Genomic DNA, 442,512 nt, shown 5'->3' with positions numbered 1-442,512 from the left:
TCATGACCTGAGCCGAAGGCAGAGGCTTTAACCCACTGAGCCACCCAGGCGCCCCTAGATGTGAATTCCGATGCAAGGGAAATAGAAGCAAAAATAAACTACCGGGACTATATCAAAATACAAAGCTTCTGCACAGTAATGGAAACAACAAAACTAAAAGACAACTTACTGAACAGGAGATAATACTTTAAATGACATAGCAGATGAAGGGATAGCATCTAAAACTTAAAAAGAACTGATAAAACTCAATACCAAAAATAATCCAATTTTAAAATGGCACAAGTGGGGTTGGGTTCTTCAGTGGCTTGGTGGGTTAAGCATCGGACTCTTGATTTTGGTCATGGTCTCAGGATCGTGGGATCAAGCCCCACTTTGGGCTCCAAGCTTTGCAGGGAGTTTGCTGGAGGTTCTCTCTGCCTCCCTCTGCCCCTCCTCCCACTCTCTCTCTCTCTCTCTCTCAAATAAATAAATCTTAAAAAACAAATGGACAGGGCGCCTGGGTGGCTCAGTGGGTTAAAGCCTCTGCCTTTGGCTCAGGTCATGATCTCAGGGTCCTGGGATGGAGTCCTGCATCAGGCTCTCTGCTCAGCAGGGGAGCCTGCTTCCCTCTCTCTCTGCCTGCCTCTCGGCCTATTTGTGATCTCTCCTCTCTCTGTCTAATTAATTAATTAATTAATTTTTTTAAATGGGCAGAAGATAGGAACAGAAGTTTCTCCAAAGAAGACATACAGGTGGCCAAGAAACATGTGAAAAGATGGTCAGCCTCATTCATCATCAGGAAAATGCAAATCGCAACCACAATAAGATATTACTTCACACCTGTGAATGACTAAAAAAAAAAACAAAAAAACCAAGAAACAAGTGTTGGGGAGGATGTGGGAAAAAAGGAACCCTTGTGTTCTGTTGGTGAGAATGCAAACTGGTACAGCCACTCTGGAGAACAGTATAGAGGTTCCCCCCAAAAATAGTCCTACTGGGTATTTACCCCAAAATTATGAAAACGGGGATACCTGGGTGGCTCAATTGGTTAAACGTCTGCCTTTGGCTCAGGTCATGATCCCGGGGTCCTGGGATCGAGCCCCACATCAGACTCCCTGCTCAGCAGGGAGCCTGCTTCTCTCTCTGCCTGCCACTCCCCCTGGTTGTGTTCTCTCTCTCTCTCTCTCTGACAAGTAAATAAATAAAAGCTTTAAAGAAAATTATGAAAACGGATTCAAAGGGATATGTTTATTGCAGCATCATTTACAATAGCCAAATTATGAAGCAGCCCAAGCATCTGTCGATAGATAAATGTAGAAAGAAGAGATGATATGTAGATGCAGTGGAATATTATTAGCCATTAAAAAAAATGAAGTCTTGCCGTTTGCAACCACACGGGTAGAGTTAGAGAGTAGAGTGCTAAGCAAAGTAAGTCAGACAAAGACAAATACCTTGTGCATTCAGTCATCTGTGGAATTTAGGAAACAAAACAAAGTAAAAATAGACCAACCAAGAAACAGACTCAACTATAGAGAACACACGGATGGTTACCAGAGGGGAAGTGGGTGGGGAATGTGGGAAATAGGTGATGTGGATTAAGAGTCCACTTCTGAGCCCTGAGTGATGTATAGAATTGCCGAATCACTATATTGTACACCTGAAACTTATTTAATATTGTATGTTTAACTATACTGAAGTGAAAATTTAAAACTTAATTCAAAAAAAAAAATAATTTACTGCCTTTTGATTTGACCAGTGAGCACTCAGTTTAGGATGTCTGTCACTCAAAATATACATGTGGGAGGGGCACCTTCGTGGCTCAGTCTGTTAAGCATCCAACTCGATCTGGTCCTGATCTCAGGGTTGGGAGATCAAGCCCCAAGTCGGGCTCCACAGGCACCGCAGAGTCTGCTTAAGATGCTCCCTCTCCCTCTGCCCCTCCCCCCCCAAATAAAATGAATCTTTATAAATAAATATGGAGAGAGAGAAGTGGGAGGTAACATGGAGTAAAAAAATGAATAGTAAATCCAGGCGCCTGGGTGGCTCATTCGATTGAGCGACTGACTTGATTTCAGCTCAAGTCATGACCTCGGGGTCCTGGGTTTGAGCCCTGTGTCAGGCTCTACAGTCAGCAGAGTCTGCAGAAGGCTTCTCTGTCCCTCCCCTCCCTGCCAGCCCCACTCATGCTCTCTCTCTAAAATAAATATATACATCTTTAAAAAAAAGTAAATTCTTGGAATCTTGCCATCTGCTTCTGCCCTCCATTGAGGACAACCCAAACAAAATGGACAATATATACTTCAAAACATCTGCTTGAACACATCTGGAAGGTTGACAAAAGTGGAAAACACCAGGGTAGACAGAAAAAGGAAGTAATTCTGAAATTTAGAGTTGTTGTATGCTACAGCCCTTTCCTTTTGGCAACTCTTTGAGTCAAGGGTATCACCTCAAACCCCTCAGGATAGCTATTATCAAAAAATACACATACAGGGGCCCCTGGGTGGCCCAGTTGGTTAAGCGTCTGCGTCAGTCAGGTCATGATCTCAGGATCCTGGGATGGAGCCCTGAGTCAGGCTCCTTGCTTGGCAGGGAGCATGCTTCTCCCTCTCCTTCTCTGCCTGCTGCCCCCCACCTTGCTAGTGCTCTCTCTCTCTCTGCCAAATAAATAAAGAAAATCCTAAAAATATATATTAAAATATATATATGCATATATGTATATATATATGTGTGTGTGTGTGTATATATATATATATATATATATATCTCAAGTATAGAAGGGTTGCATGACTGCCTCAGTCAGTGAAGCATATGACTTTTTTCTTAAGATTTCATTTATTTAGAGAGCAGGGGAGGGGCAGAGCATAGAACCCCATTTGGTCTCAATCTCACAACCCCAAGATCACTACCAGAGCTGAAACCAAAACATGGACTCACAACTGATGAGCCACCCAGGTGCCCCGAGCATGTGACTCTTCATCTCTGGGTTGTGAGTTCAAGCCCCACATTGGGCAGAGAAATTACTTTTAAAAAAATCACAAGTGTAGAAGAAAATGTAGAGAAATGAGGAACCATGTGCTTTGCTTTGCTAATGGGAATGTAAAATGGTGCCGCCTCTATGGAAAACACCATAGCAGTTCCTCAAAAAACTAAACAATTATCATATGACCCAGCAATCCCACTACCAGGTATATACCCAAAGTAAAAAGCAAGAACAAAAACAGCTTTTTTGCTCTTACTATCATCTGCAAGTAGGCTCCACACCCAACATGGAGCCCAGTGTTGGGTTTGAACTCACAACTCTGAGATCAAGACTGAGATGCTTAAATGACTGAACCACCCAAATGCCCCTCAAACAGGTATTTCTACACCCATGTTCACACAAGAATTATTCTCAAGAGCCAAAACAGTGAAGCATTCCAAGTGTCTGTCAACATATGAATGGATAGGGGTGCCTGAGGGGCTCAGTGGGTTAAGCCTCTGCCTTCGGCTCAGGTCATGATCTCAGGGTCCTGGGATCGAGCCCCATATTGGGTTTTCTGATCAGTGGAGAGACTGCTCCCCGCCCCCGCCTGCCTCTCTGCCTACTTGTGATCTCTTTCTATCTGTCAAATAAATAAATGAAATCTTAAAAAAAAAAAAAAAGTCATCTCTACACCCAATGTGGGGCTCAAACTCACAACCCTGAGATTAAGTGTCACTTTCTCTACCAACTGACGGAGCCACCCAGGTGCCCTAAGACAGGAAATTGTATGTTAGGTATATTTTACCACAATTTTTTAAATAAAAACAAATTTAAACAACTGATGCTCAGATGGTTAAGCATCTGCCTTTGGCTCAGGTCATGATCCCAGGGTCGTGGGATCGAGTCCTGCACCAGGCTCTCTGCTCAGTAGGGAGTCTTCTTCTCCCTCTCCCCCTGCCTCTCCCCCTAGCTTGTCCTTTCTCTCTCTTTCTCTCTCAAATAAATACATAAAAGCTTTTAAAATAAATAAATAAATAAATAACAAATTTAAAAAGACGAACCATGCAAAAACGTGCCAAAAGAAAGCAGGCTTTATGGCAAAAAGCATTACTAGAAATCTTCATGAGGAACAACTCATAATGATAACATGTTTAATTCACCAAGGAGATATAACAGTTGTAGATTTCTGTGAGCCTAATACACGTATCATCAAAATATATAAAGCAAAAGCATAGACAGAATTGCGAGAAAATACTACAATTCTAGCAGAAGATACGTGTATGAGCAACTGTTAGAAGATACAGATGAAAAGTAGTAAGACATAGATTTGGACAACTGGATAAGCAAACTTCACCTAACAGATACATAGAGGATACTGCACTCACAACTGCAGATCACAAATTCTTTTTAAGTGAACATGGAATGTTTATGAAAATGCCAGGCAATACAGCAAGTCTCAACATATTTCAAATGCTCTAAATCATACAAAGTACATTCTCAGACAATGATGCAATTAAGCTACAAAATGAGAAGAAAAAAGGTAAGTTAAAAAAAAAAAGGTACAGAGTTGAAAACTATATGTTCCTAAATAACTTGTAGATTTTTTTTTTTTTTAATCATAATGGGGGTGGGGGCCTGGGTGGCTCAGTGGGTTAAGCCTCTGTCTTTGGCTCGGGTCAGGGGCTGCTCAGTGGGGAGCCTGCTTCCCGCCCTCTCTCTGCCTGTCTCTCTGCCTACTTGTGATTTCACTCTCTGTCAAATAAATAAATAAAATCTTTTTTTAAAAAAATCACAATGGGAATTAGAAAATATCTTAAACTGAAATGTTTTTGAACTACTACATCCTCAAATTAAGACGTAGTGAAAGCCATGCTAACGTGGAAAGTTATATTTTTTTAATGCATGTAATGGAAAATAAGACAAGAATAAGCAGTATTCGTCATGAGAAATTGGAAAAAGAACAGCTAATTAAACACAATGAAAGTGCAAATAAATGGAAACATGGTCAAAAGTTAATTCTTTGGAAAGACTAATAAAATTAATAAACCCCTGGTGAGACTAATTTTAAAAAGCACAAATAATGTCAAGAAATGTAAAAGGGAACATTTCTACAGATTTTTCAATCATTAAAAGATAATGAGACAATACCATAAGCGGCTTTATGCCAATAAATCTAAAAATTTGATTAAAATAGACAAATTACTTAAAGATACAGTTTACCAAACTGGCACAATAAGAATTCATAAAAGCTGGGGCGCCTGGGTGGCTTAGTAGGTTAAAGCCTCTGCCTTCGGCTCAGATCATGATCCCAGGGTCCTGGGATGGAGCCTGGCATTGGGCTCTCTGCTCAGCGTGGAGCCTGCTCCCTCCTCTCTCTCTGCATACTTGTGATCTCTGTCTGTCAAATAAATAAATAAAATCTTTTTTAAAAATAAATAAATAAAATAAAAGGGAAGAATCCTATGATCACCTTAATAGATGTAATGAATACATTCAACACCAATTATGACTTTTTAAAAATATATGTACTAGCAAAGTAGGAATAGAAAAGAGTTTTCTCAACTTGACCTAAGCTTATACAAAACTTCCAAGTGTAGGTGTACAAAACCTATAAACATTATACCAAGTAGTGAAATGTTGTAAGAGTTCCCTTTGAATTGGGAACAAGGATGACTGCTTTGACCACTTCTATTTTTTTTTTTTAAGTAAGCTCTACACCCGACGTGGAACTTGAACTCAAAACCCCAAGACCACGGGGTGTGTGCTCCATCAACTGAGCCAGCCAGGTGTCTCTGCTTTGACCACTCCTGTCCAGCATCATAATGAAAGACAAAGTCAGGGCAGTGAGTAGTAAAAGAAAAAAGTAAAAGTTGTAAGTCTGAAAAGGAAGAACTATCCTTTTTCACCAGGTAACCTGATTATGTATGTAGAAAAACTCGCAAACACATAATTAGAATTAATAAGTGAGTTTAGGAAGGTGGCTTATATTAATGTTTAATTGCATTTCTACATAATAGTATATATCATTTAAAGCAATAATCGGGGGAAGCATATAAAGCTTAAAAAGATATCACGTGGGCCCCTGGGTGGCTCAGTTAGTTAAGGGTCTGCCTTCGGCTCAGGTCCTGATCCCAGGGTCCTGGTATCCAGTCCCACATCGGGCTCCCTGCTCAGTGGGGAGCCTGCTTCTCCCTCTCCCTCTGCCCCTACCAACCCATGCTCCCTCTTACACATGCTCTCTCTCTCAAATATATTAACAAATAAAAAAAATTCTTAATAAACTTTTTAAAAAGACTTTATTTATTTGGCAGAGAGAGACACAGCAAGAGAGGGAACACAAGCAGGGGGAGTGGGAGAGGGAGAAGCAGGCTCCCGCTGAGCAGGCAGCCCGATGCTGGGCTCTAACCCAGGACCCTGGGATCATAACCTGAGCCAACGGCAGACGTTTAACGACTGAGCCACCCAGGCGCCCCATAAATAAAATCTTTAAAAATAAGATTAAAAGATACCACTGTGTCATATTATACCAAATACCTAGGAACAGATCTAATGAAAAACATGCCAGAGCTCTATGTAAAACTAACCATTATTGAAAGAAATAAAGGAAAGCCTAAATAAATTGGAGTACACGATGTGTGGCGGACATGGAAAAGTCACCCAGACGCCCTCAGGAAGGAACTTTCTGCTCAGCCATGCAGATGCGGTCCACACAAACCCTCCAGCTTCCAGCTCCTTCAGGATCTGTCTCAGCGGCACAGCTGCCTCGCCTCAGGGCACACACGGGTCCCAGAACAGCACACATCCAGTGACTAAATGAGACAGGAACATAAAAGCGCCATTAAGACCTCACACAGGACACTCCAAAGTCCTTGGGGGCTGAAGGCAACTCCCGGCCGCATTACTGACTGAAGCTTTGTTGGGTCGGTATCGCTCGTCAGAGCCCTTCCTCTGCCTGATTTTTGTTGCCTCCCCTTCCTTCCACAAGTATCGATCCCTATAAACATCTCGCACCCTATACTCTGACCCTGCCTCTGCTTCCCAAGAATCTGACCCATGACAGCAGACACCCGTGGTTTTCGAGGGCAGGCGACAAGACGGATTGGGAACCTGCCAGCAAGGAGGTCCCCATCATGGGTGTGAAGTTGGTGGGTCTCAAGACTGTCCTTGGCACAAGCGGCTGGTTCAGTGGCTCACTGCCTTCATATTGGTACCTGAGGAGAAGTGTGTCCAGGTCGAAGTGAAAGCACTAGCAGGAGGTATCTCAGGCACTTGAGACTTCCAGAGGAGATGGTTTCTAGAGAGAAAACAGATCTGGATGCCGACTCACAAGCATTGTGAAAGTTCCACAAGAAGACGACGACCAGCAGAAGGTAAGAGGCAATGGAAAGCCCGGTGTGGAAACCAGCCCCCTGGGTTGCATGCAAGGAAACTCTCATTGAGGCATCAAGGCAGAGAAAGCCAAGGACATTAAACACACAACAAAGTCCAAGTCTGTTATGTCAAGATACTAGTGGAGATGAAGACATCCAGACAATGGCTCTGAGGATTTCGACCTATGAACCTTCTGTGAACCTTCTGATCCTGCCAAAGTGAACCTTCTGATCCTGTGAACCTTCTGATCCTGCCAAAGTGGCCAGTCATGCCCAACAAACCCCCCTGGAAGAGCTAGCACTCCTGCTTGCTGGAACACCACAGTAGAAGCCCCTCTGAAAACCGCGCCTCCTCAGCCATGTTGCGCGTAACTAGCTTACCACAGCCTAGGCCAGGCAGGGACACGCAAAGGGACTGCACCCCACAAGTGGGTGGCAAGACCTCACCAGGAGTCGTTGGCAGCAGCCAGGAGCTCCATTCAAGGAGTGCATGATCAAAGGGACCAGAAATACAAAATTGGGTGAAGAGGAGTCTATTGACTTGAGAGTGCCTCTGCTGAGACACAGGATGGAATGTTCTGGTAAGGATCCAGAACTGCCAAGATAGAAGGTGAAGTGAATTGAAAGGTTGAGGGTAGTAGGAACACTGAAGAGCTACACTCACCAGAAAGGCTCACAAGACGCACTGTTTACCAGGCCTTAAGGAATGTGCAAGTCAGAAGGACACCAGCTCCACCAAGAAGTTCAATGGGGCAGATTGGTAGAGAACGAAGAGACAGATTTTTTTTTCTTCATTTTTTAAAAATTTTAATTAAGTCTCATATCAATAGCCACAAATGGCTACCATATCAGACAATTCAGAACCAGAAGATAACCCCCAAAACTCTCTCTACAACCCAAGGTAAGAAGAGCTTCTTTAACAGGACACAAACACAAAAAAACACTAACCAAAAGGAAAACACTGACTTTAGCTACATTAAAATTAAGAATTATGTACACTTTTTTAAATGTGTATTTTTTTTAAAGATTTTATTTATTTTTTTGACAGACAGAGATCACAAGTAGTCAGAGAGACAGGTAGAGAGAGAGAAGGAAGCAGGCTCCCTGCTGAGCAGAGAGCCTGATATGGGGCTTGATCAGAGGACCCTGGGATCATGACCTGAGCCGAAGGCAGAGGCTTTAACCCACTGAGTCACCCAGCACCCCTAAGATGTGTATTTTTTTAAATTTTTTTTAAAAGATTTTATTTATTTATTTGACAGAGAGAGAGATCACAAGTAGGCAGAGAGTCAGGCGGGGGGCGGGGGGGGGGTGCAGGCCCCTTGCTGAGCAGAGAGCCCGATGTGGGGCTCGATCCCAGCGCCTTGGGATCATGACCCGAGCTGAAGGCAGAGGCTTTAACCCACTGAGCCACCCAGGTGCCCCCTAAAATGTATATTTTTTAAAGATTTTTATTTGTTTGAGGGGTGCCTGGGTGGCTCAATGGGTTGGGCTGCTGCCTTCGGCTCAGGTAATGGTCTCAGGGTCCTGGGATCAAGCCCCGCATCGGGCTCTCTGCTCGGCAGGGAGCCTGCTTCCCCCTCTCTCTCTGCCTGCCTCTCTGCTTACTTGTGATCTCTCTCTCTCTCTCTGTCAAATTTAAAAAAAAAAAAAAAAAAGATTTTATTTGAAAGAAAGAGCATGAGTAGTGGCGGGGTGGGAGGGGGGAGGCAGAAGGAGAAGCAGGCTCCCCACTGAGCAGGGAACCCCATGCGGGGCTCCATCCCAGGATGACCTGAGCCAAAGGCAGAGGCTTAACTGACTGAGCCACACAGGCATCCCTAGAATTTATGTACACTTAAAGATGTCATTAAAAAAGCACAGAGGCGGGGCGCCTGGGTGGCTCAGTGGGTTAAGCCGCTGCCTTCGGCTCAGGTCATGATCTCAGGGTCCTGGGATCGAGTCCCGCATCGGGCTCTCTGCTCGGCAGGGAGCCTGCTTCCTCCTCTCTCTCTCTCTGCCTGCCTCTCTGCCTACTTGTGATCTCTATCTGTCAAATAAATAAAATCTTTAAAAAAAAAAAAAGCACAGAGGCAGGGTGTCTGGGTGGCTCAAAGGGTTAAGCCTCTGCCTTCAGGTCAGGTCATCGTCTTGGTCTTGGGGTCCTGGGATCGAGTCCTGCATCTAGCTCCCTACTCAGCAGGAAGCCTGCTTCTCCTGCCCCCACTTCCCACTGCTTGTGTTCCCTCTTTTGTGTTCCCTCTCTTGCTGCCTCTCTCTCTGTCAAATAAATGAATAAAATCTTAAAAAAAAAAAAAAGAAAGAGCTAATTTCCAAAATATACAAACAACCATAGATCAATAAGAAAAACACAAACAACCCAAAAGAAAAGTAAATAAAAGACTTCAACATGCAGTTCACCAAAAAGGATATTCAAGTGACCAATAAACATGTTTAAAAGTGTTTGGGGGGGCGCCTGGGAGGCTCAGTGGGTTAAGCCTCTGCCTTCGGCTCAGGTCATGATCCCAGGATCCTGGGATTGAGCCCCATATTGGGCTCTCTGCTCAGCAGGGAGCCTGCTTCCCCCTCTCTCTCTGTCTGCCTCTCTGCCTACTTGTGACCTCTGTCTGTCAAATAAATAAATACAATCTTTAAAAAAAAAAAGTGTTCGGCCACTGGGTTCCTGGCTGGCTCAGTGGAAAGAGCATGAGACTCTTGATACTGAAGTCGGGAGTTCAAGTCCCACCATGGGTGTAGAAATGACTAAAAATAAATAAATAAACTTAAAAAAAAAACTGTCGGAGAACCTCCACACTCCACACAGAGTCTGCTTTCCCCTCTCCCTCTGCTCTTCACCCTGCTTGTTCTCGATCTCAAATAAATAAAATCTTTAAAAAAAAAAAAGTGTTTAACCTCATTCTCGTCAGGGACATGCAAATGAAAATCGTAATGAGACATCATCACACACCCAGACGTATGGCTAAAATCTAAAAAATCGTTAGTGCACACAGCAGTGAGAATGGGGGACAGGCTCTCAGACACAATTGGGTGGGAGTTTAATTGGCATGACCACGTCGAAAAATTGACAGTATCTGCTAGAGTTGAACCTAACTCAATAACCCAGCAATCTCACTTCAGGAGTACCCCCCTGCAGAGAGAAGTGAACGGGGGCGCCTGGGTGGCTTAGTCGTTAAGCATCTGCCCTGGGGTCAGGTCACAATCCCAGCGTCCTCACTGGGATTGTTCCCCATATCAGGATCCCTGCTCCGTGGGAAGCCTGCTTCTCCCTCTCCCACTTCCCCCACTTGTGTTCCCTCTCTCACTGTCTCTCTCTCTCAAATAAATAAATAAAATCTTAAAAAAAAAAGAAAAAGAAAAGAAAAAAAGAAGTGACCTAATGTGTCTTTATCATTAAAGACCATATGTCTTTATCAAAAGACATATGCAAGAGTGTTCATAGCAGCCTTATTTGTAATAGCCAAAAATTGGACAAAACCAGTAAGCTGGCTCAGTCAGTAGAAGATGCAACTCTTGATCTTGGGGTTGTAAATTAAAGCCCCACAGTGGGTGTACAGATTATTTAAAAATAAAATCTTGGGGCATCTGGGAGGCTCAGTCGTTAAGTGTCTGCCTTCCGCCAAGATCCTGGGATCAAGCCTCACATCCGGCTCCCTGCTCTGCGGGAAGTCTGCTTCTCCCTCTCCCACTTCCCTGCTTGTGTTCCCTCTCTCGCTCTGTCAAATAAATAAATAAAATTGAAAAATATAAAATAAAATCTTTAGGGGCGACTGCGTGGCTCAGTACTTTATGTGTCTGCCTTCAGCTCAGGTCGAGATCTCCGGGTCTTGGGATTGAGCCCCAAGTCAAGCTCCCTGCTCAGCAGAGAGCTCTCTTTCTGCTGCTCCCCCTGCTTGTGCTCTCTCTCTCTCTCTCTCTCTCTCTCGAATGAATAAATAGAATCTTGGGGTACCTGCTGGCTCAGTCGGCTAAGCGTCTGCCTTCAGCTCAGGTCATGTAGCAGGGTCCTGGGGTAGAGCCCTGCATCACATTGGGCTCCCTGCTCCACGGGGAGTCTGTTTCTCCCTCTCCCTCTTCCCCTACCCCTGCTTCTGCTCACTCTCTTTCACTATCTCTGTCTCTCTCTCAAATAAATAAATCTTTGAAAAAAATTTTTTTCTTTTTTTAAGGATTTTATTTCTTTATTTGACAGAGATCACAAGTAGGCAGAGAGGCAGGCAGAGAGAGAGAGGGGGAAGCAGCCTCCTGCTGAGCAGAGAGCCCGATGCGGGATTCCATCTCAAGACTCCGGGATCATGACCTGAGCAGAAGGCAGAGGCTTTAAACCACTGAGCCACCCAGGTGCCCCAATAAATCTTTGAAAAATTAAAAATAAATAAAGCCTGGTGGGTTTTTTTTTTAGGAAAAAATAAAATCTTTTAACCAAATATTTGGGGCACCTGGGAGGCTCAGTGGGTTAAACGGCCTACTCTTGGTTTTGGCGTGGGTCCTGATCTCTGGGTCATGGATTAAACCCCATGTCAGGATCCGCTCTCAGCTGGGAGTGTGCTTGAGATCCTCTCCCTCGCTCTGCCGGTCCCCCTGCTTGTGTTCTCACTCGCTCTCTCTCTAAAATAAATAATCTTACAAATAAAGAAACAAATATTTAAAAATGGTTAATCTTATGTCAATTGTATCCTAATTTTTAAATAAATAAAAAATGTAAAACTCAGTGGACATACTTAACAAACAAGCAAAAGATCGTATTTTTACTTTGGAATAAAGACAGAACTTTCTAAAAGGAAATAAATAGACTTTTCAAGTTTCTGGCAACCCTTGGCTGGCTCAGTCGGAAGACCATGCCACGATGCTTGACCTCAGGGTCATGAGTTTGAGCCCCACGTTGGGTGGTAAGGATCACTTACACATAAAATCTTAAACAAATAATCAATCAATCAATAAAATTAAAGTTTCTGGCATCCCTAAACCTACCAATTTGCTTTTTTTTTTTAAGGCTGTATAAGGTGATTTTTTTTTAAGTGTGCACTGTGTTGATTTAATATCTGTATACATTGTGACATGAATATCATAATCAAGTTAACTCATACTCCACCACCTTACATAGTTACCATTTTTTTTTTTGGAAGGGCAATGGTGGTGAGAACACTTAAGATACACTCTGTTAGCAAATTTCTCTCTTTTTTTTTTTTTTAAGATTTTTAAAATTTATTTGACAGAGAGAGAGATCACAAGTAGGCAGAGAGGCAAGCATAGAGAAGGTGGGAAGCAGGCTCCCTGTTGAGCAGAGAGCCCGATGTGGGGCTCGATCCCGGGACCCTGAGACCATGACTTGAGCTGAAGGCAGAGGCTTAACCCACTGAGCCACCCAGGTGCCCCGCAAATTTCAAATAACACTTTGTAGTCTTAGTTACTATAGCCACCACGCCATCCATCAGATCCCGGGGGCTTAGTCATCTTAAGAAACTTACAAAAGTTTATGCCCTTTGACAAATATCTCCCCACTTTCCCCACCCTGCCTACAGTCCCTGGCAAGCACCATTCCACTCTGGTTCTAGGAGTCTAACGTTTTTTTAAATTCCACATATGAGCGAGCTCACACAGGATCTGTCTTTCTGTGTCTGGCTTATTTCACCTACCGTAACGCCCTCCAGGTTCTCCCATGTTGCTTTTGCTTTTCAGTCCTGCTTCCAGCACCTTCCCTTCTCTCTGCCAGTCAGGTATGTTCCATGGGTTCGTGTATGGCTACGCACAGGCTCGTCTGTGGGGCCGCCTTTGCCACGAGTTCTCTGACCTTTGGCAGGCTCTCCCTGCGGTGAGCCCCGCTTTGCTGAGTCTGCATTTCTGCAGGCAGTCCTCAAACTGATCAGGACAGGAAGCGAGGCTTCCTGGGGTCCTGAATCAGCAGAGCAGGAAGGAAATAAAGGCCACAGAACTGTCAGAAACTAAGAAGACAACTTGAAAGCAGAATCCACACCTCTCAGGACAGGGCGGAAAAGAGTGAACTTTGCTATGCTTGGGTCCCATCATCTGTGGATAGAGGCACAGACTCCAGAGCAAGACCCCAGCAGTGCTATTTCCTATGATCAAATGACCCTGGGCAAGCCCTTAGCCTCTCTCCGCTGTAGTTACCCCATCTGTAAAATGGGAATGATAAAGTAGCCTTTCCCATTGATGGCCGTGAGGATAATAGGCATCTCAATCTATAAGGCTGATTAGAGTAAGTCTGTAACAGGGTAGCCTCTTATTACTTTTAAAGGTTTCGTTTTCTTTCTTTCTTTTTCTTTTTTTTTTTTTTTTTTAAAGATTTGTTTATTTATTTATTTTTGGGAGGGAGAGAGAGAGAGAGAGTCTGTGCCTGAGTTAGCACAATGAGGGGGAGGAGCAGAGGGAGAAGCAGGCTCCCCGCTGAGCAGGGAGCCCAATGTGGGACTCAATCCCAGGATGCTGGGATCATGGCCTGAGATGAAGGCAGACGCTTAACCGACTGAGCCCCCGCCAGGCGCCCCTCAAAGGTTTCATTTTGAAAGTAGGGAATTCGAAAATACCCATTTATTTTCTTCCTGCCTTTCCTCACTCCTGTTCCAGTTAATAATTAATATCAAATGAGCAAACAAACGAAGCAAACCAGAAAAACCCTGTTGGCCTACTTTTGGCATTTGCGATGGAACCAAGATTCCTTCCATAGGGAAAGGGCACCCGGATAGGGTGAGGTCTGAGGACATTTTCATCCGAGCCTGTTGCAACTGGAATTGAGGGTCACAAGCCCAAGTCCCATATTCTAGTAGTTGGATGTTCAGAGTGGAGTCTGTCCTTCAGCTGACATGGCAAGAAATGTACCGTTCAGGGGCACCTGGGGGTGGGGGGCGCTCAGTAGATTAAGCAACTGCCTTCGGCTCAGGTCATGATCTCAGGGTCCTGGGATCGAGCCCCACATAGGCTTTCTGCTCAGTGGGGAGCCTGCTTCTCCCTCTCCCTCTGCCCCCTACTCATGCTCACACACTTTCTGTCTCAAATAAATAAATAAAATATTTAAAAATAGAAAGATAACTGTGGGGGATTTGGGGATAGGAAAAGAATAAGTGAAACAAGATGGGGTCGGGAGGGAGACAAACCATAAGAGACTCTTAATCTCTTAATCTCACAAAAGAAACTGAGGGTTGCGGCGCGGGCGGGGGGGGGGGGAGGTGGGTAGGGAGAAGGTGGTGGGGTTATGGACATTGGGGAAGATATGTGCTTTGAAGTGTGCAAACCTGGCGATTCACAGACCTATACCCCTGGGGCTAATAATACATTGTATGTTAATAAAAAATAAAAAATGTAGAAAAAATTAAAAATACAAAGATAAAGAAAGAATATACAGTTCAGGGATGAATCCTTATAGAGCAAGCCTGGTCTTTAGAAGTGTAAGGAGGTCCTGGGAAAAGTGCCCACTCAGAGATGGATGGCTTAGGTCTGGGGAAGCCATGAGACCTTGGACTGATTACTCGTTTCCCTGGGCCTTCCTGACTATCAAGTTGAGGTGTTGGAGGGAGGCCTGCCTCCTTCGGTCGGGGGACCATGTGACACTTGATCTCAGGGTTGTGAGTTCAAGCCCCACATGTGGTATCGAGTTTACTTAAAATTTTTTTAAAAAATTTTTTAATAAGGGGGCGCCTGGGTGGCTTAGTGGGTTAAGCCTCTGCCTCCGGCTCAGGTCATGATCCCAGGGTCCTGGAATCGAGTCCCGCATCGGGCTCTCTGCTCAGCAGGAAGCCTGCTTCCTCCTCTCTCTGCCTGCCTCTCTGCCTACTTGTGATTTCTCTCTCCCTCAAATAAATAAATAAAATCTTAAAAAAAGGAAAAAAGGAAAAAAAAATGTTAAGGGTGTTGGACTAATTGATCTTTAGGTCAAAGAATAAGGATCCCACTCCTCTAATTCCACCACCAAAAAAAAAAAAAAAAAAAAAAAAAGGAAGGTAGTCATGAGGGTTTTGTCTAAGAACCAGCTGGGGAAAAAAATAAATAAAAAGCCCCTCAAGTCCTTTTAAAAAAACAAAACAAAAAACACAGTGTGTTTTAATTATAAGTCAAACTTCGCTTCAAGGGAAAAAAACAACCTTTAGGCTTTTTCTGTTCTACTTAATTGTAATCTTTCTCTCCAGCAGGTAACTCTTCAGAAGAAAGGTCCAAGGTTCCTCAAACTTTTTATCTAAGGCCAGTTATCAAGAGAAGGCTTGCTGGGAGCTGATTTCCCATTTTCACATAAAGCCACTGCAAAGAAAGAAAGCTCCCCATTCAAACATCTTGAGTAAATTTCTTCTGCCATTGCTGATGCTATAGAGTTAATCCAGTACGAGGAGAGTGACAAAGTGCAGAGATTTTTTTTTTTTTTTATGGATTCCACATTCATAACCAAGTACTTGGCAACCTGCCCTCTCCTATATTGCGAAACAAAAATGTGTTGCCTTCAGTGTGTTTTTAATAGGCCAAGCAGTTTATTTGATGACAATGCTTGGGTCTGGACTCAGAGACACCAGAACTTTCCCACTGTGTTGTCATTGCTTTGGTTAGTATCTTGCTTTCCTTCTGCCTTTCTAAAGAACCATCTGGGGGACTCAGGAGAGCGAGTTCCTGAGGCCATGACCGAAACTCTTCAAAGGAATTCGCATCCCGCCCTGCAAAATATTTTGCAAAACTTGCAAGAATTCACCAGTTTTAGATTTTGAAATTACTGGCACAGGCACGTGTCTGCAATCGTGAAATTCTCATGAGAGGGGTAGAGTAAATTTCTATAAACAAAGCAAACTCTGATCTCTGCAGCCCCCCCTCTCTTTTGTTTCCCCCTGCAGCCTTTTGTAGAAATATTTAGACCCAAAGAAAAGGGTCCCTTTCAGCTTTAGGATGCTATAATGTAAACATTTACTATAAATGAAGTGTTCTGTGAACACACTTGCCCATTCCCTCGGAAACTTCAAGAACCTAATTTTACCTCAATGCCTCTTTTTGCTCCATAGGTTGGGTATCATATCCCTTGTGACTCTTCTCACAAGAAAGGAGCTACATCGATATTGGATGTAAGGCCGTTCTTGTTTTTGTTTTTGTTTTTAAGGGAACTTTAAAAAAAAAAAACCAAAAACACTTCTGGACCCAAAATCTTATAACCAGCTTTCACGGTACTCAGCCAACCTCTAAGGAGCCACAACCATGGAACCTACCATAATACACAGCCCTGGGGTTGAGCAGCCGGGCCACAGGTTGATTTCTCAGTCGTTATTAAAATTCCTACTAGCACACAGTTAGATTTCTTTTCGGTGTGGTCTAGTTTGTTGTTTTTTTGTTTTTTGTTTTTTTTTCTGATCCTTGTGTCAAGTCTGCTCACCTGAGGGTGGTTCACAGCACCAGATAAAGCTGTTGGAACGTCAGAGGCCACAGCCCCAGAGATCAAGGAGCCAGCCTCAGGCCAACTAGAACAGCTGAACTTGCTCCCTTGTCACCCCTGACGTCTCTCCCTTGCTTGGCGGCTGTCATCCCTTCTTGCCCGCCTCTCCCCTCTTCTTGTTTTCCTTCTCCCCCTTCTTCCTGTGCGGCTGGAGTCTTACTTACACCACCGCTCCTAACCAGAGGTCTGAACTGTCCTCCGTCCTACTCTCCAGAACATCCTAAGGATTGCTCCCATTTCCTTCTCCTGTTTCCAAACATCTCCTGTCACCCTTTACATGTCCGAGTCCACCCGCTCCCAAATCTAGTGTCCCTTATGCCACCAGGCAGTCCCTAGGCGACCCCTTGAGTCTGGGTTGTCGGATATTCCTTACGGATTACTTTCTCCTTGCTTTGGAATGCAGGCTTATCACGCGCCCCAATATCCATTCTCCTCCTCCTGAAATTTGGAGGGAACATGCGGGCTCAGAGGCCGATTCACAGCCTCTCTTGCAGCTGGAAGTTGCCCTGAACAAAGAGGTGGAACCAGAACGGCTGTGTGGAATGTCTAGAAAACATTCCTCAAAGGGTGGCATGGGGCACCCTTCTTTGCTCCTTCCTGGTTCCTACTGACTAGAATATGGATGTGTTGTCTGGAGCCTGAGTAGCCATAGGTTGGATCATGAAGCTGATCAGCAAGCATCAGAGCAGTAAGACTGGAGGTTTGGTGGGGGAGGGTCTTTGGTCTCTGTTGATTGGGGGAGCCTCCATTCTAGCCCTGGACTGATGGCCGAGGGAGGAGCTAAACTTCTATCATATTTAAGTCACTATTATTTTTCAAAGATATGTGTAGCCAAATGTACATTCTAACATATGGGATTTTTTTTTAAGATTTTATTTTTCGGGGCACCTGGGTGGTTCAGTCAGTTAAGCGGCTGCCTTTGGCTCGGGTCATGATCCCAGGGTCCTGGGATCGAGCCCCACATCTGGCTCCCTGCTTGGGGGGAGAGCCTGCTTCTACCTCTCCCTCTGCCTGCCGCTCTGCCTACTTGTGCTCTCCCTCTCTCTCTCTTTGTCAAATAAAACCTTAAAAAAAAAAGAAAGATTTTATTCTTTCATTTGACAGAGAAAGAGAGAGAGAGAGCGAGAGCAGGAACACAAGCGGGGGGAGTGGGAGAAGGAGAAGCAGGCCTCCCGCCGAGCAGGGAGCCCGATGTGGGGCTCCATTCCAGGACCCTGGGATCATGACCTGAGCCAAAGGCAGACGCTTCATGTCTGGCCACCCAGGCGCCCCTAACATATGGAATTTATAAAGTCATGTTGCATATAAATCAAATTTATGTAGACCCATGCAAAAGGATGGGCCTTGCGGGGAGAACAAATATAAAGGTAAGAAATTCTAATGACTCAAAATTCTTTTCACCAGTTTTCATAGGTTTATCAGATTCCCTCAGTGTCACAAATGAAGTGCAATAATATGGCCTTTATGTTCAGAGCAGAAGATATTTTAACGTTCTGTAACCTTTTTGGGGCAGGGTTTGGGGGTGCATAATTGCAGGCATAGCAACAAATTGCAAGAGTAGTACCAGGAGGGGCCCCCGGCTGGCTCTGTCAGTGGAGCAAGCGACTCTTGAGTTCAAGGTCACGAGTTTATTTATTTATTTTAAGATTTTACTTATTTATTTGACAGAGAGAGAGAGCACAAGCAGGGGAAGTGGGAGAGAGAAAAGCAGGCTCCCCAAGGAACAGGGAGCCCGACCTGACCGGGATCATGACCTGAGCCAAAGGCACTTAACCAACTGAGCCACCCAGGCACCCCCTGGGGTCATGAGTTTAAGCCCCACATTATAAATAAATAAACAAACAAACAAGTACAAGGAACTATCATACAACCTTCACCCACATGCCTCAAATGTTAACGTTAAAAAAAAAAAAAAGAAGAAGAAGCAGCTAACCTTTTACTACATTCACTTTATCATTCTCTGGATGTCAATTTTTTTCCTGAAATATCTGAGACTAAGTTACAGACACGCTGTCCCTTTACCAGTAAGTACTTTAAGTTGTATCTCCTAAAAATAGGGCTTATGTGACAACATAACCACAGTAAGATGATCAAAATCAAAACATTAACACTTGTGCAACACTATTACGTAACCAATCGACTTTTCTCAGTTTTTACCAGTTGCCCAGGTAAAGTCTTTTATGACAAAAGATAATCCCAAATCCCATGTTGCTGTCTGCTGCATGTCTTTCTATTCCGCTTTAATCTGGAAAAAAATCTGTGCTACCTGGTCTTCCATAGCCTTGACATTTTTGCGGAGTTGGTTATTTTGTGACATGTCCCTCCGGTTGAGAACATCCAATGCTTTTCTATGATTAGGTTCAAAGACCTAATGTTCTATTATTCTCAGCACATCACATCAGGAGTCACATGGTAGCAATTGTCCTGTCACCCGTAATATGAACATGGACCCCTGGTTAGTTTTGTGTCCACCGGGTTTCCCCACCACAAAGTTATCATTTTCTCTTTGAAAAATTAATAAATATCTCATGGAAAGATACTTTGGGACTAAATAGACTAAATATCCTCCTAATTCTCCAGCTTTTCCCCACTAAGTTTAGCATCCACTGATGGTTCTTTTTTTTTTTTTTTTTTTTTAACACCACTGATGGTTCTTATATGAATCAGTTATTACTCTGATGGTTGCCCAACAGTAATTTCGTAAATTTTTCTTTTCCAAGAACAATCAAAAAAAATTTTTTTTTAATTTTTATTTATTTGCTTTCGAACCCACTTGATTTATGTACAAGAATTGAAATTAAAAAAAGAGAGAGAGAGAGAGAATTGAAATTTAGGGACACCTGGGTGGCTCAGTGCGTTAAAGCCTGGGCCTTCCACTCAGGTTGTGATCCCAGGGTCCTAGGATAGAGCCCTTCCTCCTGCTCTCTGCTCAGTGAGGAGCCGGCTTCCTCCTATCTCTCTACCTGCCTCCCTGCCTACTTGTGATCTCTGTCTGTCCAATAAACAAATAAAAACTTTTTTTTTAAATATTTTTACAATCCACATTCTTCTTTCTTTCTTTCTTTCTTTTTTTTAAAAGATTTTATTTATTTATTGAACAGACAGAGATCACAAGTAGGCAGAGAGGCAGGCAGAGAGAGAGGGGGAAGCAGGCTCCCTGCTGAGGAGAGAGAGGGATGTGGGGCTCGATCCCAGGAACCTGGGATTGTGACCTGAGCCGAAGGCAGAAGCTTTAACCCACTGAGCCACCCAGGCGCCCCTAAATAAATAAAATCTTAAAAAAAAAAAAAGAAAAGAAAGAATTGAAATTTAGAACATGAAAGCAAAAATCCGGGCAAATAGTGACCGTCTCCATGAACACTGTAAATTAAAATAACTTACCCAGGGGCAAGACTACAGGAGAGAACTACAGAAGACTTAGCTAAGATCTCACTTTAAGGAAAGAAAGAAGTGAAAACAAATGAATATATAAAAATAAAAATGAAAGAGGGCGCCTGGGTGGCTCAGTGGGTTAAGCCGCTGCCTTCGGCTCAGGTCATGATCTCGGGGTCCTGGGATCGAGTCCCACATCGGGCTCTCTGCTCAGCAGGGAGCCTGCTTCCCTCTCTCTCTCTCTCTCTCTCTCTCTCTCTCTGCCTGCCTCTCCATCTACTTGTGATTTCTCTCTGTCAAATAAATAAATAAAATCTTTAAAAAAAAAAAATAAAAAAATAAAAAAAAATAAAAATAAAAATAAAAATGAAAGAAAGAACTGGCTGGTAGTCAGTCTCGCCATCCCAAGACCTTCATGGTCCCAGCACCTACCTGGGGAGGTCTCCCTCGGCATTGTGCCAAATGGGAAATACACCCACTTCCCATAATTACATCAATTGATACATATTTACATTAGCATTACGTGAGTTGGTTTTCATGGGTTCGTTGGCATTGGCATATTTTGTCAGCATTAGATTTTCAGTTAGTTTTTACAGTTTAAAGCCAATCCTTTCGTTTTAGCTCTCAAATCTTTTTGTAGGTTCTTAGACAGCTCATAGGAGTGAGGGTCAGCCCCTGAACTACCTAATGAATTTTTTTTTTAATTTTATTTATTTATTTGACAGACAGAGATCACAAGTAGGCAGACAGGCAGGCAGAAAGAGAGGAGGAAGCAGGGTCCCCGCAGAGCAGAGAGCCCAATGTGGGGCTCAATCCCAGGATCCTGAAATCATGACCTGAGCTGAAGGCAGAGGCTTTAACCCACTGAGCCACCCAGGTACCCCCCTAATGAATTTTTTAACCTACAAGAAGTCTTATTTACTTTATCTTAGAGACAAATGTCCTTGAACAGATCAAACTTACTTCTTCCAAAAAAAAAAAAAAAAGTCTTATTGAGATCTACTTTACATACCATGAAATTTACCCATTCAAAGTGTGCAATTCGATGATCTTATGGACATGTACAGGGTTGTGCAACCATCAGCACTATCTAATTTTAGAACATTTCATCACTTCAGAAAGAAACCTTGTGCCCACTGAAAGCCCCTCCCCATCCTTCCCCTAATCCCTGGCAACCACATAACTATTTTCGGTCTCTATAGATTTGCCTTTTCTGGACATTTCCTATAAATGGAATCATATAATAATACATGGTCTTAGTGACTAGCTTCTTTCAACTTAGCCTAATGTTTTTGAGGTTTATCCGTATTGTAGCAAGTGACAGCATTTCATTCTTTTTTTTTTTTTTTTTTAAGATTTTATTTGTTTATTTGACAGAGAGAGACAGCGAGAAAGGGAACACAAGCAGGGGGAGTGGGAGGGGGAGAAGCAGGCTTCCCACTCAGCAGGAACCCGATGCAGGGCTCGATCCCAGGACCCTGGGATCATGACCTGAACCAAAGGCAGACGTTTAATGACTGAGCCACCCAGGTGCCCCATTTCATTCATTTTTATTACCGATTAGTATTACAGAGGACGGATAGAACACATTTTCTTTGCCCATTCACCAGTTGCTGGGCCGTTGGGTCGTTGCCACTCTTTGCCTATTGTGAGCGACGCTGCCGTGAACATTTTGTGCAAGTCTCTGTGTACATATATATTTTTATTTGTCTAGGAATGGAATCGCTGGGTCATGTGCGAACATTTAGAGAAACTGCCAAACTGTTTTCCACAGTGATTGCGCCATTCCTGCCAGCAGTGAACGAGGGTTCCACTTTCTCTACGTCCTTACCCACACTTATTCTCTATTTTATTCCAGCCGTCCTCATGGGTATAAAGTGGTAGTTCATTGTGGTTTTAATCTGCATCTCCCTAATGACTAATGATGTTGAACATCTTTTCATATGCTTTTGGTCATTTGTGTATCTTGTTTGAGAAAGACTTATTCAAATCCTTTGCCCATTTTTTAAAAAGATTTTATTTATTTATTTGACAAGATCATAAGACAGAGATCACAAGAGAGGTAGGCGGAGAGAGACAGGAGGAAGCAGGCTCCCCACTAAGCAGAAAGTCCGATGTGGGGCTCAATACCAGGACCCTGAGATCATGACCTGAGCCGAAGGCAGAGGCTTAGCCCACTGAGCCACCAAGGCTCAGTTTTTTAAAATATTTTATTTTTGAGTACACTCTACACCCAATGTGCGGCTCAAACTCACAACCTCAAGATCGCCAGTCACTTGCTCCACTGACTGAGCCAGCCAGGCCCCCCTGAACTCTTCCTTTTATTGTTTGTACTTTTGGTGTCATAGCTAAGAAGCCACTGCCTCCGCAGGATGGTGAAGATTTATTCCTATGTTTTATTCTAAGAGTTTTATCATTTTGCCTTTCACATTTAGGCTTATAATCCAGTTTGAGTTAATGTTTGTTTTGTGTGGAGTCCTAGATATGAGTTCAACTTAATTCTTGTACATGTAGATATTCAGTTGTCCTGGCAACATTTGTTGAAAAGACAATTCATTCCCCCAAGACTTGTTCAGGCACCTGAATCTTACAGGGGTCGTAAAAGTCAAATCTAATGGCAGGATCTGAACGTTAGGACAAAGTGGTTGTTTCCAGGAATGATGTCACTGCTGATGCATTTGAACACCTGTCCTGCAGAGCTCGCAGACAGTAAGCCTGCATCTTGCAGGAAGGCTAGAGGCTTTCCACTTCCCAAGGCGGCCACAAAGATTTCTGGGTTTTTTTCCGAGCACCAGTGGTATTCCATTTTTTCTTGGCATTGTGCGTGTTGGTTTCCAGTTCCATCATCACCTCAACGGTGATCATCGTGATGGACTCTAAGAATTACCCACAGAGCAGCGTGGTGTATAACCGTCAGGACCTGGAACCATTAGGCCAAGCTCAGGGAGCCACCACGGCCACCAGGAACCACCACTGGTTTGTGTATGTGTCTAAGCACCCCAGCATTTCCTAAAGCGATTTTGCAAAAGTCAGGGAGGCTACTGTAACAGGTTGAAAAAGCATGGTTGAAAAAGTGAGAGCTCAGAGCAGCTAAAATTGGGGCACTTATTTAATGATTCCCTACGTACTTTGAGTATGTGTACAGTGTGCAGTGGGGGCCCCGTACACTCTTCCTGGTGAGGCAACCTGTCACGACCTAGGATACAAACAGGGGAGGAAACCAGCTGGATACACCAGGGTCAGGAATTTGAGCAGGAACTTGAGGCCAAAAGAGCATAGATGGGCCAAAGCCAAACCCAGGAGTGAAACAAAGGTATCTATCAGGAGCGAAATGTCGGGATCCAGGAAGGCAGGGCACAACAGGGACATTGAGTGTAGACAACAGCACAGTAAGAAAGAGACACTTGAGACAGAAACCAAGGATAACATTGTGACAGGGAGTCTCGGTGATCTTGTAGTAGGATATAGAGGAAAACTGGGTGATTTTCCCGCTGACCAGCCTTTTAGAAAACAGCAGAGAGATACTCGGTTCTGCATTCCAGAAAAGTGGGCTCCTGGCACAGCCGGGCTGAAAATTGGTGCTGGTGACAGCTGCTAACACAAGGCACATGTGTGGCAAGTGCCATTACCTCACACCGCACAACGGAAACTTGGAGGGAGCAGCTACTGTCATGGGGTAAGACAGATTCTGCTCTTAGGAAGCTAAGAAGACCACTGGCTTAGGCTATTTCAGGGGTGAGGGCACCTGGCAGGCTCATTCAACAGAGCATGTGACGCTTGATCATGAGTTCAAGCCCCATGTTGGGTGTAGAGTTTACTTATCTGTTTGTTTGTTTGTTTGTTTTTAAGATTTTATTTATTTGAGGGCACCTGGGGTGGTTTAGTTAAGCAACTGGCTTGGGCTCAGGTCATGATCAAGTCCCACATCAGGCTCCCTGCTCAGTAGGGAGTCTGTTTCTCCCTTTGACCTCCCCGTCTTGTGCTCTCTCTTTCTCTCTCTCTCAAATAAATAAATAAATAAACGCTTTAAAAAAAGAGTTTAGGGGGGTGCCTGGGTGGCTCAGTGGGTTAAAGCCTCCACCTTCGGCTCAGGTCATGATCCCAGGGTCCTGGGATCGAGCCCCACATCAGGCTCTCTGCTGAGCGAAGACCCTGCTTCCCCTTCTTTCTCTCTGCCTGCCACTGCCTACTTGTGATCTTTGTCTATCAATCAATAAATAAAATCTCTAAAAAAATTAAAATTAAAATTAAAATTAAATAATAGAAATAAAAAACTATAATAAAATAAAGAATATTTCCAGGGTGGACACAGGTCCTGGGGGTGTGAAGTCTCCATTCAGATTAACCACAATGGCAATCAATGTGACCAGCCTTAATTCACAGAAACATGGGGTGCCTGGGTGACTCAGAGGGTTAAGCTTCTGCCTTAGGCTCAGGTTATGGCCTCAAGGTCCTGGGATCAGGCCCTGCATTGGGTTCTCTGCTCAGTGGGGAGCCTGCTTCCCCCTCTCTCTCTGCCTGCCTCTCTGCCTACTTGTGATCTGTCTGTGTGTGTCAAATAAATAAATAAAATCTTTCTTTTTTTTTTTTTTTAAAGATTTTATTTATTTATTTGACACACACAGAAAGAACACAAATGGGCAGAGAGGCAGGCAGAGGGGTTACAGAAGCAGGCTCCCTGCCAAGCAGAGAGCCCAAAGAGGGGCTCGATCCCAGGACCCAGGGATCCCGACCTAAGCCAAAGTCAGAGGCTTTAACCCACTGGACCACCCAAGTGCCCCAATAAAATCTTTCAAAAAAAAAAAAAAAATTCACAGACATGCCCAAGTCAACACAGCTAATAAAAGAAAGAGCTAGGATTAAAATGTACGTTTCTTGGGGCACCTGGGTGGCTCAGTGGGTTAAGCCGCTGCCTTCAGCTCAGGTCATGATCTCAGGGTCCTGGGATCGAGTCCCACATCCGGCTCTCTGCTCAGCAGGGAGCCTGCTTCCCTTCCTCTCTCTGCCTGCCTCTCTGCCTACTTGTGATCTCTCTCTGTCCAATAAATAAATAAAATCTTTAAAAAATAATAAAATAAAATGTAAGTTTCTTTATCCACATATGGGGCTTTCCTTCTACACCATGGAAGACTCAGAGGGACAGTAGAAGAGAGAATGAGAAGGACTGAAACTTGATTATTTCTGTATGGAAGGATGATGAAGAAGAAAGTGAAAAGAGGAGAGTTAGTGTGAGGAGAGGGTCAAGAGGAATGGAAACAATGAGAGAGATGGGGGTACTAGGGAGCGTATTAGTCACGGATCTGCAGAGAGACAAAATCAGTGGATGATACGCAGAGGGGTGTGTGTTCATGTGTATATTATAATATGTAACATACACAGTACAGACACACACACCCCATATACATATTTATAATGAGACTTGTTATAAGAAATTGACTCAAAAAACTTGAGAGGCTGAGAAAACTCAAGATCTGTAATCAGCACGATGGAGATCCCACAGATCCAAGACTACTGCACCAGTCCAAGCTGCAAGTCCTGACAACCCGACGGCTGATGTACGGCTGATGGTGCAAGCTTCAGTCCCAGCGCAGGAGGGGACCCATTTCCTGCCCATGCAGTCAGGCCATCCTCTTTCATACTCAGCCTCTTTGTTCTATTCAGATCCTCAACAGATTGGATGAGTCCCACCCACTTTAGGGAGGACAATCTGCTTTACTCAATCTACTAGTTAAAGTGTGACCCTCCTCCAGAAACATTCTCACAGATAGGCCCAGAGTAATGTTTGACCGCACATCTAAGTATCCTGTGGCCTGTCCAACTGACACATAAAACCAACTCTTGGGGGCGCCTGGGTGGCTCAGTGGGTTAAAGCCTCTGCCTTCGGCTCAGGATCCCAGGGTCCTGGGATGAGCCCCGCATCAGGCTCTCTCCTCAGCAGGGAGCCTGCTTCCCTTCCTCTCTCCCCTCCTCTCCCTCTGCCTACTTGTGATCTCTGTCTGTCAAATAAATAAATAAATCTTAAAAAAAAAAAAAAAAAACCCTCTTACCAAGAACAAGGAAATATCAATATATCACTTTCCAGAGGGTCGCAAAGACCCAGGCAACTGGCCACACTCCACGTTGAGGACCTTTGTAGGTAGAAAAGAGATTCTCTAAGAGGATGGTACTGCTCCCCATGAGACTTTTGAAATCTGTAGGGAGATTTTTTATTTTCATTATCAGTGGGGAATGGTTGGAAAATCACTTAATGATTGGAAACCAGGGATGGTAGACATCCCGCAATACGCATGGTAACATGGGATTTTCAATTACCCCACTGGATATTCACAGAGGCAAAAATGATCATGTAGGTATTAGTTATGTAGTTCTCTATCTCAGCCTAGAACCTGACTGCTTTACATTATAATCTCAGGGTATCTTATCTTATTTTCATTAAACATAAAGGTTTTGGGGAATCCAGCTGTCTTATAAATTCAGGGACAACGGTGTTTCGTCTTGTACAAGTGTGTTAGTCCATACCGTAGGGGTGCCTGGCTGGCTCAGTCAGCAGAGCATGTGATTCTTGATCTCAGAGTTGTGAGTTCAAGGCCCACATTGAGCACAGAGTCTACTTTTAAAAATTACCATAGGGGGGCACCTGGGTGGCTCAGTGGGTTAAAGCCTCTACCTTGGGCTCTGGCCAAGGGTCCCAGGGTCCTGGGATCGAGCCCCGCATCGGGCTCCCTGCTCAGCAGGGAGCCTGCTTCCTCCTCTCTCTCTCTCTGCCTGCCTCTCTGCCTACTTGTAACCTGTCTTTAATTAAAAAAAAAAAAATTACCATAGGGCTCCTGTGTGGCTCAGTGGGTTGAGCCTCTGCCTTGGGCTCAGGTCATGATCTCAGGGTCCTGGGATGGAGCCCCACATGGGGCTCTCTGCTCAGCAGGAAGCCTACTTTCCCACCTCTCACTGCCTGCCTCTCTCTCTGCCTACCTGTGATCTCTGTCTGTCAAATAAATAAATAAAATCTTTTAAAAATAAATAAAATAATAAAATAAAAAATTACCATAAACTGAATGGTTTATAAACAACAGAAATTTCTTTCTCACAGTTTTGAAGTCTGGAAGTCCAAGATCAAGACACCTGCGTGGTTGGGTTCTGGTGAAGGCTGTCTCTCAGGTTGCAGACTGTCAGCTTCTCCTTCTTCTTCTCCTAATACCATCGCCTTGGGCATTTGGTCTTCAACAGACTCCAACTTACAACCCCAAGATCAAGAGTTGCATGCTCTACTGACAGAGCCAGCCAAGAGCTGCCACTGATATTATTTTATTGTAAATGACTTCTCATTTAATTCTCCTTTATATTAGGGCTTTATATTGTGGGGTTCTGTTCTGGGAGTTCTGTATGTAAGTACGTTGTTTTATGTATGAATTTCATTTCAGGAGAACAGAAGGCATTACAAAAGATTTGGTTAAAAGGAAGACACTGGGTCTGATCCAGTTGATGACTAAGCCAGAGAAGGATATGGTTCCCAACTACCCACCTTTCCCACTCAGGGGGACTTTGGGTGTGTTCCTAAACCCTTCCCAAAATGGTGCTCGTACACTAAGTAGCATTGAATATGTATTTGGTTTACAGAAGGGCCAGCAAAGTTACCCAGAGCAGGCAAAGTGTAGCTCCTTTGTCTGAGATCCCCTCCAGTTATCAGCAACCCCATCTTCAGGGATCATTAGCAGCAAAGAGCACCCCCACCCCCAAGGGTGAGCCCAATCACCAGCTCCACAAAGAACCGCTAGAGTGCTAGAGTCACCACTAGAGACCAAAGCACAGCCTGGAGGGGGCTGGGGTCCATGAATGCAAAGAGACTTTGCCCCTCCCCCTTCTCCCTGGGAAGAATCCTTCATTCTTTGGGGCTGCCATTCAGGTTTTCCAAGAGCCACCGCAAGTCCTAGTGTCCACAGTCCTCATGCTGATTCTTACCACTTCTGTCCATTCCTCTTCATCCAATTTCTCACCTATGTAGATTTTCTCTGACATCTTCCCGATCTCTTTCTCCCCAGCCTCATCTTCTTGCCAACCAGGACGGCCAACTCACCCCTTCAAATCCTGGCTTAGGGTGTGATTTTAAGTTTTAAGTCCAAACTCGCTTCCTACTTCATTCTTTCTCAAGACCCAACACCCGTTCCCCTTTGCACCAGGAGCCAGAGAATGGGCCTGACCCGCCCCTGCCCAGGACCCAGCTTCACTCTTGTTCCTTTGCCCTCTAACTGCTGACCGAAGACGCCCTCCCCCACCCCAGCCCTGCCTCCCAAGCTCCTGGCCTGGGCCATAATCCAGGGCTCAATTTGTCAGGAAGAGAAAGGTGGCCAGTGTCCTCACCTTTGCCTTTGCCGAGATCTGAGCCACTGACCTCCACCATCTGTGCCCTAGGTGCTCTTCTCTCGGAGGTGAGGATGGGCTCTCCCACCACCACCATGTTTTTCCGCCTTTGCAAAGGAAATTAAGAACAACTCCTGTCTATACCCAGTCCGTATTGAAGAAGCCTAAATCAGCTACTCATACTGCCAAGTTCTCCTCACTCTTTCTCTTAGGGCAGGTCTGGGGTTTGTGATGAACCAAGAATTCCTGAGGCTTGCTAGACAATGTAAGATTATACCCGGGATTCATGCAGATTACCCCTCCTTCCTTACACCTCCAACCCCTAATCATGAACACCTAGCCATTTGCTGCATGTAAAGTACACGAAGTCAGTTAGAACCCTGAATATAATTCAGTTTCTTTCTTTTTTTTTTTCTTTCGGTAATTCAGAAATTGCCTCTGGAGTACTCTGTGATGGAGTAGAAAATTCTTTTCTTGCAAATCTTCCCCTTTTCTCTCTTCCGGCAGCCCTTGCCCTGAAACCTCCTCCCGTCTCCGAGCCCTCCCCCGCCTCTTCCCCCATCCATCACCCTTCCTCCCAGAAATGCTCAAGCCTCCCTGGACTCCTTCTCTCTCTCTGTGTCTTGCAAATTTCACCAGCCTCCGGTGTCAAAAGATGCTGATGGCCTCTCCTCCTGGACCCAGTCCCTCCGGCTTGTGCGGAGCTGCGGGAGGGCTCCAGGAACTCGGTCCTGGCTGGCTTTCCCAGGGAGACGGGAAGAGCGGGCTCTGGTTTCAAAGATGGGGGCAGATTTCTCTTGGAGCGGCAGCCCGTTTCTCCTTCTGGATTCAAAAGCAAACACCTCTTGCCTTGATGAGGATTAATTTTCTCCCCAAACCTTCTCCTGTCTGGACGACCTAAGAAATTTGTATTCCTTCTATTAACACAGCTTTGGCTGTTTCCAGTGAACTAATCCGTTAAGCCCCAAGCTTCGAGAGCACGCACATTCTGCTAGCCCACAGTTGCATGACAAAGCATCCCACCTCCGCGGACGGTGATTGCAGACAGGCCCAAATTGCTAGGAAGTTTCTCCCTCCTGGCCACAGGTCTGGCGCCTTGGGGCTGTTGGGCAAGATAGAAGTTCAGATTGCCTGGCCTCATTACAATTACAATTGTAATCCAGGCGGCTGCTCACCCCCTCCCCCCACCGCGCCCCACCCCCGCCCCCAGCCACCCGGCTGGGAGAGCCCGCGCGCGAAACCACTGTTTGCAAATTCTTTGAAAACTGAGTCAGCAAATGTCTGACCTAAATAGTAAATCTCTAATAAATAGAACTCCAACGACAAAAACCACACTGATAAAACAACAACGAATCTATATTTCCAGGCTACATAATGTGATTACCTAGGTTAAGCCAGATAACCAAATTTACTACGCAAATGTTCCTGTGTTGCCTTTGGGACACAGACACACTGTAAACACCCTCTCCTTCCCCTTTCCAGTTCTCTTTCTTTTTTAAAAAAAATTTTAAGTAAGCTCCCCACCCAATGTGGGACTTGAACTCACAACCTTGAGTCCACGCTCTACTCCGGATGCCCCTCCCATGTTCTCACTTTCTTTCTTCTTATTCTTTTTTTTTTTAAGATTTTATTTATTTATTTGACAGAGAGAGTGAGAAAGGTAGCACAAGCTGGGGGGCTGGGAGAGGGAGATGCAGGCTCTCGGACAAGCAGGGAACCTGATGCGGGGCTCGATACCAGAACCCTGGGATCCTGACCTGAACTGAAGGCAGTTGCTTAATGACGGAGCCACCCGGGCACCCCCAGGTCCTCAACCAAAATCAGAACCCCTATCATGAAAGCCCATGACTGGCCTTTTGATAGTTTTGGTAAAACTGAGCGAAGTATATCCTAACAGAGATAGTTAATCATGCAGCCTGCTAGGCCATTTTAACTAAAAGAAATCACACGCCCGGCGCCTGGCTGGCTCAGTCAGGAGAGCATACAACTCTTTATTTTGGGGTTGTGAATCCCCACCTTAGGTGTAGAGATTACATTTAAAAATTTTTTAAATAGAGAAATCATATGAAACTGTATCTACAAACCCAAAATTTTCAAGGCCACGAAATCTTTCCATTTGGCGATTTCTTCAGCTTATGACATTTGAGTAATTGTACTGACGTTTATTTATTTATTTATTCATGCCAGTAATCTCTACACCCAACATGGGGCTCAAACTCAGGACCCCATGATCAAGAGCCGTCCACTCTACAGACTGAGCCAGCCAGGTACCCCAATCAATTGTATTTTTGTGTCAGGTGTCAGTTAGCTGGTGCCCAATCCTATCCCTGGATGTACAAAATCACCAATAAACATTGGCTTTATCATTTAAAAAAAAAAAATTCATTGGAGGGAAATGGTAATCTATAGGGCAATCAGAATTGTGAGTCATGTGGCCTGGATTTATTTGGGGGTTTTTTGGTCTTTGGGTTTTTGTTTTGTTTTGTTTTGTTTTGTTTCAGAATCCAATCCCAAACCCAATGTGCAAACAACACATAAAAAGACTGTCTTTAGGGACGCCAATGTGGCTCAGTGGGTTAAAGCCTCTGCCTTTGGCTCAGGTCATGATCCCAGAGTCCTGGGTTCAAGCCCCACATTGGGCTGTCTGCTCAGCGGGGAGCCTGCTTCCTCCTCTCTCTCTTCCTGCCTCTCTGCCTACTTGTGATCTCTGTCTGTCAAATAAATAAATAAATAAAATCTTTAAAAATAAAAAAAAAAAAAGACTATCTTTAAGGAGTCTCTTGCTTCTTGCTTTTTCCTACAGAAACTACAACCAAAGTCCAAGATGCAAGAAATGGCCCGGAAACCCAGATTCTCCAGGAAAAAAAGCTTGGTACACCTGCCTTGATTATAAAATGCCTTATCCACACTTCCCACCAACCCTCATTGCTCCCCTCCACCGACCACAGAACCTTTTAACTAAAAGGCTGGCAAAGAAATTAAACTACATCACAAGAAGTCTGTTCAACAAAACTACAACTGAGTAAAAAAAAAAAAAAATTTTTTTTTTAAAGATTGATTCACTCATTTGTCAGAAATAGAGAAACAGTACAAACAAAGGGAAGCCACAGGCAGAGGGAGAAGCAGGCTCCCTGCTGAGCAGGGAGTCCAAGGCTAGACTCGATCCCAAGACCTTGGAATCATGACCTGAGCCAAAGGCAAGCACTTAACCCACTGAGCCACCCAGGCACCCCAGCTTCACAATTTTAAGTTGGCCATTCTCTTCATTGCCTTTCTAAAGCTCCAGTCTTGGAAAGATCATTTGGCGGTTAGCAGCTGTGAACACACATTTTAAGTTTCAAGAGAATAAAATACACCCAAGAGATTATTATGATTATTATAAGCAGGATAATTTCCAACATTTGAAGTATACTTCGCAGCCATGGTCTCCAAGATCCAAACCAACCAAAATTAAATAAGTCAGGTAAATGTCAGCCTTCGGCTCAGGTCATGATTCCAGTATCCTGGGATCAAGCTCTGCGTCAGGCTCCCTGCTCAGTGAGGAGCCTGCTTCTCCCTCTGCCTGCTCCTTCCCTTGCTTGTGCTCTCTTTCTCTCTCTGACCAATAAATAAAATCTTAAAAAAAAAAAATTAAGCAAGTCAAAGAAAGACCCTGCTGAAGAAGTCATCTTAAAAAAAAAAAAAAAGATTTTATTTTTAGTACTCTCTACCCCCAACATGGGGCTCAAACTTATAACCCCAAGATCAAGAGTCACATGCCTTCCGACTAAGCCAGCCAGGCCCCCAAGAAGTCCCCTTGTAAGCCTAGTGGTTTGCCCCGTGATCTTATGTAACTGAGTTCTAATTTCCCCCCCCAGTGTTCATTCAGGTCCAGCCGGCTATGTTGGCCAGCGCACAGACACCTCCTTGCACAGCTCAAAGATGCTCAAGGTCTAACCTACGACGGAGAAGGACTCCGTCTAAGAGTTTGGGCTGGGCTGCTATCATCTCAGCAACAGAGTCTGCAACATCTCCAAGAGTTAAGGAGGTTTCTGATCCTCTTCTCATTGATTCCTAATCAGAGAAAGTGGCCCTGCCAAAGGAAGGGAATTTTGAGTCACGAATGCCTGCTGGTATAATTCCTCTCTGACTCAACAATGTAAATTCAGGGGCATCGAGCAGGGAGATGTTTTAGTTTATTTGTGGAAAGTTGAGGGCAGCTGCGCCCCAGCTACCGAGGCATTCACAGGCACAAGGAGAATGGCAAACACCACCAAGATAAACCCTGTGGGATACCAATCGCATTCACTTAGAGGGCATCATTAATGGATCCAGGGGCACAGACTGCTGCATTTGCCTGTTCAAGCCAGGGGTCAGTTTCCCCCCAGTTTGAAATAAAAAGCTATTCTTGGGGCGCCTGAGTGGCTCAGTCATTAAGCGTCTGCCTTCGGCTTAGGTCACAGTCTCAGGGTCCTGGGATCGACTCCCTGCTCAGCGGGAAGCCCGCTTCTCCCTCTCCCACTCCCCCTGCTTGTGCTTCCTCTCTCACTGTCTCTCTCTCTGTGTCAAATAAATAAATAAAATCTTTTAAAAAATAAAAAGCTATTCTTAAAAACAAACAAACAAACAAACAAAACACCTGTTCTAAATTCCAGAGGTTACCCCGCCTTCGCCAGGGCCTGGGAGATCCAGATGATGGTATTATCTTCCCAGGCCAGTGCCAGGGTAAGGAAAGCAGCAGAAGAAAGGGTTTCATGTGTGGTTTACGTATGAAGTCTTGGGGAAAAGCCATCTACCTCGGTGTTAGCCACTTCTCTCCCAGGACAATTGGATTTGGATTTGGATTTGGATTTGGATTTCTAGGTCTCCAGTGTTTGTCCAGGACCACATATCAGGCAGAGACTTCTTCAGCTGTGAGAAAGATACTCAAGCTTCAACTCTCTGAACTTTGGCTGCCATCTGAGTAGTGGGGAGGACCTGGCATAGTCCTTTCCGAGGAGATTCAAAGGCAGTCTTTGTTCTAAGTGACTCCAGACCAGAGGGTGGGAGAAAATTGGAAATGTTAGTTTGATGAGTCACGACCAGATATTTGAGGAAACTGAAAGAATTCAAGTTACAGGTACGTAACAACATCACAAAGGCAATTAGGATTAGAATCTAACATCTACAAAAGCGCAAACGTCAGTTTCCTTTCTCAACTACTCTCATTTTTTTTTTATTAAAGACAGTCAGAGTAGGAGCGTCTGGGGGGCTCCGTCTGTTGTACATCCAACTCTTATTTATTTTTTTTAATTAACGATTTTATTTATTTATTTGTCAGAGAGCGGGAGCCTGCACAAGTGGTGGGGAGCAGCAGGCAGAGGGAGAAGAGGAGGCGGGGTCCCTGCTGAGCAAGGAGCCCAAGGCAGGACTCAATCCCAGGACTCTGGGATCATGACCAAAACCAAAGGCAGATGCTTAACTGACTGAGCCACCCAGGTGCCACAGCATCCAACTCTTGATTTCGGCTCAGATTACAACCTCAGGGTCCTGGGACTGGTCCCTGAAACCGCGCTCCCATGCCCACCGGCTCAGCAGGGGGTCTGCCTGAAGCTTCCCTCTCCCTTTCCCTCAGACCCTCTCCTCTGCTTGAGTGCACCCTTGCACACTCTCTCTAAAATAAATAAATAAATAAATCGTTTTAAAAATGAGTCTTAAAATAAACAAATAAATAAATAAAGACCGAAGGTAGTCCCAGTAAAACCACTTTGTTTGCATTAAACAGAGGCTTAACCCACTGAGCCATCCAGGAGGCCCCAAAAAATATTTTTAAAAATATGTATTTAAGAGTTTCTGAATTTGGGGGGTGCCTGGGCATCTCAGCCATTAAGCATGGCTTAAACCTCAGACTTCGGCTCAGGTCATGATCCCAGTGTCCTGGTATCGAGCCCTGCATGGAGCTCCTTGCTCAGCAGCAAGCCTGCTTCTCCTTCTCCCACTTCCCCTATTTGTGTTCCCTCTCTCCCTGTTTGCTGTGTCTCTCTGTCAAATAAATAAATAAAATCTTTAGGGAAAAAAAAAAGAGTTTCTGAATTTCAGGAGCACCCGGGTGGCTCAGTCCGCTGCTGTCTAACACTTGATTTCGTCTGCGGTTGTGATCTCGGAGTTGTGTTATCAAGCCCCGAGTGGGGCTCTGAGAATCTGCTTGAGATTCTGTCTCCTTCTCCCTCTGCCCTTCTTGCTTGTGCTCTCTCTCAATCAAACAAATAAATTTAAAAAATTTTTTAAGATTTTATTTATTTATTTATTTGTTTGTTTGAGAAAGAGACAGTGAGAGAGAGCATGAGAGGCAAGAAGGTCAGAGGGAGAAGCAGACTCCCCAGGGAGCTGGGAGCCCGATGCGGGACTCGATCCCAAGACTCTGGGACGGTGACCTGAGCCAAAGGCAGTTGCTTAACCAACTGAGCCACCCAGGCACCCCAAATTAAATTTTTTAAATAAAAAGTCACATGCTCTACCAACTGAGCCAGCCCCGCAGCCCAAAAGTTCATTTACTTTTATGTCAAATACACTTCAATTAAAAAAAAAAAAAATGAATTCTGGGTGCCTGGGTGGCTCAGTGGGTTAAAGCCTCAGCCTTCAGCTCAGGTCCTGATTGGGATCGAGCCCCGCATCAGGTTCTCTGCTCAGCAGGGGGCCTGCTTCTCTTCCTTTCTCTCTATCTGCCTGCCTCTGCCTACTTGTGATCTCTGTCTGTCGAATAAATAAATAAAATCTTTAAAAAAAAAAATCAACTCATTTACTTAATTAAATTCATTCCAATCTTAACCACACATAAAATTCTTTCTTTTACTATTTTAGTACTTTTAATTAAAAACATTATAATTTTTAACCCTGAGAAGCTTTTAGTTTCTAGTGAAATTTAAGAAGCAAACAATTATGAACTATCTTTTACATTAGCATTCTATGGATTGGCACCCATAAAAATATTTTTTATAATTTCTAGAAATTTATTATTTTCCACTGACAATTTCTTAGCGTGCATAAAACATGTTTACTAATAGACCTAAATATCCTCAGTTTCTCGGTAGAAGGAAATGAAACATAGATAAACCTAGCAATTAATGGTTCAGTATTTTATCTTTTTTGGACATGATCTGGATATTTATGAATTTAACTTGACTCATCATTTCATTTAAACGGACAAAACTTTAAGGTTTCAGGTTACCAAAAAGATTTGGGAAACTATCTTAAAAGTTCACCTAAAAATTTTATATCCCAAAATAAATAAATAAATAAAATGTAAACATTAAATTAAATTAAAAAATAAAAAAGGGGCGCCTGGGTGGGTCAGTCCGTTAAGCATCGGCCTTCGGCTCAGGTCATGATCTCAGAGTCCTGGGAATTGAGCCCCCAGTGCTTGGGATGGGAAACCTGGCTCAGTGGGGAGTCTGAGTCTGCTTCTCTTTCTTCCTCTTCCTCTGTCCCTCCCCGCTACTTAAATGTTTTCTCTCTCTTTCTACTAAATAAATAAATAAATAAATACACTTTTAATCTTACTTCTATTTTATTTACTTGTTCTTAACAATTATATTTATGTCTTTTTTTTTAATTTTTATCTATTTATTTATTTATTTGTCAGAGAGAGTTCACAAGTAGGCAGAGAGGCAGGCAGAGAGAGAGGGAGAGAGAGAGAGAGGAGGAAGTAAGCTCCCTGCTGAGCAGAGAGCCTGATGCGGGACTCGATCCCAGGACCCTGAGACTATGACCTGAGCCAAAAGCAGAGGCTTAACCCACTGAGCCACCCAGGCACCCATATTTATGTCTTTTTTGAAAATTTTATCAAAACAATTAATTTTTCTTACTCCCAAATTTGGTATCAGAGATAGCATGAACTTATTTGATTAATAAACCCATGTAGGATAAAAGTTGCATTACATTATTATATATTGTTATATAATAATATTATATATGTTCTATATTATATATATGCATTATATTCAATGTTGATAACTCTAAAAAAATGCCTATAGTTAATTAGCCTCCCAAATTAAATTAGATTTAATAATGGATATTGTCCCAGATCATGTGAATCTGAAAAGCATTTGGGTCAGTTTTTATTACATTTTTGAGAATTTTTGTGATTACTCAATTTATATGTGCTTATTTGTTGAAGCCAATTAAATATACCTCTTTTACAAATTAATGTTAGTAATACCATCCAGAGGGAGCAAATACATGCATACATATATAGATATAGATAAATCTATATATATTTATATATCATACCGACGGTCAGAAACAGAGATTTCACAGCTTCAGTACACTTAAGCTTTCCCATTAGGCCAAGTTCTAAATGACCTACCGCAATCCCTGCCTTTTTTTTTTTTTTTTTTTTATGCTGAGAATGACCTCCCTAAAGCTTTTACTTTAATATTTACATCTCAAAGGCACAGGGAAGAAGGCAAGTTATAAGACTTGTAGTAAAATAGGGGTATCTGGGTGGCTCAGTCAGTTAAGCCTTTTCCTTGGGCTCAGGTCCTAATCCCAGAGACCTGGGTTCAAACCCCTCATAGGGTTCTTGTTCAGTGAGGCACCTGCTTCTCCTTACCGCCTTGCCCCTCCCCCTGCATGTGCTTTCTCTCTCTCTCCAATAAATACATAAAATCTTAAAAAAAAAAAAAGACTTGTAGTAAGATAAATAGGGGAAATTTGGGGATTGGTGAAAAATGAATATGTAACCTTTGACCTGTCTCTAGATCTGCATTTTTAGTTTTGCAAAGAAATGTAAGTTAGGATAGTTGTTCTCGATTCCTTTAAGGGCTAGGGTTGCAACTGAAATGACACGGTAAGTTGATTCACCCATAAATCCTTTTACAATGGCTGAAGAGGACTTTTCTTTCTCTCTGGGTTCCTAATTTTATTTTAACTTAAGAGTGCCTAAAAAGGGGCGCCTGGGTGGCTCAGTGGGTTGAGCCGCTGCCTTCGGCTCAGGTCATGATCTCAGGGTCCTGGGATCGAGTCCCGCATCGGGCTCTCTGCTCAGCGGGGAGCCTGCTTCTTCCTCTCTCTCTCTGCCTGCCTCTCTGCCTGCTTGTGATCTCTCTCTGTCAAATGAATAAATAAAATCTTTAAAAAAAAAAAAAAAAAAAAAGAGTGCCTAAAAAGAATTTTGTCAGGCTCCTGCAATTCGGCCAATCCCTGACCACAGGACGCCACTGTACTTTTCAGTCGGGAAAACAGTAAATATTCCTGGTGGTATCAAATACCCCCTCAGACTCCAGAGGCGTCCCCGAGGAAGGTGCAGAAGCTATTTTATTTTGCCCTTCTTCCCAGCCGCTACACACAAAGGTCTGGAAGAGAGACTCTGGCGAGAATTCTCACCCTTAGCCAGCTTCTGCCAGCTTTCCAGGATCCCATCTGTAGCTCTGGTATTTACCAGAGTTTGGCAAGTGTTTTCACTATTTTTAATTTTAGTTTTCCCTTGCTTGTTTAAGAGAGTAACACAGAAGCTTACCAGAAAATCCTTCAGAGTCCCAGCAGCTTTGGGAGGGTCCTGTAAGTGGGGGCCTTCTTCTAGGGAGGGTCATTAGCGGCAGACTTCTGTTTACAGTCATCTAAGGGCAATTCAGACAGGATTACTGGAATGAGTAGTCAGATAAAGGGGGAGCAGGGAAAGTTACCTCAAACTTACTGCCTCTTGGTTTTTAGGTTCCACTCTGTCTTTAATTTCTCATTAGTCTTTTGCAACAAATCTCTCTTATTTTTTTTATTTTGGTCTGGGTGGCTCAGATGGTTAAGCGTCTGCCTTTGGCTCAGGTCATGATCTCCAGGTCATTGGATGGAGCCCCATGTCCGGCTCCCAGCTCAGCGGGGCGTCTGCTTCTCCCTCTCTCTCTGCCTCTCCCCCTGCTTGTGCTCTGTCTCTGTATCTCTCTCAAATGAATTAAAAAACAAAACAAAACAAAACAAAAAACTTTAATTTTTTTAAATTTATTTTTATATATATTTTTAAGATTTTATTTATTTATTTGACATACAGAGAGAGATCACAAGTAGACAGAGAGGCAGGGGGAAGCAGGCTCTCCACTGAGCAGAGAGCCCGATGTGGGACTCAATCCCAGGACCCTGGGATCATGACCTGAGCTGAAGGCAGAGGCTTAACCCACTGAGCCACCCAGGCACCCCTTTAATTTTTTTAATTATTTTTTTCAAGATTTTATTGAGAGAACAAGCAGAGAGAGAGAGGGCAGAAGCAGGGGAGCGGCAGGCAGAGGGAGGGGCGGGCTTCCCATTGTGCAAGGAGCCCGTTGCGGGACTCCATCTGAGGACCCTGGGCTTGACACTGGAGCAGAAGATACTTTTTTTTAAAGAGTTTATTTATTTAGGGGCGCCTGGGTGGCTCAGTGGGTTAAGCCTCTGCCTTCAGCTCGGGTCATGATCTCAGGGTCCTGGGATCGAGTTCCGCACCGGGCTCTCTCTGCTCAGCGGGGAGCCTGCTTCCCCCTCTCTCTCTGCCTACTTGTGATCGCTGTCTGTCACATAAATAAATAAACTCTTTTAAAAAAATTTAAAAAAAAAGAGTTTATTTATTTGACAGCAATCACAAGTAGGCAGAGAGGCAGGCACAGAGAGAGGGGGAACCAGGCCCCCCGCTAAGCAGCCCCACAGTGGGGCTACATCCCAGGACCCTGATATCATAACCTGAGCCAAAAGCAGAGGCTGAACCTACTGAGCCACCCAGGCACCTTACTTAGGCTTTGCTTTTAAATGCGCTTCTTCACTAATCTTACCCAGTAGGACCATTCCTCATTCTGGAGGCTGTAATTCTAGGTTGTAATTCCCCTGAGGACGGCCGCAGTTTGGGAGGACCCCAGCGGCAGAAGAAATTGAGTTCACATTTTCTGTCCAGCTGTATCTAGTCACGGCCACCTACAGGTGACCAAGCCACACTCTCAGGACACAAAACAAGCGTAGTAAGATGTTGTTATCTTTGTGCATACTTAGAGCTTCCGGGGCCAAAGTTCTTGGCCATAAAATAAGAAGGTGTGCCAGAAGGTGGCGTGTTTGACTCTATAGATTTGAAAAATCTTGTTTCTATATTTTTTCAGCTAAGCCTTGGGGTGTCTTGGAGGCAGAATAACACCTACGGGGGATCTGCTCCCGGTTGGGGGATTGGATGACAGTGGTCCTGAAGTTGGCGGCTGACCCAGTGTCAGTCTAACGCACTCCGTCAGCAGCTTCCTCTAGCCTGGGAGTCTTTGAGTGATGGGCAAACAGTCTAATAGATTTTAAGTGCTTGACCCATGACCACCAATTTTTGCAGCTTTTTGGCCTCTGAGATCTCCATTAGCAACAGCGTTTATCTACACAAAACAAGACAGACAAACATGTGCACCTTTGGATACCAGCGGCAACCAAAAGGCGTTACTGTGGACAGGCCAAGAGAAGGGTGTGGGCCCTACCAGCAGCTCCCCTAGTCTGGATTTGGTCTGCAGACTCCAGGGGCCCTCAGACGGCTCAGTCTGCTAAGCGTCTGCCCTCGGCTCAGGTCATGGAATCAAGCCCCATGCCGGCCTCCCTGCTGGGTAGGCCTCCTCCCTCTGCCTCATGCTCTCTCTTTCTCAAATAAATAAATAATATCTTTAAAAAAAAAAAAAAAACTCTGGGTGGGGGGCGCCTGCATGACTCAGTGGGTTAAGCCTCTGTCTTCAGCTCAGGTCATGATCTCAGGGTCCTGGAATCGAGTCCCAAGTTGGGCTCTCTGCTTGCCAGGGAGCCTGCCTCCCCCTCTCTCTCTGCCTGACTCTGCCTACTTGTGATCTCTGTCTGTCAAATAAATAAATAAAATCTTTAAAAAATATATCTGTCGACTCTGGTAAATAGAGATCGCAGACTGGAACTGGGGAAAGGACAAAACCACCAACTCCCAGTAAGTGAGAACTGGAGGTTGGAATTCGGAAAAGATCCTGCAAACCACAGGGGAATTTTGCACTGAACCAAGAGTTCTGAATGGAACCATCGGCCAGCTCAAGCTAACATGCTAAGCCCCGGGACTGGAAAGCCAATTAGACTAGGAGCTCAGTGCAAAGAAAGCAGAATTCAGAACCGACGGGAGTTCACCCACCGCCCTCGGAAGGACGAGAAAGGCGGTGAGCTCTGAAATGCCTGCAGGGTACCTCGTCTGTGTTTCTACTGTTCCCCAAGTCCTTGGAAGTCTCCTTTGCTCCCAGTCAATGACACTAAATCTGTCAAATAACAAAAATTCAGCTTAGAATCTTTGAAGATCAAACAGGCAACAATTCTGCAACAATTCAGCAACAATTGCTGAATCCAGGAGTATCCCATCTAGCCCTGGAAGGGAGCTCCCCTGAGTTGCAGAAAAGGAAAGGATTATTTGCTTTATTATTTTTTTTTTTTTTTGAGAGTGGGTGGGGAGGGGCAGAGGCAGAAAGAGAATCCTAACTAGGCACCACACCCAGCGTGGAGCCCAACACTGGACTCCATTCCACAGCCCTGAAATCATCACTTACCTGAGTTGAAATCAAGAGTCGGACCCTTAACCGACTGAGTCACCCGGGTGCCACACTCCTCTTTTTTTTTTTTTTTTTGAAGAGGAAAGGTTTTTAGAGGTGGAAGAGAGGTCAGAAAAGGAAATGCAAAGACTGCATTTTTTCAGGCAAGTTTGCTTTCCTGGGGGAATGGGAGGGGTTCTCAGGTGGATTAGCCCTCGGCTGCTGACCAGGTACTTTGTGTTGACTGTGAAGGGGACATTCCTTGGGGGCTGAAGCTGCAATTAGGTTAGGTATTAAGTCTTGGTTTGCTGATGTGGGGTTGAGCACAGGTGAATCCATTTTGGGACCTGCCGTTTCCTTTTTAACAAGTCAATTGTTTAATTTGCTGAGTTTATACCTTAAGTATTAAGGAAACCTGCATAGTGGATTCCAAATTCATATCATGTTTTCCCCCAACAAAACAGTTGGGCCTCATTCTTGCAATGCACTGAACTTTTTCTACAGTCAACCTGATATAACAAGGATTCCAGGCTAACGCAGTGGATCCCTGCCTTTTCCCCTGCTTTCCTGCATGCGAGGAGACAATGGCATTCCCATGCTCCCATGCGGGCTTGCTTGCTGCTTCTCCAACAGGCCCAACTGCCCCAGTGCTCCAGCCCAAGCACCTCCCCTCACAACCTTCCCTGCCGCAGGACTCCCTCTTCCATAGAAGCTAAAAATGCGAAGACTTGCTTCTCACCCTCCTTAGGGCTGGACGACGGGCATGTGACCTGATCCTGGCCAACAGGACCTGTAAGAAAGCTTTTGGGCAAGGTTTCCCCTACTGCAGAGATTCATGGGAGGAAATGCCTTTCTTGGCTTGATGTCTGCATGTCTGCAATGCCTGGAACTCCTTGACCATCTGTCTTTCAACCACGAGGAAGGGATGCTGCTAAAAGCTGAGCGTGGCCAAATGGAAAGTTGGAAATTTAGAAAGCTCCCTGGGTCCTCAACATCATGGTTGAAATACTGTCTCTAGCCCAGATCCCACCAGTTTGCCTTCGAGCCTCCTGTTATGTGAGATAACAATATCTTAATTGGCTAAGCTAGAGGTTCTCAAACTTCTATCAGGACCCCTTCGAGCTCTTAAAAACTATTGACCACCCCAGAGAGCTTCATTTATGTGTGCAATGCTTCAAGATTTCCTGCCTTGGAAACCGAAAGAGAGAAGTTTAAATATTTGTGTATTAGCTTATTGTCAAACAACAATAATAAACCCATTTCGTGTTAATACAAACAACATGGTTTCATGAGAAAACTATATTTTCAGGGCTTCTGGGTGGTGCAGTCAGTTAGGCGTCCTGCTCTTGGTTTCGGCTTGGGTCATGATCTCATGAAGGGACTCAGGGCAGTGGGACTCAGACCCCCACAGGGCTCTGTGCTCAGCCAGAGTCTGCTTAGGATTCCCTCTGCGCACCACCCCCTTTCCCTCTAAAATACAAATAAATCTTTAAAAAATATATATTTAGGGGCACCTGGGTGGCTCAGTAGGTTAAGCCTCTGCCTTCGGCTCAGGTCATGATCCCAGCGTCCTGGGATCGAGCCCCGCATCGGGCTCTCTGCTCAGCAGGGAGCCTGCTTCCCCCTCTCTCTCTGCCTGCCTCTCTGCCTACTGTGATCTCTGTCAAATAAATAAATAAAATCTTAAAAAATATATATATATTTTTAAAATTATGTTTTCCACAAAGAAAAAATCAGTAAAAAGAGCGGTGGCTCCACCCTTTCACAAACCTCTTTAATGTCTGAATTAACAAGAGACAGCTGGATTCTGATACCTGCTTCTGGACCCGATCTGTTGTGATATCACAGACCACATAAGCACTGGCGCGCTCCCACTTTGCACTCATGAAACGATGAGGGCGGTCTCGGTGTTATCATGAAAATGCTTCTTTAATTCCACGGACACCGTGAAAGGGTCTTAGAAATTTCCCGGGGTTCTCCAGATCTTTGAGAAAGGGTGCTCTAAGCTCTAAGCCATTCTTAAACTTTTTTTTTTTTTTTTTTTAAGATTTATTTATATAGGGGCACCTGGTGGCTCAGTTGGTGAAGCAGCTGCCTTCGGCTCAGGTCATGATCTCAGGGTCCTGGGATCTGATGCCTTGCATCGGGCTCTCTGCTCAGCGGGGAGCCTGCTTCTCCGTCTCTCTCTCTCTGCCTGCCTCTCTGCCTACTTGTGATCTCTGTCCATCAAATAAATAATAAAATTAAAAACAAAAAAAAGTTATGTGTGCTTAGTTCCACAGAACTCTACACTTAAAGAGGGTAAAAATGATGAATTTTATGTTAAGTATATTTTATCATAATACAAGAATCAGTTATTTGTAAACCTTCGTACTTTAGCTATGCTGTGGAACAAGTCACCTACAACACATTCACACCTGAGGAAGCAGTGTTTTTCCTAAAACATTGATTATTTTCGGGGCCCCTGGGTGGCTCAGTCCTTTGAAAGTTCTAGTCCTGGTTCGAGCTCAGGTCGTGAGCTCAGCCAGGATTGTGGGATTGAGTCCTGGGTCCGTCCTTGGGGAGGACGGACCTGCTTCTTTCTCTCTGCACCCCAACCAATAAATAAATTAATTAATTTAAAAAAAAAAACTAATTATTTTCATCCACAAAGCTCTGGTCCAGCTGTAGGTTTAATTGCTTTGTAAGAAAATTTTCATTCAAAGCCACTTACTTTTCCTTCCCACTGAGTCAGCTGGGGAGGGCTAGATCGTGTTCCTGCACGAAAGCAGCCGAGAAACAGCGCGGGGCTATGCACAGAAGCTGTTTCCTAGTATCGCAGAAATAAAATCACAGGTCGGGACTCTCTCTCTCTCTCTCTCTCTCTCTCTCTCTCTCTCACACACACACACACACACACACACACACACACACGCAGTATCAGGAAACGCCTGTCTGTTTTGGCTTTGGAAGCAGGGATTTTGGTTTCCTTGGCTTCAGAGCTGTGCTTGGAGCCGGGCCATCCAGGGAAACTGAGCAAGTCCACGGGTCCATCAAACTTGGGCTGAATCCATCAAGGACACAAAAAACAGACTATCCAGCCCTCTCCCCCAAGTGGAGCAGACAAAAGTGTCGTTGATGCCGAGGCTGTGGAAAGCTTCAGAAGGGCCCCGTGGGAGGCAGCTTGGCATGATCAGGCCAGCAGCTCGGCCTGACCCTGGAAGGGAGCACCGGGCTGGGGGAAGAACCAGGGCCCCTGCTTGGCCCCCACCGGCCGACACCCTGTGCTTTCTCAGGGAGCGAAAGAGGGACGCAGCCCGTCCCTGCAGGCTCCTCCCGGGTCCCTTGCCCTGATGTCTGCGGAATTCTCGCCAAAGGACGCCACCCATGGAAAAATGCTTAGATATAACATTAAATGGAAAAATCAAGATAAAAGAGATGATGCACATGTAACATATGTGTGAACGTAATCCAAGTAGACATTGCGTCTTTGTTTAAAGAAATGTTTAAAGCGTCATTGAAAAACAAGACTGGGGGGGTGCCTGGCTGGCTCAGTGGGAAGGGCACACAACTCTTGACCTTGGGGTTATCAGTTCAAGCCCCACGTGGGGGGGAATATATATATATTTTTTTTAATTAAAAAAGAAAGCGAGAGAAACAAACAGGAGGAAATACATTACAACCCTATCAGTGATGGTCTCTGGGTGGTTGGAGATAACAAGTAATTGTTTATCTCTCTTTTTTGAGATTTTATTTATTTATTTGAGAATGGGAGAGAGAGAGAAAAAGAGCATGAGTCGGAGGAGGGGCAGCAGGAGAGGGAGAAGCAGATTCCCCTGAGCAAGGAGCCCCATGCGGACTCGATCTCTGGACTGAGCTGAAGGCAGACCGTTAACCAACTGAGCCGCCCAGGCGCCCTGTTTATCTCTTATTTACATTTTTCTGTGGTTTTAAATTTTTCTGCAACTAGAGTGTGTTATTTAAATGGCAATAAACACGTTCTGAATTCTACCAACCCAACAGCCCCTGGGCATGGGGGACGGTGTGGGCTGTGGAAAATTGGGTGGGGAACACTCTTGGAAAGATCTGGCAGTGGCAGCGAGCTTGTTCCCCAGGGGGAAGGGTGGAAACGTCTGGAAGGGTAGAGGTAGAGCACACCCCTGGCTTTTTTGCTTTATAGCACTTCTCGGAGTTAATCCAGTCCTGCAGACCAAGCCACACCATAGCAGACGCGATCGTCCCCGGGGAAGGTAGACCCAACTCCCGGAGCAGAATCAGCTTCTGGCCTCTGCTCCCCCCTCCCCCCACCCCCCTCACCTGACATTCCAGAAACACTTTCCGCAAAGGGTTCTCCTTTGCACGGTCCTCAGACATCCACGTTCTGACACTTCTGAGAATATGACCTAAGTGCCTGGCGGGGGCTGGTTGTTTCCCCAGCCCCATGCTCCTTGGGCTTCGATCTAAACCATTTCTCCTGCCTCCTCAGCCATGTTGGGACCACGTTGCTAACACCAGCCGCAGCTGTGGAAAATGACATAGACAGTTTGTCCTTTGGAAACACTTGGCTTGTTCCTTGGAAGGAAAAACTTAGCTCATCCCAAGGAAAAGGAGAGAGCCAGGGATGGTACAGTAATCTCTGGATTCTGCAGAAATCTAGTGCTTGGCCCCCTTTTTTCTTCTTCTTCTGACTGTCATCAGATTTTTGCAGTTTCCCCAAGAATGGATTTTCTTCACATCCACACCACAGTGACGCTAGATCACAACCTCCCCAGCATAGCGCAATCAGGCAAGTCGCTCTCTCAGAGGCCACGCGGTATGGTCGGGTGGGCTGGATGGAGCCTTAGAATACAGCCTGGAGAATGTTCCAGTTGCTTTGGGAGATGGTCTAATAGTTAAAAATACCAGGAGGAGACACGGGGACGTCTGGCGCTGGGCGAGCTTGAGAGACGTGTTTGGTGAGGAGGTGAGGAGAGCTCTCGAAAGTTCCTCCGGCCCTGCAGCTGTCGCTAGCTCCAGGTGTAACACACACACACACACACACACACACACACACACACACCCCACAGCAGATGGGAAGACGGCGTCTGCAGACCACCGTGCTGGGGACTGCCCTCCTGCGAGGGTCTCATAAAGTGTAGCCCTCCCGGGAAGCAATGAAGGAACACAGGAGGAGCGGGACGGGTTTCAGTATTAAAGTGGGTCCTGGATCCTCTGCCCTCCTTTCAGGTCAAGGTCCTCTACTCAGCTTCCTGGGCAGTACAAGTGACCCTTTCCCAGTGAGTTTCCTTGGACCAAACTGGACTCTGAGTAGGGTTCCCACTCTCGGGAACCCCCCCACTACGTGAAGGGCCTACACCTCAGGAGGGTGAGGCTGCGAAAGGTATCCTGTTCGCCACCCTGGGGATCAGACAGTCACTGCAGCTGGAGAGTGTGTGTGTGTATCTGCAGGGCTGTCCCTTGTCCCCCACCACCCCCGTGCAGTGCAGGGGCAGGGGGATGGAATGGAGTAAGAGCCCCAGCCCTACCTGCCCGCAGCCCAGCACAGCTCAGACTGCCCCCCTGCCCCCCTTTCCCCCCACTCACACCATTAGTACCTTTGAGGTTCTCCCTGGCCTTCCCACCCGGATCCTCAATGAGTCCCCTACCTTCCCTCTCCCCTCCTCACCTCTGTCATCCCAGCGGGGGAGAATATGCAATCTCGGGTGGTCTCTTTAGCTGTCCTTGACATTGAAGAGAACTGAGCCCAGTGAGCCACAGTGTACTGTGAGCTACGCTGTGTCCCCAGTGTCCCTACAACAAAGGCCTAACCTCTAGTCCCTCAGTAAGGAAGCAGATTTGGAGAGGAGCCTTGAAAGAGGTGAGGAGGTTAAAATGGGGCTGTTGGGGGGGCAGGGCGGGCTGGTGCAATGCACCTGGTGTTTTTGAAAGAAGACGATGGGTCTCTAAGGGTTGGTGCCAGATCAGGACCGTATGGACAGGCAGTGAGAGGGCCACGCTCTACACGCCAAGGACAGAGACCTCAGAGGAAACCAACCTGTCCACACCTGGATCTTGGATTTCTGGCCTCCCACCCCGTCCGTGGTATTTTGTTACCAAAGTCTGAGCAAGGGAATATGGTCCTTGGCAGACCCTGTGGTCTCTGGACTCCGTCTGGGGGAGACACGCACGCATTCACACACAGACGGTGTGGTGGTGTTCTCCTCCCCTGGACTGGCCAGGCAGGGGGTTGGAGGTGGAGGTGGAGGGGCTCAGAAAAGACCCATGGAGGAGCTTCACCACATGAGTTGGGTCCGCTCTGCTTCCCTCCTTAGAGGGAGAGAGCGGGACAACCACCCCGCCCTGTGGGCAAACCCCCCCTTGTGGGTGATGGGAAAGAGGGAGAGGACACCTGTCCCTCCTTGTCACCAAGGAAAATCCCCAAGGGCTCAGCCCCTGTGCCTCCCGAAGCCCCCACTCATTCTTGGGGCTGAGGGCAATGGATGGACACCAAGGCCCTGGGCAACGCCACACCCTGATCACCGGGGCCACCGGCTGCCACCAAAAGGAGACAGCATCAGTCTCCTGCTGTCGTTTGAGAGACCCGAGAGTGTGCCCAGCACATCCTCTGCCCTTCCTTGGCGGAGAACAGGAGTGGGAAGGGAGTGGAAGGGGTTTCAGATCTTCCTTGCACCATTTACAGCCCCCCTGCCGCCCCCGCTCCCACGCAGCAGCCGGGACCCCTGAACAGAGCTGCCCTCTAGTGGCCACTAAGGGCCATGCAGGCTTTTCCAGGAAGTAGTGCACTGGAATTAAGAGTTCTTTAAAAAAAAAAAAAAAAAAATTAAATTAAATGTTGGAAGGAGCACTTATTTCCCTCTTTTCCCCTGTATCTCTGAGAAAGGGAGGAAGGAGACAGAAAAGGAGAGAAAGGAGCAAGGTGGGAGGGGTGCAGGAAGGACTGAGGGAATTTTTTACCTGTTTAATAAATGTGAGGCAAAGTTGAATATTTCCCTAAAAGCACCATGAGGCCATTTGCTCTTTGCCATCTCAAGCCTGGCTCCTTTTAGCAAACTAGCTCAGAATCCAGCCTAGTAATGGAGCCGAATCTTTCCCAGGGAGAGTTAAATTTATTTAATCCTTACACAACCCTCGGAAGCACCATCATCTCAATCTCTATTATCATCATCATCCCCACACAAATAGGACGACTAAAGTACCCAGAGGGTACACAGGGATTACAGAGTTATTGAATAAGGAAGTCTGGAGTCCGGGTTGGTGTTTGGGCTCCAGCAAGAGGATCGAATATTAACCCCTATGCTGAGCCAGACCAGCACCAAGCTCAAGGGTTCTCGGAAAATTCCAGCAGGCTGAACTCATCAAACATTTGGTCTTTTGTGTCTCAAGTTCCTCCTCCAAGCTCTGACACTCCAAGCCCCTGAGATATGGAGGGGAGACACAGGATGTTTCTTCCTTCTCACAGTTCTATAAGCTCTTCGGTGACCCTGACCCTCTGAGCAAAAAAATAATAATAATAATTGTAGGAGTGCTGGCTGGCTCAGTAGGTAGAGCACATGATTCTTGAGTTTTAGCTAAGGTTGGGTGGAGATATTGCTTAAATGAATAAAATATATATATATAAAAGTAATGAAAGAAAAGCCAGGGAAATATATCTTTTAATGGGGGAAAATTAAAAAAAGGCGCCAATTAGTTCCAAAGATTGCAAATCACCCTCTGACCTTTTTTATCCAAAGTCTTTTAAACAACCAGCTGAAGGGAAAGGATGACAATGCTACCACACATCATTCATTCATTCAACAAATACGTATTTCATATCCAAAAGTATGAGTTCCTATTGGGTTCTAGGCTAGGTTCTATTTTAAATTCCCGGGATGTAGCAGGGAACCGGACAAGAGCTACCATCCTGGGTCAAGGAGTCTAGGAGACAGAGACCATCAGTACTTGCACAAAGGGTTAAGGAAGGAGGACAGTAAATGACAAGGTAATTTTAGGAAGTGATAAGCAACTTGGTCAAATAAACCTGGATAATAGGGAGGATCTGAGGACCAGACCCACTTTAACCACTGGACTTTAACCAGATGTCAGGAAAGTCCTCTTGGAGAAATGACACTTGAGCTGAGACCCAAGTAATAAGAAAGAGCCCAAGAAGAGCCAGTCATCAAGGTCTAGAGAAGAGTGTTGGGAAATTAGCATGGAAAGAGGAGGAACCAAAAAAAGCTCAACATGTTAGTGTGTCAGAAAAGAAGAGGGAAGGGGAGCCTGGGTGGCTCAGTGGGTTAAGCTTCTGCGTTAGGCTCAGGTCATGGTCTCAGGGTCCTGGGATCGAGCCCTGCATCGGGCTCTCTGCTCAGCGGGGAGCCTGCTTCCCCCACCGCCACCCTGCCTACTTCTCTGCCTACTTGAGATCTCTCTCTCTGTGTCAAATAAATAAATACAATCTTTAAAAAAAGAAAGAAAGAAAAAAAGAAAGAAAAGAAGAGGGAAAAGAGAATCCAGATATGTGATCAGAAAGGTCAGCCAGGGACAGATCAGGTAGGGGCTGGTGATCTTTATCCTCACAAGGGATGTTGGTGGAAGATTTATTTATTTTTTTTTTTTTAGCAGGAATGAGATACAATCAGATTTAAGTTTTACAAAAACCAGTCTGGGGGCGCCTGGGTGGCTCAGTGGGTTAAAGCCTCTGCTTTCCGCTCAGGTCATGGGATCAAGCCCCGCATCTGGCTCTCTGCTCAGCAGGGAGCCTGCTTTCCTCTCTCTCTCTCTGCCTGCCTCTTTGCCTACTTGTGATCTCTGTTTGTCAAATAAATTTTAAAAAATTAAAAAACAAAAAACAAAAAACCAGTCTGGTAGCATTTGGCCGTAGTCCAGACTTGATACAACAGCGGCTTGGGTCACGTGGTAGCCGTGGAGGTGCTGACAAGTGGCTGGACTGGGGATGAACTAGGAAGACTCAGGACTTGTTAATGGGTAAGAGGAGGGGCGAGAACAAAAGGATGTGATCTGAGTTTCGTGGCCTGAGCTACTGTATGGTGCCGTTTCCTGAAATGTGGAAGAACAGAGGGAAGCAGGTCGACGGCAAAGTCAGTTCTGCTGTGACTCTGTTACATTCCAGTTGCCTTTAAGACATCCGAGTAGAGGGGCGCCTGGGTGGCTCAGTGGGTTAAAGCCTCTGCCTTCGGCTCAGGTCATGATCTCAGGGTCCTGGGATCGAGCCCCACATCGGGCTCTCCGCTCAGCAGGGAGCCTGCTTCCTCCCCTCTCTGCCTGCCTCTCTGCCTACTTGTCATCTCTGTCTGTCAAATAAATAAATAAAATCTTAAAAAAAAAAAAAAAAGACATCCGAGTAGATCCAAGTGGATAGTTGGAGTCTGAGGTCCGAGAGGAAAGCAAGGGCAGAAAATACTAAGGTGGAAGTCATCAGCCTAGAGATACATCGAAAGCCATGGGATTGGATGAGATTGTCTGGGGAGAGAACACAGCTGGAAAAGAGAAGGCTGAGGAGAGCCCATGGCCCTCTTCGATGGCCAGGGGTCTGGAGGCACGGAAGGAGGAACAGCCATTAAGGTAGGGTGCGGTGGCAACTTCATCAGGGCAGCTGAAAGAAGAAAATGTTTCTTTCTTTCTTTCTTTTTTTTTTTTTAAAGATTTTATTTATTTATTTGACAGAGAGAGACACAGTAAGAGAGGGAACACAAGCAGGGGGAGCGGGAGGGGAAAAGCAGGCTTCCCGCTGAGCAGGGAGCCCAATGCCAGGGAGCCCCAGTGCTGGGCTCGATCCCATGACTCTGGGATCATGACTCTTAACGACTGAGCCACCGAGGCGCCGCAAGAAAATGTTTCAATAAGGCTGTGGTTAACTGAGCCAAATGCTGCTGAGAGATCATGTACGATGCGAACAGAATATCGGCTCTTTGGCGGTGTGATACGATGGTGGGCACTGGTGTCTTCGAAAGGGCCATTTCAGAAGAGGACAGAGCTGAAAGCCCATTGCCGTGCGCTGATGAGAGAATGCAGACCTGTGAGTAAAGCGGTGGCAAATGTTTCTGTCAGAGTCTCTGCCTTTTCTTGGTCTCCTCTATACTCTTACTGCTCTCATATGCAGAAGAGTAAAGAGCAGTTTTGCATTTGTTATATATCGTATCTCACAATCCCAAGAGCTCGGGATCCTATTCCAACGCTGATCACTAGAAAGATTTACAGATGGCTTCATTTAAAGCCAGTATAATCACGTGGGAAATACCAACTGTCTTAGCCTGGATTCCCCAGAAAGCAGAGCCTGAAACGAAAGCTTCGGTGCTACTCATTTACTAGGGAATGCAGTTTCAGAGGGCAGGAGCGGGTTGGGGTGGGGGGGTTGGGGGGGGCTGGGGGATGAGGAGGAAGTACCACGAGGAAGATGCATTATTAAAGTGACCCCTGGGGGCGCCTGGGTGGCTCAGTGGGTTAAGCCGCTGCCTTTGGCTCAGGTCGTGATCTCAGGGTCCTGGGATCGAGACCCGCATCGGGCTCTCTGCTCAGCAGGGAGCCTGCTTCCTCCTCTCTCTCTCTCTCTCTGCCTGCCTCTCTGCCTACTTGTGATCTCTCTCTGTCAAATAAATAAATAAAATCTTTAAAAAAAATAAAAATAAAAAAAATAAAGTGACCCCTGCTGAATGTGGCTGAGTGCGTCCTCCTGGGGGACTTGTCCTCTGAGAAGTTATATAACCTGCACTTAGGATAGTCCAGTGGGCAGAAACTGGAAAGAAGCAACCCCCCAACTCCCTTCTCCCCTTGATCAAAGATTTACCCCACGGGATGTTAACCCCTGCTTTTTTTCAGTGGTGAGAGTTGGGGTTCCGTCAATAGGGAAGCCCTAGAGCAGAAGGAGAGGAGAGTAGGGCAGACCCAAGGCAAGACATGGTGTGGCTGGACCAGCTTGAAATCATTTTTGTCCACGAAGGAGCGATCGCTGCGGTGGTGGCTGGAAACGTGATCGGAAGTGATGCGTGAGAGAAGTCTGAAATGTCACCTGAATAATGATACGAACGGTCACTTTAGAGAATATAATAATCAGAAATGTCAGTAAGACTGTATGTCTTGAGGAGAACTGAACCAAGGTGGGTCTTCAAGGGTGTTTACCGCAGCACTGTTTGTGATGGTTGGGGGGGAGGTGGTTACTCAAAATCCCGAACGAAAACAGAGGGGAGGGGCGCCTGGGTGGCTCAGTGGGTTAAGCTTCTGCCTCCTGCTCAGGTCATGATCCCAGGGGCTCTCTGCTCAGTGGGAAGCCTGCCCCTTCTCTCTCTCTACTTGTGTTCTCTGTGTGTCAAATGAATAAATAAAAAATCTTTAAAAAAAAGAAAGAAAGAAGGACCAGGAAGAGCCACCAGGAAAGTTGTGGGGAGACAGGGACAAGATGTTCACTATCTCCATATTGGTGAGCGTTTCATGGGTATACACATATGTAAAAACTGATTGAAGTGTAGTGTGCCCTTTAAATATGTGATGTTTGTTGTATGTCCCTTATACCTCAATACAACTATTAAAAATAACAGAGGGTGGGGAAAATGGGGAGATGTTGGTCCAAGAGTACAAACTTTCAGTTGTAAGATGATTAAGTGCTGGGGGTGCTGGCTGGCTTAGCTGGTGAAGTATGCAACTCTTGATCTCGGGGTTGTGAGTGTAAGGCCCACAAGGGGTGTAGAGATTACGTTAAAAAAAAAAAAAGTTAAAAAAAGAAGATGACAGGCATCTGTGTGGCTCAGTCAGTTGGGCGGCTGCCTTCGGCTCAAGTCACCAACCTAGGTCTTGAGATGGAGGCTCGCGTCGGGCTCCCTGCTCAGGGGAGCCTGCCTCTCCCTCTCCCTGCCACTCTACCAGCTTGTACTCATTCTCTTTGTTAAATAAACAAATAAACTCTTTTAAGAAAATAAAATAAAGGGGCGCCTGGGTGGCTCAGTGGGTTAAAGCCTCTGCCTTCAGCTCATGTCATGATTCAGGGTCCTGGGATCGAGCCCCACATCGGGCTCTCTGCTTAGCAGGGAGCCTGCTTCCTCCTCTCTCTGCCTGCCTCTCTGCCTACTTGTGATCTCTGTCTGTTAAATAAATAAATAAATAAAATCATAAAAAAAAATACATTTATTAAAAAATTTAAAAAAACAAATAAATTCTAGAGACCTAATATACAGCAAAGGGACTACAGTTAATGATAATGTATCATAAACTTGAAATTTCTTGAAAGAGTACTTACTAAACGTTTTCACTGCACATCAGAAAGGTAACCGTAAGGTGGTGACTGTATGTTAATTGGCATTTCATAATATATCGAAACATCATGTTGTACACCTTATTTTTTGGTTTAAAGATTTTATTTTATTTCTTTATTTACTTTTTAAAGATTTTATTTACTTATTTGTCAGAGAGAGCACAAGCAGAGGGAAAAGCAGGATCCCCGAGAAGCAGGGAGCCCAACAAGGGGCTTGATCCCAGCACCCTGGGATCATGACCTGAGCTGAAGGCAGAGGCTTAACCGACTGAACCACCCAGGCATCTTTATTTATTTATTTATTTATGATTTTTAATTTAAATTGTTTTTAAGATTGTATTTATTTAGGGCGCCTGGGTGGCTCAGTGGGTTAAGCCACTGCCTTCGGCTCAGGTCATGATCTCAGGGTCCTGGGATCAAGTCCGCATTGGGCTCTCTGCTCAGCGGGGAGCCTGCTTCCCTCTCTCTCTCTGCCTGCCTCTCTGCCTACTTGTGACCTCTGTCTGTCAAATAAATAAATAAAATCTTTTAAAAAAAAAATCTTAAAAAAAAAAAGTGATCTCTACATGCAACATGGGGCTCAAACTCACAACCACACGATCAGGGTCTGGCTGAGCCAGCCAAACATTCCATCATGTTGGACACTTTAAGTAAAATACAATGTTTATTGGCCACTCAGTCCTCAGTAAAGTTAGGGAGGAGAAAAAGAAAAAAATACCAAAAACTTAAAATTTAAAAACCTGAAAGCAACCATTCAATCAATTGGGGACTGGTTAATAAGTGATGGTTTTTAATACATTAAAAATCCATGCATCTACTGGAAAACAAGAAGGTAGACCTGTACCAGGAAGTCTGGAAACATCCCTAAGATATATGAAAAATATATAAATGAAAAAAAGCAACGTTCAGAGCAGTGTGTCTAGTATAGCTTCTTTCTGTACATTTTTGGAGAGATTAGCAAGGGCAGGTAACATTTTCTCTTCTCTTACACCAGAAGTGGCTTAGGTTTCAGGCAAGGTGTAATCAACCCTCTTCCTCTCTTCCCCGGCCAGCACCGGTCCATGCACATCGGCCTCCCCGAACAAAGTGTTCATTCCTCCAATGAATCCAGGGACAAAGGAGAGAGCATGCCCTTAACTTGTCTTCTCCGTCCACACCACACAGCCCTTTAAGAGAGGGCGATGGGCCCTAGAAAAGAAAGGCTTTCTGGGTGGAAAGAGGGAGAAGTACCTCTTGTGTGTTTCTGAGTTTCTTCCAGCAGCAGTGGAAACACCCCACGATGAACTCCACCCATGATCTCCATGTTTGTAAATGGCAGAGAGGGTCCTGGCAGGGGCACCTGGGTGGCTCCATGGTTAATCTTCTGCCTTCAACTCAGGTCATGATCCAAGGGTCATGGGATCGAGCTCTGAATGGGGCTCCCTGCTCAACGGGAAGCCTGCTTCTCCCTCTCCCACTCCCCGCTGCTTGTGTTCCCTCACTGTCTCTGTCAAATAAATAAAATCTTAAATAAAAAAGAGAGAGAGAGAGAGAGAGGGTCCCGGGGACCCAGTTCTCTGTGCCTTGAAATTTAATGTTTAACCATTGACACATTTCTCTGGTTTTTGAGATCCATATCATATTGTTAAAATAAGTTTGCTAGATTCGAATAGCTATTGGATGTCTGCTGACAGATTTGAGCAAACTATCTGCTACTTGAAGTCATTCTAACTATACTCCGTTGTCCGGGAGGACTTGCACGGGACCCAAGTGAATGAGGTACATTCCTGTCTCTGCAAGGAAGTTCTCTTCCTTCCCACGAGATAACTGTCGCTCATTTCCTTTCTGGGTTGTGTGAAGTCCCATGCTGTTGGTGCGTGTTCGCGAAAGGTTTTCTGTTGAGGAAAACATTGATCAGTATTACGTTCAAGTGCCCTTTCTCTGAAAAGCATTTTCAAACCCCTTGTTAGTCGTGGTCGTTACACTCCAACTTGGCAAAGCTGTACTACGCCATCTGCAGAGACAGTGGGCTGAGACGGGCTTTTCCAGCAAGGCGTGAACTGTCAGAACAGCGTCCCTGGAATCCTGGGGTTTGTAACACCATCGTCCAGGTCTGCGGCTCCAAGTGAACTTGTACCAGGAGAACGATGAAGAGCTCCTTTCCTTTCCTTTCCCCTGGCCCACCTGGGAAGCCCAGAGCCACTAGTCGCTTTCAGAATTTACGTCTTACAGGGTTTCCCATCCCTTTGGGGCAAGAAAACATCCGGAGCCCGCCCAGGCAAATTTGACCAAGATAAGAAAAGGGCTCTTGGGGCGCATGGGTGGCCCGGTGGGCTAAGCGTCTGCCTTCAGCTCAGGTCATGATCTCGGGATCAGTCTTGGGATAGTGTCACCAAGTGTGGCTCTTGCTCAGCAGGGCGTCTGCTCCTCCCTCTCCCCCTGTCTCTCTCCCGGACTTGTGCTCTCTCTCTCAAATAAAGAAATAAAAATTTTTTAAAAAGGAAAGAAAAGGGGCACCTGGGTGGCTCAGTGGGTTAAGCCTCTGCCTTCGGCTCAGGTCATGATCTCAGGGTCCTGGGATCGAGTCCCGCATCGGGCTCTCTGCTCAGCGGGGAGCCTGCTTCCTCCTCTCTCTCTCTGCCTGCCTCTCTGCCTACTTGTGATCTCTGTCTGTCAAATAAATAAATATAATCTTAAAAACAAAACAAAACAAAAAACAACAAAAAAAGGAAAGAAATGAACTCTCTCTCTCTTTGGGGAGAGGACAAAAAACTGTCTCTCCAGGAAGACTTGACTGGATCACCGTCATCTCGGTGAGTTTTCTACAGGCCAGGTCGAGCCTCCAGCCCTATAGGCACGGAAGCTCAGTGTTTCCAGGTCAAAGGGCAGATCATCTTTCAGAGATGGAGGTACATTATTCATCCATAGTATTACAGGTGCATAAAACCAGAATGACCATTTACTCCCTACCGAGAAGAAATGTAATAGTCATCCAAGAAAATACACAATCAACCCTCCCTCCTGGTTTGCAGACATATATGATGTCAGAAAACATATTTAAAACTTGGAAATGGGGTGAAAAAACCCTTGGAAATGAGTAAAAGATTTGAGATCACTGGATTTTCTTTCAGTGCAGTGCTGAGCATGACTTTTTATCGTCGGGGCTATTTAAAAGTTTTGTAGAAGCAGAGATTAATTTACAGACTTTTGTCTGCTAAAAATGCAAGTAATACCCACCTGGCAAAAAATAGCCTCAACACTTTACAGTGTGTGACCTTGTCAGATGTCAACCAATTTTGTATCATTCGTAATTTTATTTTATTTTTTTTGAGAAGGAGAGAGCAGGCATGGGTTGAGGAAGGGCAGAGGGAGAGAGAGAATCTTCTCTCTGGAGCTTGATGAAGGGCTGGATCTCACAACCCTGAGAACATGACCTGAATGAAAATCAAGAATCAGATGCTCCGGGTGCCTGGGTGGCTCAGTGGTTTAAGCCTCTGCCTTCAGCTCAGGTCATGATCTCAGGATCCTGGGATCGAGCCTTACATCGGGCTCTCTGCTCAGCAGGGAACCTGCTTCCCCCCTCTCTCTGCCTGCCTCTCTGCCTACTTGTGATCTCTCTCTATCAAATAAATAAAATCTTAAAAAAAAAAAAAAGAAGTTTGCTTATTGGGGCACCTGGGTGGCTCAGTGTCTGCCTTTGGCTCAGGTCATAATCCCGAGGTCCTGGAATGAAGCCCTCTCCCTCAACAGGGAGCCTTCTCCCTCTCCCATTCCCTGCTTGTGCTCCCTCTCCCGCTGTGTCTCTGTATGTCGAATAAATAAATAAAATCTTTTCTTAAAAAGATTTTATTTATTTTCTTTTCTTAAAAAGATTTTATTTAGTTGACAGAGAGAGACCACAAGTAAGTGGGGGGGGGAGGGAGCAGGCTCCCTGCTGAGCAGAAAGCCTGATGTGGGGTTCGATCCCAGGACCCTGAGATCATGACCTGAGCCGAAGGCAGTGGCTTAACCCACTGAGCCACCCAGGCGCCCCTATCTGGTCATTTTTCAAAGTCCATACATTTTGTAACTATATGCAGGGCACAAATTCCAGATGTTGGGAAATTTAGTTGTCAGCTAACAAACTGCCCGCCAGACACCTACCTTCTGGCAGTCAGATCTGGCGAGTCAGGGAGCCGTTAAGTGTCTGCTTATCCGCTCTGGCCCAGAATGTGCTATTATAATCTAAATCTTAAAGGAAGAACTTATTTCCAAACTCTTACTGTAAGCCCTAAGTACTGACAGCAGGGAGAAAATCACATAATCCTTCTCTTTCAAGATTTGCATTCTAAAAGGTAAAGGAAACCTGGTTTCATAGAATGTTTCCATTAAGTGGGGACATTTTGAATAAAATATCTGCCTTGCATTCCAGACACAATGGAAATCAGTGTGGAAGCATCAGGAAACCAGCTGGTTAGTATTCTGCAGTGAGGCATTTTGCTGTGCGTTCAGCAGCAGAAGACATGATATGCATCTTAAGAAACGTCTTATTTCTTTCCAGCATTATCTTTGCTCTTTCTTAAAGGTTAGCTTTTTCAAAGTTACCTAATTCTTCAAATCCTGAAAACTTTTAAATGAACAGAATGCTAACATCTTGATGAAGTCAAATTAGATTACATCATATCACTTTTTACTTTCATAACCTTTTTATTTTCTGCACTTGCAAGAGAAACTTAGGCATTGAAAAAAAAAAAGTGTTACGAAACCAGAAAGTATTCTTTTGCAGTTCACGGAAAATTTCCAAAGTCCAAATTAAGATATGAAATTGAACGGGGTACTAAATTTAGAAATATTAAATTCTTGAAGATGATTTTTAGGGCAGAGTTGATGCTCATTACATATTAAATAAGAAGGCTGAGTGTAGGGCAATACAGAAAAAATAAGAAAAAACAATGTGTCATCCCTACCTTCTTCCTTTAGAAAAAGCTACTTCTGTTGAGAACACGATTTCCACAGCCAAAGTCGTTTCTGAACAACTGGCCCAAATATTTTTTGTGGATGTATTATAAATAAGTACTTATTTGGCTATTTTTTTAAAAAATATTTTATTTATTTATTTGACAGAGATCACAAGTAGGCAGAGAGGCAGGCAGAGAGAGAGAGGAGGAAGCAGGCTCCCTGCTGAGCAGAAAGCCCGATGCGGGGCTCCATGCGGGGCTCGATCCAAGGACTCTGGGATCGTGACCTGAGAAGAAGGCAGAGGCTTTAACCCGCTGAGCCACCCAGGGGCCCCTTATTTGGCAATTTTTTTTTTTTTGGCTATTTTTTTAAAAAGGTAGGCACCCTGTCCAACATGGGGCTTGAACTCAAGACACTGAGATCAAGAGTCACATGCTCTGACCTAGGCAGGTGCCTCTGTTGAGCTACTTTTGATTCATGCCCAGTAATTCTTTTTGTCCCAGTGATACCAAATGTTTAGACTTCCTGGTACTGAAACCTAAAAAGTCCTTAAGGGTTTCAGATAAAGGAGTACTTACTATGGAGACAAGAGCGCCTTATTTCATGCTAATTGCTCTCCTGAGATATGCACGAGATACAGGCTCCAAATGCCTGAAACTTGCTCTGACAACTCGATCGCAAGAAGTTCTTATTCCACGACTCAGGTCTCTCTTGACAGTGGTACAAGAGAGTAAGAACCCTTGCAGAATTTCTTTCCGGTGAGTGGGGTAAGATTTAACATAGTAATAGCTTTGTCAGGAATTGGGTCCTCTCTGGCCTTCCACATCATTCCTTTGTACATGAATATATTTTTGGTTTTAAAAGCTAATGTGGAGGGGCTCCTGGGTGGTTCAGTGGGTTAAGCCTCTGCCTTCGGCTCAGGTCATGATCTCAGGGTCCTGGGATGGAGCCCCGCATCAGGCTCTCTGCTCAGCGGGGAACCTGCTTCCCCCTCTCTCTCCCTGCCTGCCTCTCTGCCTACTTGTGATATCTCTCTCTCTCTCTCTCTCTCTCTCTCTCTCTCTCTCTCTCTCTGTCAAATAAATAAATAAATAATCCAAAAAAAAAAAAAAAAGCTAATGTGCGGGACACCTGGCTCGCTCGGTCAGTGGAGCATGCGTCTCTTGATCTCAAGGTTGTGAGTTCAAGCCCCACACTGGGTGTGGAGAGTACTTAGAAGTAAAAAAATCTTTGGGGTGGGGGGCACCTGAGTTGCTCTGTCGGTGACTCAATTTCATTTCAGGTCGTGATCTCAGGGTCCTGGGATCGAGTCCCATGTTGGGTTCTGTGCTAAGTGGGGAATTTGCTTGAGGATTCTCTCTCCCTCTCTCTCTTCCCCCACTCACACACTCTCTAAAATAAATAATTTTAAAAGTATATCTAATAAAAATTTTAAAAATGAAAATCTTTGGGGCGCCAAGCTGGCTCAGTCAGAAGAGCATGCGACTCTTGATCCTCATGAGGGTTTGTGAGTTTGAGCCCCACATTATGTGCAGAAATTATTAAAATAAAAACTTCTCAAAAATAAAAGAACATGAGCAATCTGAGTGAAAAGTACTCTGCACAATTGTTAGTTTCCTCTAAATTTTTTTTAAACTATTTTATTTATTTGACAGAAAGAGAGTGAGCACAAGCAGAGGGAGCAGCAGGCAGAGGGAGAGGGAGAAGCAAGCTCCCTGATGAGCAGAGAGCCCAATGCAGGGCTCGAGCCTAGGTCCCTGGGACCATGACCCAAGCTGAGGGCAGATGCTCAACCGAGCCACCCAGGCACCCCAGATCTTTTTATTTTGTAAAAGCCAACATACAGATACTCCTGGAACAACCGGAAACAGGACTTCAGACACTCATGCACCCATATTTATAGCAGCACTAGTCACTAGAAGCAAACGGTGGATACCCAAGTGACCACTGAGAGATGAACAAACGGAATGTGGTATATCCGCACACCGGGATGCTATTCAGCCATAGAAGAAACAAAGTTCTGATATATGCTACACGGATGGAGCTTGGAAACATCACGCTAAATGAAATAAGCCAGACACAGGACAAAAATACTGTATAACTCCACTTCTATGAAGTATCTTATGCAGGCAAATTCATAGAAACACGAAGTAGACTAGGAGCTACCAAGAGATAGGTAGGGGGATGGTCAATTACTGCCTAATGGTTAACTGAGCTTCTGGTTGGGATAAAATTTTGGAAATAGGGGTGCCAGGTTGGCAGAGTCAGTAAAGGATTTTTTTTTTTTAAACTATTTGAGAGAGAGAGAACACATGAACAGGGAAAGGGTGAGAGAGGGAGAAGCAGGTTCACCACTGAGCAGAAGCTGGATGCAGGGCTCCATCCCAGGACCCTGGGATCATGACCTGAGCTGAAGACAGAAGCTTAACCGACTGAGCTACTCAGGAACCCCAAGCATGTGACTCGATCCTGGGGTTGTGAGTTTGAGCCCCATATTGCGTGCAGAACTTACTAAATATATATATATATATATATATATATATATATATATATATATATATATTTATTTATTTATTTGACAGGCAGAGATTACAAGTAGGCAGAGAGGCAGGCAGAGAGGAGGAAGCAGGCTCCCTGCTGAGCAGAGAGCCCAATGTGGGACTCGATCCCAGGACGCTGGGATCATGACCTGAGCCGAAGGCAGAGGCTTTAACCCACTGAGCCACCCAGGCGCCCCACTAAATATTTTTTAATGACTGAAAAAAAGTTTTGGAAATAGTATTAGTAATGGTTGTACATTGTGAATATAATTAATGCCACTGACTTTTACCCTTATAGGTAATATAAAGTTGGACCTGAGGATGAAAACAAAATCCCAGAAAGGTATAGGAAGGATTTAAAAAAAATTGGTTAAGAAACAATTTAACTCAATAAGCATTTACATTTCTACTATGTAACAGAAATGATGGATACCACGATAAACATAGTTTCCAATCTCATAAAGAAACAGACAGCAAGATGATGAGATTTTTCCCAATCTTCAATTCCTTCAACATGGTAAAAATTGAGAGACAGTGCTTTACATCCACTCAGAAAGCAAGAACACTTCTCTACATGTCAGCAAGCAAGATAAAACCAGACCTCGGATCACGAGACTGGAAACAAACCACACAGAGTAAGTATCTGGCTTACTCCTCACGGTACCGATGTTCGCATCCATGCAGTATTTTCAGCGACATCTGCAACCCCTGCGGACTTGCTAGAAATGGAAATTCGTGGGCCCTACCCCAGACCTCCTGGATCAGAAACTCTGGGGGTGGGACCCAAGCATCTGTTGGAGCGTGCCCTGCTGGTGAGTCTGCCATGGGCTACGTTGGAGAACCATAGCTCACGAGCCAGGAAGGCATAGCCTGTCACTGAATTCAGATCAGAATGAACCCGGGGGAAAAATACCAACCAGCTGGCTTTTGAAACAAACATGCACAATGTTTTCCCACCGCTGAGAAAAGATTTATGGAGAGAACCTGACTTTGAAAGAATGAAAAACCTATGGCTTTCTGTTTTAAACATCAAGAGAATTGAAAAAAGAAGTGATCTTTACAAGTATGAGTTTATTCTACAGGTTTTTACACACCCACAAATTAGTGCTTTTATTGCAGCTCTATTCAGGACCAAAAACAATGTGAATTATGTACTTATATCATACATGTAACATGTAGAAGAGAGAGAAGGAAACAGTATGGATTTTAAAGATTAGTTTTCCAATGATTACTGAGCATATGGAAATTGAAGGTAATTACAAGAAGTAGCTACTGAACTCTAAAATAAAAACATAAATTATATAAAAAATAAAAGGGTAAAAAACATTTAAAAACGAAAACAAAAAACAGTGGCTTGTCACCTGTTAGTAACCTAATGAAACCGAAAACGAGTCAAGTACTATCTTTTCCCTATTTAAAACAAAGTAGTTCTATTCTTTTCATAACCAGCTAGCTTTAGGTCTGAAATGGAAGCTGGGATTTTGGGTTCTGAACATCTCAAATATTTTACTGCCCTGTGTTAATGGATTCTTCTTTGTAACACTAAGAAATTTAAGTTTGCTTGGAGGCGAAAAAAACCAGAGCTGGATGAGCAGTTAAACCAAATGGGATTCAGTTACTGGGACAGTTACAAATGGTACCAAATCAGAACACACAAAGAGCTTGGTTTGAGGGCAAGCATGTTAAATAAAGACCAAAGAAGGCCATTTGAGATCTTTACAGCAACCAAGTATTTGGCCAAATAGCCTCAGTCTGGCAAGTGCGAGGGTTATGAGTTAGGGAGTTAATGAGAAGCTAGATTCAAATTAGCTCCAACCTGATTTACAAATTAACAATACAAAATGATTTTATTTTCTATCCTTTTCATTCAAAAGAAAATTTAAACCATATTCCTACTGCTAGTGTGAACTTCTGATGTTCCTTGTCATATTTTTGGTTAGATTTTTAAAGATAAGTGGTAGCAGATGTTTATGTTATTAATGTGACCGATACATTAAATTTCCAAAGAACAGAATTAGATTTAATACTAGGTTATTACTCACAATGACTCAGCATAAATAGCAGAGATCCCACAATTGTCCCCAGCCCTGGGATCACGGAGTAGGACAATTTAATGATCATTAAATGAAAATGAATTATGAAAAATGCTATTTCCAGAATGTCTTTTTCTCCCACTCCCTTCATTTGGATTTTTTAAAAGTAGACCTCATACTTTCTTTGTTTAAACACCATTTTAAATAAGCTTCTAACATTGTTTCATTGTCTCATTCTTCAGTTTTCCTTGAAATAAATCAAAATTTTAAAAACTTCCAAAATTTGCTATTAATTGATTTCAGATGTTTCTTTTGACAGTAAAACTACTTCTGTTAACCTCTGCAAAAAAAAAAAGAAAAAAAAAAAAAAAAAAAGTCAATACTATGCCATTTGCTAAGAGGGTGGCTGAGTCTTTTTTGTTGTTGTCATTTTTTGAAACATTTTAGGTTACAATCCAGTGTTCATATACTGGAACTAAAGCTCCTATAAGAAGATAATGAATTTGGAACATTAATGATGTAATTAGACCCTTAAGTGAAAGCCACAAAGAAATCTTATAAAAATGACTGTGTGTATTAAACTGTGTCAACACAATGTCACTTGATTTCGTTCAGCAACTGGTCAAGTCAGGGAAAGGGAATGAAAATAATCAAGCTACTCTGATGGAAATCAGTATGACTCAAGGGGGAAAAAAGTTATGTCTATGTTGTCTTCAGCCTACCAGATCACGCTATATACACTCGGACTAGAGGCTTTCAGCCACAATCTAAAATACAAATTCTTACAAATCACAACTCTATCCCAAATGTTCTTGTATGTCCTATGTTGTTTTTTAAAATTCTACCAAATAATTGATAGCTTTACAACAGAATTTCTTTTATTTAAAAAATACTTAAATCACTATCCCACAAAATGTTCAGAAACACAGGTAACTATAGAAAGTCAATGTGCATACACTGCTTTTGTTATTATAATTATGGTTGTTAGCTGAATGAGAACAAATAATAGCTAAAAAGTTTTCAAATGACAGAAAAACACACTTGGGTAAGTTATGACACAATTTTTTGAGTACATAGACAATAGAAATGTCTTTTTTTTTTTTTGCACCAATTGCAAATGCAAAATTAATGATAAAATCAGGGAACTGAGAGGTCAAAAGGGGCCTTAAACATATTCACTATCTTGTACATTTTAGACAAAGGAGCTGAGAAAAGAAAAACAAAACAAAACAAAAAACAAAAACCCCAACATATACACCAGAACAGTCCTTTTTTTTGACTTCCACTTTTAACTCTTTTCTAAAAGCACTAGGGGCGCTGAGACCCTTATTGTAGATTATGTATCATCTCCTCTTTGGCTATGAGGTGTGTAGTTTTGTTAACTAGAGACATCAGTGAGTTCAGTTTCTGAGACCAGTCATTTAATAAATTATTTGGATCCTTGGGTCTCTGGAAGTTGATAATTCCTGCCAACCTGTCTACTTTAGCAAAGATGGTCTTGTTAACTACTAGATTCGAAAGAAAAGCTTCTGACTCCTGCAAGAGAGAGAGACAACTTGGATTAAGACAGGGTAAATACAGACAATAAATAAAATACAAGGAAAATATAACTCTTGACCTAAGAATATGCAGAGCTAAAATTCACTCTTCATTGCTAGCAACTGCTGACTTCCTGTAATAATACACTTATTTTATGTGAGCCAAGGAACGAAAAGACTCTGAGTCTACTGGGGATCAGGGTGAATTTGAACCCGCCTTCCTGCAAACTCAACACTGCTGGTGTAGCACCAGCCAGCCTGCTGCCGACAGCAGCTTGGTCCACTCTTGGTCTACATGTTTCCCCCAACCATTATAAAGATAACTTGTTTCCAGAAATGCTGGGTTACAACATATGCTCTGCCACTGGCAACTATGTAGCCAAGGACAAGACACTTCACTTCTAAGGACTCTCAGACCCTTGTCCGGAAATGTGAGGAGGTGATGAGGCAACCGAGGATCACACCTCAGCCTCTAACATCCGTGATTCTTCTTTTTTAGCTAAACTGAAAAACTCTGGTGACAGAAGTGGCTTCTGGATCACCTCATTTGACCCCCACCTCCATGGTGGTGGACATGTCACCAACAGAAACCCATACCTGAACCCAGTGCTCCTCTAATGTGACCTGGGACCTCTCTCTGCAAGGGAAGTGAAGTCAAGTCTCCCTGACATTTTCTGTGGTTCATTTCTGGAAACCCAGATGTATTCATTATAGAAACGTATACCCTGGACCGCAGAGGAATCGATGTAAAACTACCATACTTAAGTGAAGATTTTAACTGGGACACATAATATTAATGTAACTATAAACTTGATACTTAGGCTATTTTTTGGTATTCAAGATAGCCTGGAGAAACTGCGCCACCTAAACTTAAAATTAAATAATAAAACAAAACTGATTTTCTCATTCAATTTTTACATGTCCGTTGACACGTATTCAAAATGACTGGCTACGAACAACTCAAACTACTTACATCAACAGACAGATCAAGAAGCTGAGCCATCCTCTTCATTGTTATCCTTGTGTAATACTTGGCCATTATTCTAATATTCTGGGGAGAGGACAGAGGGCAAGAAGGACACCCAACAGTCATCAGTAAAGCTAAAAACCCACTTGTTTTCATACTCAAATAGGTCTATTTTATTTTTCTTATATCCAAATAGGTTTAGTTAAAATGTCCAATTCAGAGCTTTTCTCTATAGCCCACACTGGAAAGAAGCCGGTTCTAAACTTCAGTAACAAAGCAAAATTTAGATATTTTGGCTTCTGCAGTTACTTTTAAGTTATTCTGAATACTCTCCACAGTCAGGAGTGCCTGAGTGGCCCAGTCAGTTTAGCATTTGCCTTGGGCTCAGGTCCTGATGCCAGGGGCCTGGGATGCAGCCCCGCATCTGGCTCTCTGCTCAGCGAGGAGCCTGCTTCTCCCTCTTTGTCTCCCTCTCTGTCAAATAATAAAATCTTAAAAAAACCCACAAAAACATACTAAAAAGTTTTTGCTAAATGCAAAAAGGCTAAATGCTAGAATACTAAATGCAAGAATCTAAAGTTAAACTTTATTATGACACAAATATTTAAAAGGTTCAGATTCCAAAAATGATTGAGAGCATCTTAAAACACCATATTACCATCATTGTAACTAAAGGTAACCTGAAATTAAATTTCCTAATTTTCACTGGAAATGGTTCCTGTTACTATTCTTTAAAAAAAAAAAAAAGATTTATTAATTTATTTTAGAGAGAGAGAGTGTGCTGGGGCTAGGGGTCAAGGGAAAGGGAGAGAGAATTTCAACCAGACTCCTTGTTGAGCTTGGAGCCTAAAGGGAGCTCTATTCTACGACCCTGTGATCATGACCTGAGCCAAAATCAAGAGTAGGATGTTTGACCAACTGAGCCACTGCTCCCTCCCTTTATTATTATCTATGTTATTAACAAAACAATGGCATTCACAGAAAAAATGGGGAACAGTGGGGAGAGAAAACTAACTGATCTTTGAAGAAATGGTCCCTCCTCCTGTCTCTAATAGGGTCCATGGCAACACCAAATTCTTAGGAAGGACAATCATTCTAGACCCCCTTTCCTTCATCCCTAAAATGTAATCAATGATGACCAAATTCTACTGATTTTCCTTCTTAAAATAGTTCCATCCGATCCATTCTTCAATCCCTCAGCTACTATACCTTGATGAAGCCCACACGGGGTCTTGACTTAGCCTTCTCAGCCCTATCCCTGATTCCTGATTCCCCCAAATCTATTCTCCAACTTACTGCCAGAATGGTCTGTGTAAGATCATTGTCCCCTCAACTCCAAGATTCCATTACTGCGGTGTATAAACTTTGGTAAGTTCCAGACCCTTTCCGTATCTCCGACTTTCTTCCTCACTGAGCCCCATCTCGAGGCATTTGTTTCCCCTGCTCAGACTATTGCGTCTGCCTACATACCAGGTACTCTTCTTACAAATCTTATCTCTTGTGTCAATTACTGCAGATCTAGCCTGATCTTTCTTTTTCTTTTTCTTTTTTTTTCTTTTTAAAGATTTTAAGTAACCTCCACACCCAACCCAGGGCTTAGACTCACAACCCCGAGATCAAGAGTCCCATGCTCTACCAACTGGGCCAGCCAGGTGCCCCCTTTCAGGTAGAATCAATCAACTCTCCACTTACATTCCACTCCACATGACAACCATTTGTGCCCTGATATCTAGAATACTTTTATTTATAAATGCATCTTTTCCTATAACTTATTTTTTTTCCCTAGACAAGGGACCATGTCTTACTTTCCCACATGTCCCAACAACTTTGTACAGTGTCTGGCAAAGAGAAGGCTCACAATAATGTTTGTTATGTGAATGAATACTGAGATAATTCAATTTACAGTGACACCAAGAATATCAAAGATTAGGTTTAAGACTTGCTACCTGTTCCCAAAACTACCAAGCAAGTATCAAAAAAGAACTTTCACTCACAAGCATCCCCTGCATTCTTCAGAAATTCTTTCTCATTTATAGGCTATAAAAAATTTGGATTTTTTTTAAAGATTTTATTTATAAGTAATCTCTATAACCCAATGTGAGGCTCAACCTTAGAACCCCAAGATCAAGAGTCACATGCTTTACTGACTGAGCAAGCTAGGTGTCCCTAAAATTTTGGACACTTGACAGTCCCTTCAAAATAAGCATGCTAAAAGACAGGTGGTTTTTTTGTTATTGTTTTCTCCTGAAAAGCCAAAAATGGGGGAATACGGCAGGGGGAAATAAGAGGGAGGAGATAAATTTGGATATGGTTTTGGAAATACACAATAAACATTCCAACAACAAATTTACATCACTACCACATTGGGCATAGCAAAAATACCCAAAAAACAAAAATCCTAGGGCAAAGAATTAAAGACATAACCTCCAAAAAGCCACATCTGACTATCAAAAACTTGAAAAATAAAAGTTTGTGCTCAAATGTGACAAAGTTTACTTTCAGAATGGCATCTCTACCGTGCCAGGTGCTTACATGTTCAACAACTCTGTTCTTCAAGTCTTTCCACCTTCTTTCACCTTCCTCTGTAGAACCAAATACATCAGTTGCCGGACTCTCAAGAGATCCTTTTCTTAATTCCATTCCGTAGTCTTCAACAAGTGTGGACCAACGCATCAGCTCCATTGTGGTAAAAAGTTTTAAAAGATCCCTGTAAATTGTATAAAGCTTAATATTCCAAATCTGTAACAATGATATTTCATGTACTATAACAGCAAATGTTTAAATACAAATTTTTACTTGTAGAACAAAACGTTAAGTTGATTATTATTTATTTTACCTACTTTCCTACCATTTCTTCCGCAGTAATTCTGAATGGAGCATTCCCCTTTTTAATATCCTGCTCCCTCCTGCAATATATTTGCCAGTCTCTGGAATAAGTAAGGTAAACTTACCAACGAGACAGATAAAGGAAAGACAGCTTTTAATAAATAAAAGCCCACTGTGCACAGGAAGCGCAGGTCTGCTCTATATGGTACACACTACTGAAAGTCACAGAACGCCACACTAGGAAGACTGAATTCTATCAAATGGTTAATTAACCAAAAGCTGCTAAAGGGAGCTTGATATCTGATGAATGGCTTACTTCTTTCTTTCTTTTTTTTTTTTAAACTTTTTTTTTTTTTTTTAATTTGACAGACAGAGATCACACGCAGGCAGAGAGAGAGGAGGAAGCAGACTCCCCGCTGAGCAGAGAGCCTGATGCAGAGCTCGATTCCAGGACCCTGGAATCATGATCTGAGCCAAAGGCAGAGGCTTTAACCCACTGAGCGACCCAGGCGCCCTCTTTCTTTATTTTTAAAGCAGGCTCCACACCCGGCCTGGAGACCAGCGTGAGGCCCGAACTCACAACCCCAAGATGAAGACCTGAGCTGAGACCAAGAGTCAGACACTTAACTGACTGAGCCTCCCAGGCGCCCTTGGTAATTGATTTAGAATGAAGCATGTTATTAGCTCATTAATTCCTAATGCAGCGTGGAAGAAACACTTCACTACTTTATGAACTCTATTTTTATTCACCAATACACTCTCTATCTGCAACCAAATTCAGCAGGTGTACACATAGGTTAACCTATTTTCTTTCAAAATAGTGTTCCTGCTGAGAGGTACTGCACTAGCTAAAAAAGTACTTACTTGTATTTAGGGATTTCTTCTAACTTCTTGTCACCACTTATTCGGTGAACCAAATCTGACTGTTCGTTGTCAAAAGGAGCCAAGATCACATAGAGGACAACACTTTTCAGAGCCTAAAAATGTTGTACAACACAATGGATTATAAATAAGCTTAGGAACAAAGTGAAACCTCTGGCAGGAACTAAAAAATCATGGGAGAATTGTCATATATGTATTCATGTTTCGTATTCTACTCAAAAGTCTTAGGGAATAAGCATCCTGCCAAGCTGTCCTTTATTGTGGCTTCTTGTCATATGTTTCTCTGAAACAATTACAGTGAATCTATGCTAACTTGAATTACTACTTGGTGCCAGATGTATATGGAAAAAATTATTGTAAGAAATTAGCAGCACAAACATTGAATATACATTTAAACTATTTGTAACAGTTTTGTGAAATAATTTTCCAAAGTAATGCTAGGTCTTTTACCTATAACCTTTGTTAGCAAGCGACCTGCTATACATACGTTATTTTATTTCGTTTTTGTTTTTGTTTTTAAAAAGTCATCTCTACATCCAGCCAACTCATGAGCCCAAGGATCAAGCGTCACGTGCTCTGAATGAGCCAGCCAGGCGCGCCTGATATAAATTTTTTTTTTTTTTAAGAAGATTTTATTTATTTATTTGACAGAGAGACATAGCGAGGGAGGGAACACAAGCAGGGGGTGTGGGAGAGGGAGGAGAAGGCTTCCCAATGAGCAGGGAGCCCGATGCGGGGCTCGATCCCAGGACCCCAGGATCATGACCTGAGCTGAAGGCAGACGCTTAACGACTAAGCCATCCAGGCACCCCTAAATTTTATCAAAAAGATTTTATTTATTTACTTGAGAGAGAATGAGAGGGGGGAGGATCAAAGGGAGAAGCAGGCTCCCTGCTGAGCAGGAGTCCGATCTGGGACTCGATCCCGAGACCCCAGGATCATGACCCGAGCCAAAGGCAGTTGCTTAACCAACTGAGCCAACCCAGGCACCCTGCCTTTTTTTCTTTTAAAAATTTTTTTGTGGGGGGTGCCTGGGTGGCTCAGTTAAACATCTGCCTTCAGCTCAGGTCACGGTCCCAGGGTCCCAGGACTGAGTCCTGCATCGGGCTCCCTACTCAGCAGAGAGTCTGCTTCTCCTTCTGCCCCCACCCTCTGCTCATGTTCTCTCTCTCAAATAAACAAATAAAATCTTAAAAAATATATAAAAAAAAAATTTTTTTTTTTTTAAATTTATTTGACAGAGAGAGAGAGAGAGAGAATGAGCAGGGGGAACAGGAGGAGAGGGAGAAGCAGGTTCCTCACTAAGCAAGGAGACCAAAGCAGGGCTCGACCCCAGGACCACCAAATCATGGCTTGAGCTGAAGGCAGATACTCAACAGACTGAGCCGCCCAGGTATCCCTATGTTTTAAAAGATTTTATTTATCTATTTATTCAAAACATGCTTGTGCATGGGTGAGCAGGAGAGTGGGGAGGGGAAGAGGGAAAGAAAGAATCTGATGTGGGGCTTGATCTCACAACCCTGAAATCATGACCTGAGCCAAAATCAAGAGCAGGATGCTTACCCGACTGAGCTACCTAGGTGTCCCCCCTTTTAAACAGTAAGGCCACATTCTTCAAAAGCGGTAATGTAGGGGCGCCTGGGTGGCTCAGCGGGTTAAGCCGCTGCCTTTGGCTCGGGTCATGATCTCGGGGTCCTGGGATCGAGTCCCACATCGGGCTCTCTGCTCAGCAGGGAGCCTGCTTCCCTCTCTCTCTCTCTCTCTGCCTGCCTCTCTCTCTGTCAAATAAATAAATAAAATCTTTAAAAAAAAAAAAAAAAGCGGTAATGTAGAATACTGCCACAATTTGTTTGGATCAGTAAAGATAAACTGAATTATCAACACACAGAACAGAAAGTAGCACCACATGACCGCATAAAATTACTGAAGTTAAAACCATTTCAAAATAAAAAATGCAATTCCTCCTAGTAAGTATCAACCAAGTATAAGAACACGTTCTCACCTGTTGCCACTTTTCGCTTTCTGCCTGTATACAAGGAGTATCATATATTGCTCTGTAGTGCTTACAAATAGACAAATAGGACCCCTCATGCTGATCGAGCTGAATCATTAAATTATAATATTTCAACTTTAATTTCTGGGGAAAAAAAAAAGGTTGATAAAATAAATTGGGGTGTATAGGTTTTTTTTCCCGAACACTTCTAAAGTAAACTTGCAGTAAGAGACACGCTTACCTCTGTATTTTCTTCCTGGAAAAATTTGGTGTTAATTTTCTTGCTGATGATTTGTGTGCGAATGTAATCCTTCACAGCTAGGCAGAGCCTCATTTGCTCCAAAATAAACTCCACTCTCTCCTTCTTTTCCATTGACCCGTAGGTTTCCACCTAACAAAGTAAGACCCCAAATAAGTTTATACTTGATAATTTCTAAAAATTATATAATTAAATGTATGGAAATATTCACACCTGTCAAACAGTAAGAAGCTTCTCACACACTGAGAGAGTGCTGATGATATAAAAAGCTAGTTTCCTCCAAGAATTTACAATTAAAAAAATTATATAGGAAAATGTATTTTTTTTTCTTCTGGTATAAAAAGTTCTGTGAGTTTTAACATACGTATAGACTTGTGTAATCACAATCAAGATACAGAATAGTTCTGTATAGTTCCAAAACTCCCTCATCTGCCCCTTACAGGCACATACTTCCCCCACTCGGAAGGATCTGTTCTCCATCAGTACAGCTATGTCTTTTCAAGAATATCAAGAACGCCTGGGTGAATATTCAAGGGCGCCTGGGTGGCTCAGTGTTAGGTTAAAGCCTCTGCCTTCAGCTCAGGTCATGATCCCAGGGTCCTGGGATCAAGCCCCGCATTGGGCTCTCTGCTCAGCAGGGAGCCAGCTTCCCCCCCTCTCTCTGCCTGCCTCTCTGCCTACCTGTGATCTTTGTCTGTCAAATAAATAAATAAAATCTTGGGGAAAAAAAAAAAAAGAATATAAAAAACAGAATGCAACCTCTTAGGACTATGTTTTTGTTCATTCAGCACAATGCTTAGAATACTAAGATTCATTTAATAAGTTGTTGTGTATCATCAATAGTTCATTAATTTTTAAAAAAGATTTTATTTATTTATGTGAGAGAGAGAGAAATAGAGTGAGGACAAGCCAGGCAGAGGGAGAAGGAGAAGCAGACTCCTGACTGAGCAAGGAGCCTGACATGGGGTGCGACTCCAGGACCCTGGGACCATGATATGGGCTGAAGGCAGATGCTTAACCCACTGAGCCACCCAGGAGTCCAAGAAATGATGATTCTAAACACAAAAATAGATGCCACTTCCAGGCTGATGAACAACAAAAAAATTACAGAAAAAAGAGGTCTTAGACTTTTAAAAATTCAGATAACAACAAGGTTGATATAACTCCTAATGGATGTAGAAGGTAGAGTTACAGTAAATATACAATTACAATATAGAAAATAAAATATGTTGAATACTACGAAAAACATTTTTAATATTTGGCATAAACATATTGCAAGTCAATTTATAAAATGTAGAACAGCAAAGTGGACTGAAGTAAGGCTATTTCATTATTATTATTATTAGATCTGAGAAAGGTTTTTATTTCATGGTTTTCTTTGTAATTTTTTGTTAGGGAAAATAAAAACTGATACGATGAGCCATCAATGTTTCACTTATATGTCTTCACCCACTCTCCATGTGTCAATTACTTTGAAGCAAATTTCAGACAACCTATCATAGATTTCAGTATGTGTCTCTAAAAGATAAACTTTGAAAAAAGTTATCTAAAAATTCCTTATATCACCAAATATCTAATCAGTCCCCAATTATCTCTCTCATTTATTTTAATTAAATCAGAATCCAAATAAGGCTCGTACTTTGCAGTTGGTAGATACATTTCTTATGGCTCTTTTTTCCTTGACATTTGTTGACAAAATCAAGCCAATCATCTTATAGTTTCCGAGAGTCTAAATTATGCTGATTGTATCCCTGTGGTATCATTTAAGAGGCTCCTTTGCCCCTAGTATATCCTGTAAACTGGTAGTTAAACCTAGAAGCTTTTTGTAATTGACGTGACTTTTTTTGGGCAAGAATATCACAGAGGATATTGAATCATGAGGCACACAGTCCTCCTGGTTCAAAACAGAGTCTGAAGGCAAAGCTATGCAGACAGCAGAAAAATCAGTGGTTGCCAGGGTTGGGATGGGGAGGAGGGAGGAATAGGTAGACCACAAAGAATTTTTAGGGCAGTAAAAATTACTTTATATGATACTACACTGATGAACACAGATTATTATACGTTTGTCAAAATCTGCAGAACACAGGGCGCCTGGGTGGCTCAGTGGGTTAAGCCGCTGCCTTCGGCTTGGGTCATGATCTCAGGATCCTGGAATCGAGCCCCACGTTGGGCTCTCTGCTCAGCGGGGAGCCTGCTTCCCTCTCTCTCTCTCTGCCTGCCTCTCTGCCTACTTGTGATCTCTGTCAAATAAAAAAAAATAGTAAAACTTAAAAAAAAAAAAAAATCTGCAGAACATACAACACCAAGAGTGACCCTTAATGCAAACTATAGGCTTTGGGTGACCATGTGTCAACGTAGGTTTATCAACTATAACTAATGTTCCACTCTGGTCGGGGATGTTGGTAGAAGGGAAAGTTGGGCATGTGTGTGCGTATTGTGGGGGGGGGTGGCATAGGGGAGCATATAGGAACTTTCTGTACTTGCCACTCGACTTTGTTATAAACCTAAAATTGCTCTAAAAAACAAAGTCTTTTAATTCGGAAGAAGAAAAGAACCCTGAACCCAAAAAGAACTAGTATGAATCTGAACTTTACCACTTCTTGGCAATGACTTTAGACACATTACTTAATCCCTTTCAGTTTCAGTTTCCTTGGCAGAAAAATGGGGATAAAAATAGTATTGTGGGGGCACCTGGGTGGCTCAGTGGGTTAAAGCCTCTGCCTTCAGCTCAGGTCATGATCCCAGGGTCCTGGGATCGAGCCCCACATTGGGCTCTCTGCTCAGAGGGGAGCCTGCTTCCTCCTCCCTCTGCCTGCTTCTCTGCCTACTTATGATCTCTGTCTATCAAATAAATAAGTAAAATCTTTAAAAAAAAAATTTTTCAGAAAACTATTAAAAAAAAAAAAGATCTCTTAAAAATTTGTCCTGGGGCGCCTGGGTGGCTCAGTGGGTTGGGCCGCTGCCTTCGGCTCAGGTCATGATCTCAGGGTCCTGGGATCGAGGCCCGCGTCGGGCTCTCTGCTCAGCAGGGAGCCTGCTTCCCTCTCTCTCTCTCTGCCTGCCTCTCCATCTACTTGTGATTTCTCTCTGTCAAATAAATAAATAAAATCTTTAAAAAAAAAAAAAATTTCCTAAAAAAAAAAAAAAAAAAAAAATTTGTCCTGAAACATGGCAAATTATGAGGCAATTTTTCTTTGCTAAAATAATTTAGCCTAGAAATTGACCATCCATCAAATATTCATTCAGAATAAAGTTAATGATTATTAGCAAATCCCCAAGGCATACACAGTACATGAATTACTAATTTTATTTAAGTTCTAAGAGAATGAAAATTTTCAAATAGCACAAAATCAAGACTAATGCATTGATTCTAACTTTTCTTCAAAACTTTTTTAGCAGTTAAATTTAACCAGGACCCTAATTACATAATTTTCAGGTACCCGAATAAACCTCATGCTCCACAGCTTGCTCTTAGTCTTGGTAGTTTTGAGTAAGTGATAAGGTGTCAAAATAAGCTACTTCCACAAGAAATACTGCTGACTAAATATAAAGATTTTCACATTCTAAATATAGCTCCTTACCTGTAACTCCTGTAAAATGGAGGCTGCCTCCTTCACATCACCGTTTTGTTCTTTTATAGTTGCTAATGTTTTTGTCAGCCGAGCACGCTCAATCTCAACATAAATCTACAAATATGAGAAATCTATATTATCAAAATTGCCATGGAAATGTATTAACATTTTAAAGATAGAATTATTCAAACTAAGACCAACAGTATTTAACCCGCAGTTACTGTGCACTTTATCCTCCATGTACAAATACAGCTGTTATTATGTTAATATCATGTTATTAAAAAGGGATCAAAAAAATACAAATGGATTCTGGCAAGACAGTGAAATTTTGAAAATTAAACTTACACTGTGAATATGCTATTACTTTTTTTTTTTAAAGTAAGCTCTACACCCAACATGGGGCTCGAACTCAAACTCCAAGATCAAGAGTCAACTTGCTCTCCGAACTGAGCCAGCCAGGCTCCCCAGTACTCTTTATTATTTTAAATAGTATTATTTTAAATAGTAAAGTGAAACCTTAGCCATCTCAAGATCAGACTGGAGTGAAGAATTAGCTTTATCTTCAATTCATTATTACCACATGTAAACTTGGGGTAAGATCACTAATACCTAGAAAAACCTGGATATATCAAGACTGCCACTATTTAAATATTTTCATTTGGGGGTGCCTGGATGGCTCCTTTGGAAGAACATCCGACTCTTGATCTCCAGGTCATTTGTCGAGCCCCATGATGGGTGAAGAGATTACTTAAAAACAAAATCTTTGAAATATATATATAAAAATAAATAAATACGTTCATTTGTATATGGGAAGATACCAGAAGGAAATGTACAAAGATAATGGTTCAATCAAGGTGATGATCTATTTTGTGATCTTAAAAAATATATACAATCGAGGAGGGTATGTGCTATGGTGAGTGCTACGAAATGCGTAAGCCTGATGATTCACAGATCTGTACCCCTGGGGCAAATAATATGTTATATGTTCATAAAAATAATAAAAAATACACACCTATTGATATAATGTCTATGTAACAATCTCTGAAAATAGAAAAGACAGGACTTTCCACTGTGAGTTAAACCAATGGAGAACTTACCTTTCCTTCTGTAACCATTCGTAGAGTATCAATTAATCGAAGTTTGATTGGAAGGTCTGTGATTTCCTCAACATAAGTACAACACTGTTGAACCATTTTTGCAACAGCCTAAAATAATAAAAACTATTCATAAGTAAGAGTCATTCCTTATACAGTTAAAAAGAAAGTATTTCATTGATGGAAGAGCTATGTTCAAATCTAGTCTTCCCAAGCAATACTAGAAATGGAAATGCCTATCAGAAGAACATATGGAGTGCCTGGCTGGCTTAGTTTGTAGAGCATGCAACTCTTGATCTCAGAGTTATAAGTTCAAGCCCCATGTTGGGTGTAGAGCTTGTGTTTAAAAAATTCATGGGGCACCTGGGTGGCTAAATTCGTTAAGCGACTACGTTCAGCTCAGGTCGTGATCCCAGGGTCCGGGATCAAGCCCCGCCTTGGGCTCCCTGCTGCAGGAAGTCTTGCCTCTCCCTCTCTCGCTGCTTGGGCTGTCAAATAAATAAAATCTTTAAAAAAAATTTAAAATGCCTCCGATAGGAGGCACCTGGGTAGCTCAGCCAGTTGGTTGACTTCAACTCAGGTCATACTCCCAGGGTCCAAGGACAGAGCCCCGCATTGGGCCCCCTGCTGCTCACTGGGGAGACGGCTTTTGTCCTTCCCCTGCGCTAGTGCATGCACTCTCTCTCTCTTAAATAAGATCTTGAAGAAAATGTCTCTGATAGCTAAGAAGTACTGAACACCTAGTAATAAACTCAAAAAGGTTAGGAAAACCTCAGATGAAAGACTTTACCCCTCTCCACTACAAACAGTGAACTGATGACACAAAGGGGTATCTGAAGATGTTTATTAGAAGGCTTCCTAGGGGTGCCTGTGTGGCTCAGTGGGTTAAAGCCTCTGCCTTCAGCTCAGGTCATGAGCCTACCTGCCTCTCCGCCTACTTGGGATATCTCTGTCAAATAAATAAATAAAATCTTAAAAGAAAAAAAAAAAAGGTGGCTTCCTAGATGGGGTGCCTGGGCGCTGGTTAGGCATCTGCCTTCAGCTCAATTATGATCTCAGGGTCTTGAGATCAAGCCCTCCATTGGGCTCCTTCTTTACCTCTCTGCTTACGTTCTCTGTCTCTCTCAAATAAATAAGTAAAATCTAAATAGCTAAATAGCTAAATACCTAAATAGCTTTTTTTTTTGAGACCTAGCAAAAAAGCACAGAAGGAGCTGTAAAACATGAAAGGGGAGAGAAAGAGAAGAGAAAAGCAGAGTTCAACAGTGGCTGTGAACACAATGGAGTCACAGCCAACAGATACTGTGACTGAAGAAAGAATCAGGGGCAGAGCAGAAGGTTAAATAGTTCTACCTCTGGGCAGGGAGAAGAAGTCATGGTCACCCATAGTCCCCTCAATAAAATATGACATTGACGGTCACATACCTCCACCTCAGGTTCCTCACAGATAATATAAATGGGTTGGACTACATGACCTCTAGCTCTAACATTCTATCATCTAGGTCAGAGGTCAGCAAAACATTTCGGTAAATTTCACTAAGTATTTACATAGTAAATATTTTAAACTCTGTGGGCCACAGGGTCTCTGTGGCAAATGTTCACCTCTGCCTTTGTAACTACAAAGCTGCCCATGAGTAACAAATGGGTGGCTCTTTAAAAAACCTTTATTACAGGGGGCGCCTGGTGGCTCAGTGGGTTGAGGCCTCTGCCTTCGGCTCAGGTCATGATCCCAGGGTCCTGGGATTGAGCCCCACATCGGGCTCTCTGCTCAGCAGAGGGCCTGCTTCCTACTCTCTCTCCGCCTGCCTCTGCCTCTCTGCCTACTTGTGATCTGTGTCTGTCAAATAAAGAAATAAATAAAATCTTAAAAAAAAAAAACCCTTTATTACAGAGCCAGCAGATGTGATCTGGTCCGTGGCCTATAGTTTGCAACCTCTAATACAGATTCTAAACAGCATTATCAATTATCATAATAATTGAGAATAGTAACTAGGACTCTCTGTCATCAAGGAAATGCATATTTCGTTTAAGACAGCAGAAAAGTAAACAATACCTTCTGTCAACTATACCTCAACCATGCTAAAAAAAATTTAAAAAAAATCCCACGGTCTATCCTGTGAAGATTTCCTTGAAAAACAATATTCATGTAGCTCGGGTTGAACTTCTAATTATCTGAAAAACTGGCTGTTCAGAGACACAGGAGTTCCAGAAAGTGAAGGTTTTATTATAAAATAGAACTCTTTCAATAAGTGCAAGGCTCTGGGACACCTTGTATCTCAAAAAATGATCCCTGTAACACTAATTATAACCATGATTTCTAGAAGGGCATACAACTTAGTAATTCTAAAAGCTGTGCAAAAACTACATTAACAGAAATCAGATGGGGTACAAGAAAAACAAAACAAACAATTATATCAATATTCTAATGGTAAGTGAACATCCTGCTGTTCCTTGAAAAAAAATACAAGTCATTAGGTAAGTCATGGTTGGAGTGAGGCTTACCCCCTGGGCTCAAGTGACAGACAGTGAATTAGAAACCATTAATTTTAAGCAATCTAGAAATGGTTATTTTAAGAAAATCATTACTTTCTAAGTCTGGTCAAGCAAAAAGAAAAGTTTTAGGTAAAGAGTAATTATGGGAAAAGGAGAGGCACATTTTGAGTCCTTAAGCACTTTCCGGAGCTAAGACGACACGTGTCACAGCGAAAAGAAGAGCCCCACTGCAGCTGCGGTCACTCCATCAGCCAGCTGCAAGACTGGCTCAAACTCTCTTTCCTCCAGGAAGCGTCCCTGACAACCTCATCAAAACCCTCTCCCCCTTTCAGGTCTCCTAGTGCCACTCACTGTTCCATGTCATTCATTCTAGACTGCAGTGTGAGTGTGTAACTTTTATTTTTTTTGCAAACTTATTTATTTGAGAGAGAGTGTGCAAGAGAGCAAGCTGGGGGAGGAGCAGAGGGAAAGGGACAAGCAGAGTCAGAGCTGAGTGCAGAGCCTGATGCAGGGCTCCATCCCACGACTCTGAGATCATGACCTGAGCTGAAATCTAGAGTCAGCTGCTCAACCCACTGTGCCACCCAGGTGCCCCATGTGTCTAACTGTTACAAAACAAATCATCCTGCTAAAGATATACCAATGTCACTTGTGATTTACATTGTGCACTGAACTAGAGGTTACCTGGCTTACATATAAATGTCTTACATAAAAATGTCAGTTTCTCAATCAGAAAAGCAACAGAGTTTAACAGTCCTTTCTACTAGCTCTGAAATGTTATGGCTCTATTAATAATCTGTGTTTTTGGATATGTGCTTTGAATGGCACTAGTACTATAATAAACACATATTTTTGTTTACTTTAACCCAGGGTGCCTCCAGACAAATCAATAAGCAGCCCTTTCCAAACTGTCCTATAGAAAGCAAACCTGTTAGCACTGGGGAGGGTATGTGTTATGGTGAGTGCTGTGAATTGTGTATGACTGATGAATCACAGAACTGTACGCCTGAAACAAACAATACATTATATGTTAATAAAAAATATAATAAAGTACTTATCTCCTGCAATAGGAAGAAAAAAAAAAAGCAAATATCTTAGTAAATCGGAGGAAGGGGTGGTTCCTGGGTGGCTCAGTTGGTTAAATGACTGCCTTCAGCTCAGATCATGATCCTGGAGTCCCGGGATTGAGTCCAGCATCAGGCTCCCAGCTCTGCAGGGAGTCTGCTTCTCCCTCTGACCCTCTACCCTCTCATGCTCTCTCTCAAGTAAATAAATAAAATCTTAAAAAGAAAGAAAGAAAGAAAGAAAGAAAGAAAATCAGAGGAAGACAACGGTTCATCTATGCCAGTTTCTCAGCTGACTCTATGATAGTCTCTCACACCACAGACTTGAGCAGTAAAAGACACATTTAAATGAATTTCATTCATATATACTAGACTGCCTCAAATTTGTATTAATTTTAGATCTTATTTTTAAGTAGTCTCTACACCCAACGTGGGGCTCAAATTCACAACCCAGAGATTAAGAGTCATGCACTTTACCAACTGAGCCAGCCAGACACCCCTCCATGTTAATTCTTCTTTTTTTTTTTTTTTTAAAGATTTTATTTATTTATTTGACAGAGAGAGAGATCACAAGTAAGCAGAGAGGCAGGCAGAGAGAGAAGGGGAAGCAGGCTCCCTGTCGAGCAGAGAGCCCGATGTGGGGCTGGATCCCAGGACCCTGAGATCATGATCTGAGCCGAAGGCAGAGGCTTATTAACCCACTGAGCGACCCAGGCGGCCCCCTGCCGCATGTTAATTCTTGACAACAAATTATATGTATGCAAACTTACCTAAAAAACACACACACAATTCATTTTTTGCAAAAAATAATTTATCCCACTCTAACACTAAGTTCACTCTAGCAGTAAACTAATTAATAAAACAAGAGACTTCAACAAGAATACCGTATTTCTGTTTTTCCTTCCACTACTACCCTGTTTTACAATGTTAATATCTTTTTTTTTTTTTTAAAGATTTTATTTATTTATTTATTTATTTGACAGAGAGAGAGAAATCACAAGTAGGCGGAGAGTCAGGCAGAGAGAGAGAGAGAAGCAGGCTCCCGCTGAGCAAAGAGCCCAATGCGGGGCTCGATCCCAGGACACTGAGATCATGACCTGAGCCGAAGGCAGCGGCTTAATCCACTGAGCCACCCAGGCGCCCCTACAATGTTAATATCTTTATTTGAAAGCAAAAAACAGGGGCACCTTGGGTAGCTCAGTCAGTTGAGTTTCCGGCTCCTGATTTTGGCTCAGGGTTGTGAGACCTGCCAGGCTCTGCTCAGTGGCAAGTCTGCTTGAGATTCTTTCTTTTCCTCTCCCACTCCCCACACCACATGCTTGGGCATGTGTGGACAATCTCTCTCAAAAAAATAAATCTTTTTAAAAATTAAATAAAATAATAAACACAAAGACAAGGAGCCACATGGAAATAGAACAAAGCTGCACCAACACTCTGCACAATTTGTAAAAATATGCAAATATATAAAAACTAGAAGAAAAAACATAAAAACAGCTGACATAAAAATATGGACAGAATTTTTATAAACTGTCTAGAATGTAATGCTGACTTAACAGTAAATTTAAAAGCAGATTCATAGAACAGTTTTCTAAAGTCCTTATTTAAATGCAAATGTAGTCATGAACTCACTTGTTTTAACTGACTCCGTCTTTTTGACAAAAGCATAATATTTTCATTAAGTAAATCCCATTCTTTAGCCTCATAGCACATCTTCACTACTGCAACTAAGATGCGGGATGTAGACACCATATCAGAAGCCTGTAAGAATGAAAATATATTGAAATTAATGGAGCACTATTAAGTGAAATTAATGATAACTGAGGTTTTTTACTCTCATCTACTCACAGTGCGGGTCTGTTTCTCCAAAGAGAGAAGCGTTTCAATGACTTCTTGAAGTCTTCCTTCCTAAAACAAAAAATAAAAATGAACAATGAAAACACTACCTCCAACACCAAAACAAATAAACCAGTCTAAAATGAGATGTTTCTGACACAGAAAAGAAACAAAAATTCCATTTTAGTACATGTGCTGCCAAAGCAAGCACCAAAAGTTTCATTTTAGAGGAAAACGGCCACCCCTACTACTACTATTGGTTGTTTTTTCTCCTCTTGGTAGTGCTTGCTTTTCCTGTGGACTACCTACCTAAGTCAGTGGTTCTCAAAGTAGGACCTATAAGCTGTTTTTAGCATTTCAAAATGCCCAAGAGAAACTGAATAAAAGAACAATGATTTAACACCTGAAAAAAAGTCAAGTCTTTGTTTTGGATTCTAATCACCAGATTATCTGGTTCTGAACTGAGAATCTAAGTGACATTCACACATACCTTCGAAGAATAAAAATGGAAAAAATGAATGATTTATGAAATCACCATAACAAATACTTTAAAACATGAAGTCTTGGGGCATCTGGGTGGCTCAGTCATTAAGTGACTGTCTTCAGCTCAGGTCATGATTCCAGGGCCCTGGGATAGAGCCCTGCATTGGGCTTCCTGCTCAGCGGGAAGCCTGCTTTCCCTCTCCCAATCTCCCTGCTTGTGTTCCTGCTCTGGCTGTCTCTTTCTGTCAAATAAGTAAACAAAATCTTAAAAAAACCAAACAAACCATGAAGTTTTGAGGAAAAACAGAAAGGATATCTAGTGGTGAAAAGACAAGAAACCCTGGCTTAATTTTTTAATGATTTTTTTTTTTTTTTTTTAAGTAAGCTCTATGCCCAGAGTGGGGCTTGAACTCATGACCCCGAGATCAAGAGTTGCATGTTCTGCCAACTGAGTCAGCCAGGAGCCCCTAATTCTTCAATGACTTTAAAGTGAGTTATAATTGTGCTTAAAAGAAATGAAGACGGGGCACCTGAGTGACTCTGTGGGTTAAGCCTCTGCCTTTGGCTTAAGTCACGGTCTCAGGGTCCTGGTATCAAGTCCCACATCAGGCTCTCTGCTAGCAGGGAGCCTGCTTCCCCCTCTGCCTCTGCCTGCTTCTTTATCTACCTGTGATCTCTCATTCTGTCAAATAGATAAATAAAATCTTAAAAAAAAAAAAAAAAAGGAGAAACGAAGTCCACCTGAGACTATCCACATAGGGTAGGCCAAAGGTCATGCTTTTAACCATGAATACCCCTTTCCGTCAACTGACAATAACCTCTATCTCTCACATGCAAAGGTATTTTTTTCTGAGGCACATGTCAGGAAACGGGAAAAACAAAATTTAAATGACATAAACCAAATGATAATATATCAGGACTAAAATAAGCTATCCTATTAAGAACCACATATTCTGAGTGGCTCAGCTGAGTGTCTGCCTGTGGCTCCGGTCACAGTCTAAGGGTTCTGGGATCGTTCTCTTGCTCTTGGTCCTCTCAAACAAATAAAATCTGAGAAAGAAAGAAAGGAAAAAAAAAACCTAAAACACACCACATTGTGATAAAAACAAAACCAGCTCCCAACAAAAAAAACAGCAAGTACTTAAGTTACTAATGTTAATAATAGTGAATGAATTAGAAGTGATGAGGGTTTTATTTTGAAATTGGTTTTCTAACTATAAATGAAATTTATTATATTTTTATTTACTTTTTTAAAATGATTTTTTTTTTCAAGGTGCACCTGGGTGGCTCAGTGGGTTAAAGTCTCTGCCTTTGGCTCAGGTCATGATCTCAGGGTCCTGGGATCAAGCCCCGCATCCTGCGCTCTGCTCAGCGGGGAGCCTGCTTCCCCCTTCTCTCTCTCTCTGCCTGCCTCTCTGCCTACTTGTGACCTCTGTCTGTCAGATAAATAAATAAAATCTTTTTTTTTAATATTTTTAAAAAAGATTTTATTTATTTATTTGAGAGAGAGAGAGAGAGGGCATGAGAGGGGAAAAGGTCAGACAGAGAAGCAGACTCACCATGGAGCTGGAAGCCCAATGTGGGACTCGATCCCGGGACTCCAGGATCATGACCTGAGCCGAAGGCAGTTGCTTAACCAACTGAGCCACTCAGGCACCCCTAAAAGATTTCATTAAGTAATCTTTATATCCAATGTGGGGATCAAACTCACAACCCCATGATTAAGAGCCATATGTACCACCGAGCCAGCCACATGCTCTGAAACTTATTTTAATGACATGTATAGATGGTACATGAGTATTACTTTAAAAAAAAAAAAAAAAGATTTTGTTTATCTATTTATTTGACAGACAGAGATCACAAGTAGGCAGAGAGGCAGAGAGAGAGAAGGAAGCAGGCTCCCTGCTGAGCAGAGAGCCGGATGTGGGGCTCATGACCCTGGGATCATGACCTGAGCTGAAGGCAGAGGCTTTAACCCACTGAGCCACCCAGGTGCCCCTGAGTATTACTCTTTTATTGATGAGAGAAACAAATAGTTTTTGAATTAAGGACACAAATAGTGTTTGGACTTTTCAAAATACTCTTTCCATATTTTCCATTTCCAAAACTCCATGAATTGTCTATGGAGCACAGAGTATGTACTGTGCAGCCATTATTTGAACTTTAACTCTGAAATCTGTATGACTACTGTAATTAAATCTGAAACATGTATGATTACAAGCACTGTAACAAGGCAAAGTGGGAACATCAGTTCTGCGTACTCTCTAGATTCATGTGTATGATAAATGCTGACTAAATGTCCATCAGAGGAAAAAAACAAAGAACAAATCCACAAATTCTTCAAAGTTAAAGACTAATAAATCATAAAAGATCAAAGAATCGGGGTGTCTGGGTGGCTGAGTCATTAAGCATCTGCCTTTGGCTCGGGTCATGATCCCAGGGTCCTGGGATGGAGCCCCACATTGGGCTCCCTGCTCAGCAGGAAGCCTGCTTCTCCCTCTCCCACCCCCCTTGCTTGTGTTCCCTCTCTTGCTGTGTCTGTGTCAAACAAATAAATCTTTAGAAAAAAAAAAATCAAAGAATCTTAGAACTACAAAGACTGCTTCAGATTATTTAATCGGATCATCTCATTTTAGAGTATAAAGACTAAGGACTAAACAGCTCAGCCACAAAACTTATCAGCAGAACCAAAACCCAGGGATCTTGCCTCCTGGTCCAGTGTTCCCTCCACAACTCCAAACCGTAACTAGTTTAAATCACACCTTTGCTTCCATCAAAGTAATTTCTATTCCGGGAAATGGTTACTATCTGGCAACAAATGGAGTGCAAAAATAGTTAAAATGCAAAATACTGTTAATGGTTACCTGTCACTTTTGCAATTACTATTAGTCATGTGACTATAATCGACAAAGTATAGTTTATGGTATTTTAATTCAGAAGTATTTTTTCTGAAGATTTTATTTGAGAGAGAAAGTGAGAGAGATTAGAGTGCGAGAAAGAAAGAGAAACAGACTTACTGCTGAGTGGAGGGCCCAATGCAGGCTCAATCCCAGAACCCCAGCATCATGACCTGAGGCAAAGGCAAACACTTAACTGACTGAGCCACTCAGGCACACCCAGAGTTTGGGTTTTAAAGAAGGGCCCTCTGCTTGTGAAGGAATCACATACCAGTCTAGATCCCTGGGCTATTAGGTACCAACAAAACATCAGCCATCACCTTCTCGGGAAAGCATTCTTAAATAACTCCCCATAGTCAGTATTTAGCACTTCTTCTTTTACTCACAAGTCCACTGACTTTCTGCTTTGTAATGACTCCAAACTCTGCTCTATTTTAACACTGTCTTCCTTATCTCATTAGGATGTAAATTCTGTTAAGCGCAGGGACTACACTATACTATTCCCACTGCAGCTCAGTGCTCCGTCCCTGCCAAAGCACATCATGTTGCTTCTGGAGACATTATGGGACATCCCTTTATCCCTTGCACCAGCTATTAATACGCATGTCGCGCCTCCTAAGTGGCCTATAATTTCCTCCAGGTCTGGACCATATTTGATCATTTCCCATGCACCAACTTGTACAAAGTATGCACTGAAGATGACCAGAACTATAGATGACCTTAATGGCTTAGAATTCCTGATTTTACTGTCACACTAAGTAGGATGTGACAAGTTACATGGCTGGCAACTCAGTGCTATTTGAGGGACACTACCATCAACTTCATTAAATACAACTCCCTATTTTCTCATCATTCCACTTTTTTCTCTCATTTTTCCATGTTCAATGCTATGGCTAACCACCTTCCTTTCTTTCATACTTCTTTATTTTTTTTTTTTTTTTAAAGATTTTATTTATTTTATTTGACAGACAGAGATCACAAGTAGGCAGAGAGGCAGGCAGAGAGAGAGAGAGAGAGAGAGAGAGGGAAGCAGGCTTCCTGCGGAGCAGGGAGCCCGATGCGGGGCTCGATCCCAGGACCCTGACATCATGCCCGAGCCGAAGGCAGCAGCCCAAACCACTGAGCCACCCAGGCGCCCCATCTTTCATACTTCTTTAAATTCCACCTCCTTGATCTTGCTTTTCAACTCAGAGGAGTGAGATGGTCAGAGCTATCAAAACCAACTCGTTAGGGGTGCCTGGGTGGCTCAGTGGGTTAAAGCCTCTGCCTTTGGCTTGGGTCGTGATCCCAGGGTCCTGGGATCCGGCTCTCTGCTTAGCAGGGGAGCCTGCTTCGCCCTCTCTCTCTGCCTGCCTCTCTGTGTACTTGTGATCTCTGTCAAATAAATAAAATCTTAAAAAAACAAAAAACAAAAAACAACTCATTGGAGCGGTGTCTCATTTTGTCTCATTGTGCCTCATTTTCCCCATTAAAATCATCTTTGTAAATGAGGTAAATGACTAAAGAGTTTGTTTAACATCAATACATGTTGGGTATCTGTGAGTCCTGTACGTTTGTGTCCTTTAACTCTTAAATGGATCCAATCTTTTAATGATCCAATTTTTTTGATCATTAAATCAATGGATTTTAAAAAAAAATCAATGGATTTAATCAATTGAATTTAATGATCCAATCTTTTAATCTTTTGTTAAACAACAAAAATAAGTAAGAAAAAGGCCAAGACCTGAAATTTAATGCCAATCCAATGGTTTCACATGACCTATTTATTTATTTTTTCTTTCTTTCTTTTTCAGGCTCCCCACTAAGCAGAGAGCTTGACCCAGGACCCTGAGATCATGACCTGAGCCGAAGGCAGAGGGCTAACCCACTGAGCCACCCAGGTGCCCCAAATGACCTATTTCATAAAGGGATCTTTTTGTCCAAGCTGTTAACTGTTTTACACTTCACCTCCTCTTTATTTTTTACGTTAACCTTGAGAAGAGGCTGTAGCTAACCAAATGAAAGACATGAAGAAGGAGAACCAAAGGATATATTCAATTCAAGAATGTAAATAATCCCCAAATATCCACATACCAAAAAACCATAATCAAGAAGGTGGTCGTGATCCTCCTGTGTATTAAGAACTGCTAAGTACTACACAGTTACAGTTCAGAAAAGGCCTTCTTTAAATTAATACAAGGGTGAAGCACTAACCGTTACCAGGATGAAGCACGAACCACGAACTAGTTACCATGAACTAGTATCACTCTTATTATATTACCAAACTCAAATACCAATCACAGAGGCGTCAGAATGTAATGGTTAAAAACACAGGCTCTGTAGCCAGACTGCTTGGGTCTAAATGCTGTATCTACCACTGTGTTACCTTGGGCAAGACAATTACCCTTTCTGACTCTTAATTTTCTTTTCAGTGAATTGAGCGTAATAATAATTCCTGCCCCACAGAGTTGCTGTAAGGATTAAAGCAATACCTAGGAAGATATGCCTGGAATATATTATCATCATCACAACAGCTAACATTACATAGAAAGTACACGGCAGGGGTGCCTGGGTGACTCAGTCAAGCGTCTGCCTTCAGTTCAGGTTATGATCCCAGGGTCCTCAGATCGAGCCCTGCATCCAGGTGGCTGCTCAGTGGGGAGTCTGCTTCCCTCTCTCCCTCTGCCCCTTGCCCTGCTTGTGTGCATTCTCTCTCCCAAATAAACAAGTATTTTTAAAAAATATATGTACACTGGGGCGCCTGGGTGGCTCAGTGGGTTAAAAAGAAAATAAAAAAATAAATAAAATAAAAAATGTCTTAAGGAAATTAAGTACAAAGGTAAGTCTCGTAAAGAGGTTGTAGGATGTAGCATAAAAAACACTACCTGCTGCCAAGAGACCTGAGCCTGATCTGGCCTGGCTGCAGACCTTGGATAAACCACTTAAGCTGCAAGAACCTTAGTTTTCAAACAAGTAAAGTAAAAACAGTAAAATTTTCTTTAGTTTTATTGATAGGCTCAAAGTACAAAACTGAAGAACATATGCTGAAGTGTTCTACATGGGCCCCTGGGTGGCTCAGTTGGTTAGGCATCTGCCTTCAGCTCAGGTCAAGATCCCAGGGTCCTGGGATTGAGTCCCGCCTCGCGCTCTCTGCTCAGGGGGAGCCTGCTTCTCCCGCTCCCGCTGCCGCTGCCTGCCACTCTCCCTGCTTGTGCACCTGCACTCACAAACGCGCCCTCACTCTTTGTCAAATAAATAAATAAAACCTCTTAAAAAAATAAAAGACAAAACAAAGAAACAAATCTTAAAAAAATATATTAACTAGATGGTAAGATAACCATCTAATCCAAAACCTGAAAATTGTAGTTTGCATTAAAAAATAAAAACACTTATACCCTGCCATCCAAGCCCTCCACCTGCCTCCTTCACAAAAATAATCCATAACTGTGCCTTGTTTTGGCTTTAAATGGCTTTAAAAAAATCCAATGGCTTTAATTTTACCTAGTTTTGGTTTTTTATTTTTAAGATTTTATTTATTTATTTGACAGACAGAGATCACAAGTAGGCACAGAGGCAGGCAGAGAGAGAGGGAGAAGCAGGCTCCCCGCTGAGCAGAGAGTCCGATGCAGGGCTTGATCCCAGGACCCTGAGATCATGACCTGAGCTGAAGGCAGAGGCTTAACCCACTGAACCACCGAGGTGCCCCTTATCTAGTTTAAGAGGCCCCAACACTCCCTGTTCTAAACGTTTCTGTTACCAATCTTACACCTAAGAAGTCATCTGAGTTTCTAAGTCTTTTCAATCATCCTGAACTAACCACAATGTCTTACATAAATGCCATACATACAATTACTACAACTGTAACAGTGAATTTTTTTTTCCTTACAGGCCTATAAGCTATCTGAGGGCAAGAGCTTTGTCTAATGATAATCTTCACAGTCCCCACCCACCATATCTAGCACTGACTACAGACAGTAGGCTATTAGAAGAAATCAGTCAAGGCAAGATTTTTTTCTCCCAGGTCTGTTTTAGAAATAGTTGTCCTTCTTTAAAGCAAATGGTTTCTTCCTTTGGACACTAGCAATCTATGACTTCCAAAGTGGTGGTTCAGGGGGTGACTTTGGCCTGTATGTATGTTTTGTTTAATCTATGTGGTATTGGCTCAAATGTGTTTAAAAACAGATTTGTGTCCAGTTTCTAAATATTGAGGCAATTCATATAAAAAACTCCATATTCCTCATTTCTTCCTCAAATTAGAAGAGTTGACAGGCTTGGCCTTCATCCCCAATAGGCAAAGATTAACGGAGGTGAAGATTAATGCCCCCTTTCCCTAGACAGGTGCTCAGAAATTCAGGTTTTCAGTACACTTGGCTCACTAGGCAGGAAAGCATGGTGGGAGCTCAAGCTCCAAAATCAGTCTGCTTGGTTTGCATCCTGGCCCCACCACTTTACTAGCTGTAAGACCTCGGAGCACGTGACTCAACTTCTCTTAAACTGTTTTCACGTCAGTAAAATAAGAAGAACAGTACCTATCACGTGGGGCTAAGGCGAGGACAGAACGAACTAATGCATGTAAGCACTCAGAAGAGTGGCACTGTAGAAAGAACTCACTAAATGCCAGCGATTGTTATCTGTCTGGCACTACAGGTGTTTCCCAACCCTTATATACATGATGTTTCTTCACACTAGCTGCCAGTAAGTACAGAGATGAATTTATGGCACCCCTCCAACAAGTGTACTGAAGTTAAGAAATTCAGATGTATCATCTTTCCCTATCCCTGTCTTTTGTAAAGCTCTATTAAATCCTTTATCAGAGGGGCGCCTGGGTGGCTCAGTGGGTTAAAGCCTCTGCCTTTGGCTCGGGTCATGATACCAGAGTCCTGGGATGGAGCCCCGCATCAGGCTCTCTGCTCAGCGGGAGCCTGCTTCCTCCTCTCTCTCTGCCTGCCTCTCTGCCTACTTGTGATCTCTGTCTGTCATATAAATAAATAAAAATCTTTAAAAAAAAATCCTTTATCAGAAAAAAGGGAAGTACTGAAAAGGTTTCTAGGAAACATTACTGTGAAATACTTGATGCTCCTCCTGTCCCTGAATTTAGTATACTTAAGTACATTTATGCAGTAAGTATCTTAAGGGACAAAAACAACTCTATTAGTACATGCATCCCAGGTGAATAGCAGTAAATATTTGTGGCTGGATTGATCAAGAAATTTAATGAGGTCTGAGCGTAAGGATTCTTGGCAACAGCCCATGATGGGAGTGGATTTAATAACCATCCAAACCGTAGTCAGACAAACCTAGTTTTGAACCCCCTGTGATATTACTAACCATAACATTCCACAAGAAACTCCCCACCTTGGTTTCTCTCTATGTAAAATGATACATAAAGTTCCCTGGCACATGGTGGGGGGAATAAATGTTAGGATCAAGTTAAATTTCTGTTCCAGGGGAGATAAGCAGTTGGGCTAAACCACGGTTCACGACCTCCCCTAATGAGGTTATTCTGCACCTCTGTGACTGTCTTTATTTCTGCAGTTCCCGTTCCTGGGACGATTCCTCCCTATCCCAATCTTCTTTAAGGCCCAATAAAACATCAACTTCTCTGTAAAACCTTGCCTTATCCCACCAGTAAGAAAGAACAGCTTCCTTCTCTGTGTTCTAATGGCACGCTTATACCTGTGTGACACTCATCACCCTGCCTGACTTGTCTAATTCGTGATGTATACGAACTTCTTAATGGCAGGACTCCTGAGCTAATCACCCTCGTCCTATCATTTTACTACCCCTTCTCCTGGCCAAAAGCCAGGAACATCCCATGATCCATAAAGAACTTAACACAAATTTGATTCAGCAAGAGCATTAGAACTCAACTCTCTCATCTAGCCTGAACGCTAAAGCGGCCTGAAAGCCTGGGAAACTACTAAAATAAACGTTACACAGTACCAAGAAAAAGCAAAAAGTACTATGGGGCCCCAACTCCTCCGGGAAGTGGCCATCTCTCCTGGGGAGGGTTTGGGAAGCTGTATGCACTAGCATACTCCCGCTGCGGAGCGGACCTGGGATCTGCTACTCAAGCAGGCCCAACTCGGGCTCGGCAGGCAGTGGGGGATGCGCCCTCCAACCAGCAGGCCCCCTGAGGCCTAAGCAAGCTCCGCGCCGTGACTCAGCCCTTGGCGCCCGCCAACAGCCAGCCGGCCTCCCCTCACCTTGGCCAGCTTCTCGCACTCCGGCAGTCGCTGATCCACCGTGGCGCTGTAGTCCACCTCCATCTTGACGATGCGCCCATCAGCCCGCTCCGAGCCGCCGTCCGCCATGGTCCCTGCCTGAACGTCCCTAGATGTCCCCCTGCTTCGGCCACCACTCGTCATCCACACCGGAAGCCGCCTGCGCACCCGCTCAGGCAGCGCGTCGGGAGCCCGCGCGAAGGACCCCACGAGGCCCCCTGCGCTGGCCGCCAGTCGGGCACTGCCGCGGGCAGCCCTGGGAGGCGGGGTTAGGGGGCGGGGTTGGGGCGGGGGCTCACCCTCGCCGCTGCTGCTCACGTCCGGTTTTGTCTCGGTGAGTTTTTGTCCCAGATTTGCGGTGAGGAAAACTAGTGTCACAGAATAGATCGCCCCGTACAGTCTTACATTCCTGCTTTGAAATATTATTTCTCAGAACTGTAGTCAAGTTGCTTAACTTTTGTTGGATCTCACTGTTCTCATCTCTGCATGGGCAGGCTGAAATAAACCCTAAAGAGAGAAGTTCTAAAGTTTCATCTGGTTGAAAGTCTTGGTGGTTTAATGTGTGGCACCTCTCAGACCTCAGAGAGAAGGTATGACAGCGGTTCGGTGATAAAACAAGTATTTTTTGTTTGTTTGTTTGTTTTCATTTTTACCATAATCCGCTATGTGAATAAGAAGAATCTTTAGAAAGACATGTTATTGGCTTTCTCTGTAGGACTCTGGTGAGCATCAAGCGAGTTCATGTATATGCGAGGTTATTTCAATTTTTAAGGACCGTACAAGTTTTCATTATCGTTAGCACCATCTGGGTCCGTATTAAAAAGTTTAGGGTGAAGGGGCACCTCGGTGGCACAGTGGGTTAAAGCCTCTGCCTCTGGCTCAGGGCATGATCTGAGGGTCCCCAGGTCGAGCCCCACATCGGGCTCTCTGCTCAGCAGGGAGCCTGCTTTCCCCTCTCTCTCTCTCTCTGCCTGCCTCTCTGCCTACTTGTGATCTCTGTCAAATAAATAAATAAATAAAATCTTAAAAAAAAAAAAAGTTGAGGATGTTTGAAAGTGAGGTCAAGGGACGCCTGGGTGGCTCAGTTGGTTAAGCAGCTGCCTTCGGCTCGGGTCATGATCCCAGCGTCCTGGAATCGAGCCCCGCATCGGGCTCCTTGCTCAGCAGGGAGCCTGCTTCTCCCTCTGCCTCTGCCTGCCATTCTGTCTGCCTGTGCTCGCTCTCTCCCCCTCTCTCTCTGATAAATAAATAAAATCTTAAAAAAAAAAAAAAAAAGAAAGTGAGGTCAAACTGTCAGCAGTAGCCTCCCATGCAAATGGGAAATCTTGGAACGGTCTACCTGTTAGTGAATTTAATCAGCACCAGCATCCCTTTCCAAATGCTGAATAGACCTTGTTTTGTGGTGGTGGTGGTTTGTTTTTACTGTCCTGTAATCAAAGTCATGGATGCTATAACCCATCTGCACACATAATTAAAAACAAGAACAAAACATCCTAGCTGTGATGTTGTGATGTGAAGGAGAAGCACTGCAAAACAGCAGAAGAATATGCATGTGAAAATACAAAGGTAAGAAGTGCCTGGCTGGCACAGTCCAAGGAGCATGCAACTCTTGATCTCAGGGTAGTGAGTTCCAGTCCCACCTTGAGTGTAGAGATTACTTAAGTAAATAAATAAATAAAACTTCAAAATATAAAGGCTAAATTTGTCTACCGTAGGAGATAACAAAAAGTAGTCATTTGCTTATACATGTATATAACAACAAAGCAAAATCTGCAATAGGTATGTTTTCATTGGTTCCCCATGCATCATAAGGGCTCACTGTGGGTGGCATGATTTTTCCAAACTGGTGTACAACTTCTTAGTAAAGTTCTGTCTATATGAAAGTACAGTCTTCCATTGTTTCTCACATAGGAGAATTCTTAGAAATTTTTGGTGCTGGGGTGCCTTGGGGGTGCAGTTGTTTGAGTGTCCCACTTTTTATTTATTTATTTGTTTGACAGATAGAGATCACAGGTAGGCAGAGAGAGAGAGAGAGAGAGGAGGAAGTAGGCTCCCTGCCGAGCAGAGAGCCCGATGTGGGGCTCGATCCCAGGACCCTAGGACCATGACCTGAGCCAAAGGCAGAGGCTTTAACCCACTGAGCCACCCAGGCGCCCCTGAGCGTCCCACTTTTGATTTATGTTCCAGTCATGATCTTGGGGTCGTGAGATCCAGCACCAGGTTGGGCTCCATACTAAGTGGGAAGTCTTCTTGAGATTCTCTCCCTCTGCCCCTCCTACCCGCCTCTCACACACGTGTGCTTTCTCTCTCAGATAAATGAATCTTAAAAAAAAAATTTAGTGTATATTAAAACATCAGAAAAGAGCTTAGCATATGTGAAATGGAGTTAGACAGGCGCCTGGGTGGCTCAGTGGGTTAAAGCCTCTGCCTTCAGCTCCGGTCATGATCCCAGAGTCCTGGAATCGAGCCCTGCATCAAGCTCTCTGCTCATTGGGGAGCCTGCTTCCTCCTCTCTCTCTCTGCCTGCCTCTCTGCCTACTTGTGATCTCTGTCTGACAAATAAATAAATAAAATCTTTAAAAAAAAAAAAAAAAGAAGAAGAAGAAGGAATCTGAAAGGTAGAAACGAAACCTTTATAAAAATGTAAAGATAGATTGGGGCATCTGGCTGGCTCAGTCCCCAGTCTGCAGTCCTCAGTCGAGGTCCAGAGTTCAAGCCCCATGTTGGGCTGAGAGATATAAAAAATAAAAAAGACTGGGGTCACGAGTTCAAGCCTCACTTGGACAGTAGAGATGACTTAAAAATGAGTAACAATGAAATGAAAGAAGAAAAGATGGACATGCTTTTTAAACTGAACGAATTTTTTTCTTCCTCATTCTTGAAGCCTCCTCCTCCCCTTCCCCTTCATTTGTCTTTCTGTAGAATCCTTTGTTCCAGGAATTCCTTACCAGTATTGACATCCTGCTGACCTCAATGTATACTTAGTAACAGACTCATGGCCAGTGCCAGCGCTGGTCATGAGACCACCTTGAAGACGTGACCTACCCAGCTGGCAGCATGGACCAGATTCCTATCAAAACCGCCCCGATCCTGTATTTTCCTATAAAACCCCTCAGCCTTTATACCCCAGGCAGGCTTGCAGTCTTTGGAGCCATTAGTCGGCTGCAGCCTCCATTGCCAGGCAAAGTAATAAACTCTCTTCCTTCTGTAAGCCCAAACTCTGTCTTCGAGTTACTGCTCCAGAGCACAGAGGTCTGTTCTCCACAACAGAGAGAAATACTGATTGAAAAAAAGATGGTAATGTATATCATGATGCTAATTATTTGAACTCGTGGGTCTCTATATTAACGACTATGTTTGTTTTCATATTTGGCGTTCAACTTATTGACCATGCACACATTGGACCCAAAGTTCCCACCTTTGTGAACATTCGAATGGGGGTTCGGGAAGCGGCAGAAAATAAACTTGTAAATAGGGAGCTGGGGTGATGGTGAGTGGGATGTGATCAGGGAAGGCCGACTAGTGAGCCAAGACCTGCAGTAAATAAGAGGATTTTTTTTTTTTCCCTATGTAATCTCTACCCCCAGCCTGGGGCTCGAACTCCCAACCCTGAGACCAAGCATGACATGCTTCACAGTCTGAGCAAGACTCCAGGAACTGAGTCTTGCAGATAGGGGAAGAAGATTGCTGGTGGAGGCGAGAGCACGAACCCTAAGGTGAGAGCAATCAGATCACCCCAGCTTGTCTGAAGACCAGAATGAGTGAGGGCAAGAGTTGCAGGAGATGAAGTTTTGACCGTTATAAAGGCTTGGTTTTTAATCTGAATAAAATAGGAAGCCAGCAGGGGTTTTAGGCAAAGGAGCAGCATGAGCTGACTTACACAGTGGATCATTCTGGCTGCTGTGTGGTGACTAGGTTGAACAGAAGCTGGGAAGTTATTGCAATAATTTAGGAGGAAAATGATGGGGGCTTGGACGAAGGTACGAGAAAGGGCTAGATCCTGGAGATAACCTGAAGATAGAGCCAAGATCAGATTTGCTATTGACCGTGGGGGTAGAGAGAGGTCAAATATGTCCACAAGATTTTTGGCCGAGTGTCTGGAAAGATGGGGTTGCCATTGACCAAGAAGGAGAAGTTTAGGGATAAGCAAATCGGACAGAACAGGACAGAAGCCCAGTTTTGGCTATGTTAAGTTCGAGGGCCCTACTGGGTGTCCAGTGACAATACTGAAAAGGCAAATGCATATACAGGCGTCAAATTAAGAGGAGTCCTTTGGGCTAGAGGTTTGAATTTAGGAGTCCTTAACATATTGATTGCATCGAAAGCCAAGAGGCTTACATTACAGAAATGTTCCTGAAATGTGTGTGAAACACTTGTTTTTATAAATGGCTTCTTTTAAAGGCCGTGAGAGGGGCCCTGGCTGGCTGTGGGAGGGGAATTCCACTCTTGATCTTGGAGTCATGAGTTTGAGCCCCACGGTCAGCGTGCAGATTACTTAAATAAATAAAAACTTAAAAAGAAAATAAATGCAGGGCGCCTGGGTGGCTCAGTAGGTTAAGCCTCTGCCTTCGGCTCAGGTCATGATCTCAGGGTCCTGGAATCGAGCCCCGCATCGGGCTCTCTGCTCAGCAGGGAGCCTGCTTCCTCCTCTCTCTCTCGGCCTGCCTCTCTGCCTGCTTGTGATCTCTCTTCCTGTTAAATAAATAAGTAAAATCTTTAAAAAAAAAAAAAAAAAGAAAGAAAGAAAAAAAAGAAAATAAAGGCAATGGGAGAACTTGGTATTTTCAAGTCTGTTGTAAATCATTTACAAAGAAAATTATATGTATTTTATCTTTTGAGTAGATCATGGACTTGTGTTAGAATTATTTCAGATCAGGTACCATTATATCAAGTGAATAAAAAGAATCATGGCGTTCATCTTCTCTTGCTGCTGTCAAAAATAATCATGTACTTAGTGGCTCAAAACTGCAGAGGTTGATTCTCTCCCAATCTGGAGCCCAGAAGTCTGACGTTGGTATCACTGGGCGGAAATCAAGGTATGGCAGGGAGTCTCTAGGGGACAATCCCTTCCTTATCTCTTCCAGCTTCCAGTGCTTGTGAGTGTTCCTTGGCTCATAGCTTCATCAAGCCAATCTCTGCCCTCACGGTCACATTGCTTTCTCCTCTTCTGTGTGTATCAGTCTTCCTTTGCCTTTCTCTTATGTACACTAATGATTGTATTTTGGGCCCATCCAGATAATCCAGATTAATTTTCTCTTTTCAAAGTCTTCAATTTTTTTTTTAAGATTTTATTTATTTATTTGACAGAGATCACAAGTAGGCAGAGAGGCAGGCAGAGAGGCAGGCAGAGAGAGAGGAGAAAGCAGGCTCCCTGCTGAGCAGAGAGCCCGAAGCGGGGCTCGATCCCAGGACCCTGGGATCATGACCTGAGCCGAAGGCAGAGGCTTTAGCTCACTGAGCCACCCAGGCACCCCTCAAAGTCTTTAATTTTTTAAAAAAGATTTTATTTATTCATTTGAGAGAGAGAGGCAGAGAGAGCACAGGCAGGGGAAGAGGCCAAGGGAGAGGCAGGAGCAGACTCCCCGCTGAGCTGGGTGCCGGACATGGGGCTCAATCCCAGGACCTGGAGACCATGACCGAAGCTGAAGGCAAACGCTTAACCATCTGAGCCACCCAGGTGCCCCTCAAAGTCTTTAACTTCATCATATCTCCAAACACCCTCTTTGTTTGTTTGTTTGTTTTTCTTTCTTTTTATTCTTAAGTAATCTCTACAGTCAATGTGAGGCTCGAACTCACAACCCAAACAAGATCAAGAGTCACGTGCCCTACTGGCCGAGCCAGTTAGGCAACCCCCCCAAATATCCATTTTCTAATAAGATAACATTTTCAGTTTCTGGGGTTTAGGACCTGATACCTCTGGGGGCCATTAGTTAGCCCAATTACAATCACCTAAGCAATTGTTAAACAGGGTTTTTGATATAAATGACTACATATTCTTTGTGTGTGTGTGTGTGTGTGTGTGTGTGGACCTTAATGATTTTATAGAAAATTAAAGACACACAAATCAGTTCTTCCCTTATTAGTACATACTTTTTTTTTTTTTTAAAGATTTTATTTATTTATTCGAGAAAGCGAGAAAGAGCAGTGGGGAGGAGCAGAAGGAGAGGGAAAGAGGGAGAAGCAGATTCCCTGCTGAGCAGGGAGCCCAACCTGGGAGTCAATCCCAAGACCCAGAGATGAAAACCTGAGGGGAAGGCAGCCGCTTAATCAACGAAGCCACCCAGGTGCCCCACTACATAAGCTTACTAGCAAACATAACTCCCTTTTTTCTCTCTGGTAATACTTAAAATAGTCCACAAAAAGTCAAATATCATGCTATCTCTACGGTACAGCATAGCTAAGAAATACTATTTCCCGGGGAACCCAGTGGGCTCAGTCAGGAGGGTATGAGACTCTTGATCTTGGGGTTGTTGCCTTGAGCCCCACATTGGGGGTAGAGATAACTTAAAAATAAAATGTTTAAAAACCCCCCACTATTTCCAGATCTGTGTTATCATTTGTTGATAATAGGTCAAATATGCTTTGGCATTAAGTAGCTATAATCAGTTATCATTGCACAGGTGCCTCCTTTTATTTATTTATTTGTAAATACTTATGTATTTATTTGTCAGAGAGAGAGAGCATGCACAAACAGAGGCAGCAGCTGGGCGGAAGGAGCAGCAGAATCCCTGCTGAGCAGAAAACCCTGCATAGGTCCATCCCAGGACCCTGGGATCATGACCCTGGCTGAAGGCATATGATTAATTAACTGAGCCACCCAGGTGTCCCCCCCCTTTTTTTTTAGGTGCCTCCTTTTAAAGGACACTCAGGATCAAGGACAGTGTCTTCTTTCATCACTAAAACTTGTTTCCAGTGAGTATAGGTTACGTATGGTCTCCTAATTTATCTCAGAATATTCTAGTGTTTTGCCAATTTCTATAAAAACAGAAAATACAATAAAACTTTGATAAATTTATTACTAGCTTATTTGTTTAAAAAAAAAAAGGACAAAGCTAGACCTTTGGTCACAGAACTTCCAAGTTTTTTTATCTGTGTGAAGCAATTTATACCACATCATTGTCAATTAATTTTTATTTTATGAGCTTACAAGCAATTATATATCAAAGGCATTCTTTGTATTTAATAGTCTTGATAAATGGGTCTACACATAAGAATTGCCTTGGGACTTTCTGTTTGTTGTTGCATTAAGAATGAATATGTCATTTGCTTAGTACCTAACAAGGTCAGACACCCAGGGGTTTAAAACACACACAACACACACACACACACACACACACACACACACACAGACTTTGCTGGAATTAAATAATATTTAATAAAAGTTAATTGCAAAGGATCACATTTGGTTTTCAAAAAATATCCCTTAAAAAGGGAGCATTGACATGGTCACCAGAAGAAACCTGCAAAAGCTTCCAGTGTCCAAAGCCGGAACAATTTGAGCAACAAAACTAACAGAGTATTGACTTGTTATTCAAAGTGTAATAAATATGCATGAGTCCAACAGATATAAATAAATAACTGAATGAATAAATAAATGAGGGAGAAGAGGACAATCTCACAGAATAACGTATGAGAATATGTAGATACTCTCTCCTCAGGAGGCAGGCTGAATTCCCTTCCCTGGATTGTGGGCTGGACAGAATGACCCACTTCCGAAGAAAAGAGAATAGAAAAGTAAAAAAACTTCCTTTGTGAAAAAGTTGGCAGACATGACCTTCACCGAGTGATCAAGGTTACAGTCAAGCCTTCAACAGGGGCTACTTTGGTCATGGAAGGCAGATCATGGGAATGAGAAGGCACATCTTTATATCACTGTGATGTAATAGTTTTATCCTTCTCTCCTTAGACCTAATTTTGACGAGTTGGAAGTCAGTGTCTCCAAAAGTTTCTTCTTGGAGTAACTAAACATTTAGATAAGTAATGAATGTTACAGTAATACAGTGGTTCTCCACTGTAGGAGTTCATCCCTCCCTATGCACCCCCGGATTTGGCAGTGTATGTGTCTGTGTTGGGGGGGGTGCTGATATTTAGTGGGTAGAGATCAGGAATGCTGCTAAACATAGTACAGTGACCACAAGTGAATTATCTGGCACCAAGTGTTAGTAGCTCTGAGACTGAGAACCTGAAACTAATTATATACATACACCTAACAGATGTTTATTGGGTACCTACACTACCCCTATACCAGGATACATTTTCCCGATGATACAGAGAGGACACGGTCTGTCTTCTCTGGAAGCTTAAAATCATGTCTACAATTAGAAAACAGGGGGACTATTTTAGCACCATATACCACATTTTCTAAATAAAGGTCACACTTGCATGCAAACAGGAACCAGAATGAGTAGTCCAGATAAGTGTTCCAGGTTGTCTAGAAAGGTAAAGAGTTGTCTAGAACAGCTCTGTGTAAGAGTTGGGACTTTCGGTGGCCTTTGACAAACCCACAGACCTTATACACAGTGAGCAGGAAAGAGGAAGATGGAAAGAACTGTAATATTTTAGAGATTCCAGGGATATTCTAGGAATGAAACAGGATCTGAATAGTCACCAAGACTATTGAGGTAGTTCCTCAACCACAATAAGAATTTCAGTAAACACAGTTACAGGCTTCTTTCAGATGCTACTCACAGAGTGGGTCATAGTTTTTTCACACAAACGGAGAAGAGGTTTCAGTGTGGGGGGATGGGTGCATCATCAGAATCCAGGTGAAACCGATGGATAGAAAAAGCTCCTTAGATGATGGATTTTGAAGGGGACCTCCCCCATCTCGCCTTCTGAGAATCCTTGCCTTCACAGATCGTCACTTATCTGGCGGTATCGGCTGTCACAGACGTGTATAGGCTAATATTCTTTTCCTTCTGCTCGGATCATTCATCACTGATAACTACTTTTCCCAAACTTTTTGCCCTTTGCGCCCCACGCCCATTTTTAAAATATGTGATGATCAGTAGCTGGATTATATCATTGTTAATGGATCATTACTACTCTTCTTAATGATGAATAGCAGCACCTTCAAAGCTCTTTGGAAGTAGATATTGGAGATTCCACTGCTTGAAAAGAAACAATTCTTGCCAGACTCTGGCTGAAGGGGGGGGGGGGGGGGGGACTTCAAACACTTTAAGCCACGCATTCGACCAGTAGATGGCGCTCTCTCCCCTTTGTGTGAATGAGTTATGAATGAATAAGCTCTCCCTTTGCCCTCCCCTCCCCCAAGCGTTGTTGTAGTGAAAACCAATCTGTCCTCAAGTCCTTACCGAATCTTTAAAAAATTCATCGTCTTTTCTTTCGGGGCAGTTTAATGCAGACCCTCCCCATTTGTCTTCTATGGTATTCTAATACTCCTGCTTCTGGTATCCTTCTGTCCTCTCCCCTCCAACACTGCCATCAGAAATCACTTTTCCAAAAACAGATTGCTGAAAAATGGTGTCCTGGGGGAATGGAGCGGGGGAGGCAATGGCGGGAGAAGGGTCAAGGGTAAAGTGGAAACCTTCTCCCGCCAACAGATTGGTCTCACCTGGTTGCAGTGAGGGTGGGGGCGGAAAGGTAACATACTAGCAGGGGAAAGGTACATTCAGAGTCTTGATCTCCCTGCCAAGGAATTTTGACTGGCTCAGTAGGCCACAGAGAATGAGTGTGAGGTTTTAAAGGTGGCAGGATTAGAGCTGTGCTTGAACAAGATTAATGTGACCAGGCACGCGGATGGGCTCAATGAAAAGGAAGTTTAGGCAGCCTAGCAGAGTCAAGAGAGAAGCACATAGAGCCTGATTTGCCATCTGGGAAATGAGGAGAGGTAGTTCCTCAACCACAATAAGAATTTCAGTAAACACAGTTACAGAATCAACGTCGGGAAACATCTAGGAAGCTAGGAATATATCCACAGGGCTCTGCTGTCCTGTGCGTGTGTATGTGTGGCTTAGCCAGTGCATTGCCTAGCTGCCTTTGCGGAGGATCAGGCGCCAGAAAGCGAAACCACTACACTTGTTTTCAAGTAAGAAGTAGGGAAAAAAGGAAAAACAGCTTGAGCTTCTTTCCGTATCACAGGCTTTCAATGTGTTATTATTCACCACTACAGTGTCAGATTTAGATTTTTCCACCTCGAGGAATTCGGTTTAGCTTTAATTAGTTGCTGTGAATATTTCTGAGCCAACTCTGGGAAGCATTTATCTAGAGAATAGTTTTCCCTAAAATATAAGCTGGATATAGGGAGTTGTTTTTCTGTAAGGCTTTGTATCATGTTCACACAGTTATAAATTCTCTCCAGCCATCTGCGTGATTTTCGCCACGGCCCACCAGAGTTCCACTGGTTATTTCTTTATTAATCATAATTTTAAATACTATAATATCGAGACCATCTGGAGCACCATCCAAGCTCCATGAGTAGCTGCAGGGCTGCACCGCACACATATTTTTCTGAGAAAAGATGATGTTTGCAGGTTATTCTGCATAGAGGCAAACGAGGCATTTTTCATCCAGCAACTTTTCAGAAAAACAAGCTTAAAAATACCAGACAAATGAAAAACAGACTTCAGCAGTTACTTGCAGCTTCCTGAGTAACTGAAGAATGTGCCTCTTGTGGTTAAAATGAGGGATCTGTTTAATATGGATGAAGTACCAACACTCCAGGCATTTTCATTGACATTTCACTGTGACTTTTTGAACTTAGGAGTGCTGACAGGAAAACGTCCTTTTGCTGCCCCGAGAAGCCTGCGGTCGGACAGCAGAGCAGGCCAGGAGAGCTGGAAAGGCGACCTCCGCCTCACGTTCCCTCTGGTCGGGGGGCTTCCTTTTCTTCCACGCTGTGGCACTTCCCAGTTATCCAGGATTCGCTCTCCGAAACCGGTCAGGAAACCAGGCAAGAGTTGGGTCTCAGGCACCCAAAACCCATCGCCTCTCCAGCACTGGGTGTGCTCCCCGGACCAAAGTGAAAACGCTCTGTAAAGACCTTCTCCAAAGGTCAAGAAACAAGGATGCACCTGGAAACCAGAAGCTACGCGGGGGGGGTGGGCAGAGCACCCTTGGCACCCAGGAAACGTCTAGAGAACAGATTCCGAGGGTAAAGGAGCCAGGGAAGCCCCCTTTCCCGATCCTCGTCGCCAGGGCCGGCCGGGCTCGGCTCCGGGGCAGCCCTGCCGTCTGGCAGGAGCCGGGGAGAGACATGCTGTTTTGTTTAAATCCTCCACATTCTTTGCCATTTCCCCATTGGCCGGATGGGGCTACCCTCCCCACCGCGGCCGCTGCTGATGTCAGCCTCGCTGGCGCTCGCTCCTCCCGCACCCACCTCCCCGGCCCGAGGCACACTGCAGCTCCGCGCGGACTCTCCGGCCCCGGCGCGGTGGCTGCAAACTCGCGGGCACGCACGGCGCGCGGGGAGCCGAGGGACTCGGGGGAGGGGACGTGCGCGGAAGGCGCCAGCTTCCTCTCGCCCGCCCCTCGCCGCCGCGAGCCCAGGTTGGAGGAACCCCGGGCCCTAGCCCGACTGAGCCGGGCGGCGGCAGCGGCGGCGGCTTCCTTTTTCTCCCGCTGCGAGCCCTGGAGCGCCTCGGGGACCGGCCCTAAAAAGAGCAGGAAATCTTGTTTACCGCCCGGGGAGAGGAGTCGATCGAGCCTTTGTCTGGAAAGTCAGCATCTCCAGCTCCGGCTGCAATGTGTTCCTGGTGACATTAGCATTGGCAGACCCGCCGGAGAAGGGGGGGTCGCCAGGTTCAGGTCTGCTTTCGGAGGCGGATCGAGCGGGTGACTTTTGTGCATTCGTTTTAATTTTCGGAAATCTCTCTTTTTATCTCCCCGGCCCGCCAGCGGGCATGTCCTGATCCGGCGGCCGCTCCTACCGCCCGGGGCTACCGATCTGAGCGGTTCCCAGCGGGTCTCCCTCCTCCCTCCCTGGTCCCTCCCTGACTTTGCAACACCGCGTTCCGGGAGGACCGAGCTCCGCGAGGAAGAAGGCGGGGGAGCCCCGAACACCCGGACCCGAACCTTGACATGCTCTCCGGCGGAGGGGAGGAAAACAGGAGCTGAGCGCACCGCCGGGGCTGCTTCGCCGGCCGGCTCCGAGCGCAGGGCTCCGGGCGCCCTGCCCTGCGCCTGGGCGGCAGCTTTGTTGGTTTGGGGGGCGCCCCCCGCTTCCCGCCCCGGGGGCGCGCGGCCGGCAGGACCATGCTGCTGAAGGAATACCGGATCTGCATGCCGCTCACCGTGGACGAGGTAAGCGCCGCGCCGGGCCCGGCCTCGCCCGCTCCCGGCCCCCAGCCTCAGGGCGCCGCGTACCCCGCTGCCGCCTCCAGGTCGGCGGGTCCTCTGCGGGCGGCAGGGAAACCCTGCTGGAGCATTACCTCCCAAGCCAGAAGGCTGGAGGGGAGGAAAGAGGGGAGTTGCTGTTTCCACTTGTCACCCCAGCGGGGGAGGGCGGCGTTGGGTGGGGCGGTAGACTCTAGGTGGAGTCTTGGGGGTCGCCCTGAGCCCTGATTCCTGGGGATCCGGATGCACCAAAGGGAATTGGCGCGCCCCTCCCTCCAATTAATAAAATGAATAAGGCAAACCCAGGCGCCCCAAGCGTGTACTGGTAGCTTGGGGGTGGGGGACAGAGGCACCCCGTCCTGGCTTGGGCCCTGGCTCCGCTCCCGCGTTTTGCTGTAAGGTGTGGGTACGGGAGAAGCCTTTGCCCTCAGGATCTCCAGGCCCCGAGCCCCGCTGGGGGGCACCTCGGAGCCGTAAGGGAGTCCTCCTGGGCCCGGACTTCTCGCGGTCGTCGCCAGCCTGGGCGCCGCTCCCGCCACGCCCGCGCATAGAGGCTCCCAGACCTGGCCTCGACCTTTCGCAAACCGCCTGGCTAGGAAACTTTCTGCGTCTCTTGTTTCTTTAGCGGCGGGGAGCGTGGTCTGCGGGCGAGCCGGGAGCAGCGGGGACTTCGGCGCGGCCACAGGAGGGCGCTCCAGCACGTGGGTGCGGGCCCGGCCCGGGCTCCGGGTGCTCCCGCTGCAGGGCGGGCGCGGGGGGGTGGGGGGTGAGGGGCGGGGGCTCGTCCTCCACCCGCTGCTGCGGTTCCCCTCTCCAGATCCCCCGAAGCAGCAAGCTCCATCACTCAGGAAATGATGACTCAGTGAGGACTATCCAGGCTCCGGCTTCCCCTTCTTACCCCTCTCCTCCCTACCTTTTTGGTGCTTTCACAATGGCTTAGCGCCTGTCCAGGGACAGCAAGGAAGCGTGAAGCCAATCAGGGAAATTTGAAACTTACTAGTGTGGTTTAGTGTGCCAAGGAAGCCGGCGAGCCAAACAGTGTTTATGCTTAAATACAGAGCATTTAATCTATCGGGTATGGTATTGAGTCATTACCTTATGGAAGGGGATAGGTGCTTTTGGGGGGGGGCGGAGTATTTAACCGATAAAGTGACTGTGCTCCCCCGGGGGGTGGGTTGTCTTACCTGGATCAGGTGTTAAGGCAATCCAAGGCAAGATCAGAGTAGTTCCGAGTTGACAAAACATCCATCCCAGGAACACTGACTACGGAAGAGAAAGGTCAACCCCCTCCAGAATGGTCATCTTAGGGTTCCTGCTTGTTCAGCGTTTGAGGAGGTGACGCTGGAGTAGAGTCTTGAAGGATGGATTCCATGTGGATGGCGTTAAGGTTTGGGGGGTGCACCCCGACCATGTGAATCAAGTGGAGGAGGGGCACGCAGCTGTGTAGGGCAGTGGGGGAGGCACATGAGTGACCCCGGTTAACCAGAGTACTTGCGGGAAAGGTTGAGCTCTTCCGACCCTCCCCGGGCAGCGGAGCCCTAGATGTTCAGCCTGGAGGTGTGTGCGCTTCGGCTCTCCCCAGTGACTTTATTTGTTGAGAGGAGTTTGGGATCCAGGAGTAATGTTGGTATTGCAGGAAACGCCCCCAAACGGAGATGAGAGTCAAGAAAAGAACGAGTTCTAGAATCTTCTTACTACGTTCGAAATATTTTGCTTCTCTTTCTCCTAGTTGGTTTTCTTCATAGACTTTCCTGAACATTCAGGCACAGGTCTTAAGCAATGTATTTATTTATTTATCTATGCTGCCAAAATACCCACCACTTCAGGGTGAAGTAATCACTTTCGAATGTGCAGGTGGAGGACCCCCGCCCCCCCTTTCTTAATTGGCAAATGAAATCAGGCTCTGCATGTAATAGAATGTATAATTATGATTTAATTAATGTGTAATTCATTTGGACTAAAAGCATGATTCAGTTTCTTTTTTTTTTCTTAAGATTTTATTTGTTTTATTTGACAGACAAAGATCACAAGTAAGCAGAGAGGAAGGGGGGGGTAGGCTCCCCGCTGAGTAGAGAGCCTATGCTGGGCTCGATCCCAGGACCCTGAGATCATGACCCCAGCCGAAGGCAGAGGCTTAACGCACTGAACCACCCAGGTGCTCCCATGATTCAGTTTCTTAAAAAGTTATGTTTTGAAGTTAGTTTTCCACATGGTTAGGGAAGCAGGGGTCAGTTTAGATTGATAGAGGTTCCAAACTGATAGGATTTCAGATTTTCCAAGCCAGGTGATAGGTGAGGAACTTGACCCCGTGCACTAGAGGTTGGATTCCTGGAGTCCGACTGGTAGTAAATCCCCTGTGTCCACCATCCCCCCCTTAAGCTGTGTCCTGCTGCCCTTAACATTGTTTTTTTAAACAGATTTTATTTATTTGAGAGACAGTGATAGAGCAAGCGTACACACGCACACAGATCGAGAGGGAGAAGCAGGCTCCCTACTGAGCAGGGAGCCTGAAGTGGGTCTTTATCCCAGGAACTGTGGGATCATGACCTGAGCCAAAGGCAGACAGACACTTAACCAACTGAGCCACCCAGGTGCCCCTATCCTTAACATTAAAAACTGGGAAGGAACTTAACAGTGTCTTCAAAGAAGACGGTTACCATCAATTTAGGCAGACTCTTCTTCGAAACCTAGCTTTTGCTTCAAGGCATTATTTGCTTCGGCCCTGATTCTGTCTACACAGTACTTCAGGAATTTTTTTCTGTCAAACCCCCATGGTTAGTCAGGATTGCCCACATTTTTGAAAATGAAGAGGGTTAGTGAGAGAGCCAACACTGTGTCCATTCTTCTTCCCTGGCCTTATCTTGTTTACCTCCTGGTGGGGGGGAGCGTAAGGAGAACTCATGCGCTGTTATCCACATTTTGCAGATGTGTAAACTGAGTCAGAAGGGTTAAGTCATGTGCACCAGGTCACAGAACTAATTAGTAGCCAAGCCACAACCAGAGCCATGGTAAAAACACATTGGTTTTCTTCCTACTGGTCCTTGCCTGTCACTGGTATTATTTAATACAGAAAAAGGAAAAAACAGTTCTTGAAAATAAAGTTGACACTATCAACTTAATGAAAAATCAAAGATCTTTTCAATTGTTGTAGAGGGTACTGGATTCTACTATTTCTCTAGGCCTTATTTTAACTCATAAAATGTTCCCTAGTTCCAGGAAAGAGGAGCAGTGTTGGGGCATAAAGAAAATAAAGCTCAACCACGGTCTAGATCAGTCTAGATCAGAGTGTTGGTGTTCTGTTTTGTTCTGTTTTTTTTTTTTTTTTTTTTTAGACAATTTCTGAATGAAGAATTTTAAGAGGTAACATCTCACGGATTAATTTTAATAAAAAACTTCATTGGAACTGTTTCTTCATTTATGTTCAGTGTCCTCTCTGAACTGAATATAGGCCCATTCATTGGGAAGTTCTAAACAGTAAAGGTTCCTGGGGGCTGATAGTTGGCTCTAAAGAGATGGTTGTCGCCATCTGCATTTGGAACATTTGGACATGTAGGTTCTTTCACTTTAGACTTGGAAGAGCTAGTGGAGGTCTTCTGTAGTTGAGCCATTTCGTTTTGTGAAGGAGACTGTGGTCATGGGAGATCCAGTTCGTTGTCCATCTCAAAGCCAAGGTCAAGGTCTAGGCCAGAGCCTGGGTCTTCTGATTTCTGGTGCAGAGCTGTTTTATATTGTAGGCCAGGCTTTCTCCCACTTTTCCTCCTCTGGGGAGTTTCCTTGCTGGAAGGAAATACTTATCCCTAAGCCCTCTATGCAAAGCCGGGACACTAAGCATCCCAAGTAGTCTCTAGCTGAAGGTGGCTTGGGGACGGACTCTGACCTTCCATCTACTTAGGGGACATCTGGTCAGCTGACCAGAGGGAAGGCTGGGGGCTCTATCTGTATAACAAGTCTACTGGTTTTCCTTGGATTGTGTATTTATTTGGGGCGGCTTCTTTTGGATGCATGGCTCCAAGATTACCGTGACGTTCAAGGCCGATTTGACCCAAACCTCTCTTTGGTGCTGCCTCTTGGTGCTGCCAGCATCCCAGACCTCACCCACGTTCAGAACTCCGTTCAGGACTCCGAGGAGCAGTCTGAAGATGACCCCACCCCATCCAGTCCTTATCAGTAAGATCAGCAGTTTCAAGAGCTAAGCACATCCTAATATTTAGGCAGAAATCCTTTTGTTTTCATTACTTGCTTTGGTGTCTTAACAGTTCCTGTTCTGACTGCATTAACGTTAATGGGCATACTTTTAGGGATTTATTTGCGGTCCTCAGGGATTCGTGGCACAATGAAAAATAGAAACAATTCCCTCCCCTCCAAGAAAAGAAGAGACAGAAAGAAAGGAAAGGAAAGAAAAACAACTTTTTAATACAGAATATTATTTTGTTCTTTGCCCTGGCCGGGAGCCAGTACACTTTATCCTGGCTCCCCTGGGTCCCGGGAGAATTTTCTTGCGCACATTTCTGAGAACAGATTTGGGATTGGGATGGTGCCAACTCTGGAATGACCTAAATGGAGATTCCAGAATGCCCAATAATGCTGCTTATTCCCTGTTTCAAACAATTTTCATGAAATGCGTCTGCAAATATTGGGGCAGAAATTCTTTCGGGTAAGAGAGTTTAAGTTTGATATTGGCATTGCCACTGATTTTTGTACAAAGTGATACTCTCAGATATAAAGAATAAAGGCTCCCTGGGTTAATCTCACATACGTCCCCCAGGGTTCCTCAGGAACATAATTTTGAAAATGTTTTTTAAGAACAAGTACTCTTGGGGTGTCTGGGTGGCTCAGTAGGTTAAGGCCTCTGCCTTCACCTCAGGTCATGATCCCAGAGTGCTGGGATCGAGTCCTGCATTGGGCTCTCTGCTCAGCGGGGAGCCTGCTTCCCTTCCTCCCTCTCTGCCTGCCTCTCTGCCTACTTGTGATCTCTGTCTGTCAAATAAATAAATAAACTCTTTTTTTTAAAAAAAAAAAAAAAAAGAAAAGAACAAGTACTCTTGTGACTTTTTTTTTCCCCCCTGACTCCTAGCCTAGCTGGGAGGGACCGAGGCCAAGGTCATGAGTTTGATTTCTTGGATGATCCTGGCAGCTTCCTTTGCCTGTCCGACAGTCAGAACCACGTTCCTCAAGCCCAGTTACCTTGCACAGTTCCCTTGCTGGTCAGGAGGGCCACGTGGGCGGGTTAATGGGTAAGTGCAAAGCTTTCTCCCCTTAATGGAACGGACAACAAGGAGCAGATGCTGCGCTGGCAAGCCAGTCAGTGAAATTGACTTTGTATGTGAAGGACACTGCCTACCTCCCCCTCCCCCCAAACCCTAATCCCATGATTTGGGTGAGAATGTCTGCGGGCAGGCGAGGGGAAACAGATTCTGGGCCTTGAAAAAAATGGACGTTATTGTTAATGAAATCTTAGTTAAAAGTGGGTGGTAATTAACTTTTGCTTCTTTAGAGACTGAGTCCCTGAGGCACTTAAAAACCAACTTAAAAACCTTGTGTCTGGTTAAGTGAGTAATACTTCTTCTTTTCAGAAAAGCTCTCATTTCAGGTGAACAGAGAATACTGTTTTTTTGTAAGCAGGTTTTAAAAAATTAATAGTGTTTCATCAGTCCCTTTACAATCTGCCGTACCCCCACCCCTTGCCCCAGAGTGTCAGTTAGGAAAGTGTGTGTATAGGGGGAAGGGTTCACAAAGTTCTTCTTCTTTTTTTTTTTTTAACTATAGAAGTGTGCACAGTGACAGGCAGTAAACGTGTTTTTCAGGGGCAGTGATTACTGGAAAAGTACGTCGAGGTTCATTGGTTTAGCCGCCTGAGTGAGGGCACAGGTGCCACTGGTTGGCCCGTGTGGGCTTTGGCCTGCTTTCTGTTGCCTGGAGGTTTATATGGTCAAATAACTTGGGGAAACTTTTTTGGAAACTAGCTAACACTTCTGCCCCTGTTTGGAAAAAAAGACAGGTATAGACATCAGCTGATTTGTACCAAGAAGTCAGGAAGGTGGTTGTTTTTTTTTTTTTTTTTTTAAGATTTTATTTATTTAGGGACGCCTGGGTGGCTCAGTTGGTTGGACGACTGCCTTCGGCTCAGGTCATGATCCCGGAGTCCCGGGATCGAGTCCCGCATCGGGCTCCCAGCTCCATGGGGAGTCTGCTTCGCTCTCTGACCTTCTCCTCGCTCATGCTCTCTCTCACTGTCTCTCTCTCAAATAAATAAATAAAATCTTTAAAAAAAAAAAAAAAAAAAAAAAAAAAGATTTTATTTATTTATTTGACAGAGAGAGGTCACAAGTAGGCAGGGAGGCAGGCAGAGAAAGAGGGGGAAGCAGGCTCCCCACTGAGCAGAGAGCCACATGTGGGGCTCTATCCCAGGACCCTGAGACTAGGACCTGAGCCGAAGACAGGCTTAATCTTAATACTGAGCCACCCAGGCGTCCCATCAGGAAGTTTTTACATATCTTTTGTAAATTCAGCCTGCTGTAGGAGCAAAAGGAGAATTTCAGATTATAGATTGCCAACTGCCCCCCCTCCCTGTCTCTTGCTGGCAATTGGGAATTTTATGGTATTCCCAAGTGGAGACTTTTTTTTTTTCCTCCTGGGTAGGCGCCATGGGAGATGAAGTGCAACTATGTTACCGATATTAAAACTGGAGAACAAATTGTATCTGGAAAATGTCAAGTCCTTTGAAAAAGACATTATCTTGGATGCTTGACTTTTCATACTGTATACACCTCCAACTTAAAAACAATTCATCCTTATAGACAGGGTCTCAGGGCTGCACACCTCTAGTGGGCACTGTTTACCTGGAACCTAAGTGGGAGTAGTACAATGTGAGAGGGTCCTGCAGCTGGCCAAGGGTCTGGGTTAGCCCTCTGAAGCTTCCAGCCGCTGCTGCTGTCATGTGTTAAAACTTGAATGTTTATAGCAAACTTGTGGGTTTATAAGTGGAAATGGCACCTCTTGTGACGTCATTCCTGACCACTCCATCTAAAGTAGTTTTCTTCTATTCTTTATCTCTGCACTTAACTTATTTCCGTCGGAGCATTTCTCATAATCTGTACTTACTTGTTTGCTTGCTTGTATGTCATTCATTCCGGTCATTATCTTTTCAACCTGTAACCCACGTAGGAAAATACCACATAGTTTAACTTATTTTTCTTTCATACTAAGTCTTTGAGATCCATTGTGTTATTTTCCAGTTGTAGCACATTTCAGTGCCCACTAGAAACTTTGCAGTGCTCAAGGGCCACGGGTGGCTGGTGGCTGCCATACTGGACGGGGCAACTCAGAGGCTTTAACCTGGTCTGGCACATAGTAGATGCTTAATGAATGGTTGGGCAGAAGCTGGTAAAAACAGGAGCATTTCTGGAAAGCTGAGCCCAGTTTCTCCCTTCATACTGTTTGTTTTTTTCACTTAGGTTTTACACTTTTTTTTTTCCACTTAGGTTTTACCTGATCTTTTGCAAGCTAGAGATTCTTTTATATTACAAACATCTTCATTTTTTAACAAAAAAGATTTTATTTATTTATTTGACAGAGATCACAAGTAGGCAGAGAGGCAGGCAGAAACAGAGGGGAAGAAACAGGCTCCCCGCTGAGCAGAGAGCCCTATGCGGGGCTCGATTCCAGAACCCTGAGATCATGACCTGAGCGGAAGGCAGAGGCTTTAACCCGCTGAGCCACTCAGTCGCCCCCAAACATCTTCATTTTAAAGTTGCTCAGCCATACCCCCTGAGAAGCTCGAGGCCAGTCTTTTGTGGGAGTTAATGTAATTCTGCTTTCATCCTAACTTCTGTAGGAATGTATTTGGTTTCTATTACTCTGTAACAAACTATCACAAACTTAGTGGCTTAAAACAATACCCCTTTATTATTTCACAGTCTCTGTAGGCCAGAAGTCTTGGGATGGCTTGGCTGGATGGTGTGGCTGTTCAGGGCCTCTCAAAGTTGAAATCAAGGTGTTAGCTGGTCTGCACTAACTTCTGGAGCTTGGAGTCTCTTCAAAGCTTGTGTGGCTCTTGACTTCAGTTTGTACCCCCTTTCTTGCCAGCCATCAGCTAGGGGCCAGCTCCTACAGGCTACCTGCCGTTTCCTGCAATGTGACCCTGCCCACGACAGGGCAGTTTGCCCCTACAGGTCCAGTAGAAAAACAGCACCTGCCACTTTGAACTCTCTGACGTGTTATCTTTGACCTTCAGACTCTTTTTTTGAAAAGATTGGCCTGATTAGGTCAGGCCCACCCACATTCAAGGGGAAAGAATTACAGATAAACACAGTGTGCCTGCCAGGGAGCTGGAATCTTGGGAGCCTTTTTGCCTTGACAGTTTATCTTGAAGTAATTATTTCTTGTATCGAGGTTGGCATTCAGGGGAGCACGGATGTTTTCAGATCACAAATGTTTGTTGGACTCCCAACTGTGTGCTAGATGTTAGGCCAAGCACTAGGGATGGAGCGGCAAATAAGACAGGCATAATTCCTGCTCTCCTAGCGCTTATAGTCCAGAGGCCACTAGAGAAGTTTCACTGCCATTTTGTTTTTTAATTTTTAAATTTTATTTCATTTTCTAAAGATTTTATTTATTCCTTTGAGAGCAAGAGAGCATGAGCCAGGGGAAGGGGCAGAGGCAGAGGGAGAAGCACACCCCCTACTGAGCAGGGAGCCCAATGCAGACTTGATCCCAGGACCCTGAGATCATGACCTGAGCTGAAGGCAGATGCTTAGCTGACTGAGCCACCCAGGTGCCCCTCACTGCCATTTAAAAATAGATGACAGGGGTACCTGGGTGGCTCATTTGGTTAAGCATCTAATTCATGATTTTGGCTCAGGTTGTGACCTCATGGTCATTATATTGAGCCCTGCCTCGGGCTCCACACTCAGCACGGAGTCTGCTTTTGGGTTTCTCTCTCTGTCCCCCACCCCTGTCCCATGTACACACTTGCTCCCTCTCTCTCAAATAAATCTTTTAAAAATTTGAGTTGGTACGTAAAATACATCTCAGTAAAACTGTTTAAAATATAGAGGTGGCTGTGGATAAACATGGACATCTATGTTTAGAGACAGAGCCATTGACAGAAAGTGCTGAATTTGAATTATGAGTCCACTGCAAAGTTGTGATCCCCGTCCTCAAGGAGACGGCTCTAGTTGTCCTGATTTTTAGACAGCTTTCCGAAGGAGGTGGTTCTCTTCTGCAGCAGTGTGGGAAGAAAAATCTGCCAGATTTGGATCAGAATGGCCACAATTTAGGTCAGAGCTTGATACTTAGGGGAAGGAAGCAATCACAGCTTGAACAGCTGCCCTGAGGCCCACTGTAGGGTTTCAGGGTACTGGGAGGCCATCACCCCTCCTTCCCACCCCAAGGGGACAGAGGCCGGTGGCCACTGTGAGTGGAAGGAACAGTACCTGGCGACCTTCCTGGCTGTGGCTTCAAGTACATGTCTCTGCTTTCTGTGTGCATTGAATGAGAAATTGTGTTAGCCAGATGAGTCCTAGAAAACACATTCTGGAGGAGATAGTTCTGCATGGGAGTTGAACCTTCTGCCTGATTCATCTCAGACAGATGTCCTGAAGATGTGCCATCATTGGCTTTATTGCAAAGGAGACTGATGGGCTATTTAAACTCTATCCCAGCAGTCTCTGTGTAGGATGGCAAGATTGTACTACACTAGGCTGGGCAGATCTCCCTGGATGACAGACCCAGAGAAGGGAGCCTCACTGCATAGGACACACTGTCTTGGCCACCGGTTTTACCCATGTCACAGGAAGGAGACTAGGGTCCCCCCACCGCTTTCTGGCAGACTGCCTGAACAGCGTTACCCACTGCTGTTTGTTAATTTAGAAACACGAAAGCTGGCCCTCACCAAGATTTTGATATCAAGTATTACAGTGACTCATTCTTTCATTTCCCTGCCCTCAGACAAAAGGGGCCTGCTCTTGAAATTCCTTTTTGGACTTCAGTGGAAGTCGACTCATAATCTAAACAAGTAGCTAACGTAGATTCTTGATCAAGTTTATCTAACGACTCTTCACTTTTTTTTTATGTCTCTCTCCTCTTTTTTTTTTTTTTTTCCCTCCTTTTAAATTTGAGTAAAGCATGACCTTCTAGATTCCTCTTGTTCCTGAGCAAAGAAAAAAAAGTCACCCTTAAATCCTTTGGATGATATCTGACAATCTTTAGGGTGTTGTTTCTTTCCCAGAATGAATCACCTAAAGAAGTAGGATTGGCCCAACAAATGTAATTTGATGACAGCCTATAATAATGTTGTTTAACTACCTAATCTAAGAAGCTAATCTCCAAAGACTGGTCCCCGCCCCTCGTCTACACGGGCACACACGCACATGTGCATCATTGAAGTCATTATATTTGTTGCATTAAGGTCAGATCCAGGTGTTTCTGAGCACTAATTTGTGTATTTTTGCACCCCCAAATAATCTGTATATTAGAAGAAAACTTTGGGGTGCCTGGCTGGCTTAGTCAGTGGACCGTGCACGTCTTGATCTTGGGGCTGTGAGTTTGAGCTCCATGTTGGGTACAGAGATCACCTAAAGATAAAAAATAAAAAGAAAATTTACCGAGTGAGGGAGTAAGAAGTCACCACTTGGATATAATTAAGTTGTTGAAAACCTCAAATGCCTTGGCTCTTATTTGCTGGATTGTTTGTATTCTGCCCTACTCTCCCCTATTTTGTACTTGTAGCGATTGTAGTGGGATTTATTTATTCTCTTTTTTAAAGATTGTATTTATTTATTTGAGAGAGGGAGAGAGTACACAACTAGGGGGAGGAGTAGGGGGAGAGGGAGAAGCCAACTTCCCACTGAGCAGTGAGCCTGATGTGGGGCTCGATCCCTGGACCCTGAGATCATGACCTGAGCCGAAGGCAGATGCTTAAGGGACTGAGCCACCCATGTCCCCCTATATTTTTGTTTGTGGTTTTTTTTGGCAGGGGATTTATTTATTGTTAAATGGCAAAGTTCACTTATCACTATGTCTGCCAAAATGTTTCCACCTTGTATGGACAGTTTATAGAGACCGTGCTATCTGCTTATCTGAGCCATCTCCATCTTTGTGTTTTACATAAATTGTGGCATTTCCTTGCCCTGCCTCTCCTGATCATAGCATCCCAGAGCTAGGCAGTTACCCAGTGTCACAAGGTCTTGGCTGACTGCAGCCTTGCAATAGCCTTGTTTTTACCTACATAATACAAGAGCCAACACTGTCTGCCTTAGCAGGCCATCCTATGAAACCTGCTGTTTGGAAAGTAAGTGTTTTAAAATGTGGTTTCTGGTTTGGTTTTAAAAATTCTTTAAAAGATTTTATTTACATGTTAATTTGCAAGAGAGTGCACGCGTATATGGCCGGTGGAGGGACAGAGTGAGAGAGAGAATTTTCAAGCAGACTTATGCTGAGTGCAGAGTCCATTATGGGGCTTGATCTCTCCACCCTGAGATAATGACCTGAGCTGAAATTAGGAGTCAGATGCTCAACAGACTGAGACACCCAGGCACCCCTGATTTCTGTTTTTATAGCTTGGACTGGTAGCAGGTAAATTTCACATGCAAAGGAGAGAGAGAAATTACATCTGTGGAGTGCCTTTTGGTTCAGTCCTCAGAACAGTCCTATGAGTTGGATATTATCCCACTTTCTCTGTGTGGATCATCGGTGCTTGCATGGCTGGTCAATGGTAGACCTCCATCCATACCTCCAGCCACACCTCCATCCATACCTCTGTCCATACCTAGGCTGGTCAGACTGCAGAGACCACGCTTTTTGCTCTGCCCTGCTCTGCCTTCTGTTGAATCTGAAAGCTGGAAGGAATGACGGAAGGTGATCCAGATCTATCACGTGGCCACACAGATAAATAAAAATCTCCAAGATCAGAGAACTTGTTCAGGGTTATCAAAGCAAATAATTGGGGGAAAGTAGTTCCTCCGTTCCAGTTAAGCTAAGAGAGCGGACCATGAGTTTTATCTTCCATTGAACCATCCATTTCACCCAAGTATTCAACCAAGTGACATTCCTCTGTTTAACTTTGATAAGTGAATCATGTTCCTTTGAAAATAACTTCTGCAGTTCATGCTCTAAAAAGAGAACCACCCCTACACGTTTGGAAATTATTCCTTTTAATGGCAGTAAGAACCTTTGGCTTTCATACACATCAGCAGCAGAGGTGTTCGCTGATGAACACCTGGTGACTTTCTCAAAATTAGTATCAGGAATAACAATGGGAACAGACAAGTGACGCCATGTTTTTGGCACATTTAGTTGAAAACTTAAAAGACTCTTCACATGCACGTAAGCAAATTGGAGCATATGAAAATCATCAAAATGTACTATTCAAAGTTGTATGTTTACCCTTCCTGCTGAGTTAGCTGCTCCTTGGAAACTTCTGGCTCCCCTGGACTAGCATTGCCTCCAAAGCAGCTTACCACCCACACTCTTACAATTTACAGCCCACACTCACTATCGCACAATCACAAATATTGTTCTTTTAGAGTCACACCTCACACGGACTAAATAAACATTTTATTTTTTTTTATTTTTTATTTTATTTTATTTTTTTAAAGATTTTATTTATGTATTTGACAAACAGAGATCACAGTAGGCAGAGAGGCAGAGAGAGAGAGAGGGAGAAGCAGGCTCCCTGCTGAGCAGAGATCCTGATGCGGGACTCGATCCCAGGACCCTGAGATCATGACCTGAGCTGAAGGCAGAGGCTTTAACCCACTGAGCCACCCAGGTGTCCCCTAAATATTTTAAACTTGATAATTACTTTAAAAATGGAGAAATGGAGTCATCAGGTATTATTTTTTCCCTAAATTAAAAATGATCCTCAAGACACATTTGCCATGATCAAAAATGGTAAAGATAATGAAGAAACCCACCACACCTGCCCTCCTAAGTTTCATGGTGGAGAGTCAGAGATGTTCTGCTGTGTCAGCTCTATTCTGCTACCCAGGTACATACTCTCCTAAATCTTCCTAAAATGAACTGTTTGGGGGAAAAAAAAATGTCCTGTTTGAAGGAGACCACACACGGCTGGATGTGTAGGTTCTGGTCAGGTTTTTAAAGAATAATTTTTTAAAAACTGGTAACACACATGTAACACACATACATGTAACATACATACACATATAACATGCATGTAACACAACATTTGCCACCTCAGCCATTTTTATTATTTATTTATTTATTTATTTATTTTTATTTTTATTTTTTTTTTTTATAGATTTTATTTATTTATTTATTCGACAGAGAGAGAGATCACAAGTAGGCAGAGAGGCAGGCAGAGAGAGAGAGGAGGAAGCAGGCTCCCTGCTGAGCACAGAGCCTGATGCGGGACTCGATCCCAGGACCTTGAGATCATGACCTGAGCCGAAGGCAGCGGCTTAACCCACTGAGCCACCCAGGCGCCCTATTTATTTATTTATTTAAAAATATTTTATTTATTTATTTGACAAAGAGAGAGATCACAAGTAGGCAGAGAGGCAGGCAGAGAGAGAGAGGAGGAAGCAGGCTCCCCGCTGAGCAGAGAGCCCCATGCGGGGCTCGATTCCAGGACCCCGAGATCATGACCTGAGCCGAAGGCAGAGGCTTAACCCACTGAGCCACCCAGGCGCCCCTTAGCCATTTAAAAAAAATTTAAAAAAGATTTTATTTATTTATTTGACAGAGAGAGAGCACAACAGGGGGAGGAGCAGGCAGAGGCAGAGGGAGAAACAGGATCCTGCTTTCCCCTCAATGTGGGGCTCGATCCCTGGACCCTAGGATCAGGACCTCGGCCAAAGACAGCCATTTACTGACTGAGCCACCCAGGCACCCCCATCTTAACCATTTTTAAGTGTCTGTTCAGTGGCATTGAGTACATTCACGTTGAGCAACCATCAACGCCATGAAACCACAGAACTCTCTTTGTCTTGCAAAACTGAAACTCTATACCCATTAAAGAAGAAAAATCCCCACTCCACCTGCCCACATCCCTTGGCAACCACTGGTCCACTTTCTGTCCCTTTGCGTTTACTACTCCAGGTTTCTGGTCAGTTGTGTTTTGTTTTTAAAGTGTTGCTTTCATTACTTTCTCATTAAACTCCTACACCATTTCCCAAAACAAACCTAATACAACTTACATTCATGGGATCTAATGAAATAGAATTTTTTCCTGAATTTTGCCTTCTTTCAAGAAAGGAAAATGACAAAATGGGCTCATATCTGTGCTTGGGGGGACACTAATGACTCAGTAACGTATGCCTTTGTAGCAACAGATGAAGTACTTGGCAACTTAAACTCAGGAGTACTTCTGTCGTCATTTGACAGAAAAAGTGCATTTAAAAAATAAAGATTTTATTTATTTATTTTTTGACGGGGAGAGATCACAAGCAGGCAGAGAGTGAGGGAGAAACAGGCTCCCTGCTGAGCAGGGAGCCCGATGCTGTGATTCTCCATCCCAGGACCCTGAGATCATGACCTGAGCCGAAGGCAGAGGCTTAACCCACTGAGCCACCCAGGATCCTGAAAAAGTGCATTTTGTTCAGAGTCCTCCCTAAGGCAGGAAAAAAGGACCAGTGCATTTTGGAAGCATTTCAAACAAATGGGATTGGCATGGACAAATGTTCTTCTGTGAAAGCAAAAGATAAAATATTTGATTAATGAGAGTGCTTTATTCCTATACTAGGTAGAAATAGACATTAATTGGATCCTTTCTCTGAAGAAGTGGAGTTATAATGTTGGCTTTTTAAAAATTTTTATAAAATGTTTGATCATGTTTGATGCAGGAGAAAAAATAATTTGTCAGTATGATGGCTTATTGATGAATAAACTTTGTAACATTTTCATTCTTGTCAATTCTCCTAGTGATGTCTTCAGATAGTTTTCAACGGACCAGCCAACAACTTGGATTTCATTAGATTTTATAGGACGATGGTTTTGTCACTGTCAAGGAGGAGTCAGTTCTATGCTCTCCAGGAAAGCAGTGGGATCTAATAAAATGTTGGTCCTCAATTTCTATCGGGTCTGAGAAGCATGTGCCCCAACACCTTACAGGCATATTTAGCCTCTAATGCACCTGAACTATGAAGTCTCAGAAGACAGCACTCGTTAAATCAGTAATTGGCAATTAAAACATGGTCCTCCATCCAGAACATTCTGCAAGTTTGTCCTGATCTAAAATAACAACAATGCTGATGCTGATGAAAAAAAAAAAAAAGTCCAAAAACCCAAAAACGAATATGACCCTTGATATCCCGGCATAGGGGTCATCATTGTGGAGTAGTTCAAGCCTCCATAAAAGCAATGCGGTGGGTGGAAGTGGTTTTCTTCATACTTAGAAAGTGCTATGAAAGTAGACTCTTCTTTTGCTCAATGAGACACAGGCTTAAAGATATGAAATGGAGTTATTTAATCCTCCCTCCTCAAAGTGCAAAGAGTTCGAGAACTAGAATTGCATTTAATCATTGGGGTACAGATTGTATAGTGCCTGCTGGAGACCCAAAACCTGTTCTGGGGAAGGCCATGATGAATGCTGGGGTTTTTTGTTTTGTTTTGTTTTGTTTTTTGGTATGATGTTTTTGTGGCTCATAAAGAGGCATCGTGTCCGAAGTGGGGGAAAAAAAAAATAAACCTTTAGAGTCAAGATTTAATAGCTTACCTCTTTTGGATTGTGGTTGATGGAAACTTGGACACAGCTGAGTGTAATTATGTTTTTCAGCGGCGTGACTTACGGTGCCGCAGATGGGGGTGCACTTCGAGATTCCTTGCCAAGATCTGGCTGAAAAGGAGCTTGGTGGTGGTTTAAAAAAAAAAAGAAAAATAGTAATTAGGCTATTAGTTGTCCAAATGGAATAATCCCCTTAAGCCTTTTCAAGAAAAACATTTCCAAAAGGGTCAGGTGTATTTGAGATTAGCCATTATTTACATGGGTGCACTGCCTTTAACCTGGGCTTCCAAAGGTGTTGGTTCTTTTTTTAAAAAGATGTTGGTTATGTGTGTCAGAAATCATCTTATTTATTTATTTTTTTTAAGGGGCTCAGTACTTGTTCTCAGATCAAAAGCAGCCAAGTCCCTGGTGTCCCAGAAGCCTCATTGTAGATTCATGTATATTTCATTTGCCCTCACAGCTGCTCTCCAGGTTGTTCTGGCCTTCAGACTGGCTCTTCTGTGGATCTGCAGAAGGATCTGCCTGAGGGCCCTCCTGGCCTCTGTTTTGGAGGAGAGCTAAGAACAAAGTAAAAAGAGGCTGGGGGAGCTGGTGGCCAGGGATAATGGACTGTGGTTCAGCGCTGGAGTCCAGGCCTCTGTTGTAGACCCGGGCGCTCAGGATCCACCCCAGGCCAGAAAGTGCACTAGTTGATGCCAGACTATCCACCCCGATCCTCCCTGTGGCACACCTTTTGGGTGTGTCTCCTCTTTAAGCTGGATGATCAGCTTTCTTTCTGCCTTTGTTGGAGCTTTTTGAATTGCAAATCAGTCACGCCTCACACTGTTCACGTTTTAAGTCCTGATAATTGCTCCCCCTCCCATAGGGATACCGTCCCGGAAAAAGGCGTAATTACTTTCAAACGTGACTTTCCTTTCATTTTTCTCTACCCTTTCATTTATTGAGACACCTTGGCATTTTATCTCCTTGAACCAAAATGCCTAGGTTGCCCTATGTTGGGGTTTCTGGTATAGGGTAGTGCCGTGTGGGGAGGAGTATGAACGTGACCTTAGAAGAAGGAGCTGAGTCTTTGCTGTGTGATAGCTATGAACTGATGGAGGAAGACTCATTTTCCGGTGCCTCAGCTTCCCCAACTGTTCGGTGACTCTCTTTAAACGCTTCCGTTAGGGGCTGATCACAGGTGATGGGGAGCTCACTTGGCAAATGTGAGGGGTGATAATTGTCCACCCATCGGTGCTGCGTGGACTCTTGGTGATTGTACATTCTCTGAGCTATGCAGAAAATGATACTGTCTTACATTTTATTTTATTTTATTTTATTTTTTTAAAAATGATTTATTTATTTCACAGGCAGAGATCACAAGTATCAGAGAGGGGAGGGAAGCAGGCTCCCTGCTGAGCAGAGAGCCTGATGCGGGTCTCTATCCCAGGACCTGGGGACCATGACCCGAGCTGAAAACAGAGGCTTTAACCCCCTGAGCCACCCAGGCGCCCCCTGTCTTACATTTTAAATACCTTTATATTAGGAGGACCAGCTTGTACAACAGACATTTTGAAGTCTCCTTTCCAAATGGCCCGTGGGAACGGAATCCTGAGGTATCCACTGGATCTGAGTTTGGCCAGTGGAAATGTTATGTCATAGTTATAGATGCTGTGGGATTTATTTCCAAGTCTGCATGGGGCTATAAATTGCTTCTTAAAATTTTATTCTCCAACACCATGGTGTTTATGTTGCTATGGTGGTATGTCTCTTGCTTGGGTGTCAAGATTGCCGTTGAAAATAGACAGGCCAAAATAACAGCTTAACAGGTGGCTGTGCTTTGTGATGTTGTTTGTAAAGCTATTTTGCAAAGAGGTCCAGTGCAAGTAAATCATACAACTGTGTCCTTTACTATATTTTATATCTTAGCCATGCTATTTTTTTTAACATATTGCTCCTCTTTCTGTTTTATATATAGATTTTCCTTCTTTCGAGCAGTGCTATACCAATTTCCTATAGTAACACAAGGAAAAATTTCAGCTTATTTTATTTAGTGGTGGATGTCCTTTCCTTATTTGTGTAATTGGAGCCCTCCTCCTAAAAATAACCCTTCTTTTCTTAATGTGATTCTTTTTATAGCTGGTGTACTCTTTATTTAAATGGGAGACCTCTCTTGAATGTGCCATTTACATACACACATGTATGTATTATGTATTATATCCATGCAAACCAATTATAGATCTGTTTCCTTGTAGGGTATAATCCATAGTGAATTTGGAAATTGTTTCTATTGACCTGTCCTTAAGTTTTCACCTGCTATTAAATGATCATTTTCTTTCTTTTGAGATAAAATTGTAAAAAGAACCCTACCATTAAAACATTTCAGCTTCCTGTCCCCTGTAAGAATCTTTCCTAGAATAATCTTACATGGTGATCATCTTGCCTTTTAGCTTAAATACCAGCATGGCAGGATCCTCCATCTTTTGGGGGGGTGACCTGTGATTGTCCACCTCCATGTTTTAGAAGGTCCTGTCTTGTGTTTCGTTGCTGTCTGCCTCCCTGAACTTTTCACGGCTGTTACCCATTTCCCCCCTCTACAGTGACACAAATACCAGCCACTTCCACATGCTGGCTCTCTAAATATTTAAAGAAACCTGTAATGTTGTCCTTTGGTTTTCTCTTCTACTGGCCTAACATCCATAATTCTTTCAGTGACTCACCTTAGGAAATGGTTTCTGGATTCCTTATCATTCCCATGGTTCTCCTTGGTTACTGCCATTTAAAAAATACTGAACCTCATGGTCTAACTTTCAATAAAGGGTCCGTCTTGCAGGCCATCCTGTCCCTATCCCAACCACTCACCTCTAGCCTATAAGACAAAAGGCAGGCAAAGACAGTTCTGTGAATAAATAGGCATCGCTCTCTTCTGATAACGTTTTATTTATGGGTACTGACATGTGAATTTCATACAATTTTCACACGTGACATGACATTATTCTAATTTTGATTTATTTCAAGCGCTGAAACATGCAAAACCCATCTGTAGCTCGAAGAACATACAGTAACAGGCCTGGGCCGGGTTTGGCCCAAGATGTTGGAGGACAGGCAGCACCTGAGGCTGTGCTGATCCTCTAGCACGAGCCCATGAGCCATTTTCAGAAGCTGCATCAAGCTGCCGGCTGCTTCTGACAAGGTGATCAGTTCCCTTCAGTCTCCCGCAATCTCGGTTTCTGTACCGGGTGTGTGTGTGAGATCTATAAAAACAAGCAGCCTTATAGCAACAACAGTGATTACCACAGGACTTTGAAATGTAAATGTGATGAATGACATCTGCTGATTTTAAGTTGGACAAAATGTTTCTGATTCTTGCTTCTGTTATTTACCGTGTTCGTGAATTCTCTTAGCTTGGTGACAGATGTAATAAGCATGGCTTTCCGTCTTTATCCCCCAACTTTTTGGTGACATCCGAATCACAAAATAGAGGTCATAACCCCTTAGTCCGGTGGCAGAAACCACGAGGCATTTGGGCATAGACATGAAGCCCCCAATTCTATTTTCCTAAGCTTAAGAATGGATCATTCTCTACTTCCTCATTAGTTTTCATTTTTAAAAACGGGTTCTCATTAGATGTTTTGTGAAACCGTTTAACTGAGATCATAATTTAGATGCAGAGGAGAAAATTTAGTAAATGGGGAAGCCAATTTTTTTCTTTTTTTAGTGTATAAACATTTAATTAAAATTATATATTTGTTTATGTGGGCATCTACTTAGCAAGGCTTTGCTTTCACAGGGGAAGGGAAAACACAGTGGGCCAACGTTTGTGGAACATTCTAGTGTGCCAGAGCCATTATGTTAATTATCTCATTTCATCATCACAATCATCATCTAAGGTGGATCCTATTATCTTCATTTTATAGATACGGAAATTGAGGCTCACAGGATTTGTGAAGTCACCTAGAGAGTCAGTGGCAGAGCTGGATTCAAACTCAGGACTCTTTACCACAAATTCTATCTGTTTTCTCCAATAGCACCATTGCTTTCTATAGCTGGAGAAGCTGACATTTGCTCATTAGCAAGTTAGTTTTATCAGTATATAGACCATTAATCCTAAAATGGAAACATATTTCTGAATTATTTCCTGGAATGATACATTTTGCAGTGTATATCCCAGAAACTGTGATACAGCATGAGAATATTGACCTCTTTCTTGGGAAGAGAGTTAAAGATCAAGTTAAAATCTATTGGCTTTTGCCATTCTTTGGTAAAACTGGAAACATAGATACAATTTTAGATTATCTTAAAGCTATTATAAATCTTAAGGGAAATCTTGATTGTTTTTAGAAAGCTTCTATATTTATCTAGACTGTATCTAGCAACAAGGCACTTTAAGATGTCATTACATGAATATTCAAAAACTAATAGAGCCTAGATGAGAATGCCTGATAATCTAAAGATACCGTTTAAAACAGGGCTTTAAAAATACATTACTTCAAGTGAAAAAGGAAGTCTTGTAAACAAGTTTATTATAATTCACTACGCATTCTAATTCCACTTATCTCCGGAGTCTTCAAAAGCAGATTTATAAAAGGGAGATGAAACAAATTTTCAGAAAAAAACTCTGAAGCCCAGGAAGTAAGATGTACCTAAGTATTTTAATTGTGTGAAATGGATTCCTTCATCATAGCCAGTGCTGGGAGTGACAAAACCTTGGCTGAGATTTTTCTATGATGGAGAAATGAGGCTGTGGCTTTCGGAAGCTGGTGGCCACTCATGCTTAGATTATGAGCTCCTCCGCGGGTCAGGATTATCCTTTTTTAACTCCCTGCTGGTCACTTTTCTTTCTTTTCTTTTTAAAAATATTTACTTATTGTTTGAAAGAGAGTGTGTGAGCAAGCATAGTGGGGCGGGGCAGCGGGAGAGGGAGGGAGAAATCCATGCAGACTCCACACTGGGCGGGGAGCCCGATGCAGGGTTTGATCTCATGACCTTGAGATTATAACCTGAGCCAAAACCAAGAGTCAGATGCTTAACTGACTGCACCACCCAGGTGCCCACCTGCCCGTCATTTATGGTGCTTGACACACCATGCTTGCTTAGTGGAGGTTAGGTACCAGCTTATGGTCATTTAAATTCAGATCCAATTTTTTGTGTTGTGATTTGGAAAACAGGAAAAAATAAATTTCTCTTTTAAAGTTTTCATTATATATTGAATATTGAATAGGTATGAAGCAACACAGACATGAACCCATTGCCCAGCTTACTAAGTACAATGATGCAAGTGCGTTTGGACAACCTACCTGTTCCTCCTTGATCCCATGCTCTCTCTGCACATGGTATCACGGAGGAAGTAATTTTCAACGGCTTGCCATTATTTTCTATTAATTAATTCTTTATTTTGAGCTTTAATTCTTATATCATAAAATTTAATTTTTAATATATATTTATTAATGTATTTGCTAGAGAGCACGAGCCAGAGGGGCAGAGGGAGAAGGAGAGAGAATCCCAAGGAGACTCCATGCCAAGTGTGGAGCCTGATGTCAGGTTTGACCTCAAAACCCTGAGATCATGACCTGAGTCAGATGCTCAACTAAGCCACCAGGTACTCCAAAAATCACTTTTTTAAAATTATTTTTAATTTTTATTTTTATTTTATTTTATTTTATTTATTTGTCAGAGAAAGAGAGGGAGAGAGAGCGAGCACAGGCAGACAGAATGGCAGGCAGAGGCAGAGGGAGAAGCAGGCTCCCTGCCGAGCAAGGAGCCCGATGTGGGACTCGATCCCAGGACGCTGGGATCATGACCTGAGCCGAAGGCAGCTGCTTAACCAACTGAGCCACCCAGGCGTCCCAGACTTTTTTTTTAAATTAAAGATTTTATTTATTTGACACAGAGAGAGATCAAAAATAGGCACAGACAGGCAGAGAGGTGGGGGAAGCAGGCTCCCTGCTGAGCAGACATCCTGATGCGAGGCTCGATCCTCGATCCCAGGACGCTGAGATCATGACCTGAGCTGAAGGCAGAGGCTTATTAACACTGAGCCATCTAGGCACCCCTCAAAATTCACTTTTTTAAAAAGAGTTTATTTATCCGTTTTAGAGCGAGAGAGAGTGTGCATAAGTTAAAGGAAGGGAGGAAGGGGGAGGGAGAGGGAGAGAATCTCAAGCAGACTCCAAGCTGAGCATGGAGCCCATCACGGGACTTAGTCCCACAACCCTGAGATCATACCCAAGCCAGAGCCAAGAGTCGGATTCTTAAATGACTGAGCCACCCAAGAGCCCCCAAATTCACTTTAAAAAAAAAAAGATTTTATTTATTTATTTGACAGAGATCACAAGTAGGCAGAGAGGCAGGCAGAGAGAGAGGGGGAAGCAGGCTCCCTGCTGAGCAGAGAGCCCTATGTGGGGCTCGATCCCAGGACCCTGGGATCATGACCTGAGGCAAAGGCAGACACTTAACTGATTGATCCACCCAGGCGCCCCTACTTTCTTTTTCTTTTTCTTTTCTTTTCTTTTTTCTTTTTAAAGATTTTATGTATTTACTTATTTGAGATGGAGAGAGCCATCAAAATGGGGGGAGGGGCAGAGTGAGAAGGATGGGTTGTGTGTGGAGCCCAATGCAGGGCTTGATCTCGTGACCCTGAGATCATGACCTGAGCCAAAACCAAGAATCAGATTGGCTCAACCTACTGAGCCACCCAGGCACCCCAACATCTACTTTCTATCTTTATGAATGTGTATTTCCTGGGTATTTCATATAAATGGCATCATATAATGTGCAGCCTTCTGTGCCTGGCATCTTTCCCTTAGCATAATGTTCTCCAGGTTTATCCATGTTATAGCATGAATCAGTACTTCATTCCTTTTTATGGCTCAATAATATTTCCTTGTATGGATATACCACATGTTCACATGTTGTTTATCTAGTCATCAGTTGATAGTGTTGTGAATAATGCTGCTATAAACATTCATGCACAGGCTTTTGTTTGAAAACCGATTTTCAGATCTTGCTGATACATACCTCGAGTTGGAATTGTTGGTCATATGGAAATTCTGTTTAACTTATCAAGGAGCCGCCAAACTGTTTCCCACAGTTGATGCACTTTTTACGTTTTCACGAGCAGTTGTATGAGGACTCCCGTTTCTCCACCTCCTCACTAACACTTTTTATTTTCTGTCTTTTTAATTCTAGCCATCCTAGAGGGTGTGAAGTAGTATCTCATTGTGGTTTCGATTTGTATTTCCTTAATGACTAAGGCTCTGCACATCTTTTTCACATACTTGCTGGTTATTTGCAAATCTTGGGGAGAAATTTCTATTCAAGTTACGTGTCTTTCTATCTTTGGGTGGAAGAGTTCTTTTTTTTTTTTTAAGATTTTATTTATTTATTTGACAGAGAGAGATCACAAGTAGGCAGAGAGTCAGGCAGAGAGTCAGGCAGAGAGAGGGGGAAGCAGGTTCCCCGCTGAGCAGAGAGCCCGATGCGGGGCTGGGTTCCAGGACCCTGAGGCCATGACCTGAGCTGAAGGCAGCAGCCACCCAGGAGCCCCATATTCTGCGTGTTTTAGACCCTTATCAGTTACATGATTTGCAAATCTCTCCTCCCATTCTGCGGGTTGTCTTTTCACTTTCTTGATGTCCTTTGAAGCACAGACATTTTAAATTTTGATGAAGACCAGTATATCTATTTTTGCTTTGATTGCCTGTGCTTTTTTTTTTTTTTTTTTTGGTGTCATGTCTAAGAAATCATTCCTTAATCCAAGGTCACGGAGATTTACACTTAAGTTTTCTTCTAAGAGTTTTATAGTTGAAGTTCTTACATTTAGGTCTTTGGTCCATTTTGAGTTGATTTTGTCTATGGCATAAGGTAGTGATCGAAATCCATTTGGTTGCCTGTGGCTTTCCATTTGTCCCAGCACGATTTGTTGAAAGATTGTTTTTTCCTATAGTATTGCCGAGCTGATCTTTTCTCTTTCAACATTTGACCCTGAAATTGATGCATATAACCATAATTCAATCATTTGTATGGGTGTATAGTATCCTTTTTTATTTTTTTTTAAGGTTTTAAAAATTTATTTGACAGAGAGAGAGAGATCATAAGCAGGCAGAGGCAGGCAGGGAGAGCGGGGAGCCTGATGCAGGGCTCCATTCCAGGACCCCGAGATCATGACCTGGGCCAAAGGCAGACACTCAACCATCTGACACACCCAGGCACCCCTATAGTATCCTTTTTTAAATTTATGTATTTAAGCAATCTCTACACCCAGTGGAGGGCTCAAACTCATGACCCGAAGATCAAGACCCTTAGCCGGCCAGGTACCCATTATGGGCTGTATAGTAACTTTTATATGAATCTGCCAAAATGTAGTTATCTTTTCTTTGATCTGTGCACACTGGGTTGTTCCTAGAATTTTGCTTTTATGAACACTGGTGCTGAGAACATACTAAGAATTCTTTCTTAGCTACCCATGTGAGAGAGTGTCTAGGGAATGTGCCTAGGAGTATAGAGTTATGGATATGTTTTCCAAGGTGATGGTACTAATTTAAGCTCCTATCAGCATATGGGTAAGAGTTACATTTGGGAAAACTCCCTTTTTTAAACATTCTGTTTGTTTAGTGTCTCTTTGAAAACAAATCATTACCGGAAGGAACGTTGTAGTATTTGCCGGTGAAATCTGCCTTTTACACTTCTGATATTTGATTAGTAAGAATTATTTGAAATCAGTGAAAGGTCAAAAACCAGAGAACCCAGTCTGTGATTAGTATCTCTTTAATTTGTAAATATTAGTGTGAGGGGGCGCCTGGGTGGCTCAGTGGGTTAAGCCTCTGCCTTTGGCTCAGGTCATGATCCCGGGGTGCTGGGATCGAACCCCGCAGAACCCCGCATCGGGCTCTCTGCTCAGCAGGGAGCCTGCTTCCCTTCCTCTCTCTCTGCCTGCCTCTCTGCCTACTTGTGGTCTCTGTCTGTCAAATGGATAGATAAAATCTTAAAAAAATAAATTAGTGTGAGGCTTAAACAGATCTTGGGGTATCTGAGGCGGTGAAAGTTTTTGCTAATAGCAAACGAGCACCTGTGCCACGTCACGGACGGCCTCCTGTTGCTCCCCGGCACAGAATCTGGAGCAAGTTTGATAGAACAGCTGGCAGAATCAGGGTACGGAGGGGTAGGAGGATGCTTCCCTTTCTTGTATCCACGTATTCATACACAGCGGTTAGGCCAAGACAAAATTGCATCCACGGTGATGAGAGACATGCCTTCTCTTACCCTGTAGTATCATGTGAAAGAGTTGACTGTTGACAAAGTTGAACCCATGGTGCTTGGAACCTTGAAGGAGAAGGAAATGCCTCCTTGGGTGGGACACATGCGTGGGAGTCGCCCCTGGGAAGTGCAGCATGCTTGTGCCAGACCACCAGTGTGGCCCAGGCAGGTGGGTGTCAGGAGGGATGGCCGTCAGGAGGTGACCAGAAGCCTCTGGAAGGCAGGTGGACAGAGCACGCGGACCTCCTGCATGGCATCATCGGAGGAGCATGTGGGCCGGGGCTCCAGCTCAGGGTGGGGCACAGTGACAGGATGCCAGTTACGAAGCAGGAGCGAGGGTGGGGGCAAGGGTGGTTGGCACAATGCTTCCCAGCCCTCGGGGCTCTTGAGTAGGTCATCAGCCCTGTATTAAAGAAACTGGAACTAGAATTGTCCCTAAGGAGGCAACTTGGCTTCAGGAATTAGTTGATGTTATGCCCAGTGCTATAGACTGAACCTTTATGCCCCCCCCCCCCCCCGCCCCGCCCCATTCATATGTTGAAACCCAGTTCCCAATGTGGTGGTGCCTTTTTGGAGGTAGGGCCTTTGAGATCCCTCATGAATGGGATTAGTGTTTTTATAAAGCAGACCCCAGAGGGCCCGCACGACCCTTCCTCCATGTGAGGACATAGAACATAGCCGTGTATGAACCAGGAAGCAGACCCTCACCAGATGCTGCATCTGCTGGTGCCTTGTTCTTGGACTTTTTAGCCTCCAGAACTGTGAGAAATGAATTTATTACCACCCCCCCACTTTTTTTTTTTTTTTTTTAAAGTAGTCTCCACACCCAGTGTGGGGCTTGAATTCATGGCCCTGAGATCAGGAGTTGCATGCTCCACCGACGGAGCCAGCCGGCATGCCTTCCCTTTTCTTTTCTTTCTTTCTTTTTTTTTTTTTTAAGATTTTATTATTTATCTGACAGACAGAGATCACAAGTAGGCAGAGAGGTAGGAAGAGAGGAAGGGAAGCAGGCTCCCCGTTAAGCAGAGAGCCGGATGCAGGACTCGATCCTGGGACCCTGAGATCATGACCTGGGCCCAGGCAGAGGCTTTAACCCACTGAGCCACCCAGGCACCCTTCCCTTCCTTTTTCTTATATTGTTTCTCATTTGCAGATTTCTTTTTAGTTCTGCCCTATGGTTTCTCCATTACGGTATTTCTCTGTAATTAGTTGGTTACTGGATATAATTTCAGTGTATTTGAGAATATGAGAATGACGGAAGAGAAGTGGAAAGCATAGAGACAGAAGAGATGATAGTGCAGAATTAAATGTACTGTTCCTCTTTCCCAGTATGAAATCAAAACCGGAGGTTAGATCATTCCGAATGAGAGCATTCAGTGTTTTCCAAACTGCTTGTGAGACTGACTTGGTAGTATGACCTGATTTAGTACTCCTGAGGTGAGAATAAAGAATTCAGATTTTTAGCAAACACTTGCCATGACTATAATAACCAAATATGGAAATCAAACGTAAACCATCTTTATATAAAGACCCCAGGTAGCCCCCAGCTAAAGAATTACTGAATATTTTTAGTGTTCACACACACACACTTTATAGTACTTAACTTTTTTTTTTAAGTTATTTAAGCAATCTCTACCCCCAATATGGGGCTTGAACTCACAACCCTGAGATCAGGAGTTGCATACTCTACCAACTGAGCCAACCAGGTGCCCTTAAAATTTTTTTATTCTTGTAGAAATCATGAAAGAATTGTGTGAGGATCCCCATGCACCCTGACTCAGCCTCCCTAGTTGTCAGTCCGTGGTCAGGTATGGCAGTATTTTTGAAAGAGAACAGAAAAGTTCCTAGATAGTAAAGGCAAGAATTAAAATCAACTGTGTCTGCTTTACCTATAGCACTTAAAACTGGAAACAACCAGACATCCATCCACAGGCAAATGTATGAACAAATCGTGGTATGTCCATTCAGTAGAATACCACTCAGCAATAAAAAGACCAAACTATACATACAGCATGGGAGAATTGCAAAATAATGATGCTGCAGGAAAAAGTCAGACAAAGAGGAGTATATATTTAAAATTTGCCATCCCCTGGTTTAGACGAAGACATAGACAATAACTAATAGGGTATAAGGGACACCTTATTCAGTCGTTAAGCATCTGCCTTTGGCTCAGGTCGTGATCCCAGGGTCCTGGGATCGAGCCCCGCATTGGGCTCTCTGCTTGGCGGGAAACCTGCTTCTCTCCCACTCCCACGGCTTTTGTTCCCTTTCTCACTATGTCTCTCTCTCTCAAATTAAAAAAAAAATAAAATAAATCTTAAAAGAAAAAAAGGAAATAAGTACAAATAGGGATTATGACAAATCCTGATTAGTGCTGGGGCACCTGGGTGGTACAGCTGGTTAAGCAGCCAACTCTTGGTTTCAGCTCAGGTCATGATCTCAGGGTCGTGAGATTGAGCCCTGCGATGGGCTCCCTGCTGAGCGTGGAGTCAATTTAAGACTCTCAGGGTGCCTAGGTGGGTCAGTCGTTTGACCTTCTGCCTTAGGCTCAGGTCATGATCCTGGGACCCTGGAATCGAGCCCCACCTGGGGCTCCCTGCTTGATGGGGAGCCTGCTTCTCCCTCTCCCTCTGCTGACCAGTCCCTCTGCTTGTGCTCTTTCCCCGTCAAATAAATAAATAAAATCTTAAAAAACAACAACAACAACCCTCAAACATCTTCCTTTGTCCCTCCTCCCCGTACTCTCTTTCTCTGTAAAATAAACAAATGAATCTTAAGAAAAAAAAATCATGATTAGCACTATGGCAGTAGAGAATAACAGGGGCAAAGGGACCCTCTTTCTGTAGGGTGCTTCCTATGTGTCATAATCTGCAGTTGAATTGAATTCCATTTCCCAAGTATATTCTATGGTTTTCTGCTTCCCTGTCTTTGCACGCTGTCTCCATCTGTTAGGCTCTTTTGCTGCCTTGCATTACTGTCAAATTCTACCTACTCCTTAGCTCCCACTTAAATGCTACATGCTCAGGGAAGGTTCTGCCATCTCTCCAGTAGTAATTCACTTCTCTCCTGCCTTTTTTTTTTGGAAGTAAACTCTGCCCCCAATAAGGGGCTCAAACTCATGACCCCAAGATCAAGATTCACATGCTTTACGCCGGGTGTCCCTCTCTTTAGCTTTCTTTAGCTCACGAAACCCCCTGGGTTCCATTAGATGGTAAGATTCCTAATCACAAGACCCAAGTCCCATTCTTCTAATCCCGTGGGTCAGCGCAGCCTCTTTTAATATGAGTCTATGTCCATTTAAAGTCCTTTTGGGCAGACTTCTCCTGACCTTAGCCTCTGCCCCTCCCTTGCATCCTGGGCTAATAAAATGTTGGCTGTTACAGTTACAAGGACACAGTTATATAATGTCCTTAATAAATGAAATCTAAAATGGTACATCCTTTTGAACCCAGAAGTTCACCCTGGGTTCAAGCTTTATTCTGTCTGAAATCTTATAACATTTCCTGAAGTTCACGTTACATTCCTCTTTCTTCTGGATGATTTGCAAGGGGCTTTGGTCGAAAGCGGTCAAGTCCTGCCTGAGATGTGGTCACTTGGCTGTAGTCCCATCTTTCAGAATGAAAACGTTGACTTTAAAAATCACGCTTGCCTGAAAAACACACCTGAATACTTTCTATATTTATTACATGTGTAAAAAGGTACTGTCCTTTTTTGTTTGTTTGTTTTCATTTGCTTGTGGGAAGGCACAGCAATATCAGTGTATCAGTGTTATGTATGGAATAATATAGAAAAAAAGCATTTTTTTTTCCCCTCACAGTCCTGGCTCTGACTGGAGTCTTAGGAACACATGTACCAACTCTGAAAATTCACCTAACTTTCCAAATAAGGCTATGTCCTTTTTTGTACATAAATGTACGCCTCCTTTTCTTCTTCTTTTTTTAAAAGACTTTATTTTTAAGTCATCTCTACACTCCGTGTGGCCGTGAACTCACAACCTCTCAGGGAGTCTCATGCTGTCCTGACGGGAGCCAGCCGGGCGCCCCTGTACCCCCTTTCTGTCGTTCATATGTGATGCTGTTTGATTTACACTGGAGTTTTGCATAATTTCACCCACTGTAAGATTAGCTTACATTGTATAAAAATATACAGATGTCTAAACCTAGGGAAACAAGGTGGTCCTGGGGAGCTGTGGCAGAGGGGGTACATTTCTGCCTGGATGCCTTGCCCCCTTCGCGCACACACACCCCACCCCCCCGTCAGGGTTCCTAGGTGCAGGGATGCTGAGGTATCTTGGGGTCCTTGTCATATTTGAGAAATTCGATGTTCCTGCATCACATTCCTTTCTCACTTAATGTGGCATCTCCATCGCCGTTCAGGGAAAATGTCTATCAGTGATCTAAGCTGCCCTTAACAAGGATGTTGTCCCAACCAGGACCCTCCTGGTTCTGGAGCCCAGTGTGGTATCAGCAACGAAGGCAGAGGCACAGTTAACTTGACATCTCATCTCTTGGTTGCCAGCCTTTCCAGGTCTCCTGAGGCCCACTGTTCCACAAACCTAGAGCTTTTAAAGCCCCAAATATCTTCCTTTTTTTTTCTATAAAATTCTGGATGTCCTTTGCTGTGGGTCATATATATACTTGCATACTTTTAAAATAACTGATCATCAGCTGTCCTGCTGACAGCCCACCTTTGGGGTCATTACCATTGTGAATATCTCCCTGATATCCCGCAGACGTGGAGTTTTCACTGCTTAGTCGCTGAAGGGAGGCGACACATTGGAGTATCCTTTCCTTGGGAAGTGTATGTCATAAATCTTCTCACCCACAGATGATTTGGGTCTTCAGTCTTCTGGGCACATGACTTCATCATCAGGAGACGATTAGGCAGTAGGGGAAGGTCTGTTTATTGCCTCGCAGACTATACAAAGCCTCCAGAATACCTTTTTTTTTTTTTAAAGATTTATTTATTTGACAAAGAGGGAGTGAGAGATCACGAGTAGGCAGAGAGGCAGGCAGAGAGAGGGGGAAGCAGGCCCTCCGCTGAGCAGAGAGCCCAATGTGGGGCTCCATCCCAGGACCCTGAGGCCATTACCTGAGCCGAAGGCAGAGGCTTAACCCACTGAGCCACACAGGCGCCCCAGAATACCTGTTTTTATTAGAGACTAAATTTCTAACTTGCCTACTTGGTTTGTTTATGGCAGTGCTGCTCTGCTGGTCCTGGGAGAAGACAATTTTACATTTAAATGGGATATTCTAACTTTGCTTAGTAAGTAGTGACCTAAAAATTATAGAGCATGGACATAGAATTTCAGTGTTTCATGCAAGAAATCCTATCACAAGAGAATCCCATTTTTCATTCTTTGGCTAGGTAGACAGATTTCTCTACGTGGTGCATGAAACACTTTTGCTGGAGGGGGAGGATACAAGAAATTAGCAACCAAGTATAGGGTCATTTTAGGAATCCTGCTTATTATTAGCGTCATCATGATGAAAACAAATGTCCTTGACCACAGGGCTTGGACTCAGGTGATTGCTTGGGTTGTTGTTGAGGATTAGATCGGAGTTACAAAGTAACTAGTTCTTTCTATGCCTGCTGAGCTGGTAAGGGGCAGAGCATCTTCTGGCCCAGATTCAACACTGGATTGCGATTTGGTGAAATTAAGCAGGGACTGTGGCTCGCAACCGCAGAAGAGCTTGTTTAGGGAGAGAACAATTGTGAAAGCAGAAAGAGAGATGGCCATGTGAGGTCGGAACAAACAGGCAGGTGTAGCAGCCGTGGGGGGAGAATAGGTACATATGGTGGAGAAATGGAAGCCTCAGTTGCATCTCATTGGCACCGATTGTAGAAGTTTCCTATTTCCCGGGGCCCAGCATAGATACGGTGCATTTCCTAGGAAGGCGGATTCCTATCCAGCATGCAGCACCTCAGATTGCCGTGCCAGACCCATGGATCCTTTTCTGTGTCCTTGCTTCAAGTTTGTGGGTTCCGTACTCGCTTCAGATCTTTTTTTTTTTTTTTTTTTTTTTTTTAAAGATTTTATTTATTCATTTGTCGTAGAGAGAGAAGCGAGAGCAAGCACAGGCAGACAGAGTGGCAGGCAGAGGGAGAAGCAGGCTCCCCGCCAAGCAAGGAGCCCGATGTGGGACTCGATCCCAGGACGCCGGGATCATGACCTGAGCCGAAGGCAGCTGCTTAACCAACTGAGCCACCCAGGCGTCCCTCGCTTCAGATCTTAAGAGCTGGCCAGACTTTTCCTACCTGCTGGGACACTTTCTAGTTTTGATCTTAAATATGAGACCAGGAAAATTCTGAGGAAAGGAAGACCCTCTTTTCCCTGACTTACACAGTCAGTTGACTCATGAAACAACAGGAACAAAAAAACCCCGTTTTGTTCCAGAATGATCCACGTGTGACTGCACTTAAGGCACAGAGTTATGAGAGACAAGTCACACTTTCGTTTTGCTTTGTACTCATGGGCCTGACATCAGTCTGTCTTTGATCCTTGAGGAGGTGGCAGGAAAACAATGCTTTTCAGATTGGAGCTAAAAAAAGGCACTCTGTAGAAGGGAGTATATTTTATTGATCAATGATTAGTGAGTCTTTTTATGACATGCTTGGTATTAAATATGATTTGAAAACCTTTAGAGGAAGGTTCTTGGGAATTACTAAGTCAGGGCCTGTCGGCATGCCCCTGAACACAGACACCTTGGAGCAAAAATCTCTGCGTGCAGCCAAGTTTCTAAATCCCTGGGGGAAGTACAGAGATGAAGCAGTTCCGTTTCCTACTTGTGTTTTTATTTATGTGGCATTTCCTGACATTTCGTATATTTTCTCATCCTAGAAGCACTTAAGTGTCTCAGTACTGAGGCTTATTTTCCAGTATTTCTTTAGATCAGACCATTCGTCGTTTACTTGTGTCTGTATATAATGGAAAGAAAATCAGGAATGCCTCATGGGGGTCCTAATTCGTAATGAAGCTAGTTAGAGTCTCATCAGCCATGAGAAATATATGATCCACAATGTCACCTAGGACATACTCGGCTCCAGTCTCTTTGGTGGGCTCTGTGGGGTCCTTGTGGGGGCAGAGAGGAGGTTGGTACTTCATTCGGGAGACTTCTGCCCGTCCCCCTCTGACTTCCTCCCACATGGGCTGGGAGAAGGCTTGCTTCATTGTGGCAGGTGGGACGAGAATTGTTAGTTTCCTACCCTGCGTTGGACTCATCCACACAAACAGCCCATATCTAGAATGTATGTCTTTTATCTGGGTGCCAAGGACTTGAAACAGAGGATGGTAACTTCTGGAACCCGTTTATGTTGTTTCAAAACCCTTGTGCATAGTGTGGTGTTGAGAGAGAAGCAGGTTGCTCTGCCACATAGCCCTCACCCGTCTGACTGTCCTTAAATCACTGTGCCTCGGGCCTCGTCTTTGAGTGAAGTTCCTTTGCTTATTTTTTTCTTTTGTATTTAAATTCTAGGTAGTTTCATTTGTTGTTGTTGTTGTTGTTTTTAAGATTTTATTTATTTAGTTGATGCAGAGAGAGAGAGAACAAGCCGGGAGAGAGGGAGAGAGGGAGGCAGACGGAGAGGGAGAAGTAGGCTCCTGCTGAGCAGGGAGCCCAGTCTGGGGCTCTATCCCTGGACCTTAAGATCATGACCTGGGCCAAAGACAGCGGTGTAACCAACTGAGCCACCCAGGTGCCCCTAAATTCTAAGTAGTTAACATACAGTATAATATTGGTTTCAGGAGTAGAATTCAGTGATTCATCACTCACATACAACACCCAGTGCCCATCACAAGTGCCTTCCCCTAAACCTGTAACAGCCCATCCCCCACCTACCTCCCTTCTTTAGCCCTCCATTTGTTCTCTGTTATTAAGTGTCTCTTATGGTCTGCTTCCCTGTCTCTCTTTTTTTCCTTCCCTTCCCATACGTTCACTTGCTTTGTTTCTTAAATTCCAAACGTGAGTGAAATCATATGGTATTTGTCTTTCTCTGATTGACATATTTCCCTTAGCATAATACACTCTAGTTCCATCCACGGGGTTGCAAATGGCAAGAGTTCATCCTTTTTGATGGCTGCGTAATATTCCATTGTAGATATATGCCACATCCTCCTTATCTGTGCATCAGTCAGTGGACATTTGGGCTTCTTCCATAGTTTGGCTCTCGTCGATAACACATCCGGGTGCTTGTGCCAATACGAATCTGTGTTTTTTGTGTCCTTATAAATACCTAGTAGTGTGATTGCTGTGTCGTAGGGTAGCTCTACTTTTAACTTTTCGAGGATCCTCCATGCAGTTTTCCAGAGTGGCTGCACCAGTTTGCATTCCCACTGACAGAGTTAAGAGGGGCGAAGTTGCTTTCATCTTAAAATGTGGCAAAGATACAGTGTAGTGACTAGGTGATTACTACCATCTAGTAAATATCGAGTTCTGGGAATACAGTGGTGAATGAGCCAGCAAATCCTTCCTTGACGGGGCTCACTGTCTCGTAGGGTCAAGGCAATTATAGAGACCTTCCAGAAATAGTATTGAGAGGCAAATTCCACATGTAGGTGATACATGAGGGTAACAGGAAATGACCTCAGATTGAAGCTAAGATTCACAGTATGAGAGCTGAGCCAAGACTCTGTGAACCCTGAGAACCCAGCAAGTGAGCCGGTAGAATTTGCAGGAAGTATGACTCAATTGTGACTGTAATGAAGAAGGCTTAAGCCAAGTCATCTGAAGAAACGACATGCTAGCATATGCTTCGAAAGAATAAAGGGAGAGACAGAGAAGAACAAAACAGCGTGTTCTCAGGCCTCTCCCAGGAAGAGAGGGGGTCAGAGACCTTTGACATTGTCTAACTACTGTTGTGTAGAGCCGGTAGGGGGGGTTGGGGAGGGTGGTGGGAGGTAGGTACAAAACAGGGCTTTGGAGCCAGACTAAGTCTGAATCCCAATTCTGCCAATTCTTATTAAGTGTTTGACCTTGAGAGGTGCCTGGGTGGCTCAGTGAGCTAAAGCCTCTGCCTTCGGCTCAGGTCATGATCCCAGGGTCCTGGGATGGAGCCCCATGTTGGGCTCTCTGCTCTGCAGGGAGCCTGCTTCCTCTCTCTCTGCCTACTTGTGATCTCTGTCTGTCACATAAATAAATAAAATCTTTACCAAAAAAAAAAAAGTGTTTGACCTTGAATAAATAAGTCACTTTAACTCCCTAAGCTTTAATTTGCTCCTTCTTAAAAGTGGGGTGAAAAGTGGCAGTTGTGTGTATGTACCTAAATGTAATACACATTTAGTAGGTGTTAGCTCTGCCATCGGGGTTGGAGCTCAGATTTGACCCCAGCTATGTCTTGGTGCTGTGACTCCCAAGACTTCATCATACTTGCCTTTTCAAAAATTATTATGGAAAAAACTATAAGGAAGAGCTGCATTTTAATCGTATTACTGTTCAGTTGCCCACTGTTTTGATAGGTTGAACAAAGTCCATTGATTCTTCATGGAGGAGTGCTTGCTAGAGAGTGTGAGTCAGGCATCTGCATTATTAACTTGTCCAGAAGCTTTTTGTGGCAGATTGATTTAAAAAGCCCCCAACAAAACAGAGGATTTTATTTAATAGAAATATTGTCAAGATGGCACTGAGATGTGGGTTTGGCTTTCAAATCATGTGTTACAAGTCAATTAAAGGTCTTTTCCCCTGACAGACATGAGACACATGATATATTGAAAATTCTGTTGTCTCCAGAGTCCTTGCATGGGGCGTGATAGTCACCTGCAGCATCCTTGTGTCCCTGTTCGGCAGGTGTGGCTTTCTCTCTAAGGGTGAGGACAGGCGCTTGGATTAGAGAGTAGCTGTAATCTGGTGGCTAGGATTTTCAGCCTACAAGGGTGTGTTGTCTGCCTGTGTTTGAGGATGGGTGTGCGCCCAGGGTGTGTCTGTGGGTTTCCCTCCAAAGGCAAAGGACAAATAGAAGAAAGTTGGAAGAAAGTGGAGAGCTTCAAAAGCGGACTCTGGAGGCACCTGGGTGGCTGAGTGGGTTAAGCCTCTGCCTTCGGTTTAGGTCATGATCTCAGGGTCCTAGGATCGAGCCCCTCATCAGGCTCCCGGCTCAGTGGAGAGCCTGCTTCTCCCTCCCCCTCCCCCACCTGCCTCTCTGCCTACTTGGGGTCTCTCTCTCTCTCTCTCTCTCTCTGTCTGTCAAATAAATCAGTAAATAAAATCTTAACACACACACACACACACACACACACACACAAAGCAAACTCTGGATTTGTATCCAGCCTGGAAGGAATATGCAGCCACAAAGCAAACTCTGGATTTGTATCCAGCCTGGAAGGAATATGCAGCCCAGTTCTACCTGCAGAGAGTTGCAATACTTTTTTTTTTTCCTTTTCTGAAAGATTTTATTTATTTATTTGAGAGAGCACTCAAGCAAGAGAGAACATGAACAGGGTGATGGGCAGAGGCCGAGGGAGAAGAAGACTCCCCAGTGAGCCTGATGCAGGGCTCCATCCAGGAACTCCAGGATCATGACCCGAGCCGAAGGCAGACGCCCAACCAACTAAGCCAACCAGGCGCCCCTGCGGTGTTGCTTTTTGGGTGTCTTTATCTTTGCTTAGATTCCATACTGAAACATCCAGATTGGTGTGTTACAGGAGGGGTTTTGAGTAGATTGCTTGCAACCCTGAAACTCACACTTCTCTGAAATTGGTTTAACACCAATCCAAACTCCACTGGTGTTCCTGTTACATTTTACAGCTATTCACATGTGTCCCTTAATAAATGACCTCTGTAGAGGAAGAAGAATCACCTGTTCGTCATATAGAAGGAGGAAGCCCTCAGAAATAGCCAGAGTTTATCCAAGAGATGCCACCCGTTACGGAGGCACGTTGCATCTGCAGAAATCTTTGCTATAGGCGGACTTTCTCTTAAAGGGTCAGCGAGTAACTATTTTTGGCTCCGTAGGCCATAACGTGTCTGGTCATAGTCGTTCATGTCTGCTGTTGTACCTCAGAAACAGCCATAGGCAGTGGTTTAGTGGAATGAATGACTGTGTTTCAATAAAACTTTATTTAACCAGATATGCCGCTAAGCCTGTAATCCCTGGTGTGCTGACACCTGTGTGGATTATCATAAACTTCCTGGACCCCTGTGAGAATGAAAAACGTAACCTGGGAGTAAGAAGCTCCTTTGAATATAATTGAGAAAGAGAGTTTCCATATTTATGTGTCCCAATGTTTTCTTTTTTTTAATTTAAAGATTTTATTTATTTATTTGTTTACTTGAGAGAGAGAGAGAAAGAGAGAGGGAGAGCAAGCAGCGGGACAAGTAGACCATTGAGTGTAGAGCCCGACCTGGGGCTCTATCCCATAACCCTGAGATCATGACCTGAGCCGAAATGCCGAGTCTGCTGGTTAACTGACTGAGCCACTCAGGACCCCCCATCAGAGTGAGTGTTTTCCAACAAGTAAATTTTTTTTAATGATTTATTTATTTATTTGACAGACAGAGATCACAAGCAGGCAGAGAGGCAGGCAGAGAGAGAGAGGGGAGGAAGCAGGCTCCCTGCTGAGTAGAGAGCCCGATGTGGGGCTCCATCCCAGGACCCTGAGATCATGACCTGAGCCGAAGGGAGAGGCTTTAACCCACTGAGCCACCCAAGTGCCCCATCCAAGAAGTAATTTAATTTTTATATAAGTGGTCCGCATTTATTCCCCAGAAACTGGATCCTTCATGAAAGCTTGGTAAGTGTGTCCTTGTTTGATAAGAAACAAATTAATTGATGGCTGAATTCTTCTTACTCACTTTGACGTTAATTTTCATACGCCAGCAAGGTTCTCAGTAGCGTATTTCATGCATTTCTCCTCTATAGCAGACGCAAGCGTGAGATCTCCCAGACTCCTTACGCCATCCCAGGGGACTCCTAATCCTGGTTGAGTCTCCCATGATTCCCGTGGGAGAAGTTCTCCAGGTTGTCTGGGACAAGACCACACAAGTATGGAGGGCTTCGTGAGGTTGTGAGACCCTGGCAACTCTCTCCCACAATTTATGCTTTCTCAATACTGAAACCTCCGCTGACCCCACCGCTCTCACAAGAAGAGCGCAGGCTGGATTTGCCATATTTTCAAAGTCATCCTTCATTGCACATGAACATTGGCTGCACCCCGAGCTTGGCTGTGAACTGATTATTCTCACCAGGACCTGTTAACACAAGTTCCATCACTCCCAAGGCTAAAAATAAACCATATTTAACACTTGGAAACAAAATTCCAGGCGAATATATAATCGGATTTGATTGAATCTTCGTTGAAAATGTTAATGGGAGAATCAGATGCTTACCTCTGAGATAGAAGGTTGCATTTTTTCTGCGAGTGGGTGGATAGAAATCGGTTCCACCTATCTGTTGATGTAATCAGAGATTGATGGATGCCTCAGCATCTGAAATGACATTAGTTTGTTTGAGGGCATCTCCGCACTCCCCTGCCATGCCATGGAGGGACAGTCTTTTATTTATTTATTTAAAAGAGATTTTATTTATTTATTTGACAGAGAGAGAAACAGAGATCACAAGTAGGCAGAGAGGCAGGCAGAGAGAGAGAGAGAGAGAGAGGAGGAAGCAGGCTCCCTGCTGAGCAGAGAGCCCAATGCGGGGCTCGATCCCAGGACCCTGAGATCGTGACTTGAGCCGAAGGCAGAGGCTTAACCCACTGAGCCACCCAGGTGCCCAAGAACATTCTTCTATTTAAATCCTATTGCTACACTATAGATTGAGGGATATTTAGCGTTTGCCTGTCCAGCTTATTCCTGCTACGACAGAGAACCAGACTGTGCCTGGGAGATTCATATATTAATGATAGTCATTTGTGAGTAATGGGATTATAGATAACTTCTGTTATTTTCCTGTGCTTTACAAATGTTCAATAATGAATATATATCACTCAAGAAAAACCGTGCTGAGGCTTTCGAAATTTGTTTGACCATGACCCACAGGAAGAAGCACATTTTACAGCCTGATCCAGGACAAACCTGCATGTATGTATTTATAAAATTAAAACAAGAGTTTCATAAAATATTAGTTAACCTTTTTGCTACCTGTCCTTACCTCTGATGGTTTTTTCCTCCTTGTCTATTCTCTTCTATCGAAGGCAGAGAAAGAAAGGAGAGGGTGTGGGTATCGACCAACTAAGATGATTTCATTGAGCAACTGATGGGTAAATTGAAAAATACTGATTATGGTGCAGTGGTGCCAGTCTTTTATTTCATGGGTCAGTAAAATTTCAGAAGAAATTTCGGTGATTGATGTAAGATCATTCACTTACGATGTTGCAGAAAAAGGATATTCTAAGACTTATATCATGATTCTTCCATTAATTTTTCATGTTCCTTTTCATGGGTTGGGGGAAATTCTGATGTCAAAATGTCCTTTCTTTTATGAAAGAACATTTCAACATGAAACGTGGAAAAGGGTTCAGTTTAGGGATTTCAGTAGTGAATAAGTTCAGCTTTGTGACAATAGACTGCCCTCGCTTTGTGTTTTTTTTCTCCCCCTCTGGCAATGAACCTGTACAAACTTGGCGATACAATAGCATTTAGGAATCATCAAGGAGTCATCAGTGTTGCCAAAAGAGCATTGCTTTGGAACAGTGCAATTTCAGGAACCGGTTCTGAGTCCCAGCGACTTGGGGCACATCCCTCAACTTTTCTGAGTCTCATTCTGCCCATCTGCAAAGGGGACTCCTTTCTTTGGTATAGAGAGAAGATTTATAAAGAGTTTAAGACAGTTTTGGATACAGAAGAGTTTATGAACGTTAGCCTCTCAGGATCATTCCCTCCCTCTGCTGCTTTTGTGATATGAAAACTTGGAACGCTGAAAGAAGTCGGTTAACGTGTTTCTTCTGTGTGCTGATGTTCTATCCCATTAAGGATCCTTAACGTGAAAAACATTTGTGTGTCTGTTTCCTGTCCTGTCTTACCCTCAAGTTTCCCCCACCAGCTTTCACCTCCTGTCAGCCTCTTTCTACAGCAGCATTTGTGACAGCATCACAGCTCACTGACGACACTTTGGTGTTAGGGAACGATTAGAAAAATTCCTTGACAGTACAGTGAGGTTGCAGTTTTTATTTTTATTTTTTAAAATTTATTTTCATTATTTATTTTATTTTTTTAGATATTATTTATTTATTTGACTGAGAGACAGTGATAGAGGGAACACAAGCAGGGGGAGTGGGAGAGGGAGAGCCTCATGCAGGGCTCGATCTTAGGACCCTGGGATCACGAGGCAGAGGCAGAGGCAGATGCAGATGCTTAATGACTGAGCCACCCAGGCACCCAGGTTGCAGGGTTTTTTTTTGGTTTTTGTTTTTGTTTTTTTCCAGGTTGCAGTTTTTAAACTCCAGTTTTTCAGCTGCGGTTTTGGCTGGTGAGGACTTAGAAGTTGAGCGGAAAACTAAGACTAGAGAAAGGATGTGCTTAAAATAGATGTCATGTGCCCCCTGTTTAATTACATGGTAACTTGTCAAACAGACTGGGTTCTGTGGCCTTGACGGCTGATAGAGGTCTGTCCCCCCCCACAACTCCTTCAGAGCAGGAGCACACAGAGTTCACACATCTCCACACTTTGTGTGCAAGGTCTCAATGCTGATCGTTTATTCTAAAGTCATGCCTTTCTTGACTGTTTATTTTAGCAGCAACACCTTTATTTTTTATTTTTTTTTAAGATTTTTTATTTATTCATTTGACTGAGAGAGAGAAATCACAAGTAGGCAGAGCAGCAGGCAGGGTTGGGGGGGGGAGCAGGTTCCCTGCCAAGCATAGAGCCCGATGTGGGACTCCCAGGACTCTGAGATCATGACCTGAGCCAAAGGCAGAGGCTTAACTTGCTGAGCCTCTCAGGTACCCCAACACCTTTATTTAAAGTCTCCCTTGGTGCCTGAGTGGCTTAGTAAGTTAGATGACTGACTCTTGGGTTTGGCTTGGTCATGATCTCAGGGCGGTGGGAACGAATCCCACCTTGTGATCTGTGCTCAGTGGGGAGTCTGCTTGGGATTCTCTCTCTCCCTCTCACCCTCGCTTTCTAAAAATAATAAATAAAGAGAGTCTCCTCTCTGGCAGATAGCTTTATCAGGTATTTTCAGTTTTGTCCAGAAACCGACCACACCCACACTGCCTCCTCTTTCTTTCCCCAGTGGATACGCTCTGCAGGAAAGCTCCAACCATCTGAAACTCTCAGGAAATGAGCTGGGTGTTCCTGGTAAGGAAGGTTTACCCAGACCGTGTAAATGTTTCTAGAATGTTTCCTGAAGTCAGAGCTATTGTTTCTTTGGGCTTGCTGTATTCCAGAAACTCTGTTACCGCATTTAGGAACATTATCCTGTTTAATCCTAAGAAAAAAATAAATAACTTCCCTGCTTTGACTTTTTTTTTTTTTTTAAAGATTTTATTTATTTATTTGACAGACCGAGATCACAAGTAGGTAGAGAGGCAGGCAGAAGAGAGAGAGGAGGAAGCAGGCTCCCTGCTGAGCAGAGAGCCCCATGCGGTACTCAATCCTAGGACCCTGGGATCATGACTTGAGCCAAAGGCAGAGGCTTTAACCCACTGAGCCACCCAGGCGTCCCCCTGCTTTGACTTCTTGAGAGATCTGTGTAAATGTCAGCTGTCATAGTGGTTCTGCCTACCAGTATCAGGTGCGTGGGGACTGTTGTTCTCTCGCAGCTTACCGCTGTTTATTAAATGATTATTACTTGCCAGGCACTACTCTCAGCACTAAGGATGTGAAGCAATGACTAAAACAAACTCCCTGTCCTCCAGTGGGGGGAGGGGGAGAGAGATCAGGCAATAACATATAAACGTACAAAACATACAAATACAATGTCCGGGAGGGATTAAAAAAAAAAAAAGCAGAGTAAAGGGACAGAGAGTAGGCATGGGCCGAGGGGAGATGGGAGAAGGTCTTTGATGAGGTGACTTTTTCTTTTTAAGATTTTATTTATTTATTTGACAGAGAGAGAGAGAGAGCATAAGCGTGGGGAGGGCAGAGGGAGAGGGAGAAGCAGGCTCCCCGCTGAGCACGGAGCCTGATGCAGGACTGGATCCCAGGACCCCCGGATCATGACCTGAACGGAAGGCAGTCACTTAACCAACTGAGCCATCCAGACGCCCGATGAGATGACATTTGAAGAGAGACCCCAGGGAATCACGGAATAGGACTTGCAGATGCTTGGCAAAAGGGCCATTTGCTCCTATGCTAAATAGTTCTCCTTCTTCTGCTTTTTTAAAAAAAAAACATTTTATTTATTTATTTGATAGAGAGAGAGCAGGAGCAGAGGGAGGAACAGAGGGAGAGGGAGAACCAGACTCCCTGCTGAGCAGGGAGCTGGAGGCTCCGGGCTCCGTTCCAGGGCCCTGGGATTATGACCTGAGCTGAAGAAGACAAGAGGCTCGACCAGCTGAGGCACTCAGGCCTTCCCTCCTTCTGCTTTTGATCCTTTTCTTGTCTTCTCCTTGGCATTACGGTCAGATGTGGGCTTAGTGGAGCCAGACTGAGGGAAGCCAGCTCTAGAAAGGAGAGAGAGCTACAAGGCATCAGCTGGCAAGTGGCATTGCTTAGAACAGAACCCAGCGCTCTGGGAGATGGAGCTGAGCAAGGCAGGGGCCCAGAAGCAGAAGTTCTGTCTGGTTTAAGATCCTTGATGACAGTTTTTTTTTGTTTTAAAGAATTTATTTATTTATTTGACAGAGATCACAAGTCAGCAGAGAGGCGGGCAGAGAGAGGGGAGGAAACAGGCTCCCTGCTGAGCAGAGACCCCCCCCCATCACCCCCACCCTGTGCGGGGCTCGATCCCAGGACCCTGAGATCATGACCTGAGCCAAAAGCAGAGGCTTAGCTCACTGAGCCACCCTGGCACCCCTTCATTACAGTTTTTAAGCAGGCAAGAGCTCAGGGCTTAGGACCAGGCGGGAGCTCGGTGCTCAGGATGAGGCTACAGGTTGGAAATGAGTTTTGCAGCTGTGGGACTTCATGCTGATACTACAGACTTGGAGTCAGAGTCTAGCGTCCCCTCCCCATGTTTACAGAGGATGAGCAGAAACTCCTCTCCATCTCCATTGGATGCAGTCTGCTTTCTGCCACACTCATACTCTCTGACCATTTGCACCCCGTTGATTGCCTCCTCTGCCGTAGAGCTCAGCAGCAGAAGGAAGTCCCACCTTCACTCAGGAGGAGTGTCCTTATCGGGCCCCTGCAGGCCTATTATATCATGGGTAGATGCCCCTTGGCAAAGTGCTGTAATCTTTGTTAGGGACGCAGGCCGAGGCGCAGAGGCCAATAGCACAGGGTCAAGAGTCAGATCTCCTGGTGTGAATCCAGCCTTCCCTTGGGCAAGTTTCCTCCCCATCTCAGTAACTTCATCTGTAAAACAGGAATAATAACAGTACCTACCTGATAGGATTGTTGAAAGATAAAATCCACGGAACAGTTCTGGCCTCAGAAGTGTTAGTACTTTTTATGTTTCTGTGTCCGCTCCCTAAACTGTGACACCCTCAGGGGGCTGATACTCTGTCGCAGGACATGGACTGTAAATTAGCAAACGTGGAAATCAATAAGATGTTTTTAAATGGTATTGCATGCTGTAAAGAAAAATTAAATTAGGGTAACACAGTCAAGAGTGACCTAAGGCGTGTGCATATTTGGGGGTGGGGATGGGGAACATGTGTTATTTCGTTGTATTTTTATTTTTATTTATTTTTAATTAAAAACAAAGATTTTATGTATTTATTTGACAGAAAGAGAAAGAGCACAAGGAGGGGGAGAGGCAGGCAGAGGGAGAAGAAGCAGCAGGCTCCCAGCTGAGCAGGGAGCCCAGTTGGGGAGGGGGGCTGATCCCAGGACCCCTGAGATTGTGACCTGGACTGGACTGAAGGCGGACACTTAACCAACTGAGCCACCCGGGGGCCCCACATGTGTTATTTTAAACAGGGTGAGTGGAGAAGGCTTTTCTGAGGATTTGACATTTGGACAACAGTCTGATCTGTGGGACAGTCGGGAGGACAGCTGTCCAGACGGAGGGATCAGCGAGTATGGGAATGACCTTGGTGTGTTTCGGCAAGGAAGCGAATAAAGGGAAAGCTGGGGGCACGAGGAGGAGACCAGAAAGTGGTATCGTGGTGGTGGGGGGCTGGGATGAAGGAACGTTGGGAGGTGCACTTAGGGCAGACAGTGTAGGGCTTTGAAGGGTGCCCAGGAGTTTGGGAAATGTCCTCTTGGAGTGGGAGCCACTGAGATTTGTAAGCAGGGGAGTGATACAATTTGTTTGTATTCAATATATAATGTATATATTTAGCTATGTATAATTATATATATATTCTGTTTTCTGGGTGGAAAGTTGAGCTAAGAGTGGGAGCAGGGGTAAAAGTCAGGGGCGCTGGGGATTCTTGGACTTTCATGGATGCTGAGGTGAAGGGGATTTTCCTGACGGCTTTTTCTGGGAAGATGGGCAATCCGTAGTGGGTTGAATAGTGTCCCTTCAAACTTCACCTCCACCTGGAACTGGAGACTGAGACCTTATTTGGAAATAGGGTCTGTGTAGATATAATTAGTTAAGGACCTTGATGAAATCATCCTGGGTTGAAATCCAATGACTGGTGTCCCTCTCAGAGGAGAGGACACAGAGAGGCACAGAAGATGCTACATGGGAAGACCCAGTCTTTGGTCTCAGGAGATCTGTGCTGGGGTGGGGATGGGGGGTATGGTCTTATCAGGAGCGCGGGCAGACCTCCCTTAAAGTCAGGGAGGGTGACATTACTAGGAACTTTAAGGAGCCCTGGGAGCCCGAGGAGGCTTCTGGTGAATATGGTAGAATGACTGATTGAATGAATGAATGAATGAATGGGTGAGTAGGCCCGAGACTGAGACTGGGCCGTTAGATGTGATATCGTAAGTGGCCATCCACAGGGTGTGTGCTCTGCAATTCAGCGCAGGCACCACCCCTTCTGCTGTGTGTCCTCTAAACTCCTGTAGGTTGAGAAGCCGGATGAAGGTCTTTGTGAGAGAATTCGGGTGCAGAGGACAGAGCGACGGCCTAAGTGACTTTCTAATGCATGGTTCCTGTGGGTTTTAGAATCTGGACTTTTAACATCGATTTTCTGAGCCCGGTGGTAATTTCTCCTTCCTCCCTTTTAAATGTTCATTAGCTAGGTCAGCTTAGGGGAACCTGGAGGAGCAATCCGGAAGCGCCCTCCTCTGCCCCAGCAGCCAAGAGCCGTCAGGCAGGGGCGTGTTGCTCCTGTTCTTTTTTGGGTTACGCTGAAAGTGCTGAAAAGGGGCAGGAAGCTCCAGGCCACAAAAATGTCATTTTATTGTCATCCTGCCCAAGGTCCAGCCCCTCTGCTCCTATACATTCTCTTGGCCTGTCTTACAGAAAATGTATATGGGCTAAGATCAAACCCATTTTTTTTTTTTTTTAATTAAACTAATGGATTGCATTCTTATGTGAAACACAGTTCCAAACGGTGATGCCCTGGAAACCTGGCCCTTAGTCTTGGCGATTCGAATTCCTGGCTCTGTCTGGACACACAGTGGGTGCTGAATGAATGCTTCTTTTATTGAAATCAGGGCTGAAATGGCAAACCTGGTTGGGGACATGTACCTGGATAGAATCCGTTTCTGTGTCAGTTTCTTTCCTGTGTCTCATTGATGAGTGTCCTAATGTTGATTTAAAAAAAAAAAAAAAGTGAAACACTGTATTTAGTGAATTAAAAAAAAACCCCAAGAACCCACAGAATACAAATCGAAACAGCTGTGTTTGCTGTTGGCGTGGCCATTCCCCTCCTCATCCTGGAGTCTGTCATGTAACAGTACCACGTTTGTAGAAACAAAAGTTTAGAAATGAAAAGGATGACTTTTCTCCCTGAAGTTACCAGTGACAACCCACAGCGTCAGCTCAGAGCATTTATTTAATTTTGTGTCTGGTAATGGGACTAGAAGATAATTTTGTGAAACAGATGTGTGAAGATCTGATCATGACGGGAGCTCATTTCTTATAAAAAGTAAATGTATTCTCCAGCCTTGGGCAGGGGGCACGACATTCCTCTTGGGCGCTTGGAGATATTCATGGGCTGCCAAAAAGTTTTTGCAGCCATTTTCCCATTTATCACCTTTTAGCACCTTGCTTGCTCGGACGTGTCCCAGCCAGGGATGAATAAAAAAGGAGGGTAAAGGAAAAGACAAAATGCAACAACAATGACAACAACAAACAAAGGAAGCAAAGGAGCAAATTAAAAACTGAAAACAAACACCTCTTCCCCAGGAGGCAGGACAGACTAGGAGGAAACTGAAAAGTCAAACAGGAAGGAGAGCAGAAGCTTCTTTCAGGTGATCACAGGTCACTCGCCGCCAGGAGCAGAGCCAAACCCAGGGAGAGGCCACTGGGACATGCCTCTTGGGCACCAAAAACTCATAAAGTGTATTTATTAATGTAAGATGCTTTTAAAAATTCATAATTAGCACAAATACTTCACGATGAGCAAAATGTTTAAAATGTCCAAGGCAGGATTTCCCTCTGCGCTGGCAAACTCGACCTCATGCACCTCTCTGTAAGCAAAAGTGAGGTCATCAAGAGCTTGAAAGGAAGTTTCTCATTCCTCTAAGCCTGGCTTTGCTCCGGGTTTGAACTCTAGCTCGGGCCAGACCAGCTCTGTGACCTCAGGCAAAAGACTTAACCTCTCTGAGCATTTTCTTGTAAAATGAAGAGAACACACTTTCCATTCACAGGGCTTTTGGGTGATATAAGAATTCTGCTGGTGCAGCTCTGGGTGCAGAGTAGACTCTCAAGAAACGGCGCCTTTAAGCCACACTCATTATTATTCTCAGAGAATTAAGCTCTCCAGGAGACCCAAGCAGGTACCATCTAAGCACACAATCCTTTTACATAGCTGTCAGGGTTAACGCAGCTTTGTTTTCTAGCTCGTATCAGAGGAGAGCCCCGTGCTTGTGCTTTGAACACTCATACATCCGTTGGACTGCTAAGTAACCCATTTCCTGTTTAGTCATAGCTTCTTGCCTGGGCCTCACCACGGGCCCCAAGTTGTCATCTGTGTACCTCCCTTTCAGAGCCACTGAGCCTTCTGAAGCCATCTAGAAGTTGGGTTTCGTAACAGCTTTTGTTTATGAAGGTCTCCCTGGTCATCATCTGTCTCTCCTGAGCCAATTTCTACACCTGGTGATTCATCTGGGTGACGACGCCTCCCCCCACCCCATTGTCCCTTGAACTGTCCACAGTCCTGAGCTGGCCTTCGATTCGCTCCACGGAGATGGAGCAAATGTTCTTATCGCATAAGGCTTGAAGCTAAGGGGAGCAGAGTGGAAATCAGGGAAGGAGGCGCCGTGGGAACGCGGTTAATATTTGATACGGAGAGCTGTCAGGCAGCTCACTTATCTCTCCCAGTTGTACGGGGGAGCTGCAGACAAAATTTTGTCAGCCTTTCTTCTAATCTGATTTGGAGCTGCGGGGACTAGAAGCCGAGCCCTTACTTTAATTACTCTCCTCCTTGGTCCCAAGGATTCAACAGGAGGATGGCAGGGGAGCGTCGCTCCCATACCTTACTAGACTTCGGGGGTCTTAGTCATCACTCGCGGTTTGCGTGTGTGTTTAGTGTTCGTGAGTGTGCCCTGTGCCTCGCTGAGGGAGGCAGTGTGAAGGAGGAACCACACATTTCTGGTTTCAGTCATGTGTGCGGTTGGATTTAAGCTCCTCTTGTCCACTGAATGAGGAATTCTACTGAGTTGGATGCAGAATGATCCAAGGCGAGGTGAATGGGATTTTTGCCCCTGAAGCATTTAGGCTGTAGTTGGGTAGAATAAATTCTGCTCGAGCCGAGAGCCCTGGGCTCACAGTCCTTCCTGTGATTCCACTTCTCTCCTCTCTGCCCTGGAAATGTTGCTCGAGTCTGGCCTTTCCTCTTTTCACCCTCTGGGCATTTGCTCTTGCTTGTTAGGGCAGCCCCTCTGCATTTACTGCCCGCTCTGTAGAGAGCCCCTGCTGAGTCACATCCCAGCGGGGCGGGGGGCGGGGGGCAAGAAAGCCGCGTGTCCCTCTGTGCACTTATCAAAATATCCTCCCATATTGTGAAGCGAGTGGGAAAAGTTAATAAAAGCTCTACAATATTAAAAAAAAAAGCCACCCAATATATATAAAGTGGCATGTTGTTCAGTCTGCTCCCCTGTCATGGTCAGCCCTCTTAGGCTCACCCAGTGGAGTGGGGGTGGCGGATGGGGAGGTGGGGGGGGGAGGTTTTCACGGCCAGTTGCATAATAAGCCAGGGTTGTAAAACAAACAGCAACAGCCTGTCTTTATTTACAATTTAGATTTTTTTTTTTAAAGATTTTATTTTTTTATTAGGGAGAGAGAGAGAGAGCACTGAGCAAGAGCCCAGGAACAGGGGGAGGGAGGAGCAGAGACCCTCTGAGCAGGGAGCCCGGTGAGGGGCTTGATCCCTGGACTCTGGGATCAGGACCTGAGCATGACCCGAGCTGAAGGCAAGGCAGATGCTTAACCGACGGAGCCACCCGGGCAACCCTGGATTTTTTTTTTTTTTTTTTTGTAATTGTGGGTTTTTCTTGCATTAATTTCAATATTAAGAAAATATTGCGTTAAAGTAATATTTATCTGGATTGCTGAGCTTTCTGGCACCCCCTCGACTTTGTACCTCCCTCATTCATCCTAATCCTGGCTCTGGTCTGCTGCGAGAGCCCACTCCCAGCTGGCATGTACACAGCTACCCGCTCCCTTCCTAATAGACCCATGGTGATTATGCCACTTGCATGTAGGCTCCTGATGGCCTAAGAGGTGAAATCCAACCCCCTTGGCTTGGCTTCAAGCCCTGTCAACAACTGGCCCCCACTCGCCTCCCCAGGGCATCTGCCCCACCTGGCCGGGTTCCTTCCTCACCTAGCCTCTGCAAGACTGCCCCTTTGCCCCTGCCTGAGTGGGGACTCTGCTCCCAAAGGCCTTGACCTAAAATATCCCTACCTGGCTCTTTAGCACACCACCCCTCGTACCATCTCCTGGCTGGACTGCATTTTGGAGGCTCCTCACACCCGCTTCATTGCTGTTTCCCCTACAGAAAACTGCTTCCACTCGGATTCCTATCTCGTCAGTTGCACTCACTTTTCCACCGTGATTTATCTGTTTACCTGTGTCCCCAGTTACACTGCCTGCTCCGTGAGGAGAGCAGCCGTGCTTTCATGTCAAATGAATAATGAATACAATTTTGGATACAGTGAAAAAAGCAGGAACAACAACTATGAAATAATCCATTAAAAACAAGAGCAGGCAGGGAGGGCACCTGTCTTCAAATACGGAGTCGAATCTTGGCTCTGTCGCTGGTGGGCTTTGTAATGCTGGATATTTTCTGAGTTTTACGGCGGAAACTTGCAAACAGAAGCAAAAAGTAGGGAACCTTGTGATGAAGTCACACGTCCCCACCCCCAACTCCCAACAGTCCTCTGACGGCCAGTCCAGTTTCTTGTACCACCAGCCCTGGATGGCCTTGAAGCTGATCCCAGACAACCTATTTTTCCGCATATAATCGTTTCAGTAAGGACACGAAGCTTTTAATTGATTGCAAAAACTCGATATGAACCATGTGCAAAGAAGAGCTCCCGATGGGTTGGAATCACCCGGGAGGCTTCAGGAAGCAAGTCCTGAAGGATGGATATGGGTTTTGGCAAAGGAGGCTGGTAAGCGGGAAGCTGTGAAGTCATGTGCGCCCCACGTGGTCCGAAGACTGGATTAGCCTACGTGGGGCAGGGTGGGGAGTGGTGAGTGGGAAGGAAACCCAGCTGTGGAGCAGAGGGGCTGCCAGGGCGCCCCCACCCCCCATTCTCTAGAGGCAGCCTTTTGGAGGGGTAGGGATATGCTGGGAAACTTCGCGTGGGTGGTTCTTTTTAAAAAAATTTTATATTTATTTATTTGTTTGTTCATTCATTCATTTTTTTTTTTCTCAAGATTTTATTTATTTGACAAACAGAGATCACAAGTAGGCAGAGAGGCAGGCAGAGAGAGAGGGGGAAGCAGGCTCCCCGCTGAGCAGAGAGCCCGATGCGGGACTTGATCCCAGGACCCTGGGATTGTGACCTGAGCCTAAGGCAGAGGGTTTAACCCACTGAGCCACCCAGGTGCCCCTCATTCTTTTTCTTTTTCTTTTTTTTTTTTTTTAAATAAGTTCTAGGCCCAACTTGGGGCCTTAACCCAGGACCCCAAGATCAAGAGCCCCGCGTTCTACCGGCTGAGCCAGCCAGGTGGCCCTGTTTCCGGTTTATGTTACTTCGGTTTATGTTTTGAAGGGCTGCCCCCCCTGTTGTGACAGGGTGCTGAAGACCGAGGTAGTATTTACGTAGCCCCCTTCAGCTCTGTCTCTGGAAGCATTTTCCTTGTTAACTCATTTCTCCTCTAACAGCGAAAGGGATTACGGAGAGGCGCTGGCAGGAGCTGCTGCCGGTACCAACCCATCCGGCTTTCGTGGGGGGGAAATGAGGGCCCTACACTAAGGTGACCTGGCAGCTGCGGATTTTATCCCACTGGGTTTAATCCTTACTATGAATAACAGAGCAAAGCTTTGTTATTCATGGGGTGGATTTCTGCTGGGGAGAGAATTAGCTGCAGTCTTATTCCGAAGGTGCCTTCTGATGCCTTGAGGTCTTTTGAACTGTGCATAAATAGAGGCCATTGTTTAGGTGTTTGGAACTGTAAGGCTTAAATGGCTCTGGAAGTTCCACTCCGTATCTTTGTTTGGTCCCTCTCCACACCCCACCCCTCCAAAGTAATAGATGTCTCCATATTGCTTTAGGACCTGCCTCTTCAGCACTTTCTAAAACTAGGGCACAGCCAACCCTTTTCCCAGAGCCTTTTCTACCAAGAGAGGGAAGAAACTCCTCTGGGTCCGAGTGGGGGAAAAATAATAATGGAAAGTAAAAGTAGGTGCAAGCTGAGTCAGGATATCACACAGAATTTAGGAATATGGCAAAGAGGATTATGATAAAGAAATAATTTTATTCCTGCTTAAGATCTTTTGAAAACCTAAGGAGAAACCAAAGGACAGTGCGGAGTAAGCTTGTTAATTTATTGCTCCCTGGCATCTCTTAGGACAAGACATGTAAGACTCTCTAAAGGAAGGGCTGATTGTTTATACAAGGCTCAAAGCTTGCACACCCCAACTCCCCAGCACACTGTGCCTTTCTGGGTCCTGGGAACTGCTGTCTGAAGCTGACTTTGTCTTTGAAACCACAGAGAGAAGCCCCTTTCTTTGAAGGTGTTGATCTTCTGAAATTTTTACCTGGAATCTTACTTAGCTAACACATCACCGTTTTGTTGTGGTGGTGGTGGTGGTTGTTTCTTCTTATTTTTTTTTTTCCCTCTACTGAGAATGTTTAAGATCTACTCTCTTAGCGACTTTCAAATACTCAGTATTGTTAACTGGGGTCACCGTGTACCCTACATCCCTAGGACTTAAACTTATTACATTGCATTGCTTGAAAGGCTTATTATTATTATTATTTTAAAGATTTTATTTATTTATTTGAGAGTGAGAGAGAGTGAGAACAAGTGTTAGAGGGGAGAAGTTCAGAGGGAGAAGCAGAGTCCCCGCGAGGCTGGGAGCCCGAATCGGGACTCGATCCCAGGACTCCAGGATCATGACTGGAGCCGAAGGCAGTCACCCAACCCACTGAGCCACCCAGGTACCCTTGAAAGGCTTATTGAAAATGATCCGTGGGGGCGCCTGGGTGGCTCAGTGGGTTGGGCCTCTGTCTTCGGCTCAGGTCATGGTCTCAGGGTCCTGGGATCCAGCCCTGCATCGGGCTCTCTGCTTAGTAGGGAGCCTGCTTCCACGTACCCCCCCCCCCCCACTTCTCTGTCTGCTTATGATCTCTGTCTGTCAAATAAATAAATAAAATCTTTAAAAAAAAAAAAAAAGAAAATGATCTGTGGTCTTAATATGGGTGTCCCCCTGCCTTTGGTCCCCGCAGTTGGCTTGTGTCTCTCTGTACGGCTTGCCTGTGCGTCTTCTACCTAGAGTAAAAGTGATTTTCTCATCTGGGACCAGGTATACTCAGAACCGCGTTAGTTCTCCCTGACATAGAGGACAGGGCACAAGGCTTCTTCAGGTCCCAGAAAGCTGCCCTTCGTAGCTGCTTCCCGGGTATTTTATTTGGGTTTCTGCTTTCATCATCTTACCTCTCTTTCTCCCTTCACTGTCGAGAACCACCACCAAGCCATTCTCCTCTCTCTTTCCTGGCCCTGTGATTCTAGTCCTTCTCAAAGGTCTTTCTCATCATCCGTGGTCAAAATCACCGTGAGGCCACTTTGACTGAACCGCCGGGGCAAGTTCATCCCTGGGACTCCTTATTCTCTGCTCCTTCAAGTGCTCACATTTGTATCTCTTTGCTCTTCTCCTTGTCCCCTCTGCATTGAGATCCAGGCAATTAAAAGCACTTGGTTGTACTAATTTAATTGGCGCTGACCTGCCGAGGGATGTCCCTTCCCTTGCCTTTTCTCCTCTTCCGTGTTTGAGTTTGGAAAGGCTTGGTGTTTGGAAGAAGTTCAAAGTGACCCCGAGAGTTTGCTGTGGATGGTGTGGATACACACTCTTTTTGAAGCCTGACCGTGGGTACTGTTCATTTAATTTGGAGCCTAACAGCTTATGCATTCTACTTACCCATTGGAAACCTTGCTGAGGACCCAAGACTATTTGTTAAACCGCCCTTGGAATAAGCGTGACACTGTTCGTTAAAGGGAGAAGGACTTTTATAAAAAAGTAATAAGCAGGGGCGCCTGGGTGGCTCAATGGGTTAAAGCCTCTGCCTTCGGCTCAGGTCATGATCCCAGGGTCCTGGGATCGAGCCCGCATCGGGCTCTCTGCTCAGCAGGGAGCCTGCTTCCTCCTCTCCCTCTGCCTGCTTCTCTGCCTACTTGTGATCTCTGTCAAATAAATAAATAAAATCTTTAAAAAAAAATGTAATAAGCATACTTCTATATTTTCTTTTTTTTTAAAAGATTTTATTTATTCAGAGAGAGAGAGAGATCATAAGTAGGCAGAGAGGCAGCAGAGAGAGAGGGAGAAGCACGTTCCTTGCTGAGCAGAGAGCCCAACGCGGGGCTTGATCCCAGGACCCTGGAATCATGACCTGAGCCGAAGGGAGAGGCTTAACCCACTGAGCCACTCAGGAGCCCCAGCATACTTCTGTATTTTCTTGACATATCAAAGAAAAAAGTCTTTCTGTCTTTGCATTGACGAGACATCTAATGTTGGGTTTTGGTTGCATGAGATGTCTGCATTATAATCTGGAAATCTTGGAAAACTGAAACTGAGCAACTTTCTCTGTTTGGGGGTGGGGAAAGGGACAATGAATAAGTTATACACAGCTAGTTGCCAAAATAGGCAAATATGAAAGCTAATTCATCTCATTTTCTAAGGTTAATCCTTTGATGTATGAATCACAATTGATGCTAAGAGGAAAGGGCTAGAAACAAAAACTTTTTGCTAGGTTAGGTTTTGAATATTTTAAGTATTTAACTGTTTATCTTTCTGGCGGAAAGGGTAACACATTAGCCAGTGATTACCAACAATTAAAATAACATGACATCTACAACAACACTTAACACCCAACTGAAATCACACTTCATTTTTGCTTTCATGATGCAGAAGTAAATTTAGAATCAGTTTCATGATTGTTCTGGTATTTTCCAAATTAAGGACTGAGACATTTGGACACTGAGCTGTATGAATGCTGAATGAATGTGTTTTTACTCTTGTTATTAATTAGATACTTAAGAACTTAACTAATAAAGAAATAGCTACCTAAAAGAGGGTCAAAGGCCGCAGTCTCGTATCCCGACTCCTCAGATGGAATACTGCACAGGGGACTTTTAAAAAATTTGTGGTCAGGGGCACCTGGGTGGCTCAGTCGGTTAAGCGTCTGCCTTCAGCGCAGGTCGTGATTCTTGAGTCCTGGAATTGAGCCCCGCATCGGGCTCCCTGCTCTGCGGGGAGTCTGCTTCTCCCTCTGCCTGCTGCTCCCCCTGCTTGTGCTCTCTCTCCCTCTCAAATAAATAAATATTTTCCTTTCTTTTTTAAAGATCTTTTTTAAAAAATTTCTTTGACAGAGAGAGTGAGAGGGCACAAGCAGGCACAAGCATACACACATACACACGCGTGTGCGCGCACACACACACTCTCAAAAGAAAGATAAAATTTACCACTGTAACTTTTTTTAAAGTGTACAGTTCGGTGGTATTAAATACATTCAAAATGTTGTGTAACCACTTGCCACAATGCATTTCGAGAACTTTTTCATTGTCCCAACAAAAACCCTGTCCCCGTTAAACACTAACACCCCCATTCGCCCTCCCCGCACCCCCTGTCAGTCACCCTTCTGCTTTCTGTCTCTGTGAATTTGACAGTTTTATTTTAGGTACCGCATATGGGTGGAATCATACAGTGTTTTCCTTTTGTGTCTGGATTATCGCGCTGAGCGTCATGCTTCCTAGGTTCCATGTTACAGTGTGTGTCAGCATTTCCTTCCTTTTTAAGGCTGAGGAATAACTCTGTTGTATGTATGTACCTTATTCTGTGCATCCATTCATCAGTTGATGAATGAACAAGAGACCTTTGTTTATTTACTTACTTATTTAATTTTTAAAAAAGGTTTATTTATTTATTTGAGCAATCTCTACACCCAATATAGGGCTCAAACTTACCACCCCAAGATCGAGAGTTGTGTGCTCTGCCTACCGAGCCAGCCAGGTGCCCTGACAAGAGGCTTTTTAAAACACAGAGTTTTGCGGGGTGACCGCGTGGCTCAGTTGGTTAAGCAGCTTCCTTCAGCTCAGGTCATGATCCCCAGGTCCTGGGTTTGAGCCCCACATGGGGCTCCCTGCTCAGCGGGGGGTCTGCTTAAAAAAGCCACGAGTTTTGCTCATCTGATGTACACACACAGATGCAGAAGGTAACTGTGTGAGGTGATATGTTAATCAGCTTTACTGTAGTGATCATTTCAGTATATATAACACGTCCTCATATTGTACACCTTTCGTATATGCAGTTTTTCTTTATTTTCTTTGTTTTTCAATTTTATTTATTTGTCAGAGAAAGAGAGAGAGGGTGAGTGAGAGAGAGCCCGAGCAGCAGGAATGGCAGAGGGAGAGGGAGACAGAGAAGCAGACTCCCGCTGAGCAGCGAGCCCGATGCGGGGCTCCAGCCCAGGACCCCGAGATCATGAACTGAGCCAAAGGCACATGTTTAACCGACTGAGCCACCCACGCATCTCATATGTGATTTAAAAAAAAAAAAAAAAAGTAAAATTGGGGTGGCTGAGTGGCTTAGTCTGTTAAGTGTCTGATTCTTGATTTTGGCTTGGGTTGTGATCTCAGGGTCGTGGAATTAGCAACCCCCCACCCCCATCGGGCACTGCACTCAGTGTGGAGTCTGCTGGAGGTTCTCTCCCTCTCCCTCCCCCGGCTCTCTCTTTTTCTCTCTCTCTCAACTAAATAAAATCTTTAAAGAAAATTTAAAAAATAATGTAAACATTTTATTTTTCATGTGTCCCACTTGGAAGTCTTTCTTCCTTTTAATTCCATTTCTCTTTGGGGGTCATTTCTTGAGCCCCTGCACAATGCTGGTGTTGAGAACACGGTGGTGAACAGCCTGTAGCTTGCGTTCAGAGAACTTTTTGTCTGCCAAGCTGCACAGACAGGTGAACACCCAAGCAGCAGGCAGAGGGGAGGTGAGAGAGGTTTTACCATCAAAAACGCCTCTGTCTTAAAACAGGAGAGCACAACTTGAACTCAGGGGGCCCTTCAATAGGCAGGAGGTTGTGGGTATGATATGACCAACTTTTAAGCAATATTATCATACGTCGTACAACACTTAAAATGTCAAAATCTGTTCTGTGCATTATATTCTCATTTGTACCTGCAAAGAATATAATTAACTTGTCTGTGATAGAAGAGAGTGTTGAATTTGGATCTCCTGGCATTGAGTCCACTGTTTTGGTTTTTTTTTGTCTACGATTCTTAATATCCTGTATGTTTGAAATGTTTTGGCCGCTCTGTGTCCGCTATTGTTGGGCATTGGGAAGGTTCAGGAAGGTAAGTCTCCAGGGTACTGATCTGCATAGGATATTGCTGAAAGCATCGTAGAACTGTTGTGCATTTGGGTGGTTGTGGGTGAGCTGAGGGCATCGTGTGGAATCTCACTCGTGTAGTTCTGATCCTGAAAGAGCAGACTAATGCCCACATTAGCAATATGAGAGTTTCAAAGTCCACTAAAGCATGCACCTCGCGTTCTACACACAATATATTTTTTTAAAGAGTTTATTTGAGAGAGAACGAGAGCAAGCATGAGTGGGAAGGAAGGGCAGGGGGAGGGAGAGGAGCAGGTTCCCCGTAAACAGGGAGCCCGGGGTGGGGCTCAGTCCCCCATGATCCCATGGTCCCCCTTGATTCCACCCCAGATCATGACCTGAGTTGAAGACAGACACCTTCGTGACTGAGCCACCCAGGCACCCCAGCACCTGGCCTTTTAGATACCGGATCTGTACCTCTGTTATGTTCTGCCTGTTATGCTCTCCAGAGTTGCGTAGGGCAGAGGGAGAGGGAGAGTCAGACACCACACTGAGCAGGGAGCCTGATGCTGGGCGCCATCCCAGGACCTTGGGATCATGACCTGAGCCAAAGGCAGACGCTTAACCAACGGAGCCACCCAGGTGCCCTCCCCCACCAAATAAATAAATTCTTTAAAAAAAAAAATAAAATAGCTTTCTTGTGGTATAATCTGTATCCCGTTAACTATGCACCCAGAGTCAGTGTCCCAAAGAGTTCTAGTAAGTATATACATTTGTGCAACCATCACTGCAATCCAGTTCTATTACTTTCCGTCACCCCCCAAATTTCCCTTGTGCTTGTTCGTGGTCAGTCCTTGTACTCACCCCAATCCCAGGCAACCACCAATGAGCTTTCTGACTCTCTAGTTTTGTCTTTTCTAGAAATTTCACATAAAAATCTTACAATGGGGGCGCCTGGGTGGCTCAGGGTCCTGGGATCAAGCCCTGCATCAGTCTCTCTGCTCAGCAGGGAGCCTGCTTCCCCCACTCTCTCTCTCTGCCTGCCTCTCTGCCTTCTTCTGATCTGTCAAATAAATAAATAAGTAAAATCTTAAAAAAAAAAATCATACAATGTATGGTCTTTTGAGAGTGGCTCCTTTCATTCAGCTTCCTGTTTTTTGAGGTCGTCCATATTGTTGAGTGGATCAACAGTTGGTTCCTTTCTGATCGCTGAGTTGAGTTCTGTTGTATGGCTACACCACATTTTGTTTACCCAGCTACCAGCTGATGGGTGTGTGGGTAGTTTCAAGAAGGAGCTATTAAGAAAATACTGCTACCATCATGAGTATACAAGTCTCGGTGTGGATACATGTTTCCATTCCTCTGTGCAGATACACAGTAGAATTCTGGGTCAGCTATTAAGTATATGTTTAACTTTTGAAGAAGCTGCCAGACTGTCTTCCAGAATCGCTGTTGGGTTTTATAGGGTGACCAGCATTGTAGAACGTTTAGGTTTCTCCAACTCTTTGCCAATACTTGATATTATCTGTCCTTTTGCTTATAGCTGTTGTAATGGCTGTGTGGCCGTATCTCACCATAGTTTTGATTTGCATTTCCTGTGGGCTTTTAAAACTGCTTTCTACTGTAGAATGTATCGTGTTGTATTGACGTTTATTTCCTAATCTGTGAGCTGATCCATCCACCTAGCCCAGGGCCATTGGGCAGGTACCTGGTAAATACTTAACAGTTTGTTGAAGAGGTGAGTGAACAAACTCGTACCTAGTGTGGGTGGCCAATTCTTTGTTATTTTAGGTAACAGAAAACACTGTTAACTCCTGAGATGATACAAAAGTCAAGTCTCTTCCGCTGAACCAATTTTTTGCCAGTTTCCAAGAAGCAACACCTGGAGTGAACTCAGTTTTTCTTTTTTTCCTTTTCTTTTCTCTTTTGCCTCCCTTTTCCTTTTTCCCTTCTCTTCCCTTCTCTTCTTTTCTCTCTTCTCTTCTTTTTATTTTTTCATCCCTTGGTGGGAATTAAAACATACAGACCTAGCAAGAGAAGGAGGAAAGAAAGTCAATCTCTAAATGACTAAGACTTTGTGGAAGAGCTTGGGAAAGAGAACCATTTGGGTCATTGGTTACTCCGAGTTCCAGGAGGGGAGGATTTCCCTCAGTGCTGGGGCTGCCTGCCAATTCTCCACTTTTCTCTCAATTTGAGTGGAGGTCTGCTGACATTTTCTGTAAAGGGTCAGATACTAAATATTTCAGGCTTTGTGGGCCAAGAAACAGTATCAAGGATATTGCATAGGTGCTCATATAATGAGAGACAAAACAAATTTATGTGAATTTTTAATTGATGAAATTAAAAACATAATAATTGGGTACAGTTATTTGTAATGCAGATTTACTAATGAGAAGAATAGAATTTTGGCAGGGGAGAATAACATTTTGCTTCATTGGATTCAAAGTTAGAGTTTCCTATCATCATGGTAGAAACGGGGCCTCATTATCCAACAAAGCTTCCCTGAAAACACCATGGTCTTCCAGTCTGAGAACTCATGTGCTGGCTGTGTTAGCTCTGATAGGTCGGAAAACTTTTCACAGGGGAAGCAGATGAAGAGCATAGGCTCTGAGGTAAGTCTTCTTGGGTTTGAGTGGCAGGACGAAGACTTAATAACTATCAGATCTTTGACTATTTACATACCGATCTAGAAGCTTCTGTTCCCTCATCTATAAAATGAGTCTCAATCGTACCTCCTTCGCAGGGATGTTGTAAAGATTAAATACAGAGATTTAGAAAGATATATTGTATATATTATTCCTCTTTTGATTTTCAGCCATTGAAAAATGTAAAACCATTATTAACTCACAGGCAGGACAAAAAATGTTGGCAGGCTGGATTTGACCTGCAGGACAGTTTATGGACCCCTGCAGTAACGTGTAAACTGGAATTATTGCCACTCATTTTAGAAATAATGATTACTTTTTTCTAATTGCAAAGCACCATATGCTCACTGCAGAAAACTTGGAAAAAAATGGAAAAGCACAATAAAACAAAAGTCATCCAAAGATGTTATATTGGTAGCATGTCATTGTATATCCTTCTAGTCCATAGTGTACGTATGTGTGCACACACACACTCACAGCTTTTTTTTTAAGAGGTGGGGAGGGGCAGAGGGAGAGGGAGACAGCATCTTAAGCAGGCTCCACACCGAGCGTGGAGACAGACATGTGATCATGACCTGAGCCAGAATCAAGAGTCACACACTTGACCGAATGAGCCACCCAGGCACTCCTGTACACATGTTTTTTTTTTTTTTTAAATAAAAATAAGCTCATACCATGTTTAATGCTTTGTATATCTCTTTTTCACTTATTAGTATATAATACTTGCCATTAATATTCTTCTGTAACCTGAATCTTAATGACTACATACTGTTCTGTTATACAGATGCACCAAAATTTACTAAAGTACTTCCTAACTACATTGAAGCTGTTCTGAATTTTTCAGTTAGACATGACAGCTATAAACTAGTATATTTTTGTACACATCTCTGATTAATTCCTTGAGATAAATAACAAGGTTTTAATCACTGGATTAAGGGATATCTACTTTTTTATTTTGTAAGAAGAGAGAGAGCATAAGTGGGGGGAGGGAGAGGGAGAAGCAGACTCTCCACCTAGCAGGGAACCCAATGCAGGGCTTGATCCCAAGTTGAAGGCAGATGCTTAACCAGCTGAGCCACTCAGGTGCCCCAGGATATCCACACTTTTAAAATTTTTATTTATTTATTTTTAAAGGTCTTTTTTTTTTTTTTTTTTAAGATTTTGTTTGTTTATTTGACAGACAGAGATCACAAGTAGGCAGAGAGGCAGGTGGGGGAAGCGAGCTCCCTGCTGAGCAGAGAGCCCGACGTGGGCTCGATCCCAGGACTTCTGGGATCATGACCCAAGCCGAAGGCAGAGGCTTACTCCAGTGAGCCACCCAGGTGCCCTGATGTCCACATTTTTAAAGCTTTGGTGTGTCTTGCAAAGTTGTCTTCTAAGAAAGCTGTATAGTTTCCATTCTGCCAAGTGGTATGTGGGAACATTGTCATTTACTGTGGTCTTATATTTTTACTTATATTGGGTTTCTGGACTTAAAACATTTTTATTTTTAAAATGATTCAAATAGATAAAAATGAGCAGAAAATAGTGAAACTCCTACCTGTGCAACCACCAGAAAGATTAAATAGACATTAATATTTTGCTGTATCTGATCACATTAGGAAAAACATGTTACAGACTTAAAAATAGTCTATTTTGTCATCCCATTCTACAGAAGCAGATGGGATCTCATCTCATGGATATCAGTCAATTTCCAAAAGGTTAAGTAATTGTCTAACTGGTAAGAACCAATAAGTGAGCAATCCTTTCTTTCTTCCCCCAGTTTTAAAAAATTTTTAATATTTTATTTGTCAGAGATGGAGAATGAGAGAGAGCACAAGCAGGGGTTGGGGGACATGCAGAGGGAGAAGCAGGAGCAGGGAGCCTGATGTGGGGCTCCAGGACTCTGGGATCATGACCTGAAACCAAGGCAGATGCTTAACCAGCTGAGCCACCCAGGCGTCCCTAAGTGTGCAGTCCTATTGACCATTTTGCTTTAGCCTGTTTTGATGATATTCATATAGTTATTTCAGCCTTTCCCTGACTTTATGGCTACCATTTGGCATATGTTTTCTAATACCATTACTTTTCATATTCCTTTGTTGTTATATTTTAGATGTACTTCTTATAAACACCATCTAACTACATTTTAAAGAAACAATCCAGTCTTGGGGTACCTGGGTGGCTCAGTGGATTAAAGCCTCTGTCTTTGGCTCAGGTCATGATCCCAAGGTCCTGGGATTGAGCCCCGCATCGGGCTCTCTGCTTAGCAGGGAGCCTGCTTCCTCCTCTCTCTCTGTCTACTTGTGATCTCTACCGGTCAAGTAGATAGGTAAGGTCTTTAAAAAAAAAAAAAAAAAAGAAATCTAGTGTTGTGTTTTTTAACCATCGAATTTTGTTTGTTTACATTTATAGTAATTATTGCTATATTTTAGGTTATTTCTCTTTTCCATGCTTTTGCTTTTCTAACACTTTTCCTTTCCTTTTTATTCTCCTTTCCTATCTCTAACTGAATTGAATTTTATCAATTCCTCTCTTTTCTTTCTCTATTAGTTTTGTTGTCCTTAAATGTTTAGTGTGAACTCACAGCCTGAAATCAGTTCCAATAATGCCTCTGCCTGGTTTCTTTTCTTTTTATTTGGTATACAGTTTCTCCCTCTTTTTGGTATTTTATAGTCTTTGGATCAAGGATTCCTCAGCAGTGAGGCCAAAACTTTCTTAAAGCTATGCTTCATTCTGAATCTCATCTTCTCCAGCACACCTTCTTCCTTTCTCTCCTTTAGAAGTTAGGCCTGCATCATGGTCTGAATGTCCTCCTCACCTACTCCTGTTGTCTCTAACATCCTTCCTTGGCATCTGCTTTTTGGAGGACCCAAATGAATACAATCTCTATTTTTGTCACCTGGATCTAGCATTCAGTGCATATGGACTCTCTGTTTCTGTGTCTCTGTCTTTGACATAGGGACCTTCTCATTGTTTATGTTACCATTGTACCTATTCTTTCATGTCCCTTTCATGTCTCTGATGCCTGTTGGTAATTTCCTCACACCGGTCTTCTCTTTTACTTAATTCTCTCTTCAGTTGTGTCTAATCTGCTATTTAACTTTTCTGCTGACTTTTTAATACCAGCAATTATAATATTCATTTGTAGTTCTATTTGGCTTACTTTAAAATCTGACTGTTGCCTCTTTCATATTTTTTTTTCCTCAGGGGTTTATTTCCTCCTTTATGTTTTTAGTAGTATTAAAAACCCTTTTTAGTATTTTAAACATACTTATTTTGTATTCTGTTTCAAATGGTAATTTTATCATCCCTAGTTCCTGGATTTATTTGTTGTGTTTGCTGTTTTCTGTTCATGGTATATTGTCATTTTAAATTTTCTTATAAGAAGATCTTTAGTAGGGACTATTTTTTCCTGTGAGGATCTCATGTGGCCTGATCGTGGGGCTCTTGCAGAACAATATGTATTATTCTAGAGATCCCGGGAGTATCCCCGGCTTAGGATCAACATTTCCGCTAATTTCTTACTTTGGAATTTTTTGGATCACTAAGCTCGAGGCTCAGATACGGGATATCCATTTTTCAGGGGAGAGTTTTGTTTTTTTGGTTTTTTTTTTTTTTTTTTTTTTTTTTTTGGTCTTTTTCCCATTTAGAGTCCAGGGATGTATGAAACTGTCTTCTTGGACCCCTTTCCTAGGGGAAGTTTTTCTCCTTAATCTTCCCTAAGGAAGCAACCCTTTGAGGATCCTCCCTCGAGGATATTAGCTCAGCTCCCACTCTGCCTAATGGCCACTCAAGGTTTTTACCTCCTTTGTCCACTTGGGTTTTAGAATCCAAGTCTATAAGCTACCAAAGCAGCCTTAGGATCAGCTCACATGCTTTTATTTAGTTTTTCCCTTTCCTTTTCAGGTCAGATTTACCTGCATTCCTATGTGTTTATAGTGGGAGATGTGTGTGTGTGTGTGTGTGTGTGTGTCCCCGCCCCCGCCGTGCCTTAGCCTGTCACCATATTGTCGAACCAGAAGTTCTCTTTGCCACATTCATTTCTGTGCTTCACGCCTTCTCCAGGCACTGGTTTCTAAGCAGTGTCATTCGTGAAACCCATAAACTCACCCACGATCAGAAAGCCCAAGTGTTTAATCCTGTCGAGTCTGTAGATATATCGTACATCCAGAGGGGTTGGGAAAGAAAGAAAACTGCCTTTGTCTTCCACTCCGTGGTAACCTCATCAGTAAATCCATCAAACGCCTTAAGATTTTATAGATGGAACTGACACCATTAGAAAAGAATGACGTTGTTTTATTATTGTTATTACTTCTCTTACTGCGCTGGCCCAGTAATGGAGCTCTCTGTTTTCCTCCCTTCTCTCTCCCAGCTTTGCTACCATCCTTCTCAATTTGTCCTTTGTCAATAGGACAGAAGAGAGAGGTGGAAGTGATGTATGGGTATAATCCACTGTGCACTGCTAAAAAGATAAACTTAAATGAAGTGATTTATTACCTGTGGCAGGTATTCTGCACCCGGAATTGTCTGTCAGAGTTAGTACGCATTGATTTTCCATACTTTCGCTGTCAGCCTCCGGCTTGCCATTGTTCATTAGAGGTGAACAAACAGTTTACGATGGCAGGGTTTGCTCTCAGTCTGGGCACTTGGCTGCAGGGGTTAGCCTATATCTGTATTCTGGGGCTCAGAGCTTTTGCCTTCTCCTGCCTTAAGCCGCGTGTATGAAAAGAGTAAATTCCAGTGGTGTCAGGGATTATACAAATTAGAAGTAAAACATAATCTATACTCCTATTTTGGAAAGGCTTCTAGAATGTTCCTACTTGAGTCAAATAAATAACAGGTTCAGTGGAACAGCACAGGATAAACGTACAGTTGTAGGAGCAGTTCGCAAGTAGGGCTGGTTTGTGTTAGTAGATGACATTGAACTTTTTGTGGGAACTCACGAAATAGGGAGTATCCTTTCATTTAAGGGAACCACATGCATATCACACAGGACGTGCTTTCCTGTTTTTCTCCAAACCCATCCTATTGTGTTGGAGAGTGACGAAGCAAAATCTTTCCAGCAACCACTGTTCAGCTTCAGGAGTCGGGTTCAGTGTCACCGATTCTCAGCAATGGCTAGATATTGAAGTGGTTGTCCTTAAAATCATAGAATTTTGAACTGGCATGGATCTTCGATCTTTCAGTTTACCGTTCTAACTTTATAAACAAGGAATCAGAAACCTGAAAGTATTCAGTAGCTTGTCCATTGTCCCTGAACTAGTTAGTTACACCACCAGGATAACTACCCGTCCCTGGGATTTCTGCCAGCACCCTTCCTGGGAGGGCTGCGCTCCCACTTCTTTCCTGGGTCAAGTTCCGTTCGCTTTCACAACACCCTTCTTGAGTGTAAAAACTGTGATGTTGTAGCTCTCATCTCTGAAGTTCATTTGCTTTCATCAGGAGGAGAGTTCTGGATTTTTTGGGGTTAGGAGGAGGGGGTTTAGCAGGGGGGTTCTTTTCTTTCTTCTGTCATGTTCCTGATACATAGCAATCTGTAGGTTAAGCTGTAGTGACCTACTGCCACATAATAGACACTTTTGAAAAACATACTTTGCTGGAAAAAAGACTGCTTTTATACAAATGGGGTGGAACAAGGGAAATAATTTGTATCATGTAATGACATTCTTTTTTCTTTTTTAAAGATTTTATTTATTTATTTGACAGACAGAAATCACAAGTAGGCAGAGAGGCAGAGAGAGAGAGGGGGAAGCAGGCTCCCTACTGAGCAGAAAGCCCGATGCGGGCCTCAATCCCAGGACCCTGAGATCATGACCTGAGCCGAAGGCAGAGGCTTTAAACCCCTGAGCCACCCAGGTGCCCTGTAATGACATTTCTTAATTGGCAGATTTCCGGGAAGGAAAAATCCTAGTTCAGTCACTGAATAATTCCATTTGACCCTCTGAGAATTGCAGGAGTTAGGGACACAGATGGACCACCCCCCATCCTGTGCAATTGAAAATCTACATATAACTTCTGACTCCCCCCAAACTTAACTTCTAATAGCCCATTGTTGACAGGAAGCCTTACTGTAAAATACGATCGATTAACACATCTTTTGTATGTTATATGCATTACATACTGTATTCTTACAGTAGAGTAAGCGAGAGGAAAGAAAATACTATTAAAGTCGTAAGGAAAATACTAATGTGCATGTGAGTGCAGTTGCACAGTTCAAATATCTGTTTTTCGAGGCTCAGTTTTATAGACAAATACATAGATTGTGTTTATAATTACACACAGGTATATATAGTAATATACTAATGATATTTAGCATTTGTAATTTTAAGAATGATAAGCATCCTATAATAATTCAGACTTATAAATACTGTTGCAAAGCTAGTAACAGTTTAGAATAGCAGGAGGGAGGTAATACTGGTGGGCAGTAGTTTTCTCTTTGTACCTCTGCATGACAGGCAGGGGGAGTTGAAAGTGTGATTTGTGTTAGTTTTCTTTTTTCTTTTTCTTTTGTTAAGATTTTTAAATAAAATTTTACTTTTTAAAGGATTTTATTTATTTATTTGACAGAGAGAGAGAGGGGGATCACAAGTAGGTAGAGCAGCAAGAAAAGGGAGAGGGAGAAGCAAGCTCCCTGCTGAGCAGAGAGCCCTAAGCAGGGTTGGATCCCAGAACCCTGGATCATGGCCTGAGCCAAAGGCAGACACTTAATGGATTGAACCATCCTGGTGCCCTAAGATTTGATTTGATTTGATTTGATTTTTTAAAAAGATTTTATTTATTTATTTGACAGATCACAAGTAGGCAGAGAGGCAGTCAGAGAGAGAGAGAGAGGAGGAAGCAGGCTCCCCGCTGAGCAGAGAGCCTGATGCGGGGCTCTATCCCAGGGCCCTGGGATCATGATCTGAGCCAAAGGCAGAGGCTTTAACCCACTGAGCCACCCAGGTGCCCCTAAGATTTTATTTTTAAGTCATCTGTACACCTGGTGTGGGGCTCAAACCTACAACCCTGAGATCAAGAGTTGTGTGCTCTGCTGACTGAGCCAGCCAGGCGCCCCAAGTTTTCTTTTCTCAATATGTATTTGCAATACTGCTAATCAGTATTGCAGTAACTAAATTTGTGACATCTATTTCCATAATATGCATTTGTTTCAACATTGATTCAGTTTTTCCGGAGCCCAAACGATCAGTTCTTAAAGATTAAGCAGAATGTTGTGTTCGTGCTGTGATTACTTTTTACCTCACATAGTTCACTGGAGGTCTGAGGAAGCAAAATCAGTTTCCAGAAGTCCCTAACTTAGGGTCAAGAAGCCTCACAGATATTAGGAGAAGCTACCTGGATACGTATATGGTGGCGAAAATGAAGAGATAACTTATGTGTTCATATAAGCAGAGAAAAAAACTTGTGTAGACCTGTCTTAGGTGCGTTTTCTCCTCCACCCCCCACTCCCCCATGTTCTTAGTGGTCTGATTATTCATGTGGCCAAGATGTAAAATCTTTTGAGCTTCTAACATAATAGTTATTCATAAAGGCATTTAGGCTGATGGCTTTCTCAGAACGTCCTGCTGTTCAGGATGGATTTCATTTATATTTCAACGAATTTCTAAATGGGGGATACAGAACATTTTTCCTTTGATTAATTCATTGGGTTTTTAGTCCTCAAGGACTCATATACTGGTGACTCCAAAAGGAAGTCAGTAAAGGGAGAATGGTAAATTGGAATTGGAACTGTGGAACTTGCTCCATAAAAATCTTTGAACGCTGTTCTAAATTCACCATCTGAAATATAACGGACTAGGCAAAGATTTATGAAAGCTAATTTAAAAAGTTAATTTAAAATTGTACCAAAGAAGCACCGTCTTAGGAGGTGTATGACGTTGTTAGGCTGTCTTAGACCACTTTTTTACAATTATCGGGGTTTTAAGCTTCTTGGCCCAAGAATCAAGTACTCTAACGAAGGTTACTGTCAGTTAGGTCACAGAGGCATGCTTTGCATTCTTGGGCTAGACACTGTGAGTGCGCCCTCTGGGGCTAGGAATTTAAGGTTTTATGTTATTGAATGTACATCTGCCTTAGAGTGGTCTCCAGAGGCCAACTTAAGATGAAGACTTGGGGAAGTCATCCTGAGGTGCCCCAGGAGAGGTGAGAAAGAGCAAGGGAAGGTCACAGAGTGTGTGTAAAGGATGAGATTTCTGACTGATCCAGTATATAGGAAACAGTCTTCAAAGGCACTAAGTAAAGAGGCCTAGCGCCATTGTGAAATCCTGTTAAGAACCTTGTCGAAGAAGACTCGATGGCTGGCATAACCCATTTTGCCTTCTATGTGATCGGTGAGATTGGACTCGCCCATGTTGAGTTTTTCCCAGCTTGGATACCAGGTGGCCAAGAACTAGCAAAATCAGCCTTTCATTACAGAATCTGTTTAGGAGATAGGTCATCCCAGGGATGGCAGAGCCCTTTCTCCTGATGTTCTTTCTCCAATCCAAATAAGAAAGAACCTGGAAGTTCTGGTGTTTGGGGCATCACCTGGGCTAAGGTCTAAGTCCTTTCTATCTGGTTCTCAAGGGAGTGCTGGAGTCGTTGGACTGGACTTTCTCCTCTAGGATCTACCCTATACTCCCAAGACTTCATAGAAGCTTAAATCCTAGAATCTTACTTGGGTCAGGTTCTTAGAAGTCCTGCTATTCCGTGGAGCGGATGTATGACATGGGGGTGAGGTAGGGAGGGTGGTGGAACAGATGTGGGAGAGCTGAGGTTCAGCCGGGCTCTTGGGATGCTCAGGAGCATGACTTGCCCTCCAAAGCTAGTCTCTCCCCACCCAGGGGTCAGCCATTGATCAGTTGAGGGCCCCCTTCAGGGCAGGTGTAACCTCCCAGCAGGAGTGGCTTCTATAGGCAAAAGGGACCAGGTTGCAAATAGGGCCCCCTCAGCAGCCAGCACTCACAGCAACCTTCCTCGGTAAACGGGTCCAGGCAGGGACCCTCCAGCCTCACCCAGCCAGGAGACCAGGGCCAGGCTTTAACCTTTTTCTTTCTCATCCTCTTTAACATAGTTTACCTGTCCCCTGATGGTCCCTCTTCAAAGTGCTCCCTTGCCCTCCAAATTGAGTGTCCTTGGCCCCCTCTCTTGAAAAACTGTACTTGTGGACCCAGTGGAAAGAAAAATCAGTTGCCTATGTCTTCTGCACCTGCAGCTTGAGCTGGGTCCCACTGGGGGTTCGCTGGCTTGAGGAGGAGTGGTGGGCCTTGGCTGTGGGTAGGAGAAGATGGATGCTTTACTCATGATCGGTCTTTCTACCTCTCTCTTCCGGAGTCAACTGAACAGGCATCAGAAGGGTGTATTCATTTTCTGCCCCAAACAACCCAGCAACTAATCTACTTTTATTAAAAAATAAGTATTTTCCTCCTAGGAACAGGGTTTTGACCCTACGTTTTGCAAGAGAATACCCTGGCATTCTTGTCCCCAGGACCATTTGAGTCCTTCCTGAAGGAATCAGGAAGCTGTTGTTCCCACTCTAGCTGAAAAGGGCTCGGAGGCATCCAGGAGAACCCCCCCCCCCGCCCCGCCCCGTCCCCCAACTCCAGTTTCTTTTCCTGATTGGAGACTGGAAGAGGAAGGTGAGGAATGGAGAGAGAGGTTTCAGTGGTACATTTTTCGTCTTCACTCCGACACAGAGTGAGTGGGGTGGGAACTTAATGGATGATGTCATTGAGGCCCTTGAGGTGCTCTGTGACTGAACGGCCGTTTCAAAATTCTGAATTTTGGAAGCCGATATTTTTCTCTTGTCATACCCGCAAGTCCCTTTAGGGGTCTAATAAGTTTGCTTTGCCTGCACCCAAAACAGATTTGCTCGACGAGTTATTGTCACGATGGATAAACACCAAGCTCTGCATCTTGATGGAAACCTCAAAATCCGCGATGCTTGGGTGGCTCAGTGGGTTAAGCCTCTGCCTTCTGCTCTGGTCATAATCCCAGGGCCCTGGGATTGAGCCCTGCATCGGGCTCTCTGCTCAGTGGGGCCTGCCTCCCCCCGCCCCCCGCCTGCCTCTCTGCCTACTTGTGATCTCTGTCAAATACATAAATAAAATCTTTAAAAAAAAAGAGAGAGAGAAACCTCAAAATCTTAAAAAAAAAAAAAAAGCAAAGCCATCTACCAGCTACACCTGGGTGCATGTTGCTTTTGGGTCTTGTGTCCAAATATCTCCATAACCTTCGAATATAACCCCCTGAAGATGTCAGCCTGACATTCTAGAAAGCTGTCCTTGGGACGAACTCTAGCTATTAGAAGCCATTGGAAGCAGCCCACAATCCCCTTTAAGCTCTACCTCCCCTAGGGAGGGGGATCAAAGAAAGGTTGTCCGGGTGCACTGAAACCACCACAGTTTTAAATAAATACTTTCTGAGAGATGCTTTGACGCACTGCAAGTATCCTGTGTCTCCATCAGGGGCTCTTTCCTACAGCTACAATTACCGTAACATGGTACTAGTGATTTTTTTCTCTCTCTCTCTCCTTCCTTCCGTGTTTGTTACTTGGAATTCTTCTGTAAGGAAGGTTTGTCCCTTCTCTTCCATTTATTTATTTACTTACCCATCCAGTCATTTGTTTATATCAGTAAGGACTCAAGGATATCGATCGCATTCTTAGAGTGAGAGATTCTTTCTTTTTAAAAAAAGATTTTATTTTTAAGCAATCTCGGCATCCATCGTGGGGCTCGAACTCATGGCCCTGAGATAAGTCCCATGCTCTACCAACTTGAGTCAGTCACGCGCCCAGAAAGATGTTTTTGACATAGGAAAACAGTCTCTCTGAATCAGGTGGCGGGAGGCGGCGAGAGCGTGGACGCTGAGGAAGTCTGGATAGGGGCGATGTTCCCGAGAAGGTCAGCCACCATGAGGTTCAGAGGGGAGGCCTTGATGACAATGAGGGGACACTCTGTTCTCAAAAACAGGGGCCAGGAAAGACGGGGACGGCCAATTTTGACGTCAGGAGGGAGTTCCCATTAATTAGCTTTTGTCTTCTCAGTCAAGTGGGAAATTGACTTTAGGAATGCAAATTTTCTTGGCCCCCATTCTTGGCTCCCGAGCAGGGTTTCTCCCCTGCACCACTGCTGACAGTTGGACGGTTTGGGGGGCTGTGCTGTGCACTGTAGCACTGTAGCGTGCTCAGCAACCTCTCTGTCCTCTCCCTGCCAGGTGCCAGCAACATCCTTCCTTCTTCCCCCAGTGTGACCATCACAATGTCTTCAGTGCCACCAAATGTCCCCTGGATAGCACAGTTGCCCCAGGCTGAGAACCACAGATGTAAAAGAATTTCTGTGTAATTCTGGCAATCCACAGGATTCCTGAGCAGTACCTTTGAAAGGCTAAGACAAAGCATTCACCTAAACTCCAGCAGAAAGAACTAAGCCGGCTCAGTTTGAACACCGGCCTTGTTGCAGCTGATAAAGGAGGACCCTGTTTTCTGGGGAAGAGCTGATGTGCTGAGCCCAGGAGCCCAGTATATCACACGGGGAAGTGGAGTTCTGCTTCTCAGAGGGTCTTTGGTTCTGAAAAGAGTTGCTGTGGTTACGGCTTTGCTTGATGGTGGAAGCTTGTTTGCTTTCTCTGTGGTTTCTCTGTGGGCCGGGAGGAGCAACTTTGTTGTTATGTCACTTGGGGACGCAGAAGTGGTTTCACAGGTGAGTTTCTGAAAGCCCATTTGTTCTAACACCAACCTGACACTTACCTAGCTGGGTGTGTGTTGGTTGCTGGTAAAGTTGTTTCCTAAGGGAGCTGGGGAGGTCAGGGCTTCTTACTCCTTTATGGAATTTTTCGTTATCCAAAGATGCTTGCATTTTGACCTAATTTTTTTCACCTTCAGTAAGTTTTTAGCAAGACACTGCATTTCCAACAGCAAACATGACAGAGATGAAGGAACAAAGCCAAGGCTGGGGCTCCAACGACCTTGTGCGACCGCTGATGCCATCTGTTGGCGGCTGGCAGAACTGATGCCCTTTGGAGTTTTGTTTATTGCACAGAAAGTGGAAAGTTGGCTGCCGAGCACTTTCCGTGCACCCTGGAGCTCTGGATTAGAGGGATAGAACCGGAGCGGAACGGAAGGGAACATGGGTTTGCTTTGTAGGTCCTGCATCGGTCATTCATTGGTGCCAGGAGTCCATATTTGAAAGATTTTTTTAGGAAAGATTTTATTTATTTATTTGACAGAGAGAGAGAGAAAGGGAGAGAGCACAAGCAGGAGGAGCAGCAGAGGGAGAGGGAGAAGCAGGCTCCCCACTGAGCAAGGAGCCCATGCGGGGCTCCATCCCAGGACTCTGGGATCAAGACCTGAGCTGAAGGCAGACGATGAACTAACTGAGCCACCCAGGTGCCCATATTTGAAAGAGTTTTAGAAGGACTTTTTTAAAAAAAGCATTTTATTTATTTATTCATTTATGTACTTACTTCTTTTAGAGAGAGAGCTCGCAAGAGCATGAGCAGAGGGGAGGGGCAGAGAGAAGGGGAAAGAATCTCAAGCAGATTCCCCACTGAGTGCAGAGCCGGACATGGGGCTTGATCCCATGACCCATAAGATCATGACCTGAACTGAAACCAAGAATCCGACAATTTACTGGCTGAGCCTCCCAGGTGCCCCTTTAGAAGGACTTGAGAGGTACTAGCTGGGATCCTGTTGGGACCTAAAATCCACTTAGGAGTCATTTGTCATTTAAGAAAGTTAGAACCCCAAGGCATTGGGCTTGGGGGGGTTGGTTAATAGAACAGCAGGGAGGTCCCTAACTGACTGTTTCTTCTAGAGAGTTAGCGGGCAGCCGATCGTTGTGGAATTGGATTAGTCAGGGACCCTAATGACTCCTCACTTTAATGAGAGAAGAAGCTAACACATGATCATGTAAAATACTATCCTTTTCTATCTTTCTGCAGTGTGCTTTCTGTGTATTTGTTTCTGTATCAGTCCATTTGGGCAGCAACCCCTTTTCTGATATAAAACTGAGATTCTCAGACACTAAGTTTCCTGGGGCCACATCTCTAATTTATAATGAGAGCAGAAGGAGTCCAGCCAGTGGGTTCCCAGCGCTGACCAGACAGAAGAATCACCTGGGAAACTTAAAAAAAATCCCTGAGGTTGGCCCTGCTCTCGTGGACACTGATTTCATTTCCCTGGAGAAGGTCTGGGTGATGGGTTTTCCTTTTGGGAACTCCGGGGGGATCTTCGTGCCTTCACTGAACGGCTGCTCCCCAGCGCGTGGCCAGCATTTGGAAGCGTGTGAGAAATGCGGACTCTCAAGCCCCACCCAGGACCTTCGGAGTCAAATCTGCACCAGAACAAGATTCCCAGGTGATCCCTGGGCACAGTGGAGGTTGGCAACGCTAAGTGTTGCCTCCGAGAGGGGATTGACTGAGCCTCCCGTGGGTGTCTCCCCCGAGGACACCTGTTTTTATTTCATATTTCCCATCCAGAAAGCATTCAAGGTTTGGTTGGCCTCCATTGAGGGCCCCCACTTCTGCCTGCTCTGCGGGTTCCACGCACCTCCCAGACCGCAGCCACAAGAAAACCCGGGGGCTCTCCTGCTATTCCTCCCCAAAGTCTTGCTCAACACGAGTTTTCATAGCAGCCAATGGCTGGGTGCGTCATGGTGCTGTCACCAAGTGTCCCAGGGTGGGTTGCCTCCAGCTCCTCCTTGGACAATGGTGTCCTGTCTGCCTGGTGAACCCATGCTAAGTTCACCCTGTGCCGCTCCTGGGCTCTCCCTCTAGCTTGGAAGCTGCTTTTGCGGGGGAAAGGAGGGAGGCAGTGCCTCTTTTTACTTTGCTGTTTTTCTGCATGTAAATGTTTGTGTTTGAATACGTGAAAGCACTGAAGACTGGGGGGTGGGGCGGGAGGGGGGCATCTGGGAGCACCTGACATGGTGGACAGGCTTCATCCCGGCCCGACTCGGGTTTTGGGTGAGGGGCCTCTGGACCAGGCAGCCCTCTGAGTCAGCAAATCCATCTTTTCTTTTTTAGATTTTATTTATTTATTTGACAGACAGAGATCACAAGCAGGCAGAGAGGCAGGCAGAGAGAGCGGGGGGGGGGGGGGGGGGGGAGCAGGCTCCCCGCTGAGCAGAGAGTCCTATTGGGGCTTGATCCCAGGACCCTGGGATCATGACCTGAGCTGAAGGCAGAGGCTTTAACCCCCTGAGCCACCCAGGCACCCCCATCTGTTGTCTTTCTAAAAGAGATCTTTTTTAGGTTCTTTTCTTAAACTCCAATGCTATAGGAGAGATCTTTTTCTAAATCTGTAGTTTCATTTTGGGGAGTGCCTGAAAGAGACACTGGAGTCCCTGTTCAGCCTTTTTCGGGAAACTGAGAGCCTTGGTTTCTTTCCTCCCCTCCTCTGTCTTCTTTAACAACAAGCCGTCTTTGATGAAGGGCCATACGGACAGGGCTGTTTCTCTCCTCCCAGCTTCCCCCCAGCTCCTGTACCTCCTCCAACCTTCTTCGCCAGAGGAACAAAACCACCATGACAGACCAAACTTGGAGAAACAAGGGAGGCTTGTCCTTGTCTGTGAAGTCCCTTGAAAGGGTGTCCCTGAATGAGGGTCCAGAGACCTGCGGAGGGTGTCTGTGGCCCTCTTTTTCTGGAAGCTTTGGTGGGGTCCCCATGGACCGATCTGGAGAGACTGAAGTGCTAATTTATGCACAGAAGCCATTCATTGCTCGCCACTCGCCAGAAGACCTTGCCAGTTGCTTGCCATCCCTCTGAATTCAGAACCTTTGAAAGGACCCCACACTGGGCTTGGGGCTTTTCTTCCGTCTTCCTCCTCCCCTCCTGGCCCTCTCCCCTCCCTAGTGTTTCTCTTCTGTTGCCCACAGCAACCCCAGCAGTTGGTACTGGAGTGGAGGGAGCAGGCCCGGTTACCTCGGAGGCAAGCCGTGGTTGCTGAGCAATTCACTGGAGCCACACAAAGGAATAGGTTTCTGTGAAAATCTCCTGGTTCGAGCCCCCCCCCACCCCGCTCCGCCCCGCCCCCTGCCAGCAGCTCCCCCCACCTCACCTCCCCTGAGGGGCCTTTTTCTTCTGGTACCTGAGAAGCCAGTGACAGAGCCCCTCTGCCTCCCCCCCACCACCACCCCCCAGCCAGACATCTGTTTACCAACAGTGCTTCGTAAAACTCTTTTAACACATTTGCTTTGTGTTCACATGCTTCCTCCCCCCACACACGTTCCCTAGTGTCTTCTGCGGCAGAGACAGTACTGAGTCTCAGGTCGCTCTGATTGAGGCGACAGACAGACGGGGGGGGGGGGGGGGGGGGGGGAGGATTAGCCAAGAGCCACCCATGTGGCGGTGGGGCTGTGAGCTTTTTTCTCTTTTGCTCTTTACCACAAGAAAGCGCGTTGTCAAAAGGAAGTGCCAGAGTCGTCATGGAAATAAGTGATCAGGCCGTGGCAGCCAGTTTCATCGAGCCATCCTGAGCTGGAAGGCGGTGGGGAGCTCTCCCATTAATATATTTAAATCCCAGTTTACAAAATAGCACAGGAGGACTTGATAGTTGATACTTACTTACTCTTGTGATTCTTTTGAACCTCCGATGAGTCAACTTTCTTCCATTCTGAATACCGTCAGACTCCCCCAAACCGAGCAGGTAGAATGCAGAGAGACCAGACCCAAGACGGTGATTTTTCTGAAGGAGAGGGGGGAAAGTATAAATTTGGAAACAGAAATAGTGCTCACCATTTAGGTCTGGCCTTCTGATTCCTCAGGGTGCCGGTTCCTTTAAATCCCAAGGACCGGTAGGTTCTCTGAGATATTTGTCAATGACAAGTGAGTATGCTTTGAGTAAAGGCATTTTCTTCTGCAGTGTTCATTTCTATTTCAGTGGTTTGCTCCAGTACTTTTCTTTAATTAATACTGTTTATGCTCGCTGATGAATAATTCAGAGTCATACAAGCAACAGATGTCAGACGCTTCAAAAATGACTTTCCCTGAATTATTTATTATTTCTAAAAAAGTAACAGGTTTGTTGAACAAGTAATTGGCAACACAGATGTAGATCAAGGTTTGTCAGCGGGAACCCGGGTCGGCTACTGCTTTCCCTTTTGTGCTTGTTACTAACCAGGACCACCTCGAGTTAGGGGAGTTTGGCTGATATCACTGTGTAGGGGTCATGGATTCGTCCTGGGTGCCAACTGGGGAGCTGGAACCGTGTTTGGTTTCCCAGTTGTCTGTGGATGACAAAACATGAATGGGAATTCATCCAAAACATTCATCCAAAATTATAATTAATGAATATAGCCTTGCAAATACCTCTCAGACATAACTTAATATAGGTACCCAGAAAGAGGAAACAGCTTTGTTTACAAAGATGTGTTAAGAATAGAGACCTGGGGTGGGGGTGGGGGTGGGGAGAACCTGACAGATAGGTTAAAGTTTATGTATAATAATGTTCTCTGCAATGTTGTTTATACCAGAATTTTCAATTAATTAATTAATTAAAGATTTTTATTTATTTATCTATCAGAGAGAGCACAAGCAGGGGGAGCGGAGGCAGAGGGAGAAGCAGGCTCCCCACTGAGCCAGGAGCCCGATGTGGGACTCACCCTAGGACCCTGGGATCATGACCAGAGCTGAAGGCAGACACTTAACTGACTGAGCCACCCAGGCCCCCCTATACCAGAAATTTTTTTTTTAAGATTTTATTTATTTATTTGGCACAGAGAGATCACAAGTAGGCAGGCAGAGAGAGGGGGAGGCAGGCTTCCCGCTGAGCAGAGAGCCCGATGTGGACTCAACCCAGGACCCTGAGATCATGACCTGAGCTGAAGGCAGAGGCTTAACCCATTGAGCTACCCAGGTGCCCCCCTATACCAGAATTTTTAAGAGGAAGAAAAAAAAAAAACCCCAAATGTCTAGCAATGAAAAATTTGTTAGGGGGCGCCTGGCTGGCGAGGCATGCTCGGTGAAGCATATAACTCTTGATCTTACAGTTGTGAGTTTGAGCCCCATGTTGGGTGTGAGAATTGTTTAAAAATAAAATATTTTAAAAAATTAAATAACCCTAGTTCAAATCCAACGAATAGAATATTACATAGTCATTAAAATATTAGGCATTTTTAAATTTAGAAAAATACCAATAGACACATTTTTAGAAGATTTTTAAAAAAGATTTTATTTGTTCATTTGAGAGAGAGAGAGAGAGCGCACAAGCAAGATGGCAGGGAGAGGGAGAAGGAGACTCCCCGCTGAGCAGGGAGCCTGACTTGGAGCTTGATCCCAGGCGCCTGACTGAACCACGCAGGTGCCCTTACAGATTCTATTTCTTCATTTGAGAGAGAGAAAGAGAGAGCAGCTGAGAGAGGCAGAGGGAGAGAGAATCTCTTAAGCAGATTCCATGCTGAGCAGGGAACCTACTGAGCAGGGAGCCTGATGTGGGGCTTGATCTCACCTTCCTGAGCCAAAACCAAAAGTTGGGCACTTAACCGACTGAGCCACCCAGGCACCCCTAGAAAAATATCAGTATATTAAGTAGAAGATGATATTCAGTGAGAGAGGCTATAAACGTATATGGTTTCATTTTTGTAAGAAAACGTGTATCTGGGTTTTTTGGTTTTCTTTTTTTTTTTTTTTTTTTTTTTTTTTTTTTTTGTTAAATAAAGCAAAGTCTGGAAGGAACCCTAATTGTTAGTAGTTATTTAGGTGTGGTAGGATCCAGGGTGACTTTTTTTCTGATTCTCATCTTTTTTCATTCTTTCCAGTATAATTTGCATATATTAGTTACAGTGAAAAGCCAAGCTGCTAAGAGATCCCCAATATTGAGATTTAGGGAAATGAATTTCTCTCTCATTTAACAGCACCAGGGTAGATATATGTTCCTGGTGGCTCTGTTCCATTTAGATATTGGTAGACCCAGGTTCCTTTCATCCTGCTTCTCTTGTGTGCCTCAGGGCCTTTCCATATCTTCTACCTGGTCAAGGCTAGGTACTATCACAAAGAGGAAGAGGGGGCAGGGAGAGTAGCCAGATCCTTTCAGCTCAGCCCCTTAGCAGGGACATAGTCACATGGCTAACCCCAGCCGGCACCTGCTGTGGGAATGCAGGGATGGCAGGGAACCAAATGTGACCAGCTACAACACTATACGATGGGGAAGGGAGAAAATGAATTTTGCTGGATAGCTTTCCATCTCTGCTATGTATATTACCTGTGAAAAATAAAAAATAAGAAATTTTAAAGGGAGTAGAATTTTCATGAGTTATCTTTGGAGGGGCACTTCCTTTAGGAATTAACCATACAGAGGAGGTATACAATTTGGGTACTGCCTTTAAGGGATTTACAGACTGATAGAGGAACTGGACCAATATCAATTCAAGGTCATATATACAAAGGGCCAAAAGAGTGGCCAGATCAACACAGAGGAATAAATTGGCTAGGATCATGGAACAGAGCTTAGGGGAATTGAAAAGCTGGCTGGTTCTACTTCACTGGGTTACCGGGATTACTTGTATCTTTGGAAGAAGTAAAAATATTTGTGTTTTGTGAATTTTAGGATAGCCTTACCTTCTTCACAGTAGGATCAAATTTTGCTATCTTTGGCTCACATCAGATTTTTCAAGTCTGTAGAGTTTCAGCGAATAAACCCGAAAGACGATCTGGTTTTATATGTAAAACCTCTGAAAGTCAAATGGTAGGTTGGGGTCCATTCTTTAACCCACCCCAAATATGGTCCCTAAACCCCACTGAAATCCAAATCCCTGTGATTTGGTATTTCTCTGACAGTCTCTGAGATACAAGAAAGTAGTTGAAGGAAGATAGTAAGAACCATTTAGTGCTTTGGTTGGGAATGAGATGAAGTAGGAGTTGAGGGTGCCATCTTTATTTTTTTTTCTTTTAAAATTTTATTTATTTATTTGAGAGAGAGTTAGTGAGACCATGAGCAGGGGTTAGGGACAGAGAGAGAGGGAGAAGCAGATTCCCTGCTGAGCAGGGAATGGGACACAGGGCTTGATCCCAGGACCCTGAGATCATGACCTGAGCCAAAGGTAGACACTTAACCGACTGAGCCACTCAGGCGCCCTAGGGCGCCATCTTTGATCCCAGCTTCTCCTACCCCTTCTTGGCTGCCTTGCTAGCCCACCATCTACCCACTCCATTTTGTTATTGTTGTTGTTTTTACGTAAACTCTACACCCAACATGGGGCTTGAACTCACAACCCCAAGAGTTGCATGATCTACCGACTAAGCTCACGAGATGCCCCTAGAGATAAACTTTTTGATTCATATTAATTATAAGCCCATTTGGGGCAGACATGGGACTTGTGGCCATAGTGTAAGGAAGTCTTCTACAGCCAAACCATCTCTAAAGTATTTCAGGCTTTCTCCTTTTTACACCCTACTTGAAAAGCACTATGAGTTGGAAATCTCATAGTGACAAGAAAAATAAAATATTTCCTTCTGATTTCAGAGTGGTCAACGAACTGAAAATACCATCTTTTAAAAGAATTCTCTTAGCCTTTTTTGATCAACATTAAGACGAATTGTCTCTCTGGGGACATGATTTCGGTTTAATCATAAGAAATGTTTGGGAGGATGTTTTATGACCTCGAGTTTTATTGATTTCAAAGACGATGAATCCATCTGTCCATCTATCCACCATCCACCACCCACCCACCCATCCGAGAGCGGAATGGGAGAATGAGAAGTTTTCATTCAGAGAAGTACCAACAGCTTGGATTGGTAGGTAGCCTGACGGGACTTTGTACTTACATTGTGCTTTTTCTTTTTTATTTATTTATTTTTTTTTTAAAAAAAAATATATATATTTTTTTATTTGACAGACAGAGGTCACAAGTAGGCAGAGAGGCAGGCAGAGAGAGAGAGAGAGGAAAGCAGGCTCCCCGCTGAGCAGAGAGCCCGATATGGGGCTCAATCCCAGGACCCTGGGATTATGACCTGAGCCAAAGGCAGAGACTTTAACCCAATGAGCCACCCAGGCGCCCCACATTGTGCTTTTTCTACTTGAAAAGCACATTGATCTTAATTTCCAAAACACAGCTTTGTTTATACCCGAAGAAGAGGAAGTTTTATAATGTAGCTGATGCTGTTGGTTGTCATGGAATAGCCATTCTGTCTTCATCTCTATTAACCTGTTTCTTTATCCCGTTCCCTTGCCTGCTGTGGGCATGATGCCGACTTCGGAAAGTTGTTGTCAGAGTGCCTACGTGATGGATACTTATGCTAGTTCCTACTCTCTCCCTTAGCCTAATTAGATTTCTCTTAGTCCTGAGGTAATTTATAGCCAACTTATCCCAGATTAAAAACAGAAGCCTCTGTTGAAATGTTTTGTTATTCTAAATTGGGGCCATCCTGACTTTATACCAAAGAATTCATCATTAGTTCAGTTACCACATAAACTGGTGTAATTCTCCAGGGGCTGCTGTCATTAGTAATTTACATCTGACCTGGTTCTGGAAAAAAGTATTTAAGGCAGCAGAACCCTAATTTAGGACTTGCTGTTTCTTGCTTTGTCAGTTAGTCTGGACCCTTTTTTAAAAAAAGATGTTATTTATGTAAATAATCTCTATTGACCCTTAGCGTGCGGCTTGAACTCACAACCCCGAGATCAAGAGTCATACACTCAACCGACTGAGCTGGCCAGGCGCCCCCAGACCCATAAACATATTGGAACAATTCTGTAAGAAATGAGGCTAAAGATTTTATTAAAAACTTTAGATTTCATCCTAAGTATTGGGATTTCTTTTGACTGTTGGTCATTGTGTCAGTGAAGGTGATTAAAACTAGTCATCCCGTCTTACAAATAGGGAAGTAGAGACTCAGAGAAACCCAGTGACTTACCTAAGGTTGGTAGTGTCCTCACAGGATTCTTACTCCCCAAGCCCTTGGTTAGACTGTATGTGTGTGTGTCTGTGTGTCTGTGTGTGTGTGTGTGTGTGAGTTTCCTGGTGGGTCATGCTACCGGGAGCATTTGTTGTGGGCACAGCAGGAAAGGTGTGGTGCCCACTGGAAAGTGTCTGGATTTTCACCTGGATTTGTGGATTTTGTAATAGGGTATCTGCTCGATTGTGTGCTCGGGTATCTGCAATACCCCAGCTGAGGGGCATTTCTCTAGGAGAAGAACGGATGTGCCAAGTCCGTCTGGAACATCAGGAGTTGAAAGACATTGGAACGACGAAAAAAAAAAAAAACATTATTAAAGATGACTCTTAAGATGTCAAGAGGGAAAAAAATGACTTCTTAGGTCAGAAAAGCGAAAGCTATCATGCTGTGCGAGCCACGAGCTGAGGGATGGCTTCTCAAGGGCGGCTTAAATGCATTAGATTAGTCTGCCGTGTGGATTAAGGGACTGTGGGATTTAATAACTTGTGTATTAAAGAACGGCCCTGCAAATGTTCCACTGTCATAAAAATGTAACCCTCCTAATTGAATTTAGAAGAAATATTAAAATTATTCTTTTGGTGATGCTTCCTAATGTATTAAATAAAATATCAGAAGTTGCAATTGATGAAGCTGAAACTTTGACATGCGAAAGCTGTAACGCACAGAATTCTGTTGCTAGAGGTTACTCTATTTTCTTCTGAAATGTACTAAGGAATTTCTCCCTTTACATAATTTATGGTCACTCTTCTGTTTCAGCATGCCAGGAAATGTTCTCGGGGTCTTGGCAGTGTTTTGGAATAGAGTATATTATCTTAGTGTTGGGCTGTGTATCATGAACACTCACTGTGTATTGATGTTGGGGTTTCATGGGCTGAATTTTCTCTTATGGGCAAAGAAAGGAATAGGCTGTTAACTTATATATGGTGCTTGGCATACCTTTAAGGAAATAACGGTGGAAGACACCCCTTTCCTCCCTCCTCCTGTGGCAGTATATTGTTTTGCTAACCTTATGTCTGTGTCCGAAGACCTAATGAGAAAATGACTTTGATGTGAGATGGTATCAGTGTGCCCCTGAGATACTGCTGTCCACGAACTTGGTGGACCGGTTCATGGTTCTAGAGTTCCATGGACTCCACAGAACCTTGTGGTTGGAAACTATGAAGCTTGAATGGCAGTTGTGAGCGAAGAGTTCTTCTCCTTTCCATCCAAGGACAATCAGATTGGGTGAACGCAACGTAGGGAGGCGTGCATGGTGCCTATGGGCGGGGGGGGCATGTGTAACATTATGAGGACCATAGTTGACTGAATGATTTCTATGCTTTTGGAGCAACGGGTGGTAGTAAGGAGCTAGAAACCCCTCACTCTTCAGGATGTCTTCTAGAGTTCCCCAAAGTGGTGAATTCTATATTAAAGAGTATTGTGGCGTGTTTTCCTAAATACCTATTTGGGGAAAAAAAAAATACATGTGCGTCAGTTCGAACGTAGCACACATGAGTCATACCATTTAAGGTAGATTTCCTTTCGCCTCCATGAACAGGAACCTCTCCCCTCTTCTGTGATGGCTCAAAATTAGAGAAATTTATTTTATTGTGCAAAACGTTATGCCAAAGAAACAAATGAGTGTTTTTCCTAAGTCTATCTGAGCTCAGTAGAAGGGTGTCCAAGGACTTAATCCAACTCCTATTGAATGATTGGCTTCTGGCAGAACTGTTAATTTGCAAACTCTTAAGAAAGGGGAAAGTTGACATTTTTCCAGCTGCCAAACTTTGGGCTTAATGGTGAATCATCAGGACAGACTTTCTCGGCCAAGTGTGAGAGCTGCTCTGGGGCCACTGGTTTATTTCGATGCCTGGCCAGAGCTCAGTCACATGTGCTTGGTGACCGGCCTCTAGGGCTCCCATGATTTCCCCTAGAAAACATCTTCACGTGTCATCCCTTGTGTAGGATCATTGCAGACTGCTGATGGAAAGAGTGATTTAGGACCACTGGCAGAGAGGACCTGCCCTATTTTTCCTTCTGGGTCTGTTGCAGGGCTCTCGTAAAGGAAACCCCTCACTTGCTTGAAAGCTTTGGGTTATTGACCAGGTCTGAGCAGTTACTGGAGGAATTTTCTCCTTGCTGGAGTTTTCTTTTCCCCTAGAATCCTGAGCAGAAAGGAAGGAAAAGATGGAAGATAAGCCCCTCTTTCAAAATAGGTTTGAGTCAGCCCATCAAAGAGAAAACTTGAGATTTCTCAGCTCATACGTAAGTGACATTAGTGCACTTGGGAATTAAGAAAAGACTCTGTATGAAGTTATTTGGGAATTAATCACTGGTTGGCTCAGCCCAGACGTGGAGCCCATCGGAATTCACCTCCCGTTGTTTGGAAGCTAGCAGCCTGCTTGTTACATAACATGAAATGCAGGGCCTGCCAGGCGGGCCTCCGGTGCTCCAGGGGAGTTGTGAGGCTCTGTAACTCTTACTTGAGTCAGCCAGGCCTTCCAGATAGACTCCAGGGCCTGGGGTTTGTTGGGCACAGACCACTGGCTTCATGGTTTTAACAGATGACACGTCGGCCTTTGGGATTTTGTCCTCAGTAATTGCCATGAACATCAGAGAGAAGTACGTGAGGGACACGCATTGGACTCATTTTTTTTTTTAAATTTTTGAAATTGTGTTAAAATATACATAACACAGTATGTTACCTTGATTATCTTTAAATGTACAGTTCAGGGGTATTAAGTACATTCATATTATTGTGCTCCTGTTGCTACCCTCCATCCTCAGGAATCTCTTCATATTGCCAAACTATAAATCTCCCCCCCCCCTTTTTCTTTTAAGAGATCGGGGAGAAAGGAAGGGGCAGAAGGAGAGGGAGAGTGAATTTTTTTTTTTTGAGCAATAAAATTCATATATTATTACTATTATTATTATTTTTTAAAGATTTTAAAGATTTTATTTTATTTATTTATTTGACAGACAGAGATCACAAGTAGGCAGAGAGGCAGGCAGAGAGAGAGGAGGAAGCAGGCTCCCCGCTGAGCTGAGAGCCCGATGCGGGGCTCGATCCCGGGATCCTGGGATCATGACCTGAGCCGAAGGCAGAGGCTTAACCCACTGAGCCACCCAGGCACCCAAAATTCAGATATTATTAATATTTATCTAATCCAAGATTTTTTAGATTATTAGCATATAGTACATTATTTGCTTCAGGGGTACAGGTCTGTGAATCATCATCTTACACAGTTCACAGCCCTCACCATAGCACATACCCTCCCCAGTGTCCATCACCCCGCCACCCCGTCCCTCCCACATACCCTCCCCAGTGTCCATGACCCCGCCACCCCGTCCCTCCCTCCTCCCTCTTCTCCGGTAACGCTTGGTTTGTTTCCGGAGATTAAGAGGCTCTTATGGTTTGTCTCCCTTTCAAGTTTCTTGTTTCATTTTTTTCCCTCTCTTCCTCTATGATCCTCTGCCTTTTTTTCTCAAATTCCACGTTTCAGTGAGCTCATATGATAATTGTCTTTCTCAGATTGTCTCATTTCATCCAGCATAATACCCTCTCATTCTATCCACGTCATTGCATATGGCAAGATTTCATTTTTGATGGCTGCATAATATTCCATGGTGTGTGTGTGTGTGTGTGTGTGTGTGTGTGTGTGTGTGTGTGTGAGTGTGAGTGACATCTTTATCCATTCATCTGCTGATAGATCTGGGCTCTTTCCATAGTTTGGCTGTTGTGGACATTGCTTCTATAAACATTGGGGTGCGCGTGCCCCTTCATATCACTACATTTGTATCTTTGGGGTAAATACCCAGTAGTGCAATTGCTGGGTTGTAGGGAAGCTTTATTTTCAACTCTATGAGGACCCTCCATGCTCTTTTCCGGAGTGGCTGCACCAGCTTGCATTCCCACCAACAGTGTAGGAGGGGAGAGAGAGAATCTTAAGCAGGCTCCATGCCCAGCATGGAGCCCAATGTGGGGCTCAGTCTCACAACCCTGAGATCATGACCTGAGCTGAAATTAAGAGTCAGGAACTTAACTGACTGAGCCACCCAGGCGCCCTTCCAAACTAGAATTCTGTACCCATTAAACATTAACTTCTCACTCTCCCTCTTCCCAGACTCCAGCAACCACCACGCTACTTTCTGTCTCCAAGCATTTGACATTCTAACTATCTTACATAAGCGGGATCCTACAGTAATGGTCCTTTGTGACTGGCGTATTGCATTTAGCATCATGTCTTCAAGATTTATCCATGCTGCAGCCTGTGACACCTTTCCTTTTCCAGGCCAAATAATATTCCATTATATGGATAAACAGTATTTTGTTGATCCATTCGCCAGTTGATGAGTGGATGGATTGCTTCCACCTTTTGATTATTGTGAATAATGTTGCTGTAAACATGGGCTGGTACAGATATCTGAGTCCCTGCTTTCCACACTTGGATATGCACCCAGAAGTGAAATTGCTGAATCGTATATAATGGACTCCTTGAAAGAAAGAAAGAAAGAGAGAGAGAGAGAGAGAGAGAGAAAGAAAGAAAAAAAGGAGGAAGGGAGGAAGGAAAGATAGTGACGCTGTGTAACTACCCGAAGAGGACAGGACTTGACCGCTTGCTCTGTTTCCTGCTTTCCTTAACTGGAGCCCACGTGCCTAGGTGGTCAGAGGCTTGTTTGGGAAAGCTGGCCTTGTCCTAGGCTGAGATCGCCAGTGTCGACCTTCTCGGTTTGATCCAGTATCTGATTACCGCGCTAAAGCACCGTGACATTAACAAGTAAATGATTGACAATGTGAATTGCAAATAATTCCTCCCGCCTCCTTTTATTTGTCTGTTCTTCCAAAAACTATAGTTTTGATGTCTGCACATCTGTTTTGGCCTGAATGCCAGTAAGTCTGTGGAGTTGCACGTTTGCCGCCCTTTGGAGTCCCCGAGCTGTTACTGACAGCTACACCCCCCCACACACACCCCCGCCGCCCCCTTCCAGAGATTCTGATTCCATTGGTTTGAGGCCTGGCCTGGCCATGGGGATTTTGGAAAACCTGCAGGCAAGGCTCCTGTGCACTCAGGGAAATGATTGAACAGAAATGAATGTGCTCCCCCCACCCCCCACCCCTTGATACATTCTTTTTTTTTTTTTTTCAAAGATTTTATTTATTTATTTGACAGAGAGAGATCACAAGTAGGCAGAGAGGCAGGCAGAGAGAGAGAGAGGAGGAAGCAGGCTCCCTGCTGAGCAGAGAGCCCGATGTGGGACTCGATCCCAGGACCCCGAGATCATGACCCGAGCCGAAGGCAGCGGCCTAACCCACTGAGCCACCCAGGCACCCTGATATCTTCTTTTTTGGTTATTTCTTTAGGACATACTCAGATTTGTAAATCTTGGCCCAAACTTTAAAGACATGTAATGGACTATTTTTGCTTTTTTTAAATTAATGAGGCTGCCTGATGTCATTTTAAAACCAAGAATGAGGGCGCCTGGGTGGCTCAGTGGGTTGAGCCGCTGCCTTCGGCTCAGGTCATGATCTCAGAGTCTTGGGATCGAGTCCCGCGTCGGGCTCTCTGCTCCGCAGAGAGCCTGCTTCTCTCTCTCTCTCTGGCTGCCTCTCCGTCTACTTGTGATTTCTCTCTGTCAAATTAATAAATAAAATCTTTAAAAAAAAAAAAAATAAATAAATAAAACCAAGAATGAGGAGACCTGGATCCTGCTCTTGTGTATGTCATTATCTGACCAGGGATGATGAATGATTTCACTTTGTCCGGATCCCAGCGTGTGTGTGTGTGTGTGTGTGTGTGCGTGCGTGCGTGCGTGTGTGTGTGTGTCCGGATCACAGCGTGTGTGTGTGTGTGTGTGTGTGTGTGTTCGTGTTCTGTGTGTGTGTGTGTGTGTGTGTGTCCGGATCACAGCGTGTGTGTGTGTGTGTGTGTGTGTGTGTGTGTGTCCGGATCACAGCGTGTGTGTGTGTGTGTGTGTGTGTGTCCGGATCACAGCGTGTGTGTGTGTGTGTGTGTGTGTGTGTGTGTGTTCGTGTTCTGTGTGTGTGTGTGTGTGTGTGTGTCCGGATCACAGCGTGTGTGTGTGTGTGTGTGTGTGTGTGTGTGTGTGTGTGTGTGTATGATTTCACTTTGTCCGGATCACAGCGTGTGTGTGTGTGTGTGTGTGTGTGTGTTCTAATCCTGCCTTCAAAAATTAGAGTATGGATCAGCAAACCTGTTAAAGGATGAAATCAATGATTTAAAAGAAAAAAGTCCCCTCCAACTCTAACATACTCTGCATGAGCAGGTGGGGCTGATGTTGGTGGTTCCATGAATGAGGACTGTGTCTTGTTCCAGTAATAATGAGGAGGAGCATGGTGCCCTAGAAGCAGCCTTCGGGGCAGTTCTGATCCATAGATAAAAGGACACAGAATAAAGATCTTGCAGGATATACAGCTAAGAAGAAAACAGGAATGTGGGATGCTGGCCCCATGGAAGAGAGTGCCGGAGACCCCCGTCTCCACGAACATGGTCACCTCCTTGCCCCCATCCTCCTGTTGGCCACGAGCTTTTGAAATCCGGTTTCTTCGTGGGAATTCTTTCGAAGTTTATACTCGAGAAAGTCAAATCTGTTTCTCGCCCCCGCTCTGAGCCCGTTCGGGGGATATGAAGGGCTCAGGATTTTGCATGTGTTTTCCTCTCCTCTCCGGATGAACACGGCTTAATGCGGTCGAGTTACGGTGTCAGGAACTATTAGGATAAAAAAACAGAGAATACAGTTCTCCCCTGGACACCTCTGGGCATGGGATTTTACCTTCACGGTGACTTCTTAGGCCCACGGGAAAGTAGGAGCAGAAGGCTTCTTGCGGCGGGGGGGGGGGGGGGGGGGGGGGCTGGCTCCGTCTCTGGAACTGCCCCCTATGGCCATCAGGATGACGCAGGGAGGCGTGTGAATGCAGCCGGTGGCTCCAGCTGGTGTACTTGACTCTGGGCAGTATGTTCCCAGGAACCCGCAGGACACTGAGGACCGTGAGTGATGTAACCCAGATCTACCAGATGTGGGAGCCAGCGTGAGTCACGCTGGACAATTCATTAAGAAACATTTTCTGGGTCATCTGGGTGAGGAGCACTGGCTCCTTTCCCTGCCATCTGGGGTTGGAGGCACAAGTCCACACACCAGGAATCCCCAAGTTTGCTAACATCTGTCTAAAATTACAGCCTGGTTCTCCGAGCTGACACGGGGCAGAGCCCAGACTCTTGGATGGTCCCTGCCTTGTAATTTGTTAAAGGATGTCATCACTTTGGGCAGTAGAGGGTGGGGACCCTCAATTAATAAAGACATGCATGTGAGTTGCCGTGAGGTTTCTGTACATTTTTTTTTTAAAGATTTTATTTATTTATTTGACAGACAGAGATCACAAGTAGGCAGAGAGGCAGGTGGGGGGGGGGGGAAGCAGGCTCCCTGCTGAGCAGAGAGTCCGATGCGGGGCTTGATCCCAGGACCCTGAGATCATGACCTGAGCCGAAGGCAGAGGCTTTAACCCACTGAGCCACCTAGGCACCCCGATTTCTGTACATTTTTTAACATCAGAAGCGGGGGATGGGATATTGTGAAAACATCAAACTCTTTAGGCGTTGTGACCAGTGAAATAAATGCCAGGAAGCATCTTTTTTTTTTTTTTTTTTTTTTGTTAGATGTGTGCAAGATGGCTCATGGTAAACAACAGATGTATATCTAAAAGGGTAATAAGCTGACTTTAAAAAAATCCCCTATAGTTAGAAACCTACAACTAGGGCAGTGTCTGTGGGCATCGCTGGCTATAGTTTCACACCTGGGTAATATAGTGGGTTGAATAGTGGCCCCCCCCAAAACCGTTGTCCCTGGAAACCTATAAATATGACCTTATTTGGAAGGAGGTCTTGGACATATCATTAGGGACCTCAAGCTGAGATCATCCTGGATTCAGGTGGTCCCTCAATCAAATGGCTAGATTCCTTATAAGAGACAGAAGAGAAGACACAGACATGGAGAAGGCCACATGCAGACCGAGGCAGAGAAGGGGGAGCATCAGCCACAAGGGACAGCTGGAGCCCCCAGTAGCTGGAAAAGGCAAGAAGTAGATTGTTCCCTAGAGCTTTCAGGGGGAAGCTGGCCCTGCTGACACCTTGATTTCTGACTTCAGGCTTCCAGAATGGGGAGAGGATACATTTCTGTTGTGTGAAGCAATCAAGTTTGTAGTCATTTGATATGGAAACTAAAGTAATAACCAAAAACCCAGATCAAGAAGCAGAACGTTGGGGCGCCTGGGTGGCTCAGTGGGTTAAAGCCTTTGCCTTTGGCTCAGGTCATGATCCCAGGATCCTGGGATCGAGCCCCGCATCTGGCTCTCTGCTCAGCAGGGATCCTGCTTCCCTTCCTCTCTCTCTGCCTGCCCCTCTGCCTACTTGTGATCTCTGTCTGTCAAATAAATAAATAAAATCTTAAAAAAGAAAAAAAAGAAAAAGAAAAGAAAGAGAACGTTACCCAGAAACTGACCTCATGCCTTATCCCTGCCTTTACGCCACCCCCAGGATAACCACTCTCCAACTTCTCACATCACAGTTTTTACGTTCTTGGAACTTAATTAAATAGAGTCAAATAGTATGTAGCCTTCCGTATCAGGCTTCTTCCGTTCAGCACTGTATTTGTTTCTGTATTGTTGTTGTTGTTGTTGTTTTGCTGTCCAGTGTTCCATGATATGAATATGCCACAATTTATTTATTCTTCTCCTTTTGGGGCCATTTGACTCGCTTCCTGTTCGGCGCTATTCCAAACAGTGCTGTTAGGGATCCTGTTCCGCGTGTTTTTTGATGAACATGTGCACATTTTTGTTGGTTGTATTCTCAAGAGTTGAATTGTTGGGTCATAGACTATTTGTGTGTTTGGCTTTGGTAGACACTGCCAAGCAGTTTCTGAATTCGTTTTTAAAATAGTCAATCACATTTGGAATTCTTTCGTTCAATGGAGACTCCCATACTGAAGTTAATAACCATTCTTTAATGTGGATATTGTATAAGAACCAAGTGTTAGGCATGGGTTTTCTTTAATTTAAAGAGGAGCAAGGCCCCCCTCTTTAGAAAGGAACCGTGTATTCGCAATGAGGAGTACTCTGTGTCCCAAGAACCCAGTAGAAAACTGGGCAAGTGTTCGAGCACCCCACTTTCTGGGAGTCAGAGAGGCTAGGCTGCTGACTGTGAAATTTTATTTTATTTTTGGATTTTATTTTGGATTTTATTTATTTGAGAGAGAGACAGAGAGTGAGAGTGCATGAGTGGGCCGGAGAGGGAGAAGGAGGCTCTGCACTGAGCAGGGAGCCCAATGTGGGGCTTGATCCCAGAACCCTGGGATCCTTGACCTGAGCTGAAGACGGTTAACCAACTGGGCCACCCAGACACCCCCCCCCCACCCCACCCATGAATTTTAAATATACTTAACCCATCACTGGAAAGAAGAACGGCACAGCTGCTGCATCTTCTAATCTCGAATCTCAGAAATAAGTTTGCCGTCTTAGAAGAGCCCCAGTTTTTTTTTTTTTTTTTTTTTTAAGATTTTATTTATTTATTTGACAGAGAGAGATCACAAGTAGGCAGAGAGGCAGGCAGAGAGAGAAGAGGAAGCAGGCTCCCTGCTGAGCAGAGATCCTGATGCGGGACTCGATCCCAGGACCCTGAGATCATGACCTGAGCCGAAGGCAGCGGCTTAACCCACTGAGCCACCCAGGCGCCCCAAGAGCCCCAGTTTTAACTCCCCTTTCTAGCCTTCAAGTCGGTGTGTTCTAACCCAGGAAGCCACCAAATGATATGAAATGGCGGATAGACAAGTACATCTATAAATGAAATACAGAGTAAGTGGTTTCCGGTAGTGATAAAAGTTGAAGTTGAGATGACAGTAAAGTGGGGTCATGTGATTGTGTGGAGTGGGACTGTTCCCAAGCTTTTTTGGCCTGGGAACCCTTTTTCACTTTGGGAAATGTTGTTTTTTTCTTTTTGGTAAGGTTTTATTTATTTTGGGGGACGGGTAGGGGCAAAGGGAGAGAACCTCAAGCAGACTCCACACTGAACACAGAGCCCAGGGTGGGACCCATCCTTTGCCCCTGAGATCATGACCCAAGCTGAAACCAAGAGGTGGTTGATCCCCCCAGATGCCCTGGTAAATGTTGCGTTTGATGGCTAACTGTCATTTTGTGAATTCTGTTCTTTCCTCTTTGGTTTGCTGTTAGTTTTACTAGTCCTAGGTATATTAAAAATAACCGTATCTTGGTTCTCTGCTGTTTTACTACTACAGTGCTGATTCTTCTAGTCTCCAATAACAAGGCATCTGGCTGAAGTCAGACTCAGAGCTGGTGGCCATTATCAGATGAGTTAAGATAGCAAATGTCGGAGCCCTGGCTATATTCCTCCGTCCTCACCGCCGTGACACACATTGTCCTGACTGCTGACCTCCATCTCCGGCCTTTCCTCGCTTGAGGATTTTCCTGGCCTGTAGTTCACCTTGCTGCCCATGAACCGGTGCTTCCTGGGAGCACCCCAACCAATGACTGACAAGAGCTGGTGTATAACCCCAGCCCCCTCAGCTGCCAGGATGGGTGAATCTGAAGGGTGTGTGTCTACATGGATTTTGCAGGTTTCGCCAGTGAGATTACGTTCAGTTGGCCAAAGTGGTAATCAGCACGAAATATGCCATTTATTGCCTGTTTCTCCTTCTCTATAGTACTTCCCCGTTCCCGTCACCTCCCAAATAAATTGCTTGAGTTCTTTTCTCAGAGTCTGCACAAGCCAATGTCAGAATCAAATCTGTGATCTTGCATTTCACTCCCAGTGATCTACTCAAATAGATACCTGCTCCTGTCCCTGAGCTGCTCAGGACAGATGAAAAAAGAGAAAACAATCTGATGACCTATATCTACAGAACTCTTGCAGCATGAGGGGAAAAAATCCACTCAGCTCTAGAATGAGGGCTGTCCTGACCAGTGAATTGGGCAATAGTGCATCACATGCTTAATCAAGAATTTTAATGCAAGTTAGCAGTTTGTAACTCTATATTAGACAACATAAACTCTGCTTTAAGAAAACCAGAATGCTGGGGCACCGGGGTGGCTCAGTTGGTTGGGTTCTGACTCTTGGTTTTGGCTCGGTTCATGATCTCGAGGTCGTGGGATCTAGCCCCACATCTGGTCTGTGATCAGTGTGGACTTTGCTCGAGATTCCCTCCTCTCCTACTCCCTCCCCCAGCTTGTACATACACGCCCTTGAGACATTTCTCTTGCTTGGCATCTCGTTTTCCCAAAATAATGAGGTAACATAGAAAAATGTGAAGGTTGATATTCATTAATGCATTGGGCCCTCATAAATGGTCATATTAGTCTGTGAAAAATTAAAATATCGAAAGTTTATTTTTTCCTTCCTAAGCGTCAGGAAATGCTCACAGAAGGTAGAATGGTTTATGGATTGGGACTGTAGTCTTCAACTTGTAAGGACAATCCTGGGGGTTAAAGGGTTTCTTTTTTCTTTCTTTCTTTCTTTCTTTTTTTTTTTTTTTTTTTTTTTTAGACTTTATTTATTTATTTGACAGAGAGAGATCACAAGTAGGCAGAGCGAGGGGGGGAAGCAGACTCCCCGCTGAGCAGAGAGCCCGATGCGGGGCTCAATCCCAAGACCCTGAGATCATGATCTGAGCTGAAGGCAAAGCCACCCAGGTGCCCCTAAAGGGTTTCTTAACCTGGAGGCTGCTAACCTGAGTATTGCCAGCCAGAGGGAATTCCAGAATAGTATATCCATTTTGACAGTAAAATCACATTTTAAAAACCCAGTCCATTTCATTTATTTATTTCTATTTTAGTTTAATTAGCCAACTTCTAGGACATCATTAGTTTCAGATGTAGCATCCAGTGACTTACCAGTTTCGCGTACCACCCAGCGTTCATCACATCATGTGCCTTCCTTAATGCCCATCACCCAGTTACCCCATCCCCCCATTCCCCTCCCCTCCAGCAACCCTCAGTTTGTTTCCTGTGATTTAAGCATCTCTCATGGTTTTTCTCCCTCTCAGACAACTTCCCATTCTGTCCCAGTCCCTTCTATAGTCTCCTGTCCAGTGGTTTTGGAAAGCTCTTTGTTCCTGCCTGTTGCCAATTTTCAGATATTTGTGGTCCTCCCTTACTGGGCACAGGAGGGAACAGTGCTCCTGGTCCCTTGCGGCTGGTTGAGGCCATGCGTGTGACTAAGTTCTGGCCCCTGAGTTGTTGTATGGAGAACAGCAGAATGTCACACTCAGCATTCGCTCACTGGTTGGAGCCTCTCCAGAGTTCCCTCTTCTCTTTTTGTGTGGTGAGACCACAAAGTCCTAGATGGCGACTTCTCTGGCAGCCCAGGTCTAGAAGGATTGGAGCACCCCTGATGATGTGAATGAGCAAGAAGTAAACTTTGACATTTTGGAGCCTTGGGGATCTTGGGGTCTGCTGTTGCCTCAATATACCTGGCTAGTCCCAGCTCATACATAGCTACTGATATCACATACCCAGCAGCTCACAGGGAGGGAACTTGAGCTAACTCTTGTGTTGTCGCAGTGGCATTAATAGAGAGGTTTGTGTTTGAAAGTAAAGACATAGAACAGTGTTTACAAGGTACCGTCGCAATAAATGTCTTTGGCTGTGGGACAGTTTATAGTAGACCATCTTTTATTTGATTTTTTTTTTCTTTCCATCCCTTATGCTTAGGATTTTGGAAATTCTGAAATGCAAATGAATTTTTGGTGTTGCCGGGAGTTGACTATCAAGAAGAAAATGTTGCGGGAGTGATAGCCAGCACGTTTGGAGTAATGCCAAGCGTAATAGGTGTCCTTACAGGACAAAATGCCAGAAAGCAGAACTTGAATTGCAAGGTGGGGGAGGACCATAATTTCAAAATAACCCCCCACTCCTCTAACAGACACTTCCGCAAGGGAGGCATGTCCCCTTCCCTGTTATTTTCCTTCTCCATTTCTTCCTCTTAACTGCAGATACTTGCACGCAGTAATTCCCCCATGTAAATTATATGAAAAATATTTTCGGTTTTCCAGCAACGTAAGCAAATGTGCAGCTTTTTAAGTTGCTCCAAAGGCATCCGAGGCTCTCTTCGAGTCCTTTGCTGTAAAGGTTATTGCTTTTCTCTGTAACAACCAAGTTGGGTTGAGTCCGTCTGAGCGGGGAATTGAGTCCCAGTCTCCTGTATTCACTGTGAGGTTATTGGGTCTGAATTTGAATTACCTTCTGCACAGGAAGCACTAAGGTTTGTTCCCTCTGGTTGAGCCCTCCAGAGAGGATGAGATGCCATTTGTTCTAGAAAGCATAGTTTCAATGCTGGCAGTCCTCTGGAATGGTTTTAGCCCAGACTTATTCATGGTTTTTGAAAGAGTTAATGTTACCATAGAAGGTTAGGAGAATTATTCCTGTTTCGAATAGAGAAGATGAAGGGCGATCATTTTCAACAATCTTATCCTGCCTTTTTCCGCAGAGCTCACTACAGTTTCAGATCTTATTCTGTACATTTGCAAATAGAAGATTAAAACATACTTGGGTGTTGTTTTTTTTTTAAACATAAATGCCCACACAAGACACATTATTATAAGCTTGCTTTTTTAAAACTTAATTTATAATGGGAGTCTCTCTGTGCAGGTAACACTTATATCTATCATACTCTTTTGAACATCAGCTCATTAAATAGATGAACAAAAATGTAACTGTTGCCTTAATGATAAACATTTAGGAAGTTTCCATTCTTGCTGTTACAAATAAGATAAACCTGTCTCCAGAAACTCATTTGTTGCTTGTTTATGTTGTCTTGCATGAGTCTGTATTTTCCTAGGATGGATTCCTAAAGTGGGATTGCTGGTCCAGAATGCCCGTATCTTCCTTTTTGATAGACCATCTTGCCTTTTCAAAGCCATCCCACTTCATGGTCCTACCAACATTGAACAGGGACCTGATTCTCCACATTTTCTCCAGTGCTGCCATTTTGTATTTCGTTTTAATTTTTGCTAATCTGTTGGTTAAAAATGTCAGGGATGATTTAATTTGCATTTCCCTGATGCCTAATGAGGTTGAGCTTCTTATCTTATGTTAATGATCCATGTGTATATCCTCTTCGGTAACTTGCCTTCTCATATCTTTTGCTCACTGTTTTTTTAATCAGGTTGTATCTTTTTGATTGATTTTAGGAACTCTTTACATATTAGGACTGTTAATCTTCAGTATTCGGTTATAAATATTTTCTCCCAGACTATTGTTACTGCTTATGTGACTGTGTCTTGTGTTTTTATTTATTTATGTTTTTAGAAACACAGAGAGAGTACAAATGATCATGGGGGGGTAAAGGTGGGGAGGAGCAGAGGGAGAGGGAGAGAATTTTTTTTTTTAATTTTTAAAAATTTATTTGAGAGAGAGAGAAAGACAGAGTGAGAGAGCATGAGAGGGGAGGTCAGAGGCAGGAGCAGAGTCCCCATGGAGCTGGGAGCCTGATGTGGTGGGACTCGATCCCAGGACGCTGGGATCATGACCCGAGCTGAAGGCAGTCACCTAACCAACTGAGCCACCCAGGCACCCGGAGAGAGAGAATCTTAAGCAGGTTCCACATCCAGCTTGAAGCTTGTTGTCACAGGGCTAGACCTTTCAACCCTAAAATCATGACCTGAACCGAAATCAAGAGTCCGGCGCTTAACTGACTGAGCCATGCAGGCACCCCATATGTCTTTTACTGGAGAGGAATTTTAAAATTGTTTCATAGTCATTCTATCAGTCTTCTTCTCTTTTTGGCTCCTGGATTTCATGTCTTGCTTTGAAGTGCCTTCTATATCCTAAGACTATAAAAATATTCTCCTCTCTTTTCTTGTTAGTAAATTTAGAATCTGACCATATATAAGAATATAATTCCCAAGGTTTTCCACCTATTCCAGCTCTTTATTTTTAATGTTTTTCAGTAAAATTGTATTTCTCTTTCCATATAGGTCTTGGAGATGTTTTGTTGTTGTTGTTCAATGTAGTCCAAGGATTTTATGGTTTGGATTGATACTGTGAATGGGATCGTTTCCAGAAAAGTCTGAGTTTTTGATTATTTGCCCAGCTTCATTTGGCAAACAAGTGAGGACTATACATTTTTTGCTGGTGTCTTGCCGATGCAGCTGTTTAAATGGAATGGTGACAATCTCACCTCCCCTTCTCTGGGCTTTGGTTGGGGACGAATGGTAGATGGTTGGATTGGGGATGGTGGTAATGGTGGGTAGTGAGGAACGCCCTGCAGCAGAACCTTGGCTTTGCGTGCCTGATGACAGGACCTGTCCACGGCTCCCCTTCACTCTGTTCAACAGCACATGCTTCCAGCAGGAGACAAGGTTGCTCAGTAACGATAACTCTGTGAGGTCAATAAGGAATGTCCGGTGGGTTTATCTCCATTTTTTGAATGCTCTATTGTTTGTTTGTTTGTTTCTCAGTTACTTCTCTTTCCTTCTCTTCCACCATATTTATTGGGTATCTGTAGAGTTGTCAGATGAAATACAGAATACCCAGTTAAGTTTGAGTTTCAGATGAGCAACAAGGAATAATTTTTTTTTTTTAGTATTTTATTTATTTATTTGTCAGAGAGAGAGATCGAGATCACAAGTAGGCAGAGAGGCAGGCAGAGAGAGGGGGAAGCAGGCTCCCCGCCGAGCAGAGAGCCCGATGCGGGGCTCGATCCCAGGACCCTGAGATCATGACCTGAGCCGAAGGCAGAGGCTTTAACCCACTGAGCCACCCAGGCGCCCCAGGAATAATTTTTTTAGTATAAATATGTCCCATGAACTATTTGGGACATACTTATACTTAAAAAAAAAAAATCATTCATTGTTTAACTGAAATTCAGAGTTAACTGGGTGTCCTATATTTTTATTGATTCTGACAACGCTGGCTTATCTAATACCAGAGACAAGGCCTATCCCCCTCAAGGAACTTAGCTTCCAGTGATGGAGAAAGATTTGGGAAACGGGCTGTGTTTTCCTTACTGCTACCCGGGGGGTTTTTTCTGACCAGATCACAGGCTCTCTTTAAAGAAGGTGAGCCTTCTCATTCCCAGTCTGCCCCCCTGTTGGTGCTGGCTTATTTCCGCACTAACAGTCGTGACCCCTTCAGTCTGGCACATCCTTCCGTCTCTCCTTGTTTTTAAACTGTGGTTAAAACAAAACAAAACAAAACAAACACCACTTAGCATCAGTTTACCCTCTTAACAGTGTTTCCCTGTTTTCTTATCAATTACATCTTTTCTGTTTTTATTTTCCTGGAGTTACTACTTATCTCTCTCTCTCTCTCCCTTTTTAAAAGATTTTATTTATTTGTTTTTGGGAGAGATACAGAGAGTGCGCGCACACGTGAGAGCATGAGGGGGGTGGGCGAAGGGAGAAGCAGACTCCCCACTCACTGAGCAGAGAGTCTGTTGCGGGACTTGATCCCAGGACCCTGGGATCATGACCTGAGCCGAAGGCAGACTCTTAACCCACTGAGCCACCCAGATGCCCCACCTTTCTCTTTTCATAGGAACAACAACAAAAAATCTCTCATCATCTAGCGCAATTACCGTGCCCTTGGTCCCATGACGTTCCTTACTTCACAGGGCTACTGTCCTCTTGTCCTACCCCAGCACGTACCAACCCTGCCCTTTAAGTGGCTCAGCATGTTCTTGATGAGCTTATATTTTTCTGTTTGGTTTTATTCCCTTCATTGGAAGCCTTTTCCATGGGTCTCCTTCTTGGAACTCACGCATAAGAAAAAGTATGGGAGAGCTAAACTTCGTGAGCCTGAACATGTCTCCATTTTTGTCTGCTGTGTGCCTGTGCCTCAGCTGCCTCGTCTGTACGATGGGGCGGGGATCATAATCGCACCCGCTTCTTAGAGTTATTAGTGAAGATTAAATGTGTTAATGTGTGAAAAGCTGTTAGACAGTCTTTGGTACATAATAAATTTGTTCAGTAAACAATAGCCATTAATGTTGTAATTGAAACACATTAGATGCACGGGAGCATTCAGCACTCTTGAGAAAACATTGTGGACTAACAGCAAAGCAGTCAGGTGGAAGTTTATGTGATGAAGGGAACAATCCTATTTCCATAGTGGCACCATAGGCTTATGAATTATTTCTTAGTGTTTTTCTTCTCTCCTTTCATAAAGTCGCAATCAGTGTTTTAGGATTTACTTGTACTTTTTTTTTTTTTTTTTTTTTTTTTAAGTTCACTAGGCTGTGTGCAGCTCTCTGGGTTTTTAGTAAAGCACAGTCATTTCCAGGAAATGGATTTCAATTGTAATGCAAAATTGGTTTAGATGTATGAAAGCAGTTTTGGAGAGTATCAATGCAAGCTACTTAAGGAGCATGGAAAATTTAGGATATTAAAGATTTAAGGAATAGGTTGGCTCAAGTACGGAAGCAGAAAAGCCTAAAACCGTCAGTCAGGTCGATCTATATATAGGGGCTGCGTGGAAGGCTGTGGTGAAGAGGATTCCTAGGTGGCATTTAGACTGTTGAGGGTTGGGCACCTGGGTGGCTCAGTGGGTTAAGACTCAGCCTTCAGCTCAGGTCGTGATCTCAGGGTCCTGGGATCGAGCCCCACATCGGGCTCTCCTGCTCTGCAGGGAGCCTGCTTCCACCCCCACCCCCACCCCCCCGCCTGCCTCTCTGCCTACTTGTGATCTCTGTCAAATAAATTTTTAAAAATCTTAAAAAAAAATAGATTGTTGAGGGTCAGTGATGGCTGCCATGGGTAGTGGCATCTGTCACGTGGCACAAAGTCTCCTTGGAGGACGGGAGTTCCGTGTATCTGAGGTACAAAACTTGGAAGGAGAGGAGGGATTCGCTTGAGCTGGAGGGGGAGGTGCCCATTCGGGGTATCCATCGAGGGTCCTGTTGGAGGACTTTATTCCTCCAACAGGAGGGCTTTATTCCAAGAGCAGTTGAAGGGATTATCTTGGGACATGGCAAAAACAGATTCAGTAAGAAGGAAACCAAGGGGCAAGAACGCTTCAGACAGACTTATTTGGGAGCTCCTACAGGGTCCAGAGGAATGTGGGATGAAGCAGAGTCCGTGTAGGTGATAGTTAGTGAGAAATCAGTCCACGGAATGTGCTGGAGTGGGGGTCCAGGGCGGGGGCATGGGAAGGTGACAGGGAAGTATCAAGAATGCCGGCTCCAGGACTTCCCACAGGGAGACCTGGGTGACGGGTGGTAGGAATTGGGAGAAATAGTACCACTTACCGAACCTCTTCCTCTTACATATGAGGGGTCTAATGTCCAGCAAAAGGTCAGGGTCTCTGGTTCACAGAACTGGCAGTGGAATCTTGGTGGTTGGCTCTGTCTTGAAGGGAAAAGGGGGTCACGTTGCCCAGTCACATTCTGGGTAACTTGTTTGCAGCGTTGGTATTTTCTGCAACTTTCCTAAAGTCTGAGGAGCATTCTTCTCTAAAGGAGTACAGCACTTAACCATTCTGTTGAATAGAAATTGTTTTCATTTTCTTTTGTATCTGCTTTGAAGTCTGAAGCAAATGAAAACACGACCACACTATATAAACACAACACAAGAACGCTACTCGGATCTTCCTGTTTTCTTAGGTGGGCACAAAACAGGGCTCCTATGAAGCTGCTGAAAAGGCACAGAAGCAGTAATTGCCTTGCTATTCCAGGAACAGGCTGCCAAATGTGCAAAACTGTTGAAGAGCAACTTTTTAACCTTCTGCTGAAAAGCTATGGGGGGATGGCTAAGACCTTTCTAGAACCCATTTCTTCCTGTGAGCACAGAGAAGACCCGAAAAATGTATTTTAACAAAGCATGCCAATGATACATATTTTTTTAAGCTATTTTTTATTTAAAGATTTTATTTATTCATTTGACAGACAGAGATCACAAGTAGGCAGAAAGGTAGGTGGTGGGTGGAGGGGAAGCAGGCTCCCTGCCGAGCAGAGAGCCGGATGCGGGGCTCGATCCCAGGACCCTGGGATCATGACCTGAGCTGAAGGCAGAGGCTTAACCCACTGAGCCACCCAGGTGTCCCGCCAGTGATACTTGTAATTGGAATCATCTCTCTTTGTGTCCTTGGTCATTGTAACTAGAGGTTGTCAATTTCATTGATCTTTCCAAAGCACCAATTTTTGGTTTCATTGGTTGTTTCTGTTGTTTTTCTATTCTCTATTTTGATTTGAGAACTCCCTTCCTTTTCACTGAATTCATTTACAGCTACTCATCTCTCTTTATAAATGTTTTAGCTGCATCCCTTAAGTTTCGGTATGGTGTGTCTTTTTGTTCTTTTTGTTCATCGAAAAGTACTCACTGGGCATCTGGGTGGCTCAGTTGGTTAAATGGTTAAGCATCTGACTCTTGATCTCAGCTCAGGTCTTGATCTCAGGATTGTGAGTTCAAGCCCCTCTACACTACTTTGGTGCCTACTTTGAAGTAAAAAAAAGAAAGAAAGAAAGAAAAGTATTTACTAATTTCTCTTGTGATTTCTTCTTTGACCCATTAGTTGTTTAAGAGTGAGTTAACTTCTACATATTTGTGAATTTCTCAAATTTTTAACTTTATTCCGTGTTGTCAGAGAACGTGCTTTGTATGAATTCAGTCCTTTTAAATTTATTGAAGTTTGTTTTATGGTCTGGGATGTGGTCCATCCTGGAGACTGTCCCATGTGCACTGAATAGACCATATTCTGTTGTGTTTTATGGAGTGTTCTATGGGTGTGTCAGGTCTGGTTGGTTTATAGTGTTGTTCAGGCCTTTTGTTTTCATGTTGATCTTCTGTACAACTATTCCAGCTTTCTTATGGTTATCATTTGTATATTTTTTTTTGCGTTACTTTCAGTCTGTTTGTAACTTTGAATCCAAACTCTTTTATAAGCCGCATATAGTTGGATCTTCCTTTTCAATCACACTTGATCATTTCTGCTTTTTTATTGGGTTTTTATCAACTCACATGTAATATTATTTTTTTTAAAGATTTTTATTTATTTATCAGAGAGAGAGAGGGGGAGAGAGCAAGCACAGGCAGACAGAATGGCAGGCAGAGGCAGAGGGAGAAGCAGGCTCCCTGCTGAGCAAGAAGCCCAATGTGGGACTCGATCCCAGGACCCTGGAATCATGACCTGAGCCGAAGGCAGCTGTTTAACCAACTGAGCCACCCAGGCATCCCTCACATGCAATATTATTGATATAGTTGGATGTACATCTGCTGTGTTACTTCTTGCTTTCTAAATGTATCTCGTGTCTTCTTTGTTCTTCTGATCTCCATATACTGCCTTCTTTTGCATTATGTGGAATATTTTCTATTGCAGTATTTATATCATTTTAAAGATTTTTAGAACTTTTTAGAACTTTTTAAAAGTTATTTTCTTAGAAGTTGTTCTTAGTCTTAATATATACACTATAACTTATCAGAATGTATATCAGATTGATAGTAACTTAATTCTGGTGAGATATAGAAACTTGAGTCCTATATAGGTCTCTTCCCCCCTTCCCTTTTTGGGCCTTTTGTTAAACATATCACATCTGTGTTTGTTACACACCAAATAATATATTGTTGTAATTGTTACTTTACATAATTTGAAACCTTTTGAAGTAGCTGAGAGAAGAAAAGGGAATACATATTTACAGAGTTGGTTATATTAACCTTATTTACTGTTTCTGGCTCTCTCCATTTGTGTCTGTGGATAGGAGTTACCATCTGGTACCATTTCTTTACCCTAATACAGCTTTGTTCACAATGATCTCCTTGGGGGCAAATTGTCAAATATTTCATTTGACAAATATGTTATTGTCAAATACGTTACATTTCTAAGTGTTATGGGGCCAATAATACGGTGATATACATATTGTCTTACACTATGCTAAAAATCAGTTGAGACAGAAAAGGAGAAAAAATATATATATTTTTTTATATTCTCTCCCACCTATTCGTTTTTAAAACACAAAACAAAATAAAACAACACACAACCACAACCACAAAGGGAATTCACCTCAGCCCTTCTGTGTTTGCCCCACCGATTCTAGAATGTGAATGCCGCTGTGTGAGGCTGTTCACTTTATTTATTTTTTTTTAAAGATTTTATTTTATTTATTTGACAAGAGAGAGAGAGAGAGAGATCACAAGCAGGCAGAGAGAGAGAGGGAGAAGCAGGCTCCCTGCTGAGCAGAGAGCCCTATGCTAGAGGGCTTGATCCCAGGACCCTGAGACCATGACCTGAGCCGAAGGCAGAAGCTTAACCCACTGAGCCACCAGGTGCCCCGAGTTCACTTTAAAAACAGAGCCATCACCACGCCACCCTTGGTTGCTCACATGTCTGGATACTTGATTTTTCCCCGAAAGAGACGACATTGGTTCAAAGTTGTCCGCCAGTGCATGGTCCCTGACTTCCAGGCGGAAGACCAGAGGACAGAACTGTGCTGAAACATGGTAAAAAGAGGCTTATAAGAACCATCGCCAGGCTAGAGCTTAAAAGTCAAAGCAAAGGAGAGAATTTTAATTGCCTTCATCATCTTGGCAAGATGGTGTTTTGTTTTGTTTTGTTCCTATCCTTATGACTGTAAATTATGTTTTGTTGTGCTTTTGTTTAATCTTGTTCTAATTATAAAAGTGCTACAGGCTCATTGAGATATTTAGGAAATTCAGAAGAAAATAGAAATTCTGTAACCCAGAGATTACTATTAATATTTTGGAGTCGTGTGTGTGTGTGTGTGTGTGTGTGTGTAGGTTTATATGTACTTACAATATTTAAATGGCATCTGAATTTGGATTTAGTTTGCTTTAAGCCTACGAGTTATATAATAGGCATGTTCCCATCTGCTTATCTTATCTCTAAATACAGCTTTGCCTTTGTCACCTAAGATTTAATATGCAGTGCTCCCATCATTATTTCCTAATTTTTAATTTCGTTTAACTGTAGTTTCCATTTTCACCACGACCAAAAGCTTATTGGAAAGTTCTTTTAAACTTCCAAGTGTTGGGGTTTGATTTAGACTTCTGATATTTTTGGTGGAGTATTTTGGAGGCGAAGAAGGGTGTGACAGTGAATCCTGTGTAGTTTGTTCTTGGAATTTATTTAGGTTTTTATGTTGGTTTATGACATGATTAATTTTTATAAGTGTTGCATGAACCCATAAAAAGAAATTACGGCTTCTATTATCATGAATTAAAGGCACTTCTTTTCGTTTGTGGCCCTCTCAATCTTTGATCATCCTTTTATTGTGACGACTTCTGTCTCATTCTGTTTTAGTTCTGCTGCTTGTAAGCAAAAAGTCACTGGGTTTTATTTTCCAAGCCTATGTGAAAGTTATTTCCTTTTAATAGGGAAGTGTGACTTCTTTTTACTATGACAACTAATGGTACAATCTTATTTCATCTCATTTTATCTTTATTTTTATATTTTTTAATGTCTGCTGTCTTCTGTATGGGCTTTATCTTCTCTAGCAATATGCAAATCCACGTCCTGTTATTAATTCGGGTTGTTACCTTTAGGTTTTGCAAGAGCATTCCTCAACCTTTCCCTTTTTGGGATTATCAAGGTCAAGGTAATCAGTACTTGGAGGAGTACTTTTTAATCTCTCTGCCTCGTCCTGTTTCATGAACTTGCAGGCTGCCTCCACCCATAATAATACGTGGAACTCAGAATGCTATTAATGTTTCTTTTGCATTGTATATTATGTTTCAGTTTTTATTTATTTATTTATTTAAAAAAAGATTTTATTTATTTATTTGACAGACAGAGATCACAAGCAGGTGGAGAGGGAGGCAGAGAGAGAGGGAAGCAGGCTCCCTGCTAAGCAGAGAGCCCAATGCGGGGCTCGATCCCAGGACCCTGGGATCATGACCTGAGCTGAAGGCAGAGGTTTTAACCCACTGAGCCACTCAGGCGCCCCCTATGTTTAAGTTTTTAAATTGCCTGTCAGTATTATGTCATATTTGCCGTGATTATTTTTTTAAAAAGATTTTATTCATTTATTTGAGAGAGAGAGCGCGCACGAGCGTGTATGAGCGGGAAGGCGCAGAGGGCAGGGGGAGAAGGACAAGCACACCCTGCGGTGAGTGCAGAGCCCTGGGCTGGATCCAGGCTGGACTCTGAGATGAGGAGCTGAGCAGAAACCAAGAGCCATGTTCTAAAATGACTGGGCCACCCACCCGGGCGCCCTCAAGTGATTATTTAGATGTAACTGTTCTGCTGTTTTCAGTGTACACTGCTAGATCTTTAATCCTTCATGTACCCTATCTTGAGCTCTTACTTTAAAAAAAAAAAAGGAAAAGATTTTATTTATGTATTTATTTTAGAAAGAGAGAGTAAGTGGGGCAGGGGGGAGGGGAGGGACGGGCAAGAGGGAGAGAACCTCAAGCAGATTCTCCGCTGCTGTGTGCAGAGCCGGGCAGGAGATGAGCGGAGGGCCCTGAGATCGTGACCTGAGCCAAAATCAAGTTGGGCACCTAATGGACTGAGCCACCCAGGCATCCCTTGAGCTCCTCATTTTTATACTTCGTAGGCATCTAGGAGAGATCTTCAAGCAGTTGTTTTGGGAACACCTATAGGGGTTGTGGTTGAGCCCTTTCACACGAATGGCAGTTGGGTCCTGTGTAAACTTTTGGAGTCACTCTCTTTTCCTCCCCAAATCCATTCATTGTTATTTATTTATTTACTCATTCATTCATTCATTTTTTGCCTTCTGACCTCCCACACTTGCTTCTACCTCTTTACGTAAATCGCACCGGAGCTCGCCATCGTGGCTTTCGACTGCATGCCTTGCCCACTGGTTGGTCCTCTGTTATAAGTCCCGCTTTGGAGCCCCTTTCCTGCCCTCACGGGTACTGAGATCATGACCTCCGATCTCAGTCCCCTTCCGTTCTTTTCCACTATCTCCCCTTCCTCCCTCAAATCATCCTGCTTGGCGATAAAACTGTGTGGCAGGTGGAAATTAATTAGTGATACTGAAAGTTCACCTCATTGTGGGCAAGACTATAAATCATCTTTAACGAAATTATACCAACTGGGAAGATGTCAGTACATTTTAACGTGAAGAGAAAATACTGAAGAAAAGAGAAACAAAGGTGGTGTAGGCTTTTACACCAACGTTCAGATTAGATGATACTAAAGATCTGTAGAAGTTTCCTGAATATACCATCTCCTTATAGACATTCTTTGTTTTTCCCTTTTTTTTTTTGTTTGTTTCAAATTTTATTTAAATTCTAGTTAGTTAACATATAGTGTAGTATTGGTTTCAGTAGAATTCAGTGATTCATCACTTCCATACAACACCCAGTTCTCATCACAGGTGCCCTCTTTAATACCCCTCCCCCACTGAGACCATCCCCCCATCCATTTCCCATCAACCCTCAGTTTGTTCTCTGTAGTTAAGAGTCTCCATTCTTGGGGCACCTGGGTGGCTCAGTGGGTTAGGCCTCTGCCTTCGGCTCAGGTCATGATCCCAGAGTCCTGGGATCGAGCCCCACATCGGGCTCTCTGCTCAGCGGGGAGCCTGCTTCCTCCTCTCTCTCTCTCTGCCTCTCTGCCTACTTGTGATCTCTGTCTGTCAAGTGGATAAATAAAATCTTTAAAAAAAAACAGTCTCCATTCTTTGTTTTTGCTAAACCACTGCTTTCACCATGGATTTCAGTCTTTGGAGAAGATGGAGTGATCCTCATAGTCTGGGGGAAGCAGTCGTTTCATCGGATTTAATTGGGTGTTAGGACAGAAGCTTACAAATTCTGCAAATATGTGTGTATCACATAAGATGAATTTTTTTCCATTTAAGTTTTCAGCATAGGTCGTGGCTGTTGCTGTTGTCTTACACCGATAATAATTCAGTTCAACAAACATCTTCTGAATACTTAGTAGGTGGAATGTACTGGAGTAAATGAAAAATTTTTAAATTCTTATTCAGTAATTGCACATTGATTGAATTATGCCCATATGAGAGGATGTCTTATGCAACTGTTAGTAAGTTTTGAAGAGCGGCGCCTGGGTGACACAGTTGGTCAAGTGTCCGATTCTTTGCTTTGGTTCAGGTCATGGTCTCTGGGTTGTAGGATCAAGCCCGGTGTCAGGCTCCATGGTCAGCGCAGTGTCTGTCTGGAGTTTCTCCCTCTCCCTCTGCCCCTCCCCCTTCAAATAAATTAATGAATCTTAAAAAAGAAATAAGTTTTGAAGAATATTTAAGAATATAGAAAATGCCAATAATAGAATCAGTTAAAAAAAAGCACTTTACAGAATGATACATCAGTATAATTTCCAATTTATCTAAAAAATTTTTTTGAAAAACTGAAGAGAATATATACCTAAATGTTAATATTATGATGCTATTTCTGGATGAGTATGAAAAAACACACGAAACCTTTTCCATATTTCTGATTTTGCTATCATGCAAAAAATGGATTTTATAGCCAGATGATAGTATGATTTTGTTGTTCTGATGTTTTTTAAGGACATCTGCCTGCTCTGTCTTATTATAGGGAATGGGCATGTTTACCCACACTTCAGGGATCTATTTTGACCTCTCAGAAAAGGTGGGATCAGTACTGGTCCTTGAAGGGAGATCAACCCTTAATAAGCGCCTAGTCAGAAAGAACAGCACATACACCAAGCAGAAGAGCCTCATTAAGAAAATGTGCAGAATCACAGCAGATGAATCACGGCAGGTGGGGTGAGTAGGAGGAGCGGCAGGGCTGAGTTGGGGAGAGCACTGGCAATGTTGGTAAGGAGTTCAGATTCTGCTCTGAACACTGGAGAAAACCACTCAAGGTTTTAGATGTGGGGTGAGAGAATCAGGTCAGGAGTAGGTCTGTGTTTTGGGCAGATGTCTCTGGAAGGAGTGATCGCAAGCCTGAGAACCAGAGGCAGGGAAACCCTTCCAAGGTGTGCTCCTGGGTTCTTTTCTGTTCCTCAAGCTGCTCCTTTTCCAGATTGATCACGCTTTCCCCTCCCTTAATTGTTGGGTCTTCCTGAGCCCTGCGTGCCATCCCCTCCATTCCACCACTGCACTACCCTTGGGAATGCTGTCCCTTTCCACATGGAGCGCCAGCCTGGATCTCTTTCCTTGGCTCGCATCCAGTATGTGTTTAATTACGTCCAGTTCCCCTTTCCCTGCTCTCTGACTCTCCAGCTTTCCAGAAACGCCTGTCTTTCTTCCAGAGTCTGCTTCTCCTTCTCTGTCTAGACCCTGAGGACAGTCTCCATTGCCCCCATCCTACCGGTTTCTCAAGCCCGGAACTTGAATGTCCTCACAAAAGATACAGAAGGACAAATACTGTCCTTCTTATATATGTTATATGTATATATAATATGTATTATATATATATAGAATATGTATTATATAGAATATGTATTATATGGAATATGTATAGAATATGTATTATATAGAATATGTATATATAATATATGTATTATAGATATATATTCTACTTATACAAATTCTCTAGAACAGTCCAATTCATAGACACAGAAAGTAGAACAGTAGTTGCCAGGGGCTAGGGGAAGGAGCATGGGGAGTTGGGTTTCACGCGGACAGAGTTTCTGTTTGAGGATGACAGAAAACATTTGCACAACATTGCAACGGTAATTAATGCCACTGAGTGGTACACTTAAAAATGGTTAAAACGGCAAATGTTATGTTGTGTATATGTTACCATCATTAAAGAACTAAAAAAATAATAATGCCTGTTCAGTTTGGGTTGAACTAGTTTCTCCCAGACTTGTTTGACTATGGAACCCTCTATCAGAAGAAAAAAGTGTTTTAAAGTATAACTTACATTCACATCATTTCGATGTTAAAGGAAACCCTTGGGGGATTAAGGGTTGCTCATTGCCTCCCGTGCCCTGTTGGAACTCAGTGCTTTTGTATTAAAAATGGTGGTTGGGCTTTTATTTAGGGGAATTATGGGTCGGCTAGTTTCTAGGCTGACTTAATGACGTTATTTCTATGGGAGAGGGTATTTGGAGATTTAAAACACTTTAGCCTGAAAAGGAAATTCTAGAACGTAATTCACTCAAATCGGAGACAGATTTACTTCCACAAGTTTAAGCACACAATCTGCTCCCTTTTTGCAGAGGTTTGCAAATTATTTTGAAGGCTAGGAGGTTCCGCCTGTTTTGGGTAACTTCCAGGCTGTGGTCACAATAGCCGGTCTCAATGTGTCGAAACTCAAGGCTGACCGCAGGACAGGGAATTCTGTGAGAAGAGGTAGTGAAAATGCGCTGCTTTCAGCATTGCATTTCTTCCTCTTTCCGCCAGTCCCAGGACCTAGACCAATCTGGGTCTGAGGCAGCAAGTGCTTTAGAGGCTCAACCCACTTGGAGGCTTCATGTCTTAAACCCATCTGCACGGGCACCCGGCCGGCTCAGTGCAACTCTTTTATCTCAGGGTTGTGAGTTCGAGTCCCACATTAGGTGTAGAGATTACTTAAAAATAAAATCTTTAAAAAAATAGATCTCTAGATTGAGAATCAGAGCCACACTCAGGGTCCTCTGGCCAGGATTGCCCACTATCAGGATCACCCTGACCTTACCTTATCATTGACCCCTGTACCCTGAAATGTTCAAAATTGACATGCGCACTCTCTTCTTATCTCTGAGCCCTTTTCTGGTAATAGCCCTCCTGTCTTGCTTAGATGTTCAGGCTTTTGCTTTGGTTGCCTTTCTGGATGTCTGTTTCAGGAGTCCATCTCGTGCCCCCAGCCTGCACAGCTCAAGAGGGTGCCCTTTTGCAGGGCACAATCTCTGTGGCTGCCCACGTCCATAAAGACTCCCAGGTCCCTTCCTTGTTCCGTCCACCCTCCTGCCCAGGACCTGGAATCCTGCCCTGAGATGTCAGCATGCCAGTTTATTTCTTTACTTGGAAAGTACATTCTCCTTGTAAAAACTTCCTGCCTTATAGAAGTACATTTCCCGCAATCCTCTCTTAGGTAATTGCAATTAAAAGCTGGTGTGTGTGTGTGTGTGTGTGTGTGTGTGTGTACATATACATATTTGTATATATACATATACATATATGTATGTATATATAATATATACGTATACATATATACACACATATACATATGTGTATATATACATATATAAGTATACACATATGTATATGTGTATATATGTATATATACGTGTATATATACACGTATATATACGGATATATACACACATATATATATTTTCTTAGCCCCCCCCAGTTCATATATTAGTACACCTGTGCGCTTTCCCCCCCACCTGAGTACACGTCACTGAAATTCCTAATATCCTACTGTTTTGCAACTTATTTTTTCACTTAACTATGCATCTGGGGCATCCTTCCATTTTGGCAAGTAGAGATCTCTTTCATGATTTAATGGCTGCATTGTATTTCATGATTTGGATGTACCTGGATTTATCGAACTCGTCCCACTGGTAGATGATTGGAGATTTTCTAGCTTTTTGCTACTGCATATAATGCAGCCCTGAATAATCTTACGCATATAAATCTTTGCACCGTTGCGAAAGACTTTCTGTAGAAGGAATTCCTAGGTAGAGTAGCCAGGTTCAATGTAGAAACATCTTGAACTGTAATGGCCAAATCAGCTTAACAGGTCTAACCACTTTGCTCTCCCCCCACAGTGTGGGCAAGGGTTTATACTCTTCGCCTCACCAGCCCTGTTTAGCCTTTCAAATCTTGACTAATCTGACCGGTGAAAGATGTTTTGGTTTGCATTAGATTTTTTTTTTCCACTTGTTCTCTCATTGCAAAGCTGAGGGGATACTGATGACCTGAGGTTGAAGGTTTTTTGTTTTTCATTTGTTTATGGGCCGTCTTATTTCAGTAGGTTCCTGCCCAGGCTTCTACTGATCGTGCACTTTCATTCCTCATTTCTTTCTTTTTTTCTTTCTTTCTTTCTTTTTTTTAAGATTTTATTCATTCATTTGACAGAGAGATCACAAGCAGGCAGAGAGGCAGGCAGAGAGAGAGGAGGAAGCAGGCTCCCGGATGAGCAGAGAGCCGGATGCGGGGCTCGATCCCAGGACGCTGGGATCATGACCTGAGCTGAAGGCAGAGGCTTTAACCCACTGAGGCACCCAGGAGCCCCTCATTCCTCATTTCATTCCATTCCCTCCTTCAGAACCCTGTGCCGTCTGCCACTTCCTGCCTCTAAGCTGCAGGGCGATGTCCAGCCCAAGACTTTTGAGGGGAAAGAGCAGGGTTGACTCCCTGCTGCCCCGCACATGGTGTAACTTCTCTTGCCCACCCCGCCCCATGCCCCATTTCCTCATTTGAAAACTGAGATGGTAATTTGGCTTTCAGGATTAAATGGGATAATTTTTATGTAAAGCACTTAGCCCTTGCCTCTTACAGTGTAAATGTTCAGGAAATACTAATTACTGTTATTATTGCTATAATAAGTTATGCCCTTTGTTTTCTAAGGTATGCTTTCTTTTTTTATTTTTTTTTAAGATTTTATTTTTATTTATTTATTTGACAGAGATCACAAGTAGGCAGAGAGGCAGGAGGAAGCAAGCTCCGCGCTGAGCCGAGAGCCCCATGAGGGACTAGATCCCACAACCCTGGGATCATGACCTGAGCTGCAGGCAGAGGCTTAACCCACTGAGCCAGCCAGGCACCGCCTCTAACATCTGCTTTCTGACCAGTACCAACATTGAGATGGCAAAGGATATGGGGAGACTCTTTGAAAACGGGGCTGTACTCAGGCATGGACGGACTTTTTATTTTTTTATTAATTTTTAAATTTTTTTATAAACATATAATGTATTTGTATCCCCAGGGGTACAGGTCTGTGAATTGCCAGGTTTACACACTTCACAGCACTCAGAACAGCACATACCCTCCCCAACGTCCATAACACCACCACCCTCTCCTGACACCCCCTCCCCCCAGCAACCCTGTTTGTTTTGTGAAATTAAGAGTTACTTATGGTTTATCTCCCTCCCGATCCCATCTTGTTTCATTTATTCTTTTCCTATTCCCCAAACCCCCCACGTTGCATCTCCACTTCCTCATATCAGGGAGATCATATGATAGTTGCCTTTCTCTGATTGACTTACTTCGCTAAGCATAATGCCCTCTAGTGCCATCCACATCGATAGACGGACTTTTTAGATCTTCTCTATTCCCTGCGAGTGTCCTGAGGCTCAAGGATGAATGCTGTGGCTTGGCTCTGTATCTCACACTTTGCCGCATGATTCTGATGCTGCCCCTCTGTTCTCTCTCTTTATTGTAACTGAGTCACATGGGATCGGAGGTTAGAACTGTATGGCTAAATGTAGCTCACCAGTTTCTTTCTTTCTTAACTTTTTTTTTTCTTTAAAAATTTTATTTATTTATTTGACAGAGAGAGAGATCACAAGTAGGCAGAGAGGCAGGCAGAGAGAGCAGAAGAAGCAGGCTCCCTGCTGAGCAGAGAGCCCAATGTGGGCCTCAATCCCAGGACCCTGAGATCATGACCTGAGCAGAAGGCAGCGGCTTTAACCCACTGAGCCACCCAGACACCCCACCCACCAGTTTCTTATGTTTATTCAGAGTGTTGTGAGTTTTTTCTTCAATTAAAGTCAATGTTTAGAAGTTAGGACAGTAACATAAATATCTAGATTTCTAGGCTTTCTTGAGAAATAGGAAATGTTGACAGGCCTCCACCAGAGCTGGGTCACTGCTGCCCCCTGTACAGATTTCCAGGCCACCCCGACATCTGTCCTCTCCATCATGCAGCTGGGTGTCCTCTGTAACCTGTTACCACGGTGCCCTCTTGCTTTCTGAACGGTAGAGGAATATTTCTTGGTACGCGTGTACCAAGGCAAAAATGCGAAAGCTAGCATATTTCTGTGTATAAGTGAAGGATATTCCCTTGTGTTTAATTTGCCAAGGAATTACATCATTTTAGCCATTGGCTTCACTCACTGACTGGACCTGCCAAGGCCAGGGAGATACAGGGGACTCAGGTAGGAATCCGTGCTCACAGCCTGCCCCTAGGGGGCGCTGCGGGCATCTCTCTCTTGCCCCCCTTTACTGCAGTGGTTCTCAATCTTAAACTGGGAGTTTTAAAAAATACTCAGACCTGGGTGTTGGGGTGTTCTACCTGCTGCCTCATTGCTTTCCCAAAGAGCAGGAGAACCGTTTCGGACGGATTGAGAAGAAGGTTTATTGGACTTGCCTCTATCTAGGAGGGTCATCTGTCTTCCGTGGCATTCTGTCTCTTCCGAGCTCCAGGATGCCCCACAAAACTGAGGGTTTTAAGGTTTGGGATTCTCAGCCTTTCAGGCTGCCCTGCCTGGAAGGCCAGGTAGGCAGATGAGCCCAGCTATGCCCTGGTTTTCAGGAGGAGAGAAGCACTTCCATTCTTTCTTTCTTGCGTTCTTTTCTCTGGACGCATCCTTTGGTCTCAGAGCAACAACACACTGGCCAGGTTCTGGCTATGGACTTGGGGACTGAGCAGACATACCACTTGGCTCTAGACCCGTGGGACAGCTGTCCTTGAGCGAAAGGGGCCTACCAGCTGCCTGCAGTGGAGTCCCACTCGCCCGGACTTGGGATCCACATTGGGGTTGAAGCCAGAACCTTACCTGCTGGTATGAGCAGTGTCTCAACTAGAGCTGCCTCTTGGCCAGTTTCCCACCAAAACGTGGCTTACCGTGGTCAGTCGAGGACTTGGGTGGTGCGGCCCTGGCAGTGGGTCCCACCATCAAATCAGCATCACGGTACTGACTTCTCCTGGTTTCCTGCCAGCTCAGACAGAATGAAATACTCCACCCGTGCTCCCAGGCAGCCTGCCCTTCCTTTTAAAGTATTTATATTTTACGGTCATTTTTTATTTGCCTGTCTGTTTCCCTTCCTAGAATCTAAGCTCCTTGATGGTACGTTACCACATTAATATTGTTGGTGCCCAGGACATAACTGGTGTTTGAGACGTACTTTCTCATAGATTTAATCTTTTAAAAATTTTATGGACTCTTTTTCTATATGAAAAGCTGTTTGCGGGGCACCTGGGTGGCTCAGTGGGTTGGGCCTCTGCCTTCAGCTCAGGTTGTGATCCCAGGGTCCTGGGATCGAGCCCCGCATCGTGCTCTCTGCTCGGCGGTGAGCCTGCTTCCCCCTCTCTCTCTGCCTGCCTCTCTGCCTACTTGTGATCTATGTCTGTCAAATAAATAAATAAAATCTTTAAAAAAAAAAAAAAAGCTGTTTTCTAGGTGGAAACTTTTTGTCTTCCCTAGAAGACAAAAGTTTAAAATGTAGTTTATATTCTGAAGGAGCTCCTTACCAGTGCTCAGTCGTTCCATTTTCATTCAGTTACTCAACATTCCTGTATTTCTAAGGTCTGGTCACCTTGGCCCTGGGGATGCAGAGATACCAAGGGTGTATACCCCACTGTCAAGGGCTTCCTGTCTACTAGGGGAGACAGCTGTAAAATGGTATAAAGCAAGCACAATGTAATGTAACACGAGCAATGACAAAATTTCTAATAAGTGTTAAAAATATAGAGTAAAATATAAACAGCTCAGAACTAACCACGAAGCAGTACGTGGCTTGGTAGTTGTCAAGGGAAGGTAAAGCTCAGCTTTCCTAGCAGAAACTCAGGGGACACCGAGAAGGGTCTCCACGGTGCCCTCGGTGATTCATGGCACATGTCAGTACAGCAAAGGCCCAGAGAAGGCCTGCATTTAAAAAAAAAAAAAAAAACCCCAAACCTAACTGTTTGATTTATTGTTTCCCCACTTATTTGGCTGTGGAGCTCTTTTTCCCTCACCATTTCATATCCTGTGGAACTGTCCTTCCTTAAAATCATTTGAGGGAAATGCTGTTGTAGACACCATCTGTGTCTACGCAGATAAGCTAAGCTGGTGGCTCTCAACATTTTGGGGGACATGGACCCTTTGAGAAATTAATGAGGGTGGGGGGCAGATTGTACACAATTCGTGCATTCCTTGAAGCCCGTCCAGGACCCCTTTCCATGGTCAGGGAAAGAAAAGGGAGCGGTAGGAGGATGTGTGTGGGCCAGGACAAAAGAGGCAGGAAAAGATGGAGCTTGGTCAGCGCCGGGCACTTGGGCTGGGGGTGGGGAGACATCGTGCGGGCAGAGGGGACATCGGTGGCGTCGGGGAGGCCAACTGTAGAAGGACTGAAATGCCAGACTCAGATTTCAGCAGTCCTTAATGACCAACTTGACTGTGAAGGTCGAGGGAGCTAGGAGACCAAAGAGGACTTGACTAGCAGAGACTCTAGTCCTAGTAGGATTATTTACAGAAACACCAAAAGTCGTGCAGCTAAAACTCCCTTCAACCTGTCAAAACCTATGTTAGTATCATGGTGAAATGCCCCAACTTGCCTTTATTAACCAGTGCTGAATCTCTCACGTGGAAATTCGCTTTCCGAATTGAAGTTGCCATGTAACTGGGCATCCTACCTTGAACAGTTAAAAATCAGATTGGTCTGACTTCTAATTTTAGAAGGAATCAGGCTGACCTTCATTGCGCTGTTGCTAACTGGGGCCGGTTACCTGGGTGACTAGATTTACAATATATCAGTATGCAAATACCATCTGCCCAAGAGGAGGAAGGAAGAAAGGCCTTCCTCCTCTGGGGCTTGTCAGCAGTCCTGGAAATGTCTTCCTCGGGGAATGGGGCGGAGGGCAGAGAACAAGAGAAGAGAACCAAAAACCAGGGAAGATGTGATTTTTCAGGGATGTTGTGCTCTGCCTTCTGGACGGTCCCATCACATCATTAGGGCACATCATTAGGGGGGATATACAGGTGGAGTGGAGATGGTGCTACATTGCTTGTAGTTCTGCATTGCATTGCTTGTAGTTCTGCATTGTATCACAAAACACTTGGATTCAGATCATTGCAGTGGCTTAATGAAGCCTTTGAATACAGGGTTCTTTTTTTTTTTTTAATAAAGATTTTATTTATTTATTTGACAGAGAGAGAGATCACAAGTAGGCAGAGAGGCAGGCAGAGAGGGGGTTGAGAAGCAGGCTCCCCGGCTAAGCAGAGAGCCTGATGCAAGGCTCGATCCCAGGACCCTGAGATCATGACACCTGAGCTGAAAGCAGAGGCTTAACCCACTGAGCCACCCAGGCACCCGTGAATATAGGATTCTTGCTTCCACACTGCCATTAGGAATCTAATTTCCAGTTGGTTAAGAGTCTGCACTAGAAGGGCGAACTAGAAGTGGATATTCCGTCTCATTTCCCTCCACGACAGGTTGACTGGGGAAGCTGACAGGATTTTCTGCCACAGAATCTCTTTATTCAGCTCTTGTCCTGAGTATTGTTTCGGGCTGGGATTTAGAATCACATTTGGAAACATTCACATCCGAAGGCAGGGAGCTTCTACTCCTTTTCATGACATAACTGTCACATCAGCCGTCAGCTGCAGGAATTTCTTCCACCCACGGATTTTGTGAGTCCAAATTAGATGGACTCATTAATTTTAATTTTTACTTAAAAAATCTCGGGGACGTCTGTGAGTGGGTATGTTTCCTTTAATTGCTGCATGTCACGATTTGTGTAGGAGGAAGACTTTCCAGGAGCAGGGCCGAGAACCTTGGGCTCCTGGCTTCTAATTTTGTCCCCACTGGTAACTTCCCCTGTGACCTGTTCTCTCCTTTGGCACCACTGTCTCCCACCTCTTTAAAAAACTCCTCCTAATATCACTGTGGAACTGTCAGCAGCATGGGAGAGTGAGGAAGGTCACTTAACTTATCAAGGGACTTTCCCCAGCTTTATAAATAAGTAGCCTTTTATCTGGATGCCAGGCAAGTGGCTGAGGAGATTATGCCAGAGACAAGGGAGAGTGAATCCCAGAGCCAGACTGCCGGGGTTCAAATCCCAGCTCTACCACTTCCTAGCCTGGTAACTTTGGGCAAGGTGTGCAGCCTATCGGGGCACCGGTTTCCTTATTCGTAAAATAGGGACAAAAATACTTACCTACCTTGGCATGCCTGGCTGGTCTCGTTGGAAGAGCGTGCGACTCTTGATCTCGGGGTTGTGAGTTAGAGCCTCGTGTGGGGTGTAGAGATTACTTAAAATAAAATCTTAAAAACAACAACAACAAAAAAAACCACTTCCCTAACCCAGAGGGTCATTGTGAGGGTTAAAGAAGTGTAAACACTTGAGAACCATGCTGTCCTAAGGGCACCTGGGTGGCTCAGTCAGTTAAGCAACCCATTCTGGATTTTGGCTTAGGTCATCATCTCAGAGTCATGAGATCGAGCGCCACATTGTGCTCCATGCCCAGTGTGGAGCCCACTTAAGATTCTCACTCTCTCCCCTCTGCCCACTCACACATGCCTGCTCTCTCTCTCTCTCTCTCTCTCAAAAAAATCCCCCAAAACAAACAAAAAAGAACTGTGCTGGCCTAGGGAAGTTAGAACGGGGTGGCAGCTCTTTTTTTTTTTTTTAAAGATTTTATTTATTAATTTGACAGAAAGAAATCACAAGTAGACGGAGAGGCAGCCAGAGAGAGAGAGAGAGATAGGGAAGCAGGCTCCCCGCTGAGCAGAGAGCCCGATGCAGGACTCGATCCCAGGACCCTGAGATCATGACCTGAGCCGAAGGCAGTGGCTTAACCCACTGAGCCACCCAGGCGCTCCCGGGGTAGCAGCTCTTATTAATATTTCTGTTGTGTAGCGTCAGGGGTCCTGGGAAATAGTGACATTTTGCTGTGAGCAAGAAAAACGTCTAGGATTTGTTTGTAGCCGTGACATCCCCCTTCCTTCTTGGTAAGCGCGTGCCGTCTACGTGCAGGTCAAGCCCTATTTTGCGTGTGACGCCCTCCTGGACAAGGAGAGGCCCCGCCATCCCATTCCCCCTCACTCCTTGCACATGTATAGTCTGTGCCGTTAAACAGTTAAACAGTTAGTACGTTTGGATGTCGCTACTCTAGCGTCTGATCGCCTGTTGTGTCAAGTGTAGTTCTTTGTTGTCCCTGGAGGGTAATGAAGAGATGCCATGTGACTGGAGAGTTGCCCATGCTACTTGTCCATTGGCTGTGCCCAAGTGTAAAATATGCGGCCAGAAGCCAAACAAGGCCACACTTATCCCAGAGCTTACTCTCGGCTTTGGAAGTCCCTTGGTTGACTTTCTCCTAATATAAGTAAACAAAAACTATCAAACATTAAGTATGGCACCTTACTGGTCGGGATGTAAAATGGCGCGGCTGCTGTGGAGAGGTGGACGGTTTCTCAAAAGGTTAAACGCAGGGTTACCTGTAGCCTAGTAGTTCCTCCCCTAGGTATCTACCCAAGAGAACTGAAAACATAGGTCTACACAAAGACTTGTACACATATTTTATAGAAGCATTATTTATACTGGCCAAAAAGTAGAAACAACCCAAATGTCCAACTGATGGGTGAATGAATAAAATGTGGTATATCCATACAATGGAACATTCTTTGGTTTAAAAAAAAAAAAAAAAAGGATGGAACTATTGATACATGCTACAACATGGAGGAATGTTAAAAACATGATTCTAGGGGTGTCTGGGTGGCTCAGTGGGTTAAATCCTCTGCCTTCAGCTCAGGTCATGGTCTCAGGGTCCTGGGATTGAGCCCCACATCAGGCTCTCTGCTCAGCAGGGAGCCTGCTTCCTCCTCTCTCTCTGCCTGCCTTTCTGCTTACTTGTGATCTCTGTCTGTCGAATAAATAAATAAAATCTCTTAAAAAAACAAACATGATTCTAAATGAAAGAAGTCAGTCACAAAAGGCCACATACTGAATGATTCCATCTGCATAAAATGTCAGAATAGACACAACCATAGACAGAACATACATTAGTGGGTTGATAGGGGCTGGGTGCCGGGAGATGGCCAGTGACTGCTAATGGAGCTGGAGTTTCTTTTGGGGATGATGAGAATGTTCTGGAGCTAGGTGGTGGTGATGGTTGTACAACCTTGTGAATACACTAAAAACCACCAAAGTAATTACTCAAAAAAAGAAAGAAAAAGAAAAAAGAAAATCCATATAGTCTACTGCAGAGTTTAAAATCATTTCCAGGGTTACTTTTTCAAGAGTCGTTGTCAGCTAAAATAGAATAAAAAGTAACTTAATTTACAAGGAATAAAAGAAAAATGCAAATTACCAAGAATGGCTTTTTCACCCCAAACCTTTGCATGTAAATCCTACAGGTGTGGTTCTAAGTCAGTTCTCAGGACTGCTGGCTGCCTTCTTGGTTGTGATTCTATAATTTACTACATTCCTGGTTGGACCATCAAAAGAATACTGAATATAGCTCCTGTCACAGAAATAGAGGTGCCTCTTCAGGTCATGCCCACCACCAGGCTCCCTGAGTAATAACTGCCTCTTTGTGGCTCGTTTACAAAGAGTCGCAAGTGTTCGTGAATGTATTGGGGCCTTTTTGACTTAAAGGAGTTTATTGCATTGAGTTTATCTTACGTTTGCAACCGGAGCATTTCCAAAGGACACTTTCCACCACCCTAAATCATCCCCACCATCTCAGTCCATCCGTGTTTCACCGGAAGTGTCTACCGATGAACATTTCTGGTTTAAATAAATCATACGGTTGACATCTCTCCCAGGGTTGTCTCGGTACTTATTTGGAAGAAGAGTCTGAAAGGCTCACACACCACCTAAAATGAGCTGTGAAAGAGTGAGAGATTCAGGAAAGAACTTGGAGTTGACCGAGTAATTCCACTTCTAGGTATTAACTCAAAAGACTTGGAAGCGGGGACTCAACAATTCTTGTACTCCAGTGTTCATCACAGTTACTCAGAGTTACAGCCGAAGGATGGAAACCACCCAGATATCCCTCCGCAGATGAATGCGTCAACGAAACGTGGTGTGTCTGCACAGTGGAATATTACTCACCCTTCAAAAGGAAGGGCATTCTGACACATGCACGACAGGGATGAGCCTTGAGGACATCATGCCAAGTGAAGTAAGCCAGACACAGAAGGACACACACATATTATACGAGTCTCACTTACCTAATTACCTACAGTAGCCTACTCTGGAGATTTGGAGATAAGAGGTCATTGACTGGGGTAGGGGGTAATGGGAGGGATTAGAAGTTGGCTAATGGCGGGGAGCGCCTTGGTGGCTCAGTGGGTTAAAGCCTCTGCCTTCAACTCAGGTGATGATCCCAGGATTCTGGGATCGAGTCCCGCATGGGGCTCTCTGCTCCGCGGGGAGCCTGCTTCCCTCTCTCTCTCTCTGCTTGCCTCTCTGCCTGCTTGTGATCTGTCTCTATCTCACTGTCAAATAAACAAATAAAATCTTAAAAAAAAAAAAAAGTCGTCTAATGGGTACAGAGTGTCATTTGGAGATGATGAAAAAGTCTGGCAGTGGGTTGTGGTCATGGTCAAACAACACTGGGAATGTACTTAACATCTCCGAATCGTACATTTAAAAAGAGTTCCAATGGTTGATTTTCTTATGCATATTTTACCACAGTTAAAAAAAAAAATTAAAAATCCTCAGAAAAGCAACACTTCATGTTCCTCCTTTTGTCTGCTACATTCTCTTTTCTCCCAACCCTTTGAAAACACCATTCTGTCGTGGCATTGCCCCTGGGACTTGTCCCCGTCTTCCCTGAGGAGGGTACACAGAGTCAGCTGGGCTGCCAGCTGTAGACACGGGGAAGAGAGGGCCACCACTCGGCTTTCAAAGTAGCAGTTGATAAAATCTCTCTCCAGGTCATTAGAGTAAGTCCAGAATGTCAGAGGAGCTCAGCAGATAGATTTGTTAATGTCGTAAGTTCTGCTGTTCTACCCAGTTTACTCTGTTTTGCCTATTTTCATTAACAGTCTCAGGAGAGCAGGAGTTGACGACGATTTGCTTTTCTCAATCCATTGTCTGCTGCATTTTACAGGGGACAGAAGAGCCTTCGGCTGCCGTTGCTGTAAGAGAAGGGTCCCCTCCTTGCTTGCAGCCAGCCAGAGGCGCCATAGATTCTGGCTACCTATGGATTTATAGGCATCATGTGCGTAAAACCTGGGGCCTCCGCTCCAAAGTGGGGTGAAGAAAGGTACTGGAACGTTTCCAACTTAGATCCCCAGATAGAACCTGGTCACGACTCTCAGCATTGCTGGATAGCTCGCTGAGCCGGCTAGCACTTAAGCAAGCAAAGGAGTTCAGTGACCTTCTAATGTTATTCTAGGCATGAAGTGGCTTGAATAACTCTTTCAAAACAGTGAAAACTCCCATTGTTCAAGTGTATATGAAGCAGCAAGTGCTTCTCTCTGCGTTCAGTTGCCCTTCTGTTCTCAAAAGGTCTGGAAGATACTAAAACTAATTGCTATCATTCCTGCAAGTGTATTTCTACTTTTGGCCAATACTACAGCTTTCCCGGATGCTGATGGTCATTTTCCTAAAAGATTGATAGGCATGGGGATAGGCTTCACAAACAGGAAGGACCCTTAATCTGGAAAGCCCCTGCTGCCTGCGGTGCAGGGTGCAGAAGGACCTCTCCCTTGAAGACATCTTTGGTTAGTATGAGGTCAAGGTTAAGGAGAGGAACACCGACAAGGGGGCAGCAAGGAGATGATGCAGGATACTTTTCCCAGGAAAGCTCGGCCTCCGTTTTTTGGTCTTGTGGGTTTGTGTTCTGTAGTCAACACAAGTGCCTTGATTGCTTTCTAAAGGTCAGACCTGTCACCAAACCTCTCCATTTACTTGAGTTGCAGTCGGTTTCACCTTTCTTGGCAAATGGTTTGATAGCTCAGACAGAGGCCCAGGCTCCTTGTAGCTTGTAGCCTTATGTCTTTACGGCGGAACGTCTATGAAAAGCCCTCTCCTTTTCCGGAGACCAGGTCTGTCTTGCCCATAGTTCTGCTTCCAGTGTCTGCTGGGGCTGACACACCCCGAATGCTTGTTCAGCTCCCAGACCAGAACAGACAAGGTTCTCCAGAACCAAGACTGTCCTCAAAACCACTGTCTAGAGAAATCTCACATTCTTCCGTGAAGGCCAACTGCCCCCTGTAGCCTTGAGTTGAGTTCTAGCCTTTCCTGTCTTTGCTCTCTCGGTGGCTCTTCCTGGCACACCATAAAGGCTAATTCGTTCAGCTTCTTATTTATAAGTACACAGGGATGACACCTGCTCTAGCTGATGCTTATAACGTAGCTGATCTCTGCCGCATCTTATCAGTTGGGCTGTTCAGTATTGGCATCAAATGAATTGTTGGGGTAGAATACCTCCTCCCCACCAGCCCTCCACCCTGGGGGGAGCCAGTGTTGGAAGGAGCAGATCAAATGTGCACTCTGACTTCTTCACTGTGTTGTCTCACCTTCCTGTGCTGGGGCAGGTAAATGACACCGGGTGTCCTGGAAACGATTTGCAGAGTTGTGACAGCCAGGGGACAGCTAAGCTTGCACCAGCATGAAGCCTATCCTGAGTGCTACACTGCTCTATTTTTTCTTTTCAGTTCAGTCTAAAACTTAGGATGGGGGGAAGCATCGTTGGATGATGCTGTTTATATGAGTTTTTCACAAAAGGGTTTTTTTTTTTTTTTGAATTAAATGTCCATAACCCAGCTCCTTCTTAAATCTTTTTTTATCAGCTCTTTCATTCCTGTACCCGGGCAAAATGACACGGGTATTACGTAAACAAGACACCTCAGAGGGCTGCTTATAAAAATCCAGGAGAAAAGATAAATATGTGATGATACAGTGATATCTTGAAAATATGAGCTTCAGGTTTGTATCTTCTTTGTGGGATCGGATATTGGTTTTCGTGGTTTATTGACCTGGCAGGGAGAGATCTGACGAAACACCCGAGAACCTTACACCTTTTTTTTTTTTTTTGAAACCTCCTTGTCTGCATGGAGAAATCTGGACATCGAATCAGAGAGCCAGAAAGGCTAAGGGGTTAGCAGTCGTGTCCTTGCAGAACCCAAATCAGATCCAGCCCTTGGAAGTAAAAACACACATTGCCTTCCCCAAAGAAATGGGACTTGGTCTTCCCACAGCGCTGCAGAACACCGGGCTGACAAGCAAATGGAGGGGCGAGGTCGTGAAATGTGATGGTCAAGTTCCGTAAGGAGCTGGTGTTCTTGTTGTTTTGTGTTGAGGATGGTGGAATCAGCGGTCAGCGTGCATTTGTATTCAGTTAATCATTCTTTCCCTTCTGCTAGGGTCTTTGCAAGGGGACATAGTCAAAGCCACGTTACTGGGCACCTGGGTGGTTGGTTAAGCAACTGCCTTCATCCCAGGTCATAAGCCCAGGTTCATGGGATGGTGGAATCGAGAGCTGGAGGGCTTGAGTCCTGCATCAGGCTCCTTTCTCAGTGGGGAGTCTGCTTCTCCCTCTCTGTCTGTGCCCTGCCCCCCTTGTGCACCCTCTCAAGTAAATAAATAAAATCTTCAAAAAAAAAAAAAAAGTTACTTGGGAACAGCAGCACTGGGAATGTTCCAGAACGCTGATACTAATTAAAGGCATTTCACTTTAGGGCACCACGAGCCAGACAACTAACGGGCTGGTGGCAGGAATCACGGCAGTCTTGCAACATTGTCTTAGAGGGACGTCCCCTTGTTGTTCTCCTGTAGGCTCAGCTCTACACCATCAAGTTAACTTTTAAACCAAAGATCCATTAAATGTAACTGTCCCTGTTCTTTTTTTTTTTTTTTAAACAATTTATTTATTTATTTGAGAGAGAGAGAGAAAGAGGATGTGAGAGAGAGAACTAGCATGAGACATGGGAGGGTCAGAGGGAGAAGCAGGCTCCCCACTGAGCAGGGAGCCCGATGCGGGACTTGATCCCGGAACCCTGGGATCATGAGCTGAGCTGAAGGCAGTTGCTTAACCAACTGAGCCACCCAGGCACCCAAACGTCCCTGTTTTTTAAAAAATTTTTTCATAACGGGAAAAAAAAATTTTTTTTTTTCACATGATAAAAAGAGAATCACTGATAGATGGCTAGCTTGAGGTACAACGCAGGTGAGCCACGCTCCCGGGAGGATGACCAGTTTGCAGGCTTTTTTAAGAATTGTGATGAGGGTAGGGCGCCTGGGTGGCTCAGTGGGTTAAGCCTCTGCCTTCGGCTCAGATCATGATTCCAAGGTCCTGGGATCGAGTCCCGCATCGGGCTCTCTGCTCAGCGGGGAGCCTGCTTCCCTCTCTCTCTGCCTGCCTCTCTGCCTACTTGTGATCTCTGTCTGTCAAATAAATAGATAAATAAATCTTTAAAAAAAAAAAAGAATTGTGATGAGGGTGAGGAACTGGGTAAATTGGTGATGGGGACAAAGGCATGCACCTGCCGTGGTGAGCACGCCAGGTGTCCTTAGAAGTTTTGAGTCACTATACTGTATACCTGAAACAGTACACTAGATGTTAACTCTACTGGATTTTAAATAGAAGCATAAAGAAAAATAATGGAGCTGAATCAGACGTCACATAAAATTGATCATCTTAACCATTTTTAAGGGTACAGTTCGGTGGCTTTGAGTGCATTCATGGTGTTGGACAACTGTCACCACCATCTGTCTCCAGAACATTTTCATCTTCCTGTTACACACTAACCGCTCCCCCGCTCCAGCAACCACCATTCTTTTTTCTATATCCCTGAACTTGACTACTCTAAGTACCTCATGTAAGTGGAGGTTCCCAGACATTTTTACGTTCGGGAAGTGTTAAGTCTGACGACCATCTATTCAGATTCTCACAGAAGGAAAAGTTCTTGGGCGCATGGTCCACTGTTCTTTGGTGTTTGCGTTGCACAGGTGTGTGGCAATGCCTTGTTCTGGCGTCCCTTGTGGAACTGTGGCGTTACAGGGAGATGAGCAAAACAGAGCTCAAGACCCAGGCCGCTCGTCGACCCACAGAAGGAGCAATGGCCGTGGCGGCTTGTGTACAATTTTACATTTTACAAAGCATTTTAATTTGTAAGTTGTTTCCCACTTGATTCTCACCTGTCCTGTGAGGTATTTTGTTAGTCCCATTTTAATGATCAGAAACTGTGGCTTGGATAAAATAAATTGTCTAAGGTTACAGAACTAATCAAAGGCCACATCAGGACTTTGGCTCCAGGTTTCGATTTTTAAAACCCTGGTGCTTTCCACCACAGCACGCTGGGAGCAATTATCACCTCTCCAGAGCCCTGGTAATCGCCAGTCCTCAGAAGAGGAAAGCTTCTCCAAATGCATTCCCAATTGTCAGTGCCCCACCTCGTTAGCCTGGACACACATGGAAACCCTTGCCTGACCAGCCGGCCTCCGAAGTCTTGCTGTGGCATCGTGGCCTATCAGTCCCCGTTGGCCCAGATGAGGATCTGGACCAGCACTGTCCAGCAGAAACATGGGAGGCACAAATGGAAGCCACATAGGTAATTCAGGATTTTCTAGAAGCCCCATTAAAGTAAGAAGAAACAGGTGTGGTTAATTTTCTTTTGAGATTTTATTTGTTGATTTATTTGAGTGAGAAAGAGAGAGAGCATGCGTGGGGGAGGGTCAGAGGGAGAAGCAGACTCCCCGCCAAGCAGGGAGCCTGATGTGGGACTCAGTCCCGGGACTCCAAGATCATGACCTGAGCCAAAGGCAGACTGCTTAACCAACTCAGACACTCAAGCTCCCTGAAGTTAATTTTTTTAAAAAGATTTTATTTATTTATTTGACAGAAACAGAGATCACAAGTAGGCAGAGAGGCAGTCAGAGGAGGAAGTAGGCTCCCTGCTGAGCAGAGAGTCCGATTTGGGGCTCGATCCCAGGACCTCGAGATCATGACCTGAGCCGAAGGCAGAGGCTTTAACCCACTGAGCCACCGAGGTGCCCCTGAAGTTAATTTTTAAAAAGATTTTATTTATTCATTTGAGAGTGAGAGAGCACAAGCAGGGGAAGGGGCAGAGGGAGAGGCAGGCTCCCTGCCAAGCAGAACCACCTCTGATTGGGGATCTGGAGGCAGATGTTTAACTAACTGGGGCACCAGGTGAGGTTCGTTTTAAGAATAGATTTCAGTTAGCCGTTATGTCTAGAATACTATGCTTTCAATATGTAATAAACATATGGAATATGTATAAAAACGTGTTTTGTTGTGGTTGTTACTAAGCCTTCAAAATCCAGTGTGCATTTTACACCTAGGGCAATCCCAAGTCAGGTCCTAAATTTTCATTGGAGGCATCTGATCTGAGTTTACCCCTTGATGAGAATTTCTAGCTGAAAAGGTAGATTCACATACCCAAGATGTTTCAACTCCTGTGTAAAAGTTTTCTAAGCAGCCGCATCAAGTGTCAGTTTTAAAATTTAAATTCATTAAAATGAAAGAAAATTTAAAGTTTCAGCCCCTCCACAGCACAGGCCATGTTTCAGATGTCCACTAGCCATGTGGCTACCACGCCAGACAGCACAGGTCTCGGCGAACGGCTAAGGCTGGCCCAGACCGGAGTAAGCACCAGGTACCTAGAACAGGAGGCAGCAGACTTTCCCTGTGAAGAAGGGTCAGCTAGTAAACGTTTTTAACTTTTCAGGCCATATAGTCTACACACTTTAAAAAACAACCATCAACCCATGTAGCTGGCCAGCCACTGGACCAGAACATTTGTCCTGGTGCCTTGGCTGGGCTGTGGGTTACGGAAAACAGCCCGCTCTAGCCCCTAGCATTCTGAGAGGAGGTTGTTAAAGGCTAGACTCGTTGTATCTCCTTCCCTGTGTGTAGTTACAATGTAGGCCCCACTTGGAATGAAGACGGCAATGCACCTGAAGATAAAACGTTTCGGGCTCTCTTTGCAGTGTGCATTTTGCGCATCGTGAGGCCATTGTTCAGGTGGGCTTTGAGGCCCATCCGCGTACTGAGAGTGGGGAAAGCTGGAAGAGCTTTGACAAAAGCGTGACTAGTGGCGTGAATAATGTGGCAAACTTCCAAGAACGCCAAATTGTGTCACCTCCTGCTTGTTCCTCCATCCACAAAGCCGGAGAGAGACGGGCAGGAATCACGCCCATTTCACAGATGGAAAAATACATGGTGCTTTGTTTAAGTCAGAGGGCCAGATGTCGCTCCGTGATTACCAGGTGTGGCATCCATCCGTTTTGAAGGCAAAAGCAAAAGTAGATGTACATTTTAATTCCTGGGACAGGGCTGTGGATGTCCTGAGTCCTGTCTTTAGGGAATAGCGCCATCCAGAGTTGGTAACATTTATTACAGCCCTTACCTCCACTTTTGACACCTGATGTTTAGAAATGGTTTTGGGACCAATGGAGACAGAGAAAGGGGACAGGAAGGGAGGACACAGGGATTGATTGGAGGGAAGATGACATCCCCCTCCCCCCAACCTTGGTTCTTTAGGATGGGGAAATATGAGAGTCGGACCTCACAGAGATCTCTGAGGCTCAACACTTGGGAAGGGGCAGTGAAGTGGAAACCAGTCATAGCTTGGGGTTCTGTTGAGCCTAAAACTTTGGGTCCAATACTTGTGGCAAGTTTTTGGTGACACTCGATCAATCATCTGTATACTCAGGAGTTATGGCTTAGAGCCACCTTCTCTAAAACAAGGTTGGAGGGCGCCTGGGTGGCTCAGTGGGTTAAAGCCTGCCTTCGGCTCAGGTCGTGGTCTCAGGGTCCTGGAATTGAGCCCTGCATCAAGCTCTCTGCTTGGCGGGGATCCTGCTCCCCGCGCCCCCTGCCTGCCTCTCTGACTACTGTGATCTCTGTCAAGTAAATAAATAAAATCTTTAAAAAAAATAATAAAATCAAGGTTTGAGGTTGAACTGTTTTTTTTTTTTCTTTTTTAAGATTACTGATTGATTTGAGAGAGAGAGCAGGAGTGGGGGGGTGGAGTGGAGGGCCAGAGGGAGAGAGAGAATCTCAAACGGACTGCCCGCTGAGCGTGGTGCCCAGTTGCAGGGCTTGGACCTCATGACTCCGAGATCACCACCTGAGCTGGAATCAAGAGTCGGATGCTTAACCGTCGGAGCCCCCCAGGTGCCCGTCAGGTTGAACTGTACTGAGTAACTCGATTGCGTCCGGTCATAGAGTTTGCAGTCATTATCGACTGATGAAAACGCTCGGCTTCCCCGGGCACATTTATGCGACTGTGCCTTCCTTCCAGTTTTGCGGCTCTGTGAAACATGCAGCCCTGTGTGCAAGTGGGAAGGACCTGAACCCCCATGATGTTTTTTGACTGCGGAGATCATTATTCGGGGTAGCTGTTCTGATGACGGCTCACGCGGGGCTCAGCCTTGCAGCACGGAGCTGTCGCTGATCGTGATTGCCTCTAGTGATGATTACCTAAACTCTGGAATTATAACAATTGATTTTACAAAGTTAGAGCATAATTGCTCCCTTCGTCCACGTGTGGGCACAGTTTAAACAACTTCGGTCTTTCACACGCTCTCAGGCTCAGGTTGTTCAGCTTCTGAAATAGCCAAGTTCAGAGGCAGTGGCTCCCAGCTATCCCCTTTTTCAAAATCATGGTGAGGCCTAGACTTGTGAAAGCCATTCACCTGTCAGAGAAATAAGGGCCGAACTTGGGTAGAGAGGAAACAGGACGGAGCCCATGATGTTCAAATCCCAGCTCTGCCATGTGGCCTGGAGAAAGTCACTCCCGTATGAGAGACTCAAGTCTCCCGGTCACCAGATTGTTATCCAGTCTCTGGCTTCAAAGTCTTTCCTTTTTTTTTTTTTTTTAAAGATTTTATTTATTTATCTGAGAGAGAGAGAGTTTGTGCACGAGTAGGGCGAGCGGCAGAGGAAGAAACAGACTTCCCGCTGAGCAGGGAGCCTGACACGGGACTCGATCCCAGGACCCTGGGACCGTGACCTGTGCCAAAGGCAGATGCTGAACTCACTGAGCCCCCCAAGCGCCCCTCTGGCTTCAAAGTCTAAAGAGCCCTGTGGAACCTTTGGATTCAGCAGCCTTCCTTTGCCGTATGAGTTTGCTTGGAGACAGTGATGAGGAATGTGGTATTTTCACTAAACGAGAGATAGAGCTTTGCAAAAAAAAACCTGAGAATTCAAGAGGAAAGAAAAGGCGGGCGCCCTAAAGATGGAACATTTTGGCTTAGTAGTTGCTGATGACTGTCTTTGCTGCCTTAGCCCCGGTGGCTTTTCGGCATCTAGCGTGTGTGCCAGCCAGAACCCCAATGTCCCGCTCCCTCCCAAGAGTCTGCACGTAAAAGTGCTGGGTTGGCCCGGGATCCAATATTTGGAGGAGTCTCCCTGGTGATTTGGAGATAGATGGTTCAAGGACTATCTCTGTCCTGCCCTCCACCCTGTCACCGAGAAACTGCTTACTGCATGTGTCTGTTGTGAGTTAATTTGTGGTTTAAAAGCAAGACCCAAACCTCTGCTTCTGGATGGCCCCGCTCCCGGCAGAGCAGGCCTGATGTGCTGGGGAGGGAAAGAAGTGACGGCTGCTGAGCCCTTGACCGTCACCGTGTCTGGCCTTGAGTGTCCTGCCACCCCCACTCATGTCACCTGCGTTACCGCATCCAGTGTCTGTCGGTCGCCCCCAGACTGACGTGATCTCAGTGAGCTAAGGCTGGCGTCTGCCCGGCACTGGCTCATTCGGGAGCCACTGGAATGATCAATGAGGCTGAGCGGCCGGGCCCTTCCCTGGCCGCTGGTGAATCAGCTGCCGGCCGCCTCGGCCCCATCCCTTCTCTACAGAGCAGGAAGCACCTGAGCCAGAGCTGACGCGCGTCTGGCTAATGGCCCTTCTGGGTCGTGTGTTGTCCTTGATGCCCTACGTCTTTCATACGTGAGTGGGCTGCAGCTCCGAAAGACGGTGCGGCGGTGGGGGGTCTCTCCCTTCTGCCGGCCCCTGCCCCCCGCCCCCAAAGCCCTTGATGGTCTTTGGTTTTAGGCGGATCTGCGTCAGAAGTAGAGTCAACACTTTAAAAAAAAAAAAATTGAGCTGAAAAATCACATCCCGTAAAATTCATCATGTTGAGGTCAGGTCGGTGGCACCTGGTACGTTCCCAGTGTTGTACAACTACTGCTCTGTCCAGAACCAGAACACTTTGATCCCTTCCAGAGGAAACCCTGTGCCCGTTGTATTGGTTGGCTAAGGCCACCATGACAGCACACCGCAGGCTGAGTGATTGAACCACCCGAATTTGATAGCTTCATGGTTGTGGATGCTGGAAGGCTGGGATCAGGATGCCAAGAGGGCAGGGTTGGTTCCTTCTGAAGGCCGCAAGGGACAGAGCTAGTCCATCAGTCCTTGGCTTAGAGATGATGTCTTCTCCCTGCGTCTCATCGTGCTGTCTTCCTTCCGTCTGTCTCTGTGTCCAACTTGCCCTGTGGGTAAGGACACCAGTCCTGGGGCGCCTGGGTGGCTCAGTGGGGTAAGCCTCTACCTTCAGCAAAAGTCATGATCTCAGGGCCCTGGGATCGAGTCCCGCATCGGGCTCTCTGCTCAGCAGGGAGCCTGCTTCCCCCCGCCTCCCTTTCCCTGCCTCTCTGCCTACTTGTGATCTCTATCAAATAAATAAGTAAAATCTTAAAAAAAAAAAAAAAAAGGACACCAGTCCTATTGATTAGTGCCCTCCCTAATGACTTCATTTTAACTTGATGACCTTTGTAAAGACTCCATCTCCAAACAAGGTCACCCTTTGAGGTCCTGGGACTTCGACGTAGGATTCTGGGGAAACATAGTTCAAGCCATGATACCCATTAAGCTGTATCAGTATGGGTACTTCATTCCTTTTGATGGCTAAATAATATTCCATGGTAGGCAAACCCTTGTTTTTTGAACACCAAGTACAAAGCAGCTGTCAGTGTGGTCGCCAGCCCCTGGGCAGCTGGGGCACCCTTCCTGTGAGAGGCTCGTGTGCCCGTCTGTGTAAGGGGGAGTGTGACGTCACAGGTATATCTCCAGAATCCCCAATCTGTAAACTTTTTCTTACTGTCTTCCTTCTTTATTATTATTATTATTATTATTATTAGGAGACAGTGTGAGTGAGGGAGAGGCAGAGGGCGAGGGAGAATCTCAAGCAGGCTCCATGCTTGGTGCAGATCCCAACGTGGGGCTCGATTTCAGGACCCCGGGATCATCCCCTGAGCCAAAACCAAGAGTCAGTCACTTAACCGCCCGAGCCGCCCACGTGGCCCGCCGTCTTCCTTCCTGAAAGGAGTCCTAGTTAGTTTTTCTAGGCAGACGTAGGAGCCAGACTTACTCAAAGGGATGCAGCTCAAGCTTCTGATTGAAAATAAATTCAAAGATAGATTTTTATGTTTGCTTTCTCTCCCTTTCTTGCTCTTATCCTCAGCACTCCCTCTTCCCCAGAGTGTGCGCAGCAAGTACGCACATAGGCACACATGTACACACTCACGTTAGAGGCATTTTAAAGTGCAGATCATTCTGGAAACGGGTGTGGGACAGGCGGCACTGCCCGGGGAGAAGACCCAGCCTGCTGCTCTCCGTTATGTTGGTTATGTCATGGTTACTGGGCCTGGGCCCTAGGGCTGCCCCCAGACCGGAGGCCCTCAGATTTTCTTTACAGTTCCCACCTTGCACCCGCCTCCCAATGAAACAGGGCCCTTTGGAGGTGTGTGTCCTCTCAGTCTTAGGGCTCTCTGCGCTGTCGATGTGTCCATTTCACTGCCCCCTCTCTCACCCTCTTTCTCTCTCTCAAAAATAAAATAAAATAACATAAAATCGATTTCTGTCTCTGATGCACAGACAGGAGACCTACATCCCAGCTGGCCTGGGCTCTCTGGGGAACAACCCAGAACAGCCCACCATTATTTTGTTGCAGATTCAGGCCGCTTATCCCCTTCCCAGGAGCCTTGACGATGTGATGCAGTGTGTGCGTGTTCCTTCACACCGAACCTTCGGGAAGGACCACAGCTGGGGGGGCGTCATCGTGCCTCCTGACTCTGAGCAGACATCCCTCTTGCAAAAGTCATTTTACTCCCTCTGTCCTCTCTTGTGCCTCTCTCTTTTCTCCAACCAGTTAGTTTTGCCGCCTTGAGAGTTCACTGGGGGAAGGCACGCCTGTGGGCCCTGGGGTTTTCAGAGAGGCAGGAGGGGGAGTAGAACAGCGTAAAAACGCAGACAAGACAGAGAGTGTGCGCGGTCTCTGTTGCTCCCTGTTACCATTTTCCTGTAAGTACATGTGGCTTCTGGGACCTCGAGCTGGAAGGCTCTACACTGTGGGCGGAATTGGACAAAAAGGAGTTAAAGATGCCTTAGGCTTCCGTCATTGTGGATCAGTCTGTGAAAAGGGGTTCCATTCATGGTGGGCCCTGGCCAGCTGGAGTCTGTTAAAGCTTCCAGGGGATTCTCACGTCCAGCCACCCTTGAGAACGGCTGTTCTAGGGGACAGAGAACTTGAGGACACTTGGAGAGTCGGAGAGGGGTGCCGGAAGAGTTAGGTGACTTCTAGTCCCCATGTGCCCACCCATGTAGTTAATGAGGCAGAAATGGGGTAGAAATAACATATCCTGGCCTGTTTGTTGCCACGCAAAATAGGGTGTTTGCACCATTTAACCCCGTAGGGCCAGAGTGGAATTGGGGGGGGGGGTGGCTCCAGGGCTGCATTCTGCCTGCTGCTGCCTGTGGGTTGGGGGGCTGCCAGCCCTGAGTCCGTCAGCCACCCCGGCAGGCATCACCCAGGAGGTGGAAACTGTTCACGGGAACACGCCGTATCTCCTCTCGACTCACAACTGATTTTCCTCCTGGCTCCGCAGGGAAAATAACACCAGGCCCGTGTGTCTGCCTTCTTTCACTGGCAGCAAGTGCCGACTGTCGTTGCTTGCCAAACCATTGATGAGGGCGGGGGGGGGGGGGGGCTGTTTCCGAAGGAGGCCGTGGGGCTGACTGACCTCTCTGTCCCTGTGTGTTTTGTAGTACAAAATCGGACAGCTGTACATGATCAGCAAGCACAGCCATGAACAGAGCGACCGCGGAGAAGGGGTGGAGGTCGTCCAGAATGAACCCTTTGAGGATCCTCACCATGGCAACGGGCAGTTCACCGAGAAGCGGGTGTATCTCAACAGGTGAGTCACGGCAGCTGGCCATCCGCCTCTGGGCTGTCCGACCTCACGGGAGCCTCCCGGCCCACCCCTGCGGCTGCGGTGGAGGCCGTGTCTGGGACAAAAAGGTGACTTGGAAGTCAGTACAGCTGCCTCTCTCCATCCACAAGTCTAGCTGCTTCTAAAACCAGGACTCCCGCCTTCTGCAATATCGTCTTCAATGGCGTTTGCAGTAGGCGGACCTTTCCTCTTACCTTTCCTACCCCTTGGATGACATGTGAAGATGAAATCTGGTCTTAAGGAATACAGCTCTTTGTCTTCTCCTTCTGGCTCAGTGTTCACAGTGGGAAAGGGATGGCTTCGCCGGTTGGTTGTAGAAAAGCGACAACGATGGCGGTGTGCCATCGGGGTCTTAACTTGGTAGCCGATCCCCTGACCGCCGAACGCGCACTCGGGTGTTCACAACGGGAACCGACACCATGCGGGGCCACCCGGGACCAAAGTGATAGGCAGTGCTCAAGGGGACCCAGCCTTCCCAAAGTAGAGGTTGTCATTGCTCCTTTGGAAGGGTAAGGAACCCAGGGACGTAAACCCAGCACTCGTCAGGACCGCCGTTGGCTTTGCAAAGTATATCCTTTACTCTCTTGCTGTTTTCTTGTCATTAACGGCAGAGTTGGTTACTGGAGTGTGTCTGACCTTCTCGCCACCCTCTACCCCCTTCCAGCCCATCTTCTTCGGTTCCTCTGTCCTAGGTCAGGACATTGGTGTAGTCGCATGAAATACATTCTGTTGAAATGAACTGTCTGCCCCAGTGAGCTAGTGTGTGACTGGTTCTGTCTCTGCCGTCATCTCTGTGAATACTTTTTACCCTCACCCATGGCTTCTCCTCTTGGCCCATACGTGATCTTTTTAGAACACATTTCCGACATAATAACTGGGCAGTGTGTCCGTTTACTCACTGATACTCGTGGCTGTTTATCCATTCTCTGTGCCTCGACCATGAGACATTTCTGAGAGGAGCTGTACTGGGATTCTGGCGTGGGCATGAGGCCTTCACCAGCCAGCAGGCTGAACTGGACTATTCCTTCTTTTTTTTCTTTAAGATTTTCTTTATTTTTTTTATTTGACACAGAAAGAGAGAGAGAGCGATCACAAGTAGGCAGAGCAGCACACAGAGAGAGAGGGGGAGGGGAAGCAGGCTTCCTGCTGAGCAGAGAGCCCGATGCGGGGCTTGATCCCAGGACCCTGAGATCATGACCTGAGCCGAAGGCAGAGGCTCAACCCACTGAGCCACCCAGGCGCCCCTGGACTATTCCTTCTTGATGGGAGCATTTGGGTCTTGTCACTGGGTGTATGGAAATCTCTCAGGCAGATATCCTGACGGTGAAGGCCTTGGGCTAATTACACCAACTTGTTTTAATCTACCCAGGGATGCAATATCAGGGAATTCCTGAGTCACGATGAAATGCAAATGAGATTGATCTTGTTCATCTATTAGGAGCTGTGAATTCCCAGGATTTGGAACCAGTTCAGCCTCCAGCCAGCTGCTGATTTGCCAGAGTAGCTGAGCCCTGGGACTGGCCTGAGGATGACTTCCTTGCAGAGAGACCCGTTTCTCAAGATGCTGCTTTGGCATCCTTAGCGTGGAGGGTGAAAATACTGAACCGGAATCACCTCCTTAGAGCAAACAGTAGTGAGGGTGATGTGAGAAAATAGAGACCTACGGGAAATTCCATTTTTTGGGTGGATGATTGCCTTTTCCCAAATTGTTGCTGAGGGAATGTTCTGTATGTACCAGATTTTTAAAAAAAAATTTTTTTTTTAGAAAATTTTGTATCTTTTATTTTTATCCTGAAACAGAGCAAGAAGTGTCCAGCTGTCTCTGTCATGTCTGTTTTCTCTATCAAAATATATGATGTTTATTTTAAAGGAGAATAATAAACATTGGTAAGAGGGAAATTTGTTATAAATAGACTATCTGGACTTCCAGTAATAGAAACGAAAAAGATTAATGTGGACCCTCCCCCCCCTACCTCCTATGACAAACACAGGATGAAATATAACAATATAAAGTTGAGCTCCAAACAAAGAAAGGGAAATCCTTAGGTACAAGAAGTAAAGAGGAAACACAAACCAGAATGGAAAGCAGATGAGCTCAGGCTCAGGAAGCTGGGATATGTCAGGGCTGACATGTAGGGGGATGTCATGGCCCCAGAGGGACAGGAAGTGTGGCTTTGGGCCCCTATGAAAGTGGGGCGCGGGGAGCTGAGAGGCGTGCACCAAAATCCTTCTTGACAATGGAGTACCGAGAGAGGATGCCACTCAGAGGCACGTGTTGACAGAACTCCTGAAGGTTGTACTTGAAGTAAAAGGAAACTGAACCCAAGAAGGAGGGAAGGCACAAGAGGTAGTGAGAAACAAGGAAGTGGGGGGGGGCATGTGGGTGGCTCTGTGCATTAAGCATCTTGAACTTGGTTGGGATAGAGCCTTGTCAGCAGGGAGCCTGCTTCTCCCTCTCCCGCTGCCCCTCCCCTCCACTCCTGCTCTCTTCCTTTCTCAAATAAAGAAAATCTTTTTTTAAAAAAACTGACAAACATGGGCAACTATAAATGAGCATAAGATGTTTTAAAAATACTAATAATGGGGGCGCCTGGGTGGCTCAGTGGGTTAAGCCGCTGCCTTCGGCTCGGGTCATGATCTCAGGGTCCTGGGATCGAGCCCCGCATCGGGCTCTCTGCTCAGCAGGGAGCCTGCTTCCCTTCCTCTCTCTCTGCCTGCCTCTCTGCCTGCTTGTGATCTCTGTCTGTCAAATAAATAAATAAAGTCTCTAAAAAGAAATACTAATAATGGGCAAGTGGGGGTATATTCGTAGAATTTTGCTTGTTTATTTGTTTATTTAAAGATTTTATTTATTTGAGAGAGAGAGCGTGAAAGAGCACAAGCAGGGGGAGGGCCAGAGGGAGAAGCAGGCTCTCTGCTGAGCAAGAAGCCAGACGTCGGGCTCCATCCCGGGACCCTGAGATCATGACTTGAGCTGAAGGCAGATGCTTAACTCACTGAGCCACCCAGGTGCCCCTATTTGTAGAATTTAAATAATGGACAATAATTCACCTGTACATGTGTTTGTGCGCTCTCTCTTTTAAAAACGAAATAAAAGGGCGCCTGGGTGGCTCAGTGGGTTTAAGCCTCTGCCTTCAGCTTAGGTCAAGATCTCAGGGTCCTGGGATCGAGCCCCGCATCGGGCTCTATGCTTGGCAGGGAGCCTGCTTCCTGCCCTCCCCCCCCGCACCCGCCTGCCTCTCCCCTACTTGTGAGCTCTTTGTCAAATAAATAAATAAAATCTTAAAAGAAAAAAATAAGAAAAAATTTAAAAAGATAGAATTTGAGGATATAATCCTAAAATTCCCAATTATTATAGCTTTATAAAAAGCCTTGATAATCTGGAAGGGCTTTTTCCAAAAAATTTTTAAAATTTAACTTTATTTATTTATTTGACAGAGAGAAACAACAAGAGAGGGAACATAAGCAGGGGAGTGGGAGAGGGAGACGCATGCTCCCCTGTAGAGCAGGGAGCCTGATTCAGGGCTCGATCCCAGGACCCTGGGATCATGACCTGAGCTGAAGGTGGACGCTTAACAGCTGAGCCACCCAGGCACCCCTCCAAAATTGTTAATACAAATTTTAAGATTTGAAAGCCACCAAGTGATATGAAGAATGACTGAAGAAACCAAAGACATTTAACCTAGGAAAGCTGGACCCAGGGTGTGTAATGGTGTGGGCAAGTGGGAAAAGAATTAGATCTGCATATTCTGAGACCCCAAAAGGAGCATTTGGACCAAGACCCAGGGATGAGAATGCCGGGAGAAAGAGCTAGGCTCAGCTGAAGGAAGAAATGTACGTGAGCCATGTGCGAACATAGTGGGGTGCCTTACAGTCAATGACATGAGTGGAGACGCCCACTTACTGTCTGTCCTTGAGCAGATCCAAACCGCAAATAGTGGTTAAACTGGGCATCCTTTTAGTTCCTTTTCAACCCTAATTGTCTATACTCAAAGGAAGTTGAGGACATTATCACGACTTACCTCCAGCATACAGAAATGAATGCCCAATGAGGCCCAGGAGAAAAGTACCTTCTGTTCCCTTTGCACAAGTCTGAACCATCATTTTCTAATTAAAAAGGCTCTTGGAATATTTGGAAGAGTATGGCACATATCTTAGAACCAGGGAGATTATGGCTTCGTACGAGAAAAGGAAAAAAATGTTTACGTGACATACTATAAAATAATAAGGCAGATTTCCATAATCATAAAAGAAAACCAAATCCATTCCTTTGATAACTCATAAACTGGAGCCACTTTGCATCTGTCACGTCCTGCGTGCACAGGGCTTGGGACTCCCATGTTGGCAAGGCTGCTTCGTCATTGAAATTCATGAAATGGGTATTTATTGAACCTTACATTGTATAACAAATTGTTCTTGTATTAGGGGGACTCCCTTAATAAATAAGACATGGTCCTTGTCTTCTGATCAGAGTAGGGTCTGGGCTGACTGGTTCTAGCATTTGTGAATCCATCTGTCCACCTCATGTGTGGTGTCAGGGAAGAAAAGCCTTCCCTCAGCCCACTTAGGTTCTGTCAGTGGGGCCTGCAAAATTAAACTGAAGCCGACTGATGAACGGGAGAAAAGACCAAGTTTGTTTCATCAACGTACATGGGAGCACCCAGAAATACGAGACTCAAATAGGCAAATAGAATTTAGGGCTTATATACCATTCTAATAGGGGCGGGGGAGAAAAGGCACTTCTGGAAAAACAAATGGCTTTTATGAAAAATAAACAAGAGCTTTAGGAGCATGGAGAGGAGACAGTGTCTGTTTAGGCAATTTCTTGGTGCTTCCTTCCCATCTCCAGTGAGAGGAGTCAGTCTTCTTTGGTTGTGAAACTCCTGGGGAGGGCATTTATGACTGTTGAATTCTTTCAGGAAGCTCTGCTTTTATGCAGATAAGCAGAGTTCAGTAGAATCATCTTCCTGTAACTGTTGATTCTCAAATGTCTTCAGCTCCAGGGAATCCTTCTGCCCCTGTGCGTGGCATCTTGTCTACCCCTTTACTGGCCACCAGGAGGTAGGTTCTGAGAGTTGAACTGTCACTAGCTAAGTTCTCCTAGTGCCCATGTACTAATTTACGCCAAGAAATGTCATTGTCCTGTGAACCTGAATTCATGAGCTGGCAAAAAGTGAGCGGAATTTCTTCCTCACATCAATCTATTTGGGAAGCCAAATCACATTTAGAGATTGGTTTATCACTCTACTACCCAAAGCATCTGTTAGAGACTGGAGTAGGCAGAGCCTACTCTCTGTGTAGGCAGAGTCTTCTCTCTGAGTCTGACTTGAGCAGAAAGGACATTTCTTGGAAGGGTGTGAGTGGCCTACAGAATTATGTGCAGGCTGGAGAAGGGGTAGCCATCAGGGCAGCTCCGATGGGCCAAGGGCAGCAAACAGACCACTTCAACCCTCCACCGTCACCACAGCTGCCATGGATCGGTCCTGATTGTCCCTTTTTTTCCTTTCTACCACTTATTCCAAAATCCCAACCATAAAGCATTCCACTGATGGCTCCAGTCCAGGCTCCAGCTTCCCATGAGCAGGGAGAGGGACTTCCAGACTATTTTCCAAAGCGGCTGCATTTTGCATTCCCTCCAGCAGTGTGTGAAGATTCCAGTCTCTCCACATGCTCCCTGACCCTTGCTATTGTCTTGTCTTTTTGATTCTAGCCATCCTCGTGGGTGTGAAGTGGCATCTCGTTTTCGGTTGGCGTTTCCCTCTTGACTAATGAGTGTGGAGCACTCTTGCGCGCGTTGGCCGTTCCTGTGTCGTCTTTGGAGACATGTCTACTGGGATCTTTGCCCATTTTTGAAGTGGGCATCATGCCTTTCTAAAACACCACTCATCCTTTTGTTGCCTCTCCCTCATGTCCCAGGGCCCGTGGGGATGCTCCGTGCTCGGGGCCTTCCTTTGGCATCTGAGACGCAGCTGGGTGCACAGGACATCTTGGCGGCTGCCTGATACGCTTGGAACGTCCCATCAGTTCTAAGACGTTCATGCATTTGGTCGTTGTCTTTGGGCCCTTGATCCAGCTCAGTTAACCAAATAACTGGTATTTCTTGGCTTGTCTTCAAAAATCCCAATTCCAACTGGCATCCAGGGAAAGGAGGCAAGGTACTGATCCATCTCTGGGATGGCGATTCTAAATAAAACCTGTCGCCCAGAATCGCGGGAGGATGGGCTGCTTTTGTCCCCTGGCGTTTTCTCTTCATCCTCCGCATCTCTCCCGATGCCTTCCCAGGAAGCCTGTGCAGGGGGGAGGGAAGCAGGGGTGAGGGTGGAGGGGCATTGGAGAAAAGATGGAGCCTATTTTTAGGCTTGTTTTTCAGTCATGAAGTGTCATGTTCTTCCCCACCACGGCTGCTGGATTAATTAGGCTCTGCTGGCAGCTGCCACTCAGGGAGGGTTGCCAACTTCTAACGGTGATTCCGCCTAATGCCGGAATCGATTTCCGTGAAAAAGACAACATTTCTCCTGTCACATGGCTCCTGCCTTCCAGGACCACCTCTCCTGGCCTCTGGGTCCCTGGGCAGGAGGGAGTCCAGATTCTCTAAGCTCCGCATGGGGGTTTGGCTGGACAAGCCAAGCCCCCGGCTGTTTGCTCTACCTCCCAGCTCATCGGCCCAGCTCTGTGCCTGCATTTGGGTCCTTCTCTCACGTTTCCTCTTTCTCTTCTCCCAGATCTGCCAAGCAAGTTAATCTCATTTCTTAGATCTTGCCCAGAGTAAAGAGCTCAGTGCCCAGAGCTTGTGTGGCATCAGGAGAGCCCACTACCCAGGCCACAGGTCGCAGAGAAATTGTCAAAGATTCTGACCTCGAGAGCTTATTCCCTGGGTCTTTTGAAAGGATCTTACAGTCACTACTGAATATCCAGAGCTGGCTATTGTTCGTTCAGGAAATACCAATTGTTGCCTGCTGTGTGCCAGGCACCGTTGTAGGTGCCGGGCATGCAGCAGTGCGCAGGACAGAGATCCCCATCCTGGGAGAGCTTACCTTATAGGTGGGAGGGACCATGCACAGTAGCCGTAATGTATACGAATATCAAATAGGTTAGAATATCTAGTCTTCCAAGGGCGCCTGGGTGGCTCAGTCGGTTAAGTGTCCAACTCTTGATTTCCGCTCAAGTCATGATCTCAGGGTTGTGAGATCCGGTCCCGTGTCTGGCTCCTTGCTGGGCGGGGAGTTTGCAGCCTCCTTAGTCCTCTTTCTCCCTTTTTCCTCTACCCCCCCCTCCCTTTCTCCCCTGTCCCCCCTCATGTGTGCTTTCTCTCTCTTTAAAAAAAAAAAAAGGAATATTTAGTCTTAGATATTCCGTGTGAATATGTATTTAATATGTAAATATTGAATATAATATTAAATACATGAAATGGATTAATTTACAGTATTTTATGTATTGGAGGAGTAGAGCATGTAAGGGACTTCTTCCCAGCGTACCGTTCAGTCTGTGCTATTCTGTTCTGTCCCCCTCTCAATCCTTAAGAACATGCCAGAAGTTCTTCTGCTGCCAGGATCCCTCCTTTCTGCTCCCTCATTCACCTTCTCCCATGGGGACTCGCAGGGACAGAATGTACGCCTCTCGGCTGGATCTTACAGAGCCCAGAGCATCCAGTCAGGCACGAGCCACCTTGGTCCCGCCTTACTCCTGACCAACGCTGTTGACATATGTGGCCTCCCCCCTCCCTGGTGCTTCCCAGCATGTGAGCCGTGTTACCATCATGCTGTCCAAGCAGAGCCTTCCAAGAACCAACCCGGAGGAGGCCCTCCTTTCCTGGAAGCCAAACGCAGACCGCTCTTCTAAGTAGGGGGAGTAGGGTGGGGTCCAAGTTCAAGGAACTCCCCGCAGGCGAAGACCCAGGGGTCCTGCTTCTCATAGGTGATGCCTCTAGTCTGGAAATTCTGCCATGTAAGAAATGACATCAAGAGTTGAACTAGAAGAGCAGCCAGAAAAGCCATTAAGAATAGTAAGCAAATAAATCACAGCCACTGGAGAAGAAAAGTAAAAACCTCACAGGTCACTGGGTAGATACAATTGATTATCATCAAATAATCGTCAAATGCCAGGTGTGAAACCAAAGGTCAGAATATCCCCCATGGACCCGTGGAAAATGAGGTCTACTAAGAGGTAGCTTAGTCCTTTTTTAAAAGTCACGTTAAGTGAACTGACAGTATTTGAACAAAATCACAGCACAGACGGCGGCAGCTTTCAGGGACCCCGCGGAGGAGAAAAGCCCGAGTGACGGGGGGCTCGGAGGGGCTGTCTTTCTGCTGGGAATGTTTTAAGTCCAAAAGATAATTGATTATAGTGCTGCATATCCTGCATGAGTTGGCGGATAGAATAGCTAAGATCAAGATGCTAGTGGAGACCATCATAATTCTGATTCCTGTTGAGAAAATGAAATTAGACTCCATTTAGACCACATTTGGCCTAATGATGTTCAGTACTTCCCAGGGCCAAAAAATATTCCCAAATGAGCATAAATTGCAGAGAGAGTTTAGATATCAGGGCGAATCTGGTGATAATCTGGATAGTAAAGTGCCAGAAGCTTCTAATGGAGGGATGGTTTAGGTTTCCGTTCCGGACGCTCTTTAGGGAGTCAGTAAACACTCTTAACCTGAGACCAGTTCAGATTCTGCCTGATGGGGCCTCCTCACCCAGGCCGGTTGTAATTGAGGGAGGCCTAGGGGACACGTGAGGAGGTTGCCGTGACTATATCCACCTACGTCCGGGGCCGGGTTTCCCAGTCTTGGCACTGTTAGTATTTGGAACCAGATAATTCTTTGCTGCGGGGGGGGCTTTCCTGAGCATTGTAGGATCTTGAACAGCCTCTCCCCAATGGATGCCAGCAGCTTCCCTGCCCCTCTTCCACGACCTCATAGTGTGACAAACAAAAGTATTTCCAGACTTGCCCGTGTCCTCTCCTGGGGGCAGAACTCGGCCTCTGCCCCATTGAGAACCACTGCTCTAGGTTGACCAGCATGTGGGTTTGCCCAGGACTGAGGAATTTTTTTAACACATGGAAGGACTTTTCAGTGCTGCAGGTAGGACAGTCCCAAGGAGACAGGGACGAGGTGGTCACCTGGCTGTGTCATTGACGTGTTCTCTGTCGTACTGAAGTTTCCAAAGTGAAAAACCTGACATTTTGAAACCTCTGTCTCCGGGGGTATTGACAAAAGCTTTTGGGAAACTGTATCATTCCGCATCAGCACGTTTTCCAATTCTGTAGCCTTCGGAGTTCTGTCCGCCTTTTTCCTCGGTGTCTGTAAAGCCTGAGCAGCGGTGACGAAGGCCATTGGGAGGTCTGGTCCCGGGCAGTGGACCAAGAGGACGTGATTCACACGGGGCCGCCATTCTGGAAGAGAGACTCTTGTCTGACACCTGGTAGTGAGTTTGAGTGACAGACTTCTCCTCAGAACTGTAGGCTGTGTGACAGTATACATCACGAAAGTGACAGCAATAGTGGGGACTCATTTAATTCCATTTTCCTTTGCAGCCCTGATAAATCGTTGCCACAGGGAAAAATAAATTTTACTTCCTCAGACAAAAACGATTTGAATAATGGTGTGCTCTAGGCAGAGTGGGGCCTGAGAGAAAGTCTGTTCATGGGCTTAAATCGTGTCCTGGAACTTGTTGCCGACGCCTCCTGCTCCTGGCCTGGTGGATGGCTTATCCTGGGAGGGTCCCCTTCCCAGACACCCCCAGAAGAGTCACATAAAATGGTTATCAGCCATCTTGACCGAATGGTGTGGGTTTTTTAGGGCGTCTCTTTGGAAAAGGTAATTGATTGTGGGGCTGCATATCCTGCAAGGACTTGGGGGATTAGCCACGCAGAAGATTCTGGAGACGAGGGTCCTGACCGTGGACAAGCAGGAATAAAGTCTCAACATGAACGGAAAATTGCCACTGTTTCTCAAACTCCTTCCAGAAAATGCTTGTTGCCTAGGAATGTGGTTCTTCTGGGAGGCTTTTTAAGTGATAGAGGGAGTGGTTTCTTGAGGGAGGGGGCCTGGGCCCCCAGAGCTCTATGCAGGAGGAGCCTACTACATCTGCGGAGGGGTGCAGTGGAGGTGGGACCCATCCCCCAGTGTGGACCGTGGGGGATGGGTCCTGATGCCTGTAGGGAGACATCCCACTTAATCTAAGCTAAGAGATGCAGAGCTTTCTTTGGGGGGAGATGCTGCAGTTCTGGTTCAGTCCACTAACAGCACAAGGGGCCCACTTGCCTGTGAGCTGAAGCCACGTCTTCCTACACTTCCCACTGCCCAACATCGCCCTGGGCTGGGGGGGCAGAAAGAAGGGAGCCCAGGAGAAGATGCTGTCATGCCCGTTTCCCGCAAGCAAGCCCCACGCGATCTTCCCACTCCAGATGTCAACCCTGGTTGCTGTCCAGCTCCAGCGACCGAAAGAATAAAAGGGAAAAGCGATAAAAACCCCTTTCAGGAAACAGCCCCTTCCTTTCGAGCCATGGGAGCACCAGGTAAACGAGCAGTTCCCGCCACCGAGGTGATTTTCCAGGGGTGAGATGTTCTGCCTTAGGGCCACGAAGATTGTTCTGTGGGTCATAAACCTGCTCCCTGCTCCAGCCGCCCAGCCCGCCCGAGAGCCATGGCCTCGTCTGACACTCACCCTGCTTCCCGGGCGCTTCGAGTCCCCATTTGATTTAACCCTGATAAACGGCCCAGAGCTTTGAGTTAGGTCCGGCCAGCTGTTGGAAGCACAGATTTGTCTTTTTAAAAGCAGGTCCTGGACACTGTCAGAAGTAATAGAAACAATCCGAGAAGACGTACAAGATACACAGTAATTTTTCTGGCTCTGGTTCTCATTGAAGTTCCCTGTGCGAGATGGGTTGGGGAATTTGGGGTTCTAGTAGCGCGATGTCCCCGGTTCCTAGTGCTTGCGGCTGGGAACTCAGAAGTGCTCTGTGATGTGATTCATTGTGGACCAGCCGCCTCCAGGAGCCAAGCCTGCGACGTCATCAGAGGGCCGCCTGGAGCGCTGCTAGGCCTCAGAGGCCCAGAGTCCGCTGCAGGCACTGAAAGAGGAAAGAAGTACCTTAGTAGCCTCCAGAAAGACACAACCCACCCCAGGCTTAGCGCTGGGGGGGTGGGACGTAAAATCATACAGGCATATTTAAAGAATCTATGATCCTATGTATTTAAACGTGTTAGGGAATTCTCTGGGCCTGTACTATGCTGTAGGGTTTGTCTCTGAAGGAAAACAGAACAAAAGGGAACAAGATTTCATTAGTCTTTGTTTTCCAAAAGGCTCGAGACCTGCACCCCTGGGGGTTTTCTTTGTTTTAGGAATTGGTTGTCTCCCACTGGCTGCCCAGGTTCTTGCTCTGCTGCGCCAGCAAATGCTCCCAAGGGGGGATGTGAGGTGGGGGGTGGGATTGGAGAGTGTGGAGGGGTGGCTCAAGACCACACAGTGTGTCCTCTCTCAGCCCTGGTCACCAGAAATCTGAAATCAAGGTGGTGGTGGTGTTGGCTCCTCTCGGGGACTCAGGGAGAGAGGCCGGCCGTGCCTGCCCTCCCCCATTCTGGGCTTGGGGAGTCTGCGGCATCCTTGGTGTTCCTTTGCAGAGTCTGCCTCTGTCTTCACGTGGCTTCCCCACCACCTCTGTGTGTCCCTGTCCCCAGATCTCCCTTTTTGCTCTCCCGGGAGGACACCAGTCCCTGGAGTGAGGGCCTACACCCTAAACCCAAGGGGATTCCCCCTTCAGGTCCCTAATGACATCCTCACGAGTCCTGCTGCTCAAATAAGAGTAAATTCACAGGTGCGGGGGGTGGGGGGACAGGGTAGGACATGGATAGATCTTTGATGGGGGGGGACACAAGTCAACGGGCTACAGTTGTCAGGGGGCTAAATTTTGTTATTCTTCACATCTCTACAATTCTCACTGTCTGTGTCTTTAGTTCATTTTTAACACCTCACTCTTGTGGATGGTTAAGCAGATGCCTGGTTCTACCCTTTGCCTCTGTCCCCCTCCGTATTGGGGCTTAAACATCGCGTCCTAGCACGTCTGCCATATGACTCCTAGGAGACCAAGGCCAGGCTGGCCAAATCCTCCCAGCAGGGCACCTGCCACGCGCTGAAAGCTCATGTCCTTGTAAATCAAATCAAAGAGGAAAAGCTAACGGTCCTGTGGAAATCCCCTCCCCCAACCACCGGGCTGCTGTCACCTGCCTTCCCACATTTTACGAGCGTATGAAAAATGCACAGAGAATGGTGAACCCTGGCGAAGACCAGGGGCTTCGGGAAGGGGTGACTTGTGGAGAGAGAGGCACCTAGGAGCGCCTCTGCTTTCTCTTTAACAGTTGATCCATGAGGCTCTGGGCAAATTTTTTCTAATGGTCTTTTTTTTTTTTTTCCCTCTTTCTTTCTTTCTTTCCTCTTAGCAAACTGCCTAGCTGGGCTAGAGCTGTTGTTCCCAAAATCTTTTATGTTACAGAAAAGGCTTGGAACTATTATCCCTACACAATTACAGGTAAGTCCTTTTTATAACTTGTGTGTCACATGTAGCCGTAGGACCCAGGGGTAGCCAGATTTCACTGATTTAGGATTTATTATCCAAGTAGGGACTTGGGAGAGCCCTGTTGTATCTGCCCATCACCCTTTTCCTTCATCCTTTTAGGTCGATGCTCTTCCTAGCAGGCAGGAATTAAGATAAACCATTCCACCTTCCTTTTTATTTTTTTATTTTTATTTTTTTATTTTAAAAGATTTTATTTATTTATTTGATAGAGAGAGATCACAAGTAGATGGAGAGGCGGGCAGAGAGAGAGAGAGAGGGAAGCAGGCTCCCTGCCGAACAGAGAGCCCGATGCGGGACTCGATCCCAGGACCCTGAGATCATGACCTGAGCCGAAGGCAGTGGCTTAACCCACTGAGCCACCCAGGCGCCCCCACCTTCCTTTTTAAAGTGATTGTGGTAAATAGCTTACAAAGAAGGAAGGTGAAACTCCTCTGAGTGATAATGTGAAACAAGTTGTTTATTTTGATTTTACAGCCCCTCCCCCACAAAAGCCCCACCCCTACTCCCCCAAACCTTGACTTATAATTTATGTAAAATGTTTTATTGGGCCTCTCTGCCCCGAACTCCTTCCTTTGCGTTGGGATAATCTGATAATTTTTAGTTCACCTTCCCTCTCACATGTAATAGGATGGTGATAAACTCCTCGTTGATACTGATCTAGAAACTTGGGCCCTCAAATCTAGAAGGTTTGGTTTTTGCCCTCAAACATGAAAATTCAAGATTGCACTTGAATGTCATCATAACAAGCTCTTCTTACTGGTTATCAAAGCTGCTTTTCCACTTAAAAGATTTCCTTTGTGGTTAATGAAATGCTCCAGTGGAATTATTAGTCTTTAATTTTGCCTTTATAATGCCAACTCTTTGGTTTTTAATTACCCGCAAACCTATAGGCTAATTGAATCTTGTCTACAGTCCTTGTCTGCCCAACCACAGAAGTATCTGCTGAAAAGGTTTCAAGAGCAGATATTTATGAAAGTTCAGTTTTTGGAATATTTCCTTCACATATTTATAACATAATTCACCAGTATTTGTTAGTTCCGCGGTTTGATACTGTACATAAGCATGATCTAAATCATCATTTTGTCTCTTTTTTTTCTTTTCTCTCCTGTCCACATGAACATCTGGGACCAGAATACACAGTAAGTCTCATTTAATCATTTTTAAATGTTCCGTGAAAGATGAGTGGAGTAATTGGAGCTTCCCGGATACTTCTCATTTTATCCATGTAATAAAAAAAAAAAAAATAGAGGAATAACTCAGAATCAGAAATATTTAAATGTAGGCCATAGCATAGTTATATATAATGCACTCACTGGCATGTTCTCATTTGTTCAAGACTATGAATGTTAATTTAAAATGCCTTGATAGTCACTTTACATAATTAACTTTTGCTTGTATTTTTAAATAGCTTGACTGCTCTACTTGTGGTGGTTTACTGTAATAGAACAGTTTCTAGAAACATGGTTTTATTAAAGTGATGATCGTAGCTCCTGATGGAAGGCAGAGCTTAGGCCTATAGGCTGTGACCTGATCATTTATCAAAGAACCTTGTGACTAGAAAGATGTTCATTCAGATCTTTAAAAAAAATTTTTTTTAATTTAAATAATCTCTACACCCCGTGTGGGGCTCGAACTCACAAACCCAGGATCAAGCATTGCATGCTGTGTTGACTGAGCTAGTCAGATGCCCCTCATTGAGATTATTTTCCTCTGAGCTCTGGATTGGGAAGTCTTGGTGACGTGATAAAAATCATTTAATTTCTTCCTGTCCTAAGGACCTCTAGAGTCAATACTTAACACTAGAAAAAGGGATCCTAGAGTAGCATTGCGTTGTAGTATTTCCATGTGGATCGTTTTCAAACCTCAATGGCGACCAGGTCAAGTTGTCATAACAAGACAATGGTTAACTGAGATATAATGGGAGTTGAGTTTTTGGTCTTAATCAGACCAGCCAAAGGGAAGAGAGGTGGTGAGAGAGAAATGGAGGAAAGTGATGCATTGTGTCCTTGGCATGAATCTGGCGCCCTGTACCTTGTAGGTGCTCAATAAAGAGTTCTTGAATGACAGAAGGAGTGCCTGAGACTAAGACAGATCATCTCAACAGAAGGGTCACTGGCTTTGGAGTCAGATAGGACTGAGTGTCCTCTGGTTCTAGCTCTTATTGCCCAAAGTTCTTAAGCAAGAACTTTGGGCAATACCACCTCCTCCACACCCATTGCCAGTTCTTGAACTCATGCTAGTGCGTGACCACGTTCTCACCTGTCCTTTGCAAAATGAGGGAAATAGGAATAGTATCCCAAGTTGTGCATGAAACTAAATTTATTTCACTTAAAGTTTCCTTTAAGGAGAGTAAATTACCTCCCTCATTTGTGGGTATTAAAACGTCTTTCCTTTTATAAAATGAGAGGAATATATATATATAGCATTTCCTTCCCAATGTCCATAACTTTGGGGGAAAAAAAAAAAAGACAATTTTATGGCAAAATAACCCCTGAGGTACACAACTACTAGCGTGTTACCTGTCCATGTCAGGCAACACCATCCCCAGTTCTGTGGCTTCTAGTAATTGCACAGTGTCTACAATGAACACGTTGGTATCTTTTGAATCTTGTTTCTATTAGCAGTTGTGCAAATTACCTCCCCGTAAACCTCTACTTCATCATCTGTAAGTGGGGAAGTGTAGTAACTATCTCATAAGGGTGACGTGAAGATTATATTAAGTAACCTACATGAAATCTTAGCCTCGTCCTTGGTGCATGGTAAATGCTCAGTAAACGTTCATTGTGATTATTTATTGTGCAATGCTGGAAGCTTCCGTCATTACATTGGGAGTTCTGTGGGCAAATAAATGGGAATATATCTTGGTGTCCTTCAACGCAGACTGGGCTCCAGTTATTAGAGTGGATGGCACTAATTATCTAGGATATGATTTGATTTGATTGATATCTGATGTTATCCCCAGTTCCTGCTTCTCTGAAAGTTTATACATGGAGTTTTCATTTGAAATGTAATCAGTAGTTACAGGGACAAGAGAATTCACGTCCCTACAACTATGCAAAGGTAGTTGTTTGCCCGATGAGGCTCAGAAATAGGTCACCTTGACTTGATCCAAGACGGGTGGCACTTATTCCCCATAAGCCAGTGACGGTACCATGGAACGTCGGGGTGATTAACAGAGAAATGAAGTCTGAACAATGTTTGACATTGTGTTCATTTTTTTTAAGAATATGTATTACAGTACTGACATTCTGAAAACCAAAGGAAAGCCCTAGCTCCTGACAAAGCCATCCCCACCGGGACGCCCCTCCCAAGGCAGCCCTCCTGTGGGAGGCTTTCTGGCCTGCCTCTGTTACCTTGAGCTCGGTCTCCTGTGCCCATCTCTGTGCAGGCGATGGGGGGTTTCTCAGGGGCCATGGCCTCTCCTCCTGTCTAGCCTCTGCCCCACAGGACTCCTGGAGTTCTAATCATACCACTTGGGACTTTCAAAGGGACGTTTTGTTTTATTTCTGTTTGAGAAAACGTTGGGACAGAACGTAAAGAAGTTAGCTATGGTAGTACTGTCTCGTGCTCACCCCTTCCGTTGGACTCCCAAGGATTCCTCGGTCTCTTCTTGGTCCTTAATCTTCCTGTTTTTGTGTTTTGTCAGTTCCTCCCTAATGCAGTCCCGGGGTCGTGGACTACTTGGAGGAAACAAAGTGCCGCCCGATGACAGGAGTCCATTTTCTCCCAGTTCTGGAAGCTTGGAAGTCTGAGTCTGTCATTGGCGGGGCCGTGCTCCCCCTGGAGCCTGTAGGGGCGGGAAAGCTTTGCCTCTTCCAGGCTTCTGGTGGCCCCCGGTGTTTGTCACTGCGTCACTGTAATCTCCGTCCTCACAGGGCGTCCTCCTTGCCGTGTCTCTTACAGGGACATCAGTCCTATCAGATTAAGGACGTTCCCGACTCCATTATGGCCTCATCTTAATGTAAATAATTCCACCTGCAGCAACCTTAGTTCCAAATCACATCACATTCTGAGGAACCGGAGTTAGGACTTCAATGTCTGTCTGGACATTGGGGGAGATGGGGGAGGGGCACACACCTAATCCAACCCATACCATTGTCCTTCAGTTTTAGGTTAACAGCCATTTCTTAAGCACAGACCATGTAACACATCCTGGGAGTAGGTTGCCTTGAGTAACAACCCCTGCCCTTTGGGGAATCACAGTCTTGTGGGACACGGGTAGACACTCCAGCGGCAGCTACCAGCGAGGCATAAGGTTTTCTGGAGACAAGATGGGACAGGCCATCATCATTCAGCCCAGAGGGCGGGCTGGCTCCAGACCTGCCCACAGAGCTGGATGAGCTCGGAGTGGGGCTGACAGCAGAAATCCATAGCAGTGGGCAGAATGCATGGCCCTGGGGCCTCCAGCCAGACAAGCAATTGCAGTGTGACCAGAAGGGCCCTGGTGTCTGGACCGCGGCCCTGAGCTTCTAGGTCTCAGGAAGGTGTCCGCGTAAGATTGGGACACAGGCGTCTTTCACAGGTAACTTGGTGATGAGATTCAGGAGTAATAAAAGTTGCCAGCTTTAGCAAGTAAAAATACCGAACATCCTGTTAAAGTTGAATTTTCAGACTGATAGCAGATAGTTTTTCAGAGTTCCCAAATATTACACAGAATGTACTTCTGTTGAAAGATTATTCATTTTCTGTTTTTTTTTTCCTGGCAGCCCTCGAGGAGGAGGAGTAGCGGGGGTGGGGGCAGAACTGGTCTCAGAGAGTCAAGTACAACAATCAGGGTTTTATTTATTTATTTATTTGACAGATCACAAGTAGGCAGAGAGGTAGGCGGAGTGGGGGGGAAGCAGGCTCCCCGCTGAGCAGAGAGCCTGATTCAGGGCTCGATCCCAGGACCCTGGGATCATGACCTGAGCCGAAGGTAGAGGCTTTAACCCACTGAGCCACCCAGGTGCCCCAACAAGCAGGGTTTAAGAACAGGGGCACATTGCTGGGCCAAAGGGAAGGGAAGAGAGGGAGTTGTATAACCGGGAACTTGTCCTGACGTGAACGTGCCGTGTTCACACTGAGGCGAATCCAATGACCTGTCAGGACAGCACAAGTACTTCCTGCCTCAGATGGGTTTGGCTCAGGGAATGAAGTAGACTAAAGAGGGCGGAGCTGGGGAAGATTCCCTGAGAGCAGATGAATTCCTAACTGTCCGTATGAATTCCTAACTGTCAGTATTTCCGGAAAGATCTGTGCTAAGGGCTGTGGAGGAAGCCCAGGGTATTGTAGAGAAGAGACTGAAATTCTCCCTAGAAGAACTAGGGAAGATTTCCTGGAGAAGATGGGATTTGAGCGGGACCTGAAGGTTAGAACTGCAGGGACCTGAGTGTTAGAACTGCAGACACCTGCTGTGTCTTCATTCAGGCTGTAACAAAAAAGACCATGCACAGGGTTGGCTTAAACAACAGACATTGACTTCTCACAGCTCTGGAGGTGGGGAAGTCCAAGTTCAAGGATATCTTCTGATTAGGTTCCTGGAGAAAGCCTTCCTCCTTCTGTGTCCTTATGGAACTAGGAGAAACAGAAACTCTCTGATGTCTTCTCCTAAAGGCACTCATCCCGTTCTGAGGGCTCCTCCCTCGTGCAGGCATCTAAACCCACTCAACCCCCCAAGGCCCCACCTCCCAAGACCTTCCCATTGGGGGGTGGGTCTTCAAGGGCTCTATATGGGGCGAGGACACAGGTTCGTCCAGAGCCTGCTCTCTCCAGGCCCAGTGGGCCAGTGCTGTAGCTGGATCCTGGACCCTGCAAGGTCAAGTCCTGGTGGCTTTGAATGTCAAGCAAGTAAGGTGTGTGTTTCATTCTCCATAAGGAAGCAACATTGTTCCCAGCTAGTTCACTTTGATTTTCCATCCTAAACATAGCACAGTTTTTCTTTCTGCCTTCGCAATGCCTGGGAGTCTGGGTTGGTCCCTCAAGCTACCGGTGCGCTCCGTCAGGCCTGCAGGGGTCACTCTGAAGCAGCCCCCCCTCCCCTTGCATTGGACTCGGCCAAGTTCTCACGCTCTCTACCCACGACAGCTTGGGTGGAAGAGCCCACTCTTCTCTCTAACTACAGGGTCGGCTCCCTGGATTTATGACAGATGCTTTCGATGGTCTTCCTCTTTTTTCCCCCTGTTTGAAATGCTTTTCCGTTGCCCTCTGTCTACCCCCAGTCCTTTAATACTAAAGACCTCTTCTTGATGTCATTTCAAGCCTGTATTTCCTGTCTGTGCCCAAAGTTTTGCCCAAAGCAAAACTTCTCCAGTGCCTGACTCTCCACTGGGGTCACCACACCCTTGGCCTCCCTACCCTTCAGGGAGGCAGAGGGCTTCTCAAGACTCTAGACAGCTGTCTCTTGTCACAGGATTAGCCCAGAGCAGTGTTCGTCTATTCCTAGGATCCCCTTGGTCTTAGATGTGACTGTCCAGCCTATTACTGAGAACTCATGCTGCCCTCATTTGTGACAAAACCCAGACAACAGAACTTTCTGTTTACGGTCATCGAGGGCTTTAACATGATCACAGTCACCAGAACGTAAAAGCTTTTTCATCACTGCGTATGACTGTGTGGTTCGAATTATGTGGAAATGCCATTTGCCCAGGAAGTGGAAAAAATATCTTTAGCTTGGCTGTAGGGAAAAAAAAGTCTTAATTACAGAGTCAACAAAGAATCACACGATGACAGTTTTCCAGAGGACAGACTACCTCACCAGTTCTTCTAAACCTGCCGGTTCTTCTGTTTGTAAAGTCACAAAGGAAGGTGCCCGAAGAGGCTGGCTGCCTTCCAGAGTCACTAATTTTGTTTTTCTGGAGCTAAAAAAAGGCAACACCAGATTAGGGACACAGCTCAAGAGCATCAGCTCAGCCTTGGGAGTGATAAAGGGGAAAAAAAGTTTTTTTCTTATTTGTAAGAGTTTGGAAACAAGTTATCAGAAGTTGATGGCAGTGACCTAGATATACGGTTCCTCTGTTATATTTGGGGGCCGTGACCATTCCACTCCCACTCCACCAAAATATTCTTTCTTTCTTTCTTTCTTTTTTTTTTTTTTTACTTTTTTTTTTGAAAAGTCATCTCTACACCCAGTGTGGGGCTCGAACTCACAGCGCCGAGATCCAGAGTCACATGCGCTACCAACTGAGCCAGTCAGCTGCCCCTCCACCAAAATATTTTTTAATAAGAATCGCAGAAGGAACAATGACAAAGGGGAAGCACATTTGTGTTCATGAGAATAGCTGCGGTTACCCAGGGAGCAGAGGTAGTCATGGGCTGTCCCGTGTTCCCCGACAGTATAATTATTTTGTTGAAAGAGGCAGAGAAGACGATGTTAACAGAGCGGGGAGAGGGAGAGGGCTCTTGCCTGAGTACCTCAAATGGTGCTGAGCCACCGTGACAGATAGGGTTGTTCAGGGTCGGTTCAGCCCGGCCAGGAAAAAGAATCAAGCCTACTCACCATTGAGAATGTCTCATCAGCCACCCAGGGTGAACTCGGGTCATCTTCCCAGGAGTGGCAACAGGGACATTGAGGTATATTTCTGAAAGCAACTGATGGTTCTGGATAGGAATGTCACTTGAAATCGGGGCCTCATCAGGTCCCTGATAATGGAAAGAGCTGGGTGCTGTGTGGGCAGACATTGACCTCCGTGCCTGTCCAGCTTTCTTGGGATCCCCTTCCCCACCTTCCACTGAGTCCTAGCCAAGGTTAGTAGAAGCCACTGAATTGCATAACAAGGAAAAGGTGCAAGTACAGAGAAAATACACTCATACCCAAACTCAAGGATCTATCTTGTTTCAGTGGAAATCAGAGAGAGGACAATGGAGCCATCTCAACTACTTATGCAAGCTAAGGGAAGGATGGTCCGCAAGTATTCCTTCTTCGGAGTCCTGGAGACAGGGGTAGGGATCTGAGTTAGGTAGGAAATGACTTCTGTCTCTGCATCACAATCAGCCCTGAATATCCAGGGCAGAACATAATTGTGGGTGGTAGGTGGTGGGCAGGGCAGTACCCTTTAGAAATGAGGCCATGTGAACTGGGACCTGGTAGGGACCAGGTCGAAGAAACAGTCTTCTTGTTGGGGGTGTGCTGAGGAGCAAGGCAGCAATTAGCCATAGGCCAGAGAAGCAAGGCAGCAATTAGCCACAGGCCACAGGCCCTCCCAGAGAAAGATAGTTGAAGTCCGAGGAGACAGAGGTCATGGCATTAGGCTGGCGTCATAAATAGAGTCAGAATTGCCAAGTTTAGAAAATCTTCAGGGGTCAAGCGACTTTAGATGGAGACAGTCTAAAATCATTTATACCTACCATTAAATGGTACATAGCCAGTTAAACAGGAAGCACTGGATTATGCAGAGCTACACAGATTTTTGTTATTGCAGGAGTTCTCAGAGCCTTTACAATTTTGCCATACACCGTGAACATTCAAAAAGGGAGCTGCAGCACTTCCCACACTTACTTGTCCTTGGGACCCTGGCTTTTGCAAGGACAGCCTTCTAAAACTTAGGGGAATACCAGAAGCTTCTCTCGGGTTAGAGCCATTATGCACCCACAAAATAGGTCAGTGGGTCAGTTCTATTTCGGGCAATGTCATTTGCTGTAAAATTTCAGTGGGTTAATACATTGCATAATGATTACTCTTACTTAAATTCCATTGGTTTGAAGGGCTCCCAACAGTAATAACCTGTAAATGTCTTTTCAAAGTCAGTGCTGTGAGCCCACACGGCAAAGATAGCCATCTACCGAGATGACAGTGAAATCATGCATCAGATTTGTTTCCATTTAGGAAATGAACTGGTCGGCTGGGGGGACCAGTTGCAAAGCAGCTTATTCACAGGCGTGCCATAGTTCTTGTGCAGGACTAGAACTTGTCTTCTCATCCCAGCAACCCAGTCTGTAGGTGCCTGTAAAGCGAGAGGCCTGGAAGGAGCAAAGTTCTCCATCTGCTGTGTCTCTTTTACATTTCCTCTAGCTGTTCCCAAGCTCGTCTTTGTACTTCAAAGAGAATTAATTCAGCCATCTTGGGGGGAGAGGGCAGGAGATGGAATGGGTTTCACCACCATAACATTAGCATTTGGAAATTGTCTGCATTTTTTTAAAACATCACCCTGAATGACTTTACAGAGGGCAGCCGTCAGAGGGGGAAAAAAAAATACTTGTTTAATGGAACCTTCCTTTCTTTGTTTTCTGTTTAGCATTTACAGCACTGGACATTGGTTTTCTCTCCTCCAGTTCATTAATACCTTTGAAATCATGTTCCGTTTACGTTGGGGAGATAAGAATAATACAAGCAGACAGATTTTGTGGGGCAGATTCCATTCTGTAAAAATACCAGAAATTGCCTATAACTATGGGTGTAATGAAATAGTAAATTTCAGTGATGAAGTAAAATAGATGCAAAATTGCCCCCATGTGTTTGACCTTGTCATCTCTGTGATGGTCTGAACTATGTGTTAACGACAAGGATGTAACGGTCTTTCCAGCTCAGAATTTTAACATTGCTCTTATCTTTAAGGGTGGGGTTTTTTTTTTTAATTTTTTTTTTTAATGTATTTTTAGGGGAACCTGGGTGGCTCAGTTGTCTAGCATCCTCCTTGGGCTCAGGTCATGATCCCAGGGTCCTGGGATCAAGCCCCACATCAGGGTCCCTGCTCAGCGGGAAGCCTGCTTCTCGCTCTCCCAGCCCCCTGCTTGTGTTCCCTCTCTCGCTGTCTCTCTCTCTTTCTCTGTCAAAGACATAAATACAATCTTTTAAAAAAAAATAGAAAGTAAATGTATTTTTAGATAAGGAATTTGCCCAGTTTGGTTCAGAGGGGTGCTGCTGGCAGTTTTTAACTGAGAAGGCTTGTAATCTGACAGTTTCCTAGCCGGTCCTTTGCCGGCCTGTATATTTGGGGCATCCTTCTGATGCATTCCCCTCTCTGTTATTTAACATGTGATTCTTTTTCATTTGATGCGCTCCGCCTGTCTCTTTAAATCCCTGCCCTGCCTTCACTCTGCGTGGCTATCAGTATTCACAGGCACCCTCTGCTTGTTTATCCTTGAAAGGTCCAGCTTTAGATTGCAGGAGCTCGAATGTAGTTTCCCCGCTCAGTGTTCAGAGAGGCACCAGCCGCAAACCATGCCCCATTGAGAAAACATATTTTCATTCATGTCTTTGTTGCCTCTCCTTCCTGGCCTTGCTTCTCCTGTGAGACGCTGTTACTCAGCTTGTCAGAGGACGGAAGAGGCTCCAGCGATGAATGAACTAATGAATGAACAGAGCCTCAGTGTAGGGCGCAGGCTGCCGGGGAGCCTGGGAGAGGCTGACATTCATTTCCTTGGTGTGGGCTGGGACGCGGGCACATGTTTTCCTGCTCCGTCTCCAGGCTCCGCCGCCACACGCTCCCTTCCTTTCCAACCCCCCACACCGTACTTCTCTCTTTCAGGTCGCACTGCTCTTTTTGGCCACCTTTTTCTTCCTATGCAGCATATTATCAGGGAAGTCATTCTGATTCATCCTTATTCCTATTATTTTTTTTTTAAGATTTTATTTATTTATTTGACAGAGAGAGATCACAAGCAGACAGAGAGGCAGGCAGAGAGGAGGAAGCAGGCTCCCTGCTGAGCAGAGAACCCGACGCGGGACTCGATCCCAGGACCCTGAGATCATGACCTGAGCCGAAGGCAGTGGCCCAACCCACTGAGCCACCCAGGCGCCCCTCATTCCTATTATTTACATGAAATCCCTTTCTCCTTCTCTTTGCTTTAAGATAGTAATAATAATAATAAGAGTAATTATTATTATTATTATTCCTCCTCTTCTCCTCCTCCTCTTGCTTGTCCCCCCCCCCTTCTTCTCCTCCTCCTCCCTCCCCCACCACCTTGGAACCCAAGAACCCAGTGGAACCTAAAATCTCCGCTTACTTCCTATGTAGCTTTCCCTGCATGATGACTAAGATTCTGAGTCAGTGGGAAGGACAGCTAGACATACACCTTCTTCAAATTGGTGTGTGTGTGTTGGGGTGGGGACGCTTGGGTAACCCAGTTGGTTAAGCATCTCCCTTCGGCTCAGGTCATGATCCCTGAGTCCTGGAACAAGCCCGTGTTGAGCTCCTCAATGGGGAGTCTGCTTCTCCCTCACCAACCCCCCTCCCCCAATAAATGTGGGTCGATTGGGAGGATGAAACGTCCTGATGAAGAATAAAGGAAGTTGGAAGGTACTTTAAGGTCTAGATGTCTCCTAACTGCCTTTACATACAGGTTGACCCCCACCCCCATAGTCTGCTCTTTTACAAATAGCACAGTTTGTAGCCCCAGAGTCCAAAAAGATAGTAAATCCCAAATCCTAGACTTGATCGCACTAGCCCTGTGGAACATTCTGGATGTAAGTCTCCTGCTGGTGAAAGTTGGAAACATTTGCAAGTTCATTTTTATTAATGATCCCAGCTCAAGCTGAAATACCCTGTATGGCCTTGGAGTACATTTAATATGATAATATAGACTATAGTACCAGAGAATCAATGTCTTCAGGGGAATTCCATTAGAGAGAAGGTCAAGTCTATATCGGGTTTAATGTTCGTTGATAGCAGAGGACACGTGTGCATGGAGACAGAACAAGATGGCCAGAGGGGAATGCACTGAGTTCTAGATAAAAGCTAAAAGCAAATGATCTAAAGAAATTCTGTAAACACTTCGTGTACCCCAAGCCAGCTTCTCAACTGTTCCGTTTAACATTCTTCTTTCCAAGCCTCCTTGGAAAGTTTGTCCTCAGACATGGAAGGATTCTGCCTGATGACCAGGAATAAAATGTTAAGTTATTGAGGTCAATCATTGGTTTTTTCAAACATGGCTTGTCTCAGTCCGGGAGGTTCCATGGATATGCCTCAGCAGCCATCATGTCCCTATATAATGCTTTATTTATAGAAGGACCTCCAGTGCCATTTAAAAAGCAGTTTGAGCTATAAAACCCCATCCCCTCTCAGATCCTTCCTCATCCCGGAACTCTGTGAACAAGTGTGAGGGATGAGACAGGAACCACTTGAAAAAGCTATTTCCCAAACTTCCCACACTTGCACCTCCTCCATTTTCTCAACCATGCTCTTTATAATATGTTCCCCTTTCCGTTAAAGTGGACTCAGGAGAATTTTTTAGAATGCCTGTGACTTCCATTAGATCCCATATAGTTACTTGGGGAGCTCACAGATGTGTTCATTTACTTTTTTATTGGATTTGAATTTTTTCCTGCTTACTAAAAAAGTAGATGTTTATTATAAAATACAAGCATTATAAAAATGTATATCATGGGAAATGAAAGGACCTCATGATTTCTACTGCTGTCCTCCATGAGAATATTTTGGTGTCTTTCTCCATGTTTTCTGCACATATACTAATGTGCTTTTTTTTATCATGCTTTTCTTTCCTTTTTATAAAACTGGATCCTCCTCTTTTACTCTTCGCTTTTTTTTTTTAAGATTTTATTTTATTATTATTTTTTAAGCTTTAATTTATTTATTTGGAGAGAGAGAGAACCCCAAGCTGGGGTGGGGGCCACAGGGAGAGAGAATCTTCAGCAGACTCCCCACTGCATGAGGAACCTGATGTGGGACTTGATCTCATGACCCTGAGATGATGACCTGAGCCAGAACCAAGAGTCCTAATGCTCAACCAACTGAGCCACCCCGGTGCCCCTTTAAGATTTTATTTTTAGTAATCTCTATACCCAGGGTGGGCCTCAAACTCACAACCGGGAAATCAAGAGTCACACGCTCCACTGACTGAGCCAACCAGGTGCCCCATAATTTGGTTTTTAATGGCTTTGGAGTTCTCCACAATGTCCTTAACCAGCCCTCTACTGGCAGACTTGGGTTGCTTCTGTGTCTTTCATAGGACCAATAGTACAGTGATGAATATTTTTTCATACGTAATATTTTTTACACCTGAGAATTTATGCCCTTCCTTGAATCCTGAGCAGGATTTTGAATGCACTTCACAGCAGGAATTAACTTAAGCCATCATATTTAAAATCAATTTTTGAAAATGATTGTATTTGAAGGGTACTAGGATATTTTGGCATTTAAAGGAATACCACTGTGAATTTCTTAAATGAATAATTATTTCCCCAGTGTGTCTTTTGAGTAAATGGTTCTTTTTCTTCCTCAGGCTCGTTTGAAGCAGGGCATATCTGTCATTTGGCAGGTGTACACAGCCATATTTGCTTTGCTCTCAGTGGCCACAGGACCCACCGAGAAGCAAACCCTATGCCTTTGTCACCATCACCCCTGACTGAGCCCTCAGCTCCACTAGAAACACTTGTGTGATTTCCTAGCGCTCAAGAGGCAGCAAGTCGTAGGGTCATGAGCTTGAACTTCCAAGCCAGACAGCTTGGGCTGCGTCTCAGCTCCATCACGTAAATGGGATGTGATTTGGGCCGATGACGTCTTACCTGTGAGACAAGGGTGATAGTCGTACATCCCTCCTAGAGCCGTGTGAGGGTTAAGAGTTGAGAAAAAATTACTGTTTATCCAATACTTGGAATGGTGCCGTACTGCTGTCATCGTTATCTCAGTGTTACGTCATGTCTGTCTCAGACTGGACATGAGGAATGTTGACTGTGGTTACCTTGCAACATCATTTTGACCCAAAGATAATACCAAAACTTCCCTGGGTTAAGAAACATCATCATTTTGACCCAAAGACATATCAAGACTTCCCTGTGGTTACCTTGCATCATCATTTTTGACCCAAAGGTAATACCAAAACTTCCCTGGGTTAAGAAACACCTGGGTGGGTCTGTCAATTAAGCATCCAGCTCTTGAACTCTGCCCAGGTCTTGACTTAGGGTTGTGAGTTCAAGCCCCGCCTTAGGCTCCGTGATGGGTGTTGACAAACCTGTGTAAAACCTAGAACCTGCCTACCCTGCTGGTGAGAATGTGAAATGCTGTTGTCAGTTTGGAAAACCACCTCGCTCTTCCTCAGAAGGTTAAACATAAAGTTACCATATGGCCTAGCATTCTTACTCTGGGTGTACACCCTACAGAAATGGAAACATGTGTCTCTACAAAAACTTGGCAAGAACGATCATGGCACATTCTTAGTAATAGCGGGAAAGTAGAAACAAATGTCCGTCAGCTGATGAGTGGATAAAGTTTAAGATGGTATGTCCATGTAATGGAGTTCTACTCTGCCATGAAAAGGATGCTAAATCAGAGAATCCAGACACAAAATACCACACTTGATGTGACTTCATTGGTATGAAATGTTCAGAGGATATAGATCGGAGAGTGAGAAAGTTAGATTAGGGGTTGCTTAGGGCCTGGGGGTTGGGGAGGTGGGAATGGGGAGTGACTGCTCAGAGTATGGGGCTTTTTCTTGGGGGTAAAGAAATTATTCTAAAATCACATTGTGTTAACGGTTACACAGCTCCGTGAATATACTAAGAACCACTGCCTGTAGACTTGAAATGGTCAATAATCTGCGATATGAATAAAGCTATTTAAAAAAGAAAAAAAACAGGGGGGCCTGGGTGGCTCAGTCAGTGAAGCATCTGCCTCTGGCTCAGGTCGTGATCCCAGGGTCCTGGGATCGAGCCTCGCATCAGGCTGCCTGCTCAGCGGGGAGCCTGCGTTCCCCTCTCCCTCTGCCTCTCCCCCTGCTCATGCTCTTTCTTGCTCGCTCTCAGATAAAAAGTAAAATCTTTACAAAAAAAAGGAATGGAAAAATCAAGTCCTGGCTTCAGGGGTGGGCTCTGGGGGCGCCACTGACTTTCCGAGAGCACATCATGAGTCCAGGGGCCTGGAGTCCATTTTTAACAGATGCACCATGAGGCATCATTCAGAAAGTTCTAGAAATCTACTGTGAGAGGAAGCAAAGGGGATTTTTACTTTACTTTGTAAACTGATGTAGGGCAGGATCAATACGCTTTTAGCCCATGGTTTTCATCAAGCTCCGGGAGCTGAGAGAGGACGCCATGACCATAATGGTGTTCCTTGTCGTGGACGGTGCACATTTCTTCCAGAAGTCTGGCCCCTGCCACGCCTGGAAGGTGCAGGCCACCCCCTGGAGAGCCTCAGACTGGACTCCCCAGGTCCGGTCTCTACCGCCCCCATCCCCTCTCCCCGTGCACGTGTGCGGCCTGCAGAATGGGCTTCCAGCACCCGCCGCCGGAAACTATGAAATTCCCACGGGCTTGCCCCTTTCTCTTTAAGACTTGCTTCCATCTAGTTTTCTTCTCGTAAGTGTTTCTTATTGCCATGGCAACCCTAATCAATCACCGGACTAAAAATAGCTCTTTCATGTTTCCAGAGCATGTCTGTAGTGAATTGAAAATCCAGCCCCGCCGTGCTGGTTGCCGGGGCCGCTCCCCTTTCCCGACGCTGGCCCCGGGAGTGCTGGGTCTGGAAATGACTGTTGCAGCGGGCCAGGTCCTCCACTGGTTTTTCCTGGTGTTCTCCTTCCCCAGAGTGTCTCATCACTTCCCAGAGACACAAGCCCGCGCACTCCCGTGTTCCGCAGAGACCCCTCGCTTTCCTGCGCACTTGGCTTCGGGTGCTGGGAGTTTCCCAAGTGCGCGGTAATGGCCGTGGCCACCGTTGCCGGTGGAGGCCCACGGAAGCTGCGTGCGTGGCTGCTGGGTCCAGAAGAAGCTGCTTGTAGCAGGAGCCGATGCTAGCGGCCCTCGTGAGACTTTTCTGGCTCTGGAGGATCTAAGCGAGAAAATCAAAGAGGAGATGACAGGAGAGCTTTGCCTCGTGTCTCTCATGTCCCCGTGACACTGCTACTATTTTTAGGGCGTTAGGGGGCAAAACAAACCCTGCATGGAATAAAGTGAGTATCAGGGACGATTCTCCTGGCCGAGCTGCTTTTCTAGTCAAGAAGAGAGAGGGGGGGAAAAAGATTCTTCATGAGAAAGAAGATTCCAGATCTTGAATGGGCCCAGGGGAGAAAGGCAAGCAGAGAGGGGCTGACGTGACTCATGAGGTCCCCCGGGCTCCAGGGGATTCGGGCACGTTACTGCCTCTCTCCCGTCTTCATCTTCCTGCTCTAGAGTCACTGGCCTGGTCTTCCGCCTGAAGCAGGGTCATCTCAGGGGACCCCTGGGGCTCCCAGATGCTGGTGGGTTTTTTTTTTTTTTTTGGATGCTATTTCTCAACTTGTCTGAGCCTCGGTTTTTGTAATAAGGCTGAGTGAACGAGAAGGAATAAAGCCTTTTACGTCTAGGAAAGAAGGGAGTCCACAGGGATCCTGGTCGTGTTCTTGTTGCCCGGCCTGAAGTTGGCAGGGGGTCGAAGAAAGCAGAAAAGAGGTCGGGGGAGCAAGCCCTGCCCACAGAAGCAGGAGCTGCTTCAGGCCGTTAGGAAGGACAAAGACAGGGAGAAGACGATCCCACACGTCCTCAACAGCACAGCGGGGCAGGAGGCAGAGTGAGGCCAGGACAGCGTAAATCTGCTCTGTGCTATGGCCACCACATCTTGGGAAGGACCCGTCGTCAGGTGTCCTCTTGTTGCCACCACCCCTCCAAGTCCACAGTCTCCCCGCGTGACTGTGCATGTGTGCAGGGAGGATCTCCCCACCCCAGCCTTTTCCTTCCCTCGGGCAGGGGTGCCGTGGGCTGGGTACCCGTCCCACCAGCCACTGCCTGGCCCTTTGCTCGATCATTCCATCTTCACGCCACAGTGATGCGGTTGGTACCGTGTCCATTTTGTGGAGGAGAAGACTGAGGCTCAGAGGGATCAAGGAATTTCCTCGGAGTCACGGAGTTTGTGAGGAAAGCAGCTGGGCTTTGAACTAACGTCTGTTTCACTCCAAAGCCTGTGCTCTTTCTACCGGATTCCTGCTTCCTGTGGGTGAGGCGGGTCCTGCCCCATTGGGACACCTGCCCATGGCAAGCTCAGTGCCATCGGTTACTGGCAGATGTCACCCTGGGCCATAAGCAGTGTCATCGACAAACCCGCCGACTTCCGCAGCCGGAGCTACTAAGTTAGACGAGCACAAATCCCCCGTTTTCCTGAGACCTTTGCAGACTGCCACGGAGTGATTTTTTTACGCAGATGAAAGCCAAACGGGTGATTCTTGAGGTTAGGTATTCTTACTGGTTTTCCTGTTGCTGCACAACAAATTTCCCACAAACTTAGCCACTTCAGACACAATTGTATTATCTCAGAGTGTCTACCGGGCCCAGGTTAGCTAGGTCGTGGCTCAGAGTCTCACTAGGCTGGGCCCCAGTCTCATCTGAGGCCCAGGGTCCTTTTTTAGGCTCCCTGGTTGGCGGGTTTCAGTTTGTTGCTGTTATAGGACCAAAGTCCAGTTTTCTAGTTGGCTGGCCTCCAGGGGTCTTTCGCAGCATCTGGAAACTTCCCTGGCGCTAGCCCCATAGCCATCTCCCCACATGGCCGCTTACTTCTTCCAGAGCAGCCAGAATCTCAGCTTCTTCAAAAAAGAATTCATATAATGTAGTATCATCTGATTGCCTTGGTAATCTAATCAAAGGGCACTATCCCATTATTCTCAAAGGTCTTACCCACACTTTGGGGGGAGGGATTGGGCTAGGTGTATATCCCAAGGGCTGAGAGTCTTTTTTTTTTTTTTTTTTTTTAAGATTCTATTTATTCATTTGACAGACAGAGATCACAAGTAGGCAGAGAGAGAGGAAGGGAAGCAGGCTCCCTGCTAAGCAGAGAGCCTGACACAGGGCTCGATCCTGGGACCCTGAGATCATGACCTGAGCCTAAGGCAGAGGCTTTAACCCACTGAGCCACCCAGGCACCCCCCAAAGGCTGAGAGTCTTGGGGGCCACCTGAGAATTCTGCCTGCCATGAGTGTTTTAGTCTTTCTATGAGCCAAACGGGACTTCAAGCGTTCAGTGCTCCCAAGTAACTGTGCCACAGAGAGCACGGGAATCTTCTGAATCCCTGACGCCTTCCAGTTGTACCAGTGGGTGAAACTCCTAATGTCTCCCTTCAGAAGAGACACATTCCAGTTGGTTGTGTCAAGGTTCCCAATTCTGTCTTCTGCTCCCACACTCCTGATGATGGTTCCTTCAGTGGCATGGAATCCCCCTCATTGGTGTAAATGTGTCCGAATCTTCAGGGGTTAGGACATGTTTGTTTGGAGGAAGTCCAAGGTTGGAAGGTGGGGTTCCTTTGAGATAGCTGAGGGTGCCCAGGTGAGATGGTCTATTCATGGCTAGAACAAAGCCCTTAGTCACAGAAAGCAGAACTGAAACAGAAGCTTTCAGACTGGAATGTCTGGGGGACTTGTGGCAGTGACGGCAGGGAGTAGGGAAGAATCCCCCTGAGGGAAAGGTTGCAGCTTATCTTCTGATGGGTGAGCCAGACACAGAGCCAGCTGTGGAGATAGAAAAGGAGATAAGTGTGTGACGAAGGTACAAACAGAATGCTCCCTGTGCGCAGGGGAATCATCATTCTGACGTGGGATGTGAGATGGTCTGTGGGTGAGATTTAGGAAGGAGGCTTCAGGCTGAAAATGATGTGGGCAGCAAAAAAAACATGGCGGTCATATGTGTTCCAGGGACTGGCGAGTGGTCTTCTGGGACTGGCTGGGAGGAATATAGGGCAGAGCCATGAAGAAAATTAGGGTATCAACAGAGGATTCTAGGTTTTGCTTTTAAGGAGGGAAGCTGACCCAGCAGGATTTGGGCTTTCATTGGATGTGATGGGTGAGTGTAGTGGGTTCAGTGGTGTCCCCTCAAAATTCATGCCCACTGGAACTTTTGAGTGTGACCTTTTGGAAATAGGGTCTTTGCAGATGTAATTAGCTTCAGACCTTGAGATCCAAGATGAAATCACACTAGGAATAGGATGGGCCTAAATCCAGTAACTGGTAGCTTAAAAAAGGAGGACACCCGGGGAAAAGAAGGTGATATGAAAACGCAGGAAGAGGTTGGAGCAGCCACAAACCAAGGGACACCCGGGGCCACCAGAAGCTGGAAGAGACAGGGAAGGGTTCTCCCTGGACCCTTCAAAGGGAGCAGTACGTTGTCAACACCTTGATTTTAGACTTCTGGCTTCCAGAACTAAGGGTGATAAGCCACACCGCTCATAGCCATTTGTTATGGCGGCCCTCGGGTGATCGTGGGGGGCAGGAGAACATTTGAACTCAGTGTGGACCTTCCAGTTTGGATGCTGCAGGACCCTTGTTGGGGATGGCAGGTGGGTAGCTGGACATGGGAGAAGAGAAGGTGGCATTAGAGAGATCAGCCTGAACGTGGTCGCAGCAAAGTGACGGGCAGGTGAGATCACCAAGGGAGGGGGCTCAGAGCAAGAAAATAGGGCCAAGGCCAGACCCTAGGAGACCCCTCCATTGAAGGTGGCATTCTTGGCTCATGTTAAACAGTGTAGAGAGTTCCTCAGGGTGTGGACAGGGAAGCGGTGCTGGTTTGAAAATTCTTGGACCCTCCATCATTTCCATACCCTGCTGCTCTGGTTGAGAAGAGGGAGAGGTGAGAAAGGGCAGACCGGAGGCCTGGGCTACTCTTTTCCTTGTTTTGTTTTTTAAAGATTGCATTTATTTACTTGACAGAGATAGCGAGAGAAATCATGCACAAGCAGGGGGAGTAGGAGGCAGAGGGAGAGGTAGACTCCCCGCTGAGCAAGGAGCCCAATGCAGGACTATATCCCAGGACCCTGGGATCATGACCTGAGCCGAAGGTCTTAACCTGCTGAGCCACCCAGGCACCCCATGTGCTACTTTTTTAATAGAGTTAGACTGTGGACACAAGGAGACATGCCATTAATTGTAGATGAAGGAAGGAACATCCGTGAAGGAACTTGATACCCGTATTTTAGGAATATGACACTTTTCATGGTGTTTTTTAGACTGCAGGAAGGAAGCCAGGAGAAATGGCAAATAATCGATGAAACATGTTTCCAGAGAAGAGACTTACAAATATTTTTTTGTTGTGCATCTGCTATGTGCCAGGCCCTGTGCTGGGGTTTGCCAGAATGATCTTACTGATCTTCTCAATACTCCTATGGAGTAGAGAAGGGTGGTCCCCGTTCTGTCGCGGGGAAACTGAGGCTGGGAACGCCACAATAATTTGCTCAAGTCCAGATTTGAGCCCTGGTCCGTTGCTCTCTGTCTCAGTTCTCGTTAACATGATTTCCCACTGGAATGCAGAAAGCAGCGTCTTTCTCTGATTCACAAAGAAGAAGCAGCAGCATAAAGAAATGAGCAGATCTGCAGTGGAAGAGAGGGAAGTTCTGGGTGTTTCTGTCACATGGTCTTCCCAAACTATGAGTTAAAATTATCCGCTGTAAGAGAGGAAGAAGGAAGCCCAGGGGGTCTAGAGAAGGGAAGGGATTCAGGATAACCTCAGAAGCCAGCCAGGAGGCATGAAAAACCTTGGGTAATCGCTAAGACTCTACTAGGATTAGTGGACTAGGTTTTTAGGGCAGCTAACGTGTGTCGGGTGAGCAGAACCAGATCTCAAGATGGACTTCTAGCCAGAAAGATTTTAGTGACAGCTCTGAAAATGCTCCAGGCCAGATGTCGTCCTGATTTTAACACCACACCTCCACGGCTTGGAGAACCAGCCACTGGATATCCCAAGGCGATGATCAGTCCCAAACCCCTGCTCCACGAAAAGACCCTGACCAGCCTAGAGCGGACCTGTCCCATCCGTGTATCCGTGTATCCCCTTACAGCCCCCCAACCCCGCCCCCTAGCCAAACCAGGTGTACTCCCAGCCTCTGGCAGGGTTACCATTTCTGATATGAAAATAACCTAAGTCCTTGACTCAAAAAAATAACAGCATCTGGTAATTTGCATACGAGTTTTGCATTTCATATTTGGGCTTAATATCCAAATGCAAAAATTCATTTTGTTCGACCTTAGTTAAGTGGTTTAGGGTTCAACTGATAAAAACTCCTCGTGGAGTGCTCCATTCTGATGCAGTCAGACTCAGCTCCCCGCCCAGGACGACTGTCCTCTTGCCATCTGGCGCTGTCCCCGCCCTGCACTGATCCTCCTGTGAATTATGGGTTAAAAAGGACCAATCAGTTTGCCAGAAGGCTTGATATTTTTAAAAGGGTCTCAGGAGATGCACCTGCCCAAGTTCCCATGTCAAGAGCTTCTGCTGTGGGCCTCTGAGCCCCTCCGATTCCTCCAATGTCTTGATTCGTGTTGATCAGCCCTGCCTTGGACATCCCCTGGACCGCGTGTGTGTGTGAGGGCAGCAGCTGTGAAGTGAGGGTTTTGAGAGGACACAGCAGAGAAGGTGTTAATAATCACAGAGCTTCATTCTCCTTAAAGACAATTACTGGGATTGATTGTTTCTGTGTTTCCTTAGTCACGGTTCAGCTTGCTTGTTTGACTTGGATTAAGACAGATGAATGCCGAGTGCACACAGTCACGTGATGTCAGAATTATCAATGGCACGTCCAAGGCCTCTGCTTCCTCCTACACATGCTGCTAGGGTTCTCCGCTGCGCTGAAAGGGGATCCTGGACTAGGGGGCGATGAAGCACATGGGGCGAAGTATCGTAGACTTCTGAATTTTAGCTAAGGCACACTGGTTTCTTCCCATGTGCGGGGTAATGAGATGGTTTTCCAGTGAAAGCTGGCACCTACATCCCCCTGGAAGGCTTGCCAAACACAGATGCCTGGGGTGGGGCGGGGGGCGCCTGGTGGCTCAGTTGGTTAAGCGTCAACTTCTTGACTTCGGTTTATGTCTTGATTGGCTTAGGTCATGCTCTTAGGGTCGTGAGATCGAGCCCCATGTCAGGCTCTGTGCTCAGTAGGGAGTGTGATTGAGGATTCTCTTTCTGCACCACCCCCCCCCCCGTTTCTAATAAATAAATAAATCTTTAAACACACACACACACATACACACAGATGCCTGAGCCCTTTCCCTAGACCTTCTGACCCAGTGAGTACAGGGTTGGGCCCAAGAATTTGCATTTCTCGCTGGTTCTAGAACGCTGCTGCTGTAGCGGTTTTGAGCACCCCACTTTGAGAACCAGCGGGATAGTGATGACCAGCACGGACACGGGGACCAAGGCCACCAGCCTTATAATCTGGACATGACTGTTTACGAGCTATGTGATTGTGGGCCATTTACTCAACCTCTCTGTGTCCCTGTTCCCTCATCTTGAAAGCAGGGATCATCCTGGTATACCTACTCCATGGCATGTTTATGAGGAATAAATGAACGAGAACTTGAACGCGCTTAGACCAGCGCCTGGTATATGGAATACGTGTTCCATGTGTGTTGGATAAATCAGTAAAGGAGCCAGACTCAGGATTGTGAGCGTATCAGCCAGTCTCATTTCTCTGACACCTGCAGCTCCCAGTGGAGTTGCTGGGTCATTTTCCCCATTAGCCTTCAATCCCATCTCTTGTGGCCAGGAAAGTGAATGCCCAGCAGGAGGGAGGTTACATCAACAGCCATCAAAATCCTCTTCTCAGGCTACCTTAACCCTTAACATCTACTTAATACACAGACGGTGACTCATGGAGCCTGGACGACAGTAGGGCAGTGTGCTTTTGGGGTTTCTCTCCCCTGTGCTGCCAAAAAGGGGGGATGCCCTTTATGTCAAGCTCAGCTACAGCCTCATTCTGATGGCTCTCATTTGTTGAACACTTCCCCTGTGCCTAGCAGTTACGTGTTTTACACATATGATTTGATTGAACCTTCAAAACGTTACTATATGCAATAATTATTACCCCCATTTCCATGCTCCCAGGGTTCAGAAAATTTAAACGATGTGACCCCGGTCACAGAGCTGCCAAGTGATAAACTCAAAACCAAAATCCGGGTGTGTCCAACGTCAATAATGTGTTATCTTAAAGTTCTCCTACCGTATACCACCGCCCTAGCTGTCTATGCACATTGATATAAAGGTTAAAGCTGGGTCCCCAGGTATCCAACAGCAGGCAGTAAGCACCCCAGAATTGGTACTGCCTGTTTCAGGGGTTTGCTTTTCGAAAGCCTGTCATAGGACTCAGAGAACGTACTCCTTTTGGAAATGGACAACTCTGGCCTGACTTCTGGGTACAAGTGTGTTCATGTTGCCAAAGGCGGCTTTCTTTCTGAATTTGGATATTGACCTAGTATCTTCACATTACTGATGGGGAGTAGTGCACCCAGCACGATGGTCAGGAGAGGGTCCAGAGATGTACGGTGAATGTGAATTGAGGAAAAAATGGTATGCTAATGGAACTTTACTTTTTTCCCCCGTAGTGTTCCTTTCTGCCGAAATTCTCCATTCATATAGAAACCAAGTACGAGGACAACAAAGGCAGCAACGACCGCGTGAGTAGTGCGCCCGCCCCCCAACCCCCACCACCCTGGTTCCGTACTGTGCCCTCAGCCTCTGGGCTCCGAGAGTTAATGACAGTTTCTTGGCCCCATGGGTGCTGAGGGCCAGTGGCAGGATCTGTGCCTGGGACCTTGGAGAAGCTCTGGCATTTGCTTTCTAGGGCGATTTCCCTATTATTTCTCCCTGGAATTTCTTTGTGGCCCAGCTTTCTTTCCAGCTTTGTGTCCTTTCTGCAGGCCTCTGTGCAGAAATCTTGGTGACCTAGAATGGTTGTCATTGGTGTATCAGGGGGAGGTGGGGACCTCGAACTCCAGGATTTGCTTTCTGATCACTGGATTGAGCGTACATCTTCTCAGTGACTGTTAACATTTACTTGGAAAAATGATTATGGGGCGCCTGGGTGGCTCAGTCAGTTAAGTGTCTGCCTTTGCCTCAAGTCGTGATCCCGGGGTCCCGGGATCGAGCTCCATGTTGGGCTCCCCGCTCAGCGGGGAGTCTCCTTCTCCCTCTGGCCCTCCCCCTGCTCATGCTCTCTCAAATAAATGAAACCTTAAAAAAAGAAAAGAAAAGAAAAATGAACACTATCAAATATCTGTGTACATCCTGTATGGATTTTCTGGACTATGCTTATGTTCACATAAGTACACTAATAGATATCCCACATTAAAATCAGCGTACCTGTCCTGCAAAGTACTTACCTTATGGGACAAGCCAATTCTTTCTAGATTTCAGCCCCATACTTTATTAATATTGGTGAGAATCCATCTTCTGACCTGGCTTTTACCCCAGCCTCTTTCTGTTGGGGCCATGTCATTGGGAGTTGCCTTCTCTTTGGGAGTGGATGTTTTGATGATTCAAGAGCCTCACCCCAAGATTGGGGTCTGGGTTCCATCAGGACCCACTGAGGGAAGAGCCTGGCTCTAGAGGCTACAGAGCTTTACCTATTCATCTCTCCTCCATTTACGTGTTCTGCGTTTGTGGAGAATGATGAAGATGGAGACTGTGTCAGAATGGTCAAGAGAGCCTTTCCTGACAAGGTGACCTCTTTGGAGCCTTCCCAGAGCCCAGGGAATGCAGACCAGGGTGCAGGAGGTCGTGGGGGCACCTAAGTGCCACGAGGCAAGAGCTGTAAGGACTCACAAACATCATCAACTCGAACTTGTTTTTCCAGGTGAAAACCCTGAAAAGAACTCAGAAACCCTTTAGAAAGAACCGTTTTTGGCCAGGCCTACATTATGGTTCTTTGTGTCAACATCTTCTAGAAATCTCTTCTAGAAAGTTCCTGCCTGGGATGCCTGGGTAGCTCCGTCGGTTAATCACCTGCCTTCAGTTCAGGTCATGATTCCAGGGTCCTGAGATCCAGTCCCGCATCAGGATCCTTGCTTGGTGGGGAGCCTGCTTCTCCCTCTCCCTCTGCTTCTCCCCCTGCTCCTGTTCTCTTGCTCTCTCTGATAAGTAAATAAAGAAAGAAAATGTTAAAGAAAGAAAAAAAGAAAGTCGGCAGGAACAAATCCTTCTGGAAGGTACAGGTATATTTGTGGGGGAACACAGGTTGTCCTTTTCAAAGTGGAGTCTACCTGGACAGAGCTGGAGTGGCTCCCAGGGGGCGTCACTCAAGAACTAGGTTTCACACCAGCTCGGTGTGGGAGGACACTCAGTCCTTCACGCCGTTCCCAGCAAGGGCATGTCGAGCACCTTCTCTGTTGAGTATTGAGTGTGTATCACGTCTCATACATGGTATTAAAAATGTAGACTCATTCCTCAAACTTCAGGTAATCGTAGCTTAGCTGGAGGAAAAACCAACATAATAAATAAAGGCATAGGGCACCTGGGTGGCTCAGTCGTTAAGCATCTGCCTTTGGCTCAGGTCCTGATCCCAGGGTCCTAGGATCGAGTTCCGCGTCAGGCTCCCTGCTCGGCGGGAAGCCTGCCTCTCTCTCTCTCCACATTGCCTGCTTGTGTTCCCTCTCTTGCTGTGTCTCTCTATGTCAGATGAATAAATAAAATCTTTTAGAAAGAAAGAAAGAAAGAAAAGAAAGACAGACATAAGCACAATAGTGGGCTTCCCTCCGTTCAGCATAGAGTCGCCACTGCTAATCCCTCACATGGAAAAAGCTTAAAAAGCGACTTTCAGTTATGTAGTCCCCCCTTCCCTGTGGGGGACACATTCCAAGACCCCCAGTGGATGCCTGAAACCACAGATAATACCAAACCGCCTATATCCCTGTTTCTGCTTACATCCCCATACCTGTTATAAAGTTTAATTTATAAGTTGGGCACAGATAAGAGATTAACAGCAACAGCAATCAAACAGAGGAATTAGAACAAAATTCTAATATAGGAATAGGATCTCTCTCACTCTCTCAGAGCATCTCACTGCACCATACTCACTCTTCTTGTGACGATGTGAGGTGATGAAATGCCCACGTGATGAGATGACGGTGGATGACGTAGGCAGAGTGTCGTACTGTCGGGGCTGCTGTTGACCTTCTGATGATAGGTCAGGAGGTTCCTCTGCTTCCAGACCACAGTTGACCACACGTAACTGAGTCCATGGAAAGCGAAATGCGGATAAGGGAGTTTTGACTGTATTTGCAGGGATGGACTTGGCTGGTACCTGGTCGCTTCCTCTTCTTGAACTAAGTTAAGAAACCTGGAGGTTTTCCGGGGTCTGCACACTACTTTTTTTGTAAATCAAGTTTTGATAGAACACAGCCACACTCATTTGTGTGTGATCGAAGGTGTTTTCCTGCTGTAACAGCAGAGATGCCTTCTTGCAACCGAGCTCATATGGCCCCTTAATCCTAAACTGTTTATTGCCTGAAAAAAGTTTGCTGACCCCGGGTTGGAGAGACTCAAGTCAAAACAGCACCCAGCAGGTCTCAGAATTTGACCCAATCGATAGATGTCACCCGCTGTCCCAGCCGAATGCCTTCCCCAGAATTCCCGAACTTTCCAGGGGAGAGAAGAGTGCAACTGGCTGGGGTACTGGCCTTGGTCAGTTTAGGTTCCCCAACCGTTTGCATCCCTGAGTGGTTGATAACCTCGAGGGAAAAGTTGAGGACCACATCCTCGTCAGCAGCCTGAAATAAGAGGTGCGTTGGTGGCCAACCACATCAAAACCTCATGTTACATCACCCTTAAACTTGAGCCCTTGTAAAATGACTTTCCTGATTGGAAAATTAATACACGGTTATTAAAACTTGGGAAATGCAAAAGAGCACCACTCCCCCTGCAAAAGAAAAGAAAATCCAATAGTTTTTTTGTAATTCAGAGATTACTGCTGATGGCGCTTCATGGTACAGATCACTATAAGTTTTTTTAGACAATTGTCCCAAAACCGAATCACACAGAATGCCATTTTTAACATATCCTGAAGTATCCTTTCCTGTATGATTTTATTTTATCATTTTTTTAAGATTTTACTTATTTATTTATTTGACAGAGAGATCACAAGTAGGCAGAGAGGCAGGGGGGAAGCAGGCTCCCCGCTGAGCAGAGAGGCGGATACGGGGCTCGATCCCAGGACCCTGGGATCATGACCTGAGCTGAAGGCAGAGGCCTTAACCCACTGAGCCACCCAGGCGCCCCTCCCTGTATGATTTTAAATGGCTGCACTGTATTCCATACTTAAGTGTACTCGCCAGACACTGGATACTGAAATGGGCTTGACCCTTTTAACGTTTTGATGTGGCTGAGGACCATCAAGGAAAGGCTGATACAGAGCAGACGTCCCTGAACTACGTTAACCGGCGCAGTCTGAAAACACAGCATGGGGAACGTTTTCAAATGTCTTTTAGTCTTTATAAACACATTCCCTTGCTTTCTGTTTTTCCCTGGGGTTCTGACCTCACGAGTAGGTAAAACCTGCCCCATTGCAGAGGTGTGAGGACATGTGCAGGCTCACCGAGATCCTTATAGGTGGATAGGACCAGCGTGATCTTCTGGTATATTCTCTGCTCAGTTCAGCTGGTCCAGAAAAATGGACATGGTTGTCATTTCATTATCCCGTACCCCTTTGCGGTGGGTGCTAAGTTCTTTTCACTACTCTGGTAGGACCTTAAAATCCCAGGTTAGCCACCTGAAAGCCAGGATCTGTGGTTGGCATCAATGTCCTCCGTCCAAATCCTCTGTCCGTGCTCTCAGAGATTTAATCTGGCCCATAAGAGAAGCGTGGAGCCCCTGGCTGCTGGTAGGCGGTCCTTGTCAAGACAGTTTGCTTCCTCTTGGAGAAATGCCAGCCCTTGTCCCCTGTGTTGCCTCCTCCTCCCCAGTTTACTGACTCTGAGACCACTCAGGGGCCCCACACCACATGGCGCCCAATTTGCCCACTTTCCCATCCGAGCCTCTGCCTGGCTCCACTCCATAGAACCCCAGGTCTTGCTTCAGAGGCCGCAGGGTCAGACAGACCAGCCCTGGCTTGATCAGACTTCTTGGCCCATTCTCCTTCCTCCAATTACCATATCCAAAAGCAGCTGTTGGGTCACCCCCCTGCTTCGAGGTTGGTCCCAGGGAGGCGGAAAAGGAAGACTTCACTGGTTTTCGTTCACACTTGTTAGTGCTTCAAAACCAGAGCATGGCAAATATGTATTTATGTAATAATGCTTTCGTTGTTAAAAGCCAACTTTGTCCAGGGGTTCAAAGCTAGAGCCTCAAGCAGATGGTGTGTGCTGGCACACTCTTTTTTCTGTCCAGGGAGGAGTCCAGAGTTGCTGGTGGGAAGCAGAATGGCTAGAGAATGTTGTGCAGTAGCGGGTATTTCTCTGGTCTCATCGCTTTGCCAAATTATTTAATAAACTCAGTTTATTTCTTTGCATTTTCTGGGAGTATAGTCTTATCATTCAGCTAGCATCCTTCATACCGTTATCTGCATCCTGTTTCCTCCCCTACCTGCCAAAAACTTAATGAAACTGATGACGGACGATAAGAAGCAACAATTAAATTGAAAGACGCTAGTGATAATCATATTGATTAGTGATTGAAGAGAGTACATGTTGTTATCCCATTATCAATCACTGTACAAGTCATTTTTTTACATGACCCCATATCTAGTTTAAAAAAAAATAGTAGTGGGATGACTAGCTATAAATATCTTCTCCTCGTTAAAATAAAACTCATATTTATGATTGTGAAAACCTGTAAGTTGTGATTACATTAACCAGGACACAGTGGGAAAGTTGTCTTAAATTGAAGCCCATTTATTTTGTGCACATAATAATGAGAATTATTTAGGTTTTAATTAGCACTGGGGAAGACGGCACCATGCCAAGGTAGGGTTCTGTTGTTTGTCCGAGGCCATAAATCTAGATCTGGGAGAGAAGGTGCTTTGCACACGTGTGACAGCTGCTGCCGGGTTACTGTGGCTCCGTGGGGTTAATGGGGAGCAGACTCGCCTTTATTTCCTCTTCCAAACAGCGTCAGCACCGTTTAAAGCAGTGGCTCTCAACCTCGGCTGCACATTGGAGTTACCTGAGAAATTTGAACAACAGCTCCTGGCTGAGTTCCATTCCTCTGGGATTCTGATTTCATTGGTCCTGGTTGCAGACTGGTCTCAACCAGCCAGCACACAAGAAGGATAGAACATCGTCCCTCTAGGAATGCTGAATTCTCCAGTTGGAAGTGTCTGGAGCTTTACAGAGCCCATCCTCCAGTTAAAGGAGGGGAGATAGAAGCCACCACCCCGATTACTCCCATTCAGGGATCTAGACGGATGATTCTCGATGGCGGCCACGTAGTAAAGTCACCGGGAAGCTTTGGCCCTCATTGATATCACTGTCCCGATCCCTGGGGTCCTGATTTCATCGGTCAGGGGTGGGGTCCAGGCAGTGGGATTTGTAAAGCTCCCCCAGGTGAGTCTTAGAGATGTCAAGGCAGACAAAGATAGATTTAAAAGGAAATTAAGTGCTCCTTAAACCGACTGTGAAGACTTAGGAAATCAGGGTCTCCTAATTTCTTCACTTCTTCATACCCCTGGAAACAGACTGGTTTACAGAAAGCATGTTTATATAACCACCAGCACCACACACACACACACACACACACACACACACACACACACACAGTAGAAGAGCCTTAGGGCACCGTATTTATTCTTGTTTGGCCATTATTCCTCAGCAACAAAACTCCTCAGAGCAGATGGAAAGAATGCCCGGCTTAGTTCCTGGAAGTGTGAGTCTGGGTCCTTCACAAAGCTCTCCTCGGAGGCGCCCTGACAGGGATACGTGGATCTGTTCAGTTTCTAATTGTAATCAAAGAACACAAAGTCGTTCTCTGTGAGACAGAAAGATCCGTATTGAGGTCCCAGCTGCGTGACCTTAGGCAATGGTTTCTTTATCAAGAAAAGAGAGTAAATAATGGTTGCGTCATGGTTTGGAGGATTCAGACAGGTTCATTTACCTGGAAGCCCTTCATGAACTGTAAAGTACCATGAAAATATTAGGTGCTGCTGCTTTTACGGTCATACCTGGGAATTTACTATACTGGTGATTTCCGGACGAGACTCTCCTTTTGTCTGAATTGCCGGTAAGCCATTTCTTGTTCCACACATGTTGAGAGTGCTAGTGGGCCAGGCATTACAAGAAGCAGTGAGGATATGTAAATAAGACAGAGAAGGCCTCCACTACCCCTGGAGTGTGGGAAAGCAGATAATAAGCAAGTCAACAATTCCAGCTATAAATGCAAAGCAGGCAAGAAATAGGGTGGCGGGGTGCTTGGCCAAGGTCAGGAAATGCCTCTCAGAGGAAGTGACAGGTCCAGCTGAGACGTGAGCTTGAAAGAAGCCAACCATCTTCAGGGTTGTCCAGGAAAGGAGAGTGTTAGGGATTGAGTTGTGTCCTCTCAGAATCCCTACACTGAAGTACCTCAGAATGTCACTGTGTTTGAAGATCAGGCTTTGAGGAGGTGATTAAGTTAAATGAGGCCACTGGAGTGGGCCCAAATCCAACCTGGTTCACATTTCACCAGACTTTACCACTGTTCTAGAATCCAGTTCAAGAGACCACGTTACTTTACATCATTTACGTGTTTAAATGTTTGCTCTGGCCTTAAAGAAGAGGAAACTTGGACACACAAAACTCAGGGCGCATGAGTCCAGAGTGAGAGGACTGTGTGAGAAGCACAGCAAAAAGATGGCTACCTACAGTCTGAAGGAAGATGTCTCTGAAGGAACTAAACCAACACTTTGATTGTGGACTTTTAGCCTCCAGAACTGTGAGAAAATAGGATTAGGTTTTTTAAGCCACTCAATCTCTTGTATTTTGTTATGATGGCCCTAGCAAGCTAATATAGGCACAATAAAGGCCAAGGCCTCAGCCTCTGACATGGCCTGGAACATTCCAAAAAACCAGTGGCCAGGCCATTAGCTGGTAGGAAATGAGTTTTGTGGGTTTTTCTTTTTCTTCTTCTTTTTTTTTCTTTTAAGTATCAGGGGCGCCTGGCTGACTCAGTAGGAAGACCTTGTGACTCTTGATCTCAGGGTCGTGAGTTCGAGCCCTACACTGGGATTACTTAAGTAAACAAACTAAAAAAAAAACGTATTGGGAGCCAGATGATGTAAGACCTATGAGCCCATGGCAAGGAGTTTGGATTTTAGTGCAGTGGGAAGTTATGCAAGGATTTTAAACAAAGGCAAACCACGATATTTATGGAGTTTTGAAATAAACTTTTTGGTTTAGAATAATCTTAAATATACACTAAAGTTGCAAAGGTGGTACACAGAGTTCGCCTAGGCCCTTTACCCAGCTTTCCCTAGCGTTGACATCATATGTGACCCTGTTACATTTCTCAAAACTGCGGACCTGGTTCACATTTCACCAGATTTTCCCACTGTTCTAGAATCCAGTTCAAGAGACCACTTTACTTTACATCATTTATGTGTTTAAATGTTTGCTCTGGCCGTTCTATGGGGAATGGAGGTGAAGAGAGCAAGACAGGAAGCAGCGAGTCTAGTTGGCAAGTGATTGCAATCATTCAGACCAAAGATAATGTGGCTTGGGCTGTAGAGCTGACAGTGGACAAAGAGAGCTAGGATAGATGTATTTTGGAAACAGACTGACTTTCTGTTAGACTTGATGCACCTAGAGAGGGGGCAAAATAGGTACGACCTCAGGATATCCAGCTTTGTCTACTGACCTTGATTGGCATAGTGGGGAACACTGTCGGGAATCAAGAGTTCCACTTGAGACACAATCAATTTGAGGTGCCATTGAGACTTACAAGTGAAAACAGCAGGTAAGGAGTTGAATGTATGAATCTAGGGTTCAGAGAGAGGTGTAGGCCATGATTCAGAGAATGAAATGAGACAGGTTATCTAGGGAGAGAAGTGACAGCAAAAAAGAAAGCTCTGGTGCTCCAGGGTGGAGAGCACCCTGGCCCTGAGAAAGGTCCCTTTCCTTCCCATGGCCTTGAGGTCCAGCTTCTGGTTATTATCTTTTCGAAGACTCATTTTCCGGGCAGTTGGCTGGCTTGGTCGGTGGGAGCAAGCAACTCTTGGTCTCGGGTTGTGAGTTTGATCCCCACGTTGTATGCAGAGATTACTTTTAAAAATCTTTAAAAAAAAAAATCTTAAAAAAAAGACTTACTTTCAGTCACTAAATTGGGTTCAGTTCTAGGGAGTTAGATTATCTCATTGAGTCAACTGAGAAATCTAGTTTCGTCTCTTGGGTGAGTGCCTTCTTTGGATGAATTCAGTAAGCATTTCGATTCTTTGACTTCTCCTGACTTGCGTTGCCTTGGGGAATTGGCCAGAAAAGTTCTCCTCTTGACCACAAATAGCTTCCACCCGTAGTTACCTAAACTGACAAAGAGAGAATTTTATTGCAAAAACTCCGGTTATTGAGGCTGTAATTGTAGCAGTCATCATGAAGTTTATTTCATTATCAGTATTTTGTATTTTTAACATCAAGAGGGAAACGTGGATGGATGTAAGGTAAAATAATTTATTTACAGATTTCAGAGTTTGCTCAGGTTAATTTGTACAGTGGGATGGCGGTGAGAACTCTAGAATCTGTTTTTACAGGTCTCTGAAGCTGATTAGCTTTTCCTCAAATGGCTTCTCGTTGAAGCTTACAGAAAGAAAAAAAGCATTCGCTTTATTTTTAGATGTGATCTCTGATGTCTTCAACTTTTATGGTTCTGTTTTTAACCTTATATTATTATAACCAGCCACCTACAAAGTCTGCAATTTTCTCTAATAAATCAGTACTTGCTAAAAAGAAGGTTGCACAAAACACCCCCATTTGCAGTTTCGAAGGATTATTATCCACTTTGGTCCATGAAGTGGAAAGTCCATGTCCTTGCTCACTCGGTGTCTAATAGTATCATTTTGAGGACAATGGGAAACAGATCATGTTTGATTTCTTAAGACGGTGCCTTTGCTATTTGTAGCGCAATTTGTGATCTGAGAGGCTGGAGGTAAAAGACATGTGAGCAAAGGCAGGATCTATGCAACCAGCTTTCTGAGTCTCAAAGTTAAAGTCAGAATAGTCAGGCTATATTAATAGATAGAGCTTAAAGCATTATTTGCTTTCTGTCTACGCTTGCTTCACTGACGCTCTGGTAAATGCAAAAAGGCTTGGCTATTAGTGCTAAGGGTTAGGAAGACAGGTTACCGAACAGGGCAAAAGCAGCATAATCGAAGGAACAAGGCTGAATCATGGTTCGGGAAACCAGAAATCAGGGCTAGGAAAGCAAGGCCAACTATCAAGGTCTAGGTGACCATTTTATAGCTATTACAGTAATAATTGGCTCAAGCAGGAGTCACTAATGGATGCTAAAACCATTGAATGAAACAGTATTGAGGAGCAAGAATTCACAAAGTCTCCAAGTATCACCCCAGAGATTATGTATTAATTACAAACAGTGGAGGAGTCTAGTGGGTACCTTCAGTTTTGCATCACCAGTAATAGGCCACACTGACGTAACGTGCCCCCCATTGTGACACACTGAGAACACAGCATCCCAGTGGATTATCCTTGCCAAAAGTATTTAACCTGAATGAATCAATCAGGAGGAAACAATCAGACAAATCCAAATTGAAAGACATCCTGCAAAACAACTGGACAAAACTTTTTAAAAGAACATGTCATGAACCTAGGAAACTGCCCCAGATTAAAGACTACAGTAATTCAACTACTAAATTTAAGGCCCAAGGCCATGATTAGATTTTGAATTAAGTGGGGATGGGTCAGTGCACAGGACAAGAGAAGATATTCTTGGGACCTTTGGGGAAACTGAAGTCTAGACATATATTAGGTCATATGGTACAGTATTGAGGCAATATTAAATTTCTTGCCTGTGGTCTTAACATTGTGTGCATATAGAATGTCTTTGACCCTGGTAGATATATGCTGACATATTCAAGAATGAAGACTTGTACAATGTATCTTACTCTCACTTGGCATAGCTCATAGCTAAAACCAAATTTTTATTTATATATGCTTTTTCTTCTTTAAAAAAAATCTTATTAACATTCAGGAACTAGGGGCGCCTGGGTGGCTCAGTTGGTTGAGCGACTGCCTTCAGCTCAGGTCATGATCCTGGAGTCCCCGAATCGAATCCCACATCAGGCTCTCTACTCACCAGGGAGTCTGCTTCTCCCCTTGATCTCTTTCCTCTCGTGCTCTCTCTCGCTCATTCTCTCTCTCAAATAAATGAATAAAATCTTTAAAATAAAATGAAAAAAAAATTGAGGAACTATGCATAGGTTGCAATGAGATGTCAAATAACCTACTCAAGGTCACACAATAAGTCTTTTTTCTTTTTCTGGAGCCAGGAAGCAGAAGTTTTTAATCCTCTTTCTTTCCAGTGATATCCCCTTTTTTTTTTTTTTAGATTTTTAAAATTTTTATTTTATCATTTGAGAGAGAGAGAGTGCAAGTGTGAGCAGGGGGAGGGGCAGAGAGCCTGACCTGGGCTAAAGGCAGATGCTTAACCGACTAAGCCACCCAGTCACCCCATTTTCCAATGACATCCTGATTTCATTAATGAAACAGCAAAAAATTAGCCTACTCATAACTATTATGAACATCAACATTGATTCTGTTCCCTCAAATTGTTTATAAATTGGAGATCCTTTTGAACTATAGAAACCCTAGGCTTTTTCTGAGCAATTTCATGCAAGGGGGTTATCTCCTGAAGTTTTGAAGAGGAAGCTGGAGATGACTGAGATCAGCCTTCTAAGTGTGCCCTTCTGCTAAGGGTTAGAGCCAGGCTGTGTGCCTTTCTAGATGTTTGTATACTACCATACTCGTGCCTCCTTCCCTGTAGCCCTTGTCAGGCTATATAGTAATTACTCGTTTGATCATCTGTCTCACCCAATGCATTTAAAGCTCATATGAGGTCAGATTAGCATGATTAATCCCAAGATACCTTTAAGGTACCTAGGAATGATTTAACTTTTATAGACCAAGAGGAGCATAACAAAGACCTGAATATGTAATAAATACTCCATGTTCCTGGGTGGGAAAACTACAATGAGGAATTAGCCATTTTCTAATTTCCAGATTAGATGTAATTCCATTCAAAATCCCAACTAGATTGTCATAAATTGATTATAAAATTAAAATGAAGAATAAAAGTCTAAAAATGGCCAGAACGGATTTTGAACAAAGAACAAGGAGAGGAGGAGGGGTGCCTGGATGGTTCAGTCAGTAAAGCATCTGAGTCTTGATTTTGGCTCAGGTTGTGATTTCCGGGTTCTGAGATCGAGCCCCGTGTCCGGCTCCACACTGGGCATGAAGCCTGCTTAAGATTCTCTCTCTCCCTCTCCCTCTCTGCGCCATCTCCTCCCACCCCCCTGCCCATGACACACTAGAGCACGCTCTCTCTCTCTCTCTTAAAAAAAATAAAAGCAAGGACAGGAAATTCTTCCCACCAGATAATAAAACCATATAAAAAGAGTGTGGTATCGACATAAAGACAGAGTCGATCTAAACTGATAATGGGAGTTTGATACAAAGTAGATATGGCATCTCAAATTAATAGGGAGAAAGGACATTGGGTGATTTTCTCAGAAAATACCGTTTGAGTCAATTGACATTTCAAATGGAAAAATAAAATGTTAGATAAAATGTTAGATCCCTACCTCACTCCATAATAAAAAGTTAGCTCCAGAAGGAATTTAGAAACCTAAATGTGGGGTAACCATTAAAATCATTTAAACGTGGGGCACCTGGGTGCCTCAGTGGGTTAAGCCTCTGCCTTAGGTCAGGTCATGATCTCAGGGTCCTGGGATCGAGCCCCTCATCCGGCTCTTTGCTCAGCGGAAGGCCTGCTTTCCCTTCTCTCTGCCTGCCTCACTGCCTACTTGTGATCTCTGTCTGTCAAATAAATAAATAAATAATCTTTTTAAAAAAAAAATATGGACCAGGTTCACAACAAATTTGTAATAGCTGCCAGCCAGGAGTAGAAGAGGAAGGGATTTCAACTTTATTTTATTTTATTTTATTTTGAAGATTTTATTTATTTATTTGACAGAGATTACAAGTAGGCAGAGAGGCAGGCAGAGAGAGAGAGAGAGAGGGAAGCAGGCTCCCTGCTGAGCAGAGAGCCCGATGCGGGGCTCTATCCCAGGACCCTGAGATCATGACCTGAGCCGAAGGCAGAGGCTTTAACTCACTGAGCCAGCCAGGCGCCCCGGGATTTCAACTTTAAATGGGAAAATTTCTTTAATGGAGGGGCAGAATCAGAATCAAATGTGACAAAATGTTTACATGTGTTCATTTTGAATGGCGGGTAGTAGCCGTTTGTCGTATGCTCCTCAGTATCCACCTGGATGTTGGTATCTTGAGTTTTGAAAAAAAATACTCATCCGACTCTTGTGTTCCGTGAAACACTTCTCCTTCTTCTCTCCTATTTCCTGTGATCTAAGTTCCTGTCACTTTGCAGTTGTTTCCACATATTCGCTGAGGTACCTTGGTGAATGGGTTGCTTACAACTGATGGTGGCCAGCAACCTTTGGGTCTTGGAGCATCTTAGATGCGGACGCTTTAGAAATCTGCCCAAAGCTGCCAGCTGGCCCGGCGCGTTTAGCAGGATGACGTACTAGATTCCGAGAACTCGGCAGCCTTGAACCAAGCAGGGTTCAAAGCAGGGCTCAGGCCACTCAATGGTAATGGGGTTCCATTGTTCTTCACCAGCTGTGAAAAGGGGGACACGACACCCACTTGAGGAGGTTATTGGGAGGATTTGGTGAGAGAATGCGTGTCAGAGGTTCTTTTCTTCTCTTTTACTTCAACTACGCTTAACCAAGACCACGTCAGAGTGAGACTCTCGGAGATCTGCCAGCAGAGAAGTTAGTTGAGTTTTTTCGGAGGAAAGATGCTTGTTTTCATATTTTCTTTTTTTTTTTTTTAAGATTTTATTTACTTATTTGTCAGACAGAGATCACAAGTAGGCAGAGAGGCAGGCAGAGAGAGAGGGGAAGGCAGGCGCCCCGCTGAGCAGAGAGCCCGATGAGGAGCTCAATCCCAGGACCCTGGGATCATGACCTGAGCCGAAGGCAGAGGCTTTAACCCACTGAGCCAGCCAGGTGTCCCATCCTGGAAGATTTTAAGTTCATTTTTCCAGGATGGTGGTCCAGGCTAGAGTTCTGGACCCTCTGTCTAGAGGCCGCCTGGCTGGAGTTTGGGAATTCTGGTCTCAGAACCAGTCCTAACCTTGGCTGTCACTCACCTGTAGGGGATTCTTTTTTTTTTTTTTTTTTTTTTTTTAAGATTTTATTTATCTATTTGACAGAGAGACAGAGAGAGAGGGAACACAAGCAGGGGAAGTAGGAGAGGGAGAAGCAGGCAGGCTTCCCATTAAGCAGAGAGCCCGATATGGGGCTCCATCCCAGAACCCTGGGATCATGACCTGAGCCACCCTGGCACCCCGGGGGGATCTTGACTGGCACATCTTGGCAGCTTCAAGAGGTGACAGATACCTGTCCTGTTGTTCCAAATTAGTCATCAGCAGGACGGCGGCAGAATGGTGGAGAATTGCAGGCTTCACGCACTGGAGTCAGACCAGTTGAGTTTGATTCCTGGCTCAGCTGTTTTGCTGGTTAAAGCATGTTACTTCACCTCTTTGTGACCCACAAATGGGTTTAACAATAGTTCCTCCTAATTGGGTTACTTGTGAAGATTCAGTGTGTTAATCACGAAAAGGGCTAAGAGGAGTGCTTGGTCCACATAGTAGGTTCTCAACAAGTTCGCTGTAACTGGCTTTTCTGTATCTCATCAGGTCTAAGGCAGCCATTGATTTTTACTTTTTATCAACCCTAAAGATGAAATGTATGTTGGAGTTGATGACATCGTGCAATTCTAAGTGGTAGCTTTTTGGCGTGTGTGTGTGTGTGTATGTGTGTGTGTGTGTCTGTGAATGGTAATGTCTTAGACTCACTGTGGATTCAGCACGTGTCTCCCTGTACAGGATGTCAAGGTGTTGGAATAGTGAATTTAAGCTCCGAGTAGTGTCTGCATGTCCATTGTGAACACTGAACTGGTTTTTGCCAAAGAGCCATCATTGATTCACAAGCTCTTCGGTGGTTCAGCCTGGAAGGTGATGCATTAACTGTTACCAGGGCCCTGCCCGGCTCCCATGCCCAGCGAATGACTTGCTAGAGCTCTGCAAAGGGAACAGGTGAATCTTCTCCACTCACAGGTTCAGAGCCATCATCCTTGTGAAATGCATTTTTCTCTAACATCCCTGGATGTCCTCTTGCTGGTAGATACCGGCAAGGACAAAGTCTCTGCTAGTATTTTAGTCTTTAAAAAAAAAAGGGGGGCGGGGGCAAGGGGATAACAGGGGCTGACCTTATGGAAAAGAAATTAATGATTTCCAGTGCACGCTGTTGAAAAGCTGTTTGTTCCCTTTGATGCATTGGGAGCGCCATCTCCACAGGTTCCTCTCCTTGCACACAGATTGTGGGTTTTTTTTGTTTTTGTTTTAAGATTTTATTTATTTATTTGACAGACAGAGATCACAAGTAGGCAGAGAGAGGGGGGGAAGCAGGCTCCCCGCTGAGCAGAGAGCCCAATGCGGGGCTCTATCCCAGGACCCTGGGATCATGACTGAGCCGAAGGCAGAAGCTTTAACCCACTGAGCCACCCAGGCACCCCCAGATTGTGTTTTCGCCCAGCAGCAGGTCAGCTGTTGCACACCAAACTCTGTACTTGATCTTCTGAGACTAATAGCGATTCTGACTAATACTAAGCTGTTAAATCATATTTAAATCGTATTTCCGCACTAATACTTACTGAAGGCCTGTTTATAGCCCATCAGACTTTACAGCCATTTGGCACATGAACTTATTAAATATAAACTTCATGGAACTGCATCGGAAACTCTTCCGTCTTGTTTCCAGCCCTTTAAAGAGACAGTCGCAAATCCTTGCGGAATATGCCGGCCATGATGAAGAGTAATTTTGATTCTCTTTAGCTCTGCCAATTAGATGATTAATAAATAGATGTTGAAAAGCGTGAACGAAATGCCGTCACGGAGCAGAGACTCGGGGGTGAAACCAGATAATTGACCATTTGGTGCTGAAATGTTTTATTATCACTCATACTTAGGTTCGGAGGAAATCAAAAATCTGTCATTAGTTTGAGTTTGTTATTAAATTCGAATTCACCTTGGCTGGCACGTCAAAGCTGCGGTGAAACATTGAAATGAAATATGAAACATACCAAGGAAGGTCCTCAGGAATGAAGGACGCTGGAAAGATTGATTTTTCTCGTAACTTAATTTTGATTTATGTATGAAGCCTTGTTTTCAACACCCAGCTAAATTTGCTTAGAACCATCTGGGCCTCTGGAAATAGCTGATGTTAAACCAGATCCACTAGTTGCACACATGATATGCCTTTGTTGAAGGGTTTTGTAACTGTTAGAAATAGAAAACAATTTTGCTTAAAAAAAAAAAAAAAAAAAAAACAGGGGCTCCTGGTTGGCTCAGTGGGTTAAAGCCTCTGGCTTCAGCTCAGGTCATGATCTCAAGGTCCTGGGATCGAGCCCCACATCGGGCTCTCTGCTCAGCGGGGAGCCTGCTTCCCTTCCTTTCTCTCTGCCTGCTTCTCTGCCTACTTGTGATCTGTCTGTCAAATAAATAAATAAATAAAATCTTTAAAACAAAACAAAACAAAACAAAAAAAAGTAGGGGCGCCTGGGTGGCTCAGTGGGTTAAAGCTTCTGCCTTCGGCTCAGGTCATTGTCCCAGGGTCCTGGGATCGAGCCCCGCATCGGGCTCTCTGCTCAGCGGGGAGCCTGCTTTCCTCTCTCTCTCTGCCTGCCTCTCTGCCTACTTGTGATCTCTGTCTGTCAAATAAATAAATACAATCTTAAAAAAAAAAAAAAAGTAGTCATGGGATATCTAGCAATGGCCTGATACTCTGCTTTGGTTATGAGTTCATGTAACTGCATATTGTTTCCTCTTCCTAAGATTTGTTCTTACTATTTGAAAAATCTTACTATTGTGGGAAAATATCCTCTCATGCAGTTCAGGATAAAAATTATTTAGTGACTTACTCTGGGTACGGATTTTTGGAAGTTGTGTTTTTTTGTGAGGTTGGTTCTCCTGCTGCCCTGAAGGTTGAGTCTTCTGGTGCCCACTTTGTAAGTCTGTATGTACCTTGGAGTGTTGGGGAACAGAATGTACAGTGGGTCAAAATGATCATTATGTACTTGTACAAATAGGAACGTCCAGTATAGAGGACTTTTTAAACTCTATATGTTTTCTCTTGTACCAAGCCAATGCCCCTCAGATAAGAAGTGTTTGGTTACATTGGACAAAGTCAAGAAGTGGTTCTGTCGGGCAGAACCTTCAGGGACTTGAACAAGTTTCTCCTGCTGCAAAGTTGGGGTCATGTACTTGAAGAGTCCTACCTTGTCTCAAGGGCAGTCAGCACCAGCCTCGAAAGCTGGAGGAGCCAGAGCTGTTCCAACAGACCTTGATTTGCTTTAATAAGTAAAGTTGGGTCCTTCCCAACCGTTATTACTCTAAACTGACAAGAATGTAAAGTCTTCTAGTTGAAGGACTGTTTGTTCTGTCTTCCCTAGGAGTGTAGTAAATTCATATATTATGAAGATTCTTCCCCCTGGATTTTCCTTACCACCTTGGATTGGTTTGTTTGTTTGTTTTATTTTGTTTTTAATTTATTTGACAGAGAGATTACAAGTAGGCAGAGAGGCAGGCAGGGGGGCGGGGAGCAGACTCCCTGCTGAGCAGAGAGCCTGATGCGGGACTCGATCCCAGGACCCTGAGATAATGACCTGAGCAGAAGACAGAGGTTTAACCCACTGAGCCACCCAGACGCCCCTTGGATTGGTTTTTTAAATGATAGTGAATGTTCTGAACCAAATAACTGATAAAGCCACCTAGATCACATTTCCTACAGTTGATCGATGTTTAGTAAATACCAATGGTCTTCCTCCATCCCTTTGTCTTAACTTCTCAGTGGGAATCTGGGGAGTTTTTTATTTTGAACTGAAAGGAGATTAGTTCACTGCATGAGAAACGTGTGTTGAGCATCTATTTGGTATCAGGAATTGTCAGTGTGGGGAGGCACACGCTGTCATGGCAGCATAACGTCGTAGGGGCTGTAAGGCCTACAGGAGGGATGATGGGACTGGGCAGCAAGGCGGGACTGTAATGCCGGGAGAGGCTCGTTGAGAAAACAGGAGATTTGATTTGCGGTAGATCAGAGGTGAAGGAACGCAGGCCAAATCTTAAGGAAAGCAGTGACAACAGAAATAGGAAACTGGGGAATTAGGAAGAGGGAGAGAGGGGTGCCCCGAATTAAATTTGAGAATGGGGTGGGAAGACTGGCTCAGGGGCCTGAGATAATTCAGGGTTTTGCCTTGGAAAAGTGGAAAGTAAATCCAGACCTAGGCCACTGTAATGAAACTCCAGAGTATCAAAAGTTTTTGTTTTGTTTTTTAAGCCATTGAAAGCCGCCTCAGAGGGAAGACACATCAACACATGAAGGGACCAACAATAGCCCTGACTGGGGACTTCTGATGAGCAAGTGCTGATGAAGAAGTTCATGAAAGGGGGGGGGTTGTTTAAAAAGTGGACCCAAGGAAAGGCATGGGATACCAAACACAAATGTGGGCCCATCAGCTAATAAAATGTTGTAGATTCACCCTGGCCTGTGAAATACTGAGTAGAAGGAGTCAGCCGGTGGGTGAGATTTTGTAAGTAGGAGAAAAAGAGCATGCTCCCAGAAGTCAGAGGGAATGGTTGTCTTGAACCTAATGAGAGAGGGGGAAAGGGCAGAGGGCAAGGTTCCTTCTACAGGGGGAGGAAAGAGGGCCAGAGAGTCAGTGGTCTCATGCCTGGTGGCCTCTTTCTTTCCAGGAATGTGAGAAGAAAGGCCATCTACTGAAAAGGAAGGACATAGAAAAAAGGGCTTAAGGACGAAAGTTCACGATAGCCTATATGGGAAATAATGAGGGAACCAACTCCAGAAGAGTAAGAGGATGTCTGGAAAGATTTGGCAGTCTGGTGATTTGAGAAATTTTGAATGACTTAGTGCCACCAGCCCAAGTAATTGAGTCATTTTCCCAGCTGTGCTCTGCAGCCTGCATCCAGGAACAGAGGAAATGGTTGAATTGATTCAGGATTTGCTCTCGGGGTGGAGTTCAGCAGGGTATGGAAAAATTGAGTGAAGGCCCTAATGAGCCTTGATTCCACTGGAAGCTCTTGGGGATTGGAGGACTAGACAAGGTCAAGGGGAAGGTGTCTGGGAGTGAGAGTGGGGGAGTGGAGGTTGAGTTGGAAGACAAAGCAACTAGAGTTCTCAGATTTCAGAAGTGGAATAATTTCCAGGAGAGGCAAGACCAGGGTGGGGGCTTGGAAGCAAGTGGGTAGGAAGGAGACCGGAAGTGAAGTCACGAGAAGAGGGGCAGAAAGGGAATTAGGCTCTGGAAACGGGTGGGTTGTCCACCTGGATACTGAAATCCCAAGTTGTGGGCATGAGTTGGAGTAAAGCAGAACCTTGAGCGTGGTTCCTTGGACCTTGTTCAGTGAATTGAGGGGCCGGGGTTTTCCAGGTCGGTGGTCTGTAAGTAACACCCGTTGGCAGTGAGGCATGTGGCTAGACAGCATGAGCCCGGCAGGAGGAACGCCAGTCACTCCATCAGTGACCACTAACCTCTAGGAATTGACTCCCAACGAGTCTTTATAATCCTTCTCTGGAAATGGACTGATTAGTGATGCCGTACATGCTTCCTGTCCACCGCTGAGCTCTCTGTTCCGAGGGAGCCCACCTCCGCTCCTTCACACCAGCAATCCCGCTTCTCCCACTCGGTGCCAGACTCTGGGCAGGGGTGGGGGCAAGGGGAGGGGTGCTGTGGGCTTTGCTGCATGGCAGACCTTGAGCCACCTCTTAACCGCAGCCAGTGGGATCTTTTGTTCAATCTGAGCAGTAATCACAGAATTCAATAGTTCTCTCACACCTTTTCCCCAGGTTCCAAAGTCCAGAATCTGAGCCCCTTGCTGAATTGGGCCATGAAGGCAGGGCCCCATCTAATGGCCCTTTTGCAAAGTACAGGAGGAGCCAGCAGGCTCTCCTGTGCCCCTCTTGTCGGGGAAAGGGAGGCGCAAGGGTAGAGAGGGTAAACCAGCTGGCCCCCGCTAGGAAGTAACTTCTTCGAGAGTGGGGAAGTAATAGTGGAGCCAGTCACATGGATATTGGCAGCAATCGTTACTGAGCACGAGCCCAGCATCCTGCCAGCCTATCTATAGCCATGATCTTACTAAATGCTCTCAACTATTATTATCCCCATTCTACAGCTAAGAACTGAGTCTTAATGAGACCGAGCGGTCTGGTCTGCACATGATCCCAGCTAGCGTCAGTCCTGGGACTTGATTCTAGGTCACGCTGGCCTTGGAGCATAAGCTCTCAGATAACCAATAAGCTATATTGGGCTCTAAAAATTGAATTCTAAGTCCATATGTGGAATCTGCTACCTGAGTTTTTAAAGCCGGATTGAGGGTTTAAATTTGCATAGTAAGGCAAGGGAAGAAGTCCCTCCCATGTTTCAGAAGCCATGTCCCAAAAGAAAAAAAAAACCCACACACAAAAAAACCAGCACTTTTTCCTCCTTCCAAGTTTTAGAGGGCAGCAAATATTCCTGAAAGGAATTGTGGTCGTAATGATATCCTTTATGATCTGGTTTTTTCAAAAACTTTTTATTCGTAGGCATTTTCTCAGAGGTTTAGTGCCTTATAAAGCATGTTGATCAGCTGGCAGAGTTGGGAAAATAGCATTCCAAACGTGTCTGCGGTTTTTATACAGATTCACGTCCAGGTGAAGGACGGCTGCGTCATCTTGAGTCCGCCGCAAATCAGATACCCGGAGATAGAGGGAGTTAGGTAAGCTGGTGGCACAGGCCAAGGGGGGTGAAAATGATCGGATTCTGAGAAAACAAGGATCTAGGTGGAAACACCATGATAGGAAAGAGAGACTGGCCCCAGAGACCCAAAGGCAAAGGAAGTAAGTTAAAAATAAAACAGGGCTAATGATAAACCTAAGGGCTCCTTGACAGGAGCAAAGTTGAAATGACTCTATTCCTAGATCCCAGTGTCTAAGCCACTTATTTTTCCTACCTTTGAGTCCCTGTGCGCCTCCCTCTGCTGAGATCCAGTGCCAAAGGACATCTCAAAATATCCACAGCCAAAACCACTCAGCACATCTCACCATGTGGAGGGAAGGACAGCTCTGCAAAAGTCTTTGTCCTGAACTGTTTATGGATTTTCCATAGTCTGTGCAAGACTGTGGACACATGCTGCGTGCCAGCTGGCAGCTGCCACCCAGCCTGGGGTTGACCTTGCCCCTGATGCAGGAAGAGTCCTCCCCGGATGTAGCGTGACTTTCCCCAGAATTGTATATTCACCCCGAAAGCCTCGTGACCTTTTCTCAATGAAGAGTTTAGCTGGGAGAAATTGCATCAATGGCTCATGTATTTCTGTCATCCTTCTAAGTGAGCGCTGTGGACGGGGCGCCTGGCTGGTTCAGTCAGTAGAGCACACGGCTCTTGCTAGCGGGGTCGTGAGTTCGAGTCCCACGTTGGATGCAGAGGTGACCCAAATGATGTCGGTGGTACGTAAAAGCCACCCAGTAAGTCCTTGTATTTGGGGTGGGCTGTGCCTGGGAGCCAGAATGGAGAGTAAAATAATAAGGAATGGGCAGGAAGACAGCTCTGGAAATCAATGTGGGAAAACTCCAACAGTGCCAGACAGAGAAAGGCCACCTGCAGTTATCCAAAAATCAGATGAATTCAGGAGGCACTCATGGAGCGCCAAAGGGGGTATTGCCAAACACTGAAAGTTAGGAAAGCATCGTGTTACATATTATCTCAGTTAACATTCACAACATCTTCAGGTGGGTACTGTTTGTGCTCAGTTGGTAGACGAGGGCACTCCTCTTGAAAGATAATTTAAATAAATTGCCCGCGTCTGCATGATTAATAACGGACAAAACTGAGGGCCCCGGTGTTGTGGTTCTGTGTCCTTTGATCTTTCCACATTCCACCTCAGCTGCCAAGAAACAGATCCCGTGGTCAGAGTGCACCTCAGTGGGAAGCGTCAAGAGGGGGAAGATTTTCTGCCCTAAACCGGCTACCTGTGAATTCTTGGAACAATGGGCCAGGGGTGATAAATGGAAGAATTATTTAGTAGTTTGGTTGAAAAAGTCTTCAGTATGTAAACAAGTCTTACATAAGTCGTGAGAAATGAGGTTGAGAGAAATGAGACAGGAGAGTAAAGAGACAAAAATATTTTCTGTATCAAGCCTTGAGGGAAAACACTCTTTTCAAATACCCAATGTGACATTTCTCCTTAAAGAAAAAAAAAAAGGGGGCGCCTGGGTGGCTCCGTGGGTTAAGCCTCTGCCTTCTGCTCAGGTCACGATCTCGGAGTCCTGGGATCGAGTCCCGCATCGGGCTCTGTGCTCAGCGGGGAGCCTGCTACCTCCTCTCTCTCTGCCTGTCTCCTTGCCTACTTGTGATTTCTCTCTCTGTGTGTCAAATAAATAAAAAAAATCTTTAAAAAAAAAAACTAAGACCAGAGACCCGTTTTTTTTTTTTTTTTTTTTTTTTAACCCCAAACCCAAATTCAGTTGTCTTCCAAGAGCTGTTTCAAGAAGGAAGCTTCTCACGGAAAATCAGCTTTTCCAAAAAAGCCCTCCGGGAGCTCCCATCCAGCCAAGAGTCTATAAATGCAGGCTGGGGCCCGGAGGACCACACGTGGATGACCAGGCATGGACCGAGGGCCCTCTGCCTGGAAGACTGTGTGTCCCTCTCAGAAACAGATTTAAAGCTGTGCCTCATAATGGAAATGCTGACACAACCTGCTATCAGCAGCCACGTTATTAAACAGGCACAGAGCCAACAGCGGTGGCTGGGAGCCAGGGAGGAGAGATTAACATCACAAGTAAGAGATTTTAGGCTCCAGGCCAGGAGAGTGGGCTTTTTTTTTTTTTTCTCTCTTTCTTTTCATTAAAAAATAATAATAAAAAGGAAGAGAGAAAGAAGGGGAGGGGAGAAAAAGGTGCAAGAGAATTCTTGTTTAGCTCCCCCGACTCTTCAGACTGTTCTCCTCGGGTATCCAGATAAGCAGAGAAACAAACCTCTGGCAAATGGAAATGGTCTTCCAAGGAGCCTTTCCAGCTGGCCCCACTCTGCTGTCCTTGGTTGGCCCAGGTGCAGAGGAACAAGAAGGGTCAGCAAGGCCCGTTTTTCCACGTGGAGTTGGAGGAAATATGTTTGAGCAAAAATTCAGGTTGCTGCCTCCTTGCAGAGCTCTGGGGAAAAGGGCATGGTGGTCGGAAGCCTGGGGTACCCCCGCCTTAATGGAGGTTCGTTGTTACAAGGTCAATGAGACCGCCTGCAAGGCGGCACTTCTCTAACAAGCTCCCTTTAGGGTGCAGCCTTCTGAGATTTTGAAAGAGGTAGTCAGCCCCGGGGTGCAACAGTGGCCTCGGCAGCATTGTCCCAGAGAACCTGAGGGCCACCTGCCCGCTATCTCAGGACACGTGGCCCTGACTGCCCAGAGTCTGACCAGCCCGGATGGGCAGGAGGTCCCCTGTTGCCAATATCTCAAGACTCGACGATGTGCCCGGTTTTCCTGATCAGCAAACCATTCCTTGTGACCTTCTTTTCAACTTTCTATTTAAAACTTTTCCAAACCTAGGGGCGCCTCGGTGGCTCAGTGGGTTAAAGCCTCTGCCTTCGGCTCAGGTCATGATCTCAGGGTCCTGGGATCGAGCCCCACATCGGGCTCTCTGCTCGGCGGGGAGCCTGCTTCCTCCTCTCTCTGACTGCCTCTCTGCTTGCCTGCAATCTCTGTCTGTCAAATAAATAAATAAAATCTTTAATAAAAAAAAAAAAAAAAACTTTTCCAAACCTACAGAGCAATGGCGGGAATAACAGTGATTCTAGATTCACCAGTTGTTAACGTTTTTCCACATCTGCTTTGTCTGTCTCTCTCTCTGTCTCTCTCTCTCGCCCTCTCTCCATAAATATTAACACTTTATGTTTTTTCCAGAACCCTCTGAGAGTAAGTTGCAGATCTCATGACCCCTCACCCTTAAATATGGAAGGGTGTGTGTCTCAAGAACAGGGACTCTCCCTGGGGAGCCTGACTGGCTCAGTCAGTGGAGCACGTGACTCTTGATCTCAGGGTTGTGAGTTCAAGCCCCACCTCAGGTGTAGAAATTACTTAGAAATAAAATCTTAAAAAGAAAAAGAAAAAAGACAAGGACTTTTCCCATACGTAACCATAATGCTATGATTGAATTCTGGAAACTTAACACTGATGCAGTGTTCTTTTCTGATGTAGAGTCCTATTTCCATTTTGCCAGTTGTCCCAATAATAACTTATATAGTGAACAACAATAAAAAAAGAAAAAAAAAAACTCTTCGTGGTTCATGGCTCAACACAGGCACACATGTTACCTAGATTTGCTACGTTCTTTGGTCTACTGGAGTCCAGAGGACTTTTCTCAGCTTTCTTTGTCTTTCGTTACAATGACGTTTTGAAAAAGAAGCGTAGCCCATGTTTTGCGGATGTCTCTCGTTCTCGGGTTTTCCTGACTGTGCCCTCCTGATGAGATTCAGACCACGCGTCTCTGGCAGGAGTTCTGTGGTAGCTGTGCTGGGTCTTTGTGGACTATCAGAATCTCTTTTCCCCAATGTGTATGGCTTCCCTATGTTTTGTTTTCTGGCCTTTGAGAAGACTTTTCGCCTCCTTCCATTTTCCAAGCTGGGTTCGTCACAGAGCTGGTGCTGTGTGTGTGAGGGGTGGGTGTCGGCCGAGGCTCAGGCTGCCGTGTTCTTCTGGCGTGTTCTTCTGGCGCTGGAGAAGGCCTGAAGGCTGCCCGCTCTGGAAAGTCACCCTGAGAGAGAGAAGGAAGGACCTGAAGGCAGGGGCAACAATGGACTCCTGACCTGGCCTCTAGCTGGTGCACACTAGGGATGAATCCCTAACAGGCCCATTCAGAGCAGAAGCAGGCCGGACTGAATTAGGGTAAAGAGGGCAAAGTGAGTTATCGAGCTTGGAAACTCCATTTGGATGGTTTTACCTTCTAACTGTTACATCCATCTTGATTTTCTCCATTCCAAACGACTGTCACTCTAGTGGAAGTCTGTATCTCTTTTCTATAACAATCTCTCCCTAAGCCCACCTCCCATAGAGCTGCCTGAGGGGATCCCTGCAGACCCCACATCAGAACATTTCACAGTGGCTTCCATTGCCAGAATGGGATTCCTTCCGACCACAAGTTTCCTCAGTTTTCTTTATTCTGTACTCTCTGCCTCGACATAAATCCCCTATATCTCAGATATCTATGGGAACTTCAGCATCATCATCACCTGGGAGGTTATTAGCATGTCAAGTACTACCCCAGGCCCACTGAACCAGATCCTGCATTTTAGCAAGATCCTCCAGATTTTGTGCCAATGAAAGAGTAGGAGGGACTATCTAGAAAATGCTGAAAGGGCCCCCCCCCATGAGATCTTAAGTTGCCCCTCAGGCTCTTGCTGTCCTTGGTACTGAGACATCAGTACCATCAGGATCAAGGGAGGCAGCCCCTCAAGTTAAATGGTGCAGTTATTTTTTTTTCTAATTTGCCAAAAGAAGGACATTTCACAGATGGGCTTTATCTCAGTTTTTCCTTTTTTTCTCTCACCATTTTTCTCCAAACCTTTGACATCCACTACTACTTGTTGGCTAACAAAATGTCCTCTGCTGGCAGACAACAAACCGAGTGAACCAGCAGCTAACAAATGCTAGTGTTAAAACTCAGAGTTGATGGTCATTATAGTCCAAGGGTTCAGCACATTAGGTTGGATTCTGGGTGGGACATGAAAAGTCAGAGGGATGCAGAGGTGAAGGGGAAGCATCCATTGTGTGGCACGCCACCCCACCCCACCCCGTCCTGGAGCCCCACGTGCTCCTGGCACAGGCGCACGCTGTGGGAACTAGGCAGGGACCATCTTTTTACTGGGGCCATTGAGATGCTGCAAGTCCCGATTTGCAGAGTTCAGTGAATTGAAAAACTTTTGCTGTCACCTGTCAAGTTGATTTCATCTTCCATGGCCATCAGCTCTCCAGACTAACACAACCAGGACATTTGCTCTGGGTCCTCCAGTTTGATAGATAAGGAGCTTTTAAAACAAAAATCACAGTGTGCCTGTTGCCACTTCTTAGATTCAACTTCAGTTGAAGAGACATCAAAGGCCTGGAGATGAAAGATGGTTGTTCAACGCTTCCTTGAGCGTTAATGATTTATGAGTTCTAATTTAACAAAATAGCAACAGCTGAGACACAGTACCGCAGTCCAGGTCGTGTTCCCCTGGGAATTCCATCAGGGACCTATGTGTTGGGTTCTCTGGGAGGCCAAGAATTGAACCATAACCAAGTGTGTCCCCTCCACCATCTCCCCACCAAAATGAATTCATTACTCACTATATGTATCATTGCTTTAGTAACAGAAAGGCTGGGCAGAGGCCATGACCTCGAAAGATGAGTTGATCACAGATGAGCCAGGTAGGAAGGACGGGGAAGAGCCTTCATGACACAATAAGGAGGAAGAACCAGGGCGTGGAAGGTTGAAATGGTGAATTAGAAAAGCCCGATGCTCTTTGTGGGGTAAGGCATGCATTGCAGAGCCATGATGAGAGGAAGGACAGTCCAGGTGGGAGTTGACAGGTGGACACAGGTGTACTCATTCCATACATTTTGTGCAACATTTTGGAGCTTGAGAAACACCTTCATATCCATTCTCTCACCTGGTTCTGATGGCTCCGTCAGGGGACAGGACACCCGAGTGCTCATCTCCAGATGATGCAATGGAGGCCTTGAGGAGTTTCTCAGATCAGTTCCTAAGCCATGGAGCCAGCATTAGAACCACATGTTTTGACCCTTGAACTGTGATGAAGAAACCATTCTAGCCTATTGGGAAGAAAACACGGTGAATGTGTGGTTGGATGGATAGATATGTAGGGGCAGAAGATATTTCCCTTCTTGTGAGTTCTCAGTTCTTTGGCTGACCTGATAATTAATTGACAGAACACGGATTAATAGAAAAGAAATTAATTTCGTATGTGTCGGAACACTAAAAATACGGGATGCCAAGAAGTGACCAGCACAGGAAGCTTGTATACCTTTTAGACAAAGAGACAGTAAATTTGTGAAGAAGTGACAAGATAAAGTGGTTTGGGCTTGGAGCAGTTAATTAGTGAAGAAGTAACAAGGTTTGTTTATACAGCCTCTCAGCTCTAAATTCCCTATTTCTAGTGCAAAGGATGCCATCTATCCTCCTCATACAAGGAAGGTACCCTTCACATGAGAGATTTATCTCCTGCTTTTAGGGGTTAAAGGAGGGTCACAGTGTCCTTGAACCAGCTGTCTCCCCAGTAACTTTAATTCAAAATAATTAGTAGGAATATTCTACTCCCCTTCACATAGATAGGATGATGGATGGTTGGATGGTTGGATGGACAAATGGTTGAATGGATTGTGGAAACCAGAATCTCAAAGGGAATTTGGGGACTCTTGGCTGGCTCAGTTGGTAGAGCATGTGACTTGATCTCGGAGTTGTGAGTTTGAGCCCCACGTTGAGAATAGAGCTTATTTTTAAAAAAAGAAAAGAAGGGGCACCTGGGTGACTCAGTGGGTTGAACCTTTGCCTTCGGCTCAGGTCATGATCTTAGGGTCTTGGGATCGAGCCCCGCATCAGGCTCTCTGCTCAGCAGGGAGCCTTCTTCCCCGCCCCCCACCTGCCCCTCTGCCCACTTGTGATCTCTGTCTGTCAAATAAATAAATAATATTTAAAAAAAAAAAAAAAGGAAAGGAAAAGACAGGAAGGAAGTTAGAGGTCCTGCCTTCATCCAACTGAATAGAGAATAGAAGGTCTGTCAAGGAGATGGATTCGTGAAATACAGAAGCAGTAGAATTAATAAAACTTAGTGCCTGAGCAGATGCAAGAATGAGAAATAAATAAGAACTTAGAATGACACCTGAGTTTCTACTCTGGATGATTGAAAGACCACAAGAGGAGGAGCAGGCTCAAACCCTAGAACCAAGAAGTAGGGTTGGGGATGACGAATGTGGTTTTTCGTATGTTAATTTTGAGTAAAGCCAGAGCCTGGTGTCCAATAATCAGTTGGTCTCCAAAGGTGTGGAATTCAAGAGGACTGTCTGAGAGATAGAGAAGATTTGTTAGGTCATTAGCAATCAAAGATTAACATTTGGGGGCACCTGGCTGGCTCAGTCTGTAGAGCACGTAACTCTTGATCTCAGGGTTGCGGGTTCGAGCCTCCGGTTGGGTGTAGAGATTACTAAAAAGTAAAATCTTAAAATTGTTGGAAAAAAAACAAAACAAAACAAAGACTAGCATTTCATTGCAAGTGTTCACTGTAGTATTATAAACAGTGTGGAAAAGGGGGCAGAAAGGAGGGGGGAGCGGAATGATTTTAGACAGTTGACCATGGGAAGACAGGTGCATTTATGTTATGAGTGGGACAGTCCCAAGTTGACCCCCAAGCTGGCCTGTCAAAAGCAGGAAAGCCACAGCAGGGGGAACGCAGAAGCGACAGGCCCCGGTGGGGGTTCAAGCCTCATCACACAGCACGTCAGGAAGAGCTTGGGAAGCGAACCCACTCCCATCTGCTGGGCCACCTCTGTCTTATCCATGCCTGGAGCCATCCTTCTGGAACCTTCCTGTCGGCTGCCTGGGGCGGGTCAGCAGAGTTCCTCCAGGAGGCCTCGCCGTGTTCCCCAACTTTGCCTTGAGCGGTGTTAACAACCAATCCCACAGAAGGGAAAACCAAACCAAACACAACCTACCAGGCAAATGTAACCATTTGCTCCTTGATTTTGTTTTTTCTGACAGTAGATGCAATCTATCGTCATTCTGAAGTGGTTTTGGGCTGGTGCCCATGACATTGTTTTGCCCAGAGAGGCACGCCAGGAATGAGCTGGAAGGAGACACAAGGGCCTGACGTACCTCAGGACGCTTGTGTGGCGAACAAGAGGCAGAGTGTCTCGGTCTCTGGAGGGAAGCTGCCGGCAGCCCTCTCGCAGCTCTCCCGTAGCCTCCTGCCTCCCCGGTGTGGCCGCCCCAGCGCACAGGCCTCCGTGGGCCATCTGTCCCCGCCGCCCACTGCCTTCCCTCAAGGCCCAGCCAGTAGCTTCTCAGGGAGAAGCAGGTACTAGTCATTTTTCTCTGCCAGGAGCGCTGCCGGTTTGTGCAGAGGATTCATGGCTGAGGCTCAGAAAAGGTTTAGCGAAGGATGGGGGCTGCGGGAGATCAGAGTCACCTTGATGTGCCAAGTCCCAGAGGGCCAGGCTCCGAAGCGAGCCCCTGACGGCTTCCAGGCCGGACGTCCGCGCGTCAGCTTCAGAGAAAACCATGGGCTCTCGCTCCCGGAGACCACCCTGTGAACTGAAATAGGAAGGAACTGGGAGAAATTGCAACTATTTTAAGCTCCGCTTCTGAGACTTATTTTAGGAAGCATTATTGATCATCCCACGGGGACACCATCCAGCGCCTCGGGGGCCCGTGTCCCCGCGTGCCCGTGCGCACGGCCTGGGCCCGAGCTCATGGCAGCCTGGGTGTCCGAAGGGGGCCGTGGCCCAGAGGAGGAATTCAGATGAGGCCGCTCTGTGCCGAAATTAGCCCAAGTTTATGAAAAGAGCCTTGTTCCAGCTGCCCTGGGAACCGCAACTTAGAAGCTTTTTTTTTTTTTTTTTTTTTTTTTTTTTTTTTTTTTTTTTTGTGCTACTGAAGCCTTTTTAGCAAATGAATTGTGTCGGAGCATTTGTGACCTTTTTTTCTGCATTGCTTGAATGTTCTTCCCTGTCCTTTTCTTAATTAGTTGCCACGACCCGGAGTACCTTATCAGAACATTGTTTTTCCAGTCAGAATCTTTTTGCTCACCGGTCCCTGTGTCACGTTGATTATTGTCTCTTGAACCTTCTTCCTTCCCTTGTCCTCTCATCCCGATGAGCTGGGGTTCAGCGCCGCTCCCTGGGTCACGGCTCCAAGTGGTTCCCAACCCTCCACCAGAGGTTGTGCCAGAGCTGTTTCTAGACACACCCTGGACTAGAAAGAAGTGTCCTTCCCCTCAGAGGGGTCACACTATGGAGTCATTTCCACTTCGTTAGGCTCTTTCCCCCCTTAGATCTCCACCCTGCCCCGCGCCCAGGGACCCTTTCCTCTGTCGCCCTCAGTCCCCAGGTGTGCTGACCAGCAGCTTTTTATTTTCACCTTCACCGGTGAGCAATGCCCTTGTCTCTCCTGTGCGGTTTTTGGGTTTCTGTCGCTGTTGAGTTGTCTGTCACCTTTGAGGCAGGTGGAGGAAGGAGAAGGACAAATCTCCTCCGTGGGCCAGTGTTGAAGGAAAAATTATCTGTGGCACTTGTTAAAGGTGGTGAGGCCTGCCTCATTCAGGGAGACTAACAACAGGTGTTTGTCATTGGAGAGAGGGGTGGGCTCACCTCTGAGCCCAAGAAGGACTGACTAGCGGAGAGCGATAGCCGAGGCACAGGGTGAGGGTCAGTGGATAGAGGGGGATTCTGACTGACTTCACTTGACAGGATTTTTTTTTTTTTTTTTTTAGAGAGAAAGAGCAACCAAGCAGGGGGAGGGGCAAATGGAGAGGGAGAACCAGACTCGCCGCTGGGCATGGAGCCCTACACGGGCTCTGTCCCTTGACCCTGAGATCATGACCTAAACGTAAATCAAGAGCTGGTCACTTAACTGACTGAGCCAGACCCAGACACCCTTGACCTGACAGGATTCTTGCTGAAGGTGAGCCAGGGTGATAGCAAGAGTGGGAGATTTCTCCCTACATGTACCTCGACTGGATTCTTGCTAAACATGGATGAAGCCAGCCAAGGACGGAGCCCAAGGGGGAGGCCTGGTCAAAAAGAGGTGAAAGTTCACCCACAGGTGAAAGTTTTGTCTAGGGGAGAATCTTCATCACCAGCCTGAAGTCCACACTTCATGTGGTCAAGTTTGCTTTTCATCTTCTAACCTCTTTCTTCCGACTGCGCACATTTAATAACGAACAAAGAAGGCCTGGTTGCCTACATTCATGGAAATTCAGAGCAGTGTGGCCTCTTGGAAAGCCAGCTTTGTTGACTCCAGGGAGTTTCATCTTGAGTTTGAGAAAGGAGAGGGGTCTCCCCTGCCCAAAAAAAAAGTAGAGACTTGTATTAGTGTCCTCGGGTAGACATAACCAGTTACCACCAATGGCGTGGCTTCAAACAGCAGAAATGTAATCGCTCAGAGCTGGAGGCCAGAAGTCCAAAATCAAGGTGATGGCCATGGCTGTGCTCCTTGCAGAGGTTCTGGGAAAGAATCTCTCCTTGCTTCTTCCAGCTTCTAGCCATCGCTTGGCTTGTGACAGTGTCACTCCAGAGTGTCACTCTGCCTGACGTTATATGATCTCCTTGTGTGTCTCTCTGTGTCTCTTTCTCAAGAGGCCAGTCACTGGTCATGAGACTTAGGGGCCACACTAAATCCAGGATGATTTTGGTTTCACAGAGTAGGAGGTCTATAACAACAGAAGTTTATTTCACTGTCTGGAGGCAGGAGGTCCGAGATCAAGGTGGCAGCATTGTTGGGTTCTGAGTTACAATTTGCCAACTTCTTCCAGTATCCTCACGGGATCTCTGTGGGGTCTTTTCTGCAGAGCGCTAATGCCATTCATGAGGGCTCATGACCTCTTCTCCCCAAAGCCCACCATCTCCTAACACCATCCCATTGGGCACTGGGTTTCAACGTAGGGATTTGGAGGCATCACAAATATCAGTCCATAGCAATCTGTAACAAATTAGATTGGCACAGACTCTGTTTCCAAATAAGGTCACATTCTGAGGTTCCTGGTGGGTATGAATTGAGGGAAGACATTATCCAATCCACCACGGGAGTATTGCTCCTTCTGCTTATAAAGAAGAATCAATATCCATCTTACCTCCCTGCAGGCCCACTTGTGGGTATGGACCCCAGGGAATGGGAAACTTGTCTTCTTACAAAAGCCTGTCCACAAGTGCTTTTAGCAGCTCGGTTCGTAATGGCCCCACACTAGAAACAGGGGAATGGATGAACAGATTGGGGTGCTTCCACACTGTGGAATAGGACTTAGCAAGAAAAAGGAGTGAACCCTTGATTTACACAACAACAGGGTGAATCTCAAAGGCGGTCTGTGTGGGACAGCTGCCAGTCTCAGTGGGCTAAAATCTGTATGATTCCATTTGTATTTTTTTTTTCTTAAAAAAGATTTTATTTATTTATTTGACAGACAGATCACAAGTAGGCAGAGAGGCAGGCAGAAGAGAGGGAGGGAAGCAGGCTCCCTGCTGAGCAGACCCTGATGTGGGACTGGATCCCAGCACCCTGGGATCATGACCTGAGCCGAAAGCAGAGGCTTTAACCCACTGAGCCACCCAGGCGCCCCGTAAGACCTTTTTTTTTTTTTTTAAATTTTAAGTAGGCTCCGTGTCCAGTGTGGAGCCCAATGCGGGGCTTGAACTCATGACCCTGAGATCGCTACCAGAGCTGAAATCAAGAGTTGGGTGCTTAACCGACTGAGCCACCCAGGCACCCCCCTGTATGACATTCTTAAAAAGAAAAAAAACCTCTTTTCTGCATCTGGGTGGCTCAGTCGGTTAAACATTCTACTCTTGATTTCAGCTCAGGTCCTGATCTCAGGGTCTTGAGATCGAGCCCCTTATTGGGCTCCGTGCTCCATGAGGAATCTGCTTGCTTGTCCCTCCCCCTCTGCCCCGCCCCTGCTCACCCTCTATCTCTCTATCAAATAAACAAAATCTTTCTCTAAAAAAAAGAAAAGAACTATAGGGATGGAGAACAAATCAGTGGATATGGGGGTTTGGGGCATTGCAAAGGGTGTGCCTGACTATAAATTAGTTTCTTAGGTAATGAAACTGTTCTGTACCTTAACTGTAGTGGTGGTTCCAGATCCTTGTGTTAAAATTTATAGACCTGTGCACCCCCCAAAAAAATCATTTTTAAAAAAGGTTGTTTCAGGGGCAGGGTCTCTAAATAAAAAACAAGGATCAACATACCTTACTATGGTATTGAGTTGTCCTTTATTTTTTGTGATTGACAAAATGGTTCTAGATTTTTCTCTTAAGTTAGTTTTTTTTTTTTTTTAAGATTTATTTATTTATTTATTTGATAGAGGGAGAGAGAGAGAGAGAGGGAAAGCACAAGTAGGGGGAGCTACAAGCAGAGGGAGAAGCAGGCTCCCTGCTGAGCAGAGAGCCCCATGCAGGGCTTGATCCCAGGACCCTGAGACCATGACCTGAGTCAACGGCAGATACTTAACCCAGGCGCCCCTAAAGTTGGTTCTTAAAAATTATGTCTGTCCCATACTAGAAGGATGAGAGGAGTAAGAGGCATATAACCTTTATGAGTGGTTGCTCATTTCTTCTTTGTACTTGGTTCTTCTAATTAAAAACAACTACTTCCTGAGAAACAGTTTTTTTTTGTTTTTTTTTTTTTTTTTAAAGAGAAGAAAAGTAAAACCCTGGAGGGTATGGTGTGCCTTCTGTGCTAGCTCAGCCATGAAGGGGCCGGATCGAGCAATTTGGGAGTCTTCCCAGTTGTTTCTGTGTGCTCACTCTGGGGATGACCATTCCATTGAACTTTCCCAAAGCACCTATCTTGGAAGCCTTTTTGGCAGAGAGTTCTGTTTAGGAGTTTAATTAATTTGAACTAATATAGAGAAACATTATCCAATGACTCGTGTAAGACACAAGTAAGCGTTTGTTGCTGACACCATGAATGTCCTACTTTTTTGGAATCCACTCCCTCAGGATGGCTCACCATGGGGCGTTCTTTTATATTCCTGCTTCCTGGCCTCCCAAGGACCCCCACTGCCATGCTTATCCTTCTGCCAAGGTGGGAGTAGTCTTCCCAGTGTAGAAGCTCTCCATCCATCTTGGGAGCCCTGGCCTTCCCCACGTGTGTGCCAGCTTCCCTTGGTTACTATCCAGAGACCTGTAGATAATGTGCAGAAAACCCACAGATGGGGCCAAGAGAAGCCAACTTACTCCACCACCCGTCTCCGTCTCTGATCTGGGCTGTCTCCCACCACCCGGAGCTGTACTTGTCCTCATCCTACCCTCCCCTAACCCAGGTCCTCCCCTGCTCCCCGGGTGCCATCTAAGACGCTGTAGGCTTGCTGGGTCATAACAAAATTCTCCCCAGTTTACTTTCTCACCTCTCACTCCCTCAACCCTTTCTCTTCAGGGAGGTGTCCCCAGGGTGCCAGCTCACGTCCGTGAGAGCTTTGCCCCACCCTCGTACACACTCTAAGGATGGGGAACTAGAACACCTGGAAATCTAACATAGGTCCAAAGCGGCTTTCTAAGAAGACTCCTTTGGAGTCCATTCCTCCCTTTGCCTACGTAGAGCCCGATACACTCAAACTCAAACCCAATAAAACTCAAACCCAGTACACTGGAAGGCAAGTGAGCTGGCAATCAAAGGAGAGGGGGCCGTATCAGAACATTGAGAACATTCCACCAAAATTCACAGAGGCCTTCTTTGGAGCGCCCGGGCCCCGTCCCTCACCCCCTCCATCCCTCCAGCAGCTCCTTGTGGCTGTCATTACCCCCTCATTGAAGACAGAATTTTCTCAGACACTTGTGGGTGGAAACCTTTGCCTTCAGTTGCTTTGCTGCTCCCACTGGCTTTGGGAAAACAGTTTTCCATTCTGCACTGAAAGCCTAATGATACTGTCCACCAGGGAGCATTCTCCGGGGAAGCACTGAAGTTTACCCAGCAGCTAAGACAAACTGGCTTAACCCTGACAGATGAGTTTCCTGTGCTCCGCCTTAATATCCCCTAAATCCAATGGCCAGTGGAGCATTTAATGAGGATTAAGTCAAAGCAGTTCACCTCCCGTCCTATTACCAGATGGGGCTCTAATTCAGCTCCAAAACCAAGGTCCAGTCAGGAGCGGGTCTGGGCGCCCCCCCCCCCCCGACAAAAACCCTCAGGCTCCGGTGTCTGAGAACCACACCGTGCAGGCACATGGTGGGGCTCCTTTCCACACGACACCAAATGGCCAATCTTTTGAACCACCCCTGCTGGTGAAATAATGGTCCTGAGCCCAGGCTACAATGGGCCATTGCTGAGTTTCCTCCTTGCTGAATTTAGACTGGAATACTCTTAATCTGAAGCATACCTTTTAGTACTCAGTACTTTAGGAACATACAGATTACATTTTGTACGATGGTATTGATTCAGTCGCGCGTTCAATCTAGTCTTCTGTCCATAATTGTAAGCCTCCTTGTGCTCAAACAGAGGATGAAGTTTGAAGTCTTGGTGTTGAACACACAGTAGAAGGTTCATAATTGTTTGCTGATTTTTTTTTTTATTGCTACGCGTCTAATTCCTTCTTCTTTGCAGACCACTGTCTTTGAGTAACTGCACCTACAGAATAAATAACTTACCCAGCTCTGTATTCTCTCTAGGTGGGGGAGTGGGAAGAGGAGAAATGTTTAATCAAAAGACCAAAGGAGATCATCCTTTTTTAAAAATCTCTGTCTTAATGGCAATTGGAAGACAAGTTGCATGCTCTTGGGTAGATCATAGAGCCTATGTATTTACAGAACAGTCACCATTGAACCGTGTAGACGTGAAAATGTTCTTGGTGAGAATACCAGTAAAGATGGGGTAACGAAATGATGGTTTGCCTTGTTAATAACTTGGACTGTTTTTCATCCCATCCATTAGTGCATTTCAGTCTCTGCCCACCAGGTCTGCTGCTGATAGGTAACCATTGATCAACCATGAACCAAACTCTAGCCCCATATGCCTAATGTGTTAACCCAGCGACCGTCATCGCCTGCCCTCCACCAAACCAATGGCCACTTTGCAAATCTAGAGCATTAAAATGAAAATATTCTTAAAACAGTCGTTGTGCTTCCAAGGTTCCTTCTTGATGAACCTGTTCTTCCTTGGTATGCCTTGGTCAGTTCCTTCCCCTGAGACCTCCCAAGGGCAGCAAAATGAAATTAGAGGAGAACAGTGGCTTAGCTGAGATTTTTTGCCCTTTAATCATATAGGAAGCATAAAGCAGGATGACTGGTAGATTTCTCCCAATCCCTACTAATCACTCACCCCTACCTTTATCCTTCGTAGCTTGGGCAGATGGCAGGAAGATAAATAAACATAGCTACTAAGTGAGGATCTTTTTTAACCCTTCAATTATAAATAGATAGATAGATAGATACAGATATATATTTTTATTATTATTTTTTAGAGAGTTTTAGGTTTACAGAAAAATTGTGCTGAACGTACAGATAATTCTAATCAAAACTTGAATCTTTTTTTTTTTTTAAGATTTTATTTATTTATTTTTGAGAGAGACAGTGAGAGAGAACATGAGCAAGGAGAAGGTCAGAGGGAGAAGCAGACTCCCCATGGAGCTGGGAGCCTGATGTGGGACTCGATCCTGGGACTCCAGGATCATGACCTGAGCTGAAGGCAGTCGTCCAACCAACTGAGCCACCCAGGCGCCCCTCAAAACTTGAATCTTAAGGGTGTCTGGCTGGCTCAGTGAGTTCAAGGCCCATGTTGGGCATGGAGCCTACTTTAAAAATAAATACGTAGGGGCGCCTGGGTGTCTCAGTGGGTTAAAGCCTCTGCCTTCTGCTCAGGTCATGATCCCAGGGTCCTAGGATTGAGTCCCACATCGGGCTCTCTGCTCTGTGATCTCTGTCAAATAAATAAATAAATCCTTTAAAAAAAAATACGTAAAACAATAAATAAATAAATAAGCTTGACTCTTAACCACAAAAGTAACCATGATAGAGAATAAGGACGTAGAATCCATGATTCTCAGAATTAGAGATTTCTGGAAAGCCAATGTACTCAGTGCTCTCCCTCCCTGGACTATAACAAGCGAGATTTAATAGTTGAGAAGGACATCCCTGTTCAAGGAAGAAATCTAGTGCATTGTTAAAACATATTCCATATTTATCAATGGACCTTTGCCTTCTGAGCTATGACCACATGACTCATGTTGAATATGGGGTATCTCAGGGCACCTGGCTGGCTTAGTCAGTGCACCATGCTGCATACTCTTGATCTTGGAGTTGTAAGTTTGAGCCCCGTGTTGGCTATAGAGAATACTTAAAAATAAAATCTGGGGCGCCTGCGTGGCTCAGTGGGTTAAAGCCTCTGCCTTTGGCTCAGGTCATGATCCCGGGGTCCTGGGATGGAGCCCCACATCGGGCTCTCTGCTCAGCGGGGAACCTGCTTCCTCCTCTCTCTCTGCCTGCCTCTCTGCCTACTTGTGATCTCTGTCTGTCAAATAAATAAATAAAATCTTATTTTAAATAAATAAATAAATTTTTAAAATCTAAAAAAAATATGGGGTATCTCCCCTTCTCCATCCCACCCACCCCCATGTATACTCTCCTGGGAAAATCATTTTTAAGAATGGCTACTACATAGTAGTGCATCCGATGGATTTATTGTACTTTACATGGCTGTTCTCCCATTCTGGGATATTTAAACTGTTTTCTTCCTTTATCTCTGTCTTTTTTTCCTTGCCATTAAAATAATGTCAGGGTGAAAATCTTTGTGCATAAATCTTTTCCTTTATTTAAGATTCTTGAGATAAATTCTCAAAGCTTAAGCTTAGTAGGTCAAAGTACATTAAGATCTTAAAGGTGCTGCGTGCTTAATGTTCTTAATGCTTTACAAAAAAGGGAAGATTACTCTCTTTTTATTTGGAATCTTTAAGATAATATTTACTCAGGAGATCGCCTTCTCGTTGTCATGTTGCTCAGTTCATACCAAAAGGAGTTTGTTTATTGCGTGTTCGTGGCCATGGGGGGAGGTCAGGAGAGTCAACCAGATTGGCACCAAAATCCACTGCAGATCATCCATGGGTGGACGTGTCCTGAAGATGGGAGCATTATTCTAGGGGACCTAGGGAGAGTATCGCAATTAACTCCCAAACCCAACTCCCATCTCAGACGGGAGCAGCTTCTGCCCAGGGAGTTCCCAAGAAGATCAAGGTGCATAGAACCTGTGTCAGATGCAGTCCTGGTGGAGTTTTGACTTGACGTTTCAACAAGAGGCACCTCATCATGAAGTTGTCCCAGCAGATCTTGTATTCCAGCTCAAAGAGCCAATGGTTTGACCAGATCTCCGGCAGCTCCTGCCATTCCTGCTGGAGAAGCCCCCCAGTGAATATGGGGGGAATAACTACTCTTGCTCTTTTCTTCTGGGGCCTGACTTAGCCTCACTTAGCAACACTGTTGGCTTAATTCTAGATCATGCCCTTATACTGAGCATGAAAATTCTACTGTTTCACCCTGGATAAGGGCTTTGATTATGCTTTGTCATGACCACCACCCCTGTTTGTTTCTCTGCTGCAGCCCCACTGTGCACCTCCCGGGTCAGCTGGCTGTGGGGTGAAGGGGTAGAGAAGGAACGAGCCAAAAAGCAAGACGCAGGTGACCAGCATGACCCATAGGTCGGTCACTCAACATCAGACATAGTGACTGGAAAGAATTGTAGTGGTCATCTGGGTCTCTTGAGCACAACCTCACTGGGGCCACAGATCTCTTGGATAATTAGATGAAAAAGGGCTTGAGCCCTTGCTTCAGAAAACTACACCTCCCCAGATTTGGGGTACAATTCTAGGATGTTTCGTGACTTCCTGGTACCCATCCATGTAGGCAAAGCCTTTTATCTTCAGGTGAGAATATGGAGACCGCAAGGAGGTGCAGAGTTCTTGCCCAAGTTCAAACTCAGCTCACCTGATTCCCAATATAGTCCCTATCAGCCAATACTGTGAAGTTTCCACTCTCCGTTGAACCCCCTTTTGAGAATGACCTAAAGTTAGGGTGCTCACAAGCAAGGAAATAGAACCCCTGCTCCTAAAAGGAAACAGAGATCAATTAGTAAGTCCTATTCCTGCCCTAGATTCCTCTCTGGAAAGTAAAAGCTAATCCCGCCCATTAATTCAATAGGCACTTCTTGAGCATCTAAGAGCATCTCCCGAAAATCTCTTAACCACTGAGAGATTAATTATTTATTGAAAATTAGAACTCTTATAATCTCAAGCCGGAAGAGATTTTTAAATCTCAAGCCTCAAAGTGATTTTTCTGTGGCTTTGTTCAAGTGCTGGGAGCCCTGCCCTGAAATGGGTCACAGAGAGGCAGTTCACCTTCAATGCAAATGACGTGTCATGTTAAGGAAGGAGACCAGAATCCGAGCTGAAGGGCCCCTGCGTAGATTGTCCCACTAGTATCTCTACTACTTCTGCTATTCAACAAAGCAGAAAGGTTTCCAGGTTTGGGGGGGCAGTTCTCCAACTCAGTGACTCAGATCATACATTTTATTAGTAGCAGGGAGAGAACCAGATTCCAAGTTCATCTTTCTGGAAAGAAGCAGGAAGCACTTCTGACTGGTATTTATCTTCCCGGTTGGGTACCAAGAGGCAGCTTTTTGTCACAGGAGGAGGCTGGTTGTGAAGGTCGGAGACTTGCCCTGAAGCTGAACTTCTCTGCTGACTCTCTCCTGCGACCTCAGGCAAAGCTCTTTACATCTTTGAGCCTTGGTTTTCTCATCTGAAATATGAGAACTTTCTCAGCTTGGTTTTCTGTCAGGGTCCTGATGATGTTGTACTTGTTGACTCCATGGAGGTATCTCCCCTCCCTGGCTTTTCTAGTCTCTTCTTTCTTTGTAGCAAATCCTTCATTCTACATCAGGGCCCAATCAGGAGGCATAAAAGCACACAATAATTTGAATAAGGGAGAGCGTAGTATAAGGAATTACTCAACTTTGATAGGAGTAACTATAAAGAAGTAACAAGAACTCCAAAGGGTACCTAAGGCTGAGGGAAAAGACACAAGGAGGAACAAACTTGGGAAGGCCCTGTCCATGGCTGGGGCAGATACTTCACAGGAGAGGTTATGGTCATAGCCCACCGGTTGTTGGAGAAGTTGACTGGGTCTCCTGGACCAGAGCTGGTTCTCAGTTGCTAGGCAGTAGCAAATAGCCCTCTGGGCGCTGGTGAGATGAGACTGGCGGGCAGGTGTGTAGAGTCAGAGTGCCACGGCCACTGTGAACCCTCAAGCCCATGGTGGTCCATGTGGAAGGTCACAGTAAAGGCCAGAGCTGCAAGGCCACCAGGCCATGATGTGCTCAGGGCCTGCAGTTGAGACAGAACCACACAGTGTCCCCACTGAGAGACTCTGCAGCAGGAGAAGGTCCAAAACCAGGAAGAGAAACCCCCTTCTTCATGCAGGGTCCCTTCGGTAATGGCTTCATGTCCTACTTGCTGTGAAGAAGTGCCTCCAGGGTCCAGTCCATTAGCTCCGAGCAGAGACTAACGGGTGACTCGGCAGCGGAGAGGCAATAATATGATAACCAGTATAATAGGTGATCAAAAATGCTTGAATTCAATTAGGAAAAGCCACACAATCTCTCAGTAACTCCTTAACCCCTCTTTATTTCCCCTTCTTCCAGTACCATAAATTTTACCACCAATAAATGAATGTCACATCTCTCCAACTTCTTTTGTAATTTACTCTCTCGAAGCTCATTTCCCTCTGAGGTGTTTCATTTTGTTTTGTTTTGTTAACGAGGCACACGTCTTTCTTCTCTTGGAAGAGGGAAGAGTGGGTAGATTGGGGGTGGGGAGAGGGGGAGAGAGAGACTCAAGCAAACAACCTGAGACCTAGTATTTCATTTTACGATTTAGTCCTCTACTCAAACTTGAACTCGTGTCCCTGCAGTCACCCTGTTTCATTTCAAAGCCATCCACCTGTCCTTCCTAATACTCTAGGAGTATCCCCCCAAGCACTTGACTTCAAGTGGCAGTGGAAGGAGCCAGAGGTGATCCGAGAACCTGTCCTTCTCTCCCTTTAAGGAAAACGCAGTGGCCCCCCTCAGGGGAGACTGCGCAGTCCGTCTCCTTGGACAAGGCTGAAGAGTCCGGTCTCTGCCCATTTGAGAAGAAAATAGGCAACAGCGCACACATCAGACTTGAAGCGCAAATACCAACACAAATATTATTCAGGAAGTGTTTGGGAAGGACGAGTAGTTTCAGGTGGAGAATCAGACCAAGGAGCGTGTGGCATTGTAAAGGGCGTGACACGTGCTGTCCAGTGGGAGATCATGTTATTAACAGGCACCGAATTTGTGTCAAGAGAATGTTCTTAAGCATCAACCACCCTGTGCTTCCAAAATATTTCATTCTCTACCGAAGAATCAGATTTAATCAGTGTTCACGGTTGATTCTCCTGCAGGAATTAGCCAAAGAGTGCAGTAGGGACACAGCTAAGATGACTTCCAAGGATGAAGTGGTTTTGAAAATAATCTGTTTTCCACCCTTCAGGGGGGCTGGGAGGATCATCCCTGTAGTTCAGCAAAATGGCAATAGGAAAAACTAGAACTTAATATTTCCACCAAAAATATTTATGTATGTATGTATATGGCTGTCTTATATATTTCTTTGCAAGTGATAAATATCCTGGGACCAGTGGAACCTAGAGTAGTCAGGCAGAAAGCTGCCTCAGTTTCTCCCCAACCTCTACCTTCTTAGTCCGGCACGTCCCAAGGAAATCGTGTTCTTTTTTTTTTTTTTTTTAAGATTTTATTTATTTATTTGACAGACAGAGATCACAAGTAAGCAGAGAGGCAGGCAGAGAGAGAGAAAGGGAAGTAGGCTCCCCGCTGAGCAGAGAGCCCCATGTGGGGCTCGATCCCAGGACCCTGGGATCATGACTTGAGCCAAAGGCAGAGGCTTTAACCCACTGACCACCCAGGCGCCCTGGAAATCATATTCTTAAATGATCAAGAGTAATAGGTGTGTTTATTCCTGAGTAATGAGGCTGTGGACCGTCTTTATTTTCTTTCCATTTATCTGTCTTTCCTGCAAGAGCCTGTGTTGTTTGTGAAGTTATATATAAAAATGTTAATGGAAAAAAAAAAGAAAACCCACATTTCTCTTCCATAAATCTTGGGCTGCATTACTGCTCGTTGTCTCCTCGGCAGCCAGACCCTTTGTAGCCTCTCCACTCCCCCTGTTCAGATTCACTGCCAACAATCAGCAGACCTCGTTTTTTGGAAGACACTTTTGGAAGAGATTTATTTCTCCGCTTTTGGACTTCTAAAAACAGACCACTTTTCCTTCTGCCCCTCACCAAGCAGTGATGGATATTGTACCTGCCTCTGATGTGACAAAACGTAAGCGATGAATCAACGCCTTTCATGATCCGTGCACATTCTGAGGCAGGCAGAGAGCACCCGCCGGAGCACCGAGCCATGTGAAGATGCTCTGCAGGGTGTTATTCCACGGTCCTGCCAACCGCGGGCACCTTGAGGATACTAACCTTTGATCTGTCGCTCTGCTCTTTCAGATTTTTGACAATGAAGCCAAAGACCTAGAGAGAGAAGTTTGCTTTATTGATATCGCCTGTGACGAGATTCCAGAACGTTACTACAAAGAATCGGAGGTAAGCCATAAATGGGATGACAGATGGGAGAGAGTCACTCGCTCATTCAGCCGATATTTATGAAGTGAGTCTTAACCTGGGAGACTTTCATCCATCTCCGTGTTGATTCAATTCGGCCTCACATCTTGCTGGATTATTTAATGTGAGTCTCAAAATTAAGTTCCTACTCCTCGGGGCCCTGGCTGCCACTCCATTTCCATTTCCATTTCCATTTCCTGTCTCCCCCACTCTGCCATCCTTCTGGGCAGCAGAACATGCACCAGGTTGAACCATCCAGCATCCGGGCCTCTGTCGAGCAGCAGCCGTCTCGGACTTCCTGTTTAGCCAGGACCTGTGCGGCCTGCCTCCCCGCCTGCCATGTCTGGGGTTGGGGGGGTGGGGGGCGGGGGCCAGGGCTGGGTTTTACGTGTTTCTCTATGTGTAACCCAAAGAAAATGTTCGCTCCATCCTCTGAGTGAATATTGAAACTCCCAACAGCTCATCTTGACACAGAAACTTTCTATCAAAACAAGAAGTGCCTTTGAGAGGGTTTTCTCCTTTTTTTCATTCTTAGCTGGGAAGAAACCGAAGAGCCTCTTTTTTTTCTGTAGCTCCCACCCTACCGCAATCCATGGTTTGCCTCAGCCCAACCTTGTTATTTTACTGTTGGTACAAGTCACCCTTGATATCCCACTAGCACTTTATGAACAGCTGCTGGTGGGATGTGGGTGACCGTCCTCTTGTAAGTGACATCCCCTCCCTGAATGATGGTTGTTTAGCAACAGGACAGCCAATCACAATATGTGTGGACTCGGGGCCCCAGACTCATCCTGGAGCGGTAACACGTGGACCTTGACACTCTTCTCCTGGATTCATTAAGGCTGATTTAAGACATAATTAATAAACCTGTTGAAAATGAATTCCACTGTTCTTACCAACTGGGCTCCCAATGTGGTTCAGTTTTGTGGGTTTTTTTTTTTTCCTTGCCCCCTCCCCTCCACATTTTGGGATTCTAACCTGGTCTTAGCAAATGCTTAGCTGCTTAATTGCAGGCATGTGCTGTGCAGCTGCTGTCCCTTCTTCAAAAGACTGGGAGAGGCTGATGTGAATTACTCTCGGTTTGACTCAAAGGCTGAGCGTTGTAACGTCATCCGTTGACACCGCGCTCCGCAGCCAACCGCACTCATGAATTTTTAGAAAAACCAAGTGAAATGCTCCACATAACTGAGCCTGCAGACGAGGAGGGGAAACGTGGCCTCCCCTTGTCTCATTCTATGGAGGAGATACTTCTGTGGTTTCATAGCAGGTCCACCAGGGCTCTCATGGTGCATCAGAGCGTGACACATGGCTTGAGCAGTGCCCCATCACTTCCTCGGCTCCTTGAGCCTGCGTGGGGGCTGCTGTCCTTCCTGGGCATCTTGACCTCTTTAGGAGCATGGGTCTCCCAGGAAGAACACTGAACTAATTTCATCTCTTCCTCTTGGATTGCTTTGGTGTGATCTGCCCGGGACTTAGGGAGTTCCCTCCTGACTGGGTGGAAAGTCTTAGGATAAATATGGAATACTAATGGCAAAATCAACGAGTCTCATTTCTAGTCAGCGGGTGCCTGATTCATCTCCTTGTGCTTCGTGCTCCCAGGAACCAGCTCCGGAAAGCTTCTTTTCATGTACACAGACAAGCAAGGAGCTCTTAGTTCATTTTTCATAGTCCTTCATTTTTCTTGGTCGTCAAGTATTCTTTCAAGGATGCAGGAGGTGACTGGTCATTCATCCAATAAGTGTTTGCTGAATACTCGTTGAGTGTCAAGACGGCGACATGGGAATGAATAGAATAGCCAACTGAGGGTCCCTTCTTCCCTTTCCTTCCAGTCTGGCAGGGAGCCAACAATAGAAAATCACATGAGGACAGACGGACCTGAGAGTCACCAGTGCCATAAGGAAGCATGCATGATGGGAAAACTGAATTTAAGAGCATGGGATCGCAGGTTGCCTGGGTGGCTCAGTTGGTTAAACGGCTGCCTTCAGCTTGGGTCATGATCCTGGGGTCCTAAGATCGAGTCCCACATCATTGTCCTTGCTTGGCCGGGAGCCTGCTTCTCCCTCTGCTCGCTCTGCCTGCTGTTCCCCTTGCTTGTGCTCTCTGTCTCTGTTAAATAACTAACTTAAAAAAAAAAAAAAAAATCTTAAAAAAAAAAAAAGAGAGAATGGGATCAGGAAAGATGTAAAGATGTTCCAGAAGGAATGACATACCGAGGCCCACAGGATAAAAAGAGCTGGGGGACAGTGCTCCAGGTGAAGGTAATAGCATGTGGGGCGCCACATGTGTGACACACATGAGGAAGCGGAGGAAGACCAACATGGCGGCAGCAGCAGCAATGAGAGGACGGGGCCATGTTAAGACACTTAGATCTTATTCAGGTGCAGTGGCATGCCTTTGCAGAAACGAAAGCTGAGTGTCATATAGTCTGATTTGTGCTTATAAAAGATTGTTCTGGATGGAGAAGGGGCTGGAAAGAAGCAGCGTGGACGTCAGGAAGTCACGGAGGTCGTTGGAGTTTTCTGCATTATTGGTTTTTCACGTTGTGTAGTGGCTTGGACTGGAGGGCTGAGAACAGATGGTCTTGAGGTATGTTTTGAGGAAAGAACTGACAGGGAGTGGTCAGGGACTGGATATGAAGACGAGAGAAAAGCAGGTATCAGGACGACTGAAGGTTTAATGGCTCGACCGGCAGATAGACAGGGATGAGAAAGATGGATGGGTTTTGTGATGCCAACGAGACATCCACAACAAGTAGAAGTAAGTCGAGAACATAGATGAGAGATCTGGGATGATGACTCATGTGGTAGGAATTGGAAAACAGAAGATACTGACAGGGCTGGAGATGAATGAGAGGGAGAAAGCATAAAGTAGAAGCAGGAAATGGGGTTCAGGTCTGAGCATGAAGGGATGGCAGCATTTGGAGATCAGGAAGAGGATGGGAGGCCCCAGGAATCTACGGGGAACCCAGCAGAGAGTTGGAGGAAAACAAGGAGGGTGCACCAAGGGAGGGCAAGGTTCAAGAGGAAGCACGTAATCCGTTGGACTGAGCACTGCTGCCAGGTCCAGCAAGACCAGAATGCAAAACCATCCTCTGGAAACAGTGGTTCTCAACGCAGGGGCAGTCTCACTCCATAAGAATGCTTCCGGTGTCTGGAGACATCGTTGGTTGTCACAACTTGGGGGTGTACCGGCAACCAAGGATGGTAGTACTAAACATACCACATTGGGCAGGACGGCACCCCCGCCCCCACCAGAGAATTATCTGGCTCCTGATGTCCCCCATTGCTAAGGCTAGTGACACCCTGGGGAAACCCTGCCCTGGAGGAAAATCTCACCAGAGATTAATGGAACTTGGGATTCAGCTCTTCCATTCAGAGCCGCCCCTGCCTGTCCTGGAGTCTCAGGGTTTCTTGGCAGCTGTGGAAGAAAGGGGCCCCAGAGGGCTCCGCCCTGTACACTCTGCTTCAAGTACTGCCTCCCAGAGGATCACGGGCCTGGGCTGCGGGTGCAATTCTTCCTCATCTGCCCCAGCAGTTAGACCACAAAGGAATCGCATAATTGGGAGCGTGCTGCCTAGGACTCCCTTGTGCCCCAACCTCCTATCATTCGGCTTCCAGAATCCAGACTGCATAGCAACCCACCTGGAGCGGGGGAAGGGAGAGAAGCGTTTTCTAGGCTGTTCTGGTTGTGTGTCATCAGCCAGGCCCTGAGAACAAGGGAGACAACCCATGCAGAAGCGAACCATTTCCAAATAAATTTCTACCCGGCACGCTATATAGGTAATGAATATCCCCTTCCCCACCACAAGGGTTTTCTTGTAAAATGACTGACCAGGTCATTTTCTGCTGTAAACTACCCTCACGGGCTGGGAGGAAGCCCGGTCCCTGAGCAGGGCCCTCTGCCCTCGCCACTCCCTGGTCCTCCCCACCTCTGTGTGCCTTTTAGCTGGGGTTGTTCCCCTCTGGAGCCTTTCCTGGGCCCCCCACTAACCCATCGACCATCAACAGAGCCTGCTACTCATACGATCTCACAGGTCTGTCCTGAGCCCCATGAAAACAAGAGCTGTCTACTCCATCACCCTTCCTCCCCAGCTAGAACAGCACCAGCACGGAGCAGATGCTTACCAAACGGTTGTTGAATGAATAAGTGAAAGCCGGGGGCCTTGTTTTTTTTTTTCCTTCCCGCAGCAGCAATTTCAGAGCAAGTGCTATCAAAGAAAATGAATTTGTTACCATTAAGCTAACAGTTGTGAATCAGAGTTCTTTTTTTTTTTTTTTTTTTTTTTTTTTTTTAATCTGAGGCGTACAGCTTTGCAGGCGTTTTCTTCCAATCCATCTTTGTAAGTTGACTATGTCAGCATCATAAATGGGAACACATTTTCCATGGAGGGAGCTGAGGCGCTGGTGGGCTGACTCTGGTCTGAGATTTCTGATGCTTATGCATTCAGACCGGGGCTATCTGGGTCAGTCGTGTCTCCTCCCGGCTCCGGTCACACGCACGCTGCTGTCCGGGCTGAGGCAGGGGACAGAAGGGCTTGCTTTTCTCCTTCCCTTTCTCCCTGGAAACGTCCGAGCCACACAGGAGGCAAGAATGCCTTTCTCGTTAAGGTGACTGGAGCTGGGAATTTTCCGCTGGGTGCCCTCTGCCCGACGGAGCCTTGTGCCACCACGAACCAGAGATGCAGAAGGACACTCTGGAGAGGCGGGATCAGGTGACAACCCGGCACTCTCCTCGTTCTCATTTTGCAGGGATGTTGTTTCCCATCCACAGCCAGGGCCTGAGCACCAACTCCCAAGAGCCTGTCAGCTTCGGGTTCTGTTCTCATAACCATTGCAGGAGTCGGCGGGGCCGCGCCTCTGTTACAGAGAAGGAAAAAAAGAAGGGTGTGATTTCTCAGAAACAGAGAGCCCCTCCGTTAACCTCAACACGGCCCCATCAAGGCCCTGCCCCCATCAGTCACAAAGCGCCCTGCGCCCGGTGACATTAGCACCCCATAGCAGGAAAGAGGAAGCGAAGCCAAAAATCTGAGCAGGGCTGTACAGTTGATACCAGGCTTCTGTCCTCTGCCAAGAGCCCCATCCCAACCCTTTCATGCTCTGCCAAGGCTTCAAGGTGAAGATCCCAGCTCAGGAATGAGGAAACCCTGTACAATAGGTCGCAGGGCATCTGCAGAGGACACACACCGTGAGTTCATCCCTGCAAAGCTGAGTTGGCAGTTTGGGGGCAGAGGAACAAATCCCGATGCCCAGCCCATAGGACCAGCCCAGCCAGGACAATTCCAAAGGTCAGGTGTGAAGAGCTCTACCTCGGAGGCTGGCGGTGTGGGCTGAGTGTAAAGTCCAGCACCCTGCCTCCTTGACTGACCAGAGACAGTGGTAGCATTGGTGGCCTCCTAGGGGCAGCCGTCCACAGCCCTCCCCCAGGGACATAGATATGGGGGTCATGTGCTTCTAAATGTTCAGACATGCCTCTGCTGGAAAGCAGAGCTGGGGAGGCAGAGGTTGGGGGGGAAGGTAATCATTCGGCGGAGGGAGTTGGGAAGGAGAGGGCGTTTTGGTGCTCTATTGTGTCTTCCTTCGTGTTTTAATCTTCATCGATTTATATAAAGCAAAGGGGAGTCTCTAGACCATGGGTTCTCACCTGGGGGCAGTTTTTCCTGCCAGGGGACATCTGGCAGGTGTCTGGGGATATCTTTGATTGCCACCACTAGCAGGGGAGGGAGGGACTTCGGCGTCTTGTGCTGCTGCTAAGCATCCTATAAGGCACAGGGTGGCCCCACAACAGAGAATGATCTAGCCCTGGCCGCCAGCAGTGACTAGGTCAAGAAACCCTGCTGTAGATCAGTCCATGGGAAGGAGATTTAGTAAAACCTGTTGGGAGCAAGACTCCTTTGTGGATCTGGAGTTTGCATTTACTAAGGGTCTACCATGTGCCAGGTGCTGCCAGGCACAGAGGCTGGGGAGGCCATGATTGTGTCTCATCTCTACTACCCTTTGAGCTTGGTCTTCTTTATAAGATGATAGAAATTCCTCCTTGCCTTCACTTTGGGGGATGCAAAAGAAGTCTCCCTCTTCCCAGTGATAAATAGAGCATAATCATGTTACTGGAGAAATTTACAATGTTTTGAACTCAGAGACGAAGGGAAAGACTAATGTGAGGTGGTCTTAGAAGCATGGACCCCTGATGTGGTCTGCTTGAGTTTAGGATAGGACAGGTTTTAGACAGAACCTGATGTAGACCATTCCCCCAGAGTTGGATGCCAAAGGAACTCAGTCTCTAGGCCCCTGTGTTCTAGAGTCTTCCGGACCAGCAGCCAATTCATTGGTTACACAGATCTAAACATCCATGGAATTCTCTCTTCAGGGAGAAGGAACAGAACAGAGAGGAACCTTTGACATTTCCAGTAACCACCAAGGATGAGAGATTAAATGCTGTTTGCCAAGGACGATGGGCCCCAGAAAGGGAACAGAGAGACCAAATCAGTAAATATTGTCACACTCTGTACTCTTTGGTACAAAGTAGTTCCCCCAAACTATGCCGCTCCCTCCAATTAAAATATCCTCATTTTGGTCTTCATGTTGGCGTTGGAGGGTGGTAAAAATTTTCAGCGATCTCCAAATGGCCAGATTGAACCCAGCTGCCTTGTGCTGGGGCATGCCGTCAAGTTGAATTTGCTGTTGTGTTGTGACTGTCATTTCCCACGTTTCCCTCGGTCCATCTGTTTCTTTCTGAGAGTAACGCAGCTGACTTGTGACGGGTTCCAACGCTGGGGCCAGGCGCCTCTGGGTAGTTGAAGGACTGACTGGGTCGTTGCCGTGGAGAGGGGGAGGGACCCTCGGCTGCCCAAGGGCTCCCTGGTCCTAGACCCTAACATCGTCAGCTGTTGCCTCTCACACCCCTGAGCCCTCCTCCTTGGGGAGGTCTCTGTGACACCCCTGCTTTAGAGAGGGAAGCACTTAGGGTAGGGGGATGCTCTGGAAGTAGCTGGAGCAGCAGACGAAAAGGGAAAAAGTGGGACACCCTCACCTTCAAGAAGCCTGTGATCCAGTTGAGATAAGAAGGTCTCACAGGGAAAAGGGCTAAGGACTAGCCCAAGGCAGCAGGAGAGGTGGTTTCACCACCAAGTGAGATTCCCCACCCCCCCACCCCCAAAACACTGCTCACTCCTCGCGACACGATGGTCAGGGCCAATTGAATCGAGTGGAGGGATCTGAGTTGGGCCTTTACGAAATGATAAGCTTTGCTCTTTGCTTACAAAGTAATATGTGGGCCTTGTAAAGAATTCCAACATATAAATAGGTAACATTGGGGAAAAAAAAAATGTCCTAGGATGCTTCATCACAGAGGTAGCCGTTGTTCCGATGTTTAAACTTAAACGTGATGCATAAGTGACGTCATTTTATAACGATAAGCCCACACTCTGCAGCTAGACCACGCTGTGCCACTTTGCAATGTGCCTTTTCTCACTAACCCTGTAAGCTTGCCATCTTCTCGTGGCCGCACGCGTGTCTCCAGCAGATTTTGGAGACATGATGGCTACGTGATGTGCCGTCGCACGGTTATGCTGTATCTGTGCCATTCCTCATCTGGTGGACAGGTAGAGGGTTTCCATACTCTTGCTATTACCATACAGTGTAGTATCTCATATGATGTCTTACACTATAGTATAGTATGGTCTATAGTAGAGTATAGCATCTCCTGTGATATCTTTGCTGTGTTGTTCTAATGTTTCCGTCGATCACATTCTAAAATTGAATGTGTGGGGTCAACGGGCATGTGGATTTCAATCTTGCTAGATACAGGCAAGTGGTCCCCACTCCAAAAGTATGTGAAATCACCTTCTGCACTGGTATGGGAGCAAACTGGGTTTTGAAGATCAGGGAGACTGAAGAGCAGTGTAGCGAGGGCGGAGGGAACAGGAATCCCAGTGCATATGCAAGGGTCAGTAATGCCAGGGTCAGTAATGCAAGGGTCGAATAACTAACTGTCTAACCGGGATGGAAGGCCTTGAATGCCAAGCTCAGGAATTTGGATTTTATTCTGCAAGTAGCAACCGGCTTTCAAAGCAGAGGTCACCAGCCACCAGGCAAGGGGACTCCATTCATGACCGCATCAGAGAGGCTAACCCAGGGGATGGTGAGGGCAGGTTTCTGGATGCCAAGAGGTTGGGGATCCTCCCACTCCATCATTCTGCTTCTTTCCCTCTCGCTCTACCCCTTTCATGAACAAGTAGCCTTCAACCATCTCGCCAGCAATATTTTGTTAATGGCAGAAACTTCTGGAAGTCAAAAGGTATTAAACAGCAGTCCAGTCCTCAATAATCCTGGCCACCTCATTTTTGGACCAATAATTGACAGCTCACTTCCCCAGGAACAAATAGTAGTCTCTTTAGATCTCATTTCTTCCAAACGAAAGAAAGCTAGGTCACCGAGTCTTACCAAAGTACCTTGCCTAGTGCTGATTCTTAAAAGGACTGTTACTCTTTTGGCCTTAATTATGTGGAGCTACTGCAATGTTTTAAGCAAAGCCGAATTTACTAGGAAAACAGGACTGCCCAACTCCATCCTAGAGGAAGGGTTTTTAATTTTTCAAGGAAAAAAAAAAAAAAACTGCCACAGTAATTTGCATGAATGAGGTCCCCTGGAGCTCAGTGCCTAGCGTAGTAGTTGCAGATCTTACCAACTGAATCTGGTAGTGAAAGGCCAGACCAAGTAGGTCAAACAAAATTGAGGAAATTAATTCCTAATGCCAGACAAAACCAGAGATTCTAAGTCTCTGCCAGGAGTGGAGCTGCTGATTGTAGCATGGGGTCATTGACTCAATAGGAAAAGTCCTCAGGGAAATAGCTCCATGTCCCAACAGGGAGGACTCACACAAGCAAAACAGCCATAACAGGGAGGAACAACTGGGCTTGTTGTAGAGGGGTCTGTGCAAGAGGTAACCTCTAGAGCCTGTGCCTGGGGATCCCACCCATGCTTTCCGTGTGAAAATGACTTGACCCCAAGGTAATAAGGTGCCCTTGGCTCTGTGACGCCTCCTAGGGGGTTACAGTCATTGCCCTGCATCGCCACCAAGTACTGGATCTTGTGTCTCTTCCTTCCTTCAGATGAGTGGATGGAGAGATGATGGAATGGGTGCTGTGAAAGGCAAGGCATTTAAACCACTAGCACAGTCCCTGGCACACCGTAAGCATTTCATAAATGTTCCCTTCACCTTGCTTGGACTCTGGCGTTGAGGTCTGCAGATATGTTGCTGGGATGACTGCTCAGGAGGAACCATGTGTCGCCAGAAAGTGGCTGTTGCGAATGGTCCTTTGGGAATCTGTTTACATTTTGCTTTTTACTTGTCGGCATGACTGAATGAAGAAGGGAAACAGAGGGTTGGTTCCAGTGACTCTAGTGCCCAAGATCACAGAATCCTCTGCAGGTACAGCGAGCTCTTTCAGAAACTACAGCCATTTTTATTACTAAGATTGTTGTTGTTGTTTTTTTTTTAATGGGTTGTTATTTCTTCTGTTACTGGGTTACCGGAATTCAGAACAACATGTGTCTCTGATACTTCATCTCTAAGAAACTTAGAAGTTACATTTACTGTTTGTTGTGCTAACTGCAGGCTGTCTGTGGCACAAGAGTCCCAAGGTGGTACCCAGGGCTGTTTGGGCAGCCTGTCACCGTCCAAGGTTCTTACTGGGTATATTTTAGAAGAATATCGTTTAAGACTTTAAAAAGAAGAAAGTAGGGGCCAAAAGGCCCAAGAGTTTCAGCCAAAAGTGAACAGATGCAACCAAGTTCTATCTCATGGAGAATCTCCCTCCATACTTTCTTCTTTTTTTTTAACTTTTTTTTTTTTAAGATTTTATTTATTTATTTGACAGACAGAGATCACAAGTAGGCAGAGAGGCAGGCAGGGAGAGGAGGAAGCAGGCTCCCTACTGAGCAGAGAGCCCAATGTGGGGCTCGATCCCAGGACCCTGGGATCACGACCTGAGCCGAAGGCAGAGCCTTTAACCCACTGAGCCACCCAGGCGTCCCTCCCTTCATACTTTCAAGAAAACAGGCTTTAAATCCACAACTTGCTCAGGACTTGGACCAGTGACATTGGCCTCTGCTATTTTTAGTATTATTAAATGAAAACATCAGAACTTCTTAGCCCTTAGAGCTGAGTTCCCAAATCAGGTCAGACTCACCTTGGCAGCTTTAAAAAAATGGAGATATCTGGACCCTACCCTAGACCTACCAAACTAGATGCAGGAAGATAGGATCCAAGGACCTATATGTCATTGCACCAGGCTTGGGGAAGTGGCCTCAGAGCAGAGCTTCCCAACCTTTTTCATGCCATAACCCATGTGGACAATGGTTGGGTTTAATTGGCATATCAGGAAGGAGCTCCTGGTCAGAGATGACCCACCCTCGGAGTCAGGTGACCCAGTGTGTTTCCCCCATGGCCAAGAGGAGCAAAATCTTGTCACCTCTCTTATTCAAGGGAAGGCAGCTCTGCCTAAGAGAGCTCCATTTCCTGTGTTCCAGTTTTTATACCATTTTACTGTTATTTTATTTTGTGAGGGAAAAGGAAATAGGAAGGTAAGCAGGAAGACCACCTCTTCCCTACTGAGAGGAGGGGTCAACGCCTTTGACTTTCATTCCACCTGTTGAAATCTGATACCACCTGGGGAGTCACATCAATGTCTTCCTTGCCAGCCAGTGTTGTTAATTATAATATACATTTGCTCAGTTTCTTCCTAAATTGCTTCTGAGGTAGGGACTGGCTTCAGATTGAGCCTGATCTACGTTAATTTCCTCCAGTCTAAGACTGATTGGTGTCCAGCAGGTCCTTCGGCTCAATCTTGTCTAAGACTTTTCCTGACCTGCTCTCCAAGGATCTGTGGCTTCAAGTCTGATGATGGAGGTTGTATTTTTCCTCTTGAGACACAAGACCTGACCCAGCGATTCTCTCCTCCTGTTTATTCAGATTCCAAGTACAACTGTTCAGTTTCTGCTCCAAAAATATCCAGGAAAGAATAGGTACTATTAAATTGCCTGTCTCCATCTTGTATTGTTAAGGGGCCCAGAGAAAGGCATACAATTACTAGCTCATTAACTTGGGTCTTAGAACTTTCAACAGATCACTCACAGAATTGCTAAACCCAGACAAAGAGGGGCAAGAACAAACTTTTGAGGGGCTCCTGGGTGGCTCAGTTGGTTAGGCATCTGCCTTCCACTCAGGTCATGATCTTGGGGTCCTAGGATTGAGCCCCATATCAAGCTCCTTACTCAGTGGGGAGTCTGCTTCTCCCCCTCCTGCAGCCCCCCAGCTCATGCTGTCTCTCAAATAAATAAATAAAATCTTAAAAAAAAAAAATACTAGCTTTTGAGAACAATAAAAGTCATTGCTGAGTTGTTTTATTGTTTATCCTGACAATCCAATAGAATAGATATTGCCTCCATTTTATAAATAAGGAAACTGAGGCTCAGATAATTTTTTTTTTTAAGATTTTATTTATTTGAAAGGGAGAGAGCACAGAGAGATGGAGCAGAGAGAGAGGGACAAGCAGACTCCATGCCAAGCACAGAGCCCAACCCAGGGCTTGGTCCCGTGACCCAACCCAAAACCAAGAGTAGGACACCCAAGTGCCTAAGCCACCAGGCACCCCAAGGCTCAGAGAATCTTAAGTAACTTGCTAGAAGTTTTAGGAAGCTTCAGTTCAGATCCCAAAGTATCCATCCCTAAAGAGTGAGGTGTCCCCCCTACCCTCAAGCTGGCTCCTTCCAGTAGAGCTGGAGGTACAAACAACTATTGTCTATCTTTGAAAAACCCTCCATTTGTTCCCTCCCTAAATGTACCTCATTAACTCCAAGTCTCACAGATCATTTGAATGGAGAATTGTGGAGAAAGACAGGATAAATAGGAGAAAGGGTCTTTCTGGTCCCTCAACCCCCCATAGGCTTAAGGATCTGCTGGAACTCCATTCCCCATGTTTGGGGAAAAACTTCCTCTTTGCAGCTATTCCAGAAATGAGTGTGCTGGACAAAACAAACCTAGTCTGGAAAAAAACCAACAAAACAAAAAACTGGCCTTCCTAAACCAAGTAATGCAGGAACCCATTAAAGAAAAAATTTTTTCATAGCCCCCAAAGAGACACCCTCAAACCCCAGTTTGGGAAACATTCCTTTTCCCGTGCTATCATCATCCCCACAACAGTCTTGGATTTAAATAACCCGCCCAAACTGACACAGGGCATACATAGTTGCTGCAGCAGACATTTGAACGCGGGGGTATCTCATTCCAAGCCTTTTCTGTTGCTTCCTCAGTTCTGCTCCGCAGAACCTTGAATCCCACAGAGGTGCTTCTGGGCCCTTTAAACAATGAAATACATTGTATCAAACAGCAAAGGTTGCTCTACATCCTCTACATCTATAGGGATCCTCTTGTCACTTTCACCTGCCTCATACATGCATTGGGAGTCCCAATAATATTATATTTGGGAAAATGAAATGGATTCTAAAGCTAAAATAAGTTTGACATCTACCCTTTAAAAATGGAAATCCTTTAGTGCCTTCAGATTACAAATTGATTGGCTGAGTGAACATCTCTAGCCCGTTGGAGGTCCAGGTTTCCCAAAATAATACAGTACATGAGAGGCAAGCTAGATTTAGGGACAGTTAATCCAGTGCTGATCGCCGTTGCCATGTTGCAACTCATCAAGAATATTTGTTAGTCTGTTACAAGCTTTTGATTTATCCAGCTATCTGGGGGCCAAACTGTACATCCTCCGTATGGATCAAGGCTGTTCATGCTTCGTTGGCTCTGTCCGAACAGCACTGCGAAAAGGAGAGTGAGCGGGAGCAATCCATGGCAAGCAGCCCCAGTTGAGAAGCTGCAAACGGAGCAAAATCTGAACCCCCACCCCCACCCCCTGCATGGGGAGAACGCGGCGCGCTGGCTTCTGGGATAGCCGGTGTCTCACTGTCAGCCCGTGGTGCTCTCCAGAGCGCCCTTGAGTGACCGTACCGGTTTTGATTAGGGGATCTTAAAAATACCGAGTCATATGTGTTCGTGCGGAAAGGAACAGGTTAGTGTTACATAACAGGATTTTAGAGAGCCGTCTCTTATTGCTCTAGAATTGGGAGGCAGGCCCAAAGCTGGGGACAAAGGGGCTATGACTCCGCATTCCACAGGCATCTGCTAGTCACTGAGGCCAGGTTATGCCCAGGGCTGACAGAGGGGGCCCAGCTCGCCCTCCCCAGCTCCTAGTCTGTATGTGGAGATGGGCAGGGGACTTCTCAGAGTCATTTTAGGGCTACGATTCTTGCCTACCCCCAAAGCCATGTGAAGGGTGGATTCCAAGAAAAGTCATTACACAAACTGGAACATCTGCAAAAAAAAATGACTCTTTCGGGCGCCTGGGTGGCTCAGTGGGTTAAAGCCTCTGCCTTTGACTCAGGTCATGGTCCTGGGGTCCTGGGATGGAGCCCCACATCAGGCTCTCTGCTCAGCAGGGAGCCTGCTTCCTCCTCTCTCTGTGCCTGCCTCTCTACCTACTTGGGATCTCTGTCAAATAAATAAATAAAATCTTAAAAAAAAGAAAAAGAAAAAGCCAACTCTTTGCCAAGCCACCAATCTGCAGCACTGCCACCCTCTGGGGCGGGGACAAGACTGAAAAGTGGCCTCAAAAGTTTTCAGGGGAGCATAGAGATGGATGCCTACTGCCTGTCTGGAGATTTCTTTTCTTTTTTTTTTTTTTAAGATTTTTATTTATTTATTTGACAGAGATCACAAGTAGGCAGGCAGGCAGGCAGAGAGAGAGGAGGAAGCAGGCTCCCCGCTGAGCAGAGAGCCCAATATGGGACTCAATCCCAGAACCCTGAGATCATGACCCGAGCCGAAGGCAGAGGCTTAACCCACTGAGCCACCCAGGTGCCCCTGTCTGGAGATTTCTGAAGGAGGGGGCTTGTGGAAAGAGCCGGTGGCAGGAGCTGGGGTAGAAATAGGGGCGAGGCCATCCAGGAATAGGACACAGGCATTCCCTTGGGCATCACAGGAAATGAAGATAATGTTCTGTTTTTGCAGACATTGTTGGGAGAATTCTGGGATGTTTGCCCTGAGACCAACCACTCCCTCAGGTCTGACACTACCTGGAGTTAGTGTCAGACCCCACACGTTCAAGGGCTCTGTCCCATAAGAGCTCTCCCATCTTAGACACCAGTCACAAAGGACCACCTCTTCAAGTCCAGGGTGGGGGGTTCCCACAACCTCTGCCTCAGGTTGGAGAATTTGCCAGGAAGGCTCACAGGACTCAGGAACAGCAAAGCGGAAGATGTGTTGGGCGAGGTCGGGGGTGGGTGGGGAAGGTTTCCAAAAGGTCCCCAGACATGCCACACCCCCCACCCACCTGGCAGCTCTCTAGATCTTGTCAAAAGTTTTCCTGGTTCCATCTCCAGCCCTGCTCTGGCCCTCCCCAGAGGTCAGTGGGTGGAGCTGAGCATTCCTACCCTCTCAGCGGCTACAGCTTTCTGGTACCAGTTCCATCCTGAGGCTACCTGGGGTCCCCACCCTAAATCACCTCAATCAGGTCTCTTATTATGCAAATATTAAATGACCGCATATCTAAAGTGCTTGACTGCGGGCTCTGGTGCCCAGGGAGCATCTGATAAACATTAGGCAAGTAGGTTTCTTTTCCTTCCATCCTTTTCTTTCTTCTGATCAGCGCTAGGGACTCTCTTTCGACTTAATATCTCCCTCCATCCTCACAGGCAAGACAGTGGTCACCCTCATGGCTAGGGGCTATTAAATTATTTTGTGGTTTATGCATAAAATTTCCATTCTTATGGCCTCTCCTTCAAATAGAGAGTTTTGGGGGGTTTTCTGGCACTGAGTTATAACTGAGAAGGGCTCAGGACACGCACCAAAACACCTCCCCAACGCTTGCCCCTTTTCTGTGCCTTTCTACCTGTCAGTTTCACTTTATGAGTCAAGTTCCTTTAAGGCACTTTGCAGAGGAATAGCACAAATCGCTCAGTGTTTGTGGTACACTCTAGTGCCAAGAGCAAATGCTTTAAAAATAACACTTTAGGTATTAACTGCTAACAAAGCAAGAATTGGCTGCTTGTGCTACAATTTGCATTTGGGTTGTTTTTTGGTGTTGTGGGGGTTTTTTTGGTGGTTGTTTTTTGTTTTTTAAGCTTATGCATACCAGCTGACCTTTTAAGTCAAGTTTTAGGTCAGTTCTCAAACACTCTGAAAGCTTCTTAGTTTTGTTTTGTCTTATTTCGACAGCTTTATTAAGAAAGAGTTCACATACCGTACAGTCACCCATTTCGAGTAGAGAATTTGATGGATTTTTTTGTTTTCACAGATGCGGGCACCATCACAACACTCAAATTTAGAACATGCTCATCACCTCAAAAAGAAACCGTGTATGCTTTGGCTATCACTCCTCTCCTTTTTTTATTTTTTAAACTCCCAATCCCACCCCAGCTGTAGGAAACCACTAATCTTTTTTCTCTGTAAATGTCCCAGTTTGGGATATTTCATATGAATGGGTTCCTTTAATATATGGTCTGTTGTGACTAGCGTCTTTGAAAGCTCCATACTTTTTATGTGCATTCCTTTTAGGATTCAAGTTCAGGAAATCTGGGTCCAAATTCAGGGCTAAATTTTACCTGGTTGAAATGCCATTCATTGATGGGGAGTGTGAATATCTACATCCCTCTGGAGTCTTGAAGACTCCAAGAACGCAGGGGGAAAAAACCTGATAAGTGTTGTTAGTTCATTCCTATTTTAGGACCGAGTATTATAGTTACATAATGTAACATTTCTAGCCAGTTACTGCTTAGCCCTATTTCATTTAACATTTATCAGAAACTTCTAATTTCAATTAACAGGGCAAGCCCCTATTGGATTTAGTCCTTTGTGGTTCAGATTGAAAGAATAATTAATCACGGAGACTTTATGTCTCGGTGAACATTGACTAATCGTATTGCCTCTGAGATACCAACTGAGCTCCAGCCAGGCCAAGACCTCCTGGAGGTTTCTTCGTGCACCTCCCGGGGGTTAGACTGATTCTAGCAAACACAGGGACACGGTTTCGCCAGGGCTGCACTGAGTAAGAAGCCCCTTAACTTCACCTTTGTTCTGTTTTGTCCAAGTGCAAGAAGGATGAAGCCTGGATGTGTCACTGGCTCTGAGCAGGGGAAGCCTTCCAAAAAAGATGTGCCTGCGTGGAAGGGGAGGCCGATGTTGGGGCCAAGGGGAGGCTGTTCCAAATGGGCCATGTTGGCCTTTGATTATTTGAAATAGAAATTACTTAAGAATGGGATAACTGGAGGGTGGACATTAAGGAGGACACGTGATGTAACGAGCACTGAGTGTTACATAATCACCAAACTCTACCTTTGGAAACTAATAATACCTTACAGGTTAATTAATTGAATTTAAATTAAAATGTATTGAAGTGGGGGAAAAAAAGTTACTTAAGAGGTTAGCTGTACAAGAAGATGGCTCTGGGGCACATGGCTAGCTTAGTTTACTTAGATTACTTAAAAAACAAAATCTTAAAAAAAAAAAAAAAGGAGAACAGTCAGATCCTCCTCTGTCTTCCTGAAAGCAGGAAATAAATCTCCCTTGTGAAAGGTCCCCACCCTGTATGGGGAGATAGAGAAACATCCTTATCACCAGAGATGAGAAATTCAGGGTGCAGACACCTCTATAAGCAACTTAAGATTTTATTTATTTATTTGACAGAGACACGGTGAGAGAGAGAGAGCACACACAAGCAGGGAGAGTGGGAGAGGGAGAAGCAGGCTTCCTGCCGAGCAGAGAGCCCCATGTGGGGCTTGATTTCAGGACCCTGGAATGATGACCTTACCCAAAGGCAGATGCTTTGCAGACTGAGCCACCCAGGTGCCCCCTCCAGTTCCATTTTTACCAGTTTACTACTCCAGCCCAAATTCTGTTTAGAATGCCTTCCTCACGGAAGCTCCCAAAGTGAAGTTTTCTTTGTCATGTCAATTCCTTATAGGTTTATTGTCTCTTCGTCGAAAAAGTATGAAAACAACCAGCCTTGTCCATTTCCAGGTCTCAATATCATTATTGGCCCTCTGTGCATGGATAATAAAATTTGGGAATTTTTTCTTCTGTTAGGTTAACCCATCCATCTCATCTAAATTTAATTCTTAGTCCAGCTGGAAGACCTTGAAAGGTAGAGGAAGAATTTTTCCTTCCCTTCACTGGTTTGGTCCGCCTGGACTGGGAGACAGCCCTGGTACCCGCTTACTTCCCTCCATGCAGATGGGCTTTAACTAACTACAAGAGTCCAGTTTGCCATCTGCCAAGCCTGGGCGGGGGTGGTTGCGATGGGGAAGGGTACCAACAGGGTCTGGAGCCAGAGCTGTCACTATAGATGAATCTAGAATCCTCCAGCCAGCTTCTGGGCTCTGGGAGCTATCCATGGGGCAGCCTGGAGGCAAGAGATTTCATCACCCAGTGGGTCCACCGGCAGCCAGGGTGAGGTCCAGGGCTTGGTGACTCACTGTGTGTGCAGGCTACAAAAGAATTGGTTACCGGGGACCCTGTAAGATTTGCCTTGTGAAAATGATGACCCACTGTTACAGGCTGAATTGTATCTCTCCCTCCCCCATCCCCCCCCAAAGATATGTTAAAGTCCCAACCCCCAGTACCTGAGAGTGTAACCTTATTTAGAAATAGTGTCTTTACCAAAGGAATTGAGTTAAAATGAGGTTGAATGGGCCCTAATCTGATGTGATTGGTGTCCTTATAAAAAAAAAAAAAAAAAAAGCAAAATGTGGGCAAGTGTGGAATTCATGATATTGGAGATGACGGTGGAGGTTTACCAGCTTCGTTTGAAAATAGAGAAATGAAAGTTTAAAACCTAAAAACAATCCCGGTCTTTTATAAAGAATGATGTAAATCATGTAACAGAGTTTGAATCAGGACCAAAATAGTACAGAAGCTGTAGAAACACAAACCACAAATGTATTGAAAAATGTAAAAGGTCAGATGAAAGGTCAGCTCATGTGTGAATGCGGCAATTTAGATATTTAGGTTCACAGACTGAAGCGAGAAAAGCGAGAATGGAAGAAAATGATTTCAAGTGGAATGGATACGGGGAGAGGGGGTTAGGGGTATGAGTGGGGAAGGATAGAGGGAAACAGGGAGAAAGATTTGCAGTGACCGGAATATTTCAGTTAAGACCCAGTGGTTTGATTTTTTTTTTTTTTCATCTTCTCATAAAAGCATTCAGCTGGATGTTCATTTCTGATCTTGAGTTTTGATTAAAGGAGTCCTCTGGTAAATCCTCTCCCTTACCTCTCTCCCTCTCTTGGCAAGTATATCCCTAATTATAGGCCATGTATAAGATTTACTAGATGAAATCAGCAGCTATAGATAGGACACCAGACTTGCAAAAAATCAACCCACTGTTACCATAAAAAGCCCGATTGTTAATTGCTTCTTTGGCATCTGGCTGTAACAAAAACACCCTTTGCTATTTAAGATTAAAAGTAAATAGAGTAGAAAGAACATTAACCTAGAATTAAGGGAGCCTGGGATTCTAGTCCCCTCCCTGTTACCTTAGGGCTTCTGTGATGTGATCAGGACCCACACGTAGATCTCAGCATCTGCATTGTTTTTGCTGTGCAGACATGACTTTTCCAGTCTTATTCAGAGCTGATGTTTGCTGTGAGGCCCCATCATTCTTCACTGGTTTAGAAATGCAGGCCACCAGCGCTCAGTATTGCTGTCTTGTTTTCTTTCTTTTCTTTTTTTTTTTTTTTTTTCCTTTTTAAAGGTTTTATTTGTGGGGTGCCTGGGTGGCTCAGTGGGTTGAACCTCTGCCTTCAGCTCAGGTCATGATCTCAGGGTCCTGGGATTGAGCCCCGCATCGGGCTCTTTGCTCAGCAGGGAGCCTGCTTCCCCCTCTCTCTCTGCCTACTTGTGATCTCTGTCTGTCAAATAAATGAACCAAATAAGATTTGATTCATTTATTTGACACAGAGAGAGACAGTGAGAGAGGGAACACGAGCAGGGGGAGTGGGAGAGGGAGAAGCAGGCTTCCCGCCAAGCAGGGAGCCTGATGTGGAGCTCGGTCCCAAGACCCTGGGATCATGACCTGAGCCTGAGGCAGACGCTTAATGACGGAGCCACCCAGGTGCCTCTCTTGTTTGATTCTTTGAGAATCCTGAACCTGGAATGTATATGAAGATTCCAGAATAGGTGCCAGACTAAGGCTAGTCCATGAATTGGGGTGGGGTGCAGCTAGATGGCCCAGAGGCCTCCCATCTTCAGGCCTCTCTCACACCCCTGCACAGGCCCCCAGAGGCATGAAGGCAGCTCAGACCGTGGCTTTTACTTCTTTGCTCCCTTCCGTGCCTGGCCCCTTGCTGTTTGTCAGCTCCTTTGTCTGCTCCACGTCTGGGTTACCAGGAGTTTTGCTCTCCTGCTTTCCTCTACTTGCTGGCTCTAGAACGGTCCTTTGTTTACCTACTCGCTAACTCAGAAAGACGATCACCTCTCAGGATCTCAAGGGTTTGCCCATCCGTATTCTAGCCAGCCAGAACATGGAGGCCATGTCTTTTGAGGCTCCAGATCATTACTGTTCATGTGCTGGGGATTGGTCTCCTCATTTGCCTTTTGTTGGAAAGTCAGTAAGCAGATGGGGAAAGAAACCAACCTTCCCTGTTTAGCTCCAGGCCCTACATTTTAACTCCCATGAACCACTTGGCAGCTATGAATTTCCTCCTTTGGGGCTTTCAGACGTGTGGTTTATGGTATGAACCTCTGGTGTGTTCTGTGAAAAGACAAAGCAGCATTCATTCTTTTCATCGTTTGGTGAACCCAGTGTTTGCACCTGTTCTGTAATCCACACGATGCGTGTAGTTTGTGCTCTCTTGCTAAGGAACCATCCACTCCAGAACTGAGCGGCTTAAATAATGACAGGGCATTACTTCTCACAACTCTGCAACTTCAACGAGGCTTAGCTGGGCAGATCTTCTGTTCCTCGTGGCATATGTTTGGACTGAAATATCAGGTTTGACCTGTTCACTTACATGCCTGGCTTCTCAGCCAGGGTGGGTGAGCACCTCTCCCCAAGGCTAGCATGGGCTTCCTCCCAATATGGCGGTCTCAGGGTAATCAAACCAGACTTTTTACATTGTGTCCCGCTTCTGGTTTCTAGCTTCCTGTAGAGGCCTGGACTGACACAGTATCTTTTCTGCCATTTGCAACTGGTCAAAGCAAGTTCTAGGTCACGTTACGTTATAAGTGAGGAGAGACTGCCTCCACCTCTCGGTGAGAGGAACAGCATACTGGTGCAGGAAGGTAGGGAAATGATGGAGACCGTCCTTGGAGATTTTCTACTGTTGTCTCCCTGGTGATACTTCTTGATGTATTGGTCTCCCTGGTGATACTTCTTGATTTATTGGTCTTCTCTTTTTACTCCCGATGGCATATTATAGGTTATAGGAACATGGGGTAGGCAGGAATTAGTCCCATGGCCTTGAACTGTCTAATCTTTTACCAGCCACTCCAGAGTGCTTTGGAAAGGTATTAGTGTCTCTGTCCCGGGCTGCAGGATTGCTTGTGTTAACTCGGATGCTTCTGTGACTGCCTTACAAAGTACAATAGTCAACATCACCCAAGTACTCGCCATGAGCCAGACCCTGTGCTGGTGCCTTTTTCATGTATCATGTTATTACATTAACATAATCTTTCCAAACCTGTGCGTGCAATGTCAGTGGCACTTTCTGGGTTGGTTCAGGTGATAAAAATACAGCATGACAACATTGGTACCAAAGAATCGAAAATGCTACCCATACTCAAATTGCCAGCCCCTCCCTTCACAGAGCATTTATTCCCATGGAATACCTAGGATGCATTCTCTTTTCCTTCTTGTCTTTCAGAATCTCTTCTGTCAGTTTGGTATTCCATTAATTATCTGTTTGTCTCACTCTGGTCTTTTCTACCCCCAGGTCCAATGTCTTCTACTGCAGCCACTGCAAATGAGGGACCCCAGGGGAAGGTCAGGGAATGGAAATCATTGAAGTAGAGCAGAGTTCATTCTGAGTGGAAGGGCTCTATGACCACACATAGACCACACCTTCCAGGCCACGCTTGTGCACACACCCGTGCGTGTGCACACACACACACACACACACACACACACAGTGGCTGCCCTCCCACACCCCTCAGGGCGAAGAAACCAGGTCAAGGTAGAGCATAATGTAATACTTGGTTCTGTGCTGTGCCCACATTGTGCACTCAGTAAACGTACTTAGGATAATGACTGTTACAATACTGTTTTATGCAGGCATATCAGCCAACTCAAAACCAGTGCACACCCTGAAAAATCTTACCAAGGTGTCGCATATTGTTGTGGGGTTTTTTTAAGATTTTTTTTTTTTAAATTTATTTGACAGACAGAGATCACAAGTAGGCAGAGAAGCAGGCAGAGAGAGAAGGGGAAGCAGAGCAGAGAGCGCAATGCGGGGCTCCATCCCAGGACCCTGGGATCATGACCTGAGCCGAAGGCACCGGGTTTAACCCACTGAGCCACCCAGGCGCCCCGCGTAGTGTGTTTTTATATTGCATTTTTATATTTCTCACAGCTTTAGTGATATATAATTTACATAACATAGAGTTTACCCATTTAAGGTGTACAAAATTAAATGGTTTTTAGCATATTTACAGACTTGTAAGCCATCACTTTATATCTAATTTTAGAGTATTTTCATCACCCCCACAAGAACCTCTGTTTCCATAGCAGTCATTCCCCTTACCATCCTACTCCCCAGCCTTGGGCCCCTACTCTACTTTCTTTCTCTGTAGACAGGTCTACTCTGAATATTTTATATAAATGGAATTCTAGAATGTGGCTTTTGATGACCAGCTTCTTTCATTCAGCATAATGTTTTTTGAAGTTCATCTGTGCTAGATCAAGTCTTAAGAAGTTTTAAAGAGAGAAGAGAAGAGTCAGTCAAAATGGAGGAGTTGGCTGGGGAGAAGGAATTTCAGGAAGAACTAACACTTGCCTAGAAGGTTCTAGAACTTTGGAGCATGGGGATGCAGGAGCTTTGTAAGGCACAAGGGAAAGGTTCTGGCTTTCCCAATGGATAGTGGTCCAGAAGAGATGCTAGAAAGGTAGCACAGTAGCTGTCCACACGGCAGTCATTGACAAAATTTTAAATGGTTAAATGTTCAAAAAAATTTTAACCTTATTTCATTTTTTAAGTATAATATAACACAAATCTTATGTCTAAAACCCAATGAACTGGGTCGCCTGTGTGGCTCCAGTCTGTTGAGCATCTGCCTTAAGCTCAGGTCATCATCGCAAGGTCCTGGGATCAAGCCCAGCGTTGGGCTCCTTGCTCGGCAAGGAGCCTGCTTCTCCCTCTGCCTGCTCTGCCTGCTGCTCCCTCTGCTTGTGCTCTCTCTCTCTCTGACAAATAAATAAATAAAATCTCTAAAATTTTTTTTAAAAAGATAAAAATAAACGGGGGGGCCTGAGTGGCTCAGTGGGTTAAGCTGCTGCCTTCGGCTCAGGTCGTGATCTCAGGGTCCTGGGATCAAGTCCCGCATCAGGCTCTCTGCTCAGCAGGGAGCTTGCTTCCCTCTATCTCTCTCTCTGCCTGCCTCTCCGTCTACTTGTGATCTCTCTCTGTCAAATAAATAAATTAAATCTTTAAAAAATAAATAAATAAATAAGTAATTAAAAAATAAAAATAAACAAAATTCCGTGAACTTTTTTTTACTTTCATTTTTATTTTACTTGCTAGTAAACTCTGTACCCAGCATGGGGCTTGAACTCACATCCCCAACACCAAGAGTCACACGCTCTTCCAAATGAGCCAGCCAGGTGCCCCTAGAGCTCAGTGAACTTTTACATATAGTCATCCAGATCGACAGTCAGCCTAGACATTTCCCTTGTGTTTCTTCATATCCACCCTCCCTTCCAAAAGGTTACTGCCGTTATTCCAACTTTAAACACCATAGAGAACCTTGAGCTTCGGTTGGAATCATGCTCTGTACACTGCTGTGTCTGGCTACTTTTGCTCAGCGTACTGTCTGTGAGTGTCATAGGCGGTCTTATGTGGATCAGCGCTTTGCTCTTTTTCATTGCTGTATCGTACTCCATCGGGGGAACGATGGAGTTTTCCTGTTTTCCTGTTGATGAACATTTGAGCTATTTCCAGTTTTTGCCTGTTATGTTTAAAGCTGTTGTGAATGTTCTAGTACACCCTTTGGTGGCCGGAGGTATCCATTTCACGTAGAACGTGAATTGTCAGATCACAGATAGGCACATGCTGAGCTCTGTAGACGGTCATAGATAGTGCTGAGCAATTGTCCAAAGTTGTTGAAACAATTTACACACCCAGGAACGGGTTGAACTGTGAAAAAAAAAATGTTTCTGGGGCGCCTGGGTGGCTCAGTGGGTTAAAGCCTCTGCCTTCAGCTCAGGTCATGATCCCGGGGTTCTGGGATCAAGCCCCGCATTGGGCTCTGCCTGCTTCCTTCTCTCTCTCTCCCTGTCTTTCTGCCTACTTGTGATGTCTGTCTGTCAAATAGATGAATGGAATCTTTTAAAAAACAATAATAATAAAAAAGTAAAACAAAATCTTTAAAAAATAAATAAATAGGTCATGTTTTTGACATGTGAATAGGCGAGCTATCATTTTGGGTTATTGAGATGTATATAATTCACCCTTTTAATTAAGTGTATAATTCAGGGTTTTTTAGTATATTCACAAAAGTGATACAGCTCCCACCACTATCTAATTCCAGGATATTTTTGTCACCCCAACAGGAACCCTTTTATCCATTAGTAGTCACTCCTCCCCTGGCAGCCACTAATCTTGCTGTCTGTATGGATTTGCCTATTCGAGACATTTCCTCTAAATGATGGTTAAACTTTTACGTTCATTTCTTTGATTTCTTTTTCTCCCCCCAGGATCCCAAGCATTTCAAGTCCGAGAAGACAGGACGGGGACAATTAAGGGAAGGCTGGAGAGATAGTCATCAACCCATCATGTGTTCCTACAAGCTGGTGACCGTGAAGTTCGAGGTCTGGGGGCTTCAGACCAGAGTGGAACAATTTGTACACAAGGTAAGTGAGTAAATGGCAGTTCCTGGGCTGTGGACACACTGACTGTCTTTACCGTAAGCTGGAGTGCACGACGCCCAACACACGCCCGGTGCTGAGCCAATACGACATCACTGCATCTGGAGAACATTGTTTTCGTGAAAATCCACTTTACATATAGGTTTAATTTGATGCTTTGCACTTCATTTCTGATTCTGTGACCTCCACGTCTGTTGGATGAGTAGATCCAGGAAGTTGGGTTTTCAGTACTGAATACTTCTTCCCTTTGGCATCAGGCTAATCTAGTTGCAGGCAGAAGTACTTGTACTTCATACTCTGGTACTATGGTTCCAGGCAGAGGCACAGGGCTGATGTGTGTGTTTGGCCGCCAGATAATTCTCACTCAAAAGATCCTGTAAGGGGTGCCTGGGTGGCTCAGTGGGTTAAAGCCTCTGCCTTCAGCTCAGGTCATGATCCCAGGGTCCTGGGATCGAGCCCCACATCGGGCTCTCTGCTCAGCATGGAGCCTGCTTACTCCTCTCTCTGCCTGCCTCTCTGCCTACTTGTGATCTCTGTCTGTCAGATAAATCAATAAAATCTTTAAAAAATAAAAATAAAAAAGATCCTGTAAATATAGGGGAACCTGAGTGGCTCAGTCAGTTAAGCATCTGATTCTGGATTTTGGCTCAGGTCATGATCTCGGGGCTATGAGATCAAGTCCCACATCAGGCTCCATGCTGGGCATGAGCCTGCGTAAGATTCTCTCTCTTCCTCTGCCTGCCTCTCCTTCCCCAGTCATGTGCTTATGTGCTTCCTCTCTCTCTCTCTTAAAAAAAAAAAGATCCTGCAAATATAGCCACCTAAAGCAAGACAACCTAAGAAATCCCAGTGGCCCTTTAGATCAGTATTTCTGGTCATTTAATAATTCTGTTACCTTGGGCGCCCGGGTGGCTCAGTGGGTTAAGCCTCTGCCTTGGGCTCAGGTCATGATCTCAGGATCCTGGGATCGAGCCCTGCTCCCTGCTCAGCAGGGAGCCTGCTTCCTCCTCTCTCTCTGCCTGCCTGCTTGTGATGTCTCTATCAAATAAATAAATAAAATCTTTAAAAAAAAAAAAAAACAACTCAAAACACAGATTTCAAATATATACCCACTTTAGCTAAACATGTCCATTTTGTCGCAGGAACAAGACTTGGTGATGATTTAAGTTTATTAGGAGCTTTGGACATGACTCTTACCCTCATGGAAACAAATGGAAAATGCAATGTTGAGCATTGCCCTTTGTAACGCCTCCTGTTTTCATAAAAATAAATACTCCCCGAGTTGTCTCTACATTCCAGATAGGCTAGATATCTGTTTATTTTTCCACTTAAAAACTGATAAAGAATAGCTTTCTGAAATTCTTTTGGGGGCCCTGGAATTTAGCTGTAATGCACTGAGCTTTGTGTTACTCAGATGCATTTGTCTACTGAGATTGCTGACCAGTTGGCAATAAAATGTATGAGGTTTTGAGGTCCAAGGAATAGATGGAACTTGGGTTCATGATAATAGCAAACTCGAGAACATATTTGAGAGCTTTGGTGTTTTCTTTCTTTCTTTCTTTCTCTCTCTCTCTTTCTTTCTTTTTTTGATTTTATTTATTTGACAGACAGAGATCACCAGTAGGCAGAGGTGGGGGGGAAGCAGGCTCCCTGCTGAGCAGAGAGCCCCATATGGGGCTCAATCTTAGGACCCTGAGATCATGACCTGAGCCAAAGGCAGAGGCTTAACCCACTGAGCCAGCCAGGCACCCCGCTTTGGTGTTTTCTTTTCTTTCTTTCTTTCTTTTTTTTTTAAGATTTTATTTATTTATTTGACAGAGAGAGAGATCACAAGTAGGCAGAGAGGCAGGCAGAGAGAGAGGAGGGGAAGCAGGCTCCCTGCTGAGCAGAGAGCCTGATGCAAGGCTGGATCCCAGGACCCTGAAACCATGACCTGAGCCGAAGGCAGAGGCTTAATCCACTGAGCCACCCAGGCGCCCCAACTTTGGTGTTTTCTTAAACAGAGAAGTGTGTCCATCTGCTCTTTTGCTGCACTCCAGAGCCCACTCTGCTCTGGGAAATGGAAATCAAGTTTGGGGAGGCCACCTGTTTCCCTGCTGTGTCCTAAGTTATTAAGCAGAAGGATGCTCCCACAGTAAATATCTTCCAGCTTCAGCTCTGGGTCTGCCTTAAGCTGTATCTTCTTCAACTTCCTGTAACATCCCCCCCACCCCCTGTATTTTTTTTTTAAGGATTTTATTTATTTATTTGACAGACAGAGATCACAAGTAGGCAGAGAGGCAAGCAGAGAGAGAGAGAGGAGGAAGCAGGCTCCCCCCTGAGTAGAGCCCCCGATGCAGGGTGGATCCCAGGACCCTGGGATCATGACTTGAGCCGAAGGCAGAGGCTTTAACCCACTGAGCCACTAGGTGCAACCCCCTGTATTTTTTTTTTTAAGATTTTATTTGTTTATTTGAGAGAGAGAGAGAAGGAGGGGAGGCAGAGGGAGAGAGAATCCCAAGCAGATTCCACACTGAGCATAGAGCCTGCCACAGGGCTTGATCCCATGACCCTGAGATCATGGCCTGAGCCAAAACCAAAAGTCAGATGCTTAACCAGCTGAGCCACCCAGATGCTCCACTCCCCCTCCCCTTATTTTTTAACCCAAAATGCTCTCTTACTAGACCCCATATAGTGTACTTAGCGCATGCACCTTTCATAAAGCCTGTTTGGATTGCCGTAGAGCTCACTGTGTTTCTTTTCTCACAGTCGACTTGACTACTTTTGAGATTCTGTTTCTTTAAAATACCTGTAGGAATTCCACTCTAGGAAAAGGCCTTCCTGTTACCCATTTCCAAATATAAGGAAGTGTTACCAACGCCCCAGAACACACCTGCTCTGGCACACGAGTTGCTAATGAGTATTTGAGGCTAGTATTTGCATGGTTTTAAAGCACCAGGGACGCCTTTCTCTGAACACCTTTGTTTTTTAAGAATCTATTCACAGTTAAGAGGGGAAAAAAATGTTCGAAAGCGAACCATTAGCACATTATTGAATTCTCGTTTCCAGCAGACAGCTGTGTTGTGCTTAATGTAATAGGGTATATTTTACTGATGCCCCAATGCTGTTCTTTTCATTTCCATGCATTTGACACAGTCAGCACTCAAGTGGGTATGGTTTCATGTTGTTTCTTATTTTCATGACATATTTCCTCCTTCCGCATCCTAAAAGCTTCGCTAGATATCCAGAAGCTCGGAGAAATAAACACATCATTATAAATGCTTCCTTTGCTTCTGCAAATTCACCAGATTAAAATCTTTCACTTATTGAAACGTGCCTGAACCTTTCTTGAGAGGTTTTTGACAATTGCTGGATTTGTTTGGCAGGAAGAAAGGAATGTTGAAGGGAACACGTGAGTATCCAAGAAACATAAAACAGCATATTTATAGAGGACACCAAGAATACCATAAAATTAAGGCACATGAACAGCGCTACACACACATGCAGGCAAGCACAAACTATCTATCCTTCTTAGTCTCCTAGGGCTATGATGTGTCACCATAAGAAACAATTTTATTCCTTTTGTCTCTAACCAAGCTTGTCATTCCCATTACGTTCTATTCTAGTCAAGGTCTCTTTATTTTATCTCTGTCAATAACAGTTGATTACACTGCCTTTTCCCCCTCTTCCACTACATGAAAGTCACATCCAAAAAGGTGTTTTCTTATCTCGTATTCCACACTTTCAAATATAAAAATAAAAAATTGGAGCAATTTTTAGGATATTTCATCAGAGAATAAGTACCTTTGCTGCAAAGTCACTTGCTACCCAAAAAAGCATTCTTGATTTCCAACGTTCATGATCTCTTAGTGCCAGTAAGAGACATCTACTGAAATTGAACCTATTTCAGGTATAAATAAATGAAGAGGAAAAAATAAATAAATAAATGAAGAGGGGCACCTGGATGGCTCAGTCGGTTAAGTGTCTGCCTTCGGTTCAGGTCACGATCCTGGGGTCCTGGGATCGAGTCCTGCTTTGGGCTCCCTGCTCAGTGGGAAGCCTACCTCTCCTTCTCCCTCTCCCTCTGCCCCTCCCCCTGTTCGTGCGCTCTCTCTCTCAAATAAATAAATTTTTTTTTTTAAAGATTTTATTTATTTATTTGTCAGAGAGAGAGCAAGCGAGAGCGAGCACAGGCAGACAGAGTGGCAGGCAGAGTCAGAGGGAGAAGCAGGCTCCCTGCGGAGCAAGGAGCCCGATGTGGGACTCGATCCCAGGACGCTGGGATCATGACCTGAGCCGAAGGCAGCTGCTTAACCAACTGAGCCACCCAGGCGTCCCATCAAATAAATAAATTTTTTAAAAAGATTTTATTTATTTATTTGACAGACAGATCATAAGTAGGCAGAGAGGCAGGCAGGGAGAGGGAGAAGTAGACTCCCCGCTGAGCAGAGAGCCCGATGTGGGACTCGATCCCAGGACCCTAGGTTCATGACCTGAGCCGAAGGCAGAGGCTTTAACCCACTGAGCCATCCAGGTGCCCCTCAAATAAATAAATTTTTTTAAAAAGATAAACGAAGAGGAAAACTCAAGGTGATTAGCCTAGAGATTCATTCCGGTCATTGCCATGTGCTGCCAACCTGTTGTCCCTAGTGTGTCCCTAGTCCAACTTTCAGTTAAGATGAAGAGATTATTTTACAGCACAGATAGCCTCGGAAGGGCTGAGCAGGTGAGCAAGCCCACGATTTGTGTATGTGAGACAGTGTTTGTGTATGTGTATGTATTTGCTATCACATGGACAGAGGGATGGGGAAATGTGTAATTGTCAGGATTCCTAGAATTGGGAACAATCTATTTTCCTGGTAGTTTTAATCAAACATCTTATTATTTCAACGTCTTTCTTTTACTTTTGTAGGTGGTCCGGGATATTCTGCTGATTGGACATAGACAGGCTTTTGCATGGGTTGATGAATGGTATGGTAAGTCAACTAACCCAAAATAACTTCCAGAACAACTTCATAACCTGTTGATTTGGGCTGCAGCCCATCTGGCTTCATATGTTACCTAGAAAGACAACAAAGGCAGGACTGTTGCCCCCTGAAGTGGAAATAGCACTGTCCGTGGCACATAACGGCGCAGAATGTAATCATAGAAGCTTGGTCTAGAATAACCACGATAAAGCTGACCCTTGAACAACACGGGGTTGAGCTACGTGAATCCACTTATGTGCAGATTTTTTTTCAGTAAGTATAGTACCATAAATGTGTTTCCCTTATGATTTTCTTTTTTTTTCTCTTCCTTGTGATCTTCTTAATAACATTTTCTTTTCTCTAGCTTACTTTGTTGTAATAATATAGAATTGATTGCATAGAACATACAAAATATGTGTTAATCTGTGGCCTATGTTATCAGTAAGGCTTGAAGGACAACAGTAGGCTATTAGGAGTTAAGTTTTGGGGGATGGATTTTCAATCCGATGGGAAAGAGGGTGTGTGTTGCCACCCCTAATGCTCTCATTGTTCAAGGGTCAACCGTACTTAGTTATTGGCTAATACATAGGACCCCTGTAGGTTTGATGCTGACATACTTCATAACACAGGGCTCCATAATTCTCCTTTGGATGGATTTCAAACCCATCCTGATTTATCCCAAACTTTGATTCAAGATCAAAACTCTCTGAACCATTGCATCAAGTAAAAGCAGTCGTTTGATTCAGAGAACCCTTGAAACACTCCCTTGCCAAAAACATAAGGATTCTGAAAGAATTCAAAGGCAGGGGCATAGGTGTCCCTTCATCCTAACGGAGACTATTGTGGCTTCTCTCTCTCTCTCTCTCTCTCTTCCTTCCTTCCCCTTTCCTTCCTTCCTTCCTTTCTTTTTTTCATGGTTTTGGGAGGAATGAAACAAGTTCTGCACATTCCCAGTAAATGAAAGTCAGGATCGCTTCATCCCTTGGTGGATGGACCACCCTTTCCAGATCCTGGGCACTGTTGTTTGGTCCACACGAATCTTCCACGTGCCCAGAATCGGTCGTGAGAGGCTAGTGTCCTTGACTATAAATAGAAACAAACACACCCAGTTGGTGACTTGGGTGAGATCTGATCGTCTAATGAAATGCCCTCCTCCTCAGCCTCTTCCTAAGCCACACTGAATTTGTTCTGAGGGTAACCTCGATTGCGTTTTGGTGCTTTTTATCACTGTTCCACCAATCCCTCCCTCTTCTTAGCAGAAGGCATCCCCTTTAAAGTGAAAAGCTACATGGAGCTGAATGGGTAAAGACAACGATGTTGCTAGCTGTTTCTGGGCCACCTTGAAAAGATGTGGTTCTGGGGGGTTGTTTTGGTTTTGTTTCGGTTTTGCATTTTTCCCAGATCCATATCTTCTGAAGAGCCCATGGGTCAGGGTTTGTCCAAAGGCAGACCTCTAGAAGAGATTTCTTTTGAAAGGTCATCATTTGCTCTTTCTTACCCATACCACACACACACCCGCCCCGCCCCCGCAGGTCGCTGCTCACAGGACATGTCCCTGAGACCTATTTGTGGTTGTCTCTGTGAGGCAGGTAGAGGGAGAGTCTGCTATGATGACTTCCCCTGATTATGAAACAAAGCTTTTTGGTTGTTTTTGTTTGTTTGTTTTTTCCTCGGGGGAACTTGCCTCAGATTTTTAGAAAGGGAGCAGAGATAGAAAAACCCTTAAGAACTGCTGACCTCTCCCAACGGGGCTCCTCTAAGCTCATTGGTGTCTTTGCCACCCACACTAAGGGACTATCAAAAGGATATTCAAAGCCTAAATTGGCAAATGAATGGGGTCCTCAGGGCCAAGAGATGGGGCACTTTGATAGATTTCTCAGTAGTGCCAGAATGCCATAGAGGACCTTCCAGAAAAGGCAGCATCAGAGAGGGTTGCTGGTTCCTGATGAAGAGGACAAAACACTGCAGGCCTGTTGATCAGAAAAGAGGGTTTGAGCAGAGGCAGGGTATAGACCAAAAAAAAAAAAAAAAAAAAAAGTGGGTGGATAACCAGTAAGTGAACATCTCAGTACAGAAAATGGAGACCGACTCTTTTCTCTCACACCAGGGGCAATGAAGACCTAAAGACTTTTAGTCCGGGGTGGCAGGGCGGGGTGGTGGGGGGATCCTCAGACTATTACAGGGGCCCAAAGCTAGACTAATGCATCAGAGGAAAATAGAGGCCTCCGGTCCTGAAGAGCTCTCAGAGGAGAACTACCTATTTACTCAGGATGGCTTAGGTGGACACATTAACAACTCAAGGAGGCTATCGACAAAAAGCCTTTCTGTATCTGAGTGCAGGAAAATCGTGTGTGGTTAGTGGATCTAGACCATGGGGGAGCCCTGTATTCCCCAGAGAAGGTCTCCACTCCCCACCACCCTGCCGTGTACACAATCTTAGCTCCAACCAAAACAAGCAGCCTTTTCACTGAGCAAGGGGTCTAAGAACCATGCCATCAATTCCATGTAAATTCCTTGCCCCCAGCTGAGCTGCTTGCCAGGGAAACAGGGGGCTCCTTCCTTATACAGATGCAGACACTCAGTCAATCAAATGGATGGAAATAACCTGCCCACAGACCGCCTTCTCAGCCCCTTATTGGAGGCCATGTGAGGGACTGGGGGCCTTTCAGGGAAATGGGTGTGTCACTGTTCACCTACAGTTCTGCCTACCTGAAGTGGCGTATTTTTCTTTGGTCTGTATGGGCTCAGTGAGGCTCTCGCACTAGTAAACATGGGAAAGATCCAAAGTTAAAAAGAGAAAACAAAACAAAAACCTTTGCCTGTAGCTTACAGCGCTGGTGCAAAGTGAGGTCCCCAGGCCAGTAACATCAGCTCCCACTTGGGTACTTGTTAGAAATTCAAATTCCCAGGATCCACTCCAAACCCACTGAATCAGGAACTCTGGGGTTCTAGCCTACCAATGTGTTTTGTTTTGCTTTTTAAGATTTTATTTATTTATTTGACAGAGAGAGAGATCACAAGTAAGCAGAGAGGCAGGCGGGGTGGGGGGGGGCGGGGAGCAGGCTCCTGGATGAGCAGAGAGCCCGATGCGGGGCCCGATCCCAGGACCCTGGGATCATGACCTGAGACAAAGACAGAGGCTTTAACCCACTGAGCCACCCAGGCACCCCTCAATGTGTGTGTTTTAACAATGTGTTTTTACAAGCCCTCCAGATGATTCTGGCTAAAGTTTAAGAACAACTTTAAATCAGATTAGATTGTATGGACACTTGAATAAATTCAGTCCACACAGATTAAAGAATGGTAGATGTCTTCTGGGCCAACTGGTAAGCCCTGGTGCCCTGTTAGAATCAGGAAGACATCCCTCCAGGCAGATTCAGGCTGCGCTCTTGGCTTAGGGCTGAATTTTAGTCCCAGTGACATCCTGGCTGTGTGTTTGTATGGAATACAACCTCACCATGCTTAGAGGCACCCCTGGAAGTCTTTCTCCCTAATTAAGCTAGCCACCTCCAGTGCTTAATTAAGAAGAAGCAGGGGGGGAAGGGGGGGCATTGTAGATGGTGGTTGATCTTCTCTTACCCAAGGATTAATTTGTGGCATTTCTGAGTTTGAGCATATGGCTGTCACAGAACTAATTCCCTAAACAAATTTTATTCTGCTCATGTTCCTTATAAAGTATAACCATGTCCATTGTTGGAGAAGTTGAGGTTTTTTTGCTTTTTTTTTTTTTCTTTTCCCCAAAGCCTTGATTGGTCTTTATCCATGAGCCTTGGGTCTCTCCTGCATGACTGGAACACTAATCAGAGAAGAAACAACACATTTCAGAAGATGGGGTGATAAGGGGCAGATAAAAATAGGCAGCCCAGCTTCACAAAAGCATAGTTTTGCTTCACAAATCTGACAGTATTTTGAGAGAGGAACAAAGGATTGCCAGAGGGAGGCTGTGATTGAGTGGAACCTCATGAATGTCTTTGAAATCCAGACCCTTCCAAAAAAAGTATAGGGGCAGTTCTGGCGGGTATAGATGAAAGTCCCTCTTGAAAGTGGCTTAGAAATTATTCTAGAGTCCCTAGAGCAGGCCTAATAACAAACGAAGCTAGCTCAAGATGGGGAAAGAAGCTTACTTAAGGACTAGCATTAGCTGGTTGAGTTCACCAGGCCACCATTTTCCAATGGCTCTGATTTCCTGAAATAGGAATTTCAGTGCCATGGCTCTTAGGCAACATTTTATGTGTGTGTGCTTAATGTTCATTTTTCTGGGGAGAGAACGTGTAGCTTCTCATCAGAGTTTTAAAGGGATCTGTGACTCTCCTCTACCTCCCCGAATTAAGAACTATGAAAAAGGGGCACCTGGGTGGCTCAGTGGGTTAAGGCCTCTGCCTTCGGCTCACATCATGATCCCATAGTCCTGGGATCGAGCCCCACATCGGGCTCTCTGCTCAGCAGGGAACCTGCTTACCCCTCTTTCTCTGTCTGCCTCTCTGCCTACTTGTGATCTCTCTCTGTCAAATAAATAAAATCTTAAAAAAAAAAAAACTATGAAAAAAATCATAACTGTACATTGCACTTCTACATCTTACTGGCTTAAATTACATGGAGAGGGTATTCACCAAGACTTGAGGATTGGCTACTTTCACTACAAAAAAGTGGAGCCACCCCTAAGCTATTTATAGCAATCATGTATTGAATTTATAATCATTATAAAGAGTTTAAAGGAAAAAAAGGCACATTCCAAAGGATGACTTCCATATTTTTCAGAGCCAAAGGAGTATCAAATCTCATTCATGGTGGCCAGAGCCTTCCCCCGCCCCAACCCAACTGCTTGCTCAAGACTTCCATTTTGACTTAGTATAAGGAAAAATTACTTCTGTTTAGGCTGAGGATCCTAGAAGTGGAGAGAAAATGTTTGTAGAAGGAAGTGACGTGTGGCATGGGGCAGGTCATTGAGTATATAACTCTTTTATTAAAATTTTAGCTGCTGTAGTTATGTAATACAATGAAGGAACATTCTTGCTTGCAGACCCTGTTTCATGCCATCTGTAGTTTCTCTGTATGTCCTACTGACCTCTGTCCTTGCAAATATATGATCTTGTCTCCACAGACTGTGAAATCAACCTGCCTTCTTTTTTTTTCTTTTTTTCTTTTTTTTAAGATTTTATTTATTTATTTGACAGAGAGAGATCACAAGTAGGCAGAGAAGCAGGCAGAGAGTGAGGAGGAAGCAGACTCCCCGCTGAGCAGAGAGCTTAATGCAGGGCTCGATCCCAGGACCCTGAGATCATGACCGGATCCGAAGGCAGCGGCTTAACCCACTGAGCCACCCAGGCGCCCGACCTGCCTTCTTTAAAAAAATGAAGTGATTGAAAGAAAATTGCCACAAATTTGACAATTAGAAATTGTCAATTAGAATAGACAATTTGACAATTAGAATAGACAAATTTGAAAGACTAAGACAACATCTTTGTAACATAGGTAGCCAATAGACAATGAATATCTATAATGTATAAAGAGGTCCTATATATTTAAAAAAAAAAAAAATCCGGCAACTCAATAGGACAGACGATAAAGAACATAAATAGGTAAACCATAGAAAAACCACAAATGCCTAATAACCTTGGTACTAATCCCAAGAAATATAATGAAAGTGATACGTGACTTTGTTCATCTGATAGCAAAAATTTAAGATGGTGATAATATCCAGTTTTGGATAAGGTGGGAGAACAAAAAAACAGTTCCTATAAAAAGGATAAACACATGGGGCATCTGGGTGGCTCAGTGGGTTAAAGCCTCTGCCTTCGGCTCAGGTCATGATCCCAGGGTCCTGGGATCGAATTCCACATGGAGCTCTCTGTTCAGCAGAGAGCCTGCTTCTCCATCTCTCTCTGCCTACTTGTGATTTCTGTCAAATAAAAAAAATAAAAACTTTAAAAAAAACAAGAATAAGTTAGTTCTAGGGGCACCCCGCTGGCTCAGTCAGTAGAGCATGTGAGTCTTGATCTAAGGGTCGTGAGTTCAAGCCCCACGTTAATAAAACTTCAAAAATATATTTTAAAACTGAGAAATAAAAAATTAAAAAAGACATATAATATATAATAATATAATACATATAATAGTAAAAATGGGTTAGTATACCATAGTATGGTTCCATAAATTTAAAAATAAATGAGATGGTATGTGTATGCAATAATATACATGTAAATTCATAGAAAAAAAATCTGGCAGTCTGTAAATCAAACTCTTAACAGTGGTTACATCCAGAAAGAATAGGATTAGTGGGAGACGTTGAAAGGAATTAAACTCTCTTCTCAGTAAATATGAGTACTATTTGAATTCTTTCTCTGGAACATAATATATGCATTAACTTGAGGGAGTCAATAAATAATCACCGAAACCTGTATTTTATTTAAAAAAAAAAAAAATGCAGCAAATGGGAGAAGCCGACCAAGACTCACAGAGTAGAAGTATATTTTGTTCTTAAATGAAAGCTTTTAGGGATGCTTGAGTGGCTCAGTCATCTTAAGCATCTGCCTTTGGCTTTACGTTATGATGCTGGGGTCCTGGGATCGAGTCCTGCATTGGGCTCGTTGCTCAGCAGGGAGCTTGCTTCTCCCTCTGCCTGCTGCTACCCCTGCTTGTACACTCTCTCTCTGATAAATAGGTAGATGCATAGATAGATAGGAAGGAAGGAAGGGAAAGGAAAGGAAAAGAAAAGAACTTTTAGTTCATGGTTGAGGAAATCAAATCAAAGCAGATTCCTCAACAAATCCCCCAGGGACTCTTGGACAAGGCTGGACTGGTATTAAAGGTGGAGGTGCCCATCTCAGCCCAGTCACCTGTCCAAGGAGGGGCTTCTCAGGCCACGTGACCTGCACTTGGCTGGAGCAGGAGAAATGAACTCTCGCCTCATCTGAAGCAGGGTAAGAAAGAGAAGGAAAGAAAAACGGGCTCACAAGAGGGTAAAGAAGGGCAGTCTTGTGCCACTGAAATGTAATGAGGAGGGCATCCCTGCCCCCCAGCATATTTTCCAGTGCTGAGCATGTTGGTAATAGATACAGAAATAAAGATACAGTAGCTTCCAACAGCCCAGTGTCAAAGATCCTGTGATGTAGACCTATCATACTAGTTACAGTGTTCTCTTAAATCAGCGAATTTGCCCGGAGTTCCATGTTTAAAAGCTTTTATCTGAGAAACCTTTCTGAAAGGTAAATTATGACCTTTCAAATCTGTATACTAAGGGATGATTATTTATTAGTTTCTTTGCAAAATAATGGACGTAAGTTTCCTTGAAGAGTTTCTTTGATGGCACATAAGTAGTCATTTGCTAAGAGCAGAGAGGTCTGGACCAAAACTGTCAGAAGTCACTCTCTGGTCATAGAAAATCAATCCATAATGAAGATGAATCATCTCTGAAAGTATAGTCTGTCACTGGGCAGTGCAATTGAATTTACTTCCTCTGTATGGATTTCAGGTAATACACTTTGCAGAAGCAAGACATAATGTGTCTTACTTGATCATCTGAACAGGAATATTTTCACTTGATTAAGTTTTCCATGAATTACTAAGAAATATTGGAAATATTTACATCATTTCCATAAGCATGCATGATACATGGGGAGAACTGAGGATTCAGATCAACATCGTTTCCTTCCTTAGTAGGGACCAGATTATCACCATCTTTTAGAGAATCAGCTTACTAGAAATGTTCATTCTTATGTGGTCTAATTGGGAGATTTTTTATTTTAGATGCAAATTTCTGAAACTTTGTTTCATAACTCTTCCATTTTAACCCAAAAAAAAAAGTCATGTTTCTGGAATGAGCCAAGATTCTAGAAAACTGTATTTTCTCTTTACCAATTCCAAACTGTTGTTATTGTACCCCAAATAATAGATTTTTTTAAGGACTTTTTTTAAAGATTTTATTTATTTATTTGACAGAGAGAGAGGAGAGATCACAAGTAGACAGAGAGGCAGGGAGAGTGGGGGATGCAGGCTCCCCGCTGAGCAGAAAGCCAGATGTGGGGCTTGATTCCAGGACCCTGAGACCGTGACCTGAGCCGAAGGCAGAGGCTTAACCCACTGAGCCACCCAGGCGCCCCAAATAATAGATTTTTTTTTAAGATTTGTTTTATTTATTTGACAGACAGAGCTCACAAGTAGGCAGGGAGGCAGGCAGAGAGAGAGGAGGAAGCAGACTCCCTGCTGAGCAGAGAGCCCGATGTGGGGCTCGATCCCAGGACCCTGGGATCATGACCCAAGCTGAAGGCAGAGGCTTTAACCCACTAAGCCAGCCAGGCACCCCCCAAATAGTAGATTTTTAAATAAGGTTTTTTTTTTTCATTCTTAAACAAGTACAGCATATTTGATGTAGAAAACACAAAAGGAAGAAAATGAGAATTATCTATATTTCCAACTCCTCAAAATAATCACTGTTAATATTTTACAGTGTATCCTTTTAGTCTTTTTAAAATGTATAAAATTATTTTCTGGCAGAAGTGGTTTCGTATAATGTGTATGATTGTTTTACCTCCTATTTTTAATAACATGCCAAGCACATTTCTCTGTAGTGTTAAGTATTCTTCTGTATTTTTTTTTAATGATTTCTTAGTACTGTCCGTCTCCTGGTTCTTTCCTGTTTCTCACTGTTATGAACAAGGCAGCAATGACTATCTTTGTTGTTAAACCCTTCTTCACATTTACAAAATTGAGACATCTTTGAAAGCACACCGCCACACAGTTTAAGCCCTTCTCTTAACATTGAGCTAATTAAAGATAAAGAATGATTTCTGTTGGGATTCACTAGAACAAAGAAACTAAAATGCCTTTGTTTTCATTTTCCAAATTATTGTCATGCCGTTGGTGGGGGGGGCAGGGGAGAGAAACAGAGATGGAGAAAGTGTCTAATGAACATATAGAGAGAGAAATTTCTCTAGTTCTTAAACTTTGGGCTTAAAAATGACCTCAGTATTCTTTCCAGGTGTATTTGTGTTTAGGAAATTTTGATAACCAGCCTTTGGAATTAAAGTGATTGCATTGAATGAATATGCTCTTATTGTTAACTAAGATACATTTATCTTAATTACAAAGCAGCATGTGTTTGTTGCTTCCCAGTTACCTTGACAGAAAGCATGCTCTTTGCTTGGCTAGACCACTGCTTAGCACCCTTGATACTTACATTGCTTATGGACAACGTTTGTGATCAGTGGTTTTGGGGATTCAGGGGTGGAGAGGGGGAGATGATCAGCTAAATAAAATAGACCCGGTCTGGATTTAGAGCCACCCTCCCTCTTGGCCCCAGACCACACTGAACTGAGTCATCAAGTTCTGGCTCGTGTGCCCTGTAGAAGTGAAGAGACGCTCACATGACATACATAGATTGGTATAAAAAGACACCAAACCACATGACGCTGGAAATACCTAAGGAAAAATTTCCAGCTGTGAAATACCCGCTCTAAATCCCCACCAAGCTAATTCGCGATCAGGGTGGTCAAATAACCAATTATTCAAGCATCCCTTCCTTGTAGAGAGGTATGACGTTTAATTCTGCCATGACCACAACAGAGGAATGCCTGTCTGGGAAGATTGCGGATAGAATGTTGTAAATAACCAAAGGGCGGGTGGGGGAGTGGAGGATAAATCAGCAGACGTAGTTCATGGGAGAATCATTATTATTCGTATGCATTTCGTATCCTGAAGATGGGTGGGTTCTTTGTTGAACTCAGTTTTCCATCAGTTGGGTTTAGACAGGGTTTCTCAACCTTGGCACCCTTGACATTTTGGACCTGCTACTTCCCTGTTGAGAATGAGCATAGGTAGGTTATTTCAAGGCTTCACAGGATTCCTTACCTACTGGATGCCAGGAGCTCTACCATGCCAGTGGTGTCACAAAATAGTCCCCTGTTGGGAACCACTGGATGAAGACATCATTATCCCGAAATGCTGAAAAACTACAGACTCAACGCCCAAAATCATAATGTCATGTGCCATTTTATTTATAGATCAGTGTGGGTGGAAGTAGTGCCAGCCATCTCCAAGCTGTTAGACTAGACTTGAAGTTCGATATAGACCCGCACTCTCTGACACTAGAATCCTGTGCAGAAATCCATCTCCGTGTGAGCTTTGCAACCAAATATCCCTTGTACCGGTAAACGTCACGGGGTCTACCTTCTGTCATGTCTCGAGTACTAGCAATGAAAGTGTCCTTTCTCTTGTTGAGTGCATTGGTTTAAAGAATCTCCAGATCTATTTTGAAAGGTATCTGGAAGGTAAGTATGAAAGCAAACAAACCTGACCCTGTCCCCGTCGGGATCTTCTAAGAATGTTTTAGGAGATCTCGGGCTATGGCACTGCCCACGTGCTAATACTCTCCATCCGTCTAGCTCACGTTACAAGCCCCACGCCTAAATAATTTCCACTCTTCGCTGTTCCGAGACTGTTTCAACTCAACTTCCTTGCACTCACTCCCCCCTTTGGCTGGTTTAGCTAACTTTATGACGTCCTCTTCATAAAGTTAGTGTAATTCCCTGCTTTTTGAAACCTCTCTTTGGCTTCTGCTACCGTCTTTCCCTAAAGTCTCCCTGTTGAAATTTTGCGTTTAATAACAGTAGTTGCCAACGTCTTGACCTTTTTGCAGATATGACAATGGATGATGTTCGGGAATACGAGAAAAACATGCATGAACAAACCAACATAAAAGTTTGCAATCAGCATTCCTCCACTGTGGATGACATAGAGAGCCATGCCCAAACAAGTGTATGTAGAATTTTTAAAACATGTTGCCCGCCCTTTACCAAGCGTACACTTAAAACTGATCTTTGAAATACTGCAGACGTTCATTTCTTAACATGCCACACAAAATCATGTCGTCACCCAGGGGCTGTTGGTGAAGAGCCTGAGCTAGGTCTAAACGGGACAGTGCCACCTCTTGCTTCTAGATTTTTCGATTCTTAAAGGAGCCGCTTGATTTCAGGGTTGGTTTTTCTGCTCATAAAACCCAAGAACGTGGAGAGTGGAAACATTTGTGGCTGGTGAGTGGCCTGCACCGGGAAAGAAGAGAGGAGGAGACAAAACAGGTGTCATCTGAAAACTAGTTATCGTGACCATAACTTTTAAAAATACAGTTAAGGCTCGAGTTATTCATTCAAGGGACAGCTTGTGGCTCATCTGGTGTTTTAGATTTCTTTACATTTGCTTTGAAATGCTTTCTATGGCTCTTTATAGCTGTTCTAGCCAATCTGATCCTTTTTGCTTTGGTTAATCTCAAGACGGGGCTACAGCCCATGGATGTGCTGAGTGGCTGAGCAGTGAGGGGGCGGTGAGCTGCGAATGTGCTGGGCCACGTAGCATCTCCAGCCTGAGACTCAGCAGGAGACTGAGAGAGCCACGGGTTATGTAGTGGCACGTTGGAAATTGAGAGCTGACTGTATGGTGCATGCCAGCATTTTAAATATAGTTATCTCTCAATCATTCATGCCAATGAAGAGGAACTAAGATAGATGAGGCATCAAGTCATTTGTATGTGTCTCTGTCCAGTGCTCTGGCCTCTTTGGGTATCAGCTTGAGCCCGCATGTCCTGCTAGCCCACATCCCAGAACAGAACCTATTAGATTTTTAAGAAGCTGGTAATGTAGGAAAAGACGATTGAGCAAGGGCTATGGTTGTAAATGGGGGCTTTAGAATTGTGACCATCTTTTTGGTTGTACTTTGGAAGTTTTTGGTTCGGTTTTTAGAGCATGTATTGTGGAGTGTGCCCTGCAAGGCTCAAGTGCATGTGGCTTACTTACCCTTGAGGCTCATATGGCCCTGACGTTTCCTCCCCGTGTGCATGTAGTGATTGGAATTGCGGAAAGCTATAGAGTCAACTTACCTGGGGTGTTGTTTCTCTCTGTGCACAGGCTCGTGCCAAAAGGACTTCCCTTCTCCCTCTATCCCTGTTCTAATGTTAGAAATGCTCCCTAAGGAAACTGTCCTTGGAAGTCCATCATTTTCAATTCCCTTTCTTTGTGGAATATTAGACTCTAGTTCTCCGTCAGCCGCCCTCTGAAAGGTGCTTGCTTAGAAATGTGATCAGACAAAGGAAGCCCAAGGAAAGGAGGAGATGCCACATTCCAAAAGATTCTAAGCGCCCAGCTTTTCTCATGCTAAGCTCTTATGGTTTTTAGCTTCGGGCTCTTTGTTTGGTTTTTCTCCTGCCATTATTACCATTAGAAAGTCAATTTACCATGTAGACAGTGTTACCTAGAGTGGTTCTCCCATGGGAAAGCCCCATGCATTCTCTGGCTGCAATTCACTGTCGTTCCCATGACTTCAGTGTAAGAGATGCCTATCTCTTTAGAAGTTACACAAAGTGGTTATTTTGAGTGCTTACGACATTTCCCTTATTCTCTGGAATTCCATCAAATTGGAGATCATTTATTTTTCCATTGTCTTTCTTCGCTATCGTAACAAAAAACAGTTGGAATCAGGAGGCTGCTGTCCATCACAAATGCAAACTGCGTGGGTGTTCAATAAAATTTCAATCCTCAACCTGAGTAGGGACACACTAGATTGAAATTATGCACCATTAACACCCATGAACATAGCAGTAAGAAAGTAAGTCTCCTTTTCCATTGAGCAGTTTCCATGCCTTCAAGGAAGGGAACTTCTAAGAGACTCTGGGAATGTAAAACGGAAATTCTGTATTTTGGATGATTTCTGCCCCCTGCTGGATATGTGGAGTAGAGCATTATACTCTGCCACTTGCGTAGAAAGTCTAATTTTTCAAAGATGTTTATTTATATATAGCAGAAACATACCCCATTCGCTGAAATTTTTGAGAGTCTCAATTTTACTTTAAAGTGCATACTTCTTTTTTAAAAGCCTAATTTCATTTCTTAGCTTGTTAAGAGTCTTAGTATTTTTAAAGTGGCAAGTTTATAGGTGCAATTTTTCTTGTCACATTCTAAATTGTATATGATATCAGTACAATCATATTTTATTTCCTTCATAAGAAAAATTTTTTCTCTCATAAAATTTTAACAATTGCTCCAAGAAATCCTCTTAAGGATTTTACTTTTTAAAAATATTTCTGACAGATGAACATCAGGGAAGGGAAGGAAAAATAAATTAAGGTAAAAACAGAGAAGGGAGGCAAAGTGTAAGAGACTCTTAACTACAGGGAACAAACCAAGGGTCGCTAGAGGGAAAATGGGGGGGGATGGTATAACTGGGTGTTGGGCATTAAGGAAGTTACTTGATGTAATGAACACTGAGTTTTATATGCAACTGATGAATCACTAAATTCTACCCCTGAAACTAATAAAACATTATATGTTAACTAAATTGAATTTTAATTGAAAATTTAAAAAAAGAAAAATATATCTGGCTTGCTTATGTTATAATATGACCTTATAGGTATTATATATTTCCTAATGATTAAAATCATGTTATGAATATTCATTCCATAGTTAATATTTCCAAAGTGGATATATTGTTTCGTGTTAGTTTCTGCAACATCATCTCATGAAGGTTCCACCACTAGGTTCGTGGGAGAGGACGAGAATGAAAAATGGGTCTGTGGGAAGCTAAAATTCATGTAGAAAATCCATGGACAGCAGATGTCCCCTTTTACTCAAGGACAAGCCCTTGGGCTTTCACTCATTGCTTTTTCCAATAAGCCCAGTTACCTGTTTTCTCTGTTACCAGTACATAAAAATGGCAAAGGATACTAGGGTTAGCCAGAGAGTGATTAAGAACCATAACAATAGTAAGGACAATCACAGTAATAGAGTTTCTGAGAATGAGAGAAGAGATCTCAAACTATAAAAAAAACAAATAGGCCCTGGTAGAGGAGTCATTGCAGTGTTAATATATTTTCAGTATATTACGTCTAAAGGGTAGCAAGTGTATATAGTACATTCAGTATATTAGAGGGGCTCCTTGCTGGTTCAGTCGGAAGAGGGCGAGACTCTTGATCTCGGGGTCATGAGTTCAAGCCCCACATGGAGTGTAGACATTACTTAAAAATAAAATCTTTTTTAAAAATAAAGAAGTTAGGGGAAAAAAAATAAAGTTAGGGAAAGATTTATATTTTTAAAAGTGTCTATTTTTTTTTTAAAGATTTTATTTATTTATTTGACCGAGAGAGAGATCACAAATAGGCAGAGAGACAGACAGAGAGAGAGATGAGGAGAAGCAGGCTCCCTGCTGAGCAGAGAGCCCCATGCGGGACTCGATCCCAGGCCCCTGGGATCATGACCTGAGCCGAAGGTAGAGGCTTAACCCACTGAGCCACCCAGGCGCCCCATAAAAGTGTCTATTTTTTGCTTTCTCACTTAATAAAAACATTTTTTAGATATTTAGAAAATCTACATCACCCGACAATTTCTCTTAATGAGGCACCACTGAATTTGTTTCCTGAATGCCAAATAATGGTTTTTAGGGTTTTTTTTTTTTTTATGTTTCGTTAAAAAAAGATGGTTTTATTTTTCTTGGCTTTGGGATAATTTGCAGGGTTGGTGGTTGTTGTCATTATCTTCTTTGTTTTTTAAGCTGAATTAATTAAAATACAACATTTAAACAATCTCAGGGTGGATATAACAGTCAGGAAACCAGTAACACCCCCGAATACAAAAAAATGTATTTACTGAATAGGAAGAAATTCTGATGATTTGCCTATTTCCTGTCTTAAGGTTTACTTGTACTTGCATACCCTGAAGGAGGTAATAATATGTATCATTTCTGGGCCATCAATTGCTTGAACTAGCCTCCCTTTATGGAAAATATGACTAGTTCTAATAAATAGCTCCGTATATCACCCTCCCACAGCTCACACACACACACACACACGCACATCCCTGGTCTGGTTCTATACTCTCCTGACCCATCCTAATTCGGAATACTTACACTACTCCCCAAAGAGTGCTTTGGAAAATCTTGGATGGATATTCATAAAAGGAAAATTTTTTTTTCCCCAGAAGTGTATGCCTTTAAAAAAAAAAAAAAAAACTTCAGGGTTTAGCATTTCAGTGATAATTTGGGTTTCTAGTCTGGACAGGCCTCTTTATGATAGGATTCCCGTAGTTCCCTTAAAATCAGGCATGGAGGTATATCCATGTGCATCCCTCCTAAATAACTGGTCATTTTTCTTTCTATTTTTTTTTTCTTTGAAGACATGACAATGGATGAAGTCCGAGAATTTGAACGAGCCACTCAGGAAGCCACCAACAGGAAAATTGGCGTTTTCCCACCTGCGATTTCTATCTCGAGTATCCCCCTGCTGCCTTCCTCGGTCCGCAGCGCCCCTTCTAGTGCCCCATCCACACCTCTCTCCACCGACGCCCCAGACTTTCTGTCCGTGCCCAAAGATCGACCCCGGAAAAAGTCAGCCCCAGAAACTCTCACACTTCCAGACCCTGAGAAAAGAGCCACCCTGAATTTACCTGGCACACACTCTTCAGAAAAGCCATGTCGGCCCAAATTAGAGTAACTCCCTATGAATATTTCATGGGGTTTTATATTTTCATTTGGGTGTTTTTTTTTTTTTTTTTAAAGAAACTTCTGATAGAGAAAAAGACTGCTTTGTCCCTCAAACATGTTCCTTCGATCTCTGAGTGTGCATGTGGTTAAGTACCTTCCCATATAGGATTCCCCAAGGATGCCCTTGCATCCTGCTAGATGTAAATTTTAAGACTTGCAAAGGACAGAAGAAATCTTAGCAGCCGCAGCTGGAAACCAGGGAGGAAGCCTTGTTGAGCGTTTGATGAGGTCGGTGTGGATGTCAAGAGTACATAAGTGAAAATGTCGTGCCCCTGTGTTAGAAGGTGTGGTAAAATAGCGAAGTCAATATCTTCTCATCAAACCTGATATTCTCAAAAGACTCTCAGGCGTAACATAAGTAATTGTTAAATTTCAAACTGTTCATCACCAATACTTGAATACTAGTAGTTAATTGAGATTCCTATTTTGGTTAGTCTGACTCAGGATTTGGGGCCTAATTAACTCTTTAAATTTTTTGAGAATTTTAATTATCAACCTATAGTGGCTCCAAGTGCAATTAACAGTAACTGATTTATACCTTTCACAGAATTTAATAAAGATTCCACTTGTTTCTGTCTTTTAATAACTTTCCCCCTTGTGCCCTTGTGGCCTAAGAAATCTTTCAGAATTGCACAGATGAATGTGACCACGACTGACTGATTTGGGGATGGTTTGGTTTAGGAACCAAGAGGCCCAGGTGAGGCAAACATCATCCATTAAGATTCTCGGTATTTGCAATTAATTGAGTAGAACTCGTTGACTATTTGCCCATTCAAAGACGTGCAAGGGTAGACTAAGCTCACAGGACTTTTAACACTGTCAGATTTCTGGTTTGGGAACCCTGAAAAAGAGAACTGTCTCCCATCCCCTCCTGCTTTTACTTTCAATAACATCCAGATTTCCCTGGTACAGAGTGCCCCATCACTGGACCTTAAAAAAGACTGTCATTCTCTTGCCCTTACTTGAGCCCCAAATATTGGGAATGTCGCGGAAGCGGAGTAAAGACTGTCGAGCGGGAGGAGAGAAGGAGCAAAATTGCTGACTCCTATTTGTAGAGTAAGAAGGAGGAGCCGGAAGAGATGCCAAGGTGAGAATCCAGGTTGACGGGAAGTAAGATCATTCAACCTAAGTGGCAGAAAACGAACTCTCCTTTGATCTAAAGAGAAAACTGCCACCGTCGCGCCTCACTGCCTTTAAACGCAGAAGGAAGGGCAAGCAGAATCTGGCATTTACTCTCTGTCCTCCAAGAGTGGAAGACAGCAAGGTAGTTGGGCAACTCCAAGGCCCCAGCTAACCTTCCTGACCATAACCTCCAACCTCAGGAAAGGGACCTTCCCAAAACACAGATTCCAAAGGAAACTACATAAACCAAGGAGTATGTCCTCCTTCCCACACAGCCTCTCGGCCAGTGGACCCTGCCTGCTTCTCTCTCTCAGTGCTCAGCACATGCTACATAGTATCTTTGAAATTGATAAACTCTCCCGTGGTGCAAGCGCTGGTCCCACGAACCCAGCACCGAGTATTCCAAGTCATAACGTCAGACTGTCAAGATCATTTCTTTATCTACAGGTTGACATGTCGCTTCATAAATAAATCAATCCAGAACTCAAAGGAAACCAGTTGCAAAGAGACCGACAGTGCATCTCTCTTCCCTAAGAACGCCGGCTCTACAGTAAGCGATTTTTGCATGGAATAGTAGCATGATCTCTGCTTGTGGGAAATCTTCATCTTCTCAGACCCCTTGGACTTCTCAATGGTCCCCTCCCCACACAGTAGTACTTAATGAGAATGTTGGGCTTTAGAAGACGAAATTCTCCTATCAGAAGACACTGATATAGTATGCATCTTTGCTTACGATTTGCCCGCTGAAATCAGGGTGGGGTTGGATTGTTATTTTTTGCATAGAACAGATTTATTTTGTGCAGGTTGTAAACACATCTGGCACCTAGTTTTCCCATTAAACACCATTGCCGTTTTTCTTTTTTTGTAAAGTAGCTTCTGCTGTCGAGGTCAATGATGCTGTATGCTTTTGAAAGCTAATTTCTGATGTCCTTCTGTGAGTTTTCTTTCTCTTGTAGCCAGTTCAATACCACAGACATCAATTTCAAAGCTGCCAATGATAGTGTGATTCTTAGCCAACAAATGTGTGTACTCTTAAAGTATGTTCAGTTTTTCCTGTCTACACGTGGTTGTGTGCATTTAAACAGGGCGGGGGGGGGGGTGCAAATATTCCTTTAGCTGCTTTGAATATTTAATCCAGTCATCACAAGGCATAAATGACTTCGATATTTTATCTGTCTTGATTTTCAAGTCTCTTTTCATATTCTCCATACATGAGTTTGTTTATTGTGGGATAGAAGCCTGCGATGAATGTGTATGTAGAACATTAATAATTCCCATACGGATGGAAATTAAATGGTTGCATGATGGAAACTTAGAAGAAAAAAAAAGAGCAGAAAATTGAATTCATTAAGCATGTTGGGGGAAAAAAATAGAAACTTTAACTCAGTGCCTCTGTCTGCAATGTGGAAACTTACAACTTTGTTCACCAAAATTGTATTATACCTGTATATATATATAAATATAGTGAATCAGATGCCACCAGTTTTGAGTTTCTGGTAGCCAAATTAAAATAAATAATCCATAGAATAACACATACATTCATCCCATCTTCATCTCTGGTGTAAGTGGAGACCATCAAAGTGACCGTAGATGTCCTTACTTTGGATGGATTTCAAATTACGAAATGGCCCCGTGTTTTTCATTGAGTGTAACACAGCGTCTTTACTTTGGCTGTGTGCTTTCCCAGGATAAGGAGGTCTTGGTGTTTTTACTGCATAAACTTTATCAGAGGTGAGCTCTGGAGTCCATTTCATTTTCCTGCTATTGGACTGAAATAAAACAAAGCAAAGGAAAAGCATGACAACCAAGGAGCCTGTGACACTTTTTTCAGTTACCACCGTAATAACCAAAACAATAGGCGTTCATTGGCGAACTCATTTATAAACCCTTCTGCTTTGGGTTTGCGTCCATGTGTGGAGGGAACATGGTTTTAATTTGGGAGTATTAGGCATGTTTTGGACTGAAAATAAATTTCTAAAGAGTACAGTAGTGGGTGGATAATGAACACAGACACTTAAAAAACATGAGACGCCCAAAGGAAAGATGTGATTTTCTTTCAAGACACTGTAATAAATGGTGACCTAAGTGAAAAGATTCTGATACTTCTCAGAAGTCATTTTTCCGTGAAAATGTCAAGGCTAATAATGTATGTATGTGGATTTTTCAATTTTGCTTTATTTAGCATCTCGTCGTGGCTCAGAAACAGCAAGGTCACTGGCTGGCTTCAGTCAGGAGGAATTTTACTTTTCCCAAGGGCCAGAGTATAAATTAGTCCCATACAATGTGTACTCAAATAATCCGATAGAGAAAAATAGTCTGAATAGTTTTAGTCCCTTTCTGATCATCTGACTCAGCAGACTAGGTGACGGACAACCTGCCATCGGAGCCATAATTCTTGAAATTTAAAAAAAGAGAAAAAAAGTCTGTTTAGTGACTGCAATTGATCATAAATAGATCGTTTAAAACCATTCATTCTTGCTGAAACTGAAATGTAACAAGAGCACGGAGCTGACATGCGGAGGCAACACATACCGGGTTCTTCTGTGTTCTACCTTCAAAACAATCTGTTTGCATTTGAAATAGAAGTGTTTGAGCTTTTTAGGAGTTAGTGCAATAAGAGAATGTGAATATGCTAAGAACTCTTCAGATGCCGTTACTAGTTATACTTTTGTTGTTAACAAGTGCTTTAGGATAAACCCCAGTGTTTTTGCTTCAAGTTGAAAGCATGTCTGTTGAATTGCAAGTCTCCCTTCAGTTTCTGTGTATCACCAAGAAGAGGTTTTTTGAGTTGTTCATGCCTATACCGCTTAAATGTAGCTTCAAAGTGTCACTTTTAGGGTTTACATTTCAAGCTGGGATCTTGATTAGTTACATATATTGAGTCAAAATAACACTGCCACTGCGGAAGGACCAAGTTTTGGAATGCACAGTGTTACCGACTACAAGCAAACAAGAGTTGATCCTCACACATGCCATCCTTCTGTGTCATTTTATGGCTGTTCTGTGTGTTTTTTTCCCCCAGTTATTTATTATTGTTAATAACTTACTTTTTCTTACATTCTGGTGTAAATAAACTACAAAGCAATCTTCTTTCCAAGCGTAGCTTCCTTCTCTCTCTCAGCCATTCTCAAGGGAATGTTGGCAATTGGGAACTTGCGGGTTGATGGGAAAGAAGGTGTCAAGGAAGAAGAAGCTAATGGCTAACCGCAGGTCTAGGGGTCTTGTACTCAAAGAAGGCTGGCCTGCTAATAGGCCTTTGGTGCCTTCAGGGCCCGGGTCATGGACAGGAAAAGCTTGGGTCTAACTGTCCAGCCAAAAGATACCCAAGGAGAATCTGTAACCTGAAAGGTCCCCCAATAATGGGTCCGTGATTAAAGGAGCGAGACTGATACAAAGCGAAAGTCAAGCAAAGCTTTATTTCATGCCAAGCATGGAGAATCAAACCAAACATTTGGGGCCGTGCCTCTTACAGAGAGGGCGACCCCTCTCTGCTTTACAGACTAGCTTTTAAGGGCAAAGGCCATGTGGTTGGGCCTGGCCACGCACAGGTGGCCAATGAAATTGTAACACACAGAGAAAGCTACACAGTCATGCTATCTCACACACAGGTGTGTGACCAATTGAACTACAATTTACCGTAGTACATACTTGAACTAGCCTATCACCTTGGTCAGAATTGGCGCCCAAAAGGCAGGAACCACACTCCTTGGTGGCTAGGGAGACGTTATGTGCCCCCACTGATTGGATACCTCCACCTGGCCTGACCCACCCTTGTATTTGGGCTTTGTTACCTGGGACTGGTTTTCCCAGGCTTGCTTTTAAGTGAGTCCCTGAGGCGGGGCTGGGTCAGTTTAAGTTTTACCGCATAAACAACAAGATCACTGTTTCACCCAAGATGGAATCCCTCTGGCTAAATAGGCCCTTCCAAACCCAATGGGAGACACGGGTGGATTCATCTATCCATTAACAGATGTTTGATTCCCCCTCATCAAATGTGAGGCTACAGTCTGAATGACAACCAAGAAAAATCTCCCCGAAGGAAACCATAGGGACAGCACCCAGTGGGACACTAAATTCTGTTCATTGTAAGATGACCCAGTCCAAGAGGAAGTGCAGTCATTCTGATCTGGTTTCTCCATCTCCAGAAGCTCCTGTTGTTCACAGAAGGGTCTTCTGAGGGTGGGTAGAGTGAGGACAGCAATTGCCCCTTCTCCCGAAGTCTTCTGAGGGACCCCTCCCACTTGATGTTCTCTTCAAACCTGAGACTCATGTCAACTTCCATATCCCGTGCATTCACCTCTGATTCATGTAACGTTGCACCATAAGGAAGCTTTCTACACTGAAAACCTTCCTGAAATTCTGTAACTGAGCCAGTGAACTAAAATATGCTTGCTTGTGTAGCTCTGACTTCGCCAGGACCACCCCCCACCCCGCCTTATAATTCTCTTCCAAACACACGACCTTCACACGAGTAGTCACGGGGTGACTTGGAGCCAGCAAGCTCAGGTACAGCCAGGCTGGCTGTCTATTCCTGGGGCCAAACTAGATAGGTGGTTAAACGTTTGGATGCTTAATGGTGAGTATATAGATGTTGGTAGTTTACCAGTATACTCGTAATGTTTTTAATCCCAGCATTTCTCGTTTGAGTATTACTCTCGGGCTTCCAAACGCCCACATTCTTTTCTAAAATTCCCTGTTGCCTTTAGTATATTCCACTTGGGGTTTTTTGCCTCCAACCTCCAACTGTTCCTTGACTTTTCAAGTTTGGGATAAATCACGTATCCATCCTCCAAGCCCTGCTCTGAAATATCCCTCTATGAAAATGTTCCTCTCAAACCTGAAGCTTTGATGGCTTTGGAACAACAATCAACCTGTGTGCGGACGTGTGTGTGTGTGTGTGTGTGTGTGTGTGTGTGTGTGTTTAACTCCATGTGGTTGACCCAAGCAAGCCTTGGTTTCACATTTGTTGTATTGACTTTCTCCACTTAATTTTTAGCCCTCTGTTCCTCCTTTCTATAACATGCAACTTTGTAGGAGGTCCCATTCAAGTCCAGACCTTTAACTACTTCGGTTCCAGGGAAGATTCGAAACAGTCTGGTACTTTGCCTTAATGCCCTGGCTCTGGTCCCAGCAGGGAGGAGTCAAGGTAAGATACAGCCAAAGAAACTGGACATACCTTCAAATCCTACCAAATGTGGCTGTTCAGTGCAGCAACATTACTGAGCTGAATTAAACACCTGGAATTTAGAGGATGATTATATTTAGCTAGAATTACCACCCGTCTGCTCTGAAGGCAGACACAAAAGACGAGATCATCATTTCCCCTCCTTTAGCTTACAGAAGAAAGTGGCCACTCTGTCACTGGAGGGTACTTGAGGGCAGCCGAATCTGGACCTTTGTGATTTTTTAAAAAAAATCTTAATCTTCCAAAATAACTCCTGCTCCTAAGGGAGTCTACATGCAAGATGCTGGCAGTCTGCTCCTTGTTAGCAACCCTTGAGAATCATTTTGTGATCTTAAGCACACTGGTGATTACATCTAGAGCATTCCAAAGATATCGTGCTGTCCTCTATGCGCAATCATTAAAATCCAGTCATCAGTCCTAATGTGTGCAATCCCTCTTCTCAGGACATAACTTGAAAATTGAGAAATATTTCTACAAATTTGAATTTTCCCGCACTTATTTTAAATTTATTCTACTTACTTGCATTTTGTTAAAATCTGTTCTGTACACCCAAGGAAGTGAATTTTCTTTCCACCTGTGTCAACTACTTTAGAATTTGCACTTTCTTCTGCAGAAGATAATTCATAAATGCATATCTTTCCTCAAAGTGCTTTGAGGGTTTTGAATTGTTTTATAACCACCTTTATATATGGTACATAGCAAGTTTATCAGTTTTTGTAGCTATGTAATATTCCCTTGGGTTGGAAATCCATAATTAAACATTCCTTTATTATTTGACTTTGAGGTTATTTTCTGGATTTTGTTATCATATAGAGTGTTGTTAGGAACATCTTTATAATATAGTCTGTGTCATCTTTCTAACTATTTGTTTTGGGTAAATTCCCAGAAATTAAATGACTGGGTTAACAGATAGGAATATTTTTATGACTTGGAGTATCTACTGCCAACGTCCCTCCAAAGAAAATTGTACCAATTTACAATTCCACTGACAACATAGGAGTGAGAACATTCATCTTTTTGAACAAGTATTTACAGGTTTTTTTTTTTTTAAGATTTTATTTATTTATTTGACAGAGATCACAAGTAGGCAGAGGGAGGGAGGAGGAAGCAGGCTCCCTGCTGAGCAGAGAGCCCCATGCGGGGCTCCATCCCAGGACCCCGGGATCATGACCTGAGCTGAAGGCAGAGGCTTTAACCCATTGAGCCACCCACGCGCCCCAAGTATTTACAGTTTTAAAAGTTTATTATTATTCTCAACTTGTTAAGCAATTGCCAGCATCCAATTCCCATGTCAGTTCTTTGCTCCTTTAAGGTATTAATACTCTTTTTTTTTGAGTGTCCGTGGGATGAAGGGCAAACTTAGAGAAGTTTTCTGATTTATTCAGATGTTCAGTGCCTTCGCTAGTCTACTGCTGCAGAAACGTTGGCCAGCTCCCGCAGGAACCACAACATAAGGAATTACATTTAATTGAACAAACCAACATCATTTCTCCATCATTTTGTTTTCACGCTTTCAATGATAGCAAACACGGAATGCATCCTTCCTTGAGGACTTCCTGAAAACTGCCGTGTACATAACAACAAGATTTTTCAGGGTTTCTTTTTGTTTTTAACCAAGACAGAATGAAAGTAAAAACCCAAGCTCCCTGTTATTTTACAATCAGTGTTTTCCTGATTCTAACAGAAACCTTGGTGAGGACAGAGCAGAATCGTTCTGAAATCTTTCATGTAACTTCTTGGAAAGAATGTGATGACGAATTGCATATGTGCTCCAAAAAAGGACCGTAATAGTCTGTGCGTCATTCTCTCTTACTGAAGCCACGTGAGAGCCATTCCTGGAGAACAGAGAATTCTCAAGGAGAGTGGTTGTTCCTCGCGCATTATAAGGACACGGTATAAAATTACCCTCAAGTTAGTTTCCCATCTGATGGCAGTCTTTACTTTTTGGTTGTTGGTGTTGTGTATTTGTGTCAACTTTTTATTTTGAAATAATTATGGATCCACAGTAAGTTACAAAGAAATGTATACGGATGTCCTGGTATACCCTTAACCTGGACCCTCTGATAACATCTCATATAGTATCCTTCAATATGACAACCAAGAAATTGATACAAACCATAAAGCTGATTCAAATTTCACCAATTCTGCATGCACTAGTGTGTGTGCGTGTGTGCACATGCGTTGTGTTTTTAAGATTCTTCTAAATTTTTATTTATTTGAGAGAGAGAGAGAGAGAGCACACACATGAGCTAGGAGGAGGGGCAGAGGGAGAAGCAGAATCTCTGCTGAGCAGGGAGCCCTACAACAAAGAGGCGAGGCTCGATCCCAGGATCCTGAGATCATGACCTGAGCCAAAGGCAGGCACTTAACCAACTGAGCCACCCAGGCATCCCTGTGTGTGTGTAGTTCTATGTAATTTTTGTCACCTGGGCAGCTTCATGCAATTACCACCATATTCAAGCTACAGAACTGCTCCATCGCCAGAGGACCCTCTCATACTGCCCCCTTCATAGACACAGCCTCTGGCTCTGCCTCCGAAAAAACTTTTATTTTTAAAAACAAAGTATTGGGGCACTTGGGTGACTCAGTTGGTGAAGTGTCTGCCTTTGGCTCAGGTCCTGGTCCTGGGGTCCTGAGATCAAGCCTCGCATCGGGCTCCCTGCTTAGTAGGGAGTTGGCTTCTCCCTCTCCCTCTGCCCACCCCCTCCTCATGTTCTCTCTCTCGCTCTTGTGCTTTCTCTCTCTCTAAATAAATAAATAAATAAATAAAATATTTAAAAAAATAAAAATAAAAACAAAGTATTTCACTAAGGCAAAGAGCTATATCATTTTATTTTCCGCTATAACATACTCATCACTGCTCTCAAACATGTTTGGGCTATTTTTAAATTGTGGCAAAATACACATAACATAAAATTTACCATTTTAGCCATTTTTTTAAGTTTAGTTCTTTATTCTAGTTCAACTTACATCACTTTTTTTTTTAAGTTTTTAAATTTATTTATTTGACAGAGATCACAAATAGGCAGAGAGGCAGGCGGGGAGGGGGGGCGGTGGCACGGGGTAGGCAGGCTCCCCACTGAGCAGAGAGCCCTGTGTGAGGCTCCATCCCAGGACCCTGGGATCATGACCTGAGCCGAAGGCAGAAGCTTTAATCCACTGAGCCACCCAGGTGGCCCCCCCCTTTTTTTCATTTTAACAATTTTTAAGTGTACAGTTCAGTGGCGGTAAGTATATTCAAAGTGTACTTATGAATGCAACAATCACCACTGTTCGTTTCCAGAACTTTTTTCATCATTCCAAACAGTAACTCGACCCATCAAGTGGTAATCCCTATCCTTTGCTCCTACCAGGTCCTAGTAGCCTTTCGTCTCCTTTTCAGCCTCTATGACTGCCTGTTCTGGTCACTTCATATAAATGGAATCATACAATATTTGTCCCTTTTGTGTCTGGCTTGTATCACTTAGCCTAATTTTTTCCAGGTCCATTTATGTTAATATCAGACATTTTTAAAGGCTTAATTTATGGTAGAAAAATCTGATAAGCTGATAACCATGGACACAAATGTCTTCTGATGCTGTGTGATGTTGGGCAACTCATTTTATCTTTCCAAGTCTTATTCCTCCAAATTTAACAACACCAGTAATATCAGGTGACATAGATTCTATTTCAATAGCAAGTACGTAAAAATAAGATGGCCAGGTGGTGGTGGAAGCTGCTGCTGAAGAATCATTAAATAAAACAAAAGGTGGCAGGGGCGCCTGGGTGGCTCAGTGGGGTAAGCCTCTGCCTTCAGCTCAGGTCATGATCCCAGGGTCCTGGGATCAAGCCCCACATCGGGCTCTCTGCTCAGCAGGGAGCCTGCTTCCTCTTCTCTCTCTCTCTGCCTGCCTCTCTGCCTACTTGTGATCTCTCTCTCTGTCAAATAAATAAATAAAATCATTTAAAATAAGAGGGTAGAGGCAAATTGAAACAGAACCTCCGTGATGACCAGCAGGTAGCTCATGGGAAAAACTGAGAGCATGGCCAGGCCCTCCAACTCCATGATGACATAAAGCTCCTTTCATTTTGAATGAGTCTCTTCCTTTCAGACCCAGTAGATAACTAAAAGCAGTTCAAAGTACATTAAAATATCCTTTCTAGAAACAAGTTTGCCAGAGGGAACAAATAGAAGAAATGCAACTTTTCGATCCCTTCCTAGGACTCCAACAAATATTAATAATAGCCCAAATAGAGGGCGCCCAGGTGGCTCAGTGGGTTAAAACCTCTGCCTTCATCTCAGATCATGATCCCGGGGTCCTGAGATCGAGCCCCACATCGGGCTCTCCACTCCTTGGGGAGCCTGCTTTCTCCTCTCTCTCTCTGCCTTCCTCTCTGCCTACTTGTGATCTCTGTCAAAAATAAATAAAAATCTTAAAAATAATAATAATAATATCCCAAGTAGAAATAATGTTTCAAGAATAATGTGAAATATGTTTTTGCTGGAAAAGAACTGCAGAGACAACGTCAGACCTGCAAAACCTACTCTATTTTTATTCATGCAGGTTATAAAATAATGATGTTTTACTTGTATAAAGATGATTAAATGAGGATGCTTGAGTCATTTAAAAAAAAAATGACTAATTCATATTATCCAGGGGTCAAGAGTATGTATATCCAGATTCTTTTGATCAACATGACCTTGTTGTCAGAATATAAAAATGTCAAAAACTTTTCTTTTTTCCTGATACACTGTCTCATTGACATCTAAATGAGAAAGCTTCTTTGCATTAAAGGTTCCCTCCCCAACCTGATGAATGGCTTTTGAGACAGATCTGATTAATACACAGACGTTTGACTAGAAAAACCAACATTTTGTTAATTGGATTTGCTAAGCAATACCACTGCCTCAGCTGAAACTCTTCAGCGATTCCTTTTAAGTAAAATTAAAACAAGTGTTCTCAAAGAAGCGTACATATCTTACGCATGAACCTCTTCAGATCTGGATCCAAATATGAATCAATTATTTTAAGTGTTTTTGGTGAGTTCCTCTTTCCCTCACCCCACCAAATCTTTCTTGATGCTTCAGATGAACACCAAACAATGGTGGATTTAAAAGACTATCTCGGGGGTGCCTGGGTGGCTCAGTGGGTTAAAGCCTCTGCCTTCGGCTCAGGTCATGATCCCAGGGTCCTGGGATGAGCCCGAATGGGGCTCTCTGCTCAGCAGGGAGCCTGCTTCCCTTCCTCTCTCTCTGCCTGCCTCTCTGCCTACTTGTGATCTATCAAATAAATAAATAAGCTCTTAAAAAAAAAAAAAAAGTAGACCATCTCAAAGTCTCCTGAGGAGACAATCTGAGAGTCTCTCTCTCCAGAGGGAGCAATAGAACCTAAAATTTCACGGGATATTCTCTTCTCTTCCATTCTGAAGCATTTGTTAATTTACTTTTCTCTACAAGGGGGTGGCAGCTCAAACATCTGAGTTATCAATGACCTGTACACACAAAGGCTCCTCAACCCCAGACCCAGCCACCATAATGCCTGCCACTGGGTCCCCAACACCTCCCCTGAAGTTCACCTCCATTACCCGCCCCCATGAAGATGGTGAATGCCACCTCCCCGCTTATCTTGGTTCCAGCAGATAAAAATGTCTTCCTGACATCATGTGCTGGAACTCTAAAATGTTTCCTTTTGAACCTTGGCTGCTGGCATTTCCAACGCCAACGTCAAGAGAGATTCGTGGTCCTTCAGCTGCACTAAGTAGGTTCCCTGGACCAAGAGAGAACCTTGTTTTCCTACACAGCATGAAGAAACACGGTCTGAGTTCAAAACAACCGACTCCCAAATTCGCCTTTTCCAGATTTGGGGGAGTCCTTCTGTGTGTATATTTTTTTTAATTACACTTATAGATATGAATTTGATGTACTTCAGGGAAGAAGTTAATTTTTTTTAATAATGAATTTAATTCTATTGGGATTAAATCTAGTTTAATTCCATAAAAAATAATTTCTTGATAATGAAAACAGTTTAACATACAACGTTCTAAACATAAGTTGCCATTCTCCTTATGTCCAAATAAAATTCCAAACTAAAATTTAGATTTAGAAAGCTAGGTATAGGGGCACCTGGGTGGCTCAGTGGATTAAGCCTCTGCCTTCAGCTCAGGTGATGGTCTCAGGGTCCTGGGATCGAGCCCTGCATCGGGCTCTCTGCTCAGCGGGGAGTCTGCTTCCCCTTCTCTTTCTGCCTGCCTCTCTGTCTACTTGTGATCTCTCCCTCTCTCTCTCTCCCCCTCTCTCTCTCTCTCTCTGTAAAATAAATAAATAAATAAATCTTTTAAAAAAATAATGAAGAAAATAAAAAGCTAGGTATAGCTAACATTTGCCATGAAGACAACCAATAAATAAATAAATAAATGATTTAGCAAAGAAATAGAGATGTTCATATCAATGGTACCAACTGTCTTCCTTCCTTCCTATTCTGTAACTAAGAAAAAACTTAAACAATTTATAGATCTATATTTATTCCCCCCAAATTAGTCTAACTAGACATTTAGGTTAAGAATAGAATGAATTGGGACACCTGGGTGGCTCAGTCAGTTGGGCATCTGCCTTCTGCTCAAGTCATGATCCCAGTCTCCTGGGATCAAATAAATAAATAAAATCTTAAAAAAAAAAAAAGGATAGAACCAATTTATTTGGAGAACTGATTGAGAAAGAGGGACTTAGTTTACTGCTTGTCTTTAGTCTACACACACCTTTATACTTACTCATGCTAAGCTTACAAAGAAAGAAGTCGGGGACTTCAGAGTGGAGAGGAACATCCCCACAGAGTTGAACAGGGTCTTAGCCCAGACCCACTTGACCTTTCCCTTGAGGCCATAATTAAACAAAGAAGCTCACCTGTACCTACAACCATGCTGCCCCATTTGCCAGACCTAATTGAGTTTCAGGGTAGAATATGTTTTGGGTTTTTGGGTTTTGGTTTTTTTTTTAAGATTTTATTTTATTTTTAGAGAGAGAGAACACACAAGTGGGGAGGGGCAGAGGGAGCAGGAGAGGGAGAGAGAGAGAGAGAGAGAGAGAGAATCCCAAGCAGGCTCCATGCTCAGGGAGGGGCCTGACCTGGGGCTCAATCCTACAACCTGAGATCATGACTTGAGCTGAAATCAAGTCCAACGTTTAACCCACTGAGCCACCCAGGCACCCCTAGAGGTAGAATATGTTTAAGCAGCCTCGAACCTCATCCTCAGTCCCAAAATACTGGGACAAAATAGTGTCACCTTCTTCCCAGGCTGATGTGGGTATTTTATTGTGACCCTGGATCACTTTCATGCCCGCCCTGTGAGCTAGTTCATAGGCCCAATCTCCGCTTGAATCTTCATTCCTCACACTGGTCCTGATACCATTTATTCTATAATCTAGTACTATCTTTCATCTTTTTCCCTCCCTTCTTTCCTTCCTTCTTCCTTTACCTCCTTTCTTTTCTCTCTTCACAGTACCTACCATGTACCAGACGCTACAAGAGGCACAGAGGACCCAAGAGTGAGCAAAAATAAATCCGGTCTCTCACCTTATAGTTTATTGGAAAAGATACATGATATTTACATAGTCATGCAAATAAATGTGTAATTGAAGTCTGACATAGGATCAATGAAGGAAAATTACGTCATGCTAGGAGAGTATAGAACACAAGGAAAAGAAGGCTGTTTGTTGGACACTGAGATCTGAAATTTGAATCACAGTCAGTTAATTCAAGAGGAGCTAAAAGGATTCCCAGCAAAGGAAACGGCATGTGCAAAGGCCTGGCATGGGAGAGGCCACAGCCTGTTCCAAGTCCTGAAGAAAAAGACTATGGCTTAAGTCAGAGAACAAGGGATATCTGATGAGACATGAGCCAGGAGAGAGTGGTAGGGGCCAAATCTTGCCAAGCCCTTGTGGGTAGGATCTCCAGATTTAGCAAATAAAAGTACAAGATGCCAAGTTGAATTTAATTTAAGGTAAGTGATGATATTCATACTAAAAATGGTTATCTGAAGTTCTAATTTAACTGGGCATCCTGTATTTTCTCTGGCAACCCTCTTGGTGGGTCAGGTAAGGATTTGATTTTGTTCATCCTGAGAACAAAGTATTAAAGGGGTTTAAACTGGGAGTGACATAATCTGATTAAATTTTGAACAGATCACACAGGCTACCAATTAAAAGGGAGAAAGTAGAGAAGCAGGGAGACAGGAAGAAATCACAAAGGTCCAGGGAAGAGCAGCAGACTGGGCTTGAGAGGCGGTAGTGGAGGAGAGAGGTGGGCAAGCTAAGCGAGGTTTAGAAGATCCGATCGACAGCACTTGGTATCCACTCTGGTCCCATCGCTTTAGGTACCGTCTGCTTGTCCGTGGTGCTCACATCTGGGATTTCAACCTGAACTTCTGCCAGGAACCCCAGGTTGTGGGTTTTTTAGGCAAAGCCAAAATAAACCCTTTCCAAACCACTGCCTACAAATGTCCCCTCCCCTGTGCCGACCTCCCATGTCAGTAAAGAACACCCCAATCCATCTGGTCGCTCATGGCAGAAGTTCAGGACTGGCCCTTGATTCCTTTCCCCCTCTCACGGCCACAGGCCATCCAGCTACCATCCTGTCAACTTGACCCCCCCCAATATCCTATCCTGAATCAGTCTACCTTTTTCTATTTCCTTTTTTACCACCGACAACAAGCCACCATCTATTACATCCAGATGAACGCTGGTGCATCAAGATTGGTCTTTCTTTTTCTACTCTTTCTCACCTTTAACTCATTCTTCCCCTTGGGAGCTAGGGTGATCTTTCAGACCTTAGCTTAAAACCCCTCCGTCTCTTCTTACTGCTTTTAGAACACGCCAACTCCTCACCCTGGCTGACAGAGGGTCCTACGAGATCAAGGTAGCTGCCTTTCTCAGCTTCTTCACTGTCCACTGTCCCCCTCATCTGACCCCTTTGTGGTTCTCCAAATCCCAGTGGGAAGGTCCCATCTTCAGAGAGACTTTTCTTGAGCAGACCGTCTCCCCCACTTCCCATGGGGTTCAGAACTGTCTCATTCTCTGCCAAATTCACAACTCCGAGGCACTCATTGATATTTGTGAGAAAAACGAATGCATAGGAATAGTTTGGATCTGGAAGACAAGGGAGAGAAAGTATCAGTGATTTCTGGCCACATCTAATCCTCAGCCCGGCAACTGGAAACCACTTCTGGTGCTGGTTGTTCATTTGTGCACCTGCCAGTTCTTACTTTTCCATAGCTCTGGACACTGCTCTGACTTCTGCTTGGACCCTTGGTGACAACAAGTTGCCCAAACTCTTCCTGAAGATTGTTGGGTTCTGTGGGCACAGTGCTCTGCCCACCTGCCTGGCCGGCTGAGTCCATGGACTATGCGACCCTTGATCTCAGGGTTGTGAGTTCAAGCCCTATGTTGGGTATAGAGATTACTTAAAAATAAAATTAAAAATTAAAACAAAAACCTCCTCAGTCCAAGATTTTTCTCTCACTTCCCCATCCCATTAAATTAAGTCACAAGTGTTTGCTTGACCTCAAATTCCAGATACACGGGCACTTGGGTGGCTCAGTCATTAAGCCTCTGCCTTCCTAGAGTCCTGGGATCAAGGCCCTCACTGGGCTCTCTGCTCAACGGGGAGTCTGCTTCTCCCTCTGCCACTCCCTCTGCTTGTGTTCCCTCTCTCACTGTGCCTCTCTGTCAGATAAATAAAATCCTAAATAAAAATTCCAAATACACTTATTGAGTTTGGACAGTCACTGGCAGAGCACTAGTGTTAGATTCAAATGTGTGCCCTAAATTACAACAAAAGAACTTAGATCCTTTATCTCTGGTACTTACTGTGGGAAACATCTTCAGAGGTGTCTGAGTTTCAGTAATATTCTTCAATTCATTGTGGTTTTCTCAATATTTTCCTCAAAGGTATTTGGGATTCTAACACCAGAAAACATATCTCAGAGCATCTTAGACCCTGTTTAAGAACCACCACAACTTCCATATAATATGGAGATTTGGTGAAATCTCCATCTATCCTCTTTACCATCTACCCTCTTTACAGAATGGTTCTTCTAGAAATGTTCCTTTGGCAAAGCTCTTACTATATCCCACTCATGCAATGTGCATACCACCAACTGTCAACCTTCCATGAAAAACCCATAATGGGGAACATCCTCTCTTTCGAATATGGGCAGGCATTCCTTCCTACCCGTTATGTAATTAGACTTGTTCATTGTATATTTATCACCTAATTCTATTCTAGGAATTGAATGTGAGAGGCGGTATCTTCCCCCAGTCTTCACAGCTAAGCAGCCAAGCAGCATAAACATGACAAACAATTCAGATGGAACATCCCCAGCTCCCAGTAAAATGTACAGGGTCACAGCTGCCTTTGAAGACTGGCCCTCACGTGTTTCTAGCTGTCGATGGATATCCAGGCTCTCGTGGTTTTTTTTTTTTTAATATTTTATTTATTTATTTGAGAAAGAGAGAACATGAGAGAGGGAGCACGAGAGGAGGGGCGTCAAAGGGAGAAGCAGACGCCCTCCTGAGCAGGGAGCCTGATGTGGGACTGGATCCCAGGACTCCAGGATCATGACCTGAGCTGAAGGCAGTCACTCAGCCGAGGCACCCAGGCACCCCAGGCTCTGTTCTTGTTCATCAACCTTGACTGATGCATCTTGGAAGTGGAACACTTTGGCCCGCTCTTATCTCAAGCCAGGTTGCTGAAGACTCCTAGTTCCCTTGTTACAGCTGGTATCCTTCCAGAAGGGATTGCAATCTCCTTTAATAGTTTACCAAACTTGGACTCAAATTTATAAAGGAACATGCAAGTGTGGTTTCAGCTTCCTCAACCAGTAAGTCTTACTTTCTTTATCCTAATGGATCAGGCCCATATCCCACTTATTACAGTGGCATGCCATGTAAGTCTTATCTAGTCAACAAACATACATTAAACTTTTTTTTTTTTAACAAAGTGGGGCTTAAACTCACAGCCCTGAAATGAAGACCCGAGCTAAGATCAAGAGTTGGATACATGACTTACTGTGCCACTCAGACACCCCTAAACAATTTTTTGAATTTTTATTGATTTATTTATTCTCAAGATTTTATTTATTTATTTATTTATTTATTTATTTATTTATTTATTTATTTTTGACCCCCCGAGATCAAGAGTCACATGCTCTACTGACTGAGCCAGTCAGGCGTCTCTGTATGGATCAGATAGGCTGGCACCAGGAATATAAAGTGATTGATTCATTCACTCAAATGGCACATTTTTACTGAGTACCTACTAAGTGCTAGGAAATGGGGACCTGTACATGAATATGACAGACAGGGACACCTACCCTCAAGAAGTTTACAATGTAGTTAGTGAGCCTAGTTGGCTGAGCAAACACATTTTTAAAAAAACATTTTATTTATTTATTTGACAGAGAGTAAGAGCAAGTGCTAATGAACCTCCCTGCTTGTGGCACAGGACATTTGCACTTGCTGCTGAAAATACTCTTATCTCAGCTAACTCCGTAATTAGCGCCCTCTCCTCCTTCACATCATTTACTCAAAGGCATCCTCTCAGAACAGCTTTCTATGGTCTCATCCTGACTAAGATTTCACATATACATACATATCATCTGTTCCCTCCCTTCCTTTTCATTTCCCCCTTCTAAGCTTTTTTTCCCTCCTTGCCATTTATAATAATTTAAGTTATGAAACATGACATGTATGTAATAAAACACATATTCCTGAACCCACCAGCCAACCTAAGAAATAGAATGTTATCAATATCTACTCTATAGATGGCTGCATATTTCATGAAATCCCAAAACTATAAAAAAAAAAAATCAATGACCAGTTATGGAAGAGTAAAAACGAATGAGAAATTTCTTTGTGCACTGATAAGGAATGACTCACAAGACATATTACTTAAGTGAAAAAAGCAAAGGGCAGAACACTGGAAACACCATGCCATCATTTATGTAAAAGTGGGAGGAGAAAACATGCATACATACATGATTTGTGTATGTAGAAAATCTATCTGAAATGGTACATAAGAGTTGTTCACATTGATCATCTCTGGGAAGGAGACCAAGGTAGCTGGAGATAGGGAGGGGAAACTTTCTATACTGTATACCCTTTTTATGTTTGGAATTCTGTGAACATGAAACCTATTGTCTTCATTTACAAGGGCTACCACAACAAAGTGCCACAGAGTGGGTGATTTAAACATCAGAGATTTATTTTCTTGCAATGGATCCTGGAAATCTGAGATCAAGGTGTTATCAGGGTTGGTTTCTTCTGGCCTCTCTTCTTGGCTTGTCGAAGGCCAACTTCTCCCCATGTCTTCACATGACCTCCTCTCTGTGGGTCTATGTCCTAATCTCTTCTTCTTCCCCCTCCCCCTCCTTCTTCACCTACTCCTTCTTCTAAATCTCCCCTTCTTAAAATAAAACCAGTCACATTGGATCAGGACCCACCTTAGTGACCTAATTTTACCTTAATGACCCCTTTCAAGGCCCCATCTCCAAATACAGTCACATTCTAAGGGACTGGAGGCTGGGTCTTCAACATACTGATTTGGTTGGGGTTGAGGGATGGTTCAGCCTATAACACCTATCAAAAGAAAAAACAGAAAATTTAAAATCTATCTCTGGGGGCACCTGGGTGGCTCAGTTGGTTATGTGTCTGCCCTCAGCTCAGGTCATGATCCCAGGGACCTGGGATTGAGTCCCCCATGTCTGGCTCCCTGCTCAGTGGGGAGTCTGCTTCTCCCTCTCCACTGCCTCTCCCTCTCCTTGTGCTCTCTCTCTCTCTCTCTCTCTCTCACAATCTCTTAAATAAATAAATAAATAACAAAACTACAATGGGGCAAATATATGCGTAACTAGGCCATCCCGGTACTGGATAACACATGTTACAATAACCTGGGAGCACTGAATCATTTAATCCAATCCCAGAGAGTTAGGGAAGACTTCCTGGAGGAGGAGGAAATGTATAGGCTGGTATCAAACCGCAGGAAACGTGTACCAAACAACTTTCAGTTAGAGAGGCTGATTAATCGTCCTGGGAGGAAAAGGAAGGTTTCACAGAGGCCAAGATGGGCTGAATCTCAGTGTTTCTTTTCTAACCAAGTAAGGGGCCACAAATTCAGAGTCAAAATTCTTTGGAGGGCCTAGGTGGCTCCATCACTAAGCGTCTGCCTTGGGCTTGGGTCCTGATCCCAGCGCCCTGGGATGGAGCCCTCCATCAGGCTCCCTGCTCAGCAGGATGCCTGTTCTCCCTCTTCACTCCTCTTGCTTGTTGTGTTTCCTCTCTGGCTGTCTTTCTCTGTCAAAAAATTAAAATCTTTAAAAAAACAAAACAAAACAAAAAACATACAGTGTTGGGGCACCTGGGCAGCTCAGCTGGTTAAGCCACTGCCTTCAGCTCAGGTCATGATTCTGGAGTTCTGGGATCGAGTCCCACATAGGGCTCCCTGCTCAGCAGGGGGTCTGCTTCTCCCTCTGACCTCTCCCCTCTCATGCTCTCTCTCATTCTCTTTCTCAAATACACAAAATCTTATTTTTTTAATTTTATTTTCTTATGACAGAAAGAGAGAGAGAGCAAGAGAGGAAACACAGGCAGGGAGAGCAGCTGGCAGAGGGAGAAGCAGGCTTCCCGCTGAGCAGGGAGCAGACATGGGGCTCCATCCCACAATGTTGAGATCATGACCTAAGCCAAAGGCAGACGCTTAAGGACTGAGCCACGGAGGTGCCCCCAAATAAACAAAATCTTTTTTTTTTTTTAAGATTTTATTTATTTATTTGACAGAGAGAGATCACAAGTAGGCAGAGAGGCAGGCAGAGAGAGAGAGAGAGGAGGAAGCAGACTCCCCGCTGAGCAGAAAGCCCGATGCGGGACTCGATCCCAGGACCCTGAGATCATGACCTGAGCCGAAGGCAGCGGCTCAACCCACTGAGCCACCCAGGCGCCCCAAATAAACAAAATCTTAAAAAATTAAAAAAAGGAACAAAAAACCCCATACAGTATTTGGCACACCTGGGTGGCTCAGTGAGTTAAGTGTCTGACTCTTCATCCCGGGTCTTGATCTCACGGTTGTGAGTTCAAGCCCGGTGTTGGGCTCCACGCTGGTTGTGGTGCCTACTTAAAGAAAAAAAAAAAAAAAAAAAAAAAAAAAAAAAAAAATATATATATATATATATATATATATATATGGCATTTGATTTCTTTTCAGTAACTATATTCTTTTTTCCAGTGTTGTAGCCATAAAGAATCTCCACACACAACGGGATCCGATCTGTGTGGATTGCCATGTGATGTAACACAGGGTACAGGTTTGTTTCCTAATTGCCTGTTTAGATGGTTTCTCCCTAGGAACATGAACTATTCATCTTTTTAAAAATTTTTACATTACAAGTGCAAATCAATCACGTTAAGTTAGAAATCTCTCCCAGGGGCGCCTGGGTGGTGCAGTGGGTTAAAGCCTCTGCCTTCGGCTCAGGTCATGATCTCAGGGTCCTGGGATCCAGGCCCGCATGGGGCTCTTTGCTCAGCGGGGAGCCTGCTTCCCTTCTTCCTCTCTCTGCCTACTTGTGATCGCTGTCTGTCACATAAATAAATACAAAATCTTTAAAAAGAAAGAAAGAAAGAAAGAAAAAAATAGAAATCTCTCCCAGCGGGGGGGCGGGGGGCGGAATCTCTCCCAGAAATGCTGTCTCGCTAAAAATTGCCCGAGGGAGCCGCTCAGGGACCGACACTGGACTTCACCTTCCACCTGACAAGTTCTGATCTGGGGGAGAGCGCTTTGCCCGCAGGCTCGGGGAACAAAAGGAGCCCGAGACAAGCGGGGAGGTCCGAAAGGCCACGGATTCTGGAGCTCGACCGAAGGTTCTGAGAAGCAGGGGGATGAGGCTTGTCACTTAAGAACAGCACTTTATCAAGAGTTTATCTGGAGACGGACATTTCTTTTCTTTAGCTCAGTGTTTCTTGAGGCTGTGGCAAGAATTCCCGAAGAGTTCACTTAGAGTGACAAAATAGAACAAAACAAAAAGGAGCTTATTTATATTTGCCTGCTTGCCACGCCCACCCTTCAGCCTCCCTCTCAAATCCTGGCCTGAAAAGGGCGCCGCGGCCGAAGCGACTGCACGTGACAGGTAAGACATTCCCAGGCCCGCCCTTCCCGTCTCCGGAGGAGTACATCCGGGACTCCGAGGGGCGTGGCTAGGAGGAGGAGTCTAGAGGCAACGTCCCGGCTCCGCCCACCCGGCGGTGCCCACCGCCAGGCACACGGGCCGCGCCAGCCACGCCCGCCAGAGGTCGCCCGCTCAGCAAACAGGGTTCTTATTTGGCAAGTGTCTGCCCTGTCCGGCTCCTAGTTCTCGCGAGAGAAAGCGCAAAGCCTGCCGGGAGGAATGAGCTGCAGTCAGTAGGTTTGCCCAAAATGGCAGCCTTGGAGGAGGGGTTCACGTTGTCTGCGGTACCCTTGGGTGCCGGGCCTCACGGACTCCTAGGCGTGGAGCAGAGCGACAAAGCAGACCAGTTTTTAGTGACGGACGGCGGCAGGACCGTCATCCTCTATAAGGTGAGGGTGATGTGGTCGGAGAGCGCCCGCTGAGGTCTCGCCCCTTTCTGAGCACAGAGCCAGAGCTGCAGGTTTCTCACAGCTTCAGAGAGAGATCGTCGAGCGGCTTATTGGAGAGCTGGCTTGGCCTCTCCGGGACGCTGAATGAGGTCTAGTATAGGACTAGGTTGTTTTTCTGGAGAGAGAGAGAGACATCTTTCCGACTTTCAGGCGGCGGAGCGTCTGAGTGCACGTGGGTTAGACTCAGAAAGGAAAGGAAAACCTGGGCTTTCGCTTCGCATCTCCCGGTGATGGCCTTAAGATCCCCTCCCGGGTTTTCAGTTACTCTCGCTGCCCGCAGAAGGGTTGAACGGAGATCGGGCGGGAGAGACTGACTGGCGGCGTTGGAACAGTGGTTTAACTTTGTGCCCGTACACTTTCCCCCTATCTTAGGGGGGACAGTTTTGCGCATTGTTTTGCTCGTTTGATTTCTTAGTAGCTTGGTGCAATCCTGATTCCGAGTGAGCTGTCAGTTGCCAACTAACAACCCGCTGTAAATCCTGGAGTTGAGTCCTAGGCAGGCTCTGTAGGTCCCGCCCCCTTTTTATCCAAACTGTTCACTCAAGACTCCTGAGCAGTTTTGCTTTTAGTAATCTCGTAGAAAGTAATTATTTTTATCTGGACTGCTGAACATAGTTTCCCGTGTCTTTAAGAAGCTAGCTATCTACTTTGAAGTTTTGGGAGCAGGTTGCCAACATTCCCTGTAGCGTTTGCTGGTCTTGACTCTTTCTGATGACACTGTTGGTTTTACCTCCACCGTCAGGTGGACTTAAAATTTCGCAGTTCCTACATAAAAATGCAGTGACTGGAATTGGCATGATCCCAGGTATAGCTGCTCAGTTTCCCATGCCCCGTTTAAAGGCACAGTGGAATCCCATTTTTTAAAATGTACTAATTACTAAAAAGTGTTGTTAACTTACTTTTTTCTTTTAGTAACTCAGTTACATTTTCATTTTAATTAATTTTTTAAAGTTTTTTTTTTTAATTTTTTAAAGAATATTTGAGAAAGAGGGAGAAGCAGACTGCGGTTGAGCTGGGAGGCTGATGGGGGGAGTTGGCGGGTCATCCCGGGACTCAGATCATGACCCTAGCCAAAGACAGAGGCTTAACCAATTGAGCCACCCAGGCACCCCAAGTTTTTTGTTGTGTGTGTGTTTTTATTTTTATTTTTATTTTTTTTTTAAGATTTTATTTATTTATTTGACAGAAATCACAAGCAGGCAGAGGCAGGCAGAGAGAGGAGGAAGCAGGCTCCCCGCTGAGCAGAGAGCCCGATGCGGGGCTAGATCCTAGGACTATGGGATCATGACCCGAGCCGAACCCAGGCGCCCATGTGTGTGTGTTTTTAAAATATTTTATTTATTTGATGTCTGAGAGAGAGACAGCAGAGAGAGACAGTGAGAGAGGGAACACAAACAGGGAAGTGGGAGAGGGAGGAAACAGGCTTCCCGCTGAGCAAGCCTGATGCAGGGCTTGGATCCCAGGGTCCTGGGATCATGACCAGAGGCGGAAGGCAGACTCTTAACGACTGAGCCAACCAGGCACCCTGGCACCCCCAGCTTTTTATATTTGTAGTAAAATACAACATGCAGTTTACTGTTAACTATTTTTTGAATATACTGTACAGTATATTAAGTATGTTTATGTTGTGCAGCCATCACACCATCCATTTCCCAAACTCTTCATCTTGAAAAACTGAAATAAGCAGTAACTCCCCATTCCCCCGGCCCCGGACACCACCATTCTACTTTCTGTCTTAAGTGAAATCGTACAGTGTTTGCCTTTTTTTTTTTTTTTTTAAAAGATTTTTTATTTGTTTATTTGACAGAGAGAGATCACAAGTAGGCAGAGAGGCAGGCAGAGAGAGAGAGAGAGAGAGAGAGGGGAGGAGGAAGCAGGCTCCCTGCTGAGCAGAGAGCCTGATGCGGGACTCGATCCCAGGACCCTGAGATCATGACCTGAGCCGAAGGCAGTGGCTTAACCCACTGAGCCACCCAGGCGCCCCCAGTGTTTGCCTTTTTTGTGATTACTTACTTTTTTACTTTAGGAGATTTATTAAATGTTATTATTTTAATTATTATTTTCTTTGTCTTGACTGTAAATTTAATTGCTCTAATATCTGAAATTGACTTTTTGAATATTGTACGTTGCCTTGATTTTGCTAGGTTTCTGATCAGAAACCCTTGGGAAGCTGGTCAGTGAAACAAGGTCAAATTATAACATGTCCAGCTGTATGCAACTTTCAAACTGGAGAGTATATTGTTGTACATGATAATAAGGTGAGTTTTAAAACTTTTTATATAATATATGGAACAAATCAAATGTCAATTTATTAACTACTTGTGTTAAGTGTAAGTGGAAATTGAAATGCTTTTTTAACTTGTGTGTATTGATTTAAGGTTTTGAGAATATGGAGTAATGAAGACGTAAACCTGGATAAAGTATTTAAAGCTACAGTAAGTCTTTGGATTATTATTTTTTTTTAAGATTTTTATTTATTTGAGAGAAAGAAAGAGAGCACAAGTGGGGAGAAGGAGAAGTAGCTCCCGGCTGAGCAGGGAGTCTGATGCAGGGCTCAGTCCTAGGACCCCACAATCGTGACCTGAGCTGAAAGGAGACACTTAACTAACTGACCCACCCAGGCTCACATATTATTCTTTGGATTTACTAGTGTGTCTGTTAGCTTATTGGTGAGATGGAATAATTTGTAATGCAGTATTTTGTTTATCTTAGTATATCTATGAGTGAGCATAAAAGTTATATCAGCTTTTCATTCTAGTTACTTTATAGTGTATCTTGGAACACATCTTAGTTCATTAATGTGTTAGAAAATAGAAACTTTATTATTACATGAGATTAAGGATTTAAATAATTCCTGAATGGTACATTTTCAGTTACTTCCATGAGTTTAGATGTTTATGATGTGTCCCTTGTGAGAAATTCACTGTGCCCTTTCTTAAAATAGGTAGAACAGACCCTGCTGATTTTATTATATATCTTAAGAGTGTACAGAATACAGTAACAAAGAACCTTGAGTATCTGTGCCTTTTCTACTAATGACCTAAAGTGTGTGTGTGTGTGTGTGTGTGTGTGTTTGTGTGTTTAAAGATCTATTTATTTATTTGAGAGAGAAAGAGCACGTGCAAGTGGTTGGGGGTGGTAGAAGGGAGAAAGAGAATCTCAAGCAGACCCCTGTGAGCATGGAGCCAGAGACAGGGCTGGATTTCACAACCCTGAGATCATGGCTTGAGCTGAAATCAAGAGTCATAAGCTTAACAGATCAAGCCTCCCAAGCACCCCTAACCTAAAGTGTGTTAATTAACTTTTCTTACTTAAAAATGAGAGTCTCAAACTAGGGTGACCTTGAAAGTTCTTTCCAGTTCTGAATGTCTAACTAAATATAATTGGCAGATTTTAGAAGTGGCGTGTGATAGAACTGATTGAGATGTAATGACAGTTACCACTTGGACCCTTGAAACTTCTAGCTAGCTAACTGTGTTGTCTCCTGGCCCTAGTCTTTTTATTCACCTTGCAGTAACATGATCCTTAATTTTACAGTGGAGTTAACTTCTTTTCTCGGGCTTACAGGCTGTACTTGTAATTATAGCATCAGTCTTTATCAAGCCCCAGAACTGCTTAAAACTGCATTAGTGGTGTCATTTATGCCTCTCCCCACCTTCAAGTTTTGAGAGCCAGGTTATACCTCCCTCCAGTAGTCAAAATAAAAGGACAAACCAAAATTCATAAAAATGATGATTTACGGTTGGTTCAGTCAGTTAAGTGTCAGACTCTTGATTTAGGCTCATGTCATGATCTCAGGGTTGTACGATCAAGCCCCACATTGGACTCTGCGCTCAGTACAGAGCCTGCTTGATTTCTCTTTCCCTCTCCCTGTGCCCCTCCCTCTGCTCACTCATGCTCTCTCTAAATAAATAAACAAAATCTTCAAATAATAAATATAAAGTGGCGACTTAAGGGTAGAGCAGGGGACAGGGTAAATGGTATAGGAGCAAAAGGCTTCTGTATCTATTTTATGTTGTACATTTGACAATGGAACCACATAAAGGTGAATTAAAATGAAAACAAGTCAGTTCTTAAAAATAAGCTTTCTGTAAATGTCCTTATTCTCTTAGGTAACAATTGTTTTAGAATAAAAATTAATGCATTCTTACTTTCTTCTAGTTGTCTGCTGAGATATATAGGATACATTCAATACAAGGGGCAGAACCCTTAGTGCTATTCAAGGAAGGTGCTGTTCGTGGCTTAGAGGCCTTGCTTGCAGAGCCCCAGCAGAAAATTGAAACTGTTATCTCTGATGAAGAAGTAATTAAGTAAGTTCCAATACTTGTAAGTGAATTTTTTCCAAAATAAAAATGTACTGTCCTTATTTTTTATACCATTCTTTGCTTTGTTCAAAAGTATTTTGGTTATAAATATAGTAAAAGCTTAATTAAAAACCATTTATATGCCATTGACCAAATTAGCATCCTCCAAAAGCCTCTGGAGTGATAGGTGATTGGGGAGACTTCATAGGCATGTGAGTTCTGTTTTGATGACAGAAGACTGTGTAGGAGTTATTTGAAGATGACATGGGTAGTGCCATGAGCCCAAGATCTCTCCCTGTTAGATTGTCCTCACTGCCAAGGTCAGGACCCTTACCCCCGAGGACAAGTATAGTTTGTTGTTAGTGAGATGGTGATATGCTTTGAGCACCCTGCTTTCCCAGATCCTGGTGTCAAACTGGGAAAATGACTCTCAAATGATAGAAGGAAATTTCATGATTTTACATTTCTCCAGTCCTCCTCCCCCCCCCTTTTTTTTTTTTTAATATTTTATTTATTTGTCAGAGAGAGAGATTTTGTACAAACAAGGGAATGGCAGGCAGAGGGAGAAGCAGACGCCTCACCGAGCAGGGAGCCTGATTTGGGGCTCGATCCCCGGACCCTGGGATCATGACTTGAGCCGAAGGTAGACACCTAACTGACTGAACCACTCCGGTGCCCCTCCAGTCCCCATTATTTTATCACATTCCCTATTTAGTTAACTTGCTGCCTCTCCTGGTCCACTTGATGCAAGCTAAATTTCTAGTATATGTGCTGCCGAAGCAAGCACTAAGCTAAATTTCTAAAAGTCAGAAGGAAGCCTTGTACTTAGTGACAATGTAGACAGTGACCAGGTGTATCTTGGACTGCTCTGTTGAATGGCTCTAATGTGTGAGCAACTGTGTTTGGAGGAAATCTTCAGGAAAAAGGGGTATAGGTAGAGGATATGAGTTCTAGTGGCCCTTGCCGGAATTTGGCTATGTAGCCTCAGTTACAAGCCCTTTATCTTCCCTGTGCCTCCTCTCCAGGCAGGTGAGATCCTAACGTTTTCCTCAGAGCACTAGTCCTAAAAGTGACTAAAAGGAAGGGGAAGGGGAAGAGTCAAATAAGTTGAATAACACTGCCTACTGTCGCACACCCACCCTTTTGGAGCTTTATGGTTCACATTGTCTTTAAAGCTCCGGGAAGTTTAGCAACTTGCATTTAATCCAGAGATTCATTTGGCAGAGAAATACCTACTAATTCTCTGTGAAATATATTTTGAAATACTGAATTAAGTTCTCTGGCATCTCTTTGACCCAAAAAAATAATAGAAGATATTGTCTGAAATTTAGCTTGATAGGTTTCTCTCAGCTGGTGATTTGGCATTTTATAAATTTTCTTCCTATTTTTTTAGGTGGACAAAGATTTTCATGGTATTTAAGCATCCTGTTCTAATTTTTATTACTGAAAAAGTAAGTGGTATCTTTAATTCCTGGCCTATTTTGTGACATTTCAAATTCACATATATTATTTTTAAACTAAAAATGGGCTTTAGTATTTCTCAGAAGATTTTCTTTATTGTGTATCTTTTTTAATACTAAAAAAATCTTCTAGTTACAAAGAAATATTTTGTAGAACAATTTTACTTTAATTGGACATGAGGTTTTTAAGCACTCATTAAAGTAATTAGGAGGGTGACAACTGGCTTTAACATTTAAATATAATTGGTTGAAATGGGAATATTTTTAAACAAAATAACCTTTTTATGTGCAGCATGGAAATTACTTTGCTTACATACAAAAGTTCAACTCACATACCTTAAGCAAATACACGCTCTTACTTGGACAAGAAGAAAAATCTGTTATACAGAGTTTCACTGCATCTGTGGATCGGAAATTCATCTCTTTGATGTCATTAAGTAAGTATTTTTCTTCAAACTTACAGAGATTATAAATAAAGCATGGTGGGTTTTCTGAGTTAGCATCTGAGGTTTTTTTGCAGTTTTCTTTTGTAGCACTTCCCTTCCCGTGCTTCCTTCCAAGCATTTGTGCCTTCACTTTTTGTACTTTGCCATATCTGTCATGCATTACGTCACTGGTTCTCTGCAGCTAATTTATATCTTAAGATTTATCAGGGCACGTGAGTGCTTGGTCCATTAAGTGTCTGCCTTCAGTTCAGGTCATGATTCTGAGGTCCTGGGACCTCCCAGTCCTGGGCTCCCTCCTCAGCAGAGTCTGCTCCTCCCTTTCTCCCTCTCTCCCTCTTCCTCTCCCCCTGTCTATGTTTGCCATCTCTCTCTTTCAAATAAATAAAATATGCTTAAAAAAAAAAAAAGGATATATGTGTGTGTATATATAAAAAGCAGTAGTAACATAATACCAATAAAAAAGGGAAAAATCTTTTTTTATCTTTATCATCATAAGGCTAGGTTCTTTTGATACTGTAAGTATGAAGCATAAAGTAACTAAGGCGGCCCTAGTTGGCTTAGTCCGTTAAGCATCTGCCTTCAGCTCAGGTTGTGGTCCTAGGGACCTGGGATCGCATCCCACATTGGGATCTATGCTCACCTGCTTCTCCCTCTCCCTGCTGCTCTGTCTACTTATGCTCACACATACACGCACACACTCTCTCTGTCAAATAAATAAATAAAAACTTTACAAATAAGTAAATAAATAATAAAATAACGAAGGTTGGTATTGAGTGACCCTTCAAGTTCTCTTTTCTAGCCTTAAGATTTAGGGTACCCTTCTTTGAACGATGGTGGAGGCAGGTGAATTAACGGAATCTAACAAAGCATTCGTGGCCTATGCCAGCCAGCATTTTATAGATTTGTTGATCCCTTGTAGATTATCTATCTGTACCTAATGGTCTAAAGTATAACCCTAATCTTAGGTGATGAGGAAAAAGAAAAATGCCTTTGTGGTGTCCTCTTTATCCTGCCCTTTATGGCTCCTCTTGAAGTTGTTCTGAGAGAATTAAGGGAGGAAGGAACAAGAACAGTGTTTTCATAGTATGACAGTTTAAAAATCTTAATATCTTTTTTTTTTATTGGTTCCAGAGGTAGAATTTAGTGATTCATCAGTTGCATATAACACCCAGGGCTCATTACATCAAGTGCCCTCCTTAATGCCCATCATCGAATTATCCTTTCCTCCCACCCCAGTTAAAAAATCTGTGAGATTTTTTAATGTGCAGATGTTTGCAATGGCTATTAAGAAAAAGTTCCCATCATTTATTTTATCTAGAAGGTCTTGGGAATTCACTTAATGCCTTTGCTTAAGAGGGACTGGTTTTCTTATAGTTTAATCTGTAAGATATACTTAGAGATGTGGTTTGATTTGGTTTGGTTTAGTTTTGTTTTTTTAAGTAGGCTTCATGCCCGCATGGGGCTTGACTCCACAACCGAGATTAAGAGTTGCATACTCTACAGACTGAGCCAGCCAGCTGCCCCAGATGCACTTATTGCTGAATGAAAGTTTATGAGTTAAGTTTTAGCTTACTGAATGAATACTGTAATAAGGGAGTCTGAACCAAAGGTCATAAAATCTTCCTGTAGCATAACTAAAACCACAGTAAAATTGCCAAAATTCAATTGACATGCCAAAAAACAGCAATTTCATACGGTTTTCAGGGTGACACAGTAATGAGAAAAGTCATGTATAGACCAGAAGCTAATTGATGTTGAATGTGAGGTATATCCTTTTAGTGACTAGATTGTTGGTATTTCTGCAGTTCCCTCGCATAGTGTCAGTTATTATGAGTATTTAGCTGTTGTGACATTTCTTACTGAGAGATTTAATAATAATATTCCTCCCTCATGTTTAGGTTTGTAGTACAGTTTAAGGGAAAGCATAGAGTGGTATGATTTTGAATCTGTTTATTTTTCTAGTTGTATCCTATATGAAATTGATACAACTTATAAACAACCTAGTACCTTGAACTGTAACAGATACAGAGCTGTCCTTTATCTGATAATAGCAAATACTTGTTTCCAACAGGCTCTGATGGATGTATATATGAAACCTTGGTACCAATACATCCAAGTGACCCAGAGAAAGATCAGAGGGTGGTTAGATCACTGTTGCTCAAGACTGTGGTGTCTGGTGATGCTCGAAATGGTGTTGCACTCACCGTCCTGGATCAAGATCATGTAGCGGTCCTAGGACCACCGCTGCCATCTTCCAAGGGTGACTGAAATCTGATCCGTTAAGAAGTCCTTTGGATTTTTCCTTCAAAGTGTACCTTTTAGTCTTTTTCTTTTTTATTTATTATCACCCATTAATTTTCTTTAGCATCATAATCAAATTATTTTTGTAGCTTCCTAACTCTTCTTGAATAGGTCTTTGATTTCATCTTACATTAGTTACTTTTTTAAGTTTATTTTATTTATTTGTGTATTTACTTATTTACCTATTTATTTATTTTTACTTATTTCTACACCCAACACTCAAACCCCTGAGATCAAGAGTCACATACTCTGTTGACTGAGCCAGCCAGGTGCCCTGTCTTTTAGAAATATTCCTTCTATCACTACCTTGCCTGTGACTGATGTCTTAAAGGAATAAAAACTGCCAATATCTGTGCCAGCCCAGAGGCATTTGATCATCGGTAAGCCTTGTGGTAGGGATTCGAATTCATAGCCTTTCAGCAGAAAGGAAATCCACTAGACTTGGACAACCTGATATTCAGGGACTGCTAATAGGCTTTTTCATCTCTGACATAAGAGCATTCATTCTCATTTCCACCTCACCTTGCCCCCAGATAACCCCTCCCCACACACACACACAAACACAGACTTACTGTCTATCACAAAAAATACATTTGTTCTGGCAGGTGTGAGATTAGGGTCTTTCAGGCAACACTATGAAACTCAGAATATTTGGTCTAGTATTAAGGTCTCTCCATAGTCTAGACCTCATCCACTCTTTCCGGTCTCTTTTCTCAGTTTCTGAGCAAGAATCCTTTGATTTATTCATCCCAGGCTTCCTACTGACTGTACTCTTAACCTGTCCATCCTAGTCCGTGTACTTTGTTATTAAGTTTCTCCCTCTAAAGATAGGAGCTGCTAGTTACAGCATAGCTATCCTGCGCAGGGCATTTTAGGTTTATTACCTTGTTTGTATCTAATCTTTCAGCAACACTGGGAAAGAAAGTAGTTACTAACAGCAGTCCTGTTTTACAAGTCAGCAGACAGGTATTGGATAACTAAGTAGGGTGACCCTTTTTACCCAGACCACAGACCTTACTGATCTCCAGTCCCGGCACTTTGTCACTTTACCGTGCTGTGCTTCTCTCGCCCCTACCGTCATCCCTCTTCTGGGTCATGCTCTAACCACCAAAGCCCGGTAACTACTGTTAGAGCTTCCTGCGTCTCTTTCTAGACACGGGTACAAGCACATACATACAAGCAAATACTACTACATATTTTTCTTTCCTCTTCTTTTTACACGTATAGTAGCATACCATTCACACTTGTGCACCTTATCCACTTACTGAGGGATCGTAGAGCCCTTTCCATACCAACATTTATTACTAATTTATTATTGTTATTGTAAAATAACACGTTATTTTTTTAGAGCAGTTTAAGGTTCACAGCAAAATTGAGGGGAAGGTGTGTAGATCCCATAAGCCCACCGCCCTCACCCATCTCGTTTCCTTGAGTTTCTGCAGCAGTCACGGTCTTCATTACTCATTGTATACCTAATAAAACAAGACTCACGTGTTTAACTGTGAGTGTCCCTAAGCTCCTCACTTCCTTCCCCATCACCCTCAGCGTCACGTGTTTATATGTGGTACAACTCTGAATTTGTTTGTCTTACTTTGTAGAATGCATCTCCATATGGAATACGAAATTTCAAACACTACAGACTTCCAAAGAGCTATCACAGGGGACCAGCGGTCAAGTAAGTTTTTGGTTTGGGGGATTTTCAAATTTAGTTACTTTTGTGCATGATAAATACAGTATAAAGGAAGAGACTTCATAGTTTCGTAATTTGGCAGTTTTTGATTAAATTGAGAAAATAATTTTTACTTGCAAGATTATATTTAATTTGGTTATTGTTTCAATTTTTGTTAAGTTTGTCACTTTCAATTATAGGCAATTTTTTTTTTTTTAAGATTTTGTTTATTTATTTGACAGATAAGAGATCACAAGTAGGCAGAGAAGCAGACAGAGAGAGAGGAGGAAGCAGGCTCCCTGCTGAGCAGAGAGCCCGATGCGGGGCTCAATCCCAGGACCCTGGGATCATGACCTGAGCCGAAGGCAGAGGCTTTAACCCACTGAGCCACCCAGGCGCCCCTATAGGCAATTTTAGATCAAGGAAGAACAATGAGCAAATAAAATGTAGCTGCTCTTTGGTTTGAAGTTTTTCTTTTGTATTTCGTTATAAATATTTCTGTTTATTATTATTATTATTATTATTATTATTATTTAAAGATTTTATTTTTTTGTTTGTTGGAGGGAGAGATCACAAGTAGGTAGAGAGGCAGGCAGGTAGAGGAGGAAGCAGGCTCCCCCGGCTGAGCAGAGAGCCCGATGTGGGGCTTAATCCCATGAGCCTGAGATAATGACCTGAGCTGAGGGCAGAGGCTTAACCTACTGAGCCATCCAGGTGCCCCTTTATTATTACTATTTTTAAGTATTCTCTATATCCATTGTGGGGCTTGAACTCACAACTTCGAGACCAAGAGTCACATGCTCTCCTGACTAAGCCAGGCAGGAGCCCCCTTCCAGTTCCACTTGTATTTTGAACCATACACCAGGGCTGTTACTTTTCTTAAGAAATTAGTCTTTTAGGTTACATGGTAAACATTATCATGGAGTTACATAAGGATTTTTTTTTTTAAGATTTATTTCTGTATTTATTTGAGAGACAAAGACAAAGAGAAGGAGGGCAGGCACGAGCATGGGGAGGGGCAAAGGGAGAGGAGAGAGAATCTCAAGTAGACTCCCCGCTGAGTGCAGAGGCCACTACGGGGCTCCATCCCAGGATCCTGAGATCATGACCTGAGCTGAAATAGAAGAGTTGGATGCTTAACTGACTGAGCCACTCAGGCGCCGCTTACATAAGAATTATTGAAGTTTAAATGTTAGCTAGCCAGACCAAACTTCTGAGGCAGGGGTCCTTGTCTGTTTTGTTATCCATTTTTTCTTCAGTGTCTATCAAAGGTGCCCATAAAGATTGGTTGTTTAGTGAATGCATGTTCATACATAAATAAAATGTAATCAAGGTAATGTGATGTTAAGAGAATTGTAATTAGAGCGTAAGGAGACTAGATTTCACAGCATATAATATGATTTTATATTGAAACAAATAATAACAAAATTAACCACTTACAGTTCTACCACTCTAACAAACTTGTTTGATTTCCATGTTCCTTTAAGCTTTTTGTTCATATATCCATCTTACATTTTACCGTTTTAAAAAGTGGAATGATAAGATAGAAACAATGTTAGCAGCAGCCCTTTTTCCCCATGGGTCCTGTCCCCGTGCTTTAATAAAAATCACCTTTCTGCACCAAAACCAAAACAAAAACATTAAATTCTGCTTATATCACCTAGCACGTCATTAACAGAGTACCCTGTTACAGTACCCTTGGTAATTATTACATTAATAGGTGTATAACAGTGGCAGTATTACTTTTAAGTAATTATTTTAGCATATGTTGGTCAGATTTTTAGGAGTAAAGAGTATCCTTCAAATTATGCTTTATTCAGATGTGGGCAAAAATAAGAGCTGTGTAAACCTACCCAGTTAGTAGATTGTACATGTGAGATTATTCTGGAAAGTTGCTTAACTTTGTTTTGTCAATTTTTTTTTGTTGTTATATTAAGATTCCTTATACCGTAAGTTATTGTTATAAATGCATCTCAGATCTTAAAAGTGGGAAAAAAAAATTGCTTACTTTTTTTCTTTTTAAAAAGATTTTATTTATTTATTTGACAGAGATAGAGAGAAACAGTGAGGGAGGGGATACAAGCAGGGGAAGTGGGAGCGGGAGAAGCAGGCTTCCTGATGAGCAGGGAGCCTGATACGGGGCTCAATCCCAGACCCTGGGATCATGACCTGAGCCAAAGGCAGATGCTTAATGACTGAGCCACCCAGGCGCCCCTGCTTACATTTTTTATAACTTTTTTTTTTTGTAGCTCTGGTATTATGGGGAAAATTTATTTGTGCTACATGGAAAATTTCTTACGGTGATTCCATACAAGTGTGAAGTATCTTCATTAGCAGGTGCTCTTGGAAAACTCAAGCACAGTCAAGATCCAGGTAGGAACTTCTGTTTGTGGTTTGTTTTTGGTTTGTTTTTTTAAGTAACCTCTATATCCATTGTGGGTCTTGAACCTGAGATCAAGAGTTGCATGCTCTACTGACTGAGCCAGCCAGGTGCCCCCGGACTTTCTGTTTTTTTACTAAGATAAACCATTTTATTAACATCCAGTTTGATGTAGATTTCTACAACCATCAGTTTGCAGAACCTGTTTTTGATGTTGAAATTTGCCACGATTATTGAAGTTTCCTTGACCCAGGTGTCTACCTTGGGAACAGTCTCCATTGCAGATGCTGCTGCAGACTGAAGATCTAGACTGATGTCAGAGCCAGGGTTCTGACATCAGGGGCAGTGCGAGAGTCCAGACAAAATGATTAATAGTTTCACCCTTCCAGGGTTATCAGTGGTCTCCTCTCTTGGCTTAATGTTACTGGCACGTAGCTTTATACTGTATTATGACGTACTGATCTGGGGTTCTCAGGGGAATTCAGTGATCTTTAATGCTTCTCTTAAACTGTGCACAAATGGTCATTTTTTTGTTGTTCTTTGGTTGGCAAAATACATTAGGTCAAAAAATTCCAGAAATTGTATGCTTTGTGTTTTCTTAGGCACTCAGACTGTACCTCACTTTGTAAACTGGGAAACATCTCGGGGACATAGACTTGGATCCCAGAACTCAGAGCAGTCGAAGAGAATTGTAAGTTTGGTAGTTGAAATAGAAATGTTAATGCAAATGTGGTGAGGGGGGGAAGAAAAAAAAGAAAAGGTTGAATTACCTTAATGATTCACATCTGTATAATGCTTATAGCTTTGATATTTCTTTTTTTTTTTTTTTTTTAATTTATTTGACAGACAGATCACAAGTAGGCAGAGAGGCAGGCAGAGAGAGATGGGGAAGCAGGCTCCCTGCTGAGCAGAGAGCCTGATGCCGGCCTCAATCCCAGTACCCCAAGACCATCACCTGAGCTGAAAGCAGAGGCTTAACCCACTGAGCTACCCAGGCTCCCCCGCTTTGATCTTTCTTACCTTTTTTTTAAAGATGTTATTTATTTATTTATCTGACAGAGAGATCACAAGTAGGCAGAGAGGCAGCTAGAGAAGGCGAAGCAGGCTCCCTGCTGAGCAGAGAACCCGATGTGGGGCTTGATCCCAGGACCCCAAGATCATGACCTGAGCCTTAGGCAGAGGCTTAACCCACTGAGTCACCCAGGCGCCCTTGATCTTTTTTAAAAAAGATTTTATTGAGAGAGAGAGCATGCATGCATGTGCATGTGACCCATGGGAGGGGGCTGTGGGAGAGGGAGAAGCAAACTCCCCACTGAGCAGGGAGCCCAATGTAGGACTTAATCCCAGGACCCTGAGATCATGGCCTGAGCCGAAGGCAGACACTCAACAACTGAGCCACCCAGGCACCCCTATATTTGATCTTAATGACAGAGCAATTTGAATCTTGAACCCACGAACCTGTCATCTGTTATCCAGAAATGACATGTGTAGTGTAGTAGTTAATTTTTATGGGCATATGTATGTTTAAGACACAGATATGAAAATGGGCAGTTTGCAGTTAGTAATAATGCCTTCCTGAGAGTAGAGATTTTGTGTTTAAGAAACAAATACATTAAAAGTCTTAAAGGTATTTAAATTAGTTGCAATAAATCCAATTTTCACTATAACCAAATTAAAATAGTTTAAAAAGTTTTTGATTAGAGCATACGTATGCTATTCTAGACTCTTTAGGACACCTTATAGTCTCTTAAATATATTTTGGATCTTTGGCATTGTTTTGAGAACCTCATTAATTTACTTAATTTCAGTTAAGGAGAAGAAAAACTGAAGTGAATGTACAGAATCCAGCATCCAAACAACTTCTGTCTGCTATAAAGGTAAATACAGTATTAAAAATACCAAAAATCAGCTCAAGTGGTTAAAAGAAATCCCATCTACTTTCATTCATTCTTATTTTTATGATTTTTTTTTTGTATCTGTAGCTAACAGTTGTGTAGTACATTAAGGTGGTCAGAGCTATCTAGTACTTTGGCTTATTTGACTTTTACTAAGTATTTTGTGAGGTCAGTGTGATGGTGGCAGCCTCATCACTATCTCTTTCCCTTTGCATTGAATATGTTTGTAATTTAGCCTCTTAAAGAATTTGATTTCTAAACTCTGGCATTGTGTTTTGTTTTGTGTTTTGTAGTTTTGTCTTTGGGCAGTGAATTGCAGCATCAACTCCAGGTTCACAGGATTGCATGAATACTGTTAATAATTTAAGAAAATGTTGAGCCAGCAACTTTTTTTTCTTTTTTTTAAAGATTTTATTTATTTATTTGACAGAGAGAGAGAGAGAGAGAGACATCACAAGTAGGCAGAGAGGCAGGCAGAGAGAGGAAAGGGAGCAGGCTCCCTGCTGAGCAGAGAGCCCGATGCGGGGCTCAATCCCAGGACCCTGAGATCATGACCTGAGCCGAAGGCAGAGGCTTAACCCACTGAGCCACCCAGGCACCCCAAGCCAGCAACTTTAAAGTTCAGAGTGACTTTAATGTACCAGACTGAACTGTCTTCTGCCCTTTCAGAAAGATTCAGAAAAACACATTGAAGAAGAACTATGTAAATTTTTGGCTATTAAGCCAACACCTGACTTTAATACTATTATTGGAGACATAGTATCAGAACTCCTGGGAAGACACAAAGCAGAACCATCATTTTATCCCCGGAACTCTTTGATGCAGCTTATCCAAACACATGTGCTTTCTCATAGGTAGGTGTTTCTGTATACCAAACTTGACATGCAATAACTTCTTTGACCTTGTTTTTTACTAATTTTCATACTCTGAAAAATCTTATACAGTATTTGCACTTAAGATTTTTTTTAATACACCAGAATGATTCATGATTTTTTTGTCTTAGCTTATGCCCTGGCTTGATGGAGGCTGCCTTAGAAAAGGCAGATGTACAGATGTTACAGCTCTGTCTGCAACAGTTCCCTGACATTCCCGAATCAGTCACCTGTGCTTGCTTAAAAATTTTCTTGAGGTAAGTTAGAAGCTGAGGGTCCTTTTTCATTACTGCATTTTTAATCTTTTACATTACTTGATTTCTGAAACTTTGAATGCCTACAAAATGAACATTTGTCCAGTGAGATCATGTAGTGATTAGAATTCATTTCTCGCTTTCAATTAACACGATAGCATTAGTGATGGCAGTCTTCAAGAAGCAGAAATCAATATGGAATCAGTTTCTGACTATAGTGATTCTGTGCAAGAGGAGAAAATGGAAGAGCAAACGGAAGTTCTTCACAATGGCTTCAATGCTGAAGAAGAAAACTGTGGTAACCGTGATCGGGACTTAAACAAAAAGCCTCAGGATACAGCAGAGGAGACCATGTCGTGCCCTGTGATACCAAAGAGAGCAGCTCTGCTGTATCCTTTGAAATAATTTCTCCCGCATTGTCTCTTTCCCTACACTCAAGTGCTGAGCAGCAACGAGGGAGTAAATAGATTATTTCGGTTATTTTCTGTTTTTCAGGTTTTTTTCAGTTTCTGCTGGAAAATGGAATACAGTCAGTGCTCTATGCAAACAGCTTTCTTAAACCTGATTTAAGAAGCTTTGTGAGGGCAGAAACTTTATTAAAAAAATTAATATTCTGGATAAATGCCAATTACAGGAGTGAAGTATCCCAAATGACCTCTGGTACTTATGAGAAAGTTCAGTGATAGAACTCTTTGAGAATAGTAAAACTTCTACACATTTAGAAGAGATATCACTGGGGAAAGGAGTTACTCATAATTTCAGTGGAAAAGCCTTTATTTATTGAAACAAGGTTTTCCTTTAGTCCTAAGTAGAAATGCAATTCTTCATTCGGCTTACAGCGAAATGTTTCTTCTGCCTCACTTGAAAGACATTCCAGCACAACATGTCACTGTAAGTGTTCTTAGCATCCTATACAATTTTATTTCTGCTTTATTGATTTTTTAAAAGACTTTATTTATTTATTTGAAAGAGAGAGAGCGTGCATCAGATGGGGAAGGGTCAGAGGGAGAAGCAAACTCTCCACTGTCTGGGGAGCTTCGTGGGGCGGGTGGAGATGGCGGGGAGGCTTGATCCTTGGGCCCTAGGATCATGACCTGAGCTGAAGGCAGACACTTAACTGACTGAGCCACCCAGGTGCCCCTTATTTCTGGTGTACATTTTCCTGCTTAACTCTAACCAGCTTTAGGGCATTTTTGGAAAGGTTATCAGGTTCTTTCATGTGAATAAGAGGTTTCCCAGCCCCATCCTGAAAAATAGTGTCTAGGAGACGAGTAACTTTTGGTTGGCAGATCTTAGCGTATTCCTGGTGCCAAGCCTGAAGGCCAGGTTAATCCATCTAAGTTAAAAGCCAGTGTCTGGCTGGTGGGGGTAGAGCATGTGACGCTTGATCTCGGGGTTATGAGTTCGAGCCCATGTTAGGTGTAGAGATTACTTTAAAAATACATATATACATACATACATAGATACATACACGTTTTGGGTGTTTAGTTGTTCTTGTTGTTGTTTTTCTTTAAGTAGAAACTAAAAGTTGCTGAGAGATGGATTTTCTTTTCTATTTACTACTTAAAAACAGAATAAGCTCCCCAGCCACCCCTCCCAAACCAGGTGAATTCCTCATTGATGGCAACGACTACATTTTATTCATTTCTGTCTCCCCAGGTGTCTAGCATATTTGTTTGATGTATAACTAAACTCAGTACCTTCCTAATTGTTTTTTGTCTCTTTGTTAGCTTTATATAGAGAGAACATTTTCCTATCAAGGTGATAAATTGTCCTTTTTTCCCTACCCAGCTATTTCTCCAGTATTTGTATTTCCTTTATCTGAAGTGTAGTGAAAATGCTACTATGACTCTTCCTGGGCTACACCCTCCAACCCTGAACCAAGTAAGATCATCTTTTTTTCAATTTATTGTTTTACTTTTTATTTTAATTCAAGTATAGATAACATACAGTATTATACTAGTTTCAGGTATACAGTACAGTGATTCAGCCCTTCCTTAAAACATCCAGTGCTTACCACGATCAGTGAACTCTCTTACTCCCCTTCGCCTGTTTGCCCCATCCCTCCACTGCCTACCTTCTGGTAATCGACAGTTGTTCTAATTAAGAGGCAGTTTTATTGGTTTGTCTCTTTTTAATTTGTTCATATGTTTTGTAAATTCCCTACATGGGTGAAGTCATGTGAAAAAGATTGAGTTATGCCCGTGAAATAAGTGTAAATCGAAGAAGAGTGTTTTTTTATACTGGTTAGAAATTACTCTGTTTCTAAACTTAAATGTTTAGATTTTAGTAAAAAAGACCAATTTTTATAACTGATGTAATTCTGGACTTTGTAAAATGAATTAAGCTGAAATTAAATTTAAAATCTTAATTTTCCTTTTCCTGTTTGTCTTCAGATTATGGATTGGATATGTCTCCTTCTGGATGCTAACTTTACTGTTGTTGTAATGATACCAGAAGCAAAAAGGCTACTGTTGAGTCTTTACAAGTTTGTGAAATCCCAGGTGTGTGATTATTTGATATATGCTGAGTTTCATTAGTACCTGAGTTATCACTTAAATTATAATTTATTCTTAAAATTTTTATCTTGGAATAGTTATAAGTGGTCATGGAGGATTTGTACTTGTGAAAGTTATGGTAAAAGTTACTCTGAAACTTTTTTCTTTAGATTTGCATTTGTTCCGAGCTCAACAAGATTGAAGTAAGTTTTCGTGAGCTGCAGAAATTAAATCAAGAAAAGAACAATAGAGAATTATATTCGATTGAAGTCCTGGAACTCTTCTGATATAACCAGTTCTCCTTCACGGACGTTTTATGAGCCTCTTTTATCTGATTTCTTCCTGCTCATCCAGGCAAGGGATGTGTTTTGTTTGTGACTCTTGCTGTCAGTGACAAGAGAAATGTGTCAGCTAGTACCTGGTCCGTCACTTACGGATGATCCTGGGTTGGACTGTAGGTTTAATGTGAACCTATTTTAGTTTATAGACATTGGTGGGGAGAGGTTCCGAAGCTTTTTTTAAATATGTAACTGAGCTGATTTTAAGTAAACTTATTTGTGTATTGATAAAAATCTAATTTCTTACCATGTTTTTTGATTAGTTCTTCATTTAGTTAAAGAAAACAAAAATCACCATAGAAACGGTGATTTTATTTTTTTTATTTTATTTTTTTAAAGATTTTATTTATTTATTTGACAGACAGAAATCACAAGTAGGCATAGAGGCAGGCAGAGAGAGAGGAAGGGAAGCAGGCTCCCTGCTGAGCAGAGAGCCCGATGCGGGACTCTATCCCAGGACCCTGAGATCATGACCTGAGCTGAAGGCAGTGGCTTAACCCACTGAGCCACCCAGGCGCCCAAAACGGTGATTTTAACAAGAATGTAGTTTTATCAGAGTCAGAAGCTGTCCCAGTGCGTCTAAGCTCTTGGGTCACAAAGGAGGTGAATTCTGGAAGCAGGGTGGGACGTATGTTCATACAGACATAGGTTTCTCTTCTGCCACTTCCTTCTGTCCTTTACCTTCTTTACATGCTCAGGGGTTGAACAATACCTCTTTCTATTTATTGTCTCTCAGATTATCTTCGTGATTAGTGGGTAATTTAGGTTTCTCTTCTGAAAATAGTTTTTTATAGGTTGACTGACCATAGAGTTTCCCGTTTTAATTCTTTGGATTTAGGGCAAGTGAGGGACTTTATGTAGACAAAATGGTATTTTGTTTCTTGAAAAGAACCTCAAATTTATCTTTGGTAAAAGTGAAATAATTCTTTCAGGTGATGAAAAGATCTCTATAAATAACTTGAAACACGTCTGAGCTGTGCAAGTCTCTGTTAAGTAAATCATTTTGAGACCTGTTTTAACTTGAAGGGTTAGAATATGTTAAAAACAAATATTCCTGTTAAACTCTAGTGCAGAAATGCAAGTTCAAGTGTGATTGTAGAGATCAGAGTTACAGAATCCCAGCTACTTAACATAATTTGCATCAGAGAAAGGCTTCATTTTAGGCTGGCACTCTCTGTAAACTGTAGTTAGAACTATGGCGGGTAACAGACAGCAGCTGCTTAATCTGTCTTTAAGCCTGAGAGAAAAGATTACAAGGGTAACCCCGTATATTAATTGTCATTTCACTTCGTGTCATAGGACTTCTTGCTCAATTTAAAGTGATTACAGTTACTTCTCAGCAGAAGTAAAAAATGCAGGCTTTCATAGTAGTTTCTGTATATGTCCTTATAAAAATAAATATTGGTTTTTTACAGTCTTTATTGTGAAGTTTAGTAATTTGGTTGTAAATATAGAAACATTGCCGATGCTCAATAAAAGTACAAAATTAGGTTGCCTATGGTCTGAGTCACTAAATTTAGAAATAAGGATTTTATAAGGACATACAGAAAACTTTTTTATTGAAGTACAATTGACAGCAGACTCTTATAGGCTGAGTCCTTCAAACCAAGGATTGTGTCTTACCCTTTCTGCACTCTAAACACAGGACCACAGGCACATGATTAGTGTTCAGTAAATGGTTATTGAATAAAGTTATTGAATAATGGATCTTATCTGTCCAGCTATAGGGTAACAATTCTGAGGGTTTGCAGTAATCTTTCTGGAAAATAAATCTATCTGTGTTTACTACCTATAGGCAGTGTAGCTTTTTCCTCTATCTTTTTTTTTTTTTTTTTTTTTTTTTAAAGATCACAAGTAGGCAGAGAGGCAGGCGGAGAGGGAGAGAGAGAGAGAGAGGGAAGCAGGCTTCCTGCGGAGCAGGGAGCCCGATGCGGGGCTCGATCCCAGGACCCTGAGATCATGACCCGAGCCGAAGGCAGCAGCCCAAACCACTGAGCCACCCAGGCGCCCCTTTTTTTTTTTTTTTAAGATTTTATTTGTTTGAGAGAGAGAGCGAGCATGGGGGATGGGGCAGAGGGAGAAGCAGACTCCTTGCTCAGCAGGGAGCCCAGTGTGGGGCTCTGTCCCAGTACCCTGGGATCATCTCCTGAGCTGAAGGCAGACACTTAACTGACTGCGCCACTCAGGCACCCCAGATAGAGTTGTGGTTTTTGTGTATTAGATATTTCATTTCTTTTTTTTTTTTTTTTTTTTTTTTAAGATTTTTTTAAATTAATTTATTTGACAGAGATCACAAGTAGGCAGAGAGGCAGGCAGAGAGAGAGGAGGGGGAAGCAGGCTCCCTGCTGAGCAGAGAGCCTGATATGGGGCTCGATCCCAGCACCTTGGATCATGACCTGAGCCAAAGGCAGAGGCTTTAACCCACTGAGCCACCCAGGCGCCCCTAGATATTTCATTTCTAATACAGTTCAGATCCCAGTTGCTCCACTACTTTATGCTCATTTTCATACTTAGGATACTGTAATTTGGTGTTTCATCTTAGGACTATAACCCCAAATTACTATATAATTTTGTGTAGGAAAAGTTTTGTTTGTGTAAGACCTGCTTCACAGTAGTCCTTCTTGGGATGTAGTTTATAGGAACACCTCGTGAAAATAAATGGGTTCCATCCATATAATCCTCAAAAGACTCTCTGATAGATTCCACTTGAGATTCTCTTTCTCCCTCTACCCCTCCTGCTCGCACTCTGTCACTTGCTTTCTCGAAGATAAATAAATCTTCAAAAAAAAAAAAAAAAAATGCCTGGGTGGCTTAGTCAGTTAAGCATCCAACTTGACTTTGGCTCAGGTCATGATCTCAGGATCGTGAAATTGAGCCCTGTGTCTGTCTTGCCCTGGAGGTGGAGCCTGCTTAAGATTCTCTTTCCCTCTGCCTCTGCCTCCCCCCAAAAAAGTTTTCTCTCACCTAATAGAGAAGCTGAGAGATTTCTTCTTAATTTTTAAAAATAATTTATTTTTTTAAAGATTTTGTTCATTTGAGAGAGAACTAGCAAGCATGAGCGAGAGAGAAAAGCAGACTCCCTGCTGAGCAGGGAGCCCAATGAGGAGCTGGATCCCAGGACCCTGAGATCATGACCTGAGCTAAAGGTAGACGCTTACCTGACCGAGCCCCCCAGGTACCTCACAATTTATTTTTTCAATACAATTTAAGTAAGCCCTATGCCTAATGTGGGGCCTGAACTCATGACCCCAAGATTAAGAGTTGCATGGTCTGCCAGCTGAGCTAGGCGGGCAACCCAAGAAGCTGAGAGATTTGCTCAAGATTGCTTACTACTCAGTGGCAGTGTTTGGGCTCAAACTCAAGCTCTTTTTAAAAATAAGTACTGAAGGCAATGACTGGATGGCTCAGTAGGTTAAGCATCTGTATTTCGCTCAGGTCATGGTCCCAGGGTCTTGGGATTGGGTCCCACATCAGGCTCCTTGTTCTGCAGGGAACTGCTTCTCTGCCTGCTGCTCCCGCTCTGTGTGCTCTCTTTCTCTCTCTGACAACTAAATACAGTATTTTAGAAAATTGGGTGCAGAGCCTACTTTTAAAAAAACAACTTAAAATTTCTTATTAAAAATAGGGCGCCCAGGTGGCTTAGTTGGTTAAGCAGCTGCCTTCAGCTCAGGTCATGATTCCAGGGTCCTGGGATCGAGCCCCACATCAGGCTCCCTGCTCAGCAGAGAGCCTGCTTCTCTCTCTCCCCCTCTCCCTGACACTCTGCTTACTTGTGCTCTCTCTCTAACTCTCTGTCAAATAAATAAAATATAAAAAAAAATAATAATAAAAGTAAGTATTAGTATTTTAAATTTTGTGCAAATACACTAAAACCCTCAGGAAAACATCACTTAGGACCATAGGTATTAGGCTAACACACTTAAGCCTTTCTTTCTGAAACCCTGTGCCAGGGCAGATTATACTGTGGTTCGAGAAGAGGCAAGGACTCAAGCTCTGTTAGGAGCTGTTAGCAGATGAAATTTAAAGATTAAATAATTACTGCATGGCAATTAGTAAGACAGCCCGGATGGCAAATAACTACAAGATGAAGGAAAGTTCCTACAAATATGAAGCTAATAAGGAAGCAAGGGATTGGTTAGACACAGAAGCAGAATGCCTGCCTTTTATATGCTTATTCCTCTCTAGAAGAGGAGACAACAAAACAAAATCAATAGCGATACAAGCTCATCTTTCTATGCCCAATGAGTCTGACAGTTAAGTCTTCTGGAGTGCTCCATAAAGAAGAATCTATAGCAGTGTTTCCTGAACTTTTAGGATCATAGATGAATACAGTTTCCAAAAGATTCTGGATTATGACATAAGGTTACCAAGGCTTTGTTTTGCTAATTAACCTCTTTTTTTAAAGATTTTATTTATTTATCTGACAGAGAAATCACAAGTAGGCAGAGAGGCAGGCAGAGAGAAGGGGGAAGCAGGCTCCATGCTAAGCAAAGAGCTCGATTGGAGCTCCATCCCAGGACCCTGAGATCATGACCTGAGCCGAAGGCAGAGGCTTCAGGTGCCCTTGAGCCACCCAGGTGCCTCTGTTTTGCTAATTAACCTCTAAAATGTACTATATTTTGCCCTAATTTTTCTCAAATCACCTCCTGCGTGTGCTAACAGCCACCAGGCATCAACCCATGGACTTCTATTTGGAGCCACAGGTCTAGAGTATGGTCAGAGAAAGGTTAGACCTAGGCTTTCAGTAGACAAGATTTATATAGGCAGAAGTAAGCACCAAAAATAATTCAGAACTACAGTCAAGAAAATTGAAATTAGCATCTTTAATTTTGCTGTGATGAATTACATTTTTCTGAAATTAATTTGCTGCTTACAAGATGAATATGATACTGCTTTGAGTGTAATCTGCTGAAAGTCACGTGATGATTCACGTCTCCTACCATTTTTCTCATTGAACTGTCAACAAACTTTTCATTTCCGTAGGTGGCCATGACAACATTTTCCCTTTATTTTGCACAAAAGCTTTTCTGTCAGTGTATGTAAGTTTTAAATATTCAGTTCCTAGAAGGGTCATCTAGTCTGGAGGTTGGGAAACCATAAGCTATGGGACGTACCTACCTGACGGCAGTTTCTGTCTGGCTCTCAAACTAAGGATGGCTTTATGTATATATATATTTTAAAGATTTTATTTATTTATTTGACAGAGAGAGATCACAAGTAGGCAGAAAGGCAGGCAGAGAGAGAGAGAGAGAGGAGGAAGCAGGCTCCCTGCTGAGCCGAGAGCCCCATGCGGGACTCGATCCCAGGACCCTGAGATAATGACCTGAGCCGAAGGCAGCGGCTTAACCCACTGAGCCACCCAGGTGCCCCTAAGATTTTATTTATTATTAGACAGAGATCACAAGTAGGCAGAGAGGCAGGCAGAGAGGGGCAGGGGGAAGCAGGCTCCCTGCTGAGCCGAGAGCCCTATGTGGGGCTCGATCCCAGGACCCTGAGATAATGACCTGAGCCGAAGACAGAGGCTTAACCCACTGAGCCACCCAGGTACCCTGCCTTCTTTTTTATTTTTCAAGGTTTTATTTATTTATTTGACAGAGAGGGAACCCAAGCAAGGGGAGTGGAAGAAGGAGAAGCAGGCTTCCTGCCGAGCAGCCCCATGCCGGGCTCCATCCCAGAACCCTGGGATCATGACCTGAGCCAGGCAGACGCTTAACGACTAAACCACCCAGATGCCCCAAAAGTATTGCTTTTTTTTAAAAAATTGTGATAAAATACACATACCATGAAGCTAAGCGTCTTAACTACTGTTAAGTGTGCAGTTCAGTAATGTTAAGTCTATTCACATTGTTGTGCAACCCATCTCCAGAGCTTTTTCATCTTGCAAAACTGAAACTGTACCCATTAAACAACTTCCCTTCCCCCCTCTCCGCCCCCTGCCTCTGGCAACCACCACTCTACTTTCTGTCTCTGAGTTTGACTCCTCTAGATAACTCACGTCTGTGAAATCATACAATATTTGTTTTTTTGTGACTGGCTTCTTTCACTTGGCACAATATCTCTAAGTTCCATCCGTGCTATAGCCTGTGTCGAACTGCCCTTTTTTTAAGGTCAGGTAATATTCCACTGCAGGTACGTACCACGTTTTGTTTATCCATTCTGTCGCTGTCACACTTGTCCTGCTTTCGTGCTTGGCTCTTGGGACTAATGCTACTATTGTAAGAGAGGAACAACTTAACTTTCTTTCTCTGCCCCCTAAGGTTCTCTGGCTGGGGCCCTGCAAATCGGACTGACTCAGGATCGATGAATAGGAGAGAAATGGTTTCTTCACGAGTGTGTACACACAGGAGAACTCAGTGATGAGGGACTCGGGGTGATTAGAAGCATCTTAACTAAAGAACAGTAAATTTTATAGAGCAGCAACAAGACAAAGCACCAGGACTGTGTGCTTCTAGAGGCAGCAAAGTATGGGAAGGTTACCATCTGGGGGGAAGCATTGGAAGATAAGGGCTCCTTAGTAGTGTTTGGTACGTGGAGTCATGGAGTCCTCTGGTACTGTTCCTGAGCTGGAGTCTAGCATTGTCTCTGATGACGAAGAATTGCCCACCGTCCTGGCTGTAGAGGTGGGGAGGGCAGGCAGTTTGTCCTGTGTCTTCTATTTTCCCTTTTTCAGTTGCCTTCACGCCAGGGTCTCCTGGCAGGCTCAGTTGGTGGAGCCTGTGACCCTTGATCTCAGGGTTTTGAGTTCAAGCCCCGTGTTGGGTGTAGACATTACTAAAAATAAATAAACAATAAAAACTCTTGTGCCAGGGAAGCACATTATACACTGTGTACTCTGTACCCCTTCACTCTGAACATCAATGTACAAATATTTCTTCAAGACCCTGCTTTCGGTTCTGATTTATACCCCAAAGTAGAATTGCTAGAGCGTATGGTAATTCTACCTTTTTTTTTTAAGGTTTTATTTATTTATTTGACACAGAGAGAGAGATCACAAGTAGGCAGAGAGGCAGGCAGAGAGATGGGGGAGAAGCAGGCTCCCTGCTGAGCAGAGAGCCCGATGCGGGGCTCAATCCCAGGACCGTGGGATCATGACCCGAGCTGAAGGCAGAGGCTTAACCCACTGAGCCACCCAGGCACCCTGGTAATTCTACTTTTAATATTTTGAAGGACTGCCACGCTGTGTTACGTTCCTACCAGCAGGACACAAGGGGCCAGTTTCCTCACGTCCTTGCCAGCTCTTGTTGTTTTCTGAGTTGGGTTGGGTTTGGGGTTTTGATGGTAGCCATTCTGATAGGTACAAGGTGATAGCTCATTGTGGGTTTGATCTGAAAGACATGGCTGTTTGAGCTCTCATCCGGGGCAGCTCCCCCACCAGCCCCTGCGACAGTGCTCCCTCGGTCAGATCACTACAGAAGCCTCCTACACAGCCCTCAGCTTCTGTCCTTGTCCCCTGCAATCCGCTCCCCACGTAGCAGATGGAGCGCAGTCCTACTACACACACACACACACACAAATCAGTCTTTTCAAACATGCGTCCATGTATCACTTTCCTCCGCCCCATCACCGACTGCTCCCCCACTCTGTCTTGCTCCTGCAATCGTATCCATCATTCTTTCTTCCTGGAGGCTTTCCTTCCTCACCTTCTTGGGATTTGTCCTCAGATGTCACCTCAGCGAAGCCTTCCCTGTCCTCCCTGCTTCTCCCCCTTCTGTGCCCACAGTGGCCCGGAATGGCACTCTCATATCTTTCTCTCATTCACTTCCCTGTAGAAAACTGTTCACTCTCCAACAATCTGCCCTAGATTTTACTTATTCATCTGTTGGGGAGGGGGGTGGCTGTCTATCCACGGGACAGAAAACTTGTTCTCTGCTTTCCTCCAAGCACTGGGTCAGCGCCTGGCACAGGGCAGGCGTTTATCTGTCGAATGAGTGAGGAGAGCAGCCAAGGCCACGAGATGAAGAAACGAATGCCCTCAGCCCTGACATTGCGGACAGTGAGCCGCCAGGGCGCCCTCTCGAGGTGCTCTCATCTGTAAGCAGCCTGGCCGGACGGAGGGTGCCCCTGCGAACTAAAGGGAGGAGAACTTTTTCTGATGTTGAGAGTTCAAGTACACTTCCTCCTGAACCTGCAGCTGGGTTTTACAGCGGTTGACGTAAACATGGGGGGCAACAGAAGGAGGACAATTGCAGGAAGTCGACATCTTCCCTTCCTTCCCTGTGCTGCCCTCCCACAGGCTGGGGTGGGGCCGAGTCACTGCTATTTGAGCCGCAGTGGACCCTCTTGGGAAGGGGTTTGGTTGTAAGACTTCTCCCAGAGACTTTTTGTCAGCAGTTAGGTTCACCACCCACCTGGGAGTGTGGCTTGGCCAGGGAGGCTCCAAGCACTTGAAAACATAACCAGGCGGGCGCGCTGTATGAATTCGGTTGGCCCTTGAACAACATGAGGGTAGGGTGCCAAACTCCCATGTATCAGTTTTGACTCCCCCCAAACTTTACTAATAGCCTACTGTTGACTGGAAGCTTTACTGATAACATGAACCATCAGTTAACATTCTTTGTGTGTTGTGTGTTATATATTGTATTCTTAGAATAGTAAGCTAGAGAAAAGAAAATGTTACTAAAATCATAAGGGGCGCCTGGGTGGCTCAGTTGGTTGAGTGTCTGCCTTTGGCTCAGGTCACAATCTCAGGGTTCTGGGATCGAGCCCCGTGTTGGGCTCTCTGCTCAGTGGGGAGCCTGCATCACCTTGTCGCCATCCCTCTGCTTTCCGCCTCTGTCTTGCATTCTCTAATAATTCAATACAATCTTGAAAAAAAAACATGAGGCACCTGGCTGGCTTAGTCAGTAGAGCATGCGACTTTTTTTTTTTTAAGTAAGCTCTAGGCCCAACATGGGACTTAAAATTATCACCCTGAGATCAAGAGTTGGAGCATGTGACTCAAGATCAGTGGGTCGGGAGTTTGAGCCTCATGTTGGGCATAGAGCTTACTTGAAAACAAAACCTTAAAAAAAAAAAAAAGGAAGAGAAAATACATTCAAAGTATCCTACTGTATTTATCGCAAAAAACCCCACATACAAGTGGACCTGCGCAGTTCAGACCTCTCTTGTTCAGGTTCATCTGTTCTGTGTCTCCCTTCCATTAGACGGAAGTGAAAGAACAATTTGATTTCTTCAGTGTAAGTGACCTTGATGAACAAAGCAGTCATTGTCTACTCAAGCCAAGACACTGATCGCACTTGGTTGGTTTTCTTATTGAAAGGCTAGAATCCTTCCGCTTAACACCCTCAGTGAGTTACTGGTGGTTCGGGCTGGCTGACGGGAGAGGCAAGAGAAATGGAAAGACGGGGTGCCTGGATGGCTAGTCGGGTGGGCGTCTGCCTTGGGCTTAGGTCATGATCTCGGGGTCCTGGGATCGAACCCCTCATCGGGCTCCCCGCTCAGCAGGGAGTCTGCTTCTCCCTCTGCCTCTCCCCCACTCATGCTCTCTCTCTGTATCTCTCTCCCTCAAATGAATAAATAAAATCTTTAAAAAAAAAAATCCCTCCCAAAAGACCCAAAACTACTGGACTGGCTCAGTCAGTAGAGTGTGTGACTCTTGAACACAGGGGTGTAAGTTCGAGCCCCACATTGGGTGTAGAGATTGCCTTTAAAAAAAGAGAGAGAGAGAGAAGCGTGTATTGATGTGCTAACGCATGTCACAATGCAAAGCAACCTCAGAAACATTATGTTGAGTGAAGGAAGCTCGTCACAAAAGGCCAGTTAGTATATGATCCCATTTATATGAAACGTCCAGAGCAGATCAGTAGTTGCCAAAGGCCAGGGGCAGGACCAGTGGAGGGAGGGATAGTAGTACATGGTGCAGTGGTGAATTTTATGTTATGTGAATTTGACCACAGTGTTTTTTAAAAAGCTTGCAGTCGGGGAGGCAGTAGAGTCAGTAGAGCCGTGTATGTGACTCTTCACCTTGGGGGTCATGAGTTAAAGCCCCACCTTGGGCATAGAGCTTACTAAAAATAAATTAAATTAAAAAGCTTGGTCAGTAGATCATACAGTTCTTGATCTCGAGGTCATGAGTCTGAGCCCTACATTGGGCATAGAGCTTAGAATTAAAAAAAAAAAAAAAATGTATATCATAATCCTTGCTACCAGAGTCCAGCCCCCTGCAGGCTCGCCCTACGCAACCTGGCCAGCCCACCTCCAGCCCTTGTTCAGGCTGTCCCCTCTGCCTGCTGTTCTGTCTCCAGCCCTACCACTTGGCTTCTTACCAGTGGTTGGCTTCTTACTAGTCTAGGGGACGTCTTTCCTGACTATTCGGGCTCTACATTGGCTCCTCACTTCTTCCCAGCACTGATCGCCACCATTATTCCCTTACTTGTTTGCTGGGGTTTTCTGTTGTCCCCGTTAGACTCTGAGGGCAAGACCCAGTCTTGCCAGAATCTAGACGGCCCCTGGTAGTCCAGATGGGCCTCAAAATGTATGGAATGAGGGACGCCCGACTGGCTCCATTGGAGGAGAGCATGGGACCCTTGACCCCAGGGTCGTGAGTTCAGGCCCTATGTTAGGCGGAGAGCCTCCTTAAAAGAAAATAATAATAATAATAAAAATAATAAATCTTTTGAATGTTATGGAAAGAGACAAGATGTTCTTACCATGAGATAACCGAATTGACTAGAAGTATTTCACCAAAGAAACTGGGCCTTGTTACTAGCAGAGCACCTGGGTCTGTGCCGAGCCAGCTCCTTTCTGACCTCCTGACCTTATTTTTGGATAGTGCTCTAGTTCCTCATGCGACTGTCCGTGCATTAGCTCATCTTTTCTTTGGATGAAGTTCTTCAGGTGGGTATTTCTGTTATTTCTCCTTTGGAGCTATGGGAACTGGGACTCAGAGAGGCCAAATGACCTGGCTGGAGTCACAGCTCAGCCACTCTAGAGCCAACTGTGTTCGTCCTCCCACTTTGAGCAAGGGACATGGCCTCACCAGACTCCCTTTCCTGTGTTCCTCCAGTGCTTTCCCCTCTACCCGGGGAAATTACAGTGAGAATCAGGAATGCAGGGACCATGCCTGGCTGTGGTCATTAGCCTTTAATCAAGTTGTGTTATTGTCATGGCCAACATACCTGGTTGCTATGCTGGCCATGTTGACATGACCCTAGAGGGGTGGGCCTCTTCTCTCTGCTTCACCTGCAGGTTTCCTGAAAGGCTGGGGCTCCGGGCGCTGGAGCCGCGAGCTGGGATCTCAGGGCCCGGAAAGCCACAAGCCTGGGTCCTCCCAGCCTCTCCCTACACGCTCTTCATACCGCCCACGAGCGCACACACACAGATGCTCAGTGCAGTGGAATTTCCAGCTTGGACAGGGAGAAAGGAATGTATATCGAGGCCCACAATAGCCAGAAAAATAATTCAGCCTGGCCCCATTCCCAGGGCCGGGCGTCCCTCGTGTCGTCCAGACCAGAGTCCACACCCAGTCACTTCTGACCAAGCGCCCAGCCCAGCTGCTCTGCTGCTCTCCCGGAACCACCCTCTCAGGGTGGGGTGTGCATTGGCAAGACTCAGAGGGCAAAGGGTGAAAGGGCCCAGAGAGGAGATGAGGGAAAGAAGGCCCTTCCCTCCCCGCCCCCATCCCCACCGGCTAATCCTGCCTCCCACACCCCCCCCCAGCACAGTGCTTCAGCCAAGGCCCTTTAGGGGCAGAAACTCAGCTCATTCTCCTCTTGCAAAGGATAGTGGGAAATATAAGCAATTATGGAGATAAAAGCTGTCCCTTAAACTCCTCTTTACATTGTAGGTGAACGAGGATTATCTCTGTGCCTACTTGGCGCAGCCATAGCAACCAGGTATCTTTAAACTTTCATGTTTCTGGAAGCCTGGAGCCCCTTAATGAGGAGCAGCTGATCTTTATGCACTTTCAAGCTCTTATCCATGCAGAACACTTGCTGCCCCGTGCCCCAGGTGTTTGCCCTTGCAGTAACGAAATACCGAGTTCTTTCACCTAAAATGTGCTCAGTGACTTTATTCTTCTTTCTAGAGACCACGAATGAAAGGAGTAGCTCTAGAGTTGAGATTGCTTAAAAACTGGTTTATTAAATTTAAAAACTATCTTAAATAGGTACGCCTATGTACCTTAATATTACAATGTGATGCTGTCTTTTAACTGATTACCATCTTGTGAATGAATCCGTGTTGGACTACCAAAGGGAGAGAGTAAGTATATGATTGTCTTCTAATTGATACGGTTTTTCTTTAAGATCAATGTATGATCTTTAAAATACAATAGGTTTTCTAATACAAAACAAATTGCAAGAGTATAATAAAAAGGGGAAGGGTAACCTATACATTTAAAGAGACTTAGGGGTGCCTGGGTGGCTCAGTGGGTTAAGCCTCTGCCTTCGGCTCAAGGCATGATCTCAGAGTCCTGGGATCCAGCCCCACATCAGGCTCTCTGCTCAGTGGGGAGCCTGCTTCCCCACCCACCTGCCTCTGTCTACTTGTGATCTTTCTCTCTCTGTCAAATAAATAAATAAAATCTTTAAAAAAAAAAAATAAAGAGACTTAAAAGACATCAGTCGATTGCAATATGGGAACCTTATTTGGATCTCAGTTTGAATGAATCTAAAAAATGCATACTAAGTATGAACAAACGGGGTTGGTTTCTGATTAGATCCCTGGTGGTAAGAAGAATTTTTAAATTTTCATTTTAGCTGTTTTATATTTCTCAAGAGGAAGTCCCTCTTTCAGAGATATATACTAAAATATATAAGAAAGTATGTCATTTCTAGTATTTGCTTCAAAATAATATAGAGAGAGGGGGAAGAGGAGGCTTAGATGAAGTGTCTTTAGCCATGAGTTTGATGGTTGTTACTTCTACAAATAAGTTCATGCGATTCATTGTACTAGTCTCTACATTTGTTTACATTTGAAATTAATTTTCCACAATGATTTAAAGAAGAAATTAAATACACTCATACACATACATAGTCAATCAATATAAAATACATCCTACTTGCATTTTTTTAAAATAGGCTCTTCGCCCATCATGGGGCTTGAACTTAGGACCCTGAGATCGAGAGTTGCATGCCCTACAGACTGAGCCAGCCAGGAGCCCCAAAATACTCTCTAAATATTTGGTGTTTTTAGCTCATTCTAGTCTACTTCTAAAGTGTGTTAGGGTGTCTGGGTGGCTCAGTCATTAAGCATCTGCTTTCAGCCTTCAGACTCAGAGAACTGAATAAATAAGAATAAATTAGTAAATAAATAAAATACTTTTTAAAAATTAGTAAAAGGATATATCTGTAGGAACTGGATGCAGGTTGTACCCCAGGGAGCGTGTGTGAACAGGAAGGCATTATGGGATGCCCTAGCCTTTCTTTGCAAACCCCAGTTCCTAGTCTCTGTGGAACTTTAGGAACTTAACCTTTAAGAGCTGGTTTGCACATCTAGAAAGTGGGATAACAAGACTTGCCTTGCAAGTTGCTTTGGAGCCATCTAGTGAATGAGTTCCCAGGGCGCTGTGGGCTCTATGAGAGGGCCAGCTGTCACCATGGATGTGATTAGGTGTTTGGAATTTAGACCACAACCAATGTTTTAAACAGCAGTTTTGACCCCAGGCTCTTTCTCGTTTAACAAGTATTATGTCAATGCCTGCTTGTGCCAGGCATAGTTCTGGGTTCAAGGGATACAACCACTGAACAAAACAGATGTGGGCCCTGGCTCACACACAGCTTACAGACAAAAGATCCACCCCCCAGAAGCTTACATATCACAAGAGCCCCTGAAATAGAGTATTTTTTTTTAAGATTTTATTTATTTATTTGACAGAAAGAGAGACCATGAGAGAGGGAACACAAGCAGGGGGAGTGGGAGAGGTAGAAGCAGCCTTTCTGCAGAACAGGGAGCCTGTTGTGGGGCTCGAACCCAGGACCCCGGGATCATGACCGGGGCACAACTCAGACACTTAATGACTGAGCCACCCAGGTGCCCCTGAAATAGAGTATTGATAAGATAGAAGTGTTAGCTCATTTCTCCCTTGTCTTCATAGTTGTGTGAGAATATTCAGGGCCCATTCCTACTTCTGTGACATGACCATCTCTCACCTCACCTTGTACTCCTGGGGCTGTCTCTTGGCTCCTGTGAAGGTGGGATGGTCAGGAGATCCATGGAAGACTTAGGACAAATAGAGGGTGTCAGAATCAGGGTAAAGGAAGTTGGATGTGGCACGTTAGGCAGATTGGTAGATACTCCTATGTCGAATAGTTGGAAGGGACTTGGTTTGGGAAAGAATCCTCCATCTTGAAAACAGGCTCACCCCCACGTGGCGAGTGGGTGGGTCAGAGGTAAAACCAGATAGTCACATTTCACAGTTCTCAAGGAATCAGAGAGAGTGGTGATCCCTTGAACCATTGTCCTTGGAATGTCCTTAGAATTATTCTAGGTGTCATTCCCGTCATCGGTGAGACCCAGAGGGTGATTGGCAATGTCGTCAATGGATATCAGCTGTCACAAAGGTGTCATATGTACTGGGGAGCCCACTGGCATGTCCCGGCCCTCTCTCAGTTCTGCTTCTCCCCAGGTCCTCCCAGGTGGTCCTGGAGCTTCCGGAGATATTCCACACAGGGTTTTCTTTCCTAGGCACACAGGACAATCTTAGTGAACTGCTGGTGGAATTAAGGATCAAGTGGTCCTGAAGTGTTCGACATGGAGTACTCCCCTGGGGGCCTTCACCCCCCGACTCTTAGACTGGAAGGAATCATAGAACACATGATAAGGAGTCTCTGAAAGGAACCATTATTTTTGCTGGAGTTACTTTCCTCTTGGAAATATACTTCCTTCTCATTGCCAACTACTCCAGCTTTCATGGAGTAGGAAAAGCTGGAGGTTGGGCCACAGGAAAGGATCTGCAGGTGTAACTGATGTAGGTGAGGACTTAAAGCAGGTCCAGGTAGATGCTCAGAGGATACTCAATGTGAAGGAGCTGAGCTGGGCCAAGGACTGGGACAGGAATGAGGGCAAGACCGTTGTAGCTCTTAAAGGAAGACACAATTTTGTGTTCTCAAAACTATGGTTGAAAACCAGGGACTCAGCCTAGATGTAAAGGTCAGGACCAAGATGGAGTCAGATGCAAGGAAGAAGGAACCTTGGAAGGTAAGGTGCATCTAAAGGACTAATGGGGCAGGGGTGGGGGTGGCTCAGTTGGTTAAACATCCAGCTCTTGGTTTCTGCTCAGGCCATGATCTCATGGGTCGTGAGATCAAGCCCCGTGTCAGGCTCTTTGCTCAGCGCGGTGTCTGCTTGAGATTCTCTCCTAGCCATTTTGTTTTTGATTTTTCCCACCCTAGCCCCTTTTCTGGTGTTGGCATTTTCATATGCTGTGGTTGTATAGTCTTTCTGGAAGGCAGTTTATCAATATGCATCAAAAACCTTACACTGCATTGGGGCACCTGGGTGATGCAGTTGGTTAAGCATCTGATTCTTGGTTTTAGCTCAGGTTGTGATCTCAGGGTCATGAGATCAAGCCCCATGTTGAGATTCTCTCTCTCCCTCTACCCTTCCTGCTCATTCTCTCTCTCTCTCTCTCTCTCTCTCTCTCTCTGAAAAGAAATAAATAAAGCTTAAAAAAAATAAAAGCTTAAAATGTACATAACCGTTAATCCAACAGTTATATTCCTAGGACTTTATCATAGATATGTACAAAGACCTGTGAAAAGTTCATCATAATGCTACTTACATAGCAGAAAGTATAAGCAAGCTTAGTAGCCAATAATAAAGGTGTCATTAAGTAATTTATAAGAAATTATATGCGACCAGGTCTCTGGGTGGCTCAGTTGGTTGAGTTTCTCCATGACTTTGGCTCAGGTCATGACCTTGGGGTTGTGCATCAGGGAGTCTGCTTGTCCCACTCCCTCTGCCTCCTTACCCCCACCTCTGCTTGTGCTCTCTCAAATAAGTAAAATCCTAAAAAAAAAAAAAAAAAAAAAAGTTCTATGCAACCATTAAAAAGCACATCATATAAGAATATTACTTAGGGGAAAAAAAAAGAATATTTCTTAACACAGAAAAATATACGCAATATATTGAGTAAAAATAAATAGACTTCAAACAGTTTACGGAGCGTGATACTATTTATACAAAGAAAAACTGCATATGCATGGAAAAATAATGATTATCTTTGATAGGTAGGATTATGGGTGGTTTTCTTTGTGCTTTCCTCTTTTCTATGTGTTATACAGTGAACAGCTGTTTCCTATTATAATTAAGAAAACAACTATTTTTGGGGCCCCCCAGCTGGCTCAGTCGGTGGAGCCTGTGACTGGTGATCTTAGGGTTGTGAGTTCAAGCCCCATGTTGGGTGTAGAGATTACTTAAAAACAAAATCTTAAATAAAGGGGCGCCTGGGTGGCTCAGTGGGTTAAAGCCTCTGCCTTCGGCTCAGGTCATGATCCCGGGGTCCTGGTATTGAGCCCCACATCGGGCTCTCTGCTCAGCAGGGAGCCTGCTTCCTCCTCTCTCACTCTCTGCCTGCCTCTCTGCCTACTTGTGATCTGTCAAATAAATAAATAAAATCTTAAAAAAAATCTTAAATAAAAAGAAAAGAAAAGAACTCTTCTCTTTTAAAAATGTAAAAGGTGAGGGGTAGGAGTGTAATTTACAAGGAAAACTATTCCATTCATATGGGAAACAAAAGAAAATGAAGAAATGTCCCCTTAGGGTAGTTTGTCAATTTCCTGCCATTATTTAGATATGGTGATGTTGCTGTGGGTTGAATTGTGTCCCCAAAAAGATTTATTGAAACCTTAGCCTCCAGTACCTGTGAATGTTACCTTATTTGGCATAAAGGTTTTTGCAGGTGTAACCAGGTGAAGATGAGGTCATATTGCATTAGAGTGGGTCCTAAATCCACAGGGGTCCTCATAAGAAGAGATATAGGCACAGACATTCACTGAGAGGCCAAGTGAAGATAGAGGCAGATTCAGAGTGACAGGTCTACAAGCCAAGGATTACCAGCCACCAGTAGGTGCTGGGAAAAGCCAGGAAGGATCTTCTCTGGCACATTCAGAGACATCATAGACCTGTCAGCACCTTGACTTCAGACTTCTGGCCCCCAGAATTGTGAGAGAATACGTGTCTGTTGTTTTAAGCCCCCAGTTTGTGGTACTTTGATATGACAACCCTAGGAAACCACTAGAACCATGTACTGAAGAAGAATAAAATCCTCTTCCATTATCCAATTTTCCCAGTAGGATGTACAGTTGAGAATCACTTGGTCTATGGGCTAGAAGAAAATCTCTTGACTCTGCGATCTTCATGTTGACGAGGTTAGACCTCATCTTCACAAAGACTGGATGGAAGCCCAGATCCAGGCAAGTCCAAGTAGACTCATGGGCTTACTAAACTCTGGGCTCTAGATGGAGGGAGGGGGCGCATCTGAGGGAGCCTAAGGGATTCAGGGTCTTGGGAATACCATCCTTTCCTCCTCAAGACCACTTTCTGAGGAGCCCTTGCCTCTACATTGTTCGTCAGTTCTTAGCCAACACGGATAGTTCAACTTCCCTAAACCCACAGCTGCTCCCAAAGGCAACCCAAGGTCAGAGGAAGCCCAATGGGCATGGGTTTGGCATTGGAAAAAAGACCTGGATCCCTGGGAGGTCACTATTAACAGCTTTTGTCAAATGGCTCGTATACAAAAGAGACAAGGCAGAGCTAGGTTTGACTTTCATCTCTGCCACTTGCTACCTGTCTATTTGGAGAAACAGCTTACCCCTTTCCTCACTCCCCATGTCCCGTTCTCCAACAAGGCCTGGTGGCCCTCCTCCACAGTATATCTCAAATCCATCACCACCGTGGTCCAAGCCACCATGACCTCTCTCCTGGACAACTGCAAAGGCATCCATGTCAGAACCGACTAGAAGTATCCAAAAGCCCTATCACAGGGGCGCCCAGCTGGCTCATTCAGTAGAGCATGCAACTCTTGATCTCAGGGTTGTGAGTTCAAGCCCCATGTTGGGTGTGGAGATTACTTAAAATCTTTAAAAACAAACAAATAGGGGCACCGGGGTGGCTCAGTTGGTTAAGCATCTGCCTTCGACTCAGGTCATGATCCCAGGGTTCTGGGATGGAGCTCCAAGTCCAGGTCCCGTTCAGCGGGGAGTCTGCCTCTCCCACTTCCTCTGCCCCTCTCCCCTGCTTTTGTGCTCTTTCTCTCTCAAGTAAATAAATCTTAAAAACAAAACCAAACAAACAAACAAACAAAAAAAAAACCCAGGCAAAACCTATCATAGAAGATTAAATAAGGAAAGGATATTTTACTAATGTGACAATAACTATGGAGAAAAGGGGCCCCGGGTTATCTTCCTGTTCCGTAATCTGCAGTGTGTCACCGGATAGCGGCTTGGCTATGAGAGCCACATCTGTGCTCCAAAGGAAGGAAAGGGAAGGCAAAGCACGGGTCAAGGATAAAAGCCTTCTCGCTTGGGCTTTGTCTCTTTATTCTGGGAGGGAAGCCCTTCCCCAAGTATGTGTCACATGACATGGCCGCACCCTGCTGCAAGGGAGCGTGGGGAAGTGAGGTTTGGCTCTCCCGCCTGAACGGCAAGGGAAGACAAAGGAGAAGTGGTTGAGGAAGCCAGCCTCTAGAATCTCCCACATGACCCTTCCTGCCTCTCTGGGGCCACACTTGTTTCCACCAATGCATATACCACCATCTTTTTAAAAGTCAAATCAGACTGCATTGAGAGTAGAGTTGGTGGCTCACAAAACTGAATGATCTACCTCCAACTTCATTGCATTTCTCTCACCATCCCACAGTGCTCTGAGCATCCAGGTCTTCTTTCAGCCCCTGGAACCTATCAAGCTTTTTCCCACCACAGGGCATTTGCACAAAGCACTTCCCTCTGCCTGAACATGACTGGCTCCTTCTTCTCTTTCAGATCTCAGCTTGGCTTTCACCTCCTCAGAAAAGCTTGTCCTAACCACCTTATTATTATTTCTTCGTCTTCTTCTTCGCTATATCCAACATAGGGCTTAAAATCACAATCCCCAGATCAAGAGTCTCACCCTTCGTGGACTGAGCCAGCCAGGTGTGCCTTGACCTCCTTGTGTTGGTAGGGTTGGTTTTTTTCTTTTTCTTTTCTTTTTTTTTTTTTTTAAGATTTTATTTATTTGACAGACACAGATCACAAGTAGGCAGAGAGGCAGGCGGGGGTGGGGGGAGAAGCAGGCTTCCTGCTGAGCTGAGAGCCCAATGTGGGGCTCAATCTCAGGACCCTGGGATCATGACCTGAGCTGAAGGCAGAGACTTTAACCCACTGAGCCACCCAGGCACCCCAGTAGGGTTGGTTTGCCTTTCCTCACCTTATATTTGTCACTTCAACATCATCTTCAATTCTCTTTCTGCTATGCATTGCTATTTACCATTTTTTAAGTTTGTTTAAGCAACCTACACCCAATGTGGGGCTCAAACTCATAACCTCAAGATCAAGAGCCACATGCTCTACCAGCTGAGCCAGCCAGGTGCCCCAACGATTTACTATTATTTATTTGCTTCATTGGGTAGCAATAATATCAACATGAAAGGTATTTTTAGTGCCTGACACAATACCCAGTACCTAGTAAGAGCTCAGTAAATATTAGCTAAATTCTTTTTTTTTGTTAAGATTTTATTTATTTAACAGACAGAGATCACAGGTAGGCAGAGAGGCAGGCAGAGAGAGAGGAGGAAGCAGGCTCCCTGCGGACAGAGAGCCCGATGTGGGGCTCGATCCCAGGACCCTGGGATCACGACCCAAGCCGAAGGCAGAGGCTTTAACCCACTGAGCCACCCAGGCGCCCCTATTAGCTAAATTCTTAATGAATGAATGAATGAGGAATGGTGGCTATCGCATCCACAGCCACAGGGGTCCAAGAAACATCCTAATGATATTCTTTAAATCCAACCAACTTAAATCCTACTTCAAGTCCTTATTTCAACAGACTTATAGGAAATTCAGTCTCAGTCATGACTGGGTTTCCCTCACCTTCCATAGCTACTAGAGAGTTTATATGATGCCAAAGATGGGGGGATGGTCAGGGGCACCTGAGTGGCTCAGTCTGTTAAGCCGTTAATCTTGGGGTCCTGGGATCGAGCCCTGTATAAGGCATCTCGCTCACCAGGGAGTCTGCTTCTCCCCTCTACCCTTCTTTCTGCTCATTCTCTCTACCTCCCAAATAAATAAAATCTTAAAAAAAAAAAAAAGATACATGCTAGACATAAATAAAAAATTTGTTGGTAAAAAAAATAAAATAAAAAAGATATGGGGGTTAGTCAGTCCACCATGGTTTTTGGCCAAAACCCTGAGGTCCCCTGAAGTCTGGCAGATCTCTGTTTTTTTGTGCCATGTCTGGAATCCAGGAATTCTCACCACAGTAGGGGTGGGGACCCCGAGCCCAGGATCTAGACTTCTGGGGACACTAGTGGGCCATTCCTCTCTGAACATTTGTTGTTTCCCCAAAGCATGCCAAAGTATAAGCTTGGGGGTCCCTACCCTTGGGTCCAAAGTTCTCTCTCCTTCCCTATGTCTCTCTTTGCTGCCCTCAAAGTCACTCTCCTTTCGTTCCTCCTCCTTTTAAAACCGAAGTGGTAGAGACAGCTAACTTCTGTGGCCTTCAGTGTGCCACAGGAACGCATCTTCCGTATTATAGAATTCGCTCTGTTTCAAGTTCTTTTTTCTCGTGGCCAGCCAGCAAAGACAAATGCATTTGGATTCATTAATGAACATCTTCCTCTACATGGCATATACTGTGGGGAGAGACAAGGGGCTAGTCATCATTTCTGGAAGTGGAGTGGAATGGGAGCAAAACAATAACTTGAAGATATAGGATACTCCTTTCAGCGCCATCACTAAGTCTACAGACTTGGGCAATTCACGTCTCTGTGCCTTGATTTTCCATCTTTGGAGTGAGCGAAACCATTCTTATTTCGTTCATGGGACTGTTGTGATCAGCAAATGTGGTAACTTGCCAGCCAGTGCCTTATATGTAGTGTCCACTGCCGCACATAGGCAAGGTTTTATTTTTACTTCTCTCAGTAACTCATTTCATCAGACTGCTTTTTAACACAGCAGAGTGCATGTAGAAGACACTTCGCTGTCTGCAGCCATGCGACAAGTGATCTAGGTAGAGAAGGAGTAAGGTTTGAAGCAGAGGACATCAATTGGTCACAATGCTCAGGTGTATACGTGGGAGCTTGTGTCCAGGGATCCCAAGCAGAGGAGAAGGAGTTGGGCAGCAGAGACCTAACAGGACTGTTAAAATTGGGAGTTTGGGGACATTTCTGGTGGTCATTAAGAGCAGTAACGTTCTAGTAAGGAAGTCAAAACAAGGGACAAGTCTTGAAGGTAGAGGCCAGGACGTCGAAGGTGGGGGTAACAAAGTTGTAGAATCTCAGACCCAGAGGACCTGGTTCATGAAAGCCAGACTCCCCCACAGTTGGCTCCCACGGTCAGGAGTCTGCAGGTCAGGTCCAGAGAGAGGGACTCCGTGGTGAAGATCAAATGCCAGGGACGGAATGACTGCTGAGCGCAGGTAATAGCAACTATCCTGCTCCACATTTTACATGCATCACCTCCAGTATAGACGACAGCCCTGTGAAGACAGCGCGCCATCTCACATCCAAGGGAACAGAGGGGTTTAGAGATGTGGTCACTCTGCTGAGTGGCTACCAGAGGAAATGGGCATCAGAGATGGAGAGGGGGAGGGGGTACAGAGGGAGAAGCTGCAAAGTGATGCTGAATCTCGCCCCTGCCACCTCTTTCCGAAAAGAGGCTCATGGAGGAGAGTCCTTGCTCACACGTGGACAGGACTGACTCCCACAGATCCAGACAGTTCCTGACACAAGAAACCACTTAGAACAAATCCCAACTCAGACAATCGTTTTGGCACCTTTCCAGCGGTGCTTAGGAAGTCAGCTGCAGGAAAATGCCAGTAAGCTGGAAATTTCTATAAGCAAAGGCATTTTGCAAGAGGACTGGGTCACAAGATGGAGAAACGATTATGACCCAATGTTAGGAAAATCAGCACATAGGATTACTATTTGATGCAGATGTGCAGAGAGAAGTGTATAGGAAAGGTAATCAGTTGTTAGGTGCCACCTGGGATATTTTGGGGATATTTTTCCAAATTCCATTCCCAAATCCCATTCCAAAATGGGATATTTTTCCAAATTCGATTTCAAAATGTTTATAATGTATTCTACTTTTAAAATAATTATGAAAAAAATCATGAAGGTTATATGAAAATGTGAATCGTATTTATGAATCAGTTATGAGCCTGTTATCTTTAGCAGAATGTATAATGGAATCAGGATGGTTGTAATTAAGGACACCATGCAGCATGACGTCTGTACAGTACTTGGTACACAGTATATGCTTGATCCATAAGTAATGGGAGGGAAGTGTGACTATGGAAACGGTGCTGAGGTTGTGGAGTTACGGATGTTTTTTTTGTTTGAAACTTGCTTTTTTTTTTTTTTTTAAAGATTTTATTTATTTATTTGACAGAGATCACAAGTAGGCAGAGAGGCAGGCAGAGAGAGAGGAAGGGAAGCAGGCTCCCTGCTGAGCAGAGAGTCCGATGCGGGACACGATCCCAGGACCCTGAGATCATGACCTGAGCTGAAGGCAGCAGCTTAACCCACTGAGCCACCCAGGCGCCCTGCTTTTTTTTTTTTTTTTTTTTTTTAAGATTTTATTTATTGGGGCACCTGGGTGACTTAATCCAAGAAGCATCTGCCTTCGGCTCAGGTCATGATCTCTTGGTCCAGGGATCAAGCCCTGTGTTTGGCTTCCTGCTCCGCAGAGAGTCTGCTTCTCTCTCTGCCCCACCCCCCACTCATTCTTTCTCTCCTTCTGTCTCTCTCTCAAATAAATAAAATCTTAAAAAAATATTTTATGTATTGATTTGAGAGACAGAGGGAGGGAGTGAGCAGGAGTTGGGGGCTAGGGGTGGAGTGGCAGAGGCAGAGGGAGAAGCAGGCTCCCTACTTAGCAGGGATGTGGAGCTCGATCCCAGGACCTGGGATCATGACCTGGAGCCAAAGGCAGACACTTTGCTGACTGGGCCAACCAGGCGCCCTGAAATTTGCTTTACTTGTACACTGGCTTCCAAAACCATAAAGAAACCACAAGACCCCTACTACGGGCCAACTCGCTAGGATTCTTAATCCATTAGCCTCTTAAAACGAGATTCTTAGCTGAAAATATAAGCCGATGGGGGATTCATGTCTTCTCTTCATCCATAAAAAAGCTACAGCGACACATCTTTTCAGAAACGCGGGCATCCATATTGGGAGGTGCGCTTAGACCTCCGTTTTTCTCTCAGATATGCTCTGTATCCAAGCAGAAGCTTCTCTAACATGCGGGGTCAGGACAAGAGCCTGGAGCGATCATCTTTTCTTGGAGCGAGAGCTGATGGAGCTTCTGGGGTCAGGCCCCAGAGTCCCGGCCTTGTTACTGAGACACTTTGGACTGGGTTCTGGAGGAGACAGGGTGTCTCAAGGGAGAGTGGGGCCTTCCTGGAATCAGAGGACCCCCGGGCAGAGAGTAGGCCTGGGCTGGGCTGTGTGGCCCTATGTGGAGGCCCCACAGACCCTCAGCATTTTGGAGGCAGCCCTGGTCCCAGGAAAGGGGACATACAAAATGGTGTCAGACAAGCTGGGGTCAACCAAGGGGCAGTATGCAGGGTGGAGTCGGTGTCCTGAGAGGGTCTGGCCACGGTGGAGTCCCCAGCCGGGCCGGGTGGTGTCTGACAGATAAGACAAGCCTTGCTAGCACCGTTCACATCTCTGAGCAGCCACAGCCCCAAGGGAGGGCCTTGAGGGAGATTTGAATCCCCACCCAAATCTCTTGAGTCCTCCCAGCACACCCCAAGTAAACCCCATGACTTTTCCCAGATGGGTTTCAAGACAAGATAGCCTCCAGCCCCTTCGAATCCACTTGCTATTCCCAAATCCCTGATAAATGGATGTTTCAGAGCATCTCTGGCCCCAGAGAAAGCTCTGGAAAAAATAAGTTCTTGGGGTACCTGGGTGACTCAGTCAGGTAAGTGTCTGCCTTCAACGCAGGTCATGATCCTGGGGTCCTGGGTTGGGGCCCTGCATCGGGCTCCCCGCTTAGTAGGGAGCTTGCTTCTCCCTCTCCCTCTGTCTGCTGCTCCCCCTACTTATGCTCTCTCCATGCCGAATAAAGAAATAAAATCTGGAAGAAAGAAAGAATGAAAGAGAGAGAAAGAAAGAAAGAAAAGAAAAGAAGAAGAAAAAAAGGAAAGTTCCTGTTGGACTAAAATTTTACATTTGGGAAGTTACTTACTCTCTCTGAGCCTCAATTTTCTCACAGGTACATGGAGATAGTACCTATAGTACCTATATTTTTTAGAGTTACCGAGAGAAACGAGTAAAAGAACTATTTCACTGAGTCTAAGACACTTTCTCATATATTATCTCTGAAATTGGGATGTGCTTTACCATCCGTGGCGTCTTACACATACATATATGTATGAAACCAACCCTTTTCTTTTAGTTCCCCGACTTCTCCACCTTAGAAGGGCCAGCAGCACCCCCTGCTGCCCCCACGGACACACTCCACCATGCCCCCCCACCCCCGTTTCCAGAGCCATCTGTGACTCTACAGCAGACCGGCGCTCACACTCCTCTCACCTGAACTCATGGAACAAAGAAGACACAACCCCACAGGAACACCAGGGAAGATGAACTGCCGGTTGGTCCCCGTGGAAGCCCACGATAGCATCCATCCATGCTGGTACCACAAGAACCTCGGTGGGGGGCACTCCTTACCCTGGCTCTGACGTTCCATTATGGCAGTTGCCTCCCCCTTGAACCCATGGGCCTCCCCATGGGCCTACAGATATTCTGGACATATCTGCTAACCTGATTTTGTACTTCGAATGTCTTGCTTATCGACCCCGTGGATCATTTCTCTGCAAGCTCAGTGTGTGTCTGTCCTAGTTCCCGATCTCCTGATAATCGTTGCCCCTTCCAGCTGCCCATACAGCCGAAAGCAACTCAAGACTCTGACCCTTGGGTACAACCAGCCTTCTTCCAGATGCCCCACTTCTAGCCCTAACGCCCCTGCTCCCCTCACCTGGTTGAGCCTCTTCTGCTCTCCGGGCTTTCCACAAGTTCTCCATTCTTCAGCACTCTTTCTTGGTTTGCAAAACGTTTAATATTTTTGGCCTCTGCCCCCCAAATGCCGACTATGCCCCTAAGTCATTGAGACAAGCCAAGAAAAGCCCCCTCATTTGCATTTCCTTTGCCCTCTAAGGGAACACTACTGCCCCTGCTTGAGAATTGCTAGAACGAGGAGAAACTCTAAATAGAGTGTAAGACTAAGAAACATCTTCCAGAGAGGAGACAGATACATCTAAGTTCAGTATTCCACGGTAACCTGTGTAGGCCAGACAGATTTCTCTGCCCTTCCAGATAATTCTCCGTCATTCTCTATCTGCCTTTCCAACTAGAGGCTGACCTATATGGATCCCATAAAGGGCCCCTCGTATCCCTAGCTTCTGGTTGGGAGGAGCCCAGGCAAGACACCAGAGAAAGAAGGAAAGTGAGCTTCCTTCTTGAGGTTAGACTCTGGCTCTCCCGCCACTGACAGGTCCTTGCAAGGCAAACTTCTGTACTCTGTTTCCAGTTCTGGGAATCCATCCCTCCTCTTGGCCATTCAGCCCAGGAGAAGTAATAGTTGGGCTGTTACCAGCCCCAGAAGTACTGGACTATCTCTGTGGTATCCTTATACCATGCCTGCCCTTGAGTGAATACCCTGTTTGTCTACACCGTCCCCCACCCCCGGCATGATCATAAACTTGAGTATGCCATCTGCTTCCTGCTGGAACTCAAGCCCTGTGTTTCTCTGCAGCACTTTCTTCTGGAACTACAAATGGGGTCACATGAGGATTAACTATGTTATTTGGGCTCCCACTTACATCTGTTGATGAAGCAGGACCTCCAGCCACCTCCAAGTCTTCCCAAGATATGTCTGAACATGTTCACCGATAACACGTCTGACTTCTTCCTGGAGGCATCTGCTGTTTCTCCTACCCGGGCTTTTCTCAGTGATACTCGCTAACCGTGGAGAAGGTGTGGGAGCTCATCTTGGCATATTGTTTGACAACCACAGTCAGGACAATGTCACATAGGCGTGGCCATGTTTTAAAATTCTTTTCTTCATTTATTTGAGAGAGAAGGTGACAGAGAGAGAGAGCATGAGTTGGGGGAGGAGCAGGGAAGCCAGATGCAGGACTCGATCCTGGAACTCTGGGATTATGACCTGAGCCAAAAGCAGATGCTCACCCGACTGAGCCACCCAGGCTCAGATAAAGGCATTGCCATTATCACAAAATGCTTCACCCCCACCTTTCTGGGGTACTGCCATGTGCATGATATCCCCATCAAGCTTCTACCAGAGAAACAGTACCAGTAAGGTGGATGCATGGATGGATGGACAGATGGATAGATTTTTAAAGATTTGTTGTTGGGAGGGGCACCTGGGTGGCTCAGTGGGTTAAAGCCTCTGCCTTTGGCTCAGGTCATGATTCCAGGCTCCTGGGATCGAGGCCCACATCGGGCTCTCTGCTCTGCGGGGAGCCTGCTTCCCTTCCTCTCTCTCTGCCTGCCTCTCTGCCTACTTGTGATCTCTGTCTGTCAAATAAATAAGTAAATAAATCTTAAAAAAAAAAAAAAAGATTTATTGTCGGGGCGCCTGGCTGGCTCAATGGAAAGAGCATGTGACTCTTGATCTTGGGGTCAAGAGTTTGAGTCCCATGTTGAGTGTGGAGATTACTTTAAAAAGAAAAAATGGAAAAGATGTATTGCAAGGAATTGGTTTATGGCATTGTGGGGGCTGGCAAGTCTGAAACTTCTAGGGTAGACCAGGCTGGAAACTCTTTCTTTCTTTTTCTTTTCTTTTTTCTTTTCTTTTCTTTCTTTTTTTTTTTTTTTTAACATTTCATCTCTTATTAGGGCAAGTTTGTGAAAAAAACATAGGCTGGAAATTCTCGAGCAAGAAATTTTATGGCTGATGCTATAATCCATAGGCAAATTTCTTCTTCCTCAGGCAAATCTCAGTTCTGTTCTTAAGGCCTTTTGGTGGATTGAATCAAACCCACTCAGATTATCAAGGATAATCTCCTTTACTTAAACTCAGTTGATTGTAGGTATTAATCGCATCTCCAAGATACCTTCACTGCAACACTGATTTGTATTTGATTGAATCACTGGATGTTATAGCTTAGCCAAGTTGAAGAGCCGGAGGCAAAGCTGTCTCATGCTCTCTGGCAAATTCAAGGGTGCTGTCTTCTGTGACACATCCATGGAGAAGTGGGGAGCAAGGCCACTCTCCCTTTACCAACGTACTTTGTCACGTGGACAGAATGAAGGGGAACATCATTCCTTCTGGTCCTGTATAGACTTGGTACTGGAAAGAGCTCTTCCGGATTTAGCTTACATGTGTAACCTAGAGACCGAGACAGCTCGGACCATGGATGCTGGTTCTGGTTGGCTGGGTTGGGGACGAGACAACTAAGACTGACAAACACCCCTTCCGCCTTGTCACCCGAGGCTTATTCTGGAGGCCAGGTTTATCTGTCTGAATGAAGCTGCTTTCCCTCAGGATGCATTCTTCCCCAGGAGATAACTTGAGGCACCTCGACTCATGGCAGGACTTCCTGCTTACATTCCAAGACCGCAGGGGTGTGCGCACCCCGTGGAGCCCCCGTAAGCCCACCACAAAAGGGAAGGGAAGCTGAGAAGGAACTCCCAATGAAAGCATCTCAAAAAATGGAAAGACTTGTAAAAAAAAAAAAAAAAAAAAGCATTAACCAGAGTATTTTTAATCAGAAAAGAAATACTAAGGATGACAAGAGAGGCTACGCAACAATCTAGAAAGAATTTCTTGACAAAATCCAAATGTGAAAAAGAGGACCTAAAACTCATAGCTAGAAGGAAAGAGCAGAATTCTTGCAAAATCGTCCATGAATCAATAGTGTTAACCCATTCAAAGGTCCTCCTGGCTCAAGCAGGGTCCTCTTGGGATAGGCCCCTCCTCCCCGTCCCACCCCCCAAGCATCCCACCTCTCATAAGGTGAATGCATTCTCTCCCATCTGCTTCCTGGCTGAAGAGGCTAGATGCCCTCGGACCTGGCATCCTCCGAACTGCTGAGCAGTAGAATCATTACACTTAAAGACAGGTGGAAAAGGAAGTATGATTAAGAACTTGTGCCTATGGGGCGCCTGGGTGGCTCAGTGGGTTAAAGCCTCTGCCTTTGGCTCAGGTCATGATCCCAGGGTCCTGGGATCGAGCCCCACATCGGGCTCTCTGCTCAGTGGGGAGCCTGCTTCCTCCTCTCTCTCTGCCTGCCTCTCTGCCTACTTGTGATCTCTGTCTGTCAGATAAATAAATAAAATATTAAAAAAAGAACTTGTACCTACACACACACTCACATCACATTCTCACATATACAATGATTTGCTTTTCTGAAAGGATGCTCAAGAAATCATTTGCCTTTAGGGAGAAGGACAGATGGGAAGGAAGAAAGACTTTCACTTAGCTATACTTCTGTAGACTTAGCTATATTATCTGTAGACTTTGAATTTTCACTTAGCTATATTATCTGTAGACTTTGTTTCACTTAGCTATATTATCTGTAAACTTTGAATTTTCAAACCTGTACATATATCAAATTTCTCAAAGTGCAAAACCAAGATACCCTAACATAATATAGTTTAATTAACGTACGTGACACAATTTAGTTTAGGAGTCACTAGATAGGAAACGCTTGTCATAATTCTCTAAGAAGGAAAAGTACGATACAAAAGAATTGAGAAGAAAGAAGTACGTGTGTCACTTTGGGCAGTCCAGATGTTTATGTTTAGGAAAATCATCCCAAACACTAACGGAATTCAGTAGTGGGTTCAGTAAGATTTTAGGTTGTAAGACTCCAGGCTGGGAAAACCGCTGGAATATTGAGTGGGGAGGAAAACGTCCCATAGACAACAGTAAAGGCAAATCAATTGGAAAACGTTTAGGAATTAGTTTCACTTTGGACATATAAGAGCTACTCAATTTTTCTCAAAGTTAGCCATTATAAACCAACATTGGTTGGTTTAAAAAAAAGGAAACAATTAGGGTCATAGTCATATGACCTATCTCTTTCCTTTTTTTAAAGATTTTATTTATTTACTTATTTGTGAGAGAAAGCGTGTGAGCAGAGGGGGAGGAGCAGACGAGGGGGACAAGCAGATTCTGTGCTGAGCGTGGAGCTTAATGCAGGGCTTGATCCCACGATCCTGAGATCATGACCTGAGCCAACATCAAGAATCAGATGCTCAATGGACTGAGCCATCCCGGCACCCCACTGTGAACCTAACTCTTGAAATAATATGGAGCCACAGGGGCGCCTGGGTGGCTCAGTTGCTAAGCGTCTGCCTTCAGCTCAGGTCATGATCCCAGGATCCTGGGATCGAGCACCACATTGGGCTCCCTGCCCAGCAAGAAGCCTGCTTCTCCCTCTCCCACTCCCCTTGCTTGTGTTTCCTTTCTCACTATGTCTCTCTCTGTCAAATAAATAAATAAAATCTCTAAAATATAATAATATGGAGCCACGTTATTTTCACATTTTTTTTCAAATGTCAGGAACTTGTTTCATATGAGGTCCTTCATATTCAGAAGGTTTATATATAAGACAGTGTCCATGTAATATAAGAGTGAGCTTTCCTTGGACACAGAGTGACCTTAAAACATCTTTGTGGAACACTGGTTAAAAGCCAGCAATAAATATTATTGGAGATATTTGACCTCCTATTCATGGGGCTTTAAAGCTGCACTGAGATTAAACTGAAAAGGTCAGATCTACCATCAGTCCCATTTACCTCTGCAGTTTTATAGCAAAGGCAAAGCCAGAAGTTTTTAGAGTTTTATTTCAATTGTAATAATGCACTCTTTTCCATCATCCTCTGGTGCATCTTGCTTTATTTACTTTTTGAATGTAATCTCTACACCCAACGTGGGCTCAAACTCACTACCCCAAGATCAAGCACCACATGCTCTACCAGCTGAGTCAGCCAGGCGCCCCTCTCTGATGCATCTTACAATGCACAGTGCTTAGGAGACACAAGTCTATGCTGATGGCTCAGTCAGTTGAGAGTCTGACTTTGGCCTGGATCATAATCCCATGGTCCTGGGATCGAGTCCCACATCAGTCTCCTGGAGCAAGGAGCCCACATTGGGCTCTCCCTCTGCCTGCTTGTGCACTCTCTTTGACATATAAATAAAATCTTAAAAAAAAAAGAAGTGGCTAGTCTACCACAAAACTTACCCTGCTTGCACAGATAAAAGATTCCGCATAGTGCCTGACTGGCTCCGTCAATAGAACATGTGACTCTTGATGTTGGGTCTGTGAGTTCAAACCCCCCATTGGGAGTAGAGATTACTTAAAAAAAAAAAAGAAAAGAAAAGAAAAGAAATTTCCTTAGTGGGTAACAGGAAAAGGACACAGAATGAGAGAACTTCAAAGCCCTCCAAGAAAAATCACGGGGACTTAGCACAGTGTTGTGAAGGTTCCCTGTCCTCTGCCTTCTGAAAAATCAACACAACCAGTGTCATAGGAAAATACTGAGACAAAGGTTTTATTTACAACAAATATAACTAATCAGAAATAATTATCACTCATGCTATGTGAAAGTTGGCACAAATGTAGCAAATAGACACAAAACTGGTAGTAACCTCAACTAACTCTGAAACTGACCTCTGATCTTTTTCCCTAACCTGTTCTTCCCCAGCCTTCCCCACATCAGCTAATGGCAACTCTCCTAGTTGTTCAGGTCAAAACTTTAGAGCCATCCATTTGTATTTTTTTTTTTTTTAAAGAGACTTTCGTTCTTTTTTTTTTTTTTTTTTTAAGCAGGCTCCTTGCCCAGTATGAACCCAACACAGGGCTTGAACCCACAGCCCTGAGATCAAGAGTCAGATACTTAACTGGGTGAGCCACCTGGGCAGCTTTTAGAGTTAACCTTGAAGACTCCCTTTCTCTTTGTCCCTGTGTCTTATCCACCTGCAAACCTGTCCTCTTTATCTGTGATGTATCTCTAGACTCTGACTCCACTCCTGGTTTCACGGCTGGCAGCCTGTTCCAAACTGTCACCATCCTTTTCCAGTTGGATTACTAAGCAGCCTCCTAGCTCAGCTCTCTGCTTTTGCCAGAGGGGCGCCCTTAAAACGTGCCATCTCAGGCCCCTCCCTGGCTCAAAACCCTCCAGTGGCTCCCATCTTTTTTTTTTTTTAAAGATTTTATTTACTTATTTGACAGAGAGAGAGAAAGAGATCACAAGTAGGCAGAGAGGCAGGCAAAGAGAGAGGGGGAAGCAGGCTCCCCACTGAGCAGAGAGCCCGATGTGGGGCTTAATCCCAGGACCCTGAGATCATGACCTGAGTCAAAGGCAGAGGCTTAGCCCACTGAGCCACCCAGGTGCCCGTCCAGTGGCTCCCATCTTATTCCGAGCAAAATCCAAGGCGTTGCTAAGAAGGCCCTCAAGGCCCCATATGATCCGGCCCCAGCCCTCACCCTTGCCTTGGCTTCTCCCGCCACTCGCTCAGCTCCAAGCAACATGGAGGTCAGTGTGTCTAAATCTGTTCCTTCCTTAGTGTCTCTGTGTTTGCATCTCCCTCTGCCTGGAGCACCTTTCTCCCGGATAACCACGAGGTTCATTTCCTCCCCTTATTCAGGTGTGTTCTTGAATGTTGCCTTCTCAGCAATGGCTTTGTCAGAACATCCTCTTTCAAATTCCATCTCTCCCCATTACTCTGTTATTTCCTTTCCCGGCTTTATTTCCCTCCACTACCTGAACCACCTAGATTTCCCTTATTTAATTAGTCTCTTTAGAAGGTAAGCTCCAGGGGCGCCTGGATGGCTCAGCGTGTAGGGCATGTGGCTCTTGATTTCAGGGTTCTGAATTCAAGTCCCACATTGGGCATGGAGCCTATTTTAAAAAAAGAAAAATGAAGGGGCACCTGGGTGGCTCAGTGGGTTAAAGCCTCTGCCTTCAGCTCAGGTCATGATCCCAGGGTCCTGAAATCGAGCCCCGTATGGGGCTCTCTGCTCAGCAGGGAGCCTGCTTCCTCCTCTCTGCCTGCCTCTCTGCCTACTTGTGATCTCTGTCTGTCAAATAAATAAAAAAAAAAAAAGTGAAAGAGGAAATGAATGTAACCTCCATAAGGGCAATCAGGAGTTTTATCTGGTTTCTTTGCTGCTCTATCCCAGGTGCCAGGCCAGTGTCTGGCATAGTCAAGGTGCTCAGTAATAATAATAATAATAAAACAGCATCTTTTAAAAATGTATTTATTTATTTATTTGAGAAAGAGAGAGAAGGAGCGGTAGGGGGAAGGGAGGAAACAAAGGGAGGATATGGCTCCCCGCTGAGCAGGGAGTCCAGCGTGGGACTCCATGCCACGTTGCTGGGACCATGACCTGAGCTGAAGGCAGACACATAACTTACTGAATTGTCCAGGTGCCCCCAAAACAGCATCTTTTTTTTTTTTTAAAGATTTATTTATTTATTTATTTGACAGACAGAGATCACAGTAGACAGAGAGGCAGACAGAGAGAGAGGAGGAAACAGGCTCCCTGCTGAGCAGAGAGCCCGATGTGGGGCTCGATCCCAGGACCCTGGGATCACGACCCAAGCCGAAGGCAGAGGCCTTAACCCACTGAGCCACCTAGGTGCCCTGTAAAACAGCATCTTTATGTCAAAAAGACTTTATTTATTTGAGAGAGAGAAAGAACAAGAGAGAGCACAAGTGGGGAGAGAGGCAGAGGGAGAAGCAACCTCCTCACTGAGCAGGAAGCCCAATGTGGGGTTCGATCCCAGGACTCTGGGATCATGACCTGAACCAAAGGGAGATGCTTAACCAACTGAGCCCCACAGAAGCTCCCCAAAACAGCATCTTAATGCATACTTCTTCTTCTTTTTTAAACATATTTTACTTATTTATTTATTTGACAGAGAGAGACAGTGAGAGACGGTGAGAGAGGGAACACAAGCAGGGGGGAGAGAGAGAACAGGCTTCCCATGGAGCAGGGAGCCTGATGTGGGGCTCAATTCCATGACCCTGGGATCATGACCTGAGCCAAAGGCAGATGCTTAATGACTGAACCCCCCAGGGGTCCCCCCAAACAGCATCTTAATGCATCCTTCTTGAAGCTAGTTATTGTTCTGATCATTCTATATGCATTACCTCAACCAATCCTCATTAAAAAAACCTCATAGGGGAATTAAAAAACAAAACAGAACAAACCAACAACCAAACTTGCAAGGCAGGTGTTATCTGTGTTTCTGAGATGAAGAGGAGGTTAATGTTATCGCTAAGGTTACATAGCTGGGGAATACATAGACCAGATTTTGGACCCAGGAAGTCTGGCCTCAGGGCCTCTGCTCTCAAACCTTGGGCTATACTAACTCTCATAATAAGAAATAGATTTCTGTTGAGAGAATAAAGGCATTCCTCCTACAACCATCCACATAAGCCTTTGTGTACATTTCGATGTGATGAATGTGACCAATAACAGGTCACCCTTCAAAATACATAAGGAAGGTAAGACTCATAAAACTGCTTTTATCCAGACTTACAGAGTCAATATCTTTAACATATGGTTAGAAGAGATAAACCCAAGAAACACAGCATGTAAACTGTGAAAAAAAAAAAAGACTCAGCTCATCCGGCAATAAAACATTTGAATACAACAACATTAAGGTTCACTTAAAAACTGTAAGTTATAAAAAGAAAAGTTGGGTAGGGCGCCTGGGTGGCTCAGTTGGTTGGATGACTGCCTTCAGCTCAGGTCATGATCCTGGAGTCCCAGGATCGAGTCCCGCATCAGGCTCCCAGCTCCATGGGGAGTCTGCTTCTCTCTCTGACCTTCTCCTCATTCACGCTCTCTCTCACTGTCTCTCTATCAAATAAATAAATAAATAAATAAATAAAAAAGAAAAGTTGGGGAAACAAGCTGCCCTACACGAAGGCTAGGATGTTTTAGAGAACATTCTAGAAATATTTTTCAAGCATTATTAAATCTTTTTACGCCTCGACCTATGTATTATTAGTCACTCCTTTGGCTGTAGGTGACCGAAACCCAATGTAGACTGGCTCAGGCAAAGGGAATTTATCCAGAAGAGTTGACCTGGATCCAAGAGCTCAAAGCTCTCAGGGATCTGAGCTCCTTGGTTCTCTCTGCCCCCAGCTTTGGTTTTCCAGCAGACTTCCTCCCTTACTCTTTTGGAAAGAAGACCTTCTACCCCATGTTAGCAAGAGCTGCGTAGCTCTCGTCCTTGGACTCCGGATCAAAAGCAATCCCCCAGAATGACTCTGATAGACCTACCTAGGCCATATGCCCATTATCGAGCAGTCTCATGTTCAAATATGGAGTACTCTAATTGGCAAAGACAATGCTGTGTGTTGACCACTGTTTCATTTCTTCCTGGCACAGAAGACTATACTTCTCATGTGCTCTCACATCTAGTAGAAGCATGTGACTAATTCTGGCCAAAGAAATATGGTGGAAGTAAGTGAGGTGCACAGCGTCAGAGCTGGCTCCTAAAGTGTCCCGCCTCCCAGTCTTCCTACTCTCTGCTCATTAATGGTTGACACACGTATAGGTCTAATGGAAGGGCCCCAATGACGCCCTATAGAATACTGGAAACACTAAAAGGAAGGAGCCTATATTTGAATTTCTACTTATAAAAGGACCACCCCATGTCTTGCCCCCTCCACCTCCCCAAAACCTTTACCACTGAGACTTGTGGTTTGTTGTTCCTAATCTACGATGAACACATTGCCTCAAACACTAACCCTTGGTACAGGGCAGGTGAGGACTTCTGCTTGAAAGCACATCAGAACCATAAAGTGGAGAGGAATGTTCCCAGCGGGAAGGGATGTGCATCAGACAAGGAATACCTCAACCCAATTATCTTTTGGTTGCAAATTAGTCCCAAGGAAATAAAAAAAGGAAACTGAAGTAATTTGAATAAGGATGCTCATTGCAGAGATATTTATAATAGCGATAGATTGGCAATGTCTCAAAAGCTTAAAACATAGATGCGACAAAGCAAAATATGGTCTATCGATAGAATGGACCCATTGACACATGGAACTGTGTATAGGAAATAATGTAAAATGACAAATATCAGAGCTCCTGGCTGGTTTAACTGTAGGGCATGTGACTTTTGATCTAGGGGTTTTGAGTTGGAGCCCCATGTTGGGTTTAGAGATTACTTAAAAATAAAATCTTGGGGGGTGCCTGGGTAGTTCAGTGGGTTAAAGCCTCTGCCTTTGGCTCAGGTCATGATCCCAGGGTCCTGGGATCGAACCCTGCATCAGGCTCTCTGCTCCGTGGGGAGCCTGCTTCCCTTCCTCTCTCTCTCTCCCTTCCTCTCTCTCTGCCTGCCTCTCTGCCTACCTGTGATCTCTGTCAAGTAAAAAATAAATAAGTAAAAAATAAAATCTTTAAAATGACAAATGTCCAGCACAAGAGGATTTAATTCTCTCCACATTCCTTACAGGGGTGCTGGACTTGGATCTTCCCTGGCCCCAGATAACAGGATAGAGTCCTCAGAACTGGTAGCTTGAATCAGGGAGCCCTCACTGAAGCAGGAGGAGGAGGAGGAGCCAAAAATTCTACAGGAGGACTGGGGTTCGCATTTGTGAGAAGATGCTTAGGAAGGAACATGGGCTCAAGGTTCCAGACTAGGAAGAGGAAAGAAAAGTTGGAACAGATGAGGCTCAAGCTGGGGAAGTGGGGGTAGGCATCCTGTAGATGTCAGAGGATCAGGGCTGCCCTTGGGGTGGCTGGGCTAGCCAAGTCAAGGGCCAGAACTGAGGCAGTGACCAGACCCTTCCAAGTCCCCTAGGCAGGGCATGGCATCTCTTCACTTGCCCGGTAGAATGTCTTAACTTCTTCAGACAAGTTCTTGACAAGGAGATGGGAGCCAAGAATCTATTAACTCATAGCCTTTTGTTAGCACCAAATGTTGGAGCTGGTCCCCAGGCCAGTGAGGATTCAGTGTTTCCTGTACCCCAGGTCACACTTGCCCCTTCTGACTTGTCCAGACTGGTTGTGGGGGTGCAGAGGTTAGTCTGGAGGCAGTGGGGAGCAATGGAGAGCAGTGCCATGGCTTTGCAAGACCTGATATATCCATTTCCATCGAGGCTGGGGAGCAGATATATCTATCAGGAATCACAGTACTTCCCTTACTCGGAGAGCCACCTCCACGTGGGGCAGAGCCTGTGGGAGGCAGAACAATGGCTCCCAGAGATGTCTGCGTCTGTGATTATGCCACATTGCAGAGCCAGGAGAATGAAAGTTGCAAATGGAAACAAGGTTGCTAGTCAGATGCCCTTAAAACAAAGCCGCATTCTGGATGACCTGGATGGGCTCCGTGGAATCACAAGGGGTCTCTCCATGTGAAAGAGGGGGGCAGAAACATCCGAGTCAGGGAGAGATCCGAAGGTGCTCTGCTATTGGCTTTGAAGGTGGAGGAAGTCCCTGTGAGTCCAGAAAACGCCGGCGGCCTCTAGAAGCCAGAAAGGGCAAGGAAATTGATTCTCTAGAGTCTCCGGAAGGAAGCCGCCTTGCCAACACCTTGAGTTTAATTCGGTGAGACCCATTTCTGACTCTGGACCTCAGAACCGGAAGGTGGTAAAAGTGTGGGACTGTAAACACGTTCGTGACGTCTTGATCTAGCAGCCACAGGAGCCTCCTCTCTAGCCTTCCAGATAAGTGTTGTGTAGCCCCTCGGCATGCCCTGAAACTCACGAGCCATCAGAGCCCCCTGGGGTGGCCATTAGAATCATCAGGAGATATTCATTGATTTATTTGTTAATTAATGTCTTTATTATGGAATATGTTCATAACAGAAATATGACAGACATATAACAAACATTCACGTATGTTGGCCACTGGCAATTTAATTTACTGTTCCTGTGGCCTCAGAAAAACTGAAAAAAAAAGAAAAAAATGGCATGGCAATGATGGAAAAACCCACCGCACGAGTCTATAATGTACATTTTACTATTTGTTTTATTGCACAAGTGTTCATCCCTCCGCCCATGTCTCCATCCCTCAACCCATCTCATTTTTCAAGCATTTCTAAGTAAATTACACCAGCCCTGAGTCCAGGCCAGCAGTTTGCTGAAGCGGTTGGTTTCAAGCAGGAGCCTGGAGACGTGTCTTTCTCGGGGCCCCTGGCTGGTTCAGTCAGTAAGTCATGCAACTCTTGGTCTCTAGGGGTCGTGAGCTCAGGCCAGCCCCACACTGGGTGGAGCTGACTTAAAAGAAAGCAAACAAAAGACAAAGCTCCCATAAGCATTTCTGTGCAACGTTACATATGCGTGTGATCGTACGTTTTCATTTCTCTTGGGTGACTACACAGGAAATGATGTGCTGGGTCATAAGGAAGGTGTATGTTTAATTTTATGAGGAACTATCACACATTTTCCCAAAGTTGTGTCATTCCTTTTCTTTCCTTCTTTTTTTAAAAGATTTTATTTATTCACTTGAGAGAGCGAGCGAGCAAGTAAGAGAGAGAGAGCGAGAGCAGGGAGGAGGGGTAGAGGGAGAAGCAGGCTCCACTCGGAGCAGGGAGCCAGATACGGGGCTCGATCCCTGGACTCTAGGATCATGAGCAGAGTCAAAGGTAGACGCTTAACTGACAGAGCCACCAAGGTGCCCCCAAGCTATGCCATTTCTAAAAAATAAAAAATAAATAAAAAATAAAAAGATTGATTGATTGATCGATTTCAGATAATCTCTACATCCAATGTGGGGCTCAATTTCATGACTCTAAGATCAATAGTCACATGCTCTTCCGACTGAGCCTGCCAAGTGTGTTGTGCCATTTTAAACGTTTGCCCAAACCTTTCAACGTTCTATTTTCAGTCTTGAATTTTAGCCATTTTGGTGGCAGGGCAGAAGTATTTCACTGAGATTTCAGCTTGCATGTCCCTGATGACCAAGTGATGGAGATGGTGTTCCCATAGGCATGTTGACTATCCATCTGTCTCTGTGAAGCGTCTTTTCAAATCCCTTGCCTGTTTTAAAAATGGGATTGTTTTCATTATTGAGTTTTAAGAATGCTTTTTATATCCTGGATGCCTTTCCTTTGTCAGATACTATATTTTGAGAATACTTTTACTCAGCCCGTGGCTCATGTATTCATTTCCTTATTTTCTCTCCTCCCTCCCCCAACCCCGTCTGTCTGTCTGTCTGTCTGCCTTTCTCTCTTCCTTCCTTCCTTCCTTTCTTGGATTTTATTTATTTACTTGAGAGAGAGCAAGAGCGCACTTGTGAGGGGAGGGGAGAGGGAGAAGCAGACTCCCCGCAGAGTCGTGGAGCCCAACAGGGAGCTCAATCCCAGGACCCTGAGACCACGACCTGAATTGAAGGCAGATGCTTAACCCACTGCACAACCCAGGTGCCCTCCGTCTGTTTATTTTCTTAATGATGTCTTTTTGATAAGCAAAAGTTTTTAATTTTGATTAAGTCCAATTTATTAATTCTTTCTTTTATGGTTGTTTCTTTGTGTCCTAGAAACCTTTACCTATATCTGAGTGATGAATATAAGTCTGTTTTCTTCTTTTTTTTTATGATTTTGTTTATTTATTTGAGAGAGAGAGAGAGCACAAGCAGGGGGAGTGGAAGAGGGAGAGGGAAAAGCAGACTCCCTGTTGAGCAGGGAGCCTGATGCAGTGCTCAATCCCAGGACCCTGGGATCATGACCTGAGCCAAAGGCAGACGCTTAACCCACTGAGCCACCCAGGTACCCCTCTATGTTTTCTTCTAAAAACTTTAAAAGTTTTAGCTTTTTTTTTTTTTTTTAGATTTTATTTATTTATTTGACAGACAGAGATCACAAGAGACAGGCAGAGAGAAAGGAGGAAGCAGGCTCCCCATGAAGCAGAGAGCCTGATGTGGGACTCGATCTCAGGACCCTGGGATCATGACCTGAGCCAAAGACAGAGGCCTCATATCCATTGAGTCACCCAGGCACCCCTTTTTCTTTTTTAAAAAAAGATTTATTTATTTATTGGGGCACCTGGGTGGCTCAGTGGGTTAAAGCCTCTGCCTTTGGCTCAGGTCATGATCTCAGGACACTGGGATGGAGCCCCACGTTGGGCTCTCTGCTCAGTGGGGAGCCTGCTTCCCCCTCTCTCTCTGGAGCCTGCTTCCCCCTGTCTCTCTGCCTACTTGTGATCTTTCTCTCTGTGTCAAATAAATAAATAAATACTTTTTAAAAGATTTATTTATTTATTTGAGAGAGAGAGAACACACGCACGTGGGGTGGGAGGAACAGAGGGAGATGGAGAATCTCGAGTTGACTCCCCACTGAACGTGGACCCCAACATGGGGCTCAATTCCATGACCCTGAGATCACAACCTGAGCAGAAACCAAGAGTCAGACACTTAATTGATGAAGCTGCTTTTCTATTTAGGTCTAGGGTCCATTGTGGATTGATGTTTATACATGATGTGAGGTAAAGAGGTTGGGGTTTGTTTCCTTACCTCCATATGGATATCCAGTTTCCAAGCAATATTTGCTGAAGGCACTTTCCTCTTCCCACTGGTTTGCTTTCACACCATTGTTGAAAACCAAGACACAGTAGAAGTGTCTCTTTCTGGTGGGACCTCTGTTTTTTAAAAGCTCCTCAAGTGATTCTGGTGCACGTCCTTAGGGTACAGATCCTTGGGGTCCTGGCCATTTGCGGCTGAGGTGGTTGGTGATTTAACAGGTTGTGTGTGTCAGTGGACACAGGAATGTAGTGGACTGCATGCAAATTTTGCAGAGGTAAGGTGGGTGGTGCAACTGTTTCCTGGTGAGCAGAGAGCAGCAGAGAGAGCTTGACTGAGGTGTTCCACCAGGAATCTGGCAGTAAGGTCCAATGTAGAGGGTGAACAGTGCCACCTTAGTCAACATACCGGCTTCCCACCATGACGACATGATGGCCATGGGCATCAAGGCAGCCATTAATCCTTAGGAGCATCGACAGTGTACTTGTGACTCAAGGGCTGATGGACTTAAGGGGCAGTTTCCAGACCACAGGGTCACCAAAACTCCCCTTGAACGATAACGTTCAGGATTTTGAATGATCCTCCATGACACACCCAGTGATACTATGTCTGATCTCAATACTGGTTTGCAGTATCAAGCTGCCAGGGAATGGATGACTGTTCAGGGGGAATTGGATCCTGTTCATTCCTTGCCTTTGGGCAGACATGAATTTCTGGCAACTCGATGATGGTCTGGCAACTCGGTGATGGTCTTGCAGAATTGCTTAGACCAGCAGCAACAAAGCTGGCATGACTGCAAAGTTCTCAGGCCATGGGGCTTTGGAGAAAGGGGCTCTCCTGCCATCCCTCAGCTAATGTGACAGTCTATCTGCTGGACACTTTGGGCTGCTTAACTGGCAAAGGTGAATATCCTGTTCTTGGAAGACTGTGAGCAGGTGGGAGCTGAACCAAGTGCGCTCCAGGCACTGCTGGCTGTCAGGTGATGGGAACTCCCCTCCCTGCAAACCACCTACCTCGGTAGCAACATCTCCCCCCTACAAAGTCACATACATTATCCATCAGAGGTTTTTTTCACATAGTGTCACAGCAGACGTCACTTAGTCTGGGGACTTCCTGAAACAGGCTGGAGGAGTTGGCTTTAAGGAAGTAAGTTAGAGGACGGATTTGGAAGAAGGTCAAGGACAAATTAGAAGTAAAGAGTAATCCCTGAACGAAAACACACAGTGAAGCTGGTACAGGAAAAGTCCCATCTCTTTTCTGGGGTCAACTGGGGGGAATCAGGGTGGGAAAGTAGGGCATGGACTGATCATATTCTTGATCCCTAAGAAACCCCATTCTAGAATTGCCTGGCTTACGGTGTTCCTAACCCAGGAGCCCAGACCCTTTGCCCTTCATTTGCAGATACACACTGCCTGAGATGAACCTGTCCAGGAATATCGGTCTGGCTCACAAAACTACACTTCTTAGGATTGGCCTGGAGGTGGCGCCCCTGCTGTTGGTCTGGAGCCACTGGACCCAAGACTCAGGCGGGTCTGGCAGAGATGAGGTTCTTACCCAGTTGAAGATGCCCAGAAGGTTAGTCCTTTTCTTTCTCTTTCTTTTTTTTCCTTCCTTCCTTCCTTCCTTCCTTCCTTCCTTCCTTCCTTCCTTCCTTCCTTCTTTCCTTCCTTCCTTCCTTCCTTTTTTCTTTCTTTCTTTCTTTCTTTCTTTCTTTCTTTCTTTCTTCTTATTTAGAGAAGAGAGAAGGGGGGTTGGGGGCTGTAGAGGGGGAGAGGCACAAAGGGAGAGAGAATATCCCAAGTGGTCCATGGAAGCTGGGCTCCATCTCATGACCCTGAGATCGTTACCTGAGCCAAAGTCAAGAGTCCCACGCTTAACTGACTGGACATCTGGGCTTTCCAAGACTGGTGACTTTCATCAGCTCCTGGAAAGAACAGGGACATTGCCCAAGCCTAAGAGCACTGTCATATCTTCCAACCGCTCAAGACTAAACTTGAAATCTGTTTTTAAATCCCACCTCCTCTGATCCAGAGTGATCTAGGTTTTAAATACTACAACCTGATTTCTTTGTAAACCATTTCAAATCTAGCCTAACGACGAATCCTTCCATGACACACCTTAAAAATTCTGATCAAGGGGCGACTGGCCGGCTTAGTTGGAAGAACATGTGACTCTTGATTGGGGGTCGTGAGTTCAAGTCCCACATCAGGTATAGAGATACTTAAATAAATATAACTTAAAGACAAAAAAAAATTCTCCTGACCAAAACGCACTCTGAATGTTTAAAGAGCAAAGATACACAAGACCTCCTTAAGAAAAGGATTGCAAGCAGGGCTAGACTGAGAAGCCAGTAACAGCCTGGCCAACCCCTTCCTCAATTATGTTGAGCCCAGGCTTCCCTAGCAGAGGGGTCAGGAAGGAGGCAGAGCTACAGGAAGTCCGAGGCCCCTTGCTAGACGGGGTTCACTTTCTTCAGCTCTGGGTCCCTATTCTGGCCAAGGGATCCGATCTCTGCAAACAGGCTGAGGCATGTCTGTAAGACTGCTTTCCATTGCTTACCTCTGTGATCTGCTTCTAGGTTCTGAACAGGACGCAGAGTGGAGAATCAGCAAAGCAAGGCACGGTCCTGAGTGGTGACTGCTTTTAGATGACCGTAGTCCCGGCTGAGGGTAGAGCCTATGAAATGAGGTCCATCCGGGCCAGGAGTGTAACTGCCCTCGGGGCAATCCAGTGTATGTGCGCATGCGCGTGTGCATTCCCAGGGCAGGGCAAAGCAGAGTCTTTCTTTCCACTCTCAGTCCTTGGATTGAGGTGGGGGAAGCCGAGGTGCGGGAAGCTTTCCAGAAACCTTATTTATTCTATGCCTTCAGCATCAGCTGACAAACGAAGCCCATGTTTCATTTACCACTTCCTTTCCCCTAAAAAAAAAAAAAGTCATTCGTTTTATAACGAATAACATATAGTCACTTTTGAGTAAAACAAATAACTGTTTAATAAAATTTGGAATCTCCTAAGACATTGGCCCGACAGCTTCCTGGCTGAGAAAAGCGGTATTTGTACGAGTGAGGAGATAATGAAGGCTACAGTAACTCGGAGTGGGCTTTGGACGGTCAGGAAATAGAACTATTCTGTCCTGGTCTGTCACAGTGAAAATGACCAGTTAGAAGGAACCCCTGGGGCTTTGCCATAGTGTTCTTGCTTCACTTCCTATTTGCCAGCACTTTCCAGGGAGCAGTGATGGCCAAAAGTGTATAATGAAGGGCTCCTGGGTGGCTCAGTGAGTTAGAGCCTCTGACTTCTGCTCAGGTTATGATCTCAGGGTCTTGGGATCGAGCCCCCGCGTAGGGCTCTCTGCTCAGCGGGGAGCCTGCTTCCCCACTCTCTGTCTCTGCCTGCCTCTCTGTGTACTTGTGATCCCTGTCTGTCAAATAAATAAATAAAATCTTAAAAAAAAAAAAAAAGTGTATGAGGAAACCCTGTTCAGAAAATAAGCTTGTGTGTAACTGTCCCCTTGAAACGAAATTTGTTCTCTGCTGCCAGGCCAGCAGGGGCTGTGAATTCTTGAATGGTGGCCTGGGCTGGGGAGGATAGGAGACCACTCTGTCACTGTCCGGACAAGCTGCGAAGAATGGCACCGGGTGTGGCTGAAGGCTGGCAGCTGGCTCCTCCAGGATGGTGTTCCCGGTGTCTTTGGAGGACTCAGGAATGAGGGAACAGAAACCACCACAAACAGTTGGGAGCCTAAAGACTATTTCCAGGCAAAGCCTGGAGCTTGAAATATGTGTCTCTTCCCAGTTTGTTTCATTCTTGCCCTTTGGGTTATTATTATTTTTTTTTTGTAATCTTTTCATTCCCTTCCCTCAGAATGAGGTAGGTAATTGATTTCCTTATCAAGATGCCGGGAGATACATTTCTCATGGCTTTCAGAGCGCCCTGCGAATCTAAAACCATTGTCTGGCCGCCTCGCTTTCAGCCGCCATCGTTTTTATCACCAAGGTAAACCTGCTGGCATCTGTTTTTTCAAATTTTATTCAGAAGCGTTGTCTTTTACCGGTCAAAGAAATGGTAACAGTCTTCACTTTGTGATTGCGTTATCCAAAAATAAAAGAGGATTTTTAACAATGATCAAAATTAAACTGGTTAGATCATTTCTAATGGTAATGAGTTGGTTCCCGAAGATTTGATTAAAGACAAAACTAGGTCATTTAAGCCAGGTCCAAAGGAGTCTGAAAGAAAGCCCATGGGTGGGGCGGGGGTGGGGCGGGGTGGGGATGGTGGGGGTGTAGGGGTGGGAGGAAGTCATGGAATCATAGACACAGTAAAAGAGAAAAATTGAAAAGTATGAAAATCACAAAGAAAAATCCACAAATCACCTTGCATATTTTTCATCTGTCTCTCTATGTCTGTGTTTGTCTCTAAATGTTAGAAAAGGGCCTAGAAACCTTACTACTGGATAATAATAGTATCATGGGTGCCTAGCTGGCTTAGAAGAGCATGTGATTCTTGATCTCTGGGTAGTAACTTCAAGCCCCAAGTTGGGGGTAGAGTTTACTTAAAAAAAAAAAAAGAAAGAAACCCCCAAAATAAAACGATTATCTAATAAAATAACTTTTATTTTTTTTTTTAAAAAGGTTTTATTTATTTAACAGAGAGAGATCACAAGTAGGCAGAGAGGCAGGCAGAGAGAGGGGGAGCCGGCTCCCCGCTGAGCAGAGAGTCTGATGTGGGGCTCGATCCCAGGACCTGAGCTGAAGCTAGACACTTAACGGACTGAGCCACCCAGGCACCCCAGAGGGTAACTTTATTGCTGAAAGGGTGAGACAAACTGATTAAGGAAGGCTGAAGGCATGGTGACTGGCTGGCTCAGTGAGCAGAGCGCGCAACCCTTGATCTCAGTTTTAAGTTCGAGCCCTACTCTGGATATAGAGGCCACTCAAAAATACAGTAAAGATACTAATAAATAAAAAATTTAAAAAAGAAGTGTTATGGTATATTTATAATTTTTTTCCATTCCTTATACCACTTATGTATTTCTTACTCATTTTTATTGATATAATTTGCATACCATGAAATTCACCCTTTTAATTAAGTGTACAAGTTAGTGGGTTTGCGTGTAGTCACAAGGGTGTGCAACCATCACTGCTCTCTGGTTCCAGAACATTTTTCAGCACCGCAAAAAGAAGCCTCGTGACCACTAGCAGTCACTCCCCATTCTCCCCGCTCTTATTTCCTGGCAACCACTAATCTGCTTTCTGTTTCCGTGAATTTGCCTATTGTGGACATTTCATATAAATGCAATCATGTCATATGTGGCTTTTTGTGATTGGCTCCTTTCACTAAGCATAAGTTTTTTAATTGTGGAAAAATATTCACAACATAAAATCCATATACCATTTTAGAAATTTTATTTACTTTTCAAGAGTTATTTATTTGAGAGAGAGAGAGAGAAAGAGACCATAGTGGGGGAGAAGCAGAGAGAGGAGAGAGAGAGAATCTCAAGCAGACTCCCCTCAGAGCACAGAGCCTGACTCGGGGCTTGATCTCGTGGCCCTGAGATCATGATCTGAGCCAAAATCAAGAGCTGGATGCCTAACCAACTAAGCCACCCAGGCACGCGCCTCCCTCTCCCCATCCCACAACCCCCCCCCCGCCCCGCCCCAGCTATTTTAGGCATTTTAAAGTGTCTGGTTCAGGGGTGCCTGGGTGGCTCAGAGGGTTAAGCCTCTGCCTTCGGCTCCGGTCATGATCTCAGGGTACTGGGATCGAGTCCTGCATTGGGCTCTCTGCTCAGCAGGGAGCCTGCTTCTTCCTCTCTCTCTCTGCCTGCCTCTCTACCTGCTTGTGATCTCTGTCTGTCAAATAAATAAAATCTTTTAAAAAACATAAAAATAAAGTGTCTAGTTCAGGAGCACCTGGCTGGCTCAGTTAGTGGAGCATGTGACTCTTGATCTTGGGTCATCGAGTTCGAGCCCATGTTGGGGATAGAGATTACTTAAAAATAAAATCTTTAAAAAACAAAGTGTACAGTTTAGTGGCATTCAGTACATTCATTGTGGTGCAAGCATCACCACCATCCGTCTCCAGAACTTTTTCATCTTCCACAACTGAAACCCTGTACCCATTTAAAAACTAGCTCTCCATTATGCCCTCCCCCAGCCCCTGACAACCACCCCTCTACTTCCTGTCTCTATAAATTTGACTACTACTAGGGATGTCATATAAACAGAATCATACAGTATTTGTCCTTTTGTGTCTGCTCATTTCACTTGGCATGATGTCTTCAAGGTCTGTCCATGCTGTAGCCTATGTCATAATTTCCTTTTTTTTAAAGACTGAATAATATTGCATTTTATGAATATATTACATTTAAGCTGTCCATTCCTCAGTTGATGGGCATGGGGTGGTTCTCATTTGCTGGCGATTGTAACGCTACCTTGAACATCTGTGTACAAGTTTTTGCATGAACATATATTTTCAGTTCTCTTGGCTGTGTACCTAGGAGAAGAATTGTTGCATCATTTGGTAAGTCATGTTCTTTTAAAAAATTGCCGAAGTGTCTTCAGCAGTGCTGCACCGTTTTATACAAAAATGTGTAAGGGTTCCAGTTTCCCTGTATTTACCAATACTTTTTACCCCCCCCTTTTTCCTTTTTTCTTTTAGATTTTTATTTATTTATTTGAAAGAGAGAGAGAACACTCAGTCAGGGCAAGGGGCAGAAGGAAAAGCAAACTCCCCACTGATCAGGGAGCCCGAAGCAGGGCTCAAACCCAGGACCCTGAGATCACAGTCTGCGCCAAAGTTAGACACTAACCGACTAAACCACTCAGGCATTCTTTAACCCTTTGCGGGGGCTGGGATGTTTTGTTTTGTTTTGAGATTTATTTATTTGAGCAAGTGGGGGGAGGCACAGGGAGAGAAGGAGAGAAGCAGAATCCCCGCAGAGCACAGAGCGGGCATGATCTCAGGACCCTGAGATTCTGACCTGAGCCAGAATTAAGAGCTGGTTGCTTGGGGCGCCTGGGTGGCTCAGTGGGTTAAGCCGCTGCCTTCGGCTCAGGTCATGATCTCAGGGTCCTGGGATCGAGTCCCGTATCGGGCTCTCTGCCCAGCAGGGAGCCTGCTTCCCCCTCTCTCTCTCTCTACCTGCCTCTCCATCTACTTGTGATCTCTCTCTGTCAAATAAATAAATAAAATCTTAAAAAAAAAAAAAAAAGAGCTGGTTGCTTAACAAACTGAACCACCCAAGCCCTGGGGCCTGAGTATCAACATTGGGCTATTTTGTGTTACTTTCCACACACTTCTCAGTGTTCTCCTATTAGAAAATCATAAGTAATAATAAAGTCATGACCGTGTTGTTATCACTAAGCTCTATTAAGTGTCAGCTGAGTTTCAGGTACTGTACTGAGCTCCTTCTGTGCATTCTTTTATTTAATACTCATAACAGCCCAATGAGGTGGGTACTATAATCTTTCCCATTTCACATATGATGAAACAGAGGTCAAGAAACCTGCCCAAAACCACAGAATTGCCCCCCCAATACACTTAGTCGTCTTCTTATTTCCCAAATATGCTGGGTCCACTATGTCCAGAATATTCTTTCCCGGATCTTCACCTAGAGGGTTACTGTAATGTTCAGATTTGAGCTAGAATGTCTCC

The 442,512-nt window shown here is 44.7% G+C and overlaps 3 protein-coding genes and 3 long non-coding RNA genes across 9 annotated transcripts; 5 read left to right on the top strand and 1 right to left on the bottom strand.

Moving 5' to 3' along the window:
- Positions 1-61,659: 61,659 nt before the first annotated feature.
- On the bottom strand, positions 61,660-90,925 carry PSMD12 (proteasome 26S subunit, non-ATPase 12). Its single transcript, XM_032320017.1, has 11 exons — positions 90,723-90,925; positions 81,170-81,229; positions 80,954-81,082; positions 75,771-75,878; positions 74,683-74,787; positions 71,084-71,233; positions 70,852-70,986; positions 68,832-68,944; positions 67,674-67,848; positions 65,148-65,225; positions 61,660-64,172 (listed from the first exon to the last, which is right to left on the bottom strand). Exons 1-11 carry the CDS (start codon positions 90,882-90,884, stop codon positions 63,963-63,965), a joined length of 1,425 nt encoding a protein of 474 aa, XP_032175908.1. The 5' UTR covers positions 90,885-90,925; the 3' UTR covers positions 61,660-63,962.
- Positions 90,926-90,988: 63 nt separating this feature from the next.
- On the top strand, positions 90,989-97,755 carry LOC116577168. The gene is made up of 4 exons (XR_004280429.1): positions 90,989-91,074; positions 91,235-91,330; positions 94,328-94,456; positions 97,412-97,755. It is a non-coding gene; the product is annotated as an uncharacterized LOC116577168 (long non-coding RNA).
- A 4,255-nt stretch (positions 97,756-102,010) lies between these two features.
- On the top strand, positions 102,011-359,109 carry PITPNC1 (phosphatidylinositol transfer protein cytoplasmic 1). Of its 3 annotated transcripts, XM_032320021.1 has the most exons (10): positions 102,012-103,001; positions 232,263-232,411; positions 244,885-244,973; positions 246,153-246,160; positions 268,215-268,286; positions 310,195-310,290; positions 334,268-334,423; positions 339,330-339,393; positions 350,015-350,133; positions 354,531-354,639. In XM_032320021.1, the coding sequence occupies exons 1-10, from the start codon at positions 102,954-102,956 to the stop codon at positions 354,534-354,536; spliced, it is 807 nt and encodes a 268-aa protein (XP_032175912.1). In that variant the 5' UTR covers positions 102,012-102,953; the 3' UTR covers positions 354,537-354,639. The 3 variants fall into 3 exon arrangements, with proteins under 3 accessions (XP_032175909.1, XP_032175912.1, XP_032175910.1); XM_032320018.1 differs by lacking the exon at positions 350,015-350,133 and having other exon boundaries at positions 102,011-103,001; positions 354,531-359,109; XM_032320019.1 differs by lacking the exons at positions 102,012-103,001; positions 350,015-350,133 and adding an exon at positions 171,422-171,553 and having other exon boundaries at positions 354,531-359,109.
- Positions 130,838-147,694, top strand: LOC116577169. The gene is made up of 3 exons (XR_004280430.1): positions 130,838-130,847; positions 132,148-132,150; positions 146,635-147,694. It is a non-coding gene; the product is annotated as an uncharacterized LOC116577169 (long non-coding RNA).
- On the top strand, positions 187,217-187,875 carry LOC116577170. Its single transcript, XR_004280431.1, has 2 exons — positions 187,217-187,306; positions 187,665-187,875. It is a non-coding gene; the product is annotated as an uncharacterized LOC116577170 (long non-coding RNA).
- A 17,480-nt stretch (positions 359,110-376,589) lies between the features above and the next one.
- Positions 376,590-395,510, top strand: NOL11 (nucleolar protein 11). 2 transcript variants are annotated; one of them, XM_032321327.1, is made up of 18 exons: positions 376,590-376,782; positions 378,987-379,100; positions 379,221-379,277; positions 381,004-381,152; positions 382,540-382,597; positions 382,899-383,043; positions 385,124-385,312; positions 386,952-387,028; positions 389,272-389,395; positions 390,005-390,093; positions 391,211-391,279; positions 391,967-392,151; positions 392,301-392,426; positions 392,582-392,812; positions 393,236-393,314; positions 394,215-394,307; positions 394,820-394,927; positions 395,092-395,510. In XM_032321327.1, the coding sequence occupies exons 1-18, from the start codon at positions 376,642-376,644 to the stop codon at positions 395,206-395,208; spliced, it is 2,151 nt and encodes a 716-aa protein (XP_032177218.1). In that variant the 5' UTR covers positions 376,590-376,641; the 3' UTR covers positions 395,209-395,510. The 2 variants fall into 2 exon arrangements, with proteins under 2 accessions (XP_032177218.1, XP_032177217.1); XM_032321326.1 differs by having other exon boundaries at positions 393,233-393,314.
- The last annotated feature ends 47,002 nt before the right edge of the window (positions 395,511-442,512 follow it).

Source organism: Mustela erminea, chromosome 18, assembly GCF_009829155.1.
Source record: "Mustela erminea isolate mMusErm1 chromosome 18, mMusErm1.Pri, whole genome shotgun sequence".
Classification (NCBI taxonomy): Eukaryota; Metazoa; Chordata; class Mammalia; order Carnivora; family Mustelidae; genus Mustela; species Mustela erminea.
Note: the sequence above shows the minus strand (reverse complement) of the source record. Positions and strands in the feature narration are given on the sequence as shown.

Bases quoted from the DNA above. Each gene is read 5' to 3' on its own strand.
- NOL11 (XM_032321326.1), top strand. From the start codon at position 376,642: ATGGCAGCCTTGGAGGAGGGGTTCACGTTGTCTGCGGTACCCTTGGGT. The intron at 383,044-385,123 runs GTAAGTATTTTT...TGTTTCCAACAG, and splicing joins CATCTCTTTGATGTCATTAA to GCTCTGATGGATGTATATAT. The intron at 389,396-390,004 runs GTAGGAACTTCT...GTGTTTTCTTAG, and splicing joins CAAGCACAGTCAAGATCCAG to GCACTCAGACTGTACCTCAC.
- PITPNC1 (XM_032320018.1), top strand. From the start codon at position 102,954: ATGCTGCTGAAGGAATACCGGATCTGCATGCCGCTCACCGTGGACGAG. The intron at 268,287-310,194 runs GTGAGTAGTGCG...CTGCTCTTTCAG, and splicing joins ACAAAGGCAGCAACGACCGC to ATTTTTGACAATGAAGCCAA. The intron at 339,394-354,530 runs GTAAGTCAACTA...TTTTCTTTGAAG, and splicing joins ATGGGTTGATGAATGGTATG to ACATGACAATGGATGAAGTC.
- PSMD12 (XM_032320017.1), bottom strand. From the start codon at position 90,884: ATGACGAGTGGTGGCCGAAGCAGGGGGACATCTAGGGACGTTCAGGCA. The intron at 65,226-67,673 runs GTAAGCACCTGG...TCCTCTCCCCAG, and splicing joins AGAACAGAGTTGTTGAACAT to AATATTAGAATAATGGCCAA. The intron at 64,173-65,147 runs GTAAGTAGTTTG...TCTCTCTTGCAG, and splicing joins TTCTTGATCTGTCTGTTGAT to GAGTCAGAAGCTTTTCTTTC.